At 33.1% G+C, this 545,722-nt stretch overlaps 10 protein-coding genes and 5 long non-coding RNA genes across 55 annotated transcripts; 8 read left to right on the forward strand and 7 right to left on the reverse strand.

Annotated features, from left to right (window-relative positions):
- The first annotated feature begins 24,899 nt into the window (after nt 1-24,899).
- ato (atonal) lies at nt 24,900-26,523 on the forward strand. The gene has a single exon (XM_031980779.2). The coding sequence runs from the start codon at nt 25,184-25,186 to the stop codon at nt 26,012-26,014; it is 831 nt and encodes a 276-aa protein (XP_031836639.1). The 5' UTR covers nt 24,900-25,183; the 3' UTR covers nt 26,015-26,523.
- Nucleotides 26,524-35,680: 9,157 nt separating this feature from the next.
- On the reverse strand, nt 35,681-50,638 carry LOC116428669 (uncharacterized). 6 transcript variants are annotated; one of them, XR_012999580.1, is made up of 14 exons: nt 46,320-48,063; nt 46,093-46,232; nt 45,683-45,961; nt 45,001-45,151; nt 42,182-42,896; nt 40,481-40,713; nt 40,215-40,403; nt 39,353-39,887; nt 39,207-39,280; nt 39,044-39,120; nt 38,469-38,709; nt 36,099-37,814; nt 35,955-36,003; nt 35,681-35,873 (listed from the first exon to the last, which is right to left on the reverse strand). XR_012999580.1 is itself a non-coding variant. In XM_031980610.2 (13 exons), exons 2-13 carry the CDS (start codon nt 47,284-47,286, stop codon nt 36,106-36,108), a joined length of 5,310 nt encoding a protein of 1,769 aa, XP_031836470.2. In that variant the 5' UTR covers nt 47,287-47,345; nt 50,621-50,638; the 3' UTR covers nt 35,681-36,105. The 6 variants fall into 6 exon arrangements, 4 of the variants coding, with proteins under 4 accessions (XP_031836470.2, XP_031836469.2, XP_076227782.1 ...); XR_012999579.1 differs by having other exon boundaries at nt 35,955-37,814; XM_031980610.2 differs by adding an exon at nt 50,621-50,638 and having other exon boundaries at nt 35,681-37,814; nt 46,320-47,345.
- Nucleotides 50,639-51,490: 852 nt separating this feature from the next.
- On the reverse strand, nt 51,491-55,749 carry Prx2 (Peroxiredoxin 2). Of its 2 annotated transcripts, XM_031980629.2 has the most exons (5): nt 55,599-55,745; nt 54,400-54,502; nt 52,656-52,806; nt 52,265-52,573; nt 51,491-52,177 (listed from the first exon to the last, which is right to left on the reverse strand). In XM_031980629.2, the coding sequence occupies exons 3-5, from the start codon at nt 52,787-52,789 to the stop codon at nt 52,033-52,035; spliced, it is 588 nt and encodes a 195-aa protein (XP_031836489.1). In that variant the 5' UTR covers nt 52,790-52,806; nt 54,400-54,502; nt 55,599-55,745; the 3' UTR covers nt 51,491-52,032. The 2 variants fall into 2 exon arrangements, with proteins under 2 accessions (XP_031836489.1, XP_031836488.1); XM_031980628.2 differs by lacking the exon at nt 54,400-54,502 and having other exon boundaries at nt 55,599-55,749.
- Nucleotides 55,643-59,469, forward strand: LOC116428674 (putative peptidyl-tRNA hydrolase PTRHD1). Of its 4 annotated transcripts, none has more exons than XM_076371681.1 (4): nt 56,521-57,166; nt 58,120-58,290; nt 58,605-58,794; nt 59,296-59,469. In XM_076371681.1, exons 3-4 carry the CDS (start codon nt 58,606-58,608, stop codon nt 59,467-59,469), a joined length of 363 nt encoding a protein of 120 aa, XP_076227796.1. In that variant the 5' UTR covers nt 56,521-57,166; nt 58,120-58,290; nt 58,605. The 4 variants fall into 4 exon arrangements, with proteins under 4 accessions (XP_076227798.1, XP_076227796.1, XP_076227797.1 ...); XM_076371682.1 differs by having other exon boundaries at nt 58,124-58,290; XM_076371683.1 differs by lacking the exons at nt 56,521-57,166; nt 58,120-58,290 and adding an exon at nt 55,643-55,793.
- Nucleotides 59,470-59,853: 384 nt separating this feature from the next.
- LOC116428670 (uncharacterized) lies at nt 59,854-399,939 on the reverse strand. Of its 14 annotated transcripts, none has more exons than XM_076371668.1 (27): nt 399,923-399,939; nt 397,847-398,965; nt 147,962-148,041; nt 144,654-144,689; nt 140,549-140,584; nt 130,733-130,797; nt 128,028-128,112; nt 127,029-127,082; nt 117,364-117,543; nt 114,379-114,484; nt 103,504-103,592; nt 98,854-98,980; nt 98,118-98,206; nt 89,063-89,152; nt 88,928-88,972; nt 88,159-88,185; nt 88,013-88,048; nt 87,794-87,898; nt 87,194-87,238; nt 84,721-84,783; nt 75,074-75,100; nt 74,163-74,216; nt 71,833-71,859; nt 65,160-65,195; nt 64,116-64,250; nt 63,554-63,827; nt 59,854-61,296 (listed from the first exon to the last, which is right to left on the reverse strand). In XM_076371668.1, exons 2-26 carry the CDS (start codon nt 398,175-398,177, stop codon nt 63,705-63,707), a joined length of 2,091 nt encoding a protein of 696 aa, XP_076227783.1. In that variant the 5' UTR covers nt 398,178-398,965; nt 399,923-399,939; the 3' UTR covers nt 59,854-61,296; nt 63,554-63,704. The 14 variants fall into 14 exon arrangements, with proteins under 14 accessions (XP_076227783.1, XP_076227784.1, XP_076227789.1 ...); XM_076371669.1 differs by lacking the exon at nt 399,923-399,939 and having other exon boundaries at nt 397,847-398,267; nt 398,389-399,364; XM_076371674.1 differs by lacking the exons at nt 397,847-398,965; nt 399,923-399,939 and adding an exon at nt 204,461-204,713.
- On the forward strand, nt 80,637-84,625 carry LOC143175016 (uncharacterized). Its single transcript, XR_012999581.1, has 3 exons — nt 80,637-83,930; nt 84,054-84,360; nt 84,489-84,625. It is a non-coding gene; the product is annotated as an uncharacterized LOC143175016 (long non-coding RNA).
- LOC143175017 (uncharacterized) lies at nt 155,820-222,638 on the forward strand. Its single transcript, XR_012999582.1, has 3 exons — nt 155,820-155,880; nt 162,294-162,384; nt 222,544-222,638. It is a non-coding gene; the product is annotated as an uncharacterized LOC143175017 (long non-coding RNA).
- On the forward strand, nt 264,542-266,030 carry LOC116428677 (uncharacterized). The gene is made up of 3 exons (XR_004235309.1): nt 264,542-264,649; nt 265,683-265,815; nt 265,997-266,030. It is a non-coding gene; the product is annotated as an uncharacterized LOC116428677 (long non-coding RNA).
- Nucleotides 278,359-282,580, forward strand: LOC116428672 (acetyl-CoA acetyltransferase, cytosolic-like). The gene is made up of 8 exons (XM_031980627.2): nt 278,359-278,526; nt 278,986-279,107; nt 280,238-280,350; nt 280,503-280,702; nt 280,822-281,051; nt 281,129-281,317; nt 282,118-282,280; nt 282,349-282,580. Exons 1-8 carry the CDS (start codon nt 278,478-278,480, stop codon nt 282,465-282,467), a joined length of 1,185 nt encoding a protein of 394 aa, XP_031836487.1. The 5' UTR covers nt 278,359-278,477; the 3' UTR covers nt 282,468-282,580.
- Nucleotides 330,961-332,314, reverse strand: LOC116428675 (uncharacterized). Its single transcript, XR_004235308.2, has 3 exons — nt 332,054-332,314; nt 331,221-331,699; nt 330,961-331,137 (listed from the first exon to the last, which is right to left on the reverse strand). It is a non-coding gene; the product is annotated as an uncharacterized LOC116428675 (long non-coding RNA).
- A 51,642-nt stretch (nt 399,940-451,581) lies between the features above and the next one.
- Nucleotides 451,582-455,841, reverse strand: LOC116428775 (uncharacterized). 2 transcript variants are annotated; one of them, XM_031980858.1, is made up of 3 exons: nt 455,795-455,841; nt 454,157-454,467; nt 451,582-452,131 (listed from the first exon to the last, which is right to left on the reverse strand). In XM_031980858.1, exons 1-3 carry the CDS (start codon nt 455,831-455,833, stop codon nt 451,654-451,656), a joined length of 828 nt encoding a protein of 275 aa, XP_031836718.1. In that variant the 5' UTR covers nt 455,834-455,841; the 3' UTR covers nt 451,582-451,653. The 2 variants fall into 2 exon arrangements, with proteins under 2 accessions (XP_031836718.1, XP_031836719.1); XM_031980859.1 differs by having other exon boundaries at nt 454,157-454,444; nt 455,802-455,830.
- A 21,810-nt stretch (nt 455,842-477,651) lies between these two features.
- Nucleotides 477,652-480,577, forward strand: LOC143174954 (uncharacterized). 5 transcript variants are annotated; one of them, XR_012999498.1, is made up of 3 exons: nt 477,652-478,134; nt 478,774-478,999; nt 480,381-480,525. XR_012999498.1 is itself a non-coding variant. In XM_076371204.1 (3 exons), exons 1-3 carry the CDS (start codon nt 478,107-478,109, stop codon nt 480,575-480,577), a joined length of 372 nt encoding a protein of 123 aa, XP_076227319.1. In that variant the 5' UTR covers nt 477,652-478,106. The 5 variants fall into 5 exon arrangements, 3 of the variants coding, with proteins under 3 accessions (XP_076227319.1, XP_076227320.1, XP_076227321.1); XM_076371204.1 differs by having other exon boundaries at nt 478,853-478,999; nt 480,381-480,577; XM_076371205.1 differs by having other exon boundaries at nt 478,910-478,999; nt 480,381-480,577.
- On the reverse strand, nt 478,904-480,846 carry LOC143174955 (uncharacterized). Its single transcript, XR_012999500.1, has 4 exons — nt 480,756-480,846; nt 480,374-480,676; nt 480,165-480,262; nt 478,904-478,975 (listed from the first exon to the last, which is right to left on the reverse strand). It is a non-coding gene; the product is annotated as an uncharacterized LOC143174955 (long non-coding RNA).
- A 15,454-nt stretch (nt 480,847-496,300) lies between these two features.
- On the reverse strand, nt 496,301-505,063 carry LOC116428815 (uncharacterized). Its single transcript, XM_031980927.2, has 14 exons — nt 505,012-505,063; nt 504,143-504,318; nt 503,422-503,629; nt 502,998-503,177; nt 502,783-502,913; nt 502,077-502,302; nt 501,177-501,347; nt 499,763-499,902; nt 499,471-499,684; nt 499,210-499,392; nt 498,521-498,690; nt 497,295-497,520; nt 496,771-496,941; nt 496,301-496,696 (listed from the first exon to the last, which is right to left on the reverse strand). Exons 1-14 carry the CDS (start codon nt 505,061-505,063, stop codon nt 496,554-496,556), a joined length of 2,391 nt encoding a protein of 796 aa, XP_031836787.2. The 3' UTR covers nt 496,301-496,553.
- A 12,004-nt stretch (nt 505,064-517,067) lies between these two features.
- LOC116428830 (myrosinase 1) lies at nt 517,068-538,257 on the forward strand. Of its 14 annotated transcripts, XR_012999502.1 has the most exons (14): nt 520,018-520,698; nt 521,353-521,405; nt 523,215-523,569; nt 527,180-527,278; nt 527,549-527,618; nt 528,541-528,656; nt 528,736-528,869; nt 532,092-532,768; nt 533,938-534,088; nt 534,769-535,010; nt 535,171-535,832; nt 535,972-536,017; nt 536,101-536,237; nt 536,330-538,256. XR_012999502.1 is itself a non-coding variant. In XM_076371222.1 (9 exons), exons 3-9 carry the CDS (start codon nt 527,569-527,571, stop codon nt 535,298-535,300), a joined length of 1,500 nt encoding a protein of 499 aa, XP_076227337.1. In that variant the 5' UTR covers nt 526,678-526,842; nt 527,180-527,278; nt 527,549-527,568; the 3' UTR covers nt 535,301-536,323. The 14 variants fall into 14 exon arrangements, 1 of the variants encoding a protein (XP_076227337.1); XR_012999509.1 differs by lacking the exons at nt 520,018-520,698; nt 521,353-521,405; nt 523,215-523,569 and adding an exon at nt 517,068-517,292; XR_012999503.1 differs by lacking the exons at nt 523,215-523,569; nt 527,180-527,278.
- The last annotated feature ends 7,465 nt before the right edge of the window (nt 538,258-545,722 follow it).

The raw sequence follows: 545,722 nt of genomic DNA on the forward strand, positions 1-545,722 counted from the left end.
TAACACAATTTTATACAAAAATCAGATCTAAAGAGGTTAACATAAGCATAACACGTTGTGATATATATTCCTGTATATCTAGAGGATATTTAATATTTCAGATATTTTTATTTAAAAGTACTGAGTGATACATGTTGTTGATTTGTAATTCCTTATAAAAAAGTTCGTGCACTGAAATTTTGCACGATTCTTATCGTTATATATGCGTGAGAAAATGAGCATAGATAGATAATAATTTTGTGGAAAATCTCGTTTTTCTCGAGCAGGTAGATTCTGTTATGAAGAAATAAAAACGAGAGTTTAAAATATGGAGTACATAATTCACTGTAACGGTACAAAGAAGAATAACATAAAAATAACATTTTTGATAATTAAGAAGCTGATATAATTTTATTACGGACTACGAAGGAACACCTAGATATATGTAAAATTTCACAGAAATCGATTCATTCTTTAATGACATATCATGGCAGCCATACAAAATTATTAAACCATCGTTATACTTAATAGCTACATTAGTACTTATGTATCGTAGTTGCATAAAAATGTTACTACATACTTTTGCAATATAAATAAACATGCATGCGAGAATTTGGAATGTCTAACGTAACTACCTTTTAATCTAATTATAATTTAAAGGTATTTCCAATCAATTAAAAGGCATATATAGCTTTCCAAAAAACGACCCGTTCAACCGAGAATGGTCTGTTAACAAAAATTAAAATTTGAATTAGGAAATGATTACTGGATATAAGATTGTTGGATATAAGACAAGTATTTCGTCAAGTAAACAATAAACAAAATTTGTATTTAATCAGTAATGTGGTGTGCTACTATTAAGTAATTTAATGTAATCTTATATGATATGTTAATGTAATTTACAGTGCGTAACTATGTACTTACGTAATTGATAGACATGTAGGTGGCCGCTTAGTTAGTCGCTTAGTTGTACTGTTAATGTAACCATTTTAATATAAATAAATAAATAAATTAATAAACAAACGAATAAATAAATAAACAAGTAAACAAACAAATAAATAAACAAACAAATAATCAAGCTATTAAATAAACAAATAAATAAACAAGCTATTAAATAAATAAATAAACAAATAAATAAATAACAAACAAATAAATAAATAAACAAATAAATAAATAAATAAACAAGCTATTAAATAAATAAATAAATAAATAAATAAATAAATAAATAAATAAATAAATAAATAAATAAATAAATAAATAAATAAATAATAATCAAATTTGCATTCAGCTTTAATTTACGTTTAAACGTGCAAATAAACAAATTTCTCTATTTCAACTATGCTTCTTCGACGTTCGTTCAAAAATCTTTAAAAAATGGCAGTGAATTAAATGGAAGGTAACGAGAAATGTATCAAATTACCTGGTTACTCCATTAAGTGTGCATTATCTGCACCTGTAACTTCAATACCGAAGTATGTAAGGTGATACGTGAATTTTTAGTTAGTGTGTTCTATAATTACGATGATACCAAGGAAGAGGAAAAAAGAAGCAGAAGCGTTGGTAGTTTAGTTGAAGCCGAAAGTCGTGGGAACCATCGTGGTAGAATACGAGAACGGACGTAGGGAGGCAGAAGAAAGAAACGAAGAATCCTGGTGGAAGATACAGAAATGGAAAGAGAAGAAAAGGAAAGAAGAGCGAAGGAAGGAGGCAAAGGTGAGCAAAATTTGGACGATGGGATGAGACCTTCGGTCCTGGTTCGACGTAACAGAAACCTGGGAGGCAACTTGAGCTTTTGTACACGATATTTGAATACACCTTAATATGTAACGCATGCACGGTGTATTGTTCAGCTCGATTACAAAGAATAATTAACGACATAGTATTCACATGCAGTGTTTAAATTGTAACAATTAAACAACCTATCTTACGTGTTGATTAATTATAATTAAAATAATTATTACATAAATTCACTAAGAAGTATTGAATATACTCTAAGAGACACAATTTGTTATAAATTTTGTTATACATTCGAAAGTGGATATAAATTATGTGTCTACGTTTTTACATCTTATTAACCATGTTGGAAATGATAATACAAATTTGTTATACTTTATCTGTGGTACTTTAAAAATTACCACACTTTAAAAGACTATAAAAATTAAATCTTACTATAATAATAATAAATAAAATAAATATGAAACGTTGAATTCTACGGCTGTAAATTACTTGGATTCATTTTCCTAAAAATAAATACAAGTTTACACCCAACAACATCGGAAATAAATCGAGTGCAAAGGGTTAAGACATAAATTCGCTTACTTCCTCAATACTCAAGTTATTGACGATTAATGTGCACTCATTTCTATTAGAGCTAGGAAAATAATTTTTCTGAGATATGTGGTTATTTTCATTAAATAAAATTAATTTATTAAAACAATTAACCCCTTCAGACCTGATTTTCGTATAAAATTATGTGCGTTTACATAACAAAAAATTCAATGTACCACCAGTAATGGCATGTATTGTGTATAAAGTATGGTAGTATATTAATTTTCTGATAGAAAAAGGTTAAAAGCATGGGTGTGTATAAGGTTGCCTGTCATAGTTTCATTATTTTATCAGATACTGACAGCAGTAAAACAGTATACATTATAATATGCATTAGGTCTTACTAAATTTACGGTCATTTACTGTATACTTTGTTCTATCGTTCTTAGAAAAATTATTCGTTCATATACATTATCATAGTTATTCGTTCCTTTAGATCTTGGAAATCACAGGTTTAAAACTATACAATCAGCATACATATTTGCGCATCCATCAAAATGCATCGATCAAAATCGACCCAAACACTTACCAAATAGTGTTTACAGAATTCAATAAGAATCACATTGACTCGTTCCATAAATCTAGCGTTGATAAAGACTTTCACTAGGAATTTGCGAAACTTTTATAAGAAATTACGAAGCGGTCATTCTGACTACTTTGGTAGTTCTAGTGTTAAATCCCCTGTATACCTGTCATCAGCGGGGCCCTTCGATGCGCGATAATTGGAGCCCGAAGTATATTCTTTCTCCTTCTCTTTTTTTCATCAGTTGTTTAGTTGTTCGTAGTAATTTAGCAGGTAGCAAGACCGACGCGTTTCCACGTAGCCGTGTTCACCCTCTGTCCATGGTTCTCTTTTGGCCGCCTTCCAACACCCTTTCTGCCCATTCTGCCCATTCTGCCCAATCCGCGTGTATTTAGAAGCGTTTAAGGGTGCCCTCCAATCTCAAGTGCTCTTCGCCGGATACACAATGGTTCTTGCGTATTATTTGTTGGTGAAATAACATGCTGTCAGTTATGGGAGATATGCTAAATATATAGGGTACCGGCTAGAAATTCGAAGGTGGATCGATCGAACTTGTCCTGACGCTCGAGTGTTATGCTTCGAGTCACGTTGATCTGGCACGTTCACGTTCCAGATGATTTTTATACAGAACCTTCTTTCACGAGACAATCCGCGATGCTACTGACACGCCTTCGATCGCGGTTGCCGCGCCGGCAAGTTGTGGAACAATTGTTTGCTGGTCTTCTTTTTTTAATTTCCGACAATACTGAAAAACATTTTGTTAGTCTTACAATTAGTGATTATGGATTCTAGAAAACGACGTATTTGGATATAGATATGTATCGCAAGAAACGACAAATGAACAGAAGTTGCAAAGTTTTGCGAGTGTAAAGGTTTATTTATTTTTACGTAGATTTTTAGTTAACACTAGGTGTACGAAACGCGTCTTGTTTGCTAAACGTTTACGTTGCGTTTGATCGATGCAATTACATGAATATGTATTCTAAACGTCTATTCCTAAACTTCTAATTTACAAAATTTAAATAAATGAATATCAACTTTTCTATAAATAATTAAACTATACAAATAAATGTTCGTATATCTAGTATTAAATGAAAAATGATTCTGTTCAAATGTGTAGACACTATGACAATATTATATTCGATCATATAAATTCATTATAAACAAATTTTTACTATACAAATATTCATGTCACTCATCGTATATATCGTATTTGTCCAGTTGCAAATTGATTGAGAAAAGGATATATTTAAATAATGGTGTTATTATGACGAAAAATATTATAGGAGCTTAGGAAATGGAGTTTCGTATTTAAAAAATGATGACGATTGTGTTAACATTAAAAACATTTGTAATTTTCGTTTGGTTATGAATCATTTTAATACTTTTATTCATCCTTGAATGGTAACTTTCTTATTCGTTTCTGTGCACATTCAGTTAAGTTTAGATGATACATAGGTATATGAATTTCATCAGACATTTATCAGACCAACTTATAAATTTTGTATTTTCGTGGTTCATCAATATACCAGAAACAAACACCTTCGCTTCTTCGTTACTTCGTATATACTTTCTAGACAATAATCAAATAACACCGATTAGATCAAGCAGAGGATAGATATAATTAAAGAGTGTATAATTATGGACTTCGCCCAGGATGAAGAGTATTATGTTCTTATTAGTCGTTAATTGCTTTATTAGATTAAGCTCACCGACGGTGAGCCGGGAGGCGGAGAATTAGTGGTATGATTGTTCCTTTTTCTGATTTTTGAATAGATAAGCCGAAAAAAATAACGTACTAAATCAGTTTGTCTTCATCGAACTCTGCGGATGCAGTACGATTAATCTTATAAATTGATACTTCCATATTCTTTTAAAGGAAATCGTTTTATTTTTCGTGTTGTGCTATTCTAAAAATATGCTAATGTTTGCAGAAGTTAATATAGTAGAATATCGATCAACAGAACGATCGATTACTACAACAATGCTTAAGGAAACAACTAGATACTGTCGTTTAATAATTACAGGAGAGGAATTCTTCGTCAGTAAACAACTTAGATAAGTTGAAAAATACTTCTAAGAATAGCTACGAAACACAGTTACTGAATTTTTGTTCAATCTTTTTATCTCGATTGAATGATTATAAAATATTTCAAAATTAACGATACTCCTACATGTGGAAAGACTGTGATTCGATTATTTAAGTATTTGTCATATTTAATTCAGATTATTAAGTATAAAATTATCTATAAATTTCTGAGTATGTAATTAGGCAATGCCTAGTATTCACTTTATTTCGTCAATATTCACCCAAAAGAATTGATTCGTTTTAGGATTAAATATTACAGTTTCCTCCGGATATATTCTTAATATTTTATTGATTGTTTCGAACCATTAAAACAAGTAAATTCATTTAAGAATCGTTATGAGTTTAATCCGCTGCCAATATAACTGTATTAGAATGTTACAATTTATTATAAGCATACATATCTTACTTATTAGTGTAAACAATTATTGATTTGTTGTAAAATGTAATTTTCTATTTATCTACTTTATTATCTCCTAATCTTGGTTAGCTGAAAGTTTTATACTTTATGCTTAATTACTCTTAAATTACTTAAGTGTTAAATTATACTCAAGTTATTCATTAATTATTAAATAATTATACTTCAGTATTAAAGTATTCTACTTAACTTAGTAGAAGAAAAGGTATAACATGAATATTTGATGTTTCACTAATCACTTACATTCATTGAAAGCTCCAATATGTATTTTTGTTTAAGTTCTTGCATTATTAAGAATTGCGTAACCGAAGAAAGAAATATCGGAGCGAAGGTACATATTTACTATTAGAGGTTACCCTTTTTATGATTTGAGTTCTCAATGAGGGGAGCCCTGTCTTATTAGAATCTTATCCAATCAACGTTACGGTCCGACGTGCTATTATCAGATTACAATGTAAAGATACTAAAGGTAGTAACACGCTGACGGGGTCAAGAAGCGCGTATTGTGAACTTCTTCAGAGTCATAACGAATTGCAAGCGTGGGCGGACGTAAGTACGAGACACGTTTTACCTTCTACTCTGACGGGATAATTTTCTCTTCTCGCTTAACCCTTCTTCAGTATGCGTATTATTCATATACTCGACTACACACCGCACAAAATACACACCATGTAAACGTAGTCAGATAGTCTGATGACCTAGGAGGAAATTATTCTCATTTCATAACGCAGATTAACCTTTGACAATAATACGAGCAATTGTATATTAACCCTTTGCACTCGAGAATATTTTCCACAACAAATATTCATTATTTTCTGATAAGAATTAAAGATAGTTTTTCTAACTAAAATAAAGATATATTTTGCATAAATTAAGGGGCAGAATTACCTTGTTTCCATGTTCCATGTATTCATACATTATATAAAGTTCAATATTGAATTTTAAATTTTATAATTCCGCTAGGTCAAGTTAAATGGCGACTGATAGGCTCCTCTCGAGTGCAAAGGGTTAATACTAGAGCTACCGTACCCGTCGAAATGACGGGTTCTGGTTTTCTCATTTTGCAATTATTGGTGCTTTAAAAGTACTGAATATCAGAAATGATTTTGAAAATAAATAATTCCACTTGAATACTATGACGAACATCTAAAGAAATCTACAAAAAATCTATTGTTACAATCTTTATAAAGATTACATTTCAACCCTAATAAATACTTGGTGTTTTGCTAAAATATTGTAATAAATGATAAAATATCTAATAGATGATTGTATTTTACTTTTTCACACCAAGAAGTAAAATATTTCGTTAAAAAGAAGACAGAATTTTCCATGAACTGTCGAGTAGGTATTCACAAAATTTGTTCTGTAGTCGTCATTGTTTTTAGGTAGTTGGTTAAGTATCTAAATGCTTACTTAATCGAGCGTGACATGTTTGTGATGACCAATATTATTTTGTGCGAAGAGAAGTAAATTACTTTTACCTGCGTGTTTTTATTCAGAATCGTAACGTATAGTGCAATGTGTAGAAGACCGACGAGATTTCTTGTAAAATTTCATTTGTGTCGCATAAAGACGATACGTTGCGTTTAATAAAATATTGTAACTATAAAGATTGCTACTGGCACAAACGCTGATTGCAAACGTATTAATAAGAAAGTCGAATTTCGTGTTACTAAGAGCTTTATGTGCACGCATATTAAGCTATAAGAAAATCATCCCTCCACTTCTGCTATCATACTCCAACTTTTGGTTAAAATAAAATATTATTTGATTTGTGACCGAAAAAGAGTCGTTTAACTGTAATAAGCGTACCGCCTCTTCCTCAATATATCTGTCTTGATGGCTCAATGCGCACGTGACTGCACAAGAGTGGCATGACTTTACAATACGACCCTTGAAACGGTTATAACTGCATCGCCGATGAGAATACACCGAGCTATAAAAACATCCTGGTCTGGTGTAGGATAATTTGGAAACGAAAATGAATTGTAACCGTGTTAAATAAAACAAAACACGTGTCGTCGTGCAGCTTGAAATTATTGCATAAGAACTTAACGATGAACGAGTGAAACAATTTAATACAGAAACCGAAAAATGCACTATATAAATTCATCATACATTATGCAGTATTGTGTACTTGTTATAAATAATAAAACATCTAATAAAAGTACATTTAATCTAATGCAATGTATTATATTAACACTAGAATTGATGAGCATTCAATACAATTAATATGTATCTCTATAAAAATTGCAACAATAAATTATTTTCTATTTTTAAAAAAACTATTTTTAAGATCATTTCGAATATTTAATGCTTTTAAAGTATCAATACTTGCGAAACAAAAAAAATCGAAATCAGTCATTTTGACTGATATTGTAGTTTTAGTGTTAAAATATTATAATATCTTACTTGAAACAGTGTTCACACTCATGATGCATACATTCTCCGATAAAAATGTAGGTGGGAATAATAATTGTCAATGACAAATTTTATTAGCCTCTTTCATCGAATCCTTTTTGCATTTAATGGCTAGACGCGTGTGGTATAATATTCGATAGTTTTTATCAATTTCTTGTGTTATGTGAAGTAAACACGAAGGAAACCTTATGAAGTCATGACACGGTGATGGACCGCGATAAAAGGTTGCAGGCACCTGCTGCTCGTTCGTAGAATCTTTAGCACAGATGTTTAATTTATTTTGGATTTTTCGATACAAATGATTTTTTACTTGCAATAAGAAGTTTGTTTCTTTACTGAAATTTATGCTCACCCTATTTTCTATGTCGCACGGTCACTGAGGACTTGACAACTGTTGCTAACATTTTTATACAACATCTCACTGTGAAATTACGATCAATTGTATCAGTTATGTACAGCAACTGTTATTGTAGACGATATCATACTTTTTCGGAATTTATTCTGTTTATTGTCCATACCAGTCGAAAGTAATTGAGAAAAGTAAGAAACTGCAGTTAACATTAAGAGGTAAAAGGTTATAAAATGTATATGTAATATATTGCACGGAAAACTATGGTTAATTTAGCTGAAATGATTTTTTTCTCACGTTTCTTAGAAAGTATGCAATGCTTTTATATTGCACACAAACTATTCCACTTCGTTATTTGGTGTTTATCTATTGTTTCATTAACTCGGCGTTGAAGCTGGTCGAAGATCATGCACAGATAGGATCAAAAGATATAAAAGGACCACCCGGGCTATTTAGAATGAAGGGAGCCATGACATTGGTGTCCGGTGTCATCACTTCTTTTTTCGACGAGCATGTTGACACCTGCAGAAATGAGTACTTTGAAGTTAGTAGCATTATCACACGTAAATTTTCTGTATAGATAATAAACAGAGAAATATATTGAGTTGATACAACAGTTTTAACAGTTTTAGTTTTTAAATTTAGATTATTAGCTCCACTGTTCGCTGGCTAAACCAAAAGTAAGTAAAAGTGAAGAAAGAAATGTCCTTTATACACATTATAATAGTTTGAAAATAGATATTATTTATTTCAAAGAAAACATTTTTTTTGTTAATCACGTACGTACAAGAAACGTCAAAATTTTTTCATCAACCCAATACCTTATATTTTATTACTTTCGGCAGTTATTCTTTTACACCAGTAATTTTTATTACGTTTCGATTTTCATTATTTAACCTTTAGTCTTCAATAGCTACTTTCAGTGTTCATTCGATTTAATATATACAAGATTATAAAATTCAGTATTTAATATTAAGCTTTATATAATGTATTAATATTTAAATTATTAAAACCAAAAGATTTTTTCTTAACTATATATAATTTCTCATTACGTTGCTTTAAAAAAATTTCGTCTGTATTTCATCAAGAAATTTCGAATATTTCTAGCGAAATACTTTTAGAGTGAAAAGGGTTAATATCAGTTCAAATTATTTTCATATATTGTACGCATACCTATAACTACTTTTACATCTGTTTTCATAGAACCTACTATTTTCTTATAGTCAAAATTTGCTGATTTTTTAAACTGTACGTATAAAAATATAACTGAAGCCATGAATTCCAAAATATCATAAGTCAACCAGTCAACATTTCCAGAAAATTAATTTTTATTTTCATCTTCGTTCATTCATTCTTTATCTATTCTGTTGATTCTTGTTGCAAGCATTGGCTACGCATATATCTTGATTACGTGTGCATTTCTAATATTACTAAATAGGTCTGAGTAAGCTGAAAACGATTACATCGATAATAATCTTAAAAAATGGACTTGTGCTGTTTTGGAATTCACGACTTCAATTACTGTTACTAAGCATCCAATAAAGTGGAATAATTTCGAACGCCGAGAAAAACAATCTGGTACCTTCCACCGAAAACACGAGGAACAAGGTAGCGATAATCATCAACCACTTTGAGACGAGGGATTACCGAGTGGTTAAGCAGAGACCTAGCAATGAAGAACAAGCAGAAGCGCAACTAAAGTGAAACTTAGTGAATCTTATCGGGAACCTCATCCTCTCATTGACTATTCATCCCGATGGAGGACCGTGTGCTTTGGGTGCGCGCGGGCGGCGCGTTTCGGCTAACTGGAATATCCCGGTGAAGAAAGTGGCATCTGTAAATTTCCTTAATCTTCCCCTCTTTCTTTTTGGGGACTCGAATGTGTCGCCGCCGACAATCTGATCGTGTCTACGATAAATTCTCGTGGAAAGCAGAAAGAACGCTACCTATGTAGGCCTACAGAAAACGAAACGGAGATAGAATCCTACGATCATTCGCTGATCTCCGGGCGCAGTCTTGAGAACGCCTTTCGCACCTATTTTAACACGCAAGAGTTATCGAAGGATCGGTTCACCCAATATTTATCGTTGAAACAAAGATTTCCGATGACTGGTTCCTGAGTTGTCTGTCGTCTTTTTACTGATCTACATCTTTAGCCATTTGTCGCATGGAAAGGTGTGTATAATAAGATACACGGTAGATAAAACTGCATGATACGTTGGTTTTCACCAAACGTCCCGATACCTGGACGATTTTGGGAAGAATTAAATTAACGCGCAGTAGGCGTTGTGCCTCTGAATTACCTTCCTGCGTTGGGTAGGTTAGTGTGATATTGGCGTTTAAAAATGCTTAGCGTGTGAAAAGTAAAATACAAGAGAATGTAATATATAATGTAATATAATGTAATGTAATGTAATATAATATAATATAATACAATATAATATAATATAATATAATATAATATAAAGAATGTAGAATGATGGTTTTCGCAGTATATTGAATGCGAGGTATTCTATTATCACATAATTGTTTCTAAACTCAAGCGTTATCCAGAATTGCTGAAAAAATTATACTTGCTCCGAGTGTACTAAGAGCAATACAAATCTATTAGGTCGACGAAGGAAATTTCTCAGAGTTCTCACGAGCTAACGAGTAATCGGCGATAACGCATGACGAGACTGTCGAAAAACAGCGCCGCCCACATCCGGAGGAGGTGCCGCTAGCGATGATGGTGTGATCACCTTGATCGGTGATGGGTATAACGCATTTGTTAGTTTTACTCAGATAGTTAATTCTCATTTATCCAACGTGACCTGAACCGTTGTCTTAAATTGGGTCGGTTGCGTGAATCTCACGACCCCGTCCGAGTAATTTTAGATAAACTTTACAGCTGCATATCGTACAAAAAAGTGACATAACGTAAACGGTTAGTTTCTGTTATACATTGCACTATAATCGAGTGGCTTAGAATAACAGAGTTCTAACACCTATTTCTAAGTTCTTCAGAAAAAGAGCTTTTGTGAAATGTTCTTGGATCAATGAAACACTAATACTATAATTATTAGTATTCATAATGAATAGCAATTAACATTATTGACACGTTGACCGCGACGAGAATTTTGAACGTTCTGTGTAATATTACTTGTTCATTTGTAATGAAGGCAAATGGTATTGGAATTGGTTATTAATTGTTTTGGGATCATAGTTCTTGAGTTATACTATTATTTAGTTGCTGGTGTTATTGAATATTTTGATTCGACATCAGTTTCCTTCATTTAATTGTCTTCAAGCGTTTTGGAAACTCCGGTCATCGGTGACCACCATAGCGGTAAATGTATTAATAGTATTGTAACATTAGTATTTAATTAATCCAAGAACATTTTAATCGTCTCTAATATACTCCAGCCAGAAGCGATTCAAACGATTATTCACTTGTCCTCCACGTATCATTAAACATTGTTCCCCTGTACACCTGTAAATCATAAACGCGTATTATTATCATTTTACATGAAAAACTCATTGTTCCGACGAAACACGAAAAAGAAAGATAATCTTAATCTTATCTCTTCTCCCTTACTTAAAACGAATGCGTTAAAGCTTATTATCGTTATAAATACAAATAATTTACCCCTTTGCACTTGAAGCTTTTTTTCACTGACATTATTAGCAACTCGAAGCAATTTTAATAGAAAAAGCATGTTAATATATACATGAATGATACACGCAAAAAAATAAAAGGCAAATGTTATAATATATTTAATGATAAAATTGTACAGTTTGTAACGACAAATTTTAAATGGCTCTGTTCCGGAGGCCTCGAGTTCAAACAGTTAAAACTGATAATGTATAACTCTCTTGTCTCCCGAAATTCTTATCAATTACTTTCGATTTATTGCATATTAAATCGTGTTCTTTATTATTTCACATTTCTTTTAACACTAGAACCACCAAGCATTTAATACGATTCATATATAATCCTTATAAAAACTGTGACAGATTATTTTCAGTTTCTCCAGACATTCATTGTAGTATTCAAGTGAAACTATTTACTTTCAAAATCATTTCGAATATTCAATGCTAGTAAAATATCAACAATTGCAAAACAAAAAGATCGAAACCAGTCACTTTGAGTACAGTGTTTCTAGTGTTAATTAGCGATTGACAGCGTAAGCGGCCATCCAGCGCGGTCCCATTTAGCGGTTGAAAACACGGTTGCACCTATCATGAAGACTCATAAGGTAAAGGGTAGTGAGAAGGTAGGTTAATAGGAGAGGGTGGAAGAGGCGCGCGAGCCTGCACGAGTTGCTCATTCGAGGGAGGATGAGCCATATGGAGAGCATACGGTGAGCAGGCTGCACCCGCTCCCTCGAGGGTTTAATCTACCTACTGTCCGCCAAACTACCGTCCGAAGGCATCATGCATTCTCGAAACATCGTCGGACTACGTTTCCGCTATTAATATCTTTACTGTATGAAAACCTACACCTGTATCTGCGTATCAATTTTTTGGAGAGCGCATTCGATTATCTATATACAGTCATTTAGACGCGTCTTACGCAACTACATCCTTTGCGTCGCGTGTTTATGTCATTTAGACGAATAATGTCAGACTTGCTTCGTATCGAAAAACGCGCTAAAAGATAAGAAATTCACGGTGTACATTGTTAACCGGATTCAACGTGTCCGACGTCTTCCTTAATTTCAAGTGTTCGCTTTTCATCGACGAGAAGGAGGTAGGTAGATGCCTACTACCTAGAACAAGTTCCCATGTTTTGTCTCTCGCTTGCCAACTGTCCCAGGTGTACGTGTCCGAAGACGAGGGCAAAAGGCCCAAGAAGACTCGAGGCGTGTGGCTGGCGCGTGCTGCTAGTCCTCGATTCCGTTTCCCCGCCCTTAAGTTGCTTCCGATCGTTGCCTGCCATAAACAGCATCACCACTGCCGCCGCCGTGACCGCCGCCGCCGTGACCGCTGCCGCCACCGCCGCCGCCGCCGCCGCCATCGCAGCAACAGTCACGGTCACGCTTTTTAAACACGCGAAGCCGTCTTATGATTCCATTCTTTTACTTCTGATGTTGTACACATGTTATCTTTCCGTTTTCTTGCGCTCTTCGAAGGTGAAAGTAGTTTGTTAATCTCTTGCCGTATTGTTTTCTTTTGCCGCTTAGCTCTTGTAACTTTTTGTTATATATAATTTGGAAGGAACACGGAGGAATATTATTTACTTTGAAGATGTTAACCCTTTGCTCTCAAAGTTTTTTCTCAGTGACAGTATCAGCGACTCGAAGTAATTTGAATAGAAAAAGCATATGGACTTATAAATAAATAATATGTGCATGAAAACAAAAGTCATAGATGTATTTTACTGTTTTTTATCGATTATAGATATAAATGTTATAATATATTTAATGACAAATTTTAAATGGCTCTGCTCCAGAGCCCTCGAGTGTAAAGGGTTAAATTGGTGTTAGGAAAAGTCTTTTACTTTGAGCTATGTGTAATGAATACTATTGATTTTTATTAAATTAAGCTGGAAATCTTTATCACAAGATTCGTTCGTTATTATGCGGCAACGGGTTATTATCGAAAATGGTAAGTTTCTCTAGTTTATTATTTATACTGGTCCATAAAAGTATTTAAAGTTGATATATTTATAATGGAAATGTGTTATTCATTAGATAGAAGTGATATAGTTCTATATATTTATTTTTATATATATCATTGAAATCAAATGATATGTTTTAGATTTTTATTTCTGTTACAAATATATTGATTTTAAATATTTTTGTAGCCAGTGTATTTTATTTTCGAAACTGATCAACATAAAAATATTGAATTTGTTTATTGGCATTCGAAACTTCTTAGAAGACACAGAATAACAGACCTTTGGCTGCGATAGAAATAGAAGTTTCGTAGCTTCTAGTCTTCAACCTATTTGTTTTGGAATTATGAATATCTAAAACATAAATCGCTTGTTCCTTTCGGCGATAATTTACGTAAGTGTAGTGATTTTCGACCAGACCAAACCTGGTCAAAAACGCTAATTTGTAACTATTAACTATTCGTTTCCCATGGTCACGAATAACTTGTTATCTCGAGCTGCTCAAATTTGATACATTTGTAAATGCTAAACATTAGATGATGTAAAAATAGCATAAACACTAAATGTTTAATATTTGAACCAGATTTTAGTGTATTAACATCTATTGACAAATGTCTTGTGCATTTTTTAAAAATATGAGACACGCGTAAGAAATTCAAACTATTTATAATCAAGTTTACTGTCAATAAGTAACATAAATTGAAATATTTGTTATTCAATAATATGAATTAAAAAACACGGAAATCTACTAGAAATTTTTAAACTTATTGTAGAAAAATAGTCCTCAATATTTTTATATTTTGGAGAATTCGTTTTACTGAGTTCGTTTATTAAGAAGTGCTTAGATACAATTACATTGTTAATTCCATACAATGTTATTATTAAACAAAGACACTATTAACATGATAAATAAAATCACATTTTGGAATAAAATAACATGAACATTACAATGAATAAAATATTAGCCACAATATAAATAACATTTATAACGGATCAGTAAATTAAATATTATTCATCATCTATTCATTATTAAACAATAAACAATATGCAGGTCTGAATACTTATTTTCCATTGCTCTTTATAAAGACAATGTTCGTTGCTTTCCTCTACATTTTCTAACAGTTAAAAAACTCCATAAACAGTGTTATCTCTATATAAATGAAAATATTAATTGAATATTAAAAGACAAAGTATGGAAATTAGGTTATGAACAAATCTATTATATGTAATAACGCACATACATTTACATACTGCAGAAGTTTGTAATATTTTAAAAGTTCACAAGGAATGGATCGGGCGGCACGCAAGGTTTTACGGCAACGTTTGTTCCAGCCATCACGGTAGATCATTGGCAAGAGCGGCTCCTTTCATAATTCTATGGTGTGTTAGTATTTCTATGGCGTTGAATTGCATCGTTTCGGTTTTCCGATGCGCCAAAAATCGTTCGTATCTTGCCACCATTGTACACCGTCTGTTGGACAGGTTAAAACGTTTAGCCATTTATCTCGTCATTGATGTTAATCAGAGTGGTTTCCGTCGCGGTAAACATTCTTTGTATAGGTTCGTATAATTCTGTGTATCACATGTAGAGAACATCTCCGATATCTGTATATGTGAGTGTAGTTGTCAATTTATACACGTTTTATATATATGTACATTTTCCAATAATTTAAAAAATTTTTTAAGAAGAACATTTTCTAAAGAGCTATACCTTTTAATCGTTCATACGATGTTCAATGTGTAATAATTCAATATAACAGTAATTTTCCAAACTTTGGAAAACTTCAATGCAAATAACGATACCAACTTGAATATATAATAGGTACTACACATAAAATTAGCAGTTTAGTAATTATGAAAAGCGTATTTCAAAATATTCGTTTAACTTTAAAAATCACGATTTTTCTGAATGAAAGCTGCACTCGTCACATTTACATTAACACTGGTTTACGATGAAACTTACCAGTGCTCGCTGGATTACTGGTACATTAAATTATTGAAAATTTCGATCAATATATGGTTTACACTTTTGCACACCAGCAAATTAAAACTTCACTTTTTCCCAATGGATCTGATTTTTTAATATAAATCTTCATGGATGATTATAGTAAAAATGTATCTGATATAATTGTAGTTCTTCCGCAGCTCCTAAACACCTTCATTAATTTTCGGAATTAAGAACCGTGACTGCGTTTCAGTTTAATTATCTAAAATTCCCAAAAGCCTGGAAACGAGGCTGGTGGATGTAACGACTTTAATCTAGAAATGGGGGTTTTTATGGGCTTCGATGAAGCTAGTATAGATATACAAAGCGGCGGTAGGTACTAGATCTCGCAGGTTCTAAGCACCTTCCAGGATCCCTTCGCGTCCTTACCTAAGTTTGGGGTTAGAAACCCGTCCAGCAAAAAGGAGGAAAGGAACTCCCGAAACGGACGAAGGGGCGGTCAAACGGAACTATATTTTCATCTGTGAATTTCTTTTCTCTCCCACGTTATTCATTGTCAATTCGATTCACTTTTGCTTTCTTATTTTCGAATCATGTCTAGAGTCCAGAATCGTTTACTCCAGATATACTTCGTTCGTCTTTGTTTCAGTTTATTCTACTCATGTAGAATGTCTCTAATTGTAAGTAACAGTATTGTTTGAATGATGTGCATACACTGCCCTATAAAGGTATTTAAAATCGATGTATTTCTAATGGAAATATACTATGTGAATAGGAAATATTTTGTCATATGTATAATGCTCGTGGTATACTTGAGAATCATCTATAATACATTTTTTAAAGTATTTCTTTTTCATTTAATTTTAATTCCCATACATGACACTGAAGTCGAATAATAGAAATGTCTACTTTTATTACAAATATATCGATTTTAAATACTATTGTCGACCAATGTATGTTTCAAAAGCATTTGTAAAATCTTCATAATTGTTAGTGTATCAATACTTATCAGTTTCGTATGCGTGAATAAGATACACATACGCGTGTAATACTGGAGTCCCGAATTTTGTCAATATTTTCAATTCATTTGAATGTAATACGACTTTAATTGTTATTACAATCGAGGAGCAATATGTGCTACACTGGGCATGTGTAGAAGCTCTAAAAACTGCTATAAAGTAGTGTTTTTATATTCAGGACCACACAGGTAGCTCGCACGCATTAAGTTTTGCATACCGAATTTGGAACAATCAACGGTAACACTATATTCAATTTTTATACTGAATTTTAAGCAGTACCGTATCTTATTACCAACAACTACGTTAGCCCTTATTCAAATCTGATACCCACGCAGATAATTCTGACGCAATGGAACCAACTATCCACTGACTTGAGAATATACTTTTAAAAGAAATGCTGTTTTGAATTGGTAGTAACCCTTTTAGTCGACAAATATCTGACTGAATCACTTCTATCCTATTTATTCGTCCATATTTTTATTTTCTGGTGCAGTTATATGCACTGTTTGTCTCGATGTAGGTGTATGCGTCAATGCTACAGTGTTCCATACAAAAAAAACTATCCGCATCAGTGACATGAAACGAAGAAAAAATTTAATGCGCTTACAACCGACCGTTATGGCGGAAAATCCCTTGGACTCTACTATCGTAATTACGGACGACTTTTAACTGTATGGTAACCCCTTCATTTGTGAACTAAGATAAACTGCTCCTCATTCACGGTCTGAAGATCTACCTCCATGATTTATGCTAATACAATGGACCTACCTCAAAGTACCTTCTACTAAACGCTCTATTAGGCCTAAGTTAATTACGAGACTACCTTTCTGTGGGATGATCCAACGCGATCGTTACCACATTAGAATACATGCTATATACATGCATTATACGCGCATCGATGCAAACGATGCCTTGTTTCGTTTACATTAATAGGTACAATTAAAGCTTTTCATTTTTTACGAACCGAGACACACTCTCGGTTCGACAGTGTGAGAGTGTGTCTCGGTTCAACATCATTTGAAATCTGTATTTATTATTCCATGCGAGCTGCTCAAACGCATCTGAAGTTAACTAATGATTAGAAGATTTATTTCTGAGATGACAACATGTATATCCAATTGTACGAATAATTTCAATTACAAATGATTTTAAGTCATGTATGCTGAGATAATGGCTGAACTTTCGGAATGTTAAACGTTTGTGTATATCTGTCGGGTTATGAAAATTTACTAATTTGTAGCTTTACATTTGTTAACATAACATGTAATACATACATATATATTATAACGCGATTATTGGGTAACAATGAACGTAAATGATCATAGAATTCTAGTAGGATAATCCCGGAAGAGATTGACAGTGCAGTTGTCTTACATAAACACTTGATTAAATTACAAACACAGTTTGAAGATTTTTTATTTACAATTTTAATTCTTATACTTACAAGTAGGTTATTTCATACGAAAGTAATTAAGATTGATTTAAAAGTTAAATTTGGCGTTCTAATTCTTTTAGTTTTCATTTAAATGCGTTTCAATGAAAACATGTCCATCTTTCCCGGAATTACATATGAATCGTCTAGAGTTGGTTTTAGTTGAGCCATTTTCGGGTCTATCGACAAATCCATCGTTATCTTCCGGATACGATGGCAATTATGAACAATAACTTCATTTTGTTCCGGTTGCATTTTTCTTATAGTTATAGTTCGTCTGAGCGTACCGACACGACGCGGCGGCGACGTGCCGCCTAGTTATTTGTACACGCTTCGATTTTCAGAGTATAATCGCTAATCATTCGTCAGATTTTAGGGGAAGGGACAAAATCATAAGCAAAGGCTAGTTAAAGAAGTCACTTCGGTTTTGGTGTACCGCCTTAATCACCAAAACTCTGTATAACTATGTTCTCTGGCTGATTTTACGATTTCTACGAAACACGTTGTCAGTTCTCTTTCGTAGACCGCACCTTTTTCACTTTCGAGTGGAACTACAAATAATACTGCGACGCGACTGATCGTCAAAACGCCGAAGGCCTGATCTCATTTATTCGTTCGTTCGATTTATACAACAAAGAAATATTAGTAAATAGTTCAAAGTAGCAACGAGTACAAGTTATGAAAATGAAATTGACACAATAATTAAAATAATACAAAATATAATTATAATCATAAGTTTACTTTACTTTCAAGAACTTCCTTAGGAAATACCATTTTGTATTGTAATTCTGTTCATCTAATTATATTTTCAAAAGAATTTACATAAAGATCAGTCTAGTTACAATTATCACGGATAACTTTTAAGCATTCTTACAATATTCTTAGGAAACAAAGAATAAGCTAAGTGTAAACGAACGTTATATAACAAGAAAACTTATGAAATTATTTAGAATTAAATTCTAGTTGTTGTATGGCTACAATTACGTAAGTATGTACTTACAACGTTGAGCCGTTTCAAGAATGAAGTTCAAACTGGAAAATACATTTACATAATGATACTGTTTGAAGGTTCAGATTAATTCACGATTCTTAAATTATGAATAGTGCCGGAACGGCGTCGACGCAGTCAGTAAGGACAAAATGAGGAATTCGAAAGCGGAACCGACTAATGTGGTAATTGCATTCTGGGAATCACTTCGGCACGCAGTCCCGAAGCTTAACAAGCTACGAGGAGTCTCACCAATTTGGCTCTAGACACGACAAGCCGATAGACAGTTGATTCGTTGTGGTATACAATATCCTGCTATCTCTATGATAGCACGTGATTCTTTTCTAGAAGCACAGATGTCAGAGGTATAACTGTCAAATTTGATCGATTAGTTGTTAAGAGTTTCGCGTAGACGCACGCATACATCGAGTTGGACAGAAAGTTTTGTCGACGAAATTTTTAGGAATCTGTGAAATTTTGTCAAGGATTTCAGTCTTTTTTAGGTACCTTTTATTTATATGTGTTTAAAAATGTATTATTCTCTTTGAATAAATGCTTATTTTTTTCTTAAAATCGACAACACTTTTTGTTTAATGCAATAGAGGACACGTACTGGTCATTGTTTCATAAATATCAGTGGAAGATATTTTAATCAACGATCTATGCATCAATTATCGAACAAATATTTTGTTAGTAATTTAAAATGTATTGCATTAAACGTGGTAAAGACGTAATAAACAATTATAATAAATGTATACGTGGATTATTGCAAAAGTTTCGGGAAAAAATGAAAAGTCACGAAATAAGTTTAAACTAACGGTTTTATTGTTTTTTAAAATATTCTCTTTCAATATTGATACATTTACCATTGTGTTGTGTCAGCACTTTCCAAACTTCAAAATGTGAAGCTACACGAAAATAACAAACAAATGCCAACGAATTTCCGAAATTTTTGCAGCAATTTAACGAGTTATATTAAATTAAATATTAAATATATAAAATTAAATCTGTAGAAAAAAAAAACAGAAATAAAAGGAAATCCACTCAAATTTATTACAGATAAAATTAATTTAGTTTCTTTTCTATAAATCGTACTTTAAATACAAGAATATTCGAGCCGTTCGATTTTATATTCTGGTAAAGCAAATCTCGATTAAATCGAAGATATGAGTCGTCGATCGTTAAATAAGAACTCTTACGAACTTCGATGGGGAGCGAATGAAATTCGATTTGAGCAACAATCGGGATCAAATGATTAATCGGTTCGGTGGAGTCGAAATAAAGATATACTTACAAACACGCTTCATGAATTGCTAATCAGATGAAAAATTTAATGGAACGAAAAAGGCGATGGGAGGAGTAAGAAGGCGGACAAGGTAAAACGAACGTCAAGAATTTCAATTCTAAATTTACATTCGGTTTTTCGATTTTTCTGTGAAAGCTTATATCTCTATTCTTGAATACATATTTATATTGTATATATACACGTTTGTCCCTACAAATCGACTTCGTGGAGGGTCGGACAAATAGCGTTGGACGACGCCCTCATAAATTACCGCTAGTTGGTGGCTAACATGTTATTTGCCACCGAGCTTCCCAAATGAGTGCACTTTATATTTAATTACTCGACTCACGCCCAGGGCGTATCCTCACGGCAGACTCACAATCGGTTGGACATAGCTTTGCTGAATGAATATCCCTTCGTTTTGTTTTTCCTTTTCTCTTTTGTTCCCTTTTTTTGTCCCTTTTACAATTAACCACTTTTTCGATTTGTAAGCGCGAAGTTAATTAGTGTTTACGACTTATGGTTTCCAATTTTTCTGTTGAAATAAAAATTCATTTTATAGTTAAATATACCTGCACGCACTACCCTACATGTTAACACGTTCCTATGATTTCTTTTATAACTACGCTTGCGAAAATTACTTTGTCATGAATAATTTACTAGAAATAACAATTCCATGTGCATCTATATCTATATTTACTTTGAAGCATAGTAATTGATAGGAGAGAAGTGATACTCGATTTGAACTCAAAAGAATTGAGTGGTGTTTATCTTTGTTCACTGCCTTTGTTAACTACATTGATATTTTACTTTCTTATTTCATTTAAACAATTTCTGTCTCAAGTAATTCATTTAGTCTGACATCGTAGATGATCGAGATTGGCTAGAAGGCTGTGGTAATATTATTGGGGAATAGAGCAAGGATAGACACAGGTAAGCGCACATTTTGTTGCCCTAATTATTGGTTCTACCACAATTCCGTGGGCAAGCAAAAAAAAATGGATGAAAGCAATCTATTTTTAAATAACTACCCAATACGACCGAAAAATAATTTCATGTGAAAATGGCAATGCTATTGAAGATCAAAATTTTTTCTACGGGTGATTAGTTTTCCTTATCTATCTCCTTTATTGTCACTGAGAAAGCAAATTGTAATAATAATTATTTTCTAAATATAGAGAGTCTCCTACAATGCAATTTATATTTTGTGATAAAATAAAGTAGCCGCGTCATCGAATCTGACGATAAATCAAACTCTACAAATAATTATGATTTCAGTTTACTTATTTAAATAATGTTTTTTAGTATCTTAAATGCTAATATTACAATGTTATTCATAATATTAATTACCATTCATTATTAATAATTAATAATTGTAATATTCCTATTTAAACAGTTATCTGTGGAATTCAGTTTCAAAAATCTCTTGTAAAGCGTGTAATGAAATAACATGCATTAAAATAAATAACTAAATCAAAATGAAAAAGAATTACATGTTTATTAAAAAAAATTATTATTGTTTTAGTTATCAAGATGACAGGTATACTAGTCAAACGCGGTTAACTGATTAAACCTTTGCCCTATGATTTTTCTCGCAACTGTCCTTGATATAACTACTTACGTTATCGTTAACAATTTAATAGAAAGAGAAAAGAATTTGGTAAGTACATGCTCCGTGTCTACGTTCACCCTAGAGTTTAAAGATTGATACTAGACAAGCAACATTCAATTCATATTAACACTAAACAAAGAACATTTAGATTTGTCGAATTCAGTTTAAAATTTGTATCATAATAAGTTTGACACTATATTATAGAAGAAGGGATTAATTAACTCAAGAACATGTCGCATAAGCTTTTTTTCTCAAGAACTCAGAAATAGGGGTTAGACTACTATTGTTCCGAGCGACTCATACAAGTTATCAAATAGTGAGCAAGTTTGCGATGACATGACTGTTCTGGTTAAAAGTACGGAAAATACCAAAGGTTTTTAAGCGGGGGATTATCGTTCCGCTACTTAGGAAGAATTTTGGGACGATGGCGAGGCGATCCCGAAATCCAAGACGGCTGTGTCTGAAGGGAATGACAGAGATCGGGTTGCTTCAGACCACCGTCATGCTTGCCGCAAACTTTATCCTACCTGTTTTCGCTAATTGAGCGAGTAAAGATGTAACTGGACCTTACGCCCCTGAGGTATTTGCACCCTTTTTGTAGATACGATCCGTTCTTTTCCCAAGGTAAGTTTACGATAGACCGCGTTCTTTATTGTAGAGGCCTCATCCGATCAGTTTAAGAATGTTGAAAAAGGTTCTCGTCAGCAGTCTTGTTGATCCACCCTAATATGATGTTGCGAGATAATGAAACTATTATAATTAACACTAGGTATACGGAATGCGACGATTCGATGCATACTAAATTTTATAAACGTTATTTGGTAAATGTTTACGTTAACTTCAATTAACGCAATTGCGCGGGTATGTATCGTAATCGTTTACTTTTAAATCTTCAATTTCCGAAATCTAAATGAATGAACGTCGATTATTCTAGGAACGACAGAATAAACTGTATAATGAATGCCTCTAAACCTAGTGTTGACATTCAAATATATTTATATGTATTTACGGTGTTTATATATTGCATATTTTTAAGTGTATGTATGTGGAATATCTAGAACATTATCAAAGGTACGAAAAATGTGATTTTTCATGCAATTGCGGTATTAAGAAATATACGTTTATGAACATATTACAGAATAATATAATATAATAATAATAATAATATAAAATTTAGTTCATATATATTTCATGTATAATTTTGAGTTTACATTCAATCCTTTTCTGTCTTTTTCTCTAAGTACAAGAAACATGTGTATACTCAATAGGAATACACTTCACACGGGAGAAGATCGTTCGTGAATAAATTTTACATTGGAATGTGGACTATTCTTCCTTTTTGAGCACAAAATCTTTAATTCCCAAAATTCTTTTTAGACAATAGTCTCCATTCGTTCTCAGTTTTTTTGTAGCTGATTGAGTAACTTTTTGGTTATAATAATTTTGTATAAGTCCAGAATAAACACATGTTTTAAAAATCATATCTTGGTGGTGTGAATTGGTGCACTCAGGCTGAGCTGCGATGAAAACATCAAAAACACTCTTAATCAGTATAGAATAAATACTTTATATTAAAGATTATCAAAATGGCGAATGCTTAAACAAGCAAATTCCAAAATTTCTTTTTTCTTCAACAATTTTTTAATTAAAAAAACTACGATGACCTCAATATAAAAATATTATCCTAATTCGTTTCAATATTAGTGATGTCGTACACTAAACATTTCTACAATTCTTTGCACTTGTAATGCCAGCTGTGGTAGAATGCTGCATTACTACAGATATCATATTATTAAACATCATAAAATGCAAATGTGCAAACTAAATTCAATTCATAGGAGTGAAATCTAATGGTTCCTAAGCATAATAAATAAAAAGTTTAAAATTTGACTTAACAGAATGTGTCTAATACAGTAATACAGAAGGAGGGAAATGTACATTAGAAAAATTAGTATGTGGAAGAAATTTGGGGAAGATGGTTAACCCTTTGCCCTATGATTTCTTTCATAACTGCGCTTTCTAGCATAACTTTGTCATTAATAATTTACAAAGAAACAAAGAAAAATTTCTAATTCATCTGTATCCACCTTTATTTCAGAACATACTAATTAGCAACAGAAAAACAGTATTTAATTTGAACCCAAAATAATTGAATGACATTTAATTTTTGTAACTTTCGTTTGAGAACTTGCTCACGAGTCTGAGTCAATAATGTATGGTAAGGGGTTAATTGAATAAGATATGCAGAGGATAAGCTACGAAAAATTACGATAGAAAAAAAGATTTTAAGTTTATTAAATGGGTGAAGTAGGAGGGTATGAGATATGGAAGAATATATGAAGGCTAAGGAACATTTTGTAAACCAACCCCATTTTTTACTCTTGAAACTAGAATTACTAATAAATATATAACAATCAAACTGTAGTAATCAAACATAGAAATTACATAACATAATTACACAAGAGGTATTGAAATAAAATAATCCTATCCATTGATTCCTATTTTATATCCATTCAACAAAATCAATAATCTAATTAATATTTCGTTAGATAACAATAACTATACGTAGCGAAGTTTCGTAAGTAGCGAAAAGCAGAAAAGCGTGTTGTCAAGTGGTGTCAAGTTACTTTTCGCGGCAAGTGCAAGCACGCTTGTATATACTTACATCTGTTAAACGGCTAGGTAATGACTGTGCGGTTCTATACGCACGATTGTGTAGATTGGAGGCGCCGGGTCACCTGTTGCACTAGCCGTGCGTTTAGTCGGGCTCGGTTAACCCTACTACACCCCAGAAATGGTGGGGCGCACCGGCGAGTTCTGATTGGTCAGGCGGCACGTGCTGCACGAGAGTGCCCCGCTCCGAAAACGCATAAATCCGCCGGTATTCTACCACTCTACTTCAGAAACAGCCCAACGGTCGGTCGGACGCGCGTGCACGGAAACACCTTCGAAAGAGGACCTCTCCGACTTTGTAGTACTCATCTACCTCGCAGTAAAACAGGGATACACAAATTACACCTGAACCCCGGAATTCAGTTACCCGAACGTTTGTATGTTTCGTAACCAGTAAATCGTGAATCGGTGCCGATACAGTGGACATATTCAGTGGAGACATCAGCAAACGTCGGGTCTACCAAAGGCGCGCAGTGAAGACTCCGATTTCCGGTTCCGCAGAGTTTCGACCTGGGAAGTCCTCGCTATGGAACTGCAGGAAATGTTTCGTTACGGATACATGTTTCCGCCCAGGGAAGAGGAAGTCGTATCCTGCACGTACTTGGACCTGCCAAATTACCCTTATTCGAAGAGCAAAGCTAATCTGCCACCAGTAAGCACCTTCACGGTACCCCAGTGCATTGTCTATGACAGCAACTGCAGCGACGGATGGCACACGCCGAGTCCAACCGCAAGTTTACGATCAGTTAGTCCTGCTACCACTTTGTCTATATCGTCCGAGCCCGATACTATAAGCATAAGTACCCCAGTAACTTATCGGATCCTAGGTTCTGTGGATGAGTTAAACAAAAGGTACGTTACGAAAAGGATAGAGTCACAGCCAGCGCAGCACGGTGTTAGCGCCATAGATCTAGCGGAGGAAGTGAATAGCATGGACGCGGACACCGATGGGACTAACGACGCAGAAGGCGACGGAGACCACGAGAAGACGCAGTCGCGCCGGGACAGTGTGATCAGCAATTCCAGCAGCATTTCGGACAGAATTGCGGACGGTGACAGCGAAGACGACGTTGAGATGAGCGACGGTCCTGATCACATACGAGCCGATACCGTTGAGATCGATGGCAACCGAGAGGTCGTCAGAAGAAGAGGCAAATACGTTAGCTCGACAATTGTTAGGAAACGTAGATTAGCCGCAAATGCCAGGGAACGAAGAAGAATGCAGAATCTAAATAAGGCGTTCGATAGATTGAGAGCTTATCTTCCGTCTCTGGGCAACGACAGGCAACTATCGAAATACGAGACGCTTCAGATGGCACAATCTTACATTACGGCTCTGTACGATTTGCTACAATGAGAACTGTGGAACATTTTCTTAGGCAATTTGAGCGAATGCGCGCGTTATAGTTTGGCGAAGATAGGAAATTTACAATTTGTTAAGCCGTGCGAACCAGTTAAATGTATTTTTCAAAGGAGTAAACGATTGAATAGCTGCGATTTAATGTAACGAGATGTAACAAGTTATCGTTAAATTTAGGAGGAATGTGATCTATAATGTAAGATTGTTCAATGGAATCATGTGAGGCGTGTTTTTAGGGGACAGACTTCTTTTCTGTAAACTTGATTGGAAAGTGTATTTTCGTTTATTCGGGCCTTTCACTCTTTCAAAGTTTACTTGAAACATTAATGCACCCTATTACTAGCATAAGTGTAATGCATTATTTTTAACGTAGTTTTAATCGCCTAGGACACGACGAATACCCGAATACGTCTATTTATAAAACTTTTGTAAATAACGAGAGAATTGTATATTTTGTAATATAGTAATGTTAAGATAGATAAATTTTACCTGTATTTTAATTAAATTTCACAATAGGAATCGAACCGAGTCATGTACCTATAATTTATTAATGTGCTTTCCTTCGAAGCTGAAGCGCCATGTGTTAAATAATAAAACTATTTTATACAATCTTGGAATCATACTTTATGTTTACCCCGATCAGTATCGCAAAACGAAAGATTCGACATTTGAATATCTCTTCTTTGAATGCTTATATTTCAATATTCTCAAATATTCATAATAAAATGGGATTTCTGGACAATTGCTGATATCGAATTTATAGTACGGCACAAAGTATAATTTGGGACGAAGGGAAAACAGCATCATCATCGGTGGTCTGGTTGTCATACGAAACCCATGCGACGCGTCGGTGCCCGGTTTCATTGCAATTTGAGATCCAGCAGCGTCCTTCATTCGACGATGACTCTTCCTTCGAACTCTTTCTCTTCATCTTTTTCACCTGTACCTTCAATATTGGCATCCCTCCGATCTTCTCTTATTTACAATTTTATATTTGGACAGTTATATTGAGATAAAGGGTGAAAATTTTGGCATAAGAACATTATCATTGGGGAAAATACGGTTAAATTATGAACTTTGATTGCTTTAATAATAATATAATACTATTTTCTTATTGATCAATTTTTCGTCCTACAATAAAGTGATCATCAAATAGTCATTTTTATGTGTATTTATCTTATACATATATTCGCAGTATAAAAAATGTTTGACTTTCATTTACGTTGAATTTTTCACTATAATTATATATTTTAATTATCTCTTCCAATTATCCCTTACAATAAAATACATATATTATTACGTTCAAATTCATCAAAACATTTGCTTTACACCAACATCGCTTATAAGTATGAAATAAATCGAACATAATTGTAATACCAAAAAAGGAATGCGTAAATTATGACACTATTTCGTATTGCATTATTACTTGAATCAAATTATAAATATTACTGCACTTATCAAATTTAGTTGGACATAAGATACAGGGTATCGAAAAAAAACAAAAATGGTCTCCCTTGGAGAGGGATTTGTACCTGAGTCTATTAGATGGGTGTATCGAACACTCATCGCACAGCTACCGCACGTGCAGTTCACGGTTGAATTATTTTTTGCAAATATGAATTTGCATTATGAGATTGAATTGTTACACAATACTTATAATTCGAAATCGTACAAATCTAATGATTTCGTTTCGAGTTATTCAAAACCGTGTGTTAAGATATTCCAGAATCACCCATAAAAGAAACCATGCAATTGAAGTACAGTTGTGAGATCACTTGGTGTCTAGTGAAATAATGTAGCGGTAAAAAGTGTCTTTCTAGTTTAGAGTTTTATAGTTTTTATTGGTGACGTGTAACCCTATTGACAAATATCAAACTGATGATCGAAAATACCAGAAATTGGAAAATAAAACCAACAGAAAACAGAATGAGAAAATTGTAAATTTATTGATCAGCTGAATTCCTCAATCTAGCCATCAAGCGATCTCATAGCAGTATGTAAATATTGTACTACACAATTAGTAATCCGATTTTTGCAATTTTTGACCGTGTTATTTGAGACCTGGTGTAACTCAAGCACCGTGTCATTCGAGGGTTGCCCGTATAGTTCAAGGATTCTATTGTACAAATATTATATCTTGAAATAATATCTTCACATAAACATGAATGTAGAAATTCTACTTCGTTATTTAGGGTTAAACAAACGATCGTTGGCGTGCTGTGCGAACATAAAAAGAAAAGAAAACAGTTTCATTCTTCGCGATGATCGTTATAATGGTTAAAGTAAACTCCACTCTAGCAACCCTATGAGCGACTCACAGTTGCACAGAAACTGCAAAACCTTTCGGATAGAACAGACAGAAGAATTGAATTCTATTGCAGAATAGAAATTAGAAAAGCATACAATGTTTCGTCCGTGTTCACAGAAATTACAAGAATACACCTTGAATCGGGTAACATCTTTTCGACAGCTTCCTTACTCGCCACTGAGCATTTTGTCGATTCTTCAGTTTTATACTTTCAACAGTTATCATCGCGATGAACCCTTAACGTAGCTATAAAAGGGTAATATTTGCAAGAAACTTTGTAATTAACCACTAGCCATAACTTTGCCATTAACCCTTTACGGACGAAGATTTTCTAGAGTATCAAGAATTAACTTCGTGGAAAGCTATATTACATATCAACATCTTAAATAATAGAAAAGAAGAAAACTATGCGCTAATTTTTCGTCATTTAAATGTTCAAATTATTTGTTTATAACTTTTTATTCCACATATGAAAGCCAGATGACTTAAGTATGACGGCATTCGTTCTGAAAGAGTTAATTCATCCTAAAGCAAAAAAGAATTCTCAATTTATCTACATCCACGTTTATCTTAAAGCATGACCATTGATAATAGAAAAATAATTTTATTTAATTTGTGCCAAATATAATTGATCCAGTCTTTCTAACTCCGATTTGAGAACTTCCTCAGGAGTCTAATTCGATATTGTAAGACAAGGGGTTAACAGAAAAAAGTTCGTATAGTAATATTTTACCGTCGAAAAGTCCCAACACTTAGTTTCATATTGATTCCTTTATCTTTCATTTCCAGGTACGACACCTCGGACGAAGGTAGACCACGAGAATCTTTACACGCTCGATAGAAATCACGCGACATCTTTCTTCGCCGCTGAAAGATGGAGATCCAAAGTCAAATGGCCCGTCCCGGCTCGATGAAAAACAAAAGTGGCAAAAATAAAGTGGAATATCTTAGACGGAAGAACGGGTAAACGCTGTTGAATGCAATTAATTTTTCGAGAGGCTGCCGCCTCCGCTTTGTCAAAAGGGGGCCCCTTGACAAAGAGAAGGAATCTGGATCCGCAAGCAGTGACCAGTGGCCACTGTCATCAAAATACTCAAAAGGGTTGGGGACGGGGGTTGCGTGGAGGTAGTAGCTGGAGAGAAGTGGGAACGGGCTGAAGTAAAATGGAGGATGAAAGACAAACGCCGCCGCGTTGTCGTTGTCTGATCGTGGAGATTGCTTTATTTGAGTCCGTTTAGCGTGGAGATCCCGAAACCCTGCTGAATATTTTGTCGTGCCCGCCACCACATCCAGCCTTCTATCTCTACCGGGAAGCACAAGACAGAGGCGTAACGCTTTAAACATTGAAATAATGTAATCTGCCGACTGGAATCAAGCGATAAATATAATCGGCCGGTTGAAATTTGTCGGTGGCGAGCATTTGGCTGTTTATGCCCGCCGCACCTGTGCTGCTTTGGTATCAAGATCGATTTTAACCGGTCCCGACAGGCGATAAAAATCGATACGCATCCCCCATCAATTTTTCTTTTTGCATTTTGAGTGTAGGAAGAACTATAAAAGATTGCTATTAGGTTATTAGATTTCATTAGGTTTTTATTTTGATTTTTGTGGTTTTCGAAGATGAAAAGTTTTCAGAATAGTAAATGTTTTGAAGCATGGATGATCTAGAAATTTTGATAAAATGTATACAATCGGAGCTCGATTAACCTGTTAATTGTAGTTAAACTCAGCTCAAATATACCCATAATATATTCTAACGAAACATTAATGCAAAACGAAGAAGAATTATACGTTTATCCGGAAAAATAAATAGTTCATCGTTAAAAGAATTAGTATCATTTTGACTTTTAAGATGACGTGTATACTCGTCAAACGCAGTTAACGGGTTAACCGAGTCGATATTTTCAGCGATCTAGAGCTTTGTTTAAATTGGAATTCAATAATTCAAACTTTTAGATTGTGTTTGGTAATACATACGATCGAATTTTACAAATGCATTTTCAAAAATTTCTTTTCAAGCCTCCATTTATCCGAACTGTTAGTTGCCCAATTAAATCAGATAATCGACGTACCACTGTACCTCTATTTTCTGTTGCCTTCTATTGTTATTGGAACTTCACCATTCGTATGTTAATAGAAAGTATTTATTCATCTCCGTCCTACTGTTGCGTTTCCGTTCGGTTTCAATGACGTATCAATTAAAATGAGAGATCAGATAAAAATCGAGCTGAAAAGGGGGAAGCGGTTGCTTGATATTTTATGCAATTCGCTACACCGGAATTACCAAGTGCAGCCCGGTGCACATAAATCAATCGCGTTTCGTCAACGACGTTCAGTTGAACTCACTCACGTGACAAACTAGCGCAATTCAGACCACCTTTGTTGGGACAATTTCAAAGTTGTGTTTGTATGGTTTATTCACGAGGTCGGTTTCTTCTATCGTGCTCAACCAGAATATTCAATAGCTCACGACGAACAGTCACAGCGAATATGAGGACCAAGAAGTTGAAGACAGTGGCTAACCCGCGAGAAGATCAGATTTATTGCAAAAAAACTGTGAAATGTAGATGGAAGAGTAGTCTTAACACTAGGTTTACGAATGTTTATTGTACCGTTTATTCTATTGTTTCTAGGAAAATTAATGATCGTTTGTTTAGATCTTGCAAATTAGGGATTTAGCCCTTAACGATCGACAATTTTCTATTACCTCTTTACAGACGGGACAGTCTCAAACTTTTGACATTTCTTTTCATAAAAAACTGAATTATGCATGGAAGTCTTAAATACTAAAAGCTCGAAGTCACTATTGCGGAGACATTCGATTGCAAAAATTTAAAAATAGATGGAGCGGAGAAAGCTTTTTCAGAAAAAGTTTTTGGCACTAGATTTACGAGACGCTTTAGTTTGACACATATCAAGTTTAATAGTAATACATAGTAATATATACTATTTAATACTAATATGTATAATTTGTATATTACTATACATGACTATTAAATTCAATATACATCAAATTGACGTGTTCCGTAAACCTAGCGTCAGAAGCTTTTTCTGGAAGAGCTTTCTATGCCGTACCTTTTGTTTCCACTAGTGAGAATTGAAGAATTCCGAATAAAAAACCAATTTTACGCTGACGTCTAACATCTTCTCTGCATCATACGTAATTTTTCTCTCATAAACACACTCTGACTTCAACTAACAGTTGGATGTTAAACTACCACATCGTTTGAGCGTGTAGTTCATATATAATGTATTGACAAACAGATTTAATCATTGTTAAGCATATAGGAACAATGAAACGAAGGACCCAGCAATTTTATGATAATCGTAAGAACTGTCTTCAGAAACATAAAATTATGAAACGTTCGACGATATATTGAAACTTAAGACGACTGTGTGGAAAACTAATTATACAGAATTATAAATAGAGATTTAGAGACTTTCTTTTCCTCGCACTAAAATGTTACTCTTAGAAAATAAATTACAAAAAGTTATAAGTAGGAATTAATTAGAGAAATGTCATTAATAAAAGTTCCTTCTTTCATATTATCAATTTTGAGTCTCACTACACTGATTATATTACTTCGTAGATCAAAATAAGACTATAATGTGGTATATAAAAATATAATATAATATAATATAATATAGTATACAAAATAATAAAATACAAACTATAATAATAATATAATATAATACAAACTATATAAAAATTTGTATGTCCGAAATGTAATAACCATACGAAATTTGTATTAAATTGATGACAATAGGCCAAGAATTACTGTGACGATAGAAAATCAGATTAAAAATTTGTTAGTACACTATATGTTGTTCGAGGTTGTGGATGTAGTATGTTTTTAAACGTTTCCAGCCTAGGTACGTGGTCTTGCGAGTGCTTCCGGCTTATAAACGCAGGTAGAAAGTGTGGTCGATCCTGACGAAGGCAACGAAAAACACGACCGCCCATTGTGAGAGATTTGATGACCCTGTGGGCTCACCGTCGGGCTTATAAATTGGTAAAGGATCTCCTACCTTTGATCGGAACGATGAAATAAGAACGAAACTATCACCCGACCCAGGCTGTACCCGTGTTCGTGATTTTTCATAATACGGCTTCTTCTTCTTAAGTTATATTCCAGAAGTCACATTGTGATAGATATATGTTGCAATTCGTAGTGAAAAAATGCATAACTAGAGTGGAGTATCACGGAAAGTATCGTATAAACGAAATCTATGTTGCCGAATTATTTTCAGATAATGAAACTAACAACATATGCATACAAAATCAAACTCCTTACAATGTCATTTTTAGTTGTGCTACAAATCTATAAACTATAAATTATACATAATATTGCACCATATTTAAGATGAAATATTCGATGCATCGAATAAACAAATTTTTCGATTTCTGAAGATCCAGAAATTACTCTTGTTTATCTTTTTTTTTAAATGGTGATGCATTTTGTTTATATACCAGTGAGCAAATTAAAGAATTACAAAATTTCTATTTCCACTGACACAGTTTTCATTTAAAGTTGAATAAAACAGTAAAAATATGTCATACATGAGGTTTTAACACTAGCTTTACGGACATTTATTGCACAGTTTATTCTATCGTTCCTAAAAGAATTGACGTTTGTTTATTTAGATTTTGGAAATTAAAAGTTCAAAAATAGACAATTACCATACACATTCGTATAATTAAATCAATCAAAGTCAACGTAAACATTTACCAAATAGTGTTTATGGAACTTAGTATGCGTTAAATTGATACGTTTCGTAAACCTAGTGTTACGAAGTCGTTGGACAGAGAAGTCTTCATTCTTCCATAGTAAAATCGTTTTCGAAAAAATATTTTAGTGTACGTAGAGAATTTTGCTTAAAGCGAAATTATGAAAACTAAAAACTATGTTTATTCTCAAATTCGTTGTCTAACGATAAACACGTTACGGAAGATGACGAGTATAGGTTCCAAAAGTAGAGGCTTGGTATTTTAAAATAAATCGAATTGCAAACTGACCGCTCTTCACCTTTTTTTCATAAAGAACCACTTTGAACTTGAGCAACTTTTCAATGAAAATTTTCTGATGCTTTGGTTTTGCTTACTACTATAACACTAAGTTTAAGGAACGCGTTAATTTCACATATATTGAGTTTTATAAACATTATTTGGTAATTTTTTACGTTGATTTTGATCGATGCAATTATACGAATATGCATCCTAACTGTTTATTCTTAAACCTCTAATTTCCAAGATCCAAATAAACGAATATCAATTTTTCTAGGAACAATCGAATAAACTGTACAATAAATCTCCGTAAACCTAAGTAACGCTAATGTAAATGGAAATGGTATGTAACTCAAAAACTTGTTTCCAAGAAAAAAGTTTTTACGTGAATTTATTGTAACCATTAATCGTTGTAAATCGGATCATTACCAGCTTTCTAAACCCCTTGCATGGTTAAATATTATCAATACTCTCAAATGTAATTATAGTAATGATATACAAAATCTTAATCATGTACTGTGACAGTGTCTCTTGCTAAACACTCAGAGAGTTGAATTCCCGGATAAATTGAGCAAGTGCCAACTATATACACTAGTAAATATTAGATCACTGTTCTACGAGCCGAATATTCAAGCGTGCCAACTTATGCATCAATTCTATAGTATATAATATTTTATGTAAATTCCAAGTATAGCTTTATAACTTTCTGCTGAGAGTTTCAGTTAATCTTTAAATAAAAATAAAAAAATAACAAAATTCAGAAACTTGAAGAAACGTTGTTCGAGTAGGTTTGTATTATCTATAAATAATAGGGATGATATATATTTCCGTTCCAAGAAGGGAAGGGTAGGTTTCACGAATTTGAATCGACACATCGTTATAGATCAAAACTTTCGGGAAAGGTACCCCTATTCTCCAGCGGCGCTATGACACAATGCCGACTGCACACAATCGCACGCGAAACGAAGTGTGCCCGTTGAACCGATTTGTTTGTTCGGCCGGTCCGCGATCGAATGAAATCCGCTTAATGTAATCGAAGGGTTTTCGCTCTCGAGAAAGGTTGCACGGGTTTGAAAACACGTCGGAGAGGGTCGCTCGACGTTGAGCGTGGGTACGGGGTGCAAGCGAAAAGCGGATGGGAAAGTTAAAAAAGGGGGAAAGGGAAAGGGAAAGAAAGGGGCAGAGTTCGACACACGCGACACGGGCTTACTTTTAGTTTTTGCAGGCTACTTGAAACAACCCTAGGGGCATTAATTTCGTTTAATCAAACAGCGATAATACTTTCGATGACCCTCCATTTTGTTTGCCGTCATTCTTTCGTGCTATGTTAGGTATACCACCAGATTTATTAAAGAACAAGCGTTCCCGACGTTAAATATGTTTTTATGCATTCCGTAAATCGACTAGGAAACAAATGTTTCTTAACAGTAGGACAACCGAGATTTTAACGCTATTAACACGTTGATTGCCACTTGAGCATTTTATGTATCATTGACCAAAAACTTGAGCATTTTATGTAACATTTATTCTTTTGTAGGGAAGATAAAAAGGAACTATTATCAATTATTTGGCACCACAGTTTTTAGATTACACTATTATTTACTTACTTAAAGCTCTGGTCATTAGTGACCATCGTGGCAATCAACGTGTTAATATGTAATCCTTATAAAAATGGTAACAATTTTTTGGGTTTCTTTTCATGTTAATTATAGTATTGAAGTGAAACTATTTATTTTTCAAGTTATTTCAGGTATGTAATGCTTTTAAGATGTCAATAATTGCGAAATAAGAAAACTGAAACCCGAAATTTAGAAGGGCGCAGTTGTTTTAGTGTTAACACTGTTTTTAAGACACTTTTAAAAATTCTAACTCAAAATTATTTTCTAAATTTAATCTTTTTTATTTTTTCTGTAATGATTATAAATTGAATTTTTTGGTATATGATTTTAGTAGGTTATATTAAATTATTTATTAGATTGTATTTAATAATTTAATATATTCGATTAAATAATTTCTTAGTAGGAGTAAGTACATACAAGAGAGCGGCGAAAATAGTATTAAATAGTTATCACAAGTACTTGTGACGATCGCAATGAGTGTAGCAGATATTAACCAGTAAAATGCACGTAATTAATATGAAAATAAAAATTAATAAAAAAATTGATTATTCCACTTAAAAAACCGGTTATTTATTTCTTACATATTATTTATTCTGAGTTATATCAAAATTAAATTTGTTGGCAAAGCATAAAGTTTATAAGTTAGTCAGTACTCCTATTAAGCAAATTATATTTTTAATAAAGCGTTTAAAAAGGTGGCAATAAAATATAAACTCAAAATATACGTTTGCTTTATTATTCAAAGAAAAAGTGTAATATGTTAAAGAATGATGGACAAATTTTCGAAAATAGAATACAATACTAAAAACAAAAGTAATCGGTCACTGTAAAAAAATAGTTGATTATTCATCGTTACGAAAAATGAATTTTATCGTGACAGTTGTATCGTATCATATATGTTTCATATAAATTGCAAAGAAACATCTGTAAAATAATCAGATACACTTGATTTTATGTTTACTTCAGTTTCCTTATTACCACTGTTGCATACATATGGATACTTACTTACATATCCCGACGTTCTTTAATCAATAATCCTTTGACAAATCTACATCTAAATAGATAAGACACTTAATGCATAAAAACAGATTCGTTGCATCCTTTTACGTGTAGAACGCACACCTTCGAATACCCACTTTATATACCTACATCATAATCATTCCTTTTTTGAAGCTTTATCGGCTCGATTGTCAATTTCCCAATGTTGTTCAACGTCATTTTTAATATCGATCAATAAACTTTGCCTGCATAATCTGGCAATCGTGCTCAGATTGTTCTGTTCCTTGCCACATATGAGTCGAACGAAGTTAAACTTGTTAATAATTTTCGTGAGAGATCCTCCAGACTGTTGTTGCTTCGAATTAGTTCTTGGAAGAGACTCGCATCCTCGATCAGATTCCATCAGTCGCTTAAGAACATCAGGATCTACGTTTATCACGCCAATGCTGGCAGACTTTTCACGGATGGGCAGAGAAACATTTGCGTTTCTCAATCCCTCTTCCACAACTGTCATATCTCCGTCCACTTTCGTTGTTTCCTGATTCGGATCGCACGAATTCGAGGCTTTCGCCGATCTCACTGTATTATTATGTCTTTCCGTTGCATTCAGATCATTTATGGCCTGAGAATTGTGACCATTGAACGTCGGAGGTTCCATTACGGAATGGAAAAGTGGACCACCGCGTCGCGACAAAAAGTCTTCCTTCGCGCGACGTGTTCTGAGAGAATGCGATTCCACCGACAGCTCTTCCGGAATTGCATTATTTCGACCGTCCCTTCTAGCTACAACGCCAGACAGAATCTGCAGTTTGTGCATAAGATCGGCAGAATTCGGATTGAACTCCAAAGGCAGCGCCATCGCTTTTCCTTTCTCTTCTTCCTGTCTTCTTCCTCTAGGTGCTGTAACATCGATGAATGTTCGATTATGCAGTTCGCTCGACATTGTCTTCTTCTCTTTATTTACTAATCCAATCGTTGCGTTTACATTTGGTAAAGATTGTAAGTCGCATTTTGTCTGCGGTTTCTGGATATTATTTTCACTGGACGATAATGATGTTTCATCTCTCTGTGGATCAGTATCTGCTTCCGCTTTAGCGTCAGCTTCTTTTGTCTTTGTTTCTTTTAATTCGATTTTTTTCGAAGATAGACAAAGTGCCCATGGCAAGGAGAAAGACGTTCTCACCAGTATGTCCCGTCGATTTATTTTGGGGGATGCCGATCTCGATTTGTCTTCATTTTTCAAGGACAACGTTTGATTATCCTCGAAACTTTTGCTTTCTTTCCTATTAGCGCGGTAATCTTCCCGGCGAAATGGGGAAAATATTATGCGTTTCGTTTTAGTAAACACGTTACGAGTTGGAGAGTATGGTTTCCTCGTATTTGTTCCTGGTCTAATTGCATTTTCGTTATTACTGGATTGACAATCGCGCTCTCGTGTCAAATTATTTGTCGCTGATTCATCGATCAGTTGCTGCAAGGTTCTCATGCTTTCTGCGCAGCTATCGCTCACTGTGGAATTGGCTGGTTTTTCGTGACACGGTGAAGATTTCGAGGAAACTGTCCGTATTGGTGATTCAATATTATATTTATCGTTATCCGAACTTTTGGTAGGTAACTTTAAAGTTGAAATATTTTCAAATGTATGCTCTTGTCGTTGTTTCTGTGTCACCATCGACTCTTTAAATATTGCACCTCCTATGATACAGTTATTTTGTTTCTCGTGGTTCGAACCCTCAGTGCATGATTTTAACGACTGACGGTCTAATTCTGACTTGATTATTAATAAACTGTGTTCTTTATTAAGATTGCGCGAACCATTTTCACTTTCTCGGTTCGAATGGTACAAGTTTGCATAGTCAGGTTTTTCTAAAAATAATGAATATTTATAAAAACGTGTTTAGATTATACAATGTGTAAAGTATACGAAATAAGAAAGGTCACTTAAAAGGTCATTATGCTTCACTGAAATAATCTGCGCAAAGATTGGAGTTTTTGTATTGATTAAATAGAAATATTACAATGCTATTAATAATATTAATCACTATTAATTATTAATATTAACAATAATATTAGTAAATTAAGTTGTAATAAACATTATTTAAATCAACTAAATAGTATTATTGCAATGCTAATAATGTTAATTACTATTAAGTACTAATATTAATAATTGTTATACTAATATTTAACACCAGAACTACCGTACCAGTCAGAATGACTGGTTTCGGTTTTTTTTATTTCCGAATCATTAATATCTTCAAAACATTGAATATTCGAAATGAGTTTGAAAATAAATAGTTTCATTTGAATACTATAATGAATGTCTGAAGAAACTGAAAATAATTTATTATTACAATTTTTACAGCGATTACATACCAATCGTATTAAATGCTCGGTAGTTCTTGAGTTAATTAATCAAAGAATATTGCATAAAGTCTATTTTTCTCAAGAATTCAGAATGTGGTGATAGTTCGTACTATCCTAAGCTACTTATATGTGCACAAATATTGAAAAAATACTGACCTGATTTATAAACACCTGACGATTTCAATGATGCTTCTTTGTTGCACGTTTTATAGTTCGTCAATGGCTGCGTATCTATGAGTGAACAGTAATATGGATCTACCACCGATTCTACATTCTCATATTTGTTATCGTGTTCCGTAACAATGTCGGTGACGTTCTCTACGTTGCAGCTGTCCCCAACTTCTTCGGTCTTCTGATCATCAGATTCTTTTTCGTGCCTCTTCTCGCTCGATAAATCCTGGTTGTACCGACAGGATGCTAATTTTGATTGTGCTATAGTAAAACTTATTTCTCCTTAAAGTGTTATTTTCATTGTTATTCCCGTATTTCGAAAAACAGCGTGAACAAATTTTGAAAAAAATCATCCGATTTCGAAAAATAATACACAGTTGTGATGCCACAAAAATAGTTAAAAACAAAATATCAAATTTTTATTTCTTTTTTTCTGTTCAATTAGTAACAAACAAGCTATCGTTTATATTAACAATGTTCGGTTAGTAAAAAGTTATAACATGTAGTACCTAATAAAAAAATGTTTGCATTGAGATAATGCAATAATGTATAAAATTTACCGTCGATTCTTTCCTGCTTGTTGGAAGAGTAGAATATTTTCCGTTCCTTTCGTGAATAGTTTTGCGTTTGTCCGACCCTAAGATACGTATTAAACAAGAAATTCTCAATATTTTTACCATCAGGAAACCATAAAATAATTGATCTCTGTAGTTTCTAACTCACCATCAAGTCTAATTTTTCTAGTAGCTGTTTTAACAATATCCCCTTCATTAGAGAATTCGATTAAAATTTCTTTCCTGAAAACATAAAAAAAACTATGATGGTACAATTGTTTGTTTGTTAACGTGTTTCATTAATGTTTCATATACTTCTCATCGTTCAATTGGTCCTTATCTGCTGTTTTTGTGATTTTTTTTACAATGTCGCTTGTTTGATTTTGATCGATCGAACACGTAGCATTCTCACTTTCAACGGTTTCTTTTTGTACATTTGGATCGACGTGATGAAAACTCTCATTGGACGAACATTTCAAATGTTCATCTTTCTCATGCAAAGAAAGTCTTCTGTCAGTTCGAACGTTTTCCAAGTCAAAATCTTGAAAGCTAGAACTGTCCTTTTTCGAAGAACTATCACAGTGATCTCGTTTTCGATTGGAGTTTTCCTCTATTTCAATCAAGAGCAACGGGGACAGTTGATGACTGGATGTAACTGTTCCAAGTGGTACTGCGATGCTAGTTGTTTCGCTAGTAGCAACCGAGTACACAGGCGTTTGATGTGGTTGCATTCTCTTCAGGGGACTCGCAGTCTCTTCAATAACATCTTCGATGTCAACTATCATCGCTTCTGGTTCGGAATCATCCATCAGAATGTCTTCGGTTATTTCTTCCATCTCATGGCGATCATCTGTGAAATAAATAAACAAGACAAGAAATAAGACTAAAAATTTGTTCACAACAAATATGTACAAATGTAACTCAGCGTTCATATTGAACTTGAACATATTCTTACTTTATATTTTAATTAGAAGGATTTTATCCTTCGATTTCGTTTAAAAAAAATGATTATTTTTATAAGTGAAGGTTCATCAATTTAAATATAGAATTCAAAGAATTTTCATTAACCCCTTGCCGTATAACATCATGTCGTTAAGAAATAAATCATAGGGCAAGGGGTTAAACAGAAAATACAAAGAAGCGTGATCATCTGATATATTAAGTTGTCAATACTTACTTGAGATTAGCAAAGTGCTGAGATGATTAGAATCTTTTAGCGTTTTTTCCAAGTGATTTAATAATTGCAAGCTCATCGAACGACGTATAAATGACTCGGTTAGGCTGCTTCTTACGTTTGGATTATCGGCGGACTTCGATCTCCGCAAATTGCGGATATTGTAAAATGCTTGATCGCTGCATCCAAGTTCTAAAAAATTTATCACGGTTCAAGCAATTATTGTTTTTCGAAATTATTTTCCAATTGGTAATGTGGTGCAGTCTTACTAGTCGCAGATGTCATCGGAACTTCGATATTCGTTTCTCTAAGGACCGGTTCAGAAACGTGCCCCAAAAGACGAAAGGTCGAGGATCCTGGAGATATTCCGCGAAACTTCTCCCAATCGTATAGTTTCCTCGTAAATTCTTGTGATATTCCTTCAAACCTGTAAGAGCCAGCGGCTGTCTGCACCAGAACTTCATCAGTGTAGTTTATATTCCGTGCAGGATCAACGTATGATCTGAAGTACGAAAAAAAGATTAACATTGAAAATGTTAGGGGTACCAGAAAGTAATGTCGTCTCGGTTTGACGTTTGTCGTTGAATCAATGTTTCAATCTTCGTGTGAATCAAATTGACGATCTATTAATGCTAAAATAATCTCAAATACTGTCCACATAAGCTACTTAATTTTTCCTGGAAGATTCATTATCATTTAAGAAGAATCAACTCAGATAAAATGATGAAGGAACATATCCGACATTATGTGTTATATGAGTTTCGTATAGGAAACAATGCTACCGTTCCATCGAACAATATTAATAGTGTTTATCCGGAAGTCCTAAGTGTCTGGAACTCTTAAAGTCTGGAAATACTGTTACCACCAACCTTTATTGCGGACAACTAACACGCCTAAGCAGTACAATTGCGAAAAAAAACGTCCTGCTATGGTCAACAGGAAGGGTGTTATATTGCAGCACGATAATGCAAGGATGTATATTGCAAAAATCACGTAGCAAAGAATCAGAGAACTTTACAGAATTTTTTAAATAGTAAAAAATTGTTCAATTATGAAGATATTAAGGATGGAATACAAAAATATTTTAATGAAAAAGCAGGGGATTTTTATAAAAGGAACATACAAAACCTCGTTTCCAGATGGCAAAGTTTCGTAGGCAGTAATTGCTACTACCTCACTGATTGAGTGTTTCATGTACAATTTAAAAAATTTAAATGAACTTTATGTTTAAGAAACGACATTCCTTTCCACTAGCCCTAATATATCAAGTTTTTTAACACTAGAACTACCTAGCAGTCAAATCGACTTCTTTTTATTCTTCTGCAGAGATTTTAAAAGTATATTTATTGAGATTTTCATTGGGTTGGAGTAAGCCGAACAGAAATAGAGTACTTTTTTTTAAAAAGAACTATTATATCATAAATATCATTAACACCAAACGAACCGCGACCGGTCAAATGACGGGCTTTAAAATTCGATTTAAAATTCTGCATTTTGTTCATTTAACATTAAATCAATTCCTATATCATCCGATAAATCAGTTTTCCAATTATTCTCTTTCCTTTTGTTTCTGTTTTCAATAAAAAAAATTTATCATCTAACTTGTTTACCTTTATTTTATAATCAATTATTTAACTGGTTACGGTAGGAATATCGGTACCTTCAGTGTTAATACCTAACAGAAAGAAAATATATTCGTGAAATGAAATACATATAAAAAGAATAATTGAATAGACCGCTGTACAAGATTCAGTACACCACTAAAATCAATTGAAAATATAGATATTTGAAAATTTAAGAGATTGGGCCATCTCGCCCAGAATTACCCTATATTTTAGTTTGTACATTACCAAATCAAGTTATTTAGTAATCTCTCTGAGAAGAGTTTGTATCTTTTCAATAATTGTAAAAGAAGGAATCAGGAGCGAGTTGTTTTGCTCTGCCTAGTAGTTTCAGTGTAAAATAATTACTTTGCGTTTCCGTCGAAAAACTTATTCGGTTGTTGGGCATCATTCTCTCTTCGTTTCTTAGTAGCATTGCCGTTAAAAAGCGACAATGCTTTTTCTAAAGTTAAAAATTCACTCTCATCGATGCCAGACCCGATTCCAAGGCGATTTAATTTGGGTCGCGCTGAATGCTCCACATCGCCGTTGGTTGTTTCGTTTATCCGTTTCCGTACGTCCAGTTTTTGGAAAAAATTCTCGGGCAAATGCGATTTGTCGCCATTAATAACACTTTCCCCGCAATTGTTATGTTGACTGGTGATTTCTCGATGTCTGCACTCAATTTTCAAAGGAGACTTCCATAACTGCCAGTCAGTCAAGCGACGTCGATTGAACCTCTGTTGCTCGTAAGGTGCGCTGCCTCTTCGCTCTTTCTTGATGCGTTTCCAGTCTTGAAGCTTCTTTCGAAATTCGAAAGACAGACTTTCCTCGGATAGAAATGAAATAGGATGTTCTCGAGAATTTACGAAATTGGATGAAACATCACGACTGCGTTTCGTGTGGGGACTGGGAGATAAGTTCTTCAAGCGTTCCCATTCTATGAGTTTACGATGGAATTCAGTTCCCAGCTTCTGTCGAAGAACTCGATAATCTCGTCGAGTATCTGATTGTGCGTTCAGTGCTGCTATTTCAAGGTCTTCTGCACTAGCACTGCAACTGTCAGGTGTTGATGTTTCTTGACCTGTCACGTACAGTTGAAGAAATTATTTGACTTGCTTTGAGTAAGTGCTATTACATGCTGAATATAATTATATGTATACAGTCAGCAACAAAAGTACTTGAATGTTATCTATGCTTAGACACAATAAATGTTCCATAATTTGTATATTGCTGAATATTTTAAAAGTTTTATTGCGTGTACATATTATGCATGCAATTTGTTTCAATAAATAGCAATACACGGTGTGCAATTTTTTTAATGATAATTTATTTCTCACTATGCTGTTCAAATACTTTCGTTGCTGAATGTGTGTATATATACGTGCAATTATTAATAACCAATCAGCAATTGTTTACTCGTACAGTAGATTTATTGTATATATATTTTTAGAATATTAAACTTGTTAGACTCTCATGTTCGTACATCGAAACGTATGGATGGACGCCATGATAAATTTTCACATCTCTGAACGTTCCATATCTTGAAAACTAATTGCTCAAACTAAAATAAATGGTGATTAATGTCTTATTACAAAGTAATAATAATAATAATTCAAAACGAACGAAAAACAATAATATAAACTTTGGTAATAAAGTTATAAATATAAATTTTATGCTCCGGACTTTCAAAACGTCATAATGTAATAAATATTGTAATATTTACATTTTGCATTATGAACAAATAACATGCTAAAATTTAACTCTGTTCTCCGAATCACAATAGTTTTTTTGCAAACTTTACATAGTATGTATTAGTTAACGATATGTAATCTGAACGTTACAATTATAAAATTTCTTTCGTAATACCGATTACTTCATATCCATAGCAAAGGTTTGGCATGTTCACTTCAAAATTATCTACTTTCGTAATTCCAAAAGCTGATAAATTTCTAAATGTTCCTAGATTTCTTCACTGCAAGCTTTATCAGGATAATAAAGCATTCTGTAGAAGATCTCAGGATAACAAGAATGAGACGGGATCATCAAAATGTAAAGAGTATCAAGACAGACGTAACCGATGTTCAAAACCATCTCATCAATTTTTGTGTTGTAAAAAGTTATTTGCAAAACCTGTTCCAAAAGTATGATAATTATTTCTATTTTTATTTTTATCTGCTTCGTAGTTAATTCCTCCAATTAGTGGAATCTCCCTGAGAAAAATTAAAATTATTTACACAGGTATTTGATAAATATTTTGTTCCGTTAATTTTAGTGCAAAGGACAAACGGTTTTAGAAAATTATAAAAAAATACGCGAAGATGCAACAAATCGCAAAAATTCAATCGTAAAGAGTGTTGAAGAAAAATCACAGTCAATATTGAATCAATTAAACTATTATGTAAACACAGCAAAGAAGAAAGAAGAAATAAAATTAGAAAAATTTTCCTCGGCCAATATGAAGAAGTTAGACAAAATAATAAATTTGGATCCTTCGTTCGGTTCAACGACACGAAAATGTGCGTTGTCCTTTAATTATCAACTTAGACAACACATTCAAAAACTTCAATGCGATTTATTATCAAAAGTGCTCAAATTAACAAAAATTATGGAATCTCTAAAACAAGATATATTGATTTGCGTAAATCAGGCTGAATCTCTAATAATGTCCTGTCGTAAATCGAAGAATGTTCAGGCATTAAATGAATGTGTTGAGAAAAATAAATATAATGTGATAAAAATATTCGAAGAAACATTGGAGGGCGCACAAGAAAGATTAAAACAGATTGATACATATAAGGAACACATTATCGAATATCATAAAGCAGAATCTGCGAAGACTATCGAAATGTGTCGTAAAGAAAATGAATTATTTTTGAAACATTTAGAAGACTGTATCTATAATGCAACAAGCAACCGCAAATAAAACACATTTAAAATATAAAACTGAGTAAAAATTGTTATAGTCAGTGGCGGCTCGTAGCTTGAAACCATAGGAGTAACTTTCAAAATATATAAATATGTTTAAGAAAATATCAAAATCATGGTGAAAATTAAAAAACAAATTATATATAAAAAATATTATTTATTACCGGTAAAATTAATAAATATATTTATATATCAAGAAAGATTGGAAGTGCTGGAGTTCTACAGTGCCTATGCACGCGCCGCCCCTGTTTATAATTTACCGTTTTGAAAAAACACATGTCTGGAAACGTCTTTAACAGGACTCGGAGGGATGCAATGGGTAGAACTTGTCAGGAAAGCACGTCTCACTTTATTCCATCTAGAATTCTGCCTTTGCACTCTTGATGTCATGGATTCTTCAATTGCTGATTGCTAGATTGACCAACGGAAATGGAACACTAAATAAATAATTTCTTTCATTCTTAGAAAAATATTTTAACAATTTTAGAAATAGAAAAAAAGTTAAAAAATTTTATTTATAAATTACTTTTATTATACAGGATGTCTATGAAATAGACGGCCAAACTTCGATATTGTGTTTTATTATGCCTAAGGAATAAAAACCATCAAACAATCATAGAACTGAAAACTCTTTCTTTCTGAGACATAAATGAATAACGGGGGATTTTTCAAAAATCCTATTGGATAAAACGTTTGTACATAAATATTCTAAAAGGGGAACATATTAAAATACAAAGAAATTGTCGAGAAGGCGAAAATATTTCTTACGATCTACATATATTACAGCGATTTTTCGAAAACTATTAGAGGCAGAAGAATTATGATGAAGGGAGGTTTGTATTATTACAATTACGGAATCTGATTGTACAAACAGATTTGCAAAATGGTATTCTATTATCTGGTGCATTCGTGTACTAAGTATAGAAAGAAAAATATGCTAACCTGTCGTTTAATACGTTGAATAGTAGGCTGTTCTGAATGTACATTTCTGAATAGAGGAAAATTCCCAGCAGAAGTATGTGTACAAGAGGAAAGTGATGAATTGGATTCTGCAGAGGACACACACCTGATATCATCATCGAGTGTAGGTATAGTGACCGTCAGTGTTGGAGTTGGTGTTTTCGATATTAATCTTGCAACCTTCTCATCGACTCCATTCGAAGAATACATCGTTCCACTTTTTTCCTCTGTGCCTCGAATCGCTTGTTTCTCTCGGTCGTCCTAGTTTTTAAATATATTTCGTTTTAATATAAACATATCGCTCATTTCACAAAACACCTAACAGCATGCAATTGAAAATGTTTAGAAGGGTAGAGTGAAAATCCCTTTTTCGCTCCATTCTGAAAACCCACTTGGTTACTTTGTTCAGTATGCAGTACGGCGATACTGCGATCGAGAGATTGGCTACGTCTATTCATGCATTTTTTCTTCTGATCCTCTTTCATTTTCAGATACGAATGTTCTAAATGGTCTGACATATTCTTGGGAGAACCTAGAAGTAAATTATAATGAAATAATCTCGCAAACATCTTGCTGAGAAAAGTATTCGATGACAGCGCCTAATGATCTCGTTTCATACGTTCGTGGAAAACTTCATTTGGTAAAGATGAAGTCCAAGTTCGGCAGAAAGGAGACGTTGTATCAGAGAGTTCTTCGATATAAGACGAAGGACTACTACTGTTCGAATCGCCAGTTTCAGTGCTTGGAACGCTGAGATGCTTGGTCGTTGGTGTCACGGGGGTAGGTGGAGCCGACATAGTTGCAGTTGTCTCCGCGATATCATTCGCGTAAGCCCTTTCCCACTTAAAAGCAGCTTTCACCCGAGTCCATTTTGAAACGTTCGGCGCATTCTTAGGAACACTGTCTCCTGACGTTTGCTTCTGGAAATCGAATTTGCTCCTTGCCCGCCTAGACGATGGCGGTCTTATGTTCCATCTTTGAAACGGAGGCTCTCGACAGTTTGATATCATCGCGTCCAACAAGGAATCGGCGAACCCTGTGTCCTCCTCACAAAAATCGTTGATAAAGTCGTAGTTACTCGTCGAAGCGTCTTCTAATGCGCGATTTGCGTTTCGAAGTACCTTCAACTTCTCCAAGTTTCGAACGCGTTTAAAGAATTTCGAAGTACGTTGCCTGAGTTCCAGGATCTGTTCCGTGAATGAATAGAGGCGGTTCAACTGCTCAAAAGCTTCCTCCAAGCAAAGATTCGGAACCGTTATAGTGGACGTGGTGGAATTCCTCGAAGGGCATTCTGAAGTTTGACTATCAGACAGCGGTGTTTCAAGATCCGCGAAACATACCAGTATGTCTTCGTCTTCCTCGATGTTTCGGGTGTCCATCATTTCTGGTTGGCTTTGGGTGTTCCGTAAATGCCATTGATTCATCCATGGATCCGACAGTGGAGTTGGTAGACGAGTTTCATCTATTTTATCCTTTATCGTGGGCATCATTTTTTGCTCGGAAGTCAAGCGATTCGCGTTTGGTCGTTCAATATCTTTTTCGATTTTCTGCCTGGTATAATCCGAGATTTTTTCATTATTAGCCATTTGACATTAGAGTCAACATATACGTTTCATATATCCGGTGTATGTTTCGTAATCTGATTCTGGAACAGTTGTTACCAACAATTGTAAAAAATTGTATAATTAACAATTTCACGGTTGGCTCATACAGTCACATAAGGCTAATGATTCCTATACGAGAGATCACACAAGGACAAATTTCAGGCAACGAGTAACACCGTTGTTGTTTAAGTCGAACTTCAGGTGCACGAAACGAACTACCAAGAGCACTAATCAGCTTCTTGTATCACTGTTTCATTACGTGTAGACGATGTTCCGCGAAGCTCTCTCGGCACTGATTTAAGTAGAAACGGAAAGTCAATGCAATTTATTATATAATCGTTTATCCTGAAACTGGTACTGTTAGCGAAAATTCTCCAAGTGCAAGGATAAATGATCTTACAGCGAATAATTTGGAAGTACACGTTGGGAATGCATTTTTTATGTTCAGTGGCGTCAACAGAGTCACGGAAGAAATGGTCTGAAATCGTATCGGCGTCCTCGCATGATTATTTTCGGTAGTGAGCGCTCGGTATTCGCATTTCCAGCGAATACGAAAGCGTTATTCTTGAGATGAAGGCGTTCCTTGCTCGAAGAGCATGCGCGAGTATACTTGCGGTAGTCGAATGGAAAAGCGGATGAGCTTCCTGTTCTTGTCGAAAATAGACGGCGAACAGACGGCGATCTAACCCTACCAAATGCCCACTTGGACTTGTATTTATACGCGTCTGAATACTTGAGGCTATTACAATTACCTTCTTTCGTATATTTCCGTTTATTTTCATTTCACCACAACTATGCGAGAACATTCATAACGACCCATAGAAACCGATACACGATACACTTCTAATTATATCTTTCATAATTATTAGGTCATTCCATAAGTAATTCCTTCCTTTTTATGCCAACTTGTAATGTAAAAAATTAATATTTACATTCTTTTTTAATCTTCAATCTATTGACAATTGTTTTGTACGACCTTTACCAATTTTTCGATTAATATTTTTAATTCTATAATATATTTGTGTTTATTACACTTCATTACATTGTCATTTTAATTTCATTAATTGCTTTAATTTACTAGGATAAGTTCATAAAGTAAACATTAATATTTAAATACTTTCGATAACTTAATATATCTTGCTAACAGCGTAAATAATAATGGATTTAAATCTTATACTGAAAATACATCCGAGCATATACACATGTACATATATTAAGCGAATATAAAAATTTTTGTGAGTTTTAAGTGATTCGAACGATTATTATAGGTATATAGAAAAAATAGTCTTCTTAACACTTTGCATGCGAAAGACTGTGATCAAAGAGCATATCTCAAGGCGGTCACCTATAAAGTGCTAATATATTTTTAATGTACTTATACAGATATTATGTCTCTCTAAAACTGTATTACTGTCAATTATTATTCATCATTCGTTTAAAGAGGTTGTTATACCCAGTTTATTTTATCAAGATTAAGTTCCTACATTTAAACAGAATAATTTTTACAAAAATGTGAATTATACGGAGATTGGTGAATTCACATGATATTAAAAAATATTAATTTATTAAAGAGCAGGGGTTTCGTAATTTTTATTAGATGTTTGGCAATTCTTCAAAATGACACGATGTAATTTTTGTGAGGTTATTTTTATTATTTATTAAACTATTTTATATTTTCCAATGCACAATCAGTTTCGATAGCTGCCACGATTTATGTCGTTCTATTCATCTGGAATCAAAAAAAAAAAATATTTAGAATGTAAAGACGGAATGCTTGAACATTTTCTGTAATAAACTTTATACAAATTTTGAGATACGTTACGAATAGTTGCTCTTTTTAACATACCCTTTTTCTGTACCCTAACATTGTTTTAGACAAAATGTTGTGAAAAATCGAATTACAGTAAAAAAATATATATGGTTTCGTTAAAAAAAGAAAAAAATATAAGTATGCGGAAAGCTAGACATTTTCAAACTATTCAATCCCCTCCGACACACCTTTTCTGTATCTCTTACTATTCATGAGATATAACCCGTCTTATCAGTTGCAAGTACTTACTCTGTATAGCAAAAGCAGAAGTAACAACTGATTAGAATCCTACAAGGACTAAAAAAACTTATATTTAATAAGTTCATTTTTTCTAAATAAATTTTGTTTAATAAAAGACTAAATTAGTAATGTCCTACATTCGATATATTAGAATAAGTTATAAGTGCATGGACAAATATTAATAAAATAATACAAACAGAATAATGTAATAAAAACGTAAAGTTGGAAATTTAAAAAGTATTCACACAGTAATGATTCTAACGGTCAAGTCATAAAACTTTTATTCAGAAACTCCAAAGCAAAACAGAAACGTCGTAAGTGTAAACAGCACGCCTACAGTTGCGTCGTTAACAGAATTTAAACGTTAGTTTCTGATTGTATGTAGTACCTACAGTAATCATGTCTACTAAGAAAACTAAACTATCAATTTCTGCACGAAATCAGATCGCTCCACTACATTCCAGTAATAAAAGTTATCGTAAACTTGGTAGAGCTTTGAATTCAAGTTTTTGAACAGTACTGTGTATAATTAAAAAAATATGAAGAAACACAATGAAAATAAACAATAATTAGTAGTATCAGTTAATTATATTATTAATTAAAGTTGACAACAAAATAAAAATTGTAGCTACAAATAGGCAAGGCATATTATATCGAAAAATCCTTTCACAAGTGTTCAGAATTTAGCAGCTAATATAGCGACTATGTCGAGTAAACTTACAATAGTGCTCCAACTATAAGAAATGTGTTACATAATCCTTAACTATATAGTAAATTACCGAGAAAGAAACCATTTGTACGCAAATGAAATAGATAAAAGTAGTTGGCTTTTGCTAAAATTTATATAGAAAATCCAATGGAGTTTTAACAAAATATTATAACAAAAACCGAATTGTGAACTTCAACAAAGGAATTTGCAATTTACCGTCAGATATGGTAGAGATGCATAACACATGACGGAATTGCAAATGTTGCATTAATTGATGACATAGTGAATTCTGACAAATGTACTGATGTCTTGTATAGCAATTTAGCAAGCAGTATAGAAAAATCAAGAGCAACTGCGACTTCTTCTTTTCAACAAGATTAGGATCCTAAACACTTGAAATGAATTCTACGAATTGAAAATTTATGGCGCCTACTTGATTTATTCAAATTATTTTTATTGTTTCCAGAATTATTAATTATTAAATGAATATAGAACACGAAAGAAGATACAGAGATTTTGCTACGAAGATATTTAAAACATTGAATAGAATTATTTACCATTAATTTATTTTGATTTTAATTTTTTTATTAATTTATTATTGAATGAAAAATTTGGTTAAACTTTAACAGCGCTGGGAAAGAGCCAGAGGCTCTGTAATCCTACCACAAGATAATTTAACCCAACCTAACCTAATGTATCTTCGATATAAAACAAAAAGGGTGGGAATAAAAAAATCTCTGTCTTCTTATGTTATAGATATTTACGAAAAACAAAAGTACAGTAGAACCTAGATTATCCGATTTAATTCGGTACTTAACAGACCAACTAGAGATGAAAAAAATTTTCCAAAACTTATTTGTAAAATTATATCATATGTACTGAGGTATGATCCAAGAATCTGACTTATTGATTTCCAATTTAACTAAGACTGGGCAATATAAATCGCGGAAAGTAGCGATTCGATTCGAATCAAGGTCTTACTATATTCGGTATGGAATAAAAGAAAAACACTTTTTTTGTTCTTAAGATACAGAAGTCTAAGATATTCACTTCAACGATGACCTATTTTTAAGTATTAGAAACATTTTAAGATATAACAATAGCTAAAAGATCTTGAGAATACTAAATAGAATGTCCTTGAGAACGTATGTCAAGGATATTAGTATCTAATTACCACTGCAAATTTCTATAGGATGTCCAGTCTCTTCTGGCCTTGGCCATTCTTTTAATACCTTTTTAAGTACTTAAATGCTCTCAGAGAATGTTACTGTTACCGTTCAGAACCTCTGTTGTAAATTAACGATTATTCAAACATATTAAAATTTTACGTGTATCTGGAATCGTTCTGGAGTTATTCGATTATTCCAAATATTTATTACGGGATGAGCAACGTATGATAATAAGTTGTCACTGTGGTGAACATGCTAGTTGTTTTACAATTTTATTATAAATAAATAACGAAGTACATGATCAAATTGGAATGTGTAAATAATGCATGTAAGCAGCCAAGTTATATAAATACATTTATTTATTGTGACAAATTAAAGTACTGATATTTTATTTTAACCCTTTCGTTATTAATGACTACAAAGATACCTGTAAAAATTCCAAACTGAAAAACTCTAATTCAGCCTACTCTTAAAAATTAATTATTCTGACATGTATTCGTTTATAATTCATTACATAAATTAAAATTCCCCTTCAAATAACATGATTACAAGGTCATTTACATGATGCAACAAAATAACTAGCATTAAACTCAGTATGCAGCAAAATGGAGATTCATGATTCATTTATGTCATATAACAAAATATATTTATAGTTAACTTCACTGTTCCAAAGGGTTAAACTAATTTCAATACTTTAGTAATACATATAATTAGTTATGAAATTACTGTTGCTTTTAGTAATAAACTATAACAAATACAAGATAGTTAAAAAATTAAATGAATCATTTTATTGGTTTCATTTACGAATCCTGAAAATATTCTTTTGAGCCAACAACATCAGGTTTCATTGTTTTCTTTCCTGGTTTCCAACCAGCAGGGCATACTTCTCCGTATTTATCAGTGTGTTGAAATGCTTGCACCAAGCGTAAAGTTTCATCCACAGATCTTCAAAAAAATTATATTTATTAAACAACCAGACATTGTAACAAATTACATTTTTATTTTTATCTATTAATTTATAAAATATCTTACCTGCCAACTGGTAGGTCATTGATAGTAACCTGACGTAAATTTTGCTTATCATCTATGATGAAAAGACCACGGAATGGAACACCAGTTTCCTCATCAAGTACACCATAATCACGAGCTATTTTGGAACTCTTGTCAGCAAGTAAGGGTATATTCATTTCACCAAGACCACCTTGCTTACGGGGTGTGTTTACCCATGCTAAGTGACTGAAGTGAGAATCAGTTGACGCTGCTATCACTTTGCAACCGATTTTCTCAAATTCATCAACGCGATCAGAGAAAGCAATGATTTCAGTTGGACAAACAAAAGTGCTATACAATTAGAAATCATTAATTATTATATAAGTGAAATATACAATGTCACACAAATATTATTACAAAACGTGGTACTTACAAGTCTAATGGATAAAAGAATAGGATAACATATTTTCCAGCATAATCAGAAAGTGAAATTTCTTTAAATTCTCCATTAATAACAGCAGTGCCACGGAAAGCAGGAGCTGGTTTTTGAATTGCAGGAACTGGCATGATGATTTTTTATACTTCTATAAACAAAATATATAAACATGTACTTCAACACAAAACTATTTAAATTTTCTTAACATATATAAAATAATATTACATAGCAAAAGCTAAGCGAGTATTGTCAAATTTAATGTTTACTTTTTTAATAGATTCTTATAGATCTAATTTCTTAATAGATTCTTTAATCCATTTTTCATGTTTCTTATGTAACACATATTTATAAAATGTTTTGCTTTTTATTTGATAGAATGTAATTCTAAGTAATTCCTGTCTGTGATAAAAGTGACACTGTTTCTTAGTTTCCGAGATAACTGCAGAAATATATGTACATATACATACATATATATATATATATATAAAAGCCTAAAAAGATCTAGCCAAGACCCAACCACTGTTACAGTGTAGTAACAAGAAATTATGGAATCCAAATATAAATTATTTGTTTAATCATGTGTATAAACAATGGTTGATGTAAAAGTTTGGACGTTTTCAGTTTTTAGATTTAATTTAGTAGCTCAAATATTCGCGGGCTAAACTAAAACTAAGTAAAAATAAAAAAAGAAGTGTTCTTTATAAATGTTATTACAGTTTGAAAAAAAAATATTATTTGTCTCTATGAAAAATTTGTCTGTTAACCACATATGACGAACGTCAAAATTTTTGTATCAAACCAATATTATTATAAAAATAATAATCTCGTAATTACAGTACTTAAGAAAAAGATTTGAAGAGGAAGTCTTTAGTAATATAGATAGTAACAAAGAATAAGTGCACTGTGAGATAGATATTACAACCAAGCAAACGCTAACCAACTTAAAAAATTTATTACACACAATGCCTATTGATAAACTGGTTCATGTTTGCAATATTGACTGAATCAAGACTTTCATTGAGTGTGACTAAAATATGATTATATAACTTCATTGGCAAAGATAAATTATTTTTTAATTCCATACAGAATGTCCAATACTTGTTATTGGAATTATGATTAGATAAATGCTCCTTTGATAAAATTTAGCTTACGTATAAGAAGTTATTAATTTACTTACATGATGCTAAATGCAAACATTTTCAAAATTATTAAATAATTCCATTTGAATTTGAAATATTGATTTTTTATTTCTATTAAAAAATTATTATTAATTTATCTGAAAAATTGAATCAGATATTTGAATTTATTAAATAACAGAAGACAATAATGTGCCATGCAAAATAAGAATGAATATTTTTCTCAAACATTTTACAAAAAGACAAAAATATTGATGTAGAATAAAAAATTGTAAGTAGACAATCTGCTGATAGTTATTTTCCATGTTGTTGAATAAATAAAATCATGGATATCAATGAATTAATAAGTAAAGCATATAAAAAATTTAAGATTTACATAAAGAATAAATTTTACTAGTTACATTGTTACAAAAGAGCTTAAAATCAAATGAATATTGTTCTTTTTTAAAGTAGTTACCCACTCAAATTATTAGTTACATAAAATTGAAAGCGTAAAAAAACAAACCTAAAATTTAAATTATAAGAAATTGCAGGTACAATAGAAAATAAAGATGATAAACCATTTAAAAATTCTACGCATTCAAATACTTAAATATTTTGCTTACGTGGTATAAAAAAAGATATTTCCAAATAAAGTATTCAATACATTTTAATATGATGGACTTGTAACATCTAAATGTGGATAATAGAATTCTGATTTTATTGAACCTAGGGATAACATAAGAATTTAATTACAAGTGCCACAATTCTGAGATAAGCTATTTTAACCAGAATTAAAGGAAATATTTTTAAAAGAATAACAAAAATAAATTTAGAAATATAATCATAATATAAGAATGAATAATAAAGTTAATGCATTCAATTTCCGATCTTTTACAAGTAATAATACAAAAAGGAATTATATACGAAATAGTAAATGAAATAATTCAGCGTTTTATAATATAAAACTATATGTGAGACAATGCTATTGTTTGCCACTGTGTATTATCTACATATATGAAAATTTTTTTTTATTAATTTATTTAAGAAATATGATTTACTTAATATACAAAACACATTAAATGACAATAACCCCGCAGAAGATAAATATGAATCATTTAAAGTTTTATTACGCATCAATAAACTGCAATTATAAATAACGTTCAAGGACAAATCCAGGAAATGTAAGAAAATTATGATAAAAAGGGATTTTTAAATCAAATATAACAAAATAACGTAAAACTGAATCATTACTAGTCAATTATAATAGTTAATTTGTATGAATTATTAATTCATGTTAACAACACATAGAATATTTTAAATGTATTTAATTCTTTTATATAGTTTATTCAAATGCAATAAAAATAGCAGCTTCCATATGTTAAGTGTATGACAGAATAACTTTCGCATATATTAATAAAAGTTTAAGTTATTCGAATTATTGCAATATCGTACGTTACACAGCAATTTTGTAAGGACATAGAAGTATGCATAATACGTATGTACTTATCTAACAATCTATTGCTAATTCACATTTTCTGTTCATTCAATGGCTTTCAAATGATCAAATATAACATAAAATGCAGATTTATAGAAAAAAAAGTCAAGTATAAAATACTTTAATTACGTAACCTCAAATTAAATTTAACATGATAATGATCATTTACAACGCTCCTAGATATTTAAGTATTGCATTAATGTGTGCAATAATGCTTTGTAATTGCATTAATATTAAAGTATGTAAAAATAGGTAAAAGATAATCGCAAACAGTTGAAATGCACGTATTAACACAAAATTTATTAGAAACGAATAAAAAGAATATACCTTTTCTCCTTATAGAAAAATCTAGATTTTAGTCGAGCACGTCACTCAACGTACTTATACACTGTCAAAGGTATGTCTAACCGGCAACCGGTTTCAAAGGAACGAGGACCTGGTTTACAACGGAAAACAAAGAACTTAAATTACGCCATCTACAAACTGCAGTGCCACCTATCACAAACTGCATTTTGATTACAAGTAAGTTATTTATATTATTAATTGGTTTATTTTTTTGCCGTTTATAGATTACTTGTATTTAAAATTAAACAATTTATTAACAACGTAAATTATAATAGTTTAAATTGAAAGTTTGATCGTTGTCACATTGTCATTCAAGAAAAACAGTTCTGCCAACATAATTAATTGCACAGTAATATACAAATATATATATATGTATATATATACATATATTTATTTATTTATTGAAATGGTTTTATGGTATACAACGAATTTAATTTTTAAAACATGTTGATAATTGTCAGCATACTTGTAAGATCGTATATTTTGTTTTATAAGATTTAGTATTTATGTACAAGTAATTATGTTGGTACAATTGCTTTTTCTGAATGACAATATATAGGGATCAAATTTTCAATTTACATTGTTATAATTTATGTTAATTAATTTTGTACACATTTATGCATATGTATACAATTTTGTACAGTATTTATGTATAAATATTTATGTATACTAACACACATTTATTTACAATATTTATTTACTTTACGCAAAATATACACATATTTAAGTATTTAAATGTTTAACATTTATTTACATTATAGTATTCAACAAATATCTAAATACAAAGTAAAATATTCTAAAACTGTGAAAATATTTTATTTATAATTATATATCTTTATTGAACAAAAGATAATAATTGTAGTATTACTACTAGCAATATTTTTATTTAAGTGAGAAACAATATAGCAAGTATAGATAATTACGTTAGATTTTGGTATGTCGTTTAGATAAATAATTAATAATTGATAATGTTATTAGAATATCTGTTTAATTAAATATATTAAGAATAAAATATATATTAAGTTCGAAACACGTTGATTAACTTTTAAGATTATTATAAGTATATATAAAGTATTATTCAGAACTTTTCTTTTTTGATTAATTTTTAGAGTATGTATACATAATTCAAAGAGATATTATTTTAAATATAAATATGCGTCTCAAAATGTAAAAAATATTAAGGAGTCATTTTTTACTAGTTAATTCACTTTTTATGAAAGACTATATAGATTTTAGTTATTATGAAATTCTAAAAAATATAATCTTTGATAGTTGTACTTATAACCTATGTAAGTATTTCATAAACCACGGGCGTCTTTCGAGTTCGTTTTATCGTCCGTCACTATTACATTTCGGACAATAGTTAATATTATAACATATGTATATATGAAAAGAAACGTTGAATGTATCATTGAAACTTCATAATGTAACCTTGAAACTAGATTTAAATTTAGTTATTACAAAAAATAGAATAGTAATGGAACAAATCGTAATTATATGATTTGGTCGATAATCGGTGGTTAACAAAAACGCCTACCAAAGTGTTAAAAGTAAGTATGTATTTACTTCATTTTCTTATGTATAAAAGTGTATAAAACGTAATGGAATACTGTATAATGAAAGAGTTTTACAATTACTTTTTATTGAAATTTATATTAAGGTGATAAAAGGATTATTGTCTAAAGCAATAATTTTAATACTTCTTATTAATAAACTATATGTATATAAAAATATACTGTAAAATATTTTTATAGAATAATTTAAAACAGTTAGAATAAACACAAAATTTATTTACTCTATTAAGATTATTAAAGAAAACTAAACAAATTTAAATGCTTAATTAAACTATATTTTTAATTGAATATTTAATAAATAATTAAGTCATGTAATGAAAGATGTAAAGAAAATACCTTGTATCTTTTATTCATAGAATGATTTATGGAATCAGTTTAGATAAAGAAAAATGTTTAATTAAATCTAAAGTTTAGAAATAAAGGAGGCAATAAAAGAAAGCTTTGTATATTATCATTTAGAATGTAATTATGAAAAATAATCTGGTTAGAAATTCTGTTAAATCAATTTATATATTTAAAGTTTGATGAACATGATATTAAACACAAAATAATTTATACAATATTACATTATAAATGTATAAACTATTAAATTTATTACATAAACATATTGTATCATTTCCTTATGTACAATTATTAATTTCTACAGAAATAAACAGAGATAATAAAATAAAACTCCATATTTGTAAATATTATAATTGTATAATTTAAATACTGAGGAATTAGGCTTTTATTGGTATATGAGGTTGTTTGTTACACATTTGCATGCAAGTATGCTTTGCATCATTTATTATTTACAGAAATGTTTGAAATGAACTTAGTTTGTCCCAAAGAAAATACCTTATGATAGATTTACATTTTTTTAAGGTAGAAATATTATTGAAATTTCAAGATGAACTTTCTTATTTTAAATGTTACGTACTTTTGTTTAGCTAGACCTATTGTTTATACAATGATGTGGGTTTAAATGAAAATGATTCATACACCTAATGGAGCAATAATCTATATATAGTTTTCTTTGAAGAAAAAACAAAGATCAATCAATCTGAGACATCATTATTTGAAAAAATATGTATATTATAAAATATCTCTTTCAAAACAGAGTAAGTTTTTTAAAAACATTTTTCTCAAATAATAGGTAGTCCAAAAGATAATTATATGTAAAGTATAAGTAATCTATTTTATTTGCAACAATGACAAACTACCTAAACAATATATTTTTGTAACCAAACAATAGTTTTTACGAAAATACTTTGGAAGTGTTTTTGTATCTTATCCAAGACAATTTAATGTACTTTTGTTGTTTATTACTATGTACTTATTAAATAAAATTATGTAACTATTTGAAATTAAACAATTTCGTAATTTCACAATTTTATTCTATCTAATACAAATTTTTAATTTTTGTTGTTTTCAGAATGGGTGACATTATAGTTCAGTATGTGGTATTGCGAAGAGACCTTTTAAAGGTAATGAAATGGCCCGTAGGTGCAATTGTAGCTCAAGCTTGTCATGCTTGTACTGCTGTTACACATCTTTTTTATAATGACAGTTATATGCAAGACTACCTCAAGAATTTAGATGACATGCATAAAATTGTACTTGAAGTAAGTATACCCAGGTACAAAATACATTAGAATTAATAGAATACAGGTTGTTCTGTATTACTTTACATAACTTTTGTACTTACACGTAGCTTTTAATTCTTTGAGTGTAAAGTATTTGAAAACAGAAGTATATATTGTGCATGATACTCAGTTTATGATGACAATAATTATAGAATTTTTTTCTTTTATACCACATATTGTATGTCAATTGTCCATGACCTATATAATAGTAACTATTTGTAACACATTATATTTTGATCTTTCGTTATTTAAAATTATATAAATATTATTTAACTTATCAGAATTATATTCAAAGAAACATTATTCATTAGTATTGGTTCACTGAATACATATATGTGTCTAGAGTCTGTACCAATGTCATTTATTAAATGAATGTATCTGCTATATTCATAACACTTTCACTTCATAGCACTCAAAGGGTTAAAGTAGTAACAAAGCATGACAGTATTTATAATGTATATTTCTATATTTAAACACTAGGTTCCTGATGAATCCAGCTTAAATACTTTATCTATACAATTGAAAAATTCTGATATCGATCATAAATTGTGGATTGAACAACCTGAAAATATACCAACATGTTTGGTGACAAAGCCCTATCCTAAGGACAAAGTGAAATCATATTTCAAGGAATATAAATTATTTAAATCATAATCATGATATAGCTCTAATTTATACGATTGCAAATTGTTTTCTTTGTATTGCACAGTTATAATAATAAAAAATAACAATTTTTAGTGTTCTACATTGCTTAGAGTGCTTGATATATGAAAAATCTCTTATGCTTGATATCTTAGGGATATCTTCTGCTTGATATCTTACTTTTCATCCACATTGTAAGGATCATTTGTAATACTTAAATATTAGGTTTCTGAATATTTTATTCATTTTATTAATATTTTCCACATAATTTGAATCATATTTTGTTTTTTACATGAAGGATGACAAAGTTTAAAACAGGTTTTATTATGAAAATGGCAGAATATTCCAGATATACACTTATATTTTATTTTACAATACCTGGTAATATTGACAATGTGTACACATTATTTTTTTGCTTTACAGCTAATGTAATTCTAATCTAATGGAAACTTGTGTAATGATATGCTTCATTAACTGATACTCGTATAAAAATTAGCCTTTGCGATTGTGCAAAAATATGCACTTTATCCAACACATCGAAGGCAACAAAATTACACAGGTACACGAATATGCATTGATCATAAAGTATACAATTAATACATATTAAACAAATAAGTTTTAATTATTTTTTACTTTATTGAATTTTATTTGCATCTGAGTTTTGAATGAAAGTATTCGAAATTTAAATATAATTTGGAAGTTCCAATAAAGTGTAAAATTGAACTTCATCAAAATAGCACAATTAAAATTTTTTATGCTTAAAAACATAATGATATGTAAAACATAATTATTATGACCATGTATGAGTATGTAATAGCATTTATGCTTAAACTCGTTTGGTTGTATTTTAATAAAAAATAAATTAACACAGTAACTTAACGCTGGTTAAAATTTGCTTGAATATAAGTTAAAAATAACAATAGTTCATTAAATAACGTTTAAATAGATGGGTTTATGCAAGGAAAATCATCAGTTCTGGTAGCTCTGTGTCATTGCAAGTTCATTTTTTATATTTCTCTTTTTATGAATTTATCAATGGCTAAGGAAAATGTACTATGATGATTGATATTCCAAGAATTATATAGTATAACGGTAGATATTTTGAGAAAGCTATATTATGACAGTTGGAATTTTAATGTTACCTAATGTTTGCTTATTTATCTGCCTTTTTTATTTGTGAAATTGTTGCATTGTATGCTTTCTTGAGGTTCATAAAATATATTTACGTTACATAAATATATGATAGGACATAAATATGACAGTGAATCATTTTTACATAAGATGCATTCAATAGCACTTTGTTGAAACATTATGTAGCTATCAATTCGCAGTAATCTTGCTGGATCAGTAAATCAATTAGTTTTCCCCATGTTTTATCACTTAACAAGTTGTGCAGTTGATGATTTGTTAATTAAGACAGATATCGTTTTTACTTGGAAATCAAGTAGTTTATAAATTATTGACACTTTTCTTTGTAGACACATCATCAGTAAAATTATGTTGATATTGTTCTAACCGCGTTTGCGGTAATAAGCTCTAAAATATTTATGTACACGCACTATTTGCGGACGCTAAACACTGTAAGTACATTTATTTACAACACTTGATGGCAAGATGATTAGTTTGGCATATAGGTAAATATATGCAAAAAATATGTATATCTAAAATATACATATATATTTCTTTTGTAAACTTGTTTTTACGTCAAATTGGATGAGTATTTTCACGATGGAATATACACGAAGGTCCCTGGAAATATGTACTATCTTCATTGTATCACTGCCCTTTTCCTTCCTCTTCTTGCTCTTCCAGCCATTCGCGAAGAATATTGTTTCCATCCTGCAAATATGATGAAACAAATATATTATTACTAGTTTTGGGAAATATGAAATTAAATTTTTAAGCAAGTCTAATATATGTATCTACAGTATCATTCATAATCATTTAAACAAGGAAGACTACAATGTAACTTGTTTTTGAAAGCAACATAAATGTCTTACACTAAAGTTAACTTAAATAATTTATTATTATAATAACTAATACTTTTTTTTATTTTACAATGGTTGTAATTGTGGGCATTTTAAATATTATATATTAGGTTACATTATTTTTAAATCTTTGTGAAACAAGTTACTTACAATTAAGTAAATAGGTAGAAATTGTTCTTTATCGCGAAGAAAGGCATATAAAAGAAAATGCAAAACGTGTTAATAAAATTTGTTAAATAAATGTCAGACAATTTTTGAAGCAATAAGTAAATCAAATATAGGCATCTACTCAAACGAGAGTTAGTAAATGATTTTCTAATACTATTATACTGTAACTTAGTTTATGAGTTTACTATATAAGATGATTTTATTTTTCAAGTGCTACATATTTAAACATTTAAGTTGTTTGAATAATTATAAATGTACTGTACGTTCAAAGATGTGAAAAGATTTGTAGTGTTGAAACGTACAAGTGCAATGTAGATGTAAACATACAATGCTCATATATGTAAACTGTTATTCCTTTTGTGAGAATTCAGTTGTCTATAGCCATTTCATTGTTTATTGAATAGGCGCCTGAAGAACTGTATTGTCGTGCGTATAAACAATCGAGCGGGTGTACAGCCAAGAATTCATGCATTTAGAATTAGAATTATTTGTGACGTTAAAATTTGATTAAAGATACTGACTAGTGTCTTAATCAGTATTAGGTTGTCTGAAAAGCTACTTTCCTATTTTTCTTTACCTACACCTCTTACTATTGCATAGTATTACTTTTCTTATTCTTTCTAACAATAAAAAAAGTCACATAAATCTATACAGATTCAGAAACGTTTCTTTTCTAGATAAATACATTAATTAATCTTCTTATCAATATCAGTTTTCATGCAACATGCTTGTTAGTATTGTTAGAGATCTTCTTATTGGACTAGTTTTTTTTTCATTTACGCTCAAGGGTACAAGTTAGACAGAATTTTTGGATATCGAACTTTCTACGCTTCTACGAAACGTGCCATTAACAATATAAATTCGAACGTAATGTACGCGCGATGAAGCTCCATTTTAATTGAATTGCTTGGGATAATAATATTTACATTGGGATTACATTAAGTGGTGGATTAGTAGAAGAGAATTAATAGCATAATATGAACGCTCATAATAAATCTCTGGCATATAACGTAATTAATATTGTTAAAATAACATGAAATGTAAATAAGGAGCAACTAACGATTTCGATTACGTTGCACGAAAATATTGAAACGAGTAAATATTTGGAAATCAATTTCTTCGGGGCTTATTTTATCACTGAGCTCAAATGTGAGTTGCTTATTAACGAAGACGAAGACAAAATAGTATTTACAGTTCTGTAATTGTAAAAAAAGACGTTAATGATGGTTTCGTAGTTTTTTAATTAAGAAATGCAAACATTCGAGATTATTCAATTGAATAGGAAACCTTGGTAACTTAAAATTTTTAAGTAAATAAAAATAATATAAGTATACAATCTTCGATAAATAAGAAATATGTCTTTTATTTCATTTTAATAGTTTCTAATAGTCTTTTTAGGAAATAATATTAATACAAAAATAAATGCTGAAAAGTCAGCTTTATTAACTTCTCATTAATTTATCTCGTAAATAATAGTGCAACACGTTACTAGCAAATAATAAATGAGATGGAAAAGTATATTGATCGAATTGCACTTTCACAGGTAGGTGGATGCATTCATATTTAAATTAAATACTGTTAATAACGTGAATATGTCGACATTGGTGTGATGTCGTTCATACAGTGCTATAAAGTTGACAGTCTGCTGGAATTTTGCTATCCGTATGACCTAGTTATTCGAATAACTTTATTCTTCGACAGGTTCGGCCGAATGAAGTTCAATTGTATCATAACCGAGAAACCTATTAGTTCTATCACTATCGTCAAGCACATAGCAAAGTATACCTGGGAAAATCTCCTACAGGAAAGGAAGAGAAGCAAGAAACAATGGTGAAGAACGGTAAAGAGTCTAGAAAGTTAGATCGTTAAGAAGCATTTTCTCAAATCATTGCTGACTGAGCATGCAGTAGAGTTAGTGCAACTACGGGACTTGCAATTACCAGGATCACGTTAGTGTAGGAGAGCAAAGTGAGACGAGTGATGAGGGGCGATGACGGTGGTGGTTTTTGGTGGTGTAGTGGTGGTAGTAGTAGTGGTAGTGGTGGTAGGGCAGCGTAGTTGATGGTGATTAGGGCAGCGCACAACGAGCATTTATTGCTCGGCTAGATTTCCGTTTGGATCCGTATATTCATCGTATTCCCCTTCTGGCTCTTCGTAATCCGTCTCTGCTGGTTCTGGATCTTCGACAGCTGGTACCGAGGTACTAGTGATGTCCTGCTAAGCATATGCGAGAATCCTAGCGTTCGTTGCATCTACTTCGTTTTCATTAACTCTTTGCGTTCGTTTATCGTTTGTAATGGACATTCGACAACGTTTCTCTTCGCGCGTAACTCGATCGTAATTAAAAATTAGATTTAACAATGTTTCATAATCGTTAATAGTGATCAATTGTGAATTACCGAATACAGCAACCCGTAGTTTGTATGACACTGTTTTCGTCTTTATTTTACACTCATCCCTAAAACAAATGAATCTTTGGTACATGCGAAAGGATTACGTTACCTGAGGCGGTCTCCATCCGCATCCACCAAGTGGAAGCCCGTCGGCACCTAACGGACAGGGTGCATCTAGGCCTGGTACACCTTGATCTCCTTTGTTGCCCTTGTTACCTTTTTTACCGCGTGCTCCTCGCTCACCCTGTATTCAGACATAAGAATGCTTTTTAATGGAAATGACGCAAGCACTAATCTCTGTGCAAACGTGCAAAAAAAGGCCAGGCACAAGAAAGATTCTCTCTATGCACTACAATATTCAATTATGCAGAATACGCAATTGAGCATGAACGTCTAACAAAGGCATTAATAAATCTTTTGCTTGACTAATCGAAAATTTTTGTTTCGTTTGTTCCTTTTATCGAATCCAAAGAATTAAAGAAAGTGTTACGTTTAACGTTTGTGCTTAATGGATCTATTAAGGTTGTACCGTTTAAAAAATGATTATATATTCTGCATATAAAAAACTAACGAGTGTTTATTATACGCTGGTGGCAGCATACGGAAATCGATGTATCGAAACTAATAATAAGGAAATTATCGTAGGAAAATGAAAAGTGAAGGTAGAAGATTATAGAAACGCTTGTTATGGAACGATTCTTGCGCGTGGTGTACAAAACTGCATAATATGTTAGATTATTCTTCTGTGCAATTCTTGTTTCGTATTATCTCTGACCGAACGCTAAATCATACTTAATTAGATGTATTGATTTCGCTTCGTTTCTTCATGCGATGATTCGTTTGTAGTTGTAGTAACAATAACAGTAATAATAATAATAACAATAATAATAACAATAATAATAATAACAATAATAATAATAGTAATAATACAAATGAATAATGATTACGACGATGACAGATGAAATGCGAAGTAGACATCGATAATAAACTAATTTCGTACATTCTTTGCCGTAATTTCACATCAAGTGTGCGATACCTTTCGCGTATCAGAGATGTCATTGTGAAATATATTTGAGTTAATCCATCTTATTTAATCATAATTTTGTTGCCCAATTATTTAATATTAATAGAGTCGAATTACGTCAATACTCACAGGTTCACCTTTTGCACCTGTCTCTCCCTTCGGTCCCTGGAATTGGTACGCCAAAGAATTTATTTGGTAAATAATATTTATGCTTTTCTTCGTTTGTTTTCTACATGCACGTTGTATATATTGTTGGAAGCATTTCTCGATTGTAGAATTTCAAATAAAATCGAGTTTCATCGTCACCATACGTGGCTACGATCACGAACACATCGAACAGTGTAAGAGAATTAATCGTGAAGAGATTAATTTATATTCTAAAGCAAATAATATAAAGTACGTGAAGGTTGTTACTCGGTTACGTTCACGCAAAATTGAATGGTTGCGATCTGATTTTCGATTTAAAATTCTTTTCTGATTTTAAAAATAGAAATGGAGAGGATTATGCGCATCTCCCTCTTTTTGAAATTAAAACATTTCGTTTCAGTAGAATTTTTAATATAATGTCATTCGACTAATTTGTGTAGTGAAAGGAAAAGACTGTTATTTCAAGAATTACGTCGTATGATACATTATAAAATGGTTATTGACATTTCGTATGCAACTATAAAGTCGTTGAAATTGTTTAATATATTAATCTTACAATGTGTGCATTTAGTGTCACTTTAGAGGGGTATATAAACGCACAAACCAAAAAAAAATAATTTTAATAATTTTCTTGTTCTTCCTTTTTTTTTTTTAAATAAAAGTACTATTAATGAACTGTTTGGATCTTTCCGAAAATCAGATTAAATATGCTCAGATGTAAAAATAATGTAACACTACAGCGAAGTTCAGTGTTTCTCTATTTGTGTGTACGACTTAAAATAGTTCGATATAAATCGCATTGTTAAATATTTCTATGTTGAAGAACGTTGTTCCTTTATTAAAAATTTCATTGAAATACAGTACCGCCACTATAATTAAAATACTGTGGTTTTGAAAGTTTTAGACTTTAATACTCGTTACTCGTAGCCATCTGTTCTGTTACTAATCTCTATATGTATATAAAATTTCTAATTATCGAATTTATAGAATTTATCGTACCTAAATTCAAGATTAGGTAATTTATACTAAATAATTCAATAAATAGTTTACTGATGGGACCACTAGTAGGGCTAGGACTAAATCATTTTCCCTACATTTTCTTTTTTACATCCCTCTCGCCCTTCTAAATTTCTGGTATTCATTTCAGCTACTGTATACCTAATTTAAATAACTTATGTTAACCCTTCATTGGTCGCTGAGAAGTATAACATTTATTTTATTATATGTTGATGCTTTTTGTAAGGTGTTTAAAGACGTTGTTTGCAGTCAGACGGTTAATACATAAAACATAAAGAAACCAAATAATGTGGTATTTGGTTTCATTTTCGCCAATATATTAACAACCTATTGAGAAAATTAAAAATTGACTTGTCTTGGAACGCGTTTACTCAAACTAATTTCCATCAAATTGTCATGTCAAGTGACACACAGATTTTCAATGGAAAGTAACTAGGCTTGGATGATGAAAACACTAATGTGTCGTTCGATTTTCGTCACAAATGATTAGTGTAATTCTACACTGTACTTGTAATAGGTTCTGTGATTGATTCCAGTCATCACTGACAGTAATGTAATTACGTTTTTCTCAAGAGTTAAACAACTACCGCTTTGAAATGATCGACGACATGAATTGGAACTGGTTAAATGATTATATAGGACTGTTCGTTTAATTCTTCTATGACATTCCTGTAGCACTATAAATACAGATGCTATTGGATATATTTTTTGGAGGAAGAAAGCGACAATTCTTTCAAGATCAACCGTGTATAAAGTTATTCGACTTAATTAACTCTTTGCGCTCGATAGGCGACCTTCAGTCACCATTTATTTCAGTGCATAAAAATTTTGAAGTTTGACTTTTATCATAAAATATCATGTTGACACGTGAAATATTGTAACGAAATAGTACTGTTCTTTAACACTAGGTTTACGGAATGCGCCAATTTGACGCACACTGAATTTTATAAACATTATTTGGTAAATGTTTACGTCGATTTTGATCGATGCAATTGCACGAATATATACCTTAATCTTTTATTCTTAAATCCTAAATTTTCAAGATCAAAATGAACGGATAATCATTTTGCTAAGAACAACAACTATACAATAAATATCCATAAAGCTAGTGTCAATTTATGCATGGTTTCATTATGTGTCAGTTGTACAAAGTGTCATAGATATTTCACCAGGAAATTATCAATATTCTTAGTGACAAGGTTTTCGAGTGCAAAGGATTAAGGAATCGACTTCAGGAGTTAGTTGCAGAGATCATAAAGGAAATCTTGCAGTAGTCGTGATTTATGACGATATTGTTGTACGAATCATGAGGTGCCTAATAATAGATAAAAATTAATGCACACTGAATTACGTTAATTTTGTTCAATGTTTTATTTGTAAAACAAACGGTGTCATTTATCTATTTGGACGGAAAACAATTTGTTGTAAAAGAAGTTAAAAAGTATAATAAAAAAACTATAATTTAGGTTGTTCTATTTCCAAAAATATTTACGAGGTTCAAAACTTTGAATGAGATGATACATGAAAAAAGAACATGAATTATTAATTAAAAATTGAATTAAATCTGGACTTACAGTAATGCTCGCTTAAATTTCACAATTTTGGCTCCCAACAGTAGAATTTAGCCGAGCAGAAAAAATAGGAGGAAGCTATTACCTTCCAAGAATTGACTCGAGCACAGCTTGACAAGGGCAGAGAATCGATATAGTGAGTGGAAGTGGGATAGATACAATTCTGCACGCGTCACATACAAACATGCAATAAAGAAAATTGCAATTGCTGTAATTTTAACCTTACCTTCTCAAGTGTAGTGCCAGTGAATTTCTGAGATTGTCCAAAAACAGTGGGAATTGGACTTGTTTTACCGATTTAATGTAATTAATGAAATTAAAGGTTCATTTTCCTCAAATTGAAAAAACTAGACCGATTTACGTCGTGTTTGGACTTATTTTAACGAGAAGAATTTGGATATTCCATCGGTACTACGATTGAGAAGGTAAAATTAAAATTATTGCGATTGAAATTTTCTTCGCTGCGTGTTCATATTTGATGCGTGTGCCATCTCTTTGACCTGTGTCTGTTTTTCTTTTCGTCATTGTATTCATTTCCTGTCCGTGTCTTCTGGGATCACGTTACACTGATCTCGAGACAGCGAGTAGTGAGGGGAGAGTAGGTATGGTGCAGTGGAATTTAGCCGAGCAGATTTTGTGGAATTTAAGCGAGCATCATTGTATTTAGTGAGTAAAATTGTCATGTACTTAACAATACCAATAGTAATTCATGTTATTAAACGCACATTAATATATTTATCAATGAAAATGATATATTGATGTCATTTAGATATTAAAGAAAAACATGCGTCGAAAGTAAAGTGGTTCAAAGTGTATAAAGGAAATGGGTAATGTCTTAGTACATCCCCGCAGTAATCGATTTTAATAAAACCATCGCATATTGCAAGAGGTATATACACATGTTGAACAACTTTTTTCGTTGAAAAAAATGTCGACATTTAGTTTCCGAGATAATTGCGAAAAACTTTTACTACCACACTACATTGAATCCTTTATATCTGAGCGCGTCCGTGAGACGAACAGAAGCATTGCAGCGCGGTCGCCGCGGCTTATATCAATGAGTTTACATCGCCTGGGGTTACGTATACGATAATAGATATCGGTATAGGAAAGGCTAGTTTTTCAGGGGTAGGGGGGTATATACTGTCACTTCTTTACCTACGCTTTTGTTTTATATTATATTAATATTTATTATATTATATTATTATTATTATCATTATTACATTTATGTACCTATTACTTTTCTATAGAAGTCGAAGCTTGTACTTCAATTTTACTGTTTTAATAACTATACCTATTTTACAATTGTTACTAACAGTTTTACTGCGATAAAACCCATTTAATTTGAAATTAGTAAAAATATCTAAATTTTCGAATATTTCGATTTTTTATAAAAAATCGAGGGACTCATACTAGAAGAATTAACAATAATTTTGACAATTATAAAATAAAAGCGTCGGTAAAGGAGGTACAGTATATATCCTCCCCCCTAAAGACAAAGATCTAACTCCACCTGTATCTATTATCTAGGTGAAACTTATTTTTACATGTACGACAAAGGTATGAAACTGCCGTAATCGAATCAAAACTTTTGTAACGGAGCGTACCCATGTGAAATTCGAGAAGGCGATGGCCGACGCAGCGATCGCGCAACTATGCCTGTGTTCGTTTTTCGAATGCGCTGCATATAAAGAATTCAATGTAGTGGTAGCAAAAATTTTTCGCGATTATCTCAAAAACTAAATGTCAGCGACATTTCTTTTGAAGTAAAATGTTATTGAAAATGTGCAATTCTTGCAATATCTCAAGGTTTTATTAAAATCGGTTAATGTGGAGATGTATTAAGATATTACCAAAGAATGAGAAAACACTGTTGAAGAATTATTGTTAATATAACTTATTGTTCAGATTTGGAAAGCAATGCGAATAATCGCCTTGAATGTACTTACACCACGATTAAAGAATATATTTTGATTGGATAATTTTAAAAAATAAAAAAATTAACTTTTTTTGTTGTCTATGTATTTTCAAAATTTCAGGTAAAATTTGTTGACATCAGTGTGAACATCATAAATTACTGTAGCGAATGGTATATGCAGGACTAGTTTTAATAACCGTAATATATTACTAATACGTTTTGGTAAAATATTTAATTCTTATAGCCAAAGATATGATTAAATTACTGAAAAGTGTTACGATTACAATAATATTTATACCTTTTTCGATAAAAATTTGATGAAAACATCAGTTTTTAAGGTTCCCCATTAAGTAAAGATGTATATAACCCTTATTAAATAAATGAAATACGTATCATCGTAAGTTTAATAATGATTGATAGAAATAACATCGAGTTTAAGTGAATAGTAACTGCGTTACAATCTTTGAGTTAACAAAAAAAGAATATTTCGATATTTTTAAAATAACCATCAGATCAATAATATTACTGTATTAATGATTGAGCAGTGATAAATAGGCAGTGGAGAAATTTTATTATTTAATATAATGATAGTCAACTGAATTTTTATAAATAATGGTACTCAATATTTCTTTGACGTTAATCGTAATGTTTCTTTGTTCTTCCGTAATTATGAAAATCATCTCAGGAAGTATTGCTCCATTTCAGAAGTATAAATAAATAACTGTTACAAAATAATCTGAGTTTTCAATTTATAAGATTTCAAAATTATCTGTACTTCTTGAATGTTATTGGTTATTCTTTGGCACTTGACATATATCAGGACTTACAATGAGAATTAGCTACTTGGAAACTAAAAATGACATAAATACAATAATAATAAAGATGACTTATACTTGTTTACAGGTATGTATTCCTTCTTATGTTTGTTATCATTCTATTAACAATTTGATATTTACTCTAAATTTCAGCATCGGCTTGTACCATCAAAATAAATTCAAGTACATTTCCGTTAGACAAAATTCATCACGATTTTCAAAATACCTATCATCCGTGTAATTCTTGATGGTGAAAAGTATGGTAACTTTTATAACGAAGAAATGATTGCTTTAACCTTGTCTAGTGTCGAATGACCTTATACTATGTGTACGTGTTAGAATCCTCTAAACATTGCTGTACTGTTAATAAGAACAAGAGGACTGCGAGAATAAGTTACATCATGCCATTTAAAAAAATGATGTCGACCTTAAAATCTCCAATGCCGTTCTACTCATAAAAAAATGATTACTGACATATTATAGTCTCCTTGATATCGTACAACATTGATAAACATAATGTTTCCGTATTTTTTAACACTGGAACTACCGCACCTACCAAAATGACGAATTTCAGTTTTCTTATTTCGCAATTTTTGATATCTTAAAAGCGTTATATACCCGAAACAATTTTAAAAATAGAAAGTTTCACTTAAATACTATAATGAATATATGAAGGAATCGAAAAAAAACGATCATTACAATCTTTATAAGAGTTACATATTAATTGTATCAACCACTCGGTAGTTCTAGTATTAATGAATACATTCAAATTAAACGAAATGACTACCTCTGCTAGTATAGATACATGTACTATATAAAAACAACTCTAGCCGTAACACAATAGTTCCATTATCAACGTACCAGAAATATAGGAACACCTTCAAAATTGTTCAACGTTTACAGCTCGAAAGGTGAAATATTCGAAATCATAGTCTTTAGGAACTTTGTTCAACGATAGATTTCCTGCTATCACGCGTAAAACAATACACGTTTCAGATATAAAAATACGTCTCTGTGTATTAAGTAAAATTAACTGTGTTCGTGTGGACAGTAAAATCGTCAAGGAAATAGTCGTTAATAAATGAAATCCCTTCTTAAGTACGTGCCAGCAAGAACATTTGACTGGATAAGGAAAAAACTATTGTTAAGTATCGTCGGTGTAAAGAGGGAGAGAGGCGCAGAACGTAGGTTTACTCTCCCATTTTCATGCGAAAGAAGTGAAGAGATGGGGGTATCCTGGGGTAGATCAGGCAGATGTATCGTCGTTACCCCAGAGTGGTTAGACTGTGTCGCAGTCACACCAAGGGACGAGCGATAATCGAATGCGACTGTACCTGCGTGCCAGGAATTCCATCAGTACCCTGGGGACAAATAGAATACATCGTTGGCATCTCGGTGGCAGCATAATTGAGTTCTGTACGAACGAGATATCGTTCCGTCCGCGAATCTTTAATGATTCAGGAAATTCAAATTCTACGGAAGATCTATTAGGTCGCTCCATAAGTTCCTGCATTACCGTTTATTTTTTACGATATAGAATAATATTTTATTAAATATAACATTCTTGTAACTTTACAACCTGTCGCTCTCGAATACTTTCCACTGACTAAACTGAAGCAGTTCAAACTCGTATCGCTTTGTGATTACAAAACGTAACACGAGAAATATAAACACACCACGGCATGAACTTAGGACAACCTAATATTTATGAAAATAACGCAAATGTTAACGTAAAATTTTAACACATTGTATGCCGTACAGTGGGCAAAATCATAGCTTTTCTGGTCAAAAGTCTAACATTCAAATAAATGAAGATAACTCATTTTCTAGTAATATTGAAATGGTTTTTAGTAATTCCACACAAAAATGGTAATTATTTTATATAGAGCTACTAACAACAATAAAGGATTACTGCTATTATTAGTTATTCAAACTATATTATTACTATATATGATTTACTCTTAATATTTATTATTATTTATATTCACGACGAGTTTACGTATTCATTTTTTATTTTTTAATAATCCTGTTGTATTTATTATTATAGTAAATACTTTATCTTTAATTGAACAGATTATTTAATTTCTTTAAGAATTCTGAAAAATTGATTTTTGGCTACAGAGACAGTCATATTGTTTTGAATGTCTACTAAAAATACTGTAATTATGCTTATAATGTGTTAAAGTTGAATTACCTTTATACGCGACGAAAAATTGTCGCTCAGTAGCTACTAAAGCTCCGGATTATCTGTTTACAGGTTTATAGGTGTAATTGGTCATTTATAATTTCACGTAAACGACTATTTCAACGTTCTTTTTTAACGCTAAACGTACCGCAACCGTCCAAATGACCGATTTTAAAATTTGATTGAATATTCTGCGTTTTCTGTCGTCCATTTAACTTCATATTAATTCCTATACTGTCCGATTAATCGGCTCTTCAATTTATATCTTTCCTTCTATTTCTATTTTCATTAAAAAAATTGATCGTCTAACTTGTTTACTTTTATTTTATACTCAGTTATTCGACTATTTACATTAGAAATAGCTGTGTATAAAGTGTTAGTACGTTTAGTGTTAAACCTCTGCATACTTATTTGTCTATTTTTTTGAATGCAAAAATACGTATCGTATTTCATCTTTTTTTCAAATGATTAATGTATCTGTTTATGAAATTGTTTTGTTAAACGTTTTTTTGAAATTATTTTCCAACTGTTACAATTTACAAATGTAGAAGCTTTACATAATAATAGTACGTCATATACTAAAAGTGTGTTGAAACATATTTTACTATATAGATTTATTATCAAATGGTTTTTTTAGTAAGAAAAGGGAATATAGGATGAATGTTGGAACATTAAATATTTAAACATAGTATTTAAAGTTTGTGGAATCTACATGTATTAAATATGTATTGAAATATATAATATATATATAGTATAATTATGTTATACATATAAATATATTTTGATACTATTCATGATTGTCTGATTATAAAAAGCATTTAGACATTTATAATTATTTGTAAATGACTAATCAAATATTCGTTTAGTTCGTTTTTGAAAATAAATTTATAAACATAAAGTCTTTCAACATTTAAAAGTTTATCTACATTTTAAACGTGTACATGTCATGTAAAATATACATCAACCAGAGCTTTAGTTGCAAATTATAAATTACCACAACGCATTTGTATCAAAAGATATAAACGCATTCAAACAGATGTTTTGGGAAGTAAGTTAAGATTTCCAACAAATTGTTTGTTCGTCAAAAAGCTTATAGAAGTTTGTACGTGTATTACATACAGTAACAAATGAAAATTGGTAATTTTTAATGATCATAGACGATACGTTTGAAAAACCGTTAACTTATTTCCTGGAACAGTTTTAAACCTTTGCACTCCAAAAGTTTGTCACTAGAAATACTTAACATTTTCTCATGAGATATAAATGACGTTTCTTAAAACTAATTTAACGAGAAATCACACATAAATTAAGGAACAAAGCTATTTTATTTGAATATTTAACATATTGATGCATTGTACAAAGATTATTATGAAATATTAAATTTTATAATTTTATATGTATTAAATCAACTGGGCACTGATAGTGACGATTGGAGGGTAAAGGGTTAATAATACTTTTTAGATATGTGAGAACACTTACAGGTAGTCCAGGGTCCCCCCTTTCACCCTTCATGCCTGGTTCTCCTTGTGCACCCTGTAAGTATGAAGGAACATAACGAACACTGTTCTTCGTATAATACTATCCTTGACAAATAGTTTTCAGTCGAATGAAGCTACCTAAAAGTAATTATATCTTAGAAATGTGAAACACTATCATATAAAATATGTCTAAAGCAGATAGGATAATTTGATTAGCATTATATAAAGTAAATAATAACAAAATAATAAAAACTTTTATGTATCACCAAATTGTACAAAGCAAATGGATAAAATATAGAAAGAAGTTTTTCATCAATTGGAAGGTCTGGAATAAGAAGTAACAGATTAATTTTCATTTTTATTTCAAGATCTGTTTCATATATTAATTTCTTTAATTTTGTCTTTTATAGGTCTATATGTGTAATTCAAGTCAGAACTATTCATTTAATCTTTTCATTGTTATAAGACTGCTGTAGCAAATAACTCGCTATTGTTATACTTCACTGGTAATTGAAACTATATTATTCATGTCTTTCCTTCAAATGTAGATACCTTTCTGGATATATTTCATTCTTTTACTATTTTTTCCTTTTTTTATAATAAATTGAAGTTCTTGTTATATTGTTATCAGATACTTCATATAAAGTTAATATTATTGTTCAATCTATCTTACGTATACGGGTGTAATAGTATTTTTAAGTTCAAGATATAATTACTCGCTTTTAGTTAGCTCGAACTGTGTGTGATCAAAATCCTTTTGCCAGGGTTAGTATTCATTCTAAGTACCGTCAAGCTCGAAACCAGTTAATTTACGCCCGAAAGATGAAATCAAGGGGTGGAGCGTAGAAATTGTGGATCCGAAAATCATAAATATAATATATGATTAAACGGGTCACCCCGAAGATTGCTCACCTTCATGCCGTCTAATCCTGGTGGCCCCTGAAAGGTAGAGGAAACCGTGTCAGATTCGTTGATGTCACCTGACGATTAATTGGTATCGAATACGCTGATTTAAATGTCATTGATTACTGAGGAACTTAAATAGACGCCCACTACATCGTCATTCGCAGCAATATTGTATCCTGCCAAGCTCTACCTAACTTTAGCACTTCCAAAGGCATAGTTGTATGCACATAAAGAAATAAATCATCCTTTTCAAGCATTTTTATCAAGGTTACACTCTTTGACAGAGGCGTGTAATAAGCTAATATTATTCTTTTTTATCTTTCAGAAATCCTTGCATCGAGTTTATATCTTTTTTACGACAATCACATTTAATACCGACGATGATCAGTATCAACGAGAAAGAAAAGCAAGGAAATTTTTCATATTTTGTTTCAACCCTTTGTGATACATAACCATCTCTTCGAAAATGTTTAAAGAAAGCTTCAAATATTGCAATAAGACACAATAAACATCGTTCACAGTTTGAATTGATTTTTTGCCTCAAGATAATAACGGTAATTTCCTCGCATAAGCGAACCGTGTTTACAGGTCGAAGTTACATTGATAATTCGAGAAACAATAGAAAAATTAGGCGTTCGAAAGCTGCTAACACTTCGTCATAAAGGGTTGATATATTTTCAATTGTTGCGCTGAATTGTTCTTCATTGTGAGAAGATCTGTCGACAAACGTCGCATGACGAATATGAAAAATTCCGATGCGGCATAAAGTTTACGAGCGAGGCAGGGATACAAATGACGGACGTCAGGCAAGGGGGAATAGAAAGAAAGGGAGCTTAATCGAGTTGAAGAAAAACAAAAAAAAAAGAGAACGATGGCGCAACGTAGCAACAATTACGTTATTGTCGTGGTTACAGCAAATCAACACGTGTTAATTCTCGTTTTGATGGTCGTGTTATAAATCGATTGTTCGCGAGAGGAGCAGACTCGTGGTTAAAACGAAGAAGAAATATAAAGAGGGTTTGTAGTAACAGTATAGTTAAACAAATGATCGTCGGATCGCAGCCTAAGGCAAAATGCAAAGCGGTATGTCCACTACAAGATATGTGAAGCGTTGAATTTTGAAGGGCATCGTATAGAAGCAAAGGATACAGGCACATGCACATTCTGTTTATTAATTGGGACAATGTAAAACAAAATTGTTAGACTCAGAGTATTCATATACGCAATTACGCCGTCGTATTCTTCTCTGCAATTTTCTCTCGTTAATTACCAAGCGCGCCGTTTTACAATCAATTCACACATACGCACGCACGAAATAAATCCATATGCTGTTCCGCATACCTTTATGCTTGTTTAGTATCATGCATGTATATATATGTGTACACACACATCCACCTACGCGTGTATATATGTATATGTTCTATATACAGTGATGCTCGGTTCAATTTTAAAATGTCACAACTCAGCATTACAATTCTCGCGAGTAGAGTAGCTATCTCTGACAAAGAGAGAGAATCGATATAGTGAGCAGAAGCGGGATAAACAGTCTGTAGAGCATCGAGGGTCGAGACGGGGGGCTTCAAAGTGATGCCACACGCGTCAGATATAAACATACCACGAAGAAAATTTCAGCTGCAGTGATTTTAACCTTACCTTCTCAAATGTGGTACCAATGGATTGTTGACATTTTTTTGATAAAAATGAGCCCAAACACGACGTAAATTGAACTGAAAAATTTTACCGACTTTGTAATTAACGAAATTAAAGGTTCATTTATCCCAAATCGATAAAACTAGACCGATTTACATTATGTTTGGACTCATTTTAATCAGGAGAATCTCAATAAATCACTGATACTACATTTGAAAAGGTAGGATTCAAATTACTAAAACTGAAATTTTCATCACTGCACGATTGCTGTACCGGCACCTTATGTGTGCCTGTTTCCCTTATGCTCATTGTATTCATTTTCTGTCCCTGTCTACTGGGATCACATTACACTGAGCTCGAGACAGCGAGTAGTGGGGAAGAGTGAGGATGGTTCGTTAAAATTTAACCGAGCAGACTGCTTTAAAATTTAACTGGGCATCACTGTGTATATATATACACACACGTATACACAAATTATACACGCACATTATGTACCGATCAATTGTTTTTCGTTTATTTTTCATTAATCCATGTATGACCATGTGTTATGGATGACTATCCATGTACTGCGTGCACGTTCACAAATATAATGTATGCTTTACTCGCATAAACGTTATAACTAAAGAGCTTCAATTATACGAAAAGCTCCGCACTTTCACTTATCCTGTTATCTTATTAAAACTATTCGCATTAATCTACGTTTTCTTTAGATTAGGGTATAAACAGGGAAAAGGGAGATATCTCTCGTTCGAGACAAATGAAACATAGTTAACGCCGCGTTTCACGACGCCGATATTATTCTACACTGTACAATTCAATGTTCCTCGTACTCGACCGAATGAAAGCGAGCGAGCGAGCGGCATTCTGTGTACTGCAAGCACAACTAGGCTCGCAAATAAGGGTATTCGTTCACTTGCAGTCACAGATGCTGATACGTATCGTACATCACTGAACATATTTGCCACCACTACTACTAATACTGTGTCTCACAATCAGACTTGATTCCTTGAACCAATCTACCAATCTGTATTTAGTACTTCAACGTATTAAAAACCGAATGATGATTTGCAGTGGATACCGATAATATTTTTAAACCAATTAAGAATTTGATGGCTACGATGAACGCTTGAAATTGCCATCGAATGAGTTCTTAATTCGACACGTTGATTTTTTGAAAAGCGAATTTTAAGATTATCCGACAGGTCGAAAACGATCGTAGGAAACAACGGTCAATACGTTGGCAATTATAAATAAATCTGGATATTCGTATTTTACATTAACCTTGATCTGGCCCTAGGGTCTCTTTCGACACAAATCGAGATTAATTTTTGCTGTAATTGTTTTTAAGGGGCGGATGAAGGTTAACAATTAACGTAAAATAGCAAATTTACGTATGAGATGACCCGATGCTTAATAGAAATTTAATTGAAAATATGCTCTCCGAGAAAAATAAAATGATATACTTCGTTAACGAAAAATGTACAGATTTGAAATTACTTAAGTACGTCATATTGTCTTACAGAACTTTTGCTATACTTCTATTATAGAAAATTAATTTGTTTTCGATAATAAATCAATAATTTGTAGAGTTATGAAGTTCAAATGGGATCTAGTGTTTGAAAGATTTACTTTGTCTCACTGAAACAGTATAAGTTCTGTCAGCATTGTAAAATGCTTATTAATGTTTACGAGTGTCAGTCAATGAGTATATTACCTGCCCCTTTTCCCCTGAAAGATATAAATATAATAAGTATATAAATAGTTATAATTATATCGCATGGCAATAATACATATTACAGGATATTAAACTGATTAATCCTTTCATCACTGCCAGTGTCTATGGATGTTAGAAAAATGTTTTCGCAGGTCTTAGTTAGGTTCAATTAGTACCATCTATATTGTGTTGAAGTTAAGTACCTTTATGTTAATTTTCAATGTGCATATGAAAACTTGAATTGAAAACATGAAAATTAAAAGTACTCCACAAGGCTTCTGCAGAAAAACTCTGTCATCTGTTATATTGATCTTGCCTGAAATTATTGAATGGTACATTATATTTCAAGCAGAAGTGACAAAGTTTACGTTGACAATAAAAGAAAGTCTGCTATTTTTCTGGAGGCGTGAAGGCTGGTAATTTATTGACTCACGCTCGTACGTTTCGTTGCGGTGTAACAAGATTTTGATTAATAGGATAATTAGAGAGTGCAGTGACATTTTCTCAAATCAACGTTTACTTAAATATTTTGATATCGGCCGATATCAATGCAAGTCAGACAATTTTTTCATTAAAATTTTTAACGAACTTAAGATTCGTCGAAATATAATAATTAATCATAGAAGTCTGGGTTAGGTCCTAGACAATATTTAATTACTTAACATAAGAAGCAAGGCTGTTGTACATTTTATGGACATTCATGAATTTTTTAATTAAAATTAAAATACAAATGTACGGAAAATATGACTTTATGAAAGTCTGTAAACATTTACTACGCATATAATGAAGTAAACATCGCTATTATATTAATCATAATAATCATAGTCATCATAACGATGATTCTGTTTTTTTATTTATTTCCTTAATGTCTATAAAATATTCGAAACCCTTGCCCCTTTTTATTGACTTTATTTGTTAGTTTTTAAATTTTCCCTTTAAATCTAACGAAAATTGATACATCTTTTAACATAAAACATAAGATTCTTAACAAAAGAATTTTAACTGCAATTTAAGAACATTATTAGTGGAGAAGTTATTAAAAGCAACACTCGTTACAGCGATTAACGAAACGTGATAATGGAAATGATAGAAAAAAAAGGTCATAATAAATTCTAGAACCAAACAATTTAAATGATGTTACATAGAATGTAACATTAAAGCACACACATATATATGTATTAATATATGCATACAAATGTTAACACTCGGATGGATACACACCTTCGCCTGGTACAAAAATCATCTGATGTTATCTATACGATGTCGATTAAATACAGAAGATATTTCACGAAAAGTACAACCGAAAAGAAAATGTTTCTACATTAAAAAATGAAGAGAAAATATGTTTTAGTAAATTTTTAAAGCGAATGAGAAACACTTCTGTTTAACTAATAAAGCAGACTTATCTAAAACTTCTTAAACTGTTCTTGAACTTCTTAAATATAATATAAAATCTTCCTGGAACAGAATATTATTTACGATTTTATTTAATTATAATTCAAATATGATTTCTGGTTATAATTAATTATTTGTATATTTCACAACGAAATCTGTGAACATTCAAATACCATTCAGATCAACTAATTCCAGGATAGATCTCTAAGTTTTAGCTATTTTTGTAATATGAAAACTTATAATTAAACACTATACAAGTAGATTACAGAGTGAATAATACAACCTATGAATCATTTCAATTACTTCTGTTCATATTGGACCAACTGAATATTTTAAACAATTTTTTTTATAATCAAGAGAGCTAATAACTCATACGAAATATCCATAGAACATTTTGCTTCAATCATTTTCTTTCATGATTTTCAAAATCACTTTTAGTTTCCTTTAATAGAATCCTATCATTCCGGTTCATTATCTTCTTACAAACACATAGACTAACTTGGCAAGCATTAAAAAATAGATATGCTTTCTTTTTATTAAAACTAAAGACGAGGTAGAAAACAGAATTTTTTATCGTTTTTACTAATGAATATGTACTTATTTACAATCCGCCGACGCTTCTTCATTAATGCTGTCAAAATGAATTAAATCTGCATAAAAATTATCTTTTAACATACTACCTAAAAAAATTCATGGAAGTAAGGTCATTCAGAAGTACTTCCAAAGTCAAGGACGGCAAACTGAACACATTTTACAATTATAATATTTATAATTGTATGTTTATACAAAATGTTTTTTGAACTATATTTAAAAATTTCTTAAACAAGTTGTAAGTGAATTTATCTTTCTATTAAAAAAATAGATTTTCATTCAAGATATTAAAAATGGTTTACAAAACATCGAGAAAAAGAACTTATAAAAAATATACTATATGTGTTTTGTAATGAAATTTACTATGTTGTATTAAATTAAATTTGATTTATAAATGGATTGATTTTTATGTATACCGAAGTAGTTACTTTAATAATTCGTAAAAAAAAATTAAAAGTTATATTTCAGTTGACAATCATTTTTCAAAAATGTAGAATATTTTTTATAAATATATTGGTTTATAATATGTACCTATCATGTATGTACATGTCATGATATCGGAAATAAATAAGATGACCAATTTTTGTTGTGCATATTGTATGTTTACATATTGCTCAGCTGTATTAAGAATAAATGCTATTAACACAATAGTTCGTTACACAGTTGGCTCCTTATTATTTCATTCATCAACTTATATCGTATTGTGTACAAAGTATATTACACTAGAATAATATAATAAAGGCGAACCTCGGTTACGATATTTTACTAAGAAATGGTAGACACATTCACTTAGCAATAAAAATAAATAAAATAAAGATTGCAGTAAAAGGAAAAATATATAATATCAGTCTTAAAATAATCAGTCCGCAATGCAATTAATTGTGTCAATAGATATATGAAACTCATTCAGTTGCATGGACCACATCATTTTATAAAAATCAAATGAGAGTTTACTACAATTCTAAACTAATTTTAATTTCAGTACGATTTAACTGCATTGAAACAATTTGTACATGTTTTAAGTAATTGGCTTGAACCAAACCATACTATGGATAAAATATTTATATAATATTATATTACTGATTTCTGTTGCTGGTAGAATCATCAACTTTTCGGTTGTACAATTGCAAAGTATGATGCGTTCATCTCTATTACTTTCAATTTCTTTTAACTGCAAACAATATCAAACGGAAGGACTGGTAATTTGATAAGATGTAATTTTTATGCATATTTTTCACGAGTTTCTAAGGTTGCCTTTAAAATGTTAATACACATCTTGCAATATAGCCATTCATGTATCATGTGGTTGATGTTGAGACAAAATCAACGAGACGAGTATAATAGACTTTTTTTATTAAAATAAAATGTACGGTGAAAAAAAAAGATATCAAGAAAAAAGTTTCATTCGTCACCTTTGATGTACTTACTTACGTAGAGACCAATATTCCGTATCAATATTAGAATCGCTGACTCAGTCTCAACGCTTGCTAAACATATACGACAAATAAAATATATAAATCAATTATACATATACAGGAAAAAAATTTGATGCTAATGAAAAAAATAACGAGTATAAAAAAAAGTCGTCTATGGGCATTGCTGTTAGAACACATCACTTAATCGATACATATCGTTTTGCTGAAATTTCACAAAAATATAATTAAAATTATTTGACACGTCTATTCTTTCTTAATGAAAATTTATGTCTATGCGATATAACCTTTCAAATTCGGCAAATGATAACGTGATAAATAAAAAAATTAAAAAACGAAATAGATACAGTGAAAACGTTAAATATAAAAGTTGCTTAATTTTTCTTTTAGCAACACATGTTTTGTTTGCATTTCAATCTCAAATTTTATCATACAAGTTGTATTAAATTAAACTGTTAAGCTCGTATAATATCTTTTTAATTCATTTCTCAAGCTATATTGGTACATAAAACACCGCGACAGAAATGGAGGCGAAATAAATAATAATGAATGAAAATAAAAATTTTTTTACTCTCGACTAATCTTTGAAAGTACATTTGTGAGTTGCCTCTTATCGATTACTTCTCGTTATTTATTGTTGTATTCATTTGATATTATTTATTTATTCTATTAGTCGCATATTACTTCTTATAAAAAATTAAGCAACGTTTGTATTCAATAGTTTCATTGTGCCCCTTTCGTTTCCCAGTTACTTAATTTACCAACTTTTTATTCCTAAAATTGGAATAATAATTTCGCGTCCCAAACGCAAATCTTCGATGACGAAAAGAACCTTTCTGAAAGGATGCATACGTTTCAAATAATTTCGACTATTTCATACTGCGAAGTTTCATTAAAACATTATGCACGATAATATTTTGACGATAAAAATCTGAGAACTCCTATACAGTGGTCTAAATTCAGGGTTTATGATCACCGCGTCGTTGGCTTAAAAAGACAATTGTGTTCTTATGTACGATTGGTAATCTCACTGTTTGTATCTTCACCAATGCAAGCTCTTTGTAACTACTGTTTATTACATATACATCCGGTTCCATGGGAAATCAGTTCATCTACATACTACAATGCGTATGCGGAACATCGTGTAAAATGAAATGTCGAATGGGAACAAAACAGATTGTGAGAATGGACAAACTACTACTGTATGCAAGGTTACATTTTAAAGTGAGTGGTTTTCAAGTACGAAGCGGTGAGTTGAAACTTACAGGATATACGGCGAATATCGGATTCGAAAGAAATTGATAAGGGTATGAAGAATGCAAAGACGAATAGACAGTAACGTAAAGGGTCACGAAGAATGAAATTGTGATACAATGAAGAGTACACGTTTGCTGGAGAAATAAACAGAATCGGTCGAATACACTGAGAAAAAATGTACATAATCGAAGGGATCAGATGGTTTATAATTACATGGTTTACAATTAAGTAACGTAACCGTGCCATGGAAAGTAATTTACGACGCTAAAACACGTATCACAGAATTCTTTAGAAGCATCGGTCAAAGTTTCTGTGCTACACAGAAAAATGAATGCCATTGAAAAAAATTCGATCGGAACATCCGTTTCGCTGTTTCATGGATTAACCGAAGAATGCTTGGAAGTAAAAGTTACTACGTGTTTTTGTTATACCGTGTTGTGATTTGTACCACTAAATATATTCCGTTACTTAAATCAACATTTTTTCCTCAGTGTACGCAGATATGTAATTACACAGGCGGAGGTATCGAATATGTTAATAGGACGGATGGTAGTGCGATCATCAGCTAATCATTACGTTGGATAAATAAGTATACAACACCGATATAGGATACATATTGGCGATTCAATATCGAAAAAGGAAAAAAGAACATCGAACGATTTTACTCGTAAATATTAAATATTTATGGAAGACACTTGTTTTCCCCAAAACATCACCCTTGTCACACATCAACACAGTACCCACAAATTGAAATGAGACAGTTATTGTTTTCCATTTGCAATATCTGCGGTTTGCACACGTGTGTCTATGTACCTGTCATACCGTAAGTACAATCGTCTTAATTATGTAAAATCAATACACATTAGTTGCGACTTATTCGTTCTGCGTTATGTTCTCGTTTACGTGACGAAGTTAACTTTCTCTTACGGTTAAAATTGTCCATTAGTGCCAGGTATCGCGTGCGAGTGATATCACAACCGTATCTGTTATCTCGATAACGGACGGTCATTCTGACTCTTTATCGTCGTTCAACCCTGAAGTATCGTAGCAGCCGTTGATTGATAACAAACGGCAGTCAACCTGTCGAATCCATCAGCTGATACTTAAAGAGTTCGCGCTTCGCGGTCTAAAATAACAGCTCGAATGCAATTTACTAACATTCATTCACGCAAAATTACACCTTATCGGATAAACGCTAGCGATATGACTGAATCTTGAATCTCGTTATATATATAGAATGCTGAAAACTTTCGGTGAGTCGTCAACATGAACACACATCTCTACGAGGTATATGCAATGTTTGCACGTTTGTCTCACGAATCGTTTCTTTTCTTTTCTTTTCTTTTTTTCTTTTTTTCTCTCTTTTCCGTTACGATCTTAGTATGCGTGTTGCCCGACTATTGTCGAACGACGATTGTTCACGCACGGTGAATTTATAAACGACAGAACATATTTAAGAGGCAATCAAGGAGCTCGCCGAGGTTACGAAGAAGTACGACGCCTTGTCGGAAAAGCGACAATCGATTACACTGGTCGTTAGTGAATGGCTATCAATGATTCAGCAGCGAGGCCAATTAACGATGACGTTAGGAGCGAGAGGTCCGCGTTCTTACCATAACACCAGGTTTCCCGGAATCCCCGGGTTTTCCAGATTCTCCTCTCAGTCCCATGGGGCCCTATAAACAAACATGAATGCTTCAAGTCAAGTGGATCGACTTTGATGTCGAAAAGTCGGGGCATACAATGGAATGAGCGAATTAATTTGGCCAACTGGATTATCCCATAAACAGTATAATTTTTCGCGATTTCTACCTGACAATATCGATCGTGAATTCTGAAATATATATTGTAAATTAAACTGTTTAAACTTGTATTTATCGTCACTTTATGTCATTGAAACGAATCATCTTTTTTAAACGTTTATTTATTGTAGGAACTAATTATCTTAGAATTATAATTGCAACGGTATGTTGTATGTATGTTCACTTGACGGGTTTCTCCAGTTTAAGGGGAAAAGTGATTAATTTTTTCAATCTACGTATTGTTGAGAATGTATCCTTGAAGAGATTTTACATAATTCACAAAATGGTAGATGTTGTAGGTATTTAAAGTATTCGATACGATATCATTAATTTGAAATTTTTGATTGCTCAGTGGTCGTCAAACGGTAGCTTTAGTACATAAATTGTCAAATTTGTAACTTGATCGGTCTAAACGTAGTTCAAGTCGAATCTCTTTTGAGTTAAGTCCAATTCTACCTCAATTCGGATAGTAGCCCTAATACATAGTTGAGTTTTAGCTGAATTTAGAATTCAGATTAGAGCCAAGTCTTAATTATAAGAAAACTAAATAATAGCATATTAAAGAATACGATACTCAATTCAATAAAATTCTGTAAGCTTAAATAAATAACCGAGACCCAGCACCTATAACATTTATCATTTGGTTCAATTAAATTAACCTTTTGCGCTGGAAATTAATTTAAAGATTTGGGAAAGTCTTGTGCGAAGAATTTTGTTTTTACCTATTTTATGTAAGTACGTACACTAATCTTGTTTATTAATAATTTTGTGTAGAGTGGCACATTTTAAAACAATCTGGTACGTGTAACATAAAAAGACTGTCAATGTGTATAAGACGTCATTGGCAATATTCGAACAAAAACATCTCGACGTGCGTGCACGTCTTTCCAGCGCAAGAGATTAAATTCAGGTTTCCTGAATCCACCAAACTGCTGCACACTGTTCATTCGAAAATAGAGCATGGTTTTTAATATATTGGTCCATTGAGTCGGATTCCAGATTAAATGATTTGGTACTGAAGTGTATTCCATGTCAATTAAGTATCCACTTGGAGATCACATTTTGGTCTTTCGAGATCCGGATCCTCTAATTTGGTACTGCGATCCATTCTTCAGTAATCAAGTATCCAGTCGGAGACCACAAGACTTTGGTCTCTCGAGATCCGAATCCAATAAATTGATACAGCGATCCCTTCTTCATTAAACAAGAACCACTAATTTTGGCCAAACGTCATTAGGATAGCGAGAGAGATTAGCAAAGCGGTCCCCATTTCAAAATAACAAGAAAATATGTATTCTTTCAAAAATTTTGTTGACTGTTCTTGTTATAAGATAATAATTCTGTTAAACTCCGCATTTAAACAAATTCAGATTACCATCAGTTGGAAGAAAAGGACTACTGTTGTATGTTCATTGTCAACTACATAATTTATATTAAATCAAGGACTTCTTTCTAGACACCACCATAACATATATGCTGGATATTACATTATCAGTAGGTGTATGTAGTATATACCAAATTTCCTTTTTCATACTTAAACATTATTACCTGGCCAGTTTAGATTTTTATATTTTATTAAACTGAATGTAATGACTCTGTAAATCGTTATCAAATGACACGTGGATGTCAAAGTTTGATCTGATACTAAAAATAAGTCGTAGCGCAATTATTTAGCGTATTTCCAAGTGAAGTTATCTTCTAAATGATATTCGTACTTTTACGTATTACAGTAATAATAGTTAGTAAAAACTTTAAATATTATCCAAAATTATATCCAACTGATTAATAAAATAAATAATGTACATAACCCTGGCACATCGTTACACAAAATTGACATTTACATGTATTTCCATTATTTTTTTCAGATTCTCTTACTGAATTATGTTTGAATTTCACATAATCCATTTCCATGCGCGCATGTGCGTATCAGAAGCAATCATATAGTTTATGGGATGATCTAGTAAAACTTCACTTAGAACATTTTGTAATACTCATGATATTAATATTAACATATTATAAAGACATGTAGCGAATATTTTTGTGTGTAGATTTCTTTCTCTCTTATTATGTATTTTTCTTGTGAAAATTTAATTCAAAATAACGATACGAAATCTATTTAGTATAAATCGGATAACGTTGTTTCACAGCAACTATATAAATTTTCAAAGCAGGTATATAAATCATTTCATGTTACAGATTATTCTTCACTGAATACGTTCGACCGACCAACTGAATACATTTAATTTTTACTATAAGAATTTAATCTGTGAGGAAAAATACGTACGGGCAGTCCCATTGGACCAGGATCTCCTTTGGCACCCTTTTCACCCTGCAACGTAAAAAATTATATTCATGAAAATGTACCACTGCATATAGCGAAACACTGTTTTGTTACCTTTTTTGAGAGTAAGTTCTAAAAGCATGTTTAATGCAACTTAAAATCACAGATAAAAAGTCTATGTAAAAATACATAAATGAATAGATTTCTTGCTTGTTTTGTTTAAACGTGTTAAAATGTTATCTACGTTCTCATACGAATCTTTTCTATCGCCTTCCTTAATCCTAAATTTATTTTATACGTTTAAATTCGTGTTAATTACGTAGAATATTCGAAAACAATGTGAATATTTTAACTTTATCAAACTCCAAGATATGAATTGTTTAAATTTCACCGATAAATAGTTTGTGAGAATACTTGATCGAAGAAAAAATTAAAAGAACATTTTCTTGTCGTGACTTATTGAGATATACATTATCAATATTCACCACTATTTAAATTATAACCACTGAAGGAAGGTATAACCGTTCGTAGAAATGAGGAGGCACACTACGGAGAAGATAATTCTCTCATTACAGAATTTGATAATAAACGATGATTACTGACAGGATCGCCTTTGGCACCATCATGTCCTCGGTCTCCTTTGATACCCGGTGGACCCTGAAGACCAGGAGTACCAGCTGGACCAGGTGGTCCCGGCGGTCCCATTATCTAAATACAATTAAGTAAGTATTATCAAATATTTAAAGATGTATCTCAAGTATTGGAATGCCTTATGAAATAAGGTGTGATTAAAATAAATATTTTAAACGTTTTTCTACTCACCACTTCGCCGGCATTTACTTCGAATGTACCGTCTCCCTGCAACAAAATATAAGTTTAGTATGAATTTTTTTGCGATTTCTATTTGAAGACTAGGTGATTCCTGATAGTAAATACAGTAGAAAAGAATATAGTTGGACTATACGCACCTGTCTTCGTCTAAGCTTCTTGTATTTCTGTTGTTAGAAACCCGACAGCACGTCATGAAAACAAAAATTTGATCGTTAAGTCGTTGAACGGATTTGTTAAAAGGCATGTTTCGTTTCCATTCTGATTTGATAAGAAACGTAATATAAAAAAACATAACGCCCACCCGTTCTTCGATTTACACAGCGAATATGTTTCATGACGTTTTATTTTAGAGAGTAAAATAGATTGTGTAAATGTTGGTAAGAAAATATATATGAATGTACAATATTAAGCGAAAAGTGTAACGGTGATAAAAAAAAATACAAGTATATTTAATATCCATTGTAATATACGGATATAATATATAATATACAATACAATATAACACAGATGTAATGTAAACGCTAGAATATATAACAAAGAGTACAAATTCCTTTGATTATGCTGTTTATTTGTTGTTTTATCAAAATAAAAAATTAAAAAACAAAGAAGTATAATCAACATATTAAGAAAAACGTATTTTAATTTCGTATAAAGAAGTGCTGCATAAATTGAGGGCGAGGTGTATACAATTATTTTATATTGCGACCGGGTACTAAACATTTTCGGAAACCATTAACGAATGCTAACAGTCGAATAATCCTTACATTCAGTAATAACTGCTATTGATAGTAATCAATTATCTTTGACTTACTATTGAATGGAAACAGAAGATAAAATGATTCGATATGATGAAGTTTAATATTATGCTGGCTGAGCGTAAAGTAATAATGATAGAGATCAACTCACCGATTCACCTTTCTCTCCTTTTTCACCTTTTACTCCAGGATAACCCTGTTTGCCAAGAAGGAGTGAAATTTTATATTGGATTGGATGGTAGCATATTAGTAATCAAACGAATAATTCTTAATTTAATTTACTTACTGGAGGACCAGGTAAGCCTGGTGGACCCATAAGACCTGGTGGCCCAATGTCTCCATTTTCGCCTTTCTCACCTTTTGGACCAGCGAGACCCTGAACAAATGTTGTTAACCGATTTATATAATATGAACAAAATTCAAAATTAAATTGGTAAAGAATAACGTATATACTTATTTTCTTGGTACAGATCAAATATACTTATTTTGTTGGTAAAGACCAACGTTTTAACCATTTGCACTCTATAGATTCCAATACAACACCACTTATAGTATTAAATATTTGGCTGAACAAAATTGAAAAAATTACCCTATGATTAGTGTATTTATTAGATATACAAAAAAATGTTATGTTATAATATTTATAATATAACATAACATTATATATTAAAACATGTAAATATCATATTATAACATTTTTAGTTTTCACTGGGGGTACTATAAAAATGACTTGGAGTTGCTGGTAGGTTACAAAATCGGCTGAAATTCTAAGGGTTAATGATACAGCGACTGAAGAAGAAAGAAAAAACTCTGACGAATATACAATTATGCAAAGTGAAAATACTGTATTGCTGCAACCTTGATACGTATCTTGAGAAAATCAGACAAGTTGCACGCATACAAATAATTAACATGAAGAATTGTATTTAAATTGAAATACGAAATTTAAAGAAAAAGATTCTAAAATTAATATTTAAATTAAGAAAAATGTTATTGTAAATATCCTAAATGAAAATAGACAAAAATTAATAGAATTCAACAAACAGTTTCCGAGATAAAAATTCCTGTAGGTATACATCCTGCTTCCACGTAAATAGATGGACAATTTAAAAATCAAATGTAATTTTAAAGGAAAAGAAAGTTCCTGTTAGTGAAAAATATTACTTTTAAAATGTGTTTAAATGTTCGTACCAAATAAAAGTTTCATTAAATTGTATTAATTTACTTATTTTCAGGTTTGAAGAATATTTACAAAGCAATACATTTAATAGGAATCGCTATGAGAGAGCAGATTTTTTGGTAAAATGTAAAATTCTTTGAGTTAGATCACTGTGGGGTGAGCCGTTGTTGGTGTCAAACAAAGGGATTTGATAGAATCGGGTCGAATGATCAGAGTTACAACCAACCAGAGTTTTAAACACGGACGATCACACCGGCTCGATGCAGAATTTTATTCAACGACGTACAATATGAATGAAAAAAAAAGAATTTTACAAGTAAATATTATTTCGTGCACTGCTGACATATCTCGGAATTTTATATCTCGTTAATCAATATTCTTGTACTTCTTAAAATCCCTGTTAATGTACAGCGTTTTACTTTTGAAAGAGAATATTGGATTATTTCATGAAGAATTGAGCTAACGGAGAAAGTGTTTGAACCTCGTTTTGAATAAAAGTGCAGCTTAAGCAGCATAAATAATTTTTAGATAAAATAGATTTGTCAGTATTATCAATATGCGTAAAGAATTTTTTTTGGTATTTACTTTTTCTGTATGAAAAACTTTTTACAGATTGTTTTGCTTGTTTTTCATGCTGCTATACCATTCTTTTTTATTAATTTTTCCGCGTTTCATGTTCCATTCGTTTTGCATATATATGTCAGGAAGTCCGACAGAGTAGGGCTCTCTGCAAACTTTAATATTTATGTTTGTTGAATAAAATGTTTTTTGCATGAAATATTATTTTAAATTGTTTCAGACCTCTACTTTTTGTGTAAAGGTAATTTTAAGAGAATAAGTATTTTGGATATTTAAATGACTAAAAAAATGTATACGTTATAAACACAAACTTATAAGGTTTACTTTATGTATTTCTTTCATTATGAATAATAGGAAATTATTTCTCTGTGTGGATGCCCTTTGCAAAAGTATTTTCTTTCCTATTTTAGAAATAACGATTTGGTAAAGCATATTTGAAAATGATAAAAACAACATTAAATTTAAATAACTGAAATTTAATAAAAATTTACTGTCATTATAGAACTTCGTAATAAAATATGAATTCTTAAAATAAATATTTAAATTACAAAGGTAATTTGAATTAAACAAATTATGGTTCGATAATTACATTTTAATTTGATCTGTTATGGGGTTACGTCTACCTACCTAGGAGGGTAAAAGAATATGTTTCTAAAAATTTTTGGAACATAAAATATTATCAATAATTATTATTATATTGTAAAAAAGTATTATAACATTGTAGAATTGGTACATTACTGGAAAAGTCCATATGGTAATTTTCGCTGCGTCTTACCGAGTGATCGGAATGCTGTCTGCATTATCGACCGAGACTTACATCTCTTCAGTGCGTTCCTAGAGGGATGAGGGAGTTTCCCTACCGTTTCTCATAGCATATTCGCGGATATTTGAAAAACAGGAATACCGATGATATTTCAGGTTCGCGCAGTTAGGGAAGAAATATGGAAAGCAGTTTATAACGTTTAGCGTACCACATATTTTGGTCGAAACTTTCAAGACCGTATCAAATAATTTAAAAGCAGTTTGTCTACACTGAAGTTCGAATAAGAAATAGCTCGGTAGTAAGACTATTTCCTATTGAACTAAATTATGTATTAAACGAAAGTAAGTTCTTTCAGATTTTATTTTGTGGCATTCATTTATTGCATCACATAAACATGAATATTCCCAATGTAATTCGGTGAACTCGTTCGCTAGCAACGTCCATAATTGTGACGACCCAAATTTTATATTTTGCATAGAAATAGTAAAATTAATGTTGCGCAAATTTTTATTGCCAGTCACAATGCATAATACGACACTATAAACATCAACAACTCCAATTTTTTATGTTACAGACATTCTTTTTAAAAAGAATACGTCACGTTCAACAAAATATCGTCATTATGGAAGCTGTAACCGAAATAAGTTGTTGACTGCAACTTCTATTTTTGAAATGTTTCACTATATACCCATGCTCAGTGGTTGTAGATTAAATCTACAAATTGTAGCGTGCAGATGAAGTAGTCGTCACAGTCACCAAGTTAATTAGAATGTGTTACGAACATATTCAGGCAAGCTTTAACCCTTTTGATGTCAGTGGGCCGATCTGTCGGCTCTGGGTGTTTATGCGAAAACTACCGTAGCCACGTTTGTTTACGTGTAGATTATCCGCCTGTGGTATTCTTCGTATGTACTGCGTAGATGAGTCTGGCACTAAAAGGGTTAAATTTGTGAACAGATCCTATCATTCTCGAATGAATACTGTTCGCCATTTATTGGCCAGTTGCCAGCACCTTGCTCACTGTTTGAAAAAATGTCTGTGCTACTCGCGAATATATTTCGGAAATAGTTTTTTATAGTTACATTTAAGTAACTATAAATTACTAACAAGCGTCACTTGACTAAAATGTAATAATGTAAATTGAAATGGTATTGTGCCGCAATCGTTTAGGGTATATCTCACCTGGAAGAGTTGTCATGCTACCACTAAGCTAAACAGTTAGGAAGACAAGCGGACTCTTTCACTCACGATGTTCGACCCTCCTTGGTCTTCGACGTGTGGTTGTTATTAGCTACGCGGCAGTAACAAAGGATGGAAGCGAGATCGAATACGAACGAGTGAGATGTAACGGTAAAGAACGAAGTTAGCGGCAATATAAAAAATTTGGATCAAACGTATTATTGGGAGATCACTTGATAACGAGGAATGTGGGTCTCATTGATCAGCTTTCGTCTTTTCTCATCTGATTTTCGATACTCATTTGCTGTTGGTCAATACGGTTACATATATCCAATCAAAACCATAAACAAAATCCCTAGCAAGAGACTCCCTTGCCCCTGTACCGTCCCGCTAGACATCAAGTGATTTCCAATAGCACCTTTTTACATTTCAACGGGAAAATTGTTTCGATTATATAGTGAACATTGGATAATTGCAACATTGGAGATCTCTTCATTATTGCAACGCCGTCATCCCCGCCACATATTCGCCAGATTTCTTTTAACACACCATAGCGCTCGACGACCGACTGCAGTTGAAGGGTGTAATATGACCCGACTATTGTCGAACTCGACGATTTTAATATTTCTTTTTTTTCTATACGTAGTCCTTTTCTATATCGGAAACTTCAATTGCTTATTATACAAGCAATTGTGGTAGTAATTCTATCTTGTTTCGTGCCATTTTAACCAAGAAAAAACATAACAAACATGATGGTGAAAGTTTCATTCATCAAAAGTCAAATAAAGAAGTTTGATTTTTGAGTTAAAGAGCTCAAGCTCATCGCGAAGCTTTAACACTACAATTACCGTACCAGTCAAAATGACTGCTTTCCATTTGTTTGTTTCGCAATTATTGATATTTTAAAAGTATTCAATATTTGAAATGATGTTGAAAATAAATAGTTTCATTTGAATACTATAATAAATGTCTGAAGAACCTGAAAGTAATCTATTGTTATAATTTGTATAGGAATTACATATTACAATCGTATTCAGTGCTCGGTAGCTTTTAGTGTTCGTTTCTTGGGTGAATTCGATTCTACCTCTTCATAATTGCAACTTTCCGGTCCTGTTAAGTGTTGCAATTATATGTTCACTGTACATGTTCGAAAGATAATTATGGGCTACCCTTTATATTGCCGCCAACTTCGTCCTTCATTCAGAAAATGAAATAATGAAAAGGAAAGCTGGCATAAGTATAATAAATATATACCTATTTCCCATAGTTTAATCAAAAAGTAATAGTAATAACATTTTAGAAAACAAAAGTAAATTTCATTTGGTATCACTAAATTCATCACTAAATTTTAAAAGCATTGTAATTTACAGCATAAATAAAGGAAGGGTGTATCAAATGAGATGTTATTTGTGTAGGTTTATGTATACCGAGTGTATATGTTCGAAATATTTTAAAGGATAACTATGCAATTCAAAATACGATGAAGATCGAAAGTAACGGAATTGAGGTTTCAGTAGTGTTTACAAATTATTAATTGTCTAAAAGCTGTGTGCGGTTGTAAGAAAAATTGATAAATACCATGCGTCGAATATATTCGAATATAAAAAATCGCCCAAAAATATTTTGAGCTTGTCATGTCTTAAGCAGTTTTCATTTTTCATTTATTACCTGTATTGTATCTTTAACAACACTTCTATGAAATTTTATTGAAAATCAAAAACAGTAATAAAAAATCGTAATTCGTGCTTGACGCAATTTCATCATGGTGAGGCGAAGTAGCGATCATGATATACAGCGAGGTCGTAAAATTGGTCAGGCGTCGAAGTTTACATATATGAGACGACGGCGTTGAGGTTGGCATGAAAGTTCAATTTATGACCTGAACATGGCATTTTCGTTATTTTACGGATTAAGAATTTTCGTGAAAGTACGACATTGGAAATACAAATGTTTAATCTGCGCACCGGCAAAGTTAACACTTCAGAGACTCGTAAATTTCGAGAACTTAACAAAGTATTGGCCTGAAATTAGTGTTGTCAGATTTTGTTGATTAAGAATTTCCAGCTCACAAGGAAAGGTGTAGAGCCCAGGAATTCAAAAAATTATGAAATTTTGTGTGTAAGTAGAGTAAGTACAGCCTAATACATTGCAATGTTTTCGTGCCGAATTCCACCTTAAAGAGGTGGTTTTACACCTTGAAAGAAATGCAAATTTTTCTTTCTCATGGATTATCTTGAAAACGGTAAGAATAGAAAAAAAAGTTTAAACAAAAAATACATTGTTCTTTCACTACCATAAAATTGCAAAATAAAAAAAGCAATTTTAAGTGTTGGTGGTAAGGGTGGTATTTTACAAAATTGGATCATTTTGAAAAATTTGTTTTGCAATTTTATAGTTATGAAGGAATAATGTATCTTTTGTTAAAAATTTTTTCCCTATCTTTTACCGTTCTGATGATAATCAATGGGAAAGAAAAGTTAGCATTTTTTCAATAGGTGGTTTCATTTCAAAGTGAAATTCAGCACAAAAAGCATTACAATATATTAGACTTGACTTACTCTACTTATACACAAAGTTTCATAATATTCTAAATTTCCGGGTTTGATACTTTCCTTTGTTAGTCTAATAAAAATTAATTCTACTCCATTACACGTAGGTCCATGTGGAAAGTTATTTTGCTATTATCAATATTATATCTTTAAAGTAGGTAGGAGATGACTTACCGTCTAGCGGAATGGCACTAGAGCAAGGGGTGTCTTTCTAGTTTAGAGTCTTATAGTATTGATTGTTTATATATAATTATATTGACGAACAGTAAATTAGTGATAGAACATATCAGAAATTAAGAAATAAAGTCAACAGAAAATTAGGAGAGTAAAAATGAAAACTGAATTTAACAAAACAGTTGAATCCCTCAGCCTAGCTACCAAGTGATCTCCTAGCAGTAAGTGCATACTTATCAATGAACAAAAAATTTCTTTTTGATTTCGTAAATTATAAATGGTAATGTAAATGTAATAGTCGCGAAGAAAATTGTATGGTAAGGGATTAATACATACTAGTTTTTCCAAGTACAGAATCACAATCCGAAGGAACGGGAATCTCGCGTTGAAGTAATCTGCAGGCCAACTCACCCCGTTTCCCTTACTAACACCTGCACCTCGCTTCCCCTGTCGCTCCAAGCGACACATTCACAGTGCCATTACCGCAGTCTTTTATGAAGCTGATTCTTTACATAGTTCGTAAGTCTCTTAAGCTGCTCGTATTCACCGCAACCCTATGTGGATATGTTTAATCTAGTGAAGCATCAAGTACACTTGTGTCTTGTCTATGGACAAGTTTTGCTGTTAACCAGTTAACGGTTTGTGACGAGTATACACGCCATCTTAAGTAATTCTTCTTCCTTTTTGCTTTAGTTTTTTGTTAGAATATATTATAGGTACATTTGCACTGCGTTTCATTGCTTCATTGCTTGTTACCACAGTTAACTGGTTGAAACAATTCATTCTAGATCAACGAAGAGTTTCTCGCAAACGAAAGAGTTTCCTATATGAATCTACGAGAACTGCAATACGTATCAATTTAAACTTACGATTAGTGGAAAAGAATAATCATTTCAAAAGCAATATTCTTTAATCCTAGATAACTGACCGTTCATAAAAGTAATGAAGCAAATATTGGAATTACGTAATATCAGTTGATCCGCTCATGCCACGAGCTTGCCTCTGACTTTTTCTGATCCGTTGAAATAGCGCATTGTGCAGTGTTATCTCGATAAAAAAATTGATTCTGTTTTAGAGATAAGGGAGAGTGGAGTTAGCAGTTCCAATTTAGAGCAAGCATAAAAAGTAGATTCCAATGAACACGGTTGTTGCAGACGTTACTAATCTTTTTAGTATCGAACAACGATATATCGTTGTTAGCAACACTTGCTAATAGTGTCAACGACGATATATCGTTGGGTATGCGATGGCGCCTTACTCTGTCTCAAAATAAATTTATAAAACGTTACAAATGCCTGAATTCCTCTTTAGAAGTTTTATGTGAAATATTCTACGAATTGAAAATATTTTTTATGGATTTAATTTTTTGTTATATTTCGTGATGATTGATAGTGAAACTGTGTATATGCTAGGGCAATAATGTAGAAATTCGATGGGGAATTTGCTTGAATCATGTCACAAGCTAATTTTGTTACGAATACTTGAAAATGTAGTATTTATGCTATATACTATGCGTTCTACATCAAACTATGACCAACCGATGATTCCTTTTATTTGCAAAAACTGTTTACAAAAGAGAACTAATTTATCCATTTTTCATAATGACTTTTAATAAATATTATAAGTATGATTTTCAAAAAGTATTGAAAAAGAATTGGAATTAATTCATTCTCCCTTCATTTCGTAATATGTTCCTGTTTGTACTTTGTAAATATCATTCTCACTTTTTTTATAATTTTCCTCTCAACCCTCATTACATTACATCAAACTGGTGCGGTATTACTGCTTAGGTACAATTCTTTTGATCGGTACTAGGGTTAAGACGGACAACGCAATAACGTAATAGATTCATACGATGAAGACAATAAAAAACATAACGTCATTTCGTTTTTGTTTAAAAATATATCCTTCAGTACAATTTACTTTCTTAATGCTGTTTTTAAAAAGTGAGAATGATGGCTCTTTACCAACGTCTGTAACTAGGGTCTTTTTACAATAAAATTGCTGCTACATTGAAATTCTATAACTAGAAATTACCACACATGTTCTGTATATGATACATTTTTTCCATAAATTTAGTAGTTGATATATCGAGATTTGTGGCAATTGAAGTTCATAAAATTCTTAATTCCCTTTACTCATTCTTGATGTTTTGCAAATGCTTTCACTGCTACGAAATGTCAAATAATTTAATTTATAATTGCTAGTATTCCAGTCAGTAGTAAAAATACGTTAACTTTGTATCTTATGATAGTGCGAAAAATGTAGGTCGTAGGAAGGAATTTGTATCATATGTATTTCATTGCAAATTCTAATTCTGTAGCTGTGTACGATAAAATTTTTTGATGCTTTCTTTTGGTGCGTAGTGTGTTATACAATACTTGTTAAAATCAAAGAATGCACCGTAGAAAAAGAAATTTTATTCAAGGGAAATTAAGCTGATTTACAAATGAAATGCACATCATAAGGAGGTTAAGATTCCAGTTACTTATTAGCAACACGTGAAAGACACGTGAATGACCGAGCTAAAAATGTAACAAACATAGGTAATACAGAAAATATCTAGTACACCAACACATTAAAATATGGAATATTTAAGTAGAATAAGAATTTTTCAATATAATTATTTAGTGACACAGATTTTGCATTCGAAAAGAAAATTTGAAGTTAATCTTTAAGTATGAAGGTCTGAAAATTACCGATTAACGTTAAATATTCTCGTTCGTAGCAACTAATAAAAAAATGTATCGTATTTATTTGTTTTTACTTATTTAAATATCTTCACGTAGCAATAGTTGTCGACTATATAACGAAAATTTCATTGGGTGCGATCATACTTAAAGGTTAAAGTACTAAATGATTTCGAATGATTTGGTAATTTCTGAAATTCCCATGAAAATAAAAATGCTTTACTTACTGGCAAGCCTGGGGGACCTTGGATTCCAGCCTCTCCATCTGTTCCGTTCAGACCAGGTAAACCAGAAGATCCTTGGTCTCCTTTCGGTCCTGTAAATACAATTTCCTGCTAGTGAAAGTGTCATAAATTTCTCGCAAAACCTCCGTTCATCCAGGAAATCAACAGTTTCTGTTTACGCAAAAACAAGACAACTTGATTGCGCCCTAACACTCTCGCGTCTATCTTTTCAACCCCTTCGCAGGTCCATTCACTCACTCACATCCGTATCCAGGTATCGGGAACGTTCTTTTCTTTTTGCCGTTATTGGAGACGTGACGGCGAGTGCGAAGAAACCAAGAGTAGATACAGTTTTAAACAGTGTTAGTGAAATTTGTGTTGCACGCAATTTTTTGCAATGTTTCGAGCAAGTTTTGAGATTGTCTGGCAACAAGATTGTAAGGCGATAAAAACTTTCGCAACACGCTCGATCATAAGTAAGGAGGATCGAATGAGAATTTACTTAAATTGGAAGGAAGTTGCAGCCAACTTTTAAAAGGAGAAATAGAAGAAGTAAGCGTTCTGATGCTGATGTAAAAGAGTTCACGTGAACGAGTGTAAGAAGTCTTTTGCGATAGAAGAAACACCGCAGTAAGCAACCGCTGATTTCTGTAAACTGTCGAGAGGAAAGAGGAGGAGATTAACCATCGTCATCCATCTTTTGTTGAATCCCGTAGAAGAATGGCTCGTGGAAATCTACCTGGTGAGCCTGTGTCTCCCTTGGTGCCTTTTTCGCCACGGTAACCCCGTACACCGGGTTCACCTTTCGGACCCGGTAAGCCGGGTGGGCCTCTCATCAATGCCATACCGCTTTCACCCTTGAAACCCTATAATGCAACACTGTAAGGTCAGATCCAACCAGGTCCTCCATCTTTGTTTAATCATTTATCAACAATTTTCCCTTTTACGATGAAGCGTTAATACGTTCTCTTTTTCCATAGGAAGGAGGGACGAAAGGAGGGGATCGGTTTTATCGGACACTATCTTTGCTCTCGCGACCGATTTTGGCACAGTTATGTATTATTCGTAGGTTGGTAGGGTGAATGTACCAATAACTAACTGGTTAAGGTTATATGAATATAAATATAAATATAAACATAAATATTTAATATTTAATATTTAATATTTAATATTTAATATTTAATATTTAATATTTAATATTTAATATTTAATATTTAATATTTAATATTTAATATTTAATATTTAACATTTAATATTTAACATTTAATATTTAATATTTAACATTTAATATTTTTGCAAGCCTATTTAGAATTATATTTATATTTATGATATAAATAAGCTCTCGTTATAAGCTTGACTGGTTACTTATCGCTACATTTACCTTAATCGTTGCTATCTGACGATTATATTCAGAATTCATCAGATCAAACGTACGAATTGCTAATAAATACGAAGATTTACGATAGAAAAATTGAGCTGTCAATAGGTGCCAAAATCGTCCGGTCTGATTATGCTACAATAAAAACACGAAATATAAACACAATAATTAACACTTAATTGACAACACGAAGAAAGTACTACTAGTCTCGCATGCAATTAACAACAACGGGAGCATATGTTAGTAGGAACAAATTTAGTAGAAACTGGAAGCTATCAGAATTTCTCTTCTCCTTTTCTCTTGGTACGTTTTTCTAGATTATGTTTCCAATTTATGCATTGCGAAAGTATCTATTTTATTTTAATAACTATGAATAACTGTAATTAATACTATCCTTCTCGAATATTTCATCAAAATTATTTGATTAACGAGGAAGATCAATTTTGCAATTTCTATTTGTATTACAATATCACGAAGCATAGCAGAAATAATAGAAAACAAAAAAGTATATACGTATGGAAATTGATTTACCATTGTTGAAAAAGATTTTATTCTTTTTATTTCCTTAATAACAGTCAGTTTCGTGATCTGACACGAAATTTAATTTTGTATTTCGATTCATGGAGAGAAGAGAAGAAAAAAAAACAGAAATTAGGGGAAAATTAAGATATCGACTAAAATAGATCACGATATTACGCGTGACTCAGCGGTGTATAACACGTTGTAGTACACAGATGACACGCAAATAAAGCTACATACTTGTTGAGGATCTGTTTGATACTTACGCGATAATTGCAGGCTTGCATCGATCACCGGTGGATAAAGTTGCGAGAGCCTCAAAGCCAGTAGTAGTAGTAGTTATTAGTTATTAATGATTTGAACCGACACACAGGGGAGAAGTAATGTGGTGTTACTTGCTACATTAAACACAAATTAGTTATCAAGCTACGTACACTACGCCAAATACTACTGACTAAAGTAAGCGGTCAGTTACACTCTCTCACTCTTTGTTCGCCTTAATTCCCCTTTCCCCGCTTTATATCTTACTATATTGTTCGCTCTCTCACTCTGATAAGTAATAAGGAACACGACTACGGCTGTTAAAGCTCGGGTAAACACGGTTAGTTCAATTACTTCGACTTTGAAACGCAGGAAGTAGTCAGAAATGTCGCTCATGCCGCAGTAAATTTGCTAAACGTTCACTTTGTATTTTGATTTACGCTGCTAAAACGTAACGTTCAACGGGTATAAGGATTATCATAGCAAGAATTCGACTAGGCGAAGATCATTCGAGGATTCGAACAAACGTGCTCGTAAAAAGAATCACTCCGCCATTGAATCGTCGAGAAACTTGCAAACTTTCGAAAGTCTCTTTGCGAAAACTTGAGATTACTGTGTATGCCGAATTTCGGTAAAACTTCAGAAGTTCCCCGCAGTAACCAATTTTAATAAAATCATTGAATATTCCAAGAAATGCATACTTTGAACATCTTTTTCCTTTGAAAAAAATGTCGCTGACATGTAGTTTTCAGGATAATTACGAAAAACTTTTGCTACCACTACATTGAATTCTATATACGTGAGCCCGTCTGTGAGACGAATTCAAGCATAGTAGCGCGATCGCGCGGCTACTGTGGCTCGCATCAATCAGCCCTCAATCTTCTCAGTTTACGTGCACTCTTCTTGACAAAAATTATATCAATATTGAATTGAATTTTAGGCAATTATACAGTATTCATTCCCCCCCCCCCCCAAAAAAACTAGCTCCACCTATACTGATATCTATTATCCGAATGAAACTCATTTTTATATGTATGAGAAAAGTTATGAATCTGCCACGATTAAGTCAAAACTTTTGTGACGGAGCGTACTCATGTGAAATCGGGGAAGGCGATAGCCGGCACGAAGCTGCGCGGCTATGCTTGTGTTGTTCCACAAACGTGCTCACCTATAAAGAATTTACTGTAGTGGTAACAAAAGTTTTTCGTGATTATTTCGGAAGCTAAATGTCAGCGACATATTTTTCAAAGAAAAAAGATGTTCAAAATATGTAATTCTTGTAGTATTTAATGGTTTTATTAAAATCGGTTACTGCAGCGATCTGCTGAAGTTATACCTGAATTCCTTGTTACTCGGGTAATTTGGTTAATTCCAGCGATGTTAAAATTCGCAAGCACGATTATGAATCTCGATTCTGCTTGGTTCGGTAGATTACTCATTCCTCAACTGAACGTACATTATCGATCGCGATGAGTGATGCGAGTAATGAGCTGGGCGACGGCAGTGTCGACAACGATTCCTTTGGGGGTTCTTGCCACTGAATGCTTTCGAGATCCAATTGCTCCGTATATTTGCTAATATACTTACGGTCAGATCGTAAAGCGGAAAACTGTTAGATCGGTTGAACGATAGCGAGCAGAGTCAATTTAGAGCCGTGGTTTGGAACGCAGGTGCGCAAGAACCGTCAGAAGAGAAGCGTTCCTCTCCTCTTCTTCGGACAGAGCTAACTTTATTCGCGCGCCTATCATCGTGTAACATAAAGCTACCGTTCCGTGTCCCGGAAATTAGATGCATCGGATGAAACAACAGTTATCGATACACGTACGTGTTATTTTGCTGCCACCAACGTCTTTCTATCGGTAATCGAGAAACGGTCATTTTCATAGTGTATCTGTTCCATCTACGTGTCGATCTAGAAACGACGGTAGTAGGATTACAGAAAATATTCTGTTACTTTCAAGACGAGATACGATCTTCGGGTAAAGAAGTTACAATTTTTGTCTTGTTAACACAATTCCAGGTAACCCCTGCACCGAACAAGGAAATGCGAGACGTTGTTTCGCTCGTTCCGCGAGACGTCGCTGTTCGTGCGTTGTTCAGCGACACTATCGGGGATCTTGACGGTTTATAGATCGTATCTGATCTGAACACAGCAAGAACGTTTTTCATCCATCATCGACTAAACGACAATGCAATTTAACGGCTACTTGTTCTAGTACACTACAATGAAAAGAAGCGGGTGACTGTTCGCAGGTGCCATGCGTGCTGCATGCCGGCATGCTTACGTGATAAAATCATGCATGTGTTTCTCGTGATTTCTACGTAGGCGTCTCGAAGCATGAACAACAGTGTGGTTATTAACGGAGTAGAGTTAAGGTATCGGAGCTCGACCTTGATCTTTAAACAGTTTACTTCGATGGTACTGCATAATACTCAGGGATACCGCAAGAATGGCTTTACTTTCTTCCAAACACGATACAGCGTTACTCGACGGAATAGTTAACACTAAATCTACCAGACGGATAAAATTTACCCATTTCCGATGTATCTTTCTTGCAATTATCAAAAAGATAACAGATGTTTCTCTGAGAAATTATTAAAGAAATTGATTTAGCAATACGCAAACTGAATTGAAAATCAATTAAAGTCTCAACATTCTTTAAATTCCTATAGACAAACTTAAGAAAGTCAATTTAACTGCTCGGTAGTTTTAGTGTTAACGAGAACAGAATAAACTCAGTAGTAAGCAACGTGATTCCAAGTGATTAAGGAAACCGTCTTGTGAAGTACCGATGAGAAAAAATAAGAATAATCGTGTTGTTGTCGATGGGACGAGTAAAAGTGAACTAGGATCGAAGGTTTGCCAAAGGTCGATCACGAAGCAGAAACTTAACGACGCCGATGATTATTCCGTTCAAGAAGGTGAAATGTTAAATGTCCAGCCAGATACGCATGCGTTTTACATTCCAAGAAGCTGTAAACCATTTCCATCACGTATTACATATAACAGAGGAGTTTAAAACTTGGAGAGGATCTCTGGAGGCGGTTCTCAGACATGGACCGAAGGAGGGAAAGAAGATGCACAAGATACAATAATAAGTTAGGGGAAATGTTTTCTTTTCGAATTTCGGAGGAAAGTTGGAAGATTTTTATGGCAGTTATTAGGATGAAGTGGTTTATACGGTTGATTTGGTCAGTGGTCGTTTGCCGGAGGACCTCGCTGAAGCTTACCCTCTTCCCTTGCTTTCCCCGGGCACCTTTGTCTCCCGGCAGACCGGGTGGTCCCGTCGGGCCCAGCTCCCCCTTCTCGCCCTGGGGCCCTGCGGTGTGTACATCACGTGCATAAAATAAAAACCATGATATTCGTTCGCTCGCACACGCAATCTCGCTCTCGCACTCACGTGAAATCAAACGCATGCCAAGAATGAAATTATTATTCCCAGAAATCCGTTTTTACATGGAGATCTCGTTTCATTCTTCTTAACGTGTACAACATTGTTTCAATTAATTTTATTTCGATACAGTGGAACGTATCATGTATATGGGTACATAATTTTGTATTACGTGTAATAAAACGCATGCCAAGAATGAAATTATTGTTTCCAGAATTCCGTTTTTACACGGAGATCTCGTTTCATTCTTCTTAAAGTGTACAACATTGTTTCAATTGATTTTATTTCGATATATTGGAACGTATTATGTAATTCTGTATCTATGTAACGTGAAAGAGAATGATAATTGAATGAGTAAGAAATGGTAGTGGTTTATTATTATTTGTGAATTTTTCAGAATAACAGCTTTTGTGAAATGTTCTTTGATTAATTGAATACTAATATTACAATATTATTGGTGATATTAATTATTATTAACTATTTATATTAGGAATTGTAATATTAGCATTTAATTAACAATATTAGTAGTAATATTAGTTACTATTTGTCATTAATATTAGTAATTGTAACATTAATAAAGGTGGAATGAGAAAGGAAGTGTTTAAATAATAAAATATTTTTTTTAAATGAATGAAATAGTATAAATTTTTCTATTATACATAAGATATAGATTTTGATTTTATATTTTTGTCTTCGTCATTATGTAAAAATCAAATTGTACTTTAATTTTTGTATACTGCATATATTAGTAGGTAGTTTGTAGTACTGCCAACATTATATTTTCATAAAACTTTCGATTTTATGTTACAAATCGACACTAAAAGGTAATTATTGACGCAAATTTTTTCATTGAACAACATTAAATCTCCACCCTGTGGAATAGAGTTTCATGCTTCTTCTAGTAACAGTAAACTTCACAAGCATGGCCATGAATCACCTTTAGCCTGTCGTTTGAGACAATTAACTCTGAACGAAAAATGTGTTTTTCATCTTAACTACCGTATTTATAAGGTGCTAGCATCCAGGACAGACAGTAATTTCTTTGTGTACTCAAGAGAATTACCCTCTACAATATGTCAGTGTTATGATGTAGCTGTGCCTTCCCCACGAAGGACGATTCCTTTTTCTTTACGCTCACCTGTCAGTACTATCCCATTCCTTCCAAGTTACATTCTTTATTGTCTTCTCGTGTTCTTAAATGAGTTGTCATCATTTTATACGTACTCATGGTACTTAATTCTTTCAATTTAATGATTTTGCTTTCTCCTTTTATTCTCTTTAAGCGAATCCTTTAGTTTAATGTTATAATTAATTTTATATGAATTTTTATTCGCATATAATATATTTGTTTTGCGTATTGTAATACTAATTCCGAAGACGAATTGTACTATGCTGCATACTGTACTATCAATCTATAGTGAATATTTCAAAATTTTCAAAACTCGTTCAGTGTATTTTTTTTAAATTTGTAAGAAAAAGGTTGTAGTTTATAATGGCATTCTATTTTAATTTTCATTTTATTTAACCGAAAATTTATGTCTATTAGAATAAATAAATGCAGACATCGTTCGCATAACTGACATTAATATTCTAAATGAAATGGGGATTTTTTGCTGTTTCTTTTTATAATACAACATTTTAATTGCAGTTCATCAATGTGATATACGATTTTTAATTATGTACAGCGTGTTTGATTGGTAACGAAACTTTATTTATTCAGTAATCCATTTACGTTCGTAATTTAATTTTGATTTTTTTATATACATTCTTTATACAATTTACTTTTTCAACTACACATTTATAGTTATTGTATGTGTTGTTGTATATATTAGTCAGGAATCTCAAAAAGAGCAGAGAAGTAATTTTATTTTTAAAATGTTTATCTATTATGAATTTATTTAAAAAATTATTCTCCATACTTCTATCAATTATAAATGATATATTATTTGGTTATGAATTTATTTGAAAAATCTTGCTCCATATCTCTATGAATCATAAATGTTACATTATTTAGAGAATCAAAAAGGCGTGCCTTCCGGCTCTTTTTCTGAAATTAGATCATCTGCAAGCGCTGGCCAATAAGGGAAAACCAAATGTATCAGGGAAGCAGAGGTAGAAGCAGAAACAAAGGCAGACTGAGAAATCTTACTTGTGCACCGAAGATCCATTCTTTCGATAACAATTGAAGCTTTCAATAAGAGGTTTGTTGTTAGATTCTTTCATTCCATGCTTAGGCTCAAGAAGCAATATTGTGATTGATTACGAACACAGTAGATATTTTGCAAGGAAATATATGAGGCTCAAAAATTAAAATACAATTTATATAATTTAATGTGAGTAATTTAATTATGTAATGGTTATTCATACATGACGGTCTAAGAATTTTGTTTTAAATAAAATTATAATTTAAATGATGTTATTTTACACGTCACACCGTATATTTTTACACCGTGTCTATAATAGAATGCACTATGCACTACATTAGTCAATAATATATCCTGAATTTAAAATGGTTGTCTAAGTTTAATAATTTTCTCTCAATTAACTTTTCCACTTATCCTATAATGATTATCAAATTAATTTAGCGATGTATGTTTTTACCAGATTATATTAAGTAATTTAATAGATTTGATTAAATCACCCCTTGGTGAAAGTAGATATATACAAAGAATAATAAAAATTGTATTAAAAAGTATATGTTTTTCATATTTCTATCGTAAATTTCAATTGCACTAAATTGGAAAATGGCTTGTAGTGAAAAGCTCTACGAATATGTGGAGTTCGAACTTGGGCATACAGTTTGAGCGCTCGATGATAGAGCCTGCTTGAGTCGAGGCAGACGAGAGAAAGCTGCACTCGATGCTCGAGCCCGCTCGAGCCGAAACAAGCAAGATACGGCCTAAGCGCTCGAAAGTTCGAACATATTCGAACATCTGCAAACAAGGTATAGCTCAAACGCATTCCCATCATAAATTCAGTTTTTCATGAATGCTGTTTCTTTGTCATATTGTGCTAGTTGACCCCTTGCCATACAACATCGAGTCAGACTCGTGTGGAAGATTTCGAATGGAAGTTAACACGTTCACTGTCACGATGGTCACCGATGACCGAAGTATCCAAGTTATTTGAAAATCATTACAATAAGAAAATTGATGTCGAATAAAAATATTTAGTAACATAAGACGATAGTGTGACATTGGCATTGTGATACCAAGTCTGTAATAATTGTTTTTAGTACCATTTGTCATTGTTAAGAAAGAATGAGTATTAACATTAGAACTACTGTATCCGTCATAATGGCGGGTTTTACTTTTTTTATTTTGCAATTATTCATATTTTAAAGGTATACGATATCTGACATGATTTTAAAAATAAATAGTTTCACTTATATACTACAACGAATATTTGAGGAAATCGAGAAACATATATTGCTACAATTTTTATAGGGATTACTTGTCAACTCCAACAAACGCTCAGTAGTTCTAGTGTTAAGTTTATGAATAATCAAAACTGAGAAGTAGTGACTTGATTAACAAAAGTACCATATTCGTACCATAACGAGTCAAATGACTGATTACGAAATAAAGGTAAACAAATTAGATGATAAATTTGTCTCAGTGGAAAGGGAAACAAAAGAGAACAAAAAAATTGAAAAATTGATTAACATCAAAACTACTGTACCAGTAAAAATGATTGGTTAGTTCTTTTTGTTTTGCAGTTATTAATATTTTCAAAGCATTTGAAACTGAAAATAATCTATTACAATTTTTGTAGGTATTACATATCAATCGTATTAAATGATCGGTGTTAATTCTAGTGTTAATACCATCATAGCAGCGGTGTTACTATGTGTAACACTGTTGATTACTGTTGTTATGATGATATTAATATACATTTGATGTATGGTATACTCTATTGTCGATTTTGGCTATATACAGTCTAATGTAATTTTATATGTATAGGTTATAGGCTAATATAGTTTTAGATATGTAGAAATGATATGAATAAAATTAGTTAATAATATAATTATATTATTCGTTTTAATAAATTTAATTTTCGTGACAGTCAACATGTTAAAAGAATTTAATGTCTCTCAATTATTTTGGTTGCAAAGTAGATACTGTGTATTAGATCAATTAGGGATTGTTCTTCAATATTTAGTCAATTATTAATGACAAAGTTTCCTAGCAAGCGCAGTTGCGAGAGAAATTATAGAACAAGAGGTTACTCCCTTTCCTGTACGTCATTGTCCCAGCCAAAAATAAAAAATACAACCGACTCATCTTATGATTAGTAATTTCTGCGAAAAGTAGTAAATGCTTAATATTTAGTGCTTCCATAATTAAGGGGTTCAGTGCAAAAAATGGCTATATTACAATCGTAATGTTCTGACAATGAGATATCAAGGTTTTTACAAAAAGTTTTGTTTCAATAGAAATAGCATAATTAAAATTGGCATTTTTTATTTAATTTGATTAAGGGATCCAATTAAGAGATTTAATTATACAATTAGAATCTTAATTATAGGGAGCCAGCTAATTCTAAAATTGGAATTTAAATTGTGGAGAGTCACATAATTATAAAAATTAGAATCTATATTATAAAAATCAGTTTAAAGGAGTTATCATCGTGATGAAATAAATCCTATTGTTTTATATAGAAATATTATAGTTACATCATTCAATCTTGAATGAATTATTTTTTATTACGTTACATCACTTGCTACTATAATAATATTTGTAATTTTAAAACGAATTAAACATTTTATCAAAATGTAATCACTTTCCTTAAAATTCTAGCTACAAAATAAGCTCAGTTTTAGGGTGGAGTTTTGAAAAAGTAATGTCGTAATGAAGTGTTCAAGATCTCAGTGTGCACCATTTGAGGTGAACGAGTTGTACGCCTTGCCATTATGGTCGGCTGTCCGTACCACTTATACACCAAATTACTTCCAGTGTTGTTTGAAAACAATACCGACAGATATTGTATCTCTCTGAATGGTCTCATTTACACTTATCAGGGTTTTTCGCGCTACACGCGATTCTACACGATCACAAATGCACTAAGCGTATTTATATAATATTATTACTTAAATTCTGAATCGTTTACTTTCCAATTTTTAAGTTTAAATTTTAACTCTAATTCACTTTATATACTTGTCTTTAATAGCATTTTGTAAATAAGTCTCTTTTGTTATTTATGGGTAAAGTTTGAAATATTGATAATAAATGAAATGATCGATGGGGTTTCACAGATTTACAAATAAATATAAAATATAAAATAAATTAACAGAATGCAGTATATTTACTGAGACAGTTTCAGTAGACTAATGTTTGTGCAATATATAATCAGAAACTATTTGTGTAGACAATTTCCAATAGATCCTTTAATACGCTTCAACAGGACCGGAAAAATCCATTATTTTTAATATTTGAGTTTAATCCGCAAATTTTTGTCAAAAAGTGGATTTAAAAAACTGTTCACTAAATGGGAAACTATTCTAACAAGAAAAGGGGATTAAATTTGAGATTAAATACTTCAACATTTATATCAAATAATAAAGCTTCCTATTGACACTAAAAATAATGGGTTTCTTTCTGATTTCTCTAATATAAATGACATGATTGCCGTGAGTATGATGTCTGTCAATTATTTTATCTTTTCATTATTGCTTTGCGTATTATTTTCAGGCGGCACTGGCGGTAATATAGAGTACGATTGATATGAAGCAGAGTGCACGACACACTTACGTGAAGTAGAGCATACTGGATCTTTAACATGTTGACTGCTATGTCACCCAAATTCGGATGACACGTCAAGTTCCGAGTGGGATAGGTCACCTATGTACGAGTGACGGTTGGCTGGGCTTGACTGATTTAATTCTAAGCAAGCATTTCGTGTAGCAGTCAACAGAATATAGTAAGGCTAACAGAATATTACGAAAATGATGATATTAATGTAGGTACTATCTAAAATAGTTTAACCCCTTCCACTATTATTTCTTTCACAACCGCATTCCTTAAAACTTTTATTAAAAATTATCAATTAACATTGTTAATAATTTAGTAGCAATAAGAGATACATCTACGATTTTCTTGTGCCTACATTTATCCTAAAAATAATACAATAGTAATATTAAGTTTCAATTCAAAAGAACTGTACAATATTTCTAATTACTATTTTCTATTTGAAATCTTTAACACGGGTTTGACACAATATTGCACGGCAAAGAGTTATATAAAAAAGCATATTTTAAATACACAGTTTTATAAACTGTGATACATATAATTGAGTTTAAGTTGTTTCTCTTGCAACTTTTTAATTAATAGTAAAACTACTGTACAGGTCAAATTGGCCTACTTCAGAATTTTTATTTTGCAAGTATTTAAATTAAGAAGGCATTCTTGCGAGAGATTTTAAATTAAATTTCTGTATTTGTACAAACATAAGACTAGATAAACCTTTTGAATCTCAAGAAGCGTATTACTATTTTTATAAAACATTGGAAATAAGTCACTCCAATTGCTCGGTAGATTTAATATTAACTAACAAGACCTTCTCTTTTTCTGATAAACTGATTGTAATCCTTTGCCTCATAATAATGTGTGGCACTCGCGATGAAGATTTCAAATTGGATTTAACAAACCTAAATATTAATCGATTATTTTGAACTCAAATGAAATATTATTTTCATTATATTTTAGAGGAAATACAGACATAGAATATGCCTAGAATTTTTCTCTCTTTTCCAATAAATTATCAATGACAAAGTAGTTCTATCTATTATAGTTGAGAAAGAAATTATAGGGCAAAGGATTGAAAAATGTTACACTCTTCGCACATTTAGTGCAGTGTTGTGTTGTATCTAAAATCAAATGCACTTATTTTTAGATTTGTGAAGATTATAAATGAGTATAAATACTGCTGGGAAATCACTTGATCGCTAAACTGAAGAATTCAGTTGATCAATCAGTTTTCATTTGTTCTTACTCAGTTTTCGGTTGATTTTATTTGATAATTTTTATATTTTCGATTATCAATTTGCCATTCGTCAATACAAATCAGTTATGTATAATCAATCGAAACAATACACCTGAAAACTAGATGCCTTTTTGCTAGACATCAAGTCATTTTCCAACTCTACTTACTACTTACTACGATTGATTATAATTGATAAATAGTAAGAATGATAATAATTAAATGAAATAAGAATGCAGCCTTTGCGTTTTAGAAGAATCTGTACTTATAAATTTTGGTCGATCGACAGAAAGTGAGAATGAAATATGTAGCTTCCAGCTATTGTTGGTATTCACGTTTTAGGATATGTCGACGGTGTCATAAAGTAGTCGATACATCGAACCACGATGGCTACAATATCGGAGAGATTGTGGTTTGCTGAAGTTTTTTTTCAACGCTACGATTCTGTAGTAGTTTATCGAATGTCACGTTAAAATTGATCTATCCTATCATTGTCAATTTCTATTCAGCACGTCATATAAAATGTGTCTTAAAACTCATTGGAAGCTCCAAGAAGTCTATAAATACTGTTGTTTCTTTGCCTTAACTCCCGACGATGTAAATTTAATGATCACATCGTTATTATTTTTCATCGTTGTGGGAAAGACGTCGCTAATTCTTCACGATTCGTGAATATTACTCTGAAGTGCTGTCTATTTAGCCGTGGAGCGACCCAAATTAAAGTATTGGGAAACTTTCAAGTTTACTGATAGATTTATCGACAAGAAATCACTTAACGCTAATTAATACTATAAAACGGTGACGCTGAAAAACGTGCAACAATTCAGAAATCTATTTGTATCCGTTCGTTACTGATTGATTCTGCATACAAAAATTCAATGTTTCTGTGTAAACATTTCTGAATTATTTATATATTTAACCTCTTTAAATTTGACGCGCATTTTAACACGTTGCACGCCGGCCCCGCGATATTGCAGAATATTTTTCTGTGTGTATGCATGTCTTACACACTGATATGCATGTAATTTCTGTTTTGCTGGATCTTTGGCTTTTGTTAAAGTGTATGTGACGAATATTCAATCAAAATATACTATTTTACGAAAATGTATAAGGTTTTTAATATTTTCTTTACCTGCTCATTCTTCAGAGGCAAGCAGGTAAGGCGAACATTCAGGATTTCAGAAGCTGATATTTGACACGTTCAGTGCCGCACCGATTTTTGGATACTTTTCGAATGCATGCGCCCCACAAGTTACAATTAAATTGTTTTGCTCTTTGCCTATGAGATTACAATGCATTAGACAATAAATCAATGAATTTAATTTTTAAGTAATTATTTTAATAAATACGTGGTTGAACATTTACTCTACTAGGCGACCCATCGGCCTGAACGGAAAGTTCGGAGTGCGGCGCTTATGCTCCATACGGCACGGAACGTGTTAACCGGCGTGCAGTGTGTTAACACTGGAACTACCAAGCAATTAGAGTGACTTATTTTCAATTTTTTATAAAAATTAGAACAATAAGTTTCTTGAGATTCGAAAGGTGTTCTAGTCTTGCAGTTGTGCAAATACGCGAATTTCATTGAAAATCTACCGCAGAAACGACTTCATAATTAGAATACTTGCAAAATAAGAATCCTGAAGTGGGTCAATTTGACTCGTCCGGTAGTTTTAGTATTAATACTAAACATACCGGCGCTTTATATGTACCAATTCCTACAGTAACCAGTCAAATAATTGGTTATAAAATAAAAGTAAATAAGTTAGGCGGTACATTTTTCTTAGTGGAAACAGAAACAAAGGGAAAGAAAAATTGAAAAACTGATTAATTTGATATTATAGGAATTGATTTAATGTTAAATGAATGAAGAAAAACGCAGAATTTTAAATCAAATTTTAAAGCCAATCATTTGAGTGGTCGCGGTACGTTTGGTGATAATGATATTTGTGATGTGATAGTTCTTTTAGAAAAAGAAAATTTTTCTGATTGGAAATAGAAACAAATAGGAAGACAACAATTTTAAAATTGATTAACTCGATAATATAGGAATTGATATAAAGTTAAAAGAATGAAAGAAAACATAGAATTTAAAATCATATTTTGAAACCGGTCATTTTGAGAGCGGTCGCGTTATGTTTAGTGATAATGTATACTGTTTTACTACTTTCAATATTTGATAAAATATTGAAGCTATACCAGGCAACCATATATACACTCTTGCTTTGAGCCAATTTTTATCAGAGAAGTAGTACACTACCTTATTTTATTCAAAATATATGTAATTACTAATATAATGTAATTGGTTTGACTAAAAAGACTGATCTAAGGACATATAGATCACAGAAATCTATTTGCTTTTGACCAAATCGAATTAAGGTATTCATTAAATCAAGAGCTGCGTGAACAACTAGGATTTTGATAAATTTTGGTTTAGCCAGCCAAGTGAGGTCGTGCTGACACTTAGCTTGCTGCATTCAGAAACCATCCTAGCATCTGATGACTTGATTTGTGACGCGTAAATGGAGTTTATGAAAGGAGTAAGTTTATTATGTCGTTAAAGTTCAAAGGGCTTTAGAGTTGTTTTAATCTCTTGACTATAAAAAATAATAACAAAAATTTCCTGGAAAGTCTAAATTTTCTTAAATCATATATTTATAATGAGAGTTATAGTATATTTATATAATATTATGTTTTAATATTCTTTATGTGATATATTTATGGCTCGGACAGTCAGGACATTAAAGGCGTTTTTGCTTAAAAATACTAATAAGCGAGTTATGATTATTGTTGTCTCAACAAATTACTAAATTAATGTTTCAAACTAATCGTATACATTCGGCCCTCAATTTAAGTGGCACATTTTTACGCGATAAATTAGGACACTATTTACGTGGTGGTTTTTACACGTGATCTTAATTTAGTAACACTGGATAAAATGTAAGTACTTTTATTTTCTGAAGTGTCATTATTATTATATCTTTTTTTTGGCAATGTGAAATAAATATGTATTTTTAAAACTTATATCAACTTTTATTTCCAATATTTTGTTTTCTTTTATACTGATTTTCGCGTAAATCGAAGGTCAGGTATACATTATGAAACACCTATTGCAACGCCGTTGATTTATGTTGATTTTCAGGTTAATTATACCTTAAGTCTATATTCATCTTGTTTATAATTGGTTAAACGATTGAACATAACCTATATTAAATTTTTAAACTTGAAAAATTCTATTCTCCTGATTTAGAATTTCATTATTAGACAGCTTCTACTGTATGAATAATTAATAGAATTTAACCAGCAAATTCTGTATGAAACTGAATATCAGATGATTGTTATCGTGTTTGGTTAATTGTTCGGTTATTCACTTACACTAACGCATTTACAATGAATGTGAAAATGGAATTTGTGGTTGTTAGTTGCAAATGTTTCAATACGATCGAATTTTTATGTCAACATCACAGAGTTACTAGAGTTTACTAGGCTATGTAGTAAAATTAAGTGAAATGTTGATTTCTTGTTATAAATCAGTTGTTTACCGACAATAACAGAAATCTACTATGAACTAGGTTTCGAACTTTATATTTAAAATATTGAACACAACTTTCATCAATGTAGAACATTTTAAGTAAGCGTTTTGTTGAAATGAGAATTTGAAAAATTACTATTAATATTGTTGCACATGATCTTTCTATGTTAGTTCGAATGAAAATTATACCGTCAAACTGCTTACCAGGTGGTCCTGGTGGACCGGGCGGTCCTTCGAACACTCCAGTCGCAAACGGTTCGCCGTTCAAGGATGTCGTTAAGCCTCGGTCACCTTTATCACCTCTGTCACCCTGCGAATAATGCAGTTTGAATTAATGAAAACCGCGGTTTGTAATCGTTCAAGGAATGACCTTAACACTAGGTTTACGGACGTTTATTATATATTTAGTTTATTCTATTGTTCCTAACAAAATAGATATCCGTTCATTCCGACCTTGGAAATGTAGGGTTTAAACATAGACGATCAGGATACGTGTTCCTGCAATTGCATCAATCAGCATCGACTTAAACATTTACCAAATAATGTTTATAAAATTCAATATGCGTCAAATTGTTCCATGAACTTAGTGATAAATAAATAGTAGAAATTAAGGAGTGTGAATTAAATGTTCAGCACTTGAACATCAAGAATTTGAAAAATTGAGAAATGCTCTGAAATTCTCGAACTGTACTAGTATAAACTTGTACTTTATAAATGGTCTAAAAATATACCAGACAAACAAATTTATGTCATGATGACAAAAAAGATTTTTTTCGGTAGATTTCAATGTTTGCTAAAAGGAAGTGTTGCTTTGATTGCACTTTAAACAGCTTTACAAATGTTTTTCACTATTTGGCATGTTTATTTATTACTTTGTATTCTTATTTAATTAGTTTACAATATATTCGTTGTTATTTCCAGTTAACTATCAATTAGATAATGTTCAGCTACGTTCATTTTATTACTTAGATTCCTTTTCTGACACTTGCGAGGCATGTAACTTCGAAGACCCATTTTGCGTGTGAATAGTTCATACCCATACATAGATATCAATTTTTCACATATGTTATTCACATATATTACAAAAAATAACAGCGAATCTCAAAGGACACATACATGGAATGTAAATAAAAAGTTCCAGCATTAAAATAAAAATGATAATTTATGCAGTAATTTGCTAACAATTTTATATTACAATTAACGAAATGTAACAAATTGTAGTCGTATGCAAAAGCATAACAGCAACTGTGCTACTTTACGTAAAGATATTATTTTCGTTATAATCTACGTTGAATTGTTATTAAATTCTTCTTTTAAATTCTATTTCTTAATATTAATTTTGTTATTAATGTTGTTTGAAAATTGACATCATTTAATTATATAAGAATAGTACTTAATTATTGTATTTTAATTAAAATATTTTTATAAAAATATTACTACATATACTAGTATAAAGGCAATTTCCTTTTCACAAGAGTTGCTTCTAATAAATAAAAAACACAATACGATTATAATGAGGTATGAGTTCTTCGTCTAATTTTACCTAATAGAGTATATAATATACCCTGTTACCCGATTAGATATCACGAACACTATCCGGTGAGATAGAGTTTCAGAAATTTCCGGCTACAGTAGAGCTCTAATTATCCAAACCAATTTGGATCAAGGTGTTCCGGGAAATCGAATTGTTCGAATAAATGAACAATTCGGCCAATTAAACATGTAGGAACTTATGCAATATATAATTATAGAAATTAAACCTAAAACTATTAAAATTATTTATAGAATGCAAGAATTATGTACGTAAAATAAAATATTATTTATTTAATTTACAAGAATCGTGATAACGACAATCTAATACTGGTTTGGATAATCGAGGTTCAGATAGCTGAGGCTCTTATTTGTTTTCTAGTATACTCGAGAGAATAAAAGACATTAAATGCAAATAGGAAATAGAGAAAGTTTAATTAGTGTACGAAACAGTCAGTTTAATACACATTAAAAATACGACTGTTTCATCAGTCATTTATTTTACTGTGTAATTTGAAAGATCGATTTGTGATGCCAGTGCAATTAACCGATGAGGATGAAACTGCAAATATTGAATGCAGAAATAAAGATATCACTGTATGTTGTCAGTATATATACGTGGGTTGCTGCAAAAGTTTGGGAAAGCATCAGGAAACACAAATAACTTTCAACTCGTGGTTATATTTTTTTTCAAAATATTCTCCTTGAATATTAATATATTTTCAATTGTGCCGTGTCAACACTTTCTAACCCTACAAATATAAAACTTTGCGAAAATAACATAAATTTCTGCGTTAAAAGATTCCTGAAACTTTTGTAGCAACCTACATAATAAGTTAATACAATGCAATACATTGACTTTGCATCCTATAAATTTACGATAAACCGATAAGGAAGTATGTAATTACCTCAGAGAAAATTACCTTAATTATAACACTGCTAATACTTACGTGACTGTAAACATAAGAATGGCTCACAAGGAAAGGTATCGAATTCGAAAATTCAAAAAATGATGAACTTTGAAGGAGTGAAACCACCCCTTAAAAAAATGTAAATTCTTTTTTCCTCGGATTATCTTGAAAACAGTAATAGACAGCGAAAAAGAGTTTCAACAAAGAATACATTATTCTTTCATGTCTATAAAATTGTAAAATAAAATTTTTTAGCGCGTAAAAGAAGTCTGCGTAAGTGAGGGGTCATGCGTACGCTAATGATGCGAACGATGACTGCTCGCAGACAGTCTAGTGACACTCTCATGGCGAAAAGTTACCCTCTCCATACCTACTATATGCTTCTCACGTTAGCACCACCAACCACCAAGCTAAAAGTGTAGAGGGGTAAGGGGACTCATCCACTCACGATGCTCGGGCTACGTCGCCCTTTGACGTACGATAATTATTGGCGAGTAGCAATAACGATGAAGAGAAATGTAACGATAGAAAACGAAATTCTCTATAGTTCAGTCTCACTCCGTTGCATTGCAATAATGACCATGCGTTGAAGGTCGAAGTAGAGATAGATTAGAGATAGTGGGAGAACGCTGTTTTGGTGTTACTAGCGTGAGGGGAGTCAGTTAGACACTTCTGGGTTAAGGGATGAAAGTGCGCTATCGTATGATTACAATACGACGCTAGTAATAATTTATAATTTTCAGATTACCTTGGGACCTGGAAGTCCGGGAGCTCCAGACGGACCAATCGGTCCAATCGGTCCTGACGCTCCTTTCTCACCCGGTGGCCCGACACCGCCTGGGGAGCCTTGTCTGCCTTCGTGTCCAGGAAGCCCTTCGGCTCCCGGAGGACCGGGTGGCCCCGGGGGTCCAGGTTCTCCTGGTTCTCCCTGTTACGTTCCAAGAGTGTTACGTCGTTACCGCTTTCTTCCGGCGAGAGCCCTCAACAAGAGTGTCTCTCGGTACTCGTCGGTTTGTTTCATAAATGGAAGGAACAGGAACGGGACAGTGGACCAATTTCCCGATGGTGTGTAGAAAAAGAGGCAATCGTAAGAAACGAAGAAAGATAGGAGGAGACAGTGGATTCAAAGAGAAAAGGTGAACAGATGGAAGAAAATTGCGGACAGTGGCGAAAAGAAGCAGGCAGAAAAAATTGCGCGTGGAAATAAAGTCATACGGCAACGATTCGTTATCGTGTAGGTTAACCCGTTAATTGCGTTTGACGAGTATGCACGCCATCATGCGATCAAAATGATACTAATTTTTTCAACGATCAATTGTTTATGTTTTCAGATAAACGTGTAATTCTTCTTTGTTTTAACTTTTCGTTAGAATATATTATAGGTGTATCTGGCTTGCGTTTGACGAGTATACACTTCATTACTTGATTTCAGTGCGAGCGTTATCACAGATTTTTGAAATTAAATTCCACAGTTAACAAGTTAATTTCGGGTGAGATGGCTCTGTAGGTAAGATGGTCCGGTCTCATTTAACACGTTAGTGAACAACTTCTGTTTCAATAGTAATGGTCATAGTTATGATATTTCATTAAATATTTCATTAAATGTTTACATTTAGAAGACCGCCGGAAAAAAGAACTGTAACTATAACATTTTTTATTAACTGAACTGATTCAACAGATTTTACTAAAAATTATGTTCTATGAAAGCAAGAAAGGTATTTAATGAACTGCAAATGTCCTCAATTCAAGATTTACTAAATAACAAGAGAAACAAATAAACAAAAGAAATGACAATGCGTCGTTAAGAGAAAAATGGGAGTTCCCTCTATTCGATTGGTTAGGTGTTACAAAAAAAATCTCGTCCAGTTACTACACGTTGCACCATGTTACGATTTCAGATAAAAACACGCGAAAGTAATTTTATTTTCTTTGTGCAAGATATAAAATGTCGAATGTCACAATGATAGTCGCGAAGGTGTTAAATCGTCAGATTTCTATATTTTCAATTGTTTTTAGTCGTATTGGATCTTACACAGAGGCATATTTAACTATTCCGTTTGTATGTATTTGCTTTTATAAATATATTTCTTTTCATCGATGATACTTATGATGTAATGGTTCTTTTAAAAAAAGTGAGCCTTCTCTTCTCGTTTTATCTTATTATTGGAAAATGTAATAAATACTTGGTAGCAGGATTGTCTTCATCTTTCTATTGAAGCATCCATAGATCATGAATTTGGAAACAATATTACGAATTTTTTTTACATTTAGAATTACCGTTTATATTTATTTATATTCAGTCCATTTGTATACTACAAAGCCTTTGTTTAATCTTTTGCACTTGAAAGTTCATCACAAAAATATTCAATATTTTCCGAATGTTTGAAACTTAAAGAAAAATCATATGTAAATCACGAAGCAAAGCTATTTTATTACAATATTTCGCGATTGATTTATTATACAATGCTCGATATTAAATATGAAACTTTATAATTTGGATGTATAGTCCATGTGTAATGTTTATTGCGAAATATTACGAAAGTTACGTTTAACATTTCTGATGCATGGACGTCTGTAGATAACTTTCGGCAGTTAAGGAATTAAGTGAGTTGTTCTTTCTCCTATACAAGTTGTTCTAGATTCTGTAATAACTGTTATTCGGCGAACAATTCTCGGGTAAGAGAATTAGTAAGAATATAATACTCTGTTACATAAAACTTTATTACCTAAGACTCTTTGTTAGGTTTTCAATTTGTGAAATCATTTCAAGCAAATGTCTTTACTTTAAAAGATTTCTTTCCCATTTTAGGAACTTTAGAACAGTAGAACTTCTCGCCAGAGTTTGATCGTTCCAATGTTATCCAGAAAATCTTGTGAAGCATAGAGAAGTTTCACGAATAAGCTTTTTTACGAGTTCAGGATTTTATGGAGGGTCGCGTATATACTTCCTTTTACTCATTAGTCTCGTGTATAATAATTATATACTTGTCTTATCATCACTTTTTAAGTTCATGTATGTATCATACCATTCATTCTCAGTACAATTTATTTTTACGATTTCCTTCGACAATATTACTTATTTTTAAATAATTCCAATATTATTATAATTTACACACAATAATCAGAATACTGGCGGGAAGTAACACTGATATAATTAAAATAATCGTTATGATAGTTATTCAAAGACTAATTATACATTACATATAAAGCAGAGAATATCTATAAAAATAGAACTTGTAAAACGAAACTAGAAAACTCTGAAAAGAAATAGATAAAAATTATTTCCTTTTAGAAAACTTAGCTATGGTACTAGTGACGGAACTGAACATAATTTTAGAATTTAATTCCATTGATTAATTAAACTGAATCCTATGAACATACATTCATGAAAACAGTATCTGACCTTACATTCCACGCACAGTTTGAAATTTTTCAAGCGGTCATGCATGAAGCAAGTAACAACGGACTTAAGAAATCTATTTTATGTTGCTATTTGATAAAGATCAACTTTAATGTATCTTAATAAAAATGTTTTCTTTTCCTTTGTAAGTACTTGACTTTTATAAAGATGTTCAGATGCAAGAAAAAGTACAAATCGCTAAGAATTTAATGAATTATTATTAATTATTATTATCAGTATAATAATTAATTAAAGGTTAACAAGTTAAATTTGTCCACTTTCCGCAATTCACCAGAGCATATTACGAATCACCCTACAAGATTTTCGAGTCAAGAGGTCGAATGGCTACCCAATTTCTGTCCACGTAAATAATCTATAAGCACACATAACGAAATTGTTTCCGCATATTTACCGTGTCCACAAGACTATTCACATGCATTGCGGAAAAAGTCCGCAAGTCCTGTGAATGCTCTATGAAAACCTGTACGTGCATACCAAAACACATGAGTCAACACGTAAATCGTGCTTCAACATGTGAATTTTAATTTTCAGTCCACATAACCCTTTTTTCTTACATTTAAATTGAAAATAAGAGAAACAATATACCTTTCACGTTGAAAGCTGTTTCTATGCTGTTGACAAGATCAATACTAGATCGGGGTGACAAGTGTATATCTGACTGAAGCGGCTGTTATCAAGCTGTCATAGCTTTTTACATTCCTATCAATTTTTTTTCGCCTGTCTATTTGAAAATAGGGCGGCTATTAATATGCTCTTGCGGATTTCAATGGATTTGTGTCTGATATTTTACTAAATATTTCACACGCTGGAATCTAAGACAACAAGAAATGTTTCTGTCTTTCCTTCGGTGTATAATTGTTATCCACGCATGCGTCTATGATTAATTTGCCTCTATTAATCGGAAGTGACTGAACAACTAAACTAAAGGCGCAATTTCTTTATTCATAATTATTATCATATTATGGAGAAATCACCTCTTTAATTTTCTTTCATGTCATATTCAGAATCGTGCATACTAAAGAAATCTGTGATCTTAATGGTAAAGATTTACCATATATTCTTTAAAAATATATTTATTATAAATGTTAATAATAAATATTACAAATTTTTTAATATTTATCGCGTATTTTTTCGCGTGAAGTTTAATGATTTTGTACAGATAGACAAAAGAAGTATAATTCAATTATGTTTAAGCCTTTAGTGGCCTTTCGATGGCATCGTCTTGAGACCACATATTTCAATATCGGTAAAATGCGAATTACTGGATTGGTCGCGAAAATAACAGTATAAAATTGATATAGTAGTAGCTATCTATTTTTTTGACAGTTACAGAATAATATTTTTAATAAAAATATTTATTTTCGTTAAAAATGGTAAGTTAGTTAACGTATATTATGAGAATAAATGTATTTTTTCTAAACATTTTTATTTGGGACCTAAAGGGATACAACAGTAAGTACTGAAATTTGAAATGTGAATATTTCGAAAGAACTAAGTACGTGTCTTTACAGTGGAGTACTTTTAAAACAGAACGATATACATTATTAGGAAACCTCAACTAAATTCGTGAGTTCTGGAATCCTGTCATTGTATCTTTAAAAATAATAAAAATTTAAGTGTTTCTTTGTGTACATTGTACTGGCTATAAGAAATATAAATTGATAAAAATTTTGCGCGAAATATAATTATTAGAAATTTTCAAACGTTCATTCAACAATTTCTTCAAGTTCATTAGAAACTGAAAGGTTCCAAAAGTTAATTAACACAGACAGTGACCTAATATTATGTGTTTGAATACAGATAATATATAATAAGTCAGTACAAAAAGAAATTTTGATTATACTGGAGACAAATTTTAAAGGAAATTATCAACGCTTTGCACTGAACACCGCAAGATATAACTTGGAAACGAAAACACATATATGTAATATATACGGGGTACCCATTTGAATCTATAAATGTAATTATCTCCGAAACTATTCATTATTTTAAAAATGTCTCAAATCCAAATTTTTCTACTTTAAGAGGGCAGTAATTTCGTACACTTAGTTCTTCTCTAGATGGATGTTTGTAGGACATATAAAGGTCAGTATTATGTTTTCAAGGTAGTAAGTTATTTCCTACAAAAAATTGATCAAAACAGAAAAAATAACATTTGAGACATTTTTTAAATAACGAACTGTTCCGGGAATGATTGCATTTATAGATTAAAATAAGACGCTCTGTACTTAAAGAACACGTAAGCACGCACAAGTGTGCTTTTACGTGCTTAGACGCACCATGCGAATACTTGTACTTATTTATGCAGAGGATTTTCAGTTGCACATTCGTATATTAAGACACGTGAATTATACGTCAACTCTACGCTCTCAAGTAGTTATATTTATAGAGAGGGGAATAAAAAAAACTAACATGCAATACAAGAACGTACACACATGCGAATTCATTCGTTCACGTAGGTATTGTTGATCTCGCGCGAGCTGTTTGGAAGAGAACATGCAGAAAAGACAGGGCCGTGCTCTTTTTCTGAACATCTGTTTGTCACTGCTTAATTACAGAGTATGGCATTTAGATGTGTAATATACCTAATTAAGCTCCAAATCTAATAAACTTTATAATACTCGAATATTGTAAGCATTATATCTATGAAAATGAAAAGAAACGGTATGGAAACCAGTACTTACATGTGAATTGCTAGTTATGATCAAAACACGAAATAGTTTCAGACTTATTTGTAAAATTAGCAATCGTGTTTACTTCTCGAAGATTGACCGTTTATTATTTAGCTAATATTAGAACCACTTATTCAGTGATAACGCGATAACATTGCATCTATTTATTTGTTTCAATTTAGTGAAAAAAAAAGCTTAATCAAAATTGTTTTATATAGAACACCTACTGCTGCATGAGAATATTTGGCTATTGACTATTTTCTGTGTAAAAGAATTTTTTCTGTGATTAGAGATCGCATGAATTATCTTGTCCAACAGAAATTACTATAGGTCAATTCATTATAGCGATAATAATTGTATCTGAACAAAGAGCTATCGTTTGTTATTACGGTAAAAATTAAAATTTTTTTAATTGATCGTCATTCATAATATTGAACGCGAATTAAGCTCATATTCTTTTCAGATTTCATTTTATTTATCATTTAGAGCATCACCAACAATCAAGAACAAGGAACTATAATGATATTCTAGTGAAATATGTGCCAAAATATTTGCAATTTTAATAATCAAATCTACGATGTGGATGATTGAATGTTTTGTGATTTGGTAAAACTGAGGTTCAATGCTAGAACTACTGAGCGTTTAATGTGATTAATGTGTAATGCTTATAAAAACTGTTACAACAAATATTTTTCGGCTTCTTAATATTTTCCGTATAGTATTGAAGTGAAACTCTTTATTTTTAAAATCATTTCGAATATTTTACACCTTCAAGATATTAATAATTGGAAAATACGGAAATTGAAACCCGACGTCTTAACGAGTACGGCAGTTCTAGTGTTAACCTTTTGGCCTAAGATTTATTTCTTAACCGTGATCGATAGAACTACTTTATCATTAATAAGTAATTTATCAGAAAAAGAAGAGGATTTGATACTTATTCTATGTTTATGTTTACTGCAAAAGTTAACGATTGATAATAAAAAAGTAATAATTAATAATTGAAAAAAAATAACACTTAGATTTGTCAAATTCGATAAAAAATTTTCGTCGTGAGTCTGATAAGATATTGTAGCTTAAGGGGTTAAGATACTTAGTTCCAATGATCTTAACATCGCAGTTTTACCTGTGAATTTGTCAGTCAGTAACAAACGAACTTCAAACTACGATCCTAGAAGTCACTTTATTATTGTATATTTTTAGTGAACATATGGTTTTAGAGGTCTGGTCTTCGTTCCTAATAATTACAGCCGCATCGTAAACCTCTGGAAGCGTCGCTTTAATTAATGGCCTGGAGAACCAATGAATCCTTAGCTTGACCCTCTTTCCCTTCTCGCACTGCGGACTTTCCGGCGATAACATTCTATTTCTCGCCACTTTTCTGTAGCGGACTTTATAGCCACATACTTCGCAGCAAGTGGTGGCTACAATCCTACGAAAGACTGCTCCCCAAGAGGTAATAAGAAGAAACGATTTGATGATCGTGTCATTGCGACTTTCCAGTATTTTAACCTTTTAGCTACTATATGCCACCATAGTGGCTCACTTCTTTCGGTGTTATCGATGACTGTGCACATTGCAGTCTAATCCAAGCTTGTTCAACTCACGACTCAAGGCGGTTGTGAACGCGGCCCAACAAAAAATCATAAGCTTACAAATTTTATGAGAATACGACTAAAAGACCCATTAATAATGCTACAGGTACATACGATTTGTTTCAGGCTTTCACGGCCAGGAATACTATGAGAAGTGTTCATACTTTTCGAGTTTAACTGAGTTTATTAGGAATTGTTTCCAGACGTTTCGCTAGCATTGCAGCTGGCATCATGCACATGCATAATCAGCAATACGGTGTTTTAAATTGATCAGCTGATCAATTCAAAACACCGTATTGGCGATTATCCACCCGCAAATCCAAGCAAGGTATGGTTACATAGGAACCACTGATTCTGGCTAATCAGTATTAGTGAGTCCTCATCCCCCTGATGATGCCAGCTGCAATGCTAGCAAAACGTCGGGAAACAATTCGTAATGGACTCAGTTTATACCCAGAAACTTTGAACCATTCTCACTACAAGTACATGTTAAACATGCTATTAACCCTTTGTAGACGAGAATATTTCAAACCTTTAAAAACACTTTCCATGCAAAATTTAATTATGTACCGAAATCTTAAATATCAGAAAGAAGAATACCACGTATCAATCTCTGATTATCTGAATAATTAAGTTATTCATTCACAACTATAGAAGTCGCCATTATGGAGACATTCGACAGCAAAGGGTTAATTTATGTGCGGCTCATAACCACCTTTCTTTTTCTAATGAGGCTCAAGGTATCTAAAAGGTTGGACACCTCTGGTCTGATCTAATGTGATTTCAGAGTGGAAAATTCTATCAGTTTCAAATCGTAGTATTACTTATTACACGCAGTCTGCGTCAAACTTTGCCGTACAGAGCTTCGCGACTAGTCTCGCCGTAGCTAAAAGGTTAATACAGGTAAACCTCGAATAACACGATAAAAAATTGTGTAACATACCACCCGAATTGTACGGTTTCTTTAACATTAGAATAACCAGCATATTGATTTATTATATTGATAGATTTTGGTGTATTCAGGTATTCTATATGCGAAATTTTAAAATCAGATAAGGTTAATGAAAAATAAATTGGCGTATATAAGTACTTATTACTTTATTTTGAGTACGGCCAACATAAACCTTAATAAAATCGTCGTAACAGTATTTGCAATGTAAAATAAGAAATTTTATATCCGCCATTTTAACACTTGAGCACCCGGGCTATGAAATCCGCTAAACGCCGGACGTTGTATGGAATCATTTAATGAAAATTAATTCTGTTTTTATACGTGGAAAAAAATCGATTGAAAAAGTATACACAATATTACGATTGTTTCATAAAAAGTATTTTATTCCATGGATCATAAATTAAGAAAATTTCACAGGAAGGAAATTTTACTTTGTTTGACTTTACAGAACAAAAACGCGTTAATGCGTCAACAATTTGACGGTTAACCCTTTAGATCTCAAATAAAATTTTTTAGGAAAAATATATTTACTTTTACAATATACATTAACTAACCCATCATTTTTAACGAAAATAAATATTCTATAAAAAATGCTATTCTAACCGTCAAGAAAATAAGTGGCGATTTCATATCGATTTATACTCATCTGAATTAAGTTGATCTCGCGAATAATCTAACAACACTGGTTCGCTTTTTACTGACGTTGAAATATGTGGTTTCAAGACGATGCCACCGGGAATTAAAGGGGTTAAAGTGTTAATAGGTTTGGTCATTCTAGTGTTAAAGTTTACAAAGCTACGAGGATTTCTTACAACGGTGGGGGAAATACACTTGTGCTACGTCAAACAGATAGCCTAGGTATGTTATGTTTCATTCGAATGTAGACTTGTGTTTATTTTAAAATAACGTTAAATATTCTATGATAGATCTTATAAAATATTGTAAGAAAATATTAAATGGACCCAACATCGTAATGTTTTGTGTATAGCAAAGAGAAAAACTGTTTTATATCGCTCTATATTGTTCTTGGTTGCTTGTCATCGACCATAGTTTCCGATTCGTTTCTGTTCTTTCGTTCACAGTTTATACCGTTGATTTTAAACAGAAGCGACAACTTTATTCTAAAGGTTGTTTGAAATTTGCGGCACGGCCCTGAAGAAAGAGGTAGAAAAGAGTGAAACGATACTCGGTTTAAAATTGTAAAATAGGAAGGTGCTGGAGAAGTACAGATTTTAGTAAGATGTGCATGTAGAAAGGGGTATTTCGATACGTTTCGTTTTACATAAGTAAACGTATCCATGAATAGTCCCTTTACGCACGCACCGCTCGATTCAGCAAGTAAAAACCATTCTATAATATATTTTCGACTTTGATCAAATAAAATACGTGGTGAAAAAAAAGTGTTGCCCATATTTTTCAGTTTTTTAGTTAGTTAGTTATTTTTACTTTTATACTTTTCAGTTTTTTTCGACAGAAATACGAAAGCGCGAAGACGTATATTAGATTTTCTGATGCTGATGTTCGAAAAATCGTCGATTCGAGTAATTCAATGTCTTTTCTCTATTAAGTACACATGAATAAACCATGACGGTTATCGTCTCGTAAAATTGGCGGTGTTCAATCGAGCACACTTTTTCGTATCAAAAGACCGGTGATTTTACAAATATTTCGCCTGCGAAGAAAATACTAAGTCGAACTCTTGTAGAATCGATGAGGGGGAAAGGAAAAGGAGAAAGGAGAAAGGAGGGGCTCCCAAAGAGCAGGCGCACTTACTTTCAGTTGTATGATGGTCTGCGCTGAGATATTATGCCCTTGCTCCTGAAGTCCCTAGAAGTAGGTCAACACTACGGGTAAAAACCAAATCGCTACCAGACGAAAACATAGGTGGTAAAAGGGGGTAGGTAAGAAAAACCTAAAATGGATATTTCAGGGTATCTCGTTTCTCATTGCTCTTCCGAATCCAAGACATGCCCAGAGATATACCTAAATACTGTAACTTAAAGTAAGTAAGTACCATTACCAACCAAAAACCAAGGATAAACAAAAGTGCGACGATTAACACTTCGATGGAAAACATAACCGCTTCGATGCCAAACGTATGTATTTGAACCATGAAACAATCCATGGAAAAAGTTGTTCGCCTAGTGAACATTATTAAGAATAATCTATTATCGAATCACAGTTTACAATTGCATCAGCCACACGAACGAAACGCTGGCATAATTCACCAATTTATCCCGACAGAAGTGCACATGTGAAACTTGCGCACAAGTTAGAATCCAGCGCGAGATAACGCACCGGTGAACGGCATGAATCAACTTTTTCCTTGACACGGGACGTCTAATTGCACATCGGCCGATCTTTGCAACAATTGAGCGCGTAACGGAGCGTTTTTCGTTGAAGCAAAGTGTCGCCGCACTTTAAACGAACGAGAACGTTACACCGAAAGCACCGTACGAGGCAACGACTAGAAATAGGATTGCGTCTAGGAGTACGGCTAGGTAACTCGGTGTGGGTAGCTTTCAAACAAGGAAACGAAATGTGGACTGGCGGGGTTCGCTACTGAATACGAGGATTAAAAAAAGGAGTGGGGAAGGGGTGGAGGAAGAGGAACAGGAAGAAGAGGAACAGGAGGAGGAACCGGAGGAAGACGAAGACAAAGACGAAGAAGGGAGAGGTGGAATAGTAGAAGATGCAGGAGCAACGACGACGAGAAGAGATTTTTCTGAGCTACAACACGAGCCGTGTTGCCTTTCAGAAGAGGCCGGTTACCTTCAGAGCGACGATTTCCGCATAGCCGAGCGTCCCGCCGCGGAGTGTCGTCACCGACCTCTTTAACCCTAATCCCTGTGCATTGACCCGTAGGCGAAAAGATGATTTATATTGTTAATCTGCATCATCGAAGATCGATACGTCGTCGAGAGAATAAAAATACATTAAACCTTGCGCCACGTGGCAATCAAGAATCCGTATAAGGACCCAAGGCTCATCTATCTTACAAAGAATTAACGCTGTTAGCTATTGAGATTCGATGTTAACAATTTAGTTGCGAAAACAGTTTTGTTTCTGCGACATCGAGACAACGACTGTTGGAATAAATGAACGTTTACTTAAATTGTAATTAAATCACCAGTTATATTATTTCTGTAGAATTGAATCTTTACATTTGACAGTAGTTTTTGTAATAGATATTCATCGCTTTATGTTATGATATTTTGATGCAGCTAATATAAAAACAATTTTGCAGTAATCAAAACGAAAATGTTTTATTTCAATATTTTATATGCTGATATGTTATGCATAATTTAATCTTGAATATCAAATTTTATTATTTTGCTGGCTTGTATCAAATAGCGACTGAACGTTGTCTCTTCAATACAAAGGATTAAAATTAATCAGTTGTGAATATACATGATAATAATTATGCAATGAAAAATTATAAATAATTGAACTTCTTCTAACGTTGTTAACTTGTTTATTTGTCTTTTTAACGTCTAATTGTTCCAAACTTATTTCGGAAGATAGGGATCTAGATCGATAAATTATTCTCATTGTTATGACTCGAATAGGTTAATCATAATTCGTACGTCTACAGTCGTTGTCGATGAAGTCAGTATACTCTCACAGAAGATACTAAGCTGGTCTTATAGATTTTCTTAATGACCACGTAACAAGTCATCGGTATAATTCAATGAGAGGCATTGTTCGGTATTCATGATCGAGAACGAGACTCCGACTTTCTAAGTACAGAAATATACATATGCATATTCGTATGCAGTATACCATTGCAACTAAAATAACATTGACAAAAAGTATCTTCTCTGTTTGCTTCTGTTTAGGAATATAAAACTTCCGTTGCCGCTAAAAACAGTCATTGTTCTCGATCATCTCACGAGCCAACGAGAAACATTGGTAATCATCGTGTAACAATTTACACAAAATATCTGGCGTACGATCACTTAATTATATAGAGTTAAAAATTGTTTCAACTGGAAAATTTCAGACATAATCGAATTTATTCGAAACCAGTTTTACTTAGAACACGTCTATGCATTCATTACAGTTAATAGAGACTCTTTGTTCGCAGAGGAAGTTCAAAATGGAAAACATTGAAATTTTTTTATATATGTTTCGAGCAATTATTGATGAAATGAAACGAAGTATTTTCTTAAATAAACTTTATTTACTTGTTATAAGTGAATATTATTTAATAAATTAGATCAGGAGGAATAAATATTTTGAAACAGATAAATTTCATCAACCAATTCGGAAAAGCACAAAAACAATATAAAACAAACAAATGTTATCGATTTATAAAACTAACGAATGTTATGAAGTTTGACGCGCGTTTTGAATATTTCTAACAATTATTTTACTGTTAATTTTTTATATAGGTTAAAATGATTTAAAATTATTCTGTATTGTAAAATATAAAATATACGTATACCATTGTAATTGTACATATTTCTTTTAAAGGCCATACTTTAATATTATAAAATTTGCGTGCTCGAGATAGAAGGAATATAAATTATACATTAGTGGCCAAACAACGAATACAATTTTTCATGCTATACCTGTCGGCATAAAAGAAACTCTTGGTACTCATTAGATATTTTCAAACTTTCATTTAATGTTTCTTAAGTCTTGTTACATTCATAATTCCCATTAAATTTTTCTGCAAGAATGCAAGAGCAATTTGAAGGTTAAACTTGATTAAAAGTGAAAATGTAGAAGCGTCGGAAACTTTCTGGTGGATATAGAATAAGCTGCAAAATTCAATTTACATTCATAGCGTAGCAGTATCACCGGAAGACAATTAACGCAATTATACAACTTCGATTTGTCTAGGCCATTAAAACGTGAATTTGACACTAGTTTTGGTTAAATACTCAAGTTTATTATACTTCCCCCTTCAATTTTTCTTTTGAACTCATTAAAAAATCACGAATTCACGAATTTTTCCTAGAAAACGTACATTTTTTAATAATCACAGAAAAAGGTGAAGTTTTTTATACTCTAAACATAAGTTAATTGTAATACGATATTTTCAGTAATACCAACTCCGAAGAAGTTTTTATGTAAGATATGACGTGTTCTAAATATTAAAATACTGTACGATAAATATAAGCGTATATAAAGAATCGTGATAATTAAATCATACAATATAAGTAAAATATAACGATATTTTTCAGTTGAAACATATCTGTCTCGTGTAACATCTGTAACAGATAGCGTGAACATGAATAATCAATATTTTTTTTATCCATTAAACACATCGTTTTATGCATCGCTGTCAGTTTCTTCGTCGCATCGATTGATTAACATCTCGTTAACCAGACAGCTGCTTTTTGACTTTGTACAACTCGTCTGTGATAAAACGATAAAACGATGCGTTTTTGTGTTACGTACGCTGGACTGTAGCGGGAAAATCCGCTCCTCTCGCGCCGTATGAGTCTCGTTAGATAGCGTAGTTAGATACCTTTACTGCAGAAAAAACGTCAAAGCCTGGACTTCCGAGTTCTCCTTTCTGCCCTTTTTCTCCCTGGAAAACAAAATATCGCTGTACTTCATAGAAAAACAACCGATCACTGCGGTAAAATAAGAAACAAAAACATTGTATTATAAGTAACGATTAAAATAAGTTTCGAGTTTTATTCCATACGTAATTTTATTTTGATTATGATAACATTTTCTTACTTTCAATGAATTGTGTTGAAATATGCAGTTCGAATATTCGGTCATTCCATAAGTAGTGTCGTTTACTATGTAAAAGAATTTTTAATGCTATTTCGAGAATGGTATTGAAATATTAGTTGAAAAATAAAAAAAAAGTTAACATAAAATATGATATTAGTTATGGAATGATCTAAAACAATTTAAGAAATCAGGGATTCCTAACTGGGAATGAGTAAATCCTTGAGTCGAGCTCATTGTAAAAAGAATTTGTTTTAAAATTGATTGTACATATTAAATTCTTCATTTTCGTCACAATTTCAGATTATTGAAATTTCCAGGTTCAGAACTGGTTATTTATATATGCAATATGAAATAGGTAGTGTGAATGTTGATTTAACTGTTATACTGCTCTTGTTACTTGACATCATGTGGTTATAATATAAATACGTGACTGAATATTTTCTCTTAGCAATATGCATGGTGGATATTTTTTAGTTTTTGTACCTTCCCAATTTTTCAAACAACGAAAAACGAATTAAATAATCTATGATTGGAATGTTCTAAAAGTCTGTAGTAAACTGTTCTAAAGATTAGTAAATTGTATTAATACATAAACGTAAAAATTTAAAAATTTAAAAATAAACTACAGTTCAGTGTAAGACTTCATGTAATACCCGATGATATATTTTTCACATTTTCGATTATACGTGAGATCAATTTGAATTCAATTTTTATAAAAAGAAATTTAACTATTTAAAATAATCAATTCATAATTGTTTTTATACGAATTTCATTAACGACAAAATTCACGAGGCCTCAAATACAAGATGTATATCGAATATTAACATAATAATATTATATAGTATTAAATATATTTCCAATTTTTAAGAAAGTTATAATCACTTACGGCAACACAAAATTTTAATTTTATGAAATTTGTTAATTACATACTGTTAACGTTAAAGTTTCATATTCACTACACGAATCGTAAACCGGAGCTTTAAAATATAATTCTACAATCGTCGCAACGGAAACTAATAATATTAACCTAATATTTTATGGTTTCTTGGAAGAATTGCTTCGGACTGTGCACTTGAAACAATCGATCGACTCCGAAAGATGTCGACTGTAATAGCAAAAAAAGAATAGCGCCGTTCCTATTTCAAGTATGCAAAGGAACTCTTAAACACTGAACGTTAAGTCTACATTGTTCATTTCTGAATAGCACTTACGTCTACATTCGATCCTCCTATACCTTAACTGTTAAACATCATGAATTTATAACTTCAGATAACATAAATTTATGAAGTTTAATCGTTTAACGGAAAGAAATACGAGATATGACAAAAGGTATGATAATACTTTGTCAAAAATATTACATTTAGTTACAAATACATATGAAATATTGGACATCTAATTTCACAAAAGAAAAGTATTAATTAATTTGGGATGAAATTTATGGATTTTTATGATAAGAATTATATTTTAGCAATAATAAATTTTGAAATAATGATTTGTAAAATTATAAGTTAAATACTGACATATGAAGGAACGATAGTATTAGTTATTTTTACGGATATACGATTATTACAGGCAGATGTGTTTTGTATAATCAAAAAAAACTTCTATCACAAATTACACTTGTCTTCGTTTTGTGCAACAGCGAACTCATTACCAAAATTTCTGAAGTTTATACCAGGAAAATACTTTTTTTATTTTGCTTACAGAAGACTATACTCTGTAGTAAGGTATAATACATCTGAAACATTCATCCTCGTGGTGAATGCGTTTTGATAATGCAAAATCTCTTTTCTCAGGATTTCTTGAACTTATTGGTGTACGTTGCCAGTCTTAATCATTTTAAGATTTCTTACGAGGAAAATTAAATGAAATATCTCAACAAAATATAGTTATCCCTAATATTTTCTATTTCTTTTTTGTTATTTAGAAAATAGAAGAACACGACTGATATGATTAAAAAACCACAAATGTTGTTATCTTAGAAATAGAATTCTGCTGAGGATTGAAACTAGAGTACTGGTTATGTCCTTTTCGATTTTCTTGCACACATATTCATGTCATATTGTACACTGAGTTATTTACGAACTAGCATGCTGATAAATTACAATGATTTAACTATCACTTTATAGAAAAAATTCAAATCGGTAATTTTAGAGAAGTAAAACAATTTTCAAGGTATTGCAGGAAATCATTGTTACAGTGTTATTTCCAACCATAAAATTATCTGTATCTTTTCATAGAAAAGTCATGAAAGTAAAGCAACCATGAAAAAAGAATTTTCATTCATCTTTAACTTGAATATTTCTAATATTACTATGAATTTACACAAATTTTTAAGAGATAGAGATAGAATTGTTATGAAACGAAGCGACGGTGTTGTTTTTACATAGAAAGTAAACGATAGTAACTACATATAAAAAAAGGATTTAATTTAATTACACATAAGTAAATTACAACTACTATAATACATAATCGTGAAATTATGAAATGTTTATTATAATGATGGACCACATAAAACGAATACATAGGCATTCCAATATTAACAATTATATTTAAGTACATTATTATTTATATTATATTGTAATATTTAGTTGCATCTATTTTTGCTTTAATTATATCCATGAAGCATTCTTCTGTACTGCACGTTATCTTTTTGGTTTGGGTTATGCCCATGAAATTCTATAATGTAACTTTGAAACATGTCAATGTTTCCTCAGCAGAATGTATTTAGTAACTAGCAATTTGTTTAATATTGCAATGTTAGTAATCATGAATGGTTGAATGTTTTACTTATATTACAAGCAAACCTTTTACTAAGCCACATTTCATGTTATGTTTTTATAAATAGCTTCTTAAAACGTATACAAATTTATACACGACTAAAATAATTTCTCTGAAAACAGGATTTCTAGTGCTGTTCACAAGCAAATATTTTCATTACTGAACCACCATCGTGTTTTGTTATTGTTTATACACCTACATTAAAATTACTTTCACAGCAAACTTAATTTTTCCCCAGAAAACGAAACAAAAATGTGTGTACTCCATAAAATCTCAACGAACAGTTTTTTCTTGAAATTCTGCCATGGAAATCATACTCTCGAAACATTCTGCGACATAATTCACAGGAATGAACATTTGTATTGTAATAACAATTTTCTCTTTGCAATAAGTATAATTTAATTTCATTAGCAGAGAAGTATTCAGATTGTTTTATTTTGTAACAAGATTAATTTTCTCTTTGCGGTAGGTACAATTTAATTTCAGCAGCCGCTGTGTATAATGTTTATTTTTTGTTATTGCCTTTCTTGTTTACCCCTTAACTTTGTAATATAGTATACTACATAATGAATATACCACAGCATTGAAAAATTTATTAGTGTCTACGATCTTACCTTCCCATGCACTTTAAGTAATAATTTATTTTCTATATATTTATGTTTAATTATATGAAATTAATTACCACTATACAAAATAACATATTTGCAACGCCACATCATTATTATGTCGAATTCACCATACAATATTTTTACAACATTTAATTTAATCTAAATATACTAATTTGTACGATACGTATATTAAAAGTTAAATATTGTAATCTTTTGAATATTTAATTTAAAAATTAATGTTTCACAGTTTCTGCATTATTCAAGTGTTCTACAACAGTTATAAAAATTTTAAGATTTATACTTATTATACATATTTGTCTACTTTCATATTTAGTGTGTCTAAACATTAATGAATCTAATTCATTTTGATTTCACCCATTTTTAAAAGAAAGTTCAACACATTTTACCTCTGTAAATTACTTCAAATAATAATATTAGAATTCTGATGATTAGATACCACTAAAATCAGAGATTATTTTACACCTTATACTAGAGAAAAGATGAATCTATTCGATTTTAAAGGGCAAACAGAAAAGGTACAAAATCACGTTTCCAATGTTGGAACTAGATTTACGGACGTTTATTCTACATTTTACTCTATCGTTCCTAGAAACCATGTGTTCGTCTATATAAATCGCGAAAATTGTAGCTTCAAAACCAAGGTATTGCAATGCGTATTCGCATAATTGCACGAATCAAAATCGACTAAAGCTGTTACTAAATAATGTTTAAAAAATTCAATATCTGCCAAATTGACGGGTTCCGTAAATCTAGTGTTAAATATCCTAGCCCACGAAATAAATAGCTTATTTCTCAAAAACTAAAAAATTTATTCAAAATAAAAGCCTCGATAACTTTATTTAAAGCACGTTAATCATAACAAAATGTATAATCATTTCCTGTATCACATCCGAACATATCACATTAAATTCACAGTTAAAGTATTAGAGCTTGAGAAAGCAAAGATGTGATTTCAATTTTATTGGACGATATCGCGAGGTATTACACGCGTACCTGCATACCTCGATACGAGACTGAGATGTAAGAAACGTTTACATTCGCGTTACATACTATATAGTCCCAGAGTATTTACTTGTTCGTGCATTTACATCTGTGGACGTACATTCAATGCGGGCCATGACCGTCTGTTTTTCGATCCATACATTCGATCAGCAATCTATATATGTATTTCCTTGAAAAGATGTTACGAACTTCATAGTACACGTTGGGCTATCATATTTATGGCTGATAGGTGGAACGACATTGCTTGTGACTCTTCCATTTCGCTGCATCGAACATGTATATCCGCGATACTTTGATCCAGTTTCTTTTTTTCAATGCTACAAGATTTTTTACGGGCGAATCGGATTTATAGAGAAAATTGTATAAATACTTTATCATTATTGTATAAATAGTATATTGTATATATTGTATAAAACTGAAAAAATTCTGATTTGTTTGATTTTAGTACAAACTTATTACATTTTCATTACTTCAATAAAAATTTAAGATAACACAAAGTGTTATATTCCAGTAATTGTCAACGAAGTAACAACAATGAAAATGAAAAAGTATGAAAGAATCAGGGGAAGAATATGAAAATCATTGGTACACCTGACTGTACAAAATACATATTCCATAAAATCCAAAGTACTATGATATTACAACAGTTACGATGTTCCAGCATCAAATCAAAAGAGTTCAAGTTTTCAAAGAAATTTTCTAAATTGAACGTTCGGAAGTTTAAAACCTTAAATGTAAATCTCAGAAGAAGAAGTATTCAGAAAGAACATCGGATTTTTCAATAAAAAATACAAGCTATCGAAAATCACTTCTTTAGTCGCGGATCTTAGACTTAAGCCTGTACTCTTCGTAGAGCCTACAATATAGTAGCCGCTAAGCTACGGCAAGTTCATGCCCTTACCGCTACTATTATCGAGGCAGATGTGAAATTGCAGCTCAGCGAACACTGCGGTCTGTAATGCGCAATCCTACTTCGTGAAGTTAGTTTTGAAACGGCGAGGATACGGAATCACAGCTGTTACAACAAAAATTTCCACAGCAACCAGAAACAATTTACGAAATTGCATCAATTTTAGAGGTGAGTATCTGTGGCAAGAGATTAAACAAACTTCTTCAATTTGATCTCACATGGATGCCATATTGATAGATTACTCAGCGAAGTTTCAACCCCGAAATTCAATTTAGAAATGGCATGTGCTATATATACAGGATGTCTTATTTTAATCTGTTAGGTCGTACCATAAGTTCGTGCCGTTTATTCTTCTACTATACACAGTGAACATTGGATAATTGCAACACTTAACGGGACCCGGAGGTTGTAATTATGAAGAGGTAGAATCGAATCGATCACAGAAGATAAAGATTTTATTCGCATGGTGAACGCAGAAAACGATAACGCAAGTGAAGGAAAAAGAAAGACTGAGAGTCGAAGCGTTCTGCAACGTTAAAAGCTTGCGATGAGCTGCGATGACTTTCAATTCGCAAACCAAACTTTTTTATTTTTGACTTTTGCTGAGTGAAACTTTCACCGTCACGTTTGTCATGCGGTTTTGATTAAAATGACACCAAACACGATAGAATTACGATCTTAATTACTTGTATAATAAACAATTAAAGTTTCGGATATAGAAAAGAACGTTGTATGTTAAAAGTAATCTGGTGGGGATACGGTGGTATAATGTTAATTGTATTGTTTCTAGAAGCGTTGATGTTCGTTCATTTCGATCTTGGAAATTATTTAAAAGTAGACAATTAGGATACATATTCTTGATATGGTGGGGATAACGATGTTGCAATTTTGGAGAGATTTTCGATCTTGTTGATGTACAAGAATTTTTAATTTAATAAAATTACTTAATTTTTTATTTATTTTATACAATAAATAAAATAAAATATATAAAAAAATAAAGTAATATTCTATTAAATTAAAAATTTTTAAAACTTCACGACTTGTCCCTCTGAATACTTTCTATTGACTAAACTGCAGCATAAAGTTACCAAAGTCCTCGTATCGCTCTGTAGTTACAAAACGCAACGCGAGAAGTATAAACAGACCGTGACAAGAACTTATGTGACAGCCTAATATAAATGCAATTATTTCCAGAACTATTCGTCATATAAGAAATGTCTCAAACTTTTTCTGCTTCGATCGGCTTTCGACGCAGATAGGTCAACACTTTTTTGTAGAGAATGACAGCGATTGTTGCAAACAAAATTACATGATTACACTTGAAAAATGGTAGTGACTTTCATATTTCTTACATACGTGTCTTCTCTCCTAATTATTGTCTCCTCAAAACAAAAAAATTTGCACTTCAGACACTTTTTAACCTGTTAACTATGGAATTTAGTTTCAAAAATGTCTTGTTCTGCGCGCTATAAAATCAAAAAATTAAGCCTGTACTCGTAAAACGCAAAACGAATACACCTAGGGTATATTTTAACGAAAAAACAAAGCAAAGAACAATTAAATGTTTACCTGGAAAAATAAATAATTCGTCGTTGAAATAATTAGTATCATTGAAGCTTTAAGATGACGCGTATACTCGTCACATGCAGTTAACTGGTTACATAACGAATAGTTATTAGTGGTAATTGCATTTATAGATGAAAATGGAACATCTTGTATGTAATGGTTACAGAGCATGTTCCATCAGCGAATTGACTAGATTCACTTTGTCTAATAATAATACGATTAAATATTATTCCTGCATCTACCTTGAGAAGTCGATTGATCGATTTCGATCGGAATGTTATTAAAGCATTGATTACGCGAAACTAGTTTATTTGTACCTCGTCGACGAGTTAGCCAGTCATGATAGTGATTTTAGTTTATTGCTGATAATTTACGGCTTCCTATTGGCGGTGTAAGCAGCATATTTAATAGCCATGAATTATTTTATCCTTGAATAACGGGTAAACTATTCCCTGTAACCTACATTCAATTTCTTTTTATTGGAAATTGAAACACGGAAAAAATGTAACTCTTTATGTACTTATTATAGTTTGGATGCATTAATTGTGTTGATAAAATGTGCCTTTCTTTTGCTTATGCTCAAAATAATGTGTACAGGCTGAGATAAAGTATTTCCAACTATATTAATCTCTTAATGCATAAATTTTCTCGGTATGCAATATTATATACAAACTTCAAGTCGATCATTACCCATGTTTCCATTTGATTATCAATATAACATTGTTACCATTCAATTTTTATCAACCAAAGTTTTTCGCTAATATGGAAGAAATAAATTATAATCTTGAATTTAAATAAATTAGTAAAGTTTAATACAGTCCTTCGTAAATTCTTCGAGCCTGTGTATGTCACGGAACTGTGCATTAAGCGGTTGATAACGATAAAAATGTTAATACTTAATTTTTCTCTTTGCTAAGTAGATGATTGCATTCTTGATCTCTATTAAAATTATTTTTCTTGTGCTTGAAATATATTTAACTTTAATTAATTGTAGTGAAATGATTGGCGCGAATTTACGTTTTAAAGCGAATATTAATTATTTCTTCGTCAAAATAAGTAAGTACTATTAAAAAATGATAGTCACTCTAAGAAAATTCTTTGACATTTTCATTTACTAAGATACAATAAATTAATGTGAAAAACACAACAATATTGACGTGTCCCGTTTTATGCATATACAGATAGTTTAAAAACATCTCCATACATCACATTCAGATTTATTTATTTGTCATTTAAACAAAACAAAAATACTCATATTGATGGTATACATAAATTTATTACCGCTAATTTTTCTAGTTATTAGTCACTTGGTTCTCCTGTTACGTTAATATTATTTTGCATCCTCTTTTGCAGTATTTCAACCAATTTCTTAATGAACTCTTATTGCATATTATGTCACTTAAGCCATTTTTTTAATTTTCTGACTTATTTATTCTTAATGATATATATTTGTTAATCTCCTTTTTAAGTCAGTCAAGACGCTTTCGATAGGATTCACATTTTGAAATTATGGAGGTGTACAAATTTATTTGGAAACATTGTATAACAACTATGTTTTAATTATTTTAAACTGTAATTATGTTGAAAATTTTCATTTGTTCATATACTATGGTAACACTCATTTTCTAAAATATTAAGATGAACATGTTAAATTATAAATCCAATGTTATAGATGCTCCCTACCCCACTGTTGTGTTGATAAAAGTTCAAACTATAGTGATATCACTGCCATTTTTAAATGATAGGTACACAATTTTACATTACACTTACATATGTCAAAAGAATTTTTAAAAAACGTTAAATTTACATTCATCACTGGATATAATTGTGTTCTAGCAATTTTCATTCTTAAAAATATGTAACTTCGAATCGAGACGTTTTATTTCTATTCTGAACCATTTGTAGTACTATTTTTATATTACAATCACTTTTGGTCATTTTTACTAATTATCCTAATTATTTTTTATCATTAGAGCAATTCATCTAAGTCAGTATTTACTTCTGGTTTCTATTATGTTACCACTTTCCTTTATCTTATTTTTAGAAGTTGAAGACAAAGTTATACATTTTTTATGCGAATAATAACCAATGTACTTCTAAATATAACAACATAGATGTTACTTATTTATTATCTGTTTTAATTGAAAGCATAATATATTTATTAAGTAATTTTGAATATGAGAATTTTTGGAGATTACCTATATTTATTGTTGTGCTACTCTAAAAAAATGTGTTTAATGGAGACAATGAATTCATTACTAAATTAAGTTAATAAATAAATCAATATATATATATATATATATACATAAATATACATATGTATCAATATACATAAATATATCAATATATACACCAATAAATTGGTAGGCATTTCTCACCAGGTTTATTTCTATAAATTATCAGGGTTCAAAAATTCACATTTCTCCACAATGATGCTTGAGATGATCTCGAACAGCTAAGATTACGTAAATATAAAAAAATGCAAGAATAATATGTGTTATTATTATTTTTAAGTTGGCTTAATGATATGACTATTTAGAAAAATGTCAACTTTTCTAACACGTACGATTAATGAAATTTTAAACTGTATTCCGAGAAACTTTGTATATTCCCGATTATTACCAGTAATAATAATAACAATAGTGGATGTACTTGAATCCATAACACTACCGAAAAATTTTCACGAAATAAGCTACGTGTTAACTCACCGGTTCACCTTTTGGTCCGTCCAACCCGATGGGTCCCTGAAAGAAGATATTAGTAAGTTCGGATACTCGGTTGGCGGTGACGGAGGCGAAAGAAAGTGAAAAATCGGAAAGGCTGTGGACTGCCTTTGAAAAAAAAAAATAATTCTTCGTGAACGTAATGTGTACGCACTGAAACACATGTATACAACAGACAATGGTGTGATCCATGTGAGTGTAGGTCGCAGTATATCGAAGTGCTTCCAAATATGTCTACCTTGTGATTATCAAGATTAATTACTGTTAAATGGATATCGATGCTAGATACGTAACTACACGTCACCTTGCAATATGCACTATGTAATTGCGTTTCTAATAAGAATACAGTAGGCCGTCGATTAACCGGTAAATAAGCAGTTTTAAAATTAGATTTAAAATTTTGTTTCCTTTCGTACATGTAACTTTTTATGAATTCCTATGTTGTTCAATTAACACTAGAATTACCGATCATTTCATACGATTGATATGTAATACCTACAAAAATTATAACAATAAATTATTTTCAGTTTCTTCAGGCGTTCATTATAGTGTTCAACTGAAACTATTTATTTTCAAAATCATTTCGAGTACCAATGCTTTGAAAGTATTATATTAATAACTGCGAAACAAGAAAAACTAAAACCAGTCATATTTACTGATACAGTAGTTTTAGTGTTAATCAATTTTTCAATTTTTATGTTCTCTTTTGTTTCTCTTTCCACTGAGACAAATTTATCGTTTAATTTGTTTACCTTCATTTCGTAACCAGCTATTTGACTCGTTATGGTACGAATAGATATATACAAAGTGCCGGTACTTTTATTGTTAATTAAGTCACTACCTCTCGCGAACCAGATTGTTTACAGTTTTGATTATTCATAAACTTAATACTAGAACTACTGAGCATTTGTTGGGGTTGACATGTAATCCCTATAAAAATTCTAACAGTATATGTTTCTTGACTTCTCCAGATATTCGTTGTAGTATATAAGTGAAACTATTTATTTTTAAAATCATTTCAGATATCGTATACTTTTAAAATATCAATAATTGCAAAATAAGGAAAGTAAAACCTATTGTTCTGACGGTTACGGTAGTTCTAGTATTAATAATTAGAATTCTCAGATTATATTGAATCATGTCATAAATAATACGGCTTTTTATATTTCTTATATTTTTAAAAATAAAGATAAACAAAAGTTTTTTTTAAGTAATTATAATATATAGATAAACAATTTATAAATACTGAAGGAGAAAATGTTTTAGATTAAAAACAGTTTTGTGTTTATACTTATTTTAAAAAATAAAATAAATGTAAAAAACCACATTATTTATGAGATGACTCAATACCCTAAGACATATAAAATCGAATTTTGCAAACACATTTCGCAGAACTTTTTCTTGCGTTTCATTTGGATTATTAGGGTACGTTTGTAGCGACGGTGTGATGGAAATTGGCAACAACACATTCGTTGACGGCTACTGTATGTGCAGTATTTTAGTTCTGTCTAATGAGTCATTATTGCATATACAGCACACCTTTCTTCAATTTTTATAGTCAACACAGTAGGGAAACTTACAAGAGAAATTATCTGTCTAATCTATTTACGTTTATCACATATACAGGAATCAGACTCCTGTCTTTCTATTGGCAATAACAATAAAGAAGTCACCCAACAAACATGATAAGAAAGGTGTGTCGATTAGAGCGACGATAAAATATCTTTTTTTGGTGCGTTTACAGTGGAGCTACTGAAAGCTGCTGCAGTTGAAGAAGAATTATTATCTTGAAGCTTCGTAAAGTGATATGCGACGAAGAAAATGCGTTGTAAATGTTACGTACTCTATTGCAATCATTATACGTGACACTATGACTCGTTTTATCCCTTGCACTATATGCACTACAGAACTATTTCATTGTTCATAATTCGTAAGAAAAGTTAAAAAATCCTCCGCTCATTCTACATCTACATACATTTATTCTGAAAAGATAATAGAAAAGTAGTATTGCATTTAGACTTGAAATAATTAAGTAGCATTTATATTCGTTAAATTTTATTTGGAAGCTTCAATATTACAGGACAAGGGATAAAACGTAAACGCTTTTATTAGAAGACAAAAGCATGTATCTCTACGCTTCGCTCTCATCGGTGATTTTATTGAGTACCGTAGCTCTGTTATAAATTTACCTTTAGTTGACTAATTAAATTTTATGATCGAGGTTCTACTGTATCAGAAGGTGATAACAGGATGCAAAGAAGATATGGTTACAAAGGTATGCGTGACGCTGACGAACCACATTGGTCGCCATATGTCTATGCTCCTTATTGCAGTAATGCATTATGGGACTCGAGGATGATACAACTGAACTAAATTACTGTTCATAGAACAATCGAAGGTACTTACGTATTATATGGACTACCCTTGTTTTAAAAAAATGTAATTTTATAGATAAGGTAATAATAAGGTAATAATTAGGTAATAATCAGGTAATAATAAAATATTAACCCTCTGCGAATCGAATGTCGCCGTAATGGCAACTTTGAGCTTCGATATCTAAAATTGAAAACTGCAAGTGGATAATTTAGTTATTCAACTAGCGAGAGACTGACATGTGGCTTTTTTTCTTTTAGTATTTAAGACTTCGATGCATAATTCAGTTGTATTATGAAAACTAATGTCAGAAGTTTAAGATAGTCTCGTCAGCAAAGAGTTAATAGAAAATTGTCGACCGTTAAAGGTTATTAATGTTAAATAAATGTTTTATAATGTTAAATAAATACTTAGACTTAACCCAAATAACTTACCAACGGGACCTTTAATTAGGAAACGAAGGTGGTCCGTTGTAATATGCGAGTACCCAATCGAAATGTAAAAGAATGTGACAAGGGATTCAATACTCTATTTTAGGACTTGTAGATATAAAAATATTTTTTTTATATACAGTAGGTACTTTTATGTATAGTAGGAAGCAGGATCGATATTTTTGTTTTTTTGAATATATTTTTCGTAATCTTTATATTTTTTTTGGAATAAATATTTTTTCCGATTTCGTTATCCATAATTTGTTACTATATATTCGTTTCATAAATAAATTTTTACAAATAGAAATTGTTCTTCAAATATTAAGAAACTTTAACACTAATGATTTAAAACTTTAAAATATGATTAGAACAATGGCAGAATAGAGTGTAAGAAAGTTACATAAGTTTTTGAGCAGTTTGTCGCGAGTTATGTTTTGACAGATTTCATAGTGCTATTATAAAACCTATTGCATCCGTTATCAAGCTTGACAAATGACAAACTGGATCGCGTTTAGGCACTTAACAATCAGTTGAAACGATTACAATTTTAAACTAAAAGTATTTGGAATGTGTTTATCTTTAAACGAATTAATAATTTAATACATTATTAATGATGAAGTAAAACACAATAAAATAAAATAAAGTAAAAATAATAGAATAAAATTAATTAATAAGAGACAGAATTTTTATAAGAATTCTTTTCTTTTATTCTTTTCATGAGTCTAACATTGAAGTAGACACATAAATTCTTGAATTGCCGTTGTCTGTTCCAATTCTATGTAATGTTGCAGTATTGCCCTTTCACTGCCCATACAATCCATCACACTATATTTCGAGACGATCCCTTATGCCAGAGATAGCTACGTCTCCGCACAAAGCAATGTACAATTACTATAAGTTAACCCTATAATATGACCTGATTATTATATAATGAACAGCATATTTGGAAGCAAAAATTATACGTATGTATGATGTATATGTATGCACGATGTATGACACTATGTATAATAGAACAAGATAACAGGTGGGCATCGCACGAAAATTCGGGAGAGAAGCACAGTTCGTAGTTGCTGAAAAGTATATGGAAAAATAAAACGGACAGAACGATCAAAAAGAAGACTATAATGCTATGCAACTAACAGAAAATACGATTTAGTAGATGTTATGTACGAATGTGAGAAACATTAACAGGATAGCTTGTTGAGACGAAAGTTGTGTCAGAAAGAAATAGAATAGCCGAGAGTCAGAGAGATAAAAGACTGGAATGAAAATAAAAAATAATATACCGGAAAACCGTTCTTGCCCGGCGCCCCGGCCACGCCCTGTAAGAAGGGGTATACAAAATTAAAAAATCATTTACACCGAAATGGGTTAGGTACTTTCAGGTTCATGCAAAAGCAGCTATATTGCGGACCAATCGTATACGCAACATTATCCCGATAAATATGGGTAATTCTATAAATAATCCGATCTTTACATAGTTTTTTACTTTTTCAAATGCAGACAAACGAAACTTTCTTTAATCTAAAATATATTCTTTTTAGTTGTTCATGAATCACGAAGGAGAATATGTTTTGGATTAAAAAAACAATAAACGATAAATAGATCTTTTTTAATTTAAAATATATTTTTCTTCTTAATCTGTAGACTATGAAGGAGAATATATTTAGGTTTACAAAACCAATATACAAAACATTTTTTCTCCTTCAGTATCCACAGACCATGAAGGACATTATATTTTAGATTAAAAACAGTTTTGTTCATCCTAATTTTTAAAAGTAAAAAACGTAAAAAGACTGTATTAGTTATGGAATAACCAGTAGTACATACATTCGCTTGCAGAATGCATTACAGGGATAATTGATCCAACCAATTAGATATTCTTGTAACGATTAATCACACGTATGTACGGTTTTCGGCATGATTTCCTTATTAAAGCTCGATTCCTTCGTTACACGATTTTTCAAGTTGAATTTATCCAAAGATTCGAAATCGAAGTGTTGACGTGATTTTATCGTGTTAACGATGAAACAACATGATTCGAAAAATCGACTAAAAATTAGATTTTTATACACGTTGAACACAAAACTTATGAGTACCACGTTTTTCTTTGCTTGAAATGCGTCTAATTAACAGTTGTACAAATTGTTGATCTAATACCATTAATATTCTTCATTTCCTTTTCCATCCTCTGCATAGGATATTTTCATTGCAATCAGTTTACTTTTCGCACGAACATATGCTCTGTGTTTACATGACATAAATGTACGTAGATACACATTTTAGCATGCACGTGATATGAGCCACTCATTAGCAAAATTGGTTAGCTTCTCAAAACAAATAGTAGAGGAAGGTGATGCAGTAGCTATACATTGATTATCAAAATTTCCTTTTAAATAGAAAATTAAATAATTATTATTGAACGTATTTTACTTAATTATTACAAGTGTAACTTTCATTTAAAGAATATGTAAAATGAATAAAACAGTGTAACTTCGAAATAATGTTTATTATTACTGCAAGTTTTGTATTGCCAATAGAATTTTTATTATTTCGTAGTATCTCACCCAATAATAAGAAAATTTATTTTAAATATAGAAAGTCAGAAACCAATGAAGGTTTTTAACGATAAAATCTTATAAAATTCAAAAAGGGAGTTAATCGATTTGGCCAATGGGTAGCTCATATATCGTTTACTTACGTTTATATACTGGACTACGAAAGTATATAAAATATGATGCACAATACAAATGGAATCTTTGGGATATTTTGAAATTTGATGCATAAAGTGCTCATGTGGATTACGCGAGTAAATTGTATTCAAATCGAATAATACGCATCTGAGGTGGAATGATTTTATTAAGTTAATGATTTTCTCTGTATTCTAAATACTTTCGTGGACCAATGTACGTCACATTTATTTTCAATCTTGCTATAACCAAAAACACTTTTATTATCAACGTAGTCATAGTAATTTCCACTTTAATAACAAATCAGAACTCGAATAAATAGAAATTTGCAGTTATAATATCATTTACAATGGAAATTATGCTTGATTTCATCAAAAGTGCGGAAGTACACTGCCGATCAAAAATTTGGAACCACTTGATATGTAACGTGACAAACTAAAAATTATATATCTTACAAGTATGTAAAATAAAACAACAAAAAGTATACATCTTTATATTTAACTAATTAGCATATGTCCATGTCCTTTTATCATAGAGAAAAATTCTCCAATAAAGGTCGTTTACAAAAAATGGAAGTTTTTCTTTTAACCTATGTATTGGTCCCAAACATTTGACCGGTAGTGTGTATTAAACATTTTTGTATACAGATGAGAAATGTATAAACTTTCGTTCGCACTGTCATTTATCGATTGATGCATATTAAAGAAAATGGAATAATTATTGTTTTAATGGAATCATAATACTCGAATTGAAACAATTAGAAATCTGATATAACCACCTGACTGCCTTCGCAATAAATACATATTATTAAGAATATTGATAATACAAAGATCTTACATAATTTCTGTTATAATTGTAATATAACAAAAATTCAAATATTCCGAGAGAATTAATTTTCATTATTCTTCTGAGTTCTTAATTACGAGTAAGGTAAAGGCACCAGTAATAGACGTGGCAGCAGTAGTTGACCATTTTTCAAAAAAAAGGAAAAAATATGGTTTTCAAAAATAACAATCATTCGATAAAGCCGCAATGAATATGCTGCAACATCTACCGACCCAATACACTTTTATCTGAATTAAATCGTTTATCGTAAAAACTGACGATTTATTTCATTAATGTTGCTTTTATGCTTCCGTACTGTAATTTCCCTAAGGTTGTCGTTAAGAAACAGTGTATAATTCATAGTAAAAGATTAACTTCTTTTCATTTGCATTTGTCTTTTTATTTGTAATTCGTCATAATCGTTGCAAATAAATAATATTAAAGTAATCACCTTTAGTGTTTTTGGTTTTGCAATAAGCGGTCAACTACTAACTGACATATGGTTAATCACTAGATAGTTTTTTCGTTTTCAAGGATGGTCAACTTCTGACGCAGTATTGAATTTTCAAAAATGTCTGTCAAATTTAGATAATATAATTACTTCAAAAAAGTTTGCTTTGTTACATAATGTAAAAAGTTTAAACAGCATTTCCTGCATTGAGTCGCTATTTAATAAAGGAGCAAGCGTTTACTTTTATTCACGCAGAAAATTTGTCTTAACTGCATAGTCAACTATTGGTGCTTTTACCTTAATTCTTTACGACATTATATTTTCTGCGAAATTGAAAAAGAAATAAAATCCGGTAGTCAGGAGGATAAGTCTGATGAATTTATCATGTTCGATCCATCGTGGACGCGTGTATCATCGTTCGGAAACAGCCGCGCGTACATAACGTGTTTATCGTCGGTTATGAATTCGAGAAGATTCGCTTGTACACCGTCAGTAAATACAACATGCGTAAAACTGCACTCTAAAATACGAAAACGTTACAGTACAAGGTACGTACATAGAAGCATATCGGATGCGCTACGGGAGGAAGGATCGTAGTGCTTCCTGCTGTAGAAGCGGATGTACTCACCTGAGGGCCTACTTCCCCGGCGTCTCCTTTCTTTCCTTTTTTCCCTCTTTGTCCAGCAGGACCTCGTTTCCCGGGTGGACCTATGGAAGAACGAACGATAAATTGACACGCACCGTGACCTAACGTACGCCCATCTGTCCACTGTTTTTATGTAAATTATAATGAAATTTTCTTATCGACCTTTGAATCGTATCATAAATTACTACATTACCTAGGGATGTTTTATCACCTGTCATTTTATAGTTTTATATAAACATCTACGTGTACCTTGTTTATTGTTATACTTAATTTATCCAAAATACATTTCGTACCAATTGAATTCACGAAGTTAAGTTTCTTCGAAACGAGATAAGCTGTCTATGTTACACGAAAGATGAATAAATGTTATTTCGTAGCACTAACATATTGACCGCCATGGTGGTCATCGACGGCCGGAGCTTCTAGATTCTTTGAAAGCAATAATAATAAAATATTGATGCCGAATGAAAATATTTAATCACACAAGTAACTAAATAATAACATAACTGAAGAACTATGATATCAAATCATTAATAATTGATTCTAATTCAATTTGTCTTGGTTACGAAAGAATAAGTAACATTATAAAAGACGCTCAAAATTTTCGTGACAGTCAACGTGTTAACCCCATGCCGTACAATATCGAGTTAGACTTGTGAGGAAGTCCCCAAATCGAAGATAGAAGGTTTGAATGTCGTTGAATTGCTTTTGGTACAAATTAACACGTTGAATGCCATGGAAGCCACCGGTGACCCCCAACCAAATCAAATCACTATAATTCACTCAATTAAACGATGATTAGATTTCCATATTATAAATAATATTACCTAGAGCAGTAACATTCAACGAGATAAACGTGCAATAACAATAACGTAGTTCAATTCAATAATTCAATATTATATGTTCCCTAATTTCGTGTATTTTGTTCCGTGAAATTGTGCGGTGTTCAACGTGTTAAATACTATTAAACGCGGATATAGATAAATTTGGAATTCTTCTTTGCTTTAGGGTAAATTATTGATGTAAAGTTACTTTAGAAAAAAAAAGAAATCGTAAATCAAGGGGTTAATAAACGTTATTCAGTATTCGGGAATCAAGGTCTGTCGTTCTACGTTTGATCCGTAAATAGTGTATTCAAAAAAGGGTCCCGACCTGCGATGTGAACTAACTACATATGTACATACACCTGTCCCTCCATATACGCGGAGCGTCCATTGTACGTGGATTCATTTTACATCAATGAAAATCGCGTTAATAGAGTCTGCCAGTAGAAAACAAAATAAAATATAGGAAAGAAAAGCTGGTATAAGTTTTAGAAATACATATTTATTTTGCACATTTTAACAAAATAATAATAATAATGACATTTCAGAAAACAAAAATAAGTTTTAATTCGCTGTCAGTAAATTAGAACCATCTAAATACATACCGCGTGTAAATAGTACCATGTAAATAGTGTTATAATTTACCGCGTAAACAAGAGACTCGCGTAACAGAAGTGCCATGTAAATGGAGGGACAGGTGTAATGTGGCGAGAAACAGAGATTGGACGACGCAGTAACATTGGGTTATCATATAAATAATGCGGTGTTAATGTACATGTATTTAGTTAGTGCGAATAATAAATCACAGAATACGATCGTATTATTCGAATATTTGACATATAAGAATTATAAATAAAATTTATTTAAGAAATTTTTAAATATACCTTCTTATAAATATTATGTTATATAATAAATAATATAATATTATATATTTTATTCATAAGGATTATAAATAAAATCTATTTATGAAATTTTTAAATATGCCTTTTTATAAGTATTTTATTCATTTTGATTAATTTATACTAAAATGAACACGTTTATTATTTAACCAAGTATTTTAATAGCGTGGATTGCATTTTCTGTTGCTTTCTCATATTTTTGTACGTGTAATGATAAACTCGTAGTACTTTGTTCAAGTCTTTATTAATTCACGTTGATCCATGTTTGGACGGTTTCATTTTTATGTAAAACATCGTATCGATAAAAGAAATCTTGCGAACCTCGCATTAACTGAATTTTTATTCGCACTATACTTCTTTATTACCTGTGTCCCGTCGCGAAATAAAATAAGACGGTCGATCATTAAAAGGTCGCGTTACGGCTTCGTGTATGGGCTTGGTTTATGACACGGGCGAGAACGTTTGAGCGTAAGGGGCGGTAAGCTAGGGCCTGACCCGCCGCCGATCGTAGAGACCGGGTTTGGACTTGCCGCCCCGTTAGAAGGTGTCCCTGCCATAAACCATGCAAATTTTCACGCAACGTCGAAGGTCACTCGCGGACATGTGAACTCGCACATGGTACCAAGGTAACGGGATTTTCCGCCGTTGCTAGACTTGCGCTTTTTCCAAAAAACTCAGCAGCTTCTTGCACCCACTCTACGGTCGTTCCTTTTCCACGCATCGAAGAAGGGGGCGAAATTCGTTATTTTAGGGGTGCAAGAGCGGCGATGAATATAGTCGAAAACGAGAGTCCAACACATACGATTAGACGCAACCAAGTTGAATGTTCGGAACTATTGGGAATTTCATAATTCTTCCTCGCGAACAACTTAGTTAACACTTTGACTGGCAGGTAAATACTCAAACTCGTATGCAGTCGAAACAGTTTTCATAATAAAACAGAAACTAAAAAGTCAAAATTCTTTATAACGGTTGCTCTACGGTCTTTCTTATATCTCGTGTATCCAACAAAATTCGATTCGTCGGATACGTTACTAAGAAAATGAATGTTTAAGTTTATGTAAAAAATGGTGTCACCCGAATTTGGGTGACGTGGCAGTTAAAGTATTAAATGTACCACTTGCTCCGCCAAGCGGATCTAGGTGCCCAAATGTAAGTAGGCCAGCACCACGCGATCGTTCGAGGATAAAACGCGTCAATGTCCGAGAACACGTACTGCTAGGAGATTACTTGATGGCTACACTGAGAAATTCGGATGATTGATCCGTTTTCATTTCTTCTCACCCAATTGTCTGTTGATTTTATGTCTTAGTCTCTAATATTTTCAATCGTTGATTTACAGTTCGTCGATACAGTTACGCGTAACCAATCAAAACTATGAAACTGTAAATTAGAAAGACACCTCTTGCTCCTGTGTGTTCCGCTAAACATCAAGTCATCTCCCAACTGTACTGTGCAGCTCTCACGTCTCGAGTCAATTCTAAAAGCTAAAAGTACACAGGGGCAAGGAGAATTGCGGTAAACATAAAAAGCCGCCGTTGCGTAGAAACGAAATTCGACGTCAATGTTCGTTACACCTAACTCCGTCGCATTCTGTCCCGCCTACTTTCTTCGTCATGCGGCTCGGCCAATGACATCAACTGTTGTTTTATAGTTATTGACGCGAGCATCCTGAGTGGAAAAGTCCTCTTGCCCCTGTGACTTTTTGATTTTTAGGATTAACTCATGATATACGAGCTGCATAGTGCCACCTCGGCGATACAACCTGTTTTCCACCACTCTAACAGTACCTGTACTCTGTTTTTTTGATAAATTAAAATAAACAAAAACCTTTTTAATCCAATCATACTATACAGACAAATGATTTATGGACAATGAACGAGAAACATTCTAGATTAAAAAATGTTCTGTTTATCTCAATTTCACAAAATAAAAAGAAATACACGAAAATTGCATTATTTATGGAATGACTCGATACTTAAATGGCGAGCAAACCGCTGCGTTCGCCGTGTTGAAATTAAAATTAAATAATTTAACCAGCCGTGTTCGGTTATTCATCGTCAAAGATACTGTTGAAACACCGACGTCGGCGTGTGAAACACGTTGCGTATCGTTGCAGAACGTAAAATTGATTAACTTCGAGGCACACGAATTTTGAGGGAATGCTTTAGCTTTGATCGTCGGTTGCGTTACGTTTAATAACAAGGTTTGTAATAAAAGCATTATCGTAGGAACCTCGCCGTAACACGGGGACATCGATGCGGAAAAATGGTTTCGAACGCTTTTAACGTTTCCCACGTCCCTCCCGTTCTATCACAACGACCACCCGCTGGGATTGCTAGTTCATCTTTCCACTTAACTGACACGACCGGAACATGTTGTTTTAACAAACCCAATTTTTGAATAGCTAGTGAGGTCGTCAAGTTAAACTGTCGCGTTCAAAACACGTTATCCTCGCGTGCTTTCTTGCTGTTCGGTTTTTCTTCTTTTCTAAGGATTATGTTGACCTCTCGCAGAAGTAATGTCGTTCATGCCTTCCTCATAAATGTAGAAGTACAGTAGGATTTTAATTTGGTTATATTTTATCTCTATATTTTAACACTAACCGTACCGGCACTTTCTGTATACCTATTTCTGTTGTAAGCAGGCAAATAATTAACTACAAAAGAAAGGTAAGTAAGTTAGATAATAAATTTGTCTTAGTGGAAACAGAAACAAGAGAGAACATGATTGAAATAATCTTGAAAATAAATAGTTTAGCTCCAATACTATAATGAATGTCTAAAGAAACTAATTTACATACATCTATTTGCATTCAATTTACATCGTCTGAAGAATAATTTACATACATAATGATTACATATTAATCGTATTAAATGCTCGGTAGTTCTAGTGTTAAATCGGATAATTGAACCGTTTATTTTCAAAGTGGCTTAACGCCACTTAAAAAAGGTAAAAAAACCATTAAAGAATAAACAAAGTATATGAAATTGTAACTATTATAATGATTAACTTGATTTTATTTTAAAATGGACTTAACTCGCTTTCAAAATAAACGATTCAATTAATTTAATTGGATACACTTTCGAGATATGAAACAGGAGAGATACACAATTAATTCACTCAATCGTCATCCCATTTTCTAACTTTTTGTAATACATGCGCATTTCTATAAACGTTTACATGACTGTTATGTATTAAAGACTAATTGTAACTCTATATTCATTAATAGAACAAATAAGCGACGAAACTAACCAACTCTATCTATTTTGCTCATCAATCTATAACTGTAATTGTACAGAGATTATTATTTCGATTATTATACTCCACGAGAGTTTTTTTTTTAGTTATTTTTTCACCATTAATAGAACAATTATTAAAAAGGACTGTATATTTTTCTGGAAAAAAATATTAATTTTATTTACAAATTTTATGTAGAATAAATATAAACGTTTGGATTGTAGAATCTTTTCACTTACTGTGTCAGCATAAATGTGCTTTCGGCGAAATAATACCTGTTGCTTATCAGAGCGTGTGCAATTGAAACTCTTTACGAACACTTCCATAATGCTAGAAATAATGAAAAAGTAGGGTTCTTAACACTTTATTTACCGCTCCTGATCAAGGCAAGCATTCATTAACTAAAAAATACAGTTCTCGTCATCACGTAGGAGTAGTAAAACAGTACGTTTTTACTTGTAAAGCTTTTTAATTTTTAAATCAAAGCATAAGGGAATCTTGTAATGTCGTTTTGATTTCTTTTGTTTCAAATTAGCGTAATTTTAACGAGTTACCGATTGTTAAGCATTTGAAATCGAAAAGCCGATTAATAGGCTTGCGGTAGATACGTAGCGTTAAGACAGAATAAAATGTTGAGTACGGTCATTGAATTCCATGGTTCAAATCAACTATTCGAAACTTGTTATTGAGTCTAAACCGCAATGTCGATAGTGTTTAGAGAGTTCGAACCATTTGAAGTTAGTTTCATTCTGAGAGGATTAATAGGAATTGAAAATTTTGATACTTTACCATGTAACGATCGAGGCAAAGCATCTCGATATAATAACAGGTAATTACCTGTTGGTTTCTACATGATTATTTAAATACTCGACGAATGGAATTCGCAGTTTACATGTATTTGCATCTTGATTATCGTAGTTTTTATAAGTTTTTACTTGATGAAAATACTGAGAGAGCAAATTATCAACATCTATCAAATATTCACTCGTTTAGAAAAATGTAAAACATCCGTGCCCGTTAGTTGGATAAAATATTTGACTTTTATCCTCTTTTCAGTAATTATCGAGGTATGCACGCGGGGAATATCTTTGGAATTTTTACTACAATATAAAAGAGAAGAGAAAAACACGATGCATGGATAGATATTCAATTTATTTGCCTCAATTATCACCAAAAGCATGTACTTACTTTTATTAGTAATAATGCCATTTAACATTGAACGTATAGTGACTGGTCAAATAACAATTTTTATATTTAATTCAGAATTTTACATTTTCTTTCACCCATTTAACACTAGGTTTACGAAACACGTCACTTTGATACATATCGAATTTTAGAAACATTATTTGGTCTATTTATAAATCCCTAATTTCCATGATCTAAACGAAAGAACATTAATTTTTCTAGAAACAATAGAATAAACCGTACAATAAACATCTGTAAATCTAGTGTTAACTTTACATCAATCATTAAATTGTTCAATTACTCTGTTTTACAATTTTCCATTTGTTTCTATTTCCACTACGAAAAGATTATTATCTAACTTGTTTACGGTCATTTCATAACCAATTATTTGATTAGAAATAGATAAGTATGAACAAAGTGCCGGTACGTTTAGTGTTAAGGGGATTTGAAAACCTTTGCACTGCTGTACCGTGAAAAAATAGGAAAAAATCTAGAAAAGAGGAGTCTCAAAGCAATTAATAAACTCGTGAAAAGATTTCTTCGTTCGAGGGTCGCCATCGACGATGAAGATGGAAAAGCCATTGAAGACATCTGTTTGATGCCTCCTGCTATTAAAAATACGCGGTCTGGCAAAGAAAAATAAGGTCAACAGGAAGATCCAGTTCCAACGATAGCAGAGAGACTCGACGAAAGAAAAGGAAGAATAAAAACTGAAGGGAGAATACATTTTCCTTCTCTTCATTTCTTTTTCATATCGATATCCACGTCGAATTTCGAATAAAACCATTTCAGAGAGGCTAACATAACTGTGAAGAAATAATGAACAAAATTTTCGAGAAACTGTAGTTCATTGTTGGTAAAACGATTTCATTACTTTTATTTAAACAAGATGATTTGTAAATGGACAGCGACACTTTAAGAAATGTACTTACGAATATGCAAGATGTTCAATTAACTTTCATTGCGCAGGTAGATTACAAGTTTTTATTTTAAGTGTGACATAAGTCTAAAAACAATTAGAAGTTGTTATTTTTAATATTCTGTCTTCTATAGTAATACATACGGCTGTATAACATATAAATCATTTTTCTTCTAAACTTTTTTATATGGTAACAGATTTACTTTGAAATTTAAATTTAGTAAAAAGTATCGATTTGTATATATCCTTACGTCGCAGCACAAGGGTTAAATAGGTTTTCCAATTTACATTTTAAAGCACAAGTTTGCATGTTGTTATCCACCATAGACGATCGCTGAGAATTTTTTTTATGTCATATCGTTTCACGAACCCACACAAAAATTTTTGATAATTTAACAGTATTCGTAGAAAAGATAGTAAGTATAAAGCTTCGAATTTTTCGGAAGGAAGAAGAAAATTACATACTATTACGATGAGTATACTGTAATATTGCCGTAATGATGATTTCTGTCAGTACTGTCAGTATTATTGATAACTGATTACAAAAATCAAAAATTGCACCGAAATTGTATATTACAAAATAATAAATAAAATTTTCCAATTTTAGCATTTACCGTATTTTTTTAGAAAAACTCTTCAATCATATATCAATTCTAAAGGTGATGGAACATCGATACTTAGATAAGGATTGAATTACAGTGATTTTTACGGTCGTCGGATACGATGGCGATTCTTGGAATACACAAATAGCACTTCTACTTTAGTAGACGGCACGTACCGGTTGAATTACAAGCATCGCTATCGAGTGATAAAACTGAAGAGGGAATATGACCGGTAAGCGAAGTTGTTAACGATAGTTAATGAAAAACCATGCACCAACCATCTAATACCAATAAATTCCATACGGTATTACGAACATCACTGGCCAAAGCAAAAGAATATAAAACACTTTTAATAACTAGTTATATAGCTGTGATCGACGAGTATATTCCTCATGAAAAAATGGCAATAACTTGTGTTACTACGAGTATACTCGTCGCGTGGAAAAAGTAGTTACATAAAAGTAGTTGCTAGTTAAATTGCAATTTTAGTGAATACCGAAGTATATTCGTAAATTTCAAGATGTTTAAAATATTCAGAGAACAAGACAAAATACGAGGAACGAATAAAAAAATAAAACGAATATTATAGAAAAACGATATACAGCGTGAATTTTAGTGCGCAATTTGGACGCACAGAAAAGTGCAGAGGTCACCATAGCTACTTGGATAAATAGATGTTTCATGCATTTATCAAATGCTTATAATCATTTTATCTCACCGTGATCAGAAACTATCACGATCGAACATATTGATTAAACTTTATATACTTAAATTCAATAATATTTCCTTTTCTAGTTCTTACTCGTGTAACACTAAAATTATATCGTACTATATATTATATATTTTTTATATTTAGAAATTAATCGGGGGAGACGAGGCAAAATGAAACGTATCGTGACAAACGGAAAGAAAATTAAAGTGTTTCTACTAAAAAGTAAACGTGAGCTGTTCCTAAGCAAAAACATTCATAACACGCATTCATCGAAAATATACTAATACAATAAAGTATTTTGAAGTTCAATGCAAGCTGTTTTATATACAGAAAAATGTATCACAAGAATGGTTATGAAAATGAAAAATAATATGACAATTTGGTAGATGCAATGCAAATAATGACTAATTTTCAAATTTTTTATTAGTCTCCAAAGCAAGTTAGTTTTCAAACTTTGTATTTTGGTAAGAACAAAATATAGTGTATATGTAATTCAAGAAGCAAATATAATTTGTTGAAACCGAATGCAATAATCAATGCTTATATGTATAACAACAGATCAGTACATTCAATTTCACGGTAGAAGAAAAAAATGAACGTGTGAATTAATTGAAATTATTGAAACACTGTTCAATTAAAAAATATTAGTTACGTATCATAATTGGGAAACAATGTATTATGGGTTTTTGTTATCACGGATAAAGTCTATGTAAGACCTGCTAACCGTACTTGGTACATCATTTAAGAACAATAAAACGTGAACAATTATATATAAACGAATTAAATTATATTCTTTGTCGAACACAATGTTTCGAAAGCTTAATTGCTATGTAAACGAGAAATTTAAAGCATCACATACAGTAACCAAAGAAAAATTAGAATAAAAATTTTAATCATAGCTTATTGCAAATTCATTTTATTTTTCCACGTAGAATCACCCCTTAACCCCTTACTTTATGGTTTCTTTTATAACTGTGCTTGATGAAACTATTTTTTTGTTCATAACTTAGTAGAAAAATAAGTTTACTTTAATAGTTACTCGAATGGTAATGGAAGTTTACTCTAATTAAAGTTTACTCTAATGGTTAATGATTGGCAATAGGAAAGCAGTATTTAATTTCTATTCAAAAAAACTAAATGATATTTAGATCTGTTGAATTCAGTTTAAAATTGTCATCACGAGTCTGACACGATATGATAGTGTAAGGAGTTAAATGGATAAACATCTACAAATGAATTCTAATTGTAGGTAATTACAATTTCATCATCCTCGATTTTCGTATTACATATTTTGCCATGTAGAATTACCCCTTGAAAGGATAAACATTTACAAATGAATTCACCATTCTCGACTCCACTCCAGGCACTTAAATGTTATTATAAGGAGTGAAGCGATTCGAGTGGATTAGACAATCAAGGTTCGGCAGTTATTAAGTGCTATACGGATTTACGCTTTCTACTAACTCGACTCATAAGTTGTCGTCTACCACACCTCGTTTACCGGTCATATTTTCCTCTTGGCTTCATTCTACGCCGACAACGACGACGAGGATTACCATAAATGGAAAGCATACGGAAGAACCGAAAAGTGAAAGATTTTTACTGTCTTTTTTATCACCAACATAATATATAAAAATACAATATATAATATATGTATCGAGCAATTTGAGCGATTTATTCCATTGCTTTATTTGCAAAAATATACGAATTTATTAGTAATTTACAATTTTTAATAAGTGTTTATAATTTCAGTAATCGTAGAATAAAAACTCTGGAATAGTCATTTGAACCTAACCAATAGTTCTAGTTTTAACGACATAAGGGTAACTGTAAGATAATAGTTCTGTTTTGGGAACGGAAAGAGTTCATTCCCTGCTCGATAGGAATTGACACACTATAGAAAAACACGCAAAGGAAAGGTAACATACCAAATCCTTCTTTATTTCATTTTTGGTGAAAATTCAATCAAAATGAATAACCAGTAATAAATTGTAACAAAACGCTGGAATGATAGGATAATTTCCACCTCTGGATCAAATAAATGCTTTATTTCATAAAATATACCACAAAGTACCATTGGGATGGAGAGCGGTGCAATTGAAGCGGATCGTTTGTCCAACTGAAATTTTTAATCACACTCTGGGACGTATTTTCCTGTTCTCTTTCTGTAAAGCCCTGTATGACCTACATGAAAAACAATTCTTTTTTAATCCTACCAAAGATATTTTTTAAAATCATTTCACGTGGAATAGCGTATTAGAATCAGAAGAAAAACTGTATTGCAAGTGAAATCAGAATTAAACGATACGTTGACCGAAACACAGCACTGTACTAAGCAGAACTGAGTGGAACTTCGAATTGATCAGAACTACCCAGAACCCAGAACTGGACAAAACATGTTTAACGTATTAGAACTTCGCGCGGATCAGAGCTGTGTAGAATTTTCAGCAATCCAGAACTTTATACGGTTGCTATTAACTCTTTTTGCATAACTGATGATAGAATGTGATTGGTAAACATAGAAATAATTGGAATATATAGTAAATACCATTGTATTCACTAATATATTTGATTATTTACTGATTGTATTAATTGATTATTTGATTATTTATTGATTGTATTAATTGATTATTTGATTATTTATTGATTGTATTAATTAATTACTTGATTATTTATTGATTACATTAACTGGTTGTTTGATTCTTTATTTATTACATTAATTACTTATTTGATTATTTATTAAATAAAGACGATGCTAGAAACCACTAAAATATATAACATGAAAACGTACACAAAATATTCCACCTGTGTCAATTGCATTGCAGTCTATGTACACGTTTCCATGAAAATATATTGACACAAATTACAAATTTATACGATCTCGAAAGAAAGTCATTGATATTTGTTATAATGTTCGTATCAATTTAAATTTCAACAACTAATGGATAAAACACAAATGATACATAAACTTTTTTCCAGTAGTCTCTCGGTGAGCCTCAGAGTGTTCACATGCGCACGCTTTACTGTTGAATATGCATTGACAAACATTCGGTGCATGGGTATTCATAAAAACGGAACTTTTCCATAGTATCGAATGCTGTTTTCGGATAGGCGGATATAATCGTAATCTAATATGTGATTTGATCTAACATTTACGAATCTAGTTAACGCATCGCGTAACATGAATGGAAAATATGGTTTTCACGTAAATAATTATCCATGTAACTTTACTAATTACCACATCATTTAGAAAATATTAAATTTTCTGATTGTTTGCTCAAAATATATTAGATAACAATAAAACATTTGAATTGTTTTTACATATAACGATACACGTTAATCTCGTTGAAAGTCACCGGCCATGCAGCTCAGGTTTCTGAAATTTAGCCAGTACGCAATATGTTAATCTCTACATGAATAGATAAGTTAAACTCTTACGCTGGAATTACGTGCTTCGTACTTATACAGGATAAGTTTTCCAATCGTGCTGCTTGAATTTACTTGTAAACCATTTATCACATACAAAAAATGTTTCAAACAAAAGTTATTCAGTATCAGTCAAACCAACCGTATTTTCGTCAACCGTAATTTCTACGCTTGACGCAAAACAATTTCCGCTTCGAAGATTCTTTTACCCAACAAATAAATGTCGGTGTACGATCAAACGACTCACCCTGCATATTTATGTATCTCGAGATGTTTTTGTTCCAAAATTGCTAACGACGCTTTACGTACGTCGATAATCTTGTTGCATTACATATTTCAGATTGTTTTGAATCCTACCGTTTTGTACAAAATTATTAAGAAGAAAAATTACTTATACTACATATGTAAAAATTGATTGCAAGCGCAAAGGGTTAAAAATTAAATGTACAGGATTTTTATTGTTTAGTTTTTACGAACAGCACTCGTAGAATATTCTTCTTGTAAAAAATTCAAATAAATCAAAAGTTTTATATAACGATTCACAAGCCAATGGAAGATATTCAAAATAAAATAGCTTTACGCTGGCATGCATACTTCAGTACTAGCTAAAAATATATTACGGCGATGTTTACCCTTTCAAATTAACGAAGTGGAGGAAGAAATATCTAGATTTCAGAAAAACAGGAAACAACGGATAGAACTGTATGTTACATGGTAAACACGACCGTTGGAAAAATATGCGGACGAGGAGCCTCAACACCTAATTTCCTTGCATGCAAACAATTGGTACAAACAAATCACGTCACAGTTGCAGCGACCGTGCATTTCGTGAACAAATAGTAGCAATTAAAAAGGGTTATTGTTTAAAATTGAAACTTGATGCTGTTTCATGTTTGCTAAAACTTGAGAAAAATAAGATCACTTTACCACAACCTCTTGTACGTAGAATGTCTAGCGCATGGTTTAAACTGAATAACATAAGGAGTACGACTGCACTTTGTGTTAGTTAATTTATTCGTATTTTTTAGGAAACAGGAGTTCTCAGAAACTCCGCTGGAGTAATTTCTTGAAGAAAATATAAACTGAGGTTTTTATTATTAACCCTTTGCGCTGGCAATGATTTGAGAGATTCACTAATCTTGGTTATTAATCATTTTGTACAGAATGATAAATTTTAAAGTAATCTGGAATGTGTAATGCAATAGAATTATCGATGTGTGTAACACGGTGTTGGCAATTTTGGAACAAAAACATTGCGACGTGCATGGCACGTCATTTCAGCGCGACAGGTTAATATACGCACATTATTATCGATATAATTAAAGTGCAAGCAAATTTCACATTTATTATTAAGTGATAGCGTCTAGAAAATTGTTAACAATATATTTAACTTTTAAACATAAAGTTCTGTACAACATAAAACAAGAATTTTACAACATATTATCTTATTATTTATTATATTGTAAAATTCCTGCTTTATAAACTCTTTACACTTCATTTATATCTGTAAATTGTCTGTGCTAAAGGGTACACGCCTATCAAAGGAATAAAGAAATAAATGCAAAAATAAACAAACAAATAAATAAAGAAAGAAAGAAAGAAAGAAATATACATAGTTAATAATGGTTAGCTATGCTTTCATTATATGCACAATAAATAATAAAATAATAAGAAATAAAGAATTAAATTTGAAATTTCACCCACCAATTAGTTTTTTGGCAGAGCTGTTAAAGCTATTTAAATGTCCAGAAAATACATCAATTTGATGACTAAATCTATTAGTTTCTGTACATATTCTAGTCGTTGGATTAAAAAATTTAAAATCGCTTCTAAATAGTCGATTCTAAAAATTAGTGGCTATCAAGTACATTTTATATTAGCGTTAAAATGAATGCAGTGTAGAAGAACAGAACAACAGACATTATTATTGATAACATAAAAAATATCAGGTATAATTTGTGAAGTACATATGTAAACAATGCTTAGTTACATAATTTACGCATCACATAAAACATGTATCAAATTAGCTCCACGGCATTAATTTGTCGACGAGTCTATCCTGATTGAAGAATATATCAGACAAGCAGCCTGATCATGAGCGTTATCACATCATATAGGTACTTTACATATATTTTGCATATATTTTGAATGTATTTTGCATATTTTGATATGCGACTGCATAAACATGCGGGATCTGCTTATAACTAATCCGGTTGACATCAAATTTCGTTCGAAAATGTATCCAAAAGGATTCGCGTTTAAACGTTTAACGAAAGATTATTTTTTCGCATTTTGAGAAATTATTTAACACGTTCACACCAGCGTGATGGCTCGTCACATACACAAATATGTCACATCATCAAATATGTATTTCGTTAAATTGGTTTGGTAAATAGAAAACATTGCCCTATAGTTGAGAATTAATTTATTTATTGTTAACTTCTTATAATATTAATAACTTTGATAATATTATCAAATATTTTAATTACGTTGGAATTATTTTTCAGAATGACAATTGTACGGCTGTATAAAATGTAGTGGATAATTATCGGTTATTGTCAACGCTCACAACGAGTAGGTTAAAAACATACTAGACAGGTAAGTGAAGAATGTTAATCCAAGAGCAAGTAGAATTCTAAATGTTCTTCCGGGCCATTTACATGAGATAGTATCTGAATAACAATACAATTGCATAGCTGCATCTGGAACATTAAAATATTTCCGAGCAATTGGACAAAAGCTTGAACGACTATAACACTCGGTCAAGTAAAAGCAAATAATCTCTAGATATCTATTGTCCTATTGCTTTATCTTGTACCTTCTACCAGGTGGTTCATGCAATTGTTTAAACTACAACTTCATTACCATTGCAGTTATCGAAAAATGTCAAAGGATGAAAATAACTAGTTTAAAAATCTTTAAAAATAAAAATGTATATTTCCTTCACATAGATAGATTCTGTAAAAAAATATTAATTGCTAAAATATTTCTGAAATATATCTTTCATTGAGTAAGATACTTAACACGATTAGGTCCTGTAAAATTCGAAACTTCAAAAAAATTATTGAGACCACCTACATATCAAATATACTCAAGAATAAAGAAAGCTACTTGAAAATACTGCTTGGCAATCTATTGAAGTTCTACAAAATAATAAAAGACTCATACAGTCACGCGAATCCGTAAATACAATCGTTGAAGCTGTCCCTCTACTGTTGGCCATAACATCTGTTTATCTTATCCCCGTATCCTGTGCTATTGGTCTTTACGTGGCCATTTTCTTCTTGCACATAACAACACTGCTCTTTGGTTAGTTATGACTGAGTATCCGAGTAACTTCAGGGATAGCTGAGATACACTTGCAACGCGCAATTTCGCTTGTTTCCGAGTTTATTACACACTTTTAGAGACACATACCATACTTTGTTATATTTCTTCCTTCCACAATTTTGTAAATGACAAATTTTGCGAATACTTTGGAACTTTGATATTTATTTTAAATCAATTAGTCCTATGTATATATTTATTGATTAACACATTGTTGACCAGTCACAAATTAACACGTGTTTTCACGCCCAAACGTTGTTGATCGGTCACGAGTTAACTCGTGTTTGCACTTGCATTAGCCATTCCAATTTTCGAAACGCTGGGCAATATAGAATATAAAGATATGTCCAAAGTTTCATTTAAATTCATTATGTATAAATATAGTATATTGAAGTTTATTTAGATTGTTTCACTTTTATATTTAATTACGAAATAATAACCGATGACATGGGATAGTTTCTACGTAAAAATGTAGGTCAATAATGTATTGAGAAACTTAAATTTAAGTATACATTAATTTCAGTATACATTATACACATTTTTATTATAATTATGTTATAAATAAATTGTTAAAATAATAAAAACAATAAAACGCAGATAACAAGCAGATAGTAATTCTAATGATTGTAAGTAAAAACTTATGAGCAAGAATGCTCAATTGCAGGTAACATTTTTGAGACCAGATTTGATTTCGTTTCGGATCGGCGCTTTGGACAACGCTGATAAAGCGTTCGAGTAAATTTTATCGCGCACCCGCAAACCTTCCGTTGCAAAACTTCGGTCGGTGTGGTACGTGAGACAGAGACAGGTCCCACATGCGCTGATTCTTAATGCTGACTTGCGGAACAATATAAACTTGAGCCCTTACCGCTAGGATATGCTTGAAGACTCGACTAACAATAAATTAAATTCAATCTTTCACGTTTTTTCTGTTTAATTTTTATGTATTAGTCAAATAACTGGTTAGAAAATAGAGGCAAACAAGTTGGATGATAAATTTCTTTTAGTGGAAACAGAAACAAAAGGGGAAAAACTGATTAACCGGGCAATATAGTAAAGGGCAATAGTACCGGGCAATATAGTAAAAAACGATATATTATATCGTACTTTGGAATATATACGATTGAATATTACAATATAAATAATATGATATAATTTTACAAATATGTTTACAAAATTTCTTTTAGGTTTTCTAATTGTCTAAACTGTTAGTTGCTCAATTATATTGGGTAATCGAGGTTCCATTGTATGTAGAAATCTATGTTTTACCCAAAAGAAGAGGTTACCTCCATCAGCAGCAATTTGGAAGATCGGCAAACATCTTTTCTTATTCAGGATCAAACGAATGAAAAAGTAAAATATTAATTAATTTTCTATTAATAGTTAAATTTCTACTAATAAACTCTTAATAGTTTAATATTAAGTTTATAGTTTCATTGGCAAATAATATTTATTATCATCTACGATCGTCCTAACTACGAGTCCGTGGATTTCACAATGTACCTACAAGTTGAATACGTGTTGGGCATACGTTGATGATCTGTGGCACGAAGCCTTGAGTAAATACTATTATTCCCTAAATGTGTTCATGTTTAGGAGTAACATCTGAAAGGGAGATATTAGCGGTACGTTACAGTTGAATTATTGATGTGCGTTGCAGTTTGATATCGGATATCGATTGCAGGACTGTAATATACCTGTGATAGCTGATCGTCCTCGTTCGACTGTGTCACTATTAGACTCTCAAATATATTTAAGTATTTGATAACATTATGTTGCTGCAGTAAAATCTGTTTTCAAGGTTTCAAATGATTGTGTCTTTTAATATAAATCAGATTGATTGGTTGCAACGTACCTTAAAAAAATCTTATATATTATTTTTAAGATTGAGAAAATATTCATGATTCAATAATTATTCTTACTAAACTGCTATGCTATGCTATATTTGTAGTGTGCTAAATTTATATCGTACATAAATATAGTTTAAGCTTATGAAATATGAATCTTTGCTCTGTTTTTTAGTTTTTTAACAAAAATTGAAAAATTACCGTTTTTCATAGCAATTATTTTCTTAAGCTTCTTGCGTCTCACATATTCAACGAAATTCGATTTGTTCAAAATATTCCCAACATAATTAGTTTTTAAATCTATACAAAAATATTTGGCACCCAAATTTTGGGTAATGATGTCAAAATTAGGACCATCAGTGATATCATCTTTGAGAAAGCCAGCAATGAATCAGCAATCTGATTCTTGTCTGGTCGTTTTCAGACATTCATTAATTTTTCATAACTCAAGCTTAATTTCTTTGATTAACTGTTAGTCTTAACCCTTTGCACTCCAGAGACGTCTTTCAATGGCTAATTGATTTGTCGCAGCAAAACTGTAAACTGATAATTAATATTAAACTTTGTATAATGCAACAACATGTCAAATATTGAAATGAAATAATTTTATTCCTCAATTTATGTGCAATTTCTCGTCAAGTTAGCTTCAGAAAGTATCGTCTGTATCTTATTATATTAGAAAATATTAAGTATTTTCAATGAAAAGTTTCTGGAGTACAAAAAGTTAACACTACGACGAAGAAATTATTATCAAATTACCTTTTAGACTTCCAATACTATGATTATCGTGAAAAATGTGGCGTAACAAATATGGCGGCCTTAATTTTTTTATCAGGGACTGTACTTTTCCAATACGACCATGCCCATTGGTTTACTCTAGCCTATTGTGTATGGCGTGCACGCATACAGACTGACTTTGCGGTAAGAAATGGCGAAATATGCGTACCTCGCGTGTACATGTTGATGTAAGTAAACAGTCGCTTCGCTATTTCACAAACGAAGACGAGAAACATTCCCTTAACTCACGGTTTCCTTGGAGATACATGGAGCTTTGTGTGAGACGTGCCGAGGCTAGCGATAGCTCCATGAACAAGTAGGTTTGACTGTGCTCTAACATCTCCAACTAACATAATACAGGCAACTCTCGAATAACACGGTACTTGAGTTACACAGAGTCTCGAATAACAAAAATTGGAGTAACAGAAATATTAATTGCATAATACGGTACTTTAACACTAGAACTACCGAGTATTTAATACGATTAATATGTAATCCGTATACAAATTGTAATACTGGATTGTTTTCAGTTTCTTTAGACATTCGATGTAGCATTTAAGTGAAACTATTTCTTTTCAAGATCAATTCGAATATTCAATGTTTTTAAGGTATTAATAATTGCGGAACAACGAGATTGAAACCAGTCATTTTGACTGGGACGGTAGTTCTAGTGTTTTTTTATATATGAATCTAGAGTATTTAACAATACTGTTTTTAATCAATTAACTGTGAAATTTGGTTTTGAAAAATCTCCCCTAAAGTGTATAATAATATCAACCAATGATGAGTATGCACGTCTTAGCAAATATTAAAATAAAAAACAAAATCAAAATGTAAAAGGATTGCATGTTAGTACTATTTTGAGTTTTAATTCATACATCTTTATATTCGTCTATAGTATAGTCAAATGTTTTCACTATGTAAATCATACTATTATACATAAATCATATAATCGGATAAAAATGTTTACGGTTGATCTTACATGATTGTTTAAAAATTGTATGAAGCTGCTAATTACACTACTCCACTATTAGGCTATTCAAATCAGAGTCCACTGATACTTCCGAAGGTATTAAAACATTATGCAAAAGGATTAATATTTCAACATTCTATAGAATGATATTCTTATTTTACTTTGCAAATCTGGAGACCAAGACGAATTACTCGAGCACTTATTATTTGATTATAATTTTGAATATAATAATGTATAACATTTAACTTAGAAAAACTATGTTAAAACATATAAACGACTACCGACCATTGTGTAGCAGTGAATATGTTAGATATAAAATCGTAAATGAAATCTTATTTTAACATATCGGCTGCACGTGAAAACATACGGGTCATATTTTCGAAACGCCCTGTACACTTATGTTTAGGAAGACAGTAAACAAGAAAGAAATTAGACGAAAGTAAAAAATCTTAGTTGTAATAGTGTATACAGGATAAAAGTATCGAATTGAATCCGAAGTATACAAGAAAAGTATGCTTTGCAGCGGCGTTTCGTTCACCTAGACCGGTTGTTCCCGTTGTAAAGCTCTCACTGTAGGGGAACTTGCTCGACCCTCCGTAAAAGTCTTTTGCGCGAAGAAGAACAAGATTAATGCGACGCTTTGGCAGTATTTCGAGGGTACAGGGCTGAAGCGCGCGTGTATTCGGGCCGAACTAACGATACACCGTTTTCGTTTACAGAATAGCTTCAGGCGGCCGGAAAATGAGCGACCAATGCAAAGACGGTTTCGCGTTCAGGTACTGTACGATCCCTTAAGAACTACTGATTTTATTGATCGCTCGTTACTTGCACACGGCAATCTCAGCGGTATGCGAAACGCCATGTAAGCCAAAATTAGGCAAAATTATCTTAACACGTCGACCGCCAAGTAAACGCTCATCAAAACTTCCAAGCAGACGAACAAGTTTTCTTAAAACTAACCTTAATGCCACTTTGTACTAATATACCTATTCGTACCATAGTCAGCAAAATAACTGGTTACAAAATAAAAATAAACAATACGATGATATATTTTTCTTAATGGAAATGGAAACAAAAGGAAAAATAGACCGGCCATTTGATCGATTTGTATAGTTAGTGTTAATACAGTAGAAACTAAAAGTCAAGATTCTTCATGACGATTGCTCATCAGATGATTGCCCTACTATCTTCCTTATATCTGATACATCGAACAGAATTTGATTTGTTCGATACGTCACCAAGAAAATTAATGTTTAGTTACATGTGAAAAGTGGCGTCTCCTGAATTCGAGTGACGTTGGAGTTAAAGTGTTAAACAGTGACATGTGAATAAATGGCATACCAAATGAATGTGTTACTGTTAATTGAGTAGGTTGGCTTAAGCTTGCCAGCGTGCTGGAAGTTGGAGTGATAAGAGTTAATGTGGAAAATTAACCATGCATAGAAAGTAATAAAAAATAATGATATTTATGGAACAGTGCGCTGGAAGTTGAAAGAAAAACTAAAGAGCTTAAATGGTATTTAAATCCGTGGATTTATTAAAGTAGTAAAGTATGAAAACTGGAAACTTGCTTTCACTCCGAATATCTGGCGTAATGTAGATTGACTTAATAAGATAAGGTACAAAGAGATTTTTATTCATGAAGTTAAACACTAAGCGTCTTTTATATTCTGTTATTCCGTATTTAAAATTTAGTCAGGTAGAGGAAAATGTCAATGATATCGTGTCTAAACAATGTACGTTGCGCTGTGCAGAAGCATATAGATCAAGTAGACAGTTTAGTAGGTTTCAGCCTGTCACTGTATGCTATACAATTAAATAATAAATAATATCTACACTAAAGGTCAATATAAGAGGTCAAAACTGTCCTTGAACCATTCGATATCTTATCAAGAAAAATCATTCTGTATCAAGATCTGATGGAATTACGTAGAGAAATCCACAGATCGAATTGAAAGGACAGAACCATACAAAATAGAATAACACCTGACATACTACGATAAATCGATAAAATACAAAACACATGCAGAAAACAACGCCAAATTCACTCGTAACACTTTACATCGACTAAATTAATTACACTGTGGAACATGATTTTTGTTCTGCAATAGCCACTCGGAGGTCCTTATAGAGTTTCTTACTCTAAATATGAATCCGAAAACCAAATTGCTGGGTCACGTCCAGTTTTCTAAAACACTGGGGTTTTGTAAAAACGGTCGAATTTTTCAGAAAACCAAGTCTTACGTGAAAATTAAAAACGATAAGCAGTTAAAATTTGTCGTAGAAAATAGAGGAGACTTGTCTGAACATGTAGCAAACATTATATGTTTGTAAATGATGATCAAAGTTTAAAAAAGGGTAGATGCGCGTACTTCGTATGCACTTCTGTTACATTTCTACGAAAAGTGGGTTGGCTAGCACAAATTTGCTGTGCACCATTGGATTCTGCAGATATTTCTGAAGAGGAATGTCTCCGCGGGAAGTATGAGAACGGTATTTCTTTCGGACAGGTTAAGAAAATGTCCGTGAAGAGCGCGTGCACGGAATTTTGGCGCCACACGGCCATCGCTCGCCGGTCACAGCTATTAAGGGCCGTGACTACGCGTTGTATAGACTTGGATCCCGGTTACTTCTTATATGTGTATATAATGTTTAATTGTTTTATAAATTTTCATAATAGTTATGAGCAAGCTTTCCACGATCGTTCTGTTTTAAATAATTTGATGTTTAATATGTGAATACACATATACGAGTAATATTATTTAGTTTTCGGATTCGTATTTAAGGTAAGGAACTCTATAAGAATCACCTAGTGATTATTGTAAGACACAAAAAAAGTTCAAATTTGTTCCACAGTGTTATCAATCATCCAACGAGATTCAACGTTCTACAGTGTAGTTCTCACGTCTTGGCGGAGCTCCGACAAGTTTTGAGTGAAGAGAGGCAAGGGGAGATGTCCAACTCGCAGCCGGTAGTTATGGCAACAGTGACGCCTCAATTTTGGCGCGTCTTTGTCATTCGTCGAGTCGCGCAACGAAGAACGCAAGCGAAGCGAAATGTGTTAAAGTGAGATGCTCGACCATTGGCGTCACATTTCGTTTCTGCGTAGCGGCGGTGTTCTATGTTTACCGAATCCCAGGGATATGTGGTTTGACTACCATGTTTCCTGGAAGAACCGAGGGAAAGCTTGCGGCCGATTCCCCTGGTCTCTCTGCCCTCAAAACTTAAAGAAGGTTGACCAAAGCGTGACAACTGCACTGTACCTTGATCATTAAGATAGCAACAGTAATGATTTGAACTATCAATTTTTCTTCTACTTTCTTGAATTCGTAACACACGATGAAAGACATATTCGAGAATTTGTTTGAATTTACGTTTTTTCTTCTTACATCCTTTTTTCAAGGAATTCGCGCAACAATCGTCGTATGGGTCTTACTCGTTGAAACTTTAATTATAATTGTTAAATAATAATGTATATTACGCAGTACGATGAACGATTGAAAGAATCGATTTAAGTAAAAGGATATGCAATTGTACTTAAAAATAAATATACCTGCATGTTTGGAGTACATTGATGTATCTATGAAAAAATTAAATTATAGAGAAAGAGACATAGTGAAACCTTTTCTCAGCAACTTTTCTGAATCGTTAAATACGCTCGAAACATAACCTGTCTTCAATTGCGTGACTCATCCTGTAGTCTCTACAGAACGCTGTAGCGGTGATTAGTACCACGTTACATTTTACCTGTCATAACTCTTCGGACTGTTGAAAGGATAACAAACGACAAAATAATTGCGAAAAACATTGTGAAAGTTAATGATACCTTGTAGAATATGTGCCAAATATATATTCAGCACGAAATTCAAGAACGTAATGTGTCTTTATGAGGAGTGATTAGCATTTCCTCCATTATTAAACTTTCAACGTAAAATCACGCAATTTATAAAAAGGATTTCTTCCGCACATCTTCTAGTTTCTAATATTTATCAGAAGATATAATCTTAACCGTTAACTATTTTATCTTCTTATATAACATTTAGTAGCAACATTCAGTGTAATATTTATAAATAAATTACTGCCAAACTACAATAGATTCTATACATTTGCGATATATTTTAAACTCGTAGGTACTCGAAGCAGTATTTTCGAGGTCAAAAGGAATTCTACTTGGCCGACTTCAAATGCAAACTCAGGCAAAGGTACGGTAAATGTACCAATAACTGATCAAAGTTTTATAAATATAAATACTTTCTTATAAATATTTATATACAAGTCCTTGTAGGCTGAACAGGTTAGCATCTAGCATATTTACTTGAAATTGTACAATATTTTCAAGATCAAACAGATTCTGCCCGATCGATCTCAAACAGAAAATCAGATAGTGGTTAGATGTGATCGTGTTTCGCTGTGACGGAAACATGCGGAAGCTGAGAATCACTGGAGCTGGGACTTGAAGAGGTAGAGCAGGAAATCAAATGGGGTGGCAGAAGGTAAGGTAGGGCAAAGGAAAGTAGGAGGTATGCCGGAACAGAGCGCAGCTAGGGACCTCACATGTCGCGGCCGCGGGGCAGCGCGGTTATACTGAACTCCAGTTTCGATTCCCGCCCCGGTAGTTTCTCATGATTGAGATACGTAATCGGTATTCCTCGGTGTACCTTGCCCATTGTATGGACCCATCATCATCTTCGAGAGCGTGTCGTGTTCTCGCACGGAGATGCCCCTTTCTTTCGCGCATCCTCCTTTCTCCTTTTACCTGTAAGTACTTCTTTCGTTTGCACTGCTCTCGTCGGTAGTCCTCTCCCCAAATCACGCTCGCGGCTCGATAAACACGTTGGCTAGACGAACAGACGAAAACGGGGACGTGGTTGATTTACAGGGTTCCAGCGAGACCGTGTCGGCGATTTCGCTACCGAATTGCATAGGTGATGCCGCAGGTCAAGTTGCTTTTCTTTGGTACACGGCACTTCTTTTACGCTGGTCTCTTATTTACGCGGTACTGTGTACATACGATATCAATTTACGCGATTCAAATTTAGCGATAAGGAATCAAATTTACTTTTATCTTCTGAAATGTCACTATTATTATGTTTTGTAAAGCTATGCGAAATAAATATGTTATATAGTTTTTCTTTCCAGTGTTTTATTTTTTTTTGTACCTACGAAATCATATTTATTCATTTTTTATGTAACGTGGGCAGTTTTTCACGCTTCGTAGAAACTTAACATAACGAATCTGTTTATTCAATTGGAATCAAGTGTATTTTGGATAAATTGGATATGGAAATAAACAATGTACATATGGGTAATATAAAAATATAAAATGATAGGTGAAAAAGCGATACATATGTATTATACGAACTACCTTTTTTAAAGAAATAACATACTAGTAATAATAGTAATATTTATGATAATAATAATAAAATACTAATAATGTGTTATAATATCTTATCAATAAATACTAACCAAACCTAACCCAAATGACTGACTAGCGCGACTTGTGGTTAAGAAAGGTACCGAAAAAACATCGTTAGGAAATGGAGCAATTTATGATACGATTCAAAGGTCGATAAGAAAACGTTATTACAATTCGCACAAATAATTCTTGTTTATCATATATACATATGTATATATAAATGTCAAACGTATTATCAAGGCGTTGCACATTGCCTTGGGGAAGCAACTTCCCTAGACTCAGGAGGGAGAAAGTTTGATTAGGAAGTTTTGAAATGCAGTCACCTTACTACACGTATATAACCTGATTATATTCCCACCGCACAACAGCTATTAGTCCAACTGTACTGCGTGCTTTGTTCCCGCTATCGATTTACATAACTTCAACGATTTGTGAAATTTGCAATCTAACTGAAGGATGCACGACTACTTCCTCATCAATTCATTCCATCAAAATAATTAAATATTATTTACAATATTAAACAGTATGAATCAAATGCTTTGTTTCATCATTGTTTCAAAGTGAAAAGTAACTTAAATTGGACATAATATTCGATCGTATCTCAAGTAACCCAATATTGTTTATACTTCTTTTATTTTTAAAAATTAAGATAAACAAATCTTTTTTTAAATCTAAAATATATTTCTCTTCATTGTCTGTGGATCACGAAAGAGAACACATTCCAGATTAAAAAACATTTGGTTTACGTTAATTTTTAATATTAAATCTTTGCAGTCGAGAGGTGACTCTCAGTCACCACTTGATTTGATACAGTAAAACTACGAATATTTAGTATTTTAAATAAAACTTTGTATTGCTATGTGAAACATTTAAATAAAATAGCTTTGTTGCTTAATTTATCTGTGAATTATTATTAAATTAGTTTCAACCAATGTCGTCTATATCTTGTCAGAAAATGTTGAATATTTCCAGTGAAAAACTTTCGTGTACAAAGGGTTAAGTTTTTCTACAGATCATGAAGAATATATTTTAGACGAAAAAAACACTTTTGTCCAGATTAATTTTTAAAAATAAAATAATATTTCGTCTGACGAAAAAGTTGATTAGTGTAACTACCTTTTTAGTGCTGAATAACGATCGCACCTCACTATTCATTACTTACTATTATTATTAATTTATAAAACGTTATAAATGGTTGAATTCGACTTCAGAATCCCTATATAAGGTGTTCCATTAATTGAAAAAATTGTTTATCGGTTTAACATTTTGTTATACTCCGCGATGATTGATACCAAGACTGTGTATACACTAGAGCTATAAGGTAGATATTCGACACGCTACAAATAATTTTTTAGTTACTTTTACAAGTAATTGTGTTACAAATATTTGAAAATGCAGTATGTATGCTTTATACTACGTGTCCTATATCAAACAATGACCAAACAATGATTCCTTTTATTTGCAAATATTATTTATAAAAGGAAACTGATTTTTTCATTTTTCTTAATGACTTGGAATAAATACTATTAGTATAATTTTCAATAAATATTAAAATAAAATCAGCATTAATTAATTCTCCCTTTATTTCGTAATACGTTCCTTTTTGAATTTTGTAAATATTATTCTTTGTTTTCTGATTTTTTTTCTCAAATCTTACTAAATTACATCAGATTGGTTCGTTATTCTTCGCTTAGGTATAATTCTTTCGGTCGGCACTAAAAGGATTCAATCATGGTAAAATGACCTCGAATTCTCTGGATACTTCTTAGCACTTTACCGTTAATCGATTGGTCAATGCAACGTAAAAGCACAACATACAAAGAGAATGGCGGAACAAGCATTTGTTAACATATGTTAAAGCATTAAGACATTATTCCTACAAATGTGTTTCGCATAGCATCATATCTTCATTAAGTGGATTAACGAGAAAAAAAGATAAGAACAGCTGGGACATGAACTTGCTTTCCAGCATTCTATCAGGGCGAGTTTAATGCATCCAGCAGTGTGCATGTGCGGTCCGCGAATTGATTTTCGCGGAGCCGCAGCGGAGTGGTTTTATCCATGTGAAACAGAACGAATCCGACTAACGTAGACAATCCACTCGAGCGACGCATTGTATTGCGGTAAGAGAAAATTAACGAATTCTCAGAAGACCACACTGATTACATCATAGGTAACAATAGCGGCAAACGATAATTACGAATACGAATTGTTCTATCTATTATTTACCGTAAATCCAAGATCCTATACTACTCAATCGCAGTATTAGCTATTATTATAAGTTAATTTTAGGCAACTGTTTTAAAAAAAAGATAATTGTTGTGTAGGTGTGTACATCTTCGTTATATGCACAGTTTTAATATTATTAAATAAATCTAAGTAAGCTAAAAACAGTTAAATCGATAACGTGTGCAGTTTTAAAATTTACGACTTAAATTGCACTGAAGAGTCTTGACTTTTGATTTCTATGTTACCAGGAAACCTGCTTTGATTCTAAGAGGAATTTTATGAGCGTCGATTAAACGATCATCGCATTAATCGATGTCCTACTATAATTTTCGTTCGATGCCAGGGAAGTTTCTAATGGCTGTAAAAGTCCAATCAAAGATGAAAAGAGCGTATTTGACGCGAGCCCTCACACGCAGCAGCATCGATTAATTCTACAACGGATACTGTAAGCCATAACTTATAATCCGAGAGACAGATTCCAGGGCCTACTGGTCCAATTCTAAGCCCAGACTCGATTCTCGCAGCGGGAGGTCTTCAGGAGTATGCTGGACCGCACGCGGCGAAGGAAGAAGAGGTAGTACAATAAGGAGGCGGTGTAGGTTCGTCCTTGTTTCCTTCTCTCTTATTTACCTGTTCTTCTTCCTTTTACCATATTACTCCGCTTTCCTGCTTTTCTTCTCGATAAGGCGGATAATCGTGATTCCAAACTTCTACATTTACAATTATTTAAATAAAGATAATGTAAAGAGTATTCGATCATATATCTACTCTAGTTTTTATTTGAATACAATGTTTACGGACCATGTTATTAACGATTTCAAACTTTTACAGTTACCATTTACATTTTATTCATGATGCCAAACTTCTACAGTTACCATTTACAGTTATTTTAAAAAATAACAATACAAAAAATATTCGATTGTACATTCTACTGTTATTTTTATCTGGATACATTGTATGCGAGGTATTTTGCTTATTTCAACTTACACCAATTAGATTTAACTTAATTATTTATTATTCAGTATGTTTTCGAGAGTTTTCAGTGTAAATGGAAAAATTTATGATTATACGTAAAAAGAATCAAACATTTACTTTTAACATGAAGTGTTATTGAAATATAACATTTATACATTTATTTACTATTACTTCACAATACACGAACAACGTAGACGGAGGCCAATTCGATTACAGAGTCAATCGGATATCGCGAATTATATACATATCAATTTGTTATACAACTAAAATCTCCTGATTTCAGCGTTTGTTATTCCAAGCGGAGTTTACCATCAACCGCAAGAAATACACACACATTAAGGGAAAATGCAAAATACAAAATACCATATGAACAATTTATTCGTAATATTTAATGATTTTGTTAAAATGTATGAAAATTGCATACAAATTTTACTGTATTCTCTTGAAATGTAAATAAATATGCATACAAAATTCCCAGTTTTTAATTTTGTTGCTTTTGGATTTAATCGGAATTTAAAAGTGGTTGAAAAACGACCTCTTCGAAGGGGAATATCCTGTTAAACCGATAATGTTAAAATACGCCCTTAAACCTCTTACAAGATCTTTATGCTAACAACACGTTTAATATGTATTAAGCCGATTTCCGAAGAGACAATTTAGTGTATTTTGTAAACTGGTGAAATTGTTGAAAGAAACAGATACACATCCAACTTTCAATCTCCTAATATATATTAGCTTACGTTGACAGAATTTATATGTCTTTCTAGATAAGAGGAATAGGAAAGGCGTGATAGTAGGCCCATTAACTATGCACTCTTTCTCACCGCATACCTTCCTCTTTTTATCAGCTAACCGTTGACCTAAAAGAGACTGCCCTGTTCACCGGCACTCACTGTACAGTGGAATAATCCATTCAATTTTTTAACTTAGTAGCTGGTTCAGTAAGCGTAGACCGCATTGAATAAGCAGCTCATTGAACTGATCAAGTTCGGTCAGCCAGCGACCAGAAGCACTTTCCTAATCGCCGAAGTGCTGGACCTTATCATGAAAAGTCTTTCTTCTTAGTTTCAACTATGCTTGCTGGGCTCACATAGACATTATCTATCTTTTAAATAATTGAAAATAATTAAAAAAACTATTTTAAACCCTTGTCTTATGATTTATTTTTCATCTCTGATCGATACAACAACTTCGTCGTAATAATTTATTGGAAAAAGAGAAAATTTCGATGCATATTCTATGTCTGCGTTTACTCTGCAAAACAACAATTGATAACAAAGGAATAATATTTCATTTGAATTCAAAGGAATTGAGTAATATTTATATTTGTTAAATTGTATTTAAAATATTCACCACGAGTCATACGTTATTGTAAGGCAAAGGAGTACACTGCTGTCTAACCGTATTATAAATATGTTATGTAAGAAATACAACAATTTCTCAATGCCAATTTACGTTATTTATCAGAACTAATTTAACCATTTCGCTTGGAAATATTAATGACAATATAATAAAATAAAAAAGCCGCAAATTTTATTTTGTTTGGACGATCTTATCTGCCATTTGCGACAGGATTTCGAAGATGGCTAGATATCGTGATTAATTGAAAAAATATTTTTGGCAGTCAGGAGGGTCAAATAATATTGATTAACATTCATGGAAAATAACATACTATTGCAATTCTAAACTTTGGATTCATGCATAATAATTATTATGCTAATAATTAACGACAATTATAAGGTACAGTAAAAGTTTTTTTACACAGGCTGAAATTTAATCCTCTACAACCTTTTAATCTTCTTAATTGCATGAAGAAGAAAACTGTATATAAGTACAATATATTTAATAAGATTGCAAACAGTAACAGAAAATCATAATACAAAATTAAAGATTATGAAATTATTATAAATAATAAGTATAATTAATCAGTTTATTTTTTAAATTATTATTATTCTTACTTGAAACTTATGAAAACTCTTTTAGACAAGTTTCAATTTTTATGCACTCGATATGCATCAAAATGGAAAAATTTTTTATTAATAAATTAAATCATATTTCAAAAATCCTTTAATTAAATACTTTATAAATTTAAATTCAACCCCTCAAATTCTATTCATTTTTATAAATTTACTGAGAAATGGATGAGAAAGGAAAAGAAGAAGACAAAGAAAGCGGAACTTAATAACTCTAATAACTCTATTTTAACAACAGCCCCGTAAATATAATTACGCTTTAAAAGATAGATTGAACTAATTTTAACGTTGAATATCTCATAAATTTTAATGTCTGATCGAGAAACCCAGTACTATTAGCTTCAACGCGTTAAAATTGATCACTGACTAAAATTAAAACCAAACGTCAGTGTTTCACTTCAGAATTTCTTTTCGTTAATTATCAACCCTTATATTTAAACATTTATTTAAATGTGTAAAAATCTTATAGGTATAAATATCTCTCGCGATGACGTGCAAAATTACAGAATTACGAAATTTTCCATAAGAAACTGTTGACATTTAAACAGCAGTAACTTGGTGAAAAAAAACTGCGCAATGATCTACTTTAGCTTATACCAAAGGGTGCAGCTTCAGCTTTTAACATCCTTGTGTTGATATTTCTCGAGGATGCTTCTGCATCAAAAAACAAGTTGGAAAGTAAGGATGGCTTTTTTCTTCCGAACATTTAACAGACTCAATTATTTATACGACATCCGAACAAAATTTTCTGTAATTGAAATCAACATGAATTTGAAAATTGAAGCCTCTTTCTTGTAACAAGCTTTTAGAAGTTAATATATGATTTTTGTTATCCTTATGCATGATATTTACTGTATTTTAAATAAAAATAGTGTTGCTGACATTGGATACGCGTAACTGAATTAAACAGACAACATAAAAATTTTAGAAGTCTGATTGGCTTTCCCGCTTCAATGTGATGTATTAACTATAATTTTACTGTCACAACATGTATTAGCATGTATTAACAGTAGATTTAGTCAATTTGGCACACACTGAATTTCATAAAAATTATTTGGTAAATGTTTACGTCGATTTTGATTGGTGCATGTGCACTAATGTATATTCTTGTAAACCTTTAATTTTCAAAATCTAAATGAACGAACAACTTTTCTAGTAACAATAGAATACTTCTACAATAAATGTCTGTAAAAATAGTGTTAAAAGCAAAATAAGGCGAATGTTATAAAGACACACCAAATCGTAAAGAAAATTCAATACAGTCCACACATCTCTAGTTTTGTATTTACGTATTTATATTACAATATTACATTTATTACAACCCATTGGCACGTGTATATGTATATATATATATGTATGTAAATAAAGTATTTTAAATTTTGCATATCACTGCATATATGATCGAAAAATCACAACATCGTAAATATCGAATGTAAAGCTGAAACTGCTTTAATATTGTGGCATGAGCCGATACATGAATTTTATAAAAAGAATTAATGGTTGTGTATCGTTGGAAATAATTCTGTAAAATAATTAAACTCTGTATTTTCCAAAGGTATTTTCCAAAATTCAATAATAATAAACACTGTACATACAATGATTCACTTTAATATTGCATGGTCTGTATATACTAGTACGAAGACTATGATGTAATGAAGTACAAAAGCTATTTGTTGAATGGACACAAAAACGAAGAATTATTGAGAAATAAAACTGAACTTTTATGACGTGTTAATATCTTGTTGATCAGTGAAGTTGTTTACAGAAAACACCTTTCACCTGTAATATACATACTTTACTTACATATAATATGCTAAAATCATTTAAATGATCCAAACTAATGAGTGCAATCTAGAACACTCTTATAAGCATCTATATTGCTTTCAGGTATAAATTAATGTACGTAATACAAATACAAAGAAACTCATGAACAACTCGGACCAACAAACAGGAGTGTACTCGTGACCGATCAATAAGCTGTTAATTCAACATTCTCAGTTAAGAAGTTAAACAAAGTAAACTGTACTAGTATAAAACAAAATAACACGTGGCGATGTGTGGCGTGAGGAAAAGAAGAACGGAGAACGCATCATTTTTCGTTAATGTACAGACAAGGAAATCATTCGTAGCATTATCCCTTCTCCTCAGGCCAGGTATCAACCCCAACGACAAGACTATAACACTTTTCACAATTTAGTTTAAATATATTTCCTCTGGCAATGTAATATAAAATAGAAATAACTGTTACTGCCTATAGTTAACGTTATGCCATCGTTTAGGACTTGATAGGCATTTTCAATGCGTACAGACTAACATACGAATATACTACGAAGAAGAACCACCTGTTCAAGGTAATGAAAGTTTAAATTCCAGTAAAACCAGATTCTTTGCAAAAATACTTATGTAATCATTATTAGAATATTAAACAAATGAATCAAGGTGAAATCAAGGGTTACTATGTAATATTGATGTAGAATTATTTCACCGATTATTTAATCTACTTAAGAGATAAATCCGTTTGGATAAATGATTTTCGGTATAATCGGTTTGAAAGGATGAAATTTGGGGCAAATCAATCCAAAATTAAACAGTTGTAGATATGGTTTTACTGCTTTTCATGTGTTCAATAATATTTAATTTATTTCTTAATTTCGTTACTATTATTTATCTGTTAGCATTTATTGTATAAATGAAATCTAATCGTACCCGTTGAACTCAGGCAGGATATTAAAATGGAACATTTGAGGCAGATACTGCGGTAACGCCTGTTTCAAAATGTAAATACTGGTGAATACGTTGTTTCATTTGTATAATTAGTGTTCGAGTAAATGCGTTCCACATATTTACAAAAACACTTACATGATCATTATTAATCCCTTGCTATATAATGATGAGTGAAACTCGCGATGAAGATTTCTATTAGATTAATTTAATAAAAATCAAAGCCAAAAAATATTTTGCAATTACCATTGTACTGTCTTCAAAGTAAATTTGCACTTACAGTGGAATGGAACATTTTTTTGCAATTCTTCCAAATTGTTGATAGTGAAACGTTACATGAGCTTAGTAGCGAAAGTAAATAATACATCAAGAGATTAATAACAAATCGATTGTATGTTCTGTCTGAGTTACGATTAGTAGACTGCGGATTTTTATGCATTTATGGGAAATGTGACAGTTCAATGTTGCACAGAACGTACACGATACATGAAAATATTTGAAATATCGAATGTGTAGTGCTGTTTGTAATCTTCGATAGGAAAAATCGTTCTCCATGGCAATTCTATTTTTCTAGTTGTATTCTTAAACGTTTTAATTTATAATTTCGATTCGTAGACGTGATCGGGGTAATGTTAGGGGTTACTATGTAATTGCAATGATACTTGTTGAGCTCTAAGCGACAAAGAGATGTTACTGGTAAATATAAACTAGAGTGTCGTTTCCTTTCCCATCCCAAAGCCCCTTTTTCATTTCGACCACAACGTGCCTTTTCCAGGAGCGACAGTGAGGCCACCTTCAAGATATGGAATATTGGCAATCGCGTGGCTTTTCCTCGAGGCGCGGTCAACTCGCTCGTATCCGAACGAAGCCATTCTACAATAAAGATGCGGAATTTCTTATATTTACCAAGGCTCGTAGGAGAATTTTTAGAAAAGTGAAAGGGAAAAAGTTGCCTAAAATTAAATATCCACAGAAGTTTTACATTGTATGACTGTCGCAAACATAGCCAACAGTAATGCACCTTTAAACACTTTAACTCGTTAATAAAATGGAAGATTTCCAGCTCAGTTTAATAAAAATCTAAATTATTGATTAAACGCCGATCGAAGTACAATATTTTGCTGCTATACACTTTCCATCTTCAGTGTAAATACGTAACGTTTACACGTAAATATAGCACTTCGTTGGGTTTTCTTAACCTGTTAATTATAGAATTTAATTGGAAATATCTCTCGTTTTGCGCGCAATAAAATCAAAAAGTGAAGTGTGTACTCGTCAAACGTAACACGAATGCACCTAGGATATATTTTCATGAAAAACCAAATCAAATCAAAGAAGAATTACATGTTTATCTGAAAAAGTGAAGGAGTCATCGTTGGAAGAAATAGTCTCATCCCAAGCTTTAAGATGACGCGTATATTCGCCAAATGCAGTTAATTGGTTGAATTACACTGTTCATGATTTCAAAATTTAAGGGTGATGGAAAAAAATGGATTGCATATTCGAATTCAGTAAATAAATAATTCAATAAATTATTTTCGTCGATTCAATATATATATATATCTGCTTATAAAGACTGAAAATGACGATTGAATCGACGAATATATATATAATAAGAAACAACGTATAAACTTTTTGCAAATGCTAAGATTTACTTTTTGAATTACATTACTCCTACATATATAAAATAATCGAATAACTGGTTCAAATAATGAATTCATTTCTATGCTACCGTAATGCCACTTAAATAAAGTAGAATAAAATAATAAAAGGAAAATCAAATGAAAGTTTTATCTTTGGATTGAATCTTTCACAAATCATGTATGAAATTTCTTGCCACTGGATACCAAGATAAAAGTGAATTCTACATAAAGAATATATCTCATGGTTATTAAGTTTCATTACTTATTTACATGCGTATCAGGCGAAGCATGCAGCAGAAACAAGAATTTCTAGCTTCTGTCTTAATGTCATTTAATAAAGTAAATTATGATATAGTCGAAAAGACGATGAACGTAATTGTTATCCCGATACACCGTATGAACCGGTTAACTGCATGTTATCGGCCGACTGTAGCGTACAGGTTGCGTAGCCAGGTCCAATTACAGTCTGGCTTTTCGTTCCGGTCGATATGGACAATGCCATTTTTGAGACAGTCTCTACTGCGCCTATTATTTTGAACATATTGATGGTCGGTGCTCAGTTGGGAAATGTTAGCTGACTTTTCTTGGGAAACTGTCGGGCGTACCGTTCTCAATGGTACTTGACATATGGTAGATCCATACTTAGCGAAAAGGGGATCGTGATTTATGGGACCGTTTTTAAAGTGCAAGAAACTCCGTTCACGGCGTCCTGTCGAGCCTTGTGGGCGTGTGATTACGAATCCGGTCTAAAATCATTACTGCTTTTTCGAATGCCTCGCCGAACTACTCCTCCTCTTATATTTTTTGTGGTAAGAAACTTTGCTTCGAAGTACTTTCAACTTTTTTTCAATCAAGACTGATTCTTTTCAAATATAGCACGTTACAAATCAGTAGTACTGCGTTACATAGCTTTAGTATCACCTATATTTTTTTATGCCGAAAATCGTCAATACCAAGACGTTTGGAAGATGAAACATTCAATTATTGCAGTGGCTAATAAAATTAAAACTGAAAGCCTATAAAAACTTATTGATCTCATGTCAAATCGAATGTTTCTGTTGGTACAGAACAAAATCGTTTCACTGTTCCATAATTATTCTAATTGACAATTCTTATTATGGTGCTATTGCTATGGTGCTATGACCACATTTCTTAATATATTTCGTTTTATTTATTCGACACTTCAATAAGATTTGCCTCAAATATGTTTTGTTTCTTATTATTTTTAAACTCAGGTAAATGATTTTTATATACTCTTAACCAAATGTTTAAAACATTTAAAAATATAGGTGGTGAAGTTAGGAAACGTAGTGTATATGATCGTTATAATAGCATTCCGCCAATATAATTAGAATAAATTGTTTAATACGAGTATTATAAGAACATTGCACAAAGTACATCTAAATAATCTTCTGGTACAATCGAAAGGGAAAATAGGCTGATAAATCAATTTATCGTATGTTTTATGAACAAAACAAATTACAAATTAAATCGGAGTTTAGAAAGACAACTGTTAAAATACGCAGTTCCAGAGTTATTCAGTTTTCGCTAATTTACGTGTATACCCAATTATGTTTTTTCGTGATTTTTATTTAACACGAATTAGTTTTCCCTGTTTACATGATTCGTTTGTTTGAACATGATCATCCAAATTTTAACATGGATTTTCATATGGTTCATTGTACTATTCTGCTGATTTATTAGGCTTACAACAAATCTCTATTTTTTCACAAGAATAGTAAAACGCTGTTTATATCAACAAGTGAGATTCACGACAATTTATATAATTAAATAGCTCATACGTGGGTTGCTGCAAAAATTTGGAGAAACAATGAGAAGGGTCATAAATAAGCTTGAACTAATAGTTTTATTGTTTTTCAAAATATTCTCCTTTAACTTTAATTCATTTTCCATTGTGGTGAGTCAGCTCTTTACAAAATTAAAAATGTGAAGCTTCGCGAAAATAGCAAACTGAATGCGAGCGAATTCCCGAAACTGTTATAGCAATAGGGTCACACTAAATTTCCTCACCATCGTCATTTTAATTATAAAAGCTAGGGTTTAGAAAACTGGTCTCCAATGCATATATATATGGCTTATCTAAACTGAAATGTACAAATTATAAATGATGCTAACACGGTATCTATCCTTTAATCATCCTCAATCGCCAGTATTTACAATTAATAATACTTTATTAATAATATAATAGAAATTTGTTTATCAACATCGTACGCGTTCATATAATTAGATCCCGCGATAGATGATATTCTATTTATCTCTATAAATTTCTATTAATTTAAATATCTAATAATACTAAAACTATAATTTTTTTTCTAAATATGTTTACTTATTTATCAACAGAAAGAAAGAAAGAAAGTTTATGTAACAAGAACTAAGCTCCGAGTCCATATATTTGGAACTCACTGTGAGAATTCACTATTCAAATAAGTGAAGTACAGGCAAATGTAGTTCTACCGTACCTGGATTTTTTCACACGTAACATATATACCATGTAAAACGGAATTGGGTGTAATTTATTTTCACAGTGAAAGCTTTAACATTAGAACAACCGCACCCGCTAAAATGATGGGTTTCGGTTTTCTCATTTCGCAATTATTGATATCTTAAAAGCGTTAAATATCTGAACTGATTTGAAAAATAATTAGTTTCATTTCGATATTATTTAACACATTAGTGATCACAGTCAAATTTAAAATACCTTTACTTGTGGACCGTGCTTTCTTGCAATTGCTTCACGTGATAAATTATTTATATAATTATATATAAATACTCCATATTTTACACAATTTAAGTTTTTATTGCTTATTTTGTATGGGATGCTTCAAAACATAGTAAAATGCATAATGCGACAGAACAATTTTTACAAAAATATCTGATTTCCTTCTGTCCGCTATTGCTATTGCAAACTGTACATTCTATTGTTGAATGAGATTTGTGTGTGCGTGTGTGTGTGTTGTATTTTTGTATATTAGATTTTCTACATCGACTACAATTATCCCCCTTGCAATACTCGAATGATATTGGTGCTATATCACAGAAGTAATGTTGATAGTTATTTAACGCAGTGGAAATATTTTGCGATTCTCCTATAGTGATTACAGTTTTGTCACCCACCAGACTCTAATTGTGTAAAATATGGAGTATTTTATATTTGTCATCTCTAAACACCTTCCACCAGCGATGATATATCTCAAAATCGAGTATTTGTGTTAAATTTTCAAATAAAACACTTCTTATCAATAATAAAGGTACACGAGATATTTCGTCCATAGCATCGTTTCTTCGACATCGTGGAACCGAGATGTCTCATTCATTGTAGCAAAAGGGTTGATAAATGTTCCGTCCTAAAACCATTAAGCCGGAAGGTCAAGTGTTCTACGTACTCCAGGTAAATCTCTGAAAAAAGATGATTGTTTGTATCGACCATAATAGTAATTAATAGCGGATCGCGTACATATGTACGCCTGTATGACATATACTTTATATGACCTTTCAAATCTACCGCTGATAAACACAATTTCAGAAACTTCCACGTACGCTATTTCCCGTTACATCGTTAAATTTTGTTTCTTCCCAACTGTGCGTATCCGCCCAATTCTCACTCCAGCAATATTCCTTCTCTTTTTTCACCATTCTCCAGGCACAACGTACACCCAATAATAGGCCACTTTTTGAAGCACACCTATAAGAGAATCTTTTTTACTCATCTCCACGACTATTACAAGTCCTGTTTCGACATCCGACAAAATAACTCCTCCATGAACAGCCGAGATTGTCTCGGGGAGTTTCAACCAGGTCTCGTATCTCGGATGTCAGTTTAAAAACCACGAAAAATTCATAATTGCAATAGATACTTGTATTTCTCCGCAAAATTAAACTATTAGTGCTGCGAAGTCCAAACTATTCTTTCCAAGATCCTTCGTTATCACAGCGAGCAAGCGTAACGGAATTTACAACTTTGTACAAATTCGGTAAACGAGTTTGTGATGTTCGAAGTGACAATACTTCTGGTCCTTCAAGCTGGATTATTATAATACAGTGTAAGTTTGGTTTCATATATAAAACACTGAAAGGTTCGGTTGTGCAATAAGTGCAAGATCTTTCATCAAAATTGTAGAATCGGTAGCGTCTGAGGCATTACCTCTACCTATCAAGAACGAGTTGTATACGATATTTACACCATTTACGAGTACGTTATCAGTCAGAGTCGGCTGTGCAGGAGTATAGCATCCACAACATTCAGCAAATTCGTGGGCGTCTGGAGCGTTACATTTGCATTTGAAGATCATTCAACATCGTTAAAAGGTCACGTCGAATTCATAGCGGACAACACTAGGATGAGATTTTACGAAGGTTCTCATCCTTTTACATCGACTTCGCCTGTTCAAGGGCAAATCAGCCAACATCGCCATAAGGACCTATGTACACGAGCGACGCGATTCAGTCGCGAGATCACGGCGGAATCACCATCGACACTGCGCGATTAACCCTTTGCACGTCATAGGAGCACATAGGTGCTTTCCAGTCGTCACACGATTTGGTACAGTAAAATTATGAAGTATAATATTTAATGTTAAGTTTCGTATGATTCATTAATATGTGAAATATTACAATAAAACAGCCTCTTTCTTTAATTTACGTACGATTCCTAGTGAAGTTAGTTTAAAGAAATTTTGTCTATACTTCGGAGTGCAAAGGGCTAATAAAATGGTAACCGATCGCGAAAAGGATGGCAAATATGTATTTCTTTCTTTTTTAACACTAGATTTACCGGCTATTTAAATATACCTATTTCTATCAAGACCAGTCAGAATGACTGGTCTTTAAAAAAAAGTGCTTAGTGGTGTTTCCAGTCTTTATTTACTTTTAAAAAATGACAAAAAAAGTTTAATAATATTAATTGTAATTTATCGGTTACAATCTTTACATACGTAGATTTTGCTCAGTGTACACTTTCAGCATACACTTTTTTTTTTGCATATATTGCAAATAGTTGTGGTTTTATTATTATTGCAATATTCCATTTGACACCATTTACGTACAGGAACGGTGTCACTTGAACTTGGTATATTAGCTTCTTGTAGTTTTTCCCTTGAAGTGTGATATTTAGAAGCATGTTCTTCAGCTAGACGAAACAAAAAGTCTTTCCTTGATATATTTTCATCTGTCGTGTTTTTATATAATATCCAGCAATTTATTCCAGCTAAATCTAAAACATTGAAAAAAATTTTAAGTGGCCACCTTCTGGAACCTGATTTGACAGTATACTTTCGTGCCATTTGGTCAGTGACATCGACGCCAAATTTGGTGTTGTTATAAAAAGACACAGTTTCGGGTAATCTCTTGTTAGTTTTATCAATTTCTACGTGTTTGTGTTTTGTACTTAGTACAAGTACCTTCTTATTCGGTTTACTTTTGTAAACTGTAAGTGTACATCCATTTTATTCGTACAGCAACGTTGAGAAACGAGCCATGCTATCTTTCTTCTGTTTGCAAGATTTCGGGTGTTCCTTCTTGTTTGCACGTATTGTTCCAAGCAACGAAGTATTTTTAGATAGTGATTTTAACGCTAGAGGGAAACTGGTGACGAATCTTTTCCTAAATAAAGAAAGCCACTTATTACATATTTAATTTCAACGTCAGACGCCAGCCAAAATTTTATGCCAGATTTCTGAGGTTTGTTTGGCATATATTGTGTAAACCTGCATCTGGCTTTCGTTGGAAGAAGTTGCTCATTCATTGTAATATAAGCTCCTGGTTTGAAGCAATTTTGGCTATTTTCAATAAATTTGTTCCAAACTGTTGAAACTAAAGCGAATTTGTCTCTTTTTAAACGTTGACTCCTCTGATTCTTTTTGTCAAAACGAATGTAACGTAGAATCTCAGTAAAATCACATCTACTCATAGTTGTGGAAAAAAATTTTGGTTCCTACTTGTTATTCCATAAATATTCAAGTCTCAAAGTGTTTCCTTCGTACGCTCCACAAGCATACAATATCGCAATAAACGCCTTCAATTTTGCTTGCGCAAGTATGCATTTTTTCCCCAAAACTGTCATTTCATCACATAGAAACATGCACCAGTCATTTTGATTGGTACTGGTAAATTTAGTGTTAATGGTGTATATTGTGTAAGATGAAATTTGCTCTGTGTACATGGTACATACATGTGCATAAAGTCGCCAGTGTCATTCTTGGTGCTGCTGAACAACACTTCATCCACATCAAGTTAATGTAAATCTGTGCATTTTCGTTAACGTAATCACAATTAATTTTAGCCTTTTTAAAAAAAGAAAACATATAATTAAAATATATAATTAACACTAGGTTTATTGGACGCGTCACTTTGACGCATACTGAATTTTTTTAAGATTATGTGATAAACATGTAAGTCGTTTTTGATAAATGCAATTATGCGAATATGTATCCCAATAATCTATTTTGAAATCCCACATTTCCAAGATTTAAACGAACGAAAATTAATTATTCTAGAATCAACAGAATACACCCACAATAAACGCCCGTAAATCTAGTGTTCTAAGCGAGAGAGAAACAACTCATTTATTACACGCAATGACATCTCAGGGAAAATCACAAGAGCAAAAATATGTTAGAAAACGCTCAGCGATTAAGTCAAAATGAATCTTATTTAACTGTTTGGGAATGAGATTGAGCTTGAACGTCATAAAAGATGGTAACTTGCGAAAAACAAGGCGTACGTGTGCAACTGATAAAAAATGGATTTTTAGTTTATTGTAACACAAAATACAATTGATGAGCAGTTCTGTGAATGAGCGGATGAGCACAATAAGATTTGAGTGTAAAGTGAGAGCAAGCGAGAAACGTTTTTAAAGGAATTTGCAACAACATGTGTATCTTATTAGATGGTGTGAAAAAATGTGATGATCAATGGCCGACGCATCCGCAAGCACGCGGCATCGAAGGATTTAGAATCCTTTCAATGCGCTCGCCGATCATCTATGTCCGGTTAACGAAAATTGATTATTTTATAATAATAAAATATTAATGTGCGAAGTTACTGAAAAGCGGCAGGTAGAAATATGTGGTGATTCTTCGTCACAGGTAACAGCATTTTCGATTAATAACACAGTCATTGAAATTAACGAAACGCAAGTAGAAAATACACAATTACGGGTAGGTGAAACAATGACCATAAACACAAATCCCTCAAATAGTACAAAAGCACAGGTTCAATTGCCAACTATGCGCAATTCACGATGATCCTCAGTTTCGGGATACACAAAGGTTAATGTACTTGAGATCTTGCATAACAGAATCTGCAGCTGAAAAAATAGAATCTCTAGAGATCACTAAAGCGAATTACACTGTAGCTTGGACTTTTTGGAAGCCTTTCCAATTCCTGAGATAACGTCAAAATTAGATGAAGCAACACGTCGTGTTAGGATAACAAGGGGACAATTTTACGATACGGTAAAATATTCGCAGAGACGTTCATAACCGTTAGCTTTCAGTTCAGTACTTTAGCAGGCCGGCCTGCAGCCAATATGCGGCACATAAGGGTTTAGCTTAGAAATCAACCGTTGTCTATTTTTCACTTCAGTTTAGGTATCGTAAAGTCGTGTTCCAGAGAGCCCGTTAGAATTTCAGAAAAAGTGCCTTCAAGGATCCTGACCTAACAGAATTTCCCTAACGTTGCCAAACATTCGTCCAGTCGGAAGTCAGTCAGTCAGTCTTAGTCCCAACATTGGATGGTCCTTCGATTAATAAAACTCAGCATATATTCAAAGTACTCGTGACAGTCCGATTATTTAACATTTGGTCTTACAAGCCGGATCAACGATCCCGAGTACTTTAAAGGTTGAAAATGGAAAGAACAAACACGAGGCAACTATCAGTTTCTAAGATTCGACACTTAAGAATAGTTCTCTTGGCTTTTAAATGTAAATTAATAAAGCAAAATTTATTTAGATATTAATAACACTTGTGATAAAACGAATCAGATTGTCTCGCAGTTTTCAAACCAATAAAGATAATCAGGGTCTAACGGATAAGGTGCATGTAACACAGTTAAGCACAAATCAAGTAGTAATTCAAACCGCCAAAGATACTACAAGACTGGCCACACATTGAAAATGGCAAATTGAAAAATTCACCACCGATTTTAACACTAAACGTACCAAGCGGGGTCAAATGAAGAAGCAAGCGGTCTCATTTAATCAGCTCCAAGTAAGGACGCTGCTGTGAACACCCAACATTTATCAATACAAGAAGTACTAAAGATGAATCATCGAAATCATTAGCAAATGACAGAATAACATGGCATACCATCCCACCTCGATCTTCACACTTTGGAGGTTTATGGAAAGCAGCAGTTAAATCCGTAAAGTATCATTTGACTCGTACAACAGATGATATGTAAGATAATCTTAGTGAAGGGAAAGTCGAACGCTGGTCGCCTGCGTTTCATCAATCGGTGCCTTCTTAAGGGAAAGCGTTCGCGAGTCTCGGGGTGCAATAAACAGAGCAGGAGCTACGCTAATAAGAAGGGGTCCTCTGGCTAAACAGTGCCCTTCTCAGGGCATTCTTTCTGTAACTTCGAAGCGAGAAACATCAGATTAAAAGAGTAATATTCAAACCAAGTTTTTACCATTTCATTATTCAGCCCATAAAATCCTGTCTTACAAATCGGAAATGGGATACATTCGAATACGTATGATCCAATCACGAGTTATTCGATCGTCTACCGATCATTCATGTAATGCGAAACTACATTTAGTATAATGTGATCGTGTGAAAAAGAAACGTTTTATTATAAATTACAACGTGATTACAACACCTGACCGACGGGTGCAGAATCGAGCTTCTGAGGACGAAGATACGCGTCTTGACTGTATCGAAAAACTATTGTTCCGAATCAGAGTATTGCACGAACGTTACATTGGGCACAACAGAAGGACGCGAACGCATTATATGGGTATATAAACACGCTGGACTACATGCTCCAACGTGAAATCTTGCGCCGACGGGAAGAAGAACGGGCGGTACGTTCCGAATGGTCACGAGACCGGAAGGACGGCGTTCCGCGGGATACACGAGCTGAGGAGAACAACCGAGGAAGTAAACGAAGGTGTTTCGCGCTTGCTACAGGTGTGGTAGACCAGGCAACGTGGCAAAGGATTGCCGAAAAACAGTGAGCGACAGTGAGCGACAGTACAGGGACTCATCTGATTGGGACGCGCAGGTCAAAAGGATACAGGTGCCATAAACATGATGTTTAACAAGGAGAATCAATACCACACCGATAGAAACGTTAATCGGTTGTGGCACGAGGATGGTGACTGAAGAGCCAATAATGAGCACTGTGCGAGAAGAGATGGACCGGCTGGATCTAACCGCGTTACGGGAAGAAATCAGCAGGCACATCACAAAGGATCAAGCAGCGGCAGGAGTGATGCGATCGCACGAGGCAGGATGCTCGCAAATACCTGAAGGAGGAGGTGGTGCTGGTCCAAATTAACCACGAGCCGGCGATGAGGAGCAGCCGGAAGTTGCTGCCGAAATACAAGGGACCGTTCCGGATACGAACTGTTCTACCGAACGACCGGTACGAGGTGTAGGACCTGCGGGAAGGGGTGAAGCGATTACGGATAGTCGTTGCCGCCGACAGGGTTCAGCCGTGGATTACGATCCAAGAAGATGGTCATGATGACGCATGATGCGACATGTTATTATATCTTTCTTATTAATGTATCTTGCACCATAGATGTAGTCTAATGGTGGTGGACAACCATCGTGTAAGTTGTGGGAAAGCTCATGTTCCTTTTAATATGTTACAGCAGTTATTATAACAGATAACTCTGGTAAAAAAGGGTTGACAAAAAATTTAGTAGAATCATCTTAAAGTTCTCCTTGAACCATGTTGTTTTAGCTAATAAAATTTCCGATCGAACCGCCTAGTAACAGAATAATCTAAGCTGATCATACTTCGTGGCCCACCCTGTATATCTGTAACTAGTGCGTTTGGGCTGGTCTCAATCTTACACTGTAGATGCCGTAACCTTCCAGAACAATCACTAGGTGTTACAAAACAGTATTAATATTATCATAGCAACGGTAATTAACAAATAAGTCACGCTCTAAACGAATCGCTGTGTCACACACGTGTACGCACGATCGCGAACGTGTTAACCGTTTACACTTGAAAATTTTCCACTAGAAATATTCAACGTTCTTCGATAAGATTCTGACGACGTTCTAGAAATCAACACATAGAAGTACACATGAATCAAGAAATAAAGCTATTTTATTCCAATGTCTCATACATCGATGCATTATACAAAGCTCTTAACACTTCGCACGCCAGAGGCGTCTCGCCGTCACCAAATGATTTAACGCAGTAAAATTGAAAAACTTGATATCTAATATTAAACGTTGTATAATGCATCCACATATGAAACATTGAAATAAAATAGTTTCGTTGCTCAAGTTAAGTGCGATTTCTCAAACTAGTTTTAGAAAATGTCGTCTGTATCTCATTAGAAAATGTTGAGTATTTCCAATGAAACGCTTCTGGAGTACAATACGTTTCTTGAGATTCGAAGAGTCTCCTAGTCTTGTATCTGTGTAAAGACGCACATTTATTTTTCGATCTGTCGCAAAAGCGCCCTTATAATTTAAATACTTCCAAAATAAGAATTCTGAAGTGGGCTAATCTGACCCACCCGGTAGTTTTAGTGTTAATATTATATGACTTAATCATTTTGTTATATCAAATCAAGTGCCGAGAGTTATCTTCCGAGTGCAAATGGTTAGTCAGAAACTTCAAAAGAATGTATTGTTACAATTTTTATAAGGATTATATGTTAATCACGTTAAACGCTCGGTTGTTCTCGAGTTAACGAGGGAGAACAGAGTTACATCTGTTCGCGAGTTTTCGGACGGCAGCAGCGGGTATGTAGACCCGTGTAATTGTAACCGTATTAACCCAGCAGCTGTGTCGAGTAACCGAGTACTATCTGGTTAACCGAATACCCGGTTACTTTGTTATCAAAAGAGCTAATCCGATCGCAGGTTTCTTCTTAACGACACTCGACCCAATTAGTCGTTTCCATTCGGGTGCGCACACCGCGTGAAAACGCGACATCGGCTTGCTCCGTTGAACCCGAACACGGGGGCTTTCGTTCCTCGAAGAGGGATTGCTTGCGACGACTTCGAGATAAAAGAGCCCACCGGCTATAGCGATAGTCACGAACAAGGGGAACGAGATGGCCGTGGCCCGGTAGGTATGAATGATACGAGTTGAGAAGTTACACGTCGACGAGGAGAGAAACGAGTCGGCAGAGGATCGCGGCCCGCGAGAAAACGAGAAAGACGGGGGACACGCGAGAAGAACGCGGGAGAGGCTATTTCTATGCCTGACAATGAATCGTCTCTGGTCTCGAGTTCACGATTTGCGAGAAGAATGCGCCGCTGGACGAATGGATGTGTTTATTAAGCAGAAAGAGAAAGGGAATCGGATTACGGTGTAATGGTAAGCCGCGGCGGATTGAAATCCAGGTTAAGAGTAAGGATAACGAGGAAGAATAAAAGTATAATCGCTTGTGTGGAAATTGTCACCCATTTCGCAAGCTGTAGAACAGGTCTTTCTTTGCTTATAAATGAGTGACTTGGATTAATGGTGCGGTTCCTATTCCTGAGTTCTCGAGTAGGTTTTGCGAAATGTTTTTGGACTGACTGAATACTAATGTTACAATGTTATTGATGATATGAATTATTATTAGAATATATTAAGTAAATACTAATATTGTAATGTTGCTAATAATATTGATTCTCATTCATTATTAATATTAGTAATTGTAATATTAATATTTAATTCCAATACAATATTTAATTATATCAAATCTATAATTAATTAGTATTTAATCCAAGAACATTTCACAAAAGCTTTTCTTTCTCGACAATTAAAAAATCGGTCCACTATTATTCTGTGCCACCCAAATATATATCTCTTTTCTTGCAGATCTCTCTTTCGTTCTATTATCGGTATCCGCGATATTCCAAAATAAATCGCTCAATCCGCTGGGAGTTAGTTTCGTTAGTCGCGACGCTTATCGCGAGTTACCGTACACCTTTCTTATCGTTATTATTCACCACCCGCAACCAGAGACTCCCGTCACACCGCAACGATTGTTTCGCATTAGAATGCTCCATAGCGTGTCGCTTCACGGTAAGTTTTCTTTCGGAGAAACTACTACTCAAATTCACGAGAACTCACATGAACTCTCACGTTAGCAACCGGGTAGCTATTTTGAAACCTCCTACGTAATTTTGTTCTATTCCCGTGAAAATTAGACAAAATTACTTTAATACTAAACGTACCGCGACTGTTCAAATGATCGCTTTGATTTGATTTAAAATTCTGCATCTTATTTCGTCCAGTTTTTAATCTTTGTATATCTCTCTATTTCTATTCTCACTAAAAATGGATCGCATAATTTGTTTAGTTTTATTTTGCAATCAATATTTATTCGACTAGTTACTTTAGAAATAAGTCCCGGTACGTTTAATGTTGAAGAATCTCCATTGTCTCTACATCTTTATGTTGTAGTGGTCCGGACCCTTTTCTCATAGAATGCGACGAATAGATGATCAGCAATGTGCTTCTGGAAGACGTGCGTTTTCCATGCCGCGGGAGAACGCCGCATGCGTTTTGTTTTTAGTCAGTCATTGTACGAAGGGTAGTGTGTCTTCGTTGTGTCACGAATTACCGCGCGAATTATAATTCTGTTCGAGGTCGTAAATCCCGAAGTAACCTTTCGGTACGCGACTCTTCTAGACACTTGTCCGCCAAATTAATATTGGACAATTAGATCGATTATGTTAAATCCCGACTGATGGACCGCAGTTCCCGAAATTGAAAGGAGTATTCACGTTGTCCCGAACGATGGACTTGTAGAATCTCTTTGAATCTGATGATCTGATCGAATGTTTGTCCCGAACGATGGACTTGTAGAATTTGATAGGATCTGACGATCTAACAGAAAAATGACTGAAAATGACTGAGTGTGTGAATGTCGGCTGAATGTTTGTCCCGAACGATGGACTTGACTGAATGTGTGAATGAATGTATAATATCTCGTCACTCCGAACGGTTGAATGTCTGAGAATATCTGGTAATATCTGATGGTAACTGAATGACCGAGTGATTTTGATGGTTGCGAGTGTGATCCTGTAGGTGTTGTATAAAAATACGGGAGTAACTAAATGATTTTACCATGATTTAATAATAATCCCGAAAATAATTTTGTTGGCACGTCCATGTCATAAACGAACCTTCGAGGATTTTCGCCGTTTTATTCCGCATCGGACGGAACAGTCATTGTAACTCACTTTACGTGAACGCTCGAAATCTATTCTGTTTACTTTACGTTTAATTAATCGCCTACTACACGTTGTTGATTTTATAATGTTTATATTTATTATATTTGCTATATAATATATCTATAAAACAAAATGTTATATTAAAATTTGTATAAATGCAGACACATTGGCTGCCAACACAAGGGTTAAAGGTCAACGAAGTATTTTACGAGGCGCTCGAATCGATAGACATAGTAATTTATTCTTAAGATTTTTTAATTCTTATGGACAGCTACATGTTTCTAACAACATGCAGGATGCAGGGTAATTAGCGCAAAACAAATGAAACGGATTATAAGTCTGATTATTCGTTGCCCTTAATTTCACTATATAGGAATATGTATTCAGAACTTATCGAAACTGTATCGTTGATAACAATTTTATTAGCGTTGCTGTACCAGACTCAACAAGTTATGTTACGATAGCGGTTACGATAGCGGTCTAGACTATCTCGTTTCGTCTACACTAATAGCCAACATAAATATTATCATGAAAAGATATTCTACCAGCCAAACACGTTGTAGAACTGTAGTTTTACACTTTTTACAATCTTTTTTTATAGTACGAACATACATATGTATGTATATACACGTATATATGTATGTATATATATATATAGATTAGCTGGTATATAAACTGGATCAAGTTCCTGTCTATTCTCGTTAACCACAGTTTTTCGCTTTCAACTGAATGCACTGGTGGTAGAATTATGGGGCGGGCTGGACATCTACATTTGGAAAAACAACAAAATTGCCATCAATTTCAATATGCTTCGTATATCCTCGATCACGAGAAAATGGAGACTCTGAAATACCAGCCTCGACAGAACTAGTTAATTCATAAATTCTGGTTCATACTTTCTGTAATATTTTCAGATTATTCTGCGGAAATATTTATGCTTTAATTAGTTGTGCACGGCACAATATCTGAAATAAGATTATACTTCGGTTAGATAGCTACGCGAAACTCACAAGCAGGGGCAGTTATTTTAGACTTAATTAGAATGTCTAGCAACATTTAACTTCCTTTTATCTGAAAAAATTTAATAGGAAATGTTTATATTTCTGTGCACTGCAGACGACAATGAACTCAAACGAATGAGAAATTATAGACGATTGAAATGAAATGAATCTAATTTTGAAAAAGGAAATGAAATTTCCAATCTCAAAAATTACATATGATATGTGTAACTGTTAATCTAACACCTCAAATTTACAACGAAACATATATTACAAATTAAGCTTCTAATTGTAATTATCAAACTTAACAATTGCACAAGATATATAATACATTAATCATTCTGTTCAAAAATATGTAAAATCGAATTTTTTTAATTCTTTTGAAGACAAAAAAATGAACTTTTAGAAGTGTATTCTTAAATTTTGTAATGGAATTTGAAGTTCTCTGTCGATTAATGCATCGTACCTATCAGAGAAAATGATATTATATACAGTCATTTAAAAAAGAAATTGAAAAGCAAACAAAAAATCATTATAGAGATGGTGGTTTTCGGTGTATATGAGTGGATAAAGAGTGTGTGTAAGTATGGGTATCGTGTGTGAGACGTTTGAGAGATTCTAGAAACATACGACACGTTATATAAAATCAATATTGTAGGAAATAAATAATTATAGTATGTTCTAAACGTAGCTGAAGTATGTAATGTACAAGATTAGTGAAAACGATGGAATGTTCTAGAAAGTGTGCGAATGAGAATGTACATATTTGAATGTTTGTATGAATGAAATGATCGAGTCTGAACGTATAAATAGAGAGCGTGAATTGATTTTGATATTCATTGTGTGTTGAATTGTACAATTGCGAAGCTGTAGTTTACACTATTAATTCCTTTAAAAATGGTTAACATATTTAATCTAATTATTGTTAAATAAATCCTATATCGCCATGACGTAATGCTGTAAAAAGCTATGAAAACACATGTAACAGTAGGTTTATAGCTGCGATAGAAGCTAAGAGACCTGTGCGTCGATCAGAGTAAGAATAAAAAACGTTCTTTGACGCGTTCATAGTGGAACAACTAAGAACTGTTGAAGCTAAAGAAGACTTATTATCTGCAGGCTGCGCGAAATGATATATCACGGGAAAAGTACGCCGTAAGCGTACAATGTCATGTATTGTATTGAAACTACTGAAGTTCAATGTATCACTTCAACGTAAATGCTTCTATTTAAAACAAAAGTACTGTATGTAGAGGGTGTCATGAAACTGGTGGCACAACCAGATAGGTTTTGATTCTATGTCAAAAAATAAGTCGAAAATATACAATAAAATTGTTTCATACGAGGCTTTGTTTTCGAGAAAATCGACTTTTAATATTCGCCGGTTACGCTTGCACTTGATCATGTCTGGTCATTGGATCTCACTTTAGATCAGTGTCTCGATTGAAGTTTATGTTGATAAACTATAAAATTATATTTATTAATTATATTAAATATATACACATATATTAGGTATGAAAATAAGTTTCTCCCCCTTTCTTTGTACGATCATAACTACTGACTGAATTCGAATTACTTCTTAATTGTGGTGCCATCTGAAAGAGCGTTCTTTTGTTTTTAAGAAGAGTCGTGATGAGCGCTCTAAGCATGTTCTGTATCTTACAGAACATGCGAAAAATGGTAACAAAGATTTAAAGTAAGAAATTTTCATTTGGAAGACGATGATCGTCTATTTCAGTGGCAAAACCGAACTGGCATTGCAAAAAGGTTTGCTGTCTATATGGTGGGATTTCCGAGAAATCATCCATTATGAACTGCTATTACCTGGAAGAACAATAACTGCCGAATATTGTCAAAATTAATTAATGAGTTTATATGACCAGCTAGAGCAGAAACGGCATTTTACGAAACAAGGAACAAGACACGTGATTTTACATTGCGGGACACAATTTATGCGTTGAGATTAGAAGTCCTGCCACATAATCTCCCGACCTAGCCCCGTCAGGCTATCATTTTTTTTTAAGTCTGCAATACCAATTGTTAAGGGAGCACTGCGAGTCGAAAGAAGATATCCGAAAATGTATTGATGACTTCATAATCAGCAAGCCACCGTCATTCTTCAGGGATGGTATTTATAATTTAGCCATCAGATGGGAAAAGGTTATAGAGAATGAGGGAAAAAAATCTTGAATTTGGAAAAAAAAGCGAAGGGACTTATTTGCATATATATGGGATTTAAATGGCATCAGAGAGCATATTTTATAAGGTGCGTGTTTTTTTGTGGGTGGAAGCGTTTCAGAGATTTCAAGGTCACTTTAATTTTCTTAAATGACATGACCAATTTTTGTACCATAAATCGATAGAGTATCAAATTTTGAGTATAAAAGTGTTGACCTTCATACGCCCTAAACTTGATAATTAATGAGATATTAACAATAGTTTGATCCGCGTAAAGTCGCGTTGAAAGTATAGTACAATGTCTCCGAGTGATTCGCGAAGGTGTTTATTCGACAATGTTTATCAACATATTTGATTTAACGATAGAGATCAAAGTTCATAGTGCCGGCAACTTCGTTCTCTATCTTTTCACCTTACTCCGTTGTGTTCAATCTCGCTTCTGTCCTTTGTTACTGCCACACGGTCAATAACAATCATGCGACGAAGACTAAGGAGGCCCGGACATCGTGAGTGGAAGAATTCCCCTCTATTTCTATTTTCTTAACTTGTAGGTAGTCTGTCAACTCGTCGGAACTGCACTATACTTACGTCATTTACTGTTTAAGTTTGCGTGCACGTAACAGTAACTTTATTTTTGTTATAATTATAAAGGTTACTTTCGTTCAATATTGCTACATAATAAATATGGAAGGAAAAACTCGTTCCACGTGGATTCGGTTTACGCGAACGAAATGGAGTCTGTCGGTACAAGAGGAAACAAAATATTGGAAAGAAAAGCTGGTATAAATTTTAGAAATACATATTGTTTCACATGGCCAAACAAAAGAAATATGTAGTAATAATGATATTTCAGAAAACAAAAGTACATTTTATTAGGTGTCGCTAACTTCAGATCGCGTAAGTTAAGATCGTGCGTGAAACTACCGCATAAATAGTGTTCTAATTTACCGCGTAACAAGGGTCTCGCGTATATCGAGGGTGAGGTGTATTCGCTGCATTTTCGTTTTCAAGTTAATCCTGAACTTTTTCACAATACGAAACGTATCTTTTTGTATGATGTACGATTTTGTATGTGAGTTACTGTATGTATACTATCAGTCAAAAGTTTGGTAGTACTTGATATGTAACGTCACAAATTAAAACTTATATATCTTACAAATATATTAAAATTTTATATAAAAATTAAAATTTATATATTTTAAAAATATATAAAATAAAATAACAAAAATTATATACCTTTTCATTTGACTAATTCATACATGTCCACGTTTCTTTGTCACGCACAAAAATTCTCCAATAAAAGTTGTTTATAAAAATGTAAGTTTTCCTTTTAAACGATATATTGGTCCCAAATTTTTGACAAACAGTGTTTCTTCGAGTATCGTAGTTTCGATCAAACATACTAACGCACATTAAATTTTATGAACATTATTTGGTAAATCTTTTAGACGATTTTGATTGATCCAATTACACGAATATGTATCCTAATTGTCCATTTTTAACTCTATAATTTTTAAAATCCAAATGGACGAATGTCAACTTTTCTAGGAACAATAGAATAAACTGTACAATAAACGCCCGTGAACCTAGTGTTAATTCAATGATAAAAGGGTGCGAAAAAGGAGATCGTAAAAGATAGAATACAAAAGATATTCAGCGCGCGCTGTTACCCGTAATTTTTCTGCACGCGTGCCATTTCGATGTCACTAACCACTACTGAGCTTGCTCATCACCTTGATTACCTCCGCTTGCGCTCACGGCGAAAAGAGACAAAACGAAGGCTTCGAAGATGGGGTGGATAATGAGAGGGGAGAAGCGGCCCTGTCAAGGAAGCACGATCGACATACATGCAGTTATTACGTGGGTTGATCATCTTCATGCCGGTGGCACGCGAACGGGCTGATACACATATAAATACTTGCAAGTGCTATTACACGCAATTAGATGCTGCAAAATGGGAACGCTCGCGGGTGTTTCTTTCCCGTCAACGCACATGCAAATCACCGTTGGAATAAGCGGTCTAACGTTAGCTATTATATCTAAATACTCTGAAAGGAGGTGCCTCGGTGTATAACATACACGGTTTTGTTTCTACACGATTTTGATTTGACACGAATCGTCTTCTCTTTATACATTTATATATAGTTATTTATTTATTTAATTTATGTACAGTATCTAGTATACTCATATGTAGTTATATATAGTTATATATAGTATAATATATAATTTATTGTATTATTTTGATGTTTTCTTCAGTCTAGAACCAATCTCTATTTTTCTATAGGTTTATATTAGTAATCATTATTACAGAAAATATTAGTCTCTATTTTCCTTATATTCTCTATTCTGTTTTTCATGGAACGTGTCTATCAAGTAAAAATAGAATTAAGTGTATACCTTAATGAATTAGAAACTTGGGCGTAGCTGCAATCCTTAACTATGCTATTTTGGATCTTTAACAATGTTTCCAACGAAGAGAAAGGAAAGGTATTATTACGTAGGATTCCCTGCAAATGTGCCAACTGCTTACAAATGAAAGTAAATGAAGAAATGTTCTTCTTTCCTTTTGACTTCTGTTTGCATATGGAATTTGAACTGTTATTCCCTATTATAGTAGTACTTGTAATATAAACATTACGCATTCTACAGATATACGCATATACGCAAATGTTCGGCAACAGGTGGGAGTGAATTTAAAGGCTGATTCGTGGTAACAGTATGAAATGAGAAACAGATAAATATACAGTAATTAGTCCCATCTTCGTTTTTAAACTCCCAAGAATTGAACACTTTTTCAAACGATGATCTGCCAATTGTAGTGCCCGTCAGACAGGCAGAACAATAATGGAGAAGAAAATATCTATTATATGATAGAATAACAGAAATCCCAGTTACGTCTTGTTACTGACAAATTAAAAATTTATTAGAACACAATTAATCTAGTTGTTTTAATTATGTAAAAAATAATAATACATATAATTCCTTATGTTGGATTTTAAAGAAATAAAACCTAAGAAAATCTGAAATTTCTTACTTTCCAATGTGTACAAATACACAATTAGCAATTGTGAAATGCAGTATTTCATCAAACAGTGAAACTGTTATAATTTAAATCTTTCAAATACATTCTCTTTGAAATAAACTGAGTCAAACTGAATCATAGGTGTATCAGGGTCTGACACGTACAATTGAAATAAGAAAAAAATGTTATTTGAAATTCGGTTAGAAACGCGTTATTCAGAAGTTATAAACAAATGAAATTGAAATAAATAACATTTACTTCGGAGAATATAAAAGGTCAGACGTGTTTATTACGAATACAAGTTTGATATCGATACTTTATGAAACTTATTACAGCACGTATCTCTTGAAAGTTATGCTGCATTTCAGTAACCGAGTTACCAATTCGTTGTAAATACTACTCCTTCACGTAAAGTCACTTCTGTACGGTGAATCTTATTATATAGTACGGTATAACTTCAAGAAAACAATTGTTTAAATTTTACAGAATAAATACTTAAGAGGGAACAAGAAATTATCTATAATATTTTTCTCTAGAGTCTTACAAACATGTATCAAAAATTATAAGAAAGTAGCATCGAACTTATTTATCGAGAAGCTACATCGTTAAGCTGTCGGTAATTAAATCTGACTATGCGAACTAATATTGTTGACACTAATGTACATTTTCGTGTCATCAGAAGCGCTATTGCTACGTTATTAAATTCACACATTGTTGACCGGTTGCAAGTTAACTCGTGTTTGCACTTGCATCAGCCATCTGAATTTTTTAAACGCAAGACAATATAGAATATTGCAAAAGAAAAGTATTCAAAGTTATATAGAAGATATGTCCAAAGTTTCATTTCACTTCATTGTGTAGATAAATAAATAAAGTATATTGAAGTATATTTAGATTGTTTCACTTTCATATTTAATTAGGAAATAATAACCGTTGGCATAGAATCATTTTTGCGTAAAATTGCTGGGCAACAATGTGTTAGCGCACTGACTGGCACGAGACACTTCAGAGTTTTATGTATTGCTGATTCTTTCGTAGCAAAGATAAAAGGAACGATTACTTATTATTTGATATCGCGATTCTTACGTCACACTATTATCTAGTTGTTTACGCTACTGAACATTTCCATTCGACGTCAGTTATCTGACAAATGGTAATTGTCTTCAAGTGGTACGGAAGCTCCAGTCATCGGTGACCACCGTGGCAGTCAACGTGTTAAGTAACCGTACCCTATGTAGCTACTGATCAATAGAAGGCCTTGAAAATACCGCGTTAAGTGTCCTTTATTTATCATCTCGACAATTTAACAGCTATACATTCCCTCGAAATTAGTGCTGCCGTACGTTTCCGAAATTTCGCGAAATCCCCATAGAAGTTCGCATTTGCAATTAGACGAGCGACAAGCTCAACCCTTAACTGGCATCCCCTCCATTCGATCTCCACCCCTTTTGCAGTTATGCTGATTGCTTGCCACGGAGAACAAGTTACAGGTTTCGGAATAATTTTCCGTGAGCGATAAAATATCTGCAGAACCGAGCGAGAATCAGCGTCCCTTTGTGAATTTCGGTTGAATCCGTAGAACTCGATGGTCCCGTGCGTATTATTGCGTTAGAAAATAACGCGGCACGATGAGATTTCGACAAAGAACGTCAGCACATGTGTCCTAAATGTCGATAACATTATAAATTCGATTCTATAGTTGTACTACACTCGAACCTCTATAACTCGAAAAATTATTTCGTTTCAAAAAGCATTGCTGGTTTACTTTTCAATGTGGTGTTTGTAATATAATGTATCTACTAATAAATATGTAAACAGGCTAATTATTAGGTCCTATAATATGAAATGTCGAATTTTTCTTACTCATAAATATTTATACACTTGTTGGTGTTATTTCTTTGTTTTTCATACAACTTAAACAGTTTCATTGTTTCACTGATCATAAGAGTAACTTGTTGCCAAAAAGTTTGTCCAAATTGTGCATATTAACTATTTCTTGCATCGTTTTTTGAAAACATGGATACCAACACATTCGTGTAAATTTCTTATATGAATTCAAACTTGAAAATAATACTGCAAAAATCGTTGAAAATATAAGCAAAGCATTTGGGGATATAACTGTGAATGAAAAAACAGTGCAGCGTTGATTTGCAAAATTTCGTTCCCGTAATGTTTCTTTGCAAAATGAGCTACGTGGAAAACCCGAAACAGTAGTTTATAACGATGTCTTTAGGGTTTATTAATTACAAAGACTCAGAATTTTTCAAAAAAGGAATATATTCATTAAAAACACGTGGGCAGAAGTATATCGAATCGAATAAAGCGTACAGTATTTTGATTGAATAAACGTTTTTTTGGACATAAAATAAAGTTTCCTTTTTTCCGCAAAATCTGATATTTCAGCATTTCGTGTAATATCACAGCCTAGTAAAGTTTAATTGAAATTTTTCTGTAGGTTTCATTTAAAAATGCGACGAGACTATCTGACAAACCTAATGTTTTACTCCTACAAGTCGAATTCTATAACTATTCTAACATTTTTCTATTACTGTCAATTCCACTAATTTATTTACACAATTGCAATTTGTCAACGCATGTGGCCATCGCATCGATTAGGTATGTAGGATCACTAGTTCTGCTATCTTCTTAAAAATCTCTTTAAGTTGAATTTTCTTTCGTTGAACCCCCATAATTCGAAAGTTCAATAATTCGAAACATCGAAGATTTTTTTCTCTTCTCTTGAAATTTGATATATCGAAGTTCGACTGACAAGAAAAGGTATCGAACCCAGAAATTAAAAAAATTGTTAAACATCGTGTAAGTAGAATAAGTCAAGTCTAATACATTGCAATTCTTTTTCGTACCGAATTTCACTTTGAAGAGGTGAAACCGCCCGTTGAAAACATGCAAATTTTCCTTTCCGTGGATTATCTTAACAACTGTAAAATATAATGAAAAAAGAGGTTACACAAAAAATACAGTATTCTTTTACGTCCATAAACTTACAAAATAAAATTTTTCTAAGTACCCCCACCAATCCTTAAAATTGTTTATTCTAATTTACAATTTTATAGACGTGAAAGAACAATGTATTTTTTTGTTTAAGCCAAAATCTATTAGGCTTGGCTTACTCTACTTGTACATAAAGTTTAATAATTTGTTGAATTTCCGGGTTCGATACCTTTCCTTGTAAGTACATATGTATATACTTACCTGTACATGCACTTCGCAAACTCTTGAAAACGAAAATTCTTTCCATAACTTTATCATAAGTATTCGTGCTCGTCAAATGTTTTCCAATTCTTAGCATTAAACAGGGTCCACACGCGCGTAACATAATTTCGTTACATAACTTCTCCGTGAACAGTGTTTGAAGTAGGATCACGATACGCATACAAACTACGAAGAACTACTACGGAACTGAATTTCGTCGCGTCGCGAACATTTATCGTGCCCCACGTTATATGCCAGACGTCGTTCATCGTGTTTGAGACCAGACGCGTAAAAGCAATAGAAGTTAATAAATTACCAATAGCTGCAGGAACAGACATTTGTACTTTAGACGTACATACGTTCAGAGATCTTGCGAAAGACAAAGTATGAAAGTTGAATACGATGGAGACAACATATATGTAATTTGTTTATCTAAATCTAATGTTAAAATTGCACCGTTGGAATTATATATAAATAATACTATTTTAACATTCTTACAGTCATAATGCAGTTTCTAAAAATCTTTGATTTGTAACTTAGTTTAACACTATTTTCATCGAAGATATCAAAGAACACTTAAAATATTTCGTAAGAAGTAATAACAATATTTAATAATTAAGCAGCATTGTTAATCGCTCGCCCTATGATTTATTTCTTAACTATGATTGAACTGCTTTATCATGAATAATTCATTAGAAAAAGAAAAACTTTTAATACTTACTCTATGTCTACGTTTACTCCAAATAGTAACGACTGATAATAGAAAAGTAATATTTAATTTAGATTTGAAGAAAATAAATGACATAATTATATTTGAAGAAAATTTCTGACACATAAATTTGTTAAATTCAGTTTAAAATTTTCGTCACGATTCTGACACGATATTGTAGATCAAGAGGTTAATAAAAAATTCTATTCCTTTTGTTACGGTGTTTGCTATCAAGAATTCTTACGTTTCCTTAAAAAAACGCAATAGAATAATTTAACAAAGTACAATCATTCTAACAGTATCAAGTTAAACAATTTAATTATTCAAATATCTGAAGTGAATAAAAGTTTGTGAGATGAATTTAACACTGCCTTAACACTGCCTCCTTTATCGTAGGCAGATGATTTTAAGATTTTCTTAATTTTATTTGCGACGATTATATCGAAGAAATTGATAAACTTTTCTTTGATGATAGAAACACTCAATTCGATGTTTACAAAAATTGTATCTGTTTCTCATGAAACACGCGTTAATGAAAATTATAATGTAAGTCGTGAATTCCAAAATAGTACAAGTCCACTTTTTAACGTTATCTGCATGAGTTATCGATTTAACTGTTTTCAGTTTGCTCAGACCTATTTAATAACATTAATGTTGGTACACGCTGTCCAGACAATGTTAATGGACATTGCGTAACACTTTCACACGCCGAATTAACTTTGTGTGAAATAGTTGGGATGAAAAAAGGCCTCCTCCTTTTCTCGGTTGAAAGTGGACTGTATTTGTTGATTGATAATGAGTGAAAGGAATGTGTATATGTGTACGAAGTTGATGTGTGTGTTTGCCCAGTGAGTACAGCGTGATTTGTAATTAATTTATGTCGACTACATGTCTGTCTGCCTTATCGTGAGTCTGTAACTCTATATATATAAAAATAGTGGTGTAGGGCGGTGTCCTTAGTGTCAAATCGAAAAGCCGAACGATCGGGGTGTTGTCGATGACAGTTTTTTAGCCTACGTCCACATTACTTGTGGTGGAGGTAGGGAGTACGTCGTCCTTTCTGACTTGCAAAAGTACCGGTGGCTGCGCGCTCGGGGTTCAAATGGTTGAGCTGCCGTTTTCTATGATATGTCAACTGATGGCCAATTATGACACCAGATAGTAAACTGCAGCATAAATCTACTCGTACCGACGGCTGTGTCGCACCCAAATAAACCGTGCCAGAACAATTAACACTAAAAATAACTAACTAAAATGTCCCAATCCTGATGTCTTCTTTTTGCAATTATTAAAAAGATAACAGATGTTTCTCTAAGAAATAATTAAAGAGATTGATTTACCAATAGGAAAAGTGGACTGTAAATCAATTAAAGTCTCAATAGATGCACCCTTGGAGTTTCTATGAAGGAATTTCAAAAAGTCAATTTAACTGCTCGGTAATTTTAGTGTTAAAAATGTACACGTAGTGATGTATATGTAGTCAATGCTTGGAGCAAGAATCAACAAGAAAGATAAAGAATGAATGAACGAAGATGAAAAGAAAGATTAATTTTATCGGAATGTTGATTGGTTGACTTGTGCTATTTTAGAATTCATGGCTTCAATTGCCTGTTGTATATGTCGCGGCTGATCATCTATCGTCTCATACACGCGTTCTCTATTAAACCCGTTCGCAACGAAAGTATTAAGTGGTTAAAAACCACGTACACCGTTACGATGAACATCCTATTTATAATCAGGCACAGTATCAAAAGGTTAAAGTAAATAAGAGAAAATTGGATAGGTTAATTACGTTACCACCGTTCCCATAATAACAAGTCACTGTAGGACCTCAGGCTCACCTGCAAAAAAATATAAAACAGAATGTATATTAATAAATAGATGTATTATATAAGTGTTTTATAAGATTTTAATAATTATCGTCACAGACATCGTTCAGAGTAACTTCTTATACACATGGTTTAGGATTATTGTTAATTCTAAAGATGTATGTAACACTCTACTTAGTATTGCGTATTGTGCTACAATCGTAAACACAAAATACTAATTTAATTTATAATTAAACCTATCAATTAAATAAACAATAATTTATTTATTTATAATTAACCGACTAATTAATTGTGATTAACTAATGAATTTAATTAAATATTACATCTACACTGCTACTACTACTACAATATTATTAATAATACTATGTATTATCACTTATTAATATTATAGTAATTGTAATATTAGTATTCAAGTAATCCGAAAACATTCTTCCTTCATAATATCGTGTCAGACTCGTGAAGAAAATTAGAAACTTGATTCGACGAATCCAATTGTTATTCATTTATTTTTAATACAAGTTAAATATTACTTGTCTATTATCAATCGTTCGCCTTCAGAGTAAACGTAGATACAAAATAAATATAAAATTATTTTCTTTTTCTATAAAATTATTAACGACAAAGTGATTTCATCAAGCACAGTTGTGAAAGAAAATTGCAAGACAAGGGGTTAATTTGTTAATACGCAAAATAAGAAAAATAAACAAAAGAAGAAAATCTTAGAATAATCGACAGGATTTAATGAAGCTTATCGAGAGACTTCTACTGAATTGTATTCTGTTACTTAATCAAAGGTGTATTGCTTAATCAAATACAAAATGATGATCGGGTGACGTTCAAAGATGCCGTGACAGCTGTGCAATCGCTGTTACTGTCTGTGTCGAGTAATAGTTTCGCGAACTGTGACAACTGGAAAATAATGGAGATGGTTAACGACTGACAGAATATCAGCCGCGTGATTTTCGACTGGTATTCATGAAACCTAATTAGGCCGCCACGAATGCGAACCATCGATCTCGCTCGAAAATCCAATTACATCTGCACCTCTCCTCGAGCCAGCCGTATAGTCGTCCCAATGAGTAGGCAGAACTCCTGAATTGCTTGTCGACCCGTATGCATCGGTAAATCACTTATGCCTCGATTATGAAGAATTTTCTACTCGTTCGGAATCAAGAGCTATCAAATCAAAGATTACTACGAATCTCAAATAATCCGAGAGACTGTTCATAGCGCTACATCGTTTGGATTAACTTTACCAGAAAACGAGTGCTGACTTCTTAACATTAGAATAAGCTGTATATCGATTATCATATTGATGGATTTTGGTGTGTTGAGGTACGCTATATGAGTGGCTCTGAATAATAATGGTTCTCGAGGAAAAGAAGCTTTTGCGAAATCTTGTTGGATTAATTAAATATTAATGAATATTACATGTACTAATATTAATCATTGATAATAATGATGTTAAGTAAATACTAATATTAATAATTTACAATAATTAATATTATATGTTAAGTAAATACTAATATTAATAATTTACAATAATTAATATTATTAATAACATTGTAACATTTGTATTTAATTCATTCAAGAACATTTCACGAAAGCTTGTTTTCTCGGGAACTCAGAAATAGTAGTCAAACCACTGTTATTCTGAACTATTAATGTACAAAACTGTAAGATACAGGTGATGCAAATTAAATTGACATATACATATATTCGTTCCTTTAATTTAACTGAAATCGACATCAATTCTAATAAAAGCGCCTTAACAATATTTCTAATGTAAAACAATAAATTTGAAATCCGTCATTTCTATTGGTTTGGTTATTTTAGTGTTAACAAATTTGTTTTTCTACTTTGGGTTCTCTCTTGATCACCAACAGTGCCCCATAGTACATGTACATGTCCATCGGTAAAACGTGAACTACAATAAAGTTTACTATTGTATATCTAGAACACTTTACGTTTGCAATATAAATATTTATAATTGCCTACCTAAGATTGTATCTTTATGAGGAATCGAGTTTGATTTATACCCAGGTACACCTGGCGTTCTCGTTCTGGCGTTTGACACTTTGAAATTTACGGACGTGTGTATCGACTTACATCGTACACCGGATAGACAACTAATAATTGATTACGACCGTATTATTATTTCGTCTATTAAATAATTTCGTGACTATATCTTCTATTGGCGAGAGAGTGATTTATTAAGAAAGATATAGATAATTCTTGATATCTGCCGCGAACCCAACAGCTTGTTGCAGAACACCGTAGGTAATCAAGGATCAACAGAGCCGTTGCACCTTAAGTCCGTTAATGCAGCCTCCAGAGGTCATAAACTAGGATTCTTGAACAGTTGTATATCACGAGTGACTAAATCTTATCTTGAAGTTAGAATTTATTACCAAGAAACCGATTCATTCAGCGTTCTCAAAAAAGCATGTGCAATATTTCTAATGGTCGTTTCCCCTTTCATTCAAACTATCGTTAACATACAAATACCAATAGGGACATTAATATTGATAACATTCCAACAACTCTTTGATAGAGGCGAACAGAACACAAATATCAAACGTAGCATTACTTTTGAATTAGTGTTTATACGCTTATGTCTCAACTCTGTATATATTATAGCTCTGCAAGTATTCGCGTATCACGAATAAGAAATCGATCAAGTGTTATTAAACATAACTAGAAAAACAGAATTATGATAGAAAATAGTTCTTCCTAGAAACTATTATAGAAATCATTACACTTTCGATATTTTGTACATTTCTTCGTATTGTATGCATTCCATTCAATTTTGCATTTTCAAATTTATCACAAATGCATAAAAATCCGGAGTTTTTTGATGATCGTAAGTTTTATCATACTTTGCACTTGTTATACATAATGATTTTTCGGAATGATCGTAACCAAACGGTTATATTTTTTTATTAGACTTCCTTAAATTACGAAATTTGAAAAAAATTGGTTTAGGTTACGAAATTAAGTAACATGCATACAATTTCCGAGTAATATGTCTTATAATTCCGTAAAAATAATGAATAATTGTTTAATAATACAATATAATTTATATACACGTAATTCATGTATAAAATAAGAAGTATACACATCTTACAATAATAATATTATCATAATGTAAACCGTGACAAGAAAATGTTGTCTAGAAAAATGTCTTGATAAATATATACAAAATGATAATGCAATGAAAAATACATATAACGCCTGTTCAATGTCTGCCTTACAAAGTAATAATGAATATTTATTGCGGACACTAGATCACTATCGATAATTGTTTGAGTTCTCTTTCAACGTTTATATCCACGTTTACAAGAATTTCCAGAAATGTGTAAAACGTAATGAAAAGTTATTTTCCTACAGAACTCACACACGCGTGCAGAACAGTCAACAATTGAATACCTAAAGGCGAATTTCAATTGCTAAGTTTCTAATTGTTTGTGTTAGAAACACGCATTGCTCCATAGGTTTAATTGGCTCACTGCACGTAACTCGTTTGGCATGTTTCCGTTACAATACTGAATTAAAAATAAAGCTTGGGATTTGCTGAAAAAAATAATGATAAGTTCAAGTTAACTTCAAAGCTGCCAGACAGGTCAGAATGACCTATTCCTGATTTTTTCTTTTACACTTCATTGAGATGTAAGCGTTTCTTAGAGAAATGACTAAATAATCTGATTTGGTAATGTGCGAACTAAAATATAAACCAATGAAAATCACAATGAATATACTCATTTAATATTCTCAGAAAGATAAAACGAAGTCAATGTAATTGCTTGGTAATTCTAGTGTTAAATAATGTAAATTTATACATATTTATGATGGGAGTGATCCTTTGTGTAAAGTAAAAGTTTTGATGTTTCTTCTGCATGAAATAAAAAGAAGAGTTCTCAACTGTTAGCTGGTTAAACCAAAACTAAGTAAAAACGAAGAAAGAAGTGTCCTTTATAAGAGTTATAATAGTTTGAAAACAGATGTTATTTGCTTCGAAGAAAACATTTTTTTCTTAGCTACATACAAAAGACGTCAAAATTTTTATATCAACCCAATACTTGTATCATGAAATGTAAACACTCATACAATGAAGTATCATGGAAAATTGAACACCATAAAAATAGCATTAATGCAATTGGAAGCATTATTGCAATTGTATTTTATGTATTCGGCAACATTTGTTAACGACACGTTTGGTCTTCCTGTATCGATTCGTGAGCGACGCGTTCCGTTCATAGAGATCAAAATTTATTGCAAGCTACCGGAGCGAAAGGGTAACAGAAGTGCACAGGTTTGAGAAAATATCTAAAAGAAACTTCATGTAATACTAGGTTTCTGGGCATCGATTGCACAGTTTATTCTGTTGTTCCTAGATTGATGTTCGTTCAATATTATTAACATTGAACTATATAATTAGGCTTGACTTACTCTATTTACACACAAAGTTTCACAATTTTTCGAATTTTCGGGTTCGATAACTTCCCTTGTGGATCAAGATAGAATGGAGTGGGTGCCCTACATAAACTGCTATGTTTAAAGGAACAGAAAACCAAGCATGGTCTTGGAGTACAAGATTGAAGCAAGTGACTGTTTCCGTTGCCTATCGAAACTGTAAAGTCTAGTATCCACCTGTGCTTAGCTTATCTGCGTATCGTATCACCGTTACGTATCATTTAGCAAAATGACACACCGAAATGATATGTGATTTCTGCCAGTATCGTCACTGTACTCTTGCATCAAAGCGGAAAATCGATACCAGCGGTACCGGTACGCGAAAGATGAGGTCTTATTATTAGATTCTCCTTTAACTGTGCACTACCAAAATAAGTGAGCAATGGGATAATACAACGCTATTCGTGCAAACTGGCTCAGTTGGCTATCGTATAATTTTTATGATCGGTTCTGTTGCGTGTCTTCCGGTATTAAATGACACGTAACATTTCAACGTTTTTCTGTCTACGTTGATACGCAACAGCGATACGATATGCGGTTACGTTATAAATGAATATTGGTTCTATACATTCAAATAGAATATAAATAAAAAAAATAGAAAAGATATTACACAAAGAAAATACTACACTTCAAAACTAATTAATTTGGAGTATTTGATTTACGATACACTGACGTGAATTACGACTATCTTTACAATTATTGAATACAATAATAATATTACTCACAAAGTATTTTATTGTATGTACCGTAATAACACTTGTGTTGTAATGCAATTAAAAATAAACTGGTAAATATTAGCCCGAATATTATTAGGAGTAAACATTTACATAATGAAGATAGTGATAATAATAAATAATATATATGTTTGAACTTTAAAACCATGGTTAGCAACGAGACTCCATAAGATCAGGAACATTTCTAATTTACATTTATTCATTTTTCTAAGGTTGTCGCGTAAGCAAACTCTAAGAATCAGCTAACTATACACATCACTTTAATTTGAATAAATAATTCAAGTTACTTGGAGTTTATAATATGCCATCATTGAATATTTTAAGTTAGTGGAATTAGCGATATTGAGACGGTAGACGATATAGACATAAGAGAAGATCTACCGAAGCCGAGTTTCCCTACGAATAATTATAAAAATAGTCGATACATTATTAACCTTTTGCATTCCGTTGACTCTGCCATAGACACATACTTTGCATAACAGATCTCATATGATTTATTTCAAATTGTAAAATTCTCCTTTTTCTTTTTACTCGAAAAAAGCAATTTGGCAAAAGATATTAAAAGATGTAAATCCATCAATATTCGTAATTTTCTTCTTTTTCGAAATAAAATTTTAAGTTCTTAAAATTAAAGGTAAACTTATACACACCGTTGAATTCATATTAAAAAATATAATAAATTCACATTAATGAAACTACGTAGTTCCAATTTACAAAAATCACATTCACCTTGAAATTTTTTTAAATAACACTGTAAAAAAGCAACAGCTTACTAAATGTTTCCCATCATGCTGAATAGCTCTTATCTGAAACATTTTTTCGTGGCTTCAATAATTACGGAAATATTTGACTGTAGACGAATAAAACGGACATACTGTATACACACAATCACGTATACGTAAATTATGATGTTATTTGCAATTTATCCTGGTTTAAATATGTACCATTACCCTCCATTAGTAACTTGAAGCTTGCTGAAATGAAATGGTGTGATAGAAAGGAAGGCACGGAGGAAAAAGGAAGAGGAGAAGGTTTCATCCAGGATCTGCTAGTGTATTCGTCAGTAAGGCTTTCTAGCAGATTCCTGCCTCAGAGGAAAGGACCGTTTGACGCAGAGTTAGGGAAGGTTTATATAGAAATGTGTGGAAGACTGAGTAAGAGCTGGAAATACATTTAGCTCGTTGTAGATCTTCAGTTAGAGTATAAAAACTAATTATAGTAAAATTTCAAATACTGTATAACAGGATTTCGACTAACCGAATCGTTATTTTCCGCGATTTACACTGTCCGAAATGTTCGTTAAATTGAAACTCAATAATTTGGATAATCCTTAGTATCTCGGAATATATACAATCGAATTTTACAAATATTTGTAAATTTGTAAATACTGTTTTGAACAACAATTTTTTTGCTGCTAGTCATAATGAAAATTAGGAAAGGATTTTTTACCATTTTAGGCTTTTATATAGTGAAATATCTATCTAGAACGCATTTTGATTTACACGCCTTGTACATGCTATCATCTCTTCGGAAGTGAAATCCTTCTTCTGGATGCAAGAAGACGGGTGTTTTTATTTTTTATTTTTTATTTTTTTTATTTTTTACTTTTTACTTTATATACATAAAGCTAAGCATGGACATTGCATTAAAAAGGAAAAAAATAAAATAAGAGGAACAAACGAGATATGTTTCCTAACAAATCATCATGCAATCGAATTTCCATTTTTATATCAACTTATAGTATACATTTTAAATAATAATTATATCATAGTCATATTTCTAGATGTTATACAATAACTTTCCTATTTCATTTTTTAAATATGAAACTGTAATAGAATATTTATTTCGATGTATAGGCTGTGCGTGAAGACGTACAGGTACGTTCTTCGAGTCAGAAGGGTTGAATCGGATAATAGAAGTTCTATTGCATATTAATGAATATCAAATTCGAAATAATACGAAAATTGCTATATATTCCACAAGAGGGACGATCAGTTCGGAATATTTTGCGTTCGGTGATATGGAACTGACATTTTGTGCAGAATATTCCGCTTAGCGATGCAAATGGGTTAATGAATGCACTGCCACTCGAAAATTTAGGGTCGCTTCTAATATTCACAATTTATGAAAGGAAACAAAAGCTGACCTAGTTCACTGTCTCTTATCTTTAGTGAGTTTATTAAGAGTCCTTCAAATCTGCCCTTAAACCTGCAAACAGTAAAATTTTATTACTTTTTTATCAGGTTTGTACACTTCGAGTGACCTAAATAAAATTAATTTACCGTTCTTTCTCATATTTGGCTGTAGTAGAATGAAATAAGCCATTGACATTAACAGTTTTATTTTAAGAATCGAAGCATAATAAGCTACGACTTGATTAAAAACAAAAATATGTGAAGGAATTTTAGTAGTTATGTTTGAAACACGGATTCACTAACTGTAATTTATTATAGTATTTGTAATTTATTGTAATATATATCTAATATATTAGTAAAAACTTGAATTCTTATAGATATTACATCGTTATAAATTCAAGTCAAACAGTGAAACATAGAGAAAACAAGAAATTATATAACTAATATTTTGCAATGATACATAGTCCGTAATAGGAATTAAATTTCTAAAACTAATTACAAAAATTAGTCTACAGTCGTCTACAGTCGTCTACAGTCATATATAAATATAATAGTCACCCTTCCCACATTTTTCTTCTTATATATATATGTTTTGTAATGGTTTGTTACTGAGTCCATCTCACAACAATTGAAATAAATCAATCTTAGGCATAAGATAAAAAAAACCTTTTTATATAAGGTAAAAAACCAAGAAAATACAACCCAAAGTCTCAAACATATCTTTGGGAATAAATAGAAATATTCGAAAAAGAATATTCAATAAAAAAATTTCGAAAACTAGTAGCATGGACGTTGAAAATGCTTATTATAAAGAAATCAAGCTATATCGGCGAGAAAGAAAGTATAACTATGATTAATTATAGACTAACAATCTTTTTATTATATTTTAGTATACACAGAAAATCTAAAATATTTTCTCATATCATTTCAATTGAAAAATTAAAAATTACTGTTCAGTGCCAAAATAGATGATCTTAAAATTTTGAGTGATATTGCAAAATTTCTTTTACCCAGAATGAAGTAATTAAACGTAACCATGTGCCTTTAATGTGAAACCGAGATCGAAAATACCATATTCAATGCGCAACATTAATAGTGCTCACCAAATTTCAAACCTCATTTAGTAATGTCTGCCCAAGATCCAAATTTTCGATATGGATGTTTAACGCGTTGAACCGTAAATGCGTTTGAACAGAACGCCGACGATTTCGTGATTAACGTATCGTGTATCAAATATAAACTGCGATATCCATATTGCCTATCGTTCCCTTGATCAAGGAAGTTGTCAATAGTATACACATCGTTGTTCCAAAATTTCGCTTAGTACTGAACTGACGATTTATTTTAGAAACCGAGAGTGAAAATCCATTGAAAACGCTGTAAACTCCGAATAAATTCGATGTGTTGACAGCTGAAATAAGTGAACTATATATTTGTTGGTGTATTTTAGTTCTTGAATGTGTGACGACCTCAGTCGCTAAGAATAAATATATAGAGGACAAATGAATAATGTGGAATTTATTGTTGACTTTCTGCAGTCTTGTTGCTAACTAACTTGAGAATTTTTTAGAGACTCCTACTGCTAACAAAAAAGAAGATGTGAACGTCTTCAGCGACTTCAAACAGTAAAGAAGTCTCTGTCGGCACAAAAATGCACAGACATTTGAAAAGGACTTTGCATTGTACTACAATGAACATCGGGTAATTGCAACACTCAACGGACCGGAAGGTTGCAACTATGAAAAAGTGGAATCGAATCCACTCCAGGAAATGAAGATTTTAGCATGGCAGACGTAGAAAAAAACAACGCGAATGATGGAAAAAGAAAGACTGAGAGTAGAAGCGTCTGGAAGCATTAAAAGCTAGCGATGAGTTTGAGACCTTTAACTAAAAAACCAAACTTTTTAATTTTTAACTTATGATGAATGAAACTTTCACCGTCATGTTTATGTTTTCCTGATTAAAGTGGTACCAAACACGATACTATTACGATGGTAATTGTTTGTATAATAAGTGATTGAAATTTCGGACATAGAAAACGACTACAAAGAGAAAAGAGACGTACAAATTGTCGAGTTCGACAATAATCGGATCATGTTACACTCTTCAATCGCAGCGAGTCGTCGAACGCTATAGTGTATTAAAAGGAATCCGGTTGGAATACGATGAGATGACGATGTTGCAATTATCTAATGTTCACTGTATAGATTTTTCCTGATCTACCTTAAAAATTTGTTAATAGAATCTGTCGAGGAATACTGTGTAAATCGCCCCTGGTCATTGGCCAAATAGATTAACTGCACTTTTTGAATTTTTTAAGTTTTTATCGTTAAAACGCTTCATTGGCTTTTAACTATTCATATTTAAAATACATTTTCTTATTATTGGGTGTGATACCACGAAATATAGAAATTTCTATTGACTATACAAAACTTGTAATAATAATAAAAATTACTTCAAAGGTATACTATTTTATACAGTTTATATATTCTTTAGATTAAAGCTACATCAGCAGCCACCGGTACCTTTGCAGGTCAGAAGGGACTGTAATCGGCAACACCCCGATCCTTCAGCTTCCTGATTTGACACTAAGGACACCGCCCTACACCACTAGTTTTATATATATATATAGTTAGACTCATGATAAGCGGGACAGACATATAGACAACACAAGTTCATTACTAACCAGGCTGTACTCACTGGACAACACACACACTTCAACTTTGTACACACATACATATTCCTTTCACTCATTATCAATCAACAAATACAGTCCACTTTCGACCAAGAAAAGAAGAAGGCCTTTTTTCATCATCCCAACTATTTCACACAAGGTTAATTCGGCGTGTGAAAGTGTTACGCCACGTCCACTAACATCGTTTGGACAGCGTGCACGAACACTACACCTGTATTAATGAAATGACATACGTTTTACAATATGTATTTAATTTCTTATTTAAAGGGAAATTTTGAAAATCAATGTATAGCTGTTGCATCATTTTTCTCTACTTTTTGTTTTGTGGAATTCACCGATTTCGCTAATAAGTGCCTTATTTATGTTTTGAGTCTAACAAATACTGGGCGAATATGGTAAATCGTGCGTTGTTATTCGACGAGTGACGCGAACACAGGAAACGATTTTCGTGCTGTTCAAATTAACGAACAATTAATCACATTTCGACCGTATTTAACACGTTGACTGTCACGAAAATCTAGGACGTTTTATGTATCACTCACTCTTCTGTAGCAAGTATATATTATTAATTATTTGGTATCCCAGTTATTACTTTACGCTATTGTAGGGATAGTAATTTGTAATGTATACGAATAGATGAATGAGTGTGATTGTGTATCGAGTTTGAGATGTTTGGAATTTTATAGAAATATGTAGTAGGTTATTAAAAATCAATATTTTATAAAAATCAACAAATCTACAATGTTTCAAACATAATTGAAATATATAATGCACCGAAACGACAGAATGTGCCAGAAACTATGCGAATGAGATAATTGTATTTGAATGTCGTATTTGTAAATGAAAAAAACGAATCTGAGCATGTAAGTTTGTTTCCTGACAATTGTTTATCCTGTAAACTGTTGTAAAAATTTATTAATAACTATTGTAAAATATATTCTATTTTATTATTTAGTTAGTTGTGCTATTAAATATTTTTATTTGACATTATTTATTTTGCACATTGCAATTGTTTTCAAGTAATTCGAAAACGTCGATCATTGACGACCATTATGACAATCCGCTTGTTAACACTAGAACTACCGACCTTTTATTAATATGATTAATGTATAATCCAATATAAAAATTGAAACTATTTATCTTTAACCAGTTAACTGCACTTGATGAGTACAGACGTCATCTTAAAACTTGAAATGATACTAATTCCTTCAACGATAAATTCTTTATTTTTCAGATAAACATGTAATTCTTCTTTGGTTTGCTTTGATTTTTTATTAAAATATACCCTTGGTGCATTCGTCTTGATGAGTACATACTTCATTTTTTCGATTTTATTGCGCGCAAAACGAGAGATCTTTTAAACTAAATTCCACAGTTAATAGGTTAAAAAATCTCGGATATTTAATACTTTTAAAATATCAATAATTGCGAAATAAAGAAACTGAAACTCTCCATTTTTAGCGGTATCGTAGTTCTAATGTTAACTTTCACGAAATTGAAACAGTATTTAACGCCCAAAGTAATCGATGTTCGGAACGTTCGAGCATCGTTACGGAAAAGGAGGGATTAAGATCAAACAATTGAACTTAATGACAAAAAGGCGCTTTCAAGCAAATGCACGTAAATTACGTAACTCACTGGAACTATTTGCAGGAACGTAGCTTCTAAGCTCGTGATTTATATTCAGGGTCTAATACGAGCCGTGCTTTTACAGCGTATCCTGTGAAAATTTAAAAGAGTCTTCCGACAGACGAGCGCACGGCGTTCAACTGTACAGTACAGTAGGACCTCGATTTACCTATCCCAGACTAATTACACACCAGGTATGTAATGGAGCACTTAGCCAAAAAGACCAATCACTCACCGCGTGTGTAATAATCATGAATTTTTGTAATTAGTCATGAGAAACTAGTATATTTTACTAGTTGACAGTAAAAATTAATCCTTTGCACTCGACAATATTTTTTATTATAAATATTTATTATTTTCCCATGAAATATTGATAATACTATTTGCAACTAATATCAAGAAAAATCTTGTTTAAATTAATGATTAGAGTTATCTTACTTCTATGTTCTGTATGTTGATACCTTGTATAAAGTTCGATGAATTTTAACGTTCATAATTTTGTTGTGTTGGAACAAATTACGACTGGAAGCACTTCTCGAGAGCAAAGGCTTAAAGGTGTGCAAAAATTAAAACTTGTATTGGTTTCAAGTTAAGACTCCGGAAAGAGTAACTCACAATCTAGATCAGAGATTACAAAAAAATGAACAGTAATGATGAAAGTGATGTTTTTGAGGCTTGGTTCCTGGGAACCATCTTTAAACAAATTTCTGGTCTTAAATGAGATAACCGAGTTATTTTTTGCAATCTGTATCGTTTAGAGTTTGGGTTAATCACAGACTCAGTAATTTGAATCCTTAGATTATACCCTATATGTATGGCCAGATTCATTGAAAAATTTCTTAATTATAACCAACAATCGAGATTCTACCGTATTCTGATTCAAATGATGCATTTATTATTAAATTTACTCTACAGTCTAGTCAAGTTTCAAATTTCGAAAATCATATTTATCGTAATTCATAATTCGCCAATACCATAGGGTATATCGAGACAAATCGGATCGTCTTCTCTTTAACACTAAACAAATAAAAATAATAAACATCACTAACAAAAAGCGAAAAAGAATTTTTAAGCCTTCCTTTCGCAAACAAGAAATAGGAAATAAGAAATATGATTTACGGTATAATAAACGTGCAGTGGATTCTTATTTCGATTCAATTCATCCTGCGATCCTATTCGCCAATATACAATTTCATTGCTAAAATTGTTCGGTGTACTTATTTAGCTAGAGAGTTAGCTGGAAAGGTCTCCTGGCATGGTATGATCCTATTTGGAAATAATGTGACAACTTGTAGAAATGTTATGGTTTGTTTGCTGCTGTTCTTGTTAGTTGACCGTCACGAAAATCTACAACATTTTATGTATTGGGTCATCCCATAAATAATTCGATTTTTTATATTTCTTTTATTTTTAAAAATAAAATATACAAATTTGTCTTTAATCCAAGGCATATTTTTCTTTAGTATCCATAAACTGTTTACCTGTATATTATAATTACTTTAAAAATAAAGATAAAGAAAAACTTTCTTTTTAAAAATAAAAGAAACATAAAAGTCCGCATTATTTATGGGGCGGCCCAATAATATCAGTAATTCTTCTGTAGCAAATATTAGATCATTCCATAAGTTTGTACCGTTTATCCTGTCGCTCTGGAATGTTTTCTAGTAACTAAACTGAAGCAGTTCAGATTCGTGTAGCTCTGTGAGTACAAAACGTAACACGAGAAGTAGTAACACACCGCGGCACGAATTTATGGAACGACCTAATATAAATAGGAATAATTATTACCGTTTTACCGATTACCGATTTTAAATTCCCCGTTTTTCTTCGTTCATTTAACAATACATCAATTTCTGTATTATCCAATTCATCAGGTTTTCAATTGCTGTCTTTCCTTTTGTTTCTATTTCCAATAAGAAATATTTATCGGTTGCCATATTTACCTTTATTTTATAACTACTTATTTGACTGGTTACGATAGGTATAGATATATACAAAGTGTCGGTATGTACAGTGTTAATTATTTGATATCACAATTTTTGTGTTACATTATTGTAGGGACGGTAATTTACAATGTGTATAGATGAACGAGTGCGTATTTGTATCACGTATGAGATGTTTAGAATGTCATAGAAACATGTGGTATGCTATTAAAAATCAATATTTTATAAAAATTAATAAATATACAATGTTTCAAACATAATTGAAGTATATCATGTACGGAAACTATAAAATGTGCCAGAAACTATACAAATGAAATGAGTCTATCGTAGAAAACCGTGGCATGTTATTAAAATCAGTATTGAGATTTAGCTAAAAGGGTCTCCCCGTATACTGTGATCCTATTTGGAAATAATGGCGTAACCCGTAGAAATGTTATGGTTTGTTTGCTGCTATTCTTGTTATGCCCAATTAACTGTTTAAATTATCAGTATTCGCGAAATTATCGCTAGGTCATGTTACATTAATCGCGAGTACATGGGTATGCGTCTGTATCGGCTGCTTGTCGTAGCAATGCTTCAACTGCGACCTTACTCTACACAGACCGATATTGGAATTTGGGAATAATAATTCAATCCATACCGAGTTATGACATTATTTACAAATACGAAGAGCTGTATGTCATGAAATATATATATGCATAGTCGATTCAGTATCAGTAAATTGCACGTGTATTTAACGAATTTTCACGGTCGATATTCTTGGAAATAGTCTTGAGTCGAAAATTATGAATACTTTGTTGTATGATTTCTTTTATACCTGTGATTGCTGGAATTCCTTTACCATTAATAATTTATTAGACGCAAAGAAAAATTCCATGTTCATATTTTATTCACGTTTATTTTAAACCATGACAACTGATAACAGATTAATAATATTTAACCCTTAATATTTTAAAAAGAGGATTTTATATAAAATCCTTATCTTATCTTATCTTATCTTAAATACTAAAAAGGAAGAAACTATACATTGAGTTTTTATAAAATCTCATAAAACTACACGTATAAAATTACTTGCTTGGGATTCCTTATTTTAAATAGGTTGATGTCGCCAGTAGGCTGGCATTCGTCCTTAAAGGATTAGTTCGTACTTAAAGGAATGAGTGACATTTATTTTTGTTAACTCTCCTAATTGTATTTCCTCAGGGGATTGCATGCTCAGCAAACTTGCCGACTGTTTTGTTCTATCTCTGCAGTTTCAGGTTCATCACGTGACAATTCTTATTAAATTGGACAAGTAAGACACTAAAATTGTATGCGCTAGTAAGGAGTACCTAGTAATAAATTAACTTCCGTTTTTCAATAGCCTAAAACATCACTTGTTTTTACTATTCGAATTGTCTGCATTATAAACTTAATTATTTGTAAGAGATTCAGTTGAGTTTTAGTCCCGTGACAAACACCTTAACCTGTTATATAACTGTGGAATAGTTTCACAAAAATCTGGTTTTGTTATCTCGCACGATAAAATCAAAAAATAAAAGTATGTACTCATCAAACGCAAGGAGAACGTATCTAGGATATATTTGAATGAAAAACCAAAGCAAAACAAAGAAAAATTATATGTGTATCTGAAAAAAATAAAGAATTCATCGTTGAAAAAATTAGTATCATTTCAAGCTTTAAGATGACGTATACTTGTCAACCGCAGTTAACTGGTTAATGTCTATTGACATCCTCTTTTCTCTAACCGAAATCATTGATGCTATAGATAAAACAGGTGGCGGTTGCTTAATCATGCAAAGACGATTCATTTACGAAGAAACTTTAAACGCACGAAAGAGGCATGTAGTCAATATATGACTAACGAAAAAAGATATATTGTTAAAAATTGTATAAGGATTACATATTAATCATGTTAACCGCACAATTGTTCTAGTATTAAGATACAGTGCTGTATTGATCTATGAAGCTCAGCTAATAGGAAGAAAGCCAGACCCTTCGGCGTAGCGCGAAGAACTGCTGATGTTTGGGGAATTGTTTTGGTTGTTGGCTAGCCAAACTTTACCCGTTCAATAAAGTGCTGGTTCAGTGCAATCTGTGGTTACTTACATAGTTATTCCGACAAAAGGTAGAAGCGGTTAACCTGCTGTATTAAAGATGCCACTGGACACGCAAAACCTTGTTAAGGTAACATTTCATTGGTAAAACGAAGGTATCATATTATCTAAGCATGCGCTGATATCGTATTAGTTGATTTCAATGGTTCTGTACATCAATTTTTATTATAAATACATATACTCTCCACAAACAACGTTTCTCCACATGTCCTTCTCCACTCGTGATAAACGTTGACGCCTCGGTTTTGATCGCTTTTGTTATTGGTTGATTCGCATAAACGAAGATCGCAAATCAAACTGAATACGACGAAGTGAGACACAAATAAGGAGTTGATGCTCACATTCATTTCCTACCGTTGTATCTCACTTTGTCCTATTTGGTTCTTTTGCAATCTTCGTTACTTCTGTTCATCGCAAATAAAGCAAACGCAACGAAGATCGTAATGAAGATCGAAGACTGAGCCGTTTCAAACTCGTGAATGGAAGAGTCCCCCTGTCCCTCTAACTTCTCAGCTTGTTGGTAGTCTGCCCACTCATTGAACAGCATCATACTTAGACACTATTCAATCGTAGTCAGGCAGCACGCGTATTCACAGAATGTCTAAATTTTCGTGAAAGCGACAAGGAAAGGTTCATGTGAAAAATATTTATTCGATTCTTTAAAGTTCGAAGAGCCTGATAAAAATTTCGAAAGTTAGAAGACGACAGAGAAGCTGCATGATTCACTAATAAAATGAGAAAGGAGAAATAAGAAAAACAGAAATGAAGTGGAAATATTGTTGATCGTCATCTACACGTATGAGATGTGCACACCATCGAATTTGTCAGTTGGTTCAACTGCCAGTTGTAAACGTAATATAAAAGGTAAAGCAGTCTTTGAAGTTGACTTTGCATGCAGAATGAAATAAAAATTGCGAATTGTTTTGCACGTAAGTCTTGTTTCTTCTCATTCAAGTTCGGATTGTGTTAGAGCTGATACCGAGTTTTAAGCCTTCCGCAATACTTTTATATTTTATTATGTTATTTTTCTTTATTGTATTTCAAGCGATAAGCGGCAGAAAACAATTCTTAAAATATTTCCTCCGCGAAATTCAAGTGTATTCCGCGTGACTTAGAAGAACAGGTCTGAACCTATGCTACGTTTTCACATGGCAACACTTGACATTTTTCAAAAGGTTTGCTTTTTAAAAGCTGCCGCGAGTCGAGTAGCCGCCTTAACCGCGATCCGTGCACCGCGTTGCACACGTGGGTATTTATGCGATGTTACGATTCATAGACCTCTGTTGTAGCGTTACGGCGTGGTGTTTTTCCTGACGAAATAATTTGCAATTACGAGGGAAACAGAATGAGGGAAAAAGAGAGATACAGAGGTAGAGATATAAAAATATAGAGATACAGAAATACAGAAATATAGAAATACAGGAATATAGAGATATAGAGACATAGACATATAAAGATATAGAGATATAGAAATATAGAGATACAGAAATATAGAGATATAGAGATATAGAGATATAGAGATATAGAGATATAGAAATATAGAGATATAGAGATATAGAGATATAGAGATATAGAGATATAGAAATATAGAGATATAGAGATATAGAGATATAGAGATATAGAGATATAGAGATATAGAAATATAGAGATATAGAAATATAGAAATATAGAAATATAGAAATATAGAAATATAGAAATATGGAAGTGTTTCCAGTAAGTTGAGATAAGTATTTATATACTTTGTGTACACATACATAGCGCGCGCGAGAGGGGGGTGGGGGGATGAGTCGGGTGTAAGCAACAATACGGAGGGGAAACGACGACAAGGTCTTTTTGGAAGGTAAATAGGAAATGTAGGCATGTAGCACACACTGGTTCGTGACTACATTCCCGGCGAGCCACTCTCGGCGTGATTATTCGACTAAGATTATGAACGTGCGAGCATAATAGAGCAATTATCTCCGATAGGATATGCAAGTAGCAACGGACGAGTTCTGTCGTGACTGCGCACAGGAAAACAGACCCTCCACAAAACGTTTATTTTATGGCCAAGCTTAATTGTACACCGAGATGTATGGCTTTTTAGTCATGTTATTATCTGCTTGTCGTCCCACGTGGAACGGGAATCCACTTCTCCCGCAGACATCTTCTTGCGGGCTGAATCCACACAAGACATCGCCGTCAATCGTTATTGCGAAACAACTAGGAAGCATATTTTGTGAAACTTATAGAACGTTTTAATTTATGATTGTCACTCCTGAAGAAAAAGATGTGTTTCATATATTACATACTAGAGTTGGTTAAATTTGATTGGATTAATGAATTGGTAACGATGAATCGAATGGAGGTAACAACTGATTTGAGAACGTAACCTCTGTTGTGATCTGTAATTGTCACTAATTTACAATGGAAATTAAACCAATTATGTTGAGACTTAATTATTTAATAACTACAGGTAATAACTTGCGATTGAATAAAAGTTGCATTTAAATTATCAGTTTTAATTAGCATTTGAATTATTACGTGTTATTATGATGTTTGAAGAAAGAATCGATTGTTAATTGTGTCTTCAAAATTATTTCATATAAAAAACGATTAAAAGTAATCGACGAAAGTTACTTTGTTATCTACTGATTCCTTCTTACATTATGATATCTTTCTATTTAATATACAACATGAGTACAATGCTTAGAACTGTTTTCAACGGCTCTGGAGACTACTAACCATCACCGTGAAATTGAAACAGGACCAAGGTTTGAAAAGATCTGGTTTAAAAGCACTTATTTGAGTAATCTTAAACAATTTTTTTTAAAGAATTCACTAAACGTATATGCTTCACCTTTTTGTATACGTTTTTATATCACCTTTAATGTTACAAAAGTACTAGTGGTATGCCGTATTAGTCACCGTTATCCATTATACGAGCCATGAAGTGCTTCGACGTTAGAAATATATTGGAGACTTATCTCATACTTTATGGTCCTCCTGTTCATTTGAGATCATTGAACTAATATTCTGTTTAAAGTTCTTTTAAAGACAGTTGTATATATTTAAAATATTTTATTCTTTTACACCTATGTAATTGTTCAATTACCTTAACTTTTATATAAGTTTATTTATTGATCGAGTTATTTAAAATATTTAATTGTTGGACACCGTATTTTAAATACTTTTTTAAAGTAACTATATGAATTATTTTAGCTAATACTTCCTTCGATAAAATACAAACTATCAAATCTGACATGCCATCTGTCTTAACTGCAAACGATATTTCTAATATTTCATTCTTTCGTTCAGACTTTTATTCTCTTCAGCTTAGTTCATCCAATTCTAATTCTTCCATTTAAATTACAAATGTTACATTGAAGCTACGATAATCACATTTATTTAGAAAGAAAAATTCCTTTGTTTAGAAATTTTTTAAATTACTTATCGAAATAAGTATATCAACCTGACAACACTGAAACGATTTAAACCAGCATAGCCCTTGGATGTATTAGGAGTACCCATAAGTAATGTTGTTTCTTAAAACTAAAGTTTATTTAAATTGTTTAAATCGTACATGAAACATAGTCAATAAAGTAGTCATCGTAATCGTCTACATTTTGCCATCTGGAATTGAGCTTTTGTATGCCTCTTTTATAAAAATCCCTTAACTTCTCATTAAAATACTTTTATATTCAGTTTTTGACATCTTCATAATTGAAAAGCTTTTTAGTATAAAAAAAATGCTTTAAAAATCCGGTTTCCGCTCGTAACAAAATGATCGAAAAAGAAATCTGCTTCGTGTTTAACGAGTAACGAATTGCATTCAGTAACTCTCGTAGATCGATTGTCTATACGAAGGACACGCGAGTCACACTTTCTGCATCGACACACCTTTCCAATTTTGTGAAGATGATCTTGAACTGTAGATCACGATAAATCAAGAATTTCTGCAATCTCTCCAATTGTCAAACTCGGACTTTTCAACTGCAGCTTTCAATTCGTCATCTTTAACACTAGGTTTACGAAACGCGTCGATTCGATGCATATAGAATTTTATAAACACTTTTTACTAAATATTCACGTCGATTTTGATCGATGCAATTACACGAATATGTATTCCAATTATCTGTTATCAAACCTATAATCTTCAAAATATAAATCAGAACAACAATTTTCCTACGAGCAATAAAACAAACTACACAGTAACTATCCGTAAACCTAATGTTAAAAAAGGACGGACTTCTCATTGTCTTCGAGACGAAAGTCGCCGTTTCGAAATATTGTGAATCATTGTTGACTTTTTCGGGTACTTAGAACTTCGGAATAAACACTATCAACATTATTTCTATCGAAGGTAACAGAAACTCCTTCTGAATTTTTAATTCCAAAAGGTGTTTTGTGATACCTTCGGTAGAAATAGTGTAAATAATGTTTGTTGCAACGAAGCATTCTTTCCTTTATGAAATTCATATAGCATACAATGTCGGATATGTTTCGCCATCATTTTATCAGAATTCATTCTTTTTAAATGTATACACTTTAGCACTAATAGATTATCAACTTGATGTACACAAAGTTTGCAACATTGATTCAACGATAAACGTTAGGCCGAGACATTACTTGTGGGTATCCCGAATATATTCGAAGCCAACATAATACGTTTCTGAACATCTTCTTCGAGCACGAAAACACTGGCTGAATGCAGAAACTAACATGAGTACAATCAACTACCTATGAAGAAAATAATAACATGTTCTTTCATTTTACGATTATATCATGATCGCGTGGTCGGAGTCGCGCAGCTTCCCTAACGATATTTACACACACCATAAAGGAAAGGTTGGATGTTAGGAATGCGAGGGTTCCCATCACTGAGATAGCAGTGATTTCAACTCTGAAAGTTTTCAAAACATCAGTTTTTAAGTGATTTTCCTAGGTATAATCTCCTATTAATATTTTCGATTTTAAATTCGTATACTTTGAAAAATAATATAAAAAGTACTGTTTTAAGTGAATCTACAAAAAACAAATAGGAAAACTATGCCAAGAAGAAGAATACGAATACTGTTAAACTAGGAAACTTGTATTTCCCTAATTTTTCTATTACTCGTTGCAAAACTATTTTTAGAAAAAATCCTAGAATACTTCTGTTCAAAATGAAAGATCTCCTGGTTTTTGAGAGGTAAAGTAAACATCAAAATAACTTCCCAATTCACTTTAACGATGTGTCGAAGAGTTGACTTCTTTTAATTAATTTATGAGGATACATCGTTAACTGTGTGATTATAAATATAAAAAAAAGATATTTATATCTCTCACTGAAACTATCATTAACTCATTTTTTCTCCTTAATTTTCACTTTTAATCCTTAGGATTCTACTTTTCAAAAGACGATATCAAAGTTAATACGCGTGAACTGTGAAAGGCGCACAAATAACTGAAACACAAGAATAATGGCAATTCACATTCAAGCTTCTCGAATAGTTTCCACTAAAACAAAAACACTTAGACTGTGTGTCAGTAAATGCATCGGTTCAGTAGTTAATTGTCGGTGCAATTGGTAACTTATAATACATAGCAGAACCATTCTCAAGTATCCGGACAATAATATTCATTATCCACAATTTCCTCGAGGCGTCGGAATTAATTAAACTCCAGCATTAAAAGCGGAGTTCCTTCTTCGGGAGGGGGTGGCCTTGTTTTACAGAGGACAATAATTCGCGGAGCGTTCTGCAACGGAACAGATTTCGCCGGATAAAAAGTTAAATAATGCTTTCCGAGCGGACGCCTCCATTTATTTGGGAAACCACGAAAACAGCAGCGTTTCAGAAGTTCCCGGCTGCATAGGGAAGAAACGATTCACTCGCGTAACTGATTTTCTTCCTCTTTTCGCTTCTTCTTATTAGGCTAACGCTTTTGATGTACTAACGCTTCCTTACGTTACCTTAGTCGGCCGCGAGCGGTGCATACACGCGGCCGATCCGACTTCTCGGCCGCAGAGAGAAAACTTTTTCAAAGCGGGCAAACTTTTCACCGCAACAGCGTATACAACTTCAACGATATAACCGGTGCGGCGGATTCGTGTTATACATACTTCTTGCCTCATTTGTTAGCCGTTGTACAGCGCCATATGAGCCGTTTTTTTGAGAGTGGTATAAATCCATTTTTGGAAAAAATGAGTTAACCAGTTAACTGCATTTGACCAGTCTGCACGACATCTTAAAGCTTGAAATGATACTGATTATTTCATACGATAAATTCTTTATTTTTTCAGATAAACATGTGACTCTTCTTTGTTTTGCTTTGGTTTTTCATTAAAATATACCCTAGGTGCATTCGTCCTATGTTACATTACTACACACTTCATTTTTTGCTTTTATTGCACGCAGAGCGAGAGATTTCTCAAACTGAATTCCTTTTTATATTTATAAATACACAGTTAAAAATGTACGATACCTTCATAAATTAATCAGAAGGAGATTAATTGTAAAATATTATCGCAGAAATGATTTCTTTGAAATTGAAATGGGTCTATTTGCAGTCCATTTTCTGTAACAGTTTTATTAATTGTTATTGTATAATCAAATTTAACAAGTTTATGGTTTTATAAACATTACGCAAACAGATTAACGTTTGCAAATATTTTTAATTTAATTAATCATTAAAAACTTATCAGAAATGATGCATGATGTTTTAATTTGCTAGAGATTAACACTTTATCTATCGCAAGTCTTTTAACCAGTTAACTGTGGAATGTAGTTTGAAAAATTTCTCGTTTCGCGCACGATAAAATCAAAATATAAAGTGTATACTCGTCAAACACAGAGCAAATGAATCTATAACATAACGAAAAACTAAAGCAAAACGTCGAAGAAATACACATTTATCTGAAAAAATAAATGTTTTATCGTTGAAAAAATTAGTACCATTTTGCGTTTTAAGATGACATGTATACTCGTCGAATGTAGTTAACTGGTTTTAATCGGCTTTTCGATTTTGAATGCTTAACAATTGGTGACGTATTAAAATTACTCTCATTTAAGTGCCAGCCAATCAGTTTGTAGAGTCAAATTAGGTTTATTTGGTTATTCTTCTTTTAATTATTTATTTTTATCTTTCTTATTACCCGCTCAGAAATTAAAAATGGAACGATCGCACTACTTAGAACTGTTTTTGTATAAAAACAGAAAAGCGTAATTCAGTTTCTGAGTTGGAACGAAAGAAACGCGATCGCGTCACTTGGCACTTTTCCACCGGGTTTTTGCAGAAACCCCTGACACTCAAGCGGTTAATTAACATTAAGTTTACGGAACGTGTTAATTTCATGAAAAATCAATTGAGAAAAAATGATTAAACACAGAAAATAATGTTAAGTTGAAATTGCAAATAGTGTTTTTGAAAACTTCCGATTAAAACAGTGTTAACTTAAATCAAGTCTAAAACGTTTTAATTATATAATTTATAGAAATTGTTTTATTGTCAGATACAAAATAGATATTTATATTTCTAACAAAAATGTTAATAGAAGCGTACTCACTGCGTCTTGCTAGGATGGTTCTACCGACCAAGAAAATGATTTGAGAAAATGCGGTGTGCTCTAAGTGAACGTGCGCTCGATGCGTTTTGTCAATTCGTTGCACGCAATCTCTTCAGTCAAGCACACGAACTATCGACATGTTTAGAGGTTTCGCTAAAACGTTGTGCACAGAAACTGGCTTCTCACATCTTTAGTGCTCAGTAATGGAATTTTTCATTTTTGTTTAAGTTACAAATTATGGGAATACTAGATGGAAACATTTAATAAACAATGCAACTTTGCAATTTCCTCCCTAATAAACGCCAGATACATAGATACTATTTCTTGAATACAAATGTATAAACTTGTTCATATTCTATTCACAATGTTGCACACAAAAAATAGGCACTCCTATATAAACAATGACAAAAAAAACGATGAAACTGACACGGAAAACATTTTCTAAATACTTAAATATTACTTAATTAATTCATGAAAATAATTATATATTCATAACTTTCTTCATTAAACACTTGTTTCATAATCAATTTATTTTTCCATTTATTATAACAATAAAATTATATTACGAAAAATGGAAAATCAATATAATGTGAGGATAAAGTTAAACTAATTTTTTTTTATATCTAATATCCTCGGAACGTGCGTCGATTACAATTCAGAACCATCTGCCGTGTATATGTATTTACTATGTAAACATATTTAGTCGCAGGCCTTGCTGGAATCACATTCTATTTGTTCTGTTAATTTCAGTGTGCTACGCTGTTATCGCGTTGCGTTAAATTCTTAGAATATTTGACCGGCAACTGGGAAATAAGGAACACGTTTGAACCGTTCCACACTCACAAATTATAAATTAATAAATAGAACCACTTACATTTTATTTTAATTGACCAGGGTTTAATACCTTCAACCAAAACACAAGAAAACTATGTACTGATTTTTTATCCTTTAAATGATTAAAATCTTTGATCGCAATTTTCAATTCTAAAAATATAAATTAGATGTAGCCAATAATATCACACTCGTGGTCAAAGGGTATTGAGTATAGGTATAGGTATTTATATAGATATTATAAAATGTAGTAATTTGCAATTGTAAAACATGATTTCTATATTCGGAAACTATCACACTTTTTAACCTTCCATGGGCAATATGGACATTGATATTCTTTCATATAGATTTTGAAAATCGGAATTTGAAGAATGGGTAATTAAGGCATATATTTGCTCGTGTATATACTTATGTAACTGCGTTAATTAAAATTGATTTAATCATTTATAAAATTCACTATGCCTCAAATTTACGCATTCTGCAAATCTATTGTTAAATATGGTGGTGAGGTCATGAAGAAGTAAGATTTTTGACAGGCCTTTAACACTCGAACCACCGAGCATTTAATATAATTCATATGTAATACATATAACAATTGTAACAATAGATTTCTTTCAGTTTCTCCAGGCAATCATTATAGTATTCAATTGTAACTACTTATTTTCAAGATCATTTAGAATATTCAATGCTTTCGACATATCAATAATTGTGAAACAAAAAAGGCAAACCAGTCATTTTGTCTGTTACGGTAGTTTTAGTGTTAACAGTTCGTATTGTCGGCGCAGGGTTAAGATAGTACTCGCACTAATGTCGAAAAGCGAGAAATACTAAAACCTTAAATAACTGAAACTCGATATGTGGATAACTGTTTCTAGCAGTTGACAATTTGTTAAAAAGTATAAGTGGTAGATAAAGGGAACAAGTTACGACACCGCAGAATTTCAGCGCGCGATTTTCAGCGCGCGGAAGAAAATTTAATCGGATTAAATTGCGAACTGTTCGCGGTGAAATTTCTCGTTAAACAGAAATGTAAACAAATGGAGAAACGAGATCGCGAATGAAACTGTCGGCGGTAAGACGCTCCTACGCTTTCGAGCGTACTTGCTTCGAAAGCACGGAAGTGTTGTTACACAGTTCTCCGTAAACGAAAGCGCGCCGTATGAATGGCGCCCTGGTTACGGCATTTCCGCGCCCGACAGATGCTACGTATTCGCAAATGTTTCCCACACGTCGCTTTCTGGCAATTCTAACGATGAATTTTGTCTACCGCTGGGAAACTCAGAATTTGGAATAGTTATCGAGGTGTCGTAAATCGTGGTATACTATTTTGACACATCAACTCCGGAAACTGACTGAAACGTTACAACTCCGTTTTACAACGTAAAGTTGTAAAAAGCAAATATATATCCCAAACGTTTTCCAAATCACACAGGAAAGTATTATGTGGTAATATAAATATACTCGAGTGCAAGTACGAATATGCTCTAATTTTAAAGGCTGCGATTCACATTGAAATATGCACGGATGCTGACCTCACTACAAGCGATGTGTTTGAGTATTTTTCACTTTTTTTCTAAGTGTAACATGTATCATGAAAACTTTACAAACTCAAACCCATCGCTTGTAGCAATGTCTACATCTCCATATGTTTCGATGTGTATAGGAACCTTAACACCAAAACTACCAAACGGGTCAAAATGACCCATTCCTAATTTCTTCATTTCGCAGTTGTCAAAAATATAATAGATACTTCCGTGAAAAATTATTAAAGAAATTGATTCAGTCATACGCAAACCGAATTATAAATGAATTAAAGTCTCGATACACCCTTGAAGCTGCTATAGAGCAATTTCAGAAAGTCAATCTAACTGCTAGTAGGTTCAGTGTTAAGAACTTAACGCAGAAGCACTGGCAGGCCAACAACCCTATTACGTCGTGTTGTATCAAATTCTTCTGCTACTGCAAGAGAAATTGCTTGTGTAGCTGATGTACCTACCACTATTCAAAATGTTCGACGTGTGTTGCGAATGAGTAATATTATAAATCGATCAAAAATGAACGCCAAGCTACGATTAACAAAGAAGCATAAGGAATCACGCCTTGAATTTGCGATAAACATACACTAAAGGAAAACCTGGAGGCATGTAATCTTTACAGATGAAAAACGGTTTTGTCTGGATGGTCCAGATAGTAATGTATACTATTATCATGACATTCGAAAAGGACAATTAACAAAAATTGGACGGCAAATGAAAGGAGGTGGAATAATGTTTTGTGCCGACATATGTTACAAAGAGAAAACGGATATTAATTTTATACAAGGAAAAATTAATAGTGCAAGTTATTTCAGATTAATTAAAAACTAAATTAATAAGTGTGCACAATGCATTGTAGGTATAAAATTTGTGTTCCAACAACGTAATGCTGCCATATAAACGGAAAAAATTATTCATGAATATTCTTCAACGCAGAAAATTTCTGTTTTGGAATGACTGACGTGCTTCCCGGTTTGCAATATAATTGAGAACTGTTGGGGACTATTATCAAAAGCTGTCTACGCAGGAGGCAGACAATTTGAAAATTTAAATGATTTAAAAATCTGTATTAAAGAGGGATGCAAACATTTATCACAATCTTCAATTACAATATTGTATAAATCCTTACCAAAAAGGATGATAGAGGTAATTGAGAACCACGAAGGTCCCTCAAATTATTAAACACATGTACAGTTATCTCATGTTCATATTTGTCTATTTTAAATTTATATAATATGGAATATTTTTCAGACGTGCTATCATTTTGTCTGTATTCATTTGGGTATTTGTATTTTTACTGAGAGAATTCATTGAAGAAAAGTTATTAGAAGTTATGTTTACATATCAGTGGGCGGTAGTCTTTATGTATCATTTGCACCTTGTCTATATCATAATTATAACGCGAGAAATTAAAGGTAACACACGTGTGCTATCTTTTTCTTGGGGAGTGTATATCGGAGGATCTTTTCAACGATCCGACGCATGGTGACCTCACTCACCCCTAAAATAGTCGCCAAATTTGTAAGTGACGTCCTTGGGTTTCGGAAATAAGCTCTTGAGCTGTTTGGATGACATCGGGGTCCTTGCAGACTTTCCTTTTGAATGAGTTCACTTTGCCGGAGTAGTAAAACCCTCTTGAGATTTCTCGGCAGCCGCATACTTTTGCACAATATCGTAAATAGTCAATCTCGGGAAATTATTCAAAGAATCGAATAAATTCGGTCACAAACCGCTCAGCGCGTAACGCTTCCATTATCGTTACTTTTCGATTATATTCCACACTCGATCTACAGTACAGTTCTCACGTCCCAAGTCAATTCTAAAGCTAAAAAGTTACAGGGGCAAGAGGAATCGGCCGTACGTTCCACCTCGGTCCTTCCAGGAAACTTAGTGGTCGGGCCTTCGTGTCTCCGGGAATTAGTAAACATAAAAAGCTGCCGCTGCGCAGAAACGAAATTCGACGTCAATGTTTATTACATCTCGCAATCTGTTCCGTCTGCTTTCTTTGTCACGCGGTTCGGCCAATAACATCAACTGTTGTTTTATAGCTATTAACGCGAGCATCCTAAGCGAAAGAGTCCCCTTGCCTCTCCCACTTTTTAGCTTTTAGGATTGACTTGAGATGCGAGAGTTGCACTGTAATTACTTTTACCATTTTTAAGTTATATAAATTTTATGCGTATAGAGCATTGTTTACGAGAAGATCCCCGGGACAGCACAGGGGCAAGAGGAGACTATCTCTCGCTAAGGATTTTATTTATGATTTTAATTGGTTAAGCATAACATATTGATCAATAGCAAATTAGTATCAAAAATAAGATGAAAAAAAGTGAAAGCTGATGAATGAAACTCATATTTCTTTCAGGACTCTTCTTCTGAACGACATTTGGCTTGCTCGAAGAAAATAAACATCTACTGCTAAACTCACTTCTAGCGGGAAATTCAAATTGAATTTTGTCCGGATTTTGCTGACGGACTCTGTTTTCACTTGCAAAACTTTGTAATGTTAAAATCAAAATGTAAGATAACCTCGTAACGTCGTTCTAATTTTTGTTGTTTTAAATAAGCATAATTTTAATAGGTGATCGACTGTTATGCCTTCGAAATCAAAAAGCTAATTACTCTTGCAATAGATAAAGCGTTAATAATGGTTTATTGCAAATGTGCGTAACAATGATGAATACTAAAATGAATTAAATTCAGCATCATTATTTCGCTGCTTTATGAAATCGGTTATAAAAGAAAATGTTGGATACATCCGAACATACTTATGTCAGATGCAGTAGTTATACAATCGATATTAAAAGTGTAACAGCTGTTCGGTTAATTGCTTTTATATATAACACATTATTTACCAACTTTTATTGAACAGTTTATTGAAGACTAATAATCAATGCCTACAGATTGCTTAACCAATTTTAATAACAATAGCAACTACAATTGATGATTTAACAAATTATCTTGGATAAAATAAACTAATCACTTTTCTTTGAGACTATTATTCAAAGAAAATTATTAGAATGCTTTTTAATTTAAAACGATGATTGGAAAGCCTATTAATAGTCATTCGGTAAATACAGTGTTAAGATTTTAAATTTTCACACTTGTTACACGTTTACTATATAGTGTATTAGACCTAGAATGATAATGGAATAATAAGAAAATATTTTGTTATATTAATCTGTTTAAAAATGAAGTATGAATAATAAAGAATGAAAATCTAGAGTGATGAAATTGTGCTGGGAACGTCGTTTTCATACTAGTAATTAACAAACGATATGGAATAGTAATGTATCATCCTGAACTCTTCGCTTGGAGCTTGATATGTTAATTTATAAAAGATTTACGTATAAATTGTTGTATAACATTAATCTCGCTTACCTGACGAAATTTATACTGCCACCAAATATTAAACATTTATTATTACTATTTATATTTATAAATATTATTAATGTCAATAGAAAATATTTATTATACAGTGTCACTGTTCCAATCGAGAATATTAACAGCATAAAATTCTTTGTTTATTGTTCTTATATACAACACATTCACACGTTAAAGCTACACGAGAATTATAAATAAAAGTCAAGTAAAAATTAAACTACAACTAAAATTGCAGCTACAGTTAAAATAAATATTGCGATGTAATTGTAAGTACTTTTTGCAAAATTACAGTGTTACCGTTGATGATATTCACCAAATTGTTGTACGAAGATTGGTCGAACTGAAAATGAAAGGTACGTTCATGCAGGAAAGCGTTTTCATATGAAACGTTGTCGCGGATAAAATAAACTGTGATTTTAAATGAATAGTCTATAGAATAAAAAATTTAAATTCTCTTGGACGAAAACAGTTTCAACAAATCTTATTTTATAACTTTATTTATTCGATCAACAGTTGCCTTTTCAATACTAGGTTCACGGAACGCGTCAATTTGACTGTTTTTTATTTTGTAAACGTATATGTCGGTTTTGATTGATGTGATTACGTGAATGTATATCCTAATAATGTATTTTTAAATCCCTAATTTCCAAAATCTAAACGAACCGTAAACCTAGTGTTAAATTTTAATGAAAAGTCATTGTAGCGGTGTTTTGGTGCAAAGGATCATTTCGACGGAAGCACTGTAGGTACGGTAGTTAAAGGTTTAGTGTTTAAACTCTTGAACTTGAAAGTGCGTAGAAAGAGAATTTATTAATTTAATTAAGTAATAATTTAATAATTAATTATTTTCCTATTTCCTAACTTATTATTGTGTACTTGAGTTCGGCTCAAGTAACACGCAATTTTTAATTACAAACAAAATTATTATCAAAACCAAATCGAATAATGAAAGTGATATAAATAACCAAGTTATCGTACAGATATTACAAAGCGTGGAAAACGAATATAAAATTATTTGAATGTAACTCAATACAAGAAAATTATAAAATTTAAACTTCAATATTGAATTTTGTAGTTAGTCAGGAATTCAATTCTTTATGTTAATTACAAAACATATAATGAATATTTCACCAGAAAATAATGAATATTTATAATGAAAGGTATTGTCCAATGCAAAGGGTTAAATCATACAAATACTGTATACACAAAAGAGAAGTTGGTGGGAGAATTCATTTATTTAACTTACGTTACATCGAATAAGAATTTGGCGGATGCAGTGACTACACACACAAATATTCATTAACAAAGCAACCTCCATATAGATGCATACTTTGCGAAGTGTCTCTAAGCATTAAACACATTATAATAAATTGCCCCCGTTTCTCCTCTAAAGGAAGCAACTGTAACATTAAATTTCATTTAAATGCGAACTTAAATGATCCCACCAGTATCCAGAATGTGCTTAAATTTTCCGGACAAATTAACCTTCTAAATTTATTATAATTAAGTCGTGTCTATTCTGAGAATCTTGTACTATTATTCATACAACTAGTATATTATCATACAATAAGTCATTATATATTAAGTATTATTAAATAATAAGAAATGGTGGTCACTAATAAATTTACTGTTAATGTGACCACCGTCAAATAAATTCAAATATATAAAAAAGAATATTAAAGAACATGGCCTACGATCACTTTATTGAGGAGATGAGTCCGAGGATAATAAAGCAGAGGAATTGCAAAGTTATTCTACTCATGGTCATTGGCAGCGTTGGCGTTATAGCAGAAGTCAGCATTAAAGCGTCGTTTCCGGTTTTTGTCTTTCAGTACCTCTTGTTCGCAGTCTTCCGTCGCGTGTCGGCGTGTTTTGCTTGCGTTACGATCTTATTAAGTATTTTGCATCATATAGTACTTTTTCCGCATCAGTTAATGTTACGTATCGACATATGAACCATAGAAATAAAATAGTTCTCATCTTTAATTTATGTAAGATTTTCTTTATGTTAATTGCAAATAGTATTATGAATATTTCAATAGAAAATTATGAATATTTGTCATGAAAAATATTGTTGAGTGCGAGGGGTTAAAATTGACTTTTTCCATTCTTCTCAATTGAAAAACTAATATCTTCCTACAGTTGATGCATCATTAATATTTACTTTACAACAAACGAAGTGAACAAAATGAAATATGTAGTAAAATGTTAGTGTACAGTGTTGTTTTGAAGTGTTAATTACAAGGAGAATTTAAATATGAACACAACGATTATTGTTTTAACCCTTTGCGATCATAAGGAGAACTGTGCTCGGTAGAACACTTTCTTTCATAAAATAACAAACTTTATTATTGTATTAAATTTTTCTAAAAATTAAAAACAAGTCATAAACTTCATTTGTCCATAAAGTTAATACGACTACAAAGAGTTAATGTATAATTAATTATATAATATAAATTATATTATTCATATTATATTATTTGTATAATATATATTAACACATAATTATGTAATCAATTACATATTAATCCTTGGCAGTCGTATTAACTTTATGTACAAATTAAGTTTATGACTTATTTTAAATTTTAGACAAAAATACAATAATATATTATGTGCTTAAGCATAAACTCTGTGTAATTATTATAGACGTTACGTAATCGGTTCAAAATATTGAGAATCAACTATACAATCGGTGGTAATATTTATTAGTCTACTGCTCGGTACATAAATGCCAGAGCTAAACGCAGCATTAAGAATGGAAGGATCAACTGTCACGTGGAAGTGTATAAAGGAAACGCACGGAGTAATCCGTTTCCACCCAAGTTAATTATAACAAAAAAGAAACTTTGTTAGAGACAGTACTGTGGCATGAAAAGGGTTTACTTAGTATCAGGGAAGTGCAGCCATCGACTACGTAAATTAAAGTACGAAAGAGGTGCAAGTGTGGACGAACGGATACAGAACCCTTTGCGAAGACGAGAAGGAGAAAAGCCAAAAGAGATAATTAGAAGTATCGTAGCGTCGTCTATACATGACACATATATGACAGACGCTCTGTAAATTAAACATAAATTAATTTACAGATAAGATATTATATATTTTACAGTTCCTGATCAAAAGATTAGGGCCACCCAACATTTTAAACATGTTTTAATTTAATAATAACTATTATTAACTATTTAGGTATGTACATATATATGAAATAAATAAATATTCTGCCTCTGCTTTTATTATTGCATTCACAGATTCTATCATGTGCACTGTGTGCATTTAGTGATCATGTCTTTAACTTTGGGATGGTTTTGCTGAAGTTCAACAATTTTGACTTTTAAATCTGCTACTGTAGTGGTAGGTGATGCATACACAAGAGACATTTTCAATGGAGTTCACGTCTGGAGAATATAAAAGAAAATTGTACTACTCAGACAATAAACTCTTAATAATAGAACATTATGTAAAATAATATGCATACTATTACTGTGGAAATATGTAATATATATGTAACTACATACTTAAGTAATTAATAAAAATTAATGCTAATTACATGTTGACCTTTTACTTCCACGATTACCAGGAAACCATGGATGACCCTAATTTTTTGATCACGGACTATATGTACATTTTTGGTAAAACTCTGTTACATGTTTTCTGATAATACAACTTCAACGATTTAAATTTACATTTACAGTCTATCTTAAAGGAATTACATAATATGTACGTACAATAACTATAATAATCTGTTCTATATATCTCTTGAGATATCTGGTACATGTCTGCACCTACATTTTTACATTTAGTAATAATTAAACACAGGTACGCTATGTCTCATAAAATTAGTTAATTTGTTCCTATTATAATATTTATATACGATAATTAAGATTTTAAATAATGAATTGTTTCGAAAAATATCGTATTCAAATAAAATGTTACATATTGCAATAAAACGCGATATGAAGTATTCCATTGTATTAGCATACCAACATCAGTTTAAGTACACTTATATAATAAAATACATTATAAAATAGGTAATAGAGTTGTTTATTGAAAGAATGTGACGTCAAATACAATTGCAACACAAGTTTCCAGAAAAGAAAATTAAAAATGAATATTCGATGTATGTTAAAGTCCCTCGGTTTTATTTGCACAAATGTCTACAGACTAGTTATGCAATTTCGCAATGTCAATTATTCTTCATGCAATTGGTTTAGAACCTGTCTTGAAAAGAGACAATTTGATCAGAATCAGTTCTAACTTTTGAAGTTTTCTACTAACCAGGACGACATTTTTCCGGCTTTTCAAGGTAATACTATACAAAAGACATTACGAGAAAGCTACTTTCATGTCCGCTCTTTTGTGACATCAAATTTGATTGTAATTTCGATAACGTAAATCGAGAGATACGCTGTGAGTGGGTTAAAAGGGAAAAACTTAGACGGTCCGTTTCAGTTCTGTAGCTACCGCAGAATAATCAGAGAAATATATAAAAACCAGAATAAACATTATTTCCCAGAATTGAAACATGCGTATATAATTTATCGAATAATGTATATTTTATTTTACTGGTGATAAAATTACAATACGCAAAAAGCGGAATAAAGAAATGAATATTAAAATTTTATGGCCAGCTATCGCGATCGAAGAAGAATTACAAGTGGTACGGGCATGTATTTTCACAAATAATATTGAAAATTATACGTTAAATCGCGTGAAAAAATAATATCAAACAAAATTCGGAGAAAACATGTCTGCGGAATTTTAAATTGTATGTGCTGATAATCACTTAAAATATTGTGTAGCATAAAATTAGTTACCTCAAAATTGTTCGAATATAATAGAAAGATCAAAATCGTGAATAGATAAATACTTACTTTAACCAATTTGACTCATACTGACTTTTAGAAACAGTATTTGGTAAATGTTTAGGTCGATTTTGATTCATGCAGATACGGAAATATATAATCTAATTATCTATTTTTAAACCCAGGATTGTCCTAACGTATTTGGCGTCCGTGGGCTACTACCAATAATGCGCCACTCTTCATAAGAAAATACACGGGAAGGTAGTAGGGTTAGACTGACCAATGAAGTTTTACAAAAGCTTCAGAACTAGAAAAAGTCAATATATTATCATTAAACAAATAAAAATATATAATTCATACAAAATTCAAATAAGCTATGTGAACAAACCATATAAACAAAAAACAAAAGTAACTTATTACATGTATAACATTTACTTTCCTAACTTTTTCTTTGGCAAACTGGTTCATAATATTCCACGTATTTAAATTATTGAATAAATCACACTCTGCGGACAAAATGCTTAAATCATTTAATTTTCCCTGTCCCAAGAAAGAGTGTAAATAATTTTGTATTCTTTTAAATGCTGAAAAAAATTTCCCTCGATTGCAATCGGCAGCGGTAATACTTAAAAAAATGTCCATTGGCGCCCTGAAATACTGGCACCCCGGGGCTATAGCTCATTTAGTGCTGTGGTTATAGCCTTTAATTTCGAAAATCGAAACAAACGAATATCAATCTCTCTGAAAACCGTAGAATAAACTGTACAGTAAATGTCCGTGAATCTAGTATTAACACATTGTTGACCGGCAATTTTATGCAGAAACTATCCCATGTCATCGATTATTATTCCGCAATTAAATATGAAAGTGAAACAGTCTAAATGAACATATACTTATGACAATATACTTTATTTACACATAATGAATTAAAATGAAACTTTGAACATATCTTACATATAACTTTGAATATTTTGCTTTTGCAATATTCGATATTGCTTTGCATTTGAAAAATTGAAATAACTGATGCAAGTGCAAACACGAATTAATTCATGATCAACGTTTGGCCACGAAAACACAAGCCAACTGGTAATCGGTCAATAATGTGTTAAAATGACAAAAAATCCTCTCCTAACGATCATCACGACAGTCCACGTTGCGTCTGCTTCGAATTCATCGATTGTTCAGCGTGTCGGATCCGATCGTCGCGATCCGGCCGAACGAATTATCCTGTTCGGATGTTGCTCGGCGAATCGAGGTATGACGATTCCGGTTTCCTCGTCGCCGCTGTCATAGGCGACAGATCGCAGTGGTCGCGGAATCGTGAGCATTAAATCGCGAAGGTAGTCGGGAACGTGTATTTTAGAGTTTACGATCGCTGGACAGCCGAACGGTGCTTCCCCACGGCGCCGAGAGTGTCAGAGTCAGGCCAATAAAACGGACCGAATGGAGCACGTAGGTGTGTATAACGGATGGCCGTTGGGCGCGAGCAGATTTGTTTGACACTGTGCTGTGGCAGCACCTTATAAAAGATGCTAATATATCCTACGGTGCCGCGCACCGAAGAAAGGCAACGTTCCTCGGGATAGAAGACGAGTGGCCGGCATAATTTAAAGAACCCACCAGGATCCGTTCATTCCGAAGTCGCGCTCGTCACGACAAAATACCTTCTTTCCGAAGAATGTATCGAACCGTGAGAAGCAAATGCGCCACCCGGAACATTTGTTTGCGATCTTCAATTATCGGCGCTTGAATCCATTACAGGAACATGGATACTGAGTGTGCTCGACGGACTTTGCTTTCACGTTAGTTAGAACTTTTCTGAAGTAACAAGTTTCCTCGTTAAGAATTTCCTGTGACAGTTAACACTTGCATCGCTTTCTACCAATGGCATTGGGAACGAATTTGGTTCTGTGTCAGTTTGCTTGGGAGTGGATCGAGATAGCCATGGTTTAACTCTTACTTCTGAGTGTTTGAGGAAAAGACTTTGTTAGATGTTCTTGGATGAATTGTATGTTGATATTATAATTGCTAATATTGATAATTAATTGGAATTAATGTTATTAAGAATATTGCGATGTTGGTATATAATTAATCTACGAACATTTTACGGAATTTTGTTTCCTAGTGAACTCAGAAATAGAAGTTAGACCTCTTGTTTCTGAAAAATTATATACAGTTCATATTATCTATATAGTTTATTACGCATTTGTTTTCGGTAAACTTATTTTTATATTTATGTAGTATGCTATATCGCATAATACATAAATTAATGAATAAATAACTCTACAGTATTTTAAGGACCTTTTCACTAAATCAAAGTAGAACATAAATTAAAGACACATTATCATCCATTTTATAAAATTCAAAAGTCCGCATTTTATGAACAAATTTGAAGCAGAACTGTGATTTATACCTTCCCCTTTAATCTACGCGCGCTAAATTATATTTCATTTTGACCATTAAAAAAAAATAAAAAAGTGATCATCCCATAAATAAACTACATATGATTACGTTTCGTGAATCTCCCATCATTGTTGTCAATGCTAATGTAATTAAAAATTTTAAAACCAGATATTTAAAATTATTTTTCTTATTGGCAAGAATATCTCAAATATCACCGTTAAATATTTGTTTTTTAATCAAATATTTAATGATTTCACGGTACTCCATTTTATCAGGTTTTTTGTGGGCACTTCTGTTCAAATAACTGAATGCGAAATATTCCAGCGCACAACGATTTGAATCGATATACTTATTTACATATATAGAATATTGAATTCATTTCCATTGTATTTCAAGAAGGTTTAAAATGGTACGCATAAAGCCAGTTCTTTGTTGATTTTCGAATGTTTTGCCGCGTAACAGTCTCTCATTCTTACTTTGAAAGTTTATTCATTTTCATATTTAACGTTTTTGAAATGTGCAAAATTATAATTGTACTTTTATTAACACTAGAACTACTTACCGAGCATTTAATATGATTAATACGGAATCCCTAAAAAAGTTGTAACAACAGATTATTTTTCAGTTTCTTCGGATATTGGTTATAGTATCCAAGTGAAACTATTTATTTTCGAAATCATTCCGAATAGTCAATGCTTTTAAAGTATCAATAATTGCGAAACAGGGAAACTGGTACGGTAGTTATAGTGTTAAGGACAATTCTAATTAATAGTTTTGGTATATTCGCAACGTTCTTTTTATACATACATATCATAAGTTGTAAATATAAGTACCATATTTAAGTACGAGTTCATATCATTAATGATAAACCAAGAAACAAAAACAATTTTACGTTAACTACAAGTTTATGTGTACCACAAAGCTTAAATATTCACAACAAAAAGATAAATTTCATGCCGACTTTAATCAAACAAAATAATACTTATATTTGTTATTCGGTTTCAAAACTTCACCAATCACCAATCCCACTCGATATTATAAGGCAAGGGGTTAATTGTTTGGTTCCCGCTGGGATCGCCTTGAAACCACATATTTCAATATCAGTAAAATGCAAACCAGTGGACTAGTCGCGAAGCCATTAGTATAAAATCAATATATGAATCGTCATCTATTTTTTTCACAGTTAAAATAGCACTTTATTAATAAAAATATTCATCTTTGTTAAAAATGATAAGGTAGTTACCGTATATTGTAAAAATAAATGTATTTCCTCTAAAAGCTTTTATTTGGGATCTAAATGGTTAACGAATATTAAGGGGCGACAAAAAAGAAGCATATGTCGGTTACATGTGATAAGATCAAAGGCGGAACCAGTGAGAGTCATTGCGGGGGGATGAGTATACCAACTTACAGTTGTGATAATTTCTTTTTAATATAATTCTGATAAATCAAATAATATTTATATCATTTTAAATAACGAAAGATCAAAGCAGAATGATGAATGTTACATGATAGTGACTCAACCTGTTAACAGTGGAATTTAATTTCAGAAATCATTTTGATTTTGAGATGACGTGTATTCTCGTCGAACGCAGTTAACTTGTTAATTATGTAGGTCACGAATAATTGATATACAGTATGTGATATCAAAGAAAAATTGTTCTATGATTGTTATCATAGATTGAGTATCATGCATAATACTCAAGTACAGTTGGGAGATGACTTGATGTCTAATAGAACGCACAGGCGCAAGAGGTGTTTTTGTAGTTTATACTTTTGTAGTTTTGATTGGCTTCGTGTAATCGTATTGACAAATAATAAATTGGCAATCGAAAATATCAAGAATTACAAAATAAAGCCAGGAGAAAATTGTCGGGGGAAAATGAAAACTGATCAATCATCCGAATTCCTCAGCTTAACCATTAAATGATGTCCTAGCAGTAAATAATCGCGGTGGAATTAGGTGAACCCGACGCCGTACGAACACATTGTTACGCAGGCAGATACGGGAGTACATAGCTGGCAGCTTATGGACGGCCAGGATTATCTTGATTCCACGTTACGAGTTTGCGCAGCCCCTTTCTCACCATCGTACGCAACCCCATGAGTCGTGGAACATTGAAATCCCACGAAGTCACTTAACGTCGAACGCTGCGGTTTCAAGTATAAAACGTCACCAGAAATTGGTCAATAAATTTTGGCGGCGAGCACCGCTGGGAGCATCCCTATCGTCAAATATATGCAAAGGAACCCTCGGCTGCGTACCATTGAGTCTTTAACTCGCGACCATCTCTTTGATAAGGCGATTGTTCTGCCCTGCTTTTGGCTGCTCTCCTCCATGTTCAGCATTCTGAGATGTGGTTCTTCGGCTGAACATCGCGCAGACGGTAATTTCTCTTTTGATTCAAATCGTTTGCAGGATATTAATGGAAGTCTTGAATTATGGAAATTGTATTATGCGGTTTGATTATAATATATTTGATAATTAATAATACTTGAACAATTCTGTATGTTAAATGTATAACATATTTTACATGTATGTATGTGTTGGATTGTTTATCTATATTTCTATTTATCTAGATTATGGATTCATCTAGAATGGATCTGTTTATCGTATATTATAATTAAGTCAGTTGCGTGAACATGTTTACTGGAGTAAAATTTTATCGCTCAACTCCTTAATTATGACTTATTTTATAACTGCAACGACAAGAATTGCTTTGCCATTAATAATTTACTAGAAACGATGGAGAATACCAATATTTATTTATATCTACGTTGATTTTAAAGTGTAACAACTGACAGCAAAACTATAATACTTAATTTCAAGAGAATTAAGATTCATTTGTTTTTATTAATTTCAATTTGAAATCTTCCTCACGAGTCTGTCACGATATTATATAATATATGGTAAAGGGTTAAACAAATAAACATATTTCTATTTTCCATATTGATTATCGTTTAATCCCAGGAAGTAGAAATTTTTTAAAGCATCAAAGACTGTGAATATAAGTATTTTGATTGAGTTTGTGAAACAACAGTATAACATAAACCATAAAAAGAATTAGATAACATAAAAATTAATAGTTTTCGTTAATTTTAATTAAAAATATTCTACCCTTGTTTAGTTTTAAATAAACTGATGTTTCAATAGAATAAGAGGAAATCGTGAATGTAGCAATGCACACCAACTGCTTCAACATCGAAGAAAAAAATGGGACAGTGTTACCTAAGAAATAGAAAAAGCAAGTGCTAGACAACTTTATTTCCGGTTATTTCCTGTAACAGAAGTTTCTTATCTCGATACCATGCTTCGGCCTTTACCTTACGAAGTACGCGATCCCGAGAAATCTTTTCCAATTTATTTAAATCTCTGAAGTTTAGTATATTAGACTTTCCGGCAGCTGTCTTCTGGGAATGGTACGTTACTTTTAGGGAAATACGGTAGAAATCCAAAACTTAAATCCTTGTAATCCTTACAGCCTATACTTCTAACAACTTGCTTATACGCACCTTAAGATCATAATCCTGCGCAGTAATTAAGGATTTTCATTAATTGCTGTCCCCAACAAATTTTAATATTTATTTATATCTGCAGAATCACGTCTCCATATCCTTAGAAACACTAAGAAAAGACTAACAAAGAATTTTGGGCTTGTATTTATTTATACAAACATTTAGTTAATGAATGAGAAGATTATTGATAATAATATTGGGTCATCCAATAAATAACGCGATTTTTTATTTTTTTTTATTCTTCAAAATAAAGATAAACGAAACTTTTTTAAAAGTAATTACAATGTATAGATAGACAATTGGAAGGAGGATTGAAGGAGGATTAAAAACAAAAAAAAATTAAATTTTTAAAAAATTGGATTAAAAACAGTCTTGTTTATCTTTATTTAAAAAAATAAAAGACATAAACATCGCATTATTTATGAGATGACCCAATATTATTATCAAATATAATATTGAAATGATTCATCAAAATAAGAAGATTATCAGCTTTATTCAGACTATTGTAAAATAAAAGTCCAAATGATGTGTGTGTGTAAAAACGAAATGCAGAATATAGCTGGCGAAACTTTCAGCTATATTTCCTCACTTTTATCGGTACTATTAATTACAAATCGTTGCAACCCCTTACACGGGAATCAACACACTCATAGCAGAATTACATTCTCCAAAGTTTTAATTATCCGAGAGACACGGCAACTCTACTTCACAGAGTTCCTATCGCCATATCGCAGCTTCGCTAGAGGCACGTGCTATTCTAACAAACTTCTACGCGCTAGTTTGCGTTAGTTCGAGTAAATGCAATATCGTAGAGTAAGTGCATAATTTTACCGGCATCAAGAGTCGTCTACGTTGAGCCGTTCCACGTATTTTAGCCGGGAAGGATACACCGACATAATAAAATCTAACGGGTCATAAAATGATCACGTAGCAGAAGTCGGTATTGAAAAACTGATATGACGAATCCGACTCGTTTTCTACCAACTTTTGCACCGTGAGAACAGTAACATTGCGTTCGTATAGCTTCGATTCATCCTTCCTGTCTGATTTCAATAAAACCAACAAGAACCGCCAACGAAATCAAAAAATTCATTTAACCATTCGAGCCGCAAGAATCAGATTAATCTTATTTATTTGTTTTCCTTTTAATTATTTATTTTTATTTTTGTTATTACCTGCTTGGAAATGGAAAAATGGAACGATCGCACTATTTACAATTTTTTAATGTAAAAACAGAAAAGCGTAATTCAGGTTTTAAATTGAAACGAAATATGCAGGATTGCGCCATTTGGCACTTTTTGACTGGGTTTTTGCTAAAACTCGTGGTACACAAACGGTTAATTAACAGTCGGTTTACGGAACGTGTTGATTTGAGGTATATTGAATTTTAAAAATATTATTTGGTACAAGTTTAAGTCGATTTATATGTATCCTAATTGTCTACTCTTAATCCTTTGATTTTCAAGATCTAACTAAACGGACATCAATTTCTCTAGGAACAATAGAATAAACTGTATAGTAAATTCTCGTATAACGCAGTTAATACGTTACGTGTTGTATGAATTCGCGTTATAGGAAATCGTGCTGTACGAGATTTTTCTCGTGTAACACGAATAATAAAAAGTAGCATGTTCCAAATGATTATTACTATGCCCTTATTTTCTGTTAAATAAGAAATGCAAGAAGTGGGGACAGGAGAAATCGGCAACAGTAAAGAAACCGATGTAATGCTCAATTTAACCTTATTCTTAAATATTGCGGTGCATGGAAACAGTGGTCGCAAAACCTTCGACGCGTTACAGGAATTCGCGTTGTGGGAACTTACTATACACGAGTCTACTGTATTTTAGTTTTAAAATTACAAAACATTACAAGTGAAAACATACACTCCTACGCGATGACGAAAACCGTATTGATAAATACTTAATTATATAGTGATTGATCGCCTTAATTAGGAATGGTTAATTAGAATACACTGTTAAGTATATTACAACGCAATAGTAACCCTTGACCTACGATTTACTTACGGAAGTCTACTATACAGTGAATGCCTGTAAACCCAGTGTTAAGAAATGGCTAGAGGAAAAGTTCTTAACAGCCAGGAAAATCAAGTTCTTCTCCAAAAGCTGGTTTCGCGGGAGCTGATATATTCGAGTACCACTTTCGGCGGAACGATGAATCGCGCTCGACATCTGGAGGTAAGAGATAGGCCCGGTTTACTCACCTAATGAAAGACACTAACTGTGTTCGGTAAATGTGGCACGGCTTAAAAGAAAGTAAACCCAACTCAACTCGGCATGTGCTTGTTTCGGATTCCTCTCCCGTGGGTCGACGAGTTCCTTCGTTAAAGACTGTTTTAGTGGCGTACACGTTTGTCCGCGCCGCTTCGGGCTCGCCGAAAGATTCCAAGACTAACGATTGAAACTCATTAACACAAGTTCTTCGTTAACACTCGCAGTGCCAGCAATTTTAGCGATTGTACAAACTGCGCCTGGGGTCAGGCGGATCCATAATCAGACCTTGCTTATATGAACATTTTAAACTTATGTTCTGTTATTTTGCCGCTTTTTTTATTGGTAATGATTTTGTGTTAACTAAACAAATAAGGCTTGTAAAACGAATAATAGTCAACTGAGAGTCTAAAATTATTTCACATTGTTGTAGAGTGTAGGATAAGTCGCTCAGTGCAGATTGTAAGCAATATAATTCGTCAGTATTAATTAAGTAATAATAAGAATAATTAAACAATATATTAATGATAATAGAATGATAAGGATAGTTAGATAAGTATATTATTAAACAATAGCAAGAACAATGCTGAGAAAACTTGGTTAACACTAAAACTATCAGACGAATAAAAATTACGCATTCCTGATTCCTTCATTTGGCAATTATTAAAAAGGTAACAGATGTTTCTCCAAGACATTATTAAAGAAATTGATTTAGCAATGCGCAAACTCATTTCTAAATCGATTAGAGTTTTAATAGATGCATTCTTGAAATTTTTATAGAGGAATTTCTAAAAGTCAATTTAACTGCTCGCTAGTTTTAGTGTCAACATAATTCTTCAGTATGCTACTTTCTGGTGTTAGTAATAATCAAAATTATTTTCTTAATACGCGAACATTAACGATATTTATGTTAACTAATGAAGCAATTGCGTAAAGAGTAAGATGTCGCTTGGTTGGTCCCATGCTGCTGTCAAATCCATTATTGAGAAATGAACAATAATAAACCAGGCGTTTTATTTGTAACATTATATACGAGATGCCCGATTTAATTTCAACCGCTGGTAGCTCGAGGGCGGCTACTGCGAAGGACACCTGGTAAATAATGCGTTGAAAACGTCCAGATGCAAGCTGCAAGAATATGTATTAAAGAGTAGAGGTTTTCTCCATTTGAAAATTGAAACGTGACCCTCACGGGGCTGTTCGAGATTATCTCAAGGCTGAATAAATTCCATTTTAATCCAAGATACTACATGCATATTCTATGACTTTCGTCGGAGATATTTTCTCATTTTTCCAAATTCCTCGAGATATTGAAACGTTATCACTTAAACCGAACACCGTATACATGTAATCATATATGTAAGTGGGTATGTATATACTTGGCGTTTTACTGCAGAGAGGATAAGTAGTAATCTCTGCATTGCTTGCAATCCGACTTCAAACAAATTAATCTCCTTTGCGAAACAGTTCGCAAATGCTGTTTAATAGATTACTTGTTAAATACAGATTAACATGTTCCATTTCGAATATCTTTAGCTTACCCCCTGAACTGAAATGTCGAGTCTCGCTTGCACGTGTTCTCAGTGCGAAACTACATTTCGCAAAATGTTTTACACATACGCTGTATCGTGAATAAAATAATTTTCTTGTTTTTATGAATAAATTTGATTGAAGCTGTAATAATTCAATTTTCTTTTACTACTAGAACTACTGTACCAGTCAAAATGAAATCGGTTTTCTTGTTTCGCAATTATTGATACTTCAAAAGCATTGAAGATTCGAAATGGTTTTAAAAATTAATAGTTTCACTTGAATTCAATAACGAATATCAGAAGAAACGAAAACTAATTTATTGTTACAATTTTTATATGGATTAAATATCAATCATATTAAATGCTCGGTAGGTCTAGTGTTGAAATAGTTCACAAGGTTGCGACACAATTAAACAGCACAAGCAGAAACGTCTGATTTAAAATAAATCGTCAGAGAAGGGGTGAATTTTAGCTTAATTTTAGCTTAACGCTAAAACTACCGAGTAATTAATGACGTTTCTTAAGATTCGGTGGGTCTGTTATCTTGTATCTATAAAAATACATCAATGTAATTAAAAATCACTCGCAAAGACGCCTTCGTAATTCAAATACTTGCGAAATAAAAATTTTACAGGGAACCAATTTGACCCGTTCAATAGTTTTAGTGTTAAAAGCGTTCCTTTTGAAAAGAAATTCTGAAATTTCTAAATCATTTCTTTCGCCATAACAAGACAGTAATTTATCGACGATAAAGATACTTAATTAAAGAGTCCCGTTCTGTGGACACGACTTCTTAGAAGCATTGTCGTCAAACTTTCCCGTAATAAAAGTATTCTGTACATAGTGAACAATGGCCAGCACGCAGCGCAGCTGTAGCCTATTCCGGTTTATGGTAGGCTCGCCCGCACCTTTTTCAGTCGGCCGTCATGGCTGCCTCGTCTGCCTGCGAGCCTCTCCTTCTTCCTCTCCTACTCGCCTTTTGAACGTTTGCTAACTAAACGAGAACCAATCACCGATGAGGTTTAGCTACCAAGAAGAATAATGTGAGCCGCTCATCGACCAAATCAGTGAACTACATTTTATGAGTTTTAACAAGTTCGAGGACGGTCTGAATTTGCCTCGGGCGCTAATGTGAGTATTCTCCATGAACTTAACACATTGCATACGGGCACCGAGAAATCTCGTTTTTATATAATGACATTTAGCTATGTAACTTTGCTAATTATAATAGCATATAGAAAGATATTAAATTTGATTAGAATTGTTTATATATTTAAAATATATTACATAAAAATATAATATTTGAATTTTTCAATATATAGTGATATAAATTGATATTGAATGAAAATCGCTGTCAGTACAATTCAGTTTTCTAAAAATTAGCCGGTACGCAATGTGTTAACACGTTGACTACTACGAGAATTTTATATGTTACTTATTGTTTCATAACAAAAGCAAATTATATTAGAATGAATTACACCGATCAAGACGATTTTTGTTACACAAGCTTTAATGGGCGATCTTAATATTATTTCTCATATTAAATTCGAATATACACTCCGTTTGTTTTCATCATCCACAGTTTTCGAGAAAATCAATTTTGAATAAAACTTCAGTTTTTCAATTTTAAACATTTGCTGTTCATTAATTATGAACACTTTTCGAACTTTCCTCGCGCAGTATTATTCCATGGACTTTTCTGAATAGAATGATGTATTTTCTCAGATTTTCTTCCAGACGTTTAGTTTTTAAAATAAATTGAAAAGTATCCGCAAAACCGGCACCGTTTCGAGTGACGTTTTGCCTTTCAGTATTGTTTAAACGTATTGAAATATTTATAATGTCATTAAAATTTACATCACTATATTCAGAAAGGTCCATAATACCGTGTGAGAAAAATTTGAAAAATATTGTCACATGAAATTGGAAAAGAGGGCTGTCTCATAGTTCTTACTTTTTCCATTAAAGAAATCAGCTGTTGCAATGCAAGTACTGCACACACAGTGATGACTACCACAGTACCGCGAACATGTTGGACATGCAGTAGCTGTCCACGAACGTGTTAACCAATTTTATCGTCGAAGTGTGTGACTGACTTTCGGCTCCTTATGTTTAAAATAAATTTCCTCATTATTGGGTTTAGTGCCGCGAAACAACAGAAATTTATATATGTACTATTTTATGCATTCTTCATGTTCGCTAGGTTAATACTAAACTTGTAATAATACAGACTGTTTATGTTTATAATGTTTATTTGAGTTCACATTGAAAGAAAAATTGTCAAAATCAATGTATGTAAAATATGGCTAAAATAAAAATTTTAAACATTTAATTCCTTTTTCTTCTGATAAATTGGAAATTTGCCACTTCCTACCTTTTATAGAATTTTTGTGGCTACTTAATTCATTCAGTGCCGCGTGTAAATACCACATATAGTATATAGACGTCAATTTTTGTAAGAAAATATTTTTAAGAGTCACATGGTCACGGAGCGTGGTACACGTTACGAAACAGAGAAAACGTAAAGAAACGATAAAATATATAAAAGTAACAAAAAACTTCAATATAACTTAATACTTTATTTAAAAAATCAATACAGTCGATAAGCAAAATATAACCGAAATTTCCGATGGCACGGAACATGCTAAATATCTGCAAATTTTTCTCGACATAGTAATAATCTTCGTGTCGAGCAGAACGAATAAGCCGTGGTTCGTTAATATAGCGTTTGATATAGCGCGCAGCGCTCAATAACGCCGCTTGGCGTAATCGGCCTTAACAATCCGATAGAGTCCTTTAAATCGCGGTATTACGAACCACCGCTGTACAATAGACTGCAGCATTGCGTCTCTGTTTAATTCTAGTCTTTACGTAGCATTCGAATCCGCTCTCACCAAGAACTGAATTACACTGCGTCATCTTGAAGCCGGTTACCCAGGTTCTATGGATTACAGTGAGAATGCGGGTTACTGAGAACCAAATCTGATTCGAGTTACGGTTCCAGCCCCTGAGAGAAAAACCGACGACCCGGTATTCTTGCCGAATCACGCACAATCCCATCTGGGGAGTATATTTGACACGGTCGTTGAGCGAAGCAGTTAATGAGACCGTGTCGGAAGACGGAATTCTGATGAAGATTACATCGATCACTACTACACGATAATTTGGTATACTAGTGTTACACGCACTACCTTTGTTTATAAGAAATACAATCTTAACCTGTTAACTGTGGAATTTAGTTTGAAAAATCACTCGTTTTGTACGCAATAAAATCAAAGAATGAAGTATGTATTTACTCATCAAACGCAGGACGAATGCGCCCAGGGTATATTTTAATGAAAAACCAAAACAAAGAAGAATTACATGTTTATCTGAAGCAATGAATAATTCATTGTTGAAAGAATTAGTGTCATTTCAAACTTTAAGATGACGTATATACTCGACAAACGTAGTTAATTGATTAATAATAATAGTAATAATAATGATGTGTTGTAATTTTAAATAAATACTAAACCAAACCTAACCCAAATAACTAACCGTGAGTTAAGTTTTTTAAATTAAGAAACAAAGTAAGTATCGATAATCTGTCGTTTTCTTCTTAATACGTTGAACACTGCACGATTTCACGGAGCAAAGTACACAAAATGAAAGAAATATATTATCAGATTATTTAATTGAATTAAATTTATTTATGAGCATTGTACGTTTGTCTTGCTGAAAATACTAAGTATTAACTTAAATACTCACCGTATTAAATAGCATCATTTGTAACATTGAAATATTTTCAAATAACCGTTGTTCATTTGAATGAATTTTAGTAATTCGATTTGTTTGGGAGTCATCGATGACCTCAATGACATTCAACGTGATAACCACGTCACTTCACCCGAATTTAGGTGATGCAAGTTCGGATATAGATTTAAAAATGAATTTTCTTGGCGATGTATCAAACGAACCCGATTTGATTGGATCTATAAGGTACAAGACAGTTAAGAGAGCAATCGCTGGAGCAAATCTTGAATTTCTAGCTTCTACTTCGTTAGGAGAATTGGTTTGGTTGTATAAGTAATTCGACCAGTGCCGATCTGACGTCAACATGTTAATGCGGACTTTGTTAACACTAGGTTTAGAGACGTTTATTGTAGAAATCGGAGATTTAAAACTACACAATTGGCATATATATTTGTGTAATTGGGTCGATTAATATCGACGTGAATATTTACCAACTAATGTTCCTAAAATCCAATATATTAACTCCAAGACAATATGTTAAATACGCTAAACAATATGCTAAATTCTAGTGTTAACGAAAGTGGACTCACAACTGGGAACAAACTTTAAATTGCAACACAGTGTATACCAATTTTACAACTATAATGATCAATCTATGTAAATTGTTATTGTAAATTTTCGTTAATTTTAACTCTAATCGGACCACGATGTGACTTTGAGCCACATTTGAACTTTTTACTAAAAATTTTTTGATTATTTCATATTGCATTTCCAAAAGCTTTCTTGGACTTTTAAAATTTGGACCCTATAAACAAAAACAATAACATTTTAATCATTCCTTTTATTCTCATAAGTGACTGAGAGTCATATTGTGGCATGATTCGTTATAAAAACACGTGGTACGATTAGGGTTAACTATTAATGTTTAATACACGTCCAACAATATATACTTCATACATTACGTATGTGTGTTGATAACTGTCTATTAGAATAAAAAATATCCGTCGTCTCAACAATTATGTAACCCCCAAATAAGAATTCATTTTCTTTTGTAAGATTTCCCAATTTTTCGCGTGAGAATTGCTTAATATCAGACTGGTGATCGTCCATCAACAAAAAATAGAATAGCTATATTAGAGTAGATATAGACTTAATACACTGTAAATCAGATTAGTCTACTATTTACTATAAATTGCTAGTATTGTGCAAATCTGTTAACGTTTTGCAAAGATTTCTATGTAATAACTTTTTCTTATAAAATATTATGTGATCCGTCAAGACCTCAGTTTTGAGGTAAATTCACCTCGTGCGCCGCTTAACCACTGCTGCCTGATATTCAGATATTAATAATTTGGAGACGAACCCAAAATCTCAATTTTAACGTTTATGATTTTTGTGTTATTTTAGCACGTAAAATCAGCTCGTAAAATGTATACCACTTGTAATCGAATACTCTGCATGTAAATTTGAAACGTTCGCAATATCAGTAGCTGTGATAAGAAATGCAACACGTACAAGGTAGGGAAATCGAATGTATCGTTGCTAAAGATCCTTTCAAAAGGAGCTTACGCCCTTTTGTGAATCATCAAACGTTACGATCCTGGGTGGCGCTTAATTCATTATTCCGCAAACCATTTCAAGAGGCGCATGCAATTTACGATTAATCGGTCAGAGCAATTTTTTGTACGCTATTTTATTCTTACATACAGAATGTTCCATTTTAATCTGTAAAGCTAATTATTTCTTAACTGTCCGTTATTTAAGAATGTCTCAAATACAAGTTTTTTTTATTTTGATGGGTTTTCGAGGTAGATAGGTTAACACTCTTTTTGTAGAAAGTATCCTGCTGTATCGATCGATGCATAAAAAATTACAAGATCGCACTTGAGAAAATAATATAAAAATAGAGTACAATAGTAAAAATATAAACGAAGTTCTAATTAGAACGCATCCATACTTTTTTCTAAAAAAAATGCTGAAACATCCACACACTTATAGTAATGTACACTTTTACTACAGTACCTGACTAAATAATAACAGTAACTGTATCGGGAACCGGACAAATAACCGGATTTAAAATTATGCATTTTTCTTTGTTCATTTAACTTTATATTAATTCTTATATTGTCTGATTAACCAGCTTTTCAATTTTTGCCTTCCTTTCTGTTTATATTGCTGCTAAAAAGAATTGATCATCTAACTTGTTTAACTTTATTTTGTAGTAAGTTATTTGATTGGATACGACAGGAAATGTGCAGGTACGGTTAGTATTAAAATTTTATTTATATTGCTTTGAACTTATATATATATATATCAGAAAAATAGCATGCTACCACATTCTATTCCGAAAATATGTGATTACTAGTGCTGTGCTGAACGACAGTCATTTATGTTAGGTAAGTGAAAATAATTGTTTAAAAAAATTAAGTCTGAAAGAGTTAACTCCTCAAAGACGACGTACAGTCAGCAACGAAAGTATTTGAACAGCATGGTAAGGAATAAAATATTACAAAAACTGTACACAGTATATTACTATTATATGTAAACAAGTTACATTCATGGTACATGTATGCAATAAAATTTAAAGAATATCTAGCAATATGAAAACAAAGTATGGACCATTTATTGTGTCTACGCATAACTATTTGAATACTTTTTTTGCTGACTGTAAGTATGTACAGTATATACGGTAACTATAGAGTATATTTTGAATAAAAATTATATCATAATAATATTTCAACATTCTAAACAATAATTTTTTTACTTTATATTACAAAAGATATTTTATTTTGATATGTCAGTCACGGATTAATACTTACGCAATACGTTGTTTGGTTAAATTATATTTACTCATAGCCAGAAAACACGTACGAGTATGGATATGAACGTCAGTGAAAAAATATGAAGAAAGACGGATCACATGTGGATGCTACGAGTGTAGGTGAATATATAAAAAAATGGAAGCGAACGGGATGTGTTGCTTGCCGATACATCAAGGGAAAATATTTGTTCACGAACGTTCGCATTCGTATGATGTGGACAGAACAACCGAATACCCGGCGTTGCTAGAGTAAATTTGTACACTCTACAGGTGAATCTTTATTTTCCTCGACTGTAAAGATGAGACGGTCAAGTGACGTACAGTCATCGTTTAGAAATGAAACTGGAAATACATACACCTGGTTCTCGATTTACGCGAACATTTTGTACGCGAGTCTCCTTTTCACGCGGTAAATTAAAACGCTATTTACACGATCTGAATTTAGCAACTGTTGTATCCCACTATCTCTACTTTTAGGCTGACATTAATATTAATACTGTTATAATCATCGTCATCATCATCATCATCATCATCATCATCACTGTCATCATTGTTATTGATATTATTGGTATTAGTATTATCATCAGTATTACTATTATTATTACTATTATAGTGTAAATATATGTGAATCGGGAATAATACACGGGAATATAGAGAAATATATAGAATAAATAATTATGTTTATTAATATAAGAGACTATATACTAACAACGCACAACTAAAGCAACACAGAACTGTACAACTTACTGCCACGAAGGCCAACGTACGACTCTACCTGCACAGTCTCTTTTGAACATTCGCACTCAAAAATCATTTTCTACCCCACAATCACTTCTCACTCTTCACAAACTCTCAAACACACTAAGCTAAAAATCCTAGATGCTGCACTATTATTATCAATATTATTATTACTTTTACTTTTACTATTATATCATTGTTATTACTGTGAATCCGAATTATGAATTATATGGACGCCCTAGCCGTGCTGAGCTGCCTTATGCCCAACCGCCCTTTCCCCATTCCAGCGGGCCCTAGCTCCTCCCACCATCACTCTTCTTCACTCCCTCCACATTTTCCTCTGAGCGATTTCCCTAAAAACGAGACAGAATTTCCCGAACCAGGGACCGCATGGGTAGACATACTATTGGTAAAATATAGTTAACACATTGAATGCCATGGGGGTCATCCGTGACCCCCAACCAGAATTACAATAGTTCACTCAATTGAACGATGATTATTTGAAAACATTTCTGTATTATAAATAATACTACCTAATGCGGTGACTTTCAACCAGATCAACGTGCAATATTATTAGTGCAATAATACAATTCAATCAAATGGTTTAATATTATATGTTTTCCGTTTTGTGTATTTTGTTATATGAAATCGCTCAGTATTCGACGTGTGAACTACGCACAACAAAAATCACCGCGCCTATCCTTTGACCTACCATTCATCGAACTCCAACCTGGACTGGGACCCAGGACTACGACCCGGGAATCGACCTGCCTGATCGTAGCCAACATCAGGGCCTATGCACACGAAAGACGCGATCCCGCTGCAGTTGACGCTGGCGATTTTACATACACGTACCACATATAAAGAGCAAATTTCATCTTACACAATATACAGAATTAAAAAGAAGGAATACATATATTTGTCATCCTTGTCGCAATCCGTTTCCGTTTTGTCAATCGCGCGGCGACCGACAACGGAAAAATTTCCAACAAGATGGGTTAGTTGATCAAAGCAATCGCATGGAACGCGGCAAACCCGATTCCAATATCCGATCTGCTGATTCCTTTGTTCCTAATAATAATTCTTTTTTAACACGAGGTTCATGGAACGCGTCAATTTGACGCATACTGAATTTTATAAATATTACTTGGTAAACGTTTACGTCGGTTTTAACTGATGCAATTGCATGCATGTATATGGTAATAGTGTATCTTTAAATCTCTGATTTCTAAAATCTATATGAACGAATACTTATTTTTCTAGACACAATAGAATAAACTGTACATTATTTGTTCGTAAACCTATATAGTGTTACAAAAAGCTGTTATGGAAACAAGCTGCATATCTCTGCGAGCTAAAGAGATTAGGACAACTAAGTGTGAAGTAAGAATATAAATACATCAAAGTCAAGTGTCAAGATTAGACAATGTACACTATAAAATATAGTTTAAAATATAACCTCAAAATACGGTAAGTAAATAAATGTAATATAGTAATTAAAGTATTGTAGCAAATTATAGCATTTAAAAGAATAGTAGTAAATATTAGTAATATTAAAATGTAGTGAGTAAAAGTGTAATAGAAAATATTAATAATATGAATATATAACGATTAAAAGTGCAGCAGCATATATCAGTAATATTGAAAAAATAGTAATTAAAACTATAATAGCAAAGCAGTATAATATCGAAATATTCTAATTAAAAGTATAGTAGTAAAACAATAATTGAGTAGATTTCGTAAAGTAAATTTCGAAGTATAATAGTTGAAATATTGTTTAAATGTCTGTAATCTCATCATTCACCCATCTAAAATTTCACCAACTTTTTAGAACAACGTTTCCTACATCTGTAGACAACAGTCACGTAACTCGCGTGCATTAAAATGTTGGGCCGCGTTTACATTTGTTCAACGACGCGCCCGCTGCGGCGTACCGCGCACGAGCTTAAAATCCACTTGAAAGAGACGATTTTACGAGGAGACGCGCATCCAAGTTGTCGACGCACAGTCGAGCCACGCACGCGAATGTTCGTGCGTGCACTGTGCAAAAATGGAAAAGAATACGTGTTTTGTTTCTACATTTTAAGCGTGTCAATAGTAGTCTTCTAACTGTTAGAAATTTTCTTTTAATTTTATACATAAAAAAGGGTTGGAAATTGTTATTCGTAATTAAAAAGAGGCCAGGAAGCTAATAAAAAAAGAATTTTTTTGGAAAATCTAAATTTTCTTGATGTAAAATATTTATGACATGAGTTATGCAACATGTATGTAATATTATTAATATTTTTTGTGTAATATTTCTACTCTGGCTATCAATTATTTATTAAGTATTTAGTGCTACATACATCAAGAAGAATGCACTAGGAAATTTGGTTTTCTTCTACTTACGTTTACTGTGTATCATGCAACATTTAAAAAATGTTTTTTTAATAAAAACCTTAACAGCTAATACCTTTGTACACATTGAAAATGTAGATTACAATATAATACACTGATAACAATTCCATCTTATGGTTGAGAGTAGCTATGTTTTGTTGTACCAATAAGTTGTTTTTTTATTAAAAAATACTATGGACTTATCGTGATATCGATTTCACAGTTACTAAAACTACTAAATATTCCAGCTATAATAAAGCTAAGGTTCATACAAATCAATAATATAATTTTAATATCACGTTTCATTCCGTGAACTTCAACAATTTGTATATAGATTATTACATCGAAATAAATAAACATACATAAAACAAATATAGCATGTCAAATATATTCTCCCGTTCTATGTGCAATTTAGCTGAACGCGTAATTGCGTTCTGTTATATCTTCAAACATCGTTTTCCAACTATTAACATGGTAAAAAGGGTCGATGGCGTGACTAACGAATTATTGTCCCTGTACCTCTCGCTTAGTCGTTTGTTCAGATTATTTCTATCATTTACCGCACATGAAAATGAAAATCATTACGAGAGCCCTTAGGGAAAAGTCGGCTAAGGGGAAGTCTGTACGGAGGTACAAACTCGTTACTTGTCGCAACACGCATTCAGATTTATAATACGTCAATTGTTGTTGAACACAAAGGAACTGCGATATAATAAACGCACAAATTTACCAAAGACAAAGCCCTGGTACGATATAATAAATGAAATAATATTATATCAAATAACAGTACAAGAGGAAAATAGGTGACTCTGTATGAAAAAGGTAAGCTGAAAAGAACTAATTGATTCGAAAACGAAGTTTTAAGTGAAAAAGCTGTATACTTTCCATTTGCAATGTGCAGCTAGCAAGATAACACGATAAATTGTAAGTTATCAAATTTTCTGGGCTTACACATCTCTGAACAGTTTTTCAAAAATCGTAATGATTCGTTATATTAGCCTATTCGCGAGGAAACAGAGATATTCAGATCTTTGACACGTTTAGAGCCACATGAACCACATATAATACGCGTCAATTTTTGTAAGAAAATATTTTTAAGGGACACATGGCTACGGATAATGGTATGCGTTATAAAGTAGCGAGAACATAAAGGAACAATATCAAAATATTTAAAATTACCAAAAAATTGAATATAACTTAATATTCTATTTAAAAAATCAATATAGTCCATAAAGAAAATATAACCGAGATTTCCGTGGCGCGGAACGTGTTAATAGTAGAACCATTGAGCAATCAAATTAACTGTTCAAAATTTCTTTATAAAATTCAGAGTGCATCTATTGCAGTTCCAAATGATTTATCATTCTGTTTGCGTATTACTAAATCAATTTCCTTAGTAATTTGTCTGGGAAGTTTCTGTTGTCTTTTCAATAATTGCAAAAAGAAGAATTCATTAGTCTGTTGGTTCTAGTGCTAAATGACTTGTAAAGGGGATGAGCGCAGAAACGCAAAATTTATTCTCCATGGTAGTTGAAGCGTCAGATATTTCTCGATCTAAAGTAAGCTTCATGGATGTTTGAATCCAATGCATTTTTACAAGCATGCTTTTAAACATCAAAGTTTCTCTGATAACAGAAATCAGATGTTTAATGGCAATTAAAGGGAAAGTAAAAAAGCAGGATTAATTACGAGTTCATTTCTCGCGTCATTTGCTTCATTTGCCTGCGCCATAAACTGTCCTGGCTTTCTCTTCATGAAGAACTTTTGAGATCATGCAATAGGTTACCTCCTTCCACGGTTTGACCATTTGCGGAGGATGATATGTTGAAGTATTCCAAATCTTTAGAAATGAAAGTTCAATTGTATTGGGTTGTTGCAAAAGTTTCGACTTTTTTTATAAGGAATAAAAAGAAAAGTTCTCAACTGTTCGTTGGCTAAACAAAAACTAAGTAAAAACGAAGAAAGAAGTATTCTTTATACATGTTATAGTAGTCTGAAAACAGATATTATCTGTTTCGAAGAACAACATTTTTTTCTTAATCATGTACAGACGTCCAAATTTTTGCATACACCCAATATATCAAACTATTCAATACTAGAGAAAAAGAAATTATACGTCGATTTGTTGTTATTAGAACAATTGAATTATTTGTTAACCACTTAGAATTCTAAATATGAAAGTTTGATGTTGCCAAAGTGATGACATCCGTTCTCAAAGGCTTAAAAAAGAGCTTCGTGATCTAGCTACAAAATTGTAGTAAGCGAAAACTGAAATAATGCACAAATCAATACATTGTTTTTAATCCTTTGCACTCCTATGCCCAATGTGACTCGACATCAGATGTATTCAAAAGTGTGTTTCTCTGTTGTGACATTTTTAAATTGTATTACGCTATTTATACCATTTTCAATACTATTAGTAAAAAGAATTGTTACACTGTTTCCTAGCAACTAACTATTTTTCGAAATACTTTTCAAATAAAACACTTAAAACAATATAACGTTATTGAAAAGAAAATTTAAAAGGAACTCAGAGTGTAAAAGGTTAAGAAATTAATATCACATACAAAGCGGTATGTATCGTTCTTAAAATAATGTTTCTCTTCCCGTGAAGTGTGGAGATTATATCCAGCTACTGGCGGAATTCAATAATACTTTTACGACGAGAATAAATACTTCTGGCAGTTAAGGAATTCGAAGTGGTAACAGAAATAGTAGCACCGGCGTGAACTTTGAACTTTGAAGCGATTTTTATCGTATTATTGGAAGCTGATCATAACGCGGGCACTATTATTGATGACCTGCAAGCAAGTTGAACTCGTGGAAATATCTTCATCACTGGCTCCCTTGTTTCTCGGAAATAGCGGTTTTCAATCACCCATATCATAAACTTGTTCTTCAAACATCCTAACACAATAATTAATACAGGGATCTGCACTTAACTCAGAACCCGCTCGCGTGAGAACAAACATGACGTACAAACACTATACATTCAGGCGATAATATCGTCTCTGCCGCACTTGCAGAGACTTCGAGTCGTAGTTCACTGATGAGCTGTCAGTAAAATTTTTCAATATTGACCTAGTCTAAGAGAATTTAGAATTGTTTTCTTTAGAAAACGATAATTGGGGAATTTACTGTGTTGACTTCGGAAGCTGGCCGTAAAGTTCATCAAGTCCAATCCTTCTCGTGTTACGGTTGCCGGTTGGTATCAAAGACAACATTGCAATGTACAGTTCGCCAACCAAACTCAAATTTTTGTTAGAATTAATAATATCATTAAGGAAACTATAACATCATGATATTATAATATCATAACATAATATCATAACAATGTCATAACATAATATCATAATATCATAATAAATGGAATAAGTAGTAAAGTACTAAAACTTGTTTGCAAAGCACATTTACAGCAACAAACTCTGTCTCTAGAACGCAATGAGCCTAAATGATCTTAAGCTCAATTAACGTGTTAGTAACTGTTTCTTGCCACATTATTGGTATTAAAGTGAGTAATGTTTCATAAAACTACTAATGCATCATTTAAAAGTTAATTCTAACATGATCGATCTGTAGTAATTATTTGTTTAAATTATAATAAGCTTTAATACACGGCATACTATGAAAAGATTTAAAATTAATAATTGAATGCTTACGTAGTAGATGTATTATCGATTCGGTATTTGCCACTAATACAGGACTGATGCAGGGTCAATACAGAACCAATACAGAATCAATATAGAACCCTTATAGAACTGCTACAGAATGCAGAATTGATATAAAACAGATACAAGACTGTCAATACCGTAACCAGAATCAATATCCTCAATAATTTTCGTTCTTTGTAGTTACTATAAGAAGATTATTCAATATTGTAAGAAGATATATATTAGAAGTTTCCTCTGGAAAGTACTGAACGTAAATAGGCTAACAATGATTGATCCAATAAAGTTTAGTAAAATCATTAGTGATTTATTAACAACGCGATAAAATAAATCTGTTTATTCTGTTCACATGTAACGTGTCTTTGGAGTATACTAAATGTTTTATGTTATTTTCGTTAAAAATTCGTGGTAATAACAGTATAGTCTCCAATAAAATTTAAGAAAAATTCTACGTAAAATAACAGTATCCTAAGAAAGATCAAAATAATAAGAATATTCTTTCACGGGTTATAAATAAAACACTCGCTGTAAAGATTGAGAATTAATGACGCATAGCCACATTTAATGGCCAGTTATCTGTTCCTCTCCAAGGTAGCCGAAGTTAGTCTTTCACTATAAAGTGTACAGTATGTTTATTCGTGGTCAATGGTCGTGAATAATCGTGACGAGACGTCTTGCGGATATATGTACCCTACGTACATTCGTCTGGTATCGTCGAAAGCCGTCGAGCTGCCAGTTCGTCGTTGAGGATCTTTGGCACGGATCCAATAGCATTCTTGGGAACTCCCGCGTGCTTCTGAATAATATATTACTGGTAGGAAGCCAGATAACAAGGTAAGTAGATAGACAGGTATATATGTCTATATCAGCCTGAAATTTGTCTAAACAATGCAAATTTTCCCGCTCTAAAACTGCTAGTTTATTGATAGCTTCCGCTTTTAGAATGGTTACGTGTCCAAACACTTGCCATTTGTTTCTCGCTGCCATCTAATCATACATATGCGACGGCTGCTGTCATAGAAATTAGATAAATGAAGCCGGTTACTTTATGTCTATAGCTACGATATTTTCGGACGTGTTATACGAGTAGATCAGAGTAATAGGTATCCGGACTTCTATTTCGGAGTTTCCGCGGAGAAAAGCTTTTACGAAATGTTCTTGGATTAATTAAATATTAATATTATAATTAATGATTAATATCATTAACACTGAAACTTCCAAGCAGTTAAATTGAATTTTAAATTCCTCTGTAGAAACTCCAAAAGTGAATCTATTGAAGCATTTACCTTTAATTGATTTATAATTCAGTTTACGTATTGATGAATCAATTTTTTCAAAGAATTTCTCAGAGAAGCATTTGTTATCTTTTTAAAAATTGCCAAAAGAAGAAATCGGGAATGGTCATTTTGATCCGCCTGGTAGTTTTAGTGTTAATAACATCGTAATGTTAATTATCGTAATATTAATTAGTGTAAGAACATTTCACAAAAGGTTGTTTTCTAGAGAATGTAAAAATAATAATTAGATTATTACTATTCTGAGCTACTAATATTCTATCGTTAATGTTTCCGTAGCTTTAGCTTTAAAAGATCGTCACAAATAAAAAATTTTAAATTTGTGAAAAATATATTAATTATCAGGACCAAAGATCAAGTCTTTAAGAAAAGGACACTTAAAATCCTAAGAGAAGCTTATGACTCTTTGTTATAATTATGTCTCAGTAACTTGTTACAATCTATTTATACAATAATATATAATGATCTAGAACTACTCTAAATTCAGACTTAAACTCCACTCAACTCAGAACTGGATTGGGTGTTCTGGGTCTGTCGACTTTATACTTTTGTTCATCTTTTTATCTCGATAGTTTCCGGTTCACGCAGAGTCCCAGAAATATTCCTTCGATGAGGTTCACTGCGATTCTATAGAGAGCAAATACTTTTCACTTGGGTGCACTGCATGGTGGAGTCTAATGTAATGTAATGTAATCCCACGAAAAGGTCAGCATAATAAAGTATATAGTTTGATACATTCTCAGCTATTGTCAAGAAAAATGCAAAGATGAAAAGTTGGATTGTAGTAGGACATATAACAGGGGTGATACTTCCTCCTTTTGCACAGTCACACCTTTGACGCTGTCATAGTCCTTCCTAGCGCATTGGCAGACAATTCGATTTCTAGGTGTGACCGTCTCGGCCATTAATGAAACTGCGAGCGATAGAAGAGATACAACGCCAAACAGTGTTGGAGCTATTACATGTCAATCAGTTCCGTATTCTTCAGCCTAGCTAACTTATCATGACTACGCTATCCGTGCGACCTGTACAGGCTGAAAGTTCATGTACCTTGTAAGTCTTGAAGTTATGACGCTATTTATATTTCATTTGTATTCCCTCACGAGGAGCAATATTCTCAACGAGGTTGTGCATGACTACGGGGCAAGAAAAGAAGGTCTTTTGAAATAGTAATTTTAATCCATTTGGTATTTCAACTTCAACAATTCTTGTTAGTCTAACTAAATTCTTTAAATAAATCTTAGATTCTGCTTAAATACTGCTAGAGACCACTAGATAGTACCAGGCTAAACGCTGGCTATGCCATATCGAGTCAGACTCGTGAGTAAATTTTCAAATGAAAATTAAGAAGGATGAATATCACTCAATTATTTCGGGTACAAATTAAATACTATTTTTTTATTATCAATTGAAATCGTGGATTCCGAAAGAGTATACTTTTTATGTTATCCATATGAGTTATTAATGTAACCGTTTTTAGCTTACTCAGACCTACATATTTAACAATATTAAAAATGTACACATAATGAAGATGTATGTGTAACCAATGCTTGCAGCAAGAATTAACTAAATAGATACTGAATGAATGAATGAGCGATGGCGAAAAGAAAGATTGATTTTCTCTAAATGTTGATTGGTTCACTTGTGCTGTTTTGGAATTCTTGGATTTAATAGTTATGCTCTACAGTAAACGTGGATATAGATACATTGGGAATTCTTCTTTGTTTCTAGGTAAATTGATAATGACAAAATTACCTTAATCAATCAATTACCTTAACTATTTCACTACAATGGACGAGATATCTCGTGCATTTTTATTATTGATATGAAGGGTTTTATTTGAAAATCAATACAAGTGACACAAGTAATCGATTTTTAAGATATGTCATCGTTGCTGGAAGGTGCTTAAAAATAATAAATATAAAATACTCCTTATTTTACACAATTAGAGTTTTTATGGTTTATTTTGTATGGGATGCGTTAAAGCACGATGAAATGCACAATGCGAAGAAACAATTTTTACAAAAATATCTGATTTCCCCCAGTTGGCCATTGTTTTTGTAAACTATACATTCTATTGTTGGATAAGATTTTTTTCTGTGGATTCTATTTTTGTATATTAGATCTACTTCGATTACAATTATCTTTCTTGCAATACTCAATTAATATTGATGCTATAATACAGAATTAACGTTGACAGGCAAGTTACTTGACACAGTAGAAATACTTTGCGATTCTCCTATAGTGATTACAGTTCTTGTCACCCTCCTAACTCTAATTGTATAAAAATTAAAACTTTGTAAAATAAGTATTTTATATTTTAGTAGAGTAGGGTATAGTATTTAAGTAGAAAATTTTATATTTATTATTTTATCAATAATAAAAGTACATGAGATATTTGTCTATAGCATCGTACGCATGACATAATGGTGACGAGATATCTCGTTGATAACATCGTTTCTTTGACATCGTAGAATCGAAATATCTCGTCCATTGTAGCGAAAGGCTTAATAACAATATCACTAATTTCTCGGTACTAATAGTTATTACAATATTAATATTGCAATTAATGCATGCTCCAATAACAATTGCAAATGTTGTATATGATTTCAGAAGACTCCTAACATGATTCTTTGCGTATCATCGGAAAACCGCCATCTGCGTTATTGACCTCACACCGCTTCAGAGCATTTCCAGAGGGATTTCAGAAATATAAAGAGCGTACCGTTGAACTAGATAAGTGGCACTGTACCGTGTCGAGTATTTCCAGTCGAATTCAACTACTTTCTCCATTCATCTCCTGTCCGAGAAGCTTTCATTAGGTATATTTCGGAAAAAAGGACTTCTCACCCCACAACCAAAGATGCTTCTTAAGATGCATTTCTCAAGTCCGTTTAACCGTTCAAGTGGGAAAGCAACGTTTGTGGAAACATCCCTTTGAATGAGGGTTCTGAAACTAGCAAAGATGAAGGTGGAATATACCTGGTATCCACTGTTTCGGTCGTCATGCACAGAAGCAGGAGTCCAGGGGAGCATTCTGAGTTTCTAAAGGAAACTGTTACGGATTGGGAACTCCTGCAGAGCGTAGGTCTTTCTGAGAGCAACGACGTTGGGCCAATAAGTACGTAAGACCAGAAACTACTAGAAGGAAGCTTTATTACGTATTGCGGAGAAAGCAAAGAAAGGCAATATGAGATTGTTCGTGTCAGGTTACCGAAAATCTGTAGGTCATTTACCTGGTAAATAAGCGATCATGAGAATTATCCGGTTTCAATGCTTTGCACTCGAAAAGATCTCTATTAAAAATACTCAGAATTAACTCCTCACCCTATGATTTATATGATCGATACAACTACTTTGTTACTAATAATTTATTGGAGAAAGAGAAAAATTCTAGGCATATTCTATGTTTATGTTTGTTGTAAATTGTAATAAGCGATAACAGATTATCTCGATGCAACGTTAAGCAAAATTGGTTTTCTTCTGCTTCAATTTATAAGATAATTATTCTATATTGTCAACATTAGATGTATGAGCACACCACGAGAAGAACCAAAAAGAAGAATTAAGGGGAAGGGTTGAATGAATTTAATGTTGTTTGCTTTGAAAGATGATGCATTTGCGATGAAAATACATTACTGCGCCTGCATAAAATATTCACATAACCTACCGGTTCAAAATATAAAACATGCTAACATTTTCTAGTCAGATGTAGACGATATTATTTGAAATTAACTTAACGAGAAATCGTACATAAATTAAAGAACGCAGTTGTTTTATTTTAATATTTCAGGTGTTGATGCTTTCTGTGAAATTTAACATGAAATATCAAACTTTATGGTTTTGCTGTATCAAATCAAGTGACGACTGAGAGACGCCTGTGGAGTGTAAAGGGTTAAAGTACTGTAGAAGGTATGCTTTTTAATATACTATTTACTATACAGTTGTTCGTACTTTATTTAAGAATAACCTTGTGGTTTTCTTCTTTTCTTGACTTTTTATACAGCGAATTTCCTAAAACGATTTATTATATCTTACATTAGAATTGCTCAACATTTTTATATGGTCGAACTGCTTTTACTTAACCTTGAAATATGAACGTGCAGTCTCACGTACCTTTATCTACGTAGAGATATTTAGATAAGTATAAACAAATAAATGCAATGAATTTTTTAATTAGCTGCTACGGACAAGAATATTTAACATTAATCGCAAATTTTCAGACTTCCATACTTAAAGGTTAATACAAGTGCCGCCGATGAGAACAATGAAATAGCAGTATGAACAAAAATAGAGTGTACGGTACACAAATTAGTCATATTATTAGACGGAAGTTGAGAAACACAGTAACTGACGATGCAAGTAATTTTAACGAAATATTTGACATTACCCAACATTATTAAATAATAAACTTCAAAGTTGAGATTATACAACAGAGGGCATACTTGAAATACAGATCGAGCTGTTCACCAGTTAAGGAATTCCTTATTTTTGAGTTTAAAATATTTAGAAGCAAAACATGACATTACAGACCAGAATATAGTGCCATTTTTATTCTAATTTCACTTACTTTATTTCATCGTATTATTTATCATTAAATTGAAATAGGAGTAAGTTCGATTACAAGTAAAAACATATTCTAATTCTAAGAATTTCGTTATATCATTGCAGATGCAATGAAACACTTAATAATTGTAATCATCAAGGAGCTATGTACTTGTTGCCTAGCACTTATACTTCACCATTCAGGGAAATTAACACCAATAAGAAAAATCATCGAATAACACCGAACTTATTTACGATACGCCTTAATAGAATCAATTTATATTAATAATAATTTAATGTACAGAACAGATGTAGAGCTCGCAATCGACTCGGAAGCATGTCGCGATCAACCGGTTGATCAGCCCCGTTTCATACTGTCTTTCCGTTCAAATAATCGTAAATACGATGTAAATGGAAGAATTATTGAAAATTATTGATAAGCCACGCCGCGCCAGGACAATAACAATGCAAATTTGAGTGTTGTACCGCTATCGTAGAGACAAGTCTGATTTTATTAAAACACTATCCGAACAAATTTCACGCGTATCTTCTCATTTTTACGAACCGGCTCTCTTGCTGCGGGAAACCTCGTCTTTTACCATGCTCGTAAATTCTGGCCGTTTCTGAGCAATACAAGCCTCGTAACCTACTCGATCTTCAATTTTATGTAATTTGCTTTTTGCATCCTGCGACATAATTTCAGTGTGGTAGCATCTTTGTGGCGTTTCTTGGCGTTCGAACTGCGATTAGTTTCGCAGCGGTGATACTGTCAGCGTGGGAGGAGATTCAGAAGGCGGAGTAGAGTCGCAAGACAATCAGTGATCCTGAGAAATGTACGATTTCCACAAGAAATTTGTTACTCCGCGTTAATAGTCTACAAGAATACATGCGTTTAAATAAAGTCTGTCGCATTTCATGAATTATAAATAATGGAAATGCAAAGTACATACAAGGTGAGTCTGCTAACATGAAGACTTAAAATAACATGTAAGTTATTCATTGTACGAAAAAATGTTTCAAACGAAAATTGCTTGATATCTAGGGGGGCATACAGTACTCTGATCTTTTTCTTATTACCTTACTTTTTAAGCAAGATATTAGGGTCACCTTTAGTTTTTTTTTTTAATGGAATGCCTAATATTTTTTTTTAAATTCGGATAAATCATCAAATTTTGCGTAAAAAAAGCATTACACAAAGTGGAGCTCAAAATGAATAATTACTGAGACATTTATAAAACAAGTTTTATTTCAAGTGGTGTTCAAAGTGCTGTCCGTTATAGTCAATGCACTTGCGTAATAGAATTATTAGTGAGCGAAGAACATTTTCCAGCCACTTTAACGTTTATTGATATACTAAATAGACATTTCATGTTGATGATTACTAACACTTAACAGGAAACACCTAAGCGTATTTCCTAACAAAAAATTATTAATTTGAAACTATCTCATGAAATAATTTGAAAATATTAATTATTGATTTTAAATTCTAGTTTGCGTAATGCTTTTTTATGCAAAATGTTATGACTTATTTGAATTTGAGAAAAAATATTAGATATTCCATTTAAAAAACGGAAGGTAACCCTAATATCTCGCTACAAAAGTAAGGTATTAAAAGACAGATTGGAGCATTGTTTATTCCCCTAGATACCAGGTTTCAGCTTTTATTTGAAACATTTTTTTCGTACAACCAAGGACTTACATGTTATTTTAAGTCCTCGTGTTAGGAAACTCATCCTGTATATACTTTCATAAGAAGAATAATATAAGAACTTTGTGTCTCTATTCTACCAAACCAATCGCCACTGCATATGTTAACATTAGAACTACCGAGCACTTAAACTGAGTTTTTCAAATTTCTTTGTAAAAGCTATGACCGTGAATTCATTAACAGTAAAGCTACCAGACAGGTCAAAATGACTTATCCCTGATTTTTTTTTCTCAAGGTATGATCTGAACATTGTGTTACTATACAATATATTATACCATATTCAATATTTAAAACATAAAGTTTAAAACGTTGACTGCCACAGTGGTCATCGATGACCAAAGCTTCCAAATTGTTTGAATGCAATCACAATAAGAAAATTGATGTTGAATTAAAATATTTAGCAACACAAGTATCTAGATAATAGTTACAATTAGTTAGAATTCGAGGCTTGAACTTCTCGAGCTTAACACTAAAGCTACCAAATAGGTTAAAACGATTTATTGCTGATTTCTTCTTTTAAAATCACTGAGAAGATACTACTAAATTACTAAATAATTTGATTTGGTAATGTACGAACTAAAATATAAGTCAATCAAAATCTCAATAAATATACTCTTATAATATTTCCAGAAGAATAAAAGGAAGCCAATTTGACTGCTCGGTAGTTCTAGTGTTTAAGATTTTAATTAGCTTATATTTCAGTTTAATTATTACTGAATCAACTTCTTTACTAATTTCTTGAAGAAGTACACTCTGTTTGACAAGAGCGTGTCCGGCAAAACTCGAAAACTATTTAGGATATCGGGTTCGAAAAAAATACACAAATTCTTTATGGTGTATACTAAGATGCGTTATTATTAATATGGTGCCCAGTCACCGCCATAATTAATTTACATCTTCGAGGCATACTTTCTACTAATGTAATCGCATAATCACGAGATAAGGACCTCCATACCAATCGAATTTGACGAATCAGCTTCTTGATCGTGTTATGCTTCTTTCCTCTGAGCTTGATCTTCATGATTGCCCAAACATTTTCTATTGGATTTGCATTGGCCAGCGACTGTGAAGGCCAATCTAGTACATCGATGTGATTTTCCTCTTTCCAGGCTGTACAGTGTCGACTTCGATGTTTTGGGTCATTATCCTCTTCCAGTAGCCAATGTTTATTATTTCTTATAAACCACCTCTGGGCAGATGGTAATAAGGCTCTCTGATAGATTTTGACCATTTTGGCAGCGTTTAAATTGTCAGTGAATACGTGCAAAGTACCGAATCCCTGCTTCGAGAAGCAACCCCAAACATGCACCTTTACCGGGTGTTTAACGGTTCGCTGAAGGAGTTTATTGGCGTGGTTACACCAGGTATGGGTTATAAAAGTATGTGCCCAAAAAGAAGTTTCGTCCGAAAAAATTACATTGTCCCAATCACGGTTCAAATTTTCATTCGCCCAAGCGAGTCTTTTTGTGACATGTTTCTCGGATAGTAGCAGTTTCTTTATTGTGCTTCTAAATTTCACATTATTTGCCAATAATCGTCTTCTTATCGTATCACATGACAATTTCAAACCCTTTCTACATAAAACTGCCTGTCCACTACGTAACGATAGACGGGGATTCTTCTCGAATTCGCGTAAAATCAATTTATCCTCTTTCTTCGTCGTCTTTGACTTAGTGCCACGATTTGGTAGGTCATCGACGTTTTTGACCTCCAAATATCGTTTCACCCACTTACTAACAAATGTCTTCGATTTCTTCATGTATGTAGCAGCCGCTGTGTATGACATTTTTGGTCCTTTAGGATGGGAACACAGAAACACTGCTTCGTAACGTGATGCGTACGCGGCACTCATAATGAAATGCGTCGTTTTACGTTTTACGAATAAGCTCGATCAACAACTGAAGGTTTTTTGGAATTTCTTACCTAAGGCATCGCAGGTAAGAGTTTTGCCGTACACGCTCTTGTCAAACAGACTGTATCTGTACCTTTCGGTCATTGTAGAAGAAAAATAGGATATGTTTTCCATTTGGTAATTCTAGTGTTCAAAGTAAATGGAAAAATCGTATCTTTACATATTCGTTATAGTAGGTGATTATTCAGTAGCTATAATCATAAAAATCACGCACTGTAAGTATCCTCAATATATTGTTTGAGACATAATTGACAAATGAAACGGAACAGACTTATTGCTAGGATATTACTTGATAACTAAACTGAAGAATTCGGTTGATTAACGTTAGATTTACGGATATTTATTGTACTAGAACTAGAGTAGAATATTAGAATTAGGATATAAATCAAATTTGCTCGTTCCGTGAATCTAATTTTAATCAGTTTTCATTTTTTTCTCATCTAATCTTCTGTTAGTTTTATTTTCCTAATTTATTTTAGTTGTAATTGTTAGTTTTATTTTCCATCACTAATTTGCTGTTCGTCAAAAAATATGGTTACATGTAACCAATCAAAACTACAAAAGTGCAAAATGGAAAGACACCTCTTGTTCCTGTACATTCCACTAGACATCAAGTCATCTCTAAACTGTATAGAGTATGCGACATGTTTTACTCGATGTAAACCACTGCATCTGTTGTTACTACTATAGCAATATTTTTATTACACAACTTGCAATAAAACAATGAATTTAAATCAAATCGTGCGCACAATATGAGCTGCTCATTGACCAAATTGATTAACTCTACTTTTTGAATTTTTTAAGATTGTATCGTTAAGACGCCTCATTGGCTCCTGACTTTTCATATTTAAAATTAATTTCCTTATTATTGGATGCAATTCCACGAAATAACAAAAATTCTAGGGTCAATGAAAAACTTGCAGTGATAATAAAAATTATTTCAATGTTACACTGCTTTATATATTTTACGTATTTATTAGATTAAACCTACACTTGTAATAATGAAGCAAAATACGTTCTATAATAATTATTTAATTATCTATTTAAAGGAAAATTTTGAAAATCAATGTATGATTATTACATCATTTTTCTCTACTTTTTGCTTTGTGAAGTTAACCGATTTGGTTGATGTGTGATCCATATATACATTCGGACCTATAAAATAACCGTTCAATAATATGATATTATTTAATGCAATAATACGTGTAAAACGAAACAATCTGCATCTACAAACATCTATTATATCTCGCATTAAGAAAGCTTTCCAAAGCAGAGACGAGGAATAACAAAACAGGGCAGGGTTCTCCTAAAGCTAAACAAGAGATGAAACTAATGTGCATGGCATACGTATAATTTACATACCAAAAACAATACTATCGCAAATACGCAACAATTATACGGATGGTTTCACAAAGCATAATTACGCTTAGGAACAAACGGTTGGGAACAACGTCATAAATCAGATCATGGCAACACCGGACTATTGAAAGTGAATCGTTAAAGTGCCGAACATGGAGAGCGATGTATATAGAACGTAATATACTATATATAGCAAAAAGCAACAGATCATATAAATAGTACATATAATTTATTAGTGGAAACAGAATGGACCAATAGGTACGAGTATATAATAGCTATAATCCAGCAAGTAGTAACATGAATCACCAACACCTATTTAAAACAAGGCAATAACATACACTTTCAATTGAAATATTATCCTGTGAAGTGACATAGATAAATTTCATTAGCATGAAACTATATGCACGTTAAATATAATTATCATCAATTATAGAAACTTTGCTATCTTCCTCTTTGCTATGCAAATTCAAATAATATGGGGGCTGATTATACGCCACCTCCTATAAGTATTACGTGTGTGTACTGTACAGCTATAATCCTATTCATTTGTGTCTAATGAAACATTATAACCGGTTCTTAAGGGGTTAACGTTAAATTACTCGTGAGATATTCATTAATTAACATTAATGGTTGTTTCGAAAAAGAAGTATTAGAATAGCAATGGAAAACTCCAAATTATTCCATTTGTTTTATCCTTCTGTGTGCAATAACTTCGTGAATTTTAGTTTATTATTTTAATTCATCGACAACAAATACACCATTTTAAACGACATTGATATAATTTTGAATGGTTTAAAATAATATTCGTATATTGTTACAGAAACATTTAGTTTTTCATGATCGTTTGTGATATTGTGGAGGTTTGTTTCTCCGTAACGTTTCATTACGATGCAAATTTATTACTAGAATGTAATACAAAATACGTTGCCGAAGCGGCGTAAACGATGTTATAATGACGAGTAGTTGGCTTAACTTAATTTACCGTTAATCGTTATGCGGAGCTTAACTTGAAATACCGGCTAAACCGAACGGAAAACCTTTAAAATTCTGATTTGTGTTCACCGTAGCGAGAAAGTGGTTACAAAGGAAACGGCAGCTTTAATGACATTTGAGAAACATGTCTGGCGCATTCCATAAGACTTTAATCCTTTGATTACTTTAGCCACGCGCTCACACAAACGCTTTCTGCCTGTAATTCTTTACTAGTGGAAACTTTTTTCGTTTCTATTCCAATCTATCGATCTGTAGAAACATTCGAAGATATCTATTAGATAATATGTTATTATTAATAGATGTTATAAGTTATTATTATTAATAAATATATCCCATTACCCGAAATTACAAAATGCTGAATAGAGAATCAAAGTTTGATGAAAATAAAGCATATTGATAAACGAAGACTAATTATTTCTATAATTCGTTAAAACAGATGAAAACAAATTATTAAGTATAGATAATCTTGAATTAGTAAGAACTGAATTTGTCAATAATAAGTTATAATCTAACCATAGCTATCTATTTCTGACGAAAGTATTTCTACAAAGTACGAGTACACGAATGTTTTATAATGTCTGCAATTTTAGTTAAAATTATTCTGATTATATTCGGCAGAATAATTTCTTAATTAGTCTTCTTATCGTGTCCTCTAAGTAAGACGCAAGTAATTTTCTTTGTAACTGCTAACTCCAGAGTACTTGAAAGTAATACTTGTAAAATAAGCGAAGCGAGAAGTTAGGCGGTGTTTTATTTCTGTTTGAAAGAAGCAAGGCTTTTAACCTCTTAACTACGGAACGTCTAGATAAGAACCTGCAACAATGTATGTGTCTGTTCTAAATTTTCTTTTCAAAGAGGTGAACCCGAAGTTGGAAAGATCAGATCAGATTAACAATTAAAAGGGATTACTGCGGTTCTAAATTTTCATTCGGGGAAACGAACGCGAGGAAAGGTCGGGTCAACAATTGTAATGGATTGTCGACCTACAAAAAGGAATAGCGGCGTAAAACCACGAAAATATACAGATAAAAATCACACAGTCACTTACGGAAGTCTGAATACAATATTCTCGCGATTAGTATTACCCGCAAATCGGGACTGTAACCGGGCACTAATCATGCAGTGATGTTGATTCGAAGTCGAGCTAAAATCCTAGCCGAGTTCCTCTGTTTGTCGTCTGTAGAGAATGACACCGCGAATAAAAGAGCGAAACATCCGATGTTCGGAACGATTAAAACAAACAGATGGATGAGGAGATATTAATGCAACGTTAAACTTTTTTTTCACTTTTATTGACTGAAATTTTTATTAAATGAATTGCGAGGTTTTTCTGATTAAAACGAGATCAAGCGATATATTTTCTCGATTTACTCGATTTATTTTCATTGTTGTTGGTTGTAAACTTGTATTTATTTTTAGGGAAATTAATTCAGGTAATTTAGAATTCAACATTTTATATTTGTTTTATTTAGTATTATTATAATAAGATTTAATTTTTATAACCTTTTAATGTGTCGTACTTTTTAAAACAATTTCCAACGTTCTATAACAAATTTGTATTGTCATCTCTAGCATGACGTACGAGTGCAAATGGTTAATAAATTACAATAATCTATTTTTTTCTAGTAAATTCTGACTTAAAGCATGCCATATTTCTTTTGGTCTCATTTACAAAAAAAAAAACTTATAAAAAATTTTCATAATCGTGAGAATTCTGTATACTGCTAAGTTTTAAGTACATTGCGTTACTCGCGTGAACCAAACCGGCCTGTGGTTCAAAAGTGAAGAGGTGCAAGGGGATTCAGCCGCACGCTCCACCTCAGTTCGCGGGTCGGCCAGTAACAAAGACGTGCCGAAACTAATTCCGCCATTACTATCGGGCCAAGCGCCACGAGTGGACGTGTCCTCTTGCCCCTCAACACTTTTAAGCCACTGGCTGGCTTGGCTCACGTCATTAACGCACTGTATTTACCACCAGAGCAAGGAAACCCGTCAAAATGACAATAACTGATTTAAAATTTCTTGTTTTACGTGCGTTGCTGCAACAGTTTCGGGAAAAATGAGAAAAATCATAAGTTTGAATTAATGATTTTATTGGTTTTCAAAACATTCTCCTCAATATTTTACATTGTTTCGCGTCAACATTTTTTAAATTTCAGCACATCAATCGAAACTGTTCTAGGAAATATAACCCGACACATGTAATTGTATACATTTCGTTCGAAACTTGTACTCCAGAGTATCACCGCACTATTTATATAGCTCTAAACAGATATTCGTGTCACTAATCAGGAACCCACGCGATGCGGAAGTGTAAAATTAGAATCTTATCTAATCATGTGATAAGTAAAGAATGTTCATAAAAATTGTTATACTTCATGTGTTCTTTCTATTTGCACCAGTGAAGCAGAAAATATCTTGGTACTGGTTTGTTCTGTCCCCGGTACTTATAGAAATACGTTCTATCTTCACCACTTATGCAGATACATCTGAATGAAGTCTAGGTTAGGTCTAGCATAGATCTTCTATTTTTTTTTCGTTTTCCTTGTTAGCTCTACTTGCGCAATGGCAGAAGCTCAGTGAGTCATGGGTAAGTGGTAGGGACAGAACAAACCAGTACCAAAGTCTTTTCTCCCGCTCTACCTTGCCCCTTCCGCTACCCCATTCCTCATCAGCGGACATCCGCCAAGGCCAAAGTACTTGAGTAGAAAAATAACTCCAAGGAGAGGGTAACTGTATTCCCCTCAATTTGCTCGTGCTGGCTACACTGCTGATGTTATATAAGCCCGTGGTGACAGTCTTTGTTCAGTTGTTCTTAAGTTTGGATGTAATTTGTAACACGATTTCAATATGAGTTCAAGTGAAGTTGTGATTGTATCGGCAGCTCGAACACCCATAGGTCATTTTGTATCTTATATAGTAAATTGTTCTGTTGAGTGAAAATAATTACATTCATTCCATGACATACTACTAACTCATCTTAAATAACATCATATAAGCAATCAAATTTTCAATTTAAAATACACACTCTGTTAAACTTAACAGGCTTGATATGCACTGACAATCAGTAAAATTTGAATATCTTTTACTAATGAAGGAGTTGTAAATTTAGAAATTTTATTTTTGTAGATGTAGGAATATTTATTCATATAGACTTTATAAAAGAGGTTCAGAAGAGCCTGATGGCACTTTCACTTACTCAACAGTAAACTGTAACTAAGAGAAACTTGTTAAATTCTAATCACAATGTACTACTATTACATTTAGTCTTCTACTCTTTCAAATTAATAGTTATTTAAAAACCATATTTAATAATCAATCGTTATTTTCAATTTCTTTAAACTATAATTTGTAATAGGATCATTTTGTGGATCCTTATCATCGTTGAAAGCATCCGACTTAGGAGCTGCCGTCATTAAAGAAACTCTAGCAAGAGCTAATGTTAATCCCAACGAAGTTTCTGAAGTCATTTTTGGGGAGGTAAGCTCATAGTTTATTATTCAGCAAAGCAATGTATTGAAATCATAGCATACAGTAGATAGCTTAATAACACAATATCGTGTTTTTCATATAATCCGTAGAACAGAAAAAGTGCATAATTAAAAAAATTCACTGTAATTATTTACAACACTGATTCCTCACCGATTTGGATCATCCTGAAATATGTTGTGGGGGATTTGATTCTGAGCAACTTTTGGTAATTATTATAAGAAGCCGAGCCGTTAGAGGTAAACTACGGTTAAACCGTCGCTACGTGTTTTCTCTAATAGGCAATTGTTTTTATACATTGCCTTTCGTATGTCCCAAAATTGTAAATAGTACGACAGATGATTGACCTCGCGAGCGAGTGTGAAAGGGCGACAGCGAGAGTGCGAAAGTCACCTACATGTGAGTAGGCGACAGGTGACTGCCCTGAAGAGTGAATTCAAAGTAGGGACAATGATAAGGTGGAATGACCGCGGAGTTTGTATGCGTAGGAATGTGCGTGCGACTGATAATAACTTATATTTGCGGAATAACTTGCGGGAGATCGAGTATAGAACCAAAGTCAGTCAGCTTAGAGTTAAAGTTAGAGTTAGAGTTAGAGAGAGAGGAGGGAGGGAAGGAGGCAGTAGTGAAGTACATTAGATAAACCGCGTTGCACTACATACTTCTTCAATAATGCCTACATTATTTACATTACTAATATCTCACCACTTTAATGACATTGACCTTGGAATGACCTTGAAATATGTTGTCAAGGTCATCATTTTGAGCAACTTTCCCCTATACATATTACCGCAGTGTAACACTGAGCACTGCTTCAAAAGTTATCGAGTACTAAAGTTTCGTATTATACTAGAAATTTTTGTCCTCTCGATGTATCCCTACACGTATTATAAGGAACATAACCTCAATAAAAGGCAGTGAAGACGAACACTTCTAGTACAATACGAACCTTTAATGTTTCATAACTTCTGAATCACTACACACTGCTACACTGCGGTGGTATATGTAGAGAAAAGTTATTTAGAATGATCATTTTGATAACATATTTAAATCGGCAAGGCATCAGTGTTATAAATGCTTTGTGTACGATTTTATAATGCATGCAAACTACGGTATTTCAGGTATTACTTGCTGGGCAAGGTCAGAATCCAGCAAGGCAAGCAGCTATCAAAGCTGGCATTCCTATATCTGTTCCTGCTCATTTAGTTAATATGCTATGTGCATCTGGTTTAAGGTAAATATTGAATATTGTTTGTGTATGCTAACACATATTGTAAAAAGTTTGCAGTGTCAATGTTGCTCTTATCACAGCTGATCTTCCAAATTTAAATTTGTTTGCACACTGGTATTTAATATATCTTTTACAAGGAAAACATGTGTTTTTAGAGCAGTTATAAGTGGTTATTTATCCGTAAAAGCTGGTGAAAGCCAAATAGTTGTAAGTGGTGGTCAAGAAAGCATGAGTCAAGCTCCACATACGGTATACCTTAGGAACGGTGTTAAAACGGGGGATTGCAACTTGTCAGATTCTTTAATTTCAGATGGCTTAACAGATGTATTCCATGGTATTCATATGGGAGTAACAGGTACAAGAACCACATTGTACACACTCTTCTGATTCATATACATTTATTATTCATGTAAATCCCTGTAACATTAAATGCATGTACACGTGTGTATCTAATATGTATCATATCATTTACAGCGGAAAATATTGCTAAAGACTATAAAATAAGCAGGGAAGAACAAGATGAATACGCAGCTAAATCTCAGCAAAAAGCACAAGTAGCAATAAATGCAGGATATTTCAATAAAGAAATGATCCCTGTAACAGTGCCCAGTGCAAAAGGACCTATTATAGTATCTAAAGATGAATATCCTAGGCCTGGAATAACTACTGAAATACTTAAAGAGTTAAAACCAGCCTTTACAAAGGTATAAGCTTTCCTTTCTTTTTAAATAAATTGAGCTATTTAATAATATAGTAACTCTTGAAATTTTTGCACAATTAGACTGATGGTACTGTCACTGTTGGCAATTCTTCTGGCATGAATGATGGAGCAGCAGCAGTAATACTTATGTCAGCAGCAACTGCAGCGAAAAGAGGACTGACTCCATTAGGCACAATAGTTGCAGTGGCTCAAGCAGGAGTGGAACCCAGAGTTATGGGCACAGGTCCTATTCCAGCAGTAGAGTTACTGGTTAGTACTATCCACCTTTTTCAAGCACAGTAGCCGCCTACGTTTTAAAAGTGCAAAGGGACAAGGAGAATCGGCAGCACGATCCACTTCGGTTCTTCGAGGAAACATAGAAACTGAGCCTCTACGTTCCTGGAATACGATAAACACAAAAAGCCGCTCTCGCGCCGAAGTGGAATCCGACGTTAATATTTGTACATCTCACTTTGTCCCATTTCGTGTCACTTGCGTTCCTCGTTACGCGACTCGGCCAATAACAAGGACATCTCCCCTAACCTGTGTGTACTTCTAACTCTCAGGTCACTACGCTCAGAAGAGTCCAGTAGATATAGTGCAGCACCGACGAATTGGCAGATTACCCACAAGCTGAAAAGTTAGAGGGGCAGGGGGTGCTTCCACTCACAATGTTCGGACCGCCTTGGGTTTCGACGGGTGGCTGGTATTGGCTGCGCAACAGTAACAAAGGATGGAAGCGGGGCTGAATGCGACGGAGTAAGATGTAACGATAGAGAACGAAGTTGACGGCACTATGAACTTTGGTCTCTCTTGTTACATCTCACTCCGTCGCATTCAATCCCGCTTCCGTCCTTTGTTACTGCCTCCCAGCCAATAAGAACTACGCGTCGAAACCGGAAGTAGCCTGAACATTCTGAGTGGAAGAGTCCTCCTGCCCCTCTGACTTTTCAGCTTGTGGGTAGTTTACAACTCTTCGGAACTGCACTATACAATAATTTTACCGATATGTATAAACAATTCATAATTTCAAGATTATGCTATAATATATTGGTAAATAAATATTTCAGTTGAAAAAAGCAAATTGGAAAAAGGAAGAGGTGGATTTATATGAATTAAATGAAGCTTTTGCATCACAAGCAATCTCATGTGTCAGAACTCTTGGTTTGGACCCCTCTAAAGTTAATACGCTTGGAGGAGCTATTGCTTTAGGTCATCCAATTGGTGCATCAGGTAAATAAAATATATTAATAAACAGATTGTATTAACATATTTACTGTATCTAAAATATCATTTCTCAGGCTCTAGGGTTTTAGTAACTTTATTATACGCCTTGGAAAGAACTGGAGGCAAAAAAGGTGTTGCAGCTTTATGTGCTGGTGGTGGACTGGGAATTGCTATAGCTGTTGAAAGGAAATAATGAATACTTAAGTTAATTAGAAGTACTTGTGCTGCAAAGGTTGAAGTTTGCTAGTGCTTAATCTCTTTACCAATAAATGATTTCCACCTTCAATTTTAAAAAAATGGTAAAAACTGCATTTGTAATTCTGTACACAATATTACATTGATTTATATTTACTGTATAAAAATATACTCCGAAAATTATAAACATGAAGATTTCAAGTTCATTTAAACTAATAATCGGGATAAATGGACTCCCGTATTGCGAAAATTGTAGTTCAATAGCTAAAATAGAAAGAAGAGAAGGAGCATTTTATGAGAAGCCTACACAGAATATAAAATACTTGATTGCTGTTTGTTTATTTACTAATTTATAGCAATGGACATCCTTTAAACATCCTTTGAACAATCTCTTATAATTGGAAAACACAACACATCTACTATATGATATAAATATATGACGATAATTTGTTTTATCTATAGAAGACTATTTCAATATGTATGATATATGGAACAAAATTAATATTATTTGTTATATTACTGAAGGAAAATATTAATTGTTCGCGTATTCGTACTATATTGACTGACCACTTTGGTGCCTAGTATTTTCATTAGATTTTAGTTCACTATGAAATACGATTCTTTCTGGTTTAGTCTTTTAGTCTTAAAACTGGGGCACCATTATGTATCATAGATAACATCTCAGGAGCCTTGTTCTTTTTGGTACATGAGTATACATAAGTTCGTATATTTCTTTATAATAAAGCTCCGAAATGAATCTATACTCACAAGAAAAGGTATAAAATTTAATATGCTATCCTATTTCTATAAAATTTGATATACGTGAAAGAACAATGTACTTTCTGTTTAAACTTCTTTCGCTATCCCCTTATCGTTTTCAAGATAATCCATAGGAAAGAAAAATTCGCATCTTTTTCAAGAGGTGGTGTCACCCCTTCAAAGTGAAACTCGGCATAAAAAAATTGAAATGTATTGGACTTGACTTATTCTACTTATAAGCAAAGTTTTATAATTTTTTGAATTTTCAGGTTCAATACCTTTCCTTGTCAGTGAAGCCAGGAAAAGTCTTTTTTCCCACTCTACCCCTTCTATTATCCCATTCCTCATCAGCGGACATCCGCCAAGGCCGAAGTACCAAAGTAAAAAAAGTAACAGTAAGGAGAGAGTATTCCCCTCAATTTCTCCGATCTGGCCACACTGCGTTTACGTGAGAGTCGTTTCTCGTGCAGGTGTAATTACAAACTCACTCGCATAAGACTGATTGTTTGTTCATAGCTCATTCATCTATTTTATTTTCAACAGAATCATGGTTCGGAGCACACAGTTCGCATAATGCGTCAATAACTTCCATACAATACATCCCGTACATTCTCTATGCATTCTCCACCATCAGACTAAAAGCCCGTAAAACACATAAGTACATTTTTTGTCCTCGACCACTTACTGATTGCTGTGTGCATATTTACAACATGCGTCATATAATTCAAGCAAAATAGAATAGAAAACGTACTTTCGTTATTCGGTTGCATTTTTTATACAGGGTGTTCCATAAAATGTGTAAACAACTCGTTTCTACTTTTATATTACAGCTGTTTTTTGTGATGCAACAATTCTTTCGACGGACGGAAATAATTTAATTAGTTTCATTACATCGTTTATAAATATTTAAAGCGTACCTGTAATTTTCAAGTGGAAATGGGAATGAACCATAACCAAGAAATAACATATATGAACTTAATGAATGAACATGCTTAATATTAGAATGCAACTGAGGCAAGTAATTCTTTATTAATAAAATTTTTATTGCACTTATGACGTGTAGCTTAATAATAATTAATGTTTATATCAATGTTTAAGTACTGTGGCATAGTTATTGGCACATTTACTACTCAAGACGTTTACAAAAATTTCGTTCAAATGTATTGACAGGCATCAAAGCAATAATTTGACTCAATTTTGATGCTTTAGGATTCTGTACCGAGAGTTTCAATTAGCCTTAAATAAAAAGAAATTGATCGGCTTCTTTCTCCATAACCGATTAACAAGTGTATCCTACGTTTACTTCTTAACCCCTTATGAATCGAATTAATTTGCAAAAACTCGTTGAAATTAGTAAGTTAATAAATTTTTGTATCACAACATATTAGCATTTTACAAAGAAAGACAATTTTGTAATCATTTTCAAACGATCTTCATTTTTACGAAGGTAGAAAATTTTGAATTGTGTTGTAAAATCCATTACTTTCATAGTGGAATGATAAATTTCTCTATTTCTTCTCGCGATGAAATTCATCACGTTAGCCAATTGGACTAATGGACAACTTTTCTCGGTGCGCAACATTACATATAAACTTCAAGTCAACCATTAGTCATATTTCCACTTGATTACTAATATAAAATTGTTATTCAATGTTTCCGAAGAAAAGCTTTTCATTTATATAGAAGAATTTTCATTAAATTATAATCTTAAATTTAAAAAAAATTTAAATAAAACATAGTAAAGTTTAATATAGTCCCTCGTAAAGTCTCTCGTGAAGCAGTGAAATAAGTCGAATAGTCGATTTATAAACAACAGAGTATACTCAAAAAACAAAAACGTAACCATGCATACACGGAAATGGTCCTTACGGGGTTAAATACATACTGAACTCCTTGCACTCCAGATTTCCGAAGCAGAGCCATTTAAAATTTGTCATTGCAAACTGTAAAATTTTGTCATTAAATATATTATAATATTTATATCTATAATCGATAGAAAACGGTAAAGTACATTTACGATTTTTCTTTCCATGCGCGTATCATTTATTTATATGTTAATATGTTGTTTATATTAAAATTACTTCAAGTTCTTGGTAATATCAGTGAGAAAAAGCTTCAAGTGAAAAACGTTAAATGCAACGTTGAATAAAGTATACGATATACTGTACTAGCGGATATCACCGCCACAAGGTTCATGTAGAATGATGTCTCACCACATTTTAGTTGACCTTCTAGACCATTTTTGGACAAACAATTTTCAGATAAAAGAAGCTTCTGGTGTTATTTCAAATCCATTCTACACAAAACATCCATTGACAGTTGTGAATGACGCTGAAATATTTCGTGAACGAATCGAATAAAGTTTCCAGCAAATCCGAGTAACAGTGGAACATGTGAAGAAAGTAAGGTGGACAATAGTAAGACATCTGCAGCCTGGCGAACATGTATCAGACCATTTCGAGCATGTTTCGTGAAAGTAAATGGATAAGTTCATTGAAAATCGAACTGGCTATAACTCGAAAGTAGAAGGAACCTAAGTTTACGCAGGCTATTACTTAGTTTGACTCTATGTAAATTGTATAGGTGGCATAAAATATGGCCTAAGTCTTTGTAATCGTGATTATGCTTAGAATTAGAATAATCAATAATACAAACACGAATAAGGAGATAGTTATGTAGGTTATAGTGTCTGGGCCTAAATCTTAAGTGAGGTTTCCAAAGCAAAATAACAGAAAAGTATATAATTTCAAAGTCAAATAGCATATATGTTTATACAAACCTAATTTGATTCTTATATGTTACAAGACGTCTTCAATATTTTCGAAAAAAGCTATGGATGAAGTCATTCACTGCATTATAATAGAATTATGTCAGCAGGAAGAGATACCAATCATTCAGATTTTCACAAGTAACGCGTACACGGGACGAGTTACGAGAAACGAAACATTTTAATACCTCTATCAGTATAAAATAACGACGCCGTTCGAGGTTAGTATAACGGTTTAAAATAATTTGAACTTTACTTCTGTGTAACAAAAAAAAAATACTTTATTGTTTTATTCTGATTTTTAAAAAATTATTTGATCATTTTATTTATATTTTTAAAAACATTGTATTATTTTATTTTTATTTTAAAATGCTATTTGATTACTTTATTTTTTTTCCAAATGCTATTTTATTATTTCATTTTTATTTAAAAAAATTACTGTATTATTGTATTTTTGTCTTAAAAAATGTATCTTTTTTTAAATAAATTTCTTCTGGAATATTATTTTCAAGGTTATTTAAAGGTCACGAATGGTTTTATAAACCTTCAAGCGAATTCTAATACAAAGCATGCGCGACAGACGGCAGGCGTTTAACCGTGACCGATACCAGGGAGGGCGGAACTTTTTACTGGCGTACATCTCCGGTGCGTATCCTAGCGTCAATATATATACCATCACAACGATATATGCTCGACGCCTGAAGGCACGAATAACATATAATACATCGAACGAACTTTCAGGACGTCTGTAGACGCCAACAATAGCGAAAGGGTTAAATGGCACCGTGTATTTTTAACTTTACATCGATGTAACTGGTATCAAGGCAAGTTCAATGACTCAGGTATACTGTGACCTTAAAACGAACGCTCTACGTAGAAAACGAAAAAATATAACCAATTGTATAATTACTTATCAACTGTTCCTTTGATAAGAGTAGTTGGGATTTCCGACTCACCTGCAACAGAAAACAAAAATAATATTGATAGGCTTCCGTAGGAAACAGATTAGTAGGATAATTATAAATAATTCTAGATTGTAATATGTTTTATATGTACTATAATTTACAATGACGTTAGACGTTTAGCAATACTTAACTATCTATTTATTTGATATGTTTGTTGCAACTTAATTCATTTAAGTTTTAAAATAGTCATTTGAATAAGTTGGAGAATCTGTGACGTAACAACTTTGATATAGTTGAACATCCTGTAAATCTATTTAATTTGTACAGCAAAATAAATTAAGCTAGAAGAGGATAAAATTTTTTGCTAATACACTTTACAATATGAAACTGAACATTTTTGTTAGAAACATAAAATGAGTCGGCAGCACTGTTCTTCGTTTAAATGTTTAAGCGAGACAATTGGAACGATTTTAAAACCCGCTAATTTCACATGTAGGTCAACCGGAACTACGGCCCGAATGGGTATTCCAGATTACTAGAACCGGGTCGCGCAAGGTCACATGACAATTAGTAGATCATTACTTTGTCATTAATTGCTTTCGAAGTCAAATATTTCTGGTGAAAATTTCAAAAGTTCGTATATATTTCTTGCAAAACTGTTTAACTCCTTGCCCTATAATTTATTTCTCAACTGTGACCGATACAATAACTTTGTTATTAATAATCAATTGAAAACAGAGACAAATTCTATGCATCCTCTGTGTTCATTTTTACTGTGAAATTCTGTTTAAAATCTTCGCCACAAGTCTTGCACGTTGTTGTAGGGCAAAGGGTTAATAGTGGGTTTTTAAATATAAAATATATAATATGATATCCAATAAAGAAAAAGCTCATTACATAATGTCAATATAACAATCTCAATGAAATATTTAATAAGTAAAAACCTAATCTCAAATACTTTTAAAGATCGTTTTTACGGCGCATTCATGGGAAAGTGAACATAAAAGATAATAATTTGAGTGTTCTCGGTAACTTAATTTTTTCTATATTTCGAATACGAAAAAGCATGAATAAAATACAGTATTTCAGTAATCTTTTTATAAGTGTAGTTGCACGACTATGTACCATAATTATCTATGTTTAACACTGTTTCTACCGAAGACGTAAAGAGACACCTTTTGAAATTTTAACTCAAAATTATCTTCTCAATTTAAACATTTCTTCTTAATTAAGTTTCAGACATTTCCTACAGTTAATTTTATAATCGTTACAAGAAAAGCCGAAAAGCCAATTCAGAATATAGGAATAATTTTGGAAAATAATTTTAAGTTGAAAATTCACAAGGTGTCTTTCGACACCTACGGTAGAAATAGTGTTAAACTTTCAATTCCCAAAATCTAAATGAACGAACATTAATACCTCTTGGAACAATAGAATAAACTGTACAATAAATTCCCGTAAACTAGTGTTAAGTTCATTTTCCAAACACATCAAATCAACAATTATAATAGCTACTTTAAACCCGCTTCAAAAACAAACCTCTCAAACGTACAATTTTGTCCATGGAAAACCGTGTCGCACAACATTTTGTAACGAAACGGAACACTCGTAAAACGTCTTCGTGAAATACGGTCTACAAAATATACCGTGAAGAGGTAACACAATATTCAAAATTATTTATTTTTCATTTATGAATCGATAAATTATGCCCGCTCATTCCAAAACAAGGTAAAGAAAAGGTGAGAGCAGTGGTTTATGACGACATTAATGTCTTTCAGGTGGCCAGATGAGAAGAGGTGTAGTAGTCGGGAGGGAAAGAGAAAGAGAAGGAGAAGGGGCGGCTAGGAAGTGGAAACAGTAGGGGAGAGAACCGAGGGTTGAGCGAGACGCAAAGTCAAGAACACTCGAGCATTCTAGGATTCGCACCCTCCGCGCGCCGTGGAAGCTGCACTGATCGAGCAAAAGTAATTCCGGCGTGACTGCACGGCGCGGCGTTGCATCGCACGGCAAATGGAGTAGGCAATTCATTAGGACAAGCCGCGTTTGTGGAATTCTGACTCAATCCGTCGTTATCCTCCCATTTCCGCGGTAAAGACGTCACAGCTATCTTAAGCCACAATACGATTTCTCTCCCTTTTACGCTTCCGGTTCGATTAAAGCCAATGGAAATTGCTTCCGCGGTTTAATTGATTCCCCTTCTTCACGCCCCGATAAGCAATTACCAACCGAAAAAAGACGTTCGATTTAGGAGAAGCTTTTCAGAGTCAACCGTAAATACTGTTTGTTGTTCGCTAATTACGTAACCCTTCCCCCACGAGTGGTACACATGGGTACCATGAACGTTTGAAATTACTGGATAGCTAAGAAACGTCTAGAGAAAGCAAATTGTACCTCACGAGGATCTTTGATTATGACTGACAGCTGTAAGGGCTAATCACCTGTCAATACATGGATTTTGGCTGACTAGTGCGCAGCCGTCAGTTATTCTAGTGGCATTGTGTAGTTCGTAAAATACATATTCAGGGACGATAGGGTTAACGAGACTTGACCTCAGATGTTAAAGTAACGTTATAAACATTAAAATAAAAAAACAATTACCTCAAGAATCGTATTTTGGTAAAATTGCATAGGTTTTTACAGAAACATTCGATCCGTATATTTTTATACTTCATTGTACAATTTCATACTAGCCCCACAATTTAAGCAGTCCCCTTTATGCCCTCAACTCTTTCGTCCCAAATGGTACGCATAAGTATATACCACGAACATTTGAAATTACCAGGAAGCTAGAAAATGCCTTAAAGAAAAAAGGAAATTATACTACACGGAGATCTTTACTTATGGCTGACAGCTTAAGTGCTAATCAACTGTTAGTACATGTATTTTAACTGATTAGTGCGCAACCGTCAGTTTTTTTTCACAAAATTCATATTTTAAAGAAATATATACTCAGAGACGAAAAGGTTAAGTCGTTATTAGAGGTTGGAGGATGCCAAGTCGAATACGATTAAACTAATAAAAGAATAATCATTTTGCGACCTTAACAAATACGAAGATATTGCTTTTGTGCTGAATAATAATCGGAAATGTTTCAGTTTTGAAAATAGAATCGGTGTTCTTTTTTTTTCGCGGACCCTCCGATACCGTGTAACCGATATGGGATCGAAAGATTAATAGTAGAAACGGGTTTTTCGAGATTCAGTAACATTTCGCTTTTCTTTCGTTCTTTTGGAGTCGCTTTGCATTTCCGTGAGAAAAGAACTTCGCAAACCAATGTCCCGTTATGCAAATTGCAAAGCACACGGCCAGGTAATACGTGTGTACCAAATGTTAGAAAGTTTTTTGCTAATTCTATACTTCGTGTAGAAGTATTCAAGATATTCTGATGGGATGTAGACGACGCTTTTCGAAACTGATTTGAAGGAAAATCGAAAATTCAATATTTTTTGGTAAGATATAGACGACTACCAGATGGGTCAAAATGACCCATTTCTAATTTCTTCTAGTCTTAAGTTCTTAAAGTCTCAATAAATGCATTCCTGGAGTTTCTATAGAGAAATTTCAAAAATCAATTTAATTGCTCGGTAGTTTTAGTGTTAAAACTAATTTCAATAGAAACCGAAAATTCAATAATTTGTTTATGAAATATAATCACTTTCCGAAACTGACTTCTAGAGAGAAGTTATTCCATTTCATGAATTGATGCATTATCTAAAGTTTAATATTCAATATCAAACTTTATAATTTTACGACTGAATCTACTCTTAAGTGCAAGAAGTTGAATAATAATTGTGTAATTGTAAAATGTGAAGCGAAATTCCATGACTTCCCGTGATTCTTCAGTTGTCACAATAATACTCTAGGTTCTCGTTCATGGAAACAAAGCGAAACGTTGCTCGCAGTATTAGTGCGAAACAATCGAATACGGTAAGCGGAGTTGGGATTAATTCGCTCTATATCTTTCGCAAATGACTATTTCGGCCGGAATAGCACTACATTCACGTCTCCATCATTGTATACAACCATTCACGTTAAATTTCCGCATTCGCATTCAAATTTGTTACATACTGACGTTATTATAGGTATATTAACACATTGCGTATCGGAAACGAAAAATCTCGCCTTTATATAAATGCCTATGTACCTTTGTAACTTTACCCACTACCACTCCATTTAAAAAAATATTAACTTTGATTAAAACTGATTATTCGTTTATCCCTTTGCACTCGAAGCTTTTTCTCACTGCAATTATCAGCAACTCGAAGTGATTTTAATAGAAACTGCATATTAACATATAAATAAATGATACGCGCTTGAAAAGAAAAGTAATAGATGTATTTTACTGTTTTTTATCAATTATAGATATAAATTTTATAATATATTTAATGACAAAATTTTACAGTTTGCAATGATAAATTTTAAATGGTTCTTCTCTGGAACCCCCGAGTGCAAAGGCTTAAAATTTATGAAATAACAATAAGATATTTGAATATTTTGCATATAGTGAAAGAATTAACTGGTACGCAATGTGTTAATACATTGGCTACCATGGTACTCACCAGTGATGCTCTCAATAAAAACCATCTAGTGTGATAACATATGTTTTATAATCATAACATTTAATCAGAAAAACAGAAGAACATTGATTATTGGAAAAATACATAGATGGCATTAACAGGAAGAATTCGGAAAAGCGGCGTGGTTGCAAACGTATTAAAGTATTTGGTAAGTTTTATTCTAGCAAAAAGAGATATGATTTCTTTTGAAAAGTATTTTATACGTAAAAATGATAACAAATCTATTCGGCAATAATGAAATATATAGTAATATGCAATATGACATATACTATTTAAATTTCAATGATCAAATATCAATTAAAAATTATACCAGTATAGACAAAAGTTAAGTAAACAATATCTACCACAATAAACAAAACTGTTATTACGGTTTAATAATTTTGTGCTTCAATAATTGCTTAAACCGATACATGAATAACCAAGAACAACAATGGTTGTATCCAGTCAATAATATGTTAACATACTCTTCTATAATATCGTCTCAGGCTCGCGATAAAAATTTTAAGAATTCGACTTTAAATTTTATTCACATTATTATGAATATGAACTAAAAATTACTTTGCTATTATCAATCGTTAACCTTCGAAATGAAGGTAGACATGGAATAAGCATGGACAAAGTAGCTTTATGAAGTACAATTCTAAAAGAAATTATAGTTCTAGGGGTTAACCATTAAGTACGTGCGGCCTGACAGACTTCTATGTAAAATATCGTGAATTTTGCAACCAGTGAAATGTTTGTTATATACTTGATACTACTTCTATGCAAAGATATTTAAATAAGTAAAAACAAATAAATGCAATAGATTTTCTTATTAGTTCTCACAAACGAGAATATTTAACATTAATCGCTGATTTTCAGACTTTAATTTAAAAAAAACTAGTGTATAATGTACAAATTAGTCATATTATTAGAGAGAAGTCTAAAAATACAGCAACTAACGACGCAACTAATTTTAATGAAATATTTGATTAACCTATACTTTTCATACTTAAAGGTTAAATTCACGTCTATACTTAAAGGTTAATAACAGGTTTGAAACGTATACTTTTATATTCTAAAGATCGTATAATTTCAATGTATCTAGGCAATATATCATGTGAACGCGTATCTACTTTCATACCTATTTACCATAAAGAAAGAAGAAATCGTTCGTATTCACACAATTCCACAACGATATCCTGCGAAATTATAGTTCACAATACTAAACAGGTTCGTCTGAAAACGCAGACGCGTGATCCAATCTCCGTCGAAAGGTGTACATTATTTCAACAGTTCATCTCGTAATTCATTCCAAGTGAAATTATCCTCTGGCTTAGTGCTCGGCGAGCCTCTTTCAACGAATACGATAATCAGTCATTGATCGCCTACGTAGGATGGTCGATAGCAAGGTATGCACTTGGACCGACGAAGGATGAGGGAAGCTCACTTGGCCCTCCGTTCATTGACTTCCACCTTATATATTTCGTTTTCTTTCTTTTCTTTTTTGATCGTGTTGGTGCAAGTGGCGTTTTAAAGGGTCCCCGAAACCGATGTTCCCGGTATCGGCAGATGTTCGAGACGCGCTTTTATTTGCGAGGAAATATTGTACCAAGACGAAGGCGCGCTGCGTGGAGGAAACTAAACGTGCGTGGGAGACGCGACGTCTGACCCGTTACAATCCTGTGTCAGGTCCCGATAAAAAAAACACGCGTTATCGGCAGGTACGTCAACATAACTAACGTACCTTCTACCGGTGAAAGCACGTAAGGTCCGCGCGTGGATCCGATATTCAGCCTCGTAAAAAGATTCGTAGAATTTCTTCTTGCTTTCCGTCGCCGTGGACTCCTCGGACGTTTACACGCGGTTCAACGTCTTATTTCTTATACCGTATCGGCTGGATTACGTAATACAAGCTACGCCGAACAAAAGGATAATCCCGTAAGGAGGGTATGCACGGAGTAAAACAATTTTGATGGGACGTTATGTTCAAAGTTGCATTCGAAATGTGCTGTTTAAGAATCATAAAGAGGGGAATTGTTGCTGACGTGTTTATGTCATTGTTAACTGCATATGCAGGTACCTACGTTCATTGTTCTCCGCATCCACGGAAACACCGTATGTTCACACCTAACAAGGCACTCGATTGGAACGAGCGATTTTCTTCGGAATTCTGGAGAGAGGTAGGTTGTAAGAGCAGGTTGTAATAATTGTTCAACTATTAATTCTGAATGAATTTAGGAGAAAAAAGCTGATGTGAAATGTTCTTGAATTTATAAAATATTAATACTGAAATTAGTAATATTAATAAGTGACGATAATTAACATAATTAATAACATTGTAATCACTAATATTAACTAAGTAACAATATTAACTAATGCATCACCAAGTAAAATATTGAATTAAAGTAGCTTTGTTTCTTAATTTATGTTTTCGTACTTGATAGTTTCAAAGAATATCGTCCATGCATCATCGAAGAAGGTAAAATATTTCTAGTGAAAAACTTTCGAGTGCAAAGGATTAACAATTATTAACGTAATTAATATCATTGTAATTACTAATATTAATAATCATTAATATAATTAATAACATAGTTATATTGGTATTTACTTAACACTAGGTTTACAGAACACGTCAATTTTATGTACATTGAATTTTATAAACATTACTTGCTAAACGTTTATGTCGGTTTTGATTAATGCAATTACGCGAATATGTATCCTAATTTTTAAATATTTAATTTCCAAGATCTAAACAAACGAACATCCATTTCTTTAGGAACAACAGACTAAACCATACAACAAACATCCGTGAACCTAGTGTTAATTCATGAAAATGTCACGAAAGCTTTTTACCCTCGAGAACTGAAAGTACTAGTTAGATCACTATTATTCTGAGCTGCTCCTATGTAACAGATATGTATTAAGTGGGAAAGACTAAATAACTTTTAGGAAAGATGTCTACGAATTTTTCAAATAAGCAACGCAGAAATCTCCGTTTGGCTTGTTACGTGGAACAAGTTGTGTCATATACTATTTTTTACAATTTTCATATGAAAATTTACGACAAACAATATTTCTAAGTATCATTTTGTTACGTGTGCTTAATTATTCTTGCATTAGCTTGAAAATTAGTGTGCTACTTATCGAGACATTAGAATATATAATATAAATTTCGAACTAAGAAATTTACAAATATCCCTACCTTACACAAAACGAGTTACGGGAACAAAACCTCACGCCACATTATATAACGTACACCCGTTATTTCACAGTTTTCCATTATTACTATTCATTTATCCTTAACTAGTTGATGAAGATTAATTTACCCTTAACCAAAACGATGAATTCTGTATGTTTTCAGATAAACACGTAATTCTTTTTCATTCTGCTTTGGTTTCTTGTTGAAATATGTCTTGGGTGATACGTTTCATTATTTGATTTTCTTACGCGCAAAATGAGTGATTTCTTAAACTAAATTCCACAGTTAACAGGTTAGTACAAATATTTTCAAAGGAATGCAAAACGAAATACCCATTCATGTACATATATACACATCCAGGCATTGATTTTGCCAGATTTTCTTGCGTCGAAATGATATCACACCTACGAAAGACGGCACTGGTGCATAGTGTAATTCATATAATTAAACTACGAAGGTTTCTTTAGATTAAAAATCGGGGGACGAAAGCGCGGGATACCCGCAAAGTCCACTGAAACTCATATTCTCAGAAAGAGATGGAAAATTATTCAAGCCGCGAGTTGTTTTTCGCCCGAAAACACGCAGCAACATTAAACAAGAAAAATATGTACGACCATCTTGGCACACGTAACTAAATACTTGAGAATTAAACCGGAGTCTCGAGTAGCCCTGTATTTGCCTCCGACTCGAGTTCCGCGCGTCTCGGGATTGGCTCGTTGTGGTCGAACAATATTCCGAGACAATTTCCTTGGAATGTACAATATTCCCGCGATTAGTACCCGAAAATCGAGACTGTAGCCGGGCACTAATCGTGCAGTGGTGTTGGTTCGAAGTCGAAATAAAATCCGAAATGAGCTCCTGTGTTTGTCCTACGTAGAGAAGGAATGAGCAAGACGCCCGACTTTCGGAACGATCAAACAGATGCATTGCACACAACAGATGAATGTTGAACTTTTTTATTTTTCACTCTTACTAACTGAAACTTTTACCAATTGAATTGTAAGGTTTTTCTGATCAAAACGAGACCAAACAGGATATATTTTGGAACACATTTACTTATCTAATAAATTACAATAATCTATTTTCTTTTAGTAGATTGTGACGTAATATTTGGTATTGTTTTAATAAGAAGAATCTTATAAATGCGTCAGTAAAAATTCCATTTTAAAAAGTTTTCGTAATTACAATAACATTGTCTCACCGATATCTACCACCACTGAACAGCGTATTATATTACAACTGCCCGATCGTCGAACTTTGGAGCTTGCAGAGGGGACTCGCCCCTCAGTGGTGGGGATGACCACCGGGCACTAATCCTGCAGATCGGACCGTGTATAAATCGCGACAATACCGTAGTTGGATAGTTGGATAACGGGTATATACGCGAGTGCATCTAACAACGAGCAAAGGAAGAAACAGAGCTCTCGTGAAATGCTTTTGTAAACTCCTAAACCATCCGTAACACCTTTCCCTCTTTCAGCTAGGATTCGATATCAGACTCGCACGGGAAAGATGACGAGATCGTGCAATAACCGCAACCACCGCTGCGAGACGGTATTTCTAAGGACGTTTTTACGCGAGAAATTTCACAAACGAAACCAATTTCCCGTGCCCTGCCCGCGATATTCGGTATTCCCGGGTTTCTGTCTCCGGTAGGTACCTCTCAGCGATAGATTTTATGACAAACATATCAGACGGAACCGCTGGGAACCGACTGTAATAGAATCGCCGTCCAAGCAAATCGATTTCTTATCACGGATTAAGGAATCTACATTCTACCTTATATTGAGGATTTACAAGTGGGGACAATTCTCGGGGCGAGTATTTCGAAACTCCCGAAGAAGTAAACTGGATGTACACCGTAGTGAAAAATTTCAATGATTTTCTTTACAATGACGTAAATTCAAGATAGTAAGACCCATGTTTGTATATATTTCCTTATATTAATGTTATTGTAGATTGTTGTACCTCCATATGGGAATTGCTAAGAAGGTATTCCCTTTACAGAATGGTTCAGATATTCAGTATATAGAATTTTTATAGCATGAGTAGCTCAGAATAATAGTGGTCTATTATTTTTGAGTTCCCGAGAAACACATGTTTTCGTGACATGTTCTTGGATTAAGAACTTGCCCTGTGATTTATTTTTCGACTGAACTTGATAAAACAACTTTATTGTTTGTTGTTAATGATTTAGTAGAAAAAGAAAAATATTTAATACTTATTCTGTGTCTACGTTTACTACAAATGTTAAAGACTATTGACAGGCAAGTAATATTTAATTTATTATAAGGCAAGCAGTTAATTAAATGTTACACCGTTATTAATAATAGTAATGATTATTAATGTTAGTATTTAATATTACTAAAATCTAATAATACTAATATTGTAATGTAAAACTACTAATGTTAATTATTATTAATTATGAATATTAGTCATTGTAATATTGGTATTTAATTAGTGTAAATACGTTTTCCAAAAGTTTTTTTCTCGAGAACTCGGAAATACTAATTGTACCGCTATGATCTCAGCCACTTAGATATCGGAGGACCGCTCAAACAGCCGAAAATCAAATGAATTAAAGTAACCATTTACACGTTTGCTGTTTAACCGTTAGTACTGGCTACTACAGCAACTGCATTACAGGTAAATGAAAGAAAATAACGATTCGTGCGGGTTTTCTGCTGACAAATTAAATGCAATCAAAACAGCGTATACAGCATTGCTGCTAATTTCCTTTAAGTGGAAACCATTTCACCAGCAAACATGCTTATAGTAGCTACATAATCTTTTTGTGTTACTTTCTCTATTTTATTTTTACAAAGCATTTGTTAACGAAATTATGGAGTGGAGTTTAAATTCTCGACTCCGCGTACATAACAGAAGTTTGCGTTTGCAACTAAAAATACGAAATACTACATTTTATACACACTATGTAATTTCAATGGATTTACTTCTCGTTAAAATGATACTCATAAGAAACTTTATTTCTGCCACGAATGTTTCGTCAATATATTTGTAATTTTTTAAGAAACACAAATAAAATACATTCAATGTATGCTTTCATAGGTGTAACTGTAGATGATTAAGTGAAAATAAAATAAGTAAGGTAATAATGAAAAATGAACGTATATGCCAGCTGGCATACACTAATTTAATTTTTCTATCTGTAAAAATTTCTCAAATTTGTTTATTTTGATGACCCTAATTTTTAGTATTAACTTTGATATTTCCCTATTCTTATCTAAAGAAGAATGAATTCCCCTAATACATTTTCCGTCGAAGTCCGAAGTTACAATGGTTGAAACTTCAGTTTACGTCGCTTTAAACTATAAACACACCTATTTGCAATTTGCATGTTCTGTTTGCTTTTCCTGTATTATGTTCTCCAAATATGTAATAATTTATAATTCACCGTTTAGTTCTATTCGATAAAGAAATGCACAAACGAAATCGCGTGTTAGTAAAATGTTGAATATCTTAACGTAAATCCTGAGTTACGTATCGTTAAAGTAAGTTCCAGTTTGAATCCATTCTCCGTTAAAGCTGATGACGAACTTATAAGATTGAAAGGATGCTGGAAAGATTTGTCACAGTCAATAGAGGATTTTCAGTTAGTTTCGAGTTACAGACGTCTTTAGGAAGACGTGGGTCGCCCCAGTTATAAAACAGTCGACCTCTCAGGTCATGCGGTGGATTTTTCCAAGCACGATGGAAGTCCTGGAAAAGTCACCCTTGGCGCGGTGGTGGAACTGTACTGGTTCCCTTTCACAGAAGGTGCACTCAGGACGCAAGGGAAGAGTGGTGGATGGGCCAGAGGTCACATTTTTAGAATTCTTTGGTTAGATAAATTTAACGTTCAGCTTAGGAAACATCGGATAGGTTTTAGCATTCCGTTCAGGAAAGGACCTCGATTTTCTCGCTCCGATTTTAACGGGTCACGTTTACCTCAGAATACGTCAAAAGCTGTGAGCTCTAATTTTGAATATGTTAACGTTAACTACCAAACTAAAGCCTGAAAGACTCCACAGATCCTTTTCGTTAAATGATAATATATATTATAAAATAGTATTATATAATATAAAATAATTATAATCATATTGATATAGTATTATTATTATAAATAATAGAAATATAATGTTTGTAGCACCATTTATTTTAACATACATAGTCCATAGTAAATGTACGACTATCTAAGAAAAAAGGATTAAGACGCGTTGAAATTCACCTTGGCATTAAAGGGTTGCAATAATTCAGTTTAAATAGAATAATGTCAAATGACTGGCACATGCTCATTTAATTTTGAAGATTATAAGTTTAATAATTGATGATCCAGATACGCGTAATCCGCGTAAACGTTCACAAAGTAATATTTATAAGATTCAATATACGTCAAATTGACGCGTTCCGTAAACCTAGTGTTAAGCGCGCGAATCCTGCGGGACTGTTACCCTCTGCGGACTTTTCTTGGTACCATTCTTTCTAACGACCCTGCTCGTAGCAAATTTTCTTGCACAAGATTTCTCCATTACAGAGTTCAGAGCAAACTTTAGCCCGTGTAAGACACAGTAGTTAGTCACTGTAAACTTGCAAGATGACTGTCCATCAAATATATTATAAAAGATCATTAGCTAACATTTTTGCTTCAGGGCAATTTCAGATTTAACACGTTCGCGACCATGGCCGCATTTGGCATACTCTGAATGTGGACTGTGCCTTTTCTGCAATTGTTTCACGTGATATGTTATTCATATAATTTTTAAACATTTAAAACGTACTAAATAAACTAAACCAAGCATTATAGAGAAGTGTTATATATGTTTGACATTTTGATATAACAAAGCTACAACAAGGTATACCATACGCTTAATATATATTAATATCGTCATAACAAAGGTAACCAACAGTGTCTTACATATGTGACGCGTGGTCGCGATCGTATTAAGTAAAAATATTCAAGAATACTGTACAGTGCAGCTGTCACATCTTGGCCGAGCACCGAAAAGCTAAAACTGCACAGGGGCAAATAAAGACGTCCACTCGCGGCGTTCCGCGCGGTAGTTATAGCAACAGTGACGCCTCAGTTCCGGCACGTCTTTGTTATTGGCCAAGTCGCGCAGCGAAGAAGGTAAGCGAAGGGAAATGCGATGAAGTGAGATGTACGAACATTGGCGTCGGATTTCGTTTCGGCGCGGCGCACAGTGCGGTCATCTGAGGACAAAACCCAAAAGGTGGACTATTCACATTAAAAAAATTGAAGGTTACCAATTTGTTGCTAAGTAATCCCGGCTATACAAAATGATTTTTATTTCAGAAATTAATGAATAAAAGATTGCCCTACAAACATTCCGGATTTCCCACGTATTCATATCTTTACCCTGTGTTCATTGTTAAATATATTTATACAGATTTTTAACCATGGAAAACATTCTCCGAAACATGTAGATCTGACTTCACATAATTTTGAGCAAATAAATTCTGTTTCTCTATTTATAGAACATTGGAATCGACATGCAAAATATACATTGTCATTTAAAAAACTTCGTAATATCACTGTAATGTAAAAAAAGTATAATCACCATATGCTTAACTCTACACCATACAACTTTTATCTAAAGCATTTTGTTCTATCATTTAGACTTTTCAAGTTATTGAGTTTTGACCAAAAAACGGGCGTTTCACCACACAGTGTGATAGCTCCTACTGTGTTTCCTGGAAAGACCGAGGTACAGTGCGTTACTGACATGATCCCAGCCGGCTTATAGTTTAAAAGTGAAGACGGGCACAGGGAGACGTCCATTCGCGGCGCTAGGCCCGATAGTAATGGCGGAATTAGTTTCGGTACGTCTTTGTTACTGGCCGAGCCGCGAGCTGAGGTGAAGCGTACGGCTGAGTCCCCTTGCCTCTCTTCACTTTTAAACCACAGGCCGGCTTGGCTCACCTGAGTAACGCACTGTAGATGTGTACGATGTTTGCACGACGTTTAGAGAACTGTTTCCATTAATACTAAAACTACCAGATGGGCCAAAATGACCCATTCCTAAATTCGACTCTTACAGTTACAGAAAGGCTAGTAGATGCTTGTCTGAGAAGTGTCCAAAGAAATTGATTTAACAGTACGTGACCTGAATTATAAATCAATTGAAATCTCAATAAATGCACTCTTGGAGTTTCTATAGAAAAATTAGAAAAGTCGATTTGTCTGCTCGGTAGCACAAGTGTTAATTTCCAAATGAACCAGGGGTAATATTAACAGGTGTATGCGAATTAATTAAGAATCCAGGATGACTTCCTTGCCTTTCGTTTAGTTAGCCGTTGACAACGCTGTAAAGAGAATCTGATTCTTTTCATTTTAACCAAATAATACCTAATACGAAACATTGGAACCGACGGCTCCTTACAAAATTGAAACGAATATTTCAATCGTAAAATCGAATTTAACTCCTACCCCAGAGAGCAGGGGTTGAATGATACGTGTGATTTTAATGATACGTATATACTTCCTACATTCACGTTCGGCGGAAAAGAGCAACGTTTGCTACAAAGCTCAAAAGAACGTTCATCTCACCCGACGACCGCTTTTGAACTCGGCTGAAGTCGTCGAATACTCGGCAACATCGGATAAGGCGTATAAAGCTGGACTCGCAGCGACAGAGATGAAAAACGAATTAGCGGATGAAAGATATGGCCGGATCGAAATTCGGAAACGTATGCGGTCGACAAAACGGTCTAAAAGCGTTCGTAGGTAATACGTATATACGGTAGTGCAAGGCGGAGGTCGGCGTGAATCGATATATCGACACGGGCCATTTTTCTCGCATCTATAAATAGCTGGACGACGGACACTAGGTTCCTAGATTACGTATGTAGTCGGGACTCGTACATATACATGTGCCCACTGGATAGATTAGAACGTTCCAACTGGCATCTGATTTACGATCGCGAATACGACTTCCCACGCATCCAGTTTGATACCGGTATTTAAGCTTCATTCACATAAGCATGTGCCAACTCATGTGTCGCGCCGACTGGCGTCTCGTCGTACATTAATATTCGAGGAGTGAATTGGCTGAACTTCATTCACCTTTATCGACTTTGCCAAGATCGTTGTACTCACTCTGCGTTACTCAGGAATTGATTTGTGAAAGGAACGCGGGTCTAATGGTCAGGTTTTACTTGTAAACGTGTCATTTTTTATTCTAATTTGCTATCCACCAATTTAATAAAATTGCGTGTCACCAATAAAACTATGAAAAAAAGGTAGTAAGAAACCACTATTATCTTTGCTTCGACCTGGGCATCATTTTATAAGCAACGAAGAGTACTGGGTTTATTATTTGGCTGCTTTAAACGAACTTTGTGATTCGTGTAGGACAATTATATTAGGTTAGAAAGGAAGTAGTCATGGAATTTCTAAATGAAGATTATACAAAAATTTCTCTTCGCTGAATTAAGCTTCATTAATCCTGTTACAGTTCTCAATTGATCTACGCATTTGAGATATTATTAAAATAAGTAAGACGCATAGTCATTGCTAAGAAAATAAAAACGCGATTGGGTCAAAAAGGACCCGAAAAATATAACACGGTTGAGCTATGTGTTGGGTATTTTATTTGGAAGCTTTCCATTGTCTTTTAGGATACTTATTTGTAATATTTATACGTACGTTATAATATAAACGCCATATTGAAGAGTAAAATGACAAGACCTTTAGCCAATCTAATACGTTGTATTTGTGTGTATGTATAAACTAAAAATAGAATATGCAATGGTTGGGTGTAGAACTTCGTGTTTGACGAAGTAAGTGACCCGCATGATCATTACATGTTATTTCTATGTGTACCAAGCATTAGAGACTACCTTAACGTGTATGTTCAGACAGAAGATAAAAGATCGGCTGAACTCAACAGAAACACCTCTCGAGGCCCGATATCGTATTGCGACTTGACTCCCTTCTTTCTGTTCCATGGAGAAATTTCGAGGTGTAAACCGGATTTTTTACTTATTTTGCACAGCAACAGAGCTTCGCATGCAAACCAGTGGTTATCCATTTTCAGCGATATACAGGATGTGGCAAAAATAAGTAATTTCCAGCAAAAAGAATAATTGAATAGTTTATTTGCGAAGTGGCTTAAAAAAGAACCGTTTAAAAATAAAAAGATAATCTAGAATTGTAATTATCAGAACTATTATTGAACCTAATATTTCTTAATGTATGCAACAAAATAAACATTTTATAACAAAAAATAAAAATGTAGGCTATATAATGAACGTAAATCATAAAGATAAGTGAATATGAATTGCACTTTCAAATTAATATTTATAAGAATAATTTCTCAACGAAAATAAATGTTTACTCTGGTGTATTAAATCTTGTGATTTTTTAAGTTACTTGTCATAAATATAATTAAGATAAAAAGAAACATTAGTACAGACACTTTGTATGTACCTATTTCTACTGTAAGCAGTTAAATAATTGGTTATAAAGTATAGATGAACAAGTTAGACGATACATTCTTTTTATTGGAAACAGAAACAGAAAGAAAGGTAAAAATAGAAAAATTTTTATTAATTTTTGTCCGATTATTTGGACAATATAGGAATTGATATAAAGTTAAATGAACGAAGAAAAATGCAGAATTTTAAGTGAAATTTTAACCAGTTAACTACGTTTGACAATTTTTACACGCTTCATTTCTTAATTTTACTGCGCGCAACACGAGACATTTTCGAAACTAAATTCGACAGTTAACAGGTTAAAACCGGTCGTTTGACAGATCGCGGAATGTTTAATGTTAAATATCTCTTAAATCATTAACCGTTTTCTACCCCTAAAATTGGTACCATTAATTTCAGAATTTCAAGTTTCATTACTATATCAAGTTAGAGTTACACCTTCTAGAATTAAGTTAGAATTTAATTTGAAATAGAACCTTTCGCTGAAGGATTTCGCGTTATAAAAACCGACAAGGTCTCTCATAAACACGAATGTTCATGACTGACTAAATTGCTTTGCCCTACTAACAACTCCTTTCTGTAGCCTCTAATATTCGGTAGATCCATGCCAACGCTATCCAAATTCGTGAGACCTTTAGAGTTCTCCCACGGCCGCCCGCATCGTCAAGAAATCCGTGAGGCGTTTAGGATGCAGCCATTGATCAGCTAGCATCTTCGTCGTCTGTGATACACGTATATTAACCATATTCTGCCAACGGATACATGCTTCATGGAAAATAGGTAATACAGGACCACGTTTAATGCATGAGAAACGGTTAATTAATAAACGCAGGTATATACCAGCTAAGAAACGTTCCAGTGCGTAAGTAAGTACGTGTAACATGAACGTTGAAACAAAATTTTATATTACTTTTTAAAAGAAGTTTAATATGAAAATTTGTTCGACGTGTGCGGTACTGTGAATTTTAATTTCAAGAGTTTTTGTTACACGGTATTTATGTCATGATATTTTACATTAAAGTTACAAATCTTTTCCTTACATATACAACAGTGCAAAATTAAATTTAACGAAAATCTGCAGTGGTTTTTATTATACTTAAATTATTAAGTTTAACAAGATGTTCTTCCTGATTTTTCAGTGATATTATTTTATTTAAAATAATACACCAATTCCTTATTATCAAAGTAAATGCTATTGTGATTAACGATATTTTGCCATTTTTCTGGAAGCGTACGAATACCATTATTCGATTCGAAGCTCGTCAGAAAGTACTCTTTACTAATTAACTTTATCTAATAAATAACTGAAGAATAGGATTGTCTATAGTCACATCGTTTACGACATCGCAAAAGATGTCACTTGCCACTAACGTTCGGGTCACGGTACGAACAGCATGTCGAAGGATTGGACCACTCCAGCTTAGTGCCTAAAGGGATTTGCAAGACTCTAGAGTCCTCCGTGAGGAGTTCCCAGGAATCACATTTAGATCACGTATTAACTAAGTGTCGGTTCGTGACAAGTTCACTGGAAAATTCACAGGAGCGTAACTTGTGACGAAGTAGTCCTGACGAATTTCCATTTTCTGTTACGACATCCCTGTTGTTCAGGATTAGAAACCAGTCCTTGGCGTTTTTGCTAGCTCCCTTTGATACTTATCAGCAAAGCAACTACAGCAGTCCTTTGCACTTGAGTTAACCAATCCAAAGTTGTCAATAGGGTACAAAGAACGACCCGATCTACAATGAGATTTATGAAGAAACTAATTGCCGTAGGTATTGTTAATGACTCTCATTGACAAAAAATGTTTGAGAATGTAAGTTAAAAAGCTGTAGGAAATGGAAGTGAAATTTTAATTATTATAGAAATGACATGCATTCGAAAAATTATTATTTAGTATATATTTATTATTTATTTATGAATCTTTGTGTTCGGATGTTTCAATTATTTGCAATCGAGTCCATCAACAATGGATGTCTTATAACAAGGGATTCCGAAGCTAGTAAATCATTGCACTATTTTGTAATATTTTGGTTTAGAAAAAATGTAAATATAAAGCAGATCACAGTTATATACTCAGAAAAAATCAGAAGTTTGCACTTAATAGTTATTCACAAAAGAATTTCGAAAAGTTACCTATGTTTATGACGTCTTTAGGTGGGATCCCCCTTAAGCTCCTATTTATTTGTATATTTCATTAGAATTTAACAAGAAGAAAACAGGTTCTACGAAATAAAGCTCATAAACATTGTTCAAAGCTATTTAAAATAAAAGCTGAAATAGATTTGACAGGATAATGACTATACACAAAATATTTGGGTAAAACAAATAACTGAATTTATTAACATATCATAATGTTTCATTTCTTCCGTAAGAGATTTAGGGAACACATTGTTATTAATCTCTAAAGTTGACCTTCTTTTTTCAGATAAATTACGCTATTTTTCTAAAAATGTACACTTTATTTCTACTGTTGTGATGTTCTGTATAATCGAAAGGTTCTGTATTCCCGTAAAACATTTGTTATTTTTTGTAATAATCATGTTCTTTTAATTTCTTTTGAATACTCCATCCAATGGGACATAAATTCATATTCAACGAACATCACTTTACGAAGTACGGTCGACATCGAAGTTTCGTAGCTCTAAAGTGTAGAAGAAAGAGCCTAACTGAGCTTCGGAGTTTTTAAAGAAACTTCGATAACCCTGAAGTTCTAATTCTTTTAATACTTCGTAGACTTGTAGAAAACCTCAATGAACGTATCAAATAACTTTGGTGTATCTAGAAACCGTAAAAAAGTGTTATATATAATCAAATATACCACTACTGATATTAGCAACCTGATTCTACCTTCCACACTTATGCATTATAGCAGATATATGTATCTAATATACATAACTCGTCCGTTTTATAACTTCCCTCGATCAATTATGGTCCTTTTAACGATAAACACCAATGAATATAGGATTTTTATCCATGCCTATTTTTGTGTTTTTACTGTTAAATGAAGCACGAATATAACTTTATTACTTACTATTCTCCTCCTATATTTTAAAAAACAAATCTTCGCATGAATAATTCTTCTTCGGTGCCTGTGCAATTTTGTAGAGGAATTTATTATGGAGTATCGCTGGTACCTGATTTCTTGGATAATAGCTATTATAATGCATGGTAATAGAGAAGTTTCATTTAACAGTACAGATTATACTACAATATTTTCAAAAATACCTTAAAGTTTCTTCTATATATAAACGACAATTTGAAAGTTCTTAATACTGTCGTAGTTTTTATAAAATATGGGACATCGTCGCGTTAAATCCCTTCTACAATAACGATGTGAAATATATTCCATTTCTGTATCTGACGTAATCAATCAATTTAGCGCAGTTACTCTCGAAACACTTTCTAATTAACTAGTACTTACGCGTTATGAGAGTTACGCTAACAAGATTCGCTTTAAATCCATGCGAACAATGAACAGTTACACGATCCGTGATTTTAGCCCAACACATACACTGTACACACCACGTAATATAATGTACGCGGCGTTACTGGATCATTACCGACGTCAGCTAAGAGATTGCATTAATTAGACCGCCCATAATTGGTGTTCATAAATGGCTCCGTTTAATTCAAATTTTATGTATTAGTAGACTGCTGTTTGAAGATAATAAAGAACGTATTAGTCTATTTACATCGATCTATCATTCTTTATACTTCACGCATTCAAAATGTCTATGCGCAATTACTCACTCAATTCATTTCTCTGTATGCGCAAACTGATTCAGAATATATCGTTAGCATTCAGTCTATAGAATAATATTCAAATTATAACGTTCTTAGTTCCATTTGAATAATACATTGTATGACATTTTTTCACTAACGAATACTTTACAAATTGATTTTTATTAATGCCAGCACTTTATCACGAGCAATTCACGTACATCCAGGATAGTAATGAATTTTAACTTGAGTGTGAATGAATATTTTATGTCTATGTTTGTTCTACAGTATAATAACTGATAACAGAAAAATTATATTTAATCTGAATTCAATAGAGTCGAGTAACATTTATGTTCGTTAAATCATATTTATTATTGTTATTAATCGTATTGTTATTAAACACAATGTTATAAGGGCGATATTCAAAACGTGTTAAAGTTTTGCAATCACATAGATTTGGTGGATTCATTGCAACTAAATATTCTGTATTTTGTGCACTTGTACCACTGGTCTGTTCTGTAAGATGTTATATAATTATTTTATTATATTGTATTATCTATAAATTTCACTCGTATACATTATAAACTATATTCTAATTATTTGTATAATTACTGTATCATTATTCAATAAATAATTATGTATACAACTGTTAGTGGTCACTAATAACCTTGATGTAACCAGATAAAAATAAATGAATAAATTAATAAAATGTAATAAGGTAATGGATTAATTATAATTAATTACAAAAGTGTCCTTATATGTCTACTTTGGGTGACAGTTACGAATGTGAGATCGATGAAAGAAACTAATATTACGACCGAAAATTTTAACAATTTTACCAATTTTAACAATTTAAACAATGTTGACGCATTTAGATTGGTGGGAAGTGTAAGCTACCTACACACATACATTGATAATAAGAATCCTAGGTAATCCTGCGTCTCCTGACAGAGACACCTACTGCAACCTAGGGAAATTGAGATTAGCCAGTAGACCGTATCAAAGTGAATCAACCTTGGATTCGTTACCTTCCACTATATCTTTAACATTGCGCCCTAAAAGCGAACAAATATCCTGTATAAAGCATACTAAATCGATACATGGAAGAGCAAGGACTAAAAATAATTTACTCGCTTTCTTAGATGTCAACTAAAATAAAAATTTCTGAATTTGAACGATTTCAGTTTAAGTATTACTTTAATAAAAGTATCAGCGAATGTAAAATATTAATTAACAGTTACTAAATTATGGATTTATATACATATACGTAGGTATTTTCATTTTTTAAGTAAAAAGAAAAATTGTACGAACGAAATAATTATAAATGCCAGGTCATTGGAAAAGGTACTAGTTTCGTCTGTTTGCGTGTACATGTAGATGGTTTCACTGACAGTGACTATGTTTCAACGAAATTATTACAAAATATAACTTTCAAAGAGCGCGTCAATGCGAGGTGAAATGGATGGTTACAAAATCAAACTGAACTTCATTGCCTTTTTAGATGCACGAAGAGTTAATGAGTGACATGTTTATGTGTTTGAACGTGTGTGGGTGTATACACGCACTTATATGCATAGCAGACTGCAAAGAGATTAAGGAGATCCGCTACACGGTTAGGAATGAAAGCGCAACAAGTATTTCAAGACACGTTTACTACTGTTTTTCAAGTAACCTTACACATGAAAACACGTATAAACTTAAAATAATTATAAAGGGACGCTTTATCGGGATTATAGGTTTATGCGGATTATAAAACGTAATTATTGTATCTTTGTGTTGTACTAATTATTGTTACTGTATTAAGTTTCAGTCTACGCCAATGGGTTTGAATCATCATTTTCTATCTTTCATCTTATTGGGTTTACAATATCCGAATTTTTTTATAGTATCTTAATTGAAATTGATCTTATGTTTTGTACGTTTGCTTTCTACTTAGAAAATAATATATCAACGATATATCATTTTATCTGTAATTATACGTTAGTTACTATTTTCTGAATGAATAAGTACGAATTGATAGCAGATACATACGATAGGTATATATACGTTACTGCAAAAGGCAGAAATGTCTAAGGATTTATGAAATACCATTAAATTAATGAAATTTCCTGTTTACACAAGAATTATTGCTGTCTCGTTATTCGTGAAAAGCAAAAGCATACCTTTCAAGCGAATATAATTATTGTAGCTGCTTTACTGGTTCGCAATATTAATTTAACTCGGTATGTATCATAATATTGTGTATACGAAAACTGTCCGTGAATACGGATCAAGTTATTATACAATAAATAAAATATTTCAGAATAAAATTGGAGATAATCCGTATGGTTTTCGTTAAAAACCTATAATTAAAACCTAGATATTGACGTCTTACTGACCTTCATATAAAATATCATAAATTTTAAACCATACAAAACTTTCGTCGTATAGTTGATTCTGTTGCTATGTAGAGATATTTAAACAATCAGAAACAGATAAATACAATATATTTTTTATTAGTTGCTACAAACGAAAATATTAATCGGTAATTTTCAGACTTCTGTACTTAAAGATTAAATTTACGTCTATACGTAAAGGTTAAGAAAGAGTATGGTTAGTGTAGTTATTTAATTGACATTTTAAAGTGAATTGCAACTATACATATAAGACAAAGGTATTCATACACACATAGAAAATCCAGTTTACTAAAGTCTAAGGAAAAACGAATGCAGTACAGGCAATTCATAATCCCCAATAATCCCCGGTTTACGTGCCAAAATGATGAACAGGCATACACGAGCAATTTATACGGTGCAACCTTGATAGTTAAATGAAATCGAGGCTGAAAATGCATGCAAGTATCAAGGTTCGTGCAATTAACGAGGAAGCCAATCGGCTATTTAAAACATTCCACCTTTTATTACAGTTCCAATAAGACTAAAACCCACGTTCCTCCTTCTACTCGTGTTTTCTGCTGTAATATTTCATCAGCCTTTGTATATTATGTATACTAGTATCGTGGAAATAACATTCCATAAAACTAGCCAGTGGCATAGCCGCAATATAACTGTGCATTAAAAGCATATTTTGCCGCAGTATTACTCTGCCGACGACATGCAATAAAATCGAATAGATTGTACGTATTAATTTGAAACTTCATTATTTGGCTTGCTGTTAGTATGAGTTTGAATTCTATTTAATACGTACGTGTTGCATTATAGAATAAATTGTAGTTTGCATAAAATCTATATTGAACGTGATTCATTAAGACCCGTCTAATGGTAAATATTTATTGACCCCTTTAAAACACTGAAACTCTGAATTCAATTCCGTCTGCAGCATTGCCCGTTTCATTTTATGCAAGGTTTCATCGTTTAATTAATTAACTACTTAATTGGGGGTTATTGGCCGAGTTGTTTGTGTATATGCTATGGAAAATATACCATTCTGTAGCGTAATCACAAATTTCAATGAATTAAACGTGAAGATTCTTTAATAAAAAAAATTATTGATCTAATGTAAGGATTTTGAGAGATTGCAATTATATTTTTATTAACCACAGTGGTCCCAAACGTATTATTTAGGCCATAATAGTAGGTATATTGATCACAATTAAAAATAAACTTTTAATTTCTCTTTTATATTTCAAAATTCAATGAACAATCTGTATACATTTTTATACGTTGACTAGAAATCCAAAAACCATCTTTCTCTATCATGCGCAGCGTTTGAGAAATTTAATTAAAAAGTGCAATCGAATTTTCAACTTTTTAATTGAGTTATCGCTATCTAAAGTATATGTATGTTGAACAGTGTTATAGATGGTTAAACGATTATTATATGAAATCCATATGCTATTATTCTGTTATTTCTTTCACATAATGTTCCTATGAAAGGAAAAAAAACGAAATGTGCAAATGTTTTTTTTCGATCCGTTGCATATAATACATCAACCGATGCCACGAGGTTAAGGCGACACTGAGAACAACTAACTCGTTGAGACGGTCGAGGAGTCGCGACAACATCGAAAGAGGATTCTTCGGCATAGATGACCCTCGACCCGTCTCTCCCACCTATCCAGTGGAAACCAGCATCTGTCGGCTAGAACGTCAAAAAAGGAAAAGCGAGCCGAGGAGTGAAAAGAGGAAAAGGAAATTGGAAACCTTGAGTCGGAAAAATGTTAAAATATCAAGAAAGATGTCTAAAAAATGCAAGTATGTACATATCTATGTGTATGTACACTAGGAAAACAACTAGGCACGATGTAATCGCAAGACCTTCGGCAAGATTTTCTTGAATTTCTTGTCAATTTGCAAATGCAAAAGTCAAAGATCAATTCCAGGAATTTGTAACAAATATTATTAATTTTTTAGCTGCATGATATGTCTATTAAATCCTTAGTTATTACAAATGGAACGCCATAAGAAAGTACCGTAAACATATCGATTCGAGACAAGTCACAAATTTACACAAAGTTTCACTTTCGCATTCCTCATCATAGCGTTATGCCACTGCTAAACAATAGCACATAACGTATGTATGGTTAACCTTTAGAGAATTGACATTTTACCCTAAAAATAGTTGTTCATTCTTTTTGTTTTGATATTTATGTTTATACATTAGAGCTCGGTTAAATTTCACTAATCCTTGGAGAGCAAACGTCGTCACATTGTGGACATCAAACTTCTAAATCTAAAATTTAATGTCGCGAGTAAACAATTTCCTTAAACATCAAAAGATTAATTTATAGTTTCTTCTAGTATTTATATATACACGCTCAATTTTCGTGGTCACTATTACCGGAGCGTACATATATACGCTCAATTTTGTTGGCCATTACCACAAGAGAATTGTGTGTGACGTTATATTCTCCGTTAGCTAGAAAATAAAAATGGAGGGTGTTATCGGAAATGAAGGTAGTAATTCTGATTAGTAGTAATTCTTTTTACTTATTGCAATTTTTCTACTTAAATAAAATTAACAAAAAGAATCGTGATTAATGCCTTCCTTTTTACTTCCTTATGATGCAAATGGGTTAACGAAAGAAAACTCGTAAATGTTTTGTAAAAAGATCGTATAGCTGGTACTAAATAAGTACAAGTAACAGTGGTGGAAAGATGTTCGAAGAAAACTTGGACTTACAGAAATCCGGTTTTTCCTGAATTCGAGTTACAGAGATAAAATACGTACTGAACATAACAGTTTCAAAAAACCGAACGATTCGAGTTACAGATCTTTCATAATTCGAATTATGACGGTTTTATAGCTGAATGAAAGGGAATAAAGTAACTTTTCCAGTTATAGAGGTTCGACTGTGGCACTTGAAAAAAAATCCTCGCCCGGAAAGGGTTAACCCTTTGCACTCTACAAGTATTTTACTAAAAATATTCGACATTCTCTGATAAGATACAAACAATATATTTTGAAAGCAACTTAACAAGAAATCAAATATAGATTAAGAAACAAAGTTTTTCTGTTTCAATATTTCACGTATTGATGCATTATACGAAGCATTAATATTAACCCTTTGCGCAAGGGACCGCAATTCTTATATTATTATTTATTTATATTAAAATTACGAAAGCATGGAAAATTTTTTCACATAGAACTGATGTTCCTGGGAATTTCAAAACCTGAATAATAAAAGGTTGCTCTGAACGATAAATAACCAGGAACGGCTATTCGCTAACACGCGTCCGCAAAGGAGTAAATATTAAATTTTATAATTTTGTATGTATTAACCCATTCGTGCGCGGCAGCCATTTCGTGCATTTTGTGGACAAATACGCTTAGGCGATGCAGTGTAGACATAATCCAGAAAATATTTAGAAGCTGACTAGATGACATGATGGTATAGTATTATACAGAAAAACAAAAAATATAATGTACTAATGTTTATTAATACACCACGAGAAAATACAAACATACACTACGAGTCTGATTCGTTATTATGCGCTAATACGGTAAATCAAACAGTCACTCTCAGCACAAAAGATCAATTTAGACTGAAAAAAAATGTTCTGTATTAACACTAAAGTTACGTACATTTACAGTACAGTTTGTTCTATCGTTCTTAGATATATTGATATTCATTCGTTTACATCTTAGAAATTAGAGGTTTAACCAGTTACCTGGGTTTGATAAGTATACACGTCATCTCAAAACTCGAAATGATACTAGTCTTTTTAACGATGCGTAGTTTTAACGATGATAACGATTAGTTGCTTTTTCACGCGTAATTCTCTTACGTTTTGCTTTAGTTTTTCGTTAGAATATATTATAGATACATATTCACTGCGTTCGACAAGTACACACTTCATTGTTTGACTTTATTGTGCGCACAATGAAAAAATTTTGAAGCCAAATTACACAGTTAAGTCGTTAACACTAAACGTATCATGTCTGATCAAATGACCGGTCCTTCCAAATAAAGAAATGCATCTCTAGTTTTCCGTTCTCGTTAAAAACAAATGAAAGAATATAATCTTTCTTTTACTATCCAAAACTTATTTTGTGCATTGTTTCCTTATTAAGTCAACAATCACCTATATTCCTCTTGCAGAAATATAATCGGCACCTAAAATGCTGGTACGTTTAGTGTTAAAAGTAGACAATTCCGATACATATTTATGCATCAATCAAAATCGATCCCAGCATTTATCAAATAATGTTTCTAAAATTCAATATGTGTAAAATTGACTCATTCCGTAAATATAACGTTAACGACTGTTACGTTCGTCGACACGTGTGCGCGAAATGAGGGACAGAAAATCGTGATTCGGTTTATTAGAGATTCTCGTCTAGACCTCGCAGAGTTACGAGATTAAAGCGACGCGACGCGATGGCTGATCTTTCCTGTCGACATAGTGGGGAGACGTGCGAAACGGAGATTTAGGTTGGCCCTTTTCGGCGGTGGAGTGTGACCGCGCCGCGACGTGGCGAAATTATATGGTACCGGCCGATCCTTCGTGTAATACCACGTTATTATGTGGGGATTATTATTATAGACTACCTATTAGCCGCTTAATCCGATCGAACGCTTTGTAACGCATTCTAGGCCGCATCCGTGGTTAATACCACGGTTCTCCTGTGTATGCAATACCGGCGGAGGGCTGGCACCGCATATCGCTATTTATTCGATCGATCGTAGCAGCCAGTGTTTAGCCGAAACATAACGCAATCGTGTGCACGTGCTTGCAATTCCGAGTTCGTTCTCGCTTTTAATGAAATCAAAGGCGCCACGAACGGGAATGACACACGGCGATCTTGTAAAATCGCGATGGGAACGCGAACCGAACTTGTTTCCAGTGTTGAGTGAAGGCATGAGGCATCTCACGACACATGCGGTGGGATTGCGACTTTTTCGCTTATCGGATAGTTGATACACGTATATTGCATGGAAAGTGGAAAACGGTCGAACACAGCGTTAGTAGCAATGTATGCACTATTCTCGATGTTTTATGAAATTAGCTGCAGTTTTTCTTGCAGAGTAGAATCGATAGTATGTAGAATCAATTAAGAAATTCAAAAAATGATGAAACTTTGTATGGAAATAGAGCAAGTCAAGCATATATAATACATTGCAATCTTTTTCGTGCCGAATTTCACTTTGAATTTGAAAATGCAAATTTTTTCCCCCCTGGATTATCTTGAGAATAGTAAGAGATAGCGAAAAACAATTTAAACGAAAAACACGTTGTTCTTTTACATCTATAAAACAGCAAAATAAAATTGTTCATAAAGTTCAAATCTTCCAAAATTCTGATTTTGTAGATTGATTTGAAAATTTTATTTTATTTATTTAATTTTGCAATCTATTAGGCTTGACTTACTCTACTTACACACAGTTTCATAATTATTTGAATTAATTACATAGCTACAGTTTTTCAGGAAACACTGTAAAAATTTCACGAAACATCAGCGACGATGCATACATCGCCACAAACGATAGGTTTAAACCCTTTTCACTTTTCATACGAAATGAACATCTCAACGTATCACAAAAACCGTAAAAAATGCTGAAATCTATCGCTTGCCCCAAGGCAAATCTCATTGTGTATTGGAGCCTTTAGCCATTGCTGGCAAGTTGTCACTGCGGTCGGTAGCTTTCTACGAAATAATAAAAACACGTAAGTACGATTTACCTGTACGCGTTAAGGGAATACTGGCCGGGTTAATCTAAATGTATTAAAGCGTGTAACGCGAAGAAATATTAGACAGCTTTCGGGAAGAAAAAATACATTGTTCCCGCGGAATATTTAACGACACCTACGCTCTCCCGCCTATCTCGAAGAAGATGATACTTCAGGAACGTTCCTCGAGACGACGTTTATCGCCGTTTATTTATCGCTCGATACAGCTTACCAGTCGCGCTCACCCACCACCTTATTATTTAAGCGTGCACGCTTACGCCTACATGTTTACCATCCATATTTTTCGATGGCGTTCCTTTCGCGATCGAACGGAAGGAGCCATCGAACCAGCAGGACGATTATCTTCGTGTACCGTTATGAAACGTCAACGTTATTGTTCTGATAGTTACGCTAATTTCTACTTAGCAAACGTACAGTGTGTCTCACGAACTCGGTCCACTTAAATATCTTATTATTTTAACCTATACGAGAAAATGTTACGTATAGAAGTTGTAGGATTTAAGAAACTACAGAATGTGGCATAAATATGATTCTTACAAGTCGAGGCGTAGAGAAGATATAGCGGTTGCCTTTCTTTTTTAAATTGAATATCGAATTTTTTATTCTCGAGTTCGAAAGACTGACTTATTTTCAGTATAAAAGTACTAAAGTGCATTTGTCCTTATATTCGCCGTTGCTGAGATATTTGACATTCTTCATGAAGCACGTTCGAAATGGGGTATCAGCATGATGGACATCGATGAAAAAGACACGGAGAGCCTATTTGCTGGCCAGCACGAAATTCAGATTTAACACCCCGTGTTAATTCGGTAATTCAACATTACTCTCACTCCATGTAATTCAGTTTTTGAACTGGAACGAAAGAGCGGTATGAACGCGCGATCATATCGCTTGGCATTTTTCGACTGGGCTTTTGAGAAAACCCGTAACACTCGAGCAGTTGATTAACATTAAGTTTACCAAACGCGTTCATTTGATGCATATTTTTTTGTGAATGTTTAATTCGATTTTGATTCATGCAATTACATGGATATGTATCCTAACCGTCTACTTTTAAAGGTGTAACTTCCATATCGAAATGAATGAACATTAATTTTTCTGGGAACAATAGAATAAACTATATAATAAATTCCCGCAAACCTAGTGTTAAATTGCATAAATTGTAATATCACGTCGAAATGTTATCGTTTAATTAAATTGACACCAACATTCGAATGGTTTTTACATTATACTGCCTTATTTACTTGAGTAGACTGTTAATTAGATGTTATGGTAACTAATGTTTGTTAGTTCAAATTAACCATTCACACAGAAACACTTTTACAGAGAACTGCAATTGTTTTCGTTACAAAAAAATATGATTACATCAATATTTTCTCTCGAAAGTGCATTATAATAGTGATTAATACATTGTAAATGAATGCTACTTAATCCTATCTTTAACCTAAAGTTCCCTGTAATGAACCCAATTCTTTTATGCGAACGATTAATAAGAAATGTATGGGTAGAAATTCAAAGGGTAAAGAATATAAATTTTAAATGTTATTACCCATTTTTATGTGTTTGTTAATTACTATTATTTCAACATAACAGTAATTGATTTTATTGTAAAATATTTGGTCTACCGGAAAGTTCTGCCCGTTTTGGAATTAATCGAAAATAATACATTTTCGATACATTTACTGATATTTACTCAACAATAGAATTTCCATCGTTACTAATGACCTCTTACCAGCATGATGGTAATTTGTGGATTCCAATTCTGTATAATGTCTCATCTTTGAAAACTTAAGATGACATTATCGTACAGAACTTTCCAGTGGACCCAATAATTAAATCTTTTGTGAATTCTACAACCAGTGAACTTCGTCATTACAATTACAAAACAATCGAAGGTTCATCTGGCTGAAATTATATTACGCATATTACTTGTGTACTAGATTATTATACTTAATACAAATAATTCCTGAATAAAAGTACAATCGTTCCAATCATTTCAATTATATTTACATTTTTAATATGCATAACAATTAATCTAATATGCTAAACATTTACGATGAAAACTATTTGAAATACCCAATTTAATTTCAACTAAAATGGTAGTATTTCTCCACTGTTGTAGATAATGCAGAAATAATTGATCAATAATGCTTTAAGAGAATTAAACGAACAAAACATGACTTTGTATTCCGCATTTGAAACGGCTTATATCGCATCTATTTTAAACTGCTCGACAGAAAGGAAACTTCTATAGTGCAGAAATCTAGTTCAGCTCTTTGAGTGTCTCTTGCATGAAATAATTCTAAAGCCCCAATTAACTGCTCTTGGTGAAGGAGTTTCAATGTTTGTATTCCTACTAATAACCCCGATCCGATAAAGCATCATATCGCCATGAGATGAAAGAAGAAAGATCTCGTTTACTGACTCCATGTAATTTTCAAGGCCTTTGTCTTGCCGCTTCTGATTATTAATGCATCCCTTTGGCTGATTCTATGCTCCTTGACCCAGCAATTTGTAACAGCTTTTAGAAAGATTTCTTCCCGGAATATTACCCACTCATTCTCCTATAATCTCTTTATCTTGGAGCACGTTAGATTAAAGTCACTTTAGAAATTCCGCGCGACAGGTATACAACTATAATAGCCGTGGTCCAGTCCCTGCCCGTCCTTCAAAATACTACGGTCACGTTTCTTCGGCCGATTACGAACGACGCAACGAACTCTTTGACGAAGTCGCCACAATGCACAGTGCGGTTGCCTATAGACAAACCTCGAAAGATCGACCATTCACATAAAGGAAATAGAAAGTTATCGATTTGTTGCTAAGTACTCCCCGCTATACAAAATGATTTTTATTTCAGAAATTAATGAATAATAGCCACTGTTTAGCAGGCTCAAAGAGTGACCTACAGACATTTCAGGTTTTCCACGTATTTATATTTTTATCTTGTATTCATTGTTAGATATATGTATACAGATTTTTAACAATAGAAAATATTCTCCGGAGTATGTAGATCTGATTTCACATAATTTTATGCAAATAGATTCCGGTTCTCTATTTATATAACATTGGAATCGAAACGCAAAATACCCAGTAGTTAACCCGTTGGCTTACAATAATGTGTCAGTCTGGTGGTCAAGATTTTAAACAGAATTTAACAAACATAAATATTACTCAATTGTTGTGAATACAAATTGAATATTATTCGTGCATTATCAATTATTAGTTTCGGACAAATACAGACATAGAATATACCAAGAATTTTTGTCTTTCTTCAATAAATTATTAATAACAAAGTAGGTGTATCGATCATAGTTGAGAAAGAAATCGTAAAGCAATGGGTTAATATTAGCTTACAAAACGGAGAACTTCTAATGTAAATCCCTATTGCTATAATGTGAAAAAATATAACCACAATATACTTAGTTTTATACCTTACAACTTTTGTCTGAAGCATTATACTTTTTAAGTCATTGAGTTTTGTCCAGAAAACGAGGGTTTGATCGCTCCGTGCGACGTGACGCATAGCGACGAAACGTTTCTACTCTTCGGATTAAAAGAAACACGATACAACGTTGAGCAAACGCTTTCAGATCAACTTTCCTCGGTTCGCCGCGTATTAAAATACCAGGGCTTGGAAATGGGAATATCCAGACGTATCTTCGTCGGACGATCTAGAGAAAGAATCTCGCGCGTAAGGTGAAAAATCTTTAAGAGCCTCACAGCCGACGAAAAGTAGGAAAACACATTTTTGTCTATTTTGAGTAACTCGAAACCTCTGAGTACCCTTTCCTTGCTTCATGATTTTCTGGGAAAAGGGTTGTACAAGTATGAGGTGTATTTAACAAGAATTTTTATAGAATGTTGATTTCATTCAGAACAATTTTTGGTTCTACCGCCGTTTGATTCAGTACAGGAACATAATAAAAATTAAAATTCCGTATTGAATTTTATGTAACAACGTATGAAATATTGAAATAAAATAGTTCCTTCATGTTACTTGTAAAAAATGTCATCGATTTTATCAGCAAATAACGAATATTTGTAATGACCAAAATTGTCGAGTCAAAAGGGTTAAACAATTAAATGTTAATATAACATCGAAATTATTCCTTGTTCGGAAACAGTGTAATTTATATAATTAAGAATTTGCGTGTACAGTTACTTTCATTCTCTAAAAAAATGTCAAATAAGATTTTATAAAATATTAAAATATCATGATACACAGAAATTTATAAGCTCTTGACTGTTTGAGAAAGAATTATATTTTTCGACAACACGCAACTGCATTTATTACGTTTCGAGGCAAAGTTTAGATAGTACGTTGTCATCAAACAATGTTCAATATAAAAAGCACTTCGCCGGCGTTACGGGTATGCCCGTGACAGGAGATCGCACGATATATTACTTCATGAGTACCAGTGATAAGGGGAGTTTACCCATTACCGAGCAGAATACGAACTGTCTCGTTAAACATCGCGTAAATGATCGAATCAATACCTGTCTACGAAGTTTCATTAAAATAAGTGCGTAATGCATCTAGCATTCCCTTTGTGAATGTATGCTTCATACACGTTTACTACCATAGTGACGCAGATTAATCTTTCTTTCTGTTTCGTTCCCGTTTTTACGAGAAATTTGAGTGCATCGTTATTATATGTTAATTTCTGTACAAGGACACGAAAGGCATACTTAATTTGTCTAAAAATAACGTATTAACCCTTTGTAGGCTAGGCCGAGGCGAATCGAATCAGTTCAGACTTAACAGCGGAAAACTGATAGCTAAAACTGAAAATGAACATTTTTTTGTTAAATTCGTTATTTATAGATATTTAGCTTCAATATCAGTAAAATACATTGTAAACTCTTAGAAATCTCCATTTTATAAGCAAAAAATTAAAAAATGAGAAATACATGATTTCGGGGACTCAACCAAGATCTACTCGAAAGTTTTCTTGCTGGACGATTCAAGATTTTCTGTTATTTTAAAATAAAGGACAACTCTTTTGTTTTATTAATTATAACCATTTTATATTTGTAAATAACATTGGGTTTACAGTGATATAATTACTACGAATTATTTGCGTTCACGTTTAAACACACGTTGAATCTCGCGACAATGTTTGATTGCCTTAACGATGTCGCGGTGGAGATAGAATGCTATACTCTAACATTTTCTAGTGAAATAGGTATTAATGGTATTTGTTACAGTTAACATGAATATAAATAGTACTCGAACAAAGGGATAAAAGCAATCTATTTCAATATTTCATTTATAATTACGTTATATGAACTTTAATATTGAACATCAAACTTTATAATTTTGCATACTTTATACATCCAGACAAAACTGGCTAAAAGCCTGACAAAACTTCAAGAGTTAGAAAGCTGAAGAGAGCGAAGTCACATGCTGTACTAATAAAATAAGACGTAAAAGTACAAGAAGAATGAAGTGGAAACATTACCGAGTGTCATTTATACACGTGCGATACAAACACCAATCAAGTTTGCCTGTTGGTTGAATAGAACTTGTAATCTAACATAGAAGAAAGCAAATTTTCCGACAACAACGTGCAGAAATATTTACATTTCTATTTTATTTTATTATATTTTATTGTATTTTCTAGTATTTTCTTGCATTTTATTGTGTTTTCTTGTATTGTCTTGTATTGTATTCTATTATACATTACTTGAATTTAATTTATTTTATTACTATAAGTGAATTGAATTCTTAGTTGCATTACTTAGATGCATTTAAATACACACATCATAAGAGCTGTTATCAGAAAAAAACTGTCACAATTTTGTTGCTAGTATATCTACTTCTTAGTAGACTAGATTTACGTGCATTTACTATACAGCTTATTCTATTACTTTTAGAGAAATTGATATTCGTTCATTCCGATTTTGGAAATTAGAGGTACAAGTAGACAATTAAGATACATATTTACACATCAATTAAAATCGACCCAAACATTTACCAAATAATATTTATAAAAGTCAATGAGATAAATTGGATCGTTCAGTAAATCTAATGTTAACGTAGAAACATATGGAAAGAAAAACAACTGTCAAATTACAATAAATTTGACGCAAGTGTTCTAAGAGTCTTCACTCGTTAGCAATTCGCAATATTTCGTTTTTGCTATTGGGCACCACTTTCATCTGCAGGTAATTAAAACGATAGTGCTCAATCAATAAATTGCCATCGTTTGATAATAAAATTTAATGCAATTCTTACTTATCATTAAACTGCTAGCAGAGATATCGCATAAAAGCAAAAGCGACGGCCACTTAGCCAACCTACACCAGCCTGTTAATTGTTTTCAAACGAGCAATTTTTCAGCTTGTTACCTATAAAATTTAGTTACAAAAATTTCCGGTTTTGCTCGTAAAAAAATAAAAAACTGAACTGCGTACTCGTCAAATGCAGGGCGAATGCATCTAAGGTATACTTCAATGAAAATCCAAAGCAAAACAAAAAAGAGTTACATGCTTATCTGAAAAAATAAAGAATTCATCGTTGAAAGGATTAGTATCATTTCAAGCTTTAAGATGATGCGTTGACCTATCAGACGCAGTTAACCGGTTAAATCTACGAACCAAAGATATTTTCCGTTCGTACGAGATCGTACATGACGGGGCTGATGTAGAATACGTATCGTTTTATGAAAATTTTATTGGCAGCAATTGACTTTGCCGCCATGACGGCGGTATTCGGTCCGAGACGCAAATTCTCGATGCTGCTCCCGCAGCGGCGGCGCTCATCCACACCGGGTTAAATAAGTCAAACTTTCAATCCGTTGAAATTACTTCGTAACTTTCAGAACAAATACTTCCAGCGATGAATCGTTTTCTCTTTGATTACGATTAAGGTATAAACAGTCAACCCCTTGACTGGAAATTACGAGTCTCTCTCTCACGCATTCTCCGCGTGAAAGTTGAATTCGTAAATTATTTTGCCAATATCCCGCATCGTAACTAAAATAATTTTCTTCATTTCATAAATGCATTTAATCGAACTTAGAATAAAAATTGGCGATAAAATGATGTAAATAGATTTGAAATATCTCTATATAAACTCTAGGAGTATCGAGACTCCAATTGATTTACACATCAGTTTACGTATTAGTAAATCAATTTCTTTAATAATTTCTCAGAGAAACATTTGATATCTTTTTAATAATTGCAAAAAGAAAACATCAGGAATGAGCCATTTTGACCCGTCTGGTAGTTTTAGTGTTAATATCACTGATATGTAATTCCCATAAAAATCCTAACAATAGGCTTTTTCCAGTGTCTTCTGACATTTATTACGGCATTCAAATGAAATCACAGTATTTTCGCGATTATTGCCCGGTCCGATCTGCAGGATTAGTGCCCGGTAGTCATCCCCACCACTGGGGAACGAGTTCCCTCTCCAAGTCACGAAGCTCGACGTCCGTGCAGTTGTAATATGATACCCTCTTCAGTGGTAGTAGATAATGGCGAGACAATATTAACGCAACGATAAAATCGTTTTATAAGGTTTTTCTTGTAAATGAAACTTTTATTAACGCATTCGTGAGATTATTCTAATTAAAACAAAACCAAAGGTGACATACTTCAAATCACAATTTATTAGAAGAAAATAAATTATTGTAATTTATTAAATAAGTAAATATGTTTCAAAATATATCGTACTTGGTCTCGTTTTAATCAGGTAAACCTCACAATTCAATTGATAGAAGTTTCAGTTAATAAAAGTAAAAAATAAAAAAATTTAACATTGCATTTATGTCGCTTGATTCACCTGTTTGTTTGATCGTTCTGAAGTTCGAATTTCTTGTTCTTTCATTCTTACCATCTTTTTCTACAGAGGACAAACAGAGAAGCTTGGTTCGAATCTTATCTCGACTTGGAATCAACATCACTGGTTGCAGGCCCGATTTTTTCGTGGTAATAGCGAAAATACTGTATTTACTTTTAAAGCCATTACGAATATTTACAGTGATGCTCGTTTAAATTCCACAAAAATCTGCTTGTTTTAATTCTACTGTACCATCCCTACTCTTCCCCCACTACTCGAGCTCAGTGTAACGTGATCCCAGAAGACAGGGACAGAAAATGAATACAATGACGGGAAGAGAGACAGACACAGGTCAAAGAGATGCCGCACGCGTCAAGTATAAATACGCAATGAAGAAAATTTCAATTGCAATAATTATTTTAACTTTATCTTTTCAATCGTAGTACCGATGAAATATTGAGATTCTTCTCATTAAAATGAGTTCAAACACGACGTAAATCGGTCTAGTTTTATCAAGTTGGAGCAAATGAACCCTTAATTTCATTAATTACATTAAGTCGGTAAAATTAGTTCGATTTCCATTGTATTTGAACTCATTTTCAAGATCCACTGGTGCTACATTTGCAAAGGTAAGATTAAAATGATTGCAACTGAAATTTTTTTCGTTGCATATTTATATTTGACGCGTGCGGCATCGCTTTGAAGTCCCGCGTCTCGATTCCCAATGCTTGATGGACTGTGTCTATCCCGATTTCACTCACTATATCGATTCTCTGCTTTTGCCACGCTGTGCTCGAGTCAATTACTGAAAGAAAGTAGCTTCCTCCTGTTTTTGATCGGTTAAATTTTACTGCTGGGACGTGTAATGGTGGAATTTAAGCGAGCATTATTGTAATACTCCCAAGATATCAATAATTACGAAATAAGAAAACTAGAACTACAGTCATTTCTACTGACACGATAATTCTGTCGTGAACGACCGCGATGGATTTAATCATCCGTCCGCGTTATTTCCTTCAAATCGCATCGTTTTTTCTAACGGTACGCCCGAGCCGAGCATACGTAACTTGAAAATTTTACAAATGGTCGCGACAAGTTCGGAGATAATAAAATCATCCGACTTGATTCGATACGCTCATAAAGCGGCGGGAATTGAAACGCGACTTCGTGTAGCTCGGTTTGATAGGATGCGATCGAATCGATTCGTCGCGGTACAGTGCGTTAAGCGTTATCCGTACGCTGGCGAGATATATCTCGATCGAAATGAATTCCGTCCGCTGCGTGACACGCTGCGCGGCACGGCACGCCGGTGCGCGGCGGTGCACGGCTCGCCGGCAGTCTCGCCGAGGCGAAAAATCACTTAGCCGAAGATCTTATCGCGTCGGCACTCATCGACGAAACGTCGGTCGGAGTTCGTCTGGCACGGATTCGCTTCTTTTCCGAACGATAAGAATCTGATTTCCACGAGACACAGCTAGAAAGGACACGACGACACGATGCCTTCCTTCCTTCCTTTCTTCCTTCCTCCCTCCCTTCCTTTCTCCCTTCCTTCCACCCTTCCTTTCTTGCTTCCTTCCTTCCTTCCTTCCTGCTTTTCGCTCCCTATTCCTGGCTTCCCAAAGCTGAAAACCCTTATCGAATCCTCGATAAAATGCCGCAAGCTTCTCTCTCAGCCCGTCGAAGCTGAATCAGGTCGCGTCTGTGAGAAACATTCTTGGAATTCTCCCCCTTTCGATTACACTCAACTATGTAAGGAAAGATCCTCGAATCTGAATTCCTTTCCTGATTCCCTCGGAGAATCGACACGGACCGAAACTCCCTGCTGCCTTGAAAATTCTTTTAATTGTTATCTATTGTCCCCTTCGAACCAATTATTCGAGATTCTGTCGTTCTATTAGCTGCGAAAACAGTTTAAGCTTAAAAAGGATATATTGCGGCTTCGAGTGTCCGGGTAAATAGTAATACTTATTCGATAAAGCAATTGAGAATTGTATTTTCTATTCGCTGAAGCAATTGGGGATAGTTATTTCTGGAATGTGAATCTTTATGCAAATCCAAATTTGAAGGAATATAATTGGGACCATGTGTTTACGATGGAAAATGAGTGTTTTTAACTCGTTAAGCGTGGAATTTAATTTGAAAACTCTCTTATTGCGCGCGCAATAAAATCAAATAATGAAGTGTATACTCGTCAAATGCAGGCCAAATGCACTTATAATATATTTTACTGGAAACTAAAATGAAACAAAGAATTACACGATTGTCTAAACGGAAAAATAGTCTATGGTGGAAAAAGTTTGTACTATTTAGAGTTTTAAGATGACGTGTACACTCGTCAAACGCAGTTAACTGGTTAACGCGTTTGTTATTAGCGTCATGTATTTGTAACAGCCATAATTCTATATTTTACATACAGAAAATGAAATCTTATACATGTTGTTATTGAATGATATAGGATATGGAATTATATTTAGAGAATCAATGAGTCGTTTTAGTTTTCTTTTTTCAATATTTTGCCCAAATATTTGTTGGGTTCAATAAAATATTACAATTGAGAAAATCGTCACCAAAACAAACATTGCCTGCTAATGAACGTGTTAAAAAGCGTTATAAAAGGCAGAATACTTGAGATATTTTGTATATTTGTTCATATCATGTGAATTTTGTGCAGTTTTGCAGTTTCAAATTTCCTACAATTGCGTGAAAATCCGTAGTCTAGTAATTCCTTATTTATTAAAGCAATAATTGCTAAACAGCTATAATTTAAACTTTAGATACTTATAGATTAAGCCTTTACCATCGAATGCCGCCATAATGGAAACTTCGAGCTTTGATATTTAAATTCGAAAGTTGTAAATGAATAATTCAATTATTCAAATATTTAAGACTTCGACACATAACTCAGCTTGTTTATGAAAAAGGTTTTTGAACGTTTAAAAAATTCCCATCGGCAAAGGGTTAATATGTGTGTTACAGCTGAAAGGATTCCTCTAGAATTTCTTCCATGACACTAATCAGAGTCAAATTATTCCTGAAGACACGGATACATTAGTTACCTTTTAGAGAGCACTAAATAGGACACGAGTATTCTAATGTCAAATAAGCATACAATTGGCAACAGAATCTACATGCAACAGCAGATTCAGTTGGAGATGACAGTGCCAAGGAAAAGTGTACACTGCTAACAAGTTAGTTTTGTGTATAAATAAGTAGTATGAAGAAGACTGAATGAGATACGTCGACTCGTCTACGGCAGATGTTTGTAGAAGCTAACAAGGATGCATAATAAAGTGTAAAATGTGAATATTGTAAAAATAATTCTTTTTCATGTTTGATCATACTATATTATTCAACTAACTGCTTATTATACAGAACAAGTCAAAACCTTATTTGAACTAATCTTACTCGCTAATAAACATGAATAGCATCGAATTCTGTTGTAATATTTGAATTTATTCAAAAGTAAGTGACCATAAATTAATAACTTGTTGATAGCTCTTTGTTACATTTGATATTATAGACGTTTAAATCAATATTTCAAATGTTTGTTACAAATACTAATACTAATATAGCAATCGGCTCAAAAACAATTACAGTGGTATTGGTACAGAATGAATATTACATGAACGATAAACCAATTATAATATTGTGGCAATATTATATTAAATCAATAGCTCCCTATTCATTTGTTGATGATTTATGACGATGATTTATTATTTAACTGTACTAATTATTTGATTTTCACGTTTAGTAAAGAAAATTAAAATTAAATTTACGATAAACAAAATTAATCGATCTGCTTGAAAAATCAAATATTTAATTCATAAGAAAAATATAAGCAGTAATACACCATGAGTGTATTCGCGTTTATTTACGCATCAGTTTAAGTGATTCTTAACAAGTTGAATACTGCACGATAGCAAAATACATAAAATGAAAAAAATATGAAATCAAATTATTTAATTCAGTTGTTTTATTATTATTGCACGTTTATCTTGCCGTATTAGTTGACATTATTTGTAATATTAAAAGGTTTGCAAATAATCATCGCTTAAATGACTGAATTAAAGACAGTATAAGCTACGATTATAATATCGTTCATCGTACTGTATAGACTGCATCATAGTTTCTGTATCGGTGGAATTCACATTGTGATATTAATCTAAATTTGAACACTGTTAACAACAACACGTAAAAAACAAGTAATGTATATTCATGATAATAGTTATTTTCTATAATAGTACTTCGCGGTATTAAAGTGTCTCGAATTATGTTGATCATAATTAACGCCAGAGAATTTCAATTTCACCAGGCAACCTACACGTTGGCCAGAAATCTCTTAGACTTTCTAATGAGTTTCGTTACGCTTTGAGAAGCAGGTTATGGAAGAATCGGCCCATTGTTCCGTTAACTTTCAACCAACGGGGCAGTAAATATTCGTTAATACGAAATATACGATGCCACTTATCACCAATCAAATATAATCATAAATCAACAATGTCGACGGTTACAATCAACTGCAACTTCCTGTTCACAAGTTCTAATATATATCAAATGCCTGTGAAATAGTATTGTCATTTTGCTGTTATGCTCTAGGTCGTGCAATTCAAAATAAAAAAGAATACATTCTAAGAATGATTTAATGTCTATCTATTAAACATTGCAAATCAAATACTTCATAACTTTCTTTCCTAGACTTTTTAAGGGATAAAAATGATAATACATCTGTTTATTTAAGTAAAACTAAATATGTTGTTGAAATTTTAGTTCATTTCATTCAACTTATTGTGTTACTTCCTAACATTGAAATATGTGCAATACTTTCTTCAATTAAAAAATACATAAAATTTTCTTAGCGATATTTTTCAGGTTTACAGAAATAGGAGATGAACTATGAATTCTCCCAGCATATGATCCTTGCCAGAAAAAATAAAGAAATTGATAATTATTATACTTAATAACTTAGAAAAGACTTGAATCTACAAGAAAATCTAAAGAAGTATTAACACTACAACTACAAGATAGGTTAAAATGATTTCTGATTTCCACAATTGATGAAAAAATATGAATGCCATTCAAACAAATAACCAAAAACACTCAAAGTTCTCATGGCAGTCAATGTGTTGAGCGTTTTCATTTACCACTCGTGATCGAGGCAACCACTTACTACATAGTAGACAATATATTTTTCACTAAGGCGTAAAAGTGTACGTTTTCACTTGTAAAGCTTTGTAAGTTTGTGTTTCAAAGCAGAATAATTATAATAGATTATACATTGTTAAGCATGGGTAATCGAAAAGTCGATCAATAGGCTTGCGGCAAATAAAGTGTTCAGTATTGACACTACAACTACCGTACCAGTAAAAATGACTGAACTCAGTTTCTTTGTTTCACAATTATTGATATTTCAAAAGCATTGAATACTCGAAATGGTTTTGAAAATAAATAATTTCGCTTAAATACTATAATGAATGTCTGAAGAAACCGAAAATAATCCATTTAAAATCAAAATGATATTAATTCTTTCAACGATAAATTATTTATTTTTCCAGACAAACATGTAATTCTTCTTCGTTTCGCTTTAATTTTTCGTTAGAATATATTATAAGTGCATTTGGCCTGCATTTAATGAATATACGCTTCATTATTTGATTTTATTGCGCGCACAATAAGAGATTTTTCTAAATTCCATAGTTAACTAGTTAAATGCTCGGTACTTCTAGTGTTAAACGTCAGCGTAGAAAACGAGTCTGTCGTATTACGGACAAAATAAAAATTGTTAGCGCACACGATAGCTGAATGGCAGGTACGAAATGGAGGTGTCTCCGTCCTTTCCCCGGTTCCATTCACAGGACCGTGTTTGTCGAGTAGTTTGCCTCGTGTACAGGTAAACTGACGAGAGCTATGGAGGAGGCGGAGGCTGCCATCTTGCCTCATTAGACACGGACGCATACCTACCCGTTTCAAGATGACATGGGTGGGGCCCTGACCAAACCAAGCCTCAAAATTAGGCGCCAATGTCGTACACGGACGCACCCTTCCTTCAGGGTCTTCGTATTACCGTATTGTGGTCCGCCGTATAGAAACCCGATACTCGTATATAATGAATGGGTAAGCTATTTCGACGGGTATGTATAATTCGACGACGCGTCCTTAAAATACTGACGCCACTCTTCGAGGCAAGGTAACCACAACGTTCCCAGACGCTTCACTATTAATGTTTCCGACCAAAATATTAATACCCACGGAAATAAATCACTGTCGACTTGATAAAATATTTCCGAATGCATTCTGCGAAAGTGATCACGCTTTTAAGGATTAGTGTCCAGTCTTCTCATAAATAACGCGTATTCTCAATTGCGTGCACTGTATTTTTCGACGCAGGCAAGTGAAGTTTTGAAAGATTCGCGAGAAAATTCTAATAAAAAGATGAAACAGCTTTGTAAATAATGAAAGAGAATATATTTTAGACTATCGAATGTTTCGTATTAATTTTTAGAAATGAAAATGTAAAAAACACTTTAGAATAAGAATTATTAATTAATTATGTTTTCCTTACTTATGGGACGATACAATAGTAAGCTTCGGCTCTCTTTCCGAGCAATAAAAATAGAAATTTTTACCCAATTTGGAACAATCGAGGATGCGATTAGTTTATAGACTCACGAAAAATTGAATTGTTACTTCGTATAAATATACACAATAGTTTAAACATTTACAAATTTGCTGTACTAAAAAAAACTTTTGATAACTAAACAATTCCGATATTCTTTTAAATTTGCACCGTAAACGTAGGGGATAAATGTAATTAAATATTCAATTGAAACAGTCAACTTTTATGAAGCTTAAAAATTTATGTATTATCTTTAATTTGCTATTACGTTTCTAATTTCCATACATTTCCGCGGAGAAGCTGTACGCGATCATAGATTGAATCTTATTACGCCCACGTGGATCGAATAAATTGTCTGAATTATCAAATATACAAAAGTTTTTCCTCTGGCATGATTGCCTGGCTATGTTAGCGAAGAACCAACAATTTCAGTCTCTCCGAGACAGCGATTTCGAGAGTAGGGCTACTACATAAATACGAAGCTAAGGAATTGCCTGTAATAAATTGAACGCTATTGACTTTCACGCTAGTACAACACGTCCCACGTGTACTACACCGATTGTACGATAGCTATGCGTATTGTGTAATGCACGCCATAGAGAATTAATCATTTACGTACACCGAGAAAGTGCGGTGCTTGTCGATGGAGATTATGAATCCTATTAATTACAGCGAAGGTTCAATAAAAGCGGAAAATTTCAACACGGCCAAGTTCAGCTACTATCTTTATGCTAGACAACATTTTATAATAAAGCTTACAAATATCTACGTTTTCCATATATTAATTCGTTTTATCGAATTTATGTGCAATTATAAATTAATAACAGACATAATTCAAATGATAATATTCACACAGCTTTAATGTGCTAATATGTTACAAAGAATCAATTTCGTGCAATGTACTTTATTGCTATTGGTTTATGACGATCTTTTTATTTACAATATTCTATTAAATTCAATAAAGCCTTTAAATAAAATATTTAAAAAATGAAACTACAAAGAGTCATTGAATTCTTAAATATTGTATTATATCTTATAACATTAAACAGCAATATCTATAGGATTTATTTCATTTCAATGTGACGTTGGTGGTAAACGTACTAATATGATTATTTAAGTTGTACAGGTACCTTGGCATTCTAAAAACTCGGCAGAAATGTCTTTTAACATTGCAGCGATAAAATAAACGACACGGTCTTTAACCTTTAAGCATGAACATGAATTTAATCTTCAAGTCCGAAAATTGTCGATTAATATTAAATAGTCTTGTTTGTAGTAACTAATAAAAAAATTTATTGGATTTATGTATTTCACTTATTTAACATCAAACGTACCGCGACTGGTTTTCGAATTTAATTAAAAAGTCTGCATTTTTTCGTTCATTTAACTTTATATCAATCCCCATATTGTTCGATTAATCGGTTTTTTAATTTTTGTCTTTCCTTTTGTTTTTGTTTACACTAAGAAGAATGTGTAATTTGTTTATCTTTATTTTATAATCAGCTATTTGACCGGTCACGGTAGAAATATGTGTATATAACGTGCCAGTACATTTAGTGTTATATACCTGAATTTAATCTTTAAGTATGGAAGCCTAAAAAGTAGAGATTAATCAAATATTTCATTAAAACTGCTTGCATCTTCAGTTACTGCGCTTCTAGACTTTTGTTTAATAATATGACTAATTTGTATATTGTACACTTAATTTTTGTTCATCTTTTATCGTTCCCTTCGACAGTATCCGCATTAACTTTTCAGTATGGAAGTCTGAAAATTATCGGCTAATGTTAAACATTCTCGTTTGTAGCAACTAATAAAACAAATCTATTGAATGTATATATTTTACTTACTTAAATATCTCTACATAGCAATAGTATTAAGGCGCCAGCTTCCAGAACTCCGCCAATAGAGGGCTAGCGCACCAAGATCTTTCTCGCTCCTACTCAGTTCGTACATAATTTGCATATAAGATTCAGTAAAATTCCTACTACACCTGACTTAGCGTCTTATGTATGTAGATTTTTTGAAAATTTTTTTGCAACTTCTTACTTCATGTATAGTATGTCAACCTAACCACTCCTCCGCAGTTATCATCTAATACTTTTTATATTCTGTTTCAGAATTTTATGAGAATATAGCCGAGACTATTCTCTTTCCTACATTTTCCGATAACCACCGATCAGGCCCCGCCTGATAAAAAAAAGCCAACGCTCGTCCCAACGTCTAAGGTACGGGTCTAGCAGATTCTGCCTTACTGACGAGTCCACTGGTATTTAGATCCTGGACGAACACTCTCACTTCCTTTCTCCTAAAGCTTTCCAAGTTACACCTGTTTTCAGAAAATTCATAGGCCACTTCAGTATCAAGTATGTAACAAAGATTTCACTGATTTCAAAATTCACGATATTTTATACAGAGATCTGTGAGATAATTCCATAACTTAACCCTTTCCTCCCAGAATATTTATTTTCCCTCTAAATCAAAGCGCGGGCCACGAACTGCTTTCAAGTGAAATTGAAGCTTCTTAGTGAAAGAAATAACATTCGCACTAATAATAATAATAATTAGCACTTAAGCTGTCAATTATAAGCAAAGATCCCCGTGTTGCACAATTTTCCTTTATCTTTAAGGTGTTTTCTAGGTTTCCGGTAATTTAAAATGTTCGTAGTACCATTATGTGTACCATTTGGGACGGAAGGGTTAAAGGTTAAGTCGAGCCAGAGTAAAAGTGACGTATCCGACATGCCCGGCGGTTTCACTCGTATTTTCCCTCAGTTTGGGGGATTTTATCGGTTAGTTTTTCGTGGCTTCCACAACGAACTTGACCGAACGTTAGCGGACGGACGCAGACAAGAACCGGTCTGGGGCGACGACGAGTATGTCGCGCTCGTTTGGCGCTCGTTGGGTTGCTCGTAACGTCGAGGAATGCGAAATGTAATTATAGAAGTCTTGCGCCGGAGGGGTCAATCCCCAATTGAACTCCAATTCACGACTCACCGGCTGTACGTCGCGTAGGAACGCCGGCTCGACGACGCCCAGCGTATCGACAGCTCTGCCAAACTGAATTTGGTCAAGTTTAACACCAACAAGAAGGTTCTTAACTCTACCTAAACGCTGCGGCGCATCATCGAATCGGTCACTATGCGTATACCAGGTTTCTCTAGTAAATACATTAGATCATTCCAATCTTGTTATTTATTTTACTTTTCAACATACTTTTTAATAACGTTTCCAAAATCTCACTAAAAAAGTATTCTAAAAACGGGAGAAGGTCATACACATCGATGGTTGATATGACGACGATTAAAAAATGGTGAGTATTAACCCCTTGTCCTATGATCTTTTTTCAACTATGATCGATACAACCACTTTGTCATTAATAACTTATTGAAACAAAAGCAACGATTTTGGACATACTTTGCCTCTATGTCTGCTCTAAAGTATAATTATTTTTAACATAAGAACAATATTCGATTTGAGTTCAAAAGAATTCAGTAATATTTTAAATTCAAGTTAAAGTTTGGTAATTCTGTTTGAAACCTTAACCACGAGCAGACACGTTATTGTAAGGCAAGGGGTTAATTGTTTACTGTAGAAGGTACCATTAAAAAAGATATTACCTATGGGACGACCTAATATATGTACATGATGTAACCACATGTTAAATCAAGATCAACCGTTAAAAATTCTATTAAAATAGGTAGCTCGTTATAATTAAATATTGACGCCTTAACCTTTACCAATCTAATTTTCGTGTCACCAACACACACCCGAACTCTAATTTTATTGGGTCATCTCACAAATAACACGATTTTTAAAAAATAAAAGAAAAAAAAAAGAACCGTATTAGGTATGGGATGATCCATTATTTTATTTGTTAATGTCTCGCAAGAGAGTTACGTAATATTAACTTGCGTACATCTATTACATATTAGATAATATAATTAAAATATTTTTCTTGATTTTTAATTATAATATTGTTTAGTGTGATATCAATTAAAAGTTATAATATCGGATTCGACGTAAGAAGGGAAAGGGTTAAGAATTGGATACGTTTCGATTCGGCTAACGAAGTTTCAGTAAACTTTCATATTTAAATGGAGAATTCTGTTTACGACCTGATTTTTTTTTAAAGAAAGAGTCTAAAATACATTGATAGATGCAATAAATAACCATTCCAATGTAATTACTTTTGACAGATGATGTTTGGGTAATCGGAATGGGGTGGACAGCTTTTATGACTGACGGTGCACTTCTGGGACCCTCTTTCGAAAACCAGACCATGATTATTTCATAGTTATGGTATAAGTTCGAATCGATGTTCAGAAAGATGCTTCGATACTACAAACATATACGAACTGAATGGATGACAGAATCTACGAAGGGAACAATAAAATAAGTTACAGACCTGCATATTAACAGCGACCAAGTGAAATGAATAGGGGAAAGTTATCTAGCCTTGAATGACCTAAATAGCGATCTATGGTGTAATTTGTCAATTAATATTAAGAAATGATTAACACTTTCAATGAAGCAACATGTAACTTACATAGTATCGATGAATATCTTATTGAAACTGGAAGAAAGCAAATGAAGCTATTTAATGAACAATCACTCCTGAAAAATGTTAGATTACCTCATGGACTAATGGAATAATTATTACGTAATTATATATTATTGTATTATTAATTATATCAATTATATATAGCAATAAAAGAGTAAATAATTTGAGGATTAGAAAACTTGTACCGTATTTTTTAAGCTTTCATGGTATTGAGATCTTCAGAAGTGGGTCGATACAATTTCTTTGTCGCAATGTAATGATCTAGAAAAAGACAAGCTCAGCCATGCGTGACATCTTGACTTTCAAACAAGTTTAAATGAGAAATAACATTTTTATGCAAAGTAAAGACAAGCGAACAGAATTCCTTTATGAAAAAACTCATTTAGCTATAACACTGGGAGGTAACGATAGCAATCGTCGTCGTTATTTCTTAATGAAAATGTATCCATATATTTTTTGAATATTATAAATTTGACATAGTGCCTTTTTCCTCAATAAAAAATCAAACGCATTCATAGCCTAACTAGGTACAACAGTATAACAAAAATATATACCTACTAATCCATAACACTATTCATCGATGACTTTGACGTTTCTTAATACAATATAATAATCCGAATTAGTGCAACATATGTATCTTGTCTTATATTTCGCATTTGTCAATGCGGGTAAGTTTAATTTCTCAGCAAGTGAATTGTGCACGAATTAAGAATAATTAAGTTGGCTGTCCAAAGTCATTGGTATAAACATATCGATTGAGTTACATGCAAATAATAATTAAATAATCAATAGTTTTGATGGTATAATTAAGAAAATATTAGTAATCGACCGATAATGTTTTCTCGATGAAAATGAATTCAAGCATGGCGTACATTGAATAACGATTATTGTGTAGTAATAACCGGTGCAGCAAATTGTTTCTATGGAATTCAGCGAGTGTATGACGTTTCGAGTCTAATGACGTATTTGGATTAGCTACCGAACACTGTAATGTATGCACATGTGTATGTAGGTATTGGATTACTGTTCATTAATGATGTTTGGCTAGCAAATGTCTAGTAAACGCATTATTCTAAATTCTTCGAATATCTTTAAAAACCAATCAATAGTGACATACTAAGAATAATACTCTTATGCAAATCGAGCAAAAAAGTTCTTATACTAAGTTTATTTGTATTTGTCCTGAATTTGTCTTTCTTATTTGATATTTTTTCATCAAATGGAACCTGCTCCAACTCAATACTTCCAATTAATATTGTACAAGAGGTAATCAAAAAATAAAAAATGGTATTCGATTTCAGAAGAATTGTAACATTAGCCAAATGCGTTAGAATACCCTGAACATTTAAGAACCAATAATATTGTAATTTTGCATGATATAATCATGATATCACGAATACTTACAGCAACAATTTGTAAAATGTGTAGGTGTTGAAATAAAATTAAGTGTTGAGCCAAACTCGACATAGTATCATAAAGGGTTAACTGTTTCTGTAGCATCATTGTGTACGTTATTACTCACTAGGCGAAACATCCCGCCATAAAGATCAAAATTCGCGTCGTATGCATACTGACAAGGCACCGACTCTGTTAGCATTAAAGTTATCCTCTTTCCACTAAAGGGATGAAATGTTAAGGACAAGGTGTAATTCACAGTATATGTACTTGAAAAGAATTTATATATTCGTACATGTATTGAAATAATAAAAAATTTTATGCGGAATTTCTTTGCATCTAGCTTGGCTGTTAGAAAAATTAATTGAGAAAGTTCATCATGCACTCGTATTCTTCTGCAATTCAAGAATATTTCTGGAATACACTGAAAATGCTAAAACTGAAAAATTTTGTTTTCTTCTTACTATCTTATAGTATACAATTTAAACGTGATTTTCCTTTTTGTAAATAGTCATCAGTAATAATACTGACAATACTGAAAGATGACATTGTTCGAACTATTCTTTTTGAAAATTTTATGTTTGGCTCAAACTGCCTTTTTTACGAATATTTTTCAATTATTGATTGTTTCTATCTGCCGTGCTGTCCCCAAACATTGGCAATGATAGAATTCAAATAACACAACAGAATTATACAGTTGTATTGAGTCAGACGGGAATTTGATAAATGTTCAAAAGCAATTTTTTTTTTTGTTATAAAGTTCTCTACAGAAAAACACGAAATGATATTGTTTACTTTTATATGAACGATTATTCATAATATACGTATATTGTCATACAAGATTAATTTTAGAGAGGACCATGCTGTCAATTCATAAAGTCTTTTAGGCATGTACGCTATGATTTCTCGTTACATTTGGAATCCGCCCAAATAAAGTGCATCGTTTCGGATGTATGTAGATTTATTGTTATACATTTCCGAAGCGATGTATTGACAGCACTTTCATTAAAAAACACATGATCACACTTCAGAATCGTAACGTTATAAGTAAGACTTTATTATTTTTCTTCATTTAAATGTATCTTTTACTAGTAAAATCTCCTTTTATACAAAATTCAGAATCAATACTTATTAAATAAAATAATGATATTAACCACTTGTGCTAGAAATGAATTAAGAAATTTGGCAAAGTCTCCTGCGATGAATTTTGTTTTTACCTATTTTACACTGATATGTACACTAATTTTGTTTGTTAATCATTCTGTATACATTTCTGGATACATTTTGAAGTGATCTAATAGGCGTAATGCAACAAGATTATCAATGTGTGAAAGATATCATTGAGAATTTTGGGACAGTTTTTTAAAAAGTTTTTCCAGCGCAAGTGGTTAATAAATAAAATTTTTAAAATATTAAATAAATCAATTGTTTTTTAGTAGCAATGTACACTATAAATAATGAACTCTTTCAAATGAAAAAATGTACTGTAGAAAGTGCTCTTACTTTTCACCCTGCTGCGGTCTGAATTTATCTATGCATTTGAAATATTATTAAAATCAGTAATGTAGTACATAACAGTTTTCTTATAATATTTTCAAATTCAAAAGTATTCTTAACAAAATGAGACTGCGATTGAACGAACAAAACAGTGCTAAAAAAGATGAAAACGTAATTGAGTAAAAAAAGACCCGAAGAACTTGGTAAGGTTAACCTTTTATGAAACATTTAACTGTTCTTAAATAATTCAGTACCTTCAAATTCATCGTACCTTCCATCCAATAATAATGTGTTGATCCTGCCCTTTGTGTGTTTAGGTTCTGATCACCTGGACTTTTAAGGTCGTTTGTCCTGGACAAACCCTACCAAACTAACAAAAGTTTTAGAAAAGGCAGATGATTCTCCGGTTATGAATGAATATTCCGTGAATGTGTAATACTCCATCGTGAACTTGGAAAAAATCCTATAGTTGAATAATTAATATAGTCGTTTAAAGTAAAAATATACTACAGTATTTTTCTGTTTAATTTGTAATTACTCTTTAAATACACTGTTTATTTGAACATTATATTTTATTTATTTTTCAAGCTTGTAATGTTAGTTAAGTGATCAACATATTATAGAATAAAAATTGTGTTAAATGAAACACACTTAACTGAAATTTAATTAGTTAGTATTGTAGCATTATTTTTATCGAAAAGGTCAAAAGATACCTATTAAAATTTTAATTTAAAATTTTCTAAGTTTAATTATTTTTTCTCAATCGATTTTTCTACTTTTCTTATATTTACTGCCATAATCATTATAAGAAAATTTGAAAAGTCGATGCAGAAGAAATGGTTGAAGTTAAATAATTTTAAGTTACAATTTTAAAGGGACCTTTTGACGCCTTCGATAAAAATTGAAATAATACCCTTTTGGCACGTGCACAAATTCTGAAGAAAATGAAATGCGTCGCCTTTCAAGTGTTACTTTTTATTGGGCAAAAAATGCAAATGAACTGTACTTGTATCACGTAGCTCCAAAATGAAAAGTCTATTTATAAAGAATTTTGGTCTCTTCTAAATTTTCTTTTAAAAAAAGCAGACGCGATGTTGACGAAGCCAGGTTAAAAAATTAAAATGACCAGTTACGTACCGTTTTTGTGACTGTCATAAACCGACGCGACGCACTGAACATTTAACGGTACCGTTCGCTGTACATAAAACCTTAAAAGCGTAAAACGTAGCACTGAAAGTCATCGGTAGATTTTCATTTCCGTCAATTTGCCAAAACTTTCGGAGGCAAGTCTACTGTATTCATACTGTATCCATTTCTACCATCTCCCCTATTTGAAGTTAAAACCATCTTATAACGAATCATATTCGAAAATAATGTAACCATAAGTGACGAAACGAAGTACCTGCTTAAATAAACTTTATTTACTCAATTATTCTAACTGAATGATTATTTAATAAATTACATCAAGAGAAATAAATATTTTGAAACAGATAAATTTCATTTCAACCAATTCAGAGAGACACAAAAATGATATTAAACAAAAGAATTATATCGATTATAAAAATAAATAATGAATGTTCTAGTGCTCGTCGCGCGTTTCGAATATTTCTAACAGTATGCCCTATGTAAATTCATCAATTCGTAAGCTTCATGAAACGTTTCATTAGAGAAATAAAAATAAAAACGTTAAATTGATCAGAAGTTAAAAATTCTTTTTGGAGCAACCGAAACTTGCGATTTTATTTTTTGAAAACAATTGTTACGGTGTCTCGATGAGCTTTGTCAATTCTATCGACACCCTTTGTAACCCAAATTTGTAATTCACAATAGTAATATGTTGTTTTACTGTTTTATCGAGATATGCAGGTCACGTTCATTTTTTTTTTAGATGGAATGCCTATATGTCCTTTCCAAATTCTGATAAAGCATCGAATTCTGTATAAAAAATCATTATACTATGTAGGGTACTGACGCATTCACAAAATAATTATCCTGCATAGCAAGGCATGTCCATTCAACGGGACTGTTATATTTGGAGGACAACTTTGTTTACGACGACAGGTAATGTTGTTAAACATGATCCTAAGCATTAGACATCGTCGATATAAAATATCAGCTAAGCTTACTAATGATAAAAGTCGTACAGGAAAGGTACTACATTTATTAAGATGTTCAGTAACAGAGAGAAATACGATATGATAATTGTTTATGATACGTGCGATTAAAATGCTGCCAGAGCTAAAATATTGTATCCAAATGAATATCCTGATAGAAATCAGCCATCGTATTCTACCTTTTTAAGGCTTAATAAGCGTTTCAAAGAAACTGGCAGGTTTAACGTATGAAATCTTAGTAAATGTAGTACCTTTCTCTGTACGACTTTTATCATGACTAAGCTTAGCTGATATTTCATATTGCCGATATTTAATGCGTAAGATCGTATTTAACAGCATTATTTGTCGTCGTAAACGAAGTTAAATTAACTAAGCATATAAAGACTGAAAACAATAACTTAATGAAAATACGACTGCTGCATCGGTTCACTCAAGGTCATATCAGTGCATGGCTAGAAAATTTTCTTGCATAATTCAAAAAAAGGAGAAAAGAAAATGAAACGCGGAAAAAATATAGTAACCGTGAGAATTCATTATGGATATGTCACATTTGGAAGTTGTGACAAGTGGCCGAAATTTGGAAATTTCTTTTGGAATACGCGACACGTTCCAATGACACTTGGATTAAAAATACTTCCATGTTATGTTATTAAATAGTTACATAAACACAGAATTTCAAACTTTAAATTACATTCTGTGACAGAAAGATTTCAACTTCTGATTAATGTTTAAAGTTTAATTACACTTTTATACATTTCTGCGCAGGACAGAGTGAGAAAAGTAGAAAAGTCGTCTCCTCTAAATAAGGAAAAACAAAATGTAATTAAAACACATTTACAATATCTGTATGAAATATAAAATCCATTTCAAAATATACATGTTTAATTACAAAAATAGTATAATAGCTAAGACGATCGCTAATAACTGTGGTAGTTGATGTGACCAAATTAATTTAATTTTTTAAGTCATATTAAACTTCATGAATACCATTTCATAAAAATTTATATAGATTTTAATTGACACAACTGTACTGATAAGTAATAATACTAATTTCCTGTTTTTAAACCTCTAATCTTCAAGATCTACATATAGCACCACCTATCGTTCCAAGCATAAAACAATAAAATGAACAATAAATGTCGACAAATCTAGTGTTAAACACTATTAAAAACATGAACATTTAAAAATTCAGATACGCTTATATACAACAGTATAGCTATCAAACTACGCAATGAATTCAACGACACTACAACGGTAACTCCATAGAACTTTTCTTTGTATTAATTAATGATTTTAAAAAGGCGGTTCTTAGATATTTAGATATTGAGGTATATAATTAACTGCACTATAAAATATTTTCTTCTATTCTAAAGTATATAAAAGAAAGAATTTCTTTTTGTTAACTTTAAATAAGTAGATAAGTAAATGAGCAAATAAGCAAATGAGCAAATGAGCAAATGAGAAAATGAGTAAAGGGGTAAATAAGTAAATCAATAAATAAACATACATACAAACAAATAAATAAATAAATGAAAATATATTCAATTTTCCTCGCATGAATGCATCATTATTCGTATAAAATCGACAGTTCTACAGAATTTCAGCAAAGTGCATTTCGACGTGGGGGACGCCTTGAGTTCTCGCAAATTCAATCGACATATTACTGTGAATTCAGTAAAGACCGTAGCGGTTAATCCGTTTACCTGGGCTCGCACTTAGCATCTGTGTCTACAGCGATACACGTGCGCCGAGGAGAAATATCGCGACGATGCGATGTGCAGACAGGACGAGCCCCGTAAAACACGCGAATAGAAGAAACTCGGAGTCTCACGGCCGATCGATAGTCAACCTGGATCTAGACGCGATAGTGTCGAGGAGAAAGGTTCCGAAATAAAGTGCCGGCAATATAATCCGTCTTGGGAGCGAGCTAGCTAAGCCAGGAAGCTTAGCCAGCGAATGATCTCCGCTGTACACCTACGTGTCTGCCGAACGCGTATGTGAATCTAACCCTCATTCTACAGCGAGCCTCTGAAACCCGGCTAACAGATAGCCATCTAGCGAACAGACAGTCTGAAATTCCACTGGGGAAACCTCTAATTGGAGATGAATCTAGATTACCTGGAATGAGCTGCGAAAAAATCAAAAATGATTGTGAAGAAGCAGGCAAGCGAGTGTCAAACTAGGACTACGGGGAAATTACTTTCTTACAAATTCACTGGGAAACTTTGCTCAAAGATAAATCGAGTTATCGAGAATACAAATCCCTTTATTTTCTTCTCTTTGTCGCGTACGAAAACGTTCGCAAGGGAAACCAAGATGGTGACGGGCTGATAATCGAATTCTTCGTTTCTTTAACTTGTTAACTGTGGGATTTAGTTTAAAAAATCTCTGGTTTTGCGCGGAATGAAAACAAAAAATGAAATGTGTACTCATTAAACGCAGGACGAATGAACCTAGGGAACACTTTGATGAAAAACCAATGTAAAACAAAGAAGAATTACATGTTTATCTAAAGGAAATAAAGAATTCGTCGTTGAAAGAATTAGTATCACTTCAAGATTTAAGATGACGCGTATACTCGTCAAACGCAGTTAAATGGTTAACGTGCTGGTATACGAGTGTACGGAAGAATGAGAAATCAAGATGGGCTTAAGCTGCGTATCTCTTATGTTTTGTTACATCGGTCGAGACGTTATAAAGGTGATTGCTGTTATAGCATGCTAATGGATAACCAATTATCTGGAATCGCAGTAAACAAGCTGATATAAGAAACTATGTTTTTTTAGAGAATCTTAAAAGAGATTTATTAAAGCAATATATAAAATACAGGAATTAAAATAATTAACAACTTAACCCTCTCGCTACGGTGGACGAGATATCTCGGTTCCACGATGTCGAAAAAACGATGCTATAGACGGGATATCTCGTTACCATGATGTCGTCGTAAATACGATGCTACGGAAAGATATCTCGCGTATCTTTATTATTGATATGAAGTTGTTTTATTTGGAAATTTGAAACAAGTAATCGATGTTTAAAACGTGTCATCCTTGGCGAAAGATGCTTAAAGATGATAAATATAAAATTTTTACATAATTAAAATCTAGTGGATGACAAAAACTGTAAACACTATAGGAGAATCGCAAAATATTTCCATTGTGTAAAGTAGCTCGCCTATCAACATTACTTCTATACTAGAGCATCAATATCATTCGAGTATTGCAAAAACAATGGCCGACGGAAGCAAATTAGATATTTCTGTAAAAATTATTCCGTCGCATTATGAATTTCACCATGCTGTCAAGCAGTCCATACAAGATAAATAATAAAAACTGTAATTCTCTCAAATATGAAGTATTTTATATTTATCATCTTTACGCACCTCCTTTGATTACTTGTGTCAGATTTTAAATTAAACACTTCATATCAGCAGTAAAGATGCACAAGATATCTTGTCCATAGCATCATTTTTTCGACATCGTGGAACCGAGATATCACGTCCATTGTAGCAAAAGAGTTAAGGAATATTTATACGTTTATGTTGCAGTTCTTTAGAAAAGAAGTCATGCAAACACATGCCTTAATATTCGGCTCCGCTATTAACACAGATACATCTAAAGGTAACTGCAGACCTTCCTTACGAAGACCGTCAATCAGTTTGCGTCTCTGGTTATTGCACAAATCGCACTGCCATACAACATGATTTAGGGTTACGTTGTACAACTCACATCTATATGTGAGGTTATTAACAATTCCTATTCGAGCTAAAAAAGAAATTGGATTCTTCGCATCTCCTTCCGAGGGAATTTTGTCGAATTCTTGTCGTGGGCAAAATGTGAATTGGTCAGAGATGACTATCGTTGCTGTTCGTCCCTTCCACATTTGGTTTTCCTATCAGCTTATATATCTCTCTGTGTTTTGTTTAAAATGGAAATCATAGGACAATATTTCTTAGACAATAACATGCGTCTTTAGGATATTTAAAACGTTCAACGAACTTTGAAACTAATGAAAAAATTTGTCAAATGTAACAATCACATAATCAGAAAAAACATTTCCTTATGTTTTTAATATTTTAAGATTGTACAAATGACTTCTCGAATGAAGGGCTCATCTGAAAAAGAAAATAATCCTTCAGGATTAAAATAAAAGGAAATCAACTCAGTTTAATAATTGCAAAAATAAAATATCATTTATAAAGTTTTCAAGAGAATCAGTGAAAATCGTCAACTTTAACGACGTAGAATTTCCGGAAATCGTGAAACCAAACAAATGTCAACTTAGATATTTATAGGAATTTCATACTTTTATTTCTATACGAAGAACGATGTATTTCAATCTGAATAAAATTCCGCCAGCAGTGACAAAAGTGATCGAGTTGACATCGAACGACCTCTGCACGCAACTAAAAATTGGAAACGCTTTCCTATTCCTATACTGTCGCTTCGATTTGTTCTAGCGCATGAAAAAGCGTCGGATATCCATAGTGATCGAACGAATGTCAGAACTTGTTGTATATGTCGCGTCGTGGGAAGCCTGTATATTCCGTATCTTTTTGAAAAGCAGAAATCTCGGTTGTTTCGAATCTCGGGCAAAAGGCTCGATAGGAATCCATCGCTGGCGCAAACGTGTTGGTACCGACGTTTTTCCTGTTCCTCTTTTCAACCCCACCTTTTCACGTCTATCTTCCTTTCCTTCCTTCCTTCCTTCCTTCCTTCTTAGACCACACACACCCAATACTGTTCTTACACGATAGCTACGTTCCGGTAGAAAAAAGTTTGTATAAAAACAGATACTGTATTTACACAGAAATAAAGATTAGTTCTAAATCTAAAAAATTGATAAAATAATACAATAACCCATATGAAAATTCATATTAGAATTTATATGAGTGTGTTAAATCAAACAAATCCTGTAAAAGGATAAAAATAATTCACGTTAAATTTTGAAAGTCAAAACAAGTGAGTAGCGTTATTTGAAATGTATAACCCTGTATATCTAAATGTATATCTTTAACCCTGAACTTTGAAGGGTATTTTCATCCCTTCACAGTAAATATTGGCCGATAAGAAAACATACGTATGAAATATGTTCTTGAAAACTATGTGTCGCATAAATTTCATAAAAATCGGCGTGTGCTGGCGAAGAGGTTCCCTTGTCAGTGAGACTTCAAGCTTTTAAAATGATGTGTTTATTTTCTTAAACTTATCTTTCTTAATTTTTAAATCTTTTGCAATACACTACATGTTATGGTAGATCGAGGCACCTCAGGTCATTTCCTGCTTGATAGTTAATAACAGTATATGAATATTAACCAGTTAACTGCGTTTGGCGAGTATACATGTCATTTTAAAACCCAAAATGATACTAATCTTTTCAACGATGAAATAATTATTTTTCAGATACACATGTAATTCTTTTTCGTTTTACTTTCGATTTTCGTTAGAATATATTATAGGAACATTTGCACCGCGTTTGACGAGTATATACTTTATTGCTTGACTTCATTCTGCGCACAATGAGAGACTTTTCAAACTAAATTGCACAGGTAATTGGTTAATAACACATATTGAAATACGAATTTTTTAAATGATCTAAGTCTTCCTTCCCTCCTACCCTCCTTCCTTCCTTCCTTCCTTCCCTCCCTCCTTCCTTCCTTCCTTCTCTCCCTCCTTCCTTCCTTCCTTCCCTCCCTCCTTCCCTCCTTCCCACCTACCTTCCCTCCCTCCCTCCCTCCCTCCCTCCCACCCTCCCTCCCTCCCTCCCTTCCTTCCTTCCTTCCTTCCTTCCTTCCTTCCTTCCTTCCTTCCTTCCTGCCAACCTTTCTCACTCGCGACACATTTATTTCACGTGTAACAGGAATCCTCTAACTCTCGGGAAGAGTGGAACGCAGCCGGAAGGACCGTAGGGGAGTGCAAAAACGTACATTTCGTTCGTTTAATAGCATTCATTCGGTACATGTTTGATGTGCCACTCAGGAATGGCAATATACTGTGTTGTTACGTCGACCTCTGTGACTCTCTGGAATTCACTTAAATTAAATCTGTGTAGGACACGGGGAAGCGGTATGCGTTCAGTGGGAGAGTGTTACATTAAAATACGGCACGCCGCAATGAAAAATACAAACACCGATTTTACGAGCAGGAAAATCGACCGACAATTTTACCGAGTAGATTTAACAATTAAATCTCTTCCCTGTGTACCGCATGTCGTATTCGTCGGACGACTCCCGTTTCAAATAGCAGCAGCTCGCATTGCCGCATCTATTATCGATTCGTTATTAATTCGTTAGAACTGTCGCGTGTCCTATAAAATACACGTAGCTTTCACAGGAATACTTGTTCAATTAAAATTACCATTTACATCTCTCTTTTTAAAATGAAAATAATTGGAAACAATTTGAATTTTTATTTTTTGTCCATCCATATATGAAATTGATGTTATAGGTATTGGTAGTATTAGTAATTGATATACTTACTGACATGGCAGTCATTTAATACTATGTAGAACTATTGTACCAGTCACAATAATTGATGTCTGTTTCTTTGTTTCACAATTATTGATATTTACCTTAAAAGCACTGAATATTTGAAATGATTTTGAAAATACATAGTTTCACTTGGATACTATAATGAATGTCTGAAGAAACTGAAAATAATTTACAATTACAATTTTTATAAGGATTATATATCAATTATAATAAATGCTCGGCAGTTCTAGTATTAAAATTTGAAAATCATTAATTAAGTTAATTTAAAAAACAAATTAAAATCAACATTGCTGAAATAATTGCATATTTTACGCGTGAATATCGCTAATGTACCACATGACGTCATTGGTAAACTTTTTTGAATAAAAATATTTCCTGTTATTTCAACAAAAGTACTTCGAATAATGCTGAAGATTTACATATCTGTGAATATTAAAGAATTTTTCAAGAATAAATATGCCTCGGAGCATTTTCAATCAACTCCGCGTGGGAATTATAAATATTTTATATGATATTGGTTAATGGCATGAAGTGTACTAAGTATTAATATTTATTCTGGTGGTTTATGAGTTTGAAAATCTGGTTTCCAGGTTTAACAGATGTTTTTTCAATCTATGCACGCGGGTATTAGTTTCTATTAGATTTGAGACTAGAAGGTTAGTATGTTACGATAACTGCGTTACATGTTGTTCACTGTAATTAGAAACCTCTTATTTAACGATGGTGACGTGTAACTATTTATAATTAGATCCTAGTGTTCGATACATCGGTAGACGTGGTCACATTTCCAGCAAATTTTTAACTAGTTCGTTCGACGAGTATACACGTCATTTTAAAACTCATAATAATACGAATTTTTTCAACGATGAATTAGTTATTTATTTCAGACACACATACAATTCTTCTTCGTTTTGCTTTAGTGTTTTATTAACATTATTTCTACTGAATATGTTAAGAGACACCTTCTAAAATTTTAACTCAAAATTATCTTCTCAATTTAATCATTTCTCCTTAATTGAGTTTTGGAAATTTCCAACAGTTGATTTTATAATCGTTACTAGAAAAGCCGAAAAGTCAGTTCAGAATATAGGACTAATCTTGAAAAAGAATTTTGAATTGAAAATTCACAAGGTGTCTTTCGACACCTTCGGTAGAAATAGTGTTAAAATATATCATAGGTGTATTTGCCCTGCGTTTGACTAGTGTAGAATTTATTAATTCGATTTTATTATGAGCACGATGAGACATTTCTCGAACTAAATTCCACAGATTACCCTTCACGAGGTAGTTTTATAAGTATATCAATCCCCCATATTTTTGACACTATAACTGCGAAGCAACCAAATTGACTTCCGTTTATTCTTCTGGAGATATTATAAGACTGAATTTATTGAGATTCTCATTAGCTTATATTTTATTTCGTACATTATCTAAACAGGTTATTTGAACAATTTTATGAGAAACATTTGTATTTTTGCAATGATTGTAAAAAAAGGAATCAACAATCAAAGGAATCAACAATCTGATTCTTATCTATACGTTTCCTCGTATTAATTCTTTAGAACTTAGCCTTAATTTCCTTGCTTAATTCTTGGTTTTAACCTAGTCGTTAATTGATTTAAGGCAGTAAAATTGTAAAGTTTAATATTTAATGCTAACCAGTTAACTACGTTTGAAGAGTATACACATCATCTTAAAACTCGAAATGGTGCTAACTTTTTCAACGATGGATTATTTATTTTTATAAACAAACATATAATTCTTCTCCGTTTTACTTTATTTTTTCCTTGGAATATATTATCGTAAATTTGGTCTGTATTTGACGAACATACACTTCATTATTTGATTTTATTGCGCACATAATAAGAGATTTTTGAAACTAAATTCCACACTTAACGGGTTAAGTTATTCAGTTTTGTCCAGAAGACGGGCGTTTGGCTGCTCTGTGAAGCAGTCCAATTTCTCAAGTTATATCGTTCCTATTTACGCGGTTGATAAATGTTTACGAACGCAAATACATGGCAGTATCGCGATACCCCGCGCGAAGACGTCACGGACTTTTTCTCACTTAACTCTGCTAATGGCCTCTCGCGACGTAACGACGGACCTGACGTTCCATACATTACTCGCGGGGAGAGATGCCGGTGTTTCTCGATGGAAAGGGCGTCGAAAGGGTGAATCGAGCGGAGTCAAGTTGCGACACTCGTTATTCAGTCGCAACTAAAACAAACCTCTCGAGAAATCCGCCGCCGGTATAATTCATGGCGCAAATAGTAATGAATTTTTATTCCCGTTTATCGTCGATGCGATACGATATTCGGCCACGACAATTAATGTATTCAATTCACTGCGCTTTGTCGAATGTAAAACGGCACTCCCCGCGCCACTCGCCTACAAATTGTCCGAACGATCGTCGAATATGTAAAACGCCCACTTCGTCGATGCTTCGCGCTGCGCGGTTGCCAACATTCTCTTGTGACGATCGAATACACAAAATGTTCGATCCTTGGAATAGGCAAAAGTGCTTCATAATTATGGGAATGTTCGAGCAATGATGAAATCGCGTCTCGGGAAACGGGAGTCCTTTCATCGATTCGCGTTGCTCGAAAATTCGTAATATTATTCAGCGAAATATGAAAAGATACATCGCCCATCGAGGGAATTGGAAATCTCGGAATTCGTTCTGCATGTTTGCATTTCGGATTAATTACGATTTCGTTACGATGAAATTTATTACGAATGTTTATTGAAATGATAATTGCGAATGCTAGAATTGTGCTGTATAATGTCAAATTGCTGTGTACGTGAAGATCTTTAAGACGATATTAGATTTTGGTGCAACAAGCCCAGTGTTTATAAAAATAGTGCTTTTACGTGATTTTTATACCATTTTTACGGAATATTTTATTCCTTACAAATAACTCTGAATAATTATTATGTTCTATTGATTTTACAACAATGATTTGCAGTGACTAGAGGAATTTGTTTGTTGTAAACATACATTTGCTATGAAGATTAATTACTGATAACAGAGGTTATTAACCCTTTGAGTGCGAAAGAGCGATATATTGCTCTTTCATGCACTTGTGAAAAGATTCTTTTTGATTTTATTAGGAATAAAGGAAGTCTAACATGTTTTTAGTATTATGCAAAAATTGAACTTTAGACCAAAATTAACCGAAATATAAATTTTTGTTTATAATCTTTGTTTAAAATTGTCTGGCATTTCACGAAAATGTGTGAAAATTTACCCTGGTACTCAAAGGGTTAAGAACAGTACTTTATTTTGACTTTGAATATTTTATTACGTTCCGTTTGAAATCGTGGCAACGACTTAACTCAATACAATAAGGTAAGAGGTTAAGAAGGTGTAGCTACCAATTTTCAGGTTCAAAGATCTACTTAAACGCGTCTTCCCATGTTCTGAACCCATTCGACCGTGACGCATCAATGTCGCGTGGAAGAAGATCCAGTAACGGCTATCTTAACCTCTTCAACACAACGGATATATGCCGCATAATGATAGCTGACAGCCGAGAGCAACGTAGCGCAAGAGACGTGACAGTGTAACACGTGTTTTCTAATAAAGTTTTCTTATAAACAAAAATTTTGTACGCAGTTTTAATGAATAGATAAATTATTTCGAATACGATAAATATCTAAATTTACTGGTATATAAACATTAACAAAATACGATGAATGATACAGTAAATGAAAGTAATAGTTATAACTATAAGCAACTATAAAATTAAATCTGAAAGTATAACTTGTTATAATATACTTTTGAATATGTAATAAAGCATCGAACAAACCAATATTACACTGTCTACACATTTTTTTCATTTCTGACACACACAGTGTCTTCTATTAACCGCTGCAGACCTGATTTTTATAGAAAATTATGGTCTCTTATCAACAACAATGAACCGCCATTCAATGCGTCATCAGTAATAAAATTATTTTCAATAAAATAGTAGTAGTATATTATATTTCCGGTAGAAATAGGCTCAAAGTAAAAGTATATATAGAGTAACGGTGTCTATATAATATCGAACAGTTTCTAATATTTAAATTGTAACAAAATTTCAAATCAATCATTTTCAAAAGCAAACTTTCGAAAACTTTGAACGCTTCGAAAAATTTTATTTTACAATTTAATAAGCGTAAAGGGATAACGTACGTTTTGTTTACAACTTTTTCCTTTATCTCTTATCATTCTCATGATAATCCACGGAAAAAAAATTTTCATTTTCTTCAAGGAGTGGATTCACTTCTTCAAAATGAAATCCGGCACGAAAAGAAATTGTAATGTATTAAGCTTGACTTACTCTACTTACACGCAAAGTTTCTTAATTTTTTGAATTTCCGCGTCCGATATATTTCCTTGGAAGACACGAATAAATAAACACGTATGTAAAGTCTAGTAGATTATCTATGTTCACTAACGCGGTCGTTACGCGCATCGCCTCTTATCTCTACACGTTCTAAATTTGATACGACTTTATAATACCTTATTAGAAGGCACGTGTTGTAGCGTTACATCTTTCGCGGTAGCTTAATCTCGGTCGTCAACTGGAATTACGCGGCGCTGAGCCGCGGTGTACCGGAGTGGTTAAAAACGCAATGTGGCATAGTGATTCACGTGCGTGCACATGCACTCAGAAACGAAAGAGAGGTTTAACGTCGGCCGGACAGCTAAGCAGGGCTCACAGTGCAATGCGCGGTTGTGGGAACCGTGTAAAGTCTATTACGAGTAGCTCGCTGGAGCGTTCATAGGACAAACGAATGTGGATAAGTAACAATTCGTGTATGTACGATGTTCAACGACAGGTCAAAAACAAAGTCGAACACACAAACGGGAAATCCACTATGCGAGCGCAACGACTAAGAACGATATCATTTAACCCTTTGCGGTCGAATGCCGCCGTAATGACGTCATCGAACTTTCATATCTGCAATTAAAAGCTGCAAATAAATCATTTCATTATTCAAATAAAGAGAGATTGATTAGTGGCTTTCTTCATTCGTAGTATTTAACATATTGTTAACCGAAAATTTTACGCAGAAGCTGCCGCATGTCATCGGTTATTACTCAGTAATTAAATATCAGAGTTAGATAATCTATATAAGCTTCAATATACTTTATTTATGTATAATGAATTGAAATGAAACTTTGAACATATCTTTTATAAAACTTTGAATATTTTGCTTTTGCAATATTCTACATTGCCCTGCGTTTCAAAAATTGAAATGGCTGAAGCAAGTGCAAACACAAGTGAAGTTTTAGTTTTTTATGGGAGGAGTTTCTAAAAGTTTACAAACTGCTCGGCCGCAAAGAGTTAGATCCTTTCCTACGATTTAACACTAACAGTACCACGAACGAAATTATAATATTAACACAGCTTTAACGTGCTAATGTGTTAACCCTCTGCACTCCGAAGTTTTTCACTAGAAATATTTCAACATTTTCTGATGAGATGAAGACGATATTTTGTAAAATCAACTCGACGAAATTCACGCGAATTGACAGACAAAGCTATTTTATGTCAATATTTCTCAGATTGATGCATTATATGAAGTATAATATTAAATATCAAACTTTATAGCTTCACTGTAGGAAATCAAGTGGTGACTGAGAGTCACCTCCTGAGTGCGAAGGGTTAAAAACGTGCAATGTACTTAACTACCACTTGCTTTATGACGATGTTTTTATTTACAATATTCTATTACATTCAATAAATGCTCTCTAAAATATTGACAAAATGAAACTAGAAAGAATCATTGAATTCTTAAATGTTGTGTCATATCTTATAACATTAAACAACTATAGCATTCATTTCATTTCAATGTGACGTTGCTGATAAACATACTGATACGATTATTCAAGTGATGCGGGTATTTTGTAATTCAAAAAACTTAGTAGAAGTATCTATGTACTAACGTTCCAGCGATAAGAGAAACGACACGGTCTTTAACCTTTAAGCATGGACGTGAATTGAACTTTGCAGTATAGAAGTCTGTAAATTGCCAATTAATGTTACATATTCCTATTTGTAGCAACTAATAAAAAATGTATTGTATTTATTTATTTTATTCATTTAACATTCAACATACTTCAAAAATTCTGTTTCATTTTGTTCATTTAACTTGATATCAATTCCCACATTTTTTGATTAAACAGTTTTTCAATTTTTGTTGTTCATTTTATTTCCACTAAGAAAAATTGATCGTCTAATTTATTTACTCGTCTAGTTAATTTCCCGATTATACTTGTTAGAATTATTTATTGTTAATAATGTACTAGCGAAAGAAAAAATTCCATGCCCTTTCTACGTCTACACATACTCTAAACTGTACAAATTTCGAACTATAAATATAAAGTTCTGTTAGAACTCCAAAAAACTGAATGATATTTATTAAACAATATTTGCAATCTTCGCCATGAGTCTGGCATAATATTACAAGGCAAGGAATTAACCCTTACGATCATAATTTTTTGTATTGTAACTACAAAAGTTTCTATCGGCGTACTTTCGTCCATGTGTTAACTTGAAATTAAATAATAAATTCCTCGTGTAACAATTTTTTATTTAAATGAAAAAATTTGAATGTAATATTAATGTTATACCATACAGAAAATGTGTAATAATGTTAAGATATCACAGATTTTTACAGAATTTCATTATTACTTATTATTATAAATGTAGTTGTCAACAATTTTCCAAAAAGAGAAAACAAAATAATGAAGACAAAAGGAACGCTTATCTGTTGCTTTCAATAGTTCTAACGAAACTACGTATTGCATTCACAAATACGATACATTGCACTAGAAGGAGCTTTACGTTTATATTTTTTCACTAAAGAACAACTTGCAGAACATAATGACAACAAGGTAATTACTTATATTTCATATAGCAATCAATCAATGACGTTACCGATTTCTTTTATTCACGTAACGCAGGTGTTACACGATAATACTAAGAGATGCTTCCAAATTGCTCGAAAACATTTATAATATATAACATGAATGATGTCAAATCAAAATATTTAATAACGAAAAGAACTATAAAATACTGCAACATAAGAATTATGATACTAAATATTTCTAAACTAATAATAGATGGATAAGTAGATAGATAAATAAACTGATAAAGATACTAACAATATACATCTGTCTAAATTTTGTTACGAAAGAACAAGCGATCCATAAAACGCTCAAGATTCTCGTGGCAGTCAACGCGTTAAGGGACACAGAAACCGAAACCAAAAAAAATTAAAGCGTGTAACGTACAAGCCACCGTAGTACACGTTTAAATTGAAATAAACGGTGGAAGAAGATCGCGGAAAAAGAAGGAAAAACCGGGAAACTGCGGCACAGAACGACCTTCTGAAGAGCGCACAAGGGAAAAATATCGGACTATAAAAGCAAAGAAAGAGAGGAGGACCGCTCGCTGGGGAGCAAAACGACGGAAAAAAGAGATAAACGTGTGCGCGACGCGAAAACTAAAAATGACTGGAACGAAAAGGAAAAGCGGAACAAAAGGTATGCGGTTTGCGCTGCTGGAAAAGTGGAGAAACTCGAAACGGGGGAAGAAAAAAGGGGGAACCGGGATGGGCGATCGGGAGACGAGACGAGACGAGACAACCCGGCACCTCGATGTCGACGACGATTGCCGGTGAATGACGAGCGTCATTAGTTCATCATCGACGTTGTCAATGGATTCATTGCTGCCCATTACGACGTCAAATCCTCTTGTACGATAATCTAGCGATAATGAGAGCTCGTTAAAGACGAACGAAATAACGGGGCGTGTACCGGTGCTGCGGGGGATCGATGCTTCGTACACGTGGTGCTCTGCCTTTTCTATTTCGCTTCCCTTCCAATTCTCCTCTCCATCCCCGCTCCAGACTCCCGATTCTGTTCGGTTAGAGCGTTTAAACGATTTTCTTTCTCCACTTTTTCTCTTTCACTGTCCTTGTGGAATTTTTTAATCCACTTCTAACGCGCACAATAATACGGAAATCACGGAGAAATGTCGTTCCGACGAAGTCTCCACGTTCCGATTGCAATCGATTGCGTTCGATAGATATTATTAATGTGACTGGTGTTAAGACCGGCGCATTCATTTCTGACTCGTGCAGATGATCGGTACGATTGAGGAATGTTTCATAATCTGAACTGCGAGTAAGGAGCCTTACTTTTTTCTGCGTGAAATTGTATAATACTTGAGGAATATTTATGGAAATTCATATTTATATGGATTGATGGAGTAAGATGAGAATATTGATCTTCTATCGTGGGATTTATTGAGAGAAGCATAATGTAGATACTAAGTAGAGTTTAATTTGGTTAGATATTTGGAACAATTGAATTATATAAAGAGTGTCATATTTTAATTTGTAAATGTAGTTATAGAATAGGTGGACATTTATTGCAGACGTGGGGGTCATTACTATTATATATATTGGAGTTTATTTGAAGGTGGACTGTTACATTAACAGTAAAGTCATCAGTGACCACCAACGTTTGGATACTACTTATTACTTAATAATACTTAATACATAATAACTTACTGTATAATAATATACTAGTTGTATGAACAATGATACAAGATTTTCTAAATAGACATAACTTAATTATAACGAATTTAGAAGATTAAATTGTTTGAAAAACTAGAGCACGAAGAAAGGTTTAATGTTACAGCTGTTTCTTTTAGAGGAGAAACAGGGACAATTTATTAGAATGTGCATAATGCTTTGAGGTATTTGGCAAAGTCTGCATTTAGGCGGATGTTGCTTTGTTAGTAAATATTCGTATGTTAATCTTGAATGGTCTGTTCGGATGCGAGGTCACTACTGTTCTTTCAAGTGTAATTATGTAATATTTTTGCAAACGATGTAGCAGAATATTATCTACAAAAAAGTGTTAACCTATTTGCATCTAAAAATAGAAACAGACAAACTTGCATTTGAGATATATTTAATAAGGAATCATTCTAAACATATTTGCATGTATAAATTAAAATGTGACACTCTATATATATTAACGTACGTGGCTCAATAAAACGATACTTTGACAGTATAACCGAAATTGCTTAAACGTTTAGTAAACAAAGAGGAAAATTTGTGACGTAACATTGCCATGTCATCTGTTAACAATTAATTACCATTAAAATTACATCAGAAACTCTAATTTATAAAGAGTTATAGTGTTTCTTGTGATTCCGTCTTTTTTTGTCAGCGAATTTTAAAGTGAAATTAATTAAAGAGCAGTAAGTTTGTATAAAATTTCGTGTAAAACTTGGTAAAACAGCGACAGAAACACTTCAACTATTGGAAACGACCTTTAAAAACAGCGCTTTGAGGCAGACCACGCGTTTCGAGTAGTTCAGATGCTTCAAAGGGAGTACTTCAATGAAAACTTTGATAAAAAAAAATCATGAAATACCGAGTAAACCGTCGACTTTGAAATTAATACAAGTTTGTTGAATTATCCATTCTAGTCGACACCCAACTGTTAGTAAAATTAGTTTAAACGTAAAAACATGGTATGAATATTACCAAGACATTTTGATTAATGACTCGAACATAAATTGCTGTAGTTCATTCATTATTATGTGGCGGTGAACCGGAAATAATAGTAGTCTCAAAAGAACCTTAACATCTTCCGCTATGATTTCCTTCACAAATGCACACGTTAAAAGTATCTCATTATTAATAATTTATTCGTGCTCTTCTTATATCTACATTTACTATAATGTTTTAAGTTTAATTTTTATTTTTATTTTAATTCAAATGAATAGAATAATACATATTTACATCTGATGATTTCTGTTCGAAATCAAGAGATCTTAGAGAAGAAGAGAATTTCTGTAAAACAAGAGATCATACAATACCAAAAACACAGACACTTTAAATGATATTACAACGAGTGATACAGGTCAGATTTTACAGTTATTGGAAAATAGAAATTTTTTAATTGACGAGGCATTGTTTATCGTGTTTGGACATTAGTAGGTCGGACATTGGATCGACGCTTTATCTCGAAATTTTGCAGCGGCTATACGAGTCCGTGACAAGTAGCTTGAACTTTGGAAAAATGAATCTTAGATGTTGCATCATGACAATGCACAATCTCGTTCCGCAGCCACCGTACTCGCTTGATCGAGTTTCGTGCGACTCTTTTTGCCTTCGAAACGGAAAACTTTGTTGCAGGGCGCTGTGTTTTGCAGAAGAGATTTACTTTGCCAGCGATTATTTCTACGTGGAGCTATATTTTACACGTGAAACATTACGATGATAGATCGAGTATTATTTCACGTTGTATTTGTACAGTAATTTAAGGTTGAAGTACCTCAACAGTAATAATTTATTTAAAAAGTTCACCAGCTCAGTATAATATAAACAGTCGCTTCAACTGAAGCAAAAAATTGTGTACAACTTCGAAAACATTAATTTTTCGGCTGGTGAACCTTTCTCTTCTATTTGACGAGCACTATTTACTTTTAGTACATTTAAACCCTTTTTGAACACTCCTTAAATCCTTTCATTCCTGAATATGTATTTCTTCTTCAGCTAAGGACATAATGAAACAAATCAAAAGAATAATATACGAAAAATGGAAGAATAAATGGACCATAGAAAATCCTGCCCGAATACACCCGTTAAATCAAGAAATAAACTTACACTCACAGAAACTCCCACAAAATAGACAAGACCCAAAAAAATTATTTAAAACGGTAATTAGACACATAAGGCGGACAGCAACACCTAATATCTAAAGAACTTAATTTATGGTGTGACACACGTAACAAAAAATGTACAATGAAACACATATTAATAGAATGTGCAGAAATCGAAACTCATGGTAGCGGGGACAACGTACCAAATCAAATACAGCACATCTCCAAACCACAGAGCAACAGAAACAAGCTGATTGGATTTCACAAAACAGTGGACTTGTGGAAGGAAATCTAACAATTAGACGAGTATGTCGTTAATGACCGAGAAGTCGATGCGACGTTAAATAACGAAAGGACAAAAAAATGTATTTTTTCCCCTAAATCAAAGAGAGGATCAAGAACAGCTGCTTTCAAGTAAAATTGAATCTTCTTAATGAAAGAAATAAGATTAGTACTAATAGTAATAATAATTAGCACTTAAGCTATCAGCGATAAACAAAGATCCCTGTGTAGTACACCTTACCTTCATTTTTAACACTAAACCTACCGAGCATTTAGAATGACTTATCTCGAATTTTTTATACAAATTAGAACAATACATTTATTGAAATTCGAAGCGTCTCTGAGTCTTATATCTCTACAACTACATACATTTGTTTAAAAATCTTTCGCAGAAACGCCTTCATAATTTAAATACTTTGCAAAACAAAAATTCTAAAGCGGCTCAATTTTACCCGTGCGGCAGTTTTAGTGTTACGGCGTTTTGTATCTTTCAGGTAATTTAAAATGTTCCTGGTAATTACCTATGTGTACCACTTGGGTTAATCTACCGACACGAAAGAGAAGCAAATTCATATCGAGCAATTTGCCTGCTTCATATTTATAGAAAATTACCTGAAGAGATGGTTAGAAAAGCTATCGGAATTGATGTATTATACCGGCGTTTCCGATAAACGACGGCAGCAAAGGTTAAACATCTAACATACACAGTATGCGGGAAATATTCGAAAGGGTAGGATGCACGCGCTTCTGTGCTTCGACGAGCAATTTGGCTTATAATCTCTCGACGCGTAACAACACTTTCCCTTTAGTCGTTTTTCTTCAGGACACTTTAATATGTTCCGTCGTTACGGGAATCCGCGTGTAGACAAAGGTTAAAAATAACCCTGTCCGATGCGATCGTCGGTCCCCGTCTCGCTCTCGCGCGCGAGCGCGGTCGCAGATTCCTTTTTTAGGATCGCGGTAATTGGACGCCGCTTAAAGCATAAATGGATGCGCATAAAGGGTCGTCAGTAGCGAATAAACGAGCGTAAAGAATGCAGCTTGCTAATGTTCTCCTGTGAGGATACAAATCGACAGCCCAATGGAAACCCGTGCGATGCCTTTCGACCTCTTCGGTTTCACACATCGCTACGTCGCTCCCCTTTTCTGCAATTTACTCCGGCGTACAATCCAAGACAGACTCCTCTGCCGTTTATTCGATTTCATAGTTAACTGAACGCGTCAACACTTTGATCGCCGTGTCACTCGAATTCGAGTGACATCGCTTTTTATACAGATTTCACCCCTTCCATGTAATGACCGGTAAGACTTGTGGTGAAGATTCCTCAGTCGGTTAACACTAAACCTACCGAGCAATCGAATTGCCTTTTTCGTATTTTTTTATAGAAACGCTAAAAGTGCATCTACTGTGATTTCGACTGATGTTTAATTCTACTTGCGTATTACGAAAACAATTTCTTCAGTAATTCTGACTCGTTGTTATATGGCAAAATTAACACTAGAACTACCGAGCAGTCCAGTTGACTTTTCGAAATTTCTCCATAGAAACTCCAAGAGTGTATCTATTGAGACTTTAATAGATTTACAATTCAGTTTGAGTATTGCTACATCAATTCTTTATTAATTTCTCAGAGAAACAACTATTATCCTTTTGAATATTGCAAACAGAAGAAATCAGGAATGGGTCATTTTGATTCGTCTGGTAGTTTCAGTATTAAGAAAAATCCATTGTTGTTCGTCGTATATAAGCCGAAATTAAAAACTATTTTTCATATTATCAATATTTTACTTTCAAAGTAAGCGTGTACTAACAATAAGTAGAAGATTTCTTCGAGTTATCTCAAATTATTGATTATAAAATCAATCCAACAAACGTAGTAGTAAAGGAAATCATACTACAAGATGTTAACCATGTTTGCAGCACGGAATACACGTAACCCTCGATTTACAAGGTAATATAACGTAGATTGGTTTCCTGAAACTGCCGTGTAAATGGAAATCGTGCAATTCAAATCCACAATTCACACTGAAAAGAAATACACATGTAAAAAATTTAACAAAACCATATGAAACTGTATTATTTATTTTTTTGTAAAATAACAAATTATATAGATATTTTTAAATAAAAATTCATTAATCCAACAATATTGCACATGAAATTCACAAAATAACAAAACATTGACGTAATTTTTATATTTTTCTAACTTGACCATGTTAAAGTGAAATGTAAGTGCCGCGTATGTATGTAAGCGGAAGTTCTTCCGTTCTTCAATCGTGTTAAACCGAAATCGTGCAAATCGAATTCCGCGGAAGTCAGGGGTTAAGTGTATTCCAAAAATCGTCTAGAATAGTGCCACACTACGTGATCGCGCTGTTTTGTTTCCACATCCTAGCTTCGCGACATTATGGGTAATTTGTTTCTCTGTTTACAATAGTTTCATCAATCTTATAACAGAGGTTACAAGATTTTATTTATTTATTTATTTAGATAGTGTTTCCACATCCTAGCTTCGCGACATTATGGGTAATTTGTTTCTCTGCTTACAATAGTTCCATCAATCTTATAACAGAGGTTTGTTAAGTATTCCTGTTCTTAAAAATACACGCTACGACCAAATCTGAATGTCAATCGAATAACGCGACCAACTGATACCACAGTAGGCAACATCATAGTTTCACTGGTCGAAAATCTTATAAGGTTTAAATAAACAAAGATACGCTCAGTTTTGTAGTAATAATGAATTGTTCTTTAGTAAATCTAAAAAAAATTATAATTTTATAATCAAGAATTAATTTTAAAAAATACTAAAAAACTATATTAAAAATTACATTATTAATATATATGATTTACTCTTACCATTTATTAGTAGTTATATTCATATATTTATATAATTATTTATTATTTTTTAAGGAACTCAGTATCTTTGCTATTAGTAGATAGTTTGTTTTTAATTAAACAAATCATTTCACTTCTGTGAGAAGTCCGAAAAATAGATTTTTGATTTAATCGCTCTAAAAAATCTCAACTTTTCCATTTCTGTTTCGTTAGAAAAATTGCTTTGATTATAACGTAATTCGATGAGTGCCGATTAAGCGATTAACGTGGACATTTCTAGCGGAGCCGCAATAGAACCTAATAGAGTTGTGCGTCGATTGGAGCAACGATAAAATATCTTCATTAGGCGTGCTTATAACGGAGTTACTGAAAACTGCTGAAGGTAGATTTATCATTATTTTCAAACTCTCCGAAGTAACAAGTAACTCAAAAGTAGTACCCCTGTAAATGTTATGTATTGTATTACAATTATTAGTAAATATAGTTATCTGCTTCACTTCAATGTACGTATCTTATTGGGTAATACACCGCATTTATCGAGTATTGCACTGCTATAAACGGTACCCTAACATCGAATGGCGATGGTTAACGAGGTTAACACTACACGTACCGGCACTTCATAATATAACCCCTTGCTTTATAACAACGTGTCAGACTCGCGGTGAAGATTTTCAACACGATTTAACAAACATAAATATTACTTGAGCCATTAGAATTCAAAGTAAATATTATTCTTATTTATTATAAATTAATTATTATATTTAAGAGCAAACGCATACATAGAATATGTTTACAATTGTTCTCTTTTTCCAATAAATTGCACTGTGGAACACGATTTTTGTTTTGTAATAGTCACTAGGTGATCCTTACGGAGTTCCTTGTCCTAAATACGAATCCGAAAACGAAATTGCTGGGTCACGTCCAGTTTTCGAAAAACGTAGGTCTTTGTAAAAACGGTCGAATTGTTCAGAGAACCAAGTGTTACGTGAAAATTAAAAACGACAGGCAGTTAAAATTTGTCGTAAAAAATACAGGAAAGTTATCCGAATACGTAGCTATAAAAACTATGAATATTGCGTATCATTAAATGCTTGTAAATGATGATCAAAGTTTTAAAAGGGGTAGATGCGCATACTTTGTACGCACTTTTGTTACAGTTCTACGAAAAGTATGTTGGTTAGCACGAATTTCCTATGCAGCATTGAATTCTGCGGACATTTCTAAAGAGGAACTCTCCTGCAGAAAACGTGAGGTCAGTTTTCCTTTCGGACAACTTTAGAAAATCTCCATCAAGAGCGCGTGCACAGAGCTTTAGCGCCACACGGCCATCGCTCACCGGTCACGGCAAGTCAGAGCCGTGACTACGCGCTGTATAGACCTGGACTCCTGTCACTTCTTATATGTATATATAATGTGTAATTGTTTTATAAATTTTCATCCTAAAGTACTCCATATTTTACACAATTAGAGATTTTATTGTTTACTTTGTACGGTATGCTCGAAAGCATTGTGAAAGAATGGTAAAATGTATAATGCAACAGAACAATTTTCATTGTCATATTCAATCATGTTAAAAATATTATTCAATCAACATTGTTTTTGCAAACTATACGTCGTCTAGTTAAGATATTCTTTCTGTTGGTTGTATTCAAATGAAACACTCTTGTCCAGAGCATTGTACGATGACATCATGGTGACGAGATATCTCGCCCATAAAATCGTTTCTTCGACATCGTGGAACCGAGATATCTCGTTCATTGTAGTGAAAGGGTTAAATCAGATTTAAAACCGGTCATTTTACCGGGCGCGGTACCTTTAATGTTAATGTTAAGGTGACATAGTATTATGATACTATGCCGCCATAAGAAGAGAAAACGTTCGAGTCACGAAAACCATCTTACGAAAAACGGTCCGAACGCCGTCACCAATTAGGAGATAACGAAGAATGCGGCTCATCCTATAATGGCTTCACCGACTAACTATATTTTACGGTTTACATAAATTTTCTGTTTCCTTTCCATTCTCTTTTCACATTCGTAATTCCGGTGACACTGTCCTTTTTTTCATTTTCCACTGACTTATTTTTCTGCCGCCTTCCGAAACGATGAAAGCCACTGACTGATCGAGCCGAAAAAGTTTTGGGACAAATGAAGCGTCGCTGTTGACCGTAATTAGCTACACATGCCGAATTAGTCACACTAACGACCCTGTCATAAAAAGCGGAAGCTTTTTCTAAGGAACAGATGATACCGAAGAATCTCTATTACACAGGGTGTGATGTGACACATAGAGAAACTAAAAAAGACGTTTCTTCCTTCGTGTAAACTCTAAATAACCTGAATTATTTATTAAAATTAAAGTGGGCTGTATAGTTAACTGATTCTTAAAGTATGAATTATGTGGCGACCTTCGTCGCTAAAATTGCGCACAGAAAAATGTTTTTGTTACAATAACATACAAACTTAAAACTCATTTTTTTTCGAAAACGGAGGACCATTGTGAAAAAAGTCATGAGGGTTTTTTATTTCTAGATATGTACTACAAAGATGTATAGGGCCAACTTGAAAAACAGATTTGTATGTCTGGCCCTCTCCTAGTTAGCTCGTTGCTCAGAACATCCCGGCACGTGTTAGATGACTTTACGAGAACCCATAGCCTGTTCTCCTGGAAGTAATAAACATAAAGTCGCGAGTACATACAAACAATGAAACAGACCCTGTCGGTAAATACAAGGATGTATAGAAATTTAAGAGGCTTTAGATAGGTTGTGACTACTCGTGTTGCATTGTAGAAATTAACACTAAAACTACCAAGCAATTACAGTGACTTATTTCCAAGTTTTTATCAAAATTAAAACAATACGTTCCTTAGGATTCGAAGGGTCGCCTAGTCTCGCATCTCTGCAAATACACAAATTTAATTAAAAATCTTTTGCAATCACGCCTTCATGGTTTAACACGTTAAGTGCCCAGCCCGACTTGCTTGTCGTTCCGTTCAGGCCCAGATGCGGCCGTCACCACTGACATAATAATTCCAGAATATTAGGTTCAAAGGTGGCAAAGAATTTAACACAAAAAGTTAGCACCTTCTGCAATGAATGTAAAAGCAAACAACAACTCTGTTTACCCTCTTTTAATAAACTACATTAACTTTTTTTAAATATTATATACTTTTTTTCAAGTCTTGAGTGAACAAAAACCGATGTCGCCTAAACAAAATATTTAGTCTCACATCAGTGCGTAAGGACCGACACGCGCGGTCGTGTAATATGAACCTAAAGTGCGCATGGACCAGCCGCGCCTGAACGAAAAGTCTAACGCCGGTCCCTAGGGACCGGCGTGGCGTTTAACGTGTTAAATAGCTGCAAAATCAAAATTCTGAAACGAGTCAATTTGACCCGTCCGGTAGTTTTAATGTTAAAGAATCTTCTGGAAACGCCATTGCCTGCTATGGTTTTGAATCTCTAACGCTTCGTATAAAAAGAAAGAAGAATATGATGGAGAATCTCTTTTATACGGAACCCTGTGTTCGAGGACATCGATTTTGAAAAGTCGTTTGATACAGGTACAATTGGGTTGCTTTTGGACTTGGCACCAATTCATCATTGATCGTTTTTGTTCGTTTCACCACTAACATTCCTAAATATCGTCAGTGACATGGTTCGAATATCACAATAGTGTTATAAATCAATATTTCTTAAAAACAAAGCAAAATAAAGAATTAAACAGCTTGTTTTTGTCGGCTACTGTATAAACAAACAGTTTCCTTTCGATTGGACACTGAATTAGCCATGGTTGAACGCTCACAGAAAAAAACAAATGGACACGTATATCTAATATATGCGTTCCACATTTCATAGACAGATCGGAAAGCTAGTGTATCCGAGCTCAGGTTCAATTTGTAGATCGGATTTCAAAAAAACAACAGTAGTAACTGACTAGCAATAGGTTCGAGGATCACGGCGTTTCCACTTATTTCTCAAAATGATAAACAATTTTTGTGCTTTCATGTTCTGCGATACGTTCTAGAATTTTAAAATAAAATATTTGGTTCTCGATATCGTAAAATTATGGTTTTTACGTTTTAGTAGCCCAGAATAATAGTGGTATAACTATATACTGCTTCTGCGATCCGAAGGAAGGAAAGGTTTTGTGAAATGTTCTGGAACTAATTAAATTATTAATTATATTAATTATTATTAACTGTTAATATTAGTGATTGTAATATTCGTGTTTAATACTACTACAGTTTAATAATATTAATATAACAATGTTATTAACATTATTTCTGTCCAAGATGTCAAAGGACACCTTCTGAAATTTTAGCTTAAAATTATTTTCCAAGTTTAGTCGTATATTCTGATTTGACTTTTCGACTTTTTCAATAACGATTATAAAATTAATATAGGAAATGTCCAAAATTTGATTGACGAAAAATGATTAAACTGAGAAAATAATTTTAAGTGAAAATTTCAACAGGTGTCTTCTGATACCCTCGATAGAAATAGTGTTAATGTTATTAATTGTTAATAATCGATATTAATAAAATTTAATAATAATAATATTACAATGTCATTAACAAAGTAATCATTATTAATTATTAATATTGGTGTGAATATTTAAATAACCTAAGAACATTTCACAAAAGCTTTTCGTCTCGAGTATTCAGAAAATAGTAGTTAGGCCACTACTATCCTGAGCCACTCATTTGTTAACGCGTTTGAACAATTTGTTATTTAGCAATGCAGGAATGTGCCATTGGCTCGCGAGGGAACAAGGGCGCTTTCAGTTACTCCGCAGCAAAACCCGGAACAACGGCAAAAGCGAACGACAGTTGGGAGTGCGAAAACAACGTCCTTGTTCGGAACACTGACATTTGGTGCCACGTATAAGTATGCGTGGCTTGAATCGTGCAGCAGTTACGACGTTGCGGCTGCGAGTGGTTCGTGTTAAAAGAATTTCATGGATTCTCATGTACCATCGCTCCCGCTAGAAAGCAGAAGTTTGTACTCTCGCTTTGACTACGTGTTAGCATGAAGCAAAGTCTATTCAAGGAAATAACAATCTATTCACAATAACAATATCAATGCATCTATCAAATTATTGGGTGATCCCACAAGCAATGTCGTTTCTTATCTTACTTCATAAGGTATTTAACGATTAATTGAAAAAAACATTTTAAAATCCATCAAAAATTAATCGAAAAATGGGAAAGTTAATTATTTACACTAGAAGTTGGCATAAAAACACTTCTCTTATCTAATATAATGATATCGTATACAAATTGTGATAATTATAAAAAATTTCACACTATCAGGCAAGACCATCCTTATTTAGATCTATCAGTACCAAAACTTCAAATAAAATTAATTAGAAAATTAACGAAACTACACAATCTTACAGCAAAATAAATATTCTCAGTCAGTACAAGGACGATGCAAAGAGTTGTAAAGAATTGAATGTTAACAATAGGAAACGATGAAGACCAAACTCGCAATACAGATACCAATAAACATTCTACTAATTCGTTTTTTTTCGAGATCACACAACGATCTTTACAATTAACTTGTTCGTCCTTTCCGACGTCTGGAGAACGAGAGGAAAGAAACGAATGAGTTTCTTTCAGAGTCTCCATTCAGCTCTGTGTCGTTCCACTTTTTACGTGTCGTTTTACGAGCGTATCTCTAATTTCGTAAGGCACGAAGAAACAGAACGAAGGGATCGTCGACCGTAGCGGTCCGTTCGTAAAAACACCTCTATCGGTTCCGATGGCGGCGACGAGAAGATTCGATTCTCGGGGTAGACGCGTATATGCGAGGACAAAAAAAAATGTTCAATCGCGCAGGATGCTGCGATGCATACGAACCACTCGTGGAGAACGGTTCTCAGTCGCGGGTCTGAAGATGGGAACGTCGTTAACCCCTTGTCGTATCATTTTCTTTTGCTACCAAGCTCGTGTAACTTTTTACTAGCAACAATTGGCAAGAATCGTGGAGAAACATTTCGTTTCATTGTAAATGCAAATGTACTTACTTTGGAGATACTAAATTGATAATAGCGGAATAATCTTTTACTTTAACCCGTGCGTAATGAACAGCATTGATTTTTAGTAACACGTTGACTGTCATGAGAATCTTCAGGATTTTATATATTATTTATTCTGTCGTATCAAAGATAAATAGAAGTGCTTATTAATTATTTGGTACCACAATCGTCACGTTACAATATCTATAGTTAGTTAATACCTCGTCTTATGATTTCTTTCACAACTACGATTGATAAAACTACTTTATCGTTAATAATTTATTAAGACAAGAACTTAATAGTTATCCTATGTCTATGTTTGCTCTAAGAATCAACAATTCATAACCAATACGAGTATTGGTTTAAACATTATGAAGCATTAAAATTTCGCATTGCGCTAAAAATGTTCGTCTTTATTTTCATTTATTGAGGTTGCGTTCCTTATAATATGTGTACTTACACTTAAGATTGATATTAGTCTTTACTTCATAACTTTTGAACTAATACTCACTGTCAGAAAGTTTAAAGTCCTGGATGTACAGAAAAATGGCCTTAACAATATATGTTAAGATCAAAGTCATACAAGATTTACTCTCTTTGTAAATTAGTACGAAAACTCACCGCTTCCGGACATATGTTTGCGAATATTTGAAAATCTAAGGCCGAGCAGTGGTAACATGTATAAGGAAAAGTTATTCAGAATGATAATCTTGACAACATATTTCAAAATTATCCAAATCGGTAAAGAATCAGTGTTGTAAATAATTACCGAAAATGTATCTTCTAATCTGATAAATACATGTATACATCGCCCACACCGAAGTTAATTAGAATGTAAGTCCGGGACCTCATTGTATACAAAATGACTTCCGCACAAATGGGTTAACACTAAAACTACCGAGCAGTTACAATGGCTAATTTCTAATTTTCTATAAAAATTAGAATAAACGTCTCTTGAGATTCGAACGGTCGCCCAGTTTCGCATCTCTGCAAATACACAGATTTAATTAAAAATCTTTCGTAAACGTGCCGTTATAATTTGAATACATGAAAACTTTGAAAACTTTGAATACTTTGAAAATTTGTATACAAAATAAAAACTCTGAAATGGGTCAATTTGATTCGCTCGGTAGTTGTAAGGTTAAGTTTCAGTTAAAATGACGGAAGGCTTCTTCCACGATCCACGAATCTCGAAAACTGTTCTCTCTCAAATGGATCAACGTACGTAGTACGTGTTCAGACGTGTGGAGGTATACGCGACGGGGTTCGGCTTTCGCAAACAGAGTTACCATCATAGCACTAGTGGATTAAGGATAGTTTTGTAGTTTCGACTATCAAGCGTCCGAAACTAGTGTTTCGATGCGATAAATCGCATTAAACCTGTGTCCCCGTGGCATCAAAATACGGATTCCACGCGGGACTTGTCAGTCCACGACTGCCTGTTTTCACCACAGTTTGACGAATCGACAGACAACTTGTACGAATAATAGATATATATCACGATAACGTATCGCGTCCTCCTATTGTTCGCGATACATTAAATTCTTGAAACATAAATCATCCCAAGCGACGAAACCGATGTGTAAATCTCGTAAATATGCATTTCACAGCTCAGTAATATTCACTGCGCTCATATATTTTCCAATATTTCATCGTTTTGCCGGGGAGGGTATCGAGGTCCGGATAATATCGACCCTTTGATACGAGTGTAGTATAAAAACGCCGCGAGCGTACTTTTGACTTGATGTTTCGAGTATCAATTGGCACAACGAAATCCGATTATCGATCGAAAGTTTTATTTACATATCGGTTCCATTTGAACATGGTTAATACCAAAGTGATGCCAAGCTACAGCTAAATACCAAAAATTTGAAAGTGAAGAAGAAAATAAAACATTTTCTCAGTTACAACTTCTTGAAAAATTTAATCAAAAATAGGAAAAATGAAAAATTTGTTGCAAACAATATATATTTTCGACGTTCTCTATTTTAACTGAATTTTAACAATTTCAGTTCACTTATTATGTTTATATTATATCAATTAGAATTACATTCATTCGATTCTGTTGAAATTTTATTTACAATCCAAGCAGATAAAAATTTTACGAAGAAGCATATAAATATTTTTAAAATAAAAGGTAATTATTGTAAATATGAACCGAATAGCTTCTACCTATCTATTTCCCAAGTGTTCAACCGTGAAACGATGGTTGTCCAAATTAAGGCATCGTGACTTGTCAGCTTCATACGTTAAGCTAGACTGCATTCATTAATATACAAAGTTGAAGAAAAGGAAGAAAATATAGTCTAGGTAAGATGGTTCAAGCAATGTTGTATACATTTTTGTGCGCACAGTGCAAATTATAAATATGAAAATAATTACGACTTCTTGAAATTTGTCTTGTATTACATGGAATTTCTACATTTACTTTGACAAAAACAAAATTTTATTGTATTCTAAGTTAAATAGTATAATCATTTTCAAAAATTACAACTATTAATGTGTTTCTTTAATAAGCTAGTAATAAGAAATTATAGCAATAAACTAATAAAGGATATAAAAAAATGAAAGTGTGATACATGTAGGAATGATTAAAATTTACGATATAATACAGTAATACGTATTAATCCATTGCAATAAAGTACAACACGACACGCTTTTAAGTAATGTGATATTATTCGAACACATTTAAGTCTCTCTGGTATTTCTTATAACCGACGATTTGACAAATTATTCAAACGTAAATAAAATGTATTGAACGAAGATTGAAATCATTGTCATTTGGAACGTTATAAATATGTAGACATTAAAATAATTTCTTTCCCCTATGAACTTATAAAACGTTATATTATTACACATAAAATGATGGGTATGGAATAAAGAACACATTAGCCTTACCCTGTATTCCGTATATTCTTCTGTCCATTAAACACGTGTATGTAAATAACTACTTTTGTTTATGTTCATGCTCACGCATAATTATCACCTAATGAACGTCGCAATTGCTTCGATGGTATTGTTCTACATTCTTGTAACAAAGATTTCCATTTTAATGAATTAATCAAATATCAATATTACGATATGAGTTGCCTAAAAATAATTTAAAGAATGATATAATTAAATTAATTCATTAGTATCTTATAGATATTTAATGTTTAAAATACGCTTAGAGCTTTTGCAGTTTGCAAAGAGAAGCGGGTCATTTATACTTCGGTTTATTCGAATGCGATTGCAGTGTACATCGCTGAACAAATATGTCTTTCATTTAAGTTTGTTTCTTGAACAGACCATGCATTATCTTAACCTTGGTGCAATTTACGTAGGCGTAGGAAACTTCAACAACCTTTCAGTCGTTTTACACACCTATGGTATAATCGGATACCAGTTAACGTTTACCTCATAGGTAAAGCAACACAGAACGAGGCAAACTTTCCTTCTACGAGGTAAATTTGTCTTCCATTTACGCAGTCGTTCATGAATAAAGGAATAATGTTCTCGTGAAAAGAGAAATTATTTTCTCCTACATTTTCCCTTTTGGTAAAATACACATTGTATAATAGTTGCGTTTTCCATGCAAATGATGACCCATGCGAGTCAGTCATGCTTGATATCGCGTGATCAGAGGTAGCGCAAAATAATGTTGAAATGAGATTTATCTACAAAGTAAGCGGGCTTTTACGTTCCAAAAGGTAGAAGTACATACGAAGAAAGTATAAATCCGTAAGCGGAAGATACTGGTATGAGAGCTAACGGTATGAAAACACTAATGAGTTAGAGCTTTTTTTATTCGTATCACAGAATCAATATTATACGAGCAGAAGTTCGCAAATGACGCCTTTGAAAAAACTTCAACTACGATAACGAGATGCAGAGAATTGCGTACTCAATCGTAATCCCGGGAAGTATGAGAATGGTAACGGCAATTAATTAAAGTTTCGAGAACTCTTCTGAAATCGAAATGTTTTCTATCACATCGAACCGAACGTCGAACGCGCGATATTATTAAAAAACATTGAAACTCTCTCATGCAGCTAGGTAAAAGTTTCATTCTTTTATATTATTTATTTATTTATGAATGTGGTAATGTTATCGTACGAAAATTTAATACATGTTTTGTGACTAGTTAGTAAATTATGAGTTCTTGAATTTGAATAATATTTAACCCTCGCACGGCGGATGCAGGGTCATTTTGATCCAATTGTATATAGTATAAGATGCGAAGTATGTACAAAATTTACATGTAATAATCATACGACACATACAACTGCTTTATGTACTAATTTCTTTTAATTGTAATAAATATTATATATATGTAAACATATTTGTGATATTTTGAACAAATATTCCACTACGAACACCACGAATAAAAAATTTTTGTTAGAGTCACTTTGACTCTGCATTCGCCTGCCGCGTGAGTGTGGAAGCATTCGTCTTCCGAGGGTTAAATCTATCGGGGTCAAATTTACCCCATCCAGAATTTTTATTCTGCAAGTATTTGAATTATGAAGGTGTTTCCACGAAAGATTTTTAGTCAAATTTGTGTATTTGTACAAATACGAGACTGGAAGACTCTTCGAATCTCAAGAAAAATAATTTTTATAAGAAAGTAGAAATATGTCGTTCTAATTGCTCGGTAGTTTTAGTGTTAATAACAAAAATGTTAACTCTAATCAGTGAATTACCTCTGACATGGCACGGTTAAATAACACCAAAGAAAATTGCAAGTTAACAGAGAATTGTTTGCAAAATAGTAACACTTGATAAGAATTAACGCTATTATTAACTGGAATTGTTTATTAACATGTACACATAGTTAGCAATTGAAGCCAAAAAATAAAACATGTAACAATGCAATGCACTCTAACCTCATTTTTACAAGTCATTGCTCATTATTACAATCCATGGTTAAATATATGAAAATATGTCCCTACGTGAATGTGTTAATCTGTTAACTATAGAATTTAGTTTAAAAGATCTCTCGTCCTGCGCGCAATAAAATCAAAAAATGAAGTGGGTACTCGTCAAACGCAAGACGAATGTATTTGGAGTATATTTTAATGAAAAAACAAAGCAAAACGAAATGCAAAAGATGTGAAAAATAAATAATTCGTCGTTGAAAGGATTAGTATCACTTCAAGCTTTAAGATAATGTCTGTATTCGTCAAACGCAGTGAACTAGTTAAACAAAATGTAACTTTCCCGAGACTCGTTTGGAACAGCGTTTAATGAGAATAAATCTACCGAAACGGAGGGAGGTATGTTGCAGCCGATGATAAATAGGGTCTGGATGTCGGTAATATCAGCTTGTTTTAGGACATTTGGTAGCGGAGGTAGACCATAGCGAGACGTTGACAGAAAGGTCTTTCTTAGGTGATCTGTGGGCCCAGTGTCGGTGTGTGTATAAATACGTCTAGATTTATGCATACATTGGCAAAGCGGTGCATGCCGACGCGGTAACAACATGTCTCCGTTCGCTCGCGCCAAGCTATTTCCCTCGGCTACTGCAGCGAACTCGACGTCCGCAAACAGCAAGTACGGGCCACCGAACACCGATCGAGAGGGAACCACCGTGAAATAACTTTCAGTCGCCGTATCGGATATTCATCGAAAGTTCACAGGAATTTTCAACGGGTATGAAATGGTTTACAAACCAGTTCGCCTAATTATAGGGCACTCATTATAGTTACTTGTCGACAGCTTGAGGTTCCTTTTCTTCTTCAAACTGTCAAAGTCGTTCCAAAGATAACCAGCGACAACCGTTATAATTTCAATGCAATTACTTCAGTTCTTTCATTCTTTCGTCCCTGAATACGTATCTTTCCTTCAAATCAAAGAGAAGGCAGCTACTTTCAAGTGAAATTAAAGCTTTTCCGTGAAAGCAATAAGATAAGTAATACTAATAATAATGATAATTAACAATTGAGTTGTCAGCCATAAACAAAGATCCCCATGTGGTACAATTTTCTTTTATCTTTAATACTAAAACTACCGAGTAGTTAAATTAAGTTTTTGAAATTTCTTTATATAAACTACAAGTGTGCATTTGTTCAGACTTATTAATAGTTGCAAAAAAAAGACATCTGGTTTTAATGTTAAGGTGTTTTCTAGCTATCCAGTAATTTATAATATTCGTGGTTGTACCCACATGTACCATTCGGGACGAAAGGGTTAAACCAAAAGTAGGCGAAAGAATCACACAAGCGGTCAGCAGTGAGCCTAAGTTCATCTTTAACAATTTCGTGACCAGCCTCACGTATTTTTGACCCTGAATATTTTGTATTTCGCGGAAAGAAAATGAATTTCTTTTCACGTGTGTTTTTATCTGACTTCGTAAAGCATGGTATAACGTGTAGGAAGTTCACGAAATTATGTTCTTGAATTTGATTTTCATTTTGCAAAGACGATTTGTTGCATTTAATTTCTTGCGCTGGAAAGGCGTGCCACGCACGTCGAGATATTTTTGTTCCAAAATTGCTAATAACGTCTTACATACATCGATAATCTTGTTGTGTATTACACATACCAGATTATTTTGAAACGTATCATTTTGTACAAAATTATTAATAAACAAAATCAGTGTACATATTCGTGTAAAATAGGCAATAAAAAAATTCTTCGCACAAGAATCTGCCAAATCCCTGAATTCACTTCCAGTGTAAGAGGTTATTAAAGTATCGCATCTACGAAGATTGGTACCGAAGCAAACGCTGGTCGCGAACGTGTTAAATTATAAAAAACCCACAAATTAAATGACGGAGCGGAGACTTTTTGACCAGAGACGATCAAGACAACCACTCGCTAACTACCAATACGGTTTTGATCATTGCGCACAAGTGTATGTTTTCACTTGCAAAGTTTTGTAACTTTAACACTAAAAATACCAGACGGGTCAAAATCACCCATTCCTAATTTCTTTATTTTGTAATTATTAAAAAGACAACAGATGTTTCTTTGAGAAATTATAAATCATTTACAGTTTCAATAGGTGCACTCTTGAAGTTTCTATAAAGGAATTTCAAAAACTCAATTTAATTGCTCAGTAGTTTTAGTGTCAAAGTCAAAGTATAGGAGAATCTCGTAATGTTCTGACTTCTTTTGTTTTAAATCAGCGTAACTTTAATAGGTTACCAATTATTAACCCTTTGAGTGCTATGGGCGCATATATGCGTCTAGCGAAAGTTATGGCTGTGAACTATGGGCACATATCTGAGGTTTTCGATTTTTTTGACCTCACACGTACCTTGATGACAATTATAAGTGTACGATATTAATATACATGTTTCTTGCCATTATTCAATCTGGTGAAACTAAGGAATTACGATTACAACTTAATCGCGTATTGTATGAATTAAGATACTTTATTGATCTTTAAACGACAAACTGAACAAAACAGTAGTCTATCCACACGGAACGTTTCAGCTGGAAGTATTCCAGCATTCGAAGGGTAGAGCACTCGCAATCGAAATACCGATTCGCCTATTAACTGTGGAATTTAATTTCAGAAATCTCTGATGACGCTCGCAATGAAATCAAATAATGTAGTATATACTCGTCTAACGCAGGGTAAATGCACCTACATATAATATATTCTACCGGAAAGCTTAAGCAACACGAACGGGAATTACATGTTTTAACTGAAAAAGTAAATAATTTATCGTTAAAAGAATTAGTATCATTTTGATTTGAAGGTGATGCATATACTCATTGAACGCAGCTAACTGCTTAATAGGCTTGCGGCAGATAAAATGTTAACGGTTGAAGATATAGTGCACGTTCCCAAACGAAGAGCAAAGCGTCAAATACGAAAAGACGTCAGTAAATATATCATCTTCCAGTGCACTTCACGACGTACTGTCGAGGCGATGACAGAGATTCAATGGGAACGAGTAGCAGTCAAATCGCGTAGCAATTGATCGCGTGTAACCATAGGAACGATCTCTCTTTATTGAAGATCGACGACGTGGACGGATTTGAACGGTCCATTACACGTCAGAGCTTGTCAGTCCATAGCAGCGTGAGCTGCATCACCGTGTGTCGTCGCTATCTGCCAAGGAAACTGTTATGCCTTCGGGGTTGCACGCGGCGAGACAGCGTGCGGATATCTTGCCTAGATGCTAAAGACTTCAGGGGAGCGACTGAGAGGGAATATTTGCCGTTTCTACGGTGCACTGGGCGCGCCTTATCTCGCGACACGTTTCGGTGATATCGCGCAATTATGGAATTCACTTGCATCCGCTTCCGAGGGACGAAGAATCAAACCGGGCCGAATGAATGCTGGCTGTCTATCTTTCCATTCTGCGTTTCAATCCGACCGCTTAAAAGCGGGTCGAGAAAGAGAAAGAGAGGGCGCAGAGTACATTATACACACTGCCACGGAACATTGAGCACTCGCAGCGTTTCGATTCGCACATTTTAAAACGAAAATTATTCCCTTCCAGCGTATAAATCTCCATTTCTATTCTGAAAGGAAATTCCTGTATAAACCAGGTTCGTTTTTCATCCGCGCTCGCTACATTTGTAGCGCAAATACAACCTACTATCTATTCCACGTCCTCGTTCTGCATTAACCTGCAACACGCGTCAATGGGGACAATTATTTCAAAATGTAGTCGTTAAAGTCGCGGCGATATTAAATTTTGCGATACGTTTATTCGGTGTTTCAAACCGTACAAATCCATTTCGAGTGATTTATAAACTGTTACACTGAAGAGCGATTTAACTTGGAGACAGGCGGATCATTTTGAATATTTAAGAAACGCATTAGCCACCATTTATTATTAACCTGTTAACTGCGGAATTTAGTTTGAAAGATCGCTCATTTTCCGCGTAATAAAGTCAAAAATGCAGTGTGCACTGGTCAAACGCAAGACGAATGCACCTAGGGTATATTTTAATGGAAAACCTGAGCAAAACAACAAAGGAGGAATTAGTATCATTTTATGCTTTAAGATGACGTGTATACTCATCAATCACGCAGTTAACTGGTTAATGGACGACAATATGCATTTGTAATTATGTCTGTAGCTATGAAAGTATGAAATTCTTGTACAATACGAAGTAAAAGTGACTGAATGGTTTGATTTAATCTAATAATTTTAAATTACAAAGATTTTACGCGTTCAAAGCAATCTGTTTCGTTATATAAATAAAAACTAACACTAATGTAGTAATAGTACACTAAAAAGTAATACATTTTTCCGTTAATGAGCGTAACTGTAATTAATAAAGTGTTAGGGTTAGTAGTAGAATTTAGTAATATAAATATTAAAAGAAATGAATGTTCACATTTTTATGACAGTCTTGTACTAAGATAATCAAATGTACGATTAAATTTGGAATCCTTATGAAATCTAAAAGCTTTCACATCTTCTATACCACGTTTACAGCTAAAATTAGTAAATAGTGGTTTTAATCCCACGTTTGACTTATTTTGAGCGTGTTTTGTGATGTGCATGCATGTATCCTATCCCACACATCTGCGAAAGTTATCATAATCTACATAACATAGAGGATTAAACGATTTACTTCACTGATATCATTACATTGCGCAACAATTTTAAAAAGTAAAAACAGATGATATTAAATATTTTAAACGTCAAAGACATACATGCACTGGGATATTAACATACGAAAGTAATGATACCTTCTATACGCCTGCATTTTTTTGCTTCGTGTGTACCCGTGTAGTAAGCTACATTAATCTGCATAATGTACGCCAACATTGATAATACTTGGACGCTCTGAGAATCTTACATTATCATTATACTATTAACATTACCAAATATAATTAAGAGTAATGACTGCTAGTAATTTTATGACAAAATTAACTACAGAAACCTACTTAAGAAATTTGCCTCTAATAACGAGCTACTTTTTGCAACATAGTAATATCCAGAGATCTCTACTACTACATACCTTTACAGTATTAGGCACGATTAGTCGATAATTTTCAAAATAAGAATAATTGAAGACGCATGCCTGCAACCAAATACTCTGAATGTGAAACTTCATTACTATAATTACCGGAGCACAGAGGGTTAGATATTAAGACTCAAACTTCATAACTGGAAAATACTTTTCTTTCCATTTTCATTTACATACGGGATTGTGCTGCGCGCGATGTTCAGTGATAATCCCCGTACTTATATAAAAGATATAAAAGTAAAGAAAATACCACTCGCACAGTAGTGTATTCCGGAAATTCTGTTTCTCCTTCTGGTAATAATCCAACAGACACAGTTCAATTTTCGCGGTAGCTTATTCTTTACATTTTCATTCTATGTATATATTCGCTATTAAATACAAATTTCATTAAAAAAATTATTTTCTCCGACATTCATTCGTAACACAAGTTATATTTGATATTGAACTGTGTGAGTAAATCGAAAGTTCAAAAGAGACTGATTTCGATTTTGTTGTCAAGGTATTAACAATTAAAAATCAATCAGGTTTCTGTCTCTCGCAGGTTACTTTGTTGTCCGTGCGTATATTGTTTTACCTGAGGTGTAGCATTATTAGAGGATAGTCATATTTCAGATTTTTAATCAACGATAAGCTGAAAATGTAATTGATACTATAACATTTTTACTCTTCATTCGCATTGCATGTGTACGCTATCATGAACATTTACCTCTTCAATTTTCTCCCACCTGTTGCTGAACACTCTATAATATTGGAACGTTTTAAGTCATCGTTTTCAAATTTTTCTGAAAATTTGACTTCTATATACATATATCCAACACTTTTAATGTCTTACAATTTTTTGTATACTATTTAAAGATATTATTAAATATTAAAATTACCACATTTTTGGTAAAAATAAAGATAAATTGATAACACATACGTATATAGATATTCCTCTCTAATAATATCATTTTCTATAATGAAAACTCATTTTGTTAAAAGAAGACATTACATATAATCAAACTGTATTACATACAAAAAGACGATACATCGAATCAAGATATTTATGGTAACTACCACGAAACAGATATTTCGGCTCTTGGGTACTGAGTGGGTACCCCTTACCACACGATATCGTGTCAGACTCCTGCGGAAAATCTCAAACAGAAATTAACAAAAATAAATGTCACCCAATTCTTTTGAGTTCAAATTAATGCTTCAAAGAAAATGTGAATGTAGATGAACATGAAATTGTTCTTTGTGTCTAGTAAATTATCGATGATAAAGTCATTATATAAAGCACAGTTGTGAATTTGCTAATTAATGTACTTAAGTATATATAATAGTATATTAATATACTAATTACTTATGTACTAACAATAGTATATTAATTGTATATTAAACTTAGGTAATAAATTGCTCATTAATGTACTGAACTATATGTAACAACATACTTAATTAATTAACTATGAATTGACAAACTTAAGTATAGTAGGCCCGTCACGTCTATTTCGATTACCATCAAGCCAAAAGTGCACAGGGGCAAGGGGACTCTTCCACTCAGGATGCTCGCGTCAGTAGCTATAGAACAACAATGACACCTCGGGTGTGACACAGTGTTGTTATTGGCCGAGCTGCGTACGGAAGAAAGCAGACGGAACAGAATGCGACGGAGTGAGATGTAAAGCCTCCCATACACGTTGAAACTTGCGGCGATGCAAGCATCGCTATAAGCGATAGATTTGAGTCCTTCAAAGTTTCATGGTACATGTTGCACTCAAACAAAAAGTGAGAAAGGCTGAAACCCATCGCTTATAGCGATACATTCTTCGCATTTTTCACGGTATATGAGGACCTTAATGAACATTGCCGTCGAATTTCGTTTCGACGGCTTCTGATGTTTACGGAATGCAGAAGACACGAAGGTTCAACTACTTACAATGTAGCTCTCACGTGTTGACGAACGTCCATCAAACTAAAAGTGTACAAGAGCAAAGGGAGACGTCCACTCGCGGCGCTCAACCTGGTAATTATGGCAATAGTGACATCTCAATTTCAGCAAGTCCTTGTTATTGGCCGACTCGCGCAACGAAGAACGCAAGCGAAACTGAATGCGATAAAGTGAGATGTATTCCGCGTTGCTCATGAGAAAAGAGCCCCAGAATAACACAGAGGCGAAAGGCATTGGTCAAATCATTGGATCGATTAATTCGAAATCTTTGGTTAAGTGCACCATATCGACTAATAGCAAATTAGTATCGAAAATTAGATAAGAAAAGTTGAAAACTGACCAATGAAACCCGCATCCTTTCCAAAGCTCTTCTCTTGAACAACGCGGGATATTGTTTTTTGAAAGACGGCCTGCACGGCGGCACATGGGCAAGAGACAGCGTATTTTCCCGTCAGATCGGGAAAATTGAGGGAAAAACAGTTTACGCTCTCTCTACCGTTATCCATAAAGTTCTGCGGTGGTTGTAGAGGTGGTTCAGGGATGCCCGCTGATAAGGAAGGGGATAATGGAAGGGGTAAGGCAGAGTAGGGAAAATACAATCGTTTGGTTGCTTTCTGATTTCACTGGCAAGAGGAATTTTCTGCTGTGTGTGTTGCGCGACACGCGGAATTAGTGTGTGTCACCGTTTCGACCAATTGCACACTGGAGCAGAAAATGTGTGAGACAAAAAGCACCTCCCTTACTTTTGATCACCCAGACCCTCATTCCTTACATCGGCCATCTTTCAAACAACGCACGGTACAAACATTAGCATCCGATTTCGTTTCCGTGCTGTGGAGACTTTTTATGTTTACCGAATCCCAGGGATATGGAAGCTCGGCTAGTATGTTTCCTGAATGGACCGTGACGGAGCGTATGGCCGAGTCCCCTTGCCCCTGTGCACTTTTAGCTTAACGGAACTCAGCACAGACATGGCAGGCCCACTGTATATATAATAATATTCTTAGCTAATTAATTGTTAATTAACCAGTTACCTACGTTTGATGAATATACATGTCATCTTAAAGCTTGAAATGATACTAATTCTTTTAACGATGAATTCTTTATTTTTCCAGATAAACATGTAATTCTTCTTTGTTTTTCTTTGATTTTTCATTAAAATATATTCTACGTGCATTTGTCCAGCGTTTGACGAGTACACACTTCATTTCTTGATTTTATTACGTGCAAATGGAGAAATTTTTGAAACTAAATTCCGCAGTTAACAGGTTAATATAAGTTCTCTTGGTACTACTGAAACTTTCTACTCAAATATTACGTATATGTATATGTACATGCTATTTCCTATAGATACCGCGATGGGATTTAGAAAAAACACTAATCAATACCTTAGAATCATCCGACACTAGATGCCTTTGTATTGTCTATGGGAACACACGCTGCATGCAAAACGAGAAAGAACGCGTTCCTTGCATAAAGATGAACAACACAAAAATCCATCAATATTACCACTCTTACGTCACGATATATTTCGAACTTCCTCATAAAATTAAAAGTCGAATTCCATTGATGCAAACTTTTCTGTTCATAATGCCGTGTCAAGGAACCAATTGTGCTTTATAGACATTTTATGACATCACGGATTTTTATGGAGTGCCACGTGTGACCATATTCAAGAAACAGAACACGCCATTCATTTACGAACGTATTGGAGTGTTTTATGGTTAACCGTAACTCCAAGTTAAGTGGAATTTTTACGAAATAAACTAAAGCCAAGGTATCACAACGAGTGTACTTAGAGCAGCAGATTTTAGGGGAGAATTGGGAACCGTGAATCTGTCTACGACCGGATCAAAAAGAGGTCCATGGAAGCGACTGTCGGGGCAAGGATTTCGGTCGAAGAATTATTACACGCGAGACGTGTGTTGAACGAACAACGAGGTGCGACAGATCGAGCTTCAGCGGACCAGAGCTAACGTACCAGTCAATGTCTGTACCCTTACAGAAGTGGCGCTTCCACGGAGAGAGAAAAGAACCTGGCCACGCGCAAAGCCGAGCGGCTGTGAAGAGAGTTGGGGATTACGAGGATGACCCTACGGTCAGAAGAAAGTGTGCTTACACGAGCTGAAGTGAAGGAGTGGCAAGAAGTTAAGGGGCTGACTGACGAATATGACGCCGGCAATCTTCACTTCCACCGATGGGAAAAATAAATAAGAAACTTGCTCTCTGTTTGTAATTGGAACGACCCTGTGCACTATTGCAAAGCACTATCTGCACTGTCTGACGACCGGCAAAACCTGGAGATGGTACCATTCGTAGGTGGAACGTCGAAACAGGTTCAGAAGAAAGAAATTGAAGAGAATGAAGCGAACGAATATCCTAGTTCGCTGATTCTGTGACGCAAGTTCGAACCAGAAGTGTGAAATGAGAGCAAAACTTTAGCGGTCTATTTACATGAGAAGCTAACGTTGAAAAGCCGATAACTCGACAACCTCTACAACTCGAAATGCAGAAAATATGTAGCACGAATTATTTGCCTCGCGTTTAGTATGTACTTTACTTCTACAACTGGAGTTTAGGAAAAACAAACTTTCACATGTGAGTGTTCACATTTACAAATAGCTAGAAACCTTTAGTAGACCCTCATAAGTCGAACTTGAATTTGTATTCAATGATTATTCTAATATAATTATTCTAATGTATAAAGTATTCTAATATATTGTTATATTAGAATTTATGATGTATTTAGTCGTAATATTTTTTATATTTTACTTTATGTCTTTCGATGCAATTATAAAGTAATTTCGTAAGTAGCAATTTCAGAAAAAGTACGATGTCACTATTACATTCACCACATTAAATGTGATAAGTAAGAGTGCTGTTTAATAACTCACAAAATAATGCGGTAAAGCCGTCGGTGTATATAATAATATTGTATATAATAATTCTACACGAGAAGAAACATAAAACTTCCAAAAAATATTCCCATCTCTACACACGTATACGCCCATAGTGGCCACCGAGACAACAATGTGGCAAAAACGGGAAAGCATTTTTCCAGTTAAAATTCAAATTCGCGCACGGTCAAATAACTATAGTTTTGAACGGGTCGAAGATAGAATATTCATACAGTCGGGTATATTGAAATTTTAACAAAACAATCAAAAAGAAAAAGACAACACAGAGCCAAGCGACAAAGAACACACCTATAGAAAGCAGAGAGGAGAGTCATCCTAAATCAAGGGAAGCTTGTCGTGACGTAGACAGATATTTTGCAATTCTCATTACGAAATCATCGATCGCACCGCGTTCTATTACCCTTTCGATTACGCGGTGAGAGTTACTCAACCAACTCGTACCGCCCTGCCGTTGATCTTGGATTTGGATTAGTTTGCACTGGTCTCAAATTCGTTATCGGGGAATCGCGAGTACTTGTTCGCCGGAACGTGATTCATTCGACGATCTCGGTACACGAAGTACACGTGCCCGGTACATTACCCGGCACGATGTATGTACACTGCGCCCCTGCACACGAATCCTGATGCATTCGAATCCAATCAGACGGGAAATAGCTCCGTGACAGGACCCTCTCCTTCACCCTCTCGTTTTGCCACGCTCGAATTTTGCGTGCTCTGCTTATTCGATAACTCCGTTCGATGATTGTCGGCCGTGTCGCCCGATAAATATTCCTGGCCTGAACTGTGACAGCTAACCAACCCCTCAGGGTACGTTTTCAAATACATACGACATAGTTGCTCCCAACACAATCGATGACACTTTCATTAACATGCGCAGTACTTTTATTGATTGACCGAAGGGGCTACATGTCAGTCCACTGGATTCGTAATCTACCGTATTTATCAGATGCTGAAGGAAATTCGCGCGGATTTGCGAACGCGAAATCTGTTTAACGATAAATTTACGGACGTTTGTTGTGCGCTTCATTGTACTGCTCGCAGGAAAATATAAGTTCACTATAGTGAACATTCAAGAGGATTTGTAGGAGTAAATGAAATTTCGTTTGTTTAAAATAAACTTATGTTTTAAGAACCGTTGTATTATTTGTAGAAAAATTGGTGTTCGTTTAGATAAATTTTGGAAACTAGAGCTTCAAAAATTGAGAATTAGGGTATGCATTCGCACAGTTAAACTTTTGCTAAATAATATTTATAAAATTCAATATCCGTCAAATTGACGGGTCCCGTAAATCTAGTGTGAATCTAAAGTTTCTTAAAATGGAAATTTATTTAAAAAACGGTACTTCATTTATTTTTATAAAGCCTCCCGAATGTTTCGCAAACTTCTGCATTTTATTAGGAGAAGAAACCTTTGTAAAAATTATAGTTGCAAGAAAGAAAGTACCTACTGATCTGAGGAAAGATAGTTACAAACAGACGCATCTGTTCCGCAAGGTACTCTAAAGAAACAATTTTAATTTAATCTTCGATAGAAGATCCGTGTAGACATTTACCAATATCCAAAAAAATTGAGTTATTCTCGAATTTGAAGTATGCAGCAGGAAACCGATGACGTCGAATTCAATTTGAAATAGGAATCGAGTATTTGGAGTAGACACGAAGTGCGTACAAAACATCGCGGAAAGACAATACACTCTGCAGCACGTATTAGAATTACTGTTATAGCCTCGCAGAGACACACTGTTGAAAACTTTTGATGCAGTGAAGTTTATGGGAATGAAGTTTTGAGATATTACGAACAAGCAGCATATTCAGCCTTCGTAAAATTAGCATTGGATTAAGGAAAGTCTTAGATAATTTACTACATAAGTAGTTTCAGCAAATGCATTCTAAGTACTTCTAGTGCCCGGGCTCCTTATAATAACGATCGATGTGTCACAATCTTTGAAACAGATTAGTCAACATATCTGTCAAGCTCTTGTATTAAATATTTTTATAGTAAGGAGAGTAACTAAACAGTTTAACAACAATGATAAGAAAGTACAGCGTGCCATTAAAAAATGTGAAACTGGTCGTGAGATATTTGAAACTTGTATTATTCTTATATTTCTTTTAAATTTATATTTTCTTTCTTATATTTTTCAAATATATTTTTCACCTAGCTAAAAAATATCAGATATTTCAAATGAAAGATTGTCACAGTTTATGTATTCGTAGCAAGTACATCCGAGATTATCCTATATTCGAAATTAATTTTCTAACTCGAGAGAGAAAAGTGTGAATTTTCGTTACATATTATTTGATCGCATTATCTTTGCTCTGACAGAAACGACCTTAGCAATATTTCTATCCAAAATGTCAGAAAACACCTTTTCAAATTTTCACTTAAAATTATTTTTTCAGTTCAATCACTTTTCCTCAATTGAATTTTAGACATTTCCTATAATTAATTTTATAATCGTTATTGAAAATGTCGAAAAGTCAATTGAGAATATATGACCAAACTTGGAAAATATTTTTATGTTAAAATTTCAAAAGGTGTCTTCTGACATTTTCGGTAGAAATAGTGTTAACTCTTGTTCGTAATCACGTGTAATACATCTAACAACCGAAGAAAGGCATCACGGATCGATCGTCGTAAATGCACACGAATAAGCCGTTCCGACTAATTAAACAACATTTGAGCGGACGAAGGGTCGGCAAGTAAGCATTGAAACGTAACGAGCAGTCGCGATACATGCAAATTCAACCATTTCAGAGGCAAGTGTTTCCCACTACCATCGATTCGGCGATCTTCTCTTTCCTCCTTGTAGCATACGTGTGTTACATGCTTTTCCTTCCTGCCGTTCCTCTTTTCTCTTCACAGCTTGCTGTTTCCTTTCCTTGTAGCTCTTTTCTATCTGCTTTCTACTTTTCCCCTTCTATCCTCGGACTTCCTACATCTGTTTTTCTTTCAGGCAATCTCTCTTTTTTCCAATCTTCCCTTATTGCCCTATGCTGCTTTCTTCCCTGCACGTTTGCTTATCTTTCATTATAAGGTTTTGTCTTCTGGCTAAACCCATCTCCTTTCGTTTGTCTCTTTTCTTCTACTATATTATTTCAGTAATCTGTCCTCTTATTTGACCATCAGCGAACATCCAAATGATCCATCATATCGATACAAGTATCTTTGATACTTTTAGTATGCCATTAGAAAGTGCCATTATACAGAAGAGATTTCAATCTTTCAAGTTACAACAGATTTGGTCCGATAAAAAATATATCAGCGCTATAAAGGTTTTTGAATTTTTATAATTTATAAGACGAGAAATATCCACATCTTTTTTTTATATTTGAGTTTATTTGAAGATGGTCACATTAACAGTAAAGTCATTAGTGACCGCCAACATTTGGTTATATTACTTATTACTTAATAATACTTAATACATAATGTCTTATTGTATAATAATGTACTAGTTGTATGAATAATAATACAAGATTTTCGGAATAGACGTATCTTCATTATAACGAATTTAGAAGATTAATTTGTCTGAAAAACTTAAGCACATTCTAGATATTGGTGGGATCATTTAGGTTCATCTTCATATCTACATTTTTGTATTCGTTACATGATGTAAAAATATCATTAATACTGAAACTACTGGACGGTTACATTGAATTTTTGAAATTCCTCTATAGAAACTCCAAGAATGTATCTATTGAGGCTTTAATTGATTCACAATTCAACTAGCCTATTGCTAAATCAATTTCTTTAATCATTTTTCATAGAAAAATCTGTTATCGTCTTAGTAATTGCAGAAAGAAAAAATCAGGAATGAATCATTTTAACCCGTCTGGTAGTGTTAATGTTAATTCTTTGCTCTATTTTGAAGATTTCCACATTAATTTAATAAACATTAATGTTGTTAGTTAACCATGAATCAAAGTAAAGAACTATCTTGCTATTATCAATTCATTATCTTCAAAGTAAATTTTGCGTTTCTTGCAAATGGTTGATAGCAATATATACAAAGCGTCAATACGTTTAGTGTTAACCAATTAACTACATTTGACGAGTACCCACATCATCTTAAAACTTGAAGTGATACTAATTTTTTTAACGATAAATTCTTTATTTTTTTTTTTAGATAAACCTGTTATACTTTTTTGTTTTGTTTTGGTTTTTCATTAAAATATACTTTAGGTGCATTCGTCTTGCGTTTGACAAGTACACACTTTCACAATTAACAGGTTAAATATTATTTTTCTATCCTCAATTGTTAATTATTAGAGTACATGCAGACATAGTCTAAATGTAGAATTCTTTTTTTCTACTAAATTATTAACGACAAAATAGTTCTAGCGGGTGCAGTTATGAATGAAATCACAGGACTAGGGATTAATCTACATACGTATCTTTCTCATATAAAAAAAGCCGGCCCTCTATGACATTCTAGCAGCCTTTAAAGTTTTGTAATTGCATGTGAATGATATTTCCTTTCCTTTTAACTGTGACTCGTAGAAGGCAGATGTTATTTTGACAAATGAAAACATTTACGTCGCTGGTGTGACGTGAGAGAAGAATTCTCCAAGTTATAAAGAAGGAGAAAAACAAGAGTAGGTATCGAATATACGGAGCTGCCTATGAGTTTTGTCGACGGCCGGAGAGGTCCTTGAGCATAAACTTTCAGGCAGCTGCACGGTTGACGCACGTGCGCCAATCGTAAATCGCACCTTCTTTTTGCGGGAAGTTTCGGGGCCAGCGTCGTCGATGGAAAATGCGACATTCAATTTGTTACAGCTCCTTCGCACAGTTTCCTTCTGTCCTTCCCTATGTTACCACTGTACTAGGAGTGAAGTTTCACACCGAAAGTTCTGGGGACGCGTTTCGTAACTATATATCGCTATCTGCGGATATAGTTATCAGAAGTGCACGTATAATACGTACATTTGCGGCGTAAGTGTCTTTTCGACTTCTTTCCACGACAACGAAATCTAAAATATACGTTATATATAATTTCGGAAATGTAAATGTGCGTTTAATGATTCATCAATGAGTTGATTACATTTTCAGAAAAAATATCAAATACAAATTAGCGAAATTCAAAATTAAATGTGCGTACTATGCTTTTTGTAATTTCCATGACTCGCAGTTACCAACTCGTTCATTCTTGTAATGTAATTGATTAATTGCTGTACCTGTTGGCCACAACCAGCTCACCACCAATCAACATCGAGTAGGAAAGGTAGTATGAACTAGAAATACAACAGCGTGATTTGCAATTGTAGAGGAAGCAAACATTTTCGAAGAAGCCTTTGTCAAAAAAAAGGAAAAGAAAAAAGAGAAAAGAAAAACTGTAATCAAAAATTAAAATTATCTTAAAATTAAATTAAATTAAAAATGATCAGAATGACGCTTTGTATAAACTCAATTTCATCAAAAAAAACCATCACGATATATTGATAATATTTTGATAACAATACGGTAAGAAACTGAACAATTTTTTCATTCTAGTGGTGCATACTCTGTTCCATTTTCAGTGATGAGAAACTTTGAAGTATCGAACGATAATTGTTCTGCCTCGCTTTCAGAATCAGTCAAGCGTGAAAACAACTGAGATTACTTTGGCGTCCACCCGGAGCACTCATAGTAAAGAGCTTAAAAACTTATAATCTCAAGATTCAGCTCAAAAAAAGTAAATTGTTCAATCAACCTTTTAATCATGGACATAATTTATAAAGTTTTACATATTCGATGCCAACATGATGCCAACGAAAGCATTCGTAATTAAAAGTAAAGTAACGATGCGAGTTTTAATTTATAAGATTTATGTATGAATAATTCTAATTTAAGGAGAATAATACTAATACAGTAAGAAAACTTATTCATCTTGTTTGATCTGAAGTAAATAATAATTCTATTACGAAATATTACAAAATCCACTTGGTTATTTATATACTTCAATTACAATAATGAAAGTTGCGTGTTAAATGTATCTCTTTAATATTTTAAAAAAATGAATACTTTAGAAATGCAAACACTACAGCGAAGTGGTTAATAAATCAAAGGGATGAATCATCTGGAAGATTATTCGTAGTTTATATTCGGTATTACCATTATACATACGTTTAAAAATTCACAACGCGTTATTCCAATCTTGTGCGTTAAGCATATATTAAATTTACATAGTAATATGTGACTACAGTTAATTCTAACGAATAATTTCACCCGTATTATGCTCCATTACAGACACTGAATATTTTGAATAAAATTGATAGATGAATATATTAACATACATGTATAGGAAGAAGCAAAACTGAACCAATAGAAGTCCATTTCTAAGAGACGATCACTGTCATACACACTGAAACAAGTTTTCAGAAAAATTTTCTATTTGCATTAATTTACTTTAATTTAATTTCTTAGCTAAACAGTCTTGTCTTTCTCTAAATTTTACTTTATTCAAAGTATTGACTTTTTGCAACAATACACTATTCAGGTAAAAACTAAAAAAAGTGCTGAAACATGTTCGATTCAATCTTAACCCTTATATTAGCAACCGAAATGTTTGCATCTGTTCAAACTTTAATAATGCAATATTTCTGCTTGAATTTCTTATTTTCGAAGCACAAATCGACACAGGAACGCTAATACATTAATATATACGTTTATAAAATGTTACGCTTTCAAAACTCTACTGCTGAAAGTTTTGCATTCTGTAAATATTTCTGAAGAAGAAATGTCTGGAGAAAGTATTGAAACAGTTTTGAATTCGAGCAGGTCGAGACCCGGTATTTTGTTGTCATGCAACTATCGCTTGACTCCCTTGTCTCGTCATTAGCTTAGTTAGGAACAATGAACACGGATACTTCATTCCACTTGACACCCACTCTCTATGTGCATAGTATTTCATTTTTTCATGTACCCCATCCGATAGATACTAATCACAGAATTGCGAAGAACTTTTTCTGATCACTTTAAAGTTTCAATATTTGTACGTGTGTTGTTCAGTATTTATGCACGAGTAATTTTAAACGTTTTAAGAAAAAAGGAATTGGTACACGTAGACGTACATTTTTAACAGAAATCTATGGAAACTATACAGAATGTACCAACTGAAAAAAGCAATATCATTTTTCAGTATGCTAAAGATCCTAAACATACAGAAGGCTAATTGAAATGCAAGTATATCTAAAATAATGAATTTATACAGCTTACAATACAATGTTTTTAGAATATATAAATTCATTTAATAATTTCTAACAACTCTTTGAGTAATATAATAGTACTGTAGAATAGAATTTTTAATCAAATTTATTAATGTCAATTAAAAATGGCAACTATATGTACTAATCTTAATTTAAATTAACTTAATGAATAGCAAATATGAAATTCTATAGAATGTATAAAAGCATAAATCGCAAACAAAATATTGTAGATAGTGTTTGATATTAACTTCGATTAATTTGAAGAAATTATAGTCGTTATGGCCGATTATAATTGGTCTTAAAGTGCAAACCATGGAATGGGGAAAATTAAAAGAAAAAGAAGGAAACTTGTTCGCAATATTGAAAATACGACTAAGTAGTAACTGGTTCTGAGTGATTAGAACGTAATTCGTATAATAAAGTTTAGAAAACATGTGTATTTACTAATGGTAATAATTATGTATAAAAACTGATAATATACTAAATTTAACAATAATTAATACATTTTGTGCGGGTCACTGATCGAGCTTTACTGGTATACCTACCTAACGAAAATCTGTGTCAGTCAAGTGTGAAAAAATTCACTTTTTAAAAAAAATTTAATTTTTCATTTTATGAAATATAATTATATAAAAATACTATTTATTATATGAAATAATTGCGAGCAATGGTAAGTGCGTTATTAATACTTAAGGTATGTTCCGCATAGAAGGTATTAACCCTATGCATTCGACAATATTTTTCACTACAAATGTTTATTACTTTCTGATAAAACATCGATATTTTTCGTAACTAACACAAAAAATTATCTTACTTGTCACGTAGGAAACACATTTCAATCACGCCCTGGCACATTAAATAAAATTTAATATTGAATTAGAAATTTTATAATTTTGTTGCGTCAAATCAAATGTCGGCTGAAATACCCAACACACACCAGCACACATCATTCAGTACCATTCTCATACATAATGTGTTACTAACATTAATGCGATGATTGTAATTAATTATAAATCGTAAAGCCTTCTGTAAGTTAGGACATGATAATAAATCTATAAGTACGTGAAAAATTCATAGTCATAAACATAGATATGTTGTATATTAGCATGCAAAGACTATATAGTTGCGAATACAACATTTTGTATTAACGCGTGCTCTACTTTTTCAAAAAGTCACAGACCTTGTCTAATTGTAAGTAGCAATACCTTCGAGATTTCAAGGTAACCTCTAGTATTTCAACTTCTTAACTGTAGAATTTAGTTTCGAAAGTCTTTCATTGTGAACCCAATAAAATCAAACAATGAAGTGTACACTGGTCAAACGCAGCTCAAATGCACCCATAATATATTCTAATGAAAATTTAAAGCAAAACGAAGAAGGATTACATGTTTATCTGAAAAAAATAAATAATTTATCAATGAAAAAATGAGTATTATTTTGACTTTTAAGGTGACGTGTATACTCGTCGAACGCAATTAACTGGTTAAATGGAACTATGTATGTAAATACAGTTGCAATATCACTTGATAACTACTCTAAGGAATGTGGTTCTCACTGGTTAATTCTCATCTAATTTACATGTCATCTAAATAAAACACACAGGGGCAAGAACGATCTTTAATTGTATGTTTCATTTATAGTTCTGCTTGGTTACGTTATAGACTTATTACGTGTTGATGAATGGCAAATTAATGTCGAAAATGTGATGAGAACAGATAAAGACTGACCAATTCGACCCGCATTCCTCAATCTACCCAACAAACGATCTCCGAATTTCGTCTTTGGTTCCGTTTGAATTATCCTTCTACTGAAACTTCAGAAAATAATTCTTATCTTATGTAATCGAAAGCAACACCTTAGGCATTGACATATAGGTATGTGGTGTCTCTGAATAATAGTTTTACCTTCCCAGAAGTTAGCCTAGTAATTTGTTGGCAAACATTCCTGATCGAAGCCTTCTTATTATCAAGAGCGGTAGGTTATTTTCTATAAACTTCATCCTGTATAAAGACATATGCACACGAGCAACGCAATCCCGCTGCAAACCCGCACAGTGGGCTGGATCAGAAAAAGAGGTGACATTTTCTTATAACTTTTCAACCACAAAAAGTATCGAGGTGAAATTTGCACAAAAATTCATTAAAAAAATTATTGTTTTCTAATGATGATCATCGTAATATATTTTATGTTTTCAAATAATTTTTTTTTATTATTTGTTTAAACAATATTATCTTAAAAAGAATTTTCTAATCATTTATTTTTTACCTTTACTGTATTTCTGTATATATTTATAATCTGTAGAATAGATCTTTAGTTTCTTTCGAAAATTACCTATTATCGATAATTCGTCAATGGTAAATAACCTTTGTATACGAAAAAACAGTTGAAATAAATGTACAGTATATTAAGCACATAATATCATGAAATGTTTAAACAATATCATATAATGTTCTTACCAGAATAGTTTGTATAGCAGTTTTCGTGCAACTTTGAATGTTAATAATTTGTGAGGGAGGACAAGTTAGGAAATAATTCTTTCAAAACATCCTGGGATTTTTTGAAATTTAAAAGTTATTCCTTGTCAAATGTAAAGAATTTTGGGAATTTTCATTAATTTATTAAGCTTTATTGTTCTAATAGATATCAAACAGAAGTAAAAATATTAGATACAATCGCCATAACTTCATGTAGAACTAAAGCGACTTTTTTGTGAGAAATGATACTCTTAAAATGTCTAACTTTGGATATTTATTACTCCTATAATGCATACTAAATTATATTAATTTTTTCGTTTCCGAGGTTTATAGACATGTAAGAACCAAAATACTTTCAATAGATATCGACTTCAGAAAGTTGACTTTTGGCAAAATGTCACGTACTTTGCCAATCCAGCCCACTGTGCGCCGTAACAGTGATGCTGTGCGATTTTGGAAGAATAAAGACGCAAAGTTCTCTTAACCTTTTTCCGTGAGACAGAAGAATTTTGTTTCTCTGTTACTCTAAAACAATCATTGTGGCATCGGAACGGTGTTGTATCACCCGTGTGCATAGAGCCTAAACCTCGGAACAATTGCAGTCTAATGCTCTAAATCTACAGATATTCCACGTTTCCAAACGTAAATGACGTTGAAGCACATCATTAGTGTAAATTACTCTGGTAAGGAAAATTTTGTAAACGTTCAGCGAAGGGAAAATTTTAAATGATCGCAAATAACATTGAACAACCTTTGAAGACCACAACGTATCTAGGTCAATGAATGCGTCACAGAATGGACTGCATACTTATTGTTAGCTAAACGAGAATTATAATATAGAGTTTTGTTTTATAAAGAATCAAAGGTCCCCGAAAATCTTTGAGATGCCACTTTTTAAACAAAACTCGTGTCCACTATAAAACGTCCTCATCGAAATAAACTACACTCTATTTGAAGTTTTGTTTTAAGTAACGAATTGTTCCGGAGAGAATTGCAAGAACAATGCACGGTGACATTAAAATGAAATATTCTGCACCTATCTATATACATTTATCATGATAAGGGACAAAGTATTACTGGTGTACTGAAGGTACAAATGAGAACAAAAATGATCTTCTTTCTTAAATTGAGCTGTGTTTATTAATGTATTCCTCACAGAACTTTTGATCTTCACCCCTTGCCTTACGATTTAATTTCGCAGTTGCACTTATTAAAACTGTTTATCCTTAATAGTGCACTAATAAAACAAAAGATTCCATGCTCTTTTTATGTATAGATTTACTCTAAACCATACAAATTGCTAACAAGAAAAATAATGTTTCATTTGAACATGGAAGAACTAAATGACATTTATATTTGTTGAACAATATTAGAAATCTTCGCCACGAATCTAGCAAATCATTGTAAGGGGTTAAAAGAAGAATAAACTTTATCGATAAAAAATGTTGTTTGTATAACCTACATCGAATATTACCCATCAATAATAAGAGAAAGGCAAGATCGATAAATAAATCGGTACACTTAAAGACGTAGTTATAAACATACACGAAAATATTTTAACACTTCTGGTACATATAGTAGTATATTATGCATCTGTATACCTAATTAAAATGGAATAAAACGTATTCAAGCTACGAAGCTTCTATTTGATCGATGAATGTATTACAGATCGTAAAACTGCTCCGACAATAATATCGATACCGAATGAAAGCATACTGAGTACTAAGGTTACCCACCTTCATCTGTTATTTCAGGTTAAAGCAACATCCCTATAGAATACTTTAAAGCAGACACGATTAACATTCTGTTTCAACGTTCGTTTTTTGATATAGCTATGTAAGTCCTTTCAATTATTTTTTAACGTTCTTTCTACCATACCCTATAAATACTCACTAAGACCTTTAGACTGACACTTTGCAAGGAATAAGTAGATATTAAAACTTATATTTTCCTAATAATATAATATATAACTTCTATAAGATATATATATATATATATATATGAATATATGCTTCGAAGGTATTATTGATATTTTACAATATATACCTACTTCAATTATAAATATACTTATCGTAATATACTGTAAATATACTACTAATGTACATTGAATAATTTTCTGAATTATTGTAAAAAGCAATCTTATGGTCTATAGTATTGTATACAATACGAATAAAATTGCATCCTATCAAAAATACATTTCCGTCTTTAGGGAATAGGGAATAATATATAAAAATGTATAATCGTATAAATAGAATTTAACAGGTCCCTATAAAATGTTTCCTGAAACTAACTTAACTATGTTTCACGAACAAATAAAGGAAGAAAACTATATTTCAGTCTGTCGACGTAATGTATATTCTGCAATGCATTTACCTAGTAGAATTGCAAAAGTGGTTATACTAAAGGAATACAAAAAAGTGTTTAAAGAATTCACCATTTGTTTACCAATATGAATTCGGATTCTATTATTTCTTAGGCAATGTATTAACGAAAATACATTTAAGATTATTTCAGCGCGCAATAAAATTTATATTCATTACACTTCACAACCCAAATGTTTATTACATGATATAGATAATTGATCAGTATGTTTAAATTCCACAACATCGATCTAAACATAATCCTCGTTTGCCGATAAATTAACTCTATCGGAAAGTTCGGCCCAACAATGTCATTTAAAGTTTTCAAAGATAAGTCATTCTACAGAAATGAAATCCAGCAATTACCATTCCGTTGGGAAACGGTCATTAGTAACAATTAAAATTAAGAAATGAACAGAATTTTCCAGTAAACCTAATGATTGTCACATAAGAACATCCTAAAAGCTAAAAGCCTTGCGATAATAATATTTAGATCCCATTATATTACAACTAAACAAACATTAATTAACCATTCTAATTAATTAATCGAGCACAAACAACGATATAAACGTAAACGAATTTCGAAAGGGATCTAATTAAACTCTGATCGCAGAAAACGAAATTCAGGCCACAGAACGCTCTAAAATGAACCAGCAAATTCCTTCCCAAACGTGGATCCTCCTATCGGTGTATCCGACTCTAGTACGCTTCTTTTTATTGGATGTTCGATAGGTGCGATAGGTTCGATAGGTTCCAAGTCGATGCGCGGAGGCAGGGGTCAGGGGTCGGGAATCGTTTGTCAACGGCTCGCGAAAAGTCTGTGTGCGAAACTCGCGGCGTAACGCCAAATACCATCGAAGATACCGGCTTGCAGGATGTTATAGGGATAGAGAGGGTGCGAGGGAGGGAATAGATATGCCCTGCTACAAGCCAAGGAAAGATTTATGATGGTCGTGCGTCAGCTCTCACATCTCAATTTCGGGAAGCCGCAAGTCAGGAACCATAGCGCTCCCTTTGTTGCTGCCAGAAACGACCGTCGAGGACGAAGTGATAAGAAAGAAGCTGCCGCCAAGAAAAAAGAAGGCTGGAGATAAAGATCGGACTGAGCGAAGGGATAGGAAAACCAGCATACACCAATAATATTTCCCATGTTCTTTCATCCACCACGCCATTGTCTGCCGTACGTTTCTACCCAACGGCGATGCCTGCAGTTGTAGAAACTCCAATTGTCAATATCGTATTGCTGTCCCTCATTGTGGTTCAATTGGCCGTGAACGCGTAGAGGTAATAATTACATGACCAATTGGAAAGACTATAAACCGATACAGAAATCAACGTAATTTGCATCGAATGAAAATGAAATGCACCGGTACAAAATAAGATCCGGATTAGCGTGATCATTCTTTCCTGAATTAATCCAATCTAAATTATCCACGTGACATTTCCATCCACTTACGGATGCAACGATTTGGTTTGCTGGACAGAACCGACGTTTAAAGAAACGAATTGAACCAATCTCCGATTTATCAGTCCTTAATGGCTCCAATTTCGTTTTCTCAACCTGGCAACCCGTGTAATTACTTTATAGAAAATAAGGGGTATAAATTAAATACATGTCTCTTGTATCAGTGTAATTTTCTTATACCCACGTATTTTAAACACTGATTATTTTTGAAATGGTGTGAATAATTTTAGCATCTTGTTCTACATGTCCTATTATTTTTCACGATTCTTACGGTCAGTTTTAATCCAAGTACAACAATTCTACATTCAACTAAACGTTTATTCGAACAATAAAAGAATACGACACGAAAAATATATACAGCAGATTCACAGACATTAAACTATAAACTGATAATTTCAAATCATATGTTTTTATTCGTTAGAATCTGAAACAAAGAAATATATTCCAACACCTTTTATATTATTTCTAATTGCATTAGCACTTATTTGCACAGATTACAAACAAAAAAAAACAATATTTAGACCGCATATAATAATGTGTGTAAATATTTTTCACTCATTCATTCATAATGAAATGTCAATTTCTCTAATACACTCAGAATCATTGCATTCTACCTTGTAAAAGAGGCAAAGTGCCAAACATATTTGAGTTAATAGCTAATACGGCATTCAGCAAATTATTCAACTGGTATATAATTTCATCATCATTAAGAAAGCATTATGTATCATCAAAATGTGCTGCTTGAAAACGCCATTTCACCTGAACAATGGAGTTTTTCAATGTAGAGTGATTCAAAACCAAAAAGTTGCATCATCTATCGGTTGTAAACTTGCAGAGTTCGATAGTTCCGTGATAACTTGCCCCTGAATCGAATCTGACCCGTGTTAATTTCTCTTTCGCGCGCCTCACTATTTCAAGTTTACTTGACGATCAACTATTTGTCAATCATTCGTAAGAAATTCATTCTTTTTCGTATTATGACGTTTACGTTGTATAATTGAAGACAACTGTTCAAACTAACAGAATTCGAATCAGAAGACAAGAATAAATGTTTGAAATTTAGTGATTTTAACAATTTTAATGTTCTTTTAGGTTTTTATATTTCATAAATTTATTTAATTGTATTTTGAAATTGCCAATTCTAAATTTTTACTAAGCTATTTAAATTTATAAAAATAATGCACGTGTTTATTAATTTTAGAATAGTGTATACATCCACTTCCCGTAAAAACGTTTTTATGAAAAATATACTATAGCTATAGAAAAATAATATAATAAACCATATGGAAATTCATGTTAGACTTTGGGTGATTATGTTAAAGCAAACCAAATTGCGTAGAAAGAAAATAAACTTTTTTCTAATTCATGTTCAATCGAACGAATTCTGTGAAAGAAAAATAATTCGCGTTGAATCGAAGTCGTTTTTAAAATGGTTCGCGTAAAGACAGAATTTGGCGTAAGTAAATAAAACGATAATAAAAGTTCTCTTTTATCTTCGAAGCAATCGGTTCCTTCACGCACATATTCTTTCGCAATGCATCCAATAATTCAATTTCGAAAGAAAGATACCAAACAGCAGCAATTTTTACGTTTTCACAGCTTCCGTAATATTGAGAACGCAACACGAAATATTCAGTAGTGCAATTTCTCTTTCGATAAAGTTGCACGCTGTTTCATTGAGGATTTTTGAAGAAACTGATCCGACGATCCTTCGCGTTCTCGACTTACGACGCGACGATGAACAGTCCACCAGTAAGAATCATAGGACAGTAGCTTTAGAACCAGTTTTACGTTATGTATACTAGGTCGACCGGAAAGTTCGTCCCGCTCTGAAGCATAGAATTGTAGCTCGTAGTATACCGTTTGTATCGTATTTTACGACCAATTATAATTTTTACTTTTATCCACAGCGTCGTCTCATTTTCAAATGATTTCATTATCGCAATCACATTAAATTTTTGTTGTTCGGGATAAAAGCCCTTTAACACGTTGTACGATTTCATCAGTTTCAAGGCTTTTTCCTAACGCGAAATATTCCAGCGGCCCGAACGAACGATTTTATAATGAAGTAAAGTTTGATGAAAAGGGTGAACGCTATAAAATGTTTCGACCAAAATAATACGTTTTCATACATGCATAATGTAATGTACATTTTCTCAAGTAAAATGTATTCGCGCGACACTACACGTTCATTAAACAAAACCATTTTCTAAATCGTTTGGCTGAACTTTCCACTTGATTTAATAGACCTGCTTTTTATCAAATCTAGTAATACCAACTTACATATACGTTATGTAAGTTAATTTACGAAGGTATTTGTTTTCCCTTAATTTTACACATGCAATTTCAAATATATATTATTATTCTTGTTGTCTATTTTAAATACTGTAGTACTTCATAGTTGGACCGCATACGAACGAAAACATTTTATAGAATGATTAAATTAAGTGTCTATACAATATCATCTATCGTTCAACGGATGCAAGGTCACCTTAATTCAACTATTTCTGTTGCATTAATGAAGTTATTCTACGTCAACGTGTCAGATAGAATTGTCCGATTTTCGAAAATCTGTGTAGGAGACAATAATCAGTACAGTGAAATAAATGCAAATAATGTAAAAAACTTATCTACCTATCTTTTTATATCTTTGGACAAAAGTTTCTTCATTAGTACCATGCAAAACAAAATCTGTTTTTCTAGCTTTAAAATAAACCTTTTTTTAAAACAACCGCTATACACGGAATATAGAATGAAAACTTTCACTTAAATGAAGACAACATATTACACAAATTTGAACAATTCTAAAAGACGATATTAAAGCATTATTTCGATTCAGCTAATTCGCAAAGATCGCGACACGTCCACGATTCATCGACTCCAGGCTAGCTCCGTTGAAAAGGTAGCGGTTTCATTCAGAATGCAGAACGCATAGCTTGATCCAAGATAATGCTCATTAACCGATCGTCGAACGTGAGGAGCATCATGGCAACACTCCTCGATCTGATGTTCTCGTCAAATCGGAAAGAATAGCGATAAGCGAAATCGGAGGAACTCCGGTCACGCACGCGTTCCAGGGTGTACAATTACAGTCGGTCGTAACGTTCGACCATCAATACGAAATAGTTCGCTTCGATTTCATTCTGTGAACGGCGTTCGAAGCATCGCTTTCTCAAGAGACATTCACATTTCTCCACAGATCTTAGATCAGAATAGTGTTGTAAAAATGAGTTCTGAATCTCTAAAGCTCGAGCGTTGAGCTCTAAAAGTTGAAGTCTTCAGCGCTCGAGTTTTGAAGCTTCGAAGACTCAGCCTTTCAGATTGAGCATTGAAGCATCGAAAACTCGAGCTGTATTGAACTCCAAGCCTTCAAAAGACTCAGCTTTTAAGGTTAAGCCTTGAGGCTTCGAAGACTCTGGTGTTTTACGACAGTGGCTCAGAAGCAACTTTCGAATACGTGGAATTTTAATAATGGTAAAAACATCGAATAACTTGCGTCGAAAACACAACTAACTGTCGCATCTAGCGCGTGTGGGGTGGCAAAGCGGTTGTCAGTGCGCATAACAAAAGCAGTTGCTCCTTTTTCTCGCGAAACATCTATCTCGCGAATTTGAATCATCGAGTCACGAGTTCACCCAGAACGTCCTCTCCTTGTACGGTGCAAAGAACGGTCTCGAAAAAGAAGACTCGTTCTCTCGAGCATTCCCTAAGATCGAAATTCTCAAGATCGTCGGTCCTTTGTCCGAGAGCCGAAGCTGCTCCACCTCGAGACAAAGATCTGCCCCTTTCTTCTTCGTACGCGTACTTTTCGCCTTTCCTTCCCGTGCACGTACGTGTCATAGACACGAAGACGAGTAGACGGGTAGACGCACAGGCGTCCGGACTCGGGTGCACGGATGCATAGACGCATAGATGCAGGCGATTGCGATCGAGCGAGTCGTCAAAGCATCGTAGCATCGTGTAGCAAAATCCGAGAGGATGCATGCGGAATAAAGAATACGTAGCTGGATAGACGAAAAAGACGGAGAAGGCGACGGTCGGCGAGAGTGGAGACTACTGTTGGAAGATGACTTGATTGATGTCTAGCGGAATGGCACAGAGACAAGAGGGGTCTTTCGCTGTGTTTTATTTATAGTTTCGATTGGATGCGCGTAACCGTATTGATGACCAGCAAATTAGCATCGTAAGAAAGATGAGAACTGATCAATCAGACCCACATTCCTCGGTCTAGCCATTAAGTGATCTCCCTACAGTAGCAACCCCGGGCAAGATCCACAGCACGCCCTCGTAAAAACAAGTGGACTGCCGGCTAAGTAGGGGAAAAAACTACTTACCTGGTGGACAATTGCATTCGGGTGTTTCTCTTTTGATTCGAAAGTTGTTCGACTCCGTCGAGTGCCGGTACAACTCGAGCTGCTTCTGAACCTCCTTCTTGAGCCTCTGGAACAGGACACCCGGTATCTCTTGATGTTCTAAACGAGCTTCCAAATTGGCGATCCTCGATTCCAAACTGAGTTCCCTGTACACGAGCAAACCGGACACGGCTAAACAGGTAATACAGAGGGCGAGCATCGGCCAAACGCGACATTTTTTCAGCGTCAACGCCTCGGCCTCGGAGGAGCCGTTTTTCGGCGACGGCCAGTCAGTCGCCGTGCCGGACTCCATGTTGTACGCGACGGACACACGCTCGCTTCTACTCGTGCACGCAGCGCGTTAAGCGCGCGTCATAACCCAGCCGACGACCGTCGATACGTCCTGACACGACAATCACGGGTAAGCGTGATACAGTGTGGAAACCACGCAAGTCTTACAGACTGTGCGGCGTCATCGTCCATCTGGAATGCATCTCGCACGGCCACTTGCCGTTATCGCTTACCTTTCCTTTCGACCGTCTTTCAAACCTTCCTTTCCTTCCTTTTCGCTTTTCGCTTTTCCTTCGTTCCTTCGTTCCTTCGTTCGTTCCTTCCTTCCTTCCTTCCTTCCTTCTTTCCTTCCTCTTTCCTTCCTCTTTCCTTCCTCTTTCCTTCCTCCTTCCTTCCTTCAACCCTCCTCTTTTTCTAGCTCCCGATCACACGTTTCGCTATGTTTTATACCCTTACGGTCTTGCGCTGTTATGCCCGTAAATAACACCGACAAACGCACTCGCGCTCTCCTTCCTCCTTACTCCTTACTCCTTATTTCCTTCGTTCCCACCGTCCTTCGTGCCTCCAGTATTATTCCTTGGGTGGCAAGTGTAACCGCACGACGACGTTGGTAAACAAGAACCTTATCAGCCGAGAACGAGTGTTCGCTGAACCGCGCGCTCCTTTCAAACTATCGGAATCTTAGTTGGACGATCCGTCCCGGCGAGCCGTCCAATTTTTAAGGAATCACTGGGATTACGCGACCGACGGCAGAAACGTTCCTCGACACCCCTTCTATTTTCGTCTATCCTGCTCCGCAAACGTCTTGTCCTGAAAACCGAGCATCCCACGACGCTGTCGCATCGCGATTACCCCGTTTCGCGCACTTCTAACGTTTCAACACACCCGCCGACTCCGGATCGGCAAAAGCGGAAGCGGAAAAACGTTCAACCTCGGTCACAACTGTTTGCTTTCCGGGACGGTTTTCGTTTCGCGGCGCACGCCGCGATAGACGGAACGAACAGGGAAAACGAGCGACAGCTGTGCGACAACTACCGTGCGAACGACAAAGAACCACGACCACTGGCAAGCTCAGCTCGCGACCCGGGGGACCCGTTCGCGTGGACTTCGACGGCAAAACCGAATGCACTGTTCCGACAACGAGATACAATTTACTGGACGCACGAAAAGTCCCGAAATACCGCAAATACGAAACACCCGGCGTGGCATTCGCAGTACGACTGGATGTGGTGGGGCGACGCTCCGCCGTGAGCCGAGGGTACGTCGGTTCGGAGACACTCGTGAACGCTCGGCCGTCTTCGTCGCTGCGACTCATCCACCGGCTGCCGGACGCGTGGAGGACGATCGGTCGACCTAACGTCCACTTCCATTCGCACTGATTCGCCCCTGCTTCCCTTGCCCTTCCATTCACCCCTCCAACCGCGTCCTTTCGTCACCCGACCGGATTTCGGTAAAGAATCTGCCTTTTTCTTTCGTTTCTTCCCTTTTTTTCCCTTTCTTACTGTTATTCAGCCACGAGTCACACGCTCATGGGAACAACCGGAACAGCGCAAACATTTTTCACGGTTCAGCCCCTTTCTCCCTTTTTTTTCCTTTTCTCTGGGGAAAAGAACATTTTTAACGTTGAAACACGGAATTAGTGACCCGCGGGTAATTGGATGGAAAACCGCGGCCACGACGGATTTCGGATCGTTCGTGCTTGTCGAAAATTTTTTCTTGCTTTTCATGTATTGGTGGCGGTTTATTTTAACATTTATTGGCAATTACCTGATCAGAATTTTATTTTCGTTGCATAACCTGTGATCCATGTATTCGATGGAAATCAGACGAATTTTTAATGCACGATTTTATCATACTCCTGTTGAGATTTTTTTCGGATTTCGATTTTGAGCTAAAGGGGGATGACTCTTTAAATGCTAGTTTTTTTTAAATGCTAAATGTTACTAAGTTTAAACAGAATTTGCAACTTATAAATACTTGAACCATGTTCACTTTTGATGTTACAATCTTGAATGAATGTCTTGTAAATACAAATTTGAAGTTGGTGTTGATTTAAAGGAGATGAGATAATAACGTATAATTGAATTTTTTCCAAGGATTTTGCATGTTTTATGTTGACAAATTTGTGATTTTATCTCCAATCTTAACGTCTTATTAATTGGAATGTGATTTAACGGCCAGGGAAAAGTATGGAACTATAATAGACTAAATGAAGTGGGATTGAAAAATAACTGTTATAATAGGAAATATCGATCCATGAATCGATTGTGTCTCTTGAAACACATCCCCCGTGTGTATACGTGACGGATACGTACAATCGACCCCTTGCTACCGCCCAATCTCTAGCACAGGAAGCGATTATAGATTACATCCTGGAACGTACGTTCGGCGTATTCGCCGTCTACACGTATACTAAATCGAATGCTGCAGCAACCTCTTAATCGTCTAACTAATAAACCGAAAAATCATAAATAGAGGAGAAACATAGTGGTTTCAGATATCCTTTTCGATCTAAGAAAATCCTCTGGTGCTCCTGTCTGAGAACTATTCGAATCTATAGACGTTTTCTTTAATTTTGCTGAGAAACAACTAAACTGTATACGACTGTTGAAGCTGTAATAGTTATTTTCTTTGCGCAAAAGTTAATTGACAAGACTATCATACACTATTGTATTGTATACTATGTTACAGCTGTTGTACGACTCTATTCAAGTGACAATTCCCAAGTTTTTTCTTGTGATACAACGTACCTATACATTTCGTTTTTAACATCATTCATGGTGAAAATAATTTTGTATGTTTTTAATGTTACAATTTATTTTCATCTTTTATGGTGTCAAAAAGTTACAGTGTTTGAAACTAATTCCAAGGAATTCTGTTAAAGTTAGATGGTATCCAACCTCGGCTCACAAAATTCGTAGAACAACCTTTCCAGGTAAGTAACGTTATCTCCGTCAGCGGAACCATCTACCGCCTTTGCCGTGTATTAGCGTCATTGAAGTATCGTTTCAACATAAGTTATACGTTAAAGTAAAGAGAAAGTATCATACCTAAAACACGTAGTAGGTGATTGTATTGGTAAAGCATACGTCAAATTATGTTCCGCTGTTCTATCTAAAACTCTCCGACCTAGTTATTTATGAATTCCTTATTTCTTGTTCAAAAAAAATATTGTATTATATAATATACAATATAATATACAATATAATATAATATGTAATATAACGGTAGATATTACAAAAAAGTAGCAGATGGTTTTAAACGTCACTATTATTTATGTTTCATTAATTCCAAACGTTTGTGAAACTTCTTTTGACAAATTGAAAATGATATATAATTACTCGTGTAGTAATAAGAAATATTCAAATATTCATAAAATCATTACATATAAATAGAGTTCACACAAAAATAGCCAAGATATTACATAACAAAACATGTCTTTAATAAAAAGCTGTTCATTAATTTTATTCATTCGTTATTGAGGAACAATTTCTAAATTTTTGTTATTAATAAATCGACTTTTCATAACTCTTTTAAATAAAAGCGTTCGTCATACAGTAAAACCGGGATTATCCAATTTAATTAAGCGACAGACAATCTAGATAGTTGAACACTCGAGAAGAGATTTTTCAAAGTATATTTGCATAATTCGATCGTACATATCCTAAAGTATCAGGATCCATGGATACAAATTACTGAGTGTGTGGATATCCAGGACTTTGAATGATCTAGAGTGCAAGAAATAGTGATTCGGTTAACCCCTTCTCCTATAACATCGTGTCATATTTGTGACGGAAACTTAAAACCTATTTTGACACATCTAACTGTTATTTATTTATTTGTAATACAAATGAAATATTACTTGTCTATTTTCAATCATTGCAAGTAATTATACTACAAGTCTATTGTCAATCTTTAATTTTTAGATTAAACATAGACATAGAACAAATACTAAGTTATTTTCTTTTTCTACTAAATTACTGACGATAAAGTAGTTATATCAAGCACAGTTATGAGAAAAATCATAGTACAAGGGGCTAACTGAGATTCTACTGAATTCGGGACCTCTGTCAAACTAATCGTGGACCATGTTGAGAACCTCTGGGAACGGCAAACTGAGCTTCGAGGGGTGAACTTCCAGTGTGCTTCGTGATTAAAAAGTCATCGCGGCCGATGCCCTCTTCACGGCACGTTGGTCATCGCTGGGGTGCGGTATGAGGCGCATTATGTCGCGTTTCCGCCAGGAAGCAGGCGCAGTCGGGACAACAGCCTGCACCTCGTTTCCGTTCGCTCTGAGAGAACGTGCCTTGCGGACATTGCGGACAAGGATGAAGGTACCCGATAAGAACGCGTACAAGCAGGATACAATGACAAAACGATAACGGAACGGAGCACGGTGCAGGGATGGCGAGGAAAAAGTGGAAGAGAAAACGACGGAAGAGGTGGAGGCGAGATCGACACGGAGACGTTCGCGACGCTGAAGCGGACTCTCATTTCGGGGGCGCATCCGAAACCGCCCCAGCGAATGGCTCCACGGGTATTCGAGGGAGAGCGAGCCACGCGGAGCGAAAAGGGGTGAAGAGGGGAGTAAACGCGTAGTTTGTATTCCGCTCGACAGAAAATATTCGTACATTACAATCTGTACAAACAAACGCACTTGTCGAGGCTCGCCGTTGTTACTGCCGTTACTGAAACATCCTAAGCCTAGTTTTCCTTTTTTTACGTGTTCTATCGTTGCATATTCATAACGATATTTCTGCTCGAGAAATATTAATGCGACATGCTACGGTAATTTGCATGTTCATGAGGATCTTGGCATGTCTCTGGTACTAATGGCGCTTTTTATACAGTTTGACTGCTCGAACGAAACAGAGTCTTGTTATCGGGGATCGGTGAATCTGCTATGCATCTGACTTCAGTGTTTTCAATACAGAACGGGACTAATATTATTCTATTTAAGCTGTTTATGACACTTATCCTTTTTATGACAATATTATCCTCTTTGAGTTTTTTTTTAAATTAAACTTCAACTCACATCAAGTAGAAGTTTTTTTCTAGAGAAATGAAAGTATTTATTTTTTAATGTTTTAAAGCGTAATGGGAACGAGTTCGTCAAGATAAATATAAACCATGATCCGTTGCATGCTTTTCACACTTTCGAAGGTTCGCGATAAGCTATGATATGGTAATATACTTTGAAGAGAGTTTTCATTATCGATTCAGTATGAGAAATGATGGAAAAAGGATGTTATGGCCGGGGGACACAGAAGGTAAAAAAGCGCTGGTCAGCAATGAAGAAGGAAATGGACCCCAGAACGCTTCATTTACTTTTATGACAGTCTCGAAAGTGATCGCTACATCGCATCGTCATGGGCGATCACGCATTATCGAATCCGTCCAAGTTTATTGGTGCTCGTCCAAGGTAAACACAATATCGTACTTGATAGCGCAGCTTCAGCGACTCGATGATCCGACAGTATAGTTTCCAGTAATCATGAAAAACTCAAGAAACGAGAAATTGTCAGAAACGAGCAGCAAATATGAAAGCGGACGGTTCGATTGTTTATTTTCGTGCGAACAATGTAATATATAGCGAAGTGTAGCGGTAATGTTGGGGTGACAGGACAAGTGGATACTTCCCTCTCTGTGCGATCAGTTAGATGAAGAGGCACTAAGGGGTCTCGTAATCGTTGTTGACTAGACAAGGAGTATACGTTTGCTAACTTCGTTTCTAACCATTCGCTAACAAAAGCTAAGTACCTTTCCCTTTTCACGGAAAATGGAAAACAATCGAAGACAATTCTGCAGAAATGTAACATTTCCCATAAATTTTGTCCACGTCGATCACATTCAATATACTTCTTATTTGTATTACTAATTTCACAGTTATCTGCCACTTTGTTTTATTTAAACCATTTGTAGATTCGTTGAAACGCAAATAAGAAATATAAACAGTAACGTCATAACTTTTACTATAAAATTAATATAAAAGATAAATAGTATTCGCTGCTTGTTATTCCACTGAGAATAGAATTTGCAAAATAAATAATGTGATTTTCAAGTGGAATGCTCTATAGACAGTAAGTCAGAGTGATCATATCAAAGTGGCTCTTGATTTGGGTCAAGCACCGTCTAACTGCATTAGTAGCTTCTTTCATGAGCTGTCTTAAGGTATCGTATTTCGTCTGTAATCAAGCATATCAAATCGGTCCACGTTGTGAAGAAATAATAATCATGTCATGCATATCAAGAAGGCTACTGGCTTTTGATTAGCGAAGACACATACTTGAGAGGGTAATCGCTTACAAAACCATGTGTCCTTAATTACGAGGAAACTTATGATTAAGCGAGTAGTCTAAGAATAAGCTAATTTTTACAGACCCCTGCATCAATAGTCTAATTCTCGAATGTAATAGTTAAAGTTAACACAAGCGATGTAATACTGCAGTCTTCCCGAAGAGTGCAACCACGAGAGTCCGGAAATCGCTGCGACAAGGTCTTTGTACTATAATCGCAGGAAGATGATAATCGACATAAATACCGCAAATGGTCGGCAATCGACGAGGGTAGTTTTCTAAACCCACACATACATAGAATCTGTCTAAATCGTAGTCCGAGTGAAAACTAAATCGTTCTTCGAATCAAGCATTGTGTGATAGACCTGTCACGTAATTCACCATTTTTTTAGATGACCTATAATGAAGTATAAATACTTTAATGATAAAAGAATTTAAAAATAACAGTGCAGTATAATATAATTAAATTGCAAATTAGATAGACTGATAATACTCACAGAGTTAGACTTATTTTTTACTAACCCTTTGCACTCGAGAAGCGCCTTTTAGTTGCCATTTTTATTTAACCCAATAAAATTATAAAATTTTAAATTCAATATTAAATTTTTTATAATTTATCAACACATGGAACATCGAAATAAAATAGTTCCTTCACTTAATTTATGCAAGGTATTTCTTTATACTAGTTGTAAAAAATACCATTGATATTTCATCACAAAATAATGAATATTTGTTGAGAAAAATACTCTCGAGTGCAAAGGGTTAACACGTTATGCGTTCATTACTTATAAATTTTAAACTATTATACTTTAAATAAATAGGTAGTGTTTATGGACAAGTATTTAATTTCTTAGGATAAAGTGTAAAGGAATGATATTGCATATACGTATAAAACTGAATACAGTATGTAGTATGTTTTATATAAAATTATTCAATTCAATGTAGAAGAAGTTAACAAGTTTTCAGACTTCCATCCCTTTAAAATATTTTTGCTTTGGGAGACTGTGTTACGCCAATTGAAACAGGTGGTAGTTATGTTATTATGGTGGCTACCAAGAGAATACGCCTGAAGATGCATATTTGGAATTTTTGGATTGTACTGATGTGTGTACATATATGACTTTTGTATATATACTTTTATTCACTTCGATTTTAAGAAAATATTTGTAGGATATTAAATTATTTATCATTGTTACAAATTTTTTATTTTCTTTTCAAGCATTATATCGATATCTTATTTTACTTTGTTATTGACAATTTTTCATTAAATATGAATAGGTTAATGAATATTATATAATTGATTCATATATAACATGAATAATTCCAAATCTTTTGGTAATACCAATTACTTTCTTTCCAAAACATAAACGTTTCGAAGAGATGATCAATATTAATCAATTTACTATTCCATCAAATGTCATCTCTTGACATATCTTACAACAAATATGGATGAATTTACTTTCATCTTACTATTTACCTACATCCTGATAAAATGTGTAAAAAAATAGACAAATTTTTCAAATATACTGAGAATTTTAAATAAATTATGGGTATATATATTGCAGACTCTGAAAATTACTTAGAAGCATAAAAAATTCCTTACATTTGTTTACACTATTTTTATCGAATGTATAAAAGAACACCTTTGAAAATTTTAACTTAAAATTGTGTTAAAAATTTCGGGCTTTTTAGAAAGACTTTCATAAGATTAATTTCATAATTATTATAGGAAAAGTCGAAAAGTCTTTCTTAGAAGCCTAAAATCTAGAAAATGGTTTTAAATTAAAATTTCGAAAGGTGTATTTTGACATCTTTGATAAAAATAGTGTTAAACATTTAAAGCCCAGTGTAGACAAAAGATTCGGAGTAAGTTATAATATCGGAAACTTACCGCCGTATTTAGGCCTGGTGCAGAAAAGCGATTCACAACATATCATTGCCGAATTCTCCCCGGCGCAGCGGCAATTTACCACCTTGTTGAGGGTTCGTGTTGAAAAGCAGTTCGTGGCAAATCGTCGCGGGAACAACTTGCCGCCGTATTTAGGTTCGATGTCGAAGTGCCATTCGTGACGACAACCTGCCGTCGTGTTTAAATTGGGTGTGGAGAAGAGCGGCAAACAGAATGAACAGAAATTCGAAGAAGTCTGCATACATACTTTCGAACATACTGCTTTGAAAAATATGATATGTAGCTATATCAAAATCTGATAGACAGAGGCGAATCGGATTCTTTTCTGTTTGCCGATAAACAAATAAAAGTACTTGCATATTAGTAATAAAAAATGGGAAAGAATTTTGAAATCTTTCTTCTCCAAGTAAAAAACAAAAAGTGAGAAATGTAATTTACAATATAACACATGTAGATTCTTATTTCAGTTTGATTTGTCTCGCTCTACTCTATATATACTTGTAAATTTGTTCTTTTTATGTAAGATAGTTGAACGGCCCGTGAACCATTACTTTTCAAGCACGTGCCTATTTGATAGATTTCAGTGCATAATCTAGTAAATTCCATCAACGGTTTACTCTGATATAGTGTATTCTCTTAACACAGCTGACGTATAATTTAAAAGCAATAAAAACGAGTTTTTCATAAAACATACGTGTAACAATAGTATTATGTACTTTTACTATATAAAAATAGGTTTACAAGAATTTATTGATTAAATATAAATTAAGACTAGGCTTATGAATATTTATTTTACAGTTTATTCTATTGTTCCTATAAAAATTAACGTTCGTTTGTTTAGATCCTAAAAATTAGAGACTTAACCCTAAACGTACCGTGATCGGTCAAATGACCAGTTTTAAAATTTGATTGAAGATTCTGCATTTTCATTCCTTCATTTAATTTTACATCAATTCTTATATTATCTAGTTAATCAGTTTGTCAATTTTTGTCTTTTCTTTTATTTGAATTTCCACTAAAAAAAATGTATCGTCTAACTTGGTTACCTTTATTTTGTAATCAATTACCTTGACTGGTTACAATAGGATTAGGTATATACAAAATATACAATAAATGGAAGAATGAATGGGCCATAAAAGAGCCTGATCGAATGTACTAATTAAATCAAGAAGTAAACCTACACTTACAGAAACTCCCAGAAAACAGACAAAACCAAACAAAATTTCTTAAAACGGTAATTGGACACATTAGGTTAACACAGACGCACCTAATATCCAAAGAACCAAATCCATGATGTGACACATGTACCAAAAGATTTACGATAAAATCCATATTAATAGAAGTACCAAAATGGAAAATCATCGCGGCAGGTCCAAACTACCAAATTAAATACAGCAAATCTTCAAAACTCGGAGCAATAGAAACAAGCTGATTGCATTTCTCGAAACAGTGTATATATATATATATATCCGTGTAATTCCATCAATGAAAATCGACGTAAACATTTATCAAAGAATATTTATTAAATTCAATTTGCGTGAAATTAACGCACTGAATAAGACTAGTGTTAATGGGCGGCCAGCTATACTTTTATAGTCCAACTTCTCAATTCGAAACGACGGACGTAACGAAGCGCGCCAATTGCTTGACAACCCTGACCATGGCATTATCAACTGGACGCGAATATCCGTTGACATTCGAGTGGTTGGCGAGTCACCCTCTTTGAGGAGTATTTTGCCAGCATACTGGCCAATACGTAGACATCGATGTGTCGCCTTTCAGCATTGCCGCAATGCCATTAACTGGGAGCTGCTGTTGCAACCTCTGATGTAGCTGGTGCTGCTGCTGCTACCACACCGGGAAGCACGATGCTTTAAGTGGGTGGTACAGACGGCTCCGAGCAAGTACTTTGTACGAGCGAGCCGGAATTGGTTTAAGCCCATTATACGTGTACGTGTACGTGCGGCAAGAGACGTTAAAGAGCCTCGTTCGTACGTCCTACGAAGTCTTCGAACCTGATCTACTTTCCTATCTGAACATACCTTTTGTAGCAAGGATCTACGTCTGGTATTAATTAAAAAGGCACCTAGGCTCGAAATGATCCAAATTAAGCCATGATAACGTAAACATTTTATATCACCTTGCGATAGAATTGGAATGATCATAGGTAACTATGGTCGATTGCAATGCACTGTTTCCGAGAGTGAATCATGTCGAAATTTTTCAAACTGATGACATGTAGTTACATTTATCACCCTACAGTATTATAGGATGAACAGGAGTCATTATTTCCAACTTATTTTATATTGGATCTCTGATAGAAGCAATAAATTAATACAGAAATGAATATAGTTTTATGCTTCTTAATATAAAAGTTGCTCTCTTGATCATATGAATGATTTATGCTTCGTTAGGTCGTCTTGTGATAATTTTTATAACGCTTATTAAATAATCGTTAAAATTTGCGCAAATAAGAAAAGTGTTTCTTATATCACAAGAAATTAATTACTTAATTAATGTAACACTGAATCTGTACTGATAATTTTTGAAAAATGATAATTACATAGAATTATCAACGTAATAGCATTCATAACATAATGAGACAATCAGATTTATAATTCTATATGGTAATAATAATTAGCTAAATTAGAGACATGTTTCGATTACTAGCGACCGATTTGGTGATTTACTTTCATCTATTCTATAAACGACCAAATGCTCACGAAATCAATTCCATACTTGTTCTGTTAGAAATGGAAGTAGAGGGGTTGTTGCCCTCGGGAAGATGGGATGAGTCGCTTTATACCTTACGCCAAGGGTACTGTCTCAAGGGTATGTCGCATGGAGGAACCATCTTGAGGGTATGATGCGTGGAGAGATATTTCCTGGATGGTAAGCTGCGTGTGCAGTTCGATGTGTTGTGTTTCATTCATAAGCTTTTCCAATAAAAAGCTATTAGTAAACGGAGTATTACAAATTTTTCACTCGAGATTCACGACCTTTCTACAGCTATAAAAATATCCTCTTACAAAATCTCGGTTTATGATGATCGAACTCAGGGTGAACAACATTTAACACATGGGCATATATGTATTGTATTAGTCGAATATAAAGATGTATAATTTTTGTTATTTTATTTCACATATTTATAAGATATATATAATTTTTAATTTGTGACGGTACATATCACGTGGTACTAAATTTTTTACCCGCAGTGTATATTTATTTCTATACCATCAACCATGTATGGCCATTATCCCATCTTATTTCTGTAATATACCAATATCCCGACAATAATATGTCAATGAATATAAACGTGCGCTATAATAGAAAAAGTGTATAATACTTAATCTTCGTTGGACAGAATAGCCGTGGAGTATCGTTATGCACGCATCATTTTTATTCATTATACAATATACGCATATTTGACCATGACTGATCGAACTGATCGTCACGAACGTTATGTCTATAAATGAATGAGCAATATGTAGTATCACAGCATGCCCCATGTGTAATACGACTTCACACGTCCACGAGTCGTTTAAACCCTATTTCGTCCTGTAGATTTTTCGTGACTGATTCTTCTATCAAGCCAAAGCCCGTTCGTTCGTAGCGAAGTTCTGATGCGCTTAAATATATAGTTACATGGGAGCACGGCGAGCGGTTCCCTTGTAATTTTCAATCTACGTTGTTCATTATCAGAGGATTACAAATCCAACGAGCGTGTACACGAGCCGGGGGCACATGTACCAGTGACTTAGCGCGTTCCCAAAGAGATCAAGAGTAGCGGGAGTCAATGTCGCATTATCACATGGAAGACGGCATATAAAGTGAAGCAAGAGCGTCCGTCAACGGTGCAATGTACATGGTTGAACGAACAGTGTACACGATCAATGAAACCTATGGTTACGCGTGGGATCACGTATGTTGTCCCGTCGTGTTACAACCAGAAGGCAAGAGGGGGGAAAGGGTGACGACGTTTACTGGTCGCATCGAATTACAAGTCCCTTAGGTAATGGTGCGTACGTTATTCAATACCTTACACTCCGTGTTCTACGCGCGCTGTTGCGGCATAAAGGAATGTCTCGGCGCGGTAAAGCGTTTACGCGATTACGAAACCGATGACGCGGGGATTTCACTACAGGTGTTCGGGCTTTTTTCTTCTGACAACTTAGTATATTAACCCTTTTTCCTATAATATCGTGTCAGACTTGTGATCAAAATTTTAAACCGAATTCGACAAACCTGTTATTACAAATATTTTTTCCTTTATATTAACAAACAATTGTTGTTCCTTTATTTTTAATATAAATCAAATATTATTAATTGTCTATTACCAATTTTTAATCTTTAGAGTAAATGTAGATGCAGAATAAATAAAATGTATTTCTTTTTGTATTAAATTATTAAAAAGTTGTGAAAGAAATCATAGAACAAGGGGTTAGTCCTTTCAAGGAGCAATATGTTTCATTATAATTTTAGACTGAACGTCATTGAGAATTGAGTGGCTCGGAATGATGGTGGTCTAATTGCTATATTTGAGTTTTGATGGAAACAGTTTTTGTGAAATGTTCTTAGATTCAATAATTGTTAATATTAATAATTAATAACGATTATTATTATTCATAATATTGGATGAATTTACAATTTATAAATAGGGTTTATAATAATTAATATTATTAATAATAGTGTAGAGTATTACTATTTAATTATTTGCAGAGTATTACTATTTAACATTTTACAAAAGCTTTTTTACTCCAATACTTGGAAATAGTGATTAGATTATTATCATTCTGACTACTCGACTGTGAATAGATATTTAATAATTGGTTAAAAGGTAAAATAAATAAATGAAGATAAATGTTGGATGTTATTAAAATAAATTCGACCTATTTCCTTGTATGCAATCAATCAAATTTGGATCGCATGGAACGGTGAAATTGCGGTTAAAAGCATATCCTAAAAATGATCTATAAATTGAAAGAATTTCAAATTATTCCGAATTACAATTTTTTTTGTGAAAATGTAAATATTCACGGGTATGTTAATACAATTGTATCAGACATTGATATCATAAAGAATAAATAATACAGCATACACACAAGGTTAGTGATCATTGAAGTTATTATTTTTTAAATTATTTGTGTCGCGGGTATTAACATTTCCACAAATTATAATTTTATTTAACTATCATTTTTAAATACGTGTATCAGAAAAGAATGCCTTCCATTACGAATAAACGTTACTTATTTGATGTGTACGAAGACTTGAAACTCGAAAACCTAGTGGATACTTGTGATCTCGAAAGTTTATGGAATATAAGAACATCGAGATTCTCGAGATTTGGAGTATCCAAATCACGCTTCGGAACCAACTTTGTTAGATATAGTCTTGAAGTGCTTACAAACTCTATTTAATACGCTATAACTACATTATCTGCAGTAGCTGGGATCTGCTCTTACAATTCGCATGTATAAAACACTGTTTCATAAATTCATAAATTTTTAACAAATCATTAAAATGTGTAATGATACTAATAGTGAAAGTAGGAAAATAATCAATTATTTTTATCGTTACTAATGATAAATGTATTTTGTATATTATATTCTAATAATATGTAACATTCAAAAACACTTAGGATATCGAAAATTGAAGCAAGATTTTATTAAGTGAATTTTTTCTTTTCACAAATGTTACTACATTTTAGATTTGTGGTGATATTTCATTATAAAAGCCGTACAATCAATATACCTGTGTTATTTTTATCCGCAAATAAATTCGTTAAAGAAGATAAAAAGGTCGTAGAAATCTATTCCTTTCAAGCGTTTTATGTGTTATTTTCATACGATGTGCTCGTGAATGTAATTATGTAAATGGTATTTAGCCACGCAGGGGCTCGTGTGGCGCTCTTGCACGAACGTGTACCCAACCACATAACTGAAAACTTCTTTCATTTTTTAACAATCTATGCAAAATTTTACACGTATTTCAAATACAACATTTTTATTCTTTATCGGCATTGTTATTGATTTTCAAAAAAGGCTAGAGGAAACTAATCATTTTGAATACCACGGATAGTTACACATAAAAAGTCAAAAATAAATAGATTGTAACGATATCACCAACGAATTTTACAAATTTCCTTGAATCGATATCTCATCGCATTTAAACTTGTGAAAATATTTGAAGTTATGATACATAATGTTAAAATGACACTTAAAATACTTTTTGCAATCTATAATAATCCATAATTACATTATAATAATTAACTTTCAAATGTATATAATATACTATTTACATGTAGGACTTTGGTTTACAATCATTATGTATGAAACGAAAATACGTTAATGTATTTAAATATTCATTATTTTAACATTAACTATAAAATAAAAGTAATTTGTACACAAAAATTTTGCTACAGTTTAGTTGTAAGATTTTAAGTAATGCTCATTAAAAGTGATAATAACTTCTAACTTTGATACTGTTAGTTTCTTTTTATGAATATGGGTTACACTTTTTTTATCCGACTGAGGTAGAATTTCTTATTTTGAAAGAACTAGTCTCTTTTTAGAGATACTATACGAGCAGACGTAAACGTTAAGGCTATCCGGAAAATTATTAAAATTATATTTATCGCCAGGACCATCGACATATTTCGTATTTTACCGTTAGGAACGGGTTATGGATTACGGGCTCCCGATCGCACACCCGCTGCAAATATTTAGAGGAAAAGGACAACGAACTTTCCCAGTACTGGCGTGTAAAGTTTCTTCATAAAAAACATTTATTAATTAATAATTAATCATTAATTCCAAGTGAAATGGTTCGATTTCATTTACATAGTCAAATATCTATATTTTTCATTGTTTTAGTGCTATACTTGATTTTGTGCAGAGGCCTATTTAACTATTCTTTTTATATGTATTTACTTTCATAATATATATTTTCTGTTTGTTAGGTATTAATGATATTGACGATGTAACAGTTGTTTTATACAAAATGTTTCCTTTTTCCTGTAATAAATGTATTTTTCACTGCGGTTGTTCAGGTTAGGTTAAATTTCATGATTGATTGATTTATGTTTAATGTTTAACGTTCAAGATTTGAATGAAATGAAATGAAATGGCTATTAATTTTAGCTTAGTTTACAAAAGATTGTTGTATAAGAATGATTACGTAGGATCTATAAATCATTTCACAAGAATGTTTTTGATGTTTGAAATTTCACAAATAACTGATTCATTTGACAAACGAGTTGCACGTCTAAAGTTCGAAGCCTCGAGATTGACTAATTCGCACGAATGTTTGCAGAAGATCAAAGTGTCATGAACAATTGATCAATGACTTCTAATTAGTTTCTGTTTCTTTTTGGTCGTGAAATCTTTCCCTTCAACATGAGAAGCACGTCGAAAGTCTTAATTAAAAATGTAGAGCACCTTGATTACGTCCAGTTTGCGAGTGCCTCCTAACAGTAAGGGTTTATGACGCTGGTATTCTGCTAGTCAGAGGTAAAAACCTGCACGTACAGACCCCGGGTCTGCTTCACGAACTGACTGTGAATTGATATTTCAGACTCGTGAACTATTGTCGAACGTGAACAGATGTCGAAGGATATTAAAAAAAACGAAAGTTTGGAAGGACACAGATGTGTCGGGCGAAGAAATATTTTATGAATAGCGTGCTGGAAATTTCTGCGGTAATAACGGGCTAGGAAGTTCAGCGACGAAACAATACATAAGTACTTCAATATTTGCTCTAGTTTTTGCTGCAATTTATCTTGCAGTAGAATTCAATATTGTTCTTAAAACTGCAAATCTTTTCCTCTCGTATCAATATCTTGGCAACTGTTGCTAACTGCTAATTGCTAACTTGCTTAAGTATATACATATAGTAAAAAGAAACTCATTTTATTAAATTACATAGTAGTCATATTCATAGAGATAGCGGTAAGTACAAATTGTTACAGTAAGGTGTTGGTAACTTTAATTAAAATAGTAGAAAAGATGAATTCTGATGGTTGAAATTGCAACTTACATTGCTGCCTGTAACTTTAATGAAATTACAACGATGAGTAACATACGTATGTACATCTGAAACCATTTTTACAGAGAGCAAAATACGACTAAATACGACAAAACTAAAACATCACATAAATTAAACAAACTGCTAGTTAAAAAAATTGTTTCAAAATTTAACGATTTATTTTATAGATTTGGAATCATTGATTCATGGAAAAATCCTGAAATTCATTTTTCCCAAAACCATATTTTTTACTCAAAAACCATATATTCAATTTACTTTTAATTTTATATAATATTGTATAACAAAGTCCGTCACGCAATTTTTAACGTGACAGATTTATTTCTCATTATATCAGAGAAGTGTAATTTTATGTGTGAAGATTGGAATTTTATGTCAGACAGCTGTTATTTGACTAAAAATCAATTCTTTTTTAATCAACTATATCAAAAGTAGTATTCGTTGACGTATTTTTAAAAAGCAATTTCATTTTTTATGGTAGACGGCTATATTTATTATGGAATGGACGCCGCGAAATTAAAATTAAAATTATCATGTATGTGTTATATCACTTTAGAATAAAATTGATTTGATTTTTTCTTCATGTTAAAATGTACACAATATGTGCAGTATTACTAAAAAAGTGACACTATAAATCACACAGCTTAGATTTCAGAAGTAGCTGCAATTCATAACTGCCAACATTTCTAAAAGGCGAATTCAACTTGCAAAATGGCAGAGGACTAGGGACGTGTAAGAATCTGAAAACGCCGAGTCAGACGGGAATTTTTCTCCGGTTCGAGTCGAGGCACCGAATGTATATTACGACATAAGAACACGGGGATTCTCGAGATTTCAATATTTTCAAGATCCTGATCAAACTGAAACCCGTCCTTTCCTGACCCAGCTCGAGTACCAAGTACGTACTTGTGATTTCGGGTTCTCCTACACCCGTATAAAAGTCTCTTCAGTTCGTATTTACATAAAGAACATGCATGTTCCGGATTGTTCTCTATTTTTAGTGTGCGAATTAAATTGCTAATTGAGTTTTACCAATGGTTTTGGAGTGAAACGCCTTTTAAAATAATACCATTACAATTTCCTGTAATTGAAATAACAATTTTTTAAGTATTTTTTAGCATTTTAATAGTAGCGATCATTTTCCACTTTCTCTACAAAAGATGAGTTCCGCAACAGGGAAAAGTGGTATCTAGGAAGAGATGTAGTTAGAGATGCGACTTCTCACTTCAACAGAATTTTTTCAGTTTTGTAGGTTAGTAGGTAGGGCGAGGAAGAACTCATTTTAAGTTAGATATGGTTTTGACGATAGTTTCAACGCCGTGTGACCTAACATTACCATGCTGCAAGATAACTTCCGACCGTTTCGATGCCACAGGCGTCGTTTTTTGTTCTTCATCAATTTCTTGCGTATTTTAATCAACTGTTGGCTACGGTACCGAGCGCTGACCGTTCACCAAATTTTAGCTGATCGTAATAAACTTCTGAAACTTGCTATACGAAAAAGGCAATCCTGTAACTTGTTAACGAACTTTACTGGTATGGATGTAAAAAAACACATTTTTAGTATTTATACAATAGATTAATAATAATTAAAAAACGAATTATGTAAAGCAGTATATAAATGCTTTATATGTATATTTAACACTAGATACTACACCCATCAAAATGATGGATCTTAGTTTTCTTTTTTTGCAATTCTTGATAACTCAAATGTGTTAAATACTTGTAATGATTTTAAATATGAATGGCTTTACTTGAATATTATAGTGAATACATGGAAAAACCGAAAAAAGACCTGTTACAATTTTTATAAGCACTACATATTAATCATATTAAACGCTCGATAGTTCCAGTGTTAAGAAATGGTTCATAGTGAGCCGTTAAAATATATCAAATGAAAAGTACATTACAGTATATTAGAGCGTCCAATAGTAATCTTTTAAAATCAGTCAAACTAAGTCATCAGTTGCACTGAACAAAGTAGTTTGCACGCAAAATGTTGATATAAAAACATCTTTATTGAAATTAAAAATAATAAAATTGTAGTACCTATATTCCAGGCAGATAACGTTTTTTAATATAATTTATGTTATACTTCCTCTCTTCTATATATCTTGGCAATTTATTATGCGAATAAATTTTTAATACAATAAGAGTTAATGTAATAAATTTCGTTTCGCTTATTCAATCGTCATTCGATTAACTTATTTAACTATCTGATGCAATAATTCGAATGAAGAATTAATGTAAGTATCACACCTATAAATTCAACGCTTTATTAAATAGAGTTATATGCAACATACGAGGGTCAGGCAATAAGTAAATTATCAACCCCCCTGCTCTAACTCCCGAACTAAAAGGGATATTTAGTTGTTGCTACATATGTAACAATATTGATTCAACATTGTTGTTGTGTGTAAATTTCACAACATTTACAGCAGTGATAAATATATTTCCATACATAAAGAAAAGATATGGGGAACATAAATTAAAAATTGAAGAAAATGTAAAATAAAATTATACACGAATTATAACATTTTGCCGTTGGAATTTAATGTTAAATAAAGAACGTTTTACAATTGAACTTATACTTCTGTCCAACCGTAGAACAGCATTTTTGTCAAATAATCTTAATAATTTATTATTTACATAAATAATGTAGAAAATAAGTTCTGGGCACCATCTCTCCTATATTTCAGTGTACCAGAAGGAATGATAAATTTCAGCTACAAAGGGATATCAAAAAATGAAGTGAGCTTATAATTATGTCCATCAGTGTATTTGAATTTACTACCAAAATTATCTTATTAATAGCTGTGAAATATTTTCATAATGGAAGTATTTATCATTAGTATATAAAAAGTAAATATTAGTATGTATTAATATATGTTAGTATATATTAGTTATACAAAGTAAAATAAGAATTCGAAGAGTGCTCAGAGTCGACGGTTTATTTTCGAAAGTTGTTTATTGTATGATTCATTTTCGAATATATTGGTCGATTGTAAAATATGCTAGAAATATAGTTGTAGACAGAGAGCAATTCAGAGCGGAAAGGGTTAAAATAGACATCAATGTCTTAGAGGTAGACAGAAAAGTGTGCTTAACCTTGCTGCAACGTATTCCAGAATTGAATTTCCTCATGACTCTGCGATGTATCGTACGGTTGGTGGTACATTCGGGCTACCCACGCAGCATTGAGATCGTCGACGGGACATCGCAGACGGAAATTACGACCGAAGAAATTCTTGCTCTCCGAACGAGTGTGCCGGACTGTTTTTACGCCCAGACTGAAGAATTTTACATTCTCCGATACGTACAGGCACATCGGTGTCCAACTGTTACTACCACATGATGAAATTCTATTATAATTCAGCGCTGACCTGAATCAATTTTCTCTCAAATCCTACTATTTCGTCGGGATAATTGATTAATCTATTAAAAGGTCAGCGAAAATTATCTCGTGGTACCTACTGCAAGCCAGAATAAGACACTGGTATTAGCATAAGTAAATTGTGAGCACCGTGATTGATCATTCTGAAATTGCTTTCTCTTTTCCATTTCATCTATGACAAAATTATGGTAATTCGTTATAATTATAGTTTGCATAGTGAATGAGTTGTATCTATGTGTATATAAAAAAAAATTGAGAAACGGTGGAAAATATAGTTTGGAAACAAATTACTTTAATGATTTCACATCGCAGACTGGTTATTATGCCTAATAATTACTAATGACAAATACTTCCAATATGAAAATATTTCATAAATATCAATAATTATTACACAAATAACAAATAATATTAATTTTTGTTAATTACGACAACGAAAAATAAAGACACGAATTAATTTACTTTTAAATGTATTCAATATTATTTCAATATTTCATTTCGCGCTGCTTGAAATCCTGCACACCTAGTACTCAGGAAGAGCTAATTAACAAGTTATATTACAACATTTAATTAGGCACCGTACAAAGTAAAGACATTGACATCAAAAATAAATGTTTCGGTGTAAATAAACCTGAAGAGTGTAAAGAACTCTTCATTTATAGAACGCACAGAACTATTTTTAACTTAAGAATTCTGAATACATACAAATATGTATATTCGAATTGAAAAAAACTAGTAAATTTTATTGTATAGCTATACAATCGTAAGATTTATTAATTAATAAAATAAAATATGATTTAATAATTTTTTATAAAAGTAATTCAAATCTTATACTCTAGTATCCTCTAAAATGTGATTTCAGTTTATTCAGTCAATTAGTACATTTTAATTATGTACTTTTACAATGAACGATTACTAACAGGCCATTCCCCATATCTCATCTACTTCGTTTGAAGTTTATTCGAATTTTTCACTTGGAATTTTATCAATATTTTTTCAGTTTGATAATTATCGGCAACTGTAACATCGACTGTTAAATCATATACTACGAAATGCCAAATTTTGTGGAAAAAAGAAACCATATTTGATGCTCTAAAAACGTTTATTCAATCTAAATATGCACTATTCGAAAAATGCCGAACGTTTATAATTAATAAATTCTAAAGACATCGTTATAAGCTACTGTTTCGGGTTTACCACGTGGCTAATTTTGCAAAGATACCTCACCGAAACGAAATTTTGCAAATGAACCAAAATGAGTTCAAATTTATATACGAAAATTACACGAATGTTGGCGGTATTATGTTTTTAAAAAACGATGCAAAAAGAATTATCATGTATATTTCGAGAGAATTTGTTTGCAAAAAGTTGCTGCAAAAGTTTCGGGAATCCGCTGTAATCCAGTTGCTTGTTATTTTCGTAAAGCTTCACATTTTCAAGTTTAGAAAGTGCTGACACAAGAAAATACAATAGAAAATGTATTAATGTTGAAGGGGAATATTCTGAATAACAATAAAATAATGAATTCAAACTTATTTGTAACTTTTCTTATTCTTTCCCAAAAATTTTGCACAACCCGCATAGTTTTGATTATAATCTGTTTTAATTTGAATTATAATTGTAGTTTTGGTTTAACCATTTAAACATTTGCGTTCGTCACATATTGCATTGAGAAAGAATAGCATTGAACCTTGCAAATTTATTTAAATGGAATTATAAATCCGTGAAATATTTTTACCACGAGAAATCGAATGCTATCAGCTTCCTCTTGTTAATCAAATGAGAAAATATTAGTATGTAAATGTGTATTTTATGCATAAAGTGTTCTGCGCACGGAAACGACGAACGGGGAATATTCAGTTATCGAAACGTTCAGCCAGGACAATCGCAATGTGTAATAAACATTGACAATTGGCAACTAAATAGATTTCGATGAGTAAACAGATTTAATGTTGTGCAAAGATTTGTACGAGTTCATTGAGAACTGATAACAGGGATGTAGGATATAAATTTATAATGTTCTGGGAAATTTTACATATCGCATTGTGCTCTTATTCACTCAAACATTCACCCGATTCACGGATCATTACTAGCGACTCTAGTTGTTAACCCTATACGCTCGACGATTTTCCACTATACATATTCGTCATTTTGTTGATGTAATACAGTTTTCTAATTTCATTGTCTCAAACTAAATAACAATTGAAAGTTGTCTCTCGAGTATAAAGGGTTAATAATTTGAAAACGAAGTCTCTAGTAAAAAGGAAATAATGAAAATAAGCAGAAATTTTTAATTTCTTTAAACGTGGAAAAACTATAACGACAGAAAAATATGCCTTAACATTTAACAATAAGGAAAACAATACAAAAAATTATTGTTACATTCTAATACCGTATATCAGTAGATTTAATTATATAAAGGAAACACAGAATTATCAGTCTTATTATTAGACTGATAAAATTATTGACTATGAAAATTCAATAACCTGACTTTATTTAATATTAATATTACAATAAATTTTGATAATTTTTAGCTCTAATGAATTAAAACATTATTGTAAAGCGATTTTCGTTAATAAAAAAATATGAATATACAACTAACTGTAAGACAACGCTTAATATCTTTTAGAAAGATCTATGTTATTTATCAATCATTCATAGATGAAAGTAAATGTTAAAATCACCCACTTTCTCTAGGTTTCCAAAGTTATATACGATATAAGACTCTTTTACGTGTCTTTCTTACACCCTCTTTATACTCAAAAATCGAGTATCTACATATGGAAAATCGAAATATCAACGCACAATATTTCTAACAAAGACCAAAGACCGATATTTTGTCGACTTACACGTTCTTTTACATAAGAAATAAACGTAAAATAAATAAAGTAAACTTTATGATAACTGAAAGGTTATCTTTATTTCTGGATAGAATGTGTTAATTTTCTTTCAAAATTACAAAGGAAAAGTTATCTGTATTTCTGAGGAAAGAATGTGTTAATTTTCTTTCAAAATTATATATTCTCCAAAGTATATTAAAATTCACAGAAAAATTGTACGGTACTAAGTGGTTTAATCCGTTAGCTAAAATTCTTCCATTAGTTCTAAAACTTAGTAAGGGAAAGCTCGCTTTTGAAGCAACGTGGTGAGGTTTCAAGCCATGATGCGCGAAGATGTGTCAGAAATATATTTTTAACTGCGGTAAACCTCGTCGCGTAACAAACTCTTGTCACATTTCAGTGTTCCGCATATTCGTATTCAGTGACAGTTGTCGCGAAGATGTGGCGCGGAATTAGCCATAAATACTTGCACAGAAGCAGCAGGTTATATTTATATACACCATACATTCTATAGTAACGATGAAAAATAAAAATAGAAGACGATGATGACGAACCTGTTCATTCGAAAATAGAATTGCATGTGGCAGTTGACAATTGCTCGCTAATTTGAAATTTCAGTATGAGAATTTCATAGAGCAATGAATGTCATTGGGAACTTTAAAGACCTACTAAAGATTGCCATTAACACTATTTTCTATCGAATAGTAACTCGAGCAAATGTGCTGGTTAATGGACTATTCCAAGTAAACGGATGATGGAAAATCAAAACTTCACTCCACATCTCACTGTACAATTTCGAAACAGTTCATAAGCTCAACTTTGGCGATATACAAAAGAAATTCTTATACTAGGTAAAGTTGAGTATTACTTTAATACTTTCAAATAAGTATCTATCTAACGTAATTAGCCAAATAATAATTATATATTAGTTGTAGCAAATTATTTTCTTTATTTATTCGAATAAATTATTCTTATGTATTAAAGTAGAGTGTGCAAACAACGTTGAACGGGTATTTGTCACAAAACTTCACAAAACGAAGAAAAAATACCTATGACAGTGAATACGAATATTTCAAATAACGAATAAATAATTATATAAATTATATAAATAATTTAAATATGAACAGTTATATAAATAAATGATCCAACTGCCTATTTATTCATTAGAATCGAATTTAATTTCATTCGAATAAAATGCGATTTCTTATTTATTCTTTACTGGTTCTTCGAATAAAATTTTGTTCAATAGTTGTTTCATCAGGTAGTATGACCAGTAGGTCTTTCAATAATATGTGAATAGACCCTGACGTGTTCCTTCTTTTACAACGTTGTCGTGCAACGTCTCTTTTACGTGACAGCGAGAAACAGATAGCCAATTGAATGCGTCGACGTTTGCGACAGCGTTGCAGAACGGGATTCGCTGTGCCCGTCCCAATGGACGCAATCACATTATGCCGGGTGCTCACTGACCAAAACTATTTGGGAATAGAAGCAACATTGAGAGGCGAATTTCATTTCTTCCAATAAAAAATATGGATTCTTTTTTAGAAAAAGGTATGAATGGTTTTTAATTGAAACTTTGCTTATTGTTTTTCTACACTTTCAACGCGTTTCGGAAATTTCTTCAATTAGATTTGTTCAGAAATATAATTTTCACTAATTTGACGATATTATATATAAATATATTTTCCTAATAAAGTGTTTAAATTTTAAATAATTTTTTTTAATGGCTCATTTGATGGCTTCAAATGTCTTTTTCATTATCCACACAATTCTCTTCCTTCAAACGTAAGAACAAAGACAGAAGACTGATGAAAATATGAACTTTTTCATATGTACCTAAGGTATATACGTACAACATCAGAAAAATGAAAAGATGTTACGGGACTATTAACAAATCATGGAATTCTTCACGATATTTAAAGGCATTAATAAATGACAAACACGTATCTTTACCGATTTTTATATATTCCAGAAATGAATATAATTTGAATATAATTTTATAATTTTAACTTCAAGAATCAATATCATAAAGATTTACAAATTTTAGATCATGTTTTTAAAAATCCGGGTTTACTTTTCTGCATATCTTGACATTTTATGTTATTCGTTCAGCTACAAGTAGAATGCTTTTCTACAGATTGCAATCTCTATTTTAACCAGTTAACTAAGTTTGACAAGTATGCACGTCATCTTAAAACTCAAAATGATATTAATCTTTTCAACAATGAATTAGTTACTTTTTTAGATACACGTGTAGTTCTTCTTCGTTTTGCTTTAGTTTTTCATCAGGATGTATTATAGGTAAATGTGCACTGCGTTTGACAAGTATCTACACGTTTCATTACTCGATTTTATTGCGCGCACAATGGGTGATTGTTCAAATTCCACAGTTAACTGGTTAAAAATGTCTAACTTTCAATTCAAAGAGTTTAGTGTGTTGAAATTCGTATCACACTTGAAAAGATCTTCCTTCTTATTATTTGTTATAAAACGTGCACACCTTTGTCCAAACGATATACAATTTTAATCTTGTACTTTAGAAATTGAATTTAACAACACTTGCCAAACGAAGGTTGGTAGCAAACTTATTATTCGCTCATAAGGTAATGGATGATACAGGAAAATCGACGTTAATGAAAGAATGAGAGGAATGAAATTTGCATTGCACGAGTGCAGTCCAGTATATGGCTAATGAACACGATTGTTCCGCAGCGGAATGTCTTGAATAAAAAGTTGTAAAAAAGTATACTCTCTACGGAAGAGAACGAGGAATGCAATACGTGTATTTTAAGGCCTGTACAATTAATTCAGTACAGTTTTGGTGTTCCTTAATAAGTACACATCTTTTTATCAAATGCCTGTAATGTTATAAAATGTATCGATATTTCACGGAATTCAAAAACTTGTGCCCTACCTAAAAACTTTAGTCATCCGCTACTGTTTTACATCAAAGATCAAAATACGTTACTCGAGAAATACAAGGATATCCACTTAACTTGGAATCTGCGCACGCGAAGACAAATGTGCCCAACAATACTACGCTCAACTCGTGTAATGCAATTTCTTTCTCATTCGCTGAACTCCTCAAATGATATACTTCGATGAGCTTCGAATGGAATTTTTCAGTTACAAATTCAATATCTTTAACACCAGGACTACCGAACATTTAATACAATTAATATGTAATCCCTATAAAAATTATAACAATAGATTATTTTACTTTCTTCAGACATTCAATATAGTATTCAAGTGAAATTATTTATTTTCAAAATCACTTCGTATATTTAATACTTTTAAAATATCGGTAATTGTGAAAGGGAGAAACTGAGATCAGTCATTTTGACTGGTACAGTAGTTCTAGTGTTAATACTTACCACTTTATTTACTGCAAGCCTATTAATCGGTTTTTCAATTACCAATGATTTCTAATGTATAATCTATTATAATTATTCTGCTTTGGAACAAAAGAAATCAGAATGAAGTAACGAGATTCCCTTACACTTTGATTTTAAAGTTACAAAGCTTTACCAGTGAAGACGTACACTTCTATGCCTTAGCGAAAAGTATATTCTCAACTCTTAGTAACTGGTTGCCTTGGTCAGGAGCGGTAGATAAAGTATAAACACTTAATACGTTGACTGCCACAAGAATTTTAAGTGTCTTCTATAATAATAGTTATTCTTTCATAATAAAAGGCAATTGGTATTAGAAATAATTATTAATTATTCGGTATCTGGCTACTTATGTTATTAAATATTTTTCTTCGACATTAGTACTAAATCAAGTTACTTGGTAATTTGTTTGAGTGGCATTTGCATCTTGTCTGTAATTGTGGAAGGAGAAATGAGAAACCATTTTAACCTACCTGGTAGTCCTACTGTTAATACACGTTTAGACCATTTATTTTCAAGATCATTTTGAATATTCAATGCATTTAAGATATCAATAATGGCGAAAGAAAAAAATCGAAATCAGTCATGTTCACTGATACGGTAATTCTAGTGGTAAAATTTTTAAAACTTACTTTAAATTCGTATTAGAACAAACATATTGGATTAGTAAATCAAGCATGGAGTGTTAGTAAATAAAAAATAAAAAATTCCTATTATTATACAAATTTGAAGTAAGTAAATTTTAAAAGTTCTAGAGCTTTGCGTGAGATACATAATAACGTTATAGAAATGTACCACTCAGCTTGTATACTTTCTAATAAATAAAATCGGATTATGACTTGGACTTCGGTTAGGCGATCTTTCAGACTATACTACGTCGATTTCCAATTCTGAATAAGAGATCACGAAACCCCTGTGTCCCATGAAATGTATAACGATGGCTTTAGAATTGCAGAAGCTTTCTTCCCGAAACTTGTATGAACTCGGTATTCTCGACACGTTTCGCGCATCTCAGGTATTTCGGGAAGTTCGCATCGTGCTTGTAAAGTCCTAATGACGACAGTCAACCACCAGAAGGGGAAAAGAAAACGGTTGCCAATTTATTGAACCAGACTTCGGAGAAGGTGAACAAGTTTTGCATAATTCTTAACCATTTGTTGTTACTTACTGAAATCAGATTGAAACTTGAAGTTATATAGCCCTTAATACATTACTATTCAACTAAGGTATTTTTTATAAATTTCTGTCAATCGTATTCAACTTTACTTCTGAGTTCAAATTCTCAACTAAATAATATCTCGAATATTAACCTTTTATAACCCTCTTCATTCAAATTCCTACTGTTAACCTTTGGCACTCGAAAAACAATTTACAACCGCTATTTGATTCAACATATATAATGTATCAACACATTTACTTAATTTACACCAAATTTTTCTTCACATTAGTTGCAAAAAACATTGTCGATATTTTATCAGAAAATAATGAATAAGTAATAAGAAAGGAAGAATTTGAGTGCCACATTTGAACGTTGAATTGCATTTTAACATGTAAAAGCATAGATTTTGATGGCTTGTCAAGCATTAAGTCTGAACTCAGTGAGAAACTAAGGCGGCTTAAAACTCAAACTGGCTAGAACCCAAATAAGCAAAAGCCAGCTCTCGCGGTTTCATGTTCGAATTGGTTCGGCCAATCAATTCGAACTAATGAAACGAAATGTTACATCGCGTGTCACTGAAACTTAATCTAATTTCGTATTTGGACTTGCTTTTATTAACCCTTTGTAATCGAAAGTTTTTCACTGGAAATATTCAACATTTTCCGACGATATATAAACGACATTGTTTGAAACTAATCTAATAATAATTCACAGATGAATTAAGCAACACAGCTGTTTTATTTAAATATTTCACATAGCAATACAAAGTTTAATTTAAAGTACTAAATATTCAACTTCATAGTTTTGCTGTATTAAATCAAGTGGTGACTGAGAGTCACCTCTCGAGTGCAAAGGGTTAACACTAGAACTACTATGGCAGTCAAAATAACTCGTTTGAATTTTCTTATTTTACAATTGCTGATTGTTTAATATAATGAATATTAGCAGAAACTAAAACAAGTGTGTTTTTGTCATTTTTATAAAAATTACATATTAATCATAGTAAATACTTGGTAGTTCTAATGTTAAGAAAATTTTACGAAATCGTGTGTAGTATTCCTTACCCTAATTATATTTCTTTATCCGATCTTCATCCGATATTTATCAAAAAATAGTTATAACTGGATGTCACTTAATTGAGAAGTGGTTTCTATATACAGACAGAACGTCCTGAAACAGTGATTAATAATCTAAAACATCTGAACGGTTGGGAAAACGTTTTCAACCTGCACTGTGATGAAAGCATTCTTAAAATAATTACATGTAGGTCGTAAGTTTTCATGAGACAAGAATTAATAAATTAGTACCTTTTTATAGAAAATTACATTTATCCTTTATAAGCCCGAATGACTTTGAAGTTAGATGCTAATATATCGCCATCTTATTGATTTATTTAATTTTTTTATCAGAAGGTGACGAACAAAATTAAGTACTTAATTAACTTAAACTTTTATACACACAATTATAACCTATTGAGTACATTGTTAATTTGTATTTGCGGTTTAATATTTGTTAACTTTATGCTATATAAATTTTATTACGCCATAACAAAAATTCAGGCTATACAAGGTTAAAATGTCCTAGCTAATTGTTGGTTCCAATATTAAAACTTTTAATGTGATTTAATGATATTTGTTTTTCTAGACCTGATATTTCTTTTTAAAAATGCTACCTTTTTATGTCTAGAGACCACAATATCCTGACTTTCATAATTTTCACTGACCTCTGATATTTGAAAACCTGATATCAGAGCGTAACTAATGAACAAGGAACATTTGCACTTATTACTATAGAAGTAGCAAAAAAGTGATTACCTTAAAATAAATGTTTATAGTATCTGTACCTTAAGAAACTTATTTATTCCCTCAGAAGCAATTCAACGATGACAGGCATCGATACTTCGCACCATCTTTTCGCAGTCATTTTGATAAAATTAATTATATTTATCAATCGATCTATTAAGATAAATATGTGCACAAGCAATAATGCCATAATTAAATATATCTACATGTAATGATATTATAACTAGATGCACATACAACTACTTGATAATATCATAATTTATTTAAATGATGTTTTCTTCTGGTAAATACAAGTTTAACATGTTGGAATGTTCTAATGAGTTTTATACATGTTTCTCTGGAATTCATTTCGTTCTGTACGATCAGCTTAAATTGCAAATAAGATGTTTACTACGATATAAATACATACATTTCAAAAAAATAAAATGTTATTGGAAACCATATTGTTTGTTTCGCAAAACCTTTATACAAAGGTCAATCTGTGCTAGAATTTACATTTTTATATAATTGCTTTAAAACAGACCTTATTCAAATAGTGATACATATATTGTGTAATCCTGTACAATTCGCTTTCACCACATGCGACAAATAATTTTTTTCGCCGTTAATTCTTGTAATATTCAAGCGCATCGAAACCAGAATATCTTTTGTTCCATTCCCCCCAAATCTTTGCTCAGCCAGACTTTTATCACTAAGCTTAGATTATTTTACTAAACGTTAATGTCCGGCGTTAGGGGGATTCCCCCTGTTAGTTTAGATAAATGACAATAATGAAGGTCATATTAATTAATGCGGCGAGTGGAACGACTTTGTTTTCTATAATAAAAAATACTACTTTGCGTTTTCAATGAAATAAATTCACCCTTTGCCCTGTGATCTCTTTTACAACTGTGTTTGATAGAACTAATTTGTCATTAACAATTGATTAGAAAAAGAAAAGAATTTGATGCTTATTCTATGTCTGCGTTTACTGCAGAGGCTAACAATTGATAATAGAAAAACAAAATTTAATTTATATTTAAAAAGATTAAATAACATTTAAATTTGTCAAATTCAGTTTAAAATTTTCATCGCTAGTCTGACACGATGTCGTAAGGCAAGGGGTTAAGTAACATGTTCCGAATAGAGAGAAAGGGGTACTGAACGTATTTACGTAAATATTAGGTATCGGAAAAAGTTCGTGCGGTTTTCTTGTTAGCAATGAATCGAGGTCCGATTTCAATCAGTATTTCACTATATAGTTTAATGAATGAAATTGGCATTAACGGCAACTTGTGTTTATGCCGTTGGCATCAAATGAAACAAAATTATTTAACAAAAATGTTCTCTACATTTAAATTTTGATTAAAGAACCCGCACGAACATTTTCCGGTACCTAATATTTTTATACTACTATAATATCTTCGAAAAGTATTTAAGAAGATTTCCATTTTATCCGTATTCCTACAATTGTGTTCAGTTAATTACAGCCAGTTAACTTCTTATCCTATGATAATCTTTCACAACTGTGCTTTATCGTTAATAATTGATTACAAAAAGAATAATTCGATACTTATTCTATGATTATATTTATTATAAAGCTTAACGACTGAAAATGGACAAGCAATATTCAATTTATCATTAAAAAACAGTAAAATTTTCGTCACGACTCTGTCACGATATTATATAACATGGGGTTAAGAAGAAACGCATTGTAGAGTTAAAATTGAAGTTTTTTCAAAAGTTTATGTAAAAGTAAAAGTAATATTATACAAAGTATTTCTCACAGTGTTAACATATATTTTATAAAATATTTTCCATAAAAGTTGCATTTGAACCGAAAGTATTGTAGTGTACCGGCTGTGCTTCGTACTGTTATCAAATTTCCGAAAAGGAACGACGAAAGTGAATGTGGAATTAGTTGTAAACTTTTTCAGAGCTTAGGTATTCCTATCCGCGTGGCTTTGGGTTTTGTCGTATAGGCAGATAACGGTACTGAATGCAGAGTAACTCTAGAACGAGGATAAACGTATTCAGTTTCAGAATCCCGTTGCACGACTTACTCCGCGACGTCTGATTTTCATGCTAATCCGCGTTCATGGGTGGCCCGTATACTCTATGTCTTTAGGAATCGAGATACGGATTCACGGATCGAGTATGCTAACTTCCCCGAAGGCATCTGTATCCGTTCCTTCCCCACGTAATTATATAAATTTCGCAAATTCCTCTACCATTACAAACGCATAAAACAGTTTTATCTCAATTGCTAACGTACTATGAACACGTTCTGAGCTAAAAATTTCGCGTTATGTGCTGTTATTATGGGTCATAGCCTCGTGTGCATTGCTTTTATGATTAAGTACGAATGCAATCACAAACTGATATTAATCGTTCAAAAACATTTGTAATATTGCGATTTGTAATGCTTCATTGTTAATATTATTAATAACGTGTATTAGAAATACGTATTTTTCAAGTAGCATCGATATAAATATATAACAAACTGTATATGTCCTTATGTTCTCTTATACAGATTTGAAAACGATAAAACACGTGTTAAATTATTTTTCTTATAGACTGTTTATACCAAGTTTCAAGTTAATAGGATCGTCAAATAATTTTTTTTCCGTACAAACTTTAACACCCCGCTTCATCCCCTTGAACTTCGAAAAATCCCTTCTTAGTAAGGAATCAAATTAAAATTCGTAAGCGAATTTACAGAATATCTTATTTAAAAAAGCTATTTAATAAGCTCTAGAAACTAAGATATATGTTATTCTTTTCAGTGTCAAATAATGTTTATACTATTTTAAAGTTAAACACGATAGAAATTTAAATCTAGTAATGTGTTAGTAAAAATATCACAATATGGTAAAAAAAAGGATGCGTTCTTATTTATAAAATCCAAGGTGAACCCGATTTCGCCATGAAAACAAACTGTTTTGATACCTCACAACTACTGTTGCATACTTTTATTTGTCAGATGGCTGCAAATGGGTGAAAAATCGTGCATCGCGTTAAAGGTAACACCCTGTATACAATGTATGCGCATATAAATAATGTCCGAATAAAAAATGGAACAGTGGAACAAGGTAATTCAGTTGAGAATCACTGATGCTACCGCATGTCTGACAAAGCTATTTTATTTTTCCAATTGAAAACGGAATAAAGTGTCGCTTCTTTGACCGTAACTGCACAAACAGAGTTTGCTCTGTGTTTACTTAAATTTTGATTCAGACCGTTAGTTTGCAAAACAAACTAAAAAATATACGAAAAAATTACGTACGTAAGATTTTTTCAGTATGTTTATGTGTATTTATATTTTTATAAAAGTATACGTATATCATTATATTTGGAAGTGTCCGTAGAATGATTGCATGTAAGAAACATTTGTATAGTTTTTGAGGTCTTTAAGAAATAAACTATACCTACTTTAAATCACTGTCACTGAATCACGCAGAGAATAAGAACACGTTAGAAGTATTCTGACTTAATCAGTGCCTAGTATATTATGTCGCAATCATGTTATTATTTTCGTATGCTACGTGTAGTAATGTTTTAACTACATACTCGAAATTTTTTCGACAAAGTCAAAACAATCCAAAAACTAGTGCTACTAAATGCACTGTGATTCATCAAATTACCTATTATATTCTTTAGACTGATTAAATATGTATAATAATTAAATATGTGTAAAAAAAGCTATCTAGAAGAAGAACTTTTATTACAAGTTTTTCAAAACTTGACTTTTGCAAGAAAAAGTACAAAATCTGACTTAAAGAACGTTTTTGTAAAGCTTTGTTTCTCAGTTATTGTTCTAGATGTTAGAAATTATGCATAAAATAATAATGAAAAATGGCTTATGTTATAAATTTCAATCGACATACAACAACCTATTAGTTTACTAATTTTCCATAAAAATCTATTACCTATAAACAAAGAAAAAAAAGGACCTTATTTCAATTCCATGTTTTTAAAGAGTAATAAATTATTTACGTTTAGTAATAATTAACTATGTATTGAATTATTATTATCATCTTTCAATTAGCAAGAAGAGTACATACCACACCAGCCATCTGTTTAATCGCTACAGTAAGCCGTAATTCGCTTTAACTCCTTCCTCTATGATTTCTCCTATAACCGCACTCGTTAGGACTACTTTATGGTTAATAATTTACTAGATAAATACAGAGATTTTATTCTTATTTTAAGCCTACGTTTAGTATAAAGCGTAACAATTCATGGCAGAGATATAATATTTAATTTGTACTCGAAAGAACCGAATTCCGTTTGTACATATCAAATTCACACAATATTATAAGACAAGGGTTTAACCCCTTGTTAAAGCCGTCCTCCGAAACCGATGAAACGTAACACAGGCCTTACATCTAGATACCGATAAAATTACAAAGAAGAAGTAGACAAACCGCGTCGAATGCAAACGATTCGATCAAGCAACTATCAAACACATGCGGTTGCACGGAATGAAAGATACAGTCCGCGTTGAAAAAAGATTCGGTTCCCTCTCGGGAATTCGAGCGGAAGATCTCGTTAGGTAGATTCGGTTCGTTCCCGCCTGCAGAGTTTCACGAACGAAACGAAATGGTGGAAATTTTCGCTAGTGTGCAGATGCCGTAGGAGGTTCTCCGGTAAACTGGCCGGCCAAATACCACGCACTGGATACATCGTAGTCTGGCTTGAAAATGACAATACACGGCCCCCTTTTGGTTTAATTAAAGGCGTGCTTCGCCCTCCTCTACGTATCCTTCTATTCGTTTCACGGCCATGGTACGGCGCACGTCTCTATACGAACATGCGAAACGTATGTCGCTTAATGGAGCGCCACGTCTGCCACCCTGTAATGGCACGACACTTTGCACTTGCGCTACTGGAACGCTAAATAGTGCTATCACTGAGGGTAGTGGTCTGCTGGCCAAATAGCTAGGTTCGCGGTGTAGTTGGTTAAAGCGAAGGACCAAACTGTCGTACGAATATCGAGGTACCTAGGTACGTATGTGCTCATCTATGTGCGTACGCGAATCTGATTTTCTGTGATACCGCTGAATAAAATACACAGTACACGGCACAGGCGTTCAAGAATTACGGTACGAGTGAAATCGACTGATCCCATACCGAAAATTTAGTGTTGCTTGAACTGTTTCCCTCCGGACGAGTTAGTTCTTTCTAATTTTGTCAGGATTGCTGGTTTGAACCTATGAGTGGCTCTGAATAATAGTGGTTTAGCTAGTATTTCTGGGTTCTGGAGGAAGAAAGCTTTTGTTAAAAGTTGTTACATGAATTAAGTGGTAATATTGTAATGTTATTAATAATATTAATTATTACTCCATAATTTTATTAATTTGTAGTAATAATTTACCTGTCTTGTTTAGTTAATAAATACTTTCTTATTAATCTATTAATTTTGGGTAATTATTTATTATTCTTAATTAATTAGAGTATTAATTATTAATATTAGGACATAATTGTGATATTAGTTGATGTTTGGTTAATCCAAGAACAGTTCACAAAATTTCTTTTTTCTCCAGAACTGAGAAATTAGACCACTTTTCTTCTATGCCACTCATGTGGAAGAACTTATTTCCTACAAGAATTTACCAGAAGTAGGATCGAATATGTAGTTTCTATGAATCATCGTATTCAATCATTGTGTCTGGTTGATTTCTTTGATTGATAATGAAAAACCAAGGCACGATGCAATACTTTACATGGTATAAAAGTTCTGTCAAAAATAGTCTAGTATTGTAATTTTAACATCTTATCTGTCCGTTTAAACTGCATTCTTAGCACAATCCTCACTACTCCTTCAAAATTAGTGAACTATATTTAACCTCTTGTGCTGGAAATTAATTCGGAGAAGAATTTTGTTTCTGCCTATTTTACCCAGAAATGGGTACACTAATTTTGTTTATTAACACGGTGGTCAGCGGTGACCGGAGTTTCCAAATTGCTTGAAAATAATTACAATAAGAAAATTGGCATTGAATTAAAATATTTAGTAACACAAGAAGCTAGATAATAGTGTAGTATGAGCACTGTAATACCAAAACATTAATAATTATTTCAAATACTATTAGCCTTTAATACTAAGGGATAAATCTTAGTATAACAAAGCGCTCGAAATCCTCGTGGCAGTTAACGTGTTAATAATTTTGTATAGAGGAATATATTTCAAAGCAATTTAGTATGTGTAATGCCACAGGACTATTGATGTATATTTATAAGATTGTCAAAAAGACACAGACAGATTTTCTGGCTTTCCCATTATCTGCTAAATTTTGCCTCTGTTTTTGACAGCAGCATAAAGACAGTGTATACAAAATAGCAATGTATCTAAATATTTAAAGTAGAAGTTCTCCGGTATAAGTGAAGCGAAAGTCGAGGATGCTATTTTTGTTGGATCATAAAGTGAGAAATCCTGCTAAGACATCAATTGCAAATGGAGTGAAATTGAAGTTAGAAACAGAGCTTGGAAAGCATTTAAAACCGTCTGCCGTTACATTTTATGAAATAAAGGAAAGAAAGGTTATACTAGGATATAACAGAACAGACTTATTACGGAAAAATTGTAAAGTACTTTCTTTTTTGCTACAATGTGCTTGAATTCAATATCACTATACAAATACATTTTCGCATTTACATTTAGATCTTTGCTTAACACTAGATTTTCGGAACGCGTCAATTTGACGTATACTGAATTTTATAAACATTATTTGGTAAACTAACAGTATCTTTTTACATTCCTAACTTCCAATATCTAAACGAACGAACACTAATTTTTCTAAGAATAATGGAATAAACCGTACAATGAAGTCCGTAAACCTAATGTCAACAACATAACTTCTAACCCTTTGCAGTAGAGAATTATTTAAAAATTCAATATTAAATTTTGAATAAGGTATTTATACATAAAACATAGGAATAAAATCGTTTCGTCCCTTAGTTTATGTAATATTCCTCTTCATGTTAGTTGCAAGCAGTGTGATCGATATTTTATCAATAATGAATATTTATAATGAGAAATATTATCGAATGTAATCGGTTAATTACTTATATATCTAATCAAATCCGGCTCCTAATAAAGTAACTTGAAAATACTACTTTCAAAATAATTATTTTATCGTAATAGTGCTGAACAAGAAAAAAAATCTTTAAGAAAAGATATTTATTTACGTAAACGATTCGTTAACAAATGTTTCTACCGTGTCATAATGCGAAATCACGGTATCGGAAACAAATGTAAGCGTGTCATGGAGAATATTGGTATCTATTGTACAAGTTACCAACATCAATCACACGTGGATGCAAAGTTATTAACCGATTAGTCAAGCTGCCACTATAGATAACTAGACCCAGCCTTCCCTACCAACAATTTTTCATGCAATAGGGATACGATACAACAAGATCTCATTACTTCCTTTCTCTCAGTTGTATCTGTTTGTATAGACAATGTATGTTAAGAAACTGCTTAGTGCCGTTACTGAGAACATTGTTAATTTTAACGAGAGATGTCATGATAGTTTCGAAATCTAATCGTTTGTGTGCAGAATATCTGTTCGGTATATGTAAAAAATGGAGAACGTGAAATTTTATATTATATGTACTTGTTATGCGTATTGTATAACAAGTGTTATAAATGTAAATATTTTCAATCAGTCAGTACAAGTCTGCATTGCAAAAATTGTACTGACGAATGAGCTACTCATTCGACAAATTGATTAACTTCGCAAAACAAAAAGTAGAGAAAAGTGATGGAATAATTTATATTATTATATAATAATTAAAATTTCCTCTTAAATGCGAAATCAAATAATCATTATGGAATGTATTTTACTTTATTATTACAGATACAGTTTCAGTCTAACATATATGTAAAATGCATAAAATGGTATATTCTTGAAGTAATTTTTATTATTATTACAATGTTTATATAGCCAAAAGACTTTTTATTATTTTGTCGAACCAAAACCAGTGATAATGAAATTTATTTTAAATATAAAAGATTATGAGTCAAAGAAGTACTTTAATAATAAAATTTTTAAAAATTCGGAAAGTGGAGTTAATCAATTTGGCTAATAAGTGGCTCAAATAACAAATATAGTAAAATAGCGTTGTTCGTATTTCTGACCCAGCACGAGAGAAATGTAATCGGACACCTTTATATCGAAACGATTAAAAACTGTTATTTTATAATCTGCAAGTATAAGTAGAAAGTTACTCTAATTCTCGTGTAAATATGTAGTCATTGTTTGCTTGATTCTTTTAAACATTATTGTTTTTAATATTTATACACATATGTTATTGGTAACAAACACGGCAAGATTTAATACCTATGGTACGAAGAAAATACTAACGCCTATCTATTCTTTTCTTTATTTATATTATATGGATTAATAATTTGGTGTAGTATATCGTGTATTCGTTAAACCGATTAATCTAACAATATTTCAGAAATGATTTACATCTACGATTATTTTATATAGAAATTACGAATCTGTTTTTCACATATTTAATACTAAAGTTACCAAATAGGTCAAAATGATCCATTCCTGATTTCTGTTCTTACAATCATTGCGAAGATACAAGTGTTTCTTAGACAAACAACTAAGTAATCTAATTTGGTAATGTACAGGAAAATCTCAATAAAGATTTATTATATCTCAAAATTCATACCAATCTTATAATATCTCCAGAAGAATAAAAGGAAGTCAATTTGACTAATCGGTAATTTTAGTATTAATAGAAATCTTTTATTCTCCGCATTTATATTTGTAAAAACATTTCCCGGTGTTATGTAGTATTCGAATTTGTCATAATAATATTGCCATGCTATATAAAATTAAGAATAGAATTCAAGAAAACTATAAGTCGGTTAATTCCTGAGGAAATGACCGTATGGGAGAGATTCACTTCAATTATCTTGTATAAATAATTGACACAATTATTATTAGAATCGATGTTCAACCCTTTATAATTTTAATTCTTGTTGATTATTTTGTAAGAAAGTAATTAAAGTTTGTTTAGAAATAAAATCTGGTGTTCTAATTCCCTTAGTTCTCATTTAAATGCGTTTCAAAGAAAATGTGGCCATCTCCCCCAAAATTACCCTAAAAGAGAAATGATTGCTCTGTGTTCGGGGTAGATTCTCCTGTTATTATACAACGTAACAAATTTTGGTTATTCAAATAAGCGTATATAACTTGCATCAAAATCGTCCTACGACATTAAACCTGTTCACTCATTGAACAGCACGAGGGTACCACCCTACTGAATTTTCGATTAAAGAGGGTGAATAAAGGTGAATGCCCTATTTAATATACGTTTTACGCACTGCAATTATTCCATTCGTAAGTGTCCATAACCTTGTGTACATGTGCGCTATGATTATCTGGTTGGCAAATGTTAATGTGTGTCACACATACTATGACGATCTCGTTTACAAATTTTAATTCCAAATTTTGCTAGTCGAGCACTGCAACAAAAGGTGTACAATAGAGTTTATGGGCGAATGGTTACATCAAATTTCAAAAGACGATGCCAGCTTAATTTCGTTGCTTTTACTAATAAAACATCATTAATTTCGATACAATTTTCATGATGAGCCGGAAACTGATTTCTTCAATGCAACTGTGTGTTTTTTTACATTGTGAAAATTTTTCTTGTTTTCTATTGCTTTCCCAACAATAATTAAAACATTCGATGTTTTATTTTTATTTATTTGACCTATATGTAAATGGTGCTTTCACCAATAGGTAATAGGAAATTTGAGACATCATTTTTTATGAAAATATAATGTGATAAATAAAAGTATGAAGATTTTTTATAACAATATAATATTACAAATAAAAGCAAGCAGGATTTCTATAACAATATAATGTAATAAATAAAAGTTAAGAAGTTGTGATTTCGACATCATTTTCTTATGATTAAAGGTCCGCGTAAACAGCGGCAACCCATCCAACAGAGATGTATAAAGGGTAAGTCACGCGACACTGTGACAACGTAGTACTCACCTAATGAAAGATACGCAATAATCTGGAAGTTATCATCTAAAGTACCAACGAGGATAATATTTTTCAAATATACAAAATGTCCTAGATACAAATACAAATAATTCTAGACGTTCATTAAAATTCATAAGAGTGTATTAACCCTTTGCCCTTCAAAAGTACTTCAATAAAAATATTCAAAATTTTCTGATGAGATGAAGATATGTTTTGAAAGCAACTTAACGAGACAGTGTACATATTGATGCATTATACCAAGCTTAACCTTAAATATTAAATTTTATAATTTTGTATGTTCTGAATCAAGTGACCACTGAGAATGTCCATTAGCGTGTAAAAGGTTATGTACATCGTATAAGATTTTCGAATACAAATGAAAAATAATTTCAATTTTTCTTTCAATTTCCAAATCTGTTTATACATATAATCGCCATATACATAAAACAAAATTATATCCTTATACTGATTGTATACATATAATACATGTGAACACTACAATAGTCCAAAAAATACATTTTATTTCCATATTTTTAATTCCACACACAGCAAGTTACGTACAAATACACCTGAAACGCGGTTTTCCAAGACATCTAATTGAATATTGTTGTATCCGCGTTAAACAATTTGATAGATTTATACATTACCGCATTATATGTTCTCCGATCTTCCATTGGGAAGAACAGAACAGTTCGTATTCGAAGGTTTTACAAGCAGAAAAGCCTGGCATTGGGCAAACGTGTACACGTGGTTCGCTTTGGATAAAACGTGAATTCCCATGGTTCTCTATACTAAATCCCAACGTAATCCTCATGCGAACTTTGTGATAGAAATCGAGTACTAGGCACCTATTGGATGCCACAAGAGCAAACACAGTTAAACATGAATTCTAAGACAAATCTCTAAGGACTATGAACATCACGGAAATACCTTAGACAGTAGGGAAACGGTCGAAGAATCTCTCAAGGAAGGAAGAAGAAAAGTACATTCCATGTGTCAGGAGGAATTTCATAAACTAAACAAAAATAAATCAAAATTAACTTTTAACACGTTCGCGACCAGCGTTACACATATATGACGCCCAACATTTTGTATATCGTTAAAGAAAATTACATAATTTTCACGTGTGTCCGTATTTAAGATGTAGAAAGGTAACGTAATTTCTATTTTGAAGTTTATTTGCATTTTATAAAAACAATTCGTTGGCTTTAATAAAATATTATAACTATAGAAATTGCTATTGACACAAACGCTGGTCGCGAACATGTTAATGTCCTATTCGAGTAGTCTTCATTGTGTACTTGTAAAATATAAATTAATTAATGTGCGTTTTGTACAACGCGACCTAAGTTAATTAAAATATATTAGGTTAAATAAGTTAAATATGTTTCAATATAACATTAAAGTAATTAACATTACTGAGGATGTAATAAACGTAATACATCAATTACGTTAATTAGTTCACAGGAAACTACGTAAATATAATTTATGAAATTTTCAAAACATCTTTTTTTACTCCGGTATAACCAACTGGAAGTATCGCCCTTTATCAATAAGGAATCCTACTTCCGACACTAAATTTTATGTTGTACTCCGCGTGAAATGGAACGACGTTCATAATATATTACGAGAACTGGAAAGCAATTGATTATTTTTAGTGCCAACAGAAACTTATATTATTTCATATAAATTTATAAGTATTAGTCCAAAAAATGAACGTGGAAAATAGATCACAAGGCGCGAAGCTGTCCTAAAAGAAAAACGAAATTATATTTTGGATCGATATTTAAACATTTGTATGAAATAACAAAGCTTTCTGTCGAGATTAAAAATAATGAATGTCTTTTCGATCCTCTTAATATAACAAATATACATTTCGAATTACAATCATACACTATAATATCTAATATCAACAGTGTATCATTGCCAATAAATTCATCACCGATGAATTTCGTCCACCTTCACTCACCCCTCATTCAATGTCAACTGCATCTTCACAATTCCCACCACTTCTACAATCCTGTAAGAACAGACACAGAGTTCAAAATAAACGAGTTCATTTTCGGCAAGTGCAGGAAACTGTCGCAATTTATTCTCCCTCTGTCTAGGTGCATTCGCCGCGACGCGTGACAGTGCGAGCAACTGGAGTGACGTGCGTTCCAGAAGTGTTCCGAAATCCCGTCACAACATATGGCGATAGAACTTAACGTAAAGAAGACTTAGTACGGATGAAGCGAAGTACCGACTGGCACATTGGTTGGGTGACGTTGAATATCGGATCTCGAATGCTAATGTTCCGCAACTTTTGGGTACTTATATACTATATAGGTATAGAGGGCAAGGAAAGGGCGAGCGACTCAGGCATGGGAACCAGATCTGCAGAGAGCATGGATTGGAAAGGTTCTGAAACCAACTGTTTGAAACTGTTAGACAGTATGGTCCTTTAGCGTGGTTGCGGAATCTCTAAAAATAAATTATTTTTTGAACAAATTTTATGCAGATTAAAAGTATGTCTGAAATACTGGTGCGCTCTTATTTTAGTTAGTACGCTGGTTGCTGCAAAAGTTTCGGGAATCTATTTTTTCTAGCGCTGACATTCAGCTGTTTGTTATTTTCGTAATGTTTCATATTTCTATGTTTAGACAGTGCTGACACGACACAATGGGAAATATATTAATCTTAAAGGAGAATATTTTGAACACCAATAAGACCTTTGGTTCAAACTTATTTCTAACTTCTCTCATAGTTTCCTAAAACTTTTGCAGCAACTTGCGTAATGTGGCTAGTCTCCATATTGCTTGACATCATTTTTAACCAGCTAATTGCGGTTGACGTATATACGCGTCGTGTGAAAGTTTGAAATGATACTAATTCTTTCAACGATGAATTATTTATTTTTTCAGATAAACATGTATTCTTCTTTGTTTTCCTTTGGTTTTCATTTAAATATACCCTAAGTGCATTCGCCCTACGTTTGATGAGTACACATTTCATTTTTCGATTTTATTGCGCGCAAAATGAGAGATTTTTTAAACTAAATTCCACAGTTAACAGGTTAATATTAAAGCACGTTGTCCTTGGAATATATATTTGATTATAGACCACGCATTTTCTGTTGGATTGGTATTGGAATATTGCGATAGCTGGTCGAATACGTCGGTGCCGTTTATTGCTTTCCATTCTGTACAAACGCGTATGATTCGCTCGTGTTGAAATAATCATTTTAAGTTTTATTTGCGTAACAGTAATTGCAATGATATTTTGACAAAGTAGTAACTTAAATGTAGTTTCTTAACATCGCAACGGTATAAGTTTTATACTTATATTGTCTGTGTACTTGAACTCTTATAGTTCTGATCAAAGGTCTATCACAGATGAAAAATTGCAAAAAGACTTATTTAATATAGTGTCAACATACCTGTGCACTTCCATTATGGAAACGATACTAACAATAAGATCTGAATATATAAGTGGAGGGTTCGAATATTTATATGAACACAGATATTCTACATAGAATATATTAGGTGTCTCAAATACCGCGACCACGCTCTTAATACTAGAACTGCCGAAAAATTAAATTAGATTTTCTAATTTTTCTATAAAAACGCCAACATTGTATCTATTGAGACTGCAATTGATTTGAAATTCAGTTTGTGCATTTCTAAATTAATTGCCTTACTCGTTTTTCACAGAAGTATCTGTTCCTTTACAATAATTGCAACAGAAGAATTTTTATTAACTGTTATTAAGTATATCGGTTTCGGCTATTTTTCAGTTCTGTATTTTTGTTCTGCATTTCGGTTCTACATTTTTGTTCAGAAAAGAAAAACAACAGTTTTAGAACGAATATAGAATCGATATAATATTGGTTCTGAAGAACTAAAAGTGAAACCGATATAGCTCAGAATCGATATGCGTAATAACAATTATGACTCTATTTCGGTTCTCCATAACCAGGAGTTGAAAACAATTATAATATCAATTTCTGAGAACTGAAATAGAGTCATAATTGTTATTAGGTACATCGGTTCTGAGATGTATCGGTTTCTTCGGAGAAGAACCGAAACCGATATTATATCGATTCTGCAACGGTTGTATAACTGTTATAGGACCGATATAATATCAATTTCAAAGAACCGAAACCGAAACTGATATACCTAATAACAGTTATAATTTTATTTCGTTTCTCGATAACTAATTCAGTCGGAATCTGTATATAGCAATTTTAATTCTTTGAATGCTGTGAATGCATGCATACGTCCAACGAAAATCATCGCTGTGGATTATGGGCACATATATGCGTTTTTCTATGCTTTTAATATCACACGTGCCGTGGGGATAATTATAAGTATTTGAGATTAATATACACATTCCTTGGCATTATACAACTTGGTGAAACTGAAGAACTACAATCACAGTTTACTTTCAACTGAATTAATTATATAAATTTCCATAATTCGTCAATCTTCAGGTGAACAACAAAATATTTCGTCCACACGAAACGTTTCGGCTAGAAGTATTTAGTACTCAAAGGGTTAAACAGCTATTTTCGAAACTGTTTTGTTGCCTGTCCATAATTCTTTAAAAAATCGAAACAGATATCATAAAGTGGTTCCAACCCCCGAAAACAGTGAATCACTGTATCATAGATAAAATAGGTTGATTATCAAACAAACAATCACATTTTAATGTCTCCAATTCCATTCAGTAGACCAAATGAAATTATCTTACCCTTTATTACCTTCCACTTTTCTTTTCCGTTTCTTAAAACGGCGGAGTGCGCCGCAACAAAATCTGTCGACAATGTTAAATGGAAGCGTCTGTAATTAAACAAAAAGAATAAGTTGAAAGAGAAAGAGCGAGAGATAATGCCGAGAGGAAGGCAGGGAAGCGGTCGAAGGTGGACAAGGAAAGAGAGAGGGGCTACGAACCACTTGACTCCATTCAAAGGGGGAATCACTGCCGCCGAGTCTGTGGGATACAATGATGAGGTTATTCCGTCCTCTTTCCCTCAGGAAGTGACGTCACATCTCGACGTAATAAACACAAATATAAGTGGTTCCTGTGCTGTGTTCCGATGGCAAAGTAACGTAGGCCGACGTGATCAAATTGCGTACGTCGGAAGAGGAAATTTGGAGAGTACACTTGGTGCTTTGACGAATAAATAAACGACAATAGTGTTCACCTTCCATCGTATTTTTTTCTGAAATTAATTTGCGATCATTACGTTCTTTCATTTTCTTAATGATCTACTACTACGTGTTTACAATACACACACAGGTAGGTGCTTTGTCGATTAATGAAACAGAAATTTTCTTGCGATCAAACAATTTAACTCGTTGTCCTGTGATATTCTGTCTGATTCCTGACCAAATCTGTACACTGAATTTGACAAATCTAAATGCTATTTACTTTTTTTTTACCATAGATTAACTATTACTTTTTTATTATCAATCGTTAATCTTTGAAGTATACGTATACATAGAAAAAGTATAAAATTCTTTTCTTTTTCTAGTAAATTATTAACAACCAAGTAGTTTTATTGAGTACAGATTTGAAATAAATCATAGGACAAGAGGTTAATTCGAAGAGCATAATTGTGTTCGTAACGAAATAGTATTTCGAGCATTTGTTACGCCAAAAAATGAATCTTAAGAAATGATAGCCGTGTCTTCATTTACAAATCATTTATATCAAATACAGAATTAAAGAGATTAATACTGTAGGATAAGAATAACCCAACAGCACGGCAAGAAGGAAATTAAGACATTGCTCATGCTTACGGGTAAATGCAATCACGAGCAGTAGCAGAATCCATTAATTCAAAGCTCGGATTGTACGCAATGGATCCTCAAATCCTATTTTTCTTGGAAACAAAGCTTTAAATAAAAAAATGTTATATTATACTTTTGATTTAATAATGTAAGATACGAGTTGTATATTACAATACAGAAACAAATTATATTTTTCACTTTATGCTTCTAATTGGCAAAGAAATAATTAAAACATTTCTTTTCTACTTTGTATTATTAATATTCAAGTATTTTTATTGACACTCAAACAGGAAATGACTCGAGCTACCTCGATCTACCATAATATATGTAGTGTACTGCAAAAGATTTGAAAATGAAGAAAGAAAAAATAAAAAAACAACAACATTCTAACATTCTAACATTCTAAAATCTTAGATTTTCACTGAGTCAAATTATTCGGAAAATTAGTGCATGGGACACGGAGCGATGTTCTAAACGCTTAATTAAGCCCTTGCCCTATGATTTCTTTCTCAACTCTGATCGGTACTACTTTGTCATTAATAATTTATTGGAAAAGATAACAATTCTAGGCATATTCTATGTCTATGTTTGCTCTTAAATATAATAATTGATTACAGAAGAATAATATTTACTTTGAATTCGAATCAATCGAGTAATATTTATGTTCGTTAAATCATGTTGAAAATCTTCACTGCGCATTTTACACGTTGTTATACGGCAAGGGACTAAAGCCAAAGGAAGACGTACTATGTAACTGCTTCAAAGCAGATTTATCTAATAAACGTCTTATTATGTTCAAATACCGTATCTCACTTTATAAGCAATTTAATGGTCATAATTCTTAATTAATATTAATAATATTTTGTCTGACAATAATTATAACTTCCGTTCGTTTTCGTTTTATCTTTTTACGACAGATATATATTTCATGATAACTGCGTTACATGTAAAAAAATATACTATACCCATGGAAATATAGAGATTGGTTTCAGATATAAGAAATAAACAAAATAATTCCTCAGAAATTGTATTAATTTTTTTATATTTTGCAGAATTATGCAAAAACAAAATTAGGTGCGGTTACATGTCATCAAATACTTTTGCATGCCATAATATGCATATAAGAGATAATATAAAAAAAATCGTACAGGTATTTCTTCGCTTGAAACATCTATGTCCTACCAAGTGCATATTTAAAAGCATTTTGAGATATCAGATAAATATTTTTAACCTTAGATAACACTGCACGCGAACATCTGTCTGCTAGCAAGACACTGAAAGCCAGTACCAGATTCCGTACATACCGATCCCTACCGCTGACTCATGGAATGATACAACTCCTACCATTAGGATACCCTCGCAAATTTGACAAGTTCAAGTTCAAACTTTTACCATCGTTATTAATTAATTTTTCACATCTCCTTCAGCTGAAAGAGACGTTTCCTTTACCACAATTGAGTCGTATCTTTAACATTAGGTTTCCGGAACGAGACAATTTGACACACAATAAATTTTACAAACATTATTTAGTAATATTTACGTTGATTTTGATTGATATAATACCACAAATGTATATTTTAATTGTCTTTAAACTTCTAATTTCCAAAATCCAAACGGACGACCATCAATTTTTCTAAGATCAACGGAATAAATTGTAAGATAAATGTCCATAAACCTAATGGAAAATTTCCCGCAAATAATTTCCGATAAGATGAATTCTATTTCACATAATTGTCTGAGATTTGCACAAAGTGATAATTTACTTTCAAATATTTCGTTTAGACGTTGTACTAATTTCTATTTCACACGATACAACGATGCTAAATCTTCAAAACTGTTAAATACGGTAAAGACAATAAGTAATAAATTTATAAGTTTTATTCAAACATTAACCTTCAGCGCGAGAGAACTATGACATAGTTGAAATTTGTGTCGCATGTATTAATGTGAAGATATTACTTAACCACGTTAATACGATAAAATTTTACGGCTCGGCGAGGGTCACTTTTCATCGCGAGATCGTAGAAAGTCGTTCACAGAGTAGACCCTTGGACCGCGAGACACCTCAAGAATCATAGTCCAATATCTCGCGAGAACAATGCGGTGGCTATTTTCTTCCTCTTGTTCTCTCTTTCTCTATTAAGTCAGCTCCGTGAAAACGCAGACTAATTTCTCGTCTCGCCCCGCCACGACGACGTTACTGAAGAGTCCACGGCGGAGTGGCCCGCAACGGAGGGTTGCGAGTCAGAAGGCTGAAGAGGCATCCGTACAAAGAGCAGAGGAGTGTGCAACAATTATAAACACCGTGGCAATTACGGCGGGGCTCGGGTGCGTGCACTTTCTTCCAGGTCTTTCTCAGTCTTTTCCCTTTTTCTCGTGAATTGCGCCAGCTGCGGAAGAAAATCGTGCCCTCTTCACCGTTACCGCTGCCAACACCGGATGAACCACCCCAGCTGCTTTCATTCTACCACCTTTTACTCGGTTGTAATTGAGCAGGAATCATACAACGATGAGAAGGAGAACTCGGGTACAACCGAGTGGCTACTTGGACGCGTCACGTATGGGATCTCGAGATGCTTTCCATTCTGCATCGCTATTTACAACGAATTGGATGAAAAGAATGCCGAAAGCGCGGCCGGCTACGTACAAAAGTCATGTTCAGTTAATAGAGTTCATGTAAATTATACTATGAATATCAGTAATTATATGCTGTATAATATATAAATATAATTATAATACATTTATATCATAATTATAGTATAGTTATATTATAATATATTTATAGTATAATTTGAACAAATTCTGCGAAATCATTAATAGTGTCAGGAACTACTGCAATCGTTAGCCTATATTACTATTAGATAAATGATTTAAATTTGAATTTGTGTTTGTTTTTATAGTAATTTCTATTTGTAAGAGAGCCGGTATAAATTTCACATTATAAGGTCGCTTACATTATCATTGTTAAATTAAAGTCCCAATAAAGTTATTCGCTCCATTCATTTCATTTTGAGGCTTTTTTCAGACCTTATATTAATGTATATTATATTAATGTATGTAAAGAGTATTCCACTCTTATAAGGGTAAAATGGGGCGTCCAACGCAAGAGGGATTTATTGTCCCTTAATTTATAACTATGAGGTAAAATTTCTGCCTGAACTGTGAATGCGTGTGTGAATGATTGTTTGTTCTATGTGTCGTAACTTCTGAGCAAGAGAAAACTATGTTACACAGAATTTTTGCCTAATATTCACAACTGTTGCTCACGCACACAGACGCACGCGCGCGGCTTTGTAATATAACTTCTGTATCACTATTCTTTTCACCTACCACAGTATATGAAAGAAACTCAAATATGAACTACAAAGAAACAACGATAAAGTAGGAGATATATAAGAATGATTTAAGTCGTATTTCTTCCAACAATTTATCTAGAACGTACAAAATTTCCTCGTGCGTTATAGTGCAGGTAAAATGTTGAAAAACATACCTATAACTTGTGAAGTAAATAAAACATTTTGTAATAAGATCAGTATCTGTAGAGCTTCTTTATTAAAAAAGTAATACATTTTCTCAAATATACTACTTTTACGTTGATAGTAGGTACGGGAAAAAGCTTCTATGAGTTCTTAAATCAAAATTTAAACACAGAGGATGTGTTTGTAAAAGAAATTCAAATAATTTTATTTTATTTGATATCACGGTACAAATGTAACTTGCTGATACTACCAATTTTATTCGTTAAACTAGTGAAATACTAATTGAAATCGGACCTCAATTCATTGCTAACAAGAAACTCTATTTTCCATAAAAGTCTTGATCTCCCGACGTTATTGTTGTGACACAAGCCCTCCTCCACTAGAACTCTCGATTAGCTGATAGTTGCAAAAACATTTTGGACTGACTAGTGATTCCTAATATGGGAGACATTTTACATTGACCATTGATTCCAAATACGGGCAAGCTCAATTTTTTGCTCACGCAAGCTGTTTTCAGCGGAAAAAAAGTAAAAACCGACCAACAGCGTGTAAGCCACATCTGCAAGAGCAAATGTCTCGTGGTGGGGAAACCTATAAATGCTTCCTGTGAATCAGACCTACTTGATAGCTCACTCACACTAAGCTACCTTCCCTGACCTACAGCTATTGCTTTCAGCTATATGCAGAAAAGGCTACAATTCCAAAATAGGTTTTTTTGATTCCCACATTCATCTATTCTCTATTTTCTGAACAACTTCCACTCCGTTAGTGGTGACATATGAAATATCACAACTTAAATAAATAAATTAGGTCCATCATAGTTTTTATGTCATATTTTTCGCGATAACCATTGTATTGGAAGTCTAAAACGTAATTTAATAATAATTTCTTTGTCGTAGTGTTAACCCTTTGTACTCCAGAAGTGTATTATTGAAAATACTCAACATTTTCTAATGAGATACAGTCGACATTTTCTGAAACTAATTTGACGAAAAATCGCGCATAAATTGAGGAACAAGACTATATTATTTCAATATGTCACATGTAGCTGCGTTATACAAAATTTAATATTAAATATCAAACTTTATAATTCTGCAGTATCAAATCAATTAGCGACTGAGAGGCGCCTTTCAAGTGCAAAAGAATTAAGACCAAGAGTTAAGCAAAGAAATTAAGCCTGAGTTATAAATAATTAATATGAGAAAACGACCAGATAAGAATAATTAGATTGTTGATTTATTGTTGGTTTTCTCAAAGATGATATCAATGGCAACCCTAATTTTTTTTATCAGGGACTATACATTCAGTTCTTATCTTAGAATGTACGTTATATGAGTTAAACAATAGTTCGTGAACAGTATGATCGTAAAAACATATCCTCTGGAAAATAGCCCTCATATAAACTGTATACCAGCGCGATAATATTCCTCATGCATACAAAAGTATGATAAGTTTCAGAGTACTTTTGCTTGAAAATGATGTAGTACGATATGCCTCTGATTTGTATCCCAGAAGAAGACAGGTAATTTTCGACTAACTATACAATCATGGTATACTGTAATAATATTATAATCTTTACATAAAATGTTGAAAATGAATATTAAAAATATTTAAATATTTTGAAACTTTCTATTCTATATTCACACGATATTAATGAGAATAATTACATTTCTTCTTCATTTTTTCGCATTTAAATAAATAGAAAATATTTGTAACGAACTGACTCTTAAGAGGCTCTATTTGTTGTTCTAACTAGCGTCCAAAATAAAGGATCACAAAATTTTCATTGAAAAACAGTTATTGTTTAAGGTGATACAACTTTATGAAAAAAAATTGTACGACAGTCAGCCTAGATTCACTTTGAAGCGCGAAGCCTCTACTTTCGGAAGTGACAGTCATTATTTTCTGTGACATCTTTTTTTTAATATAACAGAAGGAAGTGTAAACAGAACTTTTTGTTTCGAAAATTTTGCAAATTCAAATGCCTTTGTAGGCACTAAAAAATGTTATTAGAGACTAAATTCACCAAGGATTTAAAAATGAAAAAATGTCTGTGCGTGCAAAACTAGCTACCAAATATTGATTATTTACAAGGTTTCGTTAATAACTCACAGAAGCGTACACACATTTTTTAATCGCACGTGACTAATTGTCCATAGCAAAAACAACTATTTAACATAAAATGCATTCTATCTTGTTAAATTCGCAAAATAAATAATATTATAAAGAAAAAATTTTACAAGACATTTGTAAAATTTCATGAAGCAAGGCTCAAATATTAGAAAAATATGGTTTCTATATCTTCGTGAACTTTTGAAGAGGAAGCAGATAACTTAAAAATCAAAGTGTCACTAGCATGTACGTAAATAAATGTCCACTACCGTATAATAATAATAATACTACTACTACTAATAATAATAATAATAACAACAACAACATACAATGCTGATTTAATAAGAAACAATCGTTTTTTTGTATGATTTAATGAAAATGATGTAATAGCTTTTCCTTAAAAGTACTTAGATATAAAGTAAGTAAGAAGAGTAATTTTCTCAGACTCAAAAGCTGATGTGCTAGTCTCGTGTGTTTTTATTAGCACATTCTATCTATAATGAAAAATTCATTTGTTTTGCTATTACCATGTCATCTTTCAAAATACAAAGTCAGAGTTATGAGAAAAATAAATATAAAAATTTTTCTGTTTGAAGATGAGTAATCTTTGGTTATTTATATTTCTTTATTCACATACTTTAGTTGTGTAATGATGAATCTAAATCAATTTAACAGTATCCACAGAGCTTACCGGCGAAGTAGAATGATGTAATGAGAGCAGGTATCTACTTAATCGGGATATCTCGAGCGGCTTCTCGAACTCCTTCAATTAACTTCGCGTCAAGACCGATTGCTCTTGGTTCAAGGGTGAATCCCCATGATATTGATTAAATTTAAAATGGGATACGAACGAAATATGGTAAAGTTGCGTTTAATACGAATATTGAAAGTGTCGTGTGGATGATTAATTAATGTAACGTCGACAAGAAGCAAACTTGTAATATATTCATTGTGAATTTTCTGGTTTAAAAGGCCTTTCTACCGTGATAGTTGAAAAAATTGATTTATTAGTACATTTTCCTACATCGTAACGTTTTTATTTGATTTAGATAAATTAGGAAAGTGACACAGCACAGGCATTTGAATAAAATACCTTTAAAGTTCATTTTCAGGTTATTTATATGTTCTAAAAATTCATGTCGTGTTTATAGGAATTTCATCTATCACTTGCAGTACAAAACTACTTCTTAAAATATAAGATAGCTAAACGTATTTATCTTGCTATAATAATAAAAACGTTTATTTTGCTTATACAATTGCATCTAAAAATTGCTCGTATAAGTATTATATGATTTCAAAGATACATTGTGTATTATTCTTTAAACATAATAAACAATGTATTTTCAGACGTGAACAATAGATAAAGCATTAAAAATTGACATAAGAATGAACCCATCTCACGGTATTTTTGTGCATTTCACGGCAACCATAACATTAAGAAAACATTGAGAATATTCAAATTTTTTTAAATTCCTAAAATCTTGATGTAAACCAATACAATCATTGTAATTACTAGAGAAAGATGTGAAATGAATTATAACTCAGTATTAGTCTTTGAAAATCTTGTACAATATTAATTTTCGTTTGTTCTGCCCACTGGATGATTCCTATAAAGTTTCTCATCTCAATCATTAACCTGGGTATAAAATTACTTTATCTTTCATAATTCTTCAGGTACATGCATTTTTAAATGTATTTTTCTAAAAAATTCATTTCAGTTTTAAGACGCAAAATTTCGTTTTCGAATGATCGCAAATGGCCATCCAAAATGAAAAAAACAGTGAATATGTATTCCTATCTCGCATGATTTTTGCATTTCTAAAAAACAGTTTTTATCTAACACAAAAACACGCTATTGAATACTGCAAACGACATTTATAAGGAAAAAACTACTTCAATCCTTACGTTAACTACCAATATGTCCACTTTTAATCAGATTTTATTATTACAATATTTTTACACAACCTTTTTTTATTTTTCGAGCGAAACTTGACGTAAAATTATTAAAAAATGGAAACCCAAAGCAATTTTGTCAAATTTTCTCGAGAAGAATACAAAATTGCGTAGAAAGTTTTAAAGAATACCCGGTTGCTAACATAAGGGTTAAAAAGTGTTAGAACAATCATTAACCCTTTGCTCTATAATTTATTCTTCAATCATGATCGATGCTACTTTGTCATTAATACTATATTAGAAGAAAGAGAAAAAATCGAAGCATGTTCTGTGACTACGTTTGCTCTAAAGTGTGATAATTAACAACAGAAGAATAGTTACTTAATTTGAATTTAGGAGAATTGAGTAATATTCGTACTTGTTAAATTCTACTTAAAATGTTCATCACGAGTCTGACACGTTATACGCCAAGGGGTTAATTTAGTCGGATCAGGAAAATATCCGTCGGCAAAGTGTGAACCGTGTTTTACCGACATGCGGCCATCGCCCGACTGCCTTGACTACAGACACCGACGAGAGACAGGTGCTACAGATGAAGATCGCTTGATGGCATCTGTAGGTATCCCTCATCTGCAGTAAAATAGCATAAACTGGTCATGTACTTATTTACATTACGGTACTTCGTATCCGATGGACTGAAATACCGATCGTGTAAAAAAGCGAACCTTTTTGTTACAGCCCTTACAATTTAACTCTTAACAACCCGACTGGTTTTGCACTGTAACCAAGCTTTATAAAATTGTTAAAATAAAACGAAGAAATGTTCTCCGAACAAATTTTGTTAAGATCATTTAGGAGATAAACTCTTTTAGCAGTATATTTATAATATTTCAAATATTAATTCTAAAAAAAAGTTCGATACGTTGAATCTGATAAAGTATTAGAATATCCCTTGATCTCTGAAGTAGAAACGAGTTTCGCCCACGCGAAACTTGATTTTATAAATTACTTTACAAATTCGCTGCATCGTAACCAAAATAATTTTCTTATTTTCAGAAATAAATTGTATCGATACTGTAACAATTCAGGTTTCTTTATAATAGTTGCATTCACAAAGTTACGAGAAAATTGAACAGCAACATTTGTATGCAAATAAATCATATTGCAATTGGCTAAGTAAGATTTGTTCAAAAAATGGCTCTTGCAGCCAAACCAGCCTCAACGCTGCACGCATCAATACGTGAAGGCTCTTATCGTTGACTAAATTACCTACAAAGAATTTTATTTGTACGTTGTGTCGGGTATCTCGATTATTTTTAATAATTACGGATCCGCTATATCACAGAGGTTCAATGTGTAAGGATACCCAACCCTTATTTCATTATGTGCATGGAATTTCCAGAATTATTATCTTCGATTATAAGTAGGTAGCTCTTCGCATTCCAGCTTATAGATACCAAAAGGCTTATTGTTATGTATATTGTTTACAGCCATATGCGCGTAGACGCGAGGGCTTCGTGCTCCGAGCACATAGCGTCCGTATCGAGATAGGATAAGGGCCAAAATAGGATTCGACGGTGGATGAAGTTCACTGTTATAACTATCGCCATTTAGAACCCCGCTCAGGAAGTGATCGAGGGCTTTGATAGTTGCCGTTACGTCTTGCGAATTACGATAGGGACTCCTTGTCAGAACCTTTCCAGTATATGGCAATTGGCTGTGATCCGGATTGTCCGTTGGGTATTCATTGTGCTCTTCTACAACGTGATACGACGTTCGCTGGGGAACCTGGGAATTATATCTGATGTCTGTTCTACTTGATCTCGATGTGTTAGGCACTTTCGTTGTTGCTATCACACGGACATCTTGTATTTCCTTCGGCGATCTTGAAATACATATGCAAAATTAATTGTAAATAGGTAAACACATATGTGTAAATATACCAGTATGTCCGTTTTATTCGTGTGCAGTCGAATATTTCTGATGAAATTATTGAAAATACGAAAGAATGTTTGTAATCAAAGTTGTTCGGCACAATAGAAGACGTTTAGTAAGCTTATTCGACTTCTTGTTAGATTGTTATTTTAAAAGATTTTCAGACCAATGCAATTTTTTAAATGCAACTATATATTTTTACTAATGCTAGTTTATTGCATTTTTCAAAGAGAATTCAACGATGTGTGTAAGATTTACTTTTAATCAATAATATTTTGACTGTTTTTATAAATGTTCGTAGTTTTCAGGTTTCTTCGTATCCCGCGAGTGGCTAAATTATTAAATACCGTCCCAGTATCGCTAATTCTACTAATATAAAGTATTCAATGATGGTATGTATTATTTCTTATTAAAGAGGATGTTTAATTTAATATTTTAATAATAATCGAATCTGAAAAAGAATAAGAAAAAATATTTTAAATACTGGAGATCGTGTAGAAGGCTAATTGAAATTTTATAAAATATTGCATTTCTATGGCAGCGAAAAATGTTCGTCGTTTTTCATTCTCCTATCATGAATTTTCCATAAATCCCATGTTAAAATAAATATTGCTCGCAACGGATTACCACAAAAAATATTAAATTTCATATCCTCTTTAATAATAAATGATACATATGTCCTATTATAGAATACTTTAACGTTAAAACTACTAAACGGGTGGAAATGGCCCATTCATGATATTTTTATTTTGCAATTATTAAAAAGATAACAGATGTTTCACTGAAAAATTATTTAAAAAATCGATTTAGCAATACGTAAATTGAATTATACGCTCTTAAAGTTTCTATGAAGGAATTCCAAAAGTTCAATTTAACTGTTCGATAGTTTCAGTGTTAAATTAGTACAGTTAGCAATAGTGAGACGATACTTAATTGTTTAGACATTCACGGAACATAAGAGAAGATCTACTAAGCTAATGCTTCCTACAAATGTTTATAAAAATAGTTGATACATTATTAATGAAAAGTAAACATTATACACATCGTTGAATTTCCCTTGAAAAATAAAATGAACTAGCCTCAATGAAAATACATAGCTCTGTTTACAAAAACTGCATTGACCTTGAAATATTTTATAAATAAAAGTATAAAGAAAAATCGATGTAGCTTACAGAATGTCCCCCATTATTCTGAACAACTCTTATTTAAAACATTTCTTCGTATATTCAATAATTACGGAAATATTCGACTGTACGCAATTAAAACGGACATATCCTGTATCGATCTTAACGCTTTGACTGTCAAGTAAACACTCGTCGAAACACTTATGCAATCGAAATAGTTTTCTTAACACTTTACCTTACAATAACGTGCCCCACTCGTGGTGCAGATTTCAAACAGAATGTAACAAACATAAATATTACTGAATTCTTCCAAACTCAAATCGAATATTGTTCTTCTGTTGTAAATAATTATACTTTAGAATAAACATAGATACAAAGTGTTCTCTTTTTTAATTTTCCAGAAATGTTCTCTTGTTTTAATAAATTATTGATGACAAAGCGGTCGTACAGTTGAGAAAAAATCATAAGGGAAGGGATTAATAAAGCAAAAAGTAAAAAGTCAAGATTCTTCATACGATTGCTCTACTATCTTTCTTATATCCCGTACATTTAATCAAATTCGGTTCGTTCGATACGTCACCAAGAAAATGAATGTTTAAGTTTACATAAACAATGGTGTCACTATTTGTTATCTAAAAAATACCAAGAGTGCCATTTTTTCTGTTTTGAAAGAGCAATAATTTGAAACACTTATTGTTAGTTTGTCTCTAGATGGATGTGTATAGGTTATATAAAGGTCACTACTGTAAGGAAGGTTTAATCGAAGGTTTAAAAAGAGTATAATCGAGAGAAAAGATAGAGTGTTCGACGTATTTCTGAATTGAATCCGTATTTCAAATGTAAATTCTCACCTCTGTTTGTCCGCGATTAATTTTATCTCCTGATCCTTAGAAGGTATTTCAAGGTCGATCAATAATGGTTTCAAATATGAATAACCATCTTGGGTTTGTCTTTCGGCAAAACTTCTACTTGAGACTGCGACATCTTCCAAGCCATTGTCCAAAGCTTGATTAACGAAAACAGCATGTTGTGAAAGTTTCGGAAGTACAGTATTCGTGGTCGGAAGGTAACGGAGGGGCGGCGATTGCAAACTTGTCCCTGGTTGGAAATCCCGGAGTACCTTTGTTGTTAGTACACCACTGGTCAAGCATACCAGAGTTATCTGAATTAGACAATTTCTACGTTACATTTTCATGTCGAAAATGCTCCGTTGTATTTTATTATACTAAGACGTGTTAATAAGTTTACGAACTGTTTGGTACATAGTTAGTTACAGTTAATCGTATTTTCATATAACTGGGTGCATAAAACGCAAAAAATGCTATTTATCTCATCAACCACTAGCATCGATAAACAAACACTAAACTATAATACTTAAGAAACAAAAGCTTCGCCCTTTTTATTAAGTCAAAGTGCTAAATAGAGAAATATTTTTTCAATTTTTTGAAATATATAAAATATAATAAAAAATAATAATCGTGAATAATGACAAATATTAAACGAATGATAAAAGAAATGAAATTGACTCTGAATAATTAGTTAACAAATATCTAACTGCATCTATTCATTGTGCATTTACATAAACCTACATCTCGATATATATATACTTTTTACACTTTCGTTAGAATTAGTTAGTTCTATCTAAAAATGTGTATATGATAGAAAATACGTGATATTATTGTTTAATGTATAAATTTATTTTTACATACTTTTGCGTCAAAATATATATATATTATAAGAAATTTATTTCGGTTCCGTTTATTTACCAATGGCATATTTGAAGCTTAACGTATTAATATTAATACAATATAATTAAAAATAACAAATATAATACATTTGAATATAGTGTATACGTTCAGCATTTACGGCATTTGTTATAAAAATATAATAAACAAAAATTTACAGAACCATACGCATATCATTTTAAACAAAAAAAAAAAAAAATACAGCTAAAAGGCAGCATAAATTTAACAGGTTGACTACTTCAATAATAAAATGCCAGTACCAAAAAATATTTCTTTGCTCTTGACTTACCAAACTTTAATAAGTATTGCTTATTTCTACGTGTATGAGATTAAATGGACTTCGAATATTCTTATATGACATAATACATTTTATGCATTCGTGTATTTGAATCTTTTATTTTCGAACATTGTAACGGAACAAAGAAAAATTCTACATATTCTGACATATATGTGTTTGTGCAATAAATAATACTTAAAAGGATTTAAAGCGTAATTTCGGTTCTATGTTAATACAATTTGTGCAAAGAAAGATACATAGCTGTCATTAGACTAATCAAAAATAATACATTCGAACTCATGAACTTATTACTATATAACTACATATTTTACATTCTTTATCACTTTCAAAATTTGTGTTATGATTATTTTATGAAAAATTGTATTCTTATTGTTTCTTACTGCATCCAAGTTTTCTAATAAAATACTAATTGTTATGTTAAAAAATGTTGTAAAATAATACATCACCAAGTACAAGAAAATACTCTCCTTCATGACGGTCAACATTCTGGTATGTTTTGGAAGGAACTAAGTCGACAATATAGAATCCTGGTTTCCTTTATATGCCTCAGCACTACCGATCCTAAGAGCTTAGTCTTGTCAATGACAGGAAATGTGTACATTATGTATGTAAGTACGCACGCATCTACATATGAAAGATTTCTCTACTTTCTCTTTCCTTTGAACAACCAGATCCTATTCATTGTTATTGTTAACATTAGTTGTTTATTAAAGATGAATTTCAAAGCAGGACACCCGATTTATAAATGTTTATTGTATTAATAGTCACACAAATGTATGTACGAAACATTCGATTATATTATATTTCTATACAAACAGTAATATTATATTTTTTATAGAAATTTTATTATCAAATTAAAAAAGCTTCTAACTTAATAGTTAATACCCTTGTAATATAACAAATCATGTGCATATACTTTGAGATGAAGGTCCGTAATATTAATATATTTTACACACAAAGTATCATATTAAATAAACAAATTGTTTTCATTATTTTCTAAATATATTATGTATATAATATCATATTGTTAAAATTGTATTCATATCTAATTGTCTAGAGAAGAGTATTTTATGTGAGATAAATTTGCAATTCGGAAAAGCAACTGTAATGTTTATGTATTAATTTTATTATTAATTTCTTATTTTAAGTACAAACTATACAATATGCACAACTATCTGTGCTACAAGATTTTTTATTTAGGCATCAGAAAATTCGTAGAATTTCTATCAATACAATATCGTGTTCAATATTACTCATAATTCATGACTTTAGACTTCTTGTTACTAATTGAATTTTCTGTGTACTTCATTTCTACTACAGGTACTTAATTCTAACTTAATTACATAAAATTCATGCGGTACTTGCATTAAAACGATAGAAATTCACTTTTCTTTTATTACGGTTATTAAAATATCAAAGATAAAAATTTGAAACTTTGCTTTCTTTTAATATTTTTAACATTTCTTACATTCTCATAATAACCAAAAATGTTACGTATCCTTTGTTAAAATATATTTAAATCTGTTGTGTTTATAACAGATTTTATAAGATATTTATAAAAATATGAAAATATAGAAGATAGCTAATAAAATAGATAACAAAGCCTGACTAAACGATCTTCATGCAATAACATTATGATGTTTCATAATTGTGCACACTATGCTAGAATCATAAGCCACATTTATATAAATTTATAGCTTGCACTGTTCATTGAAAAAATTTCCTATAGATATATAGTACAGATGTACCTAATATGTATAAACCGATTTATAATAGCACTCTTCTATTATAACTGTACACTTTAAAAAATTGTATGCTAAAAATATTTAAATTTTATATTATTTTACAACTATAAATTTATATTAAGGCTGAAAAATAAGCCGCAAAAGATCTTATACAATTTTTACTTGCTCTAAGCATATTGTTACAATAAGGCGCGATCTAAAACAGTTCTTACGAAATTTTTCTACATCCGAAAGTCAATAATAGCCAACGGTTGTAATAAACCTATTTCTATATATTTTTTATATAATACCTTCTTCATTAAGCGAAATATATATCTTTTAATAAATAAATTTTACTACTTTACTTCTTTTATATTATTGTAGTATCATTTATAGTTATCATAGAAATGTGAACATTTTTATAAACATCGCAAAGAAAAGTTCTAATAAGGAAAATATTTTTTTCATATTTTTCTTAATGGAAGTTTTTAGTGACCAATATACTATTAAACTACAACTGGCAACTTTTTTTTAAATGTAAAGAAGTGGAAGTGTTGATTTGATCCTCAAATCATTATATAATAAATTTATAAAATTTCAATCAAATTGGTTGCAAAGTTCTCTTGTTATGTAGTACTGCTATATAACTGGTCATTGAATATCAAAGTACAAGAGTGCTTATTTTTGCCAGTGATTCTTAATGACAGAGTAAAGTGAAAAAGTATTCTGATCGTTGTAAGCAACTCATAAATGTTGGTCTACTACGTTAACTATATTTCCACTTTACTCTGATATTATGAATTTTAGACGACTTTGTCAATTACTATTAGTTGCAGCACGAGGTACATATATAGATAGACATTACACCTTACGGAACTCCGTGTCACAAGTTCACAATTACCGACTGTGTAATAAATCAGAGGTTTTGCTCTACCCTTAAACGTCTTGAGAACGATGAATAGGAAAACTACATCACGTAAAATGATCAAAGTTGACCAAGTAGTAAATATTCCCATTTCTACATCACTCATGACCTTACCAATCAGTACAAATAAAGGTAAAATTTCCACATACCTGACAAATCCGATAGAGCTGAAATTTTACATGTACATTCCTTTTACATAGAAATCATGTTTGCGAAATGGATTTTTACTAATACGAAAGCTAAGATATAAAATTTTATAAAAATTTGTTTTATCATTTGAGTATCATTACCTGTAATTTTTAAAACATTTGTGTTCTGATTAATCTAGTATTGTACCAATAATTTCACTTTGCATAGGAAAAATGTTCGCGAGGAGACTTTGGTGCAGTTCTACAGTTAAATTACAAAATTTTGCGGAAAAGCATTGTATCATAGTAATATCACTCCCTATGTTGCCGACACAACGTAGAATAACATCAGACTAATATTTCATATATCCATATTTTTCTAAATTTATGATCTCCTTCAACAATCTGTATGGATCTCCGTTCTAGGAGCAACATGTTTTTTTTATTAAAGCTATAAGCATATCCTCATCTCTTTAATTGTCAGGACATATTTTAAGTTGAAATATCCTTTCTCCACGCTCTATCAAAGCTGTTAATAAATAAAATATTAAGTATAACTATTTATGTGTTCCACATATTAATGGAAATGTTAGAAATAATTTGTGACTATCGAAAAGTAAATGTAAGGGCTGTGGAGAGGCTCTCCCCTACACTCCATTCCCGTAGAAAAAGCATGGTCCACCTATACCGGACATAAATTAAGTGCCGTCAGTATATAACATTTAAAGTATTTTTCGATATTGAAATCGTCATCTCAGAAGGTGCTATATTTTCGTCCCTCACGGTAGGAACAAAGGATAACTGAAGCCTATGGTCCAAGGTCTCCGACTGGCCGGTACCAGTCACGGATTGTAATGGGTCACTAGTATAAAAAGTTAAATGTCATGCGAGAAATGTTTGACGATGTACCAGTTTAAAGCTCCTTATTCCCTTACCTGCGATTTCCACTATAATGTTCCCTGGCATTTTCAGAAATAGCTGTTGTAGCACGCGTGGTGAAGCGACGCTTGTTCTTTACTATAATGATAACGTAGAGACTGATACTACAGTCTGTAGTAAAACGCGTTTTTACGAAATTTTGTAACTTTAGAACTTCCGAAATTTCTTCGTGTCAATATTTTCCTATGCAAAATGAAGCTGTTGATTGGATATTAACCCAGTTAAAGCATAAAAGTTTCAAAAATTACGAGTGACACTGTAATGGTAAGGTACTTTTTCCAAAATTTTGTATCTTGAACTCTGCATCGTCAGTAATTTTTCTGGCAAACATTACACCTCCCTAAAAGGGACCTATATGCAAACTTTCAGTCTCGTCAGATTTGTCAGGTTTTTGGAAGTACAGCTGACTTAAAATAGTATTTAAGGTACTAGGTACCTCGTCTGTGTTGAAACACTCGTAGCAGAAATGAAATATATAATTAATTCCATTCCTACTAACAAGTTAAAAATCTTGTATTATCGGTAATATCGAGCGCGACCACAATGGTACAGAGGTCTCGAAATACCAGAAACTCTAGACGAATTTCCCGGAGGCTATAACGTCTGTACGTACCTTAAGTCAGTGGTTTTACATTCTAACTTATCGGCTAGGTAACTCTAATATTCTAACTTATCGGCTAACTCCATAATTCGTAGATGTGACAGCTATATATCAAGGGAAGATTATAGTATACAGTAATCTTCTTTAACAACAGAAGGTATATGTGATCATCAATTGATAGAATGAACTATGAACTGCACAATAAAGTTCCGTTTTTGACATAGGACGGATCATGGCAGCATTGTTCAAATTTTATAAAAACAAATTTTTACAGTACGAATGCATAGTCTATGACGTATTTATATTTACAAGAGATTCTAAAATACTTACAGCAATTTTCTTGAAATTATAAGTGTGATGTATTTGATAAAAATCCAATCTTTTACTTTTCATTTCTGGTATAACTATTTTCTCTAAAGAATTAAAAAGTTTTATTTCTTTAAATTGTGTTAAACATATCCATTCATTGATAATAGTGTACAAAATTTGATGAAAATGCATGCTTGACAATAAAAGTTCTTCGTAGAAATTTAAATATGGAATTTAAATATGGAATTAATCTTCATGCCTCTCTCATGTTTGAAACTTAGAGGTTTTGTTTGTTTCAAATTAACACAATGGTAACATATTTCATATAATTTTGAATTAATTTGTAGAAAATAATATAATTATGTGCTGTTTATATTTGTTTACTACAGAGTGCACTTTGTATATTGTCGGTGAAAAGTATTTAAGCACTCGATGAAAAGTTATTGATTTTTCAAATTGTTATAACTTCATTAAACAAATTATACCACAATTGCTATACGCCAATTTTAAAGTGTGAAGTTTCTATTGTAATATTGTTGAATGCTTTGTTTTAAAGAAAAATTATAAATCATATAAACCAAACCTAAAAGTAAAGGTATTTTTTTCAACAAATTTTCTTAATTCGAACGTCTATGGAAATTCTGAAATTCTTTTCTTGATTGCATCCATAACATTTTCGCAGACTGACGTTTCCTTTTTTTAAGGACCCTCTAAATTACGATTACAATTTTTTCTCCCGAAATTATGACAACGTTTACGTATCGACAATTTTGTTCCTTTGTTGGTAGATCACCGAACGTGTTACCGTTTTACTTCGACGTGGCGCATCTTGAAATTATTGTAATTTTTTACGTTTAAAGCTATAAATATCTATGTAGATATATTCTAAAAGGATTGTATCGTATACAACAGTTACAAAACAATAAAATATTCATGAATGAATTTTATAAAACACAAATGTTACCTCTGTTAAATTGACACACGATGATTCTTTTTCCAGGGAATATTATTGTTTCATTCTTTTATCGTATATTGTGGCACTAACAATAACAAATATAATATATTTCACGTTAAAAGAACAAAAATCACACACTCTTAGGTCAATCTTTCGACAAACGAAGAAGTACATCATCTTTTACTGGTAACATATGTAAAGTTGACACAAGGGACAAATGTGGGTTATAGTATAACGTAGTCGTGAATGCAGGTTTATCAAGAATACGAAGGTAAAAGAGAATAACGACAAACTGATGGACGACCGCAAGTACTTGATAAATAATAAACGAAATAGTTCTTAAGTTTGATGATCAAAGCGAAGTCAAACACTGTCGGTAGTGCCATACTAGGAACGTGGCGGGAAATTACAGGAGTACGGCGCTTCGTTTCAAATCGTTTACTTAGAAGTTCTAGATGTTAATTTTTTATATCTCCCAGATTGCCATTTGAACGTCTATTATCGTATCCAAAATATAGAATAAGTCTATGATTAACTAAGAAGGAATCAATATTTACGTTTATTTATACCTTTTATTGTGATTATTATTATTCTACAACCTTCTTCAACATTTACCTACTTCGAAATTTTGAATAAAACAATATATCTGGCACTAGTAAATTCGCGATGATCACAAAGTGAATTTTCGGAACTAAATTATCATTACCTTTTTTTCGAAATAATATGATTCTTTCTTTCTAATTATTTTTTTAAAGTATTTTTATTAACACTTTGCAGGCGGGCGCAATTTTTCACATTTTTGAACATGCAGAGGAAAGTTTATTTTTCCACATATTAATCAACTTTATATTTGCGAATATTATTGATTTGAAGGAACTTAGAAGAGAAATATTGACTAAATATATATAAATTTATTACTCATTTTTATACAAAATAAATCCATTTTACAGAATAATAAGTAGTATTTAATTCATGAATGACAACGTTCAAAGCTGCTTTATGTAGAGCTGCCTTACAAAAGCTGCGAATATATCGGGTTTCATCACTTTTATATGAGTCACAGATACGCGACATTTTCAAGTGTGATACTTTAGTTTAGCAATAAAATTCCCTCAAAAAGGATGAAATAAAACATACATTCTTGTAAAGCCACAAAGCGTAGTGTTCCACTGTTGTCTATCACGCAACTGTAAGATTACAGTCTCCCGCTTTCAAACTTCTTCGGATTGCGCTCACATTTTCTCGCCTGCAAAGTGTTAAAATATTTCGGCTTAAATTACAATAGTTTATTCGTGCGGCGTTGTATGAAAACAAATGATAGATGTTCTACGATGAGAGCAACGTGGAACTTTCACGAAACAGGCGCGATGATACGTGTGGTTAAGAAAATAGCTGTCCACGAGTAAAATAGTTTGGTATGGTAAAAAGGAACCGATCATTGTTAATTCAGTTGGAAACGGTTCGAGTGTCGAGGTTATATTTACGCGAAGTACACGTTACGTACATCCAAGAAAGACAAGGACGTACCGACCGAATCAATATGGCGGTTCCCAGAACAGGCAGAAATGTCTTGACACACAGTCCTTTATCAATTGAAATATTAATGCGCCGTCGTTCGTTCGACAGATTCGCCGCACACGGACGGTTCCCTATAGTCGTGGCGACACACGTTTTCTTCGAATCCTACATAGTCGTACACGTGATTTTTGTTGAGATAGGGAACCGCAGACTTTGTTTTGCAGTTAAGCGGTGCCGTAATAATATCTACGATAGAAGTATACATTTTTAGCTTGAAAGTGATTTCAGATTATGGTGACCGATTTCTGAGATACACAAAAATTTCGTATCTATGGAATGGCAAATCGTTGAATTGATTTAAAAGTAATGTTGTTTCTTTTTATTTAAATTTTATGCGGATTGGTACACTTGATAATTGACTTTAATTTAATTCATTGAACTCTTATAGTAATCAAAGACAGATGTTTTAATAAATTTAAAAACATTCAAGCTTTAAATTCAATCCGTAATGTAAATCTGAAGGTATAACGTTCAGTTCAATTAAATGCAATGTATTCATATTTCACTATTTAGTTAAACGATAAAACATTAATTCACTCTGTTAAAATATAATAAAATCTTATTTTCTACTTGTTAATTTTCTGTCTATTACCTTGTATATTTTTAACTTCTTCCTTACTCAATTTCTGTACTTTCTAACCTCTAAACATGCAAATTTTCATAAACATTGTCTACTCGAAACCTTTTAAACTTCGAAAACATAATGTATAATTTATTTTTCTATTGTAATGCTAAAGTTTGAGAACAGTAAATAGGTGACTGTTACTAAAACTAGCCAAGTGTACTTCCACATAGTTAGACCGATTATAAAATAAGCGGAAGTTCGTCGGATAGTTGCTACGAGTATTTTCTCTTTCTCGCTTTCGCGGCAAATCATAGTTCGCGGGTTTCTATGCAACAGCCGATATAAGCGCATATATTTATTTACAAGACGCCTAGCATCTGAATAGAACGATCGATCTTCCCCTGAGATACTTTTGATGCTGTTACGGCTGCTCTTAATGCCTTCTAACGGAATCGATATACACACATACGAGACAGAAGTTTCATATCCGCGGAATGCAGCTCCGCGTATATTGCGCCGATGCAGTCAATTTTCCTAGATAATGCCTCGATCTCCTTTCGGGAAACGAAATTATTGCCCCGGAATTGTACGTATCGATAAATCGATAGAATTCTGCTGTGATTTCGCTAAAAGATATATGCCGTCACCGTAATATTTCATGGAAGATTTGAAACGCTACTTTGAAAGGAAGACATTTTTGGAACAAAGACATCTTGGAATAACTGCAGATAATCAACTACATCCCCGAAATTTCACTGGAAACAGTTTGAATTGCTAAAATTGGAATACTTATCTTTTTACTCGCGTGACCCAAAAAGATTTTTTTACCTTTACATTTTTCATTTGCAATTTAACTAACTGTCTTTGTTAGAAACTCAAAACATAAATAATTCTGGGGCGACTTCCACAATATTCCTCAGCGGATTCCATTGGCAAAAGTTCTGAGATACATCAATGAAATCTATAACACAATACGAGGAGTCACAGCATGTCTAAAACCTTTTTTAAATTTCTATTGTATTCTTATACCGACAGGGAATTCATCGTTTCTACTCGCAACTATATGCTTATTACTTCCAGGAGAATAGGCTATGGCTTCTCGTGAAGTTATTTAACCTCTTTAGACCTGATTTTTGTACAAAATTATGTTTACGTATCAAACAATAATGGACCGACATTCAACACGCCGTCAGTAATGACATTATTTCGCATAAAATAGTGGCAGTATACTACTTTTCTGATACAAAATAAATTCAAAACAAAGGTGTATATACAGGGTGGACCATGAAGTGTGATCCGCTTAAATTATTTTACTGCTAGCGGTTCAATCGGAAATTTTGTTAATTAAAATACATGGTTCGGCGAGAGCTTTAAGATGATTCTACCAAATGTTTTATTAACCTTTTTTCCCAGAGTTATCAAGATCACCTTCAGTTTTTACCGATTAACCTATCATTTTTTTACACCCATCTTTCGGGAGGTAATAAGGCGAATTCGACAAGCATCATAACAAATATTTGATAATATATTCTGAATTTAAAAAGAGCTGAAGAAAACGTTTAGTTGGAAGAGTCTTGTAAGATTCTTAAAGATTATTAAAGAGGTACGATATTGTAGGCCAAGAGGTTGAAATATACAATTGTTTGCTATTTATTTAGAGTTTAGTCTTCGCATTATCCTTATAAGGTGAAATTTCGAAAGGTTTAAATTGATTAATGAATAACGAGAAAGTTCAGTTACCGGGGTGGTATGAATTGATAGTAAGAAGTATAGGTACTGTGGCATAACGATTTTCATCAGAGTAGAGCAAGTGTATTATTATTATTATAACATGTTTTCACTGATAATAGGTAAGTGGTATAAGTTCTCAAAAAGGTTAGTACTTGTGTCAAAATATGTGTTAATTATTTCTGATAACAGAAGAACATGTTAGAAAAGTGTGTACAAATTGAGTGTGTGTACATGCGTTCGTACGCGCGCGAGTGTGTCTAATGCAGTGGATGCAAGCTCGATGCATTTTTACGTCGGGACAGTCGAAAGAAAGGCGGACGTGAGCGAACTTCGGCCTGCGAGGTGCGGTCAGAGTTAAGAGAGAGTTTTGTGTTGGGATTGGTCCTGCGTGGTGCGATTTATTTTTATGTTCTCTATTTCTTCTTTTATGAATTCATTTTTTTTTGTAAATCTACTGTTTTTATTCGTTCTCCCGTGAGTAATTAATTATATTTTTATCCTACATATTTAACATATTGTATTTTGTTTTCTGTTCGAGAAACGATTTTGTTATTATGGTACATTCGTATTTCACATGCGTTGCGCTTTCTGGCAGTTTGTTTTGTGTGTTCAATAAAAGTATTATTCATTCAAAAGCCAACAGAACAATCATTTGTATTTACATTGACATGATTATAGAAAAATATTCATCACTGCCTTATTGTTTCTCATAATATACGTTCAAGTCGTGAAAACATTCGAAATGGCAAGAATGAATAATAAAATTGTTTCAAGCAATCAAATATTTACTTGTATTTTTAATTTCCTTTCCCAGAATGCTATTCTACGATCGCTTTACGTGTTCTTCCAACATTATGTACGGGACAGAAGAGTCACCTAGCATGTCGAATTCGTCGTTTTACATTAATTCCACTTCCCTACGAGCGTAGAACACGCAATAACTGTATTCCGACGGGGAGTTTCGATGTTATTTAGAAACTTCGTAGAAACTAGACGAAAACTTGCATTAGGTCTCTTGCAAAGGTAAAGTTCCTTGTGAACTTCCTTGTACGTAATACCAAGTACAGTATATGTTCCCACTGAATGGTGTGGGTCTTTCAACCGTCCGTCACTTCTTTGAAACGATCATTTCGAGCGTTTTTCGAATTTGATCATTATTATAGTATCCAATAATATTAAAGTATTTTTTAAAAGTATGGAAGTATTTTTACCATTAATTAACTCGTCTCTTATATTCTTCGGTATCTTACAAACATTTCCTGCATTCTTACTGGTTATAAGAAATTCATTTGTACTTTATCGTTTTAAAATGTCATACTTATCGGTATTTTACGAACATTTCTCGTTCTTTTATTATTTACAAATTCATATCCAACGGTACAATTTTATTAACCGCTATTGCATCTTCGCTAGAACTCCTCTCATTATTTCAATATAGAGTAAAAATAAACAAACAATTTAACATCAGAAAATATTAAATGATTATTATGTTTCGTACTGCACAGTGAAGAATTCACTTGCGCGTCACAAATTATTCATAAATTTTAGTATAGAGAAGAAAATCAACGACCGAGTCAACGACCTTTGGAAAAAATGAAACTAGCACCGTGCTTCGAATACAAATTGAAAACTTTGTTACAAACATGAGAACTTCGTCGACACCAGGAACGACGCACGCATTTCGAACTATTGAAGGATGCTCACGTAGTGAGCATGCCACAGTGCAACCAAATGCCCGTTTTCTGGACAAAACTCAATTACTTCAAAAGTACGAGTGATACAAAAAGATGCTCCAGGCATAAAGTTGTAGGGCATAGAGCTAAATATATGGTAGTTATATTTTTTTTACAATACAGCGATATTACGAAGTTTTTTAAATGACAATGGATATTTTGCATTCCGATTCCAACGTTGTATAAATAGAAAAACGGAATTTAATGTGTAATCAGATCTACATGCTTCGGAGAATATTTTCCATTGTTAACAATCTGTATAAATATATTCAACAATGAATACAAGACATATAAAAATATAAATACGCGGTAAACACGGAATGTCTGGAATGTCTTTCGGGCAATTTTTGAGTGTGCTAAACAGTGCATATTATTCATTAATTTTTCAAATAAAAATCATTTTGTATAGCAGGGACTACTTAGCAACGGTTTGGTAACCTTCACTTGTCGTCATGTGAATAGTCGAACTTTTAGATTTTGTCCGCAGGCGGCCGCACTGTGCGCCGGCAGCGCTTCAGCCCGGTCGATAGGAATAAATACATTTCCGATATTCCGGCCCGGTCGGTGTCCAACGTTATTAAGAGCGGCCATTTAATAACTGCTTGATGAAAACTTGAGAAGATTCCTCCTCGGATTGTCAAGATTAATAACGGCCGATATGTATCTGAAGATTCCCGAAGGAAGCGTCGCGTCGCGTCGCGTCGCGTTGCTAGCTGGAGGAGGTCGGCGGAGTTTAGGGGGTGGAAACGGAGGAAGAAGAATGGTGGCGTGCAACGAGTCGGGGAAGCCACTCAGAAAGTAATTTGCTCAATGCTCGGCCGAACAGGGGAGACCCATGTAGAAGCCGTCGGGATACGTTCATAGATGAAGAAAAAGGAGGAAGCTGCTGGAAGGGTGGAAGAAGGATTGCCGGGCGAGAGGGGTAGGGGAAAAGCGGGGGTGGGTTGGCGTACGCTGACTGACGAGGAGAGAAAATCGTTTTATAGGGCGTTCCAATAAAAAACCACTCCCAAGCTCCCTTCACCAGGGCCTCTGTTCGCCCGTAACGTCTTCATTTCCAAAGTAAATGAGGACGTGGCTACGAAAACCGTAAACAAGGTCCTGTGGGGTCGCGATAAAAGGTTAAGCGGAACGGCGCAGCGTCGCACAATGGGAAATTATGAATGTTTTCGTGGCCAAAAATTCATTTTTAGGAGTTCTTAAAGAAATGATCCGTTTAATCCCTGAGTATGGACGTGAATTTCATCTTTATGCATGGAAGTCTGAAAATTATCGATTAACGTTAAGACATTGTTGACCGGCAATTTTACGTATGTTGCCGGTTATCATTCCCTAATTAAATATGAAAGTGAAACAATCCAAATAAACTTCAATATACTTTATTTATACATAATGAGTTGGATTGAGGCTTTGGACATATCTTTTATAGAACTTTGAATATTTTGCTTTTGCAATGTTTTGTATTTTCCTGCATTTGAAAATTTGAAATACCTGATGCAGGTGCAAATACGAGTCAACTCCTGACCGATCCACATTGTGTTAAATATTCTCGTTTGTAACAACTAATAAATAAATTTATTGTATTTATTTGTTTTTGCTTATTTCAATATTTGTATATAGCAATGGTATTATTAACTATATAACGAAAATTTCACTGATTTTAAAATTCATGATATTTTATGTAGAGGTCTGTGTAACCGCAAGACCATACTTAGAAGTTAATTAAATGCGACATGCCTACTAATAATAAGTACAATAATTTCCTAAAAAAATAATAAATATTAACAGTGAGTCATATACCTATAATGATCATGTAGCTTGAATAACTAGTAATAGAGATAATCCTTAATTATTGCGAGTAACTCTATACAAAATAATTATCATTTTTTCACGGAATTGTCAAAGAATATTTCATTAGTATTATAAAATCCGCTTGTGTTTGTTTATAGATACGTTACAGACTTTTAAGAGAAATGCGGGAAAAGCTGGGCTGGAAAGCTCGACTTCACCCTGTTTGCACTTAGTCGCCGCACATCAGCGAGAGGAGACGGGCGGTCGATGACAGAACGATGGAGGACCCCTAGTCCGTCACTTTAGGCACTTTTCTACTTTTGTATCGGTTCGGGCTTCGTTTCATAGAAGCGAGAACTTGCTTTGAGGTCTACGCTACACGAGGGTCAAAGCGTGTATCAGCTTCTGGCTATTCTTCTTCCGTCAAGTTTAGAGGTGTCTTGGAGGTAAACCTACGACAGGTACAATTGTTAAAATATACGTGTGTACATTGAATTCGAATTAACGTGCAAAATTAATAGAAATAAGCAAACCATTATGTACTGGATCAGTTAGAGTTTAGATAATTTAATTATTGTACAGTAGTACAATAGGACAAGGATAAACGTTTAATGAGTAAATGTATTAGCATATATAAATAAAAGCTTCTATTTATAACATGCAACATTTTTATATAAGAATGAAGGTTTATAAAATGTTTTACTAGACACAATTCATCAATTCAATCAGTTACTGTTCAGTAATTCATATTTTAACAATAGAAGAATCGGAAAACACTTTTATTTTTAATCAGATCGAGGGACCGTTAATCCCTTGAGTGCTGAATATTCCCAGCTGAAACGATCTGGGCGGACGGAATATTTTTTTATTTAGCTCGCTGTCTGAAGATTCATGAACTATATTAATTCATGCAAGGCGTAATTAAGTCTCAATCGTAATTCCTGAGTTTCCCAAATTGAATAATGCTAAGAAACTTGTATATTAACGTCTTACACTTATAATTATTATCACGGCACCTGTGACGTCAAAAAGATCGGAAAACGCATATATATGCAGATAGTCCACATCAATAACTTTAGGAAATATAAATAGAACTATAAATAGTTTTCTCTATTCTCATCGGAGGGCTAAGAAAAATAATTTATAAAGTAACTAAATTTTCAAGAATATTATTAAATATTTCGAAACAAAGAGTCTGTTCATCTAACTTTCGCAATATTGGTGGTAGACGAAAGGTTGTCTTGAAGGTAGTGAAATACACCAATTTTTAGAGTGAACGAAGGATGTACTTCATGTGTATTCTGTAATATACAGCTGACAACGTATACGAGCGCACCTTTCAACAGCATAGTGGAAATTCTGTCTCATACATTATTTAAACACGCGGAGCCTCGTTTCGTGCGTGCGGTACGCTCCGGATAGGTCGATTCTTCATGTCTCCGTTTTCTTTTGTTTCCAGTCGCGTGTGTGTGTACCAACAGTGATATACGCACGCGTGCACTACTAATGCACCTGTAGATTCTTCAACCCTGGGACTCGTGAAGAACTGGGATTCTCGAAAGAACAATACCTCGACGGAACTGTTTGATTTCATTGAATTACGAGACGCATTACAGCATCGGATTAAATTTTTTTACTCGTTCCTATCCTATCTCCACTGTTGGAAGAATGATAATATTATATATAATAATATAATCGATGTAAAAGTGTTACGAGTGAACTGGCGTGCGTATGATTTGCGTGTTTTATGTTTTATACAATTATGTATATTTATTATTTATATATTATGTATATTTATATAATTGTTTATTAAATAATTCGTAATTCATATTACACTGCGTAATTCTGTTACCCTCAAAGTGTAAGAATGAAAATTTAGCTATACAGGGATCTATTATAGTGTTTAAAATTCAGGTATTCTTTCAACTTTGATTCTGTGGAGTTTCCTTGGTACTGAGACGTTTATTATGTGACGCAACTATATAGTTATTATAAATATAGTAATATTTTATAACCTATAATCTAATCGATAATATAAATATATTAATTTAAATATGATTGTAGGAATTATTTATGGAAATCCCATAAAATCCCATTAAAAAAGCCGAGGTAAAGGGGTAGAAACTCACAATAAAGCTGACGGATTAAAAGAATAACAAGATTCATTAATAGAACTCTGAAATCACACTCGCTAACAACGGTACTCGTTCTCTCATTAACACTCAAAAATTCTCTCACCGCTCTCCATTCCGTCAACCACTCTTCCATACCTGACTCGCTCTCTCCCTCTGTCTCACTCTTTTACTTTCTTGCCCTTACTCTCTCACGCTCGGTAAATGTCTAGGTGAGCCACCTTTTCACCGATTGCAATGACCATGAAATATGCTGCCAAGGACATCATTCTGAATAACTTTTTTCTGTACATATAGTAGGCGGTCTCTTTTGTTTTTCATGATATTCGCATAAATGTGTGCGGTGTACAGAAGCCATCGAAATTAATTAGAGAAAGGACAAACGTTTGTATGACCTTGACGTTGAGATATATTGTGAAAGTCATTGTTCTGTGTACCTAGCAATTTACATTTTTTAGCAGTGACTGTTCGATCAAAAAATGACGAAGCATTTAATATTCACATTTATTTACTGATATTGTTTTTTACTATATGTAAACATTAGTTTCTCTTAAATAGTGGCGGTAAGTATTAGTGTGGCTTGTTTTTATGGAGTGGGGTGCAACGCCCCTTAAGTATTAACCTAACTCTATTATGTAAATGAAACTAATTACTATATATCATACGAAACAACTTAATAAGTGAAAGAGAACATGCAATACGATACATATTTTTGTGTATAATATATGGAGGGTGCTCATCGAAATTTATCACATATTTTTATATGTAATTTCAAAGTTAAAAGTGATAGCCTATTATATGAATAAGAAAAAGTAACTTAGACTGACGTCCTTGACAATATATTTCGGTGTCATTAAAATCGGCGAGGAGGTGAATCATCTAGACATTTACCCTCTCACTTGTTCGCTTGCTTTTTCTCTCACTCTCTCGCTCACTTTCTCGACCATCCCCAAATCCCATACGTAACTTTGGTGACGCATTCTAGCCCATGCACGCAGCTATCCACTCAGCCTCAGGCAGTCTCCATTCGCACCCAAGGTTTCCTCAAAGATTTGATTCACTCATTCTGAACCCTTTGCACTCGATATATTTTCAGTGTTGTTGGGTGTAAATTTGTATTTATTTTAATTCACAGCGGTAGAATTCCACGTTTTATATTTATTTTATTTATCAGTATTATAATAAGATTTAATTTTTATAATCTTTTAAAGTGTGATACTATTTAAAACAATTTCTAACGTCCTGGAACAAATATGTATTATCATCTCCAGCATAACATACGAACTCAAAGGGTTAAATTCATGACTCCCACGCCAATTTAGACTAACTTTTACCCCAATTGGAAATTCTACATTATGATGATTATAATAGTCTCACAATGATATATTTATTGAAAAAAATATTCGATGTATCAATAAGTGGTTCACTATTGCATTCCATTCAAAAACATACATTTTACGTTATCGGCATATATACTTTGGTCACGAGTTCAGATTATTTTCATCGATACAAGATCGCAACGGAACATTGTTTTTTAAGTATATCGCTTTTTTTTTTTAATAATCAGCGACCGAATGAATATATTGCGCTTACATTAACAGACTAAATTATTTATTTAAATTGCGCTATTACTTCGTATTTACTCGAAAGTAAAACGTTATCATAGAAGTCAATCTCACCTCTCCCCGTACACCGGTTTTGTTTCCGAAATGGCTGCTTAATTACTCATTTTCATAATTTTCATTTGCATTTATATCCCCTTATTATTCCAGGCACGACGTTCCAACCTTGTAATGAAATTGTTCTATTCGGTAGCTTGACAACATACGTTACGCTACCGTAAACTGAAGCGAAATACGGTTTACATTCTACGGAAACTTTTGTGACTACTATTTAGCAAAGAAAGGGTGAACCACGTGACAATATGACGCATGGTAAACATATTAACAGTTGCAGAAAAGGTATCCTTCGCCTCTGTGTGCTTTTATTTCGTCTATTCTTCCGACGTTACTCCACTTTCTTATTCACTAGTTGCGTTTCACTCGTTGTGTTCCACCCCTTGTTTCCGAACGCTTTTCCCTCTTTATTCTCAGTCTTTTGTCCTTCTATTGTAATTATTTCTTTGCAATATTTTGGTTGAGGTCCTTGTTTTCTGCGTTCTCCTTTTTCCAAGTTTTGTTTCCTCCTCCTTCAATTTTTCTGTTGTTTGTTGCTGATTTTTATTCCTTTTTACGTAACTCCTTTTACTTTAGTCGGTATAAGGTGCTTAGCATTTAAAACGTTTTAAAATGAACTAACAAAACAAACGTTTATATTTATTGCGCCCCGTTGTCAGACGCTTGGGATTATATAAATGAAAGGAGTTAGCAACCTTTGATTTCGAAATGGTATGACGTAATTTTAATACATTAAGGTACTTTTTCTCTTAATAGCTTAAGGAAGTTCATACTTTTTGAACTGTTATTTGTTATTAATAATTATTATTATAATATTTGTTATTAAAAACATAAGATTTAATACTTTTTAAAATATTTTTTAACACAATACAGGAAGTTCTTAGTAAAAATATATTAGAATATTAAAGAGATATTCATCATTAAAGACATTCATTACATAGGAAATTCTCTTTATTACTAGTTAATGATATTAAACAGTAATAAAGAAAGTTGTAACCATCCATATAACATTTCTCCCACGATCAAAGATTCAATACTATTACATACGACATTTGAAAAATTAAATCTATTCGCGCGATAATTTTACTGCCAAACAATGGAATTTTCGTGATTACTATTTAAGATCGTCATACAGCGTTGAAGGTAATTTGAACCGTTCCTCAATAAAATATTCCTTCAATCCTGAAAATATATGTACTATGATTTATTCACTGACGTTGCAGGACCCGCTTCATATATCCAATATTTTTCGCGTAGCAAGGACAGAAGAAACTAGAAAGTTTCACATTACTATAATTTCAATCGATCGTCGCAAACGTTAATCCTTTCGCTATCAGCGTCACATACATGTGACGCTACGATTTTATTGTCCGCGCCTGACATCACAATGATGTGACATATTATAATAACTGGTTGTAGCAAACTGTGACGCAAATAGATTGATTAACACGTACGCGACCACGGTCAAATTTGAAATACCTTTACTGTGGGCTGTGACTTTCTCGCAATTGTTTCATGTAATGTGTTACTCATATAATTTTTGCACATTTAAAATATAGTATATAAACTAAACAAAGTATTTTACATAAATATCATCTACAGGGTGTTTCTAAATTATTGCACACAAATGATAGGGCGTATACAACTCATTAAACTGAGTAAAAAACTTCAGTAAGCGTGGGTCCAAAACTCAATAGTTCTCGACATAAGAATAGGGTTTCATTTAACACTGGAACTACCATACCAGACAAAATGATTGGTTTTGATCTTTTTATTTCGCAATTATTGATATCTTAAAAGCATTGAATATTCGAAACGATCTTGAAAATAAATAGTTTCATTTCAATATTATAATGAACGTCTGAAGAAACTGAAAATAATTTATTATTAGAATTTTGTATTAAATGCTCAGTAGTTCTAGGATTAAGAATTGTAACGTGACCTTACCAAGACGTTTCAAGGTTATGGAACACCATTTGACCGCGGTCGTTCATCGAGAGCTATGGTGTGTTAAAAGGACCTGGCAGGGATGTGGTAGGAATGACAACGTTACAATTATGAAGAGGTCCTCGATATTGCAATTATCTAATATTTACGGTATTGGAATTTTGATTCACTTATAATTCAGATTACGCGTTACTAAATCAATTTCTTTAGTACTTTCTCATAGAAACATTGGTTATCTTTTAAATAATTGTAAAAGAATAATTCAGGAATGGGTCAGTTTGATCCATTCGGTAGTTTTAATATATATTATATTAGCGCTTTTAGTGCCGAATAACGATACGTTGTTAGCACCACTTGCGAAAGTGCCAACAACGATATATCGATACGTATCTGATGACGCTTTACTATTCCCATTGCGAGAAAATTCTGTATTAAAATACATACATAAAACGTCATAAATGGTTGAATTCCTCTTCAGAAGTCCTAAGTGAAATGTTCCACGGATTGAAAAAATTGTTTATGTGTATAACTTTTTATTATATTCCGCGATGATTGATAGAAATTCGACACGGAATATTTGCAACAAATAATTTTGTAGTTATTTTTATAAGTAGTTGACTTGACAATAACACTGATTTTTCCATTGTTTCTAATAATTCTGAATAAATATTATCAGTCTGATTTTCAACAAATATTGAAATACAAGTAGCAGTAATTCATTCTGCTTTTATTTCGTAACATGTTCCTCTTTGCATTTTGTCAATATCATTCTTACTCCTTTATGATTCTTTTTCTAAACCTTACTAAATTACAGTAAATTGGTTCGAAATTGTTCCTTTAGGTACAATTCTTTCGGTGGCACTAAAAGGGTTAAAAACGGCTGAATTGCCGATCGTTTGGTACGTATCGGCCGCGGTGTGTTTCCCTCGCAGCGAAAGATTACTTGTAAAGTAGCGGTGAGCACCGAAGACTTTTCATAAGTTGTCGTATTACGGGCAAAAGAACGAGGACGAAGAAGATTTACGTCAGCCCGGCGACAGAGACAACAGGAAACGAGTACTCAAATTTTACCGCTAGGCGACGGCAAACACGTCACGTATTTGTCGAACACTTGACAGAACCTCTCAGCCTCGATGGTTTTCTGCGGTTGTAGGGCTGTGATACGCGCGCAGTAAAACCGTCCCTGATTGCGTGGTAAAAGTGAGTGACAGTAATCGCGGGAAGACGACGTGGGCCCGACTTTTCGCTCTTCTCTGAGCGAAAACGGCAGCGGCACTCTTACCCTTCAAAGATTTTACTTTTCTTGGATACAGTAACAATTCTTCTTTTCGATAAATACTTTTGCGATGCATTTTTCTTAAAATTTCTCGCATAGCTTGAGCATACGGTGAATTATGCAATTTGAACGTATTATTTATATTCATTGTCTATAATTTTATAACAGAAGTAATGTATTTATTTAGAGATTCAAAACCATATTCAGACACCGACGATTTCCAGAAGATTCTGTAACGGATCCCATTGGTGAAAGTTCAAAATACACCGAAGAAAAGTCTATAATGCGATACGAGGAGTTAGAGCTTATCTTAAGCCTTTTCAACACTAACACCACCGAATAATTAAATTGACTTTTTGAAATCCCTCTGTAGATACTTGAAAAGTCCATCTATTGAGACTTTAATTGATTTACAATTCAGTTTTCGTATTCCTAAATCCGTTTCTTTAACCATTCCTAAGAGAAACAGCTGTTACTTTTTTAATAATTGTAAAAAGAAGAAATCAGGAATGTGTCATCTCAACCCGTCTGGTAGTTTTAGTGTTAAATTTCCATGCATCCTTGTACTAACAGGGACTGTTTCATTGTTTTTACTCGCGACTTTGTTTACTACTTCCAAGAGAATACGTTCTAGCTCCTCGTAAGGTCATTTAACACGTGCCGGAAAGTTTCGAACACAGCGCTAAGACCTTTTTATCTGCGGGCTCCTTTTTGCCTGGGGCATGGTCACTTGCGCGTCCAAATAAAGGGTTTAAGTGTTAAAATAATGTAGTTACAAATCTGCTTAGTTCAACCACCAATGGAAAAATCACTTAATTCCGAGATTTCTGGAGGTCAATGAAGACACCCCCACCTTCCTTTTTTGTAATCGAAAAGAGTTTTTCTCGTTTAAGACCAAAGTCGCCACATAGTTCCAAGTTATTTGGAATTTACATAATGAGAAGTACGAATGACACATAGGGACCATTAAATTCTTCGTGGACACAATGTATTGTATATGTATGTTTTCATTATTACCATTTTTCTAGTTGCCATCATAAAATAAAAATATAACATAATAGTATGTAAAATTAACAAAGAATATGTAAAATAAATCACTATTTCAGAATAGTGAAAAACAAATATGTTTAATGGTATACCACGAAAAAATAAAATTTGTTGTCTTATCTATATTAAGAAATTTGACTATTTAACTCGTCTTTTAAAAAATTCAACACATTACCATACCCAATAATGTTTCACATTTAATGACAAATTCTCAATTTATGTACAACCATTGAATATGATTATTTTCTATTATTAATGAAGTGTATCTTATAGTAACTGACGCATCAAGCTATTTATTTTTCGAAATATTGTGGTGTATCATGTTAAGAGCTCTTCAACTGATTGAGAAGGTGATTCACAGTGAAATTCGTCGAGCTGAAACTGAATGACGTGTACGCGTATTGACTCTTCAAACTTATTTTTCTCGAAAGCAAAGCTTAATATGAAAAAATTATATTCTACATTTTCGATTTAGTTTTTTACATAGAATCATCTCTCTCTCTCTCGTTTGTACCGCCAATTACGGGACACCTTGTATATGAAAATGAAAATAATGCGAATTACACGCAAATGTGGAATAAAGTCACATTAGCCAACGTCGAAATATAAACTGCGCCAAACTAAAGTAATTACTAACTGTACCTACAGCTTTTCGTTTTAGTGCCCATACCACACAGCACAGAAACTGTAATGTCATGCTAGAAGATATCGTCGCAATCAATTTATACAGACGAACCAACAACTTTGGATGCTGATATCTAGATAACGGCTTAAGCGAAATATTGTATGTCTATAGTTTGGAAACGTCTGAAAGTCGGCTTTAAAAATATAGAATAGAAATCAAAAAGTTCTATTTAAGAACTGTAATTCAAATATCTCACGCCGTGATATGTAATATTTCATACCCTGTGACTTTTTCGAGATAATTCGGTGTTCTTGATTCGGTCTCCATACATTTTTTTTTAACTGAACCTATTTTTATCTCCGAAACTATTGAGTTTTGAAACCGCGTTTACTGGGGCTTTTACTCAGTTTAGTGAATTGTATACGCCCTATGATTTGTGCGTAATAATTTAGAAACACCCTGTATACGAGAAACAGCTGCGGTCTAATTCAGGAGTCAAGCTCTAAATTAGACTACTTTCCCCCACAACTCTCGCGATGAATCGCAACGTGCACTGGCTATTTTACGCGCTCAAAAGTAAACGCGTCGCGATTTAGTATTCGAATTGCCGTCCCGGCCGGGACAGCCGTCAAGATTTCTTGCACGTATATGGTTCGGAATTCAGCCCGCTAATATTCCACGGCAAATATCGCCGGCGTCGCTTTTTATGCAAAACGCGGAACTTTTGTCGGGCGAATCGGGGAACCGCGCGGCGTCGACGATGACGCGCACACCCTTGCCCTCGCCCCTTCCGCGAACGTTCTATGAAATAAACATCGAACATCCATTTTCGCGCGCGAGAAATTCGATTTCGCCCGGTTGCAGAGACACATTCCGCGGCAACGCTATCGATCTTACGGACCAACGAAATTTTATTCCGTCGTTAGCACCGCGACCCAGTGTTTTATCGTTGTTACCGTAATTTAACGAGGTCAACGGCGAGGCGACGGTGCAGTTTATAAAAGCAACGTTTTCGTAAACAGGATACGTGGCGTCGACCTCATCCCTCCCCAACCCCGTCGCATTTATACCGGGCCATGGTTTTTATGCGGAAAATTTATACAGGTATAAATTATCCGTGTACCTTTTTACTTCGCGCGGTTACTCGAATGGGAAGGATACTTCGAGTTTATACGTGGATAAGAAAGAGGAGAACAAGGAAGTGCACTTAACGGATAACGGCCGCGTTCCTATATTTTTTTCGTATGCAAATCATGTATTTGTGTATTCCTCCGTTGAAATTCTCATTGGTAATTAAATGTCGTTCGTTTTCCCAGTTGTAAATGTTTTTTCGATAATTATTATCGCGACGAAAGTGTGGCTATTGATAGCAGTCAGTTAGGTGATAAAGTAAAAGGAACTCATTAACGAATGGTCATAGAACTTTACAATTTTCGGAATTAGATCGTTTAACGAATAAAGATTTCTTGTTTACAGATCTGTCTCTGTATCGAAACAATACAATTTATTCTGAAATATTGTTTTTCTGAAATATAATTGTAAAATCTGTAAAGCGACGTATGTTTCCAGAGTATAAGTTAAAATAATGCTTCAGAAGAATCTTTTTGTTTCCTTTCGTTGTTTAACGTCACATCGACTTCTCGGTCATTAGCGACATGCTCGTCTAATTGTTAGATGTCCTTCCACAGGTCCTTTGTTTTAAGAAATCCAATCAGCTTATTTCTGTTGCTCTGTGTTTTGAAGGTTTGCTGTATTTAATTTGGTACTTTGGCCCTGCTGCGATGAGATTCTCTTTCTTCTATAAAACAAACATTTTTTAAAGCTCCGCGTCGCATAGAAACTTATGAAGAAAAGCTACCAAACGTTCTTTTACCTCCAGAATCGGTCATAACAAGGTGGGCCACATGGATAGAAGCGGCAATATTTTACACGAAACAAGTACATGCTATTAGGGAAGTAAGCATATTTGGTAATATTTCAATTCATTAAGATTATCTGAATTATTAATTTTCTGCAAAATAGTCAAGTTTCATTTATTTTCAAATTGTAAAATTCTTCAACGAATAAAATGTAGTGTATATTAAGACAGTCCAAGAAATTATAAAAAATCAAGATCTTGTTGACGATTTAGCATTTTAAAGTTAATTTTTTCACTTTGCCAATTACTATAACGAAATTAAAATCGAATACCTTAGAATATTATCTAAACTTAATAATACTTTAAACGATACGTATATCGACAGTTCAAAGGAAATAAAAGCACGATACAGGAAAAAGTATAAACATGCCTCCACGATGTCTTATGATATTGAGAGGACATTTTCAGTATACAAATTAATTTTATTTGATAAACGGCACAATCGGATTGTTGAAAATATAGAAAAACTTAATGTGACATATGTGATACAAATTACAAGCAGTGACAATATATAAATTCAAGCCTGCGTGAAAGGTTAGCTGATGCAGTTGACTTATTTGATTGTAACAAATTCACGACATGAAAACGGTTTCATTCCTTCAGTTGTCATTAAAAGTACTATATAACGAACCACACTGTTTGATGCAGGATAATAAATCTGCATAAATTTCCGTAGTCACCTAATATGAAAAGCTTTTGCCTGGAGAAATTGCAAGTTTATCAAGTTTAATGTCACAATTAAACACAAACAACTATAAAAATGAATTCAAAACAATAATCAGCGAGAAATTTACTACTTCGTCTGTCGAAATGGACTGCGACGTATCAAATAGAGAACGAGGCATTTAATGTGTATTATACTGACTATCTCTGCCACGGCATATCGTTTCTATAAATTCCTTATAACCAAAATGTTAAAGTAACGTACAAACTTTAACGCTAAACGTACTACAACCGGCCAAATGACCAGTTTTTAAATTTGATTGTAAATTCTACGTTTTTTTCCTTCCATTTAACTTTATATCAATCCCTATGTTCTCCGATTAATCTGTTTTAAAATTTTGATGTTTTTTTTTCGTTTCTGTTCCCACTAAGAGAAATTTATCTTCTAATTTGTTTACCTTAATTTTGTAACCAGTCAGTTGACTGGTCACGGTAGAAATGAATACATACAAAGTGTTACGTCGCGTAACATTTTCAGGCGCCATAAACTTACCGTTGGGAGTTTCGTTATACTCTACGCGGTCAAACGCGCGCTAAACCCTTTGGTCAACATTTTTCCGTTTTGCTACACTCGGCTTCCAGGGTCTACTCCTGGAATTGCGAGACGAAGAGGCACAGTCTATTAAAGATTTCAAAATTTCTGCTCTTCCTGCACCAGCGGGAAGTTGCGCATTGTTTTGTATTGCGACTTTTCATTTATACCTTTCAGGAAATCATCGTGTGAGTTCTTTCTATGTACCTGGCGATTGCGAATCGTCAGAGACACGGCCACCCACGCGGATGAGTCCATCATCCGATCGCATAAACCTCAACCAATCAAAAGTTTCGTTCCATTGGACCCAGCCAATGGAGGGACGCCTTGTTGACACCTGCCTGGAAGCCGCCGATGACACTCCACCAGCTTAAAACACACGTCTGAAGGAATTTTCACCTTGAAGGAGTGGCTTCCTCTACCACTGAGTCATGGCGGTGTCTCTATAGTGCCCTACTCCTTCAGGGTGGAAACTAATCAAAAAATGAAAATTGAAATTATGAAGACAAGACGCGTTTCGGAAAAACCGACAAGACCAGTTGATTAACAGACCTCGTGAAACCAAAAACAACCCTTGACAAGTTTCATTTTCGTCGCAATTTTGCGGGCTTCATTTTCGTCGCACTTCGCGGGCTATAAGTCATCGTATTTAATCATCTCCTATACTATAATAGGTTCGAAGAAATTTTAACCTTATGGTCTTATAAACCAGAGTGAGTCAAGATGTGAACTAAATACAAAGTGTCGGTACGTTCAGCGTAAACTTAAAATTCAAGTTTTTTTAAAATAGTAGTTCACTGTATGGAAAAAGTCATAAAGATTTTTCATTTTTAGATATGTATATACCATGACATGTATATGATAAAATTTAGAAATCCATTCTCATTAACAAGGAAAAGTATCGAACTCGTAAATTCAGAAAATGCTGAAACATTGTGTGTAAGTTATTCTTTAAGATACAAAATTCAAGTGCATAATTTTGAAAAATCTTAATTTTTTGAAAAATTTTGTTTTTCAATTTTATACACGTAAAAGGATAATATATTTTTCGATTAAACTTTTAGTCGTTATCTTTTACCGTTTTCACGATAATCCACAGAAAAGAAAAATTTGCATTTTTTCCAAGGGGTGGTTTTACCCCTTCACAGTGAAATTCGGCATGAAAAATACTGCAATGTATTAGGCTTGACTTACTCTACTTACACACAAAGTTTCAGCATGTTTTTAATTTATGGGTTCGATACCTTTCTCTGGATGTAGCTCTCTCTTTGTGAGTCTACTAGCTGAAACTGTTCACGAGCTGTTCATAAGCTTTTTGCGAGTTAATCGCATGCTGTTTGACAGCTGTTCGCAAATTGTGAAGGTACTGTATCCACACTCGCGAATAATTGGCGAAAAACTCGCGAACAGATCCCATGAGATATATATATATATATATATATATATCATCTTTACCCAGAACCTCTCTAATCTTTACCCAGAACAACAAAACATACGTCGATATGTATATATACATATACATATCGACGTATGTTTTGTTGTTCTGGGTAAAGATTTTGTTATTGGTTTGTTTATTTATTTTGTCCTTCGTGATAGTAGTCCTGTTGTAATAAGATTTATATTCTATTAAATAAATAATAAAGAAGTGTCATTATTTATTAAACCCAACAGTAGCGACGACTGTTTTGGAGTAACAGAGAAACAAAGTTTTTCTGTTTGACGAAAAGAAGGATAAGAAAACTTTACGTTTCTGTTCTTCTAAAAGAATCGTAACGGCGACGTTTTCCCGCAAACTGCTCGTGTGTATTTGACCTGACGCCTAGACCAGACTGAAGATAACAGTTCAGAAGCTGTTCAGCTGGGTCGCGAACTGCTCAGGAACTGCTCGCTACGAGGAATAATATCGCATTCATATTGAAGCTCTCTCGTTGATCGCAAGCAATTGAAGCCATGACTTTCAAAGCAGCACAAGTCCACTTTTTTGCACTGTGTGAGATAATCCGTATTTTATGTATTTACCGTACTCAGATTCATCTAATGATATTTAACCCTTTGCACTCCAGAAGTTTTTCACCGGAAATATTCAATATTTTCTAATGAGATACGGATGACATTTTCTTAGATTGAATTAAGAAATCTCACATGCATTCAGGAAGAGAACTATTTTCTTTCAACATTTCGTACATTGATGCATTATACGAAGTTTAATATTAAATATCAAAGTTTACAGTTTTGCTGTGTCAAATCATTTGGTGACTTAGAGGCGCCTCTGGAGTGCAAAGGGTTAAAACAATGACAAAATTTAACTCTTTACACATTTTTTAAGAACAGTGAATATTCGAAACAGCAAAAGCCCCTAACATGTGCAGTTTCGGAACTCATCAGCATAATACTGTGGACGTTGAAATGAATTTCGAAAGTTTATATAAAATCACTGAAATTAAAAATATATTATAACTGTAAGCACAACAACAAATAAATTAAGTATGCAATCAATCCAATGTAAAGGACGAGCTAATAATTGTAATATTCACGGAATAAAATTAGCTTATAATGAAATTACGCTAAAATCTGAAAAATGTCAAACTATAAAAAAGTATTTGTCATCGATATACCGGAATCATTCTTCATACGTTGAGAATTTATTATAAAAATAAGAATCCATTCAGAAATCTAAAAGTGATGATTCCCAAAGCGAAATATGAGATAGCGAATAAACATTTCTAGTTATAAAATATTATTTGTTTATTTCAGTGAAAATTGGTTAGTAATATAACACTCTCTTCAATGATTTCCAAAATATCATAATTCCATGGTTTTTCAAGTCTTTTTATACAAAAGCCAGTTATCTAATATTATTAAAAATATATACATAATGAATATTCACAGTAAAAATAATAAAGATTGATATTACATTCATGAAAATATACAAAAAAGATTGATTTTCTCGGAATATTAGTTACTGGACTTGTGCTGTTTTGAAATTCATGGTTTCGATTGCTGATTTATAGACTTCGAATGTTTATGCAAATGCATATTTTTATCGGCAAAAGATAAAGCAAAGGGACCTGAGTAGAAATTTATAACATGAATAGAAGACTTTGAAAATCTTTCATTTTGTATTTTCTGCAGAATCCATATGTACTTGCATATTTGTGTTTAAAAACATATGCATTTGTGTTTATATTGCATATGTTATTTACAGTAATTACCATCAGACCAAATTGAGTTAATTTGACATTAAATTGTCGTATCTCAATTGTGGTTGTCCAAAGCCTCAACTTTGGGTTGCAGAGACTTGGCTCTGAATGGATTAGACAAAAAGCTACCTTTCTTTTCCCAAAAATCGTCATCTTGTATACTAAATCACAGTGCGCTCAACGTTCAATCCGTACCGAGTATACTCCGTCAAGGTCAGTGTGGCCAGATCAAGACTTGTCTCTCACTCTTTCCTAGCCCTTCTACGACTCCATTCTTCGCTAGCGAGCATCCTCCAATAATCATAGCTAGCACTTTAGACTTATTACGTAATGTAGCCCGCAACGCTTAACAGCTGTCGGTAAGCCACAATGTCATATGACTAATCCGATAACTGCTATTGACCAGTGTAGCCAGATAGATGAATTTAAGGAGAATATAGGTATGTACCCCCTTTTTGGCGTTACCGTTGGGTTCTGCGGTGGTTGCGAAATTGTTGGGGGATGCCTGCTGATGAGGAGGGAGGGAGTTTTACTTTCAAGTTCCTGCAATGAAGACCTACCTCAGCAGGCCCCCCTAGGCGGGGGATTGGGATCAGGCCCAATCAACCGAGGCTGAAGCCTTCCCAGCGTTGTCTCCCGGGGATGATGAATCCCATGGAGGTACATAGACTGTTGGTAGCGCCGAGCTCACTTTCCAAAACTCTACCAAATTTCCTATCTGGTCCAGAAACAGGTAGAACGCCACTCACGTGCCCAAAACCTTGAAAAGTCTCTAGCCTAGACTGCAGGCTTTAAACTACTGTCACTACGAAGCCAACGCCAATGTCCGGAAACGGTCGAAACTGCCAGGCACCCGGACTCCGTAGTACCAATTATCAGAGATCTATTGGTGGGACTTTTTTTACGTTTGATTTCTTATACAAGAGTAAGCAATATCTTCCATATTTATGTATCTCGCCCATACCAGGGCTTGATTGACCAAGCTCGGCTGTCCTGGGAGCGTCGAATCCCATGCCACAATCGTTATGTGGCCTCTGGAAAGTCCAGTGATAAGGAATAGGGTAGTGGAAGGGCTAAGGAGGAGTGAGAAAAAAACTGTTTCGTTGTTTTCTTCATTGGTCAGGGGTGAATTGCAGGCCGGCCTGCGGCAATTGAGTGGATCCGTTGTGGTGACTCCACGAGTTGAAAAAAGAATTCTACAATGCAGGTCTGGCGCCTTCGCGCTAATAGCATTCAAAACGAAACAGTATCCATATACCTTGTGAACTGTTCACAAATAACAATGTGGACCCAGCACAATACTGAACATGGAGCGAACTAGTCTGCAACTGTTTGCGATTATTTAGGGCGCTTCACTCAGAATGCAATACTGTTTCTCTCAGCGAACAGTTTTTTCAATTTGGAAGGGGTGTAACGTGTATTAAAGAATTGAAAAACTATGTCCGCTTATAATTAACTATTCGTGTCTCTTGAATCGAATTGTAATTGCATTGTAACGTATTTAAGGTTGATGAATGATGAGGTGGTCTCAAGTTAGAAGTAAAAAACTAAAAAATAATTTATTCATAGCTGATTTTAATATATTATTACAGTATCAGATCCAAAATTAGAACCGGCATTGATGTCATCTTTGAGAAGATCAACAATCAACACCTTACATTAATTTTGTATAACTCAGGCTTATTTTCTTTGCTTAACTCTTGATCTTAACGCTTTGCACTTCAATGGCGCCTCTCAGTTGTCAATTGGTTTAACAGGGTAAAATTGTAAAGTTTGATATTTAATATTAAATTTTGTATAACGCATCTATATGTGATATATTGAAATAATATAGTTTTGTTCCTCAATTTATGTGTGATTTCTTGTCAAGTTAGTTTCAGAAAATGTCGACTGTATCTTATTAGAAAATGTTGATTATTTTCAGTGATACACTTTTGAAGTACAAAGGGTTAATACTACGAGGAAGAAATTATTATTAAATTACCTTTTGGACCTAATTGTGTGATCGGGGACTGTACATTAAGAACCAAAGAATTAAGGTACGGTTAAAATGAATGCACTTGAAAGAAAGTGCGTAAGGATAAAGGAAATTCTTCCCATTTCGAGAGTATCGTTTAAAAATGTACGCGTCTGTATTCCGCGATACGTTTCGGCGTGTAAATAACGAGCATGAATAAAAATTGTCGACTCAGAATATCTTTGAAAGCAACCGAATAACCTTTTTTTCCACGGGGATGGATCGGTGAATGGTGCGTCAGGATTTATTTCCTCCAAGCCGGAAGCGTTGGTGTTCCGGTGCGTGCGTAGGCGCCAAATTCGAAAAATCTATCAGCGGATGTGCGGACAAAAGACCGCGTGAACCAGCGCTCCAATGGATCCCTTGGAAAATTCGTAAAACGCGGCGAGTGCGAAGTGGTACGAAACTCGATCGAGCCATTAGATGGTTTATTTTATTACCAGCGCGGCGGGTAACACGATGCGCGCCGACATTCCAAATCCGAAATGCAAATTCTTCAAGTGGGAAATGGGACTGCGTGCGGAGATGTTTCGTAAAGTTTTGATCATGGACAATTCACTACCCAGCCTTGAACTATTTTAAAAATGTCACATTTATCAGTGAGTCGTTTTAATGTTCGTGTTTCGATAGAAAAGCCGTTGATTCAAAATCGGCCAACATTACCCGAGTCCGATTATCCTGCAATTTTGCATATGGTAGTCCTATGAGTTTGACATTGATTCTATGCAAAAACTTTTACCCTGGCCACCAGGGGGGGGGGGATACGCTAAAAACAAACTTGAACTGTCAGAATGCCTCACAATAAGATAAACATTTTCGTGACGTTGAAAGTCTTTATCAACATAAACTTCAATCGAGACAACGATCTACAGTCAGATCCAATGAAATATGAACAAATTTTATTCTATATTATCAATTTATTTTGTTCATATAGAATCATTCTTCTTTCAGTTGTGCCACCAGTTGCTGAACACCTTGTACATTGCAACAGCAGAAAAATCACAAAGCCGCCGAAAAGTCGTTTGTCTGCATCGTGTCTAGCACTTCTGGTAACAAGAATAACAGGGTAATAAAGTGAGTAAATACTACTCCGAGAAATGCGGAATTTATTTAGCCGTAAATACAGCGCGCATGGAAAATGTGATACACGAGCGGATTTAAACATCTTTAAACGCGTTCTGATCGCCTCACTTTCGGAACCGTTTTAAGTTTTGTAGGAGCCGGTAAGTGTACGCTGATGGGAATAAAAGTGGAAAACTCCTCCCCTTTGAAAAGCACGGGAGATTATATCAAGAAAAATGTCGATACTTTATTTTTCTACGGTATTGCGAGACGCGCCACGTACAACAAAGAAACTGAGTCCCGACGGGTCGAGAATCCTCGGGGATCTCTCTGGAAGGAACAAGGAACGATCAATCGTGAGTTTTGCTGTGAGTCCCGGTTTAAACACAGCCGTAGAAGAGGCCAATACAATAGAACGAATAAGATGACCGTTACTGCCGCTTCTATCTACAGATTAAAACGATTTTGTCCGATCTTCTCTCACTTTTCCATCCTTCCATTTACTGGAATTTTTTGGTCACGCGTGTTCGAACTCGATTGAGCACCAGGTTCATTGAAGTACTATTATAAGTATGTATTAATAAAGAGAAAAAGTAACAAAATGGTAATTTTAATCTTCTGATCTTAATACTACAACGTCCAATGGCGCCACATTGGAGTCACGTGTAAAGCGACGAAAAATATTGAATATATAGAAAAATAATAAAACTACATTTATTGTAATGGAAAAATTAATATATTGCAGGAGAAAAAGGATATTTCATTTATACAAACAATATTTTTACTATACGACTTGCGATAAAACAATGAAGTCAAATCAAAACGCACGTACAATATATATAGTGACGTTCAAAAGTTCCGGGCAGATCATGTTTGGAACTTTTTATACACATACAATAAAAGCTTTAAGAACTTTTTGTTATTATGATACATAAAGGTCACATTTCCTGAGAGGGTACCGTAAAATAATCAACGCCATTTATTCTTTATATATATTTCTTTAGAAATAAATAATTCGGCATATTTAAAGATTTTTGGGCAGAGTGTTTAAAAAAGAAAATAATGCTTGTTTTCTATTATAAGAATAATTTAATGTACAGTATTTAATACATTACACTTAATATTCTGTGACCATACCCTTTGCATTAATGGCAGCGGCACATCGATATGGTATGGACACAATTCCAAAAACGATCTGCCGGGAACTTGTGAACGTCATTGTACATTCAGATATAGTATATCCATCTCACACGCACACTTTCTAGAAGCTTTTTTCGTCACCATGCATTAACTTCGCGTACATATCGAATATTCCAGATTCATTTAATATGAACACAAAAATCAATATTACAGAAAATTAATTTAGTCTGAAATATTCCAATGACTTGAATATTTATTCAAAATACACGTACGTTCATCAATATACCTGTTACGCTTGTTGTAATAAATTTGGTGTGTATTAATGATAACTGGTTAATATTAATAATACTTATTTGTATCTTTTGGTAAATATGAATAATAAATTGTAATAATTATATTTACCGTTAATTATTAATAATTACTTGTGTAGCTTGATACATTTAATAAAAATATCTTTTTGTATTATTTTTGTATTATTTTTGTATTATTTTCTACTATTTATGAACAAATTTATTCTACATTTTTTAACACGGTTATAAATTATTTCTTTATTTTTGTACAGAAAGAAGTTTTGATAAAGTAACAAATATATACTACAGACAATAGAACATTTTTTATTAATTATTACAAAACAAAAATGGAACATTTATTTTATTTATAAATTACTTATTTATTTCTACAAAAAGAAGTTTTGACAAAACAATACTAAAACAACATATATAATAATTATATACATTTAACATACTGCAAAATAAAAATGGTACATTTTATCAGGTTATAAATAATTTATTTACTTTTACGAGATGAAATTTTATGGTATTTGGAATTACAAATGATTTTTTGCTTTTTACATTTGTGGTAGAGAATATGCATGGTATTTTTCTACTCCTTTCTTTACATTTACCGAGGATAGTTGTGAATTATTAATAATTACCGGTTTATGTGATAAATTCTTACAAATTAATCACATTCATCTTTTTATTTAGTTAGTATTAATAATCGCCGGTTATTACAAATATAAACCAATTAATTACTTGAACAGTAACATTATATGTATTCTCACAATATTATATAGACGTGTCTTTGAAATTTCACGTTTGTTTTCATTCATAGAGTAGATGCTAATTGGACACTACTATATTCGTGTTTGTAAGTACAAGCACAAACTTACATGATTCTTAAATTTAAAAAATGTATAAGCTGCTGCTTTTATTGTACTCGTTTACGTTTTCTATTCGTTTACGAGGATTATTAGTGATTTGCATCAGTTTTCACAGAAAATAGTGGGTGAACCTGTGGTTGTTTATTTATTTCAAACAACAGTTTTTTATTGTAATGAAACTGCATAACAACGACCGTTGCGGTAAGAGTTTTGAAACTAGGGTAATTATTCAGACCATAATGCTCACGAAAAAGCAGAACTTTGAAGTTTAGTACGTATCATCTTTTACGTTTCAGGTTTATTGTCATTTAACGGTGAAGTGCCCCCGTTAAATGTAGGCGGAATATAAAATTGCCTCTCGGGACTGTAGATTAAGTAGTGCAGTTCCGTTTTAAGAATACAAAGACTATGTTACACGCTGAAGTTCTTTCCTTCGAAAATCGAAATAAACCCTTTAAACGTAATAAAGGTTTTCCTTCGTGCAAAACGGTAATTGCATGAAACGGTAACTTCCCAGAGAATTTAGAATGCCGCTGCATCAGAATATCCTTCAAACAAGAGTGGTTGTTGCGTTTATTGTTCCGTTTCGCGTTCTCTCTCGTGTTAATGGCAAAGTTACTGATTCGTTAAATACGCTACTAGAACTATTTACTTCTGGAGTAGGTGTTCAGTGCTTATTACTGAGCGATGCAATAAAATTGCAATGTCGCGCCGCGCCGGTTTGGCCAATTTAATGGTTCACTTCAGTTAAATGCATCGTTATTTAACACTGAAAATTCAAATAAATTAAATAATCATGATTGTTGAATTGATGCTTTGCATAGAAAAGGTGTTCACCTTGCTTATTTATTAATCCATTAGTAATTATATCTATGTTCATTAATATGTATAAACACTAATGATATTTCCAATTAATTAATTTCATTGTCTGTTCCTCGAAAATTCCATTCATTTTGGAATATCTAATAATACGACAAAACATTGATTATTTTGAATGCGACCAACCTATGAAAACATGAAATGGGAATATTTATTGTTGATTGAACTGCAGATTATTGAAATAAAGATCCTATTATATTATATTTAACGTTTGACAGTATTGAATTTTCGAAAGTTTCACAATTATATAATTAATACTTTAATAATAAATTCTTTCACTTTACAGTTTAATTAGAAAATTAACATCCTGTCTCTTAACCAGTTCTTCAGTTACTTGTTACTTACAATTATAAGGATAATACATAATATAAACCGGCTGAAATAATACATTTTTATTTTAAAATTCGATTAAATCAAATTTTTAGATTCGAATTTTAGTGTTATGTATCAATATACACACAATACTTAAACTACTATTCATTATATGCATAAACTATTGACTATATTTTATAAATACAAATGCAACGAATAATGATTTCATTTGTGTATAAACAAAGTATCAATCGTTTATCGATTAATTTGTTCCGGTGAATACGATATCCAATATTCCTCTCTTCTTAGATTAGTGACATTCAAGTGTTAAAATGACTGAAGTTACGACAGTCTTGTATAAATTAGTCGCGAGCCTGGAATTTTGAAAGCTGTAGCCGCGGTTCAATCCTCAAAAGTTCAAACCTTAAGGACTCAAGTCTTGACCGTTAAAGGTTGTTAAGGCTCATTGCCAGATCGAGCTTTCAGAGCTCCAAGGTTGAATCTTAAAGTTGCAATGACACAATCTTTAAAGTTAAACTTTGATACTTTGAGAACTCGTGCTCTTTACAACACTACATTACAATGGACTCTGCAACGTGCGTAGTGACATTATATTGTTTCAACCCTTTGCGATTGGCACATTTTTCTGATGGCAGTACCAACTAGTCGAAGTAAAATATTTGTAAAGCCTTTTTTTATAGATGATATATTATATATATATATATATAAATCTATATCAAATCTAAATTCCTTTCGCAGCGACCAATTTGAAAAATAATTTCTTTTCTTCATCCTTTAGTTTTAGAGAAATTGATGTTGACCGATAAGAAAAAATACGTGTCAAATATTTTCTTCAAAGCTATGTTTCTCATAAGTTTTATCAAAATCGGTCTGTGTTAGTTAAAAAGGTTCCTTTGTTAGATGTCCTGTTCAACTTTTATTTACATAGAACAAGGCCACAAATAAAAGTGAATCGTGTTACTAATTTATGTGCGACTAATAACAACTCATCTTCTTTCAACGAAGCCCAGGAAAACTAAAAGGTTGGACATCATTGAGCTAGGAGATACTCAATTTATTTGACGACCGTTTTAACAATTTCTGTTGACGCTGTATAACGGAATGCATTTTTGGTTTCATTGCACATGCTGTTGCTCAATCATCTAAATGTCCACAATTTTTTCGCTAGATTCCATGTCCCCTCTTGAACCTTTCTTAATCTACTCCTATGAGTCATACAATACACTTTTACACAATAATTCCCGTATCCCAGGATTTTCGTAACTCTTCTCAATGTACACTTTAGACTTTCTTTTCTATAATTTTTCATTCTCACTCTGGCTCCTATGTTTAATTTTCTAGTCTTTCTAATCGCCTTTTTTCACATTTTTCAATGAATTTTTTTTTAAGTTGCACCTTTCTCTCTATCTGTTCGTTTAATAGGGGATTATATATGGACTCCTGTATATGGTTTCATGTCATTTTTCCCATGCAAAATTTTTTATTTATTGTGAGATAAAATTCATACCGTTATCCGACACCGCCACGACCGGAAACCCAAGAATTTCAAATTGTTTGTGCAACGTTTTTGTTACTTTGGTTGGATTCGGTGAATTCATTCGTGCAGCACTTAACTATTTTGATATTGCATTCACAACTGTTAAAAAAGTCTGGCAATTCAATAGGGTTTGATTTTACTTGTTTTAGTGTAGCTTTTTTTCGTTCTTTTTCTCAGTTGTTTACATGAAAGGATTATCTTGATTTTTTATTATTTGTTCTAGTTTTATGGTACCTTCAAAACTGCCCTCTATTTCCAGAATTTCTAACACGTAGTAAAACATTTTGAATTAAAACTCTCATAAGACATATAAAATGTTTTAAACAATAAATAATAATTTAATACCGATAATTCCTTATTTCATACAATTTGACTATAAACGGCCCCAGTTGAATACTTAGTAAATTTTAAAAGGAAAAGTAAATCCGATACATGCTTCTGTATAGCTCTCGATTCGTTTTCGGTCCGTTCCCGATTCGGTCAAATATTATTCGAGTGTTTATAATGTACATATTCACTCTATTATTCTCAGTCGGATCTCGATACGATCTAGATTTATTCTCGTTCATCGAAAACAATAAATAATGCATGAATGTTGAATGGATTTGGAGTGTTTATTCGGGTTAAAGAAGCCGAAAAACAACGTGTTTTCAAAAGAAAACGAGGATCATCCATTGGTTAATAACGTATCATCACGTTCGCGACCAGCATTTATTTCAGCAGCAATCTTTGTAGTTGCAATATTTTATTAAGATTAAATAATACTGACACTTTGCATCTATCAATTCCTACCGTAAGCAGTAAAATAATTGGTTATAAACCAAAAGTGCAAAAGTTAGATCGTAAATTTTTGTTAGTGGAAACAGAAATAAATGGAAAGACAAGAATTGAAAAATTCATTAATCCGACAATATAGGAATTGACATATAATTAAATAAACGAGAAAAAACGCAGAATTTTTAAATTATATTTTGAAATAGATCATTTAACGTTACACTATGAGTTATGATTTTACATAAAAATACAGGTGAAAGCAATTAAATTCTTTTTTATGCATCATATGAAATATTGACCGTTGCAAACATGTGTTGCTGGTCGCAAATATGTATTTTAATTCATTTGCGCCATTAGCGCTTATATGCACGGATTTTTCCTGGTCTGTATCACCAGAACGCATTTATGCGCGCCATCCTTTGGGACATTATAATTAGAGCGCATATGAACAAGAACACGAACAGTTATACCATGTCCGTCATTACCATAAAGAGTTATTGGTCAACATTTTTCGATATTCCTTAAAACAAGTTTACCGAAGAAAATTCGCAAACGCTCAAGACAATTAAAGTATGTGTGTTAACTCTATTGCGCTAAACAAAATTATGAATTCTTTATTTACGTCACTTTGTTTTTAATTTTATAGAAAATTATAAAAATAAACATATAGATGTTTTGAACCATTTTTATTTTGATGCAATAAAAAACGTTTTTGGTGATAAGGGCCAATTTTCCACTTTTCCGTATGATGTAAATGGGTTAAGGAACTCCTGTCTTCAGGTGTACTTTTTTAAGAGGAGTCGATCCGAAGATCCCTTAGACACGAAATTAGCATTGTCGACGAAATTTTTAGAATGATTCAGAAGGTGTTCTCGATTCCAGCCGAGAACAATGCTTAAGTGGCTGTTATCGCGTTCGAGCACAAGCAGCCAAGCGTTCCTGACCCATTTACTGCGAGGTCCTATGGGATGCAATAATACCATCTCTTGTGCGAGCACGTACCACAGGTAGTCGGCAAATGGTCCGCTAGTATTGCAATGAGAATTACATTGTGCATTATCGTAAGAGACTACGTCTGTCCCTTCGAGGACGTCTCACGGGTAATTATCTAACTGATCGAAACACCAAAGAGACACGATACTTCTCCAAGACTGTGTTCTTGCAGTCGATTGAGTTTTACGATTGATTAATGGATCACATAATCGGGTCACGTGTCCTCTTCACTGTTACAAATTTCAGGTTTATAGATTTTCGATTGTTATAATCAAAGAAAGAGACTTTAATCCATTGTTTTGTAAATTGTTTTGCAGTTGTGTTAGTTAATATCGTTTTGTCATCAACAATTTACAAGGAGAAAACAAGATTTTATTTTTGTTTTAAATATTATGATTGATGATTGTGATCTAGAGCATACTGAAATTTGAGACCATTGCCGTACGAATCCGTCGTTTATGTTTTGAAAAACGAAGTCATGAATAAACTATTCCTTTTTACAATTATGAGTATTCTCATTTTTCTGTCTACTAAAATATATAGCCACCACTAATATTTCCAAAAAGATAAAACCAGATAATTAAGAGAAAAAATATACATGTTGTAATAATAAAGTAAAATAATACGAAAATAAAAAGCAAATTACCAGTTCAAAATCATTGAACTTGGAAAGTAGATGTAAAGGAATAATGAAAAAGAAATTCCGCGTTTGAAATAACAGAATTACCTATCTCCGTGAAGTATTCAAAAACGTTTTGTTTAAAATATCCTCTTCTTAAAACGAGAGGAGTATCAGACGCGTAATACGAGCACCAAGCTCGTTAACACGAAATGTTGTTTCTTTTGACCGAAAGGAACAGCAAGGATATTACTTTCAGCCATTTAACGGCTGTTCTTTCTTTCTGCGATACTGCTAGGACAACAAAGCCTGGGAAGAATAACTTAGCTCTTTTATTATTCTCGCCTAGAGATTTATGAACATTTGCTCAGTAGAGAAAATGCCGGACATAATATACATGGCTTCATAAATTACCGTGGAAAGTACGGTTGGCAACGATAACCGTGGCCTTTGTTCGTTCGATCCGGTCGATTGATTCAGCAAATTGAAAAGACGTTAGCAATACCATCAACGGAAATCTCTATTGAGCTTCCTGCATTGGACGACGAATTCATCGATATCTTCGATTTCATCTGACTATTTTTATACTCCAAGTGTTTGTTCAAATGCTTCCAACTACATTCGATTTCTCCCTAATTATGAAATTAGATGTTATACTATTATCCCTAAATACAAGTAATCGAACGAGATTAAGGGAACGATCGTTGATGAAATTAATCGCGTATTGAACAGCGAAAATACCATCATATACGTATATTTCAACGAAATTGAATGAATTCATTGAAATGTCAATTGATTGAGAAAAAGATCTAATTTAAGGAAAAAATTATTTTTTTAGCCTCTTCTGTAACAAGAGAATGTTTTATTTATGATAAGTATATTAGAAATGTTTATTATTAAAGGTCACGTGATACTAATTTCAATACTTTAAATGTTATTAATATTACTTTATACGGATTGTCACAATAATAACTACAATAAACATTTTTATACAAACGTATAACTAAAACCATTAATCTACACAATTTGGAATTGCAAATGTCCGCAAAGGCATAATTGAATCTAACAAAGCATACAGAACAGACACGAAATTTTATGTAATCAGCACGTAATATATCAAAACAATATTAAGCTGAATCGTGATTGATTACTATGTGTTTTACAAAAGAAAATTTATTCACCGAAATGTCGTTTACTTTAATTTTGTACAAATGAATGTGGAAACTGTAATAATTTCAATCAGATTCGGTAACAAGTAGTACAAAGCAGCATCGGGCAGTGTAATTATAAATGGAACTAGTGTAACAATGATTTGAAGAGGATCGTATGCGTGATACCACCAAAATAACTGAAATTTCAATAGCCGAACCGACATAGCCGACATTAGAATAACGCCAGTATCGTCTAGGGACACTAGAATATCTGAAATATTCAACTTTACCGGTTTCGAGCTTGTATCGAAAGCCACCAGCCGGAAGTCACTTTACCTTCGCTTTAGTGTTCCCTGAAAATTAATAAAGTGATTCTGATTCGTCCTTAGTGATTGTGATTTTCCTCTTCTTCCTATGAAACAATAATAAACGTGCCATTGAATTCGTAACGGTTCAAATAGATTTTTGATATTTAAACACAATTGAAAGAAATGTAGAATTATTGTCATCGAACCTTTAATTGTTATATTTGGAAATATTGAAAATTCAGTACGAATAATATCGTAAAATAATTTATAGACAAATCATGCCACGTATTCGCTTGTATTATCATGTCATAGTAATTATTGGAAAATTGGGAGTTATTCAAATTGAAATTGTTAATATTATCGTAAGGTAAATTATAGTAAAAACCAAATAGATGATACAGAGATCGTTTCGATTATTTAATTGCGGTTCTGATATTATGGGTACCAAACATTCTGTTCATTTGTCTTGATATTATGTGTGTTTCAGAATATTAAAACATTGAATAGATTTTGAGTAAATTTTGAAAATAAGGAGTTGCAATTTCTACAGTGTCCTCTGTACATACAGTAATTTATCATGACATGTATTCACCAGTATCCCAGTATCGTGAAGCATTAATTCTGAAATGTTTAATTGATTTCATTTCACGTCAAAACTGAATGAAAATTTTAATACAACGGATGAATAACCTGCATATTGGGAATTTATTATTCTCGCGATGTAAATCTATTTTTGAAATAACTGAGAAAGCAAATAATTGAGATACACTTTATCTGAACTATTTACCCATTAACATTTTACTACATAGGTACATGTACAGGATGTTTTAGTAAGAATTTTCACTTGAATTTATTCGTTTAATGTTATAATTATACTTTTCTTGTAGGTGGAAGAATTTCGGAAATTTCAGGATCACCTTTATTTCTTTAAATGGAATTATATGGTTTTTATACATTACTCGATGCAACTGTTCATTGTTGTTGAAAAGATGTTAGTCTATACACGTCGAAAAATCATTAGTTTAGGAGATATTTCAACTTTAATTTTGTTGTATATTTATCAACTATAGCAACTCTCAATATGAAGATAAAAGAAATTAGAAAAAAAATTAAGATAGTAATGAGAGTAATGACAAATAGATAGAAATGAGAGTAATGACAGAGGAAGCTGTTTCCTATGTCGCCTTGTTTTTGGTCGAACAGAATCGTTTTGAAATCCGCCCCACGAGAATTACTATAACGACTACAATCACAATGCTTCCTGAAACATAAGCCGCAATTTCTTGACTTGGAGCATTTCTAGACTGGCATTTAAATTCTGAAACATTAACGAAATTGATCGCACTTACTGTGTACCGTGTAAAGCACTTTCGTTTGTTAAACTCAACTTACCATTTTTGTTAGAAACATCTGAATCAGTGTTGAACGCGATTAAAGCGACGTTGTTGAATGTTACTTGGAGATTTCGCTGTTCGATGACGGTTTCAAGGTCGCACCTTTGCATCCGTCTCGTGGGCGTGGAGAATAGTTCCAAATTAAATCTACCTTCATTGAATCTTGAGTCTAGATCAAAGTCATGTTATAGAAAACGATGTGTCAGAAACGATTCTTGTTCTATCACAAATAGAGAATATATTTAAAATGCTAACAAATTAACTCGTTAATGCATTTTTGTCCATTTTACGTAGTACTTTCTTTAACGCGAGTACGTTCCTGTTGCAGTCATGTAAATACATATATTTGTTAAATAAGTATCAAAACGTATTTTGCGATTATCTCGGAAACTAAGAAAACAGCGATACTTTAGTTACGAGAAAAAGTTGCTTAGAATTACGTCCCCGACAACATATCTAAAATTTAAAACAAATTGCTTATGAGACAAAATGAGTTGAAGTCATTGTCATTGGTGCTCTTACTTTCGGCGCTAGGGAAATTCTTCACATCCAAATAAAGGTCTACCAAAATCGAACGTAGGAAGAAATAATTATCGTCTCCCAAGAATCTCAACGTAACTCGATTCTGAGTATCGGCGTCAGCGTGATGATCTTCCGACCACACCAGCGTCATACTAGGATTTCTACAGTCGCATTTGCCCTCGGTTTCAACCTTCTCGCTGGGCACGTTCAGAATGGTTTCCTTTGTCTAAATTAACAGCAACGTGGCAATCATTGATATCACGACAAAGAATGGGTTGTATGCATAAAAACAGCAATAGTTTATAAGTATTAACCCTTTGCACTCGAGAATGTTTTTCTCAATAAATATTCATTATTTTCTAACGAAATGCCAATGATGTGACATACGTAAAGGACACGTGACTAACGTAAGGGAATATCTTGTTTAAATTAAGGAACAGATCTGTTCTATTTCGATGTACCATGTGTTGATATAATACATTATACAAAATTTAATATTGAATTTTCAATTTTATAATTTTACTGGCTCGAATCAAATGACGACTGCAAGGCGTCTATTGAGTGCAAAGGGTTAAGTATAAGTACAAGCAAATGCTAGATTTCATATGGATAATGTTTTACAAGCAAGTTCTACACAATGTATGTTAGGGAATCTTAAAACAAGTGAGAGGTATACGTGAAATTTCAATAGTGTATACTCGATGTTTTTAATAAATATTAAGTGTTATGCATACAAATTCTAACTATCTACTGAAAAATTCAGATAATCTTTAGTAAAAGGAAATACTTCTTTTTCCGTGTACAGCACAATAACATGGTAGGTCTGGGATAGTCCGATCACAAAGAGAGATCAGTGTTAACCCTTTGCACCCGGGAGTTGATGTTCATTCGCCATTCGGCCCGATTCAGCAAAATTATAAAGATTCGACATTCAATATTAAATTCTGTGTAGCCCGTTAAATAATTCTTATTCTTAACCAAAAATGGCATCGATGTTTCACATCAGAAAATGACAAATATATGTTATTACAGTGAACAAATGAGAAGAGATGCAAGCGGTTAATATTTTTCAATGAACTGAAGCGTAAGAAGATAAGATTAAATGAGTTGAAATACGCAAAACCATAATGAAATTGTAAATTTAATTTTAATGTTCTTAGAACTTCGTGCAAATGTAGTCCAACTATTCTAGACTTACTCAAAACAGTATTCCCATCTTTACTTACTGCAGAATCTTTGGTAGAATAACGTATTTTCAAGGAAATGGTCATGTTTGCCAAAATGCAAGCGGCATTCCTATCCGTGTATCTCACAACGTACATGTAGTCACTTTCAGAGGCATCAGGTGTAGTAATAGGAGGTTCAATGGTGGTCCCCTTTTCAGAACAAACATACTCTGAAACATTGAAATTTTCTATTAGTGTATTTAAATATCTACTTTAATGCTAACCGTACCGCAAACCGGTCAAATGACCGGATTTAAAATTCTACGTTTTCTTTCATTCATTTAACTTTACATTAATTCCTATATTGCCCGATTAATCAGTTTTGTAATTTTTGTCTTTCCTGTTGTTTCTACTTGCACTAAGAAGAGCTTATAATCGAACTTGTTCACTTTTATTTTATAGCCAATTATTTGACTGGTTACGGTAGGAATAGGTAATACAAAATGTTGGTACGGGTAGCGTTAACATAAAGACTGTCAATATTATCAAATAATTATAATATCAATTCTATGTATAAATGTATAGCTTATTTTTCTCGGTGATTCATCGAACAGATCAAATTTTCATTGGATCTACGAGACGCAAAAAGGTCAAGAAAGCAATTGCTGTAAATTGCTCATAGATCGCTAAAAAATTTTGACCTTTCCATTTTCGGTTTAGTAAGGTAATCGTTGATATAAAATGCTTGCCTAGATTCAAATTCATGTCTTCTTGTTCGTTGAATGGTACTAACGTAACGTTGCTTATAGTTACCATTGCATTTTCAATTTGTACCTCAGAATCATCCGTACATTGGTAAATCACGTTTTGCGGGGGACCGGCGAATATATTGAGATTGAACTTGGATGACAACCGGAACCGTGTCCCCATGTCTAAAACAGATCATGAAACGACATAATGAATCACGAAGATTAAAGGCTTCTGTCGCCGAAATGAATTGTAAATCTTACACGTGGCATTCGGGAAATTCTCCTTATCGAAATAAATATCAGCCTCGACAAAGTATACGGAGAATTGATCCGAGTTTCGCGATAGATAAAGTGCGAACTTGTTCGATTGTTGATTGCCTCCCGGTTCTACCCACGTCAGCACCATTTTGGACATGGAATGATCGCAGAAACCTTCGGCTTTAGCGTCGCTTGGCACGGTCAAGTTGGCAAATCCCTAGAAACGGAAACCCAATTTTGCCAAGTTTTCTTTTAATGTCAGTGCGTTGCAAAATTTCATATTTTAGATGCTCACGTAATCAGTTGCTATTGGGTATCGTATGCGCATGGAGATCGACATGTTCGCTAGAATGCACGGCACATCCTGTCCCTCAACTTTCACGACGTAATTGAAGTCTTTCTCGGTTATTTTATTCTGTGTCCTGCAATCGATAACTGAAAAATGGAGGTAATACTTTATCCTTGTATATTTTTTATCTTAGCGTAAATATATGATGTTCCCGAGTTCACTGTTGGTGTATTGCTTAAGCCCAGTGCACACGAGCGATTTGGGGAAAAAATTTGTTAAAAGAAGAGAATAAGGGAATAAGAGAAATTTACATTTTATTCTTGTAAACATCGTAGTCGCGACATTTTACCGCGGACCGATCGTGTACATTTAGCTTTAGTCTTTCGTAGCAAAAATTTCGAAATTTGAATCTTAGGAAACGTATTCTTTCAATGTTTACAAGAAATTATATAGAATCTATATTTATAATTGCTTTCAGTGGTATACTGGATCTTGCACAGAGACCTGTTTAACTATTCTTCTTACGTGCATTTATTTTCATATATAGGGTGTTTCTAAATTATTGCGCACAAATGATAGGACATATACAACTGACTAAACCGTGTAAAAATTCCTCAGTAAACATGGGTCCAAAACTCAATAGTTTCCGAGATAAAAATAGGCTTTGTTTAAAAAAGGATGTATTAGGACCGAATCAAGAACACTGAATTATCTCGGAAAATGTCAGTGTTACGAACAAATGCGTTAGACAAAGGATACAGGGTATGAAATACTACATATCACGGTGGGAGGTGTTTGACCGTGATGTGACCTTGAAACATCCCGGTAAGGTTATGTTACAATTCTTAAACAGAACTCTATGGTTTCTATTCCATATTTTTGAAACCGACATTCAAATGTTTCCAAACTATTGACATGAAATTTTTCGCATAAGCCGTTATTGAGATATCAGCATTCAAAGATGCCGGTTCGTCGGTAGTGGTGGTAGCCTTCTGCGTAAAAGAAAAGAGAGACAAACGCGTGAAAATGCGCAAGGCCAATGAAGTCAGAAAGCAATCAAATGGTTGTCTTTTCCCCACTCTGCCATGCCCCTTACACTATCCCATTCTTCATCAGCGGACATTTTTCAACCTCCGCAACCACCAGAGAACCCGGTGGTAATACCATGGACAGGGTAAACTGTGTTCCCCTAAATCTCTTCGATCTGGCCATACTGGTTTGAGATGATGATCGACCATCGAAGCGGATAGTTGACCGTACCGTACAGTTTATATTTCTTAAAGTCACAATTCACTTACGTGAAAAGACTACTTCTACTTCATAGAAAGTATTTCTCAACAGTATCAATGATATTTATGATAAAATTGTTCTTTTTAAAAAGTGGACCATCTTTTCCCGACTTACTCTAATATTGTTCTACCTTGCTTCGATGAAAAATCATCCCCGTCGTCGGTTGTTAGTAGAACGTCGCTTATCGTCAAGCCTACGTCACCTAAGCGTAAGGTGGTTCCAACTGGACAACTGTAAAGTCCGGTGCGGTGCTTCATAGGAAACAAATTGAATCTCCAGGTTCCCTCGCGTATTAACCTATCTGGAATAGTGTAGTGCACTGATTGAAAAAACCGCATAAAATCACATAACTTACCAGTAGAGCTACCAAATGAGTGAAAACAACTCATTCTCGAATGCTTTTTTTATAATTATTAAAAGAAAAACAGATGTTTATCTGAGAAATAATTGAAGAAGTTGATTAATTAACTCGCAAATTGAATTACATGTCAATTGAAATCCCAATAGATGTACTCTCAAAGATTCTATAGAAAATTTTAGCAACATCGATTTTATTGTCATGTACAGTCCCCAATCAAAAAATTAGGTTCACTATAGTTAATTAGTAATCGCCATAGTTCGTAACATTTGTTGCGGGAATCATAATGTTGAAAGCTCAAAGGTAATTTAATAATAATTTCTTTATTGTATTGTATTGTATTTCTTTATCGTAGTGTTAAGTAGATTAAGAGTTAAGCAAAAAAATATAGCTCGAGTTATAAAAAATGAATATGAGAAAACGACCAGAAAAAAATCAGATTACTGGATCTTCTCTAAGACGACATTAATGATGGCCCTACTTTTTTTTTATCAAAAACTGTAGTTCTACTGTTAAAGTCAAATGTTCACTTCGGAACAAAACTGTTGAAAGTTATGTACTTTCGAGAACATGCTTCGCAAGTAGATGTTGCGTTGAGTGTTTATGAGCATTGTCAAATTCATTACTCTCGAGGCAGCATGCGTCACTGTAAAATGTAGTCTAGAAACTTACCTTTTGCGTTGTTTAAAAATTCCTTCTCAAGAATGAGGTTTAGCTTCACGTCTCTAATGTAAAGAACAGCTTCTCTTGTTTCGAGAATAGAAAAATCTATTATGAAGGTATAATTCTCCTTATTCCACCATGTCAACATTAAACTGCCATATAGTTGAGAACGGCCTGAATTAAGGTATCCCGTTGATAAAGCATAGTTGTGGAACGGTATGGTCACCTTTTTGATCTGAAACAAAAGCACGCCAATACTAACAAAGCTTAACAAATGGCAGCATTAAGCTGCGCCCCGCCGAAGCATTTGCCATATGATATCATATCAGATTCACGATGAAAATTTTAAACTGTTAAATATCAGAACTTGGCTTGTTTTAAATACAAATGAAATACTGTTTCTAATATCAGTATTAACCAAACGTAGACGTAGAATAAGTATCAAATTCTGTTTCTTTTTTTTCTAATAAATTATCGACTATAAAGTAACTTTATTAAGCACAGTTGTGCAAGAAATCATATGACAAGGGATTAAGAATACAACTACTGCCAGTTGTTCTTGACAGTATTTTTTCCAAGTAGATGTTTTGCTAACTAACCCAGAGCAATATCAAATTCATCGTCGCTCACAAGGCAACACCCACTCGAGAACAACGCGTGATGATTTTGCTTTAAAATGATAAAACTGATTCTTTTAAGTGCTAATGATACATACCGAGTCATTCGTCATCACGTAAGAAACATCCATCGAGAACCTCATTTTTGTCAAGAATTTAATTGTACCTTTTAAATGCTCAATACTGTAAGGAAAAGCTTTTATTCTAGTTTGCTCTTTGCACGTGATCTCTGAAAGTTGTGGTCAGCTGCGTTGAGACGATTATTTATATATTATTTACATACTATATATTATTATTAACACCATTTAATTACCTTTCCGCGAAGAATAATCCTCCATAGTGTTGAACGCGATCAAGGAGAGGTCAATCATCGTTACGTTCACGTACTCGTTGACCTTGATCTTCGTCTCACCGAGACACGTGTGCCGACCATCATCCGTGCGAGCATTAAATAAACCGAGATCGTTTTCAGACTTCCTGTATAGTCGTGTATCTACGTCATTCATTTGTCAGTGACAAATTAATTCAATTCAAAAATTTTTAAATAATTATTAACACTAAGTTTACGAACAATGAATGGTTTAGTTTATTGTTCTTAGAAAAATGGATGTTCGTTCATTTAGATTTTGGAAATTATAAGTTTAAAAATAAACAATTCGGAAGGGTTAGGGAATTCTACCAATCAAAATCGATGTAAACATTTACCAAATAATGTTTAGAAAATTCAACAACTGTACCTGCGGCATCCGGGAAATTTTCCGGGTCCAAATAAATATCCACTACAACGGAGAAAAGTGAGAAATAGGTGTGATCGTTGAACAATACGAATTTTACCATGTTCTCCTCATTTTTCTTCCCCCAAGTGAAGGCTAATACGGTTGCAGTAGACGCGCAATCGCCAGTAACTTCGGCGTCGCGTGGAATTTGTAGTTTCCTTGTTGCTATCTGTTAGCATAAATTGTTATTCGTATGTAATCAAAAGCCATGTAAATCTGTACAAAGCGTTCACGAAATCGTGGTACAATCCTGGAGAAAACTAGTCTATATAAAAAGCTGAATAGAAAATGTGGAATAACGTTTTCTCTTATGACAGAAATCTTTAAGATCGACGTATTCAAGATAAACGCCTAACTAAATAGGAATCGGTAAATATGTCTGTTCGTAATTTGCGTAATTTCTACGTCTCGTAAACACTAACGCTGTAGTTGCAACATTGTAAAATGCAATTCCGTTGCCAACGAGAATTGCATAAATTACATGAAACGTGAAATTAAAAATGTAGTAAATATGAAGCACTGTATTTTCCAATTTGTATGGCATTTAGTTACTACTCGGTGGCAATACTACTAATGACCTACTATCAATGTTAAGTTAACATTGAATTGTCAAGAAGAACGTATTCGAGCAAGGCCATCTAAACGTTGATCATTGCTTAAAATTTAAACGGAATTTCTGTACCTCGTTGTTTTTCGTATTGTAGCCCAAGTCAAGGGTGATAGACATATTAGCCAGAGTGCATGGTATGTTCGTTCTCTTGTCCACGATTGCATACCTGAACTGTAACATCGGTTTCTCTTCCTCCGCCGTCGCTACCGTCGCGTAACTGTTAAACTTTTCATTCCCGTAACAGGAGACTAAAGGATCAAAAAGACGAAATACGTTCAACATTTTGATTTCTTAATGATTTCTTGTATAGATTTAACCCCTTGTCCTATGATTCTTTCACAGCTGTACTTCGTGAAACTACAGATTTTATCGTTGATAAGTGTTCAAAGTTTCCGAGTGTAAATCGTGTTCATTAGGAACAATTTGCCAACGTTCTGCTAGCATTGCTACTGGCATCATTAAGAGTCTGAAGACTGATTGATACTGATACCTCACTCATACCTTATCATAGTATTCCTGACTGTGAAAGCCTCAAACAATTCGAACTGCATTATTAGCAATTTATTAGAAAAAGAAAAAAGTTTGATACTTATACTATGCCCACATTTATTCGAAAGGTTAACGACGATAATAGAAAAGTAATGTTCAATTTACACTAAAAACAAGTGAATAAGGTTTAGATTTGTAGAATTCGGTTTAAAATTTTTATCACGAATGTGACACGATAGTATAGGACAAGGGATTAAAAATTACTGGTCTTGGTGACATTTAGTATAAACTGAATTTTGTTGAATCTATAAGGTGGAGGAAGGTTAAAGCAGCAATGACTGTGAAGAATCTTAACCTTTCAGTTTCAGTTTCATTAGGAATAGTGCTTCGATTGCACGAATAATTTGATGAACGTTTATGATACACTTGCATCGGAGACACTGTGTACTCACCCGCAGCTGCTACAACTGCCAACGCTAGAAAATGTGCGTGCCTTCGATCCATATTTGATCCAAAGGAACGTGTCCTCTTCCACAAGCGTGACAGTTTTAATTAGTATTATCAATTATATTGGTAGATGCTCTACCCTAGTGAAAAAAATTTACAAAAATGACGGAAAAAGTATATCGCAGACGGTATAAGTGCGAAAGATTACGTACTCGCTCCTCTTTTTCGTCATACGAGATAACGTGTTATCAATCGATTTAGATTGATTAGCATCTTTTTAGCCATTTCATATTAGTAACTTGATAATCTATCGCTCGATCCACATGCATCACGTAATAGAATGAAAATTGTTCCATTATAACCTGTTTTTCCTTTTTTTTTTGTTAGATTTGAATGATTCATGTGTACGAATAGATATATACATCGCAATATCAAATCACAACAATATATAGTAAATACTTATGATATTAATTCATTTGAATTTCTCAAGCTAAATTTTCAGCGAGGAATAATTATGAATAATCGATTTGTGAATGATACAGTGAACTTTTAATACACTATAGCGCTCGAAAATCGACCAGAATTAAATATTGTAACATGATCCGACTATTGTCGAACTCGACTATATCAATATTTCTTTCTTTTCTAGTCGCAGTCCTTTTTTATATCCGCAACCCTTGAAATCATCGTTCCTGATTTTATTTATTGAATTTATATATTTATGACCGATGTAGCGGTCATTAGTTGAATGTCGGCTTATAGAAAGTACATTCTTTAATACTAAAACTACCGAATAGTTAAATTGACTTTTTGAAATTCCTTTATAGAAACTCCAAGAGTGCATCCATTGAGACTTGATTTGCAATTTGAGAAATTGATTTACAATTCAGTTTTCGTATTGCTAAATCAATTTCTTTAATCAGTTTTCAAAGAAACATCTGTTATCTTTTTAATAATTGCAAAAAGAAGACACCAGGAATGGGTCATTTTGACTCATCTGGTAGCTTTAGTGTTAATAGATGTTCCGTCCTAAAATCCTTAAACTAAAAGGTCTAGCATTCTACCTATTCAACTTATTCTACCTATCTTCCAAATCCATCGCCAATGGACACCATTTTCAAAAACTTCCACGTCCACTATTTCTCACTTCAGCTGTTTCCCACTCATTTTCCACGTTTGTACAGATCACACCTACAAATCAAATCTTTCTTAATGGCCCTATATAGGCTGCAATATGCGGCGACGCAAGCAGTGACTACCCAATAGTTTCACAATGTAAGTTTAGGCGTGTCTAGGGCAGAATCAGTGAATCGGTGGTAGCGGTAACTGGCATCAATGCCGAAGTCAGACTCTTACATTAGTTGGCAAAGGAAAGACGGTTTAAAATAGAAGAAGACGAACAATTTCCGAAAATCTGTCGTCACTGCTGCTGTCGTAAAACCATTTCGACTACGTGCTTTTTTACATATACAAAAAAATGTTTTCCGTCGCAGCACAATGACACGGTACTTTAAACGTGCGCCCCGTTTTTTATCTCCAAAGGTTAATGATAAAAATTGGCCAATTTTGAACCTGGCTACCAATAAAAATTTGAAAAGCTTTTTGAAAAGCTTTTATTAATCCCTTGCGGACGAAGATTCTTTGAAATATATAAATCCTTTAGTAGGTGAAACTAAATTATATATCAATTTGTTAAATAATAGAAAAAGGAAACTACGTGCCGATCACTTAGTACTTGAGTAATTAAATCATTTGTTTGTGACTTAGTCTTCCAAATATGAGAATATCATTTCGCCAAAATATCGACATTCGGCCGCAAAGGGTTAATAAAGTTTCTTCGCATCTCTAAAAACAATGAAGATATCTAAATACTAATTCTTATGAGAGCATTTTGTACGTTGAAATATCAATACCTAAATTACTTAAGTAATTTATTATTATTACGGTTTCGTACGGGTTTGATTTTATGCAAGGCGCGGAAGGCGCTGAGCATTAGGGGCGGTAAGCTGAGGCCTGACCGGCAGACCCTTACGGCGGCCAAATTTGCTTTTAGCTCCGTTAAAAATGTTCATATCCACTCCTTTATAAATGTCTTATTCGTTATAAACTTCTACCCCTTCCAATCATCAAGGAAAGGGTGACTCTTGTCGTTATTAAAGGTACAAGAACGCCGGTGGGACGAGTCCAGGAAAAACAACTATCGGAGACACATAGAGTTCAACTACCATAACTATTGGAGACACATAGAGTCTGAGTAAGACTGCGGTTAGCGGAAGACATTTCGGATCGTATACCTTTCGGGCTCCACTCGGAATTGTAATTCTTCGTACGCGCGGTTTACGGTAACCGTCGACTAAAATAAATTTAATAGACAAACTGCTTGCTCCTTTTGTCCTTCCCACACGGAAGGATGCCCTTCGAGTGTACTCGGAGGAATTTTGCTCGGCATACTGATGTGAAAACTCGCCAAGAGCTCGATGTATTTTCAATAATCCACCACGCGCCTCAATAATTATGAATATAATAAAAGAATAAATTTTTATTCAGAAGTACGTAAAACAATATTTAATTATATTTTTAATACATTCAGACTTGATTAATTAATTTAATATCATATAACAATGTATTTATACTTTTTGGATATTCTAACATTAACAATGCTTCTTTATAACATTTCAACAGAATTATAAACATTTAACAATTTATAAATATTCCAAAACAGTAAATAAATTAAAGATTAAACAACAGTATTATATTCTTTATTCGTAAGAAAAATTGAAATTTCAAAGGAAAAATGAATTTACATCGGGTTTATAGTAAACATTTCATATCTAGAAAGGAACTACGATTACAGTGTTTAGTAATTTAAAGAATATCGTTCTATACTTCTCCTCACAATTAACATGTTTCACTACCTTTAATCTCGTCACTAGCCATTGCCATAAACCGAAAACAAAACATTCAAATCTTACTCCGTCGAAATTCATCCGTTTTCAAAAATACGATTGCCAAAGAACATTCACCGCAGAAATCGCGCAACTGTTCGCCGCAGCGCGTCGAACAGTGCAAAACAAACCGGAAATTCAATAACAAGCCGGTGCTCTTATTTTCCGCCGCCCTATCGACCATCAATAATTCATCGGTCGCAATCAAATTCCCATCGGGAACCGTGGAGTTTTTCATCGGGCCGCATACGCGCAGTCGCGTTGCTGAAAATTCTGCGGAATTAGAGAGGTGAAAAGAAGTGGGCAGGAGGTGGGATGATGGAGGTAGATAAGCGACATCAAGAAATTTTGTCGTACGGAATATATTTCTCGGAGGTAGTGTAATTCCGTGACCGGACATCCAGACTTCCTGTTCGCCTTTGTGCGAACAGCCATCGACGAACCTGTGCGAGCGACATCGACGGTGGCGTGCCAAAGGTGAAACGCCAGAGATATCCTCCTTTTTGCGCGACTCCTAGGGGCTTTCTACTTCATCATCGGCTTTCCGGAGCTGGTCACCATTGCCAACGATGGGTACAGAGAAAATTTTTTCTGCTACCGGTGGCCCGTTTGACGTCGCGCTGATAAGCAGCTGAAAAGTGAAATAATATTAATCCTTTAACGACGTTTGAACTTATCATGAGAAAATGACTAATTTTTGCGAAGTGACAAATGCACTCGTGAGAAAATGACCAATTTTTGCATAATAATGAGTATACTCGTCAGGTGAAGGAATTAATTACTTTTAGCTACACTTATTGAAATTTTTGTAACACTTGCAAGACTTTTGTTAGAAGAAATTGATTAATTGGGCAATAACTTTATCCATCGTGTAAGAAAATATTGTTATGTGCGACGAAAATAAAATGACGTTGCAGTAACATGAGCCATTTCTTGTGAAAAATGCTTGTAATACTTGTTTATGATGCTTAATATACTTGTCAAACATCATTAAACAGTTAAGTGTTTTTCTGAGAGACGTTGAACGACACGCGATAAGTAATGAATCTATTGATTCTAATGGTAATCATTTATTAATTCGTTTTTACTTATTTATTCATTTATTCATTCATTTATTTATATTAATATTGGCGCGTTAACTGTAGAATCATGAGCGATCACTTACATATTTAAATTACATAGTAAGTACATAGTTAATCAATGTAAATTACAATAATAACACATTATATTAATAATGGATTATGGTGGAAAACATATTACTGAAATGCTATATAACAAATCTATATTTGATACTATAAGATATTTAAATATTCGCTCTCTTTAAAAAACTTTAAAACCTTTGTATCTTCTTATTATGGTTTAAATTCTAAACCTTCATGAATATTGCACTAATTTATTATGGTTATTAATTCATTACACGAATAAAAAAAAGAAAAATTGTTTCAATTCTTAATCAATTCAGCTGACAAAATTATTTTTAAACTATTCTTGTGATTTTCGTAATATTGAATGACAGAAATTTCGTTTCAAAACGCTGGTGAAATTTCAACACACAATTAGACGGGGAGGTAATATCAACGGTAAAGGTAATGAAGACGAATGTCCATTAGGCCACGCATGGTATTCTGAACGTTGTGTCCTTAAATTTATTAGCGTAGTGCGTGATGATCTATGGCACATATCTTCTATTTGGAATTTTCATATCGCGTACTGATATTAAACAAGTTACCCTACTAATAATGTACAAAATAGATGAGACACAATTACAAGAAACATGGAATATTCGTTTATTTTCATCAATTCAAAGTTTACACATGTTTACAATAAAACGTAATAAAATAAATTAGAAATAAACTGATTCTAAGTTTTTTACATGCAATTCAAGTTATTCGTAGATATTAGCTAGCAGTTTCCTATTCATTTTACTCTGCAGAAAAAAAGTTTCTCAAGACAAAAGTCGTAGATTGTCGCAGATGAAATCTATTTGTTTATTTAGTTAAAGGTTTAATATAACATGTAAATAATATTTTATCCTAAACCTTATAGGCACATTAACATGTCATTTTAAGTTCAAAAGAGATATTTGCATTAGAACATTGCAATTAGTAATATATTTAATGTTTTAATTTATATAATAAATTTCAATATTGAGTACATAAATATTAAAAAAAAGAACTTTAACACGTTAAATGCTACGTCAGTCACTGATGATTGACGCTTCTGAGTTACTTGACAAAAATTACAATATGCAAGATGACTGCTGTCGACTAAAAACATTTTATAACATAAATAAGTTAACAATAGCGTAATGTAAGAATTCTGATGGCAAATAATTAATAAGTGTTCCTATTTACCTTTGCTACAAAGGAACAAATCGTGTATAAAATGTTCAACATTCTCGTGACGTTTAATGTGTTAAAGAAGTTATCAGAGTACTCCAAATATAACTATCAAAAAGTGAGTAATTCTCAACACGAAAATACAGAATTGTCGTTTTCCAACTTCTATGTCCAACATTTCTTAAAATTTAAAGGAATTTATTAAAACATTATATTGAGTTTATGATCTCTAAAATCACATTTCAGTGCAAAATATGCGTAGAGGAAAAGATGATGATGGGATCCCCCCCTGTGATTTTCCATATTATGACAAAGACATTTAGTATCTAACTGAATGTTTATCTGATTAGTAGATTTATAAACTCATACATAAGTTGCTGCAAAAGTATAAGAAAAGTCACAAATAAGTTTGAACTAATGGTTTTATTCTTGTTCAAAATATTTTCCTGTAACGTCAATACATTTTCCATTGTGTTGTGTCAACACCTTCTAACCTTAAAAATGCGAAGTTTCACGAAAATAACATAATGTTAGAAATTAGGGATTCTCGATGACCACTTGATTCAATACATACAAAACTATAAAATTTAACATTTATTAAGTTCTGTATAATGTATCAATATGCGAAATATTGAAGCAGAAAAAGCTTTTCTTCTTTATCTTGTATGATTTCTTGTTAAGTTACTTGGAAAAGATGCTGTCTATATCTGATCAGAAAATGTTGAATATTTCTAATGAAATACTTTTGGAGTGCAGAGAGTTAATATTCAGACAAATGACTTTTTTCGCTTTTGAACCACTCTGCGTCGTAGCGACTGATTCCTTCGATACGCGGCTCATCTTGGGCAGTAAGCTCTTCGTCTCCAAACGTTTCCGAAACCGTCCCAGAAAATGATAATCCGGAACAGGCAGGAATGCCTCTATTTGCGAGGTTCGTACACGGGAACGACGAACCGCGCGATCCAAGATTATTCCAGTCGACGCGATGGGGTGAGCAACGGGACTTCGTGACTCTAAACTTCTCCCCTGATAACGACGGCCACGAACTTCCCAGGAATTTTATCGCTGTTCGATTGAATTTTCCTTTCATCCGTGAAAGCTTCTGGGTAATCTAGATCTGCTTAATCGATTACGTATTGATTGATCCTTTCCGACGCAAATAGTTGATTCCTGGGTATGACATTGATTCTTACCTTTCTAAAAACACTATTTTCATCACGGATCAATTTTTTACAAGTGTTTAAAGATTCTTTGAAATGTTTCTGTATATTTTTTACGGTAGCGCAAATGTTATGCATATTTGTGCATTGTGTAAGGCCAAAATTGAATTATTATTAATTTTTATTAAGTAATCAATATTATACATATATATTACATATTTCTATAGTAATAATATGCATATTATTATACCTAATGTTCTATTATTAAGAGTTTATTGTCCGAGCAGTAACAATTTGTTTTCGTATTCCTCAGACATAAATTACATTGAAAATGTCTGGAGTTTACTGAAAACTTTTGGGTACGCATCACCTATCCCCTATAGTAACAGATTTAAACGCAAAAATTGTTGAAATTTGACAAAACCATACCAAAGTGAATGACATGGTCACCAAATGCATACGCAGTATGTTGGAAAGGATGAATGGTATAATAAAAGCAAAGAGAGGAAACACAGATGATTAATATTTATTTATTTAATATATATGTATATAACTTAATTGTTAATAAGAATTATTATTAAATTGCATTTTTTAACCTTCTAATTCCCGATTATCGCGAAAAATATTGAAAACTATGTGTACCCCTAATTTTTTGATCAGGGACTGTAATACCAACATTATTTTGTTAGTTAATAATTGTATGTAATATTATTAAGCATGAAAATATCATACATAGGATATTAAAACAAAAATAATTGAGTAATTTAACCAAAATATAGAATTTCTTAAAAGTATTGCATTCATTGTATTGTACTCAATATTTGCATTTAATATTTTTTACAATATGTTATTATATTTATGACCTGTAGTGAAAATTTGCGAAATGTTCTGGAACAACATATAGTGATCGATTTGGTCGTTTTAAACAGCCAAAAGTGAATTTCAAAAATTTTGCCTAAACTGTAAAATTTTTGCTCCTCGAGATAGTCGAATGTACAAGCAATAAGATATCAATTGTTTTTTTTTCATTCGTGTACTCATAAACTCGTGTGCTTTGTTGAAAGTTGGGAGTTTTCATTGCGCAAGATTTGTTCTTCTAATTCTTCGAAGCATTTTTATGTGTTTCAAAGAAGTTATGTATACTTTTTTCCAAAATAGAAGTTTCTCAGATAAATATATACTGTACTTTTGATAGTACGTCATTTATTTATTATGTATCTTTGTGGTGTTATTTATATTTAACCGAGATTTATAATTAATGATATTTCTTACAATTGTAATATTTTATGTTAATAATCTTGTTCTTCTGTTCTGTGAGATTCAGTCTTCTTTCAAGCACTATCACATTTGACAAAGGTTTATGCTTATTGTGCAGAAACAATTTTTTGCTCATGTTTGCTCTTTTTGTTTTTAGAGCATTTTTTTCTAAAGCGTGACACGAAGTGTTTGAACGTCCGGTCGCGACTGTGTATACTCGTATAGTTAATATTTATTAACCTATTATATGTTATATAATTGATTGTAATCATATATTATTATCTATTGTGTTGTTATTATTTATTATATGCTATGTAATGTAACCCATTCTATATAAATTAATGATATCTATTGTTTATTTAATTATTATATACTTTATAATTGATTATAATTATATCTTATTATCGAAAAAATTCTATACATTTAAGTATTTTTAATTTGGGCCGGCTAAAACGGCCAAATTGGCTACTGTGCGACATAAGTTTGAATGATTATGCAAACAAATTAGAAACAACCTATGTAAACAACCTATGTAATTAAATGTAATTTTTTCGAGCTGTGGCTCACTGTATTGAAGATAATTTTATGTTAAGAATGGAAATAATTAATTTAATTTTATGTTCTAAATTAATTACACATTACGGTAGAATTATTGCAGCTTTTTGACCTTGTAATAAAATACTTTTTGTAGCAGATCTGTCCTTGTTGTCCTAATAATACGCTTACACTATGGTTTCCGCAAACTTCATGGTTCTGGAAGGCGAACTCTGTTGAATCTCAGACACTTTGAAAGAGACACCCGCTTCGAGTGTGACTTGCGAGGTGGAACAGTTCCTTCGACAATAATTAGAGACGCCAAACATAGCAGATGTACCTCTTGCATAATCACTTTGACAGTGATATAATAACTTTAACTAACACACCAGATTTTAAACCAAACTGAATTGTCTGTAGTTCAAAATCAATGCCAATATATTTTCTTTTTATTTCAAATTCCTATGTAGTTTTTATTTTACCTCGATGAACATATGGTAAATTGAACATGTCAAGATTACTTGATATGCAGCCCAGGGCCCTACAAGTTAAGGGGTTAAGTTCGATGACTGATGGTTTACGATTTTTTTTTATATTCTTCATTATTTCTTTCATTTATTTTTATGTAAAACTGTAAGGCATATATTATAACACTTTTTACAAGCACTGATATTATCAGCGTTTACTGACTCCAATATTTAAAAAGTAAATGTTACAAGTAAAAACTTTGTGAAACACGAGATTTCAGTTTAGAATTGAATTTAGAATCAAAATCTTCTGAGTCAATTCAAGTTTTGTGATACTTGTAATAGGATTATCAGATCAAAAACAAACAATCAAGCAATAGGATTTTCAGATTTAAAATATATCAGGGAACTTTAAACTTGAAATATTTGTTACAGACAAATTCGGCTGCCGTTATCGAAATGCTACTTCTTCTCCGATTTCGAGACTGTCGATTATATGTATACGAAAAGGTTTTGTTCAAAATGTAAATTTTTACAACGTATCGAAAAATCATCTAAATCGTTGAATACAGTAGCACTTCAATAACATCGCCCAAATTCAGACTTATCATATATGATATGGTTAAATCTGGATTAGTTAAACGCAATATAATGAAAACTGATATCACACACATAAAACGATACATACGAAACTGAATAGTATCGTGAAATTTGAAGCGAACTAAACCGGATCTTGTAAAACCCAATATAGACAAACTTGAACTGATAAGCAAGTACCGTTGATAGGTTCCTCTGACAGCTAATCCATTTTAGCCAAGGAATGACCAAGACGTAAAATTCCTTGCGGTGAGAGGAGTTAAACTTTCGACTCTTGAAATCCTATTTTTTCGAAAACCTAATTGAATACCACTTTCGGTGATGTCTTTAATCGTACTTTTATCATATAGAGATATTAGCAGAGGACTCGATAGCCTAACAGATGACTGTCACTTGTCTTGAATTTTTTGAAATTTCAAATTATTGTGAAAAAGGATGGTTTTAATATCAAAGATTATGAAGAATAGGAATATTTTTGTAAAGATAAATGTAACACATAGAGAAGAAGCACATACACAGAAGAAACAAGTATATTGATTCAAATTCAAGTATCTTATAGAAATGACACTATAAAAAAGTGCTCCTTGCCTAGAAAATACTTTAAGATGAATTTTCCCGATATTTCGTAATCAAACAAGACAGGACGTTTTCTTGTAACAGTCATTTAAATTATTTCTAATTCAAATTAGTAACTCAGAAGAGCTTTTTAATTTAAAGATGTACATTCGACTATGCTAATAACAACATCGTTGGAATTTCATTATCAACGATAGATCTCTATATCCACTTAAGACTTAAGCGTACTTCTTCTGCACTTAATTATAAACATAGTCCACCATGAACTTAGCTTAATTTTTCAGCTACAGACGTAATAAATAGACAATTCATTTTCAAACACAATATTTATTTAGTATCATCTATAAAACAATCAATTATCATGGTTTTTACACAAAAGCTATTGCATGTTGTCATCCACGGATCACCTAATAAAAACCGTTTCCAGCGAGCATTAGTAACAAAACTGCAAAAACATAACCTTCAAAGATTAAGCCTCTCCAATGCCAACAAAGGATAAGACACAATGTGACAATAGCAGAAGAACATCTCCCGTTTCACTGGCACAAATTACCGTCGGGCCATTAACATTCTCGCGATACGTTCAATCAGAATGCTCGCGACGGGCACACGTTGTCAGCACTGCGTAATAACACCTATTACCGTCTACACGTGCTTCCTTTGTTTAGCGTGCCTCGTGAGCACCGAGCCAACGAATGCCGATGTGAATATCGCGGACGTCGAGGAGATTCCGTGAGGGTGGGTGTAGAGGGTGGCGGGTTCGCGACACAATAAACCATTCTAGGGAAGGCAAAACACAAGCCCCGGCGCCGCTATAACCGAAGCCCAACGTGCTGCTTCATTATGCGGTGCGACGTGGCAAAGTGCCAAGGCCTTTGATAAAGGGGGTAGCTACGTCCTACAGATTCCCGCTCCCTTCTACCGCCTCCGCATTTCCGCCCTTTCGTAGTAACATGAGGCTGCTGTCCACCCTCCGACGCACATCCTTGACTCAAACCAAACTCCGATTTCGGACAAAGAATGGAAAGCCTGCGAAAACGCGCTCTTCGACGCACCGCGTCGGGCGCTTTCTTCGTCGCGATTTCCGGTCGTCGCCGCTTCCGTTAGCGTTAAAATTACATGTGTTATGACGGACGTCGTTTTGCACGGACGTTTTGTAGATGATCACAGCATACGAGCTTTGTTCTTCTTGCGTTAGTTGGCACAGAAACTAATGTCTTCAATATAGCGAAGGAGCTAATACGCAATACTTGTGTGCCATAATATGTACATTCGTTTGTCTACAATGCAGAATGTGCGTTACTGTGCCAAAAACGCTCGTTTCTACAGCTACGTTCTAGCATGAATGCGCCGAAATAAAATTAACTAAATTTACGACTTTGTATAAAACAATGTAATGCTATGATGCACGTTGCAACGGACATTGTAATGCCAGTCATTTTAATGCTTGTCTGCCCCCGAACTAAGAGTACGTTTTTAGCAAAACTGTACTCGATAACAGTGGCGATAAGAGTGAAACAAGGAAATACATTACAGTACGCTTTGACGTCTTAGCCAATCTACAGCAAGCTAAAAGTGCATAGAAGCAAGGGGAGTGAAGTCCGCGGATTTCCCTTCGAGATCCTGTAATGAAGGTCAACCTCGGAGAGCCCTTATGGGCGTGGGATTGGGATGAGGCCCAATCAGCCGAGACCGAAGCCTCACCAGCGTTTCCTCCCGGGGATCTAGGAGTCCCATAGAGGTCGACTGTTAGTAGCGCAGAGTTCACTTTCGAAAGTTCCACTAACTGTCCAGGCTAGTATCGGAGCAGGTGGAACGTTGCTCACGCGCCGGGATCCTCGAGTGGTCCCTACCCCATTATGCGGGCTTTCAATCATTGCCACTACGTAGCAACGTACCAACGTCAATATCCGGCACGGTCATTATGTATCAGGACCCTGTAGTACCAATTATTACAGGTCTATCGATGGAACCTGTTTAATTTCTTATACAAAAATAACTAGTATTTCCCATATCTATTTATTTCGTCCGTACCAGGGCTCGATTGGTTCAGCTCGAGTATCTTGGGATTGCCAATTCCCAGACCGTAATTGCCATGCGCCATTGAGGGTATTGGCAAGGGGAATCGGTAGCACGCTCTACCTCGATTCTTCCAGGAAACATAGTAGCTGAGCCTCCGTGTCCCTGGGATTTGGTAAAAACAAAAGCCGCCGCCACACTGGACGCTGAAACATTGTTGCGTGACTCGGTCAATAATAAGGACGTGTCGAAACCGAGGCGTTACTGTTGTCAGAACCACTGCGCCGAGCGTCGCAAGTGCACGATTCCGCTTACCGCTATACACTTTTGCCTGGGCATAGCTCGGTTAAGACGTGCGAGTTTCACTGTACTTTTGTTTCATCTCTCTATAGGTAAGTACGTGTGACTTTAAAATCTCGTACGAATATATTGGCATCTTGCTATTTTTTCAAGTATTTATTGCAAGGTGGGGAGTGGAGTGAAATAATTAATTATCTTAAACTTCTATACACTTAGGCGTAAACTTTCGACGTCATTGTAACTTCAGAGTTACAGTATTCATTCATTTTAATAAAATTATTAAAATTATTGAATACATTATTAATATGTGCTTACAGGTTGGTATTTATTAATTTCATACTACATGAACCTTTTCATAGTCACGAAACAAAATCGGTCTATACGGGATTAAAAGCATTAAGCACAGTGTTCAGTTGATTGATCAACAATATGAGCATTGTGAATTGACATTCTTTTAGTTTCTATCGCAGCCTCGTAGTACCTTAATAACGCACACAAAGGAATACTGCGAATAATAACCGGAGCTTCTAAATTGCTTGAAAACAATTACAACAAGAAAACTGGTATCGAATCAAAATATTTAGTAACGTAATTAGACAATAGTGTATCGTATGAACTGCGATATCAAATTATTAATAATTGTTTCTAACGTCATTTATTTTTTGTATGAAAGAATAACTAAGACTATGCAAAACATTCAAAACTTTCGTGGTAGATTACGTATTAAATATTTATATTCATCTTTGTGGTAATAGAGGATCCACCATTTAATTGCATGAGATTATTGGAGAGCACTTATACTTTCTGAGATTATTACACTTTGGGGATTAATCCTTAATAATTGGAAGGCTTCACTATGTGGAAATGTAAAATACTTTGTTTTTATTTGTACGTATTCCACTTAATGCATTTTGAAACACACTTTCTGTTTTGCAGAGTATCTTTTAGTAGATATTCTGTAGTTTTGACTGTAGTTTTCTACTTTGAAGAATTAAGAAAATATTTTATTATTCTATTTTCTTTAGGATTTTAGATGATTTTAATGCAAATATGTAATTTTGTTTGTTATTTGGTTTAGTCTTTAAGTGTTCTAGTTAGTAATATGGCTAATATAATATTATAATCTGTTACTCAGATGATTTGTTTACCTCGAATTTCCATGCGGAATAAAGATAAATGATAATTATAATTTAATTTACGTTTCTGTGACTATTGTAGTGTAATTAACTACAAGAATCTTCTTGCTAAGTAATATTAATTACCTAGATAAATAAATAAAAATGAAAATAAATGGTCTGAGAAATAGGTACAATCATTATTCCCCTTACCAGCTTAAGCTTTAATAATGTACGTTAAATCTTGAGGAGTTTAATTTACAAACTAAGTTTAAGTATCAGTAAGTGATACATATATACTAGAAATGCATAAAATTCGCCATCTACTGATTAGGTTTTAGTGGAGGATAGGGTAGAAAATTGGGACGGATGTTTATGGTACGAACGTGACTTTTTCCTTGCTCCTAAGATGAAGAATTTATGTACAAATTTCATGTCTCAGTCTTAAGATACGATAGAATTTTTATAGCGAGTGTAGACCGTTAAATTAAATTCAGTACTTGAAGATCGTTAAGAAAAATAATGTACTAGACGTTTAGATGTATGTTCACTGGCGTTCGTTTTCAATATTTTAGTGAGACAAATTAGAAAAAGAATTATAGTTTAATACAAGTAGTAGTGTGATATATTATAGTGTCGACCGAGCAGTCAAAATTCATCAGCAAAACGAATTAATCTATATGTAATAATAATTTATATTTACTTGTTTATAACTAAGATAAACCCTTTGCGGACGAAGATTCTGTGAAACATAGAAAACTTCCAACAGGTAAAGCTAAATGATATATCAATTGCTTAATTAATAGAACAAAGGGAACTACGTGCTGATCTGCTGCTGTTTGAGTAATTAAATCAATTGTCTGCGACTTAGTCTTCCAAATATGAACATTTCATCGCGCCGAAACGTCGATGTTCGTCCTCAAAGGGTTAATACTTATAATTTACCATTACATACACCATAATTCATGATTACTAATTATTTCTAATTAATAAATAAATCCCTAATTATAATGTATAATTAAAATTATACTGTGGTTTTAAACGTTATTACTACAGATAAGCTTTCTATATTTATAAATTCCACTTTTGTTTCATTAATTAATTTGGCTGCTTGATTAATACAAAACAGTGAATAAACGTAAACATACTAACTGAAAACACTGGTGTATGGAATACAGATATTGAGTGTTTGCATTAATTTCAATAATATGTTACAATATTGAAAATAACGGACGTCACTGAAATATTATAGGAGTAAGATTTATCCGGAGTAGGTTATGTAACTTGTTTATTGTAAATTTATTACTATAACATATTAGTTTTTATACACTCGCTATACTAATATTAAAATATATTTGATTGTAATAAACCAACCACAATAAACTCATATTTCACGAGCATTTTGTTTTTAAAATCGTGTGCACCTAACAATAAATCTGATTGTTTCAAATTTATTGTTAAACGAAAATATTCCACGAAAGTATGGTACATATTTATATTCATCACTAGAAGGTTCAAATAAATCTTCATCTACTATATTATCGTTTATTTCTAGTAAGTTCTAAATAATTTCATAGTGTCTGTTAGTAAGATAATATTCTTCTGACTCAATTTTAATTGTAAAGATAAGATTAAAAAATATCAATTAAAGTTAATAATTTTTTACATATGGTAGTTCCGATAAAATATAAGAAATGCAATGTGTCTGTTAGATATAGTATCATCATGGAAAAATACGTAGGTATCGCTCAGAAACAGCGTGCTATTAACATGCGCCAATAAAGATGTTAAGGAAGTATTAGTAGTGAGGAGATCAAGCTCCTTGCCCCGAGCAGATGGAAAAAAATAGTAGTGACAGTGTCTGATAGATGTAATGTGTTCGACGGTTAATACTTCGTGATTTCGATATTTTGTGTTAGAGGTTATGATGTGTTTTATTTAATATATAAAAGTGAAGAGAATAGTGAAAAAAGAAAACAATGTACAATTATACTTGTTCGCCGTAAGATAGTGCATTTGTGCTGTATATTTTATGACATGTAGTTTAAATTGAAGAATTAATCCTCTGATTTTTTTGTAACTATCTCATGAGAGCTAAATTATCGTTAACCTTACTACATTTCTGAAGCTTTTCTCGCTCGAATCAAGTGTTCATTTTTTTAACGCCATTGTTTATTTAATATGTTTAAAATTTTTTACTTACGATTAGCCACCTTCTCATTTATCGACGATACATTTTTATTTGAGAAATTTACATGTTCCTAATTTTTCCTGTTTTGTTTCTTCGTATAATTATAACCTCTGATCAAAGAATTAGGAACATCATAGTTTTTATACCACATTTCCTACGGTAATCGTAGTGTTGGAAGTCCACACACAAAAGGTAATTTAATAATAATTTCTTCGTCGTAGTGTCAAGACTAAGAGTTAAGCACTGAAATTAAACTTGTGTTATACAAAATTAATATGAGGAAACGACCAGACAAGGATCAAATTTCAGATTCATTGCTGATTTTCTCAGAAATCACATCAATGTTGGCTCTAATCTTTTTGTCAGGGTCTGCAGATATCATTTACAAGAAACATGCTAATTGAGTAAAGAATCTTTGAAAAGAATATAAAACTAAAATATCATACAAAAAAGAATTCATAAATATTTTTTTATAAAGTTGCAACGAAAATGTAAGACAGGAAGCAAACGCTATACCCATAACGCATTTATATCTAGATACACAATACTTTTTAATCAAAAATAATTATTTCTTACTTAAATTAAAACGAAGCTCATACGAAGATCAGTGAGACACAGAAAATTTCAGTGAGAAGTTAATAATATAAATTCTAGTAAATTTGAAACGAAAGAGGGAATAATGGGGAATAGGAAGAAGACGGGAAAATAGAGTGAAGATATTGAACGTAAAAATCTTAGCTCGGGAAATGAAAATAAGCGGAACGACAAGAATCTATGAAGGAAATGTATGAGATAGAAGAAAGGGGAGCTAATGAATTTTTCATTATCGTGAATTTCTCCCGCTAGGGCACGGAAGTTCCGCAATTAACCGTCGAGTTGTGAGTTCAGCAAAATGGCAAGTAAGTATATTTATAGTGAAAACTATTGGCTACACGTGATTTACAAACCATCACTGGTTACGATTCGTTACCAGTTTCTATATAATTTTTCGAAACCTTCCGAGTCCAGAACAGACAAAAAGATCCCGAGATATATATTTTAACAAAGAATTGAATTTTAAAATGTAAGCTACGCTGGAAAGTTGGCGTTTTCCAACTTCGAAATAAGGTAGCAGTGCATTAATAATTTTCTTCTCTTGAAAATGTGACGGCTTAGGAATTCTGCGAGAAGCAGTAATTCTGTGAGAACCGCCTGCTAAGAAGCTTTATATATTCCAAAGTTTGCGGTATTTACATACTTTTGTCGTGGTAGTAATGTTACAGCGACACTTCTAAAATTTCGCTCCTATTTCACACGATTCTTTTCCATAAATATTCATTCAATAATCATATTTCACGTCGATTATTTCAGCGGGTGAGCGAGCAAATTTTAACAAGGTTAAACAACATAACCGAAGTTACATTCTCATGGAATTTACGGTTATATAAGACTCATTATCTCATGCGTATTCTCCGGATAAATTTAACGACGAAACATTGTATACATGTATTTAGTGGACAATACGAACACGGTCGCCACGATAAGGGTAATTTTGCACGATAATTGGGAAATAAAGCCCAGCTTAAACCTATCTTCGAGTCCGATCGTTTGTCCAAGTAGCGCTTTATTACGTTCAATTCTCGTAACTTCGACCCTCGTTATCGTTTCGTGGCACGCGTAAAACTTTCACGGAAAAATTCTACGGAGCTTAGCCGGAATAAAAACTGAAGTAATCTGGTTTAAGAAGAACAATGTACTAAAGGAGCTGAAGACACTGAGACGGTAGATTTATTTATGCAGGACAGTCTTAAATGGCATTTGCATTTTAACGAATAAAATAGAAAGGAATTTAAACAGAAATTTGTAATTTAATAAAATTAAAATCAAATTATACATTTTTATACAAATTAAAATTATTCGCATCTTTTTTTAAAGAATTAGTGATTATAATTTTTATAAATTATTTTTCATGAAATAATTTACCTGATCATAAATAAAATGAAAAATGTGTGAAAGTTTCATTAAAATTCGTACCTTGCAACATTTTATGGAATCGTGCATACCATACATTCATAAAAGTCTGTAATTCAATTATAATTTACTATATCATAAAAAATGAGAATTAACAATATATCCATATATTTTGAAAATATAAGTATATTTAAATTCTTCAAATAAATAGCCATTTTTTTATGAGTATCCATATTTGAAGCTCGCGCATTTAACGCTATCACCTTTTTTTATTTGATATTTTTATTACTATTTTACATGATACAGAAGTTTACACATTGAACATTAAAAAAGATATTTTAATTCGTCATATGAAAATCTATAGAGTTATATACAAATTTTTGAAAAATGCTATTGGTAGTTTATATGTTAAAGTCTACTTTACTAAGATAAAGTAGTGCGCAATGCAAATATAATTAATTGAAAATAATCTTAAATAATGACAATATTAAATACACGTTAATTTCAGTAATAACATTTTGTATACATATATTATTAATTGGATAAAAAGACTACAACTCAAATCATGCACATAAAATAACATAAATATTTTCGATATTTAGCTTTTCTATAAAGAAAAGTTCATTACATTTTCAACAAGAACTGTTTACTGTGTTTCAAATAATTTCATTTCTTTACTTGTTCCCAAAAGATCGAAAAGCGAATTTGGTAGTCGTTAATCCTGTTTAACGTTCCTTAAGGATATCGTTTCTAAAAAGATTTTAAGAAAGACGGCTGAAGTAAATCGGGAGATATCGTAAAAGAGAGAAGTCGCCTGTGCCCGCCAACTTGGACTGCGTCACGAGTTTCCAGAGTTCACCGGCATGTTGGTAGTACCCAATCAGCCAGACTCTATTTACCGAACTTCTCTTCTCTGTTGACCCGAAACGCACCGGGAAGAGGAGGAAACTTTTTTATCTTATTGCCCGCAAGAAAGAGCTAAATTACCTTTGACAATGAGCACGCCGACATGGTCGGCGGCTGTGGCAATATTTTTTAATTATATTTCAATTAAGCCGCCTGGAACTATCCGCTAGAACACTGCATTCGACCACCGACGTGGGAACTAATAATGTAAGTTTCGTAATAAACTTTCGAGAATTTCTTAGTACAATTTCTGCAGAAATTCAAGATGATTATCGCTTGAGTTTTGAAACAGGATGTTTTCAGCATCTAATAATATCGTCATAGTTAGATAAAGAAAGAATATTATCTATGTTTTGTTAGGAGAAGAACATTTTCTATTACAAAACTGTAAGAATATTTACAGTGGCACGCATTAATTTCGGACATCGTGGTACATAAGAAATTTTTGATGCACGTGAATTTAATAAATTCGTTGTTTTTGAATAAGTCAGAACACTTATTTTAGATACTACGAACATACTATTTATTTATATAATTTATACACTTTTTTTGTTAATACGTTTTGCATCATTTGACCGTCCTGTTAAGCCGGATACGTTGCTCGATGGTAATGTTTGTCAACATAAGATATAAGCAGTATCTCGTATAATTAGTTTTATTTCAAATCTTGTTGATATCATACGTGATAGTTGTGAAAATGTCACGTAAAGGTTAAAATATGGCGTTTGATATACGTCAATTTGTTATTTATAATCACGAGTGCAGTAAATCATATAGAGAAATCGGTAAATTACTAAATTTGAGTAAGAATACTGTAGCGGACATTGGACGAAAATATAATAGTGAGGATAGAATTGAATCTTTTTCTCAGAAGGGTCGGCCAAAGTTGCTTGCCGGTAATAAACTTAATATTATTAGAAAAGCGAAACAAGACTAGTTGAAGTTCTCCGAGATTGACGGCAGATTTATTCGAGAAGACTGAAAAGAAAGTTCATTTCGATACAGTTTGTCAAATGCTTAATGACAGTGAAAACCATGGCAGAATTCCTCGAAAAAAGCCATAAATAAACGATGTTAACCAAAAGAAAAAATTATTCTTCGCCAAAGAATACATTACTAGAGAAGAAACATAGTGGAACGATGTAATTTTTGCAGATGAAGACAAGTACAATATTTTTGGGTTCGATGAACTCAAACTTATGTGGCGTAAAGAATGAAGGCTTCATACTAAAAATCTTAGATCAGCCCTGAAACACGGTAGAGGAAGTGGTTAGGTCTTGGTTAGGTCGAATTGGAAATCAACGAAATGAAATCTGAATGCCAACTTCAAAAATATGGAATACAAAGTATAAGGTTCTGTTTAAAAATTGTAACATGATCTTACTAGGATGTTTCAAGGTCATGTCATGGTCAAATACCGTTCGCCGTGGTATGTAACATTTCATACTCTGTAACCTTTATGTAACATATTCATTCATATTACTGATATCTTTCGAGATAATTTAGAGATAATTTTTTGATTTTGATGATATGATAAGATAACTTTTTTCCAAGCAAAACCTATTTTTATCTCGGACGCCATTGAGATTTCCACTCGTGTTTACTGAGGATTTGTTACTCACAAGGAAAGGTATCGAACCAAGAAATTTAAAAACTTAAAAAACTTTGTCTGTACATAAGTCGAGCCTAAAACATTGTCATTTTGTTTTTGTAACTAATTTCACTTTGAAGGGGTGAAACCACCCTTTAAAAAGACGGAAAACAAATCTTCAAAAAAAATTTGAAAAATTTGAACTTTTTAAAAGGTCACCAGTACTTTATAATCAATACAATCCGCAGAAATTCTTTCTAACGCTACACATGGCAGAAATATTCAGGTGTTTCCATTTAAGTAAGACATCCTGTAAATTTCTTGATATTCTCCCGCTATAAAATTTTCTACCGTGACCAGTATACATACTTTCGTCTTGATAGTTTTTTCGTATTAATATGAGATACTTTGTATATTTAGCTTATTGAACAGTAAACATATTAAAGGTTTCCACTCTATTCTCCACATACGGGCGAAATCCTCGGTTCAGTATTTTAAACCAAGTCTTATCTCTGTAAGGCTCCGAAAGAATTGTAAAACTGATTGATACTCGATGTCGGGGATGTGTAAATACTCGGATGACATGTTATGTCGACACATTCCATTCAAATCACTGTCGCTGCCATGCTGCTGGAATTGTTTCCTTGAAAACCCACGTTACGATCCTGACATGTAATGCTTCCTACCTATCTATCAAGGAAGGATATCCTCTGATCTACTTTCTTCGCAAACTGTCGTAAACCCACGCCTCCCAGCGTAGTATGACAGACAGTAATAGTACTACAACATGTTACGTATCAGGATATAGATATATAGATATAGAGAAACAAAATAGGGCGACCGTGGTTGAGGCACGAGTGTCTTCGCGGTAACAAAGTTTTCGTGCGTCTGTGTAAAGACTTTTTCTATCTAGCTTATATAACCTTGAAGCCAAATGTTGCGCGGAGATTATCCGCCAGGATATATGTTTCTCGGTGTTAAGATTCCTTATGGTTATTCAAAAATGCGAAAATATCTCTATGGCGTCGAGGAACACCCTTTAACCCTTTGCGAACGAGTATTTGGTGAACTATTAAAAACCTTTTTTATAAATAGCTGAATTATATGTCAAATTTTTAAATATTAGGAAAGAAGAAAACAACATAGATTGAATTTTTGAATAAATGTATTGCAAAGCTACGTTTTCGCAATTTGGATGATTTTTGAGTATGTTGTAGAGATTAACATTTTCAACAATTATTTCCTATATATATAAATGGCAGTCTCGTTTGGTTTTCTAGTTTGCGAAAAATCGTCGATGTTTGTGCAATAGTTTTGTTCATAATTATATATCCATGACAATATACAATCAATGTAACAAATATTCGTACAGTGAATGTTTTTCTGTAAATACAAACGGCTTAGCTGTGTAGCAGCTAACAATGTAACGACTAAAAATGCGTCGTGCGCCATCTCAAGACGAATAAATCAAAAAAGGGCATTTGACGCACTTATAACCAAAGTTAAAACCGGTAGCATCGGCGCGCAGTGGGGTATTTGAACACACACACACACACGCACGCGCGCGCGCGCACACACACATTCAGATTAATAAATTTATTATATGCCGTATCATTGCATATTATTATATTACATTCCCACACTGTGTTGTAAAAACTTGACTTGTTTTTAATTTTCGCCGCTCAGATCGGGCAAATACTCCACTGTGTGGCGCACCAATAGCAAGCGCAGAAACCGCGCATTGATTGGTGCAACCGGCAGAACTGCAATCGAATATATAAAAAGGCTACTATTTGGTCAAGGAGTCGTATTCTTTTTTACCGTCGCGTAACGGAACCGCAATATGGCACTTTATAAATAAAAATTTACTAACGCAGAAACGTAATGTGGCAAGTACTTTTTAGTATTCTGAACTCAACCATAACACACTAACAAAATCCACGGTTGTATAAACTTCTTGAAAGTGAAAATTGGTTCAAAAGTTATGAAACTTTAAAGTTTCGCATTGTGTTAAAAATATTCGTCCTCATTTTCATTTATTGAGGTTGTGTTCCTTATGACGTGTGAACTGGAAATTCATTTAGATAATAGAGATTTTTTCCTTACTTTATCAGTAAGAAGTTTCTACTGGCACATTAAATATTGTATGATAGAGCAGAAAAGATTAGGAAATTTTATTTCGTAATTACATTATTTATATCGAATCTAATTTCTTATAATTCTTAGCCACGGAGAAATTAGTGTAATGGCATCATTACCCAAGGAATCTATAAAAAAGTTCTATTCTGTCATTTGTCTGGCGGAGAAGGAAGTTGAGCTACAGAAGTAATTATCATTAACTATCTTTATGACTTTTAATAGACATAATCAACCTTTTTTAACAAAACGAGTATGTGTTCGTTTACTGACAACATCTGAATTGTGGAAGCAAATTTGTATAAATGATATCAAAAAAATAAATAATTTTGTGACCTGAAACTACGATTCGAATAAGAAAAAGATAAGACAAATATTTTGTTGGTTGCATTATCAACGGATTTGATAACACGAAGTTATATATATTATATGTGTCAAGTACATGTGTTCGTCGTTTAGTTTATAGTTTATGACCAACCATGCTGGCTGCGACATCGTTGGGACCAAGTCTACTCATTTTTCTTATCGTGTAAGTTTTTTCTGTTTTCAATAAAATAAAATACGTACGCACACTATCTACTGAAGATAAAAATTAATCAAGGAAATTATACGTTCGTTAATTATTCATGCATTGGGCGCAGAGAACATTTACATTTATCAAACGAAATGCAATGTTTACAAATTAATATATTTATTTTTGTACAAAGAACAGATTTAAAAAATTGTACTTCAATTTGTATGTCACTGGACTTTAAGGAAATTTTTTAATAACGTCTGTTTAAAGTATAAAGATTTTTAGTATTTTGTTAACGTATTCTCAAAATATTGTTTATTCTCCTTTCCTGTTCTGTTCTTCATATGAATGCGAATAACCCTTTCATTGATTAGGTTAACAGTTCCGATCGAACATTTTTTGCCAGAAATGCTAATATTCCTTTTTTTAAATTTACCGTTTTGATACAACGCAACCTTCTATAAAAGTATTACACCGTTCACTTTCTTTTATATTGATAGCTTCGAAAGCTTAAAACGAAGCACAGAATATTTTACGAAATATTTGGAAAGATGTTTCTAGTGTACCACTAAACTAATTAACAGAATGATTCAAATAAAGGAAAATATAGAAAGATATCTTTCAGTTCATTTTAAGCGAAAGGGTGGCAGGAAACTTTTTCTGTATTATTATCGAATAATTGTTTGACCAATCGATCGTTATTGAACAATTCTTATAGACTTTCGTAAATTTTAAAACTTCTCATGTGCGGTGTAGAAGATAGAGGATTCTAAAATTCGAATATTGGCGTAATAATCTTATGAAACAAGTAACTGAATTTGAAATGACGAAAGAGCACGAAAGAATTTCTTGGTTATACCAAACTTTCCTGACATCGATATTCAGCGGAACGGGTGCTCATTCAATCCCTAAGTTTCTCTAAACTTGTCCTTTCTAGTTCTGCAAATGGCAAATTTGTGGAGGAGAATGAGGAATATCTAAGGTTCCCAAAGAACTTTCTCCTGGGAGCTGCGACGGCAGCATACCAAATAGAGGGAGCTTGGAACGTGAGCGGTGGGCCCCTCAAATTCAAATCTCGTGGCTCTTGTGTTACTAACTTTTCTGACGTTTCCATACCTTGAAAATATTATAGATAAAGGAGAAAGTACCTGGGATCGATTCTGCCATGCTAAAGATGGACGCGTCGTAAACAATGATACGGGCGATGTCGCTGCAAATTCCTATTACAAATACAAAGAAGATGTGGCTTTGTTGAAAAAAATAGGGGTAAATATACTTTTGTATTCATTATTTTATCATTATCAAAGTCCGTAGACAGATATCAAAATTAGATTTAGTTTAATACATTGTATGTCGCGTTATTCACGTACGAATGACACTAATGTAATGAATAGATAAACTCTGACACGAGTAAAAATATGTACAGTCAGCAACAATAGTACTCTTAACACTTAATTTATTTGCATATTGTTAAATATTTTTAAAATTTGATTGCATGTATATACCATGAATGCAACTTGTTCTAATAAATAGCAGTATGCGGTGTATACCATGTTCTTGAAATACTTTCGTCGCTGACTGTACAATTAATAATGCAATCATAATATCTTTTTCTGTCATTCAAATATGCATGACAGCAAAAGGTTTCAGATACTAAGGGGAAAATTAATTTTTAACGAATTTGTCTTTCTATTTTGACTTTTATTTCAAAATTCTACTGAAAGAATATTTTCTCCTGGACTTCGAGAGAGAAGAAACTGTTTAAACGTTTTTTGGTTAGCAATGTGTTAATATTAACACTAGATCAGCACTGAATCTCTCGTATGTACTTATATCAATGGCTTTGTTATTTCATTTTATCTTAGTATTGAATTTTCTTTACTCAATTACTCTTTACGTCTTTTATCATATGTGTTATATAACAAGAAGATACAATAAGAGATTTACTGTACTCCTAGAATTTCTTATTCCAAATATTTCATTTACAATTTATATTATATTCATGATATTCAATCGTTTTATCTTTTATTTTTTTATATTTCTTATTTCTGTGTACCTATTTATTAAATTCATACACATAAATAGAAACTTCTTGTATTGGCACATTTTACGATTTCATGTTAAACCATTAGGAAACTCAATTCGTTCACAGTATTATGGAGTATTATACGAAAATTGTTTCAATGTTTGCTAAATTGGTTACTGAAACTTCTAAAACACATTCCATGCAAACTCAAACAAATTACAAAACCGATACGTATAAGTTCCAATCTGAATATTACAGTATAATTGGGTTTATGTAAGTTTCATAATTTAACATAATACAACACAATGTACATAATATATTATTTCAAAAATTAATTAATAATAACCACTGTTTAGCACACTCAAACATTGGCCTATAGACATTTCGAGTTTACGTATTTATTTTTTTACCCTGCATTCATTCATAAATATATTTATACAGATTAACAATTGGAAATATTCTCCGAAGCATGTAGATCTGATTTCACATAATTTTGTGCAAATAAATTACGTTTCTCTATTCATATAACATTGGAATCGAAACGCAACATATTCATTGTCATTTAGAAAACTTTATAGTATCCCTATAATGTAAAAAAATATAATCACCATATGCTTAGCTCTATACCACACCTTTTGTCTGAAACATTTTTTTTTACCACTTATACTTTTTAAGTTATTGAATTTTGTCCAGAAACCGATGTTTAGTTGTACTGTGCAACAGCCCGATCCATAAACAATGTCGATCCCATTCTCCTGATGGACGGGGTGTATGTATCAAAAGAGGACAATCGATGTCGCGTTTCTTCATTCTCACGCAAAATGCAACAGCGATTTACAAGGAAATTATTCTTTTTTAACCCCTAGTTTCTTTGAGACTATTTGCCTTCGCAATGAGTAGAATATATCAGCACAATACAAAATTTTAACCCATTTTTTCAACATCAAAATTTTGTGGCAGTTTCTTTACCTCAGTTTTCATCAAACCGAAGGTGTAGAATCACGCTACGACAGAGAAATACAATCATTTCTTTCCACCTTGTATATTTGGCATAATAGCAATGTAAGTGACTACACAATAGGTCTACATCCGACTGTTCGAGTCGGAGTGGAAAAATTCGGGGAGCTGGAAGTCCTTCGGGCAGACCGAGACGACTTTAAATGGTATTTGCTGTTTTCGATTATAAATTATATATACCGGTAATTATTCAATAGCGTAGGACGTTCCTCACCAATTTGTGTGATTTTTGGGTATGTTGCCGGCAACGTAATTCTAAGCAACTTTTCCCCGTGACAAAAATGTCGCTGTTTCTTAGTTTCCGAAATAATCGCAGAAAACGTTTTGGTACTACTTCGTTAAACTGTGTTTACACGTGCATATCCGATCTCGCGTTTACGTCGGCCTGATGCGATTATATCAGTGGTCGAGAGAGCCCTAGTCGTAACGAGTGAACTGTTTGAAATAGAAACCATGCCTTACAAAACTTACAAAAAATGTAAATAAAATCAAACACAGCGATCTGAAAAAATAACTCCTAATATGGAACATCTAGGTAATTTATGAACAAAACTCATTTTTATCATGAGAAATTAATATTTATGGATTTAAAGAAGATGAATAAAAGAATTAGAATAAAGAATTAGTTAGAGTAAGAATTTAAGAAGACCACTACATATATTCTTCGCGAACACAATGCATTGGATACATTTTTTTTCATTATTATCATTTTTGTAATTGCCACCATAAAATAAAAATATAACATAATAATATGTAACATTAACAAAGAATGCGCATACAATCTGGAACGTGTTCCATATTAGGAACTCACGTATTTCGATAGAAAAATAACAACTATCTAAGAAGAAAATGAATTTACGGGAAATTACGTTTGAATGGTAAAAAACAAACATGTTCAATGATAAATTATGAAAAAATAAAATTTTTTGATCTATCTATATTAAAAAATTTGACTATTTAACTCATCTTTCAGAGAATTTGACGTACTACCAGATACAATAATGCTTCGCATTCAATGACACATTCTTAATTGATGCTCAACTATTAATATGATTGTTTTCTATTATCAATTAAATGTTTCCCGTGGTAATTGGTATTCCATATTAGGAGTTATTCCATATTATGCCGTTACCCCATAATACATTGCCAACCACCCACTTTTCACCACCAATGTAGTGCACAGTAAGCCTTATCATCTATGTCTTATGAGAGCTTCGATTTGAAAAAGGTTTTAAAAAATAAATACTACTCTAATATTGACGATTTTCTTTTTTATATAACTTGACTATAAGTGATTCCAGTCAAAGACTGACAGAATAATAAGACGAAAAGTAAAAGCCCGATATATACAACTTCTCAACCTAGCCATTAAATGGCAGACGAGCTGTATCTATCATACTTTGGTCATTTCGTATACCTACTGTATCTTTCATTCTCGCCAACAGTTTACCACGTATAGGTTTTCCGTGAGCTGGTTGCGAATACTCCCTACGGGGTTCCCGAACAAGGTCAGCCGTGACGGCGTCAAATATTACAATGATCTGATCGACGAGCTCCTGGCGAACGGGATCGAGCCGCTGATGACGATATATCACTGGGATCACCCGCAAATTATGGAGGACGCAGGTGGCTGGACGAATGCGGAAATGGTCAACTGGTTTGCCGATTACGCGAGGGTCGTGTTCAAAGAGTTTGGGTCGAAGGTGAAGCGATTCATCCCGATAAACGAACCCTGTGTTATCTGCGAGATGGGCTACTCCAAGGGGTTACACGCGCCCGGAAAAAAGCTGCACGGTATTGGGGAGTACCTGTGCGTCCACAACGTTCTGAAAGCTCACGCGAAAGTCTATAGGATCTATCAGAACGAATTTAAAACTACACAGCAGGGTGAGGTGGGATTCATGGTCAATACGAACGGTTATTTACCGAAAAATTCGCCAGACACAAAATCAGTCGACATCGCGTACACATTCAGCGTCGGGTGGATTTTGAATCCAGTCTACACGGAGGCAGGTGACTATCCGGAAATGATGAAGAAAATGGTGGCGAATAAAAGCTTGGAGCAGGGTTACCCGAAATCACGGTTACCGGAGTTCGAACCTGAATGGATTGCGTATATAAAGTACGATTACACAATGTTACGATGTAACGCTTTACGTTCGGAAAAATTTTTAGTGTTTCACTCTGGAATTTGAATCAATGTTCCTTAGATCAAGTATAGTTTAATGTAGTATTTTCATCATTTATTTCCTTTTCGTCTAAAATGGTACATATATGTAGGTATCACGTACGTTTTAAAATGCCCAACAGCTAGAAAACGCCTTTCACAGAAAGAAAAATTGTACCACACGGCGATTTTTGCGTAAGTGCTACTTATCATTATTATTAGAACTTATATTATTTCTTTTACTGAAATGCTTTAATTTCACTTGAAACTGTTTTTAGCCCTCTATTTGGTTTAGAGGTAAAATACATATTCAGGCACGAAAGGTTTAAGGAGTACTGAAATGATATTTATAGATGATATAATTATGCTATTATGAGTAATTGTAACAAAAATTCATCAGCTACTTAACCATTAGAATAAATTGAACGCCGAGTATAGCTCATCATAGGACTGCAAAAGGTTAACACTAGGTATACGAACAATTATTTTACAGTTTCTTCGATTGTTCTCAGAAAAATTGATGTTCGTTCATTAAATCGAGGAAACTAAAGAGGTTTAAGAATAGAGGATTAGGATTTCTTCCGCATATTCGTGTAGCACCAATTAATATCGACGTAAACATTTACCAAATAATGTTTATAAAATTCGATATGTATCAAATTACCATGTTTCGTAAACCTAGTGTTAAAGTATTCAAAATCTGTAGTAAAGAGAGAGCTATATATCGAGCATTAAATTGTAGAAAAAATTGTACCTAATTTGTATTCTAGATATGAAATCTTGATGTGACTAACGTGACGACATTCGTCCTCAGAGGCATAACGCTAAAACCACCGAGCAATCAAATTGATTGATTTTTAATTCCTTACAAAAATTAGAACAGTGTACTCACTAAGATGTCGATTTACTTATATTTTAAAATGTGCATTGATAAATTAATTTAATAATTTCTCATAAAAATGTCTCTGTCTTTTCAATAATTGTAAAAAAGGAACTTCAGAATGGGTGATTTTTACCCACCTGGTGGTTATAATGTTAACGATGAAAGATTATGAGAACATGTTTGTTCATGGTTCTTATTAGACTATGATTTAACATGCATTATAAGAATTGTTTTATTATAGGCAAACATCGGACTTCCTGGCGCTGAATCATTATACTTCGAAATTGGTATCACCTGGATGTAGTGGCGAAATACCTTCTCAACTGAATGACCAAGGTCTTTCTTTTGATATAGATCCGTCATGGAAACCGTCAGCATCTTCATGGTTGAAAGTAAGTATCGCTAATACACATTTTATCTATATGCAATGTTTTCATACACGTTTGCGATTAATATATACATGATATGATCGATATACCTATGTATTTACACTAGCGTTAAATAATTTGACATCACTTTGACCATGCAGAATTTATGACAGAAAATAAAATAGCCCATATAGTGTTTCACTATTTATATTTTGTAGTATATTTATAAGAGGTTTCGTTATTTGATTCTCTTGTTTTATATTTCAACAGGTAATAACAATTTAATATTTTCTTTTCTAATTTATTCAACTTGAGCAATTTATGAACTATACGCTATTCATGTATGATATTACTTCATTCTGTTCCAAAAGCCATAATATGGGAATTTAATTTTTTCGATCAAAAATATTGTCGTGAACAATATGACATACATATATAGAAAATTACTTCATATTGTTATTGATGAATATCATTGAATTGGTTCCATTATGGTTAATTTGATTATTTAAAAAGTGAAATATTTAAGTTTAATTCCATGGCTTGAAAGAGGATGATTGTCTGTGTGACTTTATGAGGATGACAAACTTCTTTTTTACTTCTAATATTATTGTATAATATAGTATAGTATAATATATAGCATAGTATTATATAATATACTATATTATAGCACAATAAGTTAACCATTAAGCTTAACCTTTCTTTAGGTTGTACCTGAAGGACTTCGAAACGTTCTTCGTGAATTGTCATTGAAATATGGTAACCCACCTATATACATTACTGAAAATGGTTTTTCCGATTCTGGATGCCTTAATGACACAGATCGAATCGATTATCATCGTAGCTACTTGAAAGAAATGCTTCTCGCTATGCATATTGATGGCGTTAACGTGCGAGGATACTATGCATGGTCGCTTCTGGATAATTTCGAATGGGAAAGAGGATACAGGTTCGTTTTCAACTAGCACAGATGCCATTAACATATATTTGCATACAATTCTATTATTGTATATATATATATAATATTATTATACAGGAATATTCCGTATTATATGTAACAAGGTTTTTGATAATTGAAACAATTATAGTATTAACATTTAATTTTTCAGTGAACGATTCGGTATCATATTCGTCGATTTCAACAATCCAGAGAGACCACGAACATTGAAACAATCTGCCAGCTGGTGGCAGAAGATTATAAGGGACAGAAAACTCGACCACAAGTGGTCGATTCAATAGCATAATATTCTTAAAGGTTGTGTTTCATGTTACCCGAACCACAATTTGCTAGTATATGTCAACTGTCGTTCATACCTTTATATAATATTTTAATTAATAATTTCTTAAATCTTCAAGTCATACTTATTTCTCAACATTCCGATACTTTCTTTCACACTCTTTATTCATATTCTTCGACTGAAATACTAATACAAGACATAATACAACATTGAACAAATTCAAACACAAGTATTATCGGTAAGAAAGTCGATAGAAAACTCGAACGCTAGTCGTCTGCGCCGTAAAAGTGCGACGAGTAAGAAGTCCCTAGTTGAGAATCATTATTTGTTTAGCAATCGATCGTTGCACCACACGGTTCAGTCACCAACAGGTATTTGTAAGAGCCGACACTTGACAGTAGCACGGCGTATTCTTCCGTCGGAAGTTGACGGAATGCGCAACGTTCAAAAATTGGAACGCACGAGCAGAAGTGGATGAGTGGTAAAAAGATCGACAGTCGAAAATATTTTAAGATATACAGTTGGGGGCAAAAGTAAGTGGACAGGTAGTAAAAATGACTATTAATGATGTTTAATGAAGATAATTGTATTGTTATACAACTAAATTTTATTAACTACGTATTTTCATTGCATAATCATTATTCAAGCAATAATTGAAAGTATTATTTACAGTTCCAATAAATAAATAATGTTTAATGAATAATGCGTGGGGACAAAGGTAAGTCAACACGTAAAATGTTACAATGTTATTTGAATTCACGAAATGTGAACTAACGTCGCGTGCTTGTGACTGATACACAGATTGTAAACAAACATCTAGCAGTTTGAAATATGTTTTCGTGGCAGTAGGATTGTCTGCTAATATTATCAGGATGACACAAATCAGAGAACTTTCGTTACAAATTCGAAATCTGATTATTTCGAACTGCCACAAAGGAGTGAGTTATCGTACGATAGAAGAGAACTTTTTATGTATCGAAAAGTGCAATTCACAAAATAAATAAGAAATTTTTAATACATGGTATTGTAGGTAATTTAAAACGTTGTGGACGGAAAACATGTACGACTGTACACGATGATCGACGAATTGTCCGCGAACGTCGGCGACATTCAACGACTTCATCCCGAAAGTTAGTGGAATCATTCAAATTGAATGTATCGACGAAAACTGTAAAACGAGGACTACGTGAAGTTGAATTACAGAATCGCAGGGCTAAATGTAACCCTAGTATTAGTGAAAGAAATAGAAAGAAACGTTTTGCTTTTGCAAAAAAATACATTAATATGCCAATGTCTTTTTGGGAAAAAGTAATGTGAACCGATGAAAGCAAATTTGAGTAACGGCAATTAAAAGGGCAGAAGCGTGTGTGGAGGAAACCTAATGAAGCATATAAGAAACAATTTATTAATCCGACAGTAACATTTGGAGGTAGATCTTTGATGGTGGGGATATTTTGTATATCATAGGAGTGGAACATTAGTGTGCATTGATGGTATAATGGATGCAGACAAATATATTAATATAATAAACGAAAATTTAGAATTATCAGTGCTGAAAATAGGCTTAGATGAAAATTTTATATTTCAACAAGATAACGACTTTGCATACCGCAAAGAAAGCTCAACAATTTTTGCAAGATTCAGGCATTAAGTTACTCGAATTACCAGCACAGAGCCCCGGATTTAAATTGTGTTGAAAATTTGTGGAGTGTACTAGATTCTAAAGTACCATTAGATAGTCGTAATGATAAAAAAGCGGTTTTTAACTCTTCGACTACACTGTTTGCACAAATTAACAAAAATTATATAGAAAATTTAGTAAATGGTATGCCGCGCTTACGTTTAAAGGCAGTTGTAAAAACAAAGGGCAGTAATACTAAATATTAATCATTAATTATTTATGATAACAATAATAGTTTATAATTACTGTGTTATGTGTTCATTTACTTTTGTCTCCACGCATCTGGTTGCCTTATTCATTAAACATTATTTATTTATACAGAACTGTAAATATTACTTTCCATTGTTGCTTGAATAATGTATATACAATGAAAATATGTAGTCAATAAAATTTAGTTATATAACAATACGATTATCTTCGTTAAACATCATTAATAATCATTATTACTACCTGTCCACTTATTTTTGTCTTCGACGTAAATATATTTTAACAAGGCACACGGGTATTCCTATATATTTTAGATAATGAAGACATGGCGAACACAAATTTTACTGAGTAACGAGTTTGTCAGAGTTTCGGTACTGAGGTTTGAATTCGAATTCCAAGGATCTCTTGAATTCGGGTACTTATATACTGAAATATAGAAGCGGAAGGGCGAGGATGACGAAGCGTTAGTGATGAAACCTGCTCGTCGTGATTCAGGGTTCGGAGGTGGCTTTGCAGAAGACGCCCGAAAATACTGAGTCATTAGAGTAACGTAGACTGAATCACTAGGGCAACGCAGCACGTTGCAGATAACGCGGATTGGTCACCCAACAGTACTCTTTTGTCGGGAGCCGACGCGATACGCAGCGTTCGGATTCTCAGAATTACACTGTGGAACACGATTTTTGTTTTGTAATAGCTGTTCGTGCACGCTGTCCAGGCAATATTAGTGGACGTGGCGTAACACTTTCTCACGCCGAATTAACCTTGTGTGAAATATGTAGTTGTGTTGATGAAAAAAGGCTTCTCCTTTTCTCGTTCGAAAGTGGACTGTATTTGTTGAATATTGAGTGAAAGGAATGCGTATGTGTATACAAAGTTGCAGTGTGTGTGTTGTCCAGTGAGTACAGCGTGATTAGTAATGAACTTGTGTTGTCTATATGTCTGTTTCAATGTCTCTCTATATATATATAAAAATACTGATATAGGGCGGTGTCCTTAGTGACAAATCAGAAGGCTAAACGATCGGGGTGTTACTAATTACAGTGTTTTAGCTTACGCCCATATTACTTGTAGTGAAGGTAGGGGGTACGTCGTCCCTTCTGACCATTTATGACATCAAATGTAGAAATGCAGCTAGCAATAAAACGCTTCCAAAATTTACTTATACTGTGTTTAGACATGAGCGATCATAATTGGTCATACTATAAATCTTTACGCACCGATGGCTGTGTCTCAACCAAATAAACCGTGTCGGAACAATAGCCACTTTGTGGTCCTTATCGAGTACATCAAATTATTTAAAACAGTACGATCGGGAAAAGCTTTCTCATAACTATTATGAAAATTTATAAAACAATTAAACATTATATATACATATAAGAAGTGACCGGGGTTCAGGTCTATACAACGCGTAGTCACGGTCCTAAATAGCTGTGGCCGGCGAGCGATGGCCGTGTGGCGCCAAAGTTTCGTGCACGCGCTCTTTACGGACATTTTCTTAACTTGTCGGAAAGAGGAACCGTTCACACGCTTCCCACGGATGGGTTCCTCTTCAGAAATGTCTGCAGAATACAATAGTACATAGCAAATTCGTGCTAGCCAACCCACTTTTCCTAGATATGTAACACAAGTGCGTACAAAGTACGCGCATCTTTCCTTTTTAAAACTTTTATCATCATTTATAAGCATTTATTGATACGCAATATTCACAGTTTTTATAGCTACATATTTGGATAACTTTCCTCTATTTTTTACGACAAATTTTAACTGCCTATCGTTTTTAGTTTTCACGTAACACTCGGTTCTCTGACAAATTCGACCGTTTCTACCAAAACCCAGTTTTCTCGAAAACTGAACATGACCCAACAATTTGTTTTTCGGATTCGTATTTAGGGTAAGGAACTCTATAAGAATCGCCTAGTGATTATTGCAAGACAAAAAAATGTTCAAATTTGTTCCACAGTGTTATTAACGGGCACTTTTGAAAGTTGAACGCAGGGTATGAGCGCATTCTAAATCGATCATCAGTCGCGCTCGGTCCAAGACCAATACGGTCATTGTCCTTAATAAACTAAATTACTATCACGTAAGTGTATTTTTGTTCAGGATACCATCCTGACTCTTACGACCTTCTCTTACATATTAGAAAACATTGGAACCGTTTCCATTCGATTTCAAGCATTTTTACGACTTGTGTAGCGAGTGAATGTTTGAATGAGTACGAGATGCGCGCCGAATGAATGAGAACGAATGGGATAGAGCGACAGGCGAAAGATACGAAGGATTGGTGTATGAAGAATGAAAGAATGTGAGTGAGTGTTGTCAAATACGAGAGTCAGTTGTTAGTTGATCAGCGAAAAACAACAGAATAACGCGTCGAGAAGAGATTGCGACACTTGTACAACTATTTCGAGCTTATTTGTGTCCAAGAGTAAAAAAAGTATGTCTCGTGTTTTTTCTTATTTCTCGAAATTATTGCTTAACAGCGAATAATGGAAGTGTATTGAGATTGTATGTTTCTTTAGCAATCTATACATGATTTGATTTATTTCTGGATGATAATTTTTCTCAATGTATATATATTAGAAGCTATGGAGGTAACAGTGAGGCAAAAAGTTCTATATTGAAATTTATTACTGCATCATGAAGATTCATAGTCCCTTCATTTAAAATCTACTTATTAGAGTATTGCACTATGAAATAAAAACTCATCCCGGTATAAAATCATTAAATATAATTAAATACATTGCAGTAGGGGTAATAGAGGACAGAATGACATTTTGCAAAATATAGAGAATAAGTGGAAAAAAATAAATCGTATATGAAAAAGGATTTATTTAATAAATATCTGTTAATTACTGTAGGATTATCGATCAGCTGTGAATATAGGACTACCGATCAGCTGTCGGTCATTCTGACATAAACAACCGAAAGAGTGAGTGACAGAGAGAACGAGTGAAAGAGAGTGCGAATGTAAATAAGAATGAGAGCGAGACATTAGAGGCGATGACCGCGGGGTTCGTGTGTGTGAGTGTGTGAATGAGTGACTGGTGTATTGGGAGGGATGCATGGGGAAAGGTGCCTTTTGTTTCTGGCCTTTTGCTTTTTGTCTCTTGCCATTTTGATTTCGTGTCGTGTGTGAGAATTGCGAGTTGGAGCAAACGAATTAATACAGAGAGTATTGAGAGAGAATTGTGAGCGTTACGAGTATTTAATTATAAACTGATATTAAACTTGAGATTTACTTAAAACCTTGCCCTGATTAATTATAAATCCCACATTACTAAAGAATTCCTCACTTACTTAATTTTATATTACATGAAAGGCCAGTTATAAAGTAGTAGGACTTACACCATTTTGAGTTGATAAACATTTTATACTATAATTTAATAATCAATAATACTATCAATAAAAAAACAGTGTAAAAGTAAAACACGATAGTTACGATTTCCGGTAATAAAAAAAGACATCTCCAGATCGTTATTACCAAATTTTACAATCATTTATACAAAAAACGGGACTTATATCCCCACCCTACCTTAGCTCTTGGGGAAAAGTGTTTCCTAGTCTCTCGAGGTACAATAAACAGCAAGGGATACGCTGAAAAGGGGGGATTCTAAGACTAAACACTGCCTTTCTCCTGGCATTCGTTCTGCAACCTCCAAGACGACACCAAAAATTAAAACATAATACATTAAATATCGTTTACATTCATTTATTAATGCCCACAGTCCTGTAGCTAGTTTATTTGCGAAATAATTAATGAACCTGTTGGGAATAATTCCGAGTAACCTTACATATTTTTTTCGTTAAGATTGCAAAACTCTTAATAACTACTTTTAAAGCTCCAGGTTCAGCGCTGTGCCTCAACAATGTTCCGAATATTTCATTTAAATACCTGACGTTTCCAGTTATGTTATAAGAGAGAGGGAGAGAGGCGTTGGTCGCTCGTTCGTTTGTTCCACGAACGTTCCAACCCTATTGGGAGATCGCGACGGGGCAGTGGATGAGACAAGGCGTTAGGCACGAAGCGCTCAAGATAAGGGCCAAGGGTTGGCGTTGTAAATGCTCGAGTGGCTATCTCGTTTGAACAGCTTCCTATGCAGCTGGCCAATGCGAAAAAACGAAAGAGGGAAGGAAAATAACGAATCCGGCTTTGGCAAGCAGAACTTCCTGTAATTATCTGGTAGTGACGTACCTTCGGGGGACGTGCCTGAAAACATACGAAACAATCGAGTACAGACGCACGAAGGTGGATGTACCTAGGATCGATGTTTCTTTCCCAAACGCCGCTTAACCGTTTGAGTACCAGAGGTTTTCAAAACAACACGGTTAAAAAAAGCCGAACAGCGCAATAGCGCTTTCTGAATGGGATGCGAAAATATCCAAGCGGCGCGATAGCACTCCTTTTATTTTGTGTCGAGAAAAGCCAAGCAACGCGGTATCGCTTCTCTTAATCTATGTTAATACTATTATATATATTATATTTAAATTTATAATAGGTAACAACGAAATACAAAATATATTACTTGGATTACTTATATACAAAAAGAGTAGTGATGCGACGTACATGCATCTGAAAAGTTGAGCGTGTTTCGTCAGATTGTGAGTGCGCCGTTAGTTGTCCGCATCGTTCAAATGCGCTGAGTTTTTTCGACATGAAATCTAAAGAGCACGGAAGCGGTGCGTTGTACTCAAACGGTTGAGGCCCTCACACACGCTGAAACATATGACGATGCAGGCATCGCTACAAGCGAAGAGTTTGAGTCCTTTTCACTTCTTGTTTGAGTATGACATGTATTATGAAACTTCGGAAAACTTAAACCCATCGCTTATAGTGATGACCGCATCGCCGCAGGTTTCAACGTGTATGAAATTCTTTACGTCTGTAGCATCGATCGTCAAGCTAAAAGTGCACAGGGGCAAGGGGAGACGTCCACTCGCGGCGCCCGGCTCGGTAGTTATAGCAACAGTAATGCCTCAGTTTCGGCACGTTCTTGTCATTGGCCGAGTCACGTAATAGAGAACACAAGAAAAACGGAATGCGATGAAGTGAGATGTACCGTGCGTTGTTTGAAAGACAACTGCGTGACGTGGCGAACTTAGTGTGCATGATCGTTTCGACCGATCGCATACTAGAGCCGAAAATGCGTGAGACAATGGGCAGGATTCCTTCGGTTCCGACAAATTCGACCCACATTCCTTATATTGGCTGTCTTTCAAACAACGCACGGTATGAACATTGGCGTCGGATTTCATTTCAACGCGGCGGTGGTGGCTTTCTATATCTACCGAATCCCAGGGTGTTTCAATGCGAGTTAATTTAAGATATAATTGAGCTTCCGTAAGAATGGTGACACCGCGAAAAACAACGTACACTTTTGCGAACGATTTCAATTGAGTTTTATGAAATTAAACAATTAAGAGGTAAAATACACATTAGTTTAATCACTGAATTGGATGAAATACAGAATAAGCAATGACATGAGCAGAGGAAAAAAGGTTGAATAAGAGTCTGTAACTACGTGTTTAACTTGAAACGTTGAAACAATGACTGATGAGCAATGGCCGAAGGATTTTCTGGCACGAGGTATCGATGGATCTAGAATGCTATCGATGTGCGCATCGATCATCTCTATCCATTTGAAGAAAATTGATTATCTGTACATGGATCTGGCAAGGCTGGGGTGAGACGAGCAAGTGCATGAGAGGTGCTGCCACCAAGCTGTCTCAGGGGTGAACAGAACCACTCATTCCCAAACACGGGGACTAGGCTGCTGTTTTCTAGAAGGTCGAGGTGGGGCGCGCGGTCTATTCCCTTTGCCCCTGTACACTTTTAGCTTGATGAACTGTACGTTTGATGGATTATCATGTATCAGCGGTGGTCGTACAATGGCATTAAATTGCACACGGTTTTGTTACATTCTAACACTTTCCTTGTGATTACGGGGGTGATCTTTATTTCGGGCTACAGTCTGTTCGATTAAAGCGTGCTTTAGGCAAAGCCACGTTCCTGAAGTGGGAGAAATACACTTGCGTTAGTGTCCGCGCGTTAGGGTCTTAACCCTTTGCGCTCTTATGTCGAATATGACTCGCCAATAGATTTATTCGAAAGTATCCTTCCCTGTCGAGACATTTTTTAATTGTATTACATTGTTATACTATCTTTAATAGTATTGATAAAAAGAATTGTTTACGCTGTTTGCTTTTAACTAATTGTCTTTCGAAATACATTTCAAGTAAAGCACTTAAAGTATGTAGCGTTAATATTAAACGTTGGACTATATTTCGTCGCGAGGACGCTCTTTTCCGAGTTCTATTTCATAAAGGAGCAGGCGTTTACTATTGTATCATTCATACAAAAAATTTGTCCTAATGAGTCAATCACTGGTGCTTCCCCCCCGCCCTCTCTCTCTTCTTACACTTTCTCTTGAGGTCGCTCACCTGTCGCCTTGCACAGACATAGAGTCGCCACAACGTTCCTACCGATGAAAGGGCGAGCGACCTATTAAACAACAACACGAACTGTTGTTACGACTGTTCAACCGTCGGTCGCTCCTAACGGATTTGGCTTCCCAAATACATATATTTTTTATATTAACACATTATGTGCAAACCATTTTGCTCATTTCAACTGAAACCAGTTACAGTCGACTTGATTATTTATTATTCGATATATAGTATTATCGGGATCTTTAATTGAAAATAGAGATACTTTTGATTATACGCAAAAGGAATGAAACTTCTACTTTCAGCATAATATGTTAATGAAATAAATAACATTTATTTATTATTACTCGAGGGTGCGCGAAATGCATACTGTGTTTAACATACAATAACCAGTTAACTGTGATTGACGAGAATACGCGTCATCTGGAAACTCGAAATGATACTTCCAATGTTGAATTAGTTATTTTTTCTGATACACATGTCATTTTTCGTTTTGCTTTAGTTTTTTGTCAGAATATATTATACGTACATTTGCACTACATTTGACGAGTATATACTTCATTGCTTGACTTTATAGCGCGCACAACGAGAGATTTTTGAAACTAAATTCAACTGAATTAATAGTTAGTCCAGTCGCCTACAGCATCGAGAATCGTCTGGCATCTTCGAGGTATTTATGTACCAATTTAAGCGGTTATTATCATCTTGTCGAATTTAAACTTTTGTCTCATCTTCTATCCATGGTGTATGTTACTGTACTAAATGTTAACCCAATTGCATTTTAGTTGCAAATATAAAAAGTGTATATATGGATTATAAAATTGAAATAAGGAAGCTTTCCTCTTAATAAAGCTGAAAACGCTTTAATCGAATAAACTATATTTTATCGTTATCTTATCATTATTATTAAACTTTCTTCTACTTGCGGAACTTGGACGCGTTTCTTGGATAGAATTTTTCAGTTATTTCATCGTCTCATCTTATTTAAATTCATCTCACAATTCACAAACGATTTTTGTTCTCATAGAATGGGTATTATGACCAACAGAGTAATCCGCGATTAAATTTACATGAGTTTTAGAGTAAATTAATTATTACACTAAAGAATTAATAGTCAGTAATTACAAAGCTGAAATAAATCATTTAAATATCTTATTTATTTTTAACTAAGTTAACATTAACGATAATTATAATTGGGAGTACTTAATCGACTTTTAAAGTATTGTAAATGAAAATAAAAATATTTCCAAGCAAGTGGAAATGAAAGTATTTTCTATTTTTTACCAATAAACAGAACGAAAATGGAATTTCATATTCACTATCTTAAATTTAAATAAAAATATTTGACGAATTCTGTTGCCATTTAACTATATTATTAAATTTTTCGCACTGATACGTAACTCTGAATTCCACTATAGCTTCACGGTTACATTCTTCTAATTCAATGCTGTATTTGAACAGACAGGTTCCTTGAAACAATGTAATTGGTCGCGATTCTACAAAGTTCACCGGGATAAGAATAATCCGTATCAACGTAAGGGTAGCTCGAGATCCTCAAGAATCCTTACCCCTCCCAGTGTAAATATTATGCGTGTGTAATATATGCATGTGTCCCGGAAATCCGTGCTTCGGAATCCCATGCGAGGGATTTGCTATCCGCCATTCAGAGAGCTGAGTAAATTCGGGGGACACCGGCTCCGGGAGGAGTGCTGCTATATACAGCTAATTTTATTACCGGCTCGGGCGAGGAAGGGTAGCAACTAAACGCTTTGGGCGACGCCACGGCGCAGGGACAGGCGAGGAACGAAAATAAAGAGGAATTACGGGAAAGAAAGTGCGCCGTCGGTAGGCGCCGAGATGAAAAAGAGATTGTCGCGTTGAATATTCCCGCGTACACTGGTTAATCCCGGCTGGAACGTTCGCGGAGCGGGATCGTTTATTTGCGTTTGATATTTAAACCGTGGTCGTTTGCGTAAATTCATATTTTCGTGGATAATTTTACAGAAAGCGGATTCACTCATTTCGTCTTCCTGCCTTTCCTTTTCTGTCCATTAAGGACTTCGCTGAATTAAAAACGATACGAAG

Source organism: Nomia melanderi, chromosome 10 (genome assembly GCF_051020985.1).
Source record: "Nomia melanderi isolate GNS246 chromosome 10, iyNomMela1, whole genome shotgun sequence".
NCBI classification, from domain to species: domain Eukaryota; kingdom Metazoa; phylum Arthropoda; class Insecta; order Hymenoptera; family Halictidae; genus Nomia; species Nomia melanderi.

Coding starts and splice junctions, on each gene's coding strand:
- LOC116428672 (XM_031980627.2), top strand. CDS start 278,478: ATGAGTTCAAGTGAAGTTGTGATTGTATCGGCAGCTCGAACACCCATA. Junction 280,703..280,821: donor TATTCATATGGGAGTAACAG/GTACAAGAACCA, acceptor TATCATTTACAG/CGGAAAATATTGCTAAAGAC. Junction 282,281..282,348: donor TCATCCAATTGGTGCATCAG/GTAAATAAAATA, acceptor ATCATTTCTCAG/GCTCTAGGGTTTTAGTAACT.
- LOC116428670 (XM_076371668.1), bottom strand. CDS start 398,177: ATGGAGTCCGGCACGGCGACTGACTGGCCGTCGCCGAAAAACGGCTCC. Junction 89,153..98,117: donor AAGGTCCCCCAGGCTTGCCA/GTAAGTAAAGCA, acceptor ACATTTGTTCAG/GGTCTCGCTGGTCCAAAAGG. Junction 65,196..71,832: donor ATGGAATTCCTGGCACGCAG/GTACAGTCGCAT, acceptor TACCAATTCCAG/GGACCGAAGGGAGAGACAGG.
- LOC116428674 (XM_076371683.1), top strand. CDS start 58,606: ATGGGTGACATTATAGTTCAGTATGTGGTATTGCGAAGAGACCTTTTA. Junction 58,795..59,295: donor TGCATAAAATTGTACTTGAA/GTAAGTATACCC, acceptor TTTAAACACTAG/GTTCCTGATGAATCCAGCTT.
- LOC116428669 (XM_031980610.2), bottom strand. CDS start 47,286: ATGGCTAATAATGAAAAAATCTCGGATTATACCAGGCAGAAAATCGAA. Junction 42,897..45,000: donor ACATGTGTTTTTTCAAAACG/GTAAATTATAAA, acceptor TGTACGTGACAG/GTCAAGAAACATCAACACCT. Junction 40,714..42,181: donor TTTTTCGACGGAAACGCAAA/GTAATTATTTTA, acceptor TTCGTACTTCAG/ATCATACGTTGATCCTGCAC.
- LOC116428775 (XM_031980858.1), bottom strand. CDS start 455,833: ATGTTGACCGTCATGAAGGAGAGTATTTTCTTGTACTTG. Junction 454,468..455,794: donor AGAGTATTTTCTTGTACTTG/GTGATGTATTAT, acceptor TGTCTAATTCAG/ATAACTCTGGTATGCTTGAC. Junction 452,132..454,156: donor TTAATCGCGGACAAACAGAG/GTGAGAATTTAC, acceptor ATGTATTTCAAG/ATCGCCGAAGGAAATACAAG.
- LOC116428830 (XM_076371222.1), top strand. CDS start 527,569: ATGCTGGCTGCGACATCGTTGGGACCAAGTCTACTCATTTTTCTTATC. Junction 527,619..528,540: donor CTACTCATTTTTCTTATCGT/GTAAGTTTTTTC, acceptor TGTCCTTTCTAG/TTCTGCAAATGGCAAATTTG. Junction 535,011..535,170: donor GAATGGGAAAGAGGATACAG/GTTCGTTTTCAA, acceptor TTAATTTTTCAG/TGAACGATTCGGTATCATAT.
- Prx2 (XM_031980628.2), bottom strand. CDS start 52,789: ATGCCAGTTCCTGCAATTCAAAAACCAGCTCCTGCTTTCCGTGGCACT. Junction 52,574..52,655: donor TTCTTTTATCCATTAGACTT/GTAAGTACCACG, acceptor CTAATTGTATAG/CACTTTTGTTTGTCCAACTG. Junction 52,178..52,264: donor AATGACCTACCAGTTGGCAG/GTAAGATATTTT, acceptor ATTTTTTTGAAG/ATCTGTGGATGAAACTTTAC.
- LOC143174954 (XM_076371204.1), top strand. CDS start 478,107: ATGGTTTTTATGCGGAAAATTTATACAG. Junction 478,135..478,852: donor TATGCGGAAAATTTATACAG/GTATAAATTATC, acceptor CATTTTTTAAAG/CTCCGCGTCGCATAGAAACT. Junction 479,000..480,380: donor TAGGGAAGTAAGCATATTTG/GTAATATTTCAA, acceptor TATACCTTTCAG/GAAATCATCGTGTGAGTTCT.
- ato (XM_031980779.2), top strand. CDS start 25,184: ATGGAACTGCAGGAAATGTTTCGTTACGGATACATGTTTCCGCCCAGG.
- LOC116428815 (XM_031980927.2), bottom strand. CDS start 505,063: ATGGATCGAAGGCACGCACATTTTCTAGCGTTGGCAGTTGTAGCAGCT. Junction 498,691..499,209: donor AGACATGAATTTGAATCTAG/GCAAGCATTTTA, acceptor TCAATGTTTCAG/AGTATGTTTGTTCTGAAAAG. Junction 496,697..496,770: donor AGATGTTTCTAACAAAAATG/GTAAGTTGAGTT, acceptor TTAATGTTTCAG/AATTTAAATGCCAGTCTAGA.